This window comes from Erpetoichthys calabaricus, chromosome 13 (genome assembly GCF_900747795.2).
Source record: "Erpetoichthys calabaricus chromosome 13, fErpCal1.3, whole genome shotgun sequence".
NCBI classification, from domain to species: Eukaryota; Metazoa; Chordata; class Cladistia; order Polypteriformes; family Polypteridae; genus Erpetoichthys; species Erpetoichthys calabaricus.
Window position 1 is genome coordinate 4,229,502 of NC_041406.2, and position 576,716 is coordinate 4,806,217.

At 43.3% G+C, this 576,716-nt stretch overlaps 3 protein-coding genes across 5 annotated transcripts; 2 read left to right on the forward strand and 1 right to left on the reverse strand.

The window, feature by feature from the left end:
* Nucleotides 1-1,865: 1,865 nt before the first annotated feature.
* Nucleotides 1,866-60,929, forward strand: LOC114664082 (protein asteroid homolog 1-like). The gene is made up of 5 exons (XM_051936120.1): nt 1,866-1,900; nt 43,534-44,922; nt 49,724-49,904; nt 54,917-55,085; nt 60,339-60,929. Exons 2-5 carry the CDS (start codon nt 43,555-43,557, stop codon nt 60,532-60,534), a joined length of 1,914 nt encoding a protein of 637 aa, XP_051792080.1. The 5' UTR covers nt 1,866-1,900; nt 43,534-43,554; the 3' UTR covers nt 60,535-60,929.
* Nucleotides 60,930-79,471: 18,542 nt separating this feature from the next.
* LOC114663941 (protein asteroid homolog 1-like) lies at nt 79,472-112,717 on the reverse strand. Of its 3 annotated transcripts, none has more exons than XM_028817895.2 (5): nt 112,590-112,717; nt 106,605-107,932; nt 101,203-101,413; nt 90,618-90,810; nt 79,472-82,359 (listed from the first exon to the last, which is right to left on the reverse strand). In XM_028817895.2, exons 2-5 carry the CDS (start codon nt 107,913-107,915, stop codon nt 82,074-82,076), a joined length of 2,001 nt encoding a protein of 666 aa, XP_028673728.2. In that variant the 5' UTR covers nt 107,916-107,932; nt 112,590-112,717; the 3' UTR covers nt 79,472-82,073. The 3 variants fall into 3 exon arrangements, with proteins under 3 accessions (XP_028673728.2, XP_051791608.1, XP_028673729.2); XM_051935648.1 differs by lacking the exon at nt 112,590-112,717 and adding an exon at nt 109,383-109,501 and having other exon boundaries at nt 106,605-107,928; XM_028817896.2 differs by lacking the exon at nt 79,472-82,359 and adding an exon at nt 89,976-90,505.
* A 12,935-nt stretch (nt 112,718-125,652) lies between these two features.
* nek11 (NIMA-related kinase 11) lies at nt 125,653-437,200 on the forward strand. The gene is made up of 16 exons (XM_028817897.2): nt 125,653-125,751; nt 128,056-128,301; nt 217,300-217,465; nt 224,771-224,889; nt 228,074-228,138; nt 241,421-241,547; nt 254,900-255,049; nt 269,244-269,322; nt 272,044-272,114; nt 295,808-295,927; nt 297,937-298,030; nt 303,213-303,351; nt 312,164-312,288; nt 330,205-330,265; nt 366,808-366,904; nt 436,319-437,200. Exons 2-16 carry the CDS (start codon nt 128,123-128,125, stop codon nt 436,524-436,526), a joined length of 1,800 nt encoding a protein of 599 aa, XP_028673730.1. The 5' UTR covers nt 125,653-125,751; nt 128,056-128,122; the 3' UTR covers nt 436,527-437,200.
* Nucleotides 437,201-576,716: the final 139,516 nt, after the last annotated feature.

Sequence of the window (576,716 nt, forward strand, 5' to 3'; positions counted from 1 at the left end):
AATGAGCCCGCATGGATACGTGGGCGCCTACGACGTGCGTCTGAAACCGCGGAAGCAAAACTGTCTTGGCTCCAAAACCAAACAGCTCGACTAACGGAGCTACGAAAGCAAGCCCGCCTGGACAAATACAATGAACATAGACGCCTACAACGCGCATCTGAAACTGCGGAAGCAAAGCAGGCATGGGTTCAAAACAAAAGACCACAACTGACGGAGATACAAAAACGAGCCGGCCTGGAGAAAATCAATGAACGCAGGCGCCTGCAAAGCAGGCATTATGGATTGCATTAGATCCTACAATAGTTCATTTGCTTTTGCATCTACCGGGGTAAATATCAGGCCACCAGCTGGCAATGGCCCATACTGCTTTCGCATATGTGGACAAATATTACATCGGATTGGAACAGTGCACCCTGAACCACATCACGAACGCAAATATGCACAAATCGACGTGTTAGAGCCACATGACGCAATCTATCAACGAATGAACCTTCCTGAAAACAAGCAATGCACAGAGCTGATAATGAGAAACGTCGCTGAAGTCCTAAACAATCGCCCATTAGCTAAGTCTATAAAGATGCTACATGAGGTTGAAAGGGAGGCCAATACAAAAGCAGATGCAGAAGGTGTATCTCCAACTACAATTGCTTTAGTGTTAATATAGGACAAAGAACACGATCCAAGATGATACAATCTTCCCATCGTTAATGAAGTTGCAATTGTCTTTCAAAGTAAAGATGGTGAGCCTCCATTTGACCGCGATATTGTCCTGCATTTACGTCCTTTAATGTGGAAGGTGACATTCCTTCACTTCTTCTACAACTCTGTGATGGCCAGTGTGATGTGTTTGGCCAGTAACATCACATCACAAGAGACCCACCAAATGATGAAGCTGATTTCAAGGGCAGGCTCAGTTATGGGGCGCCTTCTGGACCTGCTGGAGGTCGTAGCAAAGGAGAGAATGAAGACAAAACTGAGTGCCATTATGAACAACACAGCACATCCTCTCTGTGACACACCAACTCTGAGGACTTGCAGCCAACGAATCATTCAGCAGAAGTGTGTCAAGCAACATGTTGGGGGGCCTCCTTTATACCAACAGCAATACTCCTTTACAGCGCCTCACTGGAACTGGGGTTCATTTTTTTATTCTTTAATTTACGCTTATTATGTTAATGTTTCTTTTATTGATTATGTGCATCATTCTTTGCTTCGGATCTTGTTTATACGCTGACTTTGTGACGTGTGTTTACCTGTGTTCAGATGTGCTTCTTGGATTTTTTGACTTCTTGAGACAGCGCATTGTCGTGAAAGTAAATCTTCTTAATTTTAAAGACTCTGTGCTTGCCCTTATTACTAGCCAGGGTTTGATAGTGATTTCCCTCTCTAGTGGCCATTTTTTGGACATTATTTGGACTTGTGTTTGAGGAGTCCCCAAAACACACAACGGTTGTTTCTTATATTTTTATTTATGGATCCCCTGGGGACAAATAATGTTCTTTCCATCTGTTTGAGCCGCTGACTAGCTGTGCATAATGCACCTCTTTTTGTTTGTCATTTATACAAAAATGCAAGCATCACAATCATCACGAGCCACTGCTAACCCTCCTCTATTCTGGGTCTCGTCTTGTCACCCTGCTGTGCCCACTTGGTGTCACCTGCTCTTCTTCCAAGCTGTCATCTGCCTCATGGAAAAAAAAAAACCAAAAAAAAAAAACCCTGAGGCTGAGGTGGGAACGTATCAGGTGTCTCAGGAGAAACAAAAACGAAAGTCACTTCCAAGAGTACAAAAGAGCGGCGGCGGGCTCTGCCCTCATTCTACAGACACACTTGAAGGACGACTTCCTAGTTTGAACTTTTGTTGCTGGTGATAGGAAGGCGAGCCTGCTGCCGAGAAATTGTGAGTATCGTGTGTGAAGTCTGACCTTGGAGGACTGTCATGTCAAAGGAGCAGAGGGGGACCGGTGGCCCTGCCCTCACCCGGGGGACACTTGGGTGTGGCTCGTTTGTGGAGGACAGAGACACAAACACTCCTTCCTTCCATTGGGCAGATGAAGCTTTGGAGTAAATCAAACATAAAAGATCTCATAAATAAATAACTGTGGCGGGCAGTCAAACTGGGGTCCGGCTCTGTCGGTGATCGATTGGGGGTTCAGGAGAGGTGCGTGTCAGAGCCAGTATTGATTACATTTTGAGGGGCTGTGATGAGACACCCAGACTTAGACCACAGAGAACCCCCTGAGCAGATCATTTTTAAAGATTCAAGGAAAGTCCAAGAAAGAAGAAACAGAAATGTGAAATACAACCATTCTGAGTTTTGGCTTGTACTACTTTGACTTAGTTGTTTGTTATTGGTGACAACACTTGATTTCTGTCACTTTTGGCTTTGTTAATGAATAAACTCCGCTGGGTGGCTGGGTTCTCCTTTAGGAATAGGCTGAGAAATGGAGACATCCGGGAGAAACTCGGAGTAGACCTGCTGATTCTCCACAATTTAGGTGGTTTGGGCATCTGATACGGATACCTCCCTGTTTGGGGTTTTATGGGCACAATCAGCTGTTAGGAGACCCCAGGGTTCACTGGGAGGATTACTTCTATCAGATGGCCTGGTAACATCTTAGGATCCCACAGTATGAGTTGGCAAATGTGGCTTGGGAAAGGGACATATGGGCTTCACTGGTGAGACTGTTCCCCCTGTGACCAAGCTTCGGATAAACAGAAAATGGATGGACGTCTGTGAAACCCATGGATGTCTGAGACTCCATGCACGCTAAACTGAATAAATATTAATGGGTTTATCATAGCACCAAGAGACATGGATAAGTTGCTGAGCCCCTTTCACGATGTTCACCTTCATTATGGAATTCCCCATAAGTGTGGGTCATCAGCTCATTAAGTCTCTGAAGTTTGGTCACACTGCCTATCGCTACTACCGATTGGATGGTTTAGTGAGGTCCTCGGATCAGCCTGCTGTGGTCACTTATGGCCAGCTGCCTGAGCACTTAGAAGACATTCAAACTTCACTATAGATGAAGTTGTAACAAGGTGTGCAGAGGCAAACCTGCAGAAGTATCATTGTTGAACTTCAAGGGGTGAATGTTGGGGGCTGGCACATCCACCCAAACCCATCTTCCCCTTTAATCACCTACCAAAAAAGCTGGTGTCCTGCTGGAACCGTAACACTCTTATCACAAAGGAAATGATTTTTTATATCTGCAGAAACGTAATTCCTATGGATAATTTGGCTGCATGTAGATTATATTGGCAAATTTACCTCTGGAAACTCCTATCTATCTACTGCCACGTTTCAGACCTCCCATTGTGTCCTCAAGTCTAACATTTTTACATCTAATACTTAGTTTACTTAACTGTGTCTAACTTGTGATATGGAGACCCAAACTGCACACAGGACTCCAGGTGAGGCCTCACTAGTGCAGCGCAAAGCTTAAGCCTAAGCACTCTGGACTTGTACTCCACACATCAAGGGGGCTAGCTATCTGGTATATAGTGCCGTTCATATCTATCTATCTATCTGTGCCACCATTTTGAGCTCTTTTGTTGTTGACGATGGTTCTCAGATGCTACTCCATTACAACAGTAACTTATGACATGTGATGTCATTGTGTCATCCCTATTCAAGTTGGTGGTGTGCTATCCACCTTCTTTAACTCTAATCTTTTAAGTCAAGTCCTGCTGTGCCTGCCTGGTCCAAAGGACTTCATTGACACCAAGTGTGTTCAGATTCCCTCTGATGGTCTCCTGAGGGTGTTTTTTTTTTTTTTTTTTCTTGTCAGGATAGACCTCTGTTGTGGTCCAGTGGGTTTCTTCTGGTCCTCATGCAGAAGAAAGTCTCTCATTCATTGCATTTTGCCCACCACATTGTCTATTGGACAAGGTTTCTGGTCTGGAGACCATTTCCTGTTTTCGCATCTGCTACTTCATTTTTCAACTGGTATGTGACACACCCAAGCTTGAGGAACCAAAATTCAGTTTCCACAGTGATCACCACTTCTGTTCAGTCCTCTAGGGGTGGATTTGGGTGTGTGTGTTTTGTGGTAGGTCTGGAGTGGTGGCAACTGTTTGGTGGGCGCTGTACCAGTCAATGGTGGTGCTGAAGAGGGAGCTGAGTCGAAAGACATAACTCTCAGTGTACCTCCCCGTCTTCACCTATGGTCATGAGCTGTGAGTAATGGCTGAAAGTACAATATCGGAAATGAGGTTCTCTCACAGTGTGGATGAGCTGACACACCATGATAGGTTGAGAAGCCTAAAGTGGAGTCACAGCTCCTCTGGATTGAGAAGAGCCAGTTGTGGTGGTCCAGGTGTGTCATAAGGATGCTCCAGACCCTGTGGCAGACCCAGGACACGCTGGAGGGTTTATATCTTCTCAGCTGGCTTGGAAATGCCTGGGAATTCCCTAGGATGAGATCTGTAGTCAGAAACAGTGACTATGACCATCACCAGGAGCAGAGATTCACAAGATGAGATGAGATGAGATATTTTGAGCTTCTTCCCAAGCTTGTTTCTCCTCTTGCAACACTGTAATAGTTTTGGAAGACGATTACATGAATAAATCCTTCATCTTCCTTGTTTTTAACAGCTCATTACACATCGTGACAATGGGAGTTCTAGGATTATGGGGTTACGCTGATCAAAGGCCGGAATTTTTCAGAGATGTAAAGCTGACGAACACCAAGATCATCATTGATGGCAACAACTTTTATTTTAAATTTTACCACAACTCGTGTCTCGATGAGCGACATGGAGGAGATTACGACTTGTACGTGGAGGCTTTAAAGAGGTTTTTCCAAACTCTATCCGACTGCAACATTCAACCGTATGTTGTTCTGGATGGCTGTTGCAACCATACTGACCACAAATTAGAAACGACTAAACTGCGGGCCGAAGGGCACATCAAAAGTGCACATGACCTCTCCATGGGGCGTGAAGGTAGGCTACTGCCACTGCTGACGAGGAATGTCTTCATTCAGGTCTTATCGAAACTTGGGGTTCCGTTGGTCCAGTGCTTGTTGGAAGCGGACACGGAGATCGCTGCCTTGGCCAATCAATGGAATTGTCCGGTCTTGTCAACAGACACAGATTTTTTCATCTTTGACCTCAAGAGAGGATTTTGTCCCCTGACCCAGTTTAAGTGGGAGAACGCCTCACAGGGGCGCATCCCGGCTAAGTGTTATTTCATTGATAATTTTTGCGCTAATTTCAATGGAATGAATAAGGATCTCCTTCCTCTGTTTGCTGTGATCAATGGCAACGATTATTCCAATATGAAAGTGATGTATCACTTTGTCCGTTACGTTACCTCCAGTAGCCACACGTCAGCATATGGAGGAGGGAAGAAGCAGGCCATTATCCATAGCCTTCTGACATGGCTGTCACCATTCCAAGACCTAAAAGTCGCCATGGAGAACGTGCTGAATGTTCTGCCCATCTCTGACAGAGAAGAGGTGCGAGAATATCTCTCCTCCCAAATGCAGGTGTATAAAATACCAGAAAGAAATCTGTCAGGTTTTTTCACAAGTGGGGCGTCTACGACCGGTGACATCCAGCTGAGATCACTGCTGCCACGCTGGACTCTCGCCGCATTAGAGAAAGCACAGCTGCCTAAAACGGTCGTCGATCTTTTAGTTCTGCGACGAGTTTTCCTGATTCCTCAAGTCGAGAACTCCGAGCGGCCGAACGCCCACACGTGTGCCCTGCCTATCAGGAGAGCATTTTATGGGATGATTTTAAATGGACGACGACGACACTCGTCGGTGAGCAGCCCCGGTGGTGACAGAGTGGAGGCTGAACCGTGTGTCGTGGAAGAATACGGCAGAGAGAAAGCAAACCTCACGATGAGCCGCGTGGACGCAGCGCCGCCACATTCAGCGAAAGGCATTTCACTGGAGCAAATCGAGAAGGTAAGGACTGTCTTTGGAATTTCTTTTGGCTTCATTTGGTGTTTTCTCTGGTCTTGTTTTCACGTGTTGTGGGTAATTTAAAAGTTGATAAATATTTCCATCCATCCATCCATTGTCTCCCGCTTATCCGAGGTCGGGTCGCGGGGGCAGCAGCTTGAGCAGAGATGCCCAGACTTCCCTCTCCCCGGCCACTTCTTCTAGCTCTTCCGGGAGAATCCCAAGGCGTTCCCAGGCCAGTCGAGAGACATAGTCCCTCCAGCGTGTCCTGGGTCTTCCCCGGGGCCTCCTCCCGGTTGGACGTGCCTGGAACACCTCACCAGGGAGGCGTCCAGGAGGCATCCTGATCAGATGCCCGAGCCACCTCATCTGACTCCTCTCGATGCGGAGGAGCAGCGGCTCTACTCTGAGCCCCTCCCGGATGACTGAGCTTCTCACCCTATCTTTAAGGGAAAGCCCAGACACCCTGCGGAGGAAACTCATTTCAGCCGCTTGTATTCGCGATCTTGTTCTTTCGGTCACTACCCATAGCTCATGACCATAGGTGAGGGTAGGAACATAGATCGACTGGTAAATTGAGAGCTTCGCCTTGCGGCTCAGTTCCTTTTTCACCACGACAGACCGATGCAGAGCCCGCATTACTGCGGATGCCGCACCGATCCGCCTGTCGATCTCACGCTCCATTCTTCCCTCACTCGTGAACAAGACCCCGAGATACTTGAACTCCTCCACTTGGGGCAGGATCTCGCTACCAACCCTGAGAGGGCACTCCACCCTTTTCCGGCTGAGGACCATGGTCTCGGATTTGGAGGTGCTGATTCTCATCCCAGCCGCTTCACACTCGGCTGCGAACCGATCCAGAGAGAGCTGAAGATCACGGCCTGATGAAGCAAACAGGACAACATCATCTGCAAAAAGCAGTGACCCAATCCTGAGCCCACCAAACCGGACCCCCTCAACACCCTGGCTGCGCCTAGAAATTCTGTCCATAAAAGTTATGAACAGAATCGGTGACAAAGGGCAGCCCTGGCGGAGTCCAACTCTCACTGGAAACGGGTTCGACTTACTGCCGGCAATGCGGACCAAGCTCTGGCACTGATCGTACAGGGACTGAACAGCCCTTATCAGGGGGGCCGGTACCCCATACTCTCGGAGTACCCCCCACAGGATTCCCCGAGGGACACGGTCGAATGCCTTTTCTAAGTCCACAAAACACATGTAGACTGGTTGGGCAAACTCCCATGCACCCTCCAGGACCCTGCTAAGGGTATAGAGCTGGTCCACTGTTCCGCGACCAGGACGAAAACCACACTGTTCCTCCTGAATCCGAGGCTCGACTATCCGACGGACCCTCCTCTCCAGGACCCCTGAATAGACTTTTCCAGGGAGGCTGAGGAGTGTGATCCCTCTGTAGTTGGAACACACCCTCCGATCCCCCTTCTTAAAGAGGGGGACCACCACCCCGGTCTGCCAATCCAGAGGCACTGTCCCTGATGTCCATGCGATGTTGCAGAGGCGTGTCAGCCAAGACAGTCCTACAACATCCAGAGCCTTGAGGAACTCCGGGCGTATCTCATCCACCCCCGGGGCCCTGCCACCAAGGAGTTTTTTGACCACCTCGGTGACCTCAGTCCCAGAGATGGGGGAGCCCACCTCTGAGTCCCCAGGCTCTGCTTCCTCATAGGAAGGCATGTTAATGGGATTGAGGAGGTCTTCGAAGTATTCCCCCCACCGACCCACAATGTCCCGAGTCGAGGTCAGCAGCGCACCATCCCCACCATATACAGTGTTGACACTGCACTGCTTCCCCTTCCTGAGACGCCGGATGGTGGACCAGAATCTCCTTGAAGCCGTCCGAAAGTCATTCTCCATGGCCTCCCCAAACTCCTCCCACGCCCGAGTTTTTGCCCCAGCAACCACCAAAGCCGCATTCCGCTTGGCCTGCCGGTACCTATCAGCTGCCTCCGGGGTCCCACAGGACAAAAGGGTCCTGTAGGACTCCTTCTTCAGCTTGACGGCATCCTTCACCGCCGGTGTCCACCAGCAGGTTCGGGGATTGCCGCCACGACAGGCACCGACCACCTTACGGCCACAGCTCCGGTCAGCTGCCTCAACAATAGAGGCACGGAACATGGCCCATTCGGACTCAATGTCCCCCACCTCCCTCGGGATGTGGTCGAAGTTCTGCCGGAGGTGGGAGTTGAAGCTACTTCTGACAGGGGGTTCTGCCAGACGTTCCCAGCAGACACTCACAACACGTTTGGGCCTACCATGCCTGAACGGCATCCTCCCCCACCATCGAAGCCAACTCACCACCAGGTGGTGATCAGTTGACAGCTCCGCCCTTCTCTTCACCCGAGTGTCCAAGACATGTGGCCGCAAGTCCGACGACACGACCATAAAGTCGATCATCGAACTGAGGCCTAGGGTGTCCTGGTGCCAAGTGCACATATGAACACCCCTATGCTTGAACATGGTGTTCGTTATGGACAATCAGTGACGAGCACAGAAGTCCAATAACAAAACACCACTCGGGTTCAGATCGGGGGGGCCATTCCTCCCAATCACGCCCTTCCAGGTCTCACTGTCATTGCCCACGTGAGCATTGAAGTCTCCCAGCAGAACGAGGGAGTCCCCAGAAGGTATACCCTCTAGCACCCCCTCCAGGGACTCCAAAAAGGGTGGGTACTCCGAACTGCTGTTCGGTGCATACGCACAAACAACAGTTAGGACCCGTCCCCCCACCCGAAGGCGAAGGGAGGCTACCCTCTCGTCCACCGGGGTAAACCCCAATGTACAGGCTCCAAGTTGGGGGGCAATAAGTATACCCACACCTGCTCGGCGCCTCTCACCGGGGGCAACTCCAGAGTGGTAGAGAGTCCAGCTCCTCTCAAGGAGATTGGTTCCAGAGTCCAAGCTGTGCGTCGAGGTGAGCCCAACTATATCTAGCCGGAACCTCTCAACTTCGCGCACTAGCTCAGGCTCCTTCCCCTTCAGAGAGGTGACATTCCACGTCCCAAGAGCCAGCTTCTGTAGCCGAGGATCGGACCGCCAAGGTCCCCGCCTTCGGCCACCACCCAACTCACACTGCACCCGACCTCCTTGGCCCCTCCCGTAGGTGGTGAGCCCATGGGAAGGGGGACCCACGTTGCCTCTTCGGGCTGTGCCCGGCCGAGCCCCATGGGTGCAGGCTCGGCCACCAGGCGCTCGCCATCGAGCTCCACCTCCAGGCCTGGCTCCAGAGTGGGGCCCCGGTGACCCGCGTCCGGGCGAGGGAAAACGCCGTCCAAAATGGTTTTTCTTCATAGGAGGTTTGTTTAACCGCTCTTTGTCTCATCCCTCACCTAGGACCAGTTTGCCTTGGGTGGCCCTACCAGGGGCATAAAGCCCCGGACAACAGAGCTCCTAGGATCATTGGGACACGCAAACCCCTCCACCACGATAAGGTGACGGTTAAAGGAGGGGTGATAAATATTTTGTATGTCTTTATTCGTAATTGTAATGTTAGTGTTTCATTAGGCTTGGTGTTCCTTCATGTCTAACTATCCCTAACCCCTGTGTCTTTAGGACTGACTCAGGATGTGAACTTTATTGTCGGTTTTTTGGGGTCTGTGCCTTGAACTGGTGTGCCAAGGGGGGCTCAGTTTAAAATATTCTATAAACCAAACCCCACTGGAAAGCCTTAAGGGCTCATTTATACTTCAGGCTCAGAACACGTACACACACATCACGGCTGCCACGCGTTCCCAGCGTTCATTTGATGCGTCCTATGAGCAGTTCCTCAGAAATGAACGCAATGCGTGCGCGAGTTGCTGTACCAGCAAAATGTCAGGCAGGGGGCGCAGTGTGATAAAAGTCAGAACGTGACATCAGAGTCTCTGTTTGCTGTCTACATGTGACAGAAAGCTGCTTTGAGGATCGATGTGCGCACTCCGATGTTTGATGAATGGTACGATGTGGTGAAGCAAAATGCCGACATACAAATGCCTTTGTGGTGCTTTTATTCTCAAGTGTCACATATTCCCCATCATAATGACGTGATACATTTCAAAGGTCTCATATACCATCTTCTGTGCCGTCATCAGAATGTACAGCGGCGTATTTGAGCCGCAGAGAAAAAATTTAAGGACACAATGAAAAGGTCTATTTTGTGAATAAAGTGTAAATTTTGGCTTTAATCTCAAAATGTCCACTTTAACCTCGTAGTTTACTTTATCATTAAAATCGACCTTCGTAAACGTTACCTTTAAACCGACCCAGTTGTTAATCGCTACCTGCTTCTGGGGCTTCCTCCTGAACTGTCAGCAGCGGCAAGCAGCAATCGCCACACAGAACACATGACATTTATGATATTCCAGCTCTCTGCACATTTAGAATCCTTAGATTTATACTTAATGTTAAAAATAATGAATATGCTGCATGATGACATAGTGAACATCAGAACACTCTAGACGAGAACAGGCCATTCAGCCCAACAAAACTCGCCAGTCCTCTCCACTTATTTCTTCTAAAAACATCAAGTCGAGTTTTGAAAGACCCCAACGTCTTACTGTCCACCACACTACTTGGTCGCTTATTCCAAGTGTCTGTCGTTCTTTGTGTGAAGAAAAACTTCCTGATATTTGTGCAAAATTTACCCTTCACAACTTTCCAATTGTGTCCCCATGTTCTCGATGAATTCGTTTTAAAATAACAGTTTCGATCCACTGGACTCATTCCCTTCATAATTTTAAACACTTCAATCTTAATCTTCTTTTGCTTAACTTGAGATCACTTTCATGATGAAATGCAGTGAAGTGTGTATGTTACATTTTACAGATAAGTCATTAACTTCATTTAAATAATGAATAGATAGATAGATACTTACTGATTGTAGCTGCCGAAGTATAAGGCGAGATCAAGCACTGGTAAAATGTGAGCCGAAAGAAATCTCTCAGTCCAAAAGTTTGTTTGAAAAATATTTAGTGAAGGTGAAAAGCAAATAATCCACACAAGAATAAAGAAAAAAGTCGTTATACATGTAGAATAAAAGGCAAATAAAAGGGAAGTTTAGTTATTTCTGTACTTAAAAGTTCTTTACTTCTTCTTCTATACTTAAAGATTCTTAGGTTCTTCTTCTGTACGCTTTAAACGTACGGCACAGCACGTAAATAAGCTCTGTTTTCTTAGTGTTACTTCACACACTCAAAAGGTCCATAGGCCTTAGGCACGTAGGCACGGGCACAGTTTAAAACCTTGTGCCCTGTACGCCTGACACATGGCAAGGCTGGTCACTAACTGAGAATAATATTTAGTCAGAGCTATTAAAAAATGGCAAGAATATACCAATACAATTCTACTTATGGGGGTTATAGGAGCCTCCCATAGAATATGCTTTGTCATCTAGTAAAATATTTATGAATCTTCTATAACTAGGACAATGGCTCTTACACTGATCGTAATTACACACGTTGTGGCGGTGTGGTCTGTCTCGCAGGGAGTCCCGTTCCTTATGTTTTTCTGCTGGGTTTCCACAGTGGGCTCCGGTTTCCTTCCAAAGATATGAAGGTTTGGGGATTTGGTGACACTAAAATGACGCCAGTGTGTTTGTGTTCACCCTGCGATGACCTGATGCCCCGTCCAGGGATTGTTTCTGCCTTACGCCCGATGCTTGCTAGAATGGGCACATCCCTGGATTAATGAATAAAATTATTAAACATCCTTCTCAGATACATTGTGGCAAGGCGTCCTCAAAATTTAATGGATGTTTCAGGCAATTCACAGCACAGCGAAGCCGAACCTGCTGTCACCGTGATGATATCTCGCACTGCCACCTGCTGGAATCTTCCAGATTTACGTAAAGTATGCGTGCAAGTATAAACAGTACACTGCTTACGTAGCAGTAGCGTCCGCTTGTTACATGAAGAATAAACCCGGCCTTAGACCACCTAGCTGACAAGCTTCAGCCAAACAAATGGGGGGGGGGGGGCATTCTATAAGGACATCCACTACCAGAGGGCAGCTGTGAAAAGGCAGCGTGTGCCCCCATTGGTCTGAGGTATGGCTGCTAGGGATTGGTTTGGAATCGGAGGCCATTCCGTATCATGACGTCCTATTGGTGGAAAGATTTGGATAGGAATGTATAACGTTGGCCGCTTTACCCCTCCCTTCCTCCCCCCACCTCTCTCTCACACCGTGGCCATGAAGAGAACACAATGAGGAGCTGAGCTCGGCAGACATATTGAGACAGGCATGCGGCCTGTACTGAAGAAAGCTGACTTGACCAGAGACATTTAAGTAACTACAAGTCTGTGTGTCGCCTGAAACTACACCTCAGCATTTATCAGGTTGTATAGTTATGGTTTGCCAATATTCACATGTGCTTTGCTTCATTATTATTATTTTTATGAATGTTATCAATAACCCGTTATTAGAATGTGTAACTTAACCCCTGCTTGTCCTTTTACTCTCTCTAATTGCTTCATATTATAGATTTAGAAGGGAAGATGGTGAGGAGTGCTAAAGTACAATACCTTATAAACAGTAGGATGTGAGGCATTCTGATAAAGGCTAAACAATGAAAAGGGGAAAGTAGAATCACATAGGACTCTGCCAAGGAAAAACGGTGGCCATGTGTGCGCCACTCTTACCCTTTGTTTTGTCGTAGTTGGGTCATAGGTGATTCAGAGGCTTAAGCCTACAATCTTTGTGTCTATCATATACATACATGATGTATTCTGCCAATTCCTTGATATTTCTATAATTATTATTTATGCCGCTGGTCATAGTCCTCTCATTATATGATGGTGCCGCTACCTGCTCTTTGACCGATATGTAAGATTGCATTTAGAAATCCAAAAGGGAAACCAAACTCAAAGCTCCCCTTTTTCTGACGATTTTATGCCAAAGTGTCATCATTGACAACTCGCAACCTCAGAGAACACTCGGTCCTAAGTAAGGCCGTTCAAAATGGAACTGCTGATAGCTGAACAAAGCGGAGATGGAAGTGATAAAAATACTTCTACACAAACAAAACCAAACCAACAGGCGTAAAACAGGAGTAGCCACTAGTTAACCCTCAAAAGTCAGAAAACCAAAGCAGAGACCACTAAGATTCCAATAAAAAAATTTCAACGAATGCAGAGCTCTTAACAAAACAAACCTCAAGTTGAGATTTGAAGGTCCCTGAAGTCACCCAGTCCACCACACCACTTTGTGGTTTTGCATGTAAAGAAAAACTTCCTACAGTTTGTGTGAAACTTCCCCTTAACAAGTTTCTAACGGTGTCCCCGTGTTCTTGATGAACTCATTTTAAAGTCACCGTCTCGATCCACTGGACTAATTCCCTTCATAATTTTAAACACTTCACTCAGGTCTCCTGTAAAGACTCAGCTCTTTTATTTTTTCCTCATAACTCATCCCCTGTAGCCCTTAATCAGCCTGGTTGCTCTTCTCTGAACTTTTCCTTGTGCTGTTATGTTTTTTTTGTAGACCACAACTGCACCCAGGACTCCAGATAAGTCTTCACCAGTGTGTTATAAAGCTTGAGCAGAACCTCCTGTGACTTGTACACCACACATCAGGGCGCTATATAACCTGACAGTCTGTTAGCCTCCTTAATGGCTTCTGAACACTGTCTGCCAGTTGATCGTGTCAAGTCCACTACAACTCCTAAATCATTCTCATAAGGTGGACTTTTGATTTTCAGACCACCAATTGTGAATTAAAACCTAACAAGACCTAAACCTAACGCAAGTGTTAGGCTCAGCTCTTTTATCTTTCCTCATAACTCATCCCCTGTTGGCCTGAATTAGCCCAGTCACTCTTCTCTGGACTTTCTCTAGTGTTGCTATGTCTGGTGGGCCCAAAACTGCACCCAGAACTCCAGATGAAGCCTCACAGTGTGTTATAAAGCTTGAGTAGAACCTCCTGTGACTTGTACTGCACACATCAAGGTGCTATATAACATGACAGTCTGTTAGCCTTCTTAATGGCTTCTGAACACTGTCTGGAAGTCGATAGCTTAGAGTCCACTATGACTCCTAAGTCCTTCCCATAAGGTGGACTCTCGATTTTCAGACCTTCCATTGTGTATTCAAACCTAACATTTTTACTTCCTATGTGTAATTCTTTACATTTACTGACATTAAATTTCATCCGCCACAAATCTGCCCAAACCTGTCTGCTATCCAAATCCTCTGTGATGATTCAACGAAATGAAGTTTATTTGCCAGTCCACTCAACTTGGCATCATCTGCAGACTTAACCAGCTTATTTATTTTCCTATCTAAATCATTTATATATATTAAAAATAGCAGCAGCCCCAGTACTGCCCCTGCTGGTCACCACTCTTAACATCGGCCAGTTCTGATGAGGTTCCTCACACCATCACCCTCTGCTTCCTGTGTCTGAGCCCATTCTACACCCCACACCCTGCACTGCCACTTTAAGTTGGATGCCCAACCTCTCATGTGGCACCTCATCAAACACTTTCTGAAAGTCCAGATAGACAGATAGATACTTTATTAATCCCCAAGGGGATATTCACATACACCAGCAGCACTGATGAAAAAAACAATATTAAATTAAAGAGTGATAACAATGCAGGTAAAAACAGACAATAACTTTGTATAATGTTAACGTTTACCCCCTCTGGTGGAATTGAAGAGTCACATAGTGTGGGTGATGAACGATCTCCTCAGTCTGTCAGTGGAGCAGGACGGTGACAGCAGTCTGTCTCTGAAGCTGCTCCTCTGTCTGGAGATGATCCTGTTCAGTGGATTCTCCATGATTGACAGGAGTCTGCTCAGCGCCCGTCACTCTGCCACAGATGTCAAACTGTCCAGCTCTGTGCCTATAATAGAGCCTGCCTTCCTCACCAGTTTGTCCAGGCGTGAGGTGTCTCTCTTCTTTATGCTGCCTCCCCAGCACACCACCGCGTAGAAGATGGTGCTCACCACAACCGTCTGAGAGAACATCTGCAGCATCTTATTGCAGATGTTGAAGGACGCCAGCCTTCTAAGGAAGTATATTCGGCTCTGTCCTCTCTTGCACAGAGCATCAGTATTGGCAGTCCAGTCCAATTTATCATCCAGCTGCACTCCCAGATATTTATAGGTCTGCACCATCTGCACACAGTCACCTCTGATGATCACGGGGGTCCATGAGGGGCCTGAGCCTACTAAAATCCACCACCAGCTCCTTGGTTTTGCTGGTGTTCAGGTGTAGGTGGTTTGAGTCGCACCATTTAACAAAGTCCTTCATTAGGTTCCTATACTTCTCCTCCTGCCCACTCCTGATGCAGCCTACGATAGCAGTGTCGTCAGCAAACTTTTGCACGTGGCAGGACTCCGAGTTGTATTGGAAGTCTGATGTATATAGGCTGAACAGGACCGGAGAAAGTACAGTCCCCTGTGGCACTCCACAATGTCAGACCTGCAGTTCCTGAGACATACATACTGAGGTCTGTTTGTAAGATAGTCTACAATCCATGCCACCAGGTATGAATCTACTCCCATCTCTGTCAGCTTGTCCCTAAGGAGCAGAGGTTGGATGATGTTGAAGACGCTAGAGAAGTCCAGAAACATAATTCTTACTGCACCACTGCCTCTGTCCAAGTGGGAGAGGGATCGGTGTAGCATGTAGATGATGGCATCCTCCGCTCCCACCTTCTCCTGGTATGCGAGTAACATCATCTACATGTCTCTGACTGTCTGCTTTTGTTATCTTCCTCATAAAATTCCAGCTTGTTGGTCAAACACGACCTCCTCGTCTGAAGCCATGATAAATGTTCCCTAACACTTCTGTTCTTGCCGTGTGTTGCTCGATCTTCTTAGTAATTTCTTCCATTCATTTCCCTTTAACGCACACTAAGGCTTACTGACCCGCCTGATCTCCCTTTTCATATCCTGGAATAATATTTTCAATTTGGTAACCGACTCATAACTTCCCACTTTGTGATTTTACTTCCCAGTGTTCACGTTTCGGCTCTGCTGATATTCTCGTAATTTAGGTTAACAGGTCCTGGTGAACTGCGGTTTTCACTTTGGATTTTGTTTTTGATAGTGACATATCGATATTCTATTCCTCTTTTGCTCCAGTTTCCTTGAAAAAACGCGCATGTCTCCCAGTCCATTTTGAAGAATGTCTCTGCGGTTTCTCACAATCCACAGTGCCAGTCAATATTTAAAAAATTAAAAAAAAAAAAAAAGCATTCAGTTTGAGGGTCCACTTTGAATATTTGTGCCTGGCATGGCAAGATGGGCGGGCAGACCATCCTGGGTCGGCTCCTGCTTTGCTGCCAGTGTAGACGTTGCCTGCCCTGAATTTAATTAGCAGGTTCACAAAACGATGAATGGGTATGATGTGACTTGGGGGTCCCAGGAGACGTCACAATTAAAGACGTAACACCAAACAGGGGCTCATTCAAAATAAAATGAGCTCAATTTTAGTCATTTCAAAACCTGCAAAAATGTATTTTGTTAAACTGAGTGACCAGAGAGCTGCCCAAGTTTCAGCTCTTAAAGAGTCTTGTCTTTTCTGTGGCCACACGTCTTTCTGAACGTTAACTGGAACCCCACATGGACGCTCTTTTTGAATGATGGTGTATGTAATAATAATAATAATAAGTTGCATTTATAAAGCGCCTTTTACAAACCCGAGTAAAAAAAAAAAATGACACACGAGACAAAAGTTCATTGAAGAGGAAAGTTTTGAGTTGAGATTTAAAGGTGGAGAAAGAGGAGCAAACTCAGAGAGACTGAGAAAGAGGGGCCATCACACTGAAGGAGCTGCCTGCCAGGGTGGAGAGTCTGGTGTGTGGTGTGTAAGGAGATGACTGTGTGAGGACCTGAGAGAGCAACGAGGAGTGAGTGGAGCTGAGTGAGGTAGAGGGGGGCCAAAGGTCATGTAGGGCTTTAAAGGTGAGAAGCAGAATCTTGAATGTAAACCTTGATGGAACCAGTGAAGTTGGGAGAGAACAGGGGAGACGTGAGCAGAACACTTTGTGTGACTGCCGAGTTCTGAATGTGCTGGAGCCTCTGTGTAGATTTTGCAGGGAGGCCGATGAAGAGGGAATAACAGTAATCAATATGAAACATTAGGAGACAATGAACCAGAGTCTGAGCTTCATTAAAGGACAGAAATGGACAACGTGATGGAAATGACAGGATGAAATTTTGGAAAGAGACCTAATGTGTAACTGAAAGTTAAGTGATGAATCAAACAAAACACCGAGATGTCTGACAACAGGAGCAGGTTTGACATCAATAGAAACAGAGAAGAGAGAGTAGGGAGTTTGGGCCGACCAGTAACATCTCCTTAAGCTTGAGAAAGTGATTTTCCTTCCCTAGCTTAAGATCAGTGATGCAGTCGGTGAGCGTGCTAGGAGGCGAGTCGTCCTAAGATATAACTGAATATCATCTGCATAGCAGTGAAAGTACTGGCCATGTCGTGAATAATCCGAACCAAAGTAAGGATATAAAGTAGAAGGAGTGATGACCCAAGGACCGAACCCTGAGGGACACCACGCGACATACATGTGAGGTGAAGAATTCATATTTCGGCCGAGTGTGACAAACTGTTGCCTATTAGAAAGATATGATGTGAGCCATTGAAGATCTCTACAGAAGAGAGACGTGACAGGAGGACTTCATGACTAACAGAGTCAAATGCTGCACTTAAGTCAAGAAGGAGGAGAATATGAAGTGAACCACAATCAGCAGACCGGAGGAGATCATTGACTACACGGAGAAGAGCTGACTCAGTGCTGTGCTGTGTGTGAATGCCAGACTGCAAAGGCTCACAGAGTGTATTGTCTACAAGAAAGACATGAAGTTGTATAGCAACCACGCGTTAGCCAAAAAAAAAAGGAATATGAACAATTCAAAGGGTCTAAAGGCCTACCTGGGGAAGTACAGTGGAGTGCCCAAAGTACTCAATCACCTTGAAAGTAATCCTGAATTTCTGCACGACAAAAGATTTGTCCACTTATTTATCCATTCAGTATTTTTAATGTGCTGTAACAACACATTTCCAAAGTCCAAATCAACCATTTTCTGTATTTAATCGAAGAAGAAAAACTCCACAGTTTGTGTTTGCAGAAGTGTTCAAGCCCTTCACATTCCTACTTTGTCGAGACCCCATGTTATCATCTGTTTACCCCTTATACTTGTCAAGTTCGTTATTGGATTGGTCTACTCCCGCACCCTAAATAATAACACACACACACACATACAGTGGGTACGGAAAGTATTCAGACCCCCTTCAATTTTTCACTCTTTGTTATATTGCAGCCATTTGCTAAAATCATTTAAATTAATTTTTTTCCTCATTAATGTACACACAACACCCCATATTGACAGACAAAAAAAAGAATTTTTGAAATTGTTGCAGATTTATTAAAAAAGAAAAACTGAAATATCACATGGTCCTAAGTATTCAGACCCTTTGCTGTGACACTCATATATTTAACTCCGGTGCTTTCCATTTCTTCTGATCATCCTTGAGATCACCTTCATTTGAGTCCAGCTGTGTTTGATGATACTGATTGGACTTGATTAGGAAAGCCACACACCTGTCTATATAAGACCTTACAGCTCACAATGCATGTCAGAGCAAATGAGAATCATGAGGTCAAAGGAACTGCCTGAAGAGCTCAGAGACAGAATTGTGGCAAGGCACAGATCTGGCCAAGGTTACAAAAAAATTTCTGCTGCACTTAAGGTTCCCAAGAGCACAGTGGCCTCCATAATCCTTAAATGGAAGACGTTTGGGACGACCAGAACCCTTCCTAGAGCTGGCCGTCCGGCCAAGCTGAGCTACCGGGGGAGAAGAGCCTTGGTGAGAGAGGTAAAGAAGAACCCAAAGATCACTTTGGCTGAGCTCCAGAGATGCAGTCAGGAGATGGGAGAAAGTTGTAGAAGGTCAACCATCACTGCAGCCATCCACCAGTCAGGGCTTTATGGCAGAGTGGCCTGTCGGAAGCCTCTCCTCAGTGCAAGACACATGACAGCCCGCATGGAGTTTGCTAAAAGACACCTGAAGGACTCTTGAGATGGTGAGAAATAAGATTCTCTGGTCTGATGAGACCAAGATAGAACTTTTTGGCCTTAATTCTAAGTGGTATGTGTGGAGACAACCAGGCACTGCTCATCACTTGTCCAATACAGTCCCCACAGTGAAGCATGGCGGTGGCAGCATCATGCTGTGGGGGTGTTTTTCAGCTGCAGGAACAGGACGACTGGTTGCAATCGAGGGAAAGATGAATGCGGCCAAGTACAGGGATATCCTGGACAAAAACCTTCTCCAGAGTGCTAAGGACCTCAGACTGGGCCGAAGGTTTACCTTCCAACAAGACAATGACCCTAAGCACACAGCTAAAATAACGAAGGAGTGGCTTCACAACAACTCTGTGACTGTTCTTAAATGGCCCAGCCAGAGCCCTGACTTAAACCCAATTGAGCATCTCTGGAGAGACCTAAAAATGGCTGTCCACCAACGTTTACCATCCAACCTGACAGAACTGGAGAGGATCTGCAAGGAGGAATGGCAGAGGATCCCCAAATTCAGGTGTGAAAAACTTGTTGCATCTTTCCCAAGAAGACTCCTGGCTGTATTAGCTCAAAAGGGCGCTTCTACTAAATACTGAGCAAAGGGTCTGAATACTTAGGACCATGTGATATTTCAGTTTTTCTTTTTTAATAAATCTGCAACAATTTCAAAAATTCTTTTTTTTGTCTGTCAATATGGGGTGCTGTGTGTACATTAATGAGGGAAAAAATTAATTTAAATGATTTTAGCAAATGGCTGCAATATGACAAAGAGTGAAAAATTGAAGGGGGTCTGAATACTTTCCGTACCCACTGTATATTCACACACACTCAGACCCTAACCACAACAGTGCCCTACAAATGACACACACACAGTTGGCTAACTTCTAGCACTTAAAAACCACACAAGTGCTTTAGGTATAACATAACTTGTCACTCTCTCAGCACATCAAGAGCAACAGAGTGAAGCTGCAGACTGCAATACCTCACGGAATGTCCTTCATATCATGGAACGCCCTTCAGAGCACAACATTCCAAATGACGCGATTTATCATAACGCCCTTTCCTAGTGTCACTCGTATCATGCCCTCTCGAGACAGTGTTGACGCACTCGTTGCGCAGCATGGTGTAGTTGTACAAATTACAACAGTTTTCGATCTGGTCAAACATAAATGACTTCCAGTCTCATACTTACGCTATCCAATCATTCTAAGCTCTTTCACGATTCTAACACTTTGCCAATATAAAGTACAGTTTGTTTTTTTTTTACTATTTTGAATGGTTGTTCATTACATTTTCTCCTGATGTGTTACAGTTTAGTAAAAGTAACAAATCTTATTACTATCCAGTGTTTCAAATGGAATGTACCTCATGAAACTCATACCTATAGATTTTCAATCTATAAATGTATTTCATATTCCCTCTAGCAAATTATACACATGTGAAACAATAATAAGCTTAATTCTTTTTAGAAGGTTTGCAAAAACAGCGCTACATATAAAATTGGTTTTTAAACTGACAAGGAAACATTTTACATTGCTCGTCTCGAACCACCCTTACTTAAAAGAAGAGGACGACATGCATCAAGACTCTTTGCAGTGTTGGCTCCTCAGTGGTGGAACGAACTTCCTCTTGCTGTACGAACAGCGGAGACCCTCACTGTCTTCAAACGCCGTCTGAAGACACTCTTCTTTAAACAGCACTGGGGGGACTAAAGTCCCCATACTTTTTTCTACCCTTTTCTCAAAAAAAAAAAAAAATTGTACTAACAACTTACTATTATTTTCTAGCATGGTTTTGTGTACAACTTGGTCAGCGGTAACTTGTTTAATGACAGTAGATTTAATCCTAGCCTTAAAGACTGAAGAACAGTCGTAGACTACTAAGCACTGTTGTAAGTCGCTCTGGATAAGAGCATCTGCTAAATGTTGTAAATGTAAATGTAAATTTTAGGAACAGTCATTTACTTATTGATTAGATCCATCAACGTTTTCATTACTAAAAGCTGCATGTGTGAAATACTGGATGTCATGTCCATATCAATTGAAAGGCATGTGACAGCCAGTAGATTTTACATAATTTTACACTTTGTAACAACTGTTCAGTTTGAGACAATCGTGATTGTTCTTAAACCTTTTTTGTGCAACATTTAAGTTGATTGCAAAGACCCAACTTATACCAACATACACTCAAACTGTCTTCGAGTTGTCGACTTTTTAAAATTTTCATAAATATCAAAAACTGTTACAACTACTACTACCATCCATCCATCCATTGTCTCCCGCTTATCCGAGGTCGGGTCGCAGGGGCAGCAGCTTGAGCAGAGATGCCCAGACTTCCCTCTCCCTGGCCACTTCTTCTAGCTCTTCCGGGAGAATCCCGAGGCGTTCCCAGGCCAGCCGAGAGACATAGTCCCTCCAGCGTGTCCTGGGTCTTCCCCGGGGCCTCCTCTCGGTTAGACGTGCCTGGAACACCTCACCAGGGAGGCGTCCAGGAGGCATCCTGATCAGATGCCCGAGCCACCTCATCTGACTCCTCTCGATGCGGAGGAGCAGCGGCTCTACTCTGAGCTTCTCACCCTATCTTTAAGGGAGAGCCCAGACACCCTGCGGAGGAAACTCATTTCGGCCGCTTGTATTCGCGATCTCGTTCTTTCGGTCACTACCCATAGCTCATGACCATAGGTGAGGGTAGGAACATAGATCGACTGGTAAATTGAGAGCTTTGCCTTGCGGCTCAGCTCCTTTTTCACCACGACAGACCAATGCAATGCCTGCATTACTGCGGATGCCGCACCGATCTGCCTGTCGATCTCACGCTCCATTCTTCCCTCACTCGTGAACAAGACCCCGAGATACTTGAACTCCTCCACTTGAGGCAGGATCTCGCTCCCAACCCTGAGAGGGCACTCCACCCTTTTCCGGCTGAGGACCATGGTCTCGGATTTGGAGGTGCTGATTCTCATCCCAGCCGCTTCACACTCGGCTGCGAACCGATCCAGAGAGAGCTGAAGATCACGGCCTGATGAAGCAAACAGGACAATATCATCTACAAAGAGCAGTGACCCAATCTTGAGTCCACCAAACCGGACCCCTTCAACGCCCTGGCTGCGCCTAGAAATTCTGTCCATAAAAGTTATGAACAGAATCGGTGACAAAGGGCAGCCCTGGCGGAGTCCAACTCTCACTGGAAACGGGTTCGACTTACTGCCGGCAATGCGGACCAGGCTCTGGCAACGATCGTACAGGGACCGAACAGCCCTTATCAGGGGGTCCGGTACCCCATACTCCCGGAGCACCCCCCACAGGATTCCCCGAGGGACACGGTCGAATGCCTTTTCCAAGTCCACAAAACACATGTAGACTGGTTGGGCGAACTCCCATGCACCTACCAGGACTCTGCTAAGGGTGTAGAGCTGGTCCACTGCTCCGTGACCAGGATGAAAACCACACTGTTCCTCCTGAATCCGAGGTTCGACTATCTGACGGACTCTCCTCTCCAGGACCCCCGAATAGACTTTTCCAGGGAGGCTGAGGAGTGTGATCCCTCTGTAGTTGGAACACACCCTCCGCTGGTCGATGAGGTCGAGACAATCATCCGAAATCCATTGCTGCGAGACATGAGTACCGGACGCTGTACCAGACAATCCGACGGTAAGGCGGCAAAGCTACATCAACGAATGACAATATTAAAAAGTCAGATGGAACTTTCGTGAACTCTCCTCATGAGCGCCTGCAGCGGTGGAGAGAATTCTTTCACCAGCTGTACAACCATGATCCGCCACAAGGTCCAGTGCCTGAACCACCGATTATCGAGCAGCCGATGAATCAGTTTCCCGATACCGAACCAACAATCAACGAGGTGAAGACGGCAATAAAATCCCTGAGAAATGGTAAAGCACCGGGAGGAGATCAAGTAACCGCCGAGATGATCAAAGCCAGAGGAAAACGTCTTATTACAACAGCTCCACGTTCTCGTAACGCATATATGGCATTCGGACCGCGTTCCATCGGCGTGGAAGAAAGTGATCGTTCTGCCTATTTTGAAGAAAGGTGACAGTCGGGAATGCAAGAATTATCGCGGTATTAGCCTCCTCTCGATTGTCAGCAAAGTTTTTATGAAAATCATACAATCAAGGCTACAGAAACATCGAGAGCAAACGAGTCGGGAAGAACAAGCTGGATTTAGACCACATCGAGGATGCATCGACCAGATATTCGCTCTCCATCAGATAACGGAAGAAAGAATTCGATGCGGTAAACGAACTGTCATCGTCTTCATCGATTTCAAATCTGCTTTCGATTGCATCGATCGGACCAGTTTGTGGAGAGCCCTAGAAATCGAACATGTGCCGCTGAAAATCATTCATCTTTTTCAAGCATTGTACGACGGCTCAACCAGTAGTGTCCGTATCCTGAATGACATGTCTGAAGAGTTCCCGATTCGAACTGGAGTCCGGCAAGGAGATGTCGCCTCGCCGTTTCTTTTCAACATTGTGATCGACGCGATTATGCGAGAACCATTCGATGGGCGACACGGAGTTCGATACGATGATACAAACTTCTTAACCGATCTGAATGTTCGCCGATGACAGCTCTGTTTTCGCCAACACGGATATTGAAGCGACGGATACTTTGCATGACATTTCCCGCATTGCACAGTCATACGGATTGAGAATCAACGTGGATAAGACCAAAGTAATCACGACAGACGGATCGGAAGCCAGAGTTTACTTTGAGGGAACTCGAATCGAGCAGGTACCAGAATTCAAGTACTGGGACCATTGATCACGGAGAAGAAAGCAGCATCGGCAGCCAAAGTTCACAGCCGGATTGGCCAGGCAACAGCAGCATTCGCCTCACTCAAGTGGTGCTTATGGAAGCGGGCGAATATTACCATCAAAACCAAAATATGCCTATATAGGACGCTGATCCTTCCAATTTTCCTTTATGGATCGGAAACATGGACATTGCTCAAGTCGGACCTCAACAAGCTCGAGGCCTTCCAAACGAGATGCTTGAGACAGATTCTCCGTGTCTCACTCCGCAACCGCATTCGAAACGAGACAATCAGTGAAAGGTGCGATCAACAGGCATCGGTCGCGGAGGAAATTCAAAAACGTCGATTAAGATGGTTCGGCCACGTCTGTAGGATGGATGGAAATCGACTACCACACAAACTCCTATGGAGAAAACATCCTCCCGATTGGAGGATACAACAAGCACCGAAGATGACATGGTTGAAACACGTAGAGAACAACCTAAAGAACCAGCGACTGACAACAATCGAAGCAAGAGCCGTCACAACCGATCGACTAGCATGGAAGAGTGTGGTGAACAGAGCACGGAATCCAGCGGCACCAACAGCAGCGTATTGGCTAAGAGGTCGACCTCCTTTCCAAACGCCAGCTATGGAATAAAGAAGAAGAAGAAGAACACACCCTCCAGTCCCCCTTCTTAAAGAGGGGGACCACCACCCTGGTCTGCCAATCCAGAGGCACTGTCCCTGATGTCCATGCGATGTTGCAGAGGCGTGTCAACCAAGACAGTCCTACAACATCCAGAGCCTTGAGGAACTCCGGGCATATCTCATCCACCCCCGGGGCCCTGCCACCAAGGAGTTATTTGATCACCTTGGTGACCTCAGTCCCAGAGATGGGGGAGCCCACCTCCGAGTCCCCAGGCTCTGCTTCCTCATTGGAAGGCATGTTACTGGGATTGAGGAGGTCTTCGAAGTACTCCCCCCACCGACCCACAACGTCCCAAGTCGAGGTCAGCAGCGCACCATCCCCACCATATACAGTGTTGACACTGCACTGCTTCCCCCTCCTGAGACGCCGGATGGTGGACCAGAATCTCCTCGAAGCCGTCCGAAAGTCGTTCTCCATGGCCTCCCCAAACTCCTCCCACGCCCGAGTTTTTGCCTCAACAACCACCAAAGCCGCATTCCGCTTGGCCTGCCGGTACCTATCAGCTGCCTCCAGGGTCCCACAGGACAAAAGGGTCCGGTAGGACTCCTTCTTCAGCTTGACAGCATTCCTCACCGCCAGTGTCCACCAACGGGTTTGGGGATTACCACCACGACAGGCACCAACCACCTTACGGCCACAGCTCCGGTCAGCTGCCTCAACAACAGAGGCACGGAACATGGCCCATTCGAACTCAATGTCCCCCACCTCCCTCGGGATGTGGTCGAAGTTCTGCCGGAGGTGGGAGTTGAAGCTACTTCTGACAGGGGGCTCTGCCAGACGTTCCCAGCAGACCCTCACAACACGTTTGGGCCTACCACGCCTGACCGGCATCCTCCCCCACCATCGAAGCCAACTCACCACCAGGTGGTGATCAGTTGATAGCTCCGCCCCCTCTTCACCCGAGTGTCCAAGACATGTGGCCGCAAGTCCGACGACACGACCACAAAGTCGATCATCGAACTGAGGCCTAGGGTGTCCTGGTGCCAAGTGCACATATGAACACCCCTATGCTTGAACATGGTGCTCGTTATGGACAATCCGTGACGAGCACAGAAGTCCAATAACAAAACACCGCTCGGGTTTAGATCGGGGGGGCCATTCCTCCCAATCACGCCCTTCCAGGTCTCACTGTCATTGCCCACGTGAGCATTGAAGTCTCCCAGCAGAACGAGGGAGTCCCCAGAAGGTATGCCCTCTAGCACCCCCTCCTGGGACTCCAAAAACTACTACTAATAATAAATAGTGGGTCAGTTACAGTGTGCTTTCAGCAGGGAATTATCCCGAGGTGATCTCATCATTAAACATACAGTATTTATTGTCTTGTGCATACAGTACAATGATATTGTTACTTACCATACATGCCTCTCTAGAACAGTGATAATATAATAAAACACAACAAATATATAGAACTAGCAAACCCGCGGCGTAGCATACGCCGCATAATTATGTATTGATGGGTGAACACGTCCTGAATGGGGTTGGTTTTGAGGATACGACTGTAGGTGAATGAAAAGATGGAACTCTGGAGAGGGCAACATACAATACAGCGTTTTACACGCTGCATACAGCGATTCACATCCGTGACAAACATGATTCTTCTTAGATGGTCCTGTCGCGTCCAGCCTCGCTGTCGAAGCATACATAGTGCCTGGTCATGTGCCCGCTCACAAGAGCAACTAACAGAGACCCCTCGCAAACTGTTTTACATGCCGCATACAGGGCGGGGCTCAGTCTTGCTTGCCATGGATTGCGTGCAACACAGGCATATCGTTTTGAAAGTTTGTCCCTGCGCCTTATTAATTGTCATTGCAAAGGCCAATCTAACAGGAAATTGTCTGCGTGTAAACGTAAAAGGCAAATTTGAATCTGATGGGGTCAGGGAAATCTGGGGAATAAGGACAGTTTGTGAGGTAGCAGCTGCGATTGTTTTACACTCCAGTACATTGCGGTGAATGCTGGTAACAGTCAGTCTAGTGCCTTTACAGAAACTTCTTCCTGGCATGAGGTTTCTGAGAAGCATGACGACTGAACCAATTTTAAATTTGACTTTATGCGGAGGCATGCCAGTGGGAGTAATGGCTGCCCGGCGGGTCATGGGAATAACGCCACCGGATCGTGGAGTCAGGCACAGAGAAGGTCAGATGCTGAGAGAACGTCTCGCCTGTTGCAGGACCCGCCGCATCGGTGAAGCAGGTGAGACGCTAATGAAAAAGAGGCACTGGGTTTATTGGTTTTTAAAGACTGCTTCCTGCATTGTGTGAAAAGTCAACGTGGCTCAGAGGTGCAGGTGGACCGTACCAGAGACGAACCCGACTGACGCGGTGATTGGTGAGTTGTTGCATCCGAGTTGGTGGGTGTGGCTCTGTGAGTTGTCGTCGTATCCCATGGTCTTAGAGTTGGTGGGCGGGGCTCGGTCTTGCTTGCCATGGACTTTGTGAATTACATATATAGATACAATTTACAGTATAGATATATATTCAGGTATATTTCAAATATATATACTTAGTCTTTTTCTTACGTTTGTTATTACGATTGACTCTTCAGTAACTCCACAACTAAAACACTTTCTTTGAAGCCATACTTGGCGCCACTGATTCTTTACTATTTGCCAGAAGGGAGGATTAAGAAAAACACTTGTGCAGAATGGCCGAGTGTGGAATAATCTTAGCAGAATGTCTTTTAGATACCCTGGATAGAAGGCAGTTGGGTGCCAGTAATATTTTGTGGCTTTCATCACCCTCTGCAGTGACCCAAGCATGTGTGCCCTACCAGGATGTGATGCCGCCAGTGAAGATGGACTCCATACAGCACCTGTGAGACATCTCAGGAAGGCCTTGGTGAACTTGGCAATAAACAAAACGTGTTGTTCCCTCCTCAATTCATCAGTGATTGTTACTGTACGAAATTTCAAAAAGCTCACCATTTCCACAGCACTCCACAAACCACAGCTTAATCCATCCTCTGAAGTCTATGACCTACTCCTTAATTTTTGGCCATGAAAGGTCAGATTGTCCTGGGACCACTGAGTGAGCAGATACACCTCTTGTCTGCAAGCCATTTAATCATTGGTGGTGATCAGGCCTATGACAGTGATGTCGGTAGCATTTTTAATGATGGAGCTTTTGTGATGTCTGGACACACAGTCACAGCAGGGGATTAGCACCCTACCCCATAGTGTGCCTGGGTTGAGGGTGAGCATAGAAGATATGATGCTGGCAATCTGCAAAGCTGAGGTCTGCTCGCTATGAAGTCCAAAATCCAGTTCTGTTCGCACAACAGCGTTGAATGCTATTGAATATAAACATAACTCTGTAAGAGCAGTTTTTACCTTACCCAGATGTGCCAAGATGATATGGAGTATAAGACTTAACGGCTGTACCAGTATGCATCATGGAGATGGTGAAGTGGAGCAAAGTTATCTACTAAGTTAAAATTAAGTAAGAAGTCTGAGTGAGTGTAGTTAGTTCTAAAATGAGTTATCACATACAACACTCAGACTGTTATGGACATGAAAAGGATGAATAAACAGATGAGCACATTTTAAACATTACAAGAGATATCAATCATGAAACACACATATTTTCTCTCTCATACACACAATCCATATTACTAACCAAGAATGGTAAACCGGATATGGACGCAGGGACCTGCCCGTGGACGCAGGAGACATAGTGCGCAGGCGCCACACAAAGCCCCCCGCCCCATAGTAAAACGAGAGAGACTACGAACCGTCTGACATGCCGCACGCAGGATAAAGCGAGGTCAGAAATAAAAGACAGAGTAGAAAACAAAGTAAAACGTCATAAAGAGGTTAAAGAACGGGGACAAACACATGGAGAGCAGGTTACAGATGATGAAAACTGGAATGCAACAGCTTCAAAAAAACCTACGCACGAAACACATGTACAGCGAGGGACAGAATATAAAGGCAGAAACAACGACAGTTAAACGTCCACACCACACAGCGGAGGCAGACCCGGAAGGTGCAGACGCCTACATCGCACGTCGGAAGGCTCGGGAAAGTACGAAAGGCAAAGGCGCCTACACAGCATGGTGAAACCCGACATAATACGGAAGGCGCAGGCGTTGCCGCCATATTGTGAGTGGCACTAATGCGTAGTGAGGGCGCAGGCGTCACTGCCATATTGTGCGTGGCACTACTGCTGAGTGAAGTTAGGAATAATGTGCTGCTTGGTGTGCCACACAAACCCCCCCACAGACTACGGAGTCCATGGAGACTACGAACGACATAACCACACAAACAACAGGAGTCAGCACCCAACCCCAGTGTAAAACGGGACAAACTACGGAGTCGAGAAAGGGTCACAAATCAATTGGAGTACGGAAAGTGCCAGACAGTACGCAAACACACTACACAGCCTGATCCACGCACCTCTAATAACCCGCAAGCAAAAACACGATATAGTACAGAAACCCCACAAATACGGACTCCACAACATATTTGAATCACATTACAGTGATACAATATTAACAGTGCAACCACACAAGACACAGGCACAACACCTGATGGGTAATAAGAATAAACGGACACTCCGTATTAAAGGTTCGTCATCCTCACACGTGAAGACTATACAGCATAAGTGAATCATCACATTACAGTCATACATTATTAACAATTCAACCACAGAAAACGCTACGTATTAACAGTAAGTGCAATCCATTATCCATGTTACTAACGCTAAACAAGGAAGAACTAATGGAGTTACGCTCACGCCTCCAAAACAATAGACCAGATACCACTGTTAACGCGACAGGCTATATTATGTCCAAAGAATATTGATGTTGATCACATAAATAACCAAGTCATTGCATTACTTCCTGGAGAAAGCCGCCTCTTTCTAAGTACTGACAAAGTTGATTCTGAAGACGACATTGAACATCTTAATTTCCCTTTACAATATCTGAACACTATTAACCCAGCTGGATTACCACAACACAATCTTAACCTTAAAATCGGGACAATAGTCATGCTATTAAGAAACCTTAATACTAAACAAGGTTTATGCAACGGTACACGTTTAGTCATCAACACCATGACAGACAATGTTATTGAAGCAAAAATACTTACAGGATCACATCCTAACAATACTGTTGTAATTCCTAGAATTGACCTTGCAAGTTCTGCCCTTGAATTGCCATTTACACTTGGGCGACGCCAATTTCCCAGTAAACCTGCATTTGCCATGACAATCAACAAATCCCAAGGACAGACCATGGACAAAGTTGGCATATACCTCTCTGAGCGCGTATTTGGACATGGACAACTTTATGTAGCCTTCTCATGAGTTCGGCGTTCATCTGACATTAAAGTTAAAGTTATAAATACTCCAATACCAAGGAAAACTCATTCAAGGACAACAAACCATCTTTACTACAAATATTGTATATAAAGAGATATTCCAATAAATCTTTGTGATTTACCATACAATGCGTTCTTTACTTCCTATCCACCGTCTGAAACTGTGGAGGCAAAACAGGCACGGGTTCAAACCGAACGAGCTCAACTGACGGATATACGCCTACAACTTTGAGTACTGAGAAAAGCGCTATATAAATGTAATGAATTATTATTATTATTATTACAACGCGCGTCTCAAACCGCAGAAGCAGGGTAAGCATGGGTTCAAAACAACGCAAACCCCTACAACGCGCATCTGAAACTATGGCTGACCAGCGGACACGGGTTCAAAACGCCGGGGGTAGGCGAGCGAAGTGAGCAGGGGGCGGAGCCCCCTTGTATATATTATATATATTGTGATGGATTGCCAGCTTCATATCTCGGCCCTCACCCCCAGGCCACCAGGAGGAGCTCTCCCGACAGCATGGACGTGCTCCAATTTCCAGCAGGGCCTGATGGACTTTGTAGTTTTTATGCACAGTCCTGCTGGATACCTTGGGGACCACTGGAAGTCGCTGTAGGGAGGCTTGTGGACTCATATGTGCCCTATAACCTGGAAGTACGTCCTGGTCACATGAACAGGAGAAATGACGTACTTCCAGGTTGAAGAAAAGGACTTTAACCCTGACCCAGAAGTAATAAGGAATTGTGGACTGTTGGGCAGGAACACCTCCGGGTCAGGGAGTATAAAAGGACTCTGGGAAAGCCCAGACACTGAGCTGAGCTGGGAGGTAGGGTGGCTAAGTGTCTCGGAGCGGAGGAGAGAGTGTTGTGATTTTTATAGTATTGATTGGTGTTTGTGTAAATAGTGTGGAGTGGAGGGTGCTTTGTGCACGTAATTATTGCAAAATAAAGAAGTCTTGGACTTTTACCTGGTGTTTGGAGTGGTACCTGAGGGTTCAAGAGGTCGATAAATACCTGTACTGCTACAATAAATATATAAAATCCTGATTTATAACATGGCATTGTTCTCATATTCAGTCCCAGGGGCTGTAGATTTTTTCCCCAACTAATTTTTGCTTTTAATTAGACTCTCTTCTTGAACTTGCAAGCCAACAGTCTTGGTCTTGAAAGTTAAAGTGATGTATCAGAACACAAAGATCATTGTTATAACTACCACATAGGGGAGTGTAACTTGTGCGGGGCATTTTAGCATCCAAACCATTGACACAACCACACACACACACAATCCAGGTTCAAATATGAATTTATTTTTAAGAAATAAAGCACACAATCCCAGTTAGGACATCCATCCGTGTCCTCCATCCATCACATTGGTCATTTCAGTAGACAATGAACTATTGAACCAGGTCAGAAAGCCAGTCCATCCCCACTTTTCTTTACAGTGAATCACTGATCAAATCCACTGAACAAAATGACATCACTGTAAGCTTTCTGACACATTTAGTTCCTTGGAAATTTTGAAGGCTGAAAAAATAAATAAATAAAACACAAAAATCGAATTTGTAGAACAGCAGCAACTGATGGGAATATTTTTTTTTACCCCGTATCTCATCAAGAAAAAAGTTCATGTCCTTCATGCATTCAAAAGTAAATAACAAAGTGGACATGACTTCTTCAGTGTCTTCATCGTCTCCCCTTTGTTCTGTTTTTTCAATTGTGTACGTAACTTCATCCTCGTCCATTTCCAGAATTCTTGGAGGACTGTCCCAACAAGTTGGTCTTTGTTGGCATCCAGCCAGTCACAAGCAGTCAAGATGTTTTTGATCATTGAAGACTTTTTTATGAAAAAGTTTGATATTGATATTGATATTCCTAATAAAGTACTTAACTCCACTTTTACTTAAAGTACAGTCAAATTGGCATCTGAAATAAACCCAGCAATATGACCAATGCATGTCGTAGGACTGCTCTGCTCGATTGATTTCTCCTGCTTTTTGCCTCTGCTGTACTCCCTGTTTTCATGAGGTAGAGTGAAAAATAAAATAATAAACTCCAATGTACAACCACAGCAGTTCATCTTCAAGGGAATGTCATGTCTAGTTAGAAACCATTCAGAAAGTGCACAAATAATTCAAAAGGACTAAGTGCTCTGAAGTGAAAAAAGTATACAGTACATTTTTATTCACTAATACATTGCTGTAAGACCCATTTCAATTCAATGTGTATGTCTACAGGAATTGTACTGAAGTGAGTCCCTGAAAGACAAAGAGTCCAATTACCACAGCATTGTCACTTGTGAAGGCCAAACTCATCATTTCAAATAAGAGGTCATTTAATTGTTCCCAGTTTAGTGAGCACGCTTTAAAAACTGCTGAAACATTCACCCAAACATATCGCAATAGAAATGCTACATGTAAAAAGTTATACATAATGGAAAGTGTTTACCTGAAGCAAACTATCGCTCCATTCTAGATTTCAGTATCATTCAGAAATCAACCAAAGGAAGAAGAAAGTCATCACCTTTAAGGCATTTGCCATGTTTGAGCTGTAAGAATCATTTCACTACACGGAGTAGCTGACAGGGCTGTGCCGTTGTGAGAACCACACTTTCCATACTACTAGGAACTGCAATACAGATTATCAAGTATTATGCATTTCTGCAAATCAATTATGCAGCAAATACATTACAATTTGCTACAACTAAACCATAAATATGCTGACCTGCAAATTCAGTTAATGCCACAGATGAAACTGATCTTTGAAGAACAAGGAAAAGAGTCAGAAAGTGACACTCCACAAAAGCAACTCTACGAAGCGATTCATTGCCTAAATTTTAGGAACAGAAAAGTAAATGTTATACTATTAATTGTATTGGCAGAAATAATTCAGTCAACATTTTCATATGCTTCAGTAATGGACAAGAAGGGTGGGGGAGAAAAGTCCTTGCTGTTCACTACCTTGTCTGGAATTACTGGGAGCAGAAATCATTGCCATTTAATAAATCAGTTAAGAGCACACAAAACCCTCATTTTTAAGACCACCATTCTCTGCCCCTATAATGCCACTGACACAACACAGGGCTGAAGAAAGACACAAGTCAGTGAAGGCCTCACTGGAGACCTGCTGGTCAAAGTCTTTTTGTGAAGTTCTAATATATAAAATTAGTGTCAGAAAACTTTTCAACAGATAATTACGAAGCACTACCTGTGGTACACAGAATGTCCTTCTTCTCCTGTGGAAATTGAAGACCGCTGTCTTGGCTGGAAGATAAAAAAAAAAAAAAAATGTAGAAATACTGTAAGTTGACAAATTCTTATCACTGTTCTTCCCTTAAAAAAAGCTTGAAAAGTTACACACCTTTTCATGCTGGCTTTGCGAAGTAAGAGAAGACACCACCATCTTCTAATTTTTGGCATGTCTTCCTATAAATGTGAATTGGGAAATTACAATAAATTCTATGAATAAAAAAAAAAAATCACAAAATTTAAACAAATATTACACTTAAAAACCACTGACCTGACTGAAATCAAATGCTCTTCCAGTGGCAATGTAGAGAGTATACTAAAAAATAAAAGCAAATTATTATTTTAAATCAACATTTAGATCTTGCTATTGGCAAAGTGTCCTCAACTTACCACAAGCATGAAGATCCCACAGTCCGGGCTGTCAGTCTGTGTCGGTAGATTCAATCATTTGAAGAGGTGATTAGTAAAGGAGATGTGTGTGTTTTGTGTCTTATGCTAGTAAAACATATTGATATTCACGTTACCTTCTCCTGTGGTTCCTTCCAGCTATCTGGCATTAGTTTAGAGGGAATTTTCCTACAGATAAAATTTGTTTTGTCAAAATGATTTATATTATATTAATGTATATTAAAAACACAGTTGATATGAGCTTTGCAGATGGACTATCATTGTAGAACTGGATTAATAATATTTAATTCTGAAAATGTGCCAATTAATAATTTTATCACACAGAAGCAAGAATTACTTAACCAAAATTTAGCTGGAGCCTTTCATCAGAATCAGCTTTTATTGGCCAAGTATATGTACACATACAAGGAATTGGACTCCGGTTTTACCTAGTATTGTCCCTGATGCTGTGAGATTGACTTAAGTGTTCATGAGAGTGATGGCCTGAGGAAAGAAACTGTTCACATGTCTGGTAGTTTTGGCATACAGTGCTCTGTAGCGCCTACCAGAGGGAAGAAGTTGAAAAAGGTTGTAACCAGGGTGTGATGGGTCTGCAGTGATGTTTTCTGCCCGTTTCCTGACTCGAGATCTGTATAAGTCTTGAATGGAGGGCAGATCAACACCAATGATTTTTTCTGCAATCCTGACTGTCCGTTGAAGTCTGTTCCTGTCCTGTTTTGTGGCTGAGCCAAACCAGACTGTGATAGATGAACAGAGAACAGACTGGATTACTGCAGAGTAAAATTGGATGAGCAGCTCCTGAGGCAGGTTGAACTTTCTGAGCTGGCGCAGGAAGTACAACCTCTGCTGGGCCTTTTTAACAATTGTGTTTATGTTTAGTTCCCACTTTAGGTCCTGGGAAATTGTGGATCCCAGAAACCTAAAGTTTTCCACAGCAGACACAATGCTGTTGAGTAGTGTGAGAGGGGGCAGCACTGGGGGGCTCCTCCTGAAGTCCACTGTCATCTCCACAGTTTTAAGCTTGTTCAGCTCCAGGTTGTTTTGACCGCACCAGAGGGCCAGCTGTTCGACCTCTCATCTGTATACAGACTCGTCACTGTCCTTGATGAGGCCAATGACTGTCATATCATCTGCGAACTTCAGGATTTTAACAGACGGGTCTCTTGAGGTGCAGTCATTTGTGTAGAGGGAGAAGAGCAGAGGAGAGAGGACACATCCCTGGGGGGCGCCAGTGCTGACTGTTCGTGTGCTGGATGTGATTATTCCCAGTCTCACTTGCTGCTTCCTATCTGTCAGGAAGTTTTTGATCCACCGGGAGATGGGAGCTGGTACAGTGAGCCAAGTGAGTTTGGTGTGGAGGACTTCTGGAATGATAGTATTGAACACCAAGCTGAAGTCCACAAACAGGATCCTAGCATATGTCCCTGGAGAGTCGAGATGTTGCTTTTTATCACAATGATATTCATTTCTGATTACTTGAGTAGAATTATTAGTAATAGAACAGGTAGGGAAATAGTGAACATCAGATAATATAATCTCTAGCAACTCTTAAATGAACAAACAATTTATGAATGGAGTGACTTTGGCTTCACACACGAGACCACAGCACACCATTACAAATATTTTAGAACCTTGAGGATGCTTTACCACTGTGCCTTTATGAATTATTTACACAGCTCTTCCAAAATAACGTAGTGAAAACTATTAGGATCAAATTTTTTAAAGAATAGTTCAAAAGGGCAGCATCCATTACTAGGTGACAGAAATGAGTAAATAAGGAACAGTCCTGCTGAAATGCTGGTTTTGGGAGAGATGGGCTGAGGTTCAAACTGAACATATGAACAAAGATTAAAAAAAAGAACATTAAAACTTTTGAACGCTGGAACTGAACAGTTGAACAAAGATTAAGAACAAAGAACTTGAAATCTTTTGAATGCTTGAACTGCAAGACACCATATTTACTCGTGCACAGTGGCTTTATGCGAGTGTTTTATTGAATTGTGTTACTAAATAATATTTAATTTTCAATAAAATGAATTACATGTTACTTAAATCCCAATGATACCTCGGCATGAGCAAATACGGCAGTCTCTCTCTTGTTTTTTTTTTAAGTTTTAAAACCTGAACAATTCAAGATAGCAGCCGTCTCCAAAGCCATGATGATCAGTGGAGTCAAGAAAGTGAATCATTTTGTTTTTTGGATACATAACCTGAAAAATACAACATGACTAATGTTTTTGAAGAACTCAGAATCCTACATTGTATATGCACATGTTGACCCAACTGGCAATGCATACATTTCAATAAATTATAGATTATTTACAAATGCACAAGTTTCATTAACTCATTCTTCATGACCTTTGTCATATTCTACTAAATATTTATTTATTTTTTTAATATTTTTATTTTATTAATTTTTATTGTAATCATTCCATACAAACAGATCAATTTATAACCCAACAAATTTGAAGACAAATCAAACCCCACCCCTGAGAAGGAGAGCTTAGCTAAAGGAAAATTGCTTAAGGCTTTTTAATAAGGCAACATTAAACAAAAGAAAGGGAGAAGTAAATATCTATGTAAATAAGAGATGGAGAAGGGAGTTAAATGCGGTAATAGTTATTTCTCTTATTCTAAAATAATATTGATTAAATCCTGCCATGTTTTGAAAAAATTCTGTACAGATCCTCTACCTGAGAATTTGATTTTTTCCAATTTCAAATAATATAAAACATCGGTTTCCCACTGACTTATAAGAGGAGAATTAGGATTCTTCCAATTTAACAAAATAAGTCTGCGTGCCAAAAGTGTAGTGAATGCAATCACCGTTTGCTTGTCCTTCTCCAATTCCAGTCCATCTGGAAGGACACCAAACACAGCTGTTAATGGGTTAGGAGGGATTGTGATACTAAGGCTGTCTGAGAGGCACTTAAAAATCTTTGTCCAAAATGATGTTAGTTTGGTGCAGGCCCAGAACATGTGACCCAGTGAGGCAGGAGTTTGGTTGCAGTGCTCGCAGGTTGGATCTTGCCCTGGAAACATTTTGGACAGTTTTAGGCGAGACAGATGAGCTCGATATTTAATTTTTAGTTGAATAATTCTATGCTTTGCGCATATAGAACTCGAGTGAATTCTCTGCTTTGCTACCTTCCACTCCTTTTCTGATATATTGATTAAGAGATCTTCTTCCCAATGTCCTCTTGGATCTTTGAAAGGTAGGGACTCTAATAAGATTTTATATATTGCGGAAATAGTGTTTGTTTCCTCGGAATTGAGCAGTATTTTTTCCAGCATTGTGAGGGTGCAAGGTGGGGGAAATCGGGCAATTTCTGTTTAACAAAATTTCTAATTTGAAGATAGTAAAAGAAATGTGTAGCTGGGAGGTTGAATTTTGAACGTAATTGTTCAAAAGATGCAAATATGTTGTCTATATAAAGATCTCTGAGCATTTTAATCCCAAAATTTTTCCAGGTATTAAAAACTGGATATACTTGCGAAGGTTGAAAGAGGTGGTTCTCTTGCAGAGGTGCCACTGATAATTACTAAATATTTTAAAATAGAAAATTGTTAATACACAGTCATGAATTAATTAATCTAAAATTATTCAAAGCTAGCTTTTCAAAAGGTGAAAAAGTACACAGTATACTATTTTATCAAATAAAATCATGTTGCTAAGGTGAATATCTAGCTGCATTAAATTGTATTAAAAGTGTCAATTAATCAAATTTAACAAGTTACAAGATATATTCTAGAGAGCTGCACATCCCTCCATGAACAGCTACTGTCCTTTTGTGGCTCTGTAAGTGGCAGATGAGGTCGGTAGAAGCTGATCTTTCATAGCAAAACAGACAAGCAAACTCCTGAGCAGCAAACACAACTGGAGGTTCCTCTGTGGACTTAACTATACTTATGTGTCCCTGGTGAATATAAAATAGATATAAAGTTCTTAAAACATGCACAAGAACAATCATTTCACTTTATTTCAATTGAAAAAAACTTGAAGAATGCAGGAGAGGTAAACATGAAACATTTAATATTGTTTTAAGAGTTCAAACAAACTGTACTTTCATTGAAAGAACTTTATAAAATAATAATAATAATTATAACAATAACAACAACATGATTCTGTCCTGGCTGTTCTTTTCCTCATTATTGTCTACAATCTACTTTGAGCTTTCTTGAACTGGAGATAACTGAATATTGCATTCACACTTGCCCTGTGTTTGTAGCTACTTATTAAAATTTTCAGTTATGTACTGGAAATATACATACAGAACTATGAAAAATGATAATCTAAAGTGACCTCCGTATATTCAAACATCTGACTAGGAACATTACTATAATTGAAAAACCAGTATATCCACTATTGACTGTGTTTGTCTTAGAAACTTATGCAAACAAGAAGCTTTCTGTGGAACATTACCTTATACAAATATTGGCTCAATCTCTCTGTATTGTCTTTCTGAAATATATTTTTCTATCTAAAATACCAGGTTACTGATTAACTAGCATATACGTGACACGGTCACTTATACTGTACTTGATTACAATCCATTACACTTAGCTATGGTTAATTATACTCAACAACAGTCAATTACATATCATAACAACTGTTATAAAAAATTGACTGCTGAATCCGTCAATTTACTATGCAGAATCGAGTATTCCGAACAGCCCTGTAACAATTAGCAATACAAACCGACCTGTTTGTTGTTTAACTGTTAATACTTTCGTAGAGCACTTAGTACTACACGGAACCTGAAAGTTGATTCAACATCTTTATTACACTGTGGTATAATTCGTACCCTAGCAGTAAAGTATAATATTATCTAATATTAGTAAAACGTGCAACAAACTCACTGCCATCTTGATTTCCAACTCAAACTCTTTCTTCTTCTTCTTTCCTCGAAAAGCTTTCAGAAAGATTTATTGAAAGTCCACCATTCCTTCAAACTCCAACAAAAACAATGATGATGTTTCGAAACTGACATCAGAGTGCGTTCCGTAACTGGTGTTGGGGGCGTTTGGTGATATGAAGGGCGTTCCGTGTCTAATTTCATAGGTATTGCAGGCTGCAGCCAGACCCTTCTCATCAAGAGACTTCTTTATCATTGGCACGAACAGCATACGATGTTTTAAATAGACCTCAGACCTAAATGTTACTTTTGGTCTCCAAGAAAATATTAAAACATACAAAGACTCTGTATCCTTGACTATAGGCCATTTATCAGCGAAGAATACCTTCTTCTCGTACTGTCTGTAACTATTGAGTGGCGCCCTCACCCTCAGCCTTAAACCCCGCAGCACAGAACGAATGGCAAAACCTCCAGCTACTTCAGGTGCTCTTAGAAATCTACCTTATTACTTCAATCACTCCAGACATTAAGACAAAGCATAGAAAGATGAAAACAAGTTACTATTTGTTAAAGAACAATAATAAGTAAAAGAAAATAATCTGGATAAAATAGTCTTAAAAAAAGCTTACTGAAAGGAATCGGTGATGTCAAGGACGAAAGTCCCAGGGCGCCGTTTGATTTAACAATCGATGTTCATGAGAATGCTATTAACTGACGATGGGATGAAAACGGGTCACACGTGTCTTTGTTTTATGCTCTGGCGTTGCTCTTCCGTCGTCACTGTTTCTCTTCTTCTTCTGCTGACGTTTCTTTCAAAATGAGGCATATTTATTATAAACTGTCATGCCGTGGTTTCACAGCACATGAATGTTCCATGCACCTGATTGGCTGGCTGTCAATATGATGGATGCATTTTGCTCCCCAGGTAATAAAGTTCTTTGATATTGCCTCAGTCTTTCCTTTCCCAGGCCGTAAACCCAACTGTTGTCCCAGATGTCCATCCATAAAGTAATCAATAGCCTGAGGTACAGTATCAGCTCAGGCTTTCTTTCCCAGGCTGTAAACCAAATTAGCACTAAGCTATGAACAACTGTTATAAAAGTGAGGTATAAGGAAGAGGATATGCCTTTTATTATAATGCCTCCTACATCTAAATTCATCTTGTTGGGATTGAGCAAAATATAATACAGAATAAGATGTAGATGTTATACGCCATAACAATAATGTGATAGTGGTTAATATCTGATAAATATGTTGTGACATTGCGGCCTACGCTTTGACAGGCTGGACTGGTCTCAGAACACAGAGGAGCTATAGAGGAAAAGTCAAAGCAGGCTCTTTTGTCTTCGACGACTGCGTTCCTTTAATGTGGAAGGTGACATTCCTTCACTTCTTCTACGACTCTGTGATGGCCAGTGTGGTGTGTTTGGCCAGTAACATCACATCACGAGAGACCCACCAAATGATGAAGCTGACTTCAAGGGCAGGCTCAGTTATGGGAGAGCCTTCTGGACCTGCTGGAGGTTGTAGCAAAGGAGAGAATGAAGACAAAACTGAGTGCCATTATGAACAACGCAGCACATCCTCTCTGTGACACACCAACTCTGAGGACTTGCAGCCAACGAATCATTCAGCAGAAGTGTGTCAAGCAACATGATGGGGGCCTCCTTTATACCAACAGCAATACTCCTTTATAGAGCCTCACTGGAACTGGGGTTCATTTTTTTATTCTTTAATTTATGCCAATTATGTTAAATGTTTCTTTTGTTGATTATGTGCATCATTCTTTGTTTCGGATCTTGTTTATACGCTGACTTTGTGACGTGCGTTTACTTGTGTTCAGATGTGCTTCTTGGATTTTTTTGACTTTTTGAGACAACGCATTGCCGTGAAAGTAAATCTTCTTAATTTTAAAGACTCTGTGCTTGCCCATATTGCTAGCCAGGGTTTGACGGTGATTTCCCTCTCTATTGGCCATTTTTTGGAAGTTATTGGGACTTGCGAATTAGGAGTCTCCAAAGCACACAACGGTTGTTTGTTATATTATTATTATTTATGGATCCCCTGGGGAAAAATAAAGTTCTTTCCGTCTGTTCGAGCCGCTGACTAGCTGTGCACATTGCACCTCTTTTTGTTTGTCATTTGTACAAAAATGCAAGCATCACAATAATCACAAGCCACTGCTAATCCTCCTCAATTCTGGTTCTCGTCTTGTCACCCTGCTGTGCCCACTTGGCATCACCTGCTCTTCTTCCAAGCTGCCATCTGCCTCATGGAAAAAAAAACCAAAAACAAACCCTGAGGCTGAGGTGGGGACTATCAGGTGTCTCAGGAGAAACGAAAACGAAAGTCGCTTCTGAGAGTACAAAAGAGCGGCGGCGGGCTCTGCCCTCATTCTACAGACACACTTGAAGGACAGCGTCCTAGTTTGAACTTTTGTTGCTGGTGATAGGAAGGCGAGCCTGCTGCCGAGAAATTGTGAGTATCGTGTGTGAAGTCTGACCTTGGAGGACTGTCATGTAAAAGGAGCGGAGGGGGACCGGTGGCGCTGCCCTCACCCGGGGGACACTTGGGTGTGGCTCGTTTGTGGAGGACAGAGACACAAACACTCCTTCCTTCCATTGGGCAGATGAAGCTTTGGAGTAAATCAAACATAAAAGATCTCATAAATAAATAACCGTGGCGGGCAGTCAAACTGGGGTCCGGCTCTGTCGGTGATCGATTGGGGGTTCAGGAGAGGTGCATGTCAGAGCCAGTATTGATTACATTTTGAGGGGCTGTGATGAGACACCCAGACAGAGACCACAGAGAACCTCCTGAGCAGATCATTTTTAAAGATTCAAGGAAAGTCCAAGAAAGAAAAAACAGAAATGTGAAATACAACCATTCTGAGTTTTGGCTTGTAGTACTTTGACTTAGATGTTTGTTATTGGTGACAACACTTGATTTCTGTCACTTTTGGCTTTGTTAATGAATAATCCCAGTGAGTGCTGTGTCCGCATACTCGGAAAAACATTCACAGCATTTCCATTGGTTGTGGGGCTCTGCTTTGTCCTGTTTGTGATTTTCATGGACATCAAAGCACAGCCAGGGAGCGGGGGAAGGGGGGGGGGTCCAGTTCAGTGGCCTTAGGTTTGTGACTTAGTGTGAAGGAGCAGGGATGAGGGTCAACACCTCCAAATGGTCCTCGGTAGGTTAAAATAGGTTAAAGGTGGACTGCCCTCTCCGAGTGGGAGGTGAGTTCCTGCCTCAAGTGGAGAAGTTTAAGCACCTCGAGGTCTTGTTCACGAGTGAGAGGAAAAGGGATGGTGAGATAGACAGAAGGAAATAAGTGGGGTTATGCTGCCATTATACTGACCTGGAGTGGTGAAGAAGGAGCCGAGTCAGAAGGTGAAGCTCTCCATTTACCAGTCAGTCTACGTCCCTACCCTCACCTCTGGTCACAAGCTTTCGGTAATGACCAAAAGAATGAGATCACGAGTGCAAGCAGCTGAAATGAGCTTTCTCCGCTGGGTGGCTGGGCTCTCCCTTAGGGATAGGCTGAGAAGTGGAGACATCCGGAAGAAACTCGGAGTAGACCCGCTGACCCTCCACATTGTGAGGGGCCAATTGAAGGGGTTTGGGCATCTGATACGGATACCGTCTGGATGCTTTCCTGTTTGGGGTTTTATGGACACAATCAGCTGTTAGGAGACCCCAGTGAAGACCCAGGATTCACTGGGAGGATTACATCTACCAGGTGGCCTGGTAACATCTTAGGATCCCACAGTATAAGTTGGCAAATGTGGCTTGGGAAAGGGACATATGGGCCTCACTGGTGAGACTGTTTCCCCTGCGACCTCACTTCAGATAAGCTCCATGCATGCTGAACAGAATAAATATTAATGGGTCTATCATAGCTCCAAGAGACATGGATAAGTTGCTGAGCCCCTTTCACGATGTTCACCATGATTAAGGAATTCCCCATAAGTGTGGGTCATCAACTCACACTCGTTAAGTCTCTGAAGTTTGGTCACAAAAAAAGCTGGTGTTCTGCTGGAACCCTAACACTCTTACCACAAAGGAAATGATTTTTTATATCGACAGGGCTCTGCAGAAACATAATTCCCATGGATAATTTGGCAGCATGTAGATTATATTGGCAAATTTACTTCTGGAAACTATCTATCTATCTATCTATCTATCTATCTATCTATCTATCTATCTATCTATCTATCTATCTATCTATCTACAAACAGATGACACCATTTTGAGCTCTTTTGTTGTTGACGATGGTTCTGAGATGCTCTCCGTTACAACAGTAACTTATGACATGTGATGTCATTGTGTCATCCCTATTCAAGTTGGTGGTGTGCTATCCACCTTCTTTAACTCTAATCTTTAAGTCAAGTCCTGCTGTGCCTGCCTGGTCCAAAGGACTTCATTGACACCAAGTGTGTTCAGATTCCCTCCGATGGTCTCTTGAGGATGTTTTTTTTTTTTTGTCAGGATAGACCTCTATTGTGGTCCAGTTGGTTTCTTCTGGTCCTCATGCAGAAGAAAGTCTCTCATTCATTGCATTTTGCCCACCACATTGTCTATTGGACAAGGTTTCTGGTCTGGAGACCATTTCCTGTTTTTGCATCTGCTACTTCATTTCTCAACTGGTACATGACACACCCCAGCTTGAGGAACCAAAATTCAGTTTCCACAGTGATCACCACTTCTGTTCGGTCCTCTAGGGGTGGATTTGGGTGTGTGTGTTTTGTGGTAGTACTAGAGTGGTGGCAGCTGTTTGGCGGGTGCTGTACCAGTCAATGATGGTGTTGAAGAGGGAGCTGAGTCGAAAGACATAACTCTCAGTGTACCTCCCCATCCTCACCTATAGTCATGAGCTGTGCATAATGGCTGAAAGTACAATATCGGAAATGAGGTTCCTTCACAGTGTGTTTGAGCTGACACTCCATGATAGGTTGAGAAGCCTAAAGTGGAGTCACAGCAACTCTGGATTGAGAAGAGCAAGTTGTGGTGGTCCAGGCATGTCATAAAGGTGCTCCCTGTACGGCTCCCCCTAGAGCTGCGCTGGAGGGTTTATATCTTCTCAGTTGGCTTGGAAATGCCTGGGAATTCCCTAGGATGAGATCTGTAGTCAGAAACAGGGACCGTGACCATCATCAGGAGCAGAGATTCATGAGATGAGGTTAGATATTTTGAGCTTCTTCCCAAGCTTGTTCTCCTCTTGCAATACTGTAATAGTTTTGGAAGACGATTACATTAATAAATCCTTCGTGTTCTTTGTGTTTAAGAGCTCATCACACATTGTGACAATGGGAGTTCAAGGATTATGGGGTTACGCTGATCAAAGGCCGGAATTTTTCAGAGATGTAAAGCTGACGAACACCAAGATTATCATTGATGGCAACAACTTTTATTTTCAATTTTACCACAACTCGAGTCTCGACGAGCGACATGGAGGAGATTATGACTTGTACGTGGAGGCTTTAAAGAGGTTTTTCCAAACTCTATCCGACTGCAACATTCAACCGTACGTTGTTCTGGATGGCTGCTGCAACCACACTGACCAGAAATTAGAAACAACTAAACTGCGGGCCAAAGGGCACATCAAAAGTGCACATGACCTCTCCATGGGGCGTGAAGGTAGGCTACTGCCACTGCTGACGAGGAATGTCTTCATTCAGGTCTTATCGAAACTTGGGGTTCCGTTGGTCCAGTGCTTGTTGGAAGCTGACAAGGAGATCGCTGCCTTGGCCAATCAATGGAGTTGTCCTGTCTTGTCAACAGACACGGATTTTTGCATCTTTGACCTCAAGGGAGGATTTTGTCCCCTGACCCAGTTTAAGTGGGAGAACGCCTCACAGGGGCGCATCCCGGCTCGGTGTTATTTCATCGAAAATGTTTGTGCTAATTTCAATGGAATGAATAAGGATCTCCTTCCTCTGTTTGCTGTGATCAATAGCAACGATTATTCCGATATGAAAGTGATGTATCGCTTTTACCGTCACGTGGCCTCCAGTAGCCACATGTCAGCATATAGAGGGAAGAAGCAGGCCATTATCCATAGCCTTCTGACATGGCTGTCACCATTCCAAGACCTAAAAGTTGCTATTGAGAACGTGCTGAATGTTCTGCCCGTCTCTGACAGAGAAGAGGTGCGAGAATATCTCTCCTCCCAAATGCAGGTGTATAAAATACCAGAAAGAAATCTGTCAGGTTTTTTCATAAGTGGGTCGTCTACGACCGATGACATCCAGCTGAGATCACTGGTGCCACGCTGGACTCTCGCCGCATTGGAGAAAGCACAGCTGCCTAAAACGGTCGTCGATCTTTTAGTTCTGCAACGGGTTTTCCTGATTCCTCAAGTTGAGAACTCCATGCGGCTGAACGCCCACACGTGCGCCCTGCCTATCAGGAGAGCATTTTATGGGATGATTTTAAACAGAAGACGACACTCGTCGGTGAGTGGCCCTAGTGGTGATGGAGTGGAGGCTGTGACGTGTGTCGTGGAAGAATACGGCAGAGAGAATGCAAACCTCACGATGAGCCACGTGGAAGCAGCGCCGCCACATTCAGCGAAAGGCATTTCACTGGAGGAAATCGAGAAGGTAAGGACTCTCTTTGGAATTTCTTCTGGCTTCATTTGGTGTTTTCTCTGGTCTTGTTTTCACGCGTTGTGGGTAATTTAAAAGTTGATAAATATTTTGTATGTCTTTATTCGTAAGCCGGACATTCCAATTGTAAGTTTAGTGTTTCATTAGGCTTGGTGTTCCTTCATGTCTAACTATCCCTAACCCCTGTGTCTTTAGGACTGACTCAGGATGTGAACTTTATTGTCGGTTTTTTGGGGTCTGTGCCTTGAACTGGTGTGCCAAGGGGGGATTCAGTTTAAGATATTCTATAAGCCAAACCCCACAGGAAGGCCTTAAGGGCTCATTTAGACTTCACGCTCAGAACACGTACACACACATCACGGCTGCCACGCGTTCCCAGCGTTCATTTGATGCGTCCTTTGAGCAGTTCCTCAGAAATGAAGGCAATGCGTGCGCGAGTTGCAGTACCAGCAAAATGTCGGGCAGGGGCGCAGTGTGATAAAAGTCGGAACGTGACATCAGAGTCTCTGTTTGCTGTCTACATGTGACAGAAAGCTGCTTTGAGGATTGATGTGCGCACTCCGATGTTTGATGAATGGTTCGATGTGGTGAAGCAAAATGCCAACATACAAATGCCTTTGTGGTGCTTTTATATTCAAGTGTCACATATTCCCCATCATAATGACACGCTGCATTTTAAAGGTCTCACATACCATCTTCTGTGCCGTCATCAGAATGTACGGCGGCGTATTTGAGCCCCAGAGAAAAAATTTAAGGACACAGTGAAAAGGTCTATTTTGTGAATAAAGTGGAAATTTCGGTTTTAATCTCAAAATGTCCACTTTAACCTCGTAGTTTACTTTATCATTAAAGTCGACCTTCGTAAACGTTACCTTTAAACCGACCCAGTTGTTAATCGCTACCTTAATGTTAAAAATAATGAATATGCTGCATGATGACATAGTGAACATTAGAATACTCTGGATGAGAACAGGCCATTCAGCCCAACAAAGCTCGCCAGTCCTCTCCACTTATTTCTTCCAAAAAAACATCAAGTCGAGTTTTGAAAGTCCCCAACGTCTTACTGTCCACCACACTACTTGGTCGCTCATTCCAAGTGTCTGTCGTTCTTTGTGTGAAGAAAAACTTCCTGATATTTGTGCAAAATTTACCCTTCACAACTTTCCAATTGTGTCCCCATGTTCTCGATGAATTCGTTTTAAAATAACAGTCTTGATCCACTGGACTCATTCCCTTCATAATTTTAAACACTTCACTCAGGTCACCTCGTAATCGTCTTTTACTTAACTTGATATCACTTTCATGATGAAATGCAGTGAAGTGTGTATGTTACATTTTACAGATAAGTCGTTAACTTCATTTAAATAATGAATACTGATTGTAGCCGCCAAAGTATACGGCGAGATCAAGTACGGGTTTTGAAATCTCTTAGTCTGAAACTTCGTTTGAAAAATATTTAGTGAAGGTTAAAAGCAAATAATCCACACAAGAGTAAAGAAAAAAGTCGTTACACACTTAGAATAAAAGGCAAATAAAAGGAAAAATGTATCTTCTCTATATTAAGCTTTTCTTGAGAAACTTTAGTTATTTCTGTACTTAAAAGTTCTTTACTTCTTCTATACTTAAAGATTCTTAGCTTCTTCTTCTGTACGCTTTAAACGTACGGCACAGCATGTAAATAAGCTCTGTTTTCTTAGTGTTACTTCACACACTCAAAAGGTCCATAGGCTTTAGGCACGTAGGCACGGGCACAGTTTAAAACCTTGTGCCCTGTACGCCTGACACATGGCAAGGCTGGTCACTAACTGAGAATAATATTTAGTCAGAGCTATTAAAAAATGGCAAGAATATACCAATACAATTCTACTTATGGGGGTTATAGGAGCCTCCCATAGAATATGCTTTGTCATCTAGTAAAATATTTATGAATCTTCTATAACTAGGACAATGGCTCTTACACTGATCGTAATTACACATGTTGTGGCGTTGTGGTCTGTCTCGCAGGGAGTCCCGTTCATTATGTTTTTCTGCTGGGTTTCCACAGTGGGCTCCGGTTTCCTTCCAAAGATATGAAGGTTTGGGGATTTGGTGACACTAAAATGACGCCAGTGTGTTTGTGTTCACCCTGCGATGACCTGATGCCCCGTCCAAGGATTGTTTCTGCCTTACGCCCGATGTGTGCTAGAATGGGCACATCCCTGGATTAATGAATAAAATTATTAAACATCCTTCTCAGATACATTGTGGCAAGGTGTCCTCAGAATTTAATGGATGTCTCAGGCAATTCACAGCACAGCGAAGCCGAACCTGCTGTCACCGTGATGATATCTCGCACTGCCACCTGCTGGAATCTTCCAGATTTACGTAAAGTACGCGTGCAAGTATAAACAGTACACTGCTTACGTAGCAGTAGCGTCCGCTTGTTACATGAAGAATAAACCCGGCCTTAGACCACCTAGCTGACAAGCTTCAGCCAAACAAATGGGGGGGTGGGGGGGGGGGGCATCTGTGAAAAGGCAGCGTGTGCCCCCATTGGTCTGAGGTATGGCTGCTAGGGATTGGTTTGGAATCGGAGGCCATTCCGTATCATGACGTCCTATTGGTGGAAAGATTTGGATAGGAATGTATAACGTTGGCCGCTTTACCCCTCCCTTCCTCCCCCCACCTCTCTCTCACACCGTGGCCATGAAGAGAACACAATGAGGAGCTGAGCTCGGCAGACATATTGAGACAGGCATGCGGCCTGTACTGAAGAAAGCTGACTTGACCAGAGACATTTAAGTAACTACAAGTCTGTGTGTCGCCTGAAACTACACCTCAGCATTTATCAAGTTGTATGGTTATGGTTTGCCAATATTCACATGTGCTTTGCTTCATTATTATTATTTTTATGAATATTATCAATAACCCGTTATTAGAATGTGTAACTTAACCCCTGCTTGTCCTTTTACTCTCTCTAATTGCTTCATATTATAGATTTAGAAGGGAAGATGGTGAGGAGTGCTAAAGTACAATACCTTATAAACAGTAGGATGTGAGGCATTCTGATAAAGGCTAAACAATGAAAAGGGGAAAGTAGAATCACATAGGACTCTGCCAAGGAAAAACGGTGGCCATGTGTGCGCCACTCTTACCCTTTGTTTTGTCGTAGTTGGGTCATAGGCGATTCAGAGGCTTAAGCCTACAATCTTTGTGTCTGTCATATACATACATGATGTTTTCTGCCAATTCCTTGATATTTCTATAATTATTATTTATGCCGCTGGTCATAGTCCTCTCATTATATGATGGTGCCGCTACCTGCTCTTTGACCGATATGTAAGATTGCATTTAGAAATCCAAAAGGGAAACAAACTCAAAGCTCCCCTTTTTCTGACGATTTTATGCCAAAGTGTCATCATTGACATTTCGCAACCTCAGAGAACACTCGGCCCTAAGTAAGGCCGTTCAAAATGGAACTGCTGATAGCTGAACAAAGCGGAGATGGAAGTGATAAAAATACTTCTACACAAACAAAACCAAACCAACAGGCGTAAAACAGGAGTAGCCACTAGTTAACCCTCAAAAGTCAGAAAACCAAAGCAGAGACCACTAAGATTCCAATAAAAAAATTTCAATGAATGCAGAGCTCCTAACAAAACAAACCTCAAGTTGAGATTTGAAGGTCCCTGAAGTCACCCAGTCCACCACACCACTTTGTGGTTCTGCAGGTAAAGAAAAACTTCCTACAGTTTGTGTGAAATTTCCCCTTAACAAGTTTCTAACTGTGTCCCCATGTTCTTGATGAACTCATTTTAAAGTCACCGTCTCGATCTAATTCCCTTCATAATTTTAAACACTTCACTCAGGTCTCCTGTAAAGACTCAGCTCTTTTATTTTTTCCTCATAACTCATCCCCTGTAGCCCTTAATCAGCCTGGTTGCTCTTCTCTGAACTTTTCCTTGTGCTGTTATGTTTTTTTTGTAGACCACAACTGCACCCAGGACTCCAGATAAGTCTTCACCAGTGTGTTATAAAGCTTGAGCAGAACCTCCTGTGACTTGTACTCCACACATCAAGGTGCTATATAACCTGACAGTCTGTTAGCCTTCTTAATGGCTTCTGAACACTGTCTACCAGTTGATCATGTCAAGTCCACTACAACTCCTAAATCGTTCTCATAAGGTGGACTTTCAATTTTCAGACCACCAATTGTGAATTAAAACCTAACAAGACCTAAACCTAACGCAAGTGTTAGGCTCAGCTCTTTTATCTTTCCTCATAACTCATCCCCTGTTGGCCTGAATTAGCCCAGTCACTCTTCTCTGGACTTTCTCTAGTGCTGCTATGTCTGGTGGGCCCAAACCTGCACCCAGAACTCCAGATGAAGCATCACCAGTGTGTTATAAAGCTTGAGTAGAACCTCCTGTGACTTGTACTCCACACATCAAGGCGCTATATAACCTGACAGTCTGTTAGCCTTCTTAATGGCTTCTGAACACTGTCTGGGAGTCGATAGCTTAGAGTCCACTATCACTCCTAAGTCCTTCCCATAAGGTCAGACCTTCCATTGTGTATTCAAACCTCACATTTTTACTTTCTTTGTGTAATACTTTACATTTACTGACATTAAATTTCATCCGCCACAAATCTGACCAAGCCTGTCTGCTGTCCAAATCCTCTGTGATGATTCAACGAAATGAAGTTTATTTGCCAGTCCACTCAACTTGGCATCATCTGCAGACTTAACCAGCTTATTTATATATATTAAAAATAGCAGCAGGCCCAGTACTGCCCCCTGCTGGTCACCACTCTTAACGTCGGCCAGTTCTGATGTGGTTGTTTTTCTTTTTTTTTTTTTTTTTTTTTTTTTGTCGCTCATCTCCAGCTTCCATTGGCTAGGTGCCTGCAGATGTTCTTGGAGATTCTGGGGGTCAGCTCTTCGACTGTGGAGGAAGTTCCTCGGCACCTGGTTTTACCCGTGTACGTCACCCACTTCTGGTTGATTCACTCAGATCCTCGTCCGAGCCTTCAGCATCTGCAAGCAATTCTGGTGGGAATCGCACATGGTGAGGCACGTCAAGTGGTCACTCGGGTCTTATCAATCGAGCACTTTAGCCCTTTTGACAAAACACTGGAGGTGACGCTGTTGAGATTTTTAAATTTTGTGTACAGTATAAGTTGATAAATATTCTGTCTATATTTGCAACGTAGACGAAGCAATGTATTATTAGTGTTATATCATTGATAAGACCAGCAAGGGTTTGATGTTGAACTACCCCCCCCCCCCCCCCCCCCCCCATTTTTTAGGACCGACTGTTTGTAATTTTATGACGCCATTGTGTCACACCAGAATTCTGTTGGTCTGAAGTTGCCTGTTTGATTTTAAATCAGTAGCCATTAAGTACCACAACGCCCTATTGGCTGTAGGGTTTGGACTCAGAGTCTATAGATTTGCTTGCCTTACCCCTCCCTCTCTCTCTAACACCATCATGATGAAGGAGCATCTCTCACACTCGGCAGCCATATTGAGGCAGGCATGTGGCCTTATTCTGAAGAAAGCTGACTAGAAATGATGACTTAACTAAAGACGTTTTAAGAAACTAACAAGTCTGTGTGTCTCCTGAAACTACACATCAGCATTTATTAGGACTTCACGTGTACTTTGCTTATTGTTATTATTTATGAATATTATCAATAATCCTTATATTATTTCGCTTGTGTCCGTCCGTGCTCGATATAAACAACAGTTGCCACAACTACGATATCCCTCCACAACAACAGCGTGGAATCCGTGTTCCAGGCAGAGTTTTGGTCTTACACGTATCTTCAAGTCTTCAATGTGACTGATTATCGACTTTGGTGTTTGACTGTTTATTCGGCGCATACTTTGTTACTGACCGAAACTGCATTATGACACCACCATTTTACATCTCCTCTTTCCTTCACTTCAACGTAAAATGAAAAGGCACATACAGTGTAGCTGCGACCAACAGAACCAGTCTCGCTGGCCTACATACTCACACCAACGCACAGAAGCAGAAACATCGACATCACGCCAGACCAACCAGCCTTAGAACAACAAAGACAACGTTTGACAAACCACAGAGCGACATTATCCAAAGATCAGCGGCAGCAAGTCTCACACACAAACAACAAATTACACACACAACCTTTCTGAAGAGCAGCGGCAGACTGCCAGACGACAAGAAACATTACGACGGACAAACTACAGGGATTCTATAACACTGGCAACTCAAAACAAGATATTCCCTTAATATTATGGCGTAGGCAATTCCCCGTTCGTTTAGCATATTGTATGACTATCACCAAGTCACAAGGACAAACGTTTAATCACGTCGGCATTTATTTGCCAGGCCCCATTTTTACTCACGGCCAGTTGTACACTACATTTTCCAGAGTTACATCGAAACCCAAGTTAAATGTTCAGGTACTTACAGGTTACACACAGAGGAATATTTTCACTGGCAATAACGTTTATGCAAACAATTGCATTTTCCGACAATCATTATAGACATCGGTATACTACATTACCTGACGGCCACTGACTTACGTGTGCCCTGCATTTCCCTTCATATCCAATATGTTCCGTTAACCTGTTCATGTTACACTTTGGATTGTAAATATTCCTGCTGTTGTAAGTGACTATAATAATAACATCCCATACTAATCATGTGACTATTCTAATATTGATCCCTCTCAGTAAGTCTCTACTTATTAAAATAATCGCCTTTCTTACGGTAACGTGTGATGTTCTACTCTCCCTCATCATCATTTCATCAACGCTTGTATTCTTGAGAAATTTTCCAAAGCACGATTTGCTAGTACAGTGGAACCTCGGTTCACGAACGTCTCGGAACACGTACAAATCGGGTTATGACCAAAACATTCGCCAAACTTTTGCATCTGTTCACGACCACACACACGGTATACGAACAAGTCAGTTTCCCTTTCGGTTTGTGCGTGCTGATGATTTCCGCACGTGTTCAGTCTCTCCCTGTACTGTACATTGTTCTAGGTGCATCACGCAGAGGAACTCTCCCTCAAAGTTGTAACCTCCTCTCAACCCAGCTTCCTCCTGTGGTATAGCGGGTCCACAGCTCCTGTCAAAAAGGCCAGTTTTAATAAATAACTAAATAAATAAAGCTGATGCAGGATAGTGAGAGCGAAGGCTCCCGTGCAGCTGAGCAGGGAGCCTGGGTGTTTGTGTCGGTGTTATTCAATGTTTTTACATTAGTTTACTATTACACTGTGCCTTCTATGGTATAATTAACTATTTTTGTGCTTAAAAATCTTTAAAGAAAATATATTTACATACAGTTTGTACGGTCTGGAATGGATTAATTGTATTTACATACAATCCTATGGGGGAAATTACTTCGGGTCACAACCAAATCGGGTTACGACCAGAGTTTTGGAACGAATTATGGTTGTGAAGCGAGGTTCCACTGTACATTATTTAAAGTTGTAACTTAACTCCTGCTTGTCTTTTACTCTGTGTAATTGCCTGAGGTTATAGATGTAGAAGGGAAGGTGGGGAGAAGTTATAAAGTACAATGCCTTATAGACAGTAGTACGTCTACGAGATTTGAGGCCTTCTGACAAAGGCTACATGATGAAGAATACAAAAGGGGAAAGTCGAGTCATAGAGAACTCCACCAAGACAAAACAGACACCTTGGCAAGGAAAACCTGCGTCCTGTTAGAGAGCCAGCAGGGGATTGGGTTTATCCCACCTCACACTTTACACTTCCAAAAATCGATTTTAGTGATGTAAGAAGTATCGTTGAAAAGCGTAACACAACAAAAGCATTTAAGAACTGGACAAATTCTGGAATTATTTATTGGAGGAATTTACTTCTAATTCTAATCCAAGGTAAACTTTCTTATGCTTGAGTGTGAGAGTTTAAGCTAACTTAAATCAAAAGTTTTGGTTGCTGGAGAAGCTGGGGTTATAGCTCTGAAAACTCTGAGGAGTGCAGGGTTCAAAGTTTTAATAAAAACCTGCTGCAGGGCACTTTGGACAGGCCAACAGGACAAAGCAAAGACAACACAGGAGTGTCTTATTTAAAAACACACTTTGACTCCCTGGCCTTTAACCCAGTGTGACATGTTGACTGTCTGGGTACTTTTTATTGTGAATCTCTTCAGATTTCATGTGTTTCTGTTTCTTTTACCCTTTGGTTATTGTTTGTCTGATATGTTGGGTTTTTATTGTACAGCACTTTGGTCAGCCTTGATGTTGTTTTTAAAGTGCTTTAGAGATAAACCAGTAAGCCCCGATTCTCTAAAGAATCGCAAATCTAAGAATGGCAATTACTTTCTGTTCCTTCTAATCTATGTAGGGATGTAAGATCATGGAGGGTGAGAGCGTCCTGGGAAAGTTCTCATTTAATGAAAGAAATACATTTGTAGTAAAGCTGTTTCCGTTTGGAACCATGACTCGTTCTAAATATATATCAAAAATTGTGAATTTCCCCCTGGGATTAATAAAGTATCTATCTATCTATCTATCTATCTATCTATCTATCTATCTATCTATCTATCTATCTATCTATCTATCTATCTATCTATCTATCTATCTATCTATCTATCTATCTATCTATCTATCTATCTATCTATCTATCTAAATACATACACATATATAGATAGACATCGCATTCACTGTGTTTCCCAATAGACACGATACGTCAGCCTTATTGCGAGTGGCAAAAGTGCCATTTAAACTAATACAGGTAGACGTGTAAACCGTGTATTCTGATGAAATATCAATAACATATAAAACAGTATCGTTCACATACAACAGATTTCGGCGAATCGTTTAAATTCAATTATTAATATCCATGTATACGCCAATACTGCCAAGTATTAAATAATAATAATTATAATTATTATTATTAACCATTCCTCCCATAAACGTAACATCTCGGGGACTGCCTTCATTCCTCTCTCGCCCACTCAGATCTTGTAATATGAGAGTATTCAGTCTGGCACTATGGTGCAGCCTTAGTTTGTGAAAGACAGACACAACTAAAGACATGAGTATACAATGATGGTTGTCACTTACAAACTGTGTTTCCTCGATGTGCTCCTTGAGAAAAAACATCATCAAGTTTGAGACATGTTAACAGCTAACAACAATCTACATAGCTGGTGACTAAATACGTTTAGCCAAAACGTTGTTTGGAGGCTCACTTGAGCACCTAAATGCATAGCTTTACTAGCTTAGCCTGGCTTAGCTAAAGTAACGATTAAACAACGGGATTTCCTAACGGCCATATATAACCAAAACAATTGTTCAGCCTTACCTATGAAATGTAATCCCCCGGGATTTGGTGTGGCGCGTACAGCGGTTTGTACAATCCCAAGCAGCACATTATTCATTACTTCACTCCACAGCAGTGCCACTCACAATATGGCGGCGACGTTGACGTACGATTCTGCTAGTCGTGAAGTGTCTCTTAATAAAGGACCTGTTAAAGTTTATTACTTATAGCCTGTCTCGTCTGGCAAATTGCACTGGGAACCGACTCTAGTGGCTTAAGGGTTAATAATACCAACTAACCCGCTATGTTCAAAGAGGGGCAACATCTGTCAATCCAACCCAGGCAGGGGACGTAACTCGTGAGGCGTATCACGTCAGACACAAAAAGACTCCAGCCAGGAATCGCTGTCAAAGGGTCTTCAATGAAATAAGGGAGTAAAGGGTCCGAACACCTGCATCAGGTTTTTATTTTAGCCAAAATTTCTAAACTCCTGTTTTTCGCTCGTCATTCTGGACTATTGACTGTTTTTTGATGTGTGGGGGAAAAAAATGAAATGATTTTCACACAAGGCTGTGGCAAAACAACATGCGTAATGGGGTCCCAAAGACTTTGTGAAGGCGCTGCACGCACAAGCCTTATTATGAATCTGGGCTTCATGTGACTCCAACACGATAAAGACGTGCGTACAGCTCACCGCGGCCAGGAAATGATTCAGTGTTCAAACGGCTGACTGTGCGCCACTCATGTGCTGGCGCTCTCGTAACACGAAATCCTAACTTCTGACCCTCTCGTTAGGCTCAGCGGCTTCTCCAGGGTTGGCGCTTCAGGAACTTCGGACGAGCCGCCAGCAGCCCCTCGACCGGGATGCCGCCCACATCTTCAGCCAGTGGCAAGCGACTTTACAGATAAGCCTGCATCTGAATCAGCTGCTGTGCCGTCCATTGGAAGAGCCCGAAGTGTCCAGGTGAGCACCATTATTACTCTGTGTGTGTGTGTGGGGGGCTTCACCTCACTGTCTGTGGGTTTTTTTTTTATGTATTTCTCTTGTGTTCTCCACTTTCCTGCCATGCCACTCCAACTACAAGATTTTAACCCTAAATTTCCAGCCTTAGAGTTTGTCCCCTTTCTGATAAATGAGGAGGGTTACATCAGGAAGGGCATTCGGTGTCAAATTTTGCCAAATCAATATGTGCACCAAAAATTTAGATGATCCGCTGTGGCAACCCCTAACGGGAGTAGCCAAAGAAAGAAGAAGAGTTTGTCCCCTTTCTCCTGGTCTTGCCATCAGCAGGAGTTCACAAGTGCTGCTATTGCTGTTGGGGTCCTGGCTTGACATGAAACAGAAACACACATTTTTTTTAGATGCGTGCAAAAGGCAACACAAAACGACCAAAATCCTGACAAAGAGGCAAGAATCAAAGTCAAAAATCGGGCAAGACATGGAGATCAGTTAGCAAAAAGAGTTTCTTTTTTGTGTTTAAAGGATTTATCTGCAGATCAGAAACGCTGACCTTTTATCCCACTGTGCCGATGAACTTGAGGTCACGACCCTGGAGACTGCGACCCTAATGATGGTTGCACAAAATGGCAGAAAAAAGCAATAGGACCCCAACATTCATGACAACTGGTACCACTGCTACCTTCACTACTCTTAGCCATCCATATTACTAACTGAGAATACACCGGATATGGACGCAGGGACACGGTGATGGGACCATGAGACGTACTGTGCAGGCACGCGTTCCATAAACCGCAAGCGAAGTCGTATCCACTGCGAACAAAGGAGTCACGGCCCAAGAACGAAAGAGCTCAACTAACGTGAATGAGAAATGAAGCAACAACGCGCCCATAGCTACCACTAACGACACAACCACACAGAAAAGAGGATTCTGCGCTGCACCCCAGAGTCAAACGTGAGAGGCTACGGAGGCCCCACAGGTCCACAAAGATATGGAAGGCGCAGGCGTCACCGCCATATTGTGAGTGGCACTACTGCGGAGTGAAGTTAGGAATAATGTGCTGCTTGGGTTTGTACAAACCGCTGAATGCTTTACACCAAATTCAAACACAGTACAGCTCAACGAGACAAACACGAGCCCACCTGGATAAGATCAATGAACGCAGGCGCCTACAACGTGCATCTGAAACTGCGGAAGCAAAGCAGGCACGGGTTCAAAACGAACGACCTCGACTGACGGATATACAAACATGAGCCCGCCGGGATAAAATCAATGAACGCAAGCGCCTACAACGCGCGTCTCAAATGCCGCAGGCAAAGCGGGCACGGCTCCAAAACGAACGAGCTCGACTAATGTATTTCAGGATACCCAACACTGGGGGCAGGTGAGCGAAGCCCCCTTGTGGATCAAGAAATCAAAGAAGTTTAGACCCTTCTGTCATAAACTAGGAGTCCCAAATCACGTAGTTCCAAGAAAAACTTCCAGAAATGCCCAATAGAGGGGGATACCCCCATCAAGCCCCAGCTAGTAACAGGACAAACACAGAGTCTTTATAAATAAAATGATTTATTCTTCACAAAACTGCTTGTAACAGCAAAAAACGGCGTCACCTGTAACACCAAAGAAAATCCATAGCATAGAGATATTCAAAGAATTGTCAAAAAAAACAGAACAGAGGGTCGAAAAATCTAGAAATCCGAGAAATTAAATAAGCACCAATAAACTCACCACTTTCAGGCATTTTGAAATGAAACCCCCTATAAATTCAAAGGGTCTCCCACACTTCCTGGCATTCTTTGGATCGCCGATTTCATAAAAGAGGAATCCCAAAGCACATAAGTCCCTATACATTCCGAAGCACCTAGTGCCAAACATTTCCAATAATGCCCACTAGAGGGAGGATAGACCATCAAACCCCTGCTAGCAACGAATATTCTAAAACAAAAAGGTCCATATCACAAAAGCCCTGTAAACACACAAACCTCCAAAGAGCACAAAAAAAAAATAAAGGAACTGCCAGCAAGGCAATCCAAGGATGAACAATGGCCCAAAAACACGATCCAAAGGCCAAGTCAAAAAGGTAAAAAAAATTCAATACATCACAAAGCGGAGTAGAAAACGTGAGAAATCTCACCGACTCCCCAGCACATTCAAAATAAACCGCCTAAAACTGTGGGAGACCCTCTACGTTTAAAGGGTGGAGGGCCATTCCTGATGGTGATTGGCTGGTTGCCCTCATTTCTTGGGTGGTGGACCACCCACAAAAGACATGGAACATAACATGGGCAGCTTACATACATAACTAAAATCAAAAACAAGGAATGATGCACATAAATAAGCAAAAGTAACAATAACTTGTTCTTCTTCTTACTGTTTTGGCTGCCACAGCTGATCATCCGTCTCCACCTGTCCCTGTCTTTTTACACCATTTTCTGCCTCACCCATCACTAGAGATTATGAAAGTACTACAATTCAAAAGTCTCAAAAATCTGATAGTAAAGATGGCATTAGCGCTTCTTCTTCTTCTTCTTCTTCTTCTGGCTGCTCCCGTTAGGGGTTGCCACAGCAGATCATCTTCTTCCATATCTTTCTGTCCTCGTCATCTTGTTCTGTTATACCCATCACCTGCATGTCCTCCCTCACCACATCCATAAACCTTCTTTTAAGCCTTCCTCTGTTCCCCTTGCCTGGCAGCTCTATCCTTAGCACCCTTCTCCCAATACACCCAGCATCTCTCCTCTGCACATGAGCAAACCAACGCCATCGCGCCTCTCTGACTTTGTCTCCCAACCGTCCAACTTGAGCTGACCCTCTAATGTCCTCGTTTCTAATCCTGTCCATCCTCGTCACACCCAATGCAAATCTTAACATCTTTAACTCTGTCACCTCCAGCTCTGTCTCCTGTGCCACCGTCTCCAGCCCATATAACATAGCTGATCTCACCACCATCCTGTAGACCTTCCCTTTCACTCTCGCTGATACCTGTCTGTCACAAATCACTCCTGACACTCTTCTCCAGCACTCCACCCTGCCTGCCCTCTCTTCTTCACCTCTCCGCCGCACTCCCCGTTGCCTCGGACTGTTGAAATTAGTAACAACAAAGTAACATTAACATAATCAACATAAATCAAAGAATCAAAAATGAACAAAAGGGAATGCAATGATACCAAAGACAAGGAAACAGTTTTGGGGCACCTTCACGGCCAACCCCGTGTATTAATTGCATGTAAAAACAAAACAAAAAACACGTCAAAGAGTTGAGTCTTCCAGGTTTCCCTAATCAGACTGCCGAAGATGGCATCTCTTAGGTTAAGATGCATTCTGGGCATAAGAGACGGGTCCAGGTGGTCTGACCCCGGAAGTCACGTCATATGTGGAATTGTGTCAATCTTTTCTGCAGAGGGGAAAACAGAAGTGAATGTGTTGCTGCACAGCGCCCCCTCATGTCTTGATGGAGATGTACAATCACGTAAGCCCTTAGGCTGTTCCCCATGCGCATGTGTGTGACAGACACAAAACCTGAATTTGAACCCGAGCCCGGGGTCTGGCTGAGACCTGACACTTTCAACACTGACTGATTCCGATGCGTCATCAGATCATCCCACATTTATACCATAGTTATGTATGGTAGCTGCACATAATTATGATGTCACAGAAATAACACAAACCTGGCCGTATATCAGGGATGGAGAGGAGAATAACAAAAAAAAAAAAATGAGACAATCGAGAAGGTGGCAGAGATGCCAATTATCTGTAAAATCTGAATGTCTCTTTCAAATGGGTGAAAGATGTTTGAGTTGAAGTAGAAGGCATCAGAAGAATACTTAGATAGATAGATAATGAAAGGCACTATATAATAGATAGATAGATAGATAGATAGATAGATAGATAGATAGATAGATAGATAGATAGATAGATAGATAGATAGATAGATACTTTATTAATCCCAAGGGGAAATTCATATACTCCAGCAGCAGCATACTGATACAAAAAAAACAATATTAAATTAAAGATTGTTAGAGTTTTTTATGAATATTTATTATTTACAAAACACGAATGACGTGGTTAAGACCCGATGAAGCCCATGTTAAGCATGAACGACTCGAGGATATTTGTGATGTGAATTTCCCCTTGGGAAATTTACTTCTGGAAACTATCTATCTATCTATCTATCTATCTATCTATCTATCTATCTATCTATCTATCTATCTATCTATCTATCTATCTATCTATCTATCTATCTATCTATCTATCTATCTATCTGTCATCATCTGCCGCTGCACATTGGAACGCAGGACGGATGCGTTTCTCCAGATATTACGGTTTTCAGTAAACGACCTGTAAATCCTTCATATTCACAGCATGTCAAAGGATCTCAATGTGCCGCACTGCACGGAGACGAATGAGCTGTTTATTGACGCATTGTAAGTATTGATACGACCAAAAACAATCTTAGTTCATAACAGGATGTGAGTAACGGATACATATTCACAGCACCTAAACTGAAGTACCGTATACACTTGCGGATAAGTTCTCCCGCAGATAAGTCTGGGCTTGATTTTACCATATAATTTCATTATTTTATAATGTCGGTCATATAAGACGAATGCGGAAAACTCACGTTATTGGTCCAAGAGATTACGATATGCTAACGCCCACCTGAGAGAGGAACCACGGAGCGCACGGCCTTCTTCTTTCTATGTATTGTGCCTACATGACCAGACAGTAATACCCAAACTATTCCGAAGTGACGTTTGCACTGATTTGTGTTTTGTGCATCTCACACCCTCATACACCTTTATCATAAGAGCATCCCTTACTGTACCTACGATGGAGCGTTCGAGCAGGAGAAAATATGAAGCTGGTTTTAAACTGAAAGTAATTGAAGTGGCGAAAGAAATCGGTGCATCTGAGAAACTGGTGTGAGACTGGAGGAGGCAAGAAGATGTTAAAAAAAAAACATTTTTGAACGGGCGTATAAGTCAGGGTCTGATTTTATGATCGATTTTTTCGGGTTTCAAGACCCGACTTATAGGTGAGTATATACGGTATTCACCTTTTTCTGGTAGAACGTGGGTTTGCTTGCATTGCTGTCATTCAAAGTACGGATGAGTTCTGGAGGTTCCTGTCCCACTTTGAAGTGAAGTTGCATCGTCATTCATGAAAATATCCTTGAATTCTAACGTTTTCGTGATTTGTGTTTACTGATCTCTGTGTTCTCGTTCTTTTTTTTCCATGTTTTTATATCCCTCTTGCAGGCTTTACAGCGGCTCTCTGGTGCACGCCGTCTTCAGGAGGCTAAATCTGTCGACTCCACCCAAGGTCCTGCTGTCAGGGTCAGCCTTTGAGATTTTTGAGGTTCTTCTCCGGGCGGTGCAAGCTGCCATCCCCAACATTTTTTTTTCCCCCCTAGTACACTCCTACCCCTGCAACAGTCACTTCATAAATAAGTAAAGAAGGAACAGCAGACCACAGCTTCAGTCAACGTAAAGGAGATCTCGGACACATTCCATCGGTGAGGATCAACTGTCACCAGCCTGTTTAGCAGACTTATGACCTGTGCCCTTTGCAGCTGTCCAACTTACGTCTGCTACCACGTCAGGCAGTGTGAGTGTTGCTAAGCTGGGCATACAACAGTTTTCACCATGCCAGCTCTCTTCTTTCTACTATCTCTAGTTGGCGCTGTTGTATGCTGTGACTCAATCATCTCAATTTCTTACCTTCAGCACTTTCAGCTACCTTCAGTTTATTATCAACAGCGATAATAAATTATAACTCTAACAGTCAGTCATCTTCCAACCCGCTATACACAGGGTCATGGGGGTCTGCTGGAGCCAATCCCAGCCAGCACAAGGCAGAAACCAATCCCAGGCAGGACGCCCACACACCAAGCACACATACACACACACCAAGCACACATACACACTAGGCACAATTGAGGATCGCCAATACACCTAACCTGCATGTTTTTGGACCGTGGAAGGAAACCGGAGCACCCGGAGGAAACCCACGCAGACAAGGGGAGAACATGCAAACTCCACACAGGAAGGACCCGGGAAGTGAACCCGGGTAACCTTACTGCAAGGCAGCAGCACTACCACTGCGCCACTGTGCCGCCCATAACTCTAACAATCAACACTAAACAAATAAAACTCCAAAATAGCCCAGTTTAGCAGGAGCAGTTGATGTTGGATTTGTGAATGACAGACCCTGTGAAGATCTTTCTGAAAGCGATGTAAAGTTTTGTCCTACCGGGTTCTTGATGCGGTGTGGGGTTTGAGATGATTGGGAGCGCTCCCACCCTCAGATGAAGATGTATCCAATCAGTTCAAACTCGCACAGATGGGCAGGCGTAGGACATCACATGCATCCAGACAGAAACTGTAACCCAATTGTGGGTACGAGGTGTATCGACAAGCAAAACGGATGATCGCGATCCCCACAGTGACTTTAAGGTTCCTTTTAAAAGGTCCCGCCTACTCAGTTTTCTTTCCAGCAGCTCCTACACCCTCTGAAGCTGTCCAATAGCGTTATAACGCCGGGGCCACTGGGACATTTAGGAATTTTAAGTGGCGCTGCTACAACTTAAGGGACTTACTATACAATACCATACATGCGGTCAGGCTTCCAGGTTTTGGTTCCCTCATTCTGCAGAAACTGCTTTGAGGAGAATAATCGGTGATGTGCGGATCACTGTTGATTCGAATTTGATGTCTGTAAGAGCCATTTTCCTAGTTCTATAAAATTTATGAATATTTATTAGATGACAATGCATAATCTATGGGAGGTTCCTATAACCCCCGTAAATAGAATTGTGTTGGTATATTCTTGCCATTTCTAACAGCTTTGAGTAAACGTTATTCTTCAGTTAGTGACAGCCTTGCCACGTGTAAGGTGTAGAGGCATACGGTTTTTAGCTCTGCTCGTGCTCGTCACCGTGCTTGATGGCCTACAAGCTCTATGAATGTGTGAAGTAACGCACAAAGAAAACTTGTTTATTTAAGTACCGTACCGTACGCTTAAGGTGTACAGAAGAAGAAATTAAGATCCTTTAAGCATAGAAATAACTAAAGTTTTTCAAGAAAAGCTAAGATTATGGAAAATACATTTTGCCTTTTATTCTACGTGTGTAACTATTTTCTCTTTTATTTTTGTGTGGATTATTCGCTTTTAACTTTCACTAAATATTTTTAAAATGAACTTTTGGACTGTGAGAATTTTTTCGACACGCGTTTTACCCGTGCTTGACAACACCTTATATTTCGGCAGCTACGATGTCAATATTGCTGCTTCTTGACTTAAGTGCTGCTTTTGACACCGTAGACCATGGAATACATTTAGGCCACTTGAAGAAACATATTGGCATCCAGGCGATTGTCCTTTCATGATTTCATTCTTATTTATCTAACAAACTTCAACGTGTAAGTTGAATTGAAATGAAATTTCTGAATTTTCTGAAGTAAAGTTTGGTGTACCCCAGGGATCAAGTCTTGGCCCCATCTATTGTGGATAGCGCTTTGAGTACTGAGAAAAGCGCTATATAAATGTAATGAATTATTATTATTATTACAAGGGGGGCTCCGCCCCCTGCTCGCCTACCCCTGGCGTTGGGTATCCTGAAATACATTAGTCGAGCTCGTTCGTCTTGGAGCTGTGCCCGCTTTGCTTGTGGCATTTCAGACACGCATTGTAGGCGCCTGCGTTCATTGATTGTATCCAGCCGGGCTCATGTTTGTATATCTGTCAGTCGAGCTTGTTCATTTTGAACCCGTGCCTGCTTTGCTTCCGCAGTTTCAGACGCGCGTTGTAGGCGCCTGCGTTCATTGATCTTATCCAGGTGGGCTCGTGTTTGTCTCGTTGAGCTGTATTGTGTTTGAATTCAGTGTAAAGCGTTCAGCAGTTTGTACAATCCCAAGCAGCACATTATTCCTAACTTCACTCCACAGTAGTGCCACTCACAATATGGCGGTGACGCCTGCGCCTTCCGTAGTAGTGCCACTCACAATATGGCAGTGACGCCTGCGCCTTCCGTACTAGTGCCACTCACAATATGGCGGTGACGCCTGCGCCTTCCGTACTAGTGCCACTCACAATATGGCGGTGACGCCTGCGCCTTCCGTACTAGTGTCACTCACAATATGGCGGTGACGCCTGCGCCTTCCGTACTAGTGCCACTCACAATATGGCGGTGACGCCTGCGCCTTCCGTAGTAGTGCCACTCACAATATGGCGGTGACGCCTGCGCCTTCCGTAGTAGTGCCACTCACAATATGGCGGTGACGCCTGCGCCTTCCGTACTAGTGCCACTCACAATATGGCGGTGACGCCTGCGCCTTCCGTACTAGTGCCACTCACAATATGGCGGTGACGCCTGCGCCTTCCGTACTAGTGCCACTCACAATATGGCGGTGACGCCTGCGCCTTCCGTAGTAGTGCCACTCACAATATGGCGGTGACGCCTGCGCCTTCCGTACTAGTGCCACTCACAATATGGCGGTGACGCCTGCACCTTTCGTACTATCATTGTGGACCTGTGGGGCCGTCGTAGCTTCTTCCGTTTGAGTCTGGGCTGCAGCGCAGAATCCTCTTTTTTGTATGGCTGTGTCGTTAGTCGTTAGCTATGGGCGCGTTGTTGCTTCATTTCTCATTCACGTCAGTTGAGCTCTTTCGTATTTGGGCCGTGACTCCTTCGTTCGCGGTGGATACGACTTCACGTGCGGTTTATGAGACGCCTGCGCAGTATGTCTCATGGTCCCATCGCCGTGTACCTGCGTCCATGCCATCCGGTTTACCATTCTCGGTTAGTAATATGGATATGCTCCCCTTGGCGACATCATTTGTAAATATGGTGTTCATTTTCATTGTTACGCTGATGATACGTAGCTTGTATATACTGTATACCTGTAAAGCCAAATGGCCTTTCCCAACTGCTGATTTTAGAGGTGTGTCTGTCGAAAATTAAACAATGGATGAATATGACGTTTCTGCTCTTAAATGTTGATAAAACAGAATTATTGGTGGTTAGCCCAGCCAAATGTGGACATCTGTGTGAGACCTTCCTTGAGTGTTAATATTGATGGCTGTTCTATCTGTGAAACTTCACCCAGTAAAAATCGTCTCTCACTCCAGTCTCATATCAAGGCTATTACCAAAACAGCATGTTTTCATCTTAATAATATTGCAAGAATCCGATCTGTTCCATCTGTTCCATCTGTGCATGATGCTGAAACACTGATACATGCGTTTGTATATGAAGTATAGGGAAAGTATTGTGTGGAACATGGCCCAGACACAGACAGGCAGACACCGACGGTTCACCCAACACACATTTATTATACATAATTCTTTATTTACAACCCCAAAACTCCCCCAAAGTTCAGGCCTCACAATGCCTCTTCCTCTCTTCAGGCCGCCTCCTTTCCTCTCCTCCCGAGCTCCATCCTTCTCCGCTCCCGACTCAAGCCATCAAATGGAGGGAGGCGGCCCCTTTTAAATCCACCTGGACGTGCTCCAGGTGACTCCTGATTAGCTTCCGCCGGCACTCCCCAGTGTGGCGGAAGTACCAGCTGTGCGCCCAGAAGCACTCCGGGTGTCCCTGGTCTTCTTCCCCCCAGCACTTCCGGGTGTGGCGGAACTGCTGAGGGCCAGAGATCCTCAGGCATTGGGGCGCCCCCTGGTGGTGACCACGGGCCCCTTGGTGGTCCCCAAAGCCACCAGGGCGGTCGCCCCCTCGTGGTCTGGAGGAGGCATAAGCCCTCCTCTGGTCCTCCTGGGCGTCCCGGCTGGCTACCACCCCCAGCCACTCGCCACAATTGTAATCATTCAAAAATTACATTTCAAGATTTTGATGAATTTCGATGTTTTAGACCTCCCTGAATTTCTCGTATATGAAGCAGAGGGAAAGTATTGGAATTGTCCAAAGATTCAATGTCGAGATTTTGATGAATCTCGATATTTTAGACCTCTCCAAGTCTGAAAATACCATTTTTGGAATTATGTCTTGTCTGTGTGTGTAAACACGATAACTTGAGGACGCTTTCACTTCGGTTAACCAAATGTTGCATACAAGTAGTCGGTACAAAACGTAGATTTCTATCAACTTTTGCACTACTTCTGCTAACTGGAAGTGGTACTCACCTTTTATTCACACAGCTGCAGAGTCCGATTTAGTCAATTTTCCTTCTATAATAATTGTTCAGTATATTATTAATTTGATCTGAACTGTTGTTGATGGTTCTTTAATGAACATAATATAAAAATATAATCACTGTCTTGCAGAGTGGTGGCTCTGAGGCTAAGGATCTGCGCTGGTATCCAGAAGGTTGCCGGTTCGAATCCCCGTCACTGCTAAAAGAGATCCTACTCTGCTGGGCCCTTGAGCAAGACCCTTAACCTGTAATTGCTCCAGGGGCGCTCGCTGTACAATGGCTGACCCTGCACTCTGACCCCAAGGGGTATGCGAAAACTAACAAATTCTTAATACAAGAAATTATATAAGGCAAAAAAATAAAAAAAAAAAAATATATATATATATCCATCCCTGTATCTGAGTATACGAGAAAGTCGCAGGGAGAGCACTCCCGATTTTTCTAGTCCTGATTTTTGTAAGGCCCTTTTCTCCGGTCTTCCTAGTTGGGCCACTAGAAGTCTTCAGCTCCTTCAGAATGTTACAGGTGTAGTCATGAAAAAAGGGGGCGCACGTGACTCCCGTTCTAGCTTCTCTTCACTGGTTACTAGTACAAGCAAAAGCTGATTTTAAAGTTCTGTTATTTAAGTAATGTTATTAAGTTCTGTTATTTAAGTAATGTTATTTTATTCCAGTTTTATTAGTTACTAGTTGATTACCCAGTGGCTTCGCCCACTGAGTGCAAGGAAAAAAAATAAAATGTAGTCTATAAGTTATTAAACAGTAAAACATTAACATTTAAGAAGTAAAGATACATTGAGCACTACTGGAGTGGTTTGGGGTAAACTACATTTTAAATGCGCTCTAACACAACAGGTAAGTATTACTAACAGCAGCTAAAATGTATTTGGATCATCTCTCGGTAGTAGATCCCTTGTGAAAGGCGCTACACGACCGCTGTGGTATAGAAATTACATTTTCTATGTGATCGTCTTAATTTCTGCCTGACAACCTTGCACTACGTGCCTGTGATTTACTTCTTAAAATAATTCATCACAAAAGGAACCTTGAATGTTGCGTGGTTTTAGTGAGCCGAACTCACCTTAAGGGACAGTAAGTAGTAGTGCAGGGTAATTTACAAACAGAGTCCTGCTTCGATGGCGCCGATTACACTCATTCTCAAAGATTTCCACTCTCCCAGGAGCCGACGGGGCACTTGAAGTGTCACAAACAGTGCGAGAAGAGAGGACGCTGCCTGAAACTGCGACATTCCACGCCTCCCAGAGTCCACTTTGTTCTCACATTGTTCACACACATTGTTTACAGCTCACCGCAGTTGAAAAGTAGAAAGATGCAAAGCTGTTTTCCTCATCTCTTCTACTATCAAGTACTGCCAACTAAAAAAAGGCTACAACGTGGCAGTTTCCGCAACAGTCACGTGGACGAATAAATAAAACTTCTCTGTCAGAACGCGCCTGGCGGCAGACGACTCAGCGCTGGAGTCCAGAGAGGAGGGCTGGGAGAGGACGACGCGGGGCGCACTGCTGTGGGATAGATCGGCGTGTTTGTGTTTACTTCTTTTCAATATCAGTAAAATAACTCTCACACAAATAATAACGATTCATAAAGACGATATAAAAATAGCGTCCACAAACGAAGTGATTAGTTATGTTCTGTGGTCATACGTAATTTCCATATCGCGTGGTCATACGTAATTTTCGTTTCAAATGCGAAAAGGATTTTATATGTATAGATTATTCCTTTAACATTGATGTTGTTTTATTTTAACTTGTTTTATTTGTTTCATGAATTCTTCTAATTTGTACAGTGTATTGGGACCGTACTGCATGGCAATTTTGCACTTTAAATAAAGTTGATTGATTGATGTCTTATGTTCAGATCGCCTTATGGCTGGTCAGTCAGAACCAAACATGGTCATTAAGTCGACGACTGGCTCTACTTCAAAAATTCATTTTAGCAAATTTAAGGTCGCCACTCGTGTATAAATGTCATATTACCATTGAGTAAGCGGGTAGACCTTTTCTCTGTAAGCCGTCTCGTCATTGTTGGTGGTCCACCAGCAAATGTAATGATGGGAGTTGGAGTTGCATTAGGATGCACCGTCATAGTAGGGGGCTCAGTTCACTATCCTATGGAGTGCCAGTGTTGAGGATCAGCATGAAGGACGTGATGCTGCCAATCTGTGCATACTAAGGACTTCTGGTTGGGAAGTTCAAAATCCACTTGTACGGGTGGCGCTGAGCCTTTAACTGTGACGTGTGGTGGTCCGGTGTGAAATGCTGAGCCGCTGGCTATAGAGTGGACTCTGGCATAGCGGTTTGTATCATTCAGATGTGCCAGGATGGTACAAAGTGCAAAGAATGTGGCATTACTTGTGGAGCGCCTGTGATGATCTGCATACTGGAAGCCATCTTGACAATCTGAAAGATCCCGTTGAGTCCGGCACCAGTGCGTCAAAGCACATGTAAAATGAGAAAGGTGTAAATTGTTTTAAAAATTAAGATGACCATACTACTACTACTAATAATAATAATACATTTTATTTATATAGCGCCTTTTCCATGCTTCACGCAGCAAGGTTCCACTGCTGGACCAGACATGTTTCATGCAGGGTGCTGGTGGTCCTCCCTGTGTCCACTCAGTTTTTAATCTTTAAGGAATTTGTAAATCTTTCTGAAAACATGTTGTCACTTTGTCATTATAGGTTACTAGACTTATGGGAAAAAATGGAATTGGACAGAGACATATACAGATATGCATTTGTCATTCCAGGAGAAGGCGCATCAGAAACATTTTTAACAATAAAGTGCATTACTACAAATGTGCGTGGTGCACCATCTGTTGGAATGACAAATACAACACAAACCAATCTACAGGCATGGACAAAAAAACTCACCACAGCACTGAGTCCTCTCTGTTAAGGGTTTTTAATATTTGTTTAGCAGTGGACTCTGGTGACCGTCTACTACTGATGCTTCTGGATTTAACAGCTGCCTGTGACACGATAGACCATGAGATCCTGGCTGGAGCAGTGGGTGGGCATCACAGGTTCAGCTCTCCAATGGTTTAGGTCGTATCTCTCAGATAGAAGTTTTTGTGTCAGTGTTGATGATTTTACTTCCTCCCCTGGGGGGTACCACAAGGCTCCATCCTGGGACCTCTTCTGTCCTCCTTGTACCTGCTGCCACTCGGCGCTATTTTTCGTAAACACGGTATTTCCTTTCATCTTTATGCAGACGACTGTCAGGTTTATTTCCCTCTGCAGCGCCCTGCTCCATGTCCTGTCCTGTCCAGCCCCTGCTTGATTGCCTTTTTGACATAAGGATTTGGATGGCATTACGTTTTCTAAATTTGAATGAGAACAAGACAGAAGTCATGCTATTTAGACCCAATGGCACCAGCGGGACCCCTGCATCGACCTTTCCACTGTGGCTCAATTTGAGAAATCCATGATCACAAATTTAGGTGTGAAAATGGATTCCAGTTTAAAACTTGACAGCCATGTGAACGGCATGTGGTAAAATCTGATTTCTTCCAGTTGAGGCGGCTGTCAAAAATCAAGCTTGTTCTGTCTAAACGCAACATTGAAATGGTGACACCTGCTTTTATAACGTCTCTCGTCTTGATGACTGCAATGCGCTTCTTTTTGGAATGAGCCAGGCCGCCATTGCTCACCTATAGCTGGTGCAAAATGCTGCTGCTCCATTTTTAACTGGCACAAGAAAGCGTGAGCACGTTACCCTGATTGTGGCTTCCCTTCACTGGCTTCCAGTTCATTTTCGAATCCATTTTAAGATCCTTGTATTTGTTTTTAAATCTTTTAATGGTTGGGCCTCATTTTATTTGTCAGAACTGCTGCCCCCCTTATGTCCCGTCTCGCCCTCTCAGGTCAGCAGACCAGACGCTTTTACGTGTTCCTGAGACACGATGCCAACTCCGAGGTGATCGGGCTTCTTCAGTTGCAGCTCCAAAACTCGGGAATGATTTGCTGTTGCATGTTAGGCAGAAACTTCACTTGCTGTCTTTAAATCGAATTTAAAAAACTGTGGCTGATATGTTGGGTTTTTATCGTACAACACTTTGGTCAGCCTTGATGTTGTTTTTAAAGTGCTTTAGAAATAAATAAAAAAATAAAGTCTGTTGGTCCGCTTAGAGCTCAATGAAAAAGTGCCATCTGCCTCCTGAAAAGTAAATCATTCCAATGTGTCGAGTAAAGAAAAGCAGGTGTGACAAGAGATCAAGTGTTGCTTCTTCTACAAAGATCTTCTAAAATGTCCCACACACGTTTGTTGGGATGCCTGGAAAAGACCCTCAATAATTGGATGCGAGTGATTTTTATCAAACTTGTATCTCACACTTGTCTCCAATCGTGCAATCAGTCATGCGGCCGATTTAAATGGAGAAAAGTCGTCACTCTGCTCTGTGATGTCATCGTGTGTCCCACACTAAACATGGAGCAGAGGAGAGGAAGCCAAGGAGAGAATTGGCTGAGGAGATCAGAAAGACAATGACAGACAAGCGTGTTAAAGGCAAAGGCTACAAGACCACCATCTATAAGCCATTTGACATTCCTGTGACGACAGGTGCCAAATATTATGAAGATGCTGAAGGTCCGTGGGATTGCAGCTCACCTCCCAACAAGAAAATCAACTTCAGAATGAGCAGATAGACAATGAGAACAGCAGACAAAAAGCCAAGGAGAACCTCCAAAGAGACACAAGCTGAACTCCAAGGTCAGGGTCAGGTCTAACCGCACCATCTGTCGCTTTGTGAGTGGGCAGTGGGCTCAATGGAAGAAGACCCAGGAGGACCCCCACTGTCAATAGAAAAACATCAAAAAAGCCAGATTGGAATTTCCAAAATAAGCTGCAATGCTTCTGACAGAATGTCCTTTGGACAGACGAGAGAACGCTGGAACTTTTTGTCAAGTCACATCAGCTCAATGTCCACAAACAAAAATATGAAGTGCTCAAAGAAATGAACACCAGACCTGCTGTGAAACATGGAGGAGGCTCATAGCACAGTCTGTGCAGAGAAGAATGAAATCTCAAAGACTATCAAGACATTCTGGAGCGAAACATCCCGTGCAGGGTCAGTAAGCTCGTCTCAGTCACAGGTCATGGACCCTCCAACAGGGTAAAGGAACCAAAGCACCTGACAACAGCCAAGAATAAAACATGGGACAATTCAGAAGTGGCCTTCTAGGAGTCCTGATTTGAATCCTGTGGAACATCTATGGAAAGAACGGAACCACGTGGTTTGGAGAAGACCCCCTTCACACCTGATACCGCTGGAGCAGTTTGCTCAGGGCGACCAGTGGACAAGTGCAGACGTCTCATGGAGACCTCCAGGAATGGCTTCTGTGCAGGGACTGCAAACTCTAATGGCTGTGCAACCAAATATGAGGTGAAGGGTCCCATCATTGTTGTCCATGCCATTGTCATTTGTGTTGTTATGTGAAATATTCTGTGCAATCAAAACTCAAAGCAAAGTCAGATTTTTGTGAAATACGGAATGAACAATGATGGGGGCCTATGACCTTTGTTAATTTCAAGTTATTCCTGAGACACTTGTGGGGTCTTCTTTTTTCATGGAGGGTTACCAACAAATTTGTCCACATCTGTATTTAAAATTAAATCTGCCACAAAACAAAGGGTGCAGAAAGAGGAGCGGGTAGGAATACTTTCTGAATCGACTGTACATTTAATATTATAAACTGTACGGGCGCCATGCTTAGACAAAGTGACCAGTGTGTGCTTTTGAACAAGATTATAATGTTTAGATACAAAGATAGATGTGAAAGGCACTATATGATAGATAGATATATGTGAAAGGCACTATATAATAGATGGATATTAAAGGCACTATATAAATAATAGATAAATAGGAAAGGCACTATATAACAGACAGCTATGAAAGGCACTATATAACAGACAGCTATGAAAGGCACTATATAATAGATAGATAGGAAAGGCGCTATAACTTGCCTCGAAAGCTTGAAAACTGTAATCTTTTTTAGTTAGCAAATAAAAAGCACTATATAAATGACAGATAAATAGATATGAAAGGCACTATTTGATAGATAAATGTGAAAGGCAAAATATAATAGATAGAAAGATAGATAGATAGGAAAGGCACTATATAATAGATGGATAATTGTGCACTATATAAATGATAGATAGGAAATGCACTATTTGATAGATAGCTAGATAGATCAAATCAAATCACTTTTTATTGTCAATTCACTGTATGTGCAGAACATACAGGAGAATCGAAATACTGCTTCTCTCACATCTTTGTAGTACAATACAATATAAAAAGTATAAAAGTATAACATATAAGTAAATAACATTAGAACTTGTAAAGTAGACCTGTGTACAATGTGCAAAAGCCAATTACAGTAACAAATGAAAAGGTGCTTTCTAGAGTAGCTTATGAGATGTACAAAAAGACAGCCAGTTAGCAGCAGATGTAACATGGAGTCCTTATATAATACCAGCTGAGGTAGGGTACTTGTAGATGGTGACTCTTGTTACGGGGCAGGGGGCAAGTGGGCAAGGGGGGAAGGTACTGGACAGAGTTCAGCATCCTGACAGCTTGGTGGATGAAGCTGTGTGACAGTCTTGTGCAGCAGGAGTGTAAGGGGTGGGAGGAGTCACCAGCAATGCTGATGGCTCGACGCGAGAGACGGGTGCAGTGGCGTAGCGTAGTGGGGGCGGCAGGGGTGGCCCGCCCCGGGCAGCACTTTTAGGGGGTGGCAAAATTTCACAATAAATAATAATAATATCTTGTAAAAATTTGAACCATACCTAAATAAGGGGGGCGGCGGAATTTTCCTCCGCCCCGGGCGGCTGACACCCACGCTACGCTACTGGACGGGTGTGGAACATGTCCTTGAGGGAGGGCAGTGGGGCACCAATGATCTTACTGGCCGCATCCACTAAGTGTTGCAGGGACTTCCTACAGGATGGCAGTGCAGCTTCCGTACAATACAATACAATTTATTTTTGTGTAGCCCAAAATCACACAGGAAGTGCCGCAATGGGCTTTAACAGGACCTGCCTTATGACAAAACCCCCCCTCCCATAGCCCCCCCCCCCCCAAGCCTCGACTCTCTAAGAAGACAAGAAAAAACTCCCAAAAAAAAACCTTGTAGGGAAAAATGGAAGAAACCTCAGGAAAGGGAGTTCAGAGAGAGACCCCTTTCCAGGTAGGTTGGGCATGCAGTGGGTGTCAAAAAGAAAAGGGGGGTCAATAGAATACAATACAATACAATACACAGAACAGATCCTCAATAAAAAATAAAAAAAAATTTTAGAAGTACGGAGCAGACAGTAGATGATATATCCCATAATAAGCTTTGGATATTTTTAGAGTACTGGAGACCTCCACCATCAAGCTGCCTTCCCCATTTGGCCATTCCACAGCTGAAACAGCGCTGAGCCAGCCAATCCGATGAAAGGCTTGAAAGGATCACACCACACAGAGATGCAGCTGGTGAGGACGCTCTCGACTGTGCCCCGGTAGAAAGAGCACGTGATGGGGGGTGGAACTTGTGCTAAATTCAGTTTGTGTAGAAAGTAGAGGCAGGAATGAGCTTTCTTGGCCAGTGATGTGGTGTTATCTAACCAGGGGTCTTCTGAGATGTACGTGAAAGGCACTATATAAATGACAGATAGATAGTAAAGGCACTATTAGATAGATATATGTGAAAGGCACTATATAATATAGATATTATAGGCACTATATAAATGACAGATGGGAAAGGTGCTATATAAAAGATGGATGTGAAAGGCACTTTATAATAGAGATACAGATAGGTTTTAAAATATCCATCCAACCATCAATCTCAAGGGAGAAATGTAACTTTCTGCAGAAATTAAATAAATAAATATAACAATCCACCTGTCCAATACACACTAGAATTCCTAAAAACAAAGAAAGAGATAAGGCGGTTTAGGTGTTTTATATGTTCTGAATTCTTTGAAACTTAATATAACGTGAGGTCCACTTGTGGTCAGGACTTCAGGCTACACACCACGCCATGCCATGCTGGTTCACGGTGGACGCCACACTCACAAGGCCTCTCGTGTTTCTTTAACAGGGCACTCCAAAGCACACAGTTGGCATTGCCACTCAGCTTGCCACTTACAGCAGCGTCCCTTACATCAAGCCGTCATGGCTGCTGGACACAAATCACACAGAAGACTGTGAATCCTGTAACTGCTCAGGCAGGTGAGCCCAAGATGATGGATGCGGTTTACTGACCGTTGTCTTGTGCCAGGTCGTTTGTTCTTTTTTTGTATTCGCTGTTTGATATTTGTTGTTTCTCCAAAAAAATTTTTGAAGGTGTAAAAATAACAGTTTGCCTCACTGAAACAACCCGATGTTCACCAATGCTAGCAACTGCCAAGGCTTTAGGAGTCGGTTCTCCACCTAATCCAGATCTCACAGGAACACAGGGGGGACGCCTTAGTGCAGCCCTCAGTGTCACAGCCCCCTCTCCCAGACTTGTGCAGCCCATCACTGGTGGCTCCCAGGGGTGAGTGTTTCAGGATGTGCCAGAAACGCACGGCTAACAGGCCGAGGTGTTTTATAGGTCGCTTCTTATCCACCAATCAGAAAAGAGCCCAGAGACCTCCTAGTGCCTTTCACAAAGACGTAATGCGCACAAGAAGTCTGACAAACGAGACCACTCAGGCCACTTCTCTCCCGTTTGTTTAGCTAACAGCTCAGCTGTCCCAACATCTCATCTCGATTCTTCTTAAAGGTTGTCGGGGTTTCTGCTTCACCTCCACGTCTCGGGCGTTTGTTCAGAGTCCCACAACTCTTTACGTAAAGAGCAGCTTCCGGGCTTCAGTCTCAAATTCCAAGAAAGGATTAAGACGGTTTAGCAGATTTATATGTTCTGACCACTTTGAAACGTAACATAACTTGAGGTCAGCTTGTTGTCAGGACTTCAATTTCTCCTTAAAGTCCACCAATGTCCTCGAGTATGTGATTCACCGCTAAGTTGAAAGAAGGTTGCTGGATCTCCTTTATGAATATTCGCTTTTGAGGATTCTAGACACCTGGATGAGGCCTCCATGCAGTCTCCTCTGCTCGAGTCTGTCACAGTAGAACAGGTCCTTAGGTCCCATGATGCAACTCTGCTCAACTTCAAGTGCTGTTGCGGTGACCAGAACTCCACACGAATCTCCTGATGTGTTCTTGCCACTGCATCATATAGTCTGTCGATTTCTAGTCAACAGTTTTTGTGATTTATCCTATCATTTCATTTTTCTTTTTAATCGCTTCTGTGCATTGCTTAGACGATGAAAATGTTGTGTCCACACAAACCCCCAAATCCTTTCCAGTGGTTGCTTCTTGTGGCTCAGCGTCTTCCATCTTGTATTTAGAATTGATGTTCCTTTTGCCCCACGTGTACCGATTTGCACTTTTCTACATTAAACTCCGTTTTCCAGGAGTTCTCCAAGATCTTTTTGAACTTTTTCTGCTGCCTCCTCAGTGTCTGCCATTCCTTCGGTTTTAGTGTCATTGGCAAATCTCACAATGTCATTAACATAAATTAGAAAAAGTCACGGACCCAGGACAGTCCCCATAGCAGGGGTCGCTAACTCCAGTCCTGCAGGACCACTGTGGCTGCAGGTTTTCATTCTACTCCTTTTTTTCTTCAATGAGTGCCCTGTTTGTGCTGCTAATTAACTTTCAATTTTAATTGAATTGCTTTTTTAAGATTTGTTCCCCTGAATGTCTTCATCGTTCCTCTGAGTTGCTTCATTTCTTTCCTTAAACGGCACCCAAACCGAAATGAAATGTGAAGTGAGTGAGCCAACAGAAGACCAACTCAGTCACGGCCTCAAACTCCAACCAGCTGCTTAATGAGGCGCCGAGTCTTGTCGTTCATTAAACTCGTTTTTTAATTTCGTGGCTTGCTGCTGCTCTCGTGGTGCATTAGCAGACTTTTCCGAAATTGTGGATTTTCTCTTTCTAAGAGCAGATCGACATTCCTGAGACCTTCACCTTTCCTTATTTTCAGATATTGTATGATGGACACCAGCAGTGATATTAATTGTAGTTTTAGTTTTTAATTTATTTTATAAAATTAATTTTTATTTCATTCTAGTTTTCAGTGGAGTCAACCATTTTTATTTTTATTTAGTTCTGTGTTTAAAATGTTAGATTTTATTCTATTTAGTTCTGGCCTTTTTACATAATATTAGTGCAATTTAAATTTTTTTTTTTTTTTTCAAATGCTGGCCTACGAATATTTCAATGCAAGTTACGTTTCAGTCAACTAAATACACTCCCAGTTCATAATACCGTTAAACACAACTTGACTATCAATGAACAAACAGATGAGCGTAGTCGGCAAGATCAAATGTTTCAACCCAAGAGACCAGTCTGTGCAGCACATTGCTGTTAAGTTTTAAACAAGCACGTGTAGCGGGGCTACACAGTAGTAACAGTGTTTTCAATGTTTCTGCTGTCCTGCGGTGGGTTGGCGCCTTACCCGGGATTGGTTCCTGCCTTGTGCCCTGTGTTAGCTGGGATTGGCTCCAGCAGACCCCTGTGACCCTGTACTTAGGATTCAGCGGATTGGAAAATGGATGTTTCTGCTGAGTGCGTTTTCTTTCCATCGTCCCGTTTGCTGTTTATCATGTGTACGTCACTGAATGTTGTCCCCGTAAATACAGAGGAGACGGATGATGGAAGGAGACCACAGCCCCAAGATGGAAAGCACCTGTTTACTATCAATCCATTACATCCGGCTTATTACTATATAAACAATCAGGAGGGAACAGACCAGGGGGGTATTTTTCGTACGTCGCTTAAACCATCCGAGATCAAGTGCCTCATCTTGAATGAGTTAATGCCAGTGAAACTCATCCAGATAGGTCGGTTTTTCAAACGCAGCCGTGTATTAGATTAGTCGAGCTGGATCTAATCATCCAAGATGAATGCGTGCGCCCGCGCTGAGTGAAAAGCCCATATATATTGAGTCTAGACAACATGATCAACAAGTCTTTGATAGGCTGTAACAAAATGACAAAAGAACGGGCGCATTTTTTTTCACACACGCGGCGCAAGACCTTTTATTCAAAGGACATAAAGAATTTCAAGATTTAATATGCACAAGGGGTAACACTGCAAAAGCAGCCCAGACCAGAAAAGACGGCTGGCAAAAAGTGGCCGACAAATTAAACGCTAAGTAGTGTGCATTGTACTTACTGAATGCAGCATTTCATTTCCTATGTGTCAGATTAATTATTATTTAATATGTCATAATTCCAGATCAAACGTGAGCACAAGGAGAACATGGGAACAGGTTAAAGTGAAGTACAAGAATATACTTCAAACTGGTAAATATTGGTATATAACTATTTAAAGAATTGTTGACATAAATAATCATATATAAAAAACATTAATTTTAAAGCTAATAAGAAGGCAGACAAGCAAAAAACAGGTGGAGGTCCACGCGGTCCAGACCTAACCCCTGCAGAAGAGTTGGCTCTCCAGCAAAATGTCCATCGCCCTGTTTCTGAGGGCATTCCAGGGGGAAGCTCCTCCTCAGAACCAGTGGTAGTATGCAGTCACTTCATCTCAGGTAAAGGATGGTCATTGCATATTTGTCCTCCATGTGTGCTATAGGTATGTTCCATATAGCCCTCTTTTTTATGTTGGGTCAGTTGCAGGGAATGTCATATCCCTTGAACCTGTGTCTGACCAACGAGATATTGACGAAGGTCAAATATTTCATGAAGACATTGTGTCTGATTATTCATCATCAGGAGGAGAGGTACATTTTCCAAATAATGTTTGATCAAACTCCACTCTGATCAGTCCCATGTGCCCCAATCACATTTGGAAATCCTGGTAATGAGAATGTTAGGCTGATTGTGAGATTCTTTATGGAACTGTGGGTGTTTTTGCCTGTGTGTTGTCTACCTGCAATGGCATGAAACGTCTCTTTTATTATCTGCACACGCAGGTGTCCAGGAAACACTATGAAAACCCGAAGGAAATATTTCAGAGCCAAACAGACTTTACGAATTGCCTGGCAAACTGCACTTTTAGTTAGATTTTCCGCATCGCCTACAGTATATAAAAAAAGTGCCGCTTGTAAAAAACCTCAAAGCAATGCCTACTGTCTGTGTGGTTGTGAGAGCCGACTTCACCGAGTTTGACTTCAAATATAAGGTGATAATAAATCTTTGAGGTACAATATTCCCCCTCGGCTAAAGCGGTATCTTTCGCAAAGAATTTCCTCCAGGAGCAATAAAGGATCTTGCCGATCGCGCAAAACCCTCTCTATATGAAATTCTCTTCTTATAATTTGCGCACCGATATCAATTGGTCGCTCATTCATGAACGGCGAAGCCATGACTGGATGACTTCCACGCACCGTCACTGATCACGTGTGTAAACTAATCCTTGTTTACGTAGAACAAACCTGCTCCGAGCAGGTTTAAGGATTAGGATGTGTTGCTATGACAACACTTCCAGCAAGAGTTTCGAAAAACTGACAGATCAGGATCAGGCCAAATCGTCAACAATTACATCCAGCTAAACAAGTAATCCACGTACGAAAAATACCCCCCTCTAGAGGAGAGGAGAAAGACGGAGATTACATTTTCACGACAACGCACCAACTTTACCTGCTGTTTTCCACATCGCGCTTTTGTAACCAGTTTGTTTTTCATTCCGCCGGACTTACTCCAATTCCCTCATCGCCAGAGACCCCGGGGTTGGACTACATTATCCACCACACGCCGAGGATTCACGGTGAGGTTGCTCCATTTTTTCTGGGAAATTCAAACACATCACTTATCTGCTGACCAGTCATCCGTATTCAGGACAGTTGTATACTCGGACTCAAGTTCACGATCATTGGCATTTTCCGTATTCATTCATTGTTATTTGTGTTGTGTGTTTTACGTTACAAGGGCAAGGGAGGGTTTGTTATTGTGTATATATATGGTGTTGTCACGTTGCTGCTTTGATAGAGGGATATACATACATATTTTCTACGTGTGAAATTTACATTTTTTGTTATTATTTCATTTAAAATATTTATCCACCTATTTTTACATATCTGCTTTTGTGTGCTTATGTTTAAACCGTCGATTGTGGGGAATATTTTATTTGTTAGAGGTACGGCTTGGGATTTATAGATTCATCTCAGTAATTTATCCACGCCACAGGTCTTGGAAGTGTAGCTGCCGGCCGTTACACACGCATTTCGAGAGATGTGTTCAGGTTGCAACGATGTCCATTACACAGATAGCCGCACAGTGAAAATATTTGCTTTACAGGCGCCTGTGATGCAGGCGTACAGACGAGGTCCTTGGCCACTGGCGGCAGCACACTGTATGATGATGATTTCTGCGGCCAGTACTGAAGTGCCAGAGAAGTGCTGGACTTCCACGAAGTTCTGATCAGCTGGCCCTGCACTGAAACTCCGAGACTCTTTTTCTTCTTTTCGCACACTACATTTGCTTTTATTATCATCTGTGCTGTAATTCAAGTATTTCCACACGTTACTTTCTCACTTTTCAAACATCTGTGCAAAACTCGCCATCGTCAAGCACACGTGCTTACTGCTTCAACCCGACGACTCAAATGTGCTCAACAAACAAACAACAGTCCTTTACAGAAGTTACGCCACGTGACTACGGTAAGCCCAAGGTACGAGATCACCGAATGGTAAATGGTGCAACGTAACTGAACGCTCAGGGCGACCTGCAAACAACCCTTCTACACGACTGAACCGGACTGAACGAAAATGCGATTGCTGTTTTTTTCGTTTTTACTCAATTTTCGTTCTCGTTTTAAATCGTTCACATATCACTAATTTTTATTTTTATTTAGTTTTAGTTTCTCTGGCTGTCCTAATTTCAGTTCTCGTTCTTGTAAAACAAAAAGCAACATTTTTAGTTCTAGTTATCGTTTTCGTTATGAAAATATCACTGCTGGACACCAGTTGTTTCGGTTCATTTTGTGTCTCATTGTTGTCTGACTGCTAATTAAGGAAAAAGAAACAATTAAAAGGGTCTGAGTCTTCAAGAGCAGGTCAGTTACAATTAGTTCAAAAGAAGTTAATTAGCAGCAAAAACAGGTCACTCATTAAGAAAAGGGTTAGCATGAAAACCTGCAGCCAATGGTGGTCCTCCAGGAGTTGGTGACCCCTGCCCCAGTGGGAAAGATAAAAATGAACAAATAACAATTGGTAAACACACACGCAAAAATTAATATGCCATTATTATTAAAAACATGAATTCAGATAACAGATAATAGTATTGCATTACAAAGTGTCTGCCCCCCACCCCATGGTGCCCCCTTCAGCAGTGCTAGCTTGACCAGTCCCTCTCATTGTCTGTCCTACTCTTCTTCCTAGAACTGCTACTGTCCTTTGATGTTTCTTGGCTTTCTTGACTCCCTGGCCCTCTTCAGGTCCTACAGGTGTCTGGGGTGGCCATTCCTCATTCCTGTATTTTTCCACGTCTTTAGCTGTCACCTTGTGCAGTGTGTCACATGTTGAGGTCCAAAGCACCACTCCGACATTCGATGCTTGGAAATGAAGTTCTTTAGGTGAAGCTCCTTCATTGTTTTCATTAAATGCCACAGCCTCTCACTGGTTGGCCTTTCCAAACGCCATCCGTGTCACCTGGTCACCCCCAAAGCACTTTATTCCAGAATTTTCTTGCTATGCTGCAGTGGACTCATCCACTAAAGCCATTCTTGTTCAAATCCTTCTTCACTCTGGACTTGTAAATTCTGACATTTTCCTTACAATTAGGTGCCTAGAGACGGGGGGCAACAAGCCGTTTTGAAGTAGGTATGCAAGAATCTTATTGTGGCCCCATAATGATGAACCTCAGTAAGTAGGGAACTTACAGCCATCCCCTTCAAAATAAGAGTGATGCATGTTGGTCTATCGCAATCAAGGAGAAGAGGGTCCCTTTTTAGGACCACAATTTAAGGGACCGAATCACGGAATTTGGGGATCTGTTCTTAAAAATCCATTCAATTGAGGAGTGGGGTATCAACATTTACCCCTTGAAGCAGAGAGTGATTTGCAGAGGGTCCCACCCTAAAGAACCTCACGGTTTCGGAGGAGTGGGGATGCTGGGGGCAGTGGTGTTGCTTTGAAGACAGGTCATTGGCTATTGATGGGTGCCCCCTCTGCATCCCCACTGTTTGCACCCCTGCCTGTAGATCCCCAGATGCAAGTCTGAGTCATTCTGAAAAGGTTCAAACACACAGCCGGCAGTCGAGGGGAAAGAGCACTACAGGAGCTTAGGGTGTTAAATAGATCCTTAATTTGATATGAACTTAATTTTAATAATTTAACTTAAATAATTTAAACTTATTAAGAAGGGTTAAGCAGTTTAGTAATCCAAATTCAAATTTTAAACAGGAGGCCAGTACCATGTAAGGCCTCATTGATATTGAGAGTTTTTGGAGGTTTGTCTGGACAAGTCAGTCCTCCTTGAAGGCCGTGTCCACAGGAGATGCACAGATGATCCAGCAACTCAAACTCAGGGTTGCTGAACTGGAGGAGGAGGTGACTGGCAGGCATTGTAGTAGAAAACTGGCAGACCTGTGCCAGGTGTCCTTGGTGGAGATGGTGTGCACACCTGAAGTGATGCATCCAAAGACTCCAAACCAGACTATAAAGACAGAGATAGAGAGGTGGGTCACATTTGGATGTAGGCCAAGGACACACACTGCCTGGGGGCATCAACCCCAGAGTTAGACGTGTCAAGCCATTTTCAGGACCCTGAGGAGCTGATTGGTGACTCTGTGAACTCTGAGGTGGTAGGCAGGCATGAGGAGCTCCAACGGGCCACCTCAAAACAAGTCCCCACAAAGAGAGAGTTGTAATTAAAGGGTGACATGATTATGAAAGGAATTAGTCCAGTGGATCAAGATGGTGACTTTAAAATGAGTTCAACAAGAACACGGGGACCCAGCTGGAAATTATTTTGGGTAAATTTCACACAAACATTAAGAAGTTTTTCTTCACATGGAGAACCACAGATATCTGGAATAAGTGACCAATAAGTGTGGTAGACGAGAGAACTCTGGGGACATTTAAACTCAACTTGATGCTTTGGAGGAATTAAGTGGTGTCACACACGTGAGAGTAGGAGGCAGCTAAAGGTGCACTGACTGTCTTTCTCAGTTCCCTGCAGAACTTTCCTGAGAAATCCTGCCAGGTTCCAGCACCTCCAAAGACCTCACTTCCGGTTCCAGGCCCTTCAATGATGTCACTTCCGACCCAGACGACCTCACTTCTGGTTCTGGGACCATTGATGATGTCACTTTCGGCCCAGACGATGTCACTTCTAGTTCCGGCCCCTTAGATGACGTCACTTCTTATACGGGCCTTTAAAGCCGCCATCTTCCAACAACGAATCAGTTCTGTTTTTGGACAACTCTGTTATTTTCAGAAGCCTTTTGCAGCCAGGGATATTCTACGGGTGGCTGCCCCAAACCTTCTCACGATGTCTGGTCTGTGTTTCTAGCACAGTGGTTAGGACTGACGAGCTTTGTTGGGCTGAATGGCCTGTTCTCCTCAAACGTTTTTCTGATGTTATAAAAAAAGAAACTGATGACTGTCCATAATATTAGAAAATACAGAACTGATACAATTCATATTATCATTCATTTTAAAAAAGATATAAATGTTTTCCCAACGGAAGGCCATATCATTCTTGTAAATTTATAATACAGAAAACAGCGTCGTGCACGTTGAGTAAAGCTGTGATCCATCAGATTTGTACGCTTCAGATGTCACACAAACGTTAAAAGCAAGTGAGGGGAGGATTTTGGGTGACACTTAATCTTCGTCAAGTGACAAAAGAGCAAATCGATTATCTGTGTTCTGAAGAGATTTCTTGCTCTCATTCTTGCTCATTTTTGATTTGCTGTCTTTCTTTTGAGCCGCAGATTTTTTGCCCCTTTTCTTTGGGTGGAAAAAATCCAAAGGTAACTCTGAAGTGACGGCCGTCAGAAGATTCTCGTAGAGTCCGGAAGCCAACGCAGACCCAGATAGCAGGGACTCTGGAGTGGCTTTAGAATTGAGCTGCCGGAACATCTGATGCATGAAGGTACCGCTGTAGAGCCTGCGAGGACAAAACCAGAGATGTAGGGTTTAACTTTACCTGCAGTGCGTTCAGCCCAAGCTTTTACAAGGGCAGTGAAGATTTTCACTCGTTTTGTGCGCTCACTTCATACATCAGAGAGAGACAATCCCAGCAGTCAGCGGCTATAATCGAGCGCTCTCGGGCTTCACACCCTCACACAAGCGGCCTGCTCTCCTCCTGCTTTGCCTGCTGATCTCTGAGTCTCTGAAAAGCATCTGCTAATGAGAGCGCCTGGGGTCTGAGGGCGACCCGTCTGCAGCAGGGCCGTGGCGATCATCTGTGGCTTAAATGCAGAAGAGAGTTTGTGCACTGCTTGAAGATTCAATGACATGCACTTTATTAAGGCTGAAAATTACACTTTAACCATTAAACTGCCACATACTTGGGGGTTAATGCACCCCCCCGGACGCCAAATACTTTTTTGCTGCACTTTAAGTAAGCATCACAATTCACAAAGAAAAAGTGAAATTTTAATGGAACACTTTTTTTCATGCAAAGAGCATCACAATTACTGCAACGCTGATCATTTTACACACTACCAACGAACTGTAAAAACTACTGCAACAATATGTACAAGGTGCAACTGACGCAATTCAGTAAATCACAGACTGTGCCAACTGTGCTTGAACTGGCTGCACGCGAGCACGCAGAGGTAAATGCTGATACTGGTAGGCTCGTCTAGTGCAGCGACTGAATACCAGGGACAGTGATGCTGATTGGCTACACTAGGGGGCGCCGGTGGTCATGAGCTGGCTGCTCAATGAATGTATGGCACAGACTGATCAGCTCCGGCGGGCTGGCGAATTGCACTGGGAACCGAGTATAGCCGGTTCCGGTGGTTTAAGGGTTAATTTTAGTCATGATAAAAGATGATAAAATTATTGATCACATTGACTTGCAAGAAATATGCCACAACTGGCGAAATGGTGATGATCTTGATGTTGCATCATGCCATGTCTGTTTAGAGAACACTGGCTGCTTTATTAGGAATGGCCGTGATATTTGAGCGAGGGTGTTCTGCAAAGGCCTGTTGCGACCATGGAGATGAAACAAACACTACATGAATAGGTACATCTTAACTGTGTCTTGTGCTGACTCGCGTCTTTTATACCAGGGGTCGCCAACTCCAGTCCTGGTTGCAGGTTTTCATTCTAACCCTTTTTTTTTTTTTTAAATGAGCGCCCTGTTTGTGCTGCTAATTAACTTCTTGTGAATTCATTTTAATTGACTTGTTTTTTTAAGATTTGTTCCCCTGAATTTCTTCATCATTCCTTTCAGTTGCTTCATTTATTTCCTTAAGTGGCACCCAAACAGAAATGAAATGTGAAGTGAGGGAGCCGCCAGAAGACCAACTCAGTCAGGGCCTCAAACTCCAACTAATTTCACTCCAACCAGCTGCTTAATTAGGCGCCGAGTCTTGTTGCTGATTAGACTTGTTCTTTAATTCTATGGCTTGTTGCTGCTCTCGTGGTGCATTAGCAGACATTTCTGAAATTGGTGATTTTCTCTTTCTAAGAGCTCTGTTTGTGGACCTGAGCAGATCAGCATTCCTGAGACCTTCATCTTTCTATATTTTCAGATATTGTATGATGGACACCAGTTATTTTTGGCTCATTTTGTGTCTCACTACAGTGATCCCTCGCTATATCGTGCTTTGCCTTTCGCGGCTTCACTCCATCGCAGATTTTATATGTAAGCATATTTAAATATATATCGCGGATTTTTTGCTGGTTCGCGGATTTCTGCGGACAATGGGTCTTTTAATTTCTGGTACATGCTTCCTCAGTTGGTTTGCCCAGTTGATTTCATACAAGGGACGCTATTGGCAGATGGCTGAGAAGCTACCCAGCTTACTTTTCTCTCTCTCTTGCGCTGACTTTCTCTGATCCTGACGTAGGGGGATTGAGCAGGGGGGCTGTTCGCACACCTAGACAACAGGGACGCTCGTCAAAAAATGCTGAAAGATTATCTTCACTTTGCTCCCTTCTGTGCTGCTGCTTCCTTTAAGCGACATGCTGCACGGTGCTTCGCATACTTAAAAGAACGAAGGGCACGTATTGATTTTTGGTTGTTTGTTTTTATCTCTCTCTCTCTCTCTCTCTCTGACGGAGGGGGTGTGAGCTGCCGCCTTCAACAGCTTTGTACCGGCGGTGCTTCGCATACTTAAGAGCCAAACAGCCCTATTGATTTGTTTGTCAGAAAGTGAGAGAAAACCATTCTCTGCTCCTGACGCGCACTCCTTTGAAGAGGAAGATATGTTTGCATTCTTTTAATTGTGAGACAGAACTGTCATCTCTGTCTTGTCATGGAGCACAGTTTAAACTTTTGAAAAAGAGACAAATGTTTGTTTGCAGTGTTTGAATAACGTTCCTGTCTCTCCACAACCTCCTGTGTTTCTGTGCAAATCTGTGACCCAAGCATGACAATATAAAAATAACCATATAAACATATGGTTTCTACTTCGCGGATTTTCTTATTTCGTGGGTGGCTCTGGAACGCAACCCCCGCAATGGAGGAGGGATTACTGTACTGTTTAGCTGCTAATTAAGGAAAAAGAAACGATTAAGGAGTCTGAGTCTTCAAGAGGAAGTCGATGTAAAGGAATTCAAAAGAAGTTAATCAGGAGCAAAAACAGGTCACTAATTAAGAAAAGGATTAGAATGAAAACCCGAGGCCACGGTGGTCCTCTAGGACTGGAGCCGGCGACTCCCGTGTTATAGCGTTGTCCCGATTATAAATAGTCTGTCTGTGTCTGTTTAAATGTTTTTTTCCCCCTGGAAACAAGTGGGAATGGGAGGATAATGCTGAGGACATTTGGGAAAGGAGCAATCCACCAATTTCATTTGTATAATAATTTCCAACCGGACGATGTTCATATTCATTAATCATCCCATTTAATGTTTTGGACTTTATGTGTGTTTCGTGTTTTCCGTGCGTCATACTTGTTTTGTGTTCAGTGTAGGGACAATGGAAGGTTTGTGCTGTCTGTATGTTTATTGATTCACTCGTAATTATTGTGTAGTGACATTCACGTTTGGGATTGTGGGTTGTTTTGGGGGGAGTGAGATGATATATTACGCTGTTGTTTGTTTTTTATTATTAATACAGTACTAGGGTGTTGTACTGGGGCGGCACGGTGGCACAGTGGGTAGCGCTGCTGCCTCGCAGTTAGGAGACCTGGGGACCTGGGTTCGCTTCCCAGGTCCTCCCTGCGTGGAGTTTGCATGTTCTCCCCGTGTCTGCATGGGTTTCCTCCCACAGTCCAAAGACATGCAGGTTAGGTGGATTGGCGATTCTAAAATTGCCCCTAGTGTGTGCTTGGTGTGTGGGTGTGTTTGTGTGTGTCCAGCGGTGGGTTGGCACCCTGCCTGGGATTGGTTCCCTACCTTGTGCCCTGTGTTGGCTGGGATTGGCTCCAGCAGACCCCCGTGACCCTGTGTTCGGACTCAGCGGGTTGGAAAATGGATGGATGTTGTACTGTGTTAGCCATTATGAATGTAGTGAGAAGCTGAGCAAGATGACCCCTTTATTGGGTAACTAGAAAGATTACAATATGCAAACTTTCGAGCCAACTTGGGCCCCTTCTTCAGGCAGAGATGTAATCATTACATTACAAACATGACATCTCTGCCTGAAGAAGGGGCCCAAGTTGGCACGAAAGTTTGCATATTGTAATCTTTCTAGTTACCCAATAAAGGGGTCATCTTGCTCAACTTCTAACCATTAATATAGACACACATCACTCTTTTCCATACAGTTTACTTATTGTCTGTTTAATTGTCGATTGGGGGAAACTTATTTGGAAGAAGTACGGCTTGTCTTATCTAACGATTCCTCATTTTGCCAGGCCCACGCGTCTTGGTGGTGTGGCTTCCGTTCCGGACGGGTGGGTCGGCCGTTACAAATGGTGGATGGAGATACTTTGTTGTTGTCTCCATCTCCTTCAATCAGTTCCTTTGTTGTCGTCTTTGAGCTCAGCTGAACCTTTTGCAATAAAAGTCATTCATCTATGGCAGGTAATTTGTTCTTTCCTCCTGTGTAATGAGTGTCTGTGCGGTCCCTGGATATTTGTGTTTGTGAACAGAAGCTCAATATGCCTTCAGTTGTCTGGAAAAATCAGTCCTAAGGAAGAACCAGACTTGTAGAGGCCCAAATTTTCTTTCTTCGCGGAGTTCGCAAGGCACTGGCTGTAAAAGTAGGCCATTAAATACAGACACAGGTGTACTCTCAATTAAGACAAACTGCCAAACAGAGGCTTTTAAACGTCATGACATTAATTTCTGGAATCTTCCAGGCTGTTTATACAGATATTCAGCTTTGTGGATGGAAACTGAAATCTGGTCCAGTTAAATAAAAAAAAAAAAAGAATGAAATAAATCCGAATCTTAGCTATTATTTTCACATCATCATCTATGGAAATAGTGTGCTCTTTGTGTGTGTGTGTGTGTGTGTGTGTGTACCCTGCTATGGACTGGTGCCGTGTCCCACCTGTTGCACGGCTGCACTCGGGTCCTAATCTGGAATCTTGAGGTGGTTCATCATGTGGTGGGTGTGGCTTGATGCTGTATCAGCACAGGCTCCTAACCCCCCCACCCCTCCCCCCTCTCTCCAGCAGACCCCCATGACCCTGTTCAGGGCACAGTGTGCTAGGAAATGACTGACTGACCTATGGAAATGAAGAAGATACCCTAACGATACATTTGGTAAATGTGGAAGGCACATTTTCTTAATTCAAAACCTTTGCTACTTCAAAGTAGCCGTACTGTGTAAGTTTTAGGGGTTCCCTAACCCCCCCATTGGGACCCTGGCACTTTTTAGTTTCATTATAGAACACAAGAGCAGGCTAGTTGTCTTTTTTAATTTATTACATACGCTTCACTTTAGAACACAATTTCATGTGTCAAATTAAAATATACCACAATTGTGAAGAAATAACTTCAACTTGAAAAATACAGAACTTATTCTTTTTACACGGGGAATGTATAGTAACGTGGCAGGTGTGAAGCTGTGAAAGGCTGGGTTTAACACTAGAATTACCAAAACCTACGAAAAACATGGTCGGCTCTTGTAATCCATTTTTAGCTCCAATGTTTTACTCGCAATTTCCTTGCTTTCTCTGTATTTTCATATGACCAGAGTTAGGGTCATTACTCAAAGAAAGTAATCTATTCTATATTACTAGTTAAAAGTTTCCATACACCTTGCCTAATACTTTTAACACTAGAATTACCAAAGCCTATGAAAAACTTCGTAATCCCAGCCCACCTTAAATCCGTTTGCACCTCTCCGTCAGCGTCTTTTGTGTTGTAAATGTGTCGATCAGCACAAGCAGCAAGCAGCCTGCTATCCCATTGTCCCACCGCCGCAGAAACGGCAAAAATCACTCTCCCAGCTTAAGCCTTGTTTATCTGTTAGTGAGGTACCTGGAGCTGTAGACGGTAAATAATATCTCGTTATTTGGAACACATGCATTTCCTGTGTGTTCCGTGTCTACAAAGATCTATGTAAGTGTAGCAAGACAGGAAATGCAAGAAATGTTGAACACAACCTAAGAGACAAATGTTTTTCATGTTTTAGTATCAACAGCAAAATTTTTGACATGAAGTGTATAACATGTGAAGTTCAAATATCAAATAAGCACTGTGGTGTAGCGGGTCCACAGCTCATGTCAAAAAGGCCATTTTTTTTAAAATAAATAATCGCTGCACTCGCAGCTTAGCAAGGGGGTGTGGTGTGTGTGGCGGATCAGTTCCTGAGGAATTCGTGATACGGGCAGTTCTCACTTATGTGCAGAGGTGATTAGTCGTCCACATCCGTAATTGTTCCCGGGAGCTGCTGATTGTCACAGCTGATCCACGTCCCCGTGATATACAGAAGTGCAAGGCGGCTAGTAGGGGAGGAAAGAGAAATGAAAGATGAAGGTTGTAGGGAAGAAGGCAGCAGGAATCGGGTAGAGGATAGTCGGTGCGAGCGAGAGAGAGCAGGCTGATGGAGCAAAGGCAGGCAGCTGGGAGGTGAGCCCCTGCCCTGCAGAGGAGTGTTTGGCCAACACTCGGTGGGGCTGAAGAAAGCGAGTGACCGGTATTGAAGACGACTGGCCATCGAAAGGCAGCAACAGTTGTGGAGGCTTTGGGCTGGTTTAGCCCCCAGCATGAGCGCCCTGGCTGCTGGGGAAAGAACCCAAGTCTCAGTCTGGATGGAGCCTGATGTAGCCAGGAATCGGAGGGCTACCGGACCAGTGTGGAAGGCAGCTGCACCTGCAGGTAGGGCGACTCCCCTGTTGTGAAGCCTGATGGAAGAAGCAGGGGAGCCGCCAGGTAGAAAGAAGAAGGCACCGTGCTTTGGATTTTAAGAGACTGCTTCTAGCCATTGTTTTGACCTCGTTGTTTTTAAAAGATTTTTTTTCTATTGGATTTTAACCTCCACCTTTCACCCGTTTAAATGGATTATTTATTTGAAGACTTTTGAATACACTGCACTATTTATTTGGACACTGTTTTGATTTTTGTTTTTAATAAAAGCACTTTGCACTTCTTGCACCATCCCATCTTTTATTCAAGACTATAACCGAAGAAAAAGAAATCAGGTTAGTGTACTTCGTTGTCACAACTTCTTTGGTAGTACAGCAGTAACAGCTGCTGACTCATAATCTGGAGTCCCAGAAAATAAACATTTTGAGTAGTGAGTTGCTCTTACTGTTACTATTATACAATAAAAACATACATTTGATTTGAGTCTGTAACAGCCAGTGTAGATGTATGGTACTTGTAAAGGTTGCCATTTTTTCTGTTTGATTCCCTCAGTCGCATTCACACTCCCCCCCCCCCCCCACCAATCTGACACAGCTCTTTTCAAATAAAGACGTGCTATAACAGAGGTGAAGTCGGACGAGGACGAGGGTTCTACATCGGAGAACGAGAACAGAAGCCACAAGAAACGTCCACTCACATATAAGAACAATGCAGCTGCACCAGGTGTAAAGGCGAAAGATGGCACTGTTTGGATGCAGCACGAGGTCAGGCATCATCCTGCCAGTCAGTTTGCCCCACACCTGTCCTTCAACGAAGCAGCAGGGCTTACAGAGCTTGCCAATGTATCGTGCAAACTCCTGTTTATGATTATTTTTTGTGATGGTCTTTATATGAAAACATTTATATGTTACTTATATAAACGCCAGATTGAATGTTATTTACTTTGATTTATTTACTTATCTTCCTACAGCGTAAAGTCACAAGTAGACTGCGGAGCTTCCTGTGTTTGATCGACACGGGCACGCTCACAAAGGTTTGTTATACTTGTACCTTTTGGGAAAGTGCTTACTTGATATTTGGACTTCAGTCTTCACACATTATACACTTCATGTCAGAATTTTGTCGTTAGTACTAAAACATGAAAAAAAGTTTGTCTTTTAGGTGTGTGTGTTCAATATTTCTTGCATTTCCTGTCATGCTACACTTACATAGATCGTTGTAGACACGGAACACACTTGAAATGCATGTGTTCCAAATAACGACATATTATTTACCGTCTACAGCTCCCAGTGCCTCACTCCCAGATAAACAAAGCTTGAGCTGGGAGAGATTTTTACAGTTTCTGCGGCAGTGGGGTGATGGGATAGCAGACTGCTTGTGCTTGGCGACACATTTACAACACAAAATACACTGATGGAGAGGTGCGAATGGATTTATGGTGGGCCAGGACTACGAAGTTTTTTGTAGGCTTTGGTAATTATAGTGTTAAAAGTATTAGGCAAGGCGTATGGAAACTTTTAACTAGTAATATAGAATAGATTACTTTCTTTGAGTAACGACCCTAACTCTGGTCATATAATAATACAGAGAAAGCAAGGAAATTGTGAGTAAAACATTGGAGCTAAAAATGGATTACAAGAGCTGACCGTGTCTGCTCAGGGAAGGGAGACACCACCCCACTTCTCTCTGCCTTGAAATGGCAGCAGTGCAGATCAAACTCGGAGATTTAGGGTTACATTCTGCTGCTGTGCTAAAGGAGAACTCCACCAGCCAGCGGCCAATTGGTCTGCTAGCTATGAAGAGACTTCCTATGCCACAGTGGCTCATGGCACTTCACCTCTCTGGTCCCCTCTAATCTGAGCTTGTAATTTGCACTAGCGTCCACAATGAAAAAAAGAAAACACAAAGAAATCATTGAAAAATTTTGATTTTATCATGATAACAGTTTTAAAAAACACAGAAATCGAAACATCGTGCTCTGCTTACCACTGTATTTCTGGTTCTTGAAGTGGACATCGAAGAACCTGGTTTAGGTAAAAACTCATCTGAAGAGACGTCTGCCACTGGGAAAATATGTGAGCAACATCAACATCAACATTCAAGCTCCACCGTGGTATTCTGTGCAGCTTCTGCAATGCCCAACATGTTGTCTTAACGTCCTCATGGGATGCTGCAGGATCTGAAAGTAAAAAAAAAAATTAAAAAAAAAAAAAAATCACGTGTCACCTTTGGCAGCAGCAATGATCAACGATATTCAATGCGTCACTTTGGTTTGCGTATTTAATAATCTTTTAATAAACTCTACGAGGACCATGCTTATAAAATATTATCTTTTCAGAATGTGAGATTTTTGCACTCTTTTGAGACCCTCCCTAACGGGGTGACACGCTGAAATGCGATTGACGAGTCTGTCGAGGGCTGCTTGTCTGTCAACATCAAGCTCATTGCCTCCTCTCACAACGCATCTGTCTCCCAATGCGGTGAACCCTATAATGGCTACCGACCTGGCCCCAACCCGACCCGTTTGCTGTGTCTATGTGTAGTAGAGTGGAAGCTCCCGCTGCAATAAATAACCTTGCTGTTCCTGTTTCAAGTGGAATAAAAGCTAAGTTTCCTGAAATCCTTAGACTCCGCCTCGTCTTTTGGGTGTAAGGCAGCGACTCACACGTCACAATGTACAACATGCAGTTTTATTCTGGTTATTATTATCGTCAGTATGTTTCAGTGTTTCTTTGGTGCTGCACGTGTCTTTTTGAAAGCATCCCTCTCTTGAAAGGCCGTTTGTTTCAAGAGTCCAGCTCAAGGTTATTATAGTTTTGCGTTTTTGTATTAGTTTTTATTTCTATATTTTTTTCTGACCTCAGTTTAGTTTTAGTTTTCCTTTGTGTATTTTTAGTTTTTATTTCACAAAGACATTTTTATATCTATTAGTTTCAATTTTACTTTTAGTAATTATGGTGTGGTTAAAGAGCTACTATGGAGTTTAGTTTTGTGTCACAATCAGACAGAACTGTACACTTAACGGATTTGGATACGAGTTTAATGTTTGCGGAAGCTACATGGTTTACTATCTGGTTTTGTTTTTGTCTGATAAAAAAAAGCACAATCAAAACCAGATACTGAATATGAACAGTTTTACACAATTTAATCATTTTTTAAAAATGTTCTGTGTCATTTGTGCTGAACAAATCTGTGCTGACTGTTGGCACTTTTTATCTTTTCCTTTTTTTTGCCCAGAATGGGCCAATTTGTGATGAAATTTAGGTGAATTTCAAGGTGTGAGGGTTTTTAACTCTAAATGTCTACACAACATTTCCTGCTCCAAGACAATGTGCTTATAATGAATGCCTCCAATATTGCATTCAAAATTCTGAAATACTGGGCTTTGTTATTTTCTACCAGCCATATTGCTCTTTGATTCCATCTCAGGCACGTATAATTTATAGACAGAATTTTGCCACCTGCAGGCCTGAAAAAGATATCAAAAATCAGAAATTAGATTCTACTGTGTTCTGACAGGTATGACCACGAAAAGCATGGGGGCTTAAGAAGAACAGGAATCTTAGGCTTGAATCAGTGTGCAGACCCCACCTGGCCGTATTGAGGGAAACAAAGAAAAACAAACGTGTAATGTCAAGGTTAGGGGTAGTGAGACTTGCATAGCCCACCATAAGAACAGTAAACCCATAATGAGCAGAGTAAGAGCAGGTAATAGGTGTATGTAGGAGCACAAAACGACAAGACAGCATCTCAGATTAAGAACAATATATACATTATCTAAATCTGTTTATCCAGAGTAGGGTCACAGGAAACCTGGAGCCTACCCCAGCAGGTCTGGATGCAAGGCAGGAAAAATCCTTGGTATACAATATGTATGATATGGCTGATGTTAAGGACAAAAAGAATATGATATTTCAGCTATATCTACATCTATTTTGAGAGAGAGAGAAAAAAACATTAAAAAAAGTAGGACAAATATATTAAAATATAATTCTGCTACTGAATTATTTTCACAATATCGGGTATTTTGAGCTGTATGTGTCTGTATTCAGCTCACTATACAATACAAAATATTAAGATTTTTTGTTCAATTTGTTTCTAATATTACACCAAAACAACTGCTTCAGATGCAGAACGGAGAGACCTTGATAGTTTAGAAGTTTAATAAATGCCGAATACACATTTGAGTGCAGGAACTAAAGGGAACTAAAATCGTCATGACAAGCGTCGGTCACCAGTGAAACAGGGGAGAGGCTCCAGAAGGGGGCGTCAATTTATCGACCTCATAGTGTCTGAAGTGCTTGTATCTGTCCGAGGCTGCAGATGGACTTCTCATTTGTTTTACAAAGCCATCTAAAAAAAGGGGCAACAAAAGTCCTCACTGATGTGGGTTCCAAGGAATTTGAAGATTTTTACTCTCTCCCCCTCAGCCTCACCGATGTAAATGGGAGTGTGCTGCAGCATCCTCTTTCTTGGGTCGATAATCATCTCCTTGGTTTGATCTGTATTCAGGGAGAGGTTGTTTTCCTGACACCAAGCCACGAGTCCTGCCACCTCTGTCCTATATTCCGCCTCCACCATCCAGTACTCAACCCTATGACTGTAGTGTCATCATCAAATTTAATGATGCTGGTGTTGTTCTGAAAGGTATACAGGGTGTAGAGCAGTGGACTTAGCACACAGCCTCGGGGACAGCCGGTGCTGATTGTTCTTGTGCCTGATGTCTGGTTTCCCACTTTGACTGACTGGGGTCTATCTGTGAGGAAATTCAGCACCCAGCTGCAGAGGGACGATGTCAGTCCAAGGGAGACAAGTTTATTGCACAGTTTCCATTGGACAACTGTATTGAACGCTGAGCTATAGTCAATAAACAACATTCTTACATATAGGTCCATAAACATTTGGACAGAGACAACTTTTTTTAATTTTGGTTCTGTACATTACCACAATGAATTTGAAATGAAACAACTCAGATGCAGTTGAAGTGCAGACTTTCAGCTTTAATTCAGTGAGGTGAACAAAATGATTGCATAAAAATGTGAGGGAACTAAAGTATTTTTTTGAACACAATCCCTTCATTTCAGGGGCTCAAAAGTAATTGGACAAATTAAATAACTGGAAATCAAATGTTCATTTCTAATACTTGGTTGAAAACCTTTTGCTGGCAATGACAGCCTGAAGTCTTGAACTCCTGGACATCACCAGATGCTGGGTTTCCTCTTTTTAATGCTCTGCTGTTTGTTTGTGGGCCTTTCTGTCTGAAGTTTAGTCTTCAACAAGTGAACTGCATGCTAAATTGGGTTAAGATCAGGTGACTGACTTGGCCATTCAAGAATTTTCCACTTCTTTGCCTTAATAAACTCCTGGGTTGCTTTGGCTGTATGTTTTGGGTCATTGTCCATCTGTATCATGAATCAATTTGACTGCTGTATTTAGCAGGATTTGAGCAGACAGTATGTCTCTGAATACCTCAGAATTCATTCAGCTGCTTCTGTCCTGTGTCACATCATCAATAATCACTAGTGTCCCAGTGCCACTAGCAGCCATGCACACCCAAGCCATCACATTGCCTCCACCGTGTTTTACAGATGATGTGCTATGCTTTGGATAATGAGCTGTTCCACGCCTTCTCCATACTTTTTTCTTGCCATCATTCTGGTAGAGGTTGATCTTGGTTTCATCTGTCCAAAGAATGTTTTTCCAGAACTGTGCTGGCTTTTTTAGATGTTCTTTAGCAAAGTCCAATCTCGCCTTTCTATTCTTGAGGCTTATGAGTGGCTTGCACCTTGCAGTGCACCCTCTGGATTTACTTTCATGTAGTCTTCTCTTTATGGTAGACTTGGATATCGATACGCTGACCTCCTGGGGAGTGTTGTTCACTTGGTTGGCTGTTGTGAAGGGGTTTCTCTTCACCATGGAAATGATTCTGCGATCATCCACCACTGTTGTCTTCCGTGGACGTCCAGGTCTTTTTGAGTTCACCAGTGCTTGCTTTCTTTCTCAGGATGGACCAAACTGTAGATTTTGCCACTCGTAATATTGGAGCAATTTCTCGGATGGGTTTTTTCTGTTTTCGCAGCTTAAGGATGGCTTCTTTCACCTGCATGGAGAGCTCCCTTGACTGCATGTTGTCTGTTCACAGCAAAATCTTCCACATGCAAGCACCACACCTCAAATCAACTGCAGGCCTTTTATCTGCTTAATTGATAAGGACATAACGACGGACTTGACCACACCTGCCCATGAAATAGCCTTTGAGTCAATTATCCAATTACTTCTGAGCCCCTGAAATGAAGGGATTGTGTTCAAAAAATGCTTTAGTTGCCTCACATTTTTATGCAATCGTTTTGTTCACCCCACTGAATTAAAGCTGAAAGTCTGCACTTCAACTGCATCGGAGTTGTTTCATTTACAATTCATTGTGGTAATGTACAGAACCAAAATTAGAAAAAAGTTGTCTCTGTCCAAATATTTATGGACCTAACTATATTGTATGTGTTCCTTTTCTCCAGGTGTGTGAGGATTGTGTGGATGGCAGCATTGATGCATCATCAGTGGGCCGATTTTGGCGGCAAGCATACTGTAGGGCAGGGGTGTCGAACTCCAGTCCTGGTGGGCCGCAGTGGCTGCAGGTTTTCATTCTAACCATCTTCTTAATTAGTGACCCGTTTTTGCTGCTAATTACTTCTTTTAATTAGCTTGACTCAGGCCCCTTAGTTGTTTCTTTTTCCTTAATTAGCAGCCAAACAATAATGAGACACGAAACAAGCGCCCACATGACCAGCTCACCTGTGCCCATCACACAGAATCTGAAAATAGTGAAAGGTGGAGGTCTCAGTAAGGCTGATCTCTCAGGTCATCAAAACATCTTGATGGTGTTCTTAGAAAAAAACATAAAATCATCAGTGATGATCAGGGCTCTATGGACGCCATACCATCTGCTGCAGGATTCTCTGCTCCTCTTTTTATGATTTTGTCGTGTGTTTGGAGTCGTTGTTCACTGCAGAATGAAGTTGGGACGGATCAGATACTGATGCTATTGCATGTTGGGTAAAAATCTGTCTGTTCTTTGTGAGTGAGTGAGTTGGCCATTAATCGAGATCAAATCACCAACTCTGTTTGCAAAGAAAAAAGCAGCTGCAAACCTCCAGGAAACATCCATCATCCCTCGCTGCTGTCTGCAGACATTCATCCGTGTACCGTTCTTCAGCACTTCGGGTTGAGACAAAAATTTCAAATTTGGACTCATCAGTCAAGAGCACTTGCTACCATTTTTCTACAACCCTGTTCTTGTATTTTCACGTGTAGGTAAGTTGTTTTATTTTATTACCACAACAGAGGAATGGCTTTTTGGCCACAACTTTTCCACAAAGACCACTTTAGGTAAGACCTTTCTGGACTGTAGATGGGTGTACCAGAGTCCCAGTGGTTTCTCCCAGACTTGAGCTGATAGTGGTACCACACATCTTCTGATTTCGAAAGGGAGTAACCTCGATGTTTTCTCGTTTGTTGCCCTCAGTTTCCATGAACAACTATTGCATTCCAAGTAATCCACCTTGCCCACTTATTTGGGCATCTGCAGAAGAGCTTGGAGAGCACAGCAGGAAACACCTGTCTGCTTGGGAGAGACCTTGATGATGAAGGATGAGCACCTTGTGTCTTATCGGCATGCTTACTTTGGCCATTCGTGTAAACTGTCACATCTACCGCCACCTCACCTTCTCAGTATGGCTTCCCCTGTCCAGGGTTATTCCTCTACTCAGCTGTTTCTGTTTCAGTTCATCACTTTGATTCAAGCTCCACATGATGTTACTGATCATTAGCAACCTGATCAAGCACTAGGCTGCATACTTGCAAAGATCTCATGTTTCTTTAACTGGAAAGTGTTTTATTACTGCGTTCACTTCTTTATTTAAGGACATTCAGACATCTTATTGTATTGTTTCCCGTGTTTGGAAATCTAAAACTGTCTCTTTTCTGACATACAAATTCAGAAAGACATATGATAACTGTCCAAGACAAATATTTTTGTGAACTATCTATAGCGCCTAAGACATCAGCACAGACCTATGTTTAAATTTTACAAGTTCTTCTCCTTTTGCATTCATTTGTAGAAATACCTTATAAAAACCCACGGAATCTGACAAGGTCGACGTATGCGACACCAGTTCCCAGCATGCCTTGCGGGTGTCTGCACAGGTAGCATTGCCCAGGGAGACGGCCACCTAGTGTGTCAGGGAAGTATGTAGCTCTGTAAGGTGGTCTCCCCCTGTCCTTTCATCCCACTGCCCTACTGGCTGGGTCTTCAGTCAATCCCTGCTGGGAAGCCAATGTACCCACCTGCATTTTGGCATCCTTTATCAATGTTCTAGGACAGGCAGGGAACATCTTGCCCTTGTTTATGCCCAACCACTGCCATGGCCTCCTGGTCAGATAAGGGACTGGAACCCATCCTGACAGGGACGCCAGTGCATGTGTGCCATCCATTACAAGACTTAGGGCATAATTCCAGGGCATGAAGAATAAAAAATTAATTTGTGAACACAGCTGTTTAGTAAAATTATTTGCCACTAACAACAATGGCTTAACATTAGTAAACATTTTTCCTATACGATGAACATGTTCTGATATTTTCAGGTAAGGAAGACAGAGGTTGTGAGGTAAGGTACTTCTACTCATTATAAAACCCACGCCGTCCAAGGGTGGTGATGTGCTGCACGCTGAGTTGCACATGAAAGTAAAGATTTCACTACGACAATAATGACCCTTTAACACTAGAATTACCAGAGCCTACAAAAAAAACTTGTAGATCCGTCCCACCTTAAATCACTTCTTAAATCCTTTCCCACCTCTCCGCCATCGTCTTTTGTCATCTAAATGTGCAGATAAAGACAAGCTGCCAGCAGCCGGCTATTCCATCCCCCCACCAACTTAGAACGTGCACGAATTTCTCCCAGCTCATGCCTTGATTGATTATCTGGGAGTGAAGTGGAGTTTTAGAGTGGAAATAATAAATCGTTATTTGGAACACACACATTTCATTTGTGTTCCATTTCTACAGTAATCTGTGTAAACACATTTTTAAAACAGAAACGTTTTTCATATCTTAGTAGTAAATGACAAAATGTAGGCATAAACTATATAATGTATGAAGCCTGAAGTCCAAATATCAAAGAAACACTTTCATGAAAGGTACAGATATAACAGAACAAGTGCGCTTTTATTCAAAAATACAACTACAGAAAAAAAAAAGCCACCTTAGTGTGCGCCATTGACATTTATTTACGACGACTGCCGTCGTGGCACAACTGTATCAGTTGCTGAGTGGGAATCAACAGGTCACGAATTCGATTCTGCACGACTCCCTTTTGAGAAGTGAACTGCTCTTATTTTTAATATTTTAGAATAAAAAGACACATTTGATTTCAGTCTGTAACAGCCGGTGTAATTTATGATATTTGTAAAGTTTAGCTTTGTTTTTGTTTTTTTTTTTATTCACTTTTCATTCTCCCTACCCCATCTGACAATGCTGTTTTCACATAAAGACGCGCTATAGCTCTGCAGTGTATCACGATACATACGACCGCGTGTTTTTTTCCCCCAATCTTGCCAGTCCGCTCATGTTGCTGTATGCTGTTTCTTTTGTACTCCAGGACATGCAGAGGAAAGCATAGTAAAGAGTAGTAACTTCAGCGCTATATGCAATCATCAGACACCCCCCATCTGACACTGCTGTTTTCACATAAAGACGCGCTATAGGAGCGCCCTTCCTACATTTACGACATGTGTACTTGTTGCAGTGTACACACCTCTCTGTGCTATGGTTCCTATTACACTGAACAAGCACCTGTAATTTGCAGCTCTATTCATTATCTCAAAACACCACGCACATTCACAGTAATTCCCAGTTATGTCCACCACTCACACCCACGCCCACAACCATACAGAACTGATTCCACATCAGAGAATTTCCAGTTCTAGCATAAATTCACAAACGATCTGACGCTGTTCGTTTTCAAATAATATTGCATTAGTGCGATGATGTTTTCACATATATTGTCTCTTTCTTTCAGGTGTGTAATAGAAACCACAGCATAGAGAGAAGTGAGTACATTGTAACAGGTACACACGTTGTAAACGTAAGAAAGACGATCCTTGCGTGTGTGTGAACTGTGAACTGTTAACAATTGAATCTGATGATTGCATATACAGTAATCCCTCGCTATATCGCGCTTCGACTTTCGCGGCTTCACTCTATCGCGGATTTTATATGTAAGCATATCTAAATATATAACGCGGATTTTTCGCTGCTTCGCGTGTTTCTGCGGACAATGGGTCTTTTTACTTCTGGTACATGCTTCCTCAGTTGGTTTGCCCAGTTGATTTCATTGGCAGATGGCTGAGAAGCTACCTAATCAGAGCACACAGTTAAGTTCCTGTGTGCTGATTGGTTCCTGAGTGCTGCATTAACCAGGAAGTCTCATCTCACTCATTCAGCATTAACGTGCTCCTGCTACTGCTTCAGGGGCCGTGTCCAAGCGCCAACATAAGATGCAAATGACTGCAGAAAAGGTAAAAGTTTTGGATATGTTGAAGGAAGGGAACAGCTACACCTCTGCAGGACACCATTACGGCATCAATGAGTCCACGATTCTTTTTATTTAAAAAGGAGGAAAAGCATACAAGATCTACGGCCGCAGTATCCTTTAACCAGGGCGCAAAATGAGTTGCAAGTGGACGTGATAAGGCAGCAGTCTGGATGGAATCTGCTTTAGGGATTTGGATTGAAGAGTGATGGAAGAAGAACAACGGCGGTGCTACACAGTCGCCTGAAGAGGCTCCTTTAGAAGAGCTGTAACGCTATCCTTTGTTGTGCAGTAAAATTAAACTCATTGTTATCGGACAAGTCGTCGCGTCATTGTGGGTGAGTAACCATCATTATCTACGTACAGAACTTATTACATGTACATAGTTTAGTGTCACTGTACACACATTTTACTGTATACAATTTTTCTTGCATTATACATATTTATTGCTGGTGGCCTGTCTGTCGTAATGGCTGTAACATATGTGATATCGGAGACGCTCGATATCTTTAAAATAATATTTAGGTTTTACTGTATATAAACTGTGTTTACATACATAATTTCAACGAATCTTACCTAATAACTAAGAGAAAATAAAGGGTTTATGCTGTATAACTGTACAGGGAATATTTATAAACCATGTGGGAGAGTTTATAAGGACTTAAAATATATAAAAATAACTATATAAACATATGGTTTCTACTTCGCGGATTTTCCTCTTTCGCGGGTGGGTCTGGAACGCAACCCCCGCGATGGAGGAGGGATTACTGTAGAACGTCTTATTCAGTGCGCGCAAGAACATGCAGTTCCAGTTGCTGTGTGCTACAACATGCTGGCGGTGATCAACGCACATTTTAAAAAAAGAAAGAGACAAATATGTGACGTTTTGAAGAAATTATTTTATGACGCGAATAGTACCAATCAGAAAACATAATCACACTAATGCAATATTATTTGAAAACGAACAGCGTCAGATTGGGTGTGAATTTATACTGTGGCGCTGTTACAGTCAGATCAGAAGCTGAATAAGCTCCTGTTCTGACTCAAAGTAAAAAAGTATGAATTAATCAACAGAAATAACCACGATCGACATTTTGAACTTAATGATTTACAGTGCATACCAACTTATAAATTTTACATCCGTTTGAGATTACAAAGAAAAAAAAAAAAAACACTTCCTCAACAGCGGGGAATCGAACTCAGGTCTCTAAGGCACGACAAGGCTGCTGTAGCGCTAAGTCAGCAAATCTTACTGCTACACCACGGAAGGTACTGTAACAGCTTTGAACCTTTTGTGAAAGTGTTTATTTGATGTTTGGACGTCAGGCTTCACACATTCTATAGTTTATGCCACATTTTGTAACATTTATTACTAAAATATGAAAAAGTTTCTGTTTTAACAATGTGTTTACACAGACTACTGTAGAAATGGAACACGCATGAAATACGTGTGTTCCAAATAACGATCTATTATTTCCACTCTGAAACTCTAGCAGTTCAGTCACTCCCAGATAATCAAACAAGGCATGAGCTGGGAGAACTTCGTGAACGTTCTGCGACAGTGGGGGATGGAATAGCCGGCTGCTTGCTGGCTCGTCTTAATCGGCTCATTTAGAAGACAAAAGAGAGGTGAGAACGGTTTTAAGGTGGGCCGGATCTACAAGTTTTTTCGTAGACTCTGGTAATTCTAGTGTTAAACCTAAAACAAAATGATTTTGCTGCTGGTTTATATTGCCATCTTGTGGCACTGTTTGAAATTACAACTATAAAGGTGAGTAGGATCTAAAAAATGTGTAAACCTTTCTGTAAACGTTTTCACTTTGCTACCATGGCTTACTGAGTGCAGACCGATGGATAAAGTGACAAATTTATCCATTTAATATTAAATCGCCAACACAATAAAGTTCAGAAACGGAAGGGGTCTGCATACTTTCTGAACCCACTGTATACTCATTACTAAGAGAGGTTTCAACAGTGTGTGTTACCTGCAGTTTTAGTTATTCTGCATAGTTCTCCATACACAATTCCAAGGAGCACAGCTTGAAGATGCAGCAGGCTTGGCTTAGGATTTGAATGGGTGAGCCAGTAAGATGTAACAGAGGCTGCTAAACTCAAGTGGGAAGGAACAGTTTTGGCAACAGAAGACGTCACGCCCAGCGTCTCCAGGAGAACCTGACGGCACACCGATGCTGGGACCTAAGTACAAATTGAACAAAAAAAAAAAAAAAGAGTTTAAATGTGCGCAGTAAAAGGTCTGCTTCAAACATGACAACGACATCGCTTGAAGTGCTGTTCGCAAGTCACGCCTTGCTGTCCCTCACTCTCTCCAAGATGGCTAGAAGAGTGCACTGAGGCTAAAACACCAGTAAGTACGATATTTGAGGTGTAAACTGTCAGACAATGATTATATTTTTATATTATGTACATTAAAGAACCATCCATCCATCCTCTTCTGCTTATCCGAGGTCGGGTCGCGGGGGGCAGCAGCTTGAGCAGAGATGCCCAGACTTCCCTCTCCCTGGCCACTTCTTCTAGTAAGGCCAGCCAAGATGCATAGTTCCTCTAGCGTGTCCTGGGTCTTCTCCGGGGCCTCCTCCCGGTTGGATGTGCCCAGAACACCTCACTAGGGAGGCGTCCAGGAGGCATCCTGATCAGATGCCCGAGCCACCTCATCTGACTCCTCTTGATGCGGAGGAGCATCAGCTCTACTCTGAGCCCCTCCCAGATGACTGAGCTTCTCACCCTATCTTTAAGAGAAAGCCCAGACACCCTGCGGAGGAAACTCATTTCAACAACAAATCAAATCAAATTAATAATATATTGAACAATGATTATAAAAGTAAAGTTGAATAAGTCGAACTCTGCAGCTGCATGAATTAAAGGTAAAGTATCACTACCAGTTAGTGGAAATAGCCCAAAAGTTGATAGAAATCTACGTTTTGTACCGAATACTTGTATACGAAGTGTGGTTGACCAAAGTGAAAGTGTACTCGAGTTAGCGTGCTTACACACACACACACAATTCCAAAAATGGTATTTTCGGTATCGGGGAGGTCTAAAACATCGAGATTCATCAAAATCTTGAAATGGAATTTTTGGAGGATTCCAATACTTTTCCTATACTTCGTATACGAGAAAGTCAGGGAGGTCTAAACTGTCGAGATTCATCTAAATCTCGACATCAAATCTTTGGACGATTACAATACTTTCCCTATACTTCATATACGAGAAAGCAAACCATTTTTGTGAGATTCAACCGTTTAACAAGGAGACTGGTTGTACGTTTCACGTTGTCAACTGCCCTGTTTGTCTTCCTCCACACTGATTGACCTCGGAAAGCCATCGCCAAGCCCCTGCTACTGACATTATTGAATGCTGATGTGTAAATGTGAGTTGACGCCTCACTTCTGTACACCACCAGACAATAATAACTGAAAAAGGCAATCTTATGATCAATTTTACCCTTTCACTATTCGGAAAGTTACTTCTTTATTTCACAAAGACATAAAGCCTATTGCCGCTAGATTTGCGCTTCAGTAAGAGAGAATATCGAGCAGACACACCGCATGTAATCAGGTGACAAGAACTGAACAAACAGGAAGGTGGATGCCAATCCCACTTATCCAGCTAAGGGTTGTGGGAGAGTTGAAGCCTACCCTAGCAAGCATTGGACATAAGGCAGAAACAATACCTGGATGGGGTGCCAGTCCACTGAAGGGCGAACACACAAAACCCACTTTAGCAATGCCAGACCATCAAACCTACATGTGTTTGGACTGTGGGATAAAACCAGAGCGTCTGAGGAAAACATGCAAACACCCCACACACACAAACTCCAGTCTGCTTCACTGCAAGAAAGCCATGCTGCCATTGTGCCACCTTGCCACCCAATATGATTATTATTTCTTATTAATTGCTGTCCTCAGTATCTTCCATCCATGAGTCTATTCCAATAGAACAGTGAGTGTCCAATTATATGGCCACTTGATCAGCAGTGAAAAGGCAGGTGATGGCAAAGACAGCTTTGTTCCTCAGCCCATATGGCTATGCAGGCGCCCAAAGCAATGCCAGCTTGTTAGGGTTGAGGGAAGATACACACAAAGTCAACAGCAGCCAGTGAAGGTTTCTGGATTGGAGCCAAGTGGAAAGCAATGTGCCGAAAAGCTGTGATAACCAGAAGCAAATCCCAAGGGGTGAGCCAGGCTATAACCCCATGTATAAATATCAGCCCCTGCTTGACATTGTGGAACCAACATAGAAACAATTTATCAGCCTGGCCGTGATCTGTCTGTGCGTGAATCTATGATAAAATACAAGGGGCACCTTTGTTTCTGCCAATATATGCCAGACAAGCCCACAAAGTAGTGCTGGGAGGTATACCAGTTTATACTGAAAACTGTTTTTTATTTCTGTTATGATAAGGATTTTTCTTATACCGCAATACCAGTTTAAATGGCCTAAACAATGTTTGGAACGTGGTGCAGCAGAAAACTGTTTAAGGGGGGGGACCATTTTCACTGCTGCACCGCTAAACAGGCATGCACCGGAGTACATGCGTTAGTGGAGGTATTGAGCGGTGAAAATGGACAGAGAACATTCTGAAACTGAAGCTGTAGCAGATGATAAAGTTGAACATGATGACACAGAAGAACTTTTGCCGAAAAAAGAAGCTGTGTCTGTTGTCTGGAGATACTTTGGTTTTAAAAGGTCGGATGTGGACCAAACAACCATTTACTGCAAATGCTTCGAGCTAAAGCTGTCACCAGAGGCGGCATCACGAGCAATTTGCTGCACCACCTTAGCCGCAAACATGCTTTGGTGTACCATGAATGTATGTGACTAAGACTGGCACCCTCCACGTCCTCGGGTAAAACTGAAAAAGCTAGAGGACACTCGAGACAGACGCGTTTGCCAAAGATACTGCCTACAACAAAAAAAGCAAGCGGTGGATCGAGATAACCAACGCCATTACAATCCATATAGCTAACGTGTCATTGGACAGGGATTGTTAACATTAACAGAAAGTGGAGTAGGTTTATAAAAAATATTTACTATTTATTCCTTTTCTAAGACATGTTCGATGCAGTACAACTTTTGACAAGCACCTCTGGACATTTTACTAGTCTAAATGCCTCTTTGGATGGCTGAACATATGTTGTCAAAATTATAGTATAAGTTGTTTGCAAAATTTGTTCAATAAAAAGGTTCTATATTTTGACTGCAACTGTCATGCAATGTGATTCCTTCCCTTCATTAGTGCCACCCCTTGAAAACTATCACTTTATGGGGCCATGCAAACCTGTATTAATACTTGTGTGCACAATAAAATGTTTTTTTGTACAGTGTAATAATAATAATAATAATTTTTTGCATTTATATAGCGCTTTTCTCACTACTCAAAGCGCTCGGCAATTGCAGGTTAAGGGCCTTGCTTAAGGGCCCAACAGAGCAGAGTCCCTATTGGCATTACGGGATTCGAACCGGCAGATCTCTAGCCTCAGAGCCACCACTCCTCCTACAATACTTATGACCATGGAATTGGTTATTCTTAGCCAGTCTACTGCAGTAATTGCACTGGAAAATGTGGTTAACATCCACTCCTGCATGGGAAAAAAATATTGCTGAATACTGTGAAACCGGGATAATTTTGAAGAATACTGTGATATAGAATTTTGGTCATATCGCCCAGCACTACCACAAAGTATGGCATAAAGGATTTTGAACTGGCAGAAGGAAACGCTGGTTTCTGCCTGAAAGTAATTACATATACAAGAAAGTATTTCTTTCCAAGAGAGAACTGTCCCTTGACATGTCAGGTTGTGCTGGAGCTGCTTTAGGGCTATGAACATTTGGGTCATGTTGTGTACATTTGGACAATTTTTATACATCACCAGAATTGTTCGTGGAGCTACAGAGCAGGGGAATTGGAGCTTGTGGCACGGTGAGGGTGACCAGGAGACACAGACCTTCGCAGTTGAAGCCAGACAGGCTGAAGATGAACAGAGGTGACAATACGGTTTTCATGCAGGCGGAAAACTTGGTGTCAGTGGCATGGCATGATGTCAAACGGGTGACTTGTCTCTCTACAGTACACACTAACAATATAGGAGGCACCAGTGCAACACGTATTGTAAGCAGTGCAACGTGGCAATGTATGCAATTGGCTGCTTTGAGTGAGATCAGACTTGGCAGGACTTTGCTGTGTAACATGTATGTGATATCATATATGCTCCAATAAACGCTGAGTCTCGTATTGTCGCCGGTCTCTAATAAGCACCAGGCTTCAGAGGGGATGCGGCCAAATAGTAGCCGGTCTCTAACAGTAGCCGGGTCTTTGATATTTGCCTACTTGCGTACATTGTAAGCGTCTGTATCTTTACAGACGTGTCTAATACACGTGCATGTCAGCACGTTGCATATATAAGAAATACGGATATACCGGTTTCTGAAACTGCTTCATGTTCATGCTGGGTTGACCAAAATACGGTCGTTATACTGTAGTACCATACGGTAGTGATAAACTGAGAGTGGTACAAATGTGTTTTGCTATGAAGAGTCTCCGCGAAGATTCATCACTTTTAACCAGCTGCACATTTCTTATCGTTTTCGCTGTCAACGAGATTAGCCTAGGTCATCGGAGCCGGGACGCATTTACTTATTTTGGACCTGCGAGGCCCTGGATTACTAAATCTACCCTTTGGGCAGAGAGGGGAGTAACAAAGAAAGACCTTCCATCTTCGTATCCACTAAAATGAAATTTTCTTGTCATTGCAGATTCGGACGACGAATAGCAGTGAAAGGTACAGAAAGACATTGCCATTTATCTTTAACAGTCTTATGCAGCATGTGAAATTCAAATAAAGTAGCCGTTTGTAATATTAGCCGACATTTTTGTGTACCTACCTGTACCGATACGCGTGAAAAAATATTGCATTCTGAAGGTTTTTGTTAGTAATGGCCGGTCTCTAATAGCAGCCGGTCTCTATTAAGCGCTGGGAGCCGAGGCTAGTTTTGCAAATAAACGCCGGGGGCCTCTATTGGAGCATATATGGTATGTATGTGAAATCATACAGTATGTAGATTCATACAACATGCAAGATGGTAACATTTGTCAAAAGTAAATATTTTTTGCTGATTTGATATGTTAAACAATTGCTTTGTGTTCTTTTTTTAAAAAAAGTTAGTTTTTAGAAAGATATTCAGCCCTGGGAGAAAAGACAAAAAGCAAATTAGCCCTAAAAGAGTTAAGCAACCGGGTTGGAATAAAAACCTGCAGCCACTGCGGCCCTCCAGGACTGTGACTGAGGATCCCTGGTGTAGACGTTGAGGGCCATGGCACAGTGTAGCAACAAATCTTGATTCCAGAATAAGTGTAAAATGAAATTACCGTTACTATATTCTCCAGAAGAACAGATTCTGTGGAGGCTGGTACTACGGCTTGGATGAGGCTTTTCTTGAGTGCAACATCCTGTCTGGAAAATTCTTCCACCTGGTGAACTTTATCTTTAATCGCAACTCCTTCACCGCTCGCTGTTGACGATTGCCTTTTGGCACGTAATAGAAGCCCATACAAGACTTGCCGAATTGGCAAAGAACACATGTGGCTGCTGGAGAGTCTGCTGTTCTCAACTTGGGGAATCAGGAAAACTCTCTGTAACACCAGAACATCGATAATATAAGGTGCCAGTTCTGCTTTTCCTAGGGCCTTCACAACCCAAGGCGGCAGCACATCCATTACTCTCGGAACACTGGACAAGGACACGCCGCTGGTGAAATAATCGGCCAGCTGGCTTGCTGACAACTTGTACTCTTTCATTGACGAGCACAGGCATTCTCGAACTGCGTCTCTGTCACGCTCGTGGAGGCACTCCACCACTTTCTCTATGGCTTCCTTTGGGTTTCCAAAAGTGGATAACCAATGCAGAAGACCATGAATGCGGGCATGCGTGTCTCGTTTTAAATTGGAGCTCCCTGGGAAAGTTACTCGAGAGAAAAAAGTGTCCATGGCATTGATATTAATGTAATCATTACCAATCATCACGGCAAAAAGAGGAAGGAGATCCTTATTCAGTTTATCAAAATACCTACAAAGTTTATCGAGTAAAAAACACTTTGCTGGAATATACAACTGGGATGTCTGCTTACATTTCTTGATTCGATTCCAATCAAAATTGACAAGAGGACAAAACCCAGCGCTCAAGTTAAAAATACAAAAATCGCTATCCATCGTCAAGACTGGATAGGCCCACTGACTGGCCAAGCAGGCTATTTCCCAGTCAGCTTCGGACAAACACTGGACAAAGGGGATCTGAAGTCTAGATAAGACTTGGATGAAAACTTCTCTAGCCAGCAATGGCAACACACAGCCATGAGATCCCATTGAAGAGCAGTGTGCCGCCCTAATTCTCTCCTGGGCACGCTGCTTCAGAGTTTCAAACTTTTTGTTAGTATAGTCGCAGCCTCCGTCCAACACGACATATGGTTTCACGTTGCAGACAAAGAGGGCGTCGAAAAATCTGTGCACGATATCCGCAAACGCATCGTACTCTCCGCCATGCTGTTGGTTTATGCCAGAGGTAAAATAGAGCCGATGATACAAGCTGTTACCATCGATGATAATCTTCATGCGTGACAGTTTGAGGTCACTGAAGAATTCAGAGTTGCTTGCAACGTAACTCCATAATCCGTGAATTCCCATTTTGACAACTTCTCTTCCTGGTCACAAAGAAAATAGAAAAGAAAGTGAGCATAACTGATGAGGTGATGGATTATTTGCATTTAGCTACACAAATTCTCAGTTCTGAACGTTTGTATTTCTACTTATTCATCCATCCCTACACACTCAGTAGCAAGGGACCTGGATGGTCATGGTGGCTGCAGGTTTTTGTTCCAACCTCAAGCCAATCCCTGACAATTTTTGACATTTTAGTGTTTTCATTCTGGCACGTCAGGCCATTCTTACATTGCTGATTTTTCCTTTCTAGGATATCACCCAAATGATTTGTGACCCCAAACAGATTAGTAATTTCCACTCCTTCACTTTTTCTTTCCAAATATTACGTTAACATGGACACTTGTCTTGACACGTACATAGGACACTTCACGTCTCTGCCACTTGCGTATGTGGATTTCACATTCACCAAACAACAAATGTTTTAATTCTCGCAGATACGCCTCTTCATTGGGAAGAAACACTACTTTTCCCTGATGACAACAAAAATTAGACAATCTACAAATCTCCAACTTAAAGTTTAAAGCCGAACAATATCTGCATACTTCTGTCATATCACCGATGTCCATATATTCGATCTCTTTTTGCCGTTCCGTTATTTCACAGAGCAATAACTTCCATTTGTTATTGCTAATGGGATCTTTACTATCAGATTTTTGAGACTTTCAAATTTCAGTGCTTTCATTATCTCTAACCTGCTCTGCTTGGGTATCGCACCAATGTTTCTGAACCTCTTTACGACGTTCTACTTTGTCTTCTACTCTTTGTCTTTTATTTCCGACCCCGCTTGGAGCTGAAAGCACAGGAACTGTGTCTGACAGTAGCATTCGCACGAATGAAAGACTGTGGGCGTGGTTGTAAATATTTGACAGGTGGGCGGGACTTGTCAAAATCTCTTGGTAAAAAGTCTCATCTCGCGGGACTTGAAATTATCTCCGAAAAAAGTCTCGTCCCCAAGATTTCCTTTTATAATAGATATTTGTTTTACTTAATTCTATCCATCCACATCCGAATAGTAAGAAAAACATCTATTTTCAATTACAGCACCTGCATTTTTTTTCTGAAATTTCAAATTTTAGTCCGATCCCCATCTATTTTTGATGCCATTTTTGAAAGCATTCCATGTGTAGTCCAACATTGCATCTATAGCATTGTTTTCTTGCATTTTTCTTACACACTTTCCTCTCTCTGCCCATTTCTGTGCATCTGATGTAGTGAAACCCGGATGCTCTGATGTCAACAGCAACACGATTGATTGATGATTTAGGGAATGCCTATATTGAGCCCTTTCCTGTAAAACTCAATTACAAAATATTTGCTGAAATTCCAGTCAATATAATCTATGAGCCCCAAATGGGACTCACGTTATTTGGGTCCATTGTACCCATCCAAATTACAGTGACATGAAAAAAGTGCTATTATCACATTACACACTCATCAAGAATCAAGAAAAATTCACCGTCACCAAAATTAACCTCAGCAGGTAAAGTCTTTTCTGCTTTTAAAAAACATGTTTCATTTTACTGATGAAAAGCGGTGACTGGACCAGAAAAATTAGCTTGTGTGCCCAACACACTGCATGCATGAGGTCAAATTCTTCTATTATATCCGATTTTAAAATTATATTCTCTAGTCTTGATGTACATGTCCAATATGATGGTATCGACAATTCTGTTTTAGAGTTTAATTCTTCTTGTAAAACGGTTTTAGACTCAATTGTTCCACTCAAGATACTCTGTAATAAGGGAAGACCTGCTCCCTGGCTATATGAAACTACGAGACCGCTACGTTGCGCCTGTCGAACTGCGGAACGGTGTAGGGAAAATACATGGACTGATTGTTTCTAAACAGATTTTTAGGACTTCTCTATTCAACTTATGAAAGCTAAACATGATTTCTTTGCCGATTTAGTATCCTGTCATTCTAAGAATTTTAGGGTCTTATTTAATTCAATTAATGCGGCCATTCACCCTCCTTCTGTGACGGGATTAAACAGTACTGTTCTTTCAGGTGAGCAGTTTCTTTCATTCTTTGTCAGTAAAATTGATACAATCCACTGTGGTATTGTTCCAACTGGCTATTAACTTCCTACTTGTTAATCATGGCATTGTCTTAGAATTTTTTGATCTTGTCTCACTTTCACAGTTAAAAAGTACTATTGACACCCTTAAACCAGCCCCCAGTCCTCTTGATATTGTACCACCACCAATGTTCCCTCTAAGCTGAGCGATTGCTCACACGAATTCAGAGTGTTGCTCATACTTCCCGCACGATCGCTCATTCCGACGGCGTTGCTCGTACTTATCGCACGATCGCTCACTCCGACCGTCGGAGTTGGTGCTCATAAATTTTTGGCTTAAATAAAATGTCGCTCATAAACAATGTTTTTTACTCACTATATGCTACACCTTAGAGGGAACATTGACCACCACACCTCTTAGTGGAAGCCTTTGATGTTTTGTGTCCACCTTTACTCGCCATTATCAATGGTTCTGTTAGTGAGGGGGTGATGCCCTCATTTTTTAAACATGCTGCGGTGCGTCCCTGTCTAAAAAAGGCAGAATTAGATCCTGGAGTTTTAGCCAATGTTCGCCCGATTTCCCAATTGCCTTTTCTGGCTAAAATATTAGTAAGAATTATTTATAATCAATTGGTTGATCATCTTAAGTCCAATAATTTATTTGAGATCTACCAATCTGGCTTTAGGCGTTATCACGGTGTTGAGACGGCCCTCCTGAAAGTATTCAATGACATCTCTATTATTACTGACTCGGGTGGCGCTGCAGTCCTTGTCCTCTTTGACCTGTCCGCTGCCTTTGACACCATTGACCAGGAGACATAGCTGTTGCGGCTTGAACATCTTCTTGGGCTTAAAGGGGCTGCTCTTAACTGGTTCAGGTCATATCTAATTGGTAGACACTTTTCAGTGACTTTAAATTCCTCTTTTTCGTCTACTGCTCCTCTTAAATGTGGTGTTCCTCAGGGATTCATTTTGGGTCCTATTTTATTTTCTATTTACCTTCACCCTATTGGAGCTATTTTTAGGAAATGTAACATTTCTTTTCACTGCTATGCTGATGATACTCAGCTTTATATTCCCGTCTACCACTCTGCAATGAATCAACTGCGCAACTGTCTTTCTGAACTAAGATCCTGGATGGCTAATAATTTTCTTGATCTGAATCAAAATAAAATGGAGGTGCTTATAGTGAGTCCATCAGCTAAAACCCAAATTGATCTTGGACTTCTCAGCTCTTTCTCTATCTTTTGCAAACCTCAAGTCCGCAATCTTGGTGTTATTTTTGATAGTAACCTCTCTTTTGAGAAACATTAATTCTGTAGTCAAGAGCTGCTTTTTCCAGCTTCATCTATTAGGTAAGATCAAGCCTTTTTTATCTTTTAGGGATTTGAGAAAGCTACTCCTGCTTTTATCGCCTTGATTACTGCAACTCGCTGTATTCTGGGATTAGCAAATCTCTGATACACAGGTTACAGTTGGTCCATAATGCTGCCGCTCGCTTTCTGGTTGGGGCAAGAAAGTCTGACTCTGTTTCTCTAATATTAGCTTCTTTACACTGGCTGACTGTCAGTTTTCAAATTGATTTTAAAATCTTGTTGCTAGTTTTTAAATCTTTACATGGGCTTGCTCCTGCCTATTTATCTGAATTGTGTGCTTTACACCAGCCACCTAGAGTGCTTAGATCTTCTGGTCAGTTGGTACAAGGGACAGCAAGAGACAAGTGTAAAACTAAGGGGGACAGACAGGGCTTGGGCAGCCTCGCCTGTGGAACTCTTTACCTCATCATATAAAGGAGTCATCAACAATTCAAAACGAGATTAAAGACTCATTTCTATTCACTTGCTTTCCGTGACCTTCAGTAATACTGATGGTTTCCTCATAATAATAACAATACATTACATTTACACACAGGGGGGAATCGGGAAGCGAACCCACAATCTTCCACAGTCCCCTTACTGCAAAGCAGCAGCACTACCACTGCGCCACCTGTGAGAATATTGTGATTATGTAATCTTACTTCTATTATTTATTTTATTTCTACTTATGTTAATTGTATGTTTTTCTTCTTTTATTTTAAAGCACTTTGGCCACAGCATTCTTATGTTGTTTTAAATGTGCTATAGAAATAAACTGACATTGACGAGCAGGCGAGACCCTCACTGTACTTTGTGCACGACGTAAGAAAAAAACAAAACTTAAAAAATAACTAACTAAACTAAATGGACGAATTCTTATCATTCCGAAGTTCGCGTCGCCTTCTCACATTTGTATTTGGTTCTGATTTGTCACAAAATGCCGCAGGAAACTTTTTTTTTTTTTTTTGCTTTAATGAGGAAGTTAAAGATTTCTTCCGCTTGCAAAAATGATGCCGTTACTTTATCACTTTACAAGAGTTCCACAGAATGACAGCATTAGGAAAGAATCTGCAATTAAAAGCTAACTGCCCTTTATTCGTCTGTAGCGGTTTTTAAAAACGTTTTCTGCTCTTCAAAATGACTTTTTAAACGCATCTTTAATCACTTGCCTTAGTATTTCAAATAACACACTTAAGAGGTTATTACAACATTGGATTTGTAGCTTAGTTTTCTGATCTGTACTATAAAAAAATAACACGTACTTACATGACTTTGCAAGATGCAATTTCGTAACTAAACCGCCATGCAGTAAAATAAATAAATAAAAAGCTGGAAAGGATTTTGGCTCTAAAAGTGAACACACGGCAACTTCTCAGAGTCGCCGGGATATGACGTCATAAAGGGCGACGTGAAAGGGCGTGTCTGGAGACAATCTCAGCTCTGATGAGGAATTTGGGAATCTTTCAAACTGTACTTATTGGTATTTTGGAGACATTCGGAATCCGTGTAGCTTTTAATATCAAAACAAGAGAAACGAATACGAGTCGTACTTCTTGGGCGCGTTCGTTGACTATTTCAGTTTCTCCACTGTTTATTAAGGTGACCATCCGTCCCCGTTTTCCGGAGACAGTCCCCTTTTTCGGACAACTGTCCCCACTCAGAAACATGTCCCCGGTTTCAGCTGGTTCACTTTTTTGAAAGTATGTCATCACCACAATAATTTGAACTCGGCGCGCGTGTGCGGTGTTTTGACGGAGGTTATGATTTACCGCATCCTGCAACTTTGGCGAGAAATCACGTGATAAGCTTTCGCTTTGTACTCTAGTGTTTAGAGTCCCTACTCGTGATTTTAGCCCCAAAATCAGTACCCCCCCCCCCCCCCCCCCCCCCCCCCCCGGTCCGGCCCAAAAAATTCTGGTCAATTTAGATAGATACTTTAATAATCCCAAGGGGAAATTCACATACTCCAGCAGCAGCATACTGGTAAAGAACAATATTAAATTAAAGAGTGATAACAATGCAGGTATACAGACAGACAGACAATAACTTTGTATGATGTTAACGTTTACCACCCCGGCTGGAACTGAAGAGTCGCGTAGTGTCGGGGAGGAACGATCTTAGCATTCCTGCAGCCGTAATGACCCAGAAGTGTCCGCTTTCTCCGGCGCTGTCTGCCTCATTCTTGTCTCCCACTTAAATCGTAATCGCGCGGCTCGGTTGGGCTCTTGATCGGCTTCTTCCTATAAGGCTGAAGTTACCAGCTCGTTCGCACAGTTTAAAGAAGCCGGTGACACTTATTCGGTGTTAACTGCGAGACCCAATAATCTGCTTAAAAAAGGGAGTCAAACTCGGACCCTGGAGAGCCGCAGCGCTTTCTTCTCTAGTAACCAGATACTGCCGACAGTTTCAATTGTTCTGCCTTAATTGTGACTGACTTGCTTCATTGTTTTTGTGTTTGTGCATTTCCCTTAACCGACGGCCAAACAATAAACCGATGCAAGCCTTCAGATGACCAACCAACTCCATCCATCCATCCGTTATCCAACCCGCTGAATCCGAACACAGGGTCACGGGGGTCTGCTGGAGCCAATCCCAGCCAACACAGGGCACAACGCAGGAATCAACCAACTCGGGGGTCTCAAATCGTCCATGAGGGGCCATCATTTTGACACCAATTAATTTTTTGAAACACTTGGGCTTTTTGTATGGCTTGCTTCTCATTATGCCACACCAGTCATTTCCAAAACGTTTTTTTTTGTCCTAGAGATCGTCCTCTAAATGTTTGGTGCTGTCAGATCGGTATTTCTCGGGTGCAAATTTGATCTAATCAGAGGCGTGACCACTGCACCCCAAACCCCCCCCCCCCCCCCCAGAGAGAAGCCGTGGCCCCCCTGCGAAATGCTCTGTCTGTCCAATGAAAACTCTGGAGAAGAATAACATTTGATTTTCAAAACTGAGTTGCTTTCCAATTGGCCCATTTGAATTTGGGGCGTATCCGTCAGTGTCTCCTCCACTAGACAGGCACCGCGCTGCTCACAGTTCACTTCGCCGCACATTTTGCAGCACGTTTTGAACCAGTTGACCGCATTCTTTTAATTAAAATCGTGTATACGTTCCATTCTTCTTTTATTTTCTGGCTGGTAACACCAAAGGCTATGCATAGGTGGCTTATTAAAAAGCAGACATCTTCAACCTCTGTCCCTCCGCAAGCTGCTGGCTCCACGGTTGAGCCCAGCACCGCTGCTACCAACACGGAGCACAGCGCACCCACGTGGGGAACTGAAACTCCAAAAGATGTCGATAAGCCTACACAATCCTCCAGCTCTGCGCCCGTGTCGGGTACTCCAAACAAAATATACAGTCCGGTCTGCCTGACTTAAATATGGATAGCCCATCCCAGCCCATTTTAATTAATTAACCCAAGCGCGCATTCGGAAAGACACTCGGATGTTTTAGTGCAAGCTGGTATCAGTCTCGACCATGGCTTGAATATTCTGTTGTCCGTGATGGCAGCTTTTGCTTTGCCTGCCACAAATTTAGTGTTTCCAGTTCTGACCGGAGGACATATTCACCAAACACGGCTACACTAATTGGAAAAAAGCTCTAGAAAAAGACGTTGGCAGCTTCCACAAACACGCGTCTGGTATCCCGCACATCAGAGCCATGTCTCCATCACAGCACTCGTCACTGGTGAGTCTTCAGCTGCATGTGAAAGCTCTTTCTCTACTTTGAACCGCATTCTCACTCCACTCCGCCGAACAATTAATGCTGCATTCAAGGAAGAGAAATTTAGTCATTCTGGCACATGAGAAAAACATCACAGAAAATCTAGACGTGAATGAATTTATTTCAGAATTTGCCAAGAGTAACCACAGACTGGTCCTGTAGATAACATCCAGGTTAAACACTGGACACTGATGTCCTATAGCCTCCCATGACTACAATAAGCCAAGTTTCTGTTCTTGCTCTCATATGTTGTATACATTTGACTTTATTGATATTTGCCTTGTAGATGTAGTTCTATATTTGTTCACAAAAAATAATAATACAAGTTCCATTGCCTCTGTTAATTTTATTGAACAACAGGTTATGATTTATGACACAAGTTTTGCTTTTATATGTTATATAAAACTATATTGTTATTATTATTTGACCCCCCTACAAAAATGGGGATGGATGGATGGATATTTTTTGCCCCCCCCCCCCCCCCCCAAACAGGCCAAATGCCCACCCACACATGATGTTCTGGTCACACCTCTGGATCCAAGTTAGCGTAGTCATATGTTGACTTTGACTCACTTTATTGATTGGCCGCATATTAAAAAAAAAAAAAATTCAAGTAACAATGCTACATGTTATCATTAGTAGGAGGTTAATTATGATCCTTCTCAGCCACTTAGGGCTGGTAATGGACTAAGCAACTGTTTTCAGTTTCATTTTGGGCAGATTTATTCGTTGAGTTTTATTTTTCAATCATTTAAAGCTAGACTGATTTCTAGCTTGACTGCTGATTTGGCTGTGTATGGACTATTTTTCGGCCTATCCCTATTCCCGCCTTGAGACTTACCTGGCTTTTTTCTCCGGACATCTGAGTTGTCTGCATCTTCGTTTAACATGTGGACTGGTAGGATATTTATTTGGTTGTGTGTTTGTTTGGCCCCTCCTGTCGCTCGCTATCCTACCTTCGACAGGCCTGCTTCAGTATTCAGCTGCTGAGCTCCTCTGACTGCACTTCCACCTGTCTGAGCCTCCGCTGACTGGGCTGTATCTCCACCCAGACATCGTATTCCTCCCCCGTTGGAGCTGATAGTTCAAAAATAATAAACTCCATCTGGCCCAGTTCTCGACGTTCTCCACGTAACTTAGGCAGAGTCGCTGACCACAGTGTGTTTGCCAGCCTAGCCCGGTCGGCTAACACCATTGCTAAATGCGATAACGCCGTTGTCAACTTTGGTCTGCTGAACATCCGCTCATTACGAGCAAGCGGCCTCTCATCCACAATCTCCTCACTGATCGTAAGTTTGACTTTTTCTGTCTAACTGAGACATGGCAACAACCTCTTGACTTTTCCCAACTTAACGAATCCACTTCCACGGGGTTTGTTTACATCTCTCAACCCCGTGGCTCTGGCCGAGGTGGAGGACTTGCGTTAATGTATCGTGAGAAGTGAAAAGTCCTGCTGTTGTCTGTTCCTGCCTTCAGTTCTTTTGAATCTCTTGTATGTCAATTAAATGGACCTATTCCTACTACCATTGTAACTGTTTACCGGCCCCTAAACCAAATAATGACTTTCTGAATGACTTTGCTGTTTTCCATACACACTTATCTACTGTGGTTCTATTCAATAAGGGCGCGCACAAAAAGGCGACCTTCAAAAGGGCGACCTCAATTGGACGCGGAGAATAAAAGCGCACATAAATAAAAGCGATCTTCAAAGGGGCGACCTCAATTGAGCGCCGAATAAAGGCGCGCGTAAATAAAGGAGCGCTTCAAAAGGATGACCTTCGGAGCGAATTAAATTAATTGTCCTTGATTATGCTAATAGACCGCATCTCGAATATCTACGTGGCATTGCACATAATCTACAGCTTCAAGTGTAACTTGCTTTCACCTTTTTATACATTCAGTCATTGCCTTAATCTAATTTTCTGTAATTCTGAAAACAACGAAATATGTTCAGTCATTGCCTTAATCGAATTTTCTGTAATTTTGAAAACAACGAAATATAGAGAGCTTCAGAAATAGTTTGTTAGAAGTTCACGCATTAATTAATTGGATGTTTTAATATTCTTGCTTTCACCTTTTTATACGTTCAATCATTGCCTTTATCTAATAAATTTTCTGTAATTTTGTTGCATTTGCCTTTATTCGCTGCGCCCAATTGACGTCACCCTTTTGAAGCACTCCTTTATTTATGCGCGCATTTATTCGCCGCTCAATTGAGGTCATCCTTTTGAAGGTCGCTTTTATGTGCGCGCCCTTATTGACGGATACCATCTACTGTTTCATCAAACATAATACTTCTGGGGGATTTCAGTATACATATGGATAATATCAATGTCCCTCTTACTAGAGACTTGACATCCTGCCTTGAGAGTTTTGGATTCCAGCAGCACACTGATGTTCCCACTCATTACAAAGGACATATCCTTGGACTTGATTTGCTGTTCTGGAGTTACCCCGCTTGATTGTACTGCGGATGAACTCCCCATAACTGATCATTTTCTTATTTCATTCAATGTTAAACTTGCACTTTCCAACACTAAGCTTTCCCGTCTCATGTCTTTCCGTAATATTAAGAATATTAACTTCGACTCTCTTTCCTCTAGTATTGATTCCCTTATGGACCTTCATAATTTATCCACTCCTGAAGAACTGGTCTCACACTATAACACTGGAGTTAATGGTATTCTTAACTCTGTCGCTCCATTAAAAACTAGATATCTGTTTCTTTCTCCTTTTCTGCTCCCTGGTTCACATCTGAACTTCAGCTTTTGAAAGCCAAAGGGCGGCAACTTGAACAGTTATATAAAAAAACTGGACTCTGTTCACAAAGAGATGTATAAAAACCATATACTGTGGAACCTCGGTTTGAGAGTAACTTGGTTTACGAGTGTTTTGCAAGACGAGCAAAAATTTGTAATACTTTTTCACTTGATAAACGAGCGAGGTCTTGCAGTACAAGTAGTATGTACTGTATACGCTTTGTCTGCTGAGCGTCATGTGATCACAACTGAACTGATGGTTCTTCTCTCTCTCACTGCAGGATTGTGGGCAATCGTCTCCTATTCTCCATCTGAGTTGGCGTGCCTCACTCATATAGTCAACATCCGTACGAGCGTATAGTGTTTACTACAGCATTAGCATTGTGACTGTGTGCGTGCGTGTGCGCTCGTGTGTGTGTGTGTGTGTGCTGTGACGTGCGAGTCCCCGTCTTGCAGCCTAAAACACAAAGCTGAGTCTCAGTACTTTAGCAACGCCAGCTTTATTCAGCTTGAAACAGCAACAGCGCAGTTATTTATACACAGACACAGCAGTCAGGCAGGGCCCTGCACATTTATAATGCTCCTTGTTCCTTGTATCACCCATTGACAGCAGGCGTTTATTGCATGTCCGCGATCTTTTCGGATTCGCTTGTACGGCGAACTGCTACAGCGCTGGGAGACTGCGATTGCTTTGGGACGCTCTTCCGCATGTCATCCCGTTGGGTGCAATCCCACAAGAGTTTAGAAACTCACTCACACCAGCCATGATTCTTTTCAAAGGTAAAGTGCAAGTTAATTTGTTTTATGTATTTTTACTTTATATTTTGTATTAATCATTTTTATATGAATAGTTTTGGGTTGTGGAACAAATCATCTGAGTTTCCATTATTTCTTATGGGGAAATTCACGTTGATATACGAGTGCTTTGGACGACGAGCACATTTCCGGAATGAATTATGCTCGCAAACCGAGGTTCCACTGTAACTGAACTTTATTACAAGGACTGTGTTGCCCAAACTAAATCTAACTATTTTACTCACATTATTAGAGAATTTGATTTTTTCCAATTTCAAATAATATAAAACATCGGTTTCCCACTGACTTATCAGAGGAGAGTTAGGATTCTTCCAATTTAACAAAATAAGTCTGCGTGCCAAAAGTGTAGTGAATGCAATCACCGTTTGCTTGTCCTTCTCCAATTCAAGTCCATCTGGAAGAACACCAAACACAGCTGTTAGTGGGTTAGGAGGGATTGTGACCCCAAGGCGGTCTGAAAGGCACTTAAAAATTTTGGTTCAAAATGATGTTAGTTTGGTGCAGGCCCAGAACATGTGACCCAGTGAGGCAGGAGCTTGGTTGCAGCGCTCGCAGGTTGGATCCTGGCCTGGAAACATTTTGGACAGTTTTAAGCGAGACAGATGAGCTCGATATATAATTTTTAGTTGAATAATTGTATGCTTTGCGCATATCGAGCTCGAGTGAATTCTCTGCTTTGCTACCTTTCACTCCTTTTCTGATATATTGATTAAGAGATCTTCTTCCCAATGTCCTCTTGGATCTTTGAAAGGTAGGGGCTCTAATAAGATTTTATATATTGTGGAAATAGTGTTTAATTCCTCGAAATTGAGCAGTATTTTTTCCAGCATGGTGGAGGGTACGAGGTGAGGAAAATTGGGCAGTTTCTGTTTAAAAAAATTTCTAATTTGAAGATTGTGAAAGAATTGTGTAGCTGGGAGGTTGAATTTGGAACGTAATTGTTCAAAAGATGTAAATATGTTGTCTATATAAAGATCTCTGAGCATTTTAATCCCAAAACTTTTCCAGGTATTAAAAACTGGATATACTTGCGAAGGTTGAAGGAGGTGGTTCTCTTGCAGAGGTGCCGCGGATGAAAGATTTTCCATCTTAAAATTCTTTCTAATTTGGTTCCATATTCTGAGTGAGTAAAGCACAATTGGGTTATTAGTATATTTGCGATAACTTTCATTTATTGGAGCGCAGAGCAGGGAATATAAAGAAGTACTACAGGATTTTACTTCTATTGCGGACCAAGCCTGTGTATGTTCATTTATTTGTGTCCAGGTTTTTATGGCTAGTATGTTTGCTGCCCAGTAATAAAACTGAAAATTAGGTAAAGCCATGCCACCTTCTGCCTGAGGTCTTTGTAGGGTCGCTCTTCGGACACATGGGTGTTTTGAGTTCCAAATGAATGAAGTTATTGTTGAATCTAACTGTTTAAAAAACGATTATTGATATATATTGGAATGTTTTGAAATAAAAAAAGAAGCTTAGGGAGGATATTCATCTTAACAACGTTAATTCTTCCGGCTAGAGTGAGATGAAGCGTTGACCATCTATGCAAGTCTTGCTTAATTTTTTCCATACAGACGGCAAAATTTTGTTGATAAAGAGCTTTATGTTTACTTGTGATATTATATTTTAATTCATTTATAAAGATGATTGATACATTTAAACCACAGCCTCAAGTCCAAAAATGAATTCTCCTGTTGGGTATGTTGGATGCTTTAAAAGGTGATTAAACACATTTAGACTTTACACAATTATTTAAATTGTTGAAAAGGACTTTCCCAAATGTTGAGCTATTTTTGGCACAAATCCCAGACATACAAGGTCTTGGGAGGTCGGGGGTTCAAACCTATAATCAACATTTGTTAAAGTTAGGCTCTGAGGGCGCAAACATTTAAATAAATGGTACATCACCTGTAGACTAACATATGCAGACCCAAGGGCTGGTTCACTCCTGGCTGATGCAGGCAAATCTAATATAGTAGGGATTGTATAATCAGGGTCCCACCTAAAATGACTGCCTTTAAGATATTGATTATGGCCTGTTTCTAGTCCCTGATGTTAAAGACTATTATAAGAGCCCTGAGGTTAAAATTGTAAACTTGGCCCTGATGTTAAGATTTGAACCCTGGGCCAATAGTAACTAAATATAGGGCTGGAGTCTATTAGACAAACTAACCCTACCCATATTCTAATCTTAAGGCCCATAAAATAAAGTCCCTGATATTAAAAGTTTGATGGGAGGCCCTGATGTTAATAAGTGTTTTTTATGTATTTTATTTATTTATTTATACTGTACCTACCCCCAACCCCATTGCTAAACTTAAAATCAGTAACCCTAGCCCTGATCTTAAATAACCCTAATGTTAATTAACCCTAGAACCCTAAAATAGGGTGGCACGGTGGCACGGTGGTAGCGCTGCTACCTCACAGTAAGGCAGCGTTTCTCAACCTTTAAGTATTTGCGACCCGAGTTTTCATAACAGTTTTAATCGTGCCCCCCCTAACGTTTTTTTTGAAAGGAGCCCACTAATACCAGTTTGTTCTTTTTTAATTAATGATATACAGTATAATAGATGCATATTTATACCTGGGAGTGCAGCTGGACGATAAATTGGACTGGACTGCCAATACTGATTATCTGTGCAAGAAAGGACAGAGCCGCCTGTACTACCTTAGAAGACTGGCATCCTTCAACATCTGCAGTAAGATGCTGCAGATGTTCTATCAGATGGTTGTGGCGAGTGCCCTCTTCTACGCAGTGGTGTGCTGGGGAGGCAGCATTAAGAAGAAGGATGCCTCACGCCTGGACAAACTGGTGAGGAAGGCAGGCTCTATTGTTGGCATAGAGCTGGACGGTTTGACATCCGTAGCAGAGCAACGGGCACTCAGCAGGCTCCTATCAATTATGGAGAATCCACTACATCCATTAAACAGTGTCATCTCCAGACAGAGGAGCAGTTTCAGTGACAGACTGCTGTCACTGTCCTGCTCCACTGACAGACTGAGAAGATCATTCCTCCCCCAAACTATGCGACTCTTCAATTCCACCAGAGGGGGTAAACGTTGAACATTATTCAAGTTATTGTCTGTTTTTTTATCTGCATTTTTTATTACTCTTTAATTTAAAATTTTTGCTGCTGGAATATGTGAATTTCCCCCTGGGATTAATAAAGTATCTATCTATCTATCTATCTATCTATCTATCTATCTATCTATCTATCTATCTATCTATCTATCTATCTATCTATTATATAGTGCCTTTCATATCTATCTATCTATCTATCTATCTATCTATCTATCTATCTATCTATCTATCTATCTATCTATTTTATTATACCTACTTAACTTTTATCGACATTTATCTAACTCTATATTTATTTTTCTAGTATCAGAATGTAGTTTAAGTTCATTTGTTTTGGTTTCAATGGATGTATTTTTCATATTTTTGATTCTTGTTTTCTTTTTTTCACATCTTCGCGCCCCCCCTAGGGGGGCCCGCCCCACAGTTTGAGAACCACTGTGTTAAGATTTGAACCCGGGGCCAGTAGTAACTAAATATAGGGCTGGAGTATAGGCCTATAAGACAAACTGCCCCTACCCGTATTCTAATCTTAAGGCCCATAAAATAAAGTCCCTGATATTAAAAGTTGGATGGGAGGCCCTGATGTTAATTAGTGTTTTTTGTGTATTTTATTTATTTATACCTACCCCCCCCCCCCCCCAACCATCCCCATTCCTAAACTTAAAATCAGTAACCCTAGCCCTGATCTTAAATAACCCTGATGTTAATTAACACTAGAACCCTAAAAGAGGGCGGCACAGTGGTGCAGTGGGTAGCGCTGCTGCCTCGCAGTTAGGAGACCTGAGGTTCGCTTCCCGGGTCCTCCCTGCGTGGAGTTTGCATGTTCTCCCCGTGTCTGCGTGGGTTTCCTCCCACAGTCCAAAGACATGCAGTTTAGGTGCATCAGCGATCCTAACTTGTGCTTGGTGTGTGTGCCCTGTGGTGGGTTGGCACCCTGCCTGGGATTTGTTCCTGCCTTGTTGGCTGGGATTGGCTCCAGCCGGAAAATGACTGACCCTAAAATAACCTAATTTTTAAAAAAAAATCTTGTATATAGCGCCTTACAGTAAATAAAATAAAATGGATGTGTTGATACTGGATTGTCCCAATTTAGGATAGTGGGAGAGCTTTTAATTAATTTATGTAAAGGTTTTTATACATCTGAATAGTTTTAAAGCTTTTTTAAGTGAACAGATCTTTTAAGAACAGTATGGAAGCATTTTATTCTCCAGGTGAGGGATATTTTAGGGTTTTGTTCATCTATTTATTTAGCTCATAGATTTTAGAGTTTAAAGTATATTTTATACAACTGCCTATGACACTGAGGTCTAAGATCATTTTTATAATGAAACTAAGTGTGCCAGAGTGCGCGCCTTTATGGCATCGTCTCCTGCCCTACCCCTAACCTGTGAGCAACGTGCAGGGCCAAAATGTGGAAAATGTTTGTTGTTTTCAAATTAATCCATCCATCCATTATCCAACCCGCTATATCCCAACTACAGGGTCACGGGGGTCTGCTGGAGCCAATCCCAGCCAACACAGGGCACAAGGCAGGAAACAAACCCCGGGCAGGGTGCCAGCCCACCATAGGGCACACACACACACACACACCAAGCACACACTAGGGACAATTTAGAATCGCCAATGCATCTAACCTGTGTGTCTTTGGACTGTGGGAGGAAACCCACGCAGACACGGGGAGAACACGCAAACTCCACGCAGGGCGGACCCGGGAAGTGAACCACAGGTCTCCTAACTGCCAGGCAGCAGCGCTTGTTTTCAAATTAATGATGAAAGTTATTGTCGCAAATCAACATACACTCAAATGAGCAATCTTCGGACCACCCTACTCATTCTTGGTAGGACCTCCTTTTGCTTTCAAAACAACCTCAGTTCTTCAGTGTCCTGCATTCCACAAGCTGCTGCACCAGTTCCTTTGAGGTTCTGCTCCACGTTGACATGATTGTATCGCACCCTTTCTGCTGTTTTGTCAGCTGCACTTTCATGCCATGAATCTCGCGTTCCACCACATCCCAGAGGTGTTCTGTTAGATTCAGATCTGGTGACTGGGCAGGCCGCTGAAGATCACTGAACTCGTCGTAAAGCCAGTTTGCTTTGTGACCTGGTGCATTGTGATTGTTGAAGTTGTCATGAGAAGATGGGTAAATTGTGGGCATGATGGGATGCACAGAGTCAGTAACAATACTCAAATAGGCCATGCATGGCATTAAAGTGATGATTGAGTGGCAGTAATGGGCCCTAGTCCGGTCAGGTTGGGCATGCACTGGTACAGCACATTGCTGCACCCACCACAGGACGAAACAGCTTGGGATCCCGGTTGGCAACCCCCCAGGCAGACACGCAGTCCAGTTCCCCCCCTCTGGAAATGACCCGCTATCTGCCGCAGCCAGGTGTTACGTGGACATCCCCTTGGCCTGGCAGCCACTCAGGTCCGCAACAATGTGAGCTCATCACCCTCAGGGAAATGTGCCACATGGCCGTAGTGCCGTTACTGACACTCGCTCACAATGCAGGTCATGTGCCTCATTCCAGACTCCATGAGCATCACAACGTCAAACCAGCGGGATTCTCTGAAGGGACACACATGAAGGAGTCCAGTCTTCATCTCAAGTCACTGGATGGCGTCCAGGACTCTAAAGATTTGGACCTTTGTCCTTTTACAGATATCAGGAGCGCCACACACCCCTCTACAGCCACCTCATGACCCCCCAATGCTCTCCCAATCTGTCTACTGACTTCATAATAAGAGTCACCAGAGACATGAAAGTCACCGCCGAGGTAAGTAAACCTCTCTTTCTGTGAGATTGCCCAAAGTGTGCCAAGAGAACTTTCCCTATGCCACTATGCCACCAGGCTGGACTGGTGACACAAATCAGGTTGTGAGCATGGATTCACGCTATGGGCACCAGATTCTAAACCTACTCTCTGTGTGCCTCCGCAGAAATTGAGATTCATCAGACCAGGCTATGTTTATCCAGTCTTGAACCGTCCAGCTTTGGTGAGCCTGTGCCCACCGCAGCCTCAGCTTTCTGTTCTTGGTTGGCAGGAATGGAACCTGACATGGTCTTCTGCTGTTGCGGCCCATTTGCCTCAAGGTTTGATGTGTTGTGCATTCTGAGATGCTTTCTGCTCACCACAGTTGTACAAGAGTGGTCATCCGATGGTTACTTTCCATCAGTCTGGCCGTTCTCCTCTGCCCTGTCTCCTTAATTGTCCACAGAACTGTCGCTCACTGCGTGTTTTCTTTTTCAAATCATTCTGAATAAAATCTAAAGACTGTTGTGTCCAAAAATCCCAAGAGAGCAACAGTCAGAGGAATACTCGGAGCAGCCCATCTGGCACCAACACTCATGCCACAGTGGAAATCATCGAGATCACATTCTAGTGTTTGATGTGAACATGAACTGAAGCTCCTGACCTGAATCAGCAGGAATGTACGCGTTGCGCTGCTCCCACGTGACTGGCTGATTAAACCGCATTACTAAGCAGGTGTACAGGCGTTACTCATAATCTGCTCAGTGAGTGTTTAACTTGTAGAAAATTATGTCATGCTGTAAATAAAGAATGCATAACTGGCATACATAAGCTGCGGGAATGAGAATCTGGCAGCAGCAGCGAATAAAATAGCTTCTAAAAAGCAGCTCACTTCATTCTGCTCATCTTCACACACCCTCGAGTCATTTCTATTTTTACTCCAAAACGGTCCCCATAAGGTTGCAGCCTTCGCCTCCTGGGACGTCCCTTCGTCTCACGTGCTCGTCTGTTGTAGCGAGTAGTCCGCAGCAAATGCGCTTTCTCTACTGAAAACCCGCCAGGGCACGCCCACACCCCCTTATATGGAAGTGCATCCGCTCCATATAATTCGTTAATAAGACGACTCGTTAAGCGCGGTGGCCCACCCGCCCCGTTTCCATGGTAACACAAGTGTAAACAGTGAAGCTAGAAATCATGAAATGCGAGCAGCGACGTCACAATGAAACAATGGACTAACGGCTTGTGCGTGTAACTTGCCGAGTTCTGAAACCCCGAATGTTTCAAGAAAGCGAGTCAGGTAATGAAGCGACCGCACGTTTCGCCTTTTCTTACGGAATGCGGACTTCTGCAAGTGCGCTCTGGATCTGCGAAGTTCCCAGCTGCGCACGTGCCGTAGGCTGCAGCCCACGGGTGACGGTATTTTACGGTGACCATGCTTTTTCTGATTTATTGTTTTCGTGAATGTCTTGATGGTAATTTACTAGATCACGTTTGGGATGATTGTTTTTGCATAAACAGAAATAAAGCATTAAAACGCACTTAAGTGAAAGGTGCAGGAGTGACACTTTTTGAACCAGCACGGCGCGACTCACCCTGCTTCTCTGTCTTATTAATAAGTTGGTGTTTCAGTTGATTTTGTATGATGCGGGAGTCGTTTTAGGTGAATCAGAAAGGAGCAGCATCCCCATTCTAATTATCAACCTAATATAAACACACCCTCTAAAAGTTCTGATTTTGCAAAAATAATTCCAAAACTTTATATCTTAAAAAAAGTCAATATTTCCTATCGTTTTGCTATGAGATTTACGGTAACGCCAGCTCTGGTAATTAACAGGCCTCCCGAAGCGTCACGTTTCTAATCTGCCGCTTGTTGTGACACCTGAAACTGCGAAATAACAAATTAGAAACGTGACAAGCGACCAGGAGCCCAGGATGGCGACCGCTCATCGGTCTGAACTGTCCCTGTAAAAAATGGAGCTCCTTCAGGTCTTGCTTTAAATATCAGCAGTAAAACAAAATAAAAACTAAGTAATGGAAACATTTACTTAAAATCTATCACATTTTAAGTTAACTTAAACTGATGACGTTTGCTGCTTTTATGTGGCTGTTTGTAGTTGTATTGACATCAACCTCTTAACACAATTAATAAACGGTGAAACAAACAACTCCTCCGATTATTTTCTTGAAAACAGAAGCGTAATCTCTTCTCATGATTCGCACATTTGGTGTTAATCTTACTCAGAATGAACACATTTTTTTTTTATACTACGAACACGCACATTTTCACCATGACGCTCGCATTAATTGATTTAACTTGAAATAAACAACTTTTAGAGACCCCATTATGTGCGTACAGTATGACCGTTCTGCATCAAGAACTGCCCAGTTTGTTGCATTGTATTATATAAATGTAATGAATTATTACTATTATTGTATTAGTATTCTTTATTACTTATGACGCAACGAGACTTGCAACATTAGTGACGCAGCCTGATTCATTTCTATTGTTTTTATCCAGTCAGAGCAGAAGAAGGTGAAGTCAGGGTCGCACAGGTGTAAGTGGTGGGATTTGAACCCACGACCTCAGGGTTTGAAGCGCTCCACTGAAAAAAAAAATGGCAGTTAATTTTACAATGTAAAACTGTTAAATAGCGGAGGTAAACGACTGTAAAATCTAAAACGGTAAAGCGCTGTTTCGGTAACACCGAAGTTATGATAGTTGCATAAGTAAATGCCCCCTTTTACCATATTGTTCCTGGTGAACTGCATTGCTTTGCACAGTAGGGGAAGAAAACTTCAACAAAGTTAGCCGACTTACTGTGTCTTTCCCCACATGCTGAAGGGTTTTTAAGGTTATGGAGGCTGCTTTATGGTGGGTTGTATTTGATAAGCTGGCACACATGAAGGGCAGACTGCTACACCACAAAAGCGAACTTTACTTCTCTACCAGACAATGTGGCGCAACTTCCTTAAACATTGAATTCTTTTCAATTCATATAATCAAATGATACAACCTGTTCGCTCTTGGTTGTTGTTACTTTACTGATGCAGAGTGTGTACTGCTATTTGATCCTCACAAGATTTTCTAACGGTTTAATGACTGGCAGATTTATTACAGCGCATGGATTTCAGGTTTTTATTAAATGTTCATTGGTGTTGTAAAGACAAAATGGTTATTGGCACCTTTTGTACAGTTGGAAACTAGAAAGCTCAAAACTTTGAGTAAACTGATTCTTCTTTTTTCTGAATGCTGTGGATTTTGTGTGGTTGTGGAAGTTTAGATTTGTAATATTGCTTCCCGGGTCCTCCCTGCGTGGAGTTTGCATGTTCTTCCCGTGTCTTCTTGGGTTTCCTCCCACAGTCCAAACACATGCAGGTTAGGTGCATTGGCGGTCCTAAATCATCCCTAGTGTGTACTTGGTGTGTGTGCTCTGCGGTGGGCTGGCGCCCTGTCTGGGGTTTGTTTCCTGCCTTGCGCCTTGTGCTGGCTGGGATTGGCTCCAGCAGACCCCCGTGACCCTGTAGTTAGGATATAGCGGGTTGGAAAATGGATGGATGGATGTTTGTTTAATTTACCAGTGTGCCGTTTTCTTATTCCCAGAGCACAGTGCCGTTCTCCTGAAGAGCAAAAAGTGAAAATAAAGTCTTTCATCTGATTGTACAACAGGATGCCGAAATTTCGTGAACGCCTGCAAGCCAAGGACGTCTGCAGAGAGCGGCCGTCGCCTACTGTATGGACGGGAAACCTGATAGCAAAGCGGTACAAAATCCAGAAAAAACTCGGCAGTGGGAGCTTTGGGATGGTCTACCTGGTCCGAGATGAGAAAGCAAGAACGGGTGAAGAAGAGTAAGTGTCTCCTCCTTTATGGGCGACCGTCTCTTTAGACTGTGACCTCAATTGGCTGTGTGTTTGTGGGGTGATTGCTGTTGTATTGTCATTTGATTCATTTCTTGTTATGCTTTGAAATGTTTGTTTCAGGTTATTATTATTATTGTTATAATATAGCGCTGCTTGCTCTGTGTTGGCTCAGAACATTTCACAGATTGTTGAAATGAAGGTTATTATTGTTGGGGTTAGGGTTTTAACCCTAAGTCATCATTGTCCCGTTTACAGAGTACAGTGAATTTGCTTGTGTTGATCAACATGTCACACGCTGCCCCTCGGCACTAATATAATACAAAGGAGGGATGATTAAAAGGAGAATACAAAGTAACAACCAAACCAACAGACCACGAGTCTCGCTGACGCCAGGTGTATAATTTTGAGTGAATTTTGCTTAAAAATGGATTAGACCCAAGGTTCCCAATGGGAGCCATACCGCCCACCAGTGGGCGCTGAAGAAATCTAAGGGGGCATTTCTTGTCCAGGGGGCGTTGAGGACCAGCCGCCACCCCCTTGGGCAATACTTGCAAGAACGCGCTGAAAAGTTTGATTTAATGCTAAAAATCATCAAATGCATGTTTCAACCAATTATTCTAAATGTTCATTAAGAAAGACCCAGTCAGTCAGTCATTTTCCAACCCTCTATATCTTAACACAGGGTCACGGGAGTCTGCTGTAGGCATTCCCAGCCAACACGGGGCGCAAGGCAGGAACAAACCCTGGGCAGGGTGCCAGCCCACCGCAGGGCACACACTAGGACAAACCTAACCTGCATGTCTTTGGACTGTGGGAGGAAATCTACACAGACACGGGGAGAACATGCAAACTCTACACAGGGAGGACCTGGGAAGTGAACCCGGGTCTCCTTACTGCAAGGCAGCACCGCTACCCCTGCACCACCGTGCTGCCCTTAAGAAAGACCTATCCGTATTAAATAGTAGGTATTGGTACAAGTTTGCACAAGTCACGCATTCTCAGATCATGCAAGTCCTGATGAGATTAACACACGTGCAGAGGACCGAATCCATGTGGGTTCATTGAACGTTACTATAAATACGTGAAGATTTTTATCAATACAAGATTGTTTCGGAATTCCTTCAGAGCAAGTGTCAACCTAAAATGAAATGGATCACATTCAAAGGAAAACTTACGTGGACCTACTTAATAAAAACTAGGGGGCTTTGCCCCCTGCTCGCTTCACTCGCCAACCCCCCAGCCTGTGCTATGCGCCCACCACTTTGCGTTTCTGCCGCTCACGTGTGTGGATTTCAGTTTCACCAAACAACAAATCTTTTAATTCTCGCGGACAGGCCTCTTCATTGGGAAGAAACACTACTTTTCCCTGATGGCAACACGAATTAGACGATCTGCAAGTCTCCCATCAACATATTTAGCCGAATGAGGATTTAGTATGGTCAACGATCTATTAACAAAGAAAAGAAACAGATTGTCAATAGTGGATTGTGGCAATTTTAAGATTGCTGATGACAAAAACATCGAAATATTAGTCTCATCCCACCCAGCTCAGCCCTCTCACTAATAATATTAAATTCATTTTTTTAATAATAATTTTTTAATCATACTTTGAGCCATACACCAATATTGTTAATATCTTCTAATAAAATAATTTAAAAAATCTGTCCTTGTTTTTCAATATATAGTATAGTACAGTTCACCCAAGGTGGGCACTATCGAATCACTCTTTGAAAAAGTGGGCTCTGACCCAGAAAAGGTTGGGAACCTAAGAATTAGACGTTTCATTGAGTGTCACATGTCTAAACCAATCCAACGCCTTGTGAACTATAGGCGGTGATCACGTTACCCTGGTCTGATGGACGGCAAGCTTCTGATTCCGATGAACTGACTACAGTTGAAAAGTCTCCTAAAAAGAGTCCTGTTAAAATGTGTCGCTTATATGGAGAGGACATTGCTTGCTTTAAAAATGAACATAACCTGATAACGTAACCATTCTGTAGCAACAGATCATACATTGGCATTCAATGGCATCGGTGGATGAGTGGTGAACGTGAATGATACGTTGTCTGTCTGTTACGCGTTATGACAGTGTAGGAGTCTGTACGCTTGAATTGGCAGCTCCATTCATGAATGTATGAACTGAAAACTGCACACTCTGTCAAAAGGACTGCAGTTAAGAGAGTGGATAACGAAAAACCCCAGGAGAGGCAGATCCCGGTGCTGTAAACCCTCGAATCAACAAATCTAACGACACCAGCAAAGCTCGGACGAGACTGCCCAGCATCCACCGTCTGTCTGCACGTCTAAAGGAGTAATTAAAACTGAACATCCCTGTCTAATTAGAAATGCTAACGTGCCGTGACAAAATCGCCATTGCGTTATAACACATTGTATATCCGTAGACCACAATGCTTGTCTACGCTCTATTTATTTGCTGCTGTTGATGGTGAACTAGGCCTGGGATGGGCAAAGCCAGAGGAAACTCTGGTGGAGATCCACATCGGTCATCTGATCTGGGTATAGAGGCGGAAGACTAATCGAACCAACTTGTAACCGGGTTCCCTCTGAAGTTTCCCTTTGCTTGGCAATGTAGTTCTGGTAAAGCAAATGATGAGACGTTGGGGCCGAAACGATCTTCACATATTTTCAAACTTTAAATTTGGTAAGATGCCCAGCTTGTTGACGTGGAATGCCAAGTGCCTAGTTGGCCACTTTTGGTAAGCAGGATGACCCGAATGAATCATTGAGTATGGAATTCAGCCAGTAAAGCGCTGACAATGCTGCACCGAGCCCCCCTCTTTGTGCATTCACCTGACTGCTGGACTGACTAAAGGAAGTTAGCAATGGTGTCTAATTGGAAATGCAAACCGGACGTGCCAGAATACAGCTGTGGCACTTTAACACATCATCTTTTCGTAGCCCACAATGCTTATCTGAACTCTACTTGCTGTTGTTGTGCCATATAGTGATGTACGGTAGCAGTCAGAATGACAGAAAGATGTCGTAGCAGACAGCAGCACTTAATAATGCATTTACTTGTATAGCCACGTATCTGCGGTGGTCTAAGTGTGCGTTTGTCTCCGCTGTCGCTGCGCTCATCACATCGTGCAAAATAATTATGAGGCTTCAGCTCCCATGTGCTACTGAGCTCCAGATCGGGTGACAGCAGTTTTAGCTTTTTACTGTCTCTCAGTGCCAAGTCTGTTATTCAGTGCCTTCTGCTCTTTCCCTGGAACCCCAGCGGTGGTTTAAAATGCATGGACTGGAGGAATTAGGGGCGGGTGTTTTTAAGAAGAAGCCCTGTGATTGGAGGTTTTCCAGCTTGTCACTACAAACCTTTTTAACAGGTTGACTCCAGACGCTGTAAGGGAAGGCACAGCCAATGAAAGATTTGGGGTACCTGTAGGCAAACCCCGCATAATGTAAATGAAACACTGGTTATAAACGTGTTAAAAGAAGAAAAATAAAATGTCATTATTGACACAGATAATAACAACAACATTTTCTTAAATAACACGATTTCATAAAATGATGTAGCTGAAAGTACTTCATGGGGTAAAGAAAGAAAAAAATATAAAAATTAGGCAACACTAATTAACATATAATAAAAGTGAGGTCCGATGGCCGGGGGGGACAGAAAAAAACAAACAAAAAAAAAAAAACTCCAGATGGCTGGAGAAAAAAAAAAATCTCCAGGGGTTCCAAGGCCACGAGACCACCCAGCCCCCCTAACATTAATGATCTCAATCAGTCCTCGTGGTTTTCAGGCTTCACGTGGAAGATTTTGATGATGCTGGTCATGTGGACTTCTGGCCTTCAATCCATCAATGTAGAGACTGCACGGTACCCTGATCAGGTGGTGGGGGGCGCAGATCACCACCACAGAATACTGGAAACAGAACAGCAGAGAAAGTAGGGGTTAGTATGGATTGTGAAGTCATGAAAGAAATGATCATTCAGTGCATATACAGAATATCAGGGTTACACTAAAATGAAGCTACGAGAAAGCCATGTTACATTAATGAGTTTTTAGCAGTTTAAGTGCTCCACCATATTAGCCTGGCAACGTTCTATCAGTAAACTCGTATTCCAGATTTAAGGCGCTTAATAGCAGAAGGCCACCCGCCTCACCACTTCTTTTTAAGTTTAGCTCTTGGAATTCTAAACGGATCCTCATTTGAAGATCTAAGATTACAATTTGGAGTGTAAGGTGACAGGCCTTCTGATATATAAGATGAAGCAGATTATTTAAGGCTTTATAAACCATCAGCAGTATTTTAAAGTCAATTCTAAACGGCACAGGTAACCAGTGTAATGACGCTAAGACTGGGGTGATGTGCTCGGAGTTTCTTTTCCTTGTTAAGATTCTGTCAGCTCCATTCTGCATTCATTGCAGTCGATTGATGTCTTTTTTGGGTGGTCCTGAGAGGAGTGTGTTACAGTAATCTAGTCGATTAACACTAGAATTACCAGAGCCTACGAAAAAACTTGTAAATCCGTCCCACCTTAAATCGCGTCTTAAATCCGTTTGCACATCTCCGCCAGAGTCCTTTGTCATCTAAATGTGCTGATAAACACAAGCTACTAGCAGCCAGCTATTCCATCCCCCCACAGACTTAGAACGAACTTTTCCTAGCTCATGCCTTGCCTTGATTTGATTATCTGAGATTGAAGTGGAGTTTTAGAGCGGAAATAATATAGCGTTATTTGGAATACACGCATTTCATGTGTGTTCCGTTTATATAGTAGTCTGTGCAAACACATTTTTAAAACAGAAATGTTTTTCATATTCTAATAGTAAATGACAAAATGTAGGCATAAACTATATAACGTATGAAGCCTGAAGTCCATATATCAAAGAAACACTTTCACAAAAGGTACAAATAAGAGAACACGTGCGCTTTTATTCAAAAATATAACTGCACAAAAAAAAAAAAAGCCGCGTTAGCATGCCACATTGACACTCTTACTACAACCGCTGTGGTGGCGTAATGGTATCGGCTCCTGACTGGGGATCAGAGGGTGGCGAGTTCGATCCCGCACGGCTGGACTTCGAGAAGTGAACTGCTCTTATTCTTACAATTTTAGAATAACAACATAAATTTGATTTCAGTCTGTAACAGCCGGTGTAACTTATGATACTGGTAAAGGTTAGCTTTTTTTAATTCACTTTTCATTCTCGCAGTCGCATTCAGAATCAATCCATACAACCACATCTGACATAAAGACACGCTATAGGTCTGCAGTGTACCACGATGCATACTATCTCACCGTCACTTGAAATCAGCAGTTCTTAGCATTGCACCACGCAAGCTGTCGTATCAACCACCAACTGTAACTTGCTTTCTTTATTCTTCGATTATAGTCTTGAATAAAAGTGCACTTTTATTTATGTGAAAACCGCTGTGTCAGATGGGGTTGTATGGATTGATTCTGAATGCGACTGCGAGAATGAAAAGTGAATCAATCCATTGATTTAAGACGCGATTTAAGGTGGGACGGATTTACGAGTTTTTTCGTAGGCTCTGGTAATTCTAGTGTTAAAGACAAAAGCCTGAACTCATTTCTCAGCATCTTGCAATGTTATAAGAGGTCTAACTTTTGTTATATTTCTTAAGTGAAAAAATGCTGTCCTAGTAATCCGATTTAATATGTGATTTAAAATTCAGGTCAGAGTCGATAATGATCCCTAAATTCTTTACCTCCGTCTTGATTTTTAAGCCTAATGGATCAAGTTTATTTCTAATATCATCCTGTGACAGTTTTAAGGTCTCCGTAACCCCTTGAACCCTCAGACCAGACGTCAGACACCTGGTAAAAGTCCAAATATGAATTTATTATAAATTTATTATAATAATAAATGTGCACAAAGTACCACCTCTCCACAAATCTCATAAATCAATAAACGATAACCAATCCTCCACTCCCAGACGCGTTGCCACCCTTCCACCCAGCTCAGCTCAGCGTCTGGGCCTTCCCACAGTCCTTTTATATTTCCTGACCCTGAAGTGGTTCCAATCCTACAGTCCATGTGATTCCTTATCACTTCCGGGTCAGATTAAAAGTCCTTTTCTTCAACCCGAAAGCACGTTGTTCCTTCTGGTCATGTGATTATGACGCACTTCCGGGTTATAGGGCTACGTAGCACTCTGTAAGCCTCCCTACAGCGGCTCCTAGTGGCCCCCATGGTATCCAGCGGGGTTGTTTATAAAAACTACATCGTCCATAATGCCCTGCTGGAATTTGGGGACCTTACATGCTGCTGGGAGGACTACATCTAGCGGCCTGGAGGTGTGGACCAGAATATTCAGCCGGCCATCCCTCACAATCCTCATTATATCCATTTTTGCCAATCGCTAACATTTCTGTGACCTCCAAAATGGTGGAGCTTCCAGAAATGAGAACTCCTGGCACAAAGGGGCGTGTCCAAGCAGGTGGTCACCAGAAGTGACATCAAGGATGTTAAAGCGGTCAATCTTCTGGTCTGCAGAGGGAGATCGAGAGAGAGAAAAGGTACAGTGGAGCCTCGGGACCCAAAGAAATTTCCCCCATCGGATTGTATGTAAATGCAATTAATCCGTTCCGGACCGTACGAACTGTATGTAAATATTTTTTTTTTTAAAGATTTTTAAGCACAAAAATAGTTAATTATACCATAGAATGCACAGCGTAATAATAAACTAAATGTAAAAACATTGAATAACACTGAGAAAACCTTGAACAGAGAAAAGTAACATTGCAAGAGTTCAAGCTACAGCCTTACAAACCGCTTGTTGTAAACACTTGTTTTTAATGAGTTTTAAGCACAGGGGAATAAATAAACATTTGAAAAATCCGTAATTTATACAAAAACTAACCTTGCATGAGTCGAATTCTGGCATGAAGGAAGCGAGGAGGAACTGGGTGGAGAGGAGATTACAGTTTTGAGGGAGAGTCCCTCTGCGCAATGCACGTCTGACCGAGAACAATGTACTGAACAGGGAGAGACTGAACACGTGCAGAAATCACCGGCGTGTATGAACCGGAAGGGAAACTGGCTTGTTCGTCACCCAAGTGTGTGGTCGTGAACCGATGCAAAAGTTTGGCAGACTTTTTGGTCGTAACCCGATTTGTACGTGGTCCGAGACGTTCATAACCTGAGGTTCCACTGTATTAGTTAACAGCGCCATCTTGTGTTCTGGTGAGAAATGATCATCATCTGAGCCTTCAAGCTGCCCCCATTGCCCACATGTATGACAACGTATATTCTTGTTTGAGAATCACATCTGGCCCTGCAAGACTAACAGACAGCAAATCCCAGTTACCTCACTGAACCTAACCATCTTCTTAATAAGTGTGGGGAAAACTGAACAATGGTATATTGGTTTACTGAACCAGTACTTTTTATTGGAGATTACCATCTCTATAATTCCTATGATGGAGATGGGGTCCAGCTTGAGATAATTGATTTAAACTCCCATTATTTGAGCTTATGCAATTTAAAAAAAAAAAAATTGCCACCTCAACCACAAATTGATAAGGTTTGTATCTCGGTGGGTTTGAGGGATATAATCGTTAAAATGACCCATTACGTCGCCCACTGTAGAGTTTACAAGATCATTAGATCAATCTTTTCCATCTGCTTTTTATTATCTGCTACAGATTCCTTATGGATATACTTCTAAATTGGATCACTGTATAGAGCAACTAAATGAAAAAGGGGCAGATATGGCTTACATGTCAAGTGGAAAATTGGAACCGCACAGGGATAAAAAATATTAGTACCATTAGACTGTGGAATCAGAATACGTTTAATTAGATATGTGTTTAGATAGGATGAAATTTTAGATATCCTACCCCTCCGTGTATCCTAAATGTAACATTAGTAACCCCAAGCCTATTCTTAAACCTAAATGGCATCTAAGCATTGGACACCTTTAACCTGGATGGTTAGTTTAGGAGATAATCACTCCGAAGAGCATGCACTGGTACTCTCATCTACTAATACTTAGGTGAAATTTGTCTTAAAATCACTCTAGGATGCTATCCATACAAAAATATACAATTATAGATTTCCTCTTCCACAAAATATTCATTATATAGAGTCATACATATTCAAAAATATAATGTATTTAAAAAAGCCTATTCACTTCTGAAATTAAAAAAAAAAAAAAATGAGCAGGGGTTCAAATAGACTGCCCCTCGCCCGACCCTGGTCTTGTATAAAAATTGCAAATAAATTATACCTCAAATGGAATAATTATTGAAACTATAAATCAGCAATAAAACTTAAATATAAAAGCAGCAGGAAGAAAACATTTTTATTGCACTTTTCCTTTAGGATAATCTGGTTTTAATTATATAGAATTAGGGTAATTTACGCTTAGGGCTATTAGTTTTCCTAACTCTAATTTTAAATATTTTGTAGCCCCTAGGTGCCTTTATAAATAAATGTTTATATTCAAGTTTTAGTGCTGATTTATAGTTTCAATAATTAGCTAAGTTATACCTCAAATCAACTACGTATTTGCAACTTTTGTACATGACCAGTAGGGGGCAGTCTATTTGAACCCCTGCGCGTGGAAATTTTTTTTTTATTTCAGAAGTGAATAGGTTTTTAAATATAGTTTTAATAATATTTTTGAATATGTATGGCACTATATAATGGATATTTTGTGGAAGAGGAAATATATAATTGTGTATTTTTGTATGGATAGTATCCTAGAGCAGGGGTGGGCAAAGTCATTCCTGGAGGGCCGCAGTGGCCGCGGGTTTTTCGTTCCAACCCAGTTGCTTAATTAGACAACAATCCTTGCCAATAATTACATTTCATGGCTTGTTGGTGCTTTAACTCTGCTACGTCAAGTCATTCTCATATCCTAGATTTTTTTTTCCATTCTAAGGATATCATCCAAATACTTTGAAGTGTAAAACAGATGAGTAATTCTCAGTCCTTCACTTTTTTCTCTTCTCTTTCCTTCCAAGTATTTAATTAAAATAAATAGTGCACGATAAATACACACAGGCGTAAAGGGTAACAAGCAAAATGGATAACTGCTGGTTTCTTTTGTCATTTGCATCTTATTGCTAATAAGGAGCAATTAAAAATCGAGAATGCAGCTGTTTAAGACTTAAATAAGCAATAAGGGTTCAAAATCTTAATGAGGGAGACAACTAAAATGAAGCAGAAGTGTTTCTAGAGCAATTAGTGCTTCTTATTAAGCAATTGGGTTGGAACAAAAACCTGCAGCCACTGCGGCCCTCCAGGAATGACTTTGCCCACCCCTGTCCTAGAGTGATTTTAAGACAAATTTCACCTAAGTATTGGTAGATGAGAGTACCAGTGCATGCTCTTCGGACTGATTATCTCCTAAACTAACCATCCAGGTTACAGATGTCCAACGCTCGGATGCCATCCAACACTAAATCCTCTCCCAAATTCTCGCCCTTTGTCTCCCTCATTACTGTACCTAGCAGTTGAATCTTTACTCCAACTCGCCTCCCGTTCCTGTAAAGTGTGAGGTGGACTGTGCTTACAGTGAACACGCCATGCAAACACTGGACAGGCAGCACAGATCAGGCAGTGACCTCCCCGTCCAACACTGGCTACTACAGCTCTGTGATGTCACTCTGCCCTCATAAAGTGCTATGGGGCACTGGGGGGGGGGGGATCAATTTAAGTTGACCACACAGCAAATTTTCAGGGAAAAATTTGGCAAACAAGGACAATAGCAAAGTCGGCAAATTTGCTGTGGGAAACATTTTTAGCGGATTTCGACGATCAACATGTTTCTTCAGCAGTAACCTGCAACGACTTTATCGATTTTTTTCGAGATGGTGAAGCATATGAAGGAGATAATTTATGCATAATCGGTAAACTCTGACGCCACGTTGGCGGGGACTGTGTGCATCGTCACAAAGACATCGGGCGACTTTCATAGCTGCCGTTCATTCATGCGCAGGGTGTAAATCAGATTTATCAGATGATTTCTTACCGAGTTTCTGTCTCTTTATATGTGATGGTATGATTGTGTCACGTCTTAAGCTGGGGTTCAAGTGCACGTTTCAGGTCTCTTTGGCTCATTTGTAGATTCTTTGATTTATGTTGATGTGCATCATTGTTTAGATTTGGTTTTGTCCGTCAGTTACTTTTGTTGTGTTCCGTGTGTTTGATGGTATTTCGCCCGCGATGGTGGAGGACCTCCTGCTAATCACTGCCCCCTGCTTTATAAATCTGGAGGGTCTCCCACAGTTCCTGCTGTTTCATGTTGAATTTACTTGGGTGTTTGATGAATGTTGCTTAATTTATTTCTGTTCTTTTGGGATTCATTTGATATTTTTAGGAATTTGCTCTGTTATTTGACTTTGCCATTGGACCGTATATCAGGACTTGTTCACCTCGTACTGTCCTTGCTGGCAGCTCCTTTTTGGCTTGTGTGCTTCATGTACTTACTGTGAATTTTTATAATAATAAACCTTTCTATTTTATCGAGATTCATTGCTTTCAGTTACTAGCCAGGGTTTGATGGTTTATCTCCCTCTAGTGGGCATTATTAGAAATGTTTGGGACAACATGCTTTGGAGGTTTATTGTCACTCCTGAGTTCACAGCAGTTAGCTGTAACTGTGACTGAGGACTACAGACGCACGCTGCAACTCATCGGGTCCAAATCACAGGCTGCACATGGCGTCTGATGCGAATTAAAATGAGCTGCTGGCTTTCTTTGCGCTTCAAATAAATCATTTAATTCAAAAGCTTTGACTTTGAAATTTGCTAATCAACCAAACCTTTTATTTGAAAAGCCTTGGGGACCGACCTTGGATATGCGTCATGAGTGAAAAACGCTTTGGCTTACTTCTCGGGTGTTGGGATTTTGTTTGGCAACAACTTACTTGTTACTTCACACAGTAGTGCGAAATCCTTTTGTAAAATTAAAATCTTTCTTGACACTTTAAATGACTAAGAGGAATGTTGTCGTCAATAAATCACATGGCTGGGAAAGGGAGGTTGACAATGAAATGACTGAGCTGGCAGCGTGTCTGCTGAATGGCACGTCAATTTTATTATAGCTGGACAAAAGTGTCTGGAGTCTTTAAACTGATTAAAAATTAAACATACCTTTTTAAAATTTTTATCTATTTATTTTTTTTAAATTTTTGCTAGTTTTACCTTAAGAACTGAAAATACCCAATGTTGTGAAAACAGCTAGGTGCCAGCGTAATATTATTGAATGTTTTACTTTCACTGTTTCAAAACAGATAGTTGAAGGATCAGATCTCTTTTCCACTTTAATAAAAGGGCAAGAGTCTGGTTTCTATGGGATGGAATGGAATGGGCATGAGATTCATAGGAGCAGTGCTAATGTTTGTAATGTGCCATCTGTTGAAATACAAATTGCAATGTATTACTACATGCATTAAAACAATTTGGTATGAGATTTGTAAAAGCATTGCTAACGTTTGATGCACCATCTGTTGGAATGACAAATGCAATGCATTGTATTACTGTGGATTAGAAAAGTTTTGTATGAGATTTGTAAAAGCAGTGCTAATGATTGTGATGAGCCGACTGTTGGAATGAAAAATGCAATGTATTGCATTACTACATGCATTAAAACAATTTGGCATGAGATTTGTAAAAGCTTTTGTAATGTTTGATGCACCATCTGTTGGAATGACAAATGTGATACATTGTATTACTGTGGATTAGAAAAGTTTTGTATGAGATTTGTAAAAACATTTCTAATGAGTGTGATGAGCCGTCTGTTGGAATGAAAAGGCAATGTATTGTATTACTACATGCATTAAAACAATTTGGCATGAGATTTGTAAAAGCTTTTGTAATGTTTGATGCACCATCTGTTGGAATGACAAATGTGATACATTGTATTACTGTGGATTAGAAAAGTTTTGTATGAGATTTGTAAAAGCAGTGCTAATGAGTGTGATGTGCCGTCTGTTGGAATGAAAAGGCAATGTATTGTATTACTACATGCATTAAAACAATTTGGCATGAAATTTGTAAAAGCATCACTAATGTTTGATGCGCCATCTGTTGGAATGCCAAATGTGATACATTGTATTACTGTGGATTAGAAAAGTTTTGTATGAGATTTGTAAAAGCAGTGCTAATGTTTGTGATGTGCCATCAGCTGGAATGAAAAAAATGAGGCCTTGTATTAATACGTGCATTAGAAAAAATTGGTATGAGATTCATGAAAGCATTGCTAATATTTGAGATGCGACATCTTTTGGAATGAAAGGTGCAATTCATTGTATTACAACATTCAGTACAATAAATTGGTATGAGATTCGTAAAAGCAGTGCTAATGTTTGTGATGAGCCATCTGTTGGAATGACAAATGGGAGGCATTGCATTACTACATGCATTACCAGAATTTGGTATGGGATTCATAAAAGAAGTGCTAATGTTTGTGATGAGCCATCTGCTGGAATGAAACACAATGCACTGTATTAATACATGCATTGCAAATTACATTCCAGTAGATGGTATATTGCAGACCGTAATGCTGAATGCACTGAGGTCTACAGGCTTGATTACTCAAATTTCAGTCTGTCTTCGTTCAGGTGGCACAGTTAGTTTTTAATATTTAACTTGGCAGACTGTGATCTCATGGTCCTCAAGCTCTAAGTAGTGAGAAATGCGCTACTGTATATAAATGAAAAGAATCATTATTACTAATTCCAAGCTTTGACGTTGCACACCCCTTCATTCTCTCTCTATATTAGCGTGTCTCAACTTTTAGGGCCTCAGGTCCCATTTTTACCTTTGGGGTGGGGAGTGTGATAATAGAAGAGACTTTGGTCCCCTTGGTGGAATGAGAATGATTACAATAGGAGGGTGGGGAAGATGTCACAGCAAATCAACAGCTGAGGGATCAGATCAGAGCTCTTTTCCACCATAATAAAAGGATAAATATCTCTTTTTCTGGGTGTCTGTCTTGTTGCTCTGTTTCTGTTAGTCCTTCTTTTACGAATCCTATACCAAATAGTCTAACGTTTGTGATGCTCCATCTGTTGGAATGCAAAATGAAATGCATTTTGTTGCTACATCTATTACAAAATACCTCCTGATAGATGGTGCACTGCAGACATTAGTGCTGAATATGCTGAGGTCTTATTTCAATTTCAACCCGTCTTGGAAGGGGAGCACAGCTGTTTTTTTAATATTTGACATGGCAGACTGTGCTGTGATGGTCATCAAGTAGAATTCAAAGATTTTGGTATTGCATAGGCCTTCCCTCTGTTCCTCTGTATCGGTGTTTCTCAGCTTTTATGGCCTCAGGACCAAGTTTTAACTGGAGCTGAGCAGGTTGTCTTCGATAAATTAGAAGAGCCTTAGGTCCTCTTGGTGCAAAGAGTGCGATTACAATGGCTGAGGGTCGTGTCACGGCAGCTTGCTACCTGAAACTGTACATCCAGACAACAACCTGCCCCAGTGGCTGAGAAACGCTGCTCTGTATCCCTCCTAATCTCAGATGATGTTTCTGCAGTTTTTGCTGCCATCCCTCCATCCACTGCATACCCTCATCTGTTACTGATGGCCTCAAAATGGCATTGTCTATAGGCTAAATCTCGGAACAATACAATGAAGAGTAAATAATAGTAATGTATTTTATTTATATAGCACCATTCCATTGCTTCACAAATACTTGAATGGGTTACAAAAATAATAACCATATACTGAAGAGTGGGCAGAATATCACAGGATTCACTCTTGAACAGACTCGGCCAATTTTACCAAGGACTCCCCCTCCAGCTGAGGCTCAAATGTCTTTAATGTTTTTTTTTTTTTTTTTTTTTTTTTTTTTTAAATTCATTTGTCTTGTGGGTGGGGCCATAAAGGTCTGCCCTCAGCCCTTTAAATGCCGATGAGAACCTGCAGTCCTTTGCGGTTCATTGTGAATGCGGCGGTTACAGGACAGCCACAAGTAATTAGGCACACAAATTATTCTTTCCGTCTCTTTCCTCCTTCACTCATCCCAGCAAGCTTTGTCCACCTTCCACCCGACTCTGGCTCTCCGACTGGGTTTGAGGTGGCTACTTTTATATTGGCCAACCTGGAAGTACTTCTGCTCTTCCGCCCATGTGACCTGCCAGCATTTCCGGGTTAGGCGAAAACCTTCTCTCATATAAGTCTTTCACAGCAACCCCTGGCGGTACCCATGGCACCCAACAGGGCTGAGATTAATAAACTTCACATCCAATATTGCCCTGCGGGAGTCTGGGGCACCGCTGTAATCCCAGGGAGCTACCATCTAGCTTCCTGGAGGAGGCCGTGCCCTAAAGAAGCTGCCTTCCACTATTCTTCCATATCCTGGGCATCCTGGCTGGGTTGGGCTTCCGGCCATATTTTACTCCTATATCTATCTATCCTATCTATCCTATCCATCTATCTATGGCTTTTGTATCTCCTTTATTTTGAGCTTCTAATTAAAGAAAGAAACATTTCAGAGGCCTGAGTCTTAAAAAAAGGCAAAGAAAATGAAGGTAAAACAATTCAATCAACAGCAGAATTGGGTCAAAGATGAAGAAAGTGGCAGGCAAGAACAGCTGCAGCCACAGTAGCCCTCCAGGGTCGGACATCTCTGCTCCAGTTCATCGTATCACAAACACACGACTGACCCCTAGTTTAAGAAGCACCGGCACACTCTACAGTGGACCCCACCAGGTGAGGTGACTCCCCGAGGATCATCGGGACTCAAACCTGCAGTCTTACACCCTGTGTAGTGAAAGGCCATTCTTGTGCTTGAGCTCTTAATAAAAATAATCTGTAAAAAGCAAAATTAGGTCAAGTTAATCAGGAAAAGGATCCTCCTCTTCCAAATTTGATTTTTGAAAAAAAATAATGTAATTAATGAAGCAGAGAGCCAAAGGGTTGGGCTGAGTTATGATTTGGAACAGCAGGTGGTGCCGGCCCTTCACACTTGAGACTTTTGCTCATTTGTTTGAATCTTTTCTCTTTGCAGTTCAGTGATATGCCTCTTGGTGGCAGTCTTGCTCTGTAGTACGGACACATTTTAGGCTTTCTGACTTCAGAATTCTTACTGTGTTCAGGTGGCCTGTTCAAATGAAGCTTTTTACATTTTTCATGTGGTTATGATACAGAGCTGTTTGAACATTAACAGAATTTTTTTTTTGTTTATTTAATTGCAACTACTGATCAGTTATATGTAGTACAGTATCTGTAGCTTTTGCTGTAATCTCTGATTTGGAGAATTTGGCTTCAGATCACAGATACCCAGATATCTAATTATCCGTTAACGATCATGTGGAGCCAGAGCCTGTCCTAGCAGCACTAGCAGGAGGAGCTTGGAGGTCTAATTTGGGAAAGGCACAGAGATAATTTAGAGATGTCAATGAACTTAATCTGCACATGTTACAGAATAAGAAACATAGCACTTTTCCCACTACTCAGAGCTTGAGGACCACCAGAACACAGTCTGCCATGTTAAATATTAAAAACTAGCTGTGCCACCTAAGCCTGAAATTTCAGTTATCAAACCTGTAGACCTCAGTGTGTTCAGTAATTCAATAATTTGCAATGCTTATATTAATACAGTGCATTGCATTTTTCATTCCAACAGATGGCTCATCACAAACATTAGAACACAGACATGGGGGACGCAAACCTCAGGTAGACACTGGCCAAGCTGCCAATGGGACCCAAGTCTGCAGAGGTGTGGGGCAACAGTGTTAACAAGTGGATCACCATGGCACTGCATATAATAAGCATATATAAAGAGAAGACCAGTCTCCTTTAAAAAATGTAAAAACATTAAAGTTAGTGTACTATTGAACTTCATTTAACTTTAACATGTAAATGAAATGTTTCACTACTTGGAAGAAAAAAAAACCCTTAATGGTGAACTCTTCAACCTGGGACATCTTTTAAGAGTGATGTCCACCTATTATATCTATCTATCTTGCTCTGTGGCACAAAATACTGTAAGCTGGAAGGGGAACAAGGCATGTTTTGCATTTTCTGCAGTTCTTCCTTGGTTCCCTTTCCTTTCACGTCAGACCCTTCACGTGTGACTAGAAGAGTCCTTTAAGCAGTTTATTGGCCTCAGCACCTTGCCAAGTCATTAACTACTCCTCACTCTTGTTATTCATGTCCATTTTGTGCCATCTTGGTCCTTGTGCTAAGTTTGTTGGCCTTTGTTTTTGACTCTTTTGCTTTTTGAGTCAAACTTAACAGAACAATTGCATTCAAACCCTTACCCATGAGAAAGAGAGGAAGGCCAACAGCCCAAGGAAAACTTCTGAGAGTAGTAAAAAAGAGAAAAGAGTCTTTCTCCCCAACATAAATGCGTATTCTAAAATGTTATTGATGAGATCCTGCACAGATCCTCTAAGTGAGAATTTGATTTCTTCCAATTTCAAAGGGTAGATAACATTAGTTACCCACTGACTAGAGATGGGAAAATGATACCAAAATGTAGAAGCTTGTGTCAGCCAATCTGAAGCATAGCAAGTCAGATACAACATACAGTGCATCCAGCGCTTCATCACTTTTTCCACATTTTGTTCTGTTACAGCCTTATTCCAAAATGGATTAAATTCATTTTTTCCTGAGAATTCTACACACAACACCCCATAATGACAACATGAAAAAAGTTTACTTGAGGTTTTTGCAAATTTATTAAAAATAAAAAAACTGAGAAAGCACATGTCCATAAGTATTCACAGCCTTTGCCGTGAAGCTCCAAATTGAGCTCAGGTGCCTCCTGTTTCCCCTGATCATCCTTGAGATGTTTCTGCAGCTTCATTGGAGTCCACCTGTGGTCAATTCAGTTGACTGGACATGATTTGGAAAGGCACACACCTGTCTATAGAAGGTCCCACAGTTGACAGTTCATGTCAGAGCACAAACCAAGCATGAAGTCAAAGGAATTGTCTGTAGACCTCCGAGACAGGATTGTCTCGAGGCACAAATCTGGGGAAGGTTACAGAAAAATTTCTGCTGCTTTGAAGGTCCCAATGAGCACAGTGGCCTCCATCATCCATAAGTGGAAGAAGTTCGAAACCACCAGGACTCTTCCTAGAGCTGGCCGGCCATCTAAACTGAGCGATCGGGGGAGAAGGGCCTTAGTCAGGGAGGTGACCAAGAACCCGATGGTCACTCTGTCAGAGCTCCAGAGGTCCTCTGTGGAGAGAGGAGAACCTTCCAGAAGGACAACCATCTCTGCAGCAATCCACCAATCAGGCCTGTATGGTAAAGTGGCCAGACGGAAGCCACTCTTTAGTAAAAGGCACATGGCAGCCCGCCTGGAGTTTGCCAAAAGGCACCTGAAGGACTCTCAGACCATGAGAAAGAAAATTCTCTGGCCTGATGAGACAAAAATTGAACTCTTTGGCGTGAATGCCAGGCGTCACCTTTGGAGGAAACCAGGCACCGCTCATCACCAGGCCAATACTATCCCTACAGCGAAGCATGGTGGTGGCAGCATCATGCTGTGGGGAACTGGGAGACTAGTCAGGATAAAGGGAAAGATGACTGCATCAATGTACAGAGACATCCTGGATGAAAACCTGCTCCAGAGCGCTCCTGACCTCAGACTGGGGCGACGGTTCATCTTTCAGCAGGACAACGACCCTAAGCACACAGCCAAGATATCAAAGGAGTGGCTTCAGGACAACTCTGTGAATGTCCTCGAGTGGCCCAGCCAGAGCCCAGACTTGAATCTGATTGAACATCTCTGGAGAGATCTTAAAATGGCTGTGCAGCGACGCTTCCCATCCAACCTGATGGATCTTGAGAGGTGCTGCAAAGAGGAATGGGCGAAACTGGCCAAGGATAGGTGTGCCAAGCTTGTGGCATCATATTCAAAAAGACTTGAGGCTGGAATTGCTGCCAAAGGTGCATCGACAAAGTATTGAGCAAAGGCTGTGAATATTTATGGACATGGGATTTCTCAGTTTTTTTATTTTTAATAAATTTGCAATAACTTCAAGTAAACTTTTTTCACGTTGTCATTATGGGGTGTTGTGTGTAGAATTCTGTGGAAAAAAATGAATTTAATCCATTTTGGTATAAGGCTGTAACATCACAAAATGTGGAAAAAGTGATGCGCTGTGAATACTTTCTGGATGCACTGCAATTTATTTCTGTCTAGCCCAAAATCACACAAGAAGTACCGCAATGGGCTTTAACTGGTCCTGCCTCTTCACAGCCCCCCAGCCTTGACTCTCTAAGAAGACAAGGAAAAAACCCTTGTAGGGGAAAAAAAATGGAAGAAACCTCGGGAAAGGCAGTTCAAAGAGAGACCCCTTTCCAGGTAGGTTGGGCATGCAGTGGGTGTCAAAAAGAAGGGGGTCAATACAATACAATACACAGAACAGAACACAAGTCATCCTTTATACAATATAATAGCGCAATAAAAATATTACAAGTACAGAGCAGAATTCAACAGCAGATGATATCACATAATAGGATTTGGATTTGTTCAGAGACCTGGAGACATCTGTCGTCAAACTTCCTCCCCCTATTGGCCATTCCACAGCTGAGTCAGCGCTGGGCCAGCCAATCCGATGACAGGACCCCTCTACCTGATGATTCCCATGAACCTCCATCAGAGATGACTTTACCTTAGGCAGGCAAAACAACTTGGCAGGTGGACCGTGGCACCAAGTGCCACATTTGAGTACCAAGAAAAGAAGCAGAATAGGTGAGGGTTAGTAACAAATGTTTTAGTGCTAATGACTAACAACAGAGATGCAGTCTGCACAGTTAATCAGCAGCTCTAGTCGGTGTGCTAAACTGAACTTGTGAGGATTTGAAAGCTGAGACTGAAGGGGCATCTCTTATAGTAGCAGGCAGACCAGTCCACAGTTTAGGGGTCCTGTAACTAAAATCTTGACCTCCCACTGTTATTTTATTAATTCTTGGAATCATAAGCAGACCGGCATCTTGAGATCTTAATGTGCATTCTGGTTTGTAAGTCATAAGTTCAGATAAGTAAGCTGGACCTCGGCCATTTAAGGCTTTATATGATAAAAGGAGGATTTTGAAATCTGCCCTAAACTTAACCGGGAGCCAGTGTAAGGACTTGAGGACTGGGGTTATGTGTTCGTATTTTTTTGTTCTTGTAATAATTCTTGCAGCAGCATTTTGAATTAACTGGAGGTTGTATAAAGAACAGTTTGAACATCCAGTGAACACTGCATTGCAGTAGCCAATCCTACTAGAGATAAATGCATGAATTAATTTCTCAGAATCCTGTTTATTTAGAAAGTGCCTTAATTTCCAAACATTTATAATATGGAATAAACCTGATTTACACAACTTTGAAATGTGCGTTTTAAATGACCTACTAGAGTCAAAGATAACTCCTAGATCGCGGGCTGATTCAGTAAAATCACTGTGTCGGAGCTTGTGTCAAAACGCCTCTGTCACGTGACCCGTGACGTTTGAAGCTTTGAACATCATCAGTGCTTCACAGCACTGTTTATCGGTTTGACGGCGTTTCGTTGGTTTGACAGCTTTGGTGCTGAATTAACAGGGTAGCCTATATAAAAGTCATCATTCTTATTCAACAATTTTGGGTTGTGAGGACAGAGAGATTCGGAGAGCTTTGGTGACAGATGGTGACTAACAGCGGAAAACGGCGTTCAAAAGTTAAATAGTATAAATGGACAAGGACCTCAGCAGAATAAAATGAACACAGACTCTTCTGACCTTTTACTGGTGACATGAGACTGAAACAGTGAGTGCTGCTTCACTTGCACTCTTGAGAGCTCACCTTGACCTCAGTTAACCACCAGATATCGCTGTTCATACTGGGGCTGAGGCTTCAAAGCTTCAAATCGTTTTTGGCACGATTAGAAAGAAAGCCTCAAAGCTTCATGAGGCTTCATTTTCCCATCACTACCACTGACTTAAAAGAGGTGGGTTAGGGTTCTTCTGGTTGAGGTGGATAAGTCTACATGCTAATAGTGAAGTAACGGTGATTACAGTTTGTTTTGTCCTTCTCCACTTTAAGCCCCTCTGTGAGCCCACCAAACACAGCCATTAATGGGTTAGGAGGTTATTGGGACACCAAGACTGTCTGATAGGCAGGTAAAGATTTTTGTCCAGATTGTTGTTAATTTAGTAGACGCCCAAAACGTGGCCCAGTGAGGTGGGAGCTCGATTGCAACGTTCACAGGTTGAGTTTCACCCTGGAAACATCTTGGACAATTTTAAATGAGACACATGTGCTCGATAAAAGATTTTGAGTTGAATAATTGTATGCTTTGTGCAGGTGGAGCTCGAGTGAATTCTGTGCATGGCTGCCTTCCACTCCTTTTTATGAAATGTTGAGTAAGAGATCTTTTTTCCCACTGTACTCTGGGATCTGTAAAAGGAAAGGACTTTAAAATGTTTCTATATATTACCAGTAACGGCACACTGCAAGATAACGTGCAGTGAATACACTTGACTTGAGCATTCCTAGTTTTCATCCTCTTTCTCTGTATGTTTATCATTCGTTTGCTTAGAGGTTGACGTGCTTGCCGCTTCCAGAGCAGCTCTTCTTTTCTCCACTCTAGCGGCCCGCTGCTTCTCTTCTTTCATTGGCATCTTTCCACGTTAAAACTGATTAAGTCAGTTGTTTGCGTTGCAATTTAAGTGTTCAATCTGCCTCAAGAGTGATTTAAGATATGAGGTAGGGGAAGTGACGACGAAGGTGGTAGGGATGAGAATGGCGCCCGTAAGCATGAGCCGCATGGCCGCTGCCGAGAGTTGATTATACAATAAAATGAAATAAAAAGAGGAATAAAAATCATCACCCCGAAAGCGGACAGTAGAGGTCACGTTGTATGTGTGTACCAAATTTCAGGCCAACATTTCTGTATTAAATATCATTTTTTTTATTGGTCTTCTGTAATATTATAATTACCTGACATACTAAATTTTGGGTTTTCATTAGCTATAAGCCATAATCAGCAAAATGAAAAGAAATAAACGCTTGAAATATATCACTCTGTGTGTAATAAATGTATATAATATATGAGTTTCACTTTTTAAATTGAATTAGTGAAATAAATTCTCTTTTGGGCGGCACGGTGGCGCAGTGGTAGTGCTGCTGCCTTGCAGTTAGGAGACCCGTCTGGGTTCGCTTCCCGGGTCCTCCCTGCATGGAGTTTGCATGTTCTCCCCGTGTCTGCGTGGGTTTCCTCCCACAGTCCAAAGACATGCAGGTTAGGTGGATTGGCGATCCTAAATTGGCCCTAGTGTGTGCTTGGTGTGTTTGTGTGTGGGTTGGCACCCTGCCCGGGATTGGTTCCTGCCTTGTGCCCTGTGTTGGCTGGGATTGGCTCCGGCGGACCCCCGTGACCCTGTGTTCGGATACAGCGTGTTGGAAAATGGATTGATGGGTGGAATTCTCTTTTTATTGAGATGCACCTGTATATGCAGCCGTTTCTGTAAAGCACAGGTACGTTTGCAGCCGTTGGCACCGGGCGTGTGCTACTATTAGCGCAGACTGGAGAGACTGGCATACAGTGTGCAAAACACGGAAGTGAAACAAGTAGTATTGAAGTATTTGGCAGCTATTGTATTATAACGATAGTGATCATTTTTTTTGTTTTTTTATTTTTGAGCTTCCTAGACACCCAAAAGTTAGAATATCTCAGAAAATCATTTTCCCCATAAACCAGAAAATCCAGGGCTGAAAGGGTTAATTTTCATTTTTTTATTATTATTATTATTATTTATTATTTTTGATTTCATGGTTTAGTGTATTATTTAGGGCATTTAATTGTTATTTTTACCTTACATTGGGTGTGTACGCTGTTTTAAGTTTATCGAAATGGTTACAGTTTAGGGTCTGGGAATGGCTTCATTCAATTTTCATTATTTCTAATGGGGAAAACTGATCTGGACTTTGAACGATTTCAAGTTCAGCGGCCTCCTGAAATGAACCGAGTACGAGGCATCACTTTATATATAAACTTTTTTTAATCCCTAAAGCCATCAGATTTACTAAATGATACACCAGGTGATTTAGAGCTCCTCAATCCTGACCCAGGAGCCGCTGAGATTGCTTTTCTGTTTGCCGATGGCTGTCAGGGAATCCTACTGGCTGAGTAAACTGAGAAATGAAGATGGAGTCAGTTGGAACTGTCATTGAGCCGACTTGTGGTGACGCTCTCTGTGTGTGTGTGTTCCTCCCGAGGATGTCAATCTTCCTAACAGACTGGGCTGCTTTATTTCATTTAGCCATTTTAACAAGTGCCTGATGGCCTAATTGCTTGGGCAACCGACTGGAAAATTTTCGGATTTTGGGTTCACTGAATTTGCTTCCTTGTGCGTTACTTGAGTAGTGTTTTTATTATGGCATAATAACAAGTAAAGGCCTTCTGTGAAATAAATTTGTCACCTCAGGTGGCTTCAATTCCTGGCAGGTGTAGGATGTGTGAGGGATTTATGGTTCACCTCCCAGCTGGGACTCCAGAACTCTTTAGAAATCTATAAATTTATGATGAAGTTCAGAAATTGCCAAAGTCTACGTTAAATAACTTTGACTTCTCTCTGTCTGCGGTTCAGAAGGGTGGTTTAACCCGATTAAAAATGAAAGCCAAACACTCCTGCTGCAGTAAACCAAGTAGTACAATTTATTCATAACATTGAGGATATTAGAAGATGGACACAGTGACACCTTGCGTGATGAAGCAGAAACAATAATGCAAAAAATGAGGATGATTTGAATGCCATTCTATAGAAAAGAGGACGTGAGGACGCCTAAAGGCACCCTAGAATTGGCTGGCCAGTTGGACCTCCCAGCTCTACAAAGAGGCTTTGGCCTACTTGGGCCAAAAAATGAGGACCTGGCTTTCAAACTTTCAAAATCTCTGAAATGTCCCAAAGCTATTAAATATACAAAAATGCCCATCTAGGGTAAGTAACCTTAAAACCTTTAGCTGGAAAAGACTAATCAAAGAGCAGAATATTTATTAAGAAAATCTCAAAAAGAATGGGGGGGGGGGGAAAGGGGTTACTGAAAGAGGTAGTCCTAGGTGAGCACATCCGGGACACAATCCAAATCTCGACAAGTTCGACCGGGTACACGTGGCATAACATTCGGCTACGTTCAAAGACCGTGTAAGCACCGTACCCTCAATGGACGGAGTTCAGTAAGCTGGTTCTAGAACTTTCTCAGTCCATTCCAGCATTGTGGGGGACACAGGAATGGGCAAAAGGCTGAAAATGGGACTGGACAGGACTAACCCTAACCCTAACCCTAACCCAGCATTCTACCTCAGAAAAATGACCTCAATCAGTCCTCATTGTATTCAGGGTTCAAATGGAAGAACTTGATGATGATGATGGTCATGTGGACCTCTGTCCTTTAATCCATCAATGGATGGACATGACGGAGCTTTGATTGGGTGGTGGTGACGCAGATCAGCACCACAGAAAACCGGATAAAGAACAGCAGAGAAAGTAGGGGTTAGTACAGTTATGTCCATAAGTATTGGGACAGTGTTTCCTTAAGAGGCACTAGCTCTTTGGAGATATGTTCTTTTGAAATTGCAGCATTTTAAGTAACCGAAAAATATAGAGATCAAGACACTATATAAAAGCGGTTGGGATTGTCCTTCCATCCCGTGAGTGCAAAGCGTAGCGGTATTCCGCATATCACAGACTTACTACTTGCGGCTTGTGGTACGAAGCGACGCGATGTGAGCAGAGTTCTGGTGCTCCCATCGTTCCCTTGCTTTTGTGCTTGAAAAATAGGCAAAATTATGTCTCTGGAAATAATTAATGTTGATGGAGTACAAATGCCTCACCGCGTAGTAAATATCAGGGGAGATGGTGCTTGCTTATTCTCATCTATAGCTTATTTAGTGCATGAAGCTCCATCTTTAGCGGTACAGGTTCGAGCTGACATTGTACGACATGTTTGAAGTAATTGGTCAAGGTTTCAGCCATTTACAATGATGCCGTCAGGAATCTCTTATACAAAGGAGCTTCAGTATCTCACTGAAATGTCAAAGTCTCAAACTTATGGTACCATATCTGAGCTAATGGCAGCGGGAGAGTTGTTCCCCTATGAGTTTCAAGCATATTATTATGGAGCCCTACACTCCAACTTTGGACAGGCACTCACTCGAGGGGACAAAAAAAACGTAGGTTTTCGGGAGATGTTATGAATGGGCACTTTGATGTTCTCATTCCCTACACTTACATGCCTGATGTGCACATTGAGTGCACACAAATTGAGGATAAAAGTCGGTCGCCTTAAAAGGTGGGTCAGCCTAGTATGATATTAAAAGGCGATATCCCTCCCATAGTGATACAGCGGTAAATAATCACATAAGAGAAAAAGATATAACTTAGTTTTCTTTACTGACGATTTACGTGGCATTACAGATGAAAGGAAGCCATGACAACATTTTGTGTATAGTTTGTCATTTTCGTCACTGTGCTGAAAGGATTTTCCAGATGGAAGACGGAAGATTATGTCAATCGGCTTCAAAGTGTCTTGGCAGCAGTCCAAGCCTTATATACTGTCTGCTCCACATGCAGGCCCTCTCTGGTCTGCAAACAAGGAAAGGAAAGGACTCATCCCCACCTCCAAAAATACAGGAGTAGCACAAAGCCTACTTGCCGTTGGCTCATTCTCCAAACTGCTAGACTAGTGGTTTCTAAATGCAGCCTAGCCCCTGTGTGCCATACTTGGCCTGCATGTGTGAATGAATCCATAAAACAATGGACATTAAACTTATATTATAATAAACTTATTATAACAGGCAGACAGTGACACAATTTTCATAATTTTGGCTCTTTAGGCCACCATAATGGATTTAAAGTGAAGAAATCATTACATGATTGAAGTGTAGACTTTCAGCATTAATTTATAGGGTTTAACAGAAATAACATATGAGCCGTTTTGGATTGACAGCCATCCGTAAACATGGGACCCCCACTTTATGGGCTTCAAAAGTATTTTGGACATTTGACCAACAAGCTGTCCCATAGCCAGGTGTGATCAGGTTCCTTGTTATTTCATTAACTATTAAGCAGGTACCTGTAGAAGGTCTGCAGTTGATTCCAAGTATGGAATTTGCATTTGGAAGCTGGCGCTGTGAATTCTCAATATGAGCTCCAAAGAACCGTCCATGCAAGTAAAAACAGACCATCATTAGGCGGAGATAACGGAACAAACCAGTCAGAGAGGCAGCAGAAACACCAGGGGCCTCATGTATTGGACTGGATTTACTTTATTATGATTCAAACCATAAAACAAAGGGCGCACCGCTGAACAAAGTTGTTTCTCCAGGCTCAATGTATGAACATAAAGACAGAGACAAGTGCAGGCTGTGCAACAACAGACAGACACAATAGGCAGCATAGCAGACTGAATATACCGTATGTATAATTCAGTAGACAACATTGGGGGATAGATGGATTGGGAGAGCATGGGGGAGTCATGAGGTCACTGGAAAGGGGTGTGTGGCACTCCTGATATCTCTGCAAAAGAACAAAGGTCCAAGTCTTTAGAGTCCTGGTGCTTCCTGTCTTGCTGTATGGTTGTGAGACATGGACGCTATCCAGTGACCTGAGACGAAGGCTGGACTCCTTGAGTACTGTGAGAATCCTTGGGTACCACTGGTTTGCTCACGGAGTCCTGATTGAGGGTCAGTTATGGCACTACGGCCATGTGGTGTGATTCCCAGAGGGTGATCCGTCTCACAGGACCTGAGTGGCTGGACCAGGCCAAGGGGACGCCCACGTAATACCTGCCTGTGGCAGATAGAGGGTTATTTCCAGGGGGGGTGGGATTGGACCGCGTGTCTGCCTGGGAGGTTGCCAACCAGGATCCTGAGCTGTTTTTTCATTTGGTGGGTGCTGTACCAGTGCATGCTCCCCGACCTGACCTGGGGATAGTTGTAAAGTGTTCATGTGATGAAAAACATTTACATAATGCACAGCCATAACAGACGGGTGGCACGGTGGCACAGTAGTAGCGCTGCTGCCTCGCAGTTAGGAGACCCGGGTTCGCTTCCCGGGTCCTCCCTGTGTGGAGTTTGCATGTTCTCCCTGTGTCTGCGTGGGTTTCCTCCCACAGTCCAAAGACATGCAGGTTAGGTGGATTGGCGATTCTAAATTGGCCCTCGTGTGTGCTTGGTGTGTGTGTGTGTGTGTGTGTGTGTGTCCTGCGGTGGGTTGGCACCCTGCCTGGGATTGGTTCCTGCCTTGTGCCCTGCAATGGCTGGGATTGGCTCCAGCAGACCCCTGTGACCCTGTGTTCAGATTCAGCGGGTTGGAAAATAGATGGATGGATGGACAGCCACAACAGCATTTTAGGAGGTATGAGATTCTGAATATATTTGTTCCAACAGTCTGTACGTGTGTGCAAGAAGTCAACAGTCCCAGTAGGTCGGCATGTTGTTTGTTGTTGGTGGGAGTTGAGTAGTCTGATGGCCTGTGGGAAGAAACTCCTACTGAGTCTCTTGGTCTTGCATCACAACCTGCGGTAGCGTTTTCCAGAGAACAAAACTTTGAACAGTCCATGGGCTGATTTGGGTGGGGTCTCTGACTATCTTAGTAGAACTCCCAAGGCAGTATGACAAGTTCAGGTCTTGTGTAGACAGGAGGGTGGTTCTGATTATTTTCTCTGCCGTCTTTGCCACTCTCTGGAGGGACTTCTGATCCGACACAGTGCAGCTGCCATACCAGACTGGGAACGCTGCTGGTCGAGATGCTGTCTGTAGCACCTCTGTAGAAGGTTGGGAGGACAGGAGGGATGGGGGTTTACTCTTCTCATCCATCACAGAAAATGAAGGACAAGGGAGGTGGTGTTTGTAGTACATGTCAGGTCATCCATGGAACTTGAGGTTTCTTTCTGACTCCACAACATTGCCATGGATTATAAGTGGAGTGTGTGCCACGTGTTTCCTTGTGAAGTCAAAAATTATCTCCTTTGTCTTGTTAACATTCAGTGACATTTGGTGGATGTTGTCACACCAGACAACGAGTTGGTTCAGTTCCTCTCTGTAGGCAAAGTCATCATTGTTGCTGATGAGGCCCACCACCATTGTGTCATCTGCGAATTTGATGATATGATTGGAGTTATGATTGGCATGACTGTCATGAGTAATCAAAGTGAACCATAGAGGACTCAGAACACAGCCTTGGGGGACCTCAGTGTTCGTGATGAAACTCTCAGAGACGACACGTACTGTCTGCGGTCTGTCTGTGAGGAAGTCCAATATCCAGCTGTATAATAGGGTGTTGATGCCTAGTGCTGGAGGTTTACTGTATTAAAAGCGGAGCTAAAGTCAGTAATGCTGTGCATAGAATTCACACTAAAAAATGGCATATGGACAAAACTAGAAATGTGCAAACGCATAATAAAATTAGTTGCATAAAACTGTGCGTAAGCCCTAATTTGATCCCAATCAACATGAATTTTAATGCACATGCAAGTGCCTACAGCCCCACCCTGACTCCTCCCTGAATTTTACATATTTGAATATGCAAATCAATATAAATAGCCCCTTACAATACAATACAATTTATTTTTGTATAGCCCAAAATCACACACGAAGTGCTGCAATGGGCTTTAACAGGCCCTGCCTCTTGACAGCCCCCCAGCCTTCACTCTCTAAGAAGACAAAGAAAAACACCCAAAAAACCGTTGTAGGGAAAAAATGGAAGAAACCTCAGGAAAGGCAATTCAAAGAGAGACCCCTTTTTAGGTAGGTTGGGCGTGTAGTGGGTGTCAAAAGAAGGGGGTCAATACAATACAATAAAATACAATACACAGAACAGAACAAATCCTCAATACAGTATATAAATAAAACTTTTACAAGTACGGACCAGAATTTAAGAATTTAACAGTAGATGATATATCCCATAATATGATTTGGATATTTTTAGAGCCCTGGAGACCTCATCCATCAAGCAGCCTCCCCCTATTGGCCATTCCACAGCTGTGCTTGGCCATCAAATTCGATGAAAGGACCCCTCTACCAGACGATTCCTGTGATCCTCCATCAGGGATGACTTCTCCTTAGGCAGGCAAAACAACTTGGCAGGTGGGCTGTGGCACCAAGTGCCACATTTCAGTACTGAGAAGAGAAACAGAATAGGTGAGGGTTAGTAACAAATTCTAACTATCATATTACTTCTGTTTTAGTGCTAATGACTAACAACAGAGATGCAGTCTGTACAGTTAATCAGCAACTCTAGTCAGGGTGTGCTAAACTGAAGTAGTGAGTCTTCAGCCGGGATTTAAAAGCTGAGACCGAAGGGGCATCTCTTATAGTGGCAGGCAGACCATTCCACAGTTTAAGGGTCCTGTGACTAAAAGCTCAACCTCCCACTGTTATTTTATTAATCCTTGAGATCATAAGCAGACCGGCATCTTGAAATCTTAATGTGCGCTCAGGGTTAGGGTTAAATTAACCCTAGCCTGAATGAATCTATTAATTTTTTACATTTAAAATTTCTCATTTAAAGATTTACCAATGTTGTTTCTTGTCCTAGAGTGTGTATATAAACACGGGGAGCTCCAGTTTCTGTATGACATCTTGCCTGAAGAAGGAGCCTGAGTTGCCTCGAAAGCTTGCATATTGTAATCTTTTTAGTTAGCCAATAAAAGGGGTCATTTTGCTCAAATAAATTGTAATGCGTAAGGTGTGACTGAAGCTGATTGGCGACTACTTTTTCTAGTATTTTAGAGAGAGAGAGGGTAACTTTGAAATAGGTCTATAATTATTAGTATGTGTGGGTCTAGGTCTGACTTTTTTTAAGTAATGGTCTAACACAGGGGTCCTCAATCACAGTCCTGGAGGGCCGCAGTGGCTGCAGGTTTTTGTTCAAACCCAGTTGCTTAATTAGAAAGCAATTCTTGCCAATTATTTAATTGCATGGCTTGTTAGTGCTTTAACTCTGCTATGTCAGGTAATTCTTATATCCTGGATTTTCTTTCCCTTTCTAAGGATATCATCCAAATGATTTGAAGGCTAAAATGGATGAGTAATTCTCAGTCCTTCACTTTTTCCTCTTCAATTTCCTTCCAAGTATTTAATTTAACCCAATAGTGCATGATAAATACACACAGAGGTGTAAATGGTAACAAGCTAAATGGAGAAATGCTGGTCTCTTGTGTCATTTGCATGTTATTGCTAATTAGGAGCAATTAAAAGCCAAGAATATGGCTGTTTAAGACTAAAATAAGCAATAAGGGTTCAAAATCTTAATGAGCGAGACAACTAAAGTGAAACAGAAGTGTTACTTGAGCAATAAGTGCTTCTTATTAAGCAATTGGGTTGGAGCAAAAATCTGCAGCCACTGCGGCCCTCCAGGACTGTGATTGAGGACCCCTGGTCTAACAACATAACAACATAATTACAGTGTTTTGTTAAAAGACAATGGGGGGAAAAAGAATTTTGACGAATGTGAAGTGGAGGTCCTGCTCACTAAAGTGGAGGCAAAGAAAAACGTACCATTTGGTGGCTTAAGCAGCAGTATAAATGACGAAAGGAAATTGATAAGAGTGGCACAGCATGGCAGAGATGCTCAAAAGTTCAAGTTCAGAAAGTCACACAGAGCCCAAAAAGAAGTGGTCAGATATCAAAGTCGACGTGAAAAGACACCGTCTGAGTGTCAGCACCTCTGGAGCCCACACTGTTTGCTGCAAATATTGGTAAGACATTTATAACCGGCATTTTACCACCACCTAAACCCAAGAGTGGAGGTCATTATAATGCCACTCTTGTTCAGTTAGTGGGTTGGTGAGAGGTTTGAGAAGCCAAGTCTTTAGCAGGTACCTGCTGTCACCTAGGTAATCGTGTTATATGGTTACATCTTACAGATAACTTACAATTTTCACCAAAGTGGTCATATTAAATGTTTCATCTTACTGAGATGCCAGTCATCACACACAACATCATTTTCAAGTTTGTTCCCAGCACTGCTGTTTCTCAGAATGAATGAATCCTGAGTCGAGCAGGCCATCTCACCACAACATTAATGAGATGCATTTTTCGCATCACAGATAATTTCCACATTAATAGAGTGGAAATGCTTTCTATTTATATAAGCAAATTCATTCTCTGACGGCGCCCTTATAGCAATATGCGTGCAGTTGACGGCTCTGATTACATTTGGAAAACCGGACATTGCTGTGAATTGTGCTGTGATGTTTGTTAGTTTGACCACAGTGTAAGGAAATCTTGTATATCTGGATGACAAGTGGATAATACCATCCCATACAGCTGGCATGGCGTGACCCGGTGATGACTAAGAAATACCCAATCGGTCAGCCACTTCATGTTAAAAAGCTCCTGTGGCTACAAACCTGAGGGTGGACAGAACTGGTAAAGGAGCAGGTAGAGCACAATTCCTCAATAGTCTGCCTTTGTAAAGCCAGTGCCAAGAGAAGAGCTCTTGGAAATCTAAAGTGACTTGGAAGCTCAATTGTCATCATCATGGAACAAGAAATCCGTATGATCTTTAAATAAGAGGTGCTCTCTTCTAATGTTGCCATTTGTGATGTCTTCAACAATGCTAAAGCAGCCATAGTGGTTGGAATAATTTGTCCATTCTGTACACAGTTATATTGTTACAGACTGATTACAATCAAATGCTTTAAATTTGTAAATGATGTGCAATTAATTTCGGTGCATTTTCAAACACAATCTGCTCAAAGGCTCTCATTAGAACATTAGAACAATCTGGGCAAGAACAGGCCGTTCAGACCAACAAAGCTCACCAATCCTGTCCACTTAACTCCTCCAAAATAACATCAAGTCGAGTTCTGAGGGTCCCTAAAGTTCTCCTGTCCACCCCACTATTTGGTCACTTATTCTACATGTCTGTAGTTCTCTGTGTGAAGAAAAAGTGTCCAACTGTGTCCCCGTGTTCCTGATGAACTTATTTAAAGTCACCATCTCTATCCACTGGACTAATTCACTTCATAATGTTAAACACTCCAGTCCGGTTTCCTCTTCATCGCCTGTAAAGGCTCAGCTCTTTTAATCTTTTCTCAGAACTCATCCCCTGTAGCCCTGGAATCAGCAGAGTTTCTCTTCTCTGGACTTTCTCTAGTGCTGTTATGTCCTTTTTGTAGCCTGGAGACCAAACCTGCACCCAGGACTCCAGATGAGGCCTCACCAGTGTGTTTATAAAGCTTGAGAAGAACCTCCTCTGACTTGTACTGCACACATCAAGGCGTTATATAACCTGACAGTCTGTTAGCCTTCTTAATGGCTTCTGAACACTGTCTGCCAGTTGATCGTGTCAAGTCCACTATGACTCCTAAATCATTCTCATAAAGTGGACTTTCGATTTTCTGACCTCCAATTGTGAATTAAAACCTAAGAAGATGTCAGCCTAAGGCAAGTGTTAGGCTCAGCTCTTTTATCTTTCCTCATAACTCATCCACTGTTGGCCTGAATCAGCCTAGTCGCTCTTCTCTGGACTTTCACTAGTGCTGCTATGTCTTTTGTGAAGACCAAAACTGCACCCAGGACTCCAGATGAGGCCTCACCAGTGTGTTATAAAGCTTGAGCAGAACCTCCTGTGACTTGTACTCCACACATCAAGGCGCTATATAACTTGACATTCTGTTAGCCTTCTTAATGGCTTCTGAACACCGTCTGGCAGTTGATTGTTTCAAGTCCACTACGACACCTACAGTCATGGCTGAAATTATCAGCACCCCTGGAATTTTCCCAGAAAATGCACCATTTCTCCCAGAAAATGACTGCAATTACAAAATGTTTTTGTATACACATGTTTATTTCCTTTATGTGCATTGGAACAACATGAAAAAACAGAAAAAAAGCCAAATCTGACATCATGTCACACAGAACTCCAAAAATGGGCCAGACAAACTTATTGGCACCTTTTCAAAATTGTGGGTAAACCTTTTTATTTCAAGCATATGATACTCGTTTGAACTCACCTGTGGCAAGAAACAGGTGCTGGCAATATAGCGATCACACCTGAAGCCAGTTAAAATGGAGAAAAGTTGACTCAACCTTTCTGTTGTGTGTCTGAGTGTGCCACACTAAGCATGGAGAACAGAAAGAAGAGCAGAGAATTGTCTGAGGACTTGAGAACAAAAATTGTGGAAAAATATCAACAATCTCAAGGCTACAAGTCTATCTCCAGAGATCTTCATGTTTTTTTGTCCACTGTGCGCAACATAATCAAGAAGTTCACAGCACATGGCACTGTGGCTAATCTCTCTGGACGTGGATGGGAGAGAAAAATTGATAAAAGACTGCAACAAGGGATAGTCCGAATGGTGGATAAACAACCCAATCAACTTCAAAACATATTCAAGCTGTTCTGCAGACTCAGGGTGCAACAGTGTGAGCTCGAACTATCCATCAACATCTGAACGAAATGAAACGCTATGGCAGGAGAGCCAGGAGGACCCTACTGCTGACACAGAAACATAAAAAAGCCAGACTGGAGTTTGCCAAAATGTACTTGAGGAAGCCAAAATCCTTCTGGGCGAACGTCTTGTGGACAGATGAGACCAAGGTAGAGCTTTTTGGTAAAGCTCGTCATTCTACTGTTTACAGAAAACGGAATGAGGCCTACGAAGAAAAGAACACAGTACCTACAGTCAAACATGGTGGAGGTTCTAAGATGTTTTGGGGATGTTTAGCTGCCTCTGGCACTGGATTCCTTGACTGTGTTCAAGGAATCATGAAATCTGAAGACTACCAAAAGATATTGGGGTGCAACGTAGGGCCCAGTGTCAGAAAGCTGGGTCTGCGTCACAGGTCATGGGTGTTCCAGCAGGACAATGACCCCAAACATACCTCTAAAAGCACTCAGAAATGGTTGAAGACAAAGCGCTGAAGAGTTCTGAAGTGGCCAGCAATCTAAATCCGATTGAACACTTATGGAGAGATCTCAAAATTGCTGTTGAGAGAAGACGCCCTTCAAATCTGAGAGACCTTGAGCAGTTTGCAAAAGAAGAGTGGTCGGGAAATTCCAGTTGAGAGGTGTAACAAGCTTGTTGATGGTTATAGTAAGCGCTTGATTTCAGTTATTTTTTCCAATGGGTGTGCAACCAGATATTAAGTAGAGGGTGCCAATAATTTTATCCAGCCCGGTTTTTGAGTTTTGTGTGAAATGATATCAGATTTGGCTTTTTTCTGTTTTTTTGTGTTGTTCCAATGCACATAAAGGAAATAAACGTGTGTATACCAAAACATTTGTAATTGCAACTATTTTCTGGGAGAAATTCCAGGGGTGCCAATAATTTCGGCCATGACTGTATGTCCTTCTCATAAGGTGGACTCTCGACCTCTAGACCGTCCATTGTGTATTTAAACCTCACATATTTACTTCCTATGTGTAACACTTTACATTTACTGACATTAAATTTCATCCTGCAGAAATCTGCCCAAGCCTGTATAATAACATTATATAATTTCACCATTAGTTTATTTCACTGGTTGCTCTGAATGCCAGGCCAGGCAGCAGTCCATTGGGAAAGCTCCCGCTGATTGTAAACGTCAGTCCGGCTCTGCCTGTCTGCTGTCCCGATCCCTCTGTGATGATGTAATGGATTTTCAATTATCTGCCAATCCACCTATCTTGGTATCACCTGTAAACTTAACCAGCTTGTTATTTATAGTCAGTCCGTCATTATCCAACCCGCTATATCCTAACACAGGGTCACGGGGGGTCTGCTGGAGCCAATCCCAGCCAACACATTGTGTATTCAAACCTCACATTTTGACTTTCTATATGCAAGTCTTTACATTTACTGACATTAAATTTCATCATCCACAAATCTGCCCAAGCTTGTATCCTGCCCAAGTCCCTCTGTGATGACTCCAGGGGATTTGCAGATGATACCACGGTGGGTGGATTGGCAGATAATCTCATACCTAACCAGCTTGTTCTTTTATTCCCATCTTAATCATTTCTATATATTAAAAATATCAGCGGCCCCAGCACTGCCCCCTGCTGGACTGAACTCGACTCTCAATTCTGATGAGGTTCCTCACACCATCAGCCTCTGCTTCCTGTGTCTGAGCCAATTCTGCACCCACCAACACACCACACCCTGAACTCTAATTCTTTTAGTTTGAACGAGTCTCAACAAATTTCCTTGAAGAAGAAGTGTGCCACATCTCAACTAAACTGACAACTCCGCAGTAAGTGTTGTGAAGGAAAATGTTTGTGTGTTTTGTCTTAATTGAAGTGATAGCACACTTTAGTGCAATGGAATTCCCCACTAAGAAACTCTAAAGTTAGAATGTAATGTTTCTATAAATTATAAGGTTAAAATGTAGCGTCTTTGTAAATTGCATTGTGCCAGATGAGGAAGAGTGGAATGCTAAACATGTTCAACTTCACATACTCAGACTTTAAGCCTTGAGAATAATGAAGATGGGTGGCACAGTGGCGCAGTGGGTAGTGCTGCTGCCTCGCAGTTAGGAGACTAGGGTTTGCTTCTCAAGTCCTCCCTGCGTTGAGTTTGCATGTTCTCCCCGTGTCTGCATGGGTTTCCTCCCACAGTCCAAAGACATGCAGATTAGGTGCATTGGCCATCCTAAATTGTGTGTGTGTGTGTCCTGCGGTGGGCTGGCGCCCCGTCTGGAGTTTGTTTCCTGCCTTGTGCCCTGTGTTGGCTGGGATTGGCTCCAGCAGACACCGGTGACCCTGTAATTAGGCTATAGCGGGTTGGATAATGGATGGATGGATGGAATAAAGAAGATAAAGTGGACAGCGCATAATCAGCAAATAAGCAAACCAATGAAGTCTTGTGCAGCGTAATTCGATAATGCTTCTGAAAGAATCAATCATCTCATCAATCATGTTATGTGTAAGCCTATTCTGATAACAAAGAGGTTCTATATAAGATTTTGTGGGCAATTCGGGGACCATCTCACCTGCTACACAGCTGGCCACAGGGCTGCCTCCTTCTCATGAGAAGAAAATAAATGTGCGCTGACAAGCTTCCTCCTGCCCGGGTTTTTGTCTGTCTGGCTTTCTTCCACAGTGTCAAAAAGGAAGACGTCATTCCCCACAATGCTGTGCGTTTGAATTGAAGATCTGCCTCTCCCCCTTCATTTACTGTCTTTAAGTCATATGCACAGCATTGTGGGAAAGACGTCTGCCTTGTCAACACTTAATTTGGAGGTTTCAGGAAGCAACCGTTAATGATATTTTACTAATAAAAAGAAATAATGCAGGCCTTTTGCACGTTTGACCATACAAATGGATTTCAGACACGTGGATTATGCAATATGAGTTACATGAGAATTTTGATTTCTTTTTTCGATGGCCTTTTGTTTGGCATCGTATAGCACTGCTCACCTATCGACCACATTCAGTTGGAATATTTGTTTTATTTTGAGTATTAAACAGGAGTTTAACATTTTTTCTCGGCCACCATTACAAGCTACATGGGGTAATTCTTCTTCTTCTTTCGGCTTTTCCCGTTGGGGGTTGCCACAGCGGATCATCTTCTTCCATCTGTTTCTGTCCTCTGCATCTTGTTCTGTCACCCCCATCACCTGCATGTCCTCTCTCACCACATCCATAAACCTTCTCTTAGGCCTTCCTCTTTTTCTCTTCCCTGGCAGCTTTATCCTTAGCACCCTTCTCTCAATAAACCCCTCATCTCTCCTCTGCACATGTCCAAACCAACGCAATCTCACTTCTCTGACTTTGTCTCCCAACCGTCCAACTTGAGCTGACCCTCTAATGGCCTCATTTCTAATCCTGTCCATCCTCATCACATCCAATGCAAATCCTTAACATCTTTAACTCTGTCACCTCCAGCTCTGTCTCCTGTGCCACCATCTCCAGTCCATATAACATAGCTGGTCTCACTACCGTCCTGTAGACCTTCCCTTTCACTCTTGCTGACACCCGTCTGTCACAAATCACTCCTGACACTCTTCTCCACCCATTCCACCCTGCCTGCACTCTCTTCTTCACTTCTCTTCCACAATCCCCATTACTCTGTACTGTTGATCTCAAGTATTTAAACTCCTCCACCTTCACCAACTCTACTCCCTCATCCTCACCATTCCACTGACCTCCCTCTCATTCACACATGTATTCTGTCTTGTTCCTACTGACCTTCATTCCTCTCCTCTCATATCTCCACCTCTCCAGGGTCTCCTCAATCTGCTCCTTACTCTCACTACAGATCACAATGTCATCAGCAAACCTCACAGTCCACGGGGACTCCTGTCTAATCTCGTCTGTCAGCCTGTCCATCACCATTGTAAATAAGAAAGGATTCCGAGGCGATCCCTGATGTAATCCCACCTCCGTCACTCCTACCGCAGACCTCATCACTGTCACACTTCCCTCGTATATATCCTGTACAACTCTTATGTACACTTCTGCCACTCCCGACTTCCTCCTACAATACCACAACTCCTCTCGAGGCACCCTGTCATATTCTTTCTTCAGGTCCACAAAGACGCAATGCAGCTCCTTCTGTTCTTCTCTAAACTTCTCCATCAACACCCTCAGAGTAAACATCACATCTGTGGTGCTCTTTCTTGGCATGAAACCATCCTGCTGCTCACTAATCATCACCTCCTTTCTTATCTGAGCTTCCGCTACTTTTTCCCATAACTTCATGCTGTGGCTCATCAATTTTATCCCCCTGTAGTTACTACAGTCTTTATTCTTAAATATGGGGTAATTAAATTATCATCTTTGGCTGGAGTACTCGGGAATCAGCAACATTACACTACACAGCTGAGGTGCACACACAGCTGCCTATTGCACGACGACCGTACACCTGCACACACCGCAGACTTTTTATTTTTATTTTTAAGAAACCAAATTTCTGCTTTAACTGTTGTAAGAGAAAAGACAGAGACGGTGAAAGTGTTGGGGCACCGTTTTGTCTTGGTAGAATAATATATTACTCTACTGTCCCCTTTTGTATCTATACTAATAAAAGGCAAAGCCCTCACTGACTCACTCATCACTAATTCTCCAACTTCCCGTGTAGGTAGAAGGCTAAAATTTGTCAGGCTCATTCCTTACAGCTTACTTACAAAAGTTTAGCAGGTTTCATTTCGAAATTCTACACATAACGGTCGACAACGTCCGCCATGTTAAACTTCCTTATTTATGGCCCCATCTTCACAAAATTTGGTAGGTGGCTTCCCTGAGCTAACCGAAACTAATGTACGTACTTATTTCGGTGGTATGACGCCACTCTAGGCCGCCATATTGAACTTTCCAATGGTCTTTGTTACTTATGGTCCCATCTTCAAGAAATTTGGTACGCGGGTTCCCAACGCTAACTGAATCCTACTCACGTACATATATACGTCCATAGCCTGCAGCTCGGTCGCCGTGTGAGGAGGCGTTGGGTCCCCAATCCCCACGCCTCCCACGTCATTGGCTGCCAGCCTATATAAGGCCGTCCGTCGCTCCGGTCTCTTCATTCCCTTCCTTGCTTCGCCACGGTATTCACGTCTCCCTGCTGATAACTGCAGCCTTCTTATTTAATCCACGGCTTCTCCGCTGATTTATTGTTCGTTTATTACGATTATAGTTATTGTGTAGGTATTTTAGACTTAGTTTACATTGTTCAGGTACCCATTTGCTTTATCGTTCCAACCGTACCCCCATTAACATGTCTATCGAGGTGATCACCATCGATCAAAGAACTGTCACTTACCGAGTGGTTTCCATGCCCGGAGATGCCGCCTGCCTTTTCCATTCTCTGTGTTACATATTGCACGGCCATATCAGGCTCACTCTTGATATCCAGAGGAACATTGTGTCTTATGTATTGAATGACTGGGACAGGTTCAAGGTGTGGACTGATGATGGTACAGGAGATAATTATACTACACAGGAGCACTAGAAGAGTGAAATGCTGAAGCCCTTCACCTATGGTTCTGCATGTGAGTTGATGGCTGCCGCTGAATTGTTCGGTTGTCGCTTTCAAGTGTACCGAAATGGCCAAATATTTTACACCTTTGGACAACCGCCAATGCCTCTTACAAAGCCTTCTTCAAAATGTTTACCCCAATCTACGAAAACGACGTGTCATGGTTGAGGGAGAGAGCTATCCTGACACCAAGAAATGACATGACTACGACTATAAACCACATTTTACTTCAAGAACTACATTCACAACCGAAAACTTATCAGTCTGTGGATTCAGTTGTAGAAGTGGAAGACGCAGTGCACTATCCGGTAGAATTTCTGCACACTCTGAATCCTCCAGGCACTCCTGAGCATAATCTAATTTTGAAGGTTGGGGCACCAATAATGTTACTGAGAAACTTACAGCCACTGAAACTTTGTAACGGCACGAGACTTCAGGTCACTTGTCTGCAAAAGAACCTAATTGAGGCAACTATGTTTACTGACAGTGGCTCAGAGGAGAGAGTATTTATTCCACGTATCCCTGTTATACCCTGTGGCACCCCCAGCTGGGACGCCCAGGAAGACAGGAGGAGGGCTCATGCCTCCTCCAGACCACGAGAGGGCGACTGCCCTGGTTCCTTTAGGGGCCACGGGTGCAGGGCTTGGAAGCCCAACCCTGTAGGGGCCCGTGGTCTCCGCCAGGGGGCGCTCCTATGCCTGAAGGACCCGGAACCCCAACACTTCCGCCACACCAGGAAGTGCTGGGGGGAAGAAGATTGGGAGCACCCGGAGGGCTTCCGGGAATACAGCTGGCACTTCCGCCACACAGGGGAGTGTCTAGGGAGTGTCGGGGATAACCTGGAGCCCATCTGGGCACTTATAAAAGGGGCCGCCTCCCTGCAAAGGAGGACTGGAGTCGGGTGAGGAGTGGGCAAGAGAGAGACTGAGAGAGGCCTGGACTTTGGGGGAGTTTGGTGCTTGAGGCACTGGGTTGTGCACTTTATTGGATTGTAATTATGCACAATAAACGTGTGGTGGACTTTAATATGGTGTTCGTCTGTCTGTGTCCGGGCAGCTTATTACAACCCTCTGATTGCGCATTTCAATTCAAACGCCTCTGATTTCCAGTAAGGCTCTGCTTCGTAATGACAATTAATAAGTCTCGGGGACAGACACTACAATAGGTTGGCATTGATTTGAGGCAAGATTGCTTTTCACATGGCCAACTGTACATTGCATGCTCAAGAGTAAGCTCAGTGCACAGCTTGGTCATATTACAAACGGAGGGCCGAACTGACAATGTGGTATACAAACAGATCCTTAACAAATAATTATTGGTATATTTTCTCTCAGTTTAAAAAGGTTTACTTTAATAAAAATTAAGGCAGTACTTCACCGCTGTGAAGCGCGGTTATTTTGCTAGTTATTAATAAGTAGCCTTTGTCACAGCGCCTCAAATCTCACAGACTTGCCACAGTTTGTAAGCTATTGTACTTTATAACTTCTCCCCACCTTCCCTTCTACATTTATAACCTCAGGCAATTATGTGTAGTAAAAGACAGGCAGGAGTTAAGTTACAATTTAAATAATGTATTATTGATAATATTCATAAATAATAACAATATGCAAAGTACATTTGAATATTGGCAACCATATAACCTGATAAATGTTGATGTGTCGTTTCAGGCGGCACACAGACTTGTTAGTTACTTAAAATGTCTCTAGTTAAGTCCTCATTTGTTGTCGGCTTTCTTCAGAACAGGCCTGTCTCAGTATGGCTGCCGAGTTGTGCTCTTCATTGTGTTCTCCTTTTCAGTTCATGGTGTGTGTGATGGTCTTTCATCAGTTTGCTAAGAGAGAGAGAGAGAGGGTGAGGTAAAGCAAGCAAATTTATAGGTTTTCTGTCCAACCCCTACAGCCAATAGGGTGTTGTGGTACTTCTGATACAAGCCAATCCCAAACAGCCATACTTCAGACCAATGGGGGGACAGAACACTTTCACACCTGCCACCCTCCAAACCAGGTGTTAAGGTAAAGCTTGGCAGTTAGGCAACGTGGCTTTCCTGTGGGGGTTGAGTAGGAGTCCTGCAGAGAAATATTAGCTAAACTTGTGAGAGGCGCTTCACCCAACCCTGTCATAAAATTACAAAGAGACTCGGTCCTAAAAGGGGAGAAACCTCAAACCATTGCTGTTATTATCTATAATGTAACACTGATATTACATTACTTTAAGTTACAAATAAAGACAAACAAAATATTTATCAATTTGTATGCAAAATTTCACATCACAACAGGCACCCTTAGGCAAACCCCATATAATTAGATGGCAAAACATTTAAAATAAAAAACGTGCAGTCCGCAAAAGTCTTCTTCAGACGTCTCATTGAAGGTGGCCGTTCTTCTGGTGCTAGGGCAACCGGGCAGGAAGAGGCGGGTCCAGGTGGACGGGCACCAGAAATGACATTGGAGGAGGACAGCTGTCAGTCTTCCATTCTGCAGAGGAAGGAAAATGGAGAGCGTTATCACACAGCGCCATCCCCTGTATTGGCAGGGAATGACGATCACCAAAGCCTATGTGCCCACACACTGCGGTAGTCACCTTATTTGTGTTATATCTGTGCATGTGCATGTTTGCTTCTTGTTTTATTGCCACTAAAGGATGGCTTTTGTTTTTGCACCCCAAAACATGGTCTTCGCTCATTCCTGGTTTCCAATTGGTCGCATCCATGCATGGCTTCAAGAGCATCAGCTATTTTGTGCCTTGTATTTGTAATTCATTTTGGCCACTTTGCAGATCTCTTTTCACTTAGCGCATTGATCAGTGTCAACAAAGCCAAATCAAATCCAACAGGATTCAACGATAATAATAGTAATTCTTTGCATTTATATAGCGCTTTTCTCACTACTCAAAGCGCTCAGCAATTGCAGGTTAAGGGCCTTGCTCAAGGGTCCAACAGAGCAGAGTCCCTACTGGCATTTTACGGGATTCGAACCGGCAACCTTCCGATTGCCAGTGCAGATCCCTAGCCTCAGAGCCACCACCACTCTGTGAAATCTTCCATGGGGGTGAAGATTTTTATGGAGAGTGGAAGCGGTAAGTAAGAATGTGAAGAAGCAAGAAGATTTAGTGGCATTGCCCCCAAAAAGCTCAACAGTAATCAGCATGCAGTGGCATATATTAGGCCTGTTTTTCAGTTGCTCCACTTTAGCTTCAATGGCTTGCCTGAATACTTGGCTCTCTCGAGCGGGTTGGCATCGGGAAGCTCGTGTATTTGGGATGAAGTTCTGTCAATTGAGACTCAGGTTTTATACCACACTGAGCTTAAGGGGTGTGGCTTACTTTTGAGGGGGAGTGGCTGAGTTGCCCTCCATTGGGTTGTAAAATGAGAAGATACGGTTAGCTTTGGCGCCCTCTCCTGTCCCAGTGGGTTATTGCACACCTTGTTCGAGCCTGGAAGGTGATCCACAGGTGCCCACGCGTGACACCCTAATGTAACGTAAAACTTCCTTCAAAACGTCTCAACTTCTTTCTGTTTTTCCTCAATGGCTCCGCCTCCTTCCCCACCACCCAATCACCTTTTTGCTAAGTTCACATGTACTTACCCAACAGATTTTGTTAAGGGTCTCACAAGTTATAAAAACGTGTAGACGCCGGCACCCCCTCCACAGAAATGCCATACTGAATTCAAAGCAACCTTAAGATGAGATTGGAGATAACGGCTGAAGTGATGAATTTACACATGCAGAGGGGAAAGAAGCCCCCGGCTTCCTAAACACATTTTGTATGCAAATTTGCTGAATATTCATATTAATCGCGCCATCTGCTTTCCTGATATGATTTTTCTTTTTTTTTGGCAGAAGCCTCTGATATAAAAGCCATCTGCAAAGAACAACCGTCAAATAAAAACGGAACTTCTCATATATTTTATTTTGCCCACACCTCATGAAAAAAATTTCAAAAGCTTAACAAGTTTGTTTGCTTCCTTAATTACATTTGTGTTTTTGATGCATTAGATTGTGGCACAGTGATTAGCGCATGGACTTGGCAGCTCTACAGACCCAGACCGGGTTCAGGCCATAGCCCAGGCTCGCTGTCGGTGTGAAGTCTGCATGTCCTCTCCACCTCCATGCCAGCTTTTGTTGTTGCATCCCACACTGTGAAGACCTGTAGATATGGACACGGGTTTAAGTGCTAGCTCAGTTACAGTCGGTGTGAATTTTGCACCTTCTCCTTGTCGTGAAGGGAGGTCTGTGTGGGCTCAAATTTTGGGAAATGTAGGTGCATTCAAGCATGGGGACAAGGGTGCAGGTTTGTGGTAGCGTGGCAGAGCGGCTCTGGGGTGTTGAGGCAATCGGACACATCGTGCATTCAGACAATTGCGGTTTGGCTGATTTCCTCGTTAACACTCTGTGGTGTGTAATTAGGCACCTATGTTATATGGGGGGGGGGGGGGGCAGTAATTGGAGAAATGTGTGACAGTAAGGGTCGGCTCCATGCTCCCTCTTTCATTATTTTGGGAGCCTCTTGATCCCGGCAATGCTGATTAGTCCTGAGAGGGATGAGCCTGGCTAGACGAGGACAAGCACACACCAAGCAAGGGGATGGTGAAAAAGTGCTCTAGTGCTTTTGTTCAAAACTGAAAACAATCTGTGTCCATTGAAGTGCAGTGCTTCTAGAAATCACCAATAAATAAATAATCCATAAAACAGTGGAAATCCTTCTTCTTCTTCTTCTTTTGGCTGCTCCCGTTAGGGTCACCACAGTGGATCATCTTCTTCCATATGTTTCTGTCCTCGTCATCTTGTTCTGTCACACCCATCACCTGCATGTCCTCTCTCACCACATCCATAAACCTTCTCTTAGGCCTTCCTCTTCTCCTCTTGCCTGGCAGCTCTATCCTTAGCACCCTTCTTTCAATATACCCAGCATCTCTCCTCTGCACATGTCCAAACCAACGCAATCTCGCCTTTCTGACTTTGTCGTCCAACTTGAGCTGACCCTCTAATGTCCTCATTTCTAATCCTGTCCATCCTTGTCACACCCAATGCAAATCTTAACATCTTTAACTCTGCCACCTCCAGCTCGGTCTCCTGTGCCACCGTCTCCAGCTCATATAACATAGCTGGTCTCACTACCGTCCTGTAGACCTTCCCTTTCACTCTTGCTGATCCCCGTCTGTCACAAATCACTCCTGACACTCTTCTCCACCCACTCCACCCTGCCTGCACTCTCTTCTTCACTTCTCTTCCACAATCCCCATTACTCTGTACTGTTGATTCCAAGTATTTAAACTCATCCACCTTCACCAACTCCACTTCCCACATCCTCACCATTCCACTGACTTCCCTCTCATTCACACACATGTGTTCTGTCTTGGTGGTCCTACTGACCTTCATTCCTCTCCTCTCCAGAGCACATCTCAAAACAGTGGAAATCCACAAGATTAAAATCAAGACTTAAAATGAGACTAAAACCAATGCCACAGCCAGTGGGTCATTGTTCCTTCCAGATTTGGACGAGCCCAACACAACTCCCTCTTCGTCTCCCCAGCTCACCCGTAGTTCACTCAGCTGGCAGAGACCCTAGCAGCTGTGTCCTCCATCTTAGCCACCTCTGGCAGCATCAGCCACACTGCTCGGAGTTGGTTGTCCACCTGTCTTTCTTCACACTCTTGCAGCTGTCCATCAGATCCTTGGTTGAGGACGCCACCTCGATTGAACCCGCTCCTCAAGGATTGTCAAACCTTTATTCCTACGTGGGGCAAACGACTGTGCTGCCCTTTAGCACACTGGCTGGGTGGCTCGACCCACCTCTCCACCTGCTTCTGTTCTCACGCCTCACCTGTTGTTCGTTCTCTGTCTCCTCCTGTTCCTCCCCTGTGCTGAACTGTTGCAGGTGTGATTGCCTGATACTCACTCAATTGAGACAATTGGGCCTTAGGAACATACCGGTGAGGCAACACATGGTGGACTGACCGCCTCGCACCAACCTGGAGACGAGAGCCGCCTTCTCAAACAATTGCACCTGCGCTACTCCACCAGCATGAGCACACCCAATTATTTATTTAAAGAACCACATACCTGCTATGCCACAAAATGACAAGTAAAGATTGGAAGAGCGAGTCGACGCAGTGGAGAGGAGGAGGCACAATGGTCGGACCCTGAGAGGGAGCAAGTTAATGGCGCTGCCAGAGGTTTAGGAGTGGGAACTTGAATTGACCCTCCCATGGCTCCATGAAATGCTGAGGGAGCGTAAGGGAAGACGGTGGGCCGGCTGGATGTTCCTCGGTTGATGCTGATGAGGGCAGGCATGACGGGCGTCGGGAGAAGGTTATGGCAGCTGTTGGCATACCCGCTTAGCTCAACCCTATAGGGGCGGAAGTGCTGGGGGAAGATGACCAGGGACACCTGGAGTGCTTCCGGGTGCACAGCTGGTACTTCTGCAACACTGGGGAGTGCCGGTGGAAGATTATCGGGAGGCACCTGGAGCACATCTGGGTGATTATAAAAGGGGCCCCTCCCTTCATTCAATGGCTGGAGTCGGGTGCGGAGTTGGCGAGGTCTTGGAGGAGAGGAGAGGAGTGGAGGCGGCCTGAAGAGAAGAGAGGGGTATTGTGAGGCCTGGACTTTGGGGGAGTTTTGGGGTTGTGTGCACTGTTGTAAGTAGTAGTTATACAAGGGGGCTCTGCCCCCTGCTCGCTTCGCTCGCCTACCCCTGGTGTTGGGAAACCCGAAATACATTGATAAATATATGAGATATATTGGAGTGTAACAAAGGAAGTATATTCATTAATCCTAATGAATGTCCACTAATAGTGGACTCCTAACAGAATGCATTGTCAGCTAATTGGCGGAATTGTTTATCGGCCGTCTGTCGTTCCTTTCTTTGCCGTTTATCTATTCACTCTGCTGTTTGAGGGGCGTGTTGTAGGCGCCTACGTTCATTAATTGTATTCAGCCGGGCTCGCTTCTGTATGTATCTCCGTCAGTTGAGAAACATAGCAAAAGTTAGACCTCTTATATCATCGAAAGATGCAGAGAAATTAGTTCATGCGTTTGTTTTCAGTCGGCTAGATTACTGTAACTCACTCCTATCAGGACCACCCAAAAAAGACATCAATCGTTTGCAACGAGAGCAGAATGCAGCTGCTAGAATCCTTACCAGGAAAAGAAAATCCGAACACATTTCTCCAGTTTTGATGTCACTACACTGGTTACCTATACCATTCAGAATTGACTTTAAAATTCTGCTTATGGTTTATAAAGCTTTAAATAATCTCGCCCCGGCTTATATATCGGAATGTCTGACACCTTATATTCCAAATCGTAACCTCAGATCCTCAACTGAGTGTCTCCTTAGAATTCCAAGAGCAAAACTTAAAAGAAGTGGTGAGGCGGCCTTCTGCTGTTATGCACCTAAAATCTGGAATAGCCTGCCAGTAGGAATTCGCCAGGCTAATACAGTGGAGCACTTTAAAAAACTACTGAAAACACATTACTGTAACATGGCCTTCTCATAACTTCACTGTAATTTAATCCTGATACTCTGTATATCCAATTCATTATAATAACTATTCATTCAAAAACTGTACTAACCCCTACTCTCTCTTCTGTTTCCTTTTCCGGTGTTTCATTTATGTTAGGTAGAATGCCCAAAGGGGACTGGGTGGTCTCGTGGCCTGGAACCCCTACAGATTTTATTTTTTTCTCCAGCCTTCTGGAGTTTTTTTTTTGTTTTTTCTGTCCACCCTGGCCATCGGACCTTACTCCTTTCTATGTTAACTAATGTTGTCTTATTTTAATTTCTTATTTTGTCTTTTATTTTTCTTCATTATGTAAAGCACTTTGAGCTACTTTTTGTATGAAAATGTGCTATAGAAATAAATGTTGTTGGTCGTTCGTTGTGAACCCGTGCCTGCTTTGCTTCCGCAGTTTCAGACGCGCGTTGTAGGCGTCTATGTACATTGTATTTGTCAATGCGGGCTCGGTTTTGTAGCTCCGTTAGTCGAGCTGTTTGGTTTTGGAGCCGAGACAGTTTTGCTTCCGCAGTTTCTGACGTGCATTGTAGGCGCCCACGTCTATTGTTTTTATCCATGCGGGCTCGCATCTTTGTGGACCTGTGGGGCCTCCGTAGGTGTGTTAGAAGCGTGTGGGCCATGCTGTGTAGTGTGGCCGTTTAGTTCAGAAGCGCGTTGTAGGCGCATGCGCCTTTCGTACTTTCACGTGCCTTCCGTACTATCTTTGTTGACCTGAGGGGCCTCCGTAGCCTTTTCCGTTTGACTCTGGGGTGCAGCGCGGAATCCTCTTTTTTTTGTGTGTGGCTGTGTCATCACCTATGGGCGCGTTGCCTCATTTCTTATTTACGTTAGTTGAGCTCCTTCGTTTTTGAGCTGCGACTCCTTCGTTCTCGGTGGATCGGACTTCGCTTGCTGTCGGTGCCGGGGCACTATGTCTCCTGCGTCCATGGGCATGCCATATACCTGCGTCCATATCCGGTTTATCATTCTCGGTTAGGAATCTCTATATATAATCTTCATTTGGATCTTGATCTTTGTTTGTCCGCAAATGAATTAGAAGAACAAGCACTAGATGGCAGTAGAGAGACAGCTAAAACATAGGCATTGCATTAAGAATCTCCTCCAGGCTTATACTACTGAAGACTGTAGTACTCCAGTCAAACCTCAAAACACAGACTAATCTTTATATATAATCTTCATTTGGATCTTGATCTTTGTTTGTCCGCGAATTCCACGCGTGTGTAGACCACCTTCCAGTTTAGTACGTTGTTGTTACTCACGGATGTCAACAATGTGCCGGAATAACGAAAGGGGTGGTGGACAGTGTTACGCTGGTTAGCTCCTGAGGCCTGGTTAGAGAATGAGATTGCCGAAGATAAAAGGTACGTGCCTATGTAACATATGAATGAAAGACAGACAGTGGGTAAAATGAATGACAACGTAACAGTACGTTCCGGAAATTATTATTGGTTACGTTGTAGCTGGCGAGTGCTGCGCGTCTCACAGTTGTACCCTGGCTTCCTCACATGTCAGTGAAGTGATCCCTATTTATGCTTTAAAGAGCCTGGATACCTATGTGTCCCCCTTTTATAACCATTGCTCCGTGTATATTGCCTTACTCTTTGGATTGCCACAAAGCAACCTGCGAGATTGGAGAAGAGAGTGTGAGAGGAAACGACAGCGTCATGAAAACGAGACGGACTGTGAACGGAGAGACGCAGAAATGCTCCTACACCACCACATAATTACTATTCGGACAGTGATTCCGAGTAGGCCGTTCCTATCGAATCAATGTCCAAGGGTTTTGTTTTGTAATTTTGTTTCCCTTATAAAAAATCATAATGCTGTGGGACGAAGGGCCCAGTTCACGACTGGCAGCCACGTTTAAACAGGGAGCCCTTCACAGACAACTTTAACACGCGCAACGTAGTTGGGCGCACATGGCTAGTATGGATATAATAAACGTGTGTGGGTTGAAGCATCGCTGTCCGCCTGTCTGTGTCTGGGCCAGCTTCCACTATATTATACTGGAGAATCCGCTCAAACGGGACATGCGGACCTCAAAAGCTTGTCACCCCCAAACGCCGCTCTTGCTCATTACAGACTGCTGTTGGAAGGAGCTGCCCACCTCCAATTGAAACTCTGACCCTCGGTGTGTTTAAGAAGACCCTCTTGTTTGATGAATTTCTGGGTGATATTGGCGGTTTGGTTTTGTAATCTGGGAATTGTAACTCGCTTGTAGTTTTCTTCTGAGCTCTTCATTTCTGCTGACCAAATTTTTTGTCCCCGAGTCGGTTAAGATTTGTTCCCAAAGAGTCGCCCAGATTGATGTTTACTTGATTACGTTGACCTTTTTCTAGCAAGGAAATGAACTTCTTGGGGAAGTTTTAAAGCATTGAGAGTGAGTGTTGTGGTGTGTGCTGTGTGGAATAAGCGCTTGGTTGGCGCCGTCCCGACACAGACTGACAATGGAGGCACAGGTGAAAAATGAACAAAAATATTTATTCTTGGTGTTCTTCAGCCGTGGGACACGTCTTCCCCATGTCCCACAGACCTTACATAGTCCCCAAAACACACCCCAAAAGAAAACACCCAAAAACCACACTCTTCTTCTTCTTCTTCCACTCATCCTCCTCCTCCTCCCGACTCTGGCGCCTCGAGTAGTGGCTGCACACTCCTCTTCTAGCCCACCCGGAAGTGCTTCAGGTGATAATGAACCGAATTCAGGTTGCACTTCCGGGTGTGGCTGCATTTCAGCCCACAGAGGCTCATTAAGCCATGCAGCTCCCCCCTGGTGGTGGCCTCGATGTAATCCAGGAGGACTGCCACCATGCGTTCCGGGGGGCGTAGTGTGCATCCCATGGCTGCTCCCCCAGACCCAGTGTCAAAGGGGCGTTATGTTGGAAAGCATGCCAGTTTATTATGTTGAAATTTGAATTTACCGCGACGCCAGCTTTGTTTGACGGATGCTGTCAGGTTGTGGTTTCATTGCTGGTGGCCTCCATTCCAGGTCATGATCTTTGTCATCATCTTCACAACGTTTATAATTAATGACTGTTTTGAGTGTGATTCCGTCCAACCTTGTGAATAAGCAACAGAAGCTCTAGCTTGTTTTAATGATGAAATTCCCAGCTAAGGACTATTGCGTGTTTCTTTCCTACGAGTTGTCTTTTCCATTGAACGTTGTTACCTTGTTTAAAGCTTTCCTTGTTCTGGAGTTGCAGGTATACAGCCGGGCACCTCCTGGTCCTCTTTTCTCCTTTCTGCACCTGCTAACTGGTGCCATAGCGGCAATGAGGCTGCGTGTTTGTAGGACGTGCAAGTAAGAATTTCAGTGTCATCAGTACACGTGACAATTCTATTACTACTACTACTGCTGCTACTCTTCTGCCAGCTTTGATACCCCCTGACCAAGTCACGGAGCACTCCTGACACACCAGTAATGGAGTTTAGAAGTATGTCTGGGTCAGATAGACCCTCGCTAGCCCTGCAGTTCTGGTGGTCCTGAACAAGGTCACCTACTTGAATTACAGCAATTCTATAGGAATCCAAACTCTAGCAGTTGGGTACAGGTGCTGGCACCTTGTCTTATTCTACAGTCCTACCCTCTTCTTGCGTTATTTTGGCTTCAAATCTTGGGAAAGGTTCTTATAACCAACCTGAAGAGGGTGTCACAGACTTTAAGACCCCCACTGCACAGTCCAGTTTCTGAGAAGCTTATTCAAATCGGCCTCGTGGGGTGCTGGTGTATGTTAAGTGGGTACGATGTTAGGTGGGTGGGTTTCCAGGGACATGTGTGTTTTTTTTTTTTTTGCGCACATTTCCTTAATGTAGCTTCTTTCCAGATGGCATCTTTTAAAGGTTAACAGCTCCATGTCCTTTGCTGTTTTGTGAAACTGGCCAGATCCAAAGTCGGACGAGAGCCGACGAAGGGCATACAGACGGTCAGCAGAGAACGGAGGGAGTCCTGCCAACACGTAAAGCTGACTGCACAAACATTGATAAGCTCAGTCGCACAGTAAACAAGGAATTAAAATAACAAACAGAAACGATGTCCGAGCCGAGTGCCAGACCTTTCAAATCCTGCGATGGACGAAGGTCAAATGTAAGAATTAAAAAAAGTTTAGAGGCAAGTGGTGTCCCCTCAACAGCTCCAGAGTCCTGGCTCAAAATTCCATCCTGGTCCACACTGAATTTAAAACAGAGATTGTTGTTGTAACAAGGGGACCAGAAAATAAGGCATAACACCTATCATCGTATCTGTAGCTGCTGGTAGGTAAGGCAGGAAGGATCGAACACACGGCAAACAAAATCTCCCAGTCCAAAGGTTCATTTTAGAAGGTTTAGTGAAAATTCAACAACAACATCCATCCATCCATCCATCCATTATCCAACCCGCTATATCCTAACCACAGGGTCACGGGGGTCTGCTGGAGCCAATCCCAGCCAACACAGGGCACAAGGCAGGAACAAACCCTGGGCAGGGCGCCAGCCCACCGCAGGACGCACACACACAGAACCCCACACCAAGCACACACACCAGGGACAATTTGGAATCGCCAATCCACCTAACCTGCATGTCTTTGGACTGAGGGAGGAAACCCATGCAGACACGGGGAGAACATGCCAACTCCACGCAGGGAGGACCCGGGAAGCGAACCTCAGGTCTCCTTACTGCGAGGCAACAGCGCTACCCACTGTGACACCGTGCCGCCCATAAAAACAACATTTATTTCTGTAGCACATTTTCATACAAACAATGGTTTCTCAAAGTGCTTTACATAATAATAATAATAATAATTCTTTGCATTTATATAGCGCTTTTCTCGCTACTCAAAGCGCTCAGCGATTGCAGGTTAAGGGCCTTGCTGAAGGGCCCAACAGAGCAGAGTCCCTATTGGCATTTACGGGATTCGAACTGGCAACCTTCTGATTGCCAGTGCAGATCCCTAACCTCAGAGAAAGAGAAAAAAGACAAAATAAATAATTAAAATTAGGGAACACTAACATCGAATAAAAGTGAGGTCCGATGGCCAGGGAGGACAGAAAAAACAAACCACAAACAAAAGAAAAAAAATAAAATCTGCAGGGGGTCCAAGGCCACGAGACCACCTGACCAGCCCCCTCTAGGCATTCTACCCAACATAAATGACCTCAATCAGTCATCATGGTATTGATGATGACGGTCATGTGGACTTCTGGTCTTCAATCCTTCAATGTAGGGACATCACGGTGCTTTGATCAGGTGGTGGTATTGCAGATTGTCACCTCAGAAAACCGGAAAAGGAACCGAATACAAAGTAGGGATTAGTATGGATTACGGCGCCACCATGAATGATAATGATAATTAATTGAATATATAGAGCATAAGGATTAAACTAAGATGAAGCCATGTTAAAGTAATGTGTTTTTAGCAGTGTTTTCAAGTGCTCCACTGTATCAGCCTGGCGACTTTCTATCATCCATCCATCCTCTTCCGCTTATCCGAGGTCGGGTCGCGGGGGCAGCAGCTTGAGCAGAGATGCCCAGACTTCCCTCTCCCCGGCCATTTCTTCTAGCTCTTCCGGGAGAATCCCAAGGCGTTCCCAGGCCAGTCGAGAGACATAGTCCCTCCAGTGTGTCCTGGGTCTTCTCCGGGGCCTCCTCCCGGTTAGACGTGCCCAGAACACCTCACCAGGGAGGCATCCAGGAGGCATCCTGATCAGATGCCCGAGCCACCTCATCTGACTCCTCTCGATGCGGAGGAGCAGCGGCTCTACTCTGAGCCCCTCCTGGATGACTGAGCTTCTCACCCTATCTTTAAGAACTTTCTATCAGTAAACACGTATTCCAGATTTTTTTCCAGATCTCCACAAAAAAAAAAAAAAATATATATATATAATATGGTAGCATAAAAATGAAGGTTTTTCGGGTCTAGATGGTTAAAAATAAGAGTGAGCTAGGACCACTGGTAAAGAATCCATCCATCCATCCATTTTCCAACCCACTGAATCCGAACACAGGGTCACGGGGGTCTGCTGGAGCCAATCCCAGCCAACACAGGGCACAAGGCAGGAACTAATCCCGGGCAGGGTGCCAACCCACCGCAGTGGTAAAGAATCAAATATCAAAAATATGATGATAGTCGTGATATGCAACCTCAAAATGACATAAAATGACACTCTACATCAGCGTGTCTCAACCTTTAAGTATTTGCGACCCGAGTTTTCATAACAGTTTTAATTGCGCCCCCCTAACGTTTTTTTGAAAGGAGTCCACTAATACCAATTTGTTCATTTTTAATTAATGATATATCATAGATGCATATTTTATTATACCTACTTAACTTTTATTGACATTTATCTAACTCTATATTTATTTTTCTAGTATCAGAATGTAGTTTAAGTTCTTCGCGCCCCCCCCCCCCTTTTTGTTACTTCACACCCCCCTAGGGGGGCCCGTCCCACTGCTCTACATATTGATATTACTGATATTCCTGAGTTCTTTTTATGAAAAGGAGTAACTCTGACCCCTCATATCCCATTAGGGGGTCGGCTGATGAGGCCCGCACAACTTCAGGTCCTTCTGACTGTTTTTATTGCTGACGCCTATCGGTTTACTCTTCATCATAAGGGTGTAAGTTCCAATGTGAGGTGGCCTAAAAATGAGGGGCTTTCAGGTTTACAGGGTCAAAAATAGGGGGCAACTCCAAAAGCCTTGACGTCTTGTTTAACTAGACATCAAGACGAGTCGAGTGGTCTGTCGTATTTGGGGGTTTTCTCGCACCATGAAGTGATTTCAAAGTGTTCAGACGTCCTTCTTATAAACCCAATAAATGCATAAAACTGAGTCTATGACCCACAAATCCTTTACGTGAATGGAAGGAATTCTAATGAGAGCCGTGAGCAACATGGGGAAAAAATTAAAACGAAACCAAATGCTAACCTTCTGGGAGTGGCTCTTAGGGGGCTAGGACCACCAGAAATATTTTGTGATTGAGAAATGGGGAAAAAATTCACACCTGTGCCCCTCGGCTTCTGCTGTCAGTTGGGATGCTTTTCCTTCATTTGCGAGGAAATCTGTTTATGGTGGAATTTACTGAAAGTCTTGTGAAAAAAGAATTGCCATGTTTTTCTCCGGTTGTAAATCGTGGGGATTTGTTCTGTTTATTACATTCTTAGACATTTTAATTCTCTTTGCTGCCAAATCCTCATGAATCATATAATGGGACATCTTTTTTCGTGCTTTTCTTTCATTGTGTTTATCCAATTAAAATGATGTTATAACACGTTGTCCTGTGCGCTCCTTTCCTCATCAAACCGCTTTAATAGATGATAGATGTGTTTATGGAAGCTCAGAATAATGACATGATGAGAATAATTTCTACTGGGGCTTCCATACCATTAATTTTATTTCAGAACTGACAGAAGCCATCAGCAACGTAAAGGATACTCTCAGTGATATGAATATCGAAATAACTAGTGATGTTGTCAGAGCACACATTCAAGGATTCGATTTAGACTTTATTATCCCAGAGGTAAAATGGCCGAAGGTCTCAAGCAGGGGCTCTCAGCCTTTCATTACTGAAGTCTACAGCTCTCAAGCTAAGTGGCACACACAGCACGAGATGCTAAATGTTAGGCATATATGTAAAATGGAAAGTATACTTTTATCTGATACAGCGCGTGGCCACACCCACCACGCAATGAGCCACCTCAGCATCCCAAATTAGGACCCGAGCACAGCCTCGTAAACCTCAGCACCAAAAAAGGGCTGAAATGTAGATAATCAACGTGTAATGGATGTGGTTGTAAAATGTGTTGCATATGCCACTCCAACAGATGGTGTATCACAAACATTTGTTGTAATTAAATGCACTACCACAAATTTTTGTGATGCACCATCTGTTGGAATGACAAATGCAACACATTTGCTGAAATAAGATGCACTACTACAAATTTTTGTGATGCACCATCTGTTGGAATGGCAAGGGCAATACATTTTATTACAGCAAATGTTTGTGATGCACCATCTGTTGGAATGACAAATGCAACACATTTTTTGAAATAAGATGCACTACTACAAATTTTTGTGATGCACCATCTGTTGGAATGGCAAGGACAATACTTTTTATTACAGCAAATATTTATGATGCACCATCTGTTGGAATAACAAATGCAACACATTTGCTGAAATAAGATGCACTACTACAAATTTTTGTGGTGCATCATCTGTTGGAATGGCAAGAGCAATACATTATATTACAGGAAATGTTTATGATGCACCATCTGTTGGAATGACAAATGCAACACATTTGCTGAAATAAGATGCACTACTACAAATTGTTGCGATGCACCATCTGTTGGAATGGCAAAAGCAATACATTATATTACAGGAAATGTTTGTGATGCACCATCTGTTGGAATAACAAATGCAACACATTTTTTGAAATAAGATGCACTACTACAGATTTTTATGATGCACTATCTGTTGGAATGGCAAGGGCAATATTTTATTACAGCAAATGCTTATGATGCACCATCTGTTGGAATGGCAAGGACAATACTTTTTATTACAGCAAATGTTTATGATGCACCATCTGTTGGAATAACAAATGCAACACATTTGCTGAAATAAGATGCACTACTACAAATTTTTGTGATGCACCATCTGTTGGAATGGCAAGGACAATACTTTTTATTACAGCAAATGTTTATGATGCACCATCTGTTGGAATGAGAAATGCAACACATTTGCTGAAATAAGATGCACTACTACAGATTTTTATGATGCACTATCTGTTGGAATGGCAAGGGCAATATTTTATTACAGCAAATGTTTGTGATGCACCATCTGTTGGAATGACAAACGCAACACATTTGCTGTAATAAGATGCACTACTACAGATTTTCGTGATGCACCATCTGTTGGAATGGCAAGGGCAATATTTTATTACAGCAAATGTTTGTGATGCACCATCTGTTGGAATGACAAACGCAACACATTTGCTGTAATAAAATGCACTAGTACAGATTTTTGTGATGCACCATCTATTGTAATGACATTTGTGAATGAGACACGACAAACTCCATCTGTGGTTCTCCTCTTATTGATTTTTTTTCTGTGTTTTGTGCTTTAGGATTTTTGATTACTGTTTAGCATTTTGGTTACTGTGGATTACTTTTCAAGCAACTCCTTTTTGCCTTATTTGACTCTTGAGTTTTTGTTCTTCTTTTTTGCAATACATCTTTTATTTGCCCATTCTTCCCCAGAGGAGGTTTATAGTCGTACTCCCTCTTTTGGGGTTGGGAATATACCTTATGAATGTTATTTATGTTTTGAACTTTTGAAGCCAAAGCCCATGTGTGGCCCGGTGTAGGCCGAAGCCTGCCAGTGGAGTAGGCCGTCGGGCTGCCTGGGAGTGAGCCTTACCTGGGCAGGGTTTTGGGGAGTGTGGCCTGCTTTTTTGACTCTCTCTTTTGAAGGCCTCACACCTTTTTCTATGCCATTTGTGTGCTTCTGTAACACAACATTTGATTTTAAGCGCAAGACCAGCCGATTATTGGGTGAATGACTAACAGAAGTCCCGGGTTTTAGGAAATCAAGATTTAAGGTAACTGCTGCAAATAGTTTCCTCTAAAGGAAAAAAATGGTCAAGAACAACAGTAGGGAATTTCTGGGCATTAATATTCATTGATGCTAATTTGCCCTGGTGAAGGAAGATGCATGCTGGGAAGAGCTCAATCCATAGGGCTCCTGCTGCATGGGGTACCTGTGGGATGTCGAGTCGGAGACCAGCTATTCTTGTATCTTACCATTAAGCCTTTTCATGATTCCCAGGAACAAAGAGCACTCGGCTAAATTATTAATTTTAGGATATTCAATGATTGATACCCTCCTATTTTAAGTACAAAACATAATCATGTGGAGACACTCAGATTTCCTCAGCACACTGTTCACGGGGGCCAGCGTGTTCGGAGGACGGAGAAACTTAAAATCCTTTGGGGCTCTTTTTTAAAATTGTATTTGATTTCTCCAAAGAAAATTTAAACAAATGCATTTTGTGCTGTTTTCTTCACATTGATGGACACTTTTCAAAGTAAAAATGACCAAAAGCACCGTCCCTCCAGCTAACCGAGCAGCTTTTGGACTGTATTGTGGTTACGAGGAATCGTCCCACACGGCTCCACTTGATATCACTCACCCATGTCGGCGTAATCCGTTGCAAATTACTAAGGTCGTTTTTGCTATGAAAATTACAGTGGAGCCCTAACGGACTTTCCTCATATGTGTGCCGACTTCTCTGAGCCAAGCATGAACACACCTCTGTTGTGACAAACTTGATGAAAAGGAGCTTTGGCCACCAAAGACACCCATGAAGACAGGACAGTGACTTCACAACGTACTGATGGTCTGTGCAAGAGTGGACAGAGCCGACTAAACTTCCTTAGAAGGCTGGCGTCCTTCAACATCTGCAATAAGATGCTGCAGATGTTCTATCAGACGGTTGTGGCGAGTGCCCTCTTCTATGCGGTGGTGTGCTGGGGAGGCAGCATTAAGGACGCCTCACACCTTGACAAACTGGTGAGGAAGGCAGGCTCTATTGTAGGCACAGAGCCGGAGACAGTTTGACACAAGTAACCCCGTGATTCGCTAGCAAATCGGAAATCCTAGAATGGCAATCAGTTTCTGTTCCGTCCGATATGTGGATGGATGACATATCATGGAGGGCGGGTGCGTCTGGGGAAATGTCATTTAATCCAATAAGCATATCTGTAGTAAAGCGGTTTCGTTTTGTGGAGACGTGAGTCTGTTGCCTCCGCTGACACCGACTGCTTGAACAGGTTGTGTTGTTTGGGGGCCACCTACTGACTCTGGAAAGCCGCTGCGTCTGACTGTGGGGCGAGCGCCACAGTGCAATATGCACCTCGGTGGGAAGCTGCTGCGTGAAGACATATCATGGAGGGTATATGCGGTGGTGTGGGCGGTCGCGTCCGGGCGGCTGTACAACCTGGCGTGCACGCTTTACCTTGGGACCCCACTGCGTGTGACTCTGGACTCTGGGGCGGGCACCAAACTGAATGACCGTTATGTGATCTACATTACTGGCACAGTGGATTAGAGCAAGTGTAGTTTACAGATGGCGTGCTCGTTGCAGTGCGGCAGTGCGCGTGACATCCGGTTTACAACCTTCTCGTTTCTGTGTTTTCTGTGCAGTGCAGCAGTGCGCGTGCGCCTCGATGTGTCCAGTGCCCTGCGTCCATATCCGGTTTACAACCTTCGGTTAGTAAGATGGATCTGTGGCAGAGCGACGGGCGCTGAGCAGACTCCTGTCAATCATGGAGAATCCACTGCATCCACTAAACAGGATCATCTCCAGACAGAGGAGCAGCTTCAGCAATTTACATAACATTTCTATTATTATTAAAGTTATTAAGCAGTTCGCATACGTTTGCAACCTGAGATTTTTCATCTTTTTTGCATATAACAAAGACATATGCTTTTAATTTGCCAATCCAACAGATTGCACATCACAAACATTAACACTGCTATCTTTTTTCGTGTCTGCCGTTTCTATAGGAGGGTGACAATGAGTTAAATTCCAATGGATGTTTTTCAAATGTTGACAAGCAATAAGCAAAAGGAATCACTGAAAACCACAGAAAACAAAAACAGCAAAAAAAAAAAAAAAAACAGTACGAGGAAAGTTTGAAGAAAGAGATTTTTTTACAATGTTTCTGTTTGGGGATCGTTGTGCAAACGTGCAGAACTGAGCTGTGACCACAGATCTAACTGCTCTGTGGATGATTCATTCAAGCATTTCAAGGTCACTTCGTTGTAATGAAAACATCTGCTGAATGTACTTCGTAGTAACGCGATTTCTATAGACTCGTGTCATATGGGGAAACTGTCGGGACCGTAACAATACTTTGTTGTAATAGTCTCTCACCTCGGTCTCTCTCATCTCTCTGCACCGCTGCAAAGCCCCGCCCACCAAGCGTTCTGAAAAGTCTGAGTGAGTCGCCATTGCCAGCAGTTCTCTCGCGGCCCGGCTGTCAGACGGCTGTGGACCGGTAGTGGGCCGCGGACCGGGGGTTGGGGACCCCTGCTGTACATTACCACAATGAATTGTAAATGAAACAACTCTGATGCCGTTGAAGTGCAGACTTTCAGCTTTAATTCAGTGGGGTGAACAAAACGATTGCATAAAAATGTGAGGCAACTAAAGCATTTTATTAACACAATCCCTTCATTTCAGGGGCTCAAAAGTAATTGGACAAATTAAATAACTGGAAATCAAATGTTCATTTCTAATACTTGGTTGAAACCCTTTGCTGGCAATGACAGCCTGAAGTCTTGAACTCCTGGACATCACCAGATGTTGGGTTTCCTCCTTTTGAATGCTCTGCCAGGCCTTTACTTTCAGTTGCTGTTTGTTTGTGGGCCTTTCTGTCTGAAGTTTAGTCTTCAACAAGTGAAATGCCTGCTCAGTTGGGTTAAGATCAGGTGACTGACTTGGCCATTCAAGGATTTTCCACTTCTTTGCTTTAATAAACTCCTGGGTTGCTTTGGCTGTATGTTTTGGGTCATTGTCCATCTGTATCATGAATCACTTTGACTGCTGTATTTAGCTGGATTTGAGCAGACAGTATGTCTCTGAACACCTCAGAATTCATTCGGCTGCTTCTGTCCTGTGTCACATCATCAATAAACACGAGTGTCCCAGTGCCACTGGCAGCCATCACACTGCCTCCCTCCACCGTGTTTTACAGATGATGTGCTATGCTTTGGATAATGATCTGTTCCACGCCTTCTCCATACTTTTTTCTTGCCATCATTCTGGTAGAGGTTGATCTTGGTTTCATCTATCCAAAGAATGTTTTTCCAGAACTGTGCTGGCTTTTTTAGATGTTCTTTAGCAAAGTCCAATCTAGCCTTTCTATTCTTGAGGCTTATGAGTGGCTTGCACCTTGCAGTGCACCCTCTGTATTTACTTTCATGCAATCTTCTCTTTATGGTAGACTTGGATATCGATACGCCCGCCTACCCCCTGGAGAGTGTTGTTCACTTGGTTGGCTGTTGTGAAGGGGTTTCTCTTCACCATGGAAATGATTCTGCGATCATCCACCACTGTTGTCTTCCGTGGACGTCCAGGTCTTTTTGCGTTGCTGAGTTCACCAGTGCTGCTTGCTTTCTTTCTCAGGATGGACCAAACTGTAGATTTTGCCACTCGTAATATTGGAGCAATTTCTCCGATGGGTTTTTTCTGTTTTCACAGCTTAAGGATGGCTTCTTTCACCTGCATGGAGAGCTCCTTTGACCGCATGTTGTCTGTTCACAGCAAAATCTTCCACATGCAAGCACCACACCTCAAATCAACTCTAGGCCTTTTATCTGCTTAATTGATAAGGACATCACGACGGACTTGACCAGACCTGCCCATGAAATAGCCTTTGAGTCAATTGTCCAAATACTTTGGAGCCCCTGAAATGAAGGGATTGTGTTCAAAAAATGATTTAGTTGCCTCACATTTTTATGCAATCGTTTTGTTCACCCCACTGAATTAAAGCTGAAAGTCTGCACTTCAACTGTATCTGAGTTGTTTCATTTCAAATTCATTGTGGTAATGTACAGAACCAAAATTAGAAAAAAGTTGTCTCTGTCCAAATATTTATGGACCAAACTGTATCTGTCTATCTTCAGTCGTCGCCAAAAGTTGTGAGAGTGACCCAAGTGTTGGTTTTCACCAAATTTGCTGCTTCAGTGTTTTTAGATCTTTTTCTCAGTTGTTTCTCTGGTGTACTAAAGTAGAATTGCAAGCAGTTCATAAGTTTCAAAGGCTTTTGTGGACAATGACATGAAGTTTATGTGCAGAGTCCATATTTGCAGTGTTTGCCCTTCTTTCTTTTTTAAGACCTCTGCAATTTGCCCTGGCAGGCTGTCTGACAATCAACTTCTGGGCCAAATCCTGACTGATGGCAGCTGCCCATTCTTGCTGAATCAGAATTTGTGGGTTTTTGTTTGCCCACCCGCTGCCTCTTGAGGATTGACCATAAGTTCTCAATGGGATTAAGGTCTGTGGAGTTTCCTGGCCATGGACCCCATAATGTTGATGTTTTGTTCCCCGAGCCACTTAGTTCTCAATTTTGCCTTATGGCCCAGTGCTTCGTCATGTTGGTCACCAAACTGTTCTTGGATGTTTGGCAGATGTTGCTCTTGGTGGAGGTTTTGGTCCCATTCTTTATTCAGGGCTGTGTTCTTAGGCCAAATTGTGATTGGCTGAGAAACAACCCTACATGACATGAAGGGTCTCAGGATGCTTTTCTGTTGGCATGACACAGGACTGATGGTAGCGCCGCTCACCTTTTCTTTTTTTTTTCCGGATGCCCCAAACAATCAGAAAGGGGATTCGTCAGAGAAAATGACTTGACCCCAGCAGTCCAATCCCAGAATCTCAGTCTGTCCCTGATGGCTTCTTTGCTGCCCTTCTTGACACCCACCAGGCCATCCTACAAAAATCTTTGCCTCACTCACACCTGCCTGCTGCCATTCCTGAGCAAGCCCTGGCCTGGTGGTGCCCGCAGCTGAATCAACTTTAGGAAACGGTCCTGGCGCTTGCTGGACTTTCTTGGGTGCCCTGAAGCCTTCTTCACCTCTCTCTTGTAACTCAATCAGCGTGACATTGTGATCTCAGGCCTTGTCCTCGTCGACACTCTCACCCGTGTTAAAGAGAGGATCACTGAGATGACGTCAGCAGGTCCTTTTGTGGCAGGGCTGACTGACATGCAGTGTTTTTTTTTTTTTTTGTCATTAAGTTCATTTTCATGGCAAAGAGAGACTTTGCAATTAATTGCAATTCATCTGATCACTCTTCAGAACATTCTGGAGTCGATGCAAATTGCCATCCTAAAAACCGAGGCTGCAGACTTTGTGGAAATCAATATTTGTGTCATTCTCAAAACTTTTGGCCACGACTGTATTCTACGGGGCAGCCTTTAACTGTCCAGACATTACGCTCCGACCTCGACATTCTGCTGTAAGACTTGAGGTACAGGCACATGGCCTTATTGGGCTGTTAAAGCCTAGAGAATTTAGTATTTGTGTTAAAATTCACATCTTTGTGCAACCCCAAATCTGAAAAAGTTGGGACAGTATGGAAAATGCAAATAAAATTTATTTCATTATAGACAGTATGAACCCAAGATATTTCATGTTTTGTCTGGTCAACTTCATTTGTTAATTTTACCATCCAATCCTTAGGCCTGCAACACGTGCCATTAAAAAAGTTGGGATATTATGGAAAATGCAAATAAACATTTTAATTCATGTCTGTTGATCGTGCATCATAACCGAAAGCAAAGCAGATATGTTGCATTTTGTTTGGTGGCAGCAGCATGTGTATTGTGTTTTGACTTGAGACTCCGCTTTTATCGGGAACAGTTAGGGTGTGAGTCCTTTACAGAGCGTATTAGGGCCACAGTGAAGAAAAAAAAAAAACTAAATGTCGAGATTAAAGTTGACATATTGACTTTATTCTTGCCATTTACGTTGAGATTAAAGTCGACATGTTGACTACGTTGAGATTAAAGTCGACATGTTGAATTTATTCTCGACATTTCCACTTTATCTCCCCATTTATGTCAAGATTAAAATCGACATGTAGACTTTATTCTCGACATTTCCACTTTATTCTTGCCATTTACGTTGAGATTAAAGTCGACATGTTGACTATGTTGAGATTAAAGTCGACATGTTGAATTTATTCTCGACACTTCCAGTTTTATCTCGCCATTTACGTTGAGATTAAAGTCGACATGTTGACTTTATTCTCGACACTTCTTTATTCTTGCCATTTACGTTGAGATTAAAGTCAACATGTCAACTTTATTCTCGACACTTCCACTTTCTTCATGCCGTTTACGTCAAGATTAAAGACGACATGTTGACTTTTTTTTCCATAATTTTTTTTTTTTCACCGTGGCCCTAATACGCTTCTGTAGTCCTTCCTGGTGCTTCCTCATAATTTTTCTGTTCTTTTTCTGAAGTACACACACTAATTATGTCTGTTCCTCTCTTTCTAATGACTACTGAAGTATGCACAATTACAATTCTTTCATGTCGCTAAATAAATAAATAAATATATAAAATGGCACAATGTTGGTGACGGGTCTGACTCAGTTGTCATCGGATTATTGCGAGACTGGCATCATCATCATCATCTGACAAAGTACAGCCATTGGAATTTAAATGTTATATAAATGGAAAGCCACCTGCCGCCCAGGAAAATCAACTGAACTGCCCAAATTGAAACAGCAAAACCTCAAGTTTAGAATTGGATGGCAATGGCCATTTAAGATCATATCCTACATTTATTGTGTTTGGACGGTATTATTATAAGATATCTCGACTTTAACCTTTTCTTCAACGCTGCTGGTTTTGTTCTGGACATGCTGTGTCTCTTGGTATCTCAGAGGATGCAAAATGGCAGTGGGGAGAGTAAGAGAGCAATGCTATTCCTTATTTATTCTCTCTACCACTAGGGGGCTCTGCCCCCTGCTTGCTTTGCTCGCCCACCCCTGGGTTTGGTTTACAGGATATACAATTTAAAGAGATTGGGAATTGTTACATATGCATTATTTTCACTTTTACTTTAAAACAATACTTGTCCTTTATTTCCGTCCCCGGGTGTGGTTACATCTCTTTCTCACAGGACGTATAACGCTGCTTGCGTTGTAAAGAGGGTGCGGCTGAACATTCGCTGAGGAGATGCCGTCGGATCATCTGCTGTTTTTCTGCTGCTGGTGAGCTGCGTGTTCTGCTTGTTGTGCTGCACGTCGATCATTTCAAAGCCTGTACAGCAGCTGTCCTTTGGCCACTTCGTGTCTCTGCCGCTCGCATTGTGAAAGGTGGACAGGGGAGTTTAGGGTGGATGAACGAACGCTAAGGATAATGCGGTCAGATCATCTGCTGGCTTTCTGCTGCTGGCGAGCTGCATGTTCTGCTTGTTGTTTTAAGAGCTGGGAGCACATGAAGCCAAAAGCAATCCAACAACTGCTAGGTTAGATGTCCATGGACTTGTTTTAAATGATGTCTTACTGCCTTGTCTTGCTGGACGTTATAAAAACAATACTTGTCCTTTATTTCTGTCCCCGTGCGTGGTCATATCTCTTTCTCGCAGGACGTATAACGCTGCTTGCGTTGTGAAAGGGGGGGGGGGGCAGCTGAACCCATGCTAAGGAGAAGCAGTCTGATCATCTGCTGGCTTTCTGCTGCTGCTGCTGCTGTTGTGCTGCCCGTCGATCATTTTAAAGCCGCTGTCCTTTTGCCTATTGGCATCTCTGCCGCTTGCGTTGTGGTGGGTGAGGGGTTTTGGGGTTAGGGTGGCTGAACGCACGCAAGGAGAAGCGGTTGGATCATCTGCTGGCTTTCTGCTGCTTCCGAGCTGCGTGTTTTGCTTGTCGCTTGTCGTTGTTTTAAGAGCTGGGAGCAAGTTAAAGTGTTTCTCGCGGGACTTCAGATTGTCTTCCGAGAAGATCACATCTCGTCTCCATCCCAAAGATTTTTTTTTATAATAGAGAGATAATAACTGTAAATGCCAACATAACAATAGGCTCCATAGGCATAACACCTGGAACTAATATAAAATCTAGGTCAAAGCTAACATATGTAACAATGTACTACCTTCATTTAAGACTATAAAATGCCAACAAAAGTTCAGAAGCAATGTCTCTATGACCAAACAGCGAACTTTGTGAGCTGGAATGTCAAAGGTCTCAATCATGAATTAAAGAGGAAAAAAAGTATCCTCTCGCCTAACAAAATGTCAAGATAGTATTTTTACAGGAGTGGATGGATGGAAACGGGTCACTCATTAAGAAAAGGGTTAGAATGAAAACCTGCAGCCACGGTGGTCCTCCAGGACTGGAGTTGGTGACCCCTGTTTTAGGTACTTAAGTCCTCTCTAGTTCATAACCGCTACAGTGAATGAGAAATCAACTGTTAAAGACTGGCATCAGCACCGTACCATTTCAAACACATAAATCAGCAAGTAAAAAGCTTTCCGTGCACACAATGAATTGCTAATGAAAATAAATATTAGTAAGTAATTATCTTGAATACCTGCAAACTTGGTTTTGGTAGACATTGAAGTTATCACCAGAGCAGCAGACAAGAGCACTTCTTGATGGCCTGCAGTGTTTATTGTGTAACACCCTCGCCATGCCCGAGTCCCAATGTGTCTCCCATCTCGGTGCCCTTTACACCAATCAACCCAACCTGCACAACTTCCGACTTTAGAAGGAAACCCACAAGTGCACAGGAAGAACATGCAAACCCCACAGAGACGGAGGGCTTGAGCCCAGAATTCCCCCTATTGTCCCCTATTGCTGTGGTCAGGTCCAGGGGTGTCACAAAGCTTTATGTTTCTGAAGGGCTTACTTGAAAATCCTGTCATCGGCAGGCCGAGCCGTGATTCGACACTGGGAAGAAGCCAAAGCTCTTTTAATTCTTGTTGTATAATCGGCTGGTGTCTTTATCCAGTCTGACTTGTATTTGTGTTACAGCCGGTCACGGTGGCAGTTGGATCCCAAGACAGGTTAGGTGGCTCACTTGAACCAGCAATGGAGGTGCTACACCATATGGCCTGCCTAATGCTCAGCCAAGTCCTGTCACCTGTCGCAACTGGTGACAATAAATCACAACATTATGAGGACACTCAAACCAGGAAGCACACCCGACTCCTCGCCTTCTCTTCCTAATAATCTTCACGGCTGAAAACAATAAAGAGTTCATTGTCAAGACCCATTTACATATGAGCCACGCAGCCGATGAATAGCGGAGGAGCTGGAACTGGGAGAAGAGACGCGTCCTGTTTATTGAGCAAACATTATGATGAAACCGGAGAGCGCGCATTACCATAAGAAAGCAAATGTCAGGACCGATTGCATTTTATTATCCGTGCCCGCGGACGGTAGCGTTCTCGTCATGAGCTGTTCCCTTATTTTTACTCATTTGATTATTCTGCTGCAAACCAGACTTATTAAAGTTGTGCTCATTTCCACCAGCTTTACGCTTGAATTCATTCTCTTTATGAAATGGAGGAAAACAAATTTTGCCAAGAACTGCTCCTGCCTTTTTTTTTCCTCCCAAGATATCTGTCTGTTAATTTTTTCCTTATCTATATATCTATTTTAAATACTGTATTTTGATGAGAGGGGGCCCAAGGAAAATCAAAGCCTGGAATAGATGGAAAGATTTAAGGTAGCAGAAAATATCATTTTAATATTATATGCATTACAAAATACATTCCAACAGATGGTGCACTGCAAACATTAACACTGAGGTCTGCCTTTACTACCTTGATTTAAACCCTTCTAGATTTAACAATATTAAAGATACTTATGTTTGGGACATTGTGAGCACAGAACTGGACATTTGGACCATGTGACGTGAGTAACTTGAATTTTTTTTTTCATGTCCATTTTAATATAATTGACCTTGGCTCCCATTGCTTTAGAAGGACATGAGACAAGAGATTAAACATTTCTCTCAGCCCTCACTACAAACAACACGGGGTAATAAGAGGTTAAAAATAATCATTTCTGGGCGTTGTGTTACTTTAATGACTGCAGGATTTTTTTTTCCACCTTTGCTCTTATCATCTGGCAGCTTCCCGTCACTTGTTAGTTTTCTATTTGACTCCTAATGATTTTGGACTTTCCTCTATTAGCTTTAAACACAAACTCACTGAAATTCATTACCTTGTGATTTAAATCCCATACCTACTTTATATACATGAGAGCAGAATTAAAAATATTACATTTAATTACTGAAGTAATCTGTTTTGTTTTGCATTTCTAAATTAGGCCGATCACTTCTAAATACTGCCCTGAAAGTGAATTTCTGGTTAACAGTAAATGGTCGGGGACCCTGTAGTTGTTGCTACTTGTGTGAGACTCCCAGACCCGCCACTGTCTGTTTGGATCCTGCGTGTTCTCTCCGTGCTCCTGTGAAGACCCCCATGAAAGTAGTGGAATGGCAAGCCCACCTCATTGAAGACATTTGGGACAGAAATCAAAAGACGAATGTGAGATGAGAGCGGACAGCTTCAGCTTTTAGTTCCTGTCAGCGACGTCTCGATGTGTGAAACGACACACAACCGAGTTTACAAAAATCTATCTATCTGTCTATCTTATATAGTGAATTTCATTTCTATCTATCTATCTATCTTATATAGTGCCTTTCATATCTATCTACAGTATCTTATATAGTGCCTTTCATATCTATCTATCTATCATATATAGTGCCTTTCATTTCTATCTATCTATCATATATAGTGCCTTTCATTTCTATCTATCTATCATATATAGTGCCTTTCCTATCTATCTATCTATCTATCTATCTATCTATCTATCTATCTATCTATCTATCTATCTATCTATCTATCTATCTATGATGGCATGGAAGGCGGCACCATCAATGCTGATCAATATATACGCTGCCATCCAGATGACCTCTTTTTCAAGGTTTCAGCAGGACAACAGCAGACCCTCATTCTGCCACAACAGCCTGGCACCACAGTAGAAGAGTCTGCGTGCTGAACTGGCCCTCCTGCAGTTCGGGTCCGTCACCCATTGAAAACATTTTGCCATATTATGAACCGAGGAATACAACAATGGAGACCCTGAACCATTGAACAGCTGATATCCGAGATCAGGCAAGATTTTGCTTTCCATAACTTCAGCCATTGTTGTGACAAGAAGAGGTGATGCCACACTGCTACATCAGGTCCGCAGGTCATCCCTAATGGGTGGTCTGTTCTTTTGTTCTGTTTTTCCAGGCTGTGGTCGCATTCACCTCTTCACCTAGGACTGCGCGGAGTAGTGCAGCTTCAATGCCGTCTTCAATTCTGCTGACAACATCGCCGTCCTCACTGCTCTCTTCTGTTTCGTTTAGCACATCGAGATGGCGATGGAAGCAAACAAAAAGCTGGAATTCTGAACTCTCATCTTATACTCCTCTTTTGATTTCAAACCCAAGTGTCTTCAGTCTATGGCAGAATCGAATGAATTTTCTTTGCTGTTCCATACTTGCGGAGGGCACCGCGGGTTTTTGTCCCGTGTTGTATGTGGGAGCCTCTACTAAGCTGTAATAGTGTAAGACCCCCACCCTGAATGCCTGATGTATCGCGTCTCTCACTGCTTTCTTCACTGTAAGCAGCAGATCAGAGAGCGGCCCCCGAGATCAGAACTGACATCACTTTCATTTTGACTCTGGAGGTCTCGCCTCTTCTGCCCCCCAGAGTTATTTGAAACTCCTATGTTCAATCGGGAACCTGCTTCCAAAAAACATGGAGCTCCACATACAAAAACCCAACATACTCTACAACAGATTTCACACAGACAAGTTGACATATGGTGCCATGGGCTTAGTAGGAGAATGCCACCCTTAGTGCCACCTGCAGGACCTTCTTTTAACTTTAATGCTCTTGGCTGTAGCCTTGGTGATGCACTCCACATCCACATATGGCATACTGTCTCATGGTGGTGCCCATTGCAGTTGCTAGCATGGCATCATCCGTGCCGCCTGTTGTTTCAGAGGGGATGCGTTGTCTGATATCCTTAGTAGAGGTGCACCACTTCTGGCACCCTCTTACTGGACATTCCTGTCTGCAGTCTTTCTGAGCCACTGGTTGGTGGTGCCCAATACAGTTGTTTCCATGGTGTCATCCACATTGCCAGTTCTTTCAATGGGGAAGTGCTGTCCTATGTGCTCAGTTGAGGAACACCATGGCTAGCACCCCCTGCTTTTGGGCTCTTGATTGAACACACACACAAATGGCACGCCACTTCTTGGTGGTCCCCAGCAGAACTGCTTTCCTTAGATCACCCAGTGCATAGTAGATGAATGCCAACTCTGGTGCCCCCAACTGGCTTTCTTTTAAGTTCACTGTTACTGCTTGTACGCATTCAGTATAGATACAGAATATTGCCCCTTGCTTGCATGGCATTATCCATGCCACCTGTTCTTTCAGAGCGACCCATAGTCCCATGTGCCTCACTGCTGGTTCCTCTGCTGTACCTTCCTGTCTGTAGTCCTTCTGAGGTAAACTGCATATATGAATGTAGCATGCCACCTGATAGTTGTGCCCAATGCAATGGCTCCTTGGCATTGCCCATATTGTCAATTCTATCAGTATGGTCTCACATGCGTAATACAGCAATGCCACCTCTGGTGCCCCTGCTTGACTCCTTCTGCATATACATTGTAACAAGGCGCTATATAGGCACCTGACCCAACACAGAAGGACACAGAGGCACATATGAAACCAACAGAGACTTTTATACGTCTTCCCCGTGACCCACAGCCACAACACAGTCCCACAAAGCACAAGTCCAACACAGCAACAACCTTTCTTTTACCACCACTTCTCCGCAAACGTAGTCCTCCTCCTCCCAACCCTGGCTTCTGAGTGGTGGTGGCTGCCCTTTTTATAGCCAACCCAGAAGTGTTCCAGGTGCTTGACCACCTGGTCCTAATTGCACTTCCAGGTGGGGCTGAAGATTCGACCAGCTAGGCTGCAAACTCCATGCAGCTCCCCCTAGCGGCCATCCGAGCCCCCAACCAGGCTGTGGAGGACTCCATCTCCCATGGAGCCATGCGACAGGTTGGGGGATCACCGTCCATCAGGGAGGCTGCCACCAAGCATCCCGGGAGAGGTATTGAGCTGCCCATGGTTGCTTCCCCGGAACAGATGCAGCAGGGGCGTCCCTACCGGGCATGGGACCCGGCTGTCCGCCACAACATATATTGTACTACCCCCCCACCCCAGTGGTGCCCAATGCAATTACCTTTGCCTGTTTCTTCCAGGGTTGGCAGCACCTTGTGCCATCTCAATCTGTCTGCAGTCCTAAGGTAATTAAATGTCAATTATGAGGAGAGCTCGGAGTACTGCGGTTGACTTTACACCATTGGCACAAAGCTAATTGAAATTTCACTTGAGCTCAAAAGAACAAAGTCTCCAAGTCCCAAGCGAGCCCTCGGTCAGTCAGCCATGGTGCCTACAGTTTGAAATCTTTTAATTATGCTGAATATTCGTCATGAAATTTGATCAGAACAAGCTTTTTGGAAGGTGAAAAGGAGCACCTAGCGAAGGGGCCTGCACGCTGACCCATGACTCTCCGCCAGACGCCGTGAAAGCCCCGTGAAATGAATGGCTCCCCAGTGATTTGAAAGCAGAAAAGTAAACGCAGATGAGTCGGACGAGATACGAACAGCAAACACAGATTTCCGATTTTTTGGCTCGGATGGCCTTAAAACTAGAAGATTACAAAGTGGAATAGTATGATAATACTTTACAGTAGAAATCACCTTAAATGATGCCACAGCAGCTCACAAGGCGCTATATAAGGTGCTGTATGGTGTGGTCAGCTAGCCAGTGGTGGACAAGAGCAGGATCACAGTTGGCACTTGTTATTCATGGCATTTATGTGGCATTTATGGCACCTTAGTAACTGTCATTTTTTTCCGTGTTCTCCTTTTTTTGGTTTGCCAATTTCGTGAATGAGGATTCCCAAAGTCCTTACAAGTTCTGCATGACCTGGTCCATAACACTTCCAGTAATGCCCACTAGAGGGGGATATACTGGCAAACCCCGGCTAGTCACAAGGGCTAGCAACAAATATTCTAAAATCAAAAAGGTTTACATCACAAAGGCTCTGTAAGTACAAGAAGCCCCAAAGAGCACAAAAACAGGAGCTGCCAGCGAGGCAATCCAAGGATGAACAATGACCCCAAAAACACAATGCAAAGGTGAAGTCAAGAACAATCCAATAAATCACAAAGCACAGTAGAAAAATGCAAGAAAACCCCTCGCCTACCTAGCGTCTTTGAAATGAACCACCTGGAACTGCGGGAGACCCTCTGGATTTATAGGGCGGAGGGCGGTGACCTGGCAGGTGGCCCCGCCTCTTAAGGCGACCACCCACAAAACACACAGAACATCACAAAGGCAACTTATATAATCTGTCACGATAATTAGATGCAAGAGTCATAAAAAGGTTTGGGGCAGCCGCCTGTATAATATTCCCTGGCTTCAAAAAGGGTAAATTGCTAGCATTGATGTGCTCAGAACCGAGTCCAAAACAGAACTGATGTGGTTAGTAGAATATGGCGGCTTTAAAGGCCAGAAAGGGAAGTGACGCCATCGAGGGCGGAAGCGGAAGGGTCCTCTTCCATAGGCTCGGACCTGAATATAATGTCATCAGAAGGGCTGAAACCGGAAGGCTCTTTGTTCATTGAGTTCTGTAATGGAAGTGACGTCATCAGAAGGGCCGGAACCGGAAGTGACGTCATCAGGGCCAGGTGGAATTTCTCGTGAACGGTCTGCAGGAAAGTGAGAAAAAAGGTCAGCGCACTCCGCCACCCCCTGGTCTGGCATGGAATTACTCTCATTTAGACCCTTTAGATGCCTCCCGTGTGCACGTGTGGGACAGCACATAAACAAAACCAAACAAGGAGTATGATAATCAACATAAAATAAGAATAAAAAATGAACGCAAAACCTGAATCTGAACTCCAGCCGGGGGACGAACCCTCGCTGCGACACAATAGCAGAGTTTTTTTTTCCAAGTCGCTTCATTTTGATTGGTAATAATGTTATGAACCATTGTGTCCACCGTTTTTGCTTTTTATGGTCCCTGCCATTTTTGGAATGCCTGTCGTTACAGCAAATTCAGTTGTTGCTAGGGGGCGTGTCCTCTGAGGTCACGAGACAACACAATACGTTAAAAGGTCCTGCAGGAAGTCACGTCATCATCCAAACCCTTTCCCAGTCGCTCTTTCCATCTCTTTTTGGAGGCCGCCTTGCTCTTGATTTTTGACCTGGTGTTGATGTTGTTACATTTGATCTCCTGTTTTATTTATTTATTTATTTATTTTATTTATTTATATTTTTTTGCCATTCGTCTATTCTGATCTCTCACACTTGTGATAATAATGACCGTCACCCCCTGGGTGACCCATAACCTCTACGAGAAAACAGACAGGAGGAAGTTTAAATCTGATACCGTTTATTCTCATCCTTGAAGAGGGAGCACTCTACTTACCGGACCATTGTGTCCACCGTTTTTGCTTTTTATGGTCCCTGCCATTTTGGAATGCCTTTCGTTGCAGAAAATTCACTTGTTCCTAGGGGGCGTGTCCTCTGAGGTCATGAGACAACACAATGCATTAAAAGGTCCTCCAGGAAGTCACGTCATCATCCAAACCCTTTCACAGTCGCTCTTTTGAACTCTTTTTGGAGGCCTCCTTGCTCTTGTTTTTTGACCTCGTGTTGACGTTACTTTTGATCTCCTTCTTTTTGATTCTATTTTTTTGCCATTCATCTATCCTGATCTCTCAGTCTTGTGATAATAATGGCTGTCACCCTCTGGGTGACCCATAACCTCTACGAGAAAACAGGCAGGAGGAAGTTTAAATCTGATACCGTTTATTCTCGGCCTTGAAGAGGGAGCACTCTACTTACCGGACCATTGTGTCCACCATTGTTGCTTTATAATAAATAATTCATTACATTTACAGTGCATCCGGAAAGTATTCCCAGCGCTTCATCACTTTTTCCACATTTTGTTCTGTTACAGCCTTATTCCAGAATGGATTAAATTCATTTTTTTTCCTCAGAATTCTACACGCAACACCCCATAATGACAACGTGAAAAAAGTTTACTTGAGGTTTTTGCAAATCTGTTAAAAATAAAAAAACCGAGAAAGCACATGTGCATAAGTATTCACAGCCTTTGCCATGAAGTTCCAAATTGAGCTCAGGTACATCCTGTGTCCCCTGATCATCCTTGAGATGTTTCTGCACTTCATTGGAGTCCACCTGTGGTAAATTCAGTTGACTGGACCTGATTTGGAAAGGCACACACCTGTCTATAGAAGGTCCCACAGTTGACAGTTCATGTCAGAGCACAAACCAAGCATAAAGTCAAAGGAATTGTCTGTAGACCTCCGAGACAGGATTGTCTCGAGGCACAAATCTGGGGAAGGTTACAGAAAAATTTCTGGTGCTTTGAAGGTCCCAGTGAGCACAGTGGCCTCCATCATCCGTAAGTGGAAGAAGTTCGAAACCACCAGGACTCTTCCTAGAGCTGGCCGGCCATCTAAACTGAGCAATCGGAGGAGAAGGGCCTTAGTCAGGGAGGTGACCAAGAACCCGATGATCACTCTGTCAGATCACAAGAGGTCCTCTGTGGAGAGAGGAGAACCTTTCAGAAGGACAACCATCTCTGCAGCAATCCACCAATCAGGCCTGTATGGTAGAGTGGCCAGACGGAAGCCACTCCTTAGTAAAAGGCACATGGCAGCCTGCCTGGAGTTTGCCAAAAGGCACCTGAAAGACTCTCAGATCATGAGAAAGAAAATTCTCTGGTCTGATGAGACAAAGATTGAACTCTTTTGGTGTGAATGCCAGGCGTCACGTTTGGAGGAAACCAGGCACCGCTCATCACCAGGCCAATACCATCCTTACAGTGAAGTATGGTGGTGGCGGCATCATGCTGTGGGACTGGGAGACTAGTCAGGATAAAGTGAAAGATGACTGCAGCAATGTACAGAGACATCCTGGATGAAAACCTGCTCCAGAGCGCTCTTGACCTCAGACTGGGGCGACGGTTCATCTTTCAGCAGGACAACCACCCTAAGCACACAGCCAAGATATCAAAGGAGTGGCTTCAGGACAACTCTGTGAATGTCCTTGAGTGGCCCAGCCAGAGCCCAGACTTGAATCCCATTGAACATCTCTGGAGAGATCTTAAAATGGCTGTGCACCGACGCTTCCCATCCAACCTGATGGAGCTTGAGAGGTGCTGCAAAGAGGAATGGGCCAAACTGGCCAAGGATAGGTGTGCCAAGCTTGTGGCATCATATTCAACAAGACTTGAGGCTGGAATTGCTGCCAAAGGGGCATCGACAAAGTATTGAGCAAAGGCTGTGAATACTTATGGACATGGGATTTCTCAGTTTTTTTCTTTTTAATAAATTTGCAAAAACCGCAAGTAAACTTTTTTCACGTTGTCATTATGGGGTGTTGTGTGGAGAATTCTGAGGAAAAAAATGAATTTAATCCATTTTGGAATAAGGCTGTAACATAACAAAATGTGGAAAAAGTGATGCGCTGGGAATACTTTCTGGATGCACTGTATATGTGCGCCTTTCTCAGTACTCAAAGTGCTATCCACACAGGGAGGAACTGGGAAGCGAACCCACAATCTTCCACAGTCTCCCGCTCTCTCAAACTCTTTTGAAAGCTGCCTTGCTCTCGTGTTTTGATGCACACCATTTTTCTGCTACTTGAGGTCTTTTTATACACACGTAGAAGTTACAAAATTAGATGACTTACATCATACAAAGTTTCTTATCATCATTGGCTGCTTACGGTTGCTAGCCGGACACTGGGCAAAGTGAACCATACCATGTTATACGTAAGCATGGTCAGCAAAATCATGTACAATTGTCCTACAGACAGATGATTACTTCCCAGCGTCGCGTGCGAGTTTGGCCATTTTCAGCTCCTACAGAAGCGAAGGCAGCTTCCTTTCTCAGCAGTAAATAAAACCTGCAGTTTCCTGCCGACAGCCTAGCGTAGTCTGCTTGTATCCCCTCTCAGCTGCCCTGAGGTACTTGAAAAAACGCCTTTACATTACATAATAAACTTTGCTAAATGTGCTTAATTACTTCAAACTTCACAACTATTCAAAATATCATAACAGGACAAATTAATTACCACACTCTCACTCCCCTGTCCGATGGCACACATTACGCGGCTTCTTTAACGTAGAGGAATTTGTTTTCCGTTTTCCCGCAACGGCAGTTTTTTTTTTTTTTATCGCTACTGGCATCGCCGTTATTAACAAATCGAGCACAGCTGTTGCTCTGCGGTTACTAAGCAATGTGCTGTGTGACATTGTGAGTCATAGGTTTGAAAGGGCAGCCACTGGTGACTTGTCCGAGTTTGCGGACAACTAAAGAATCCTCAGTCACGTGTTTCCAGAGAGTTCTCCTTGGACCGAGATCGATTTCTGAATTACGACTTTGAGTTAACGTGCGGTTTTGGATTTGACTCTTGCTTTAGTAGTCTTCCTGGCTTTGACCCTCTGCGTTTGTCACATCTCCCGTCTGACTTCTTTCACTCTGGTGACACCTTTTCTAGTGGCATAACTGTGACATGCTATATCTCAGAAATGTGATGGAGAAGAACCAGTGGAAGAACACAAGTGTCAGAGCGGAACTCATGTGGAGTGGGTGTTGAAACGATTTGGCCGCATAATAAGGGTACAAGAAAACAAATGAGAAAAGCAAAACGGGTAATAGAGGCAAAGCCGGGGGTTAGTACTGTTCTTTTTATGTTAGAGAATCTAGTTCTGTTATTTATTTTTAATTTTCAGTTTTGTTTTAAAATAGTCAATGATTTTTTCGCTCTCTCATAAAGCCATAGCAGTGCCGCCATTTTGTGAGTTGTTTTGTTTGCGGTTGCTACCGTGTTGCTATGTGGGGATGAGCAGGGGGTGCTCAAAGCATGATGTCACCATGGCGACAGTATTAGGCTCGGCATTATTCACTTCCTGCTTGTCCAAGATTACGGATACTCTCAAACCTTCTAGTAGTGCTGGGCGGTATACCAGTTCATACCAAAAACCGTTTTTTATTTTTGTTATGATATGGATTGTTCTTCTACTGGAACACCGGTTTAAATAGCCTAAAAAACTTTCAGAATGTGGAGCAGCAGGAAACTGTTTAAGGGGGGACCTTTTTCACTGCTGCACCGCTAAACAGGCATGCAACGGAGTGCATGCGTTAGTGGAAGTATTGAGCGGTGAAAATGGACAGGGAACATTCCTAAACGGAAGCTGTAGTAGATGATAAAGTTGAACATGATGACACAGGAGACCTTTTGATGAAAAAAGGAACCATGTCTGTTGTCTGAAGATACTTTGGGTTTAAAAGTTCGGATGTGGACCATTATGTTCAAATGTGTGAATACTGTTTCTGTACTACTGGATAATACTGCAAGCCAAGTTGTACTGGTTTTATTTTATTTTTTTCCAATACTGTGTAATGTACCCGGTTACCGTGTAATACTGTGACATGCCAGTCCACTACAGACTCCCTCTTCCCACATGGGAGTCTGTTGAACCAACACCGTCGATTAGTTATGACCGAGATGAGCTGAGAAATCTCATTGAAGCCAGGGGATGGTGGAAAGTGCTCAAGTGCTTTTGTTAAAAACAGTCAAAGTAAAACCAACAGTGTCCATTGTGTAGTGTTCAGAAACAGTACCCAAATAAATAGCAAATCCATAAAACCAGTGAAATGTGGAGATAAACTCCATAATAAATAAATCCGTTAAAATCCAGCCACTTCTCCCTACCTACACTCTCTTCTTCACCTCTCCTTCACACTCCTTGTTACTCCTAAATATTTAAACTCCTCCACCTTTGCCAACTCTACTCCTTCCATCCTCGCCATTCCACTGACCTGCCTCACATTCACACACATGTGTTCTGTCGTGGTGGTCCTACTGACCTTCATTCTTCTCCTCTCATATCTCCACCTCTCCAGGGTCTCCTCACCTGCTCCTTACTCTCACTACAGATCAGTGTCATCAGCAAACATCACAGCCCACAGGGACTCCTGTCTAATCTCACCTGTTAACCTGTCCATCACCATTGCAAATAAGAAAGGCGCTGAATAAATAAAACATTATTATTATTATTATTAAGCAATGGATCTCAAAGACACTTTAAAGGGGCAAGATTGGGTTGCAACACGAAAATGTTTAAGAAACCCAGCCTTAGAAGATGACTGTTAACTGATGTGACCACAAGTGGGTGCCACTGAGACCCTAAAGACAGTTTAGGGACAAATACTGTGTGTGTGTGTGTATGTATATATATATATACTGTATACAGTACTGTGCAAAAGTTTTAGGCAGGTGTGGAAAAATGCTGTAAACAAAGAATGCTTTCAGAAATGGAAGTGTTAATCATTTATTTTCATCAATCAACAAAATGAAGTGAATGAACAAAAGAGAAATCTAAATCAAATCAATATTTGGTGTGACCACCCTTTGCCTTCAAAACAGCATCAATTCTTCTAGGTACACTTGCACACAGTTTTTGAAGGAACTCGGCTGGTAGGTTGTTCCAAACATCTTGGAGAACTAACCACAGATCTTCTGTGGATGTAGGCTTCCTCACATCCTTCTGTCTCTTCATGTAATCCCAGACACACTCGATGATGTTGAGATCAGGGCTCTGTGGGGGCCATACCATCACTTCCAGGACTTCTTGTTCTTCTTTACGCTGAAGATAGTTCTTAATGACTTTGGCTGTATGTTTGGGGTCATTGTCCTGCTGCAGAATAAATTTGGGGCCAATCATACGCCTCCCTGATGGTATTGCATGATGGATAAGTATCTGCCTGTATTTCTCAGCATTGAGAACACCATTAATCCTGACCAAATCTCCAACTCCATTTGCAGAAATGCAGCCCCAAACGTTCAAAGAACCTCCACCATGCTTCACTGTTGCCTGCAGACACTCATTATTGTACCGCTCTCCAGCCCTTCGACGAACAAACTGCCTTCTGCTACAACCAAATATTTCAAATTTTGACTCCTCAGTCCAGAGCACCTACTGCCATTTTTCTGCACCCCAGTTCCTATGTTTTCGTGCATACTTGAGTTGCTTGGCCTTGTTTCCACGTCGGAGGTATGGCTTTTTGGCTGCAACTCTTCCATGAAGACCACTTCTGGCCAGACTTCTCCGGACAGTAGATGGGTGTACCTGGGTCCCACTGGTTTCTGCCAATTCTGAGCTGATGGCACTGCTGGACATCTTTCGATTTCGAAGGGTAATAAGCTTGATGTGTCTTTCATCTGCTGCACTGTTTCCTTGGCCGACCACTGCGTCTACGATCCTCAATGTTGCCCGTTTCTTTGTGCTTCTTCAAAAGAGCTTGAACAGCACATCTTGAAACCCCAGTCTACTTTGAAATCTTTGTCTGGGAGAGACCTTGCTGATGCAGTAGAACTACCTTGTGTCTTGTTGCTGTGCTCAATCTTGCCATGACATGAAACTGTCTTCCACAACCTCACCTTGGTAGCAGAGTTTGGCTGTTCCTCACCCAGTTTGAAGCTGTTTCTGTTTCAGTTAATGACTGTTTTTCAACCTACGTGTGACATTGATGATCATTAGCACCTGTTTGGTAGAATTGGTTGATCAGACACCTGACTAGAATCCTACAAAATCCCTGACTTTGTGCAAGTGGACCTGTAAGAATTGATGCTGGTTTGAAGGCAAAAGGTAGGAACACCAAATATTGATTTGATTTAGATTTTTCTTTTGTTCGCTCACTTTGCATTTTGTAAATTGATAACAATAAACAATCATTATTTATATTTCTGAAAGCATTCTTTGTTTACAGCATTTTTTCACACCTGCCTAAAACTTTTGCACAGTACTGTATATGTGTGTGTGTGTGTGTGTGTGTGTATATATATATATATATATATATATAATATATATATATATTTTTTTTTTACCCAGAGACACATTCACAGGCGTTCTTTAACAATCCAACACTGTATTTGTCATTAACGAAGCCCCCTTTTTTCGTCTTCCATCTCCTTTCACTCCTCCACCTCCTCAGTTTTTGCCCTCTGCCTCTTGATTCTCCCCCCTAGGTTATAGCAGAGCAGCTTTTATGTCAGACTCGGGAGCGCTTCTGGTGTCCTTGCATTGCTTGCTAGAAGCCCTTCTCAGTCATACTCTTCAAAATGGTGATGTCCATTCTTCACAATGCCCCTCCTGTGCTGCCCAAGGACCCTGACAGGATTTCCCTTTCAAACTACAATACCCAGGCAGTCCTGCGGTTGTCCATTCTGGGTTCTAGCCAGGGGAACAGCGCCACCTTTCATGCTGAGGGTCAGTAGATCCACATGTCCCAAGTTCTTCAATTATTTGATTATCCCAACTGGGACAGAAACTGAGGACCATCCCACCCGGGGTGTGTCTCCAATCTTGGGCTCCTTTTGATTACACCGTCCCGGTCAGGCAGGTAGTCATTCCCAAAACCATTTGGGATGCCATTCCGTGCAGTCCGGCTCTTACACTGAATAATTTTAAGTAAATGCAGTATTTTACATAGAAAAGGAGAGCTGCTGAAAAAAAAGACACATTCCTGTTCCCCACAGCTGCCCACAGGGCTACCACTGGCATTTGATCTCAGTCATGCTGTAACATTTGAAACATATTGATCTCCTTCTCTACTCCAAAGGTTAAGTGAGCCCTCTTGTTTGATTTACTGCTATAAAATTCAATTTACTCACCTCTTCTTTTCACAGTGCCAGCTCACAATGCCCGTTCGGCCTGCCTCCTCACAAATCCAAGGACCTGCCTTCAGAGTTTGCACTTCTGCTGGTGGGTTTTGCCCAAGTTTCATAGTTTCACCCAAAGCACAAATGTCTGGTTCCAAGGGTCTTTAAAATCTTTCCATAAAAGGCCGATGAAATGGGCTGCTTAGCCACTAAAGTGTCTCGTGATGATGGTGTTATTATATTTGGCATCCTATTCATGACGGGTAATGTTTTATCACACAATAAAAGCAAATGACCCTGCTTGCTCTCTCCGCATTGCCAAATGACCTATGTGGAGGATGGCATGTAGGGACTGACAGCATGGCCGGAGCTGTACTGGGAACCCAGGCCTGCTGGGAAGGACAGGGGGTGACAACTTGTTGAAGACATTGTCTCCCCTGCAACACTAGATAGCAGCTCCCCTGGATTGTGGCATCGCCACGGATTCCCATAAGACATCTGGAGAATTGGAGGATGTTGGGTTCCATGAATGCCGCCCGGGGGCACTGAGGGGATGGGTGATCCCTGCTATGTCAGGCTCCACCTTCACATGGACGTGCTTCCAAGCCACAGTTTTGGGACACCGGGTGTGACATAAAAGCAGCAGCCCCACTTCAGCCTGGAAGTCAGAGTGGGGAGAAGGAGGACACAACTTGTGGAGGAGCAGAGGAGGCTCAGAGGGGAAGACAGCGACAGAAAGTTACAGAGAGTGCTGTTGTGCATTATAATTGTAATTGTGGTGGTGGTGTGGGAAACTCTTCTCTATAAGAGATTGTGACAATAAAATCCTTATTCATTGGCAACTTGTGTCTAAGTCTGTGTTCTATTTGGAGTTTGGGGAGCTGCAGCACCCCCTGGTGACCACATGTATCATGAGAGAGGCTGTCAGGGACACCTCACCTTAAAGCATACGTACCCTTTGATGACATGCACAGATTCTTCTCCTGTAGATCCACTGTAAAGTTCATGGGATTATCGTCCACTAGCTTGAGACTTCTTTCAGGTATGACTATCAGAAAAGAACTCCATTTCCTAGCCCTCTAAAATAAAATGGAGCAAAATGAGCACACAGACAAACAAGCTGAATCTGTTTTAATCAAATAACTAGCGCCATAAACAAAAGCAACTAGAGACGTGGCATTTCAGGCCGTGCAATCTTGATCGACATGGAGCTATGAAAGCAGACAAAGATCTGAAACTCATTCTGTTAGGAAGGCGTTACGTATTGAAATTATTTGTTGGTTTCTTAACATTTTTCTGCAAGTTCATTTTGTGGTTTTTGATAGCTCCTGATTCAAACCAAAACTGCACCCAGACGAGGCCTCACCAGTGTGTTATAAAGCTGCAGCAGAACCACCTTGGACTTCTACTGTAACAAGTTCTGAGATGGAAAGGCCAAAGCACTCACACACACACACTGAATGGGAGTTAAGCCTGATGACAAGCATGTTTATTTAACAATGAAGGATCCGTAGCCGTACTTTCAGAAGATTCACCTTCCCGCTGTTATGGCCATGATGAGAGCCTCACGAAGTAACAGTCGCTGCTATAAGTCGCGTTCACTCTCCCTGTGTTCCCAATTATCTTCCTGAGTCGTGTGATGTGCCCCTTTCTTTCATTTCCCCCTCTTATCTTCTGTAAGGCTCTTATGTATCCAGTTTCTCAAGCGTGTCCACCTGTCTTCTTGAACCTTCGCTGCAAACCAGTTGAAAAATTCTTGTTTAGAGTATAATTATAAAGTCGCTGATGGTGATGAAAAGTTGAGGAGAGTATTTGCGGAGTTTTAACACAAGTTTTAATGTATGCCCATTTAAGAGATGCTTATTTCAATTAAGCCAGTCTTTAGCGGTGCATTCAAAGTCTCCACTTGATTTGATCATTTAGTTTTATTTTGACACGTCTTGCGTCTCGTATGCAATGCCGATTTGAGAATTAATACATTGGCCTCGTTTTCTTATTGCCTATTTTTCAGCTTGGCTTTTAGGAAGTCAGGTTGTACTTGCTCAAATATCATTTTGTTAAAAGGTCAGGTTTCAGGTTATTGTTTAAGTTTAAACCATGGCATTACATTTTTAAAATGTCCTTCATTCTACATTAATTTTGTGATTCAGTGTTTATTTACTTCATGATTTATGTATTTATTTTATGATTGCATGTTTTAATTTTAAATGTGATTTAATTTTTTAATCAGCTCCTAAGCCCTAATATATATATATGTATATATATATATACTAGACATTTAGCCCATTACAATAACGGGCGCTAGAACAGTAGTCCATAAAGATTAGTAGGAACAGTCTATATTAAATGGCAAGGGACCTTTTACCTCATTAAATTTTTTCCGTAAAATGCCTGTAATTTTCTCTGACAGTAACACTGGCTTTGCTGTCCGTAATATGCTTTTAATTTTCTGTCACAACAGTGGGCAATCAGCAGATTCTCCCCAGCAACTGATGTAATGTGTGCGAAAATAAATCTACTTTTAAAAGTCATCGTATTGTAATATCATGAAAATTCGTATATTTAGGAAAATCCCTTCAACGACTAACACTGTACACTTTACTGGGTCAACAATGGGGAAGCTGGTCTCCGCGTCTCAGTACCCAATTGGATTTTTCGTGTTTTATGTTTTAGGTCTTACCTCATTAACCGAAATCGCACGGAAGATCCAATCGGATATTTTATAGGTCCCGCCCTCTCTGTCTTGTGTGACGCGTCAGGCAGCCTTTGAAGCATCGCACCGTGTCGTGCGCATGCGCACTTCACCAGAAGACACACACGGACACTGGACGCACGCAGGGGTTTTATTAAAGAGGATATTGTGATGAAATAAGATTCGCAGACATTTATAAAGTGTTGGGGATTTGCCCCGTATATTGCTTGGATGCAAAAATGGTCAAAAAAGATTTCAGAAAAATCATACATTCGACAATATGCATAGGTCTTCCGTTCGTTTTTATACAGTAGGTAATAAAATGGCCGAAGGAAATGATGTGGCAGGAAGTTTTGGGCGCAGTGGTGGCTCTGAGGCTAAGGATCTGCGCTGGTATCCAGAAGGTTGCCAGTTCGAATCCCTGTCACTGCCAAAAAGAGATCCTACTCTGCTGGGCCCTTGAGCAAGACCCTTAACCTGTAATTGCTCCTGGGGCACTGTACAATGGCTGACCCTGCGCTCTGACCCCAAGGGGTATGCGAAAACTAACATATTACTAATACAAGAAATTGTATAAGGCGAAATAAAGGAAAAAAAAGAAAAGTGACGTCATCCAGAAGTGACGTCATCAGTGGGGGACTGGAAGTGACATCCTAAAAACGGGACCGGAAGTGGATTTTGCTGGGAAGCCTTTTTCCATGGTAGAAGTTGTTGATGATGTGTGTGTGTTATTTCTCTTCTCTGGTCCTAGAAAAGTAGGGAGAGAGGCATTAATACCGCAATACAACCCTTCGTCTGATAATAAATCGCTCACCTCTGGGATTGTTGACTGCCTCCCAAGCGCACGTGTGTGACAATATACAGTATATATAATATAGTCTCTTGGTCAGCCAGTAGCTTGACCAGTTCCACAAGGTTGGCTGGGTCTGCCATAGTTTCGGCCTTGAATCCTGCCGACTACGCCACCTGTGGCCGGGTGAGAGAATGACAACTCAGGTCTGCAGCAAGAAGGTTTGGAGTACCAACCTTTTATTCGTCTGCAGCCAAGAAATGAAATTGCGCTTCTTGGTGTGCATCCCTTCAATGGGAAATCAAAACACCGGAAGAATGGAGTTTTCATCGTTCTTAGTGGAGCTCCGTCTCGTGGGTTGCTCTGGCCGAAAGTGACACCTCCGTCTGGGTCGCCTGGGGTTTTATGGAGGAACTAAGTTCCTTAGATGGGCGTCTTTTCTGCATTGTGGGGAAAGAAGGAGATGATTGTGTTAGTGGCAGCTTCACCTCTCGCCTTGGTGGGTTATTACAAACCTCGATAGAGCCTGCAGCTCTATATAGTTACATGCGCGTGCATGGGAGGCAGCTTTACGACTCTAGTGAATGTAGTTAACCGCCGAGCCAGATGTTGGCACTGTTTTCTGATTCTTCCTCTCCTTCGGTCTCTGCAGACAGGATGATTGACAGCTCTTCCATCATTGATGACATCTCCAGTGCCTGTCCTCCTGGACCCACCCCTTTCCTACCATCTTCTTTCATAACCCGGAAAACCAGTTACCTACTTCAGATCTGTTTGGATTTGTGTCTCTAAAGACATCTCCACAACTAATTGAGTGTTAATTTGCACATAAAACCTGTCATACGGGATACCAAAGTGGTACCCCAACTCTTGCTTTGTGTTCTTTGTGCCATTTCACAAAATTATATAATTTTATAAGTTTAGGCAGAGTAATGGATTTGCATTGGTAGTCCAAGTCCTCGTCCACTCAGCCACTCTGCACACACCAGGTCGGCCCTCAGCGGCTTCCCCAAATTCCAATATGAATTTCAGGTGGTTATGGCCAATAATTTGTATGACATCAGCACCATTGCTTCCCAGTGGCCGCATTCTTGTAGGCCTAAATGGATGAGCATAAAACATTTCCCATCAATATTTGATTTCCATTCCATTTTCACTTCCCATCACCGCTGATGAAAGCAGCCCTCAAAGGCTGGAATTGGCACCGAGAGGTGGAATTGTTTTCTCTGTCTCTGTGCCGGCAGGAAAGCAAACTCCAATAATGGCTTGTGACAGCTGGAATTAACCTGAAATTATAACTTCAAGCCTTACAGATGGGTTCCACAGTTTGTCTGAGCGGATTTTCAAGTGCAGGCTTTTGAGGTTTGTGCAGTGCAAATAATTATTTATCTTTTAGTGGACTGTCATCAGTCTGACTGAACTGAAATGGAATTTATGTAACACCCTGAAATGGAAAAGAACAAGAACCAAAAAGGCCACAGGTTGACTAGATCATCAGGCAAAGTTTACTGATATAGCACCTTTCAAAGCTAACGGCAACACTCTGTGCTCACATTGAAACATGGACGACAAGCACCAATGCAGTCTAACATGACCACAGTGAAACACTGGCATTCTGGGACGAGCCTGCAAAGGACTGGGCATCAAATCAGAATCTGATAAGGCGAGTCGGGACTGTAATGAATTCTGCAATTCTTCTTTTTCATCATTACTTTTGCTGGAGCCTTTTTGATTTTTTTTTTATAAACGGAATGGGATCCTCCATGACACACAGGGGACCATCAAGCTGGACACATAAGAAATTTGACAGACAAGCGAAGACCATTCAAGCAATCAGGCTCGATTGTGTAGCTACCGTATACACTTGCAGATAGGTTCTCCCACGGATAAGTCGGGGTTTGATTTTACCGTATAATTTCCGGTATTTTATAATGTCGGTCGTAAAAGTCAAATGCGGAAAACTCACGCTATTGGTCCAAGAGATTATGATATACTAACGCCCGCCTGAGAGAGTCACCATGGAGCACATGGCCTTTTTCTTTCTATGTATTGTGCCTACATGACCACACGGTGATACCCAAACTATTCCAAAGTGACGTTTACACTATTTTGTGTTTTTTGTATCTCACACCCTCATACACTTTTATCGTAAGAGCATCCCTTATCTACGGTGGAGCGTTCGATCAGAAGAAAATATGAAGCTGGTTTTAAATTAAGTCGTTGAAGTGTCGAAAAAATTTGGTAACTGCATTGCTGCAACAAAATTCAATGTGTCTGAGAAACTGGTGTGAGACTGGAGGAGGCAAGAGGATGTAAAAATAAAACCAAGTGTCGCATTTTTGAACGGACGTCTAAGTCGGGGTCTGATTTTATGACCAATTTTTCGGGTTTCAAGACCCGACTTAATCATGAGTATATATGGCAAAAGCTCAGCTATCTCAACATCTCCTCCTGATCATTCTTATAAAGGTTGACAAGATTTCTACTTCAACTCCATTGCTCGGTAGTCTTGTTCTCGATTTCCCCCAACTGTGTGACTAAAGAAGTGGTTTCTGGTTTTGGTCCTGAATTCACTTCCCTGTAATTTCGTGATTCGCCATTTTTAGTTGAAAGAATTCTGGTGGATCTACTTTGTCTTTGCCTTCGAGCAGTGGTCCTTCAGCATTTATTTTTTGTGACCCACTTTTGTCTTTTTGTGTCTTCGAGATTTAGATTTGCCACCGATAGTCGTTTCGCTGTGATCAATTACCATGCCACTGCCAGTTATCCTTGAGAAATCTCTGCCGACATCCTTCCTGGTGGAAAGGAGGTGGGGGTGGGGTCCCTTTAAATGAATCCGTGATGAGAGTCACAGCAGAGCAGTGGTGTTTGCTTTAATGATCCATCACAAACCATATGCGACCCTTTTCCATTGATTAAAATTCTAAATCGTGATACTAACAACACGTGACTCGAAATGTGTTGTGACCCATAGTTTAAGAAGCTGTGCCTTCGAGGATTTTGAAGGATCCCGATTAGTTCCCCACACAGTCCCCTCTGCTTACAACTAAACAGGCTTACTTCTCTAAGTCTGTCGTAGTAGGACATGTTCTTCAGACCCATGATGCACCTGGTGGCTAAACCTCTGCACAGCTTCATGTGATGCTGTGTATCTTTTTTAGCGTGATGATCAGAACTCCACACAACACTCCAGATGTAGTCTCACTTATCCATTAGGTAGTCATGAATGAAATGAAATCAAACAAATCACCAGGACCAGATAATATTTACCCTCGAGTTCTTAAGGAGGCTAGCGAGTTCTGATATAAACCCTTGACACATATTTTTAGGAAGTCACTGCACACTGGAGAGATTCTGAAAGACTGGAAAATGGCAAATAACATCCCATTATATAAAAAGGGTGACTGGCCAGATCCAAGCAACTAGAGGCCAGTAAGCTTAACATGCATCACAGGAAAATTAATGGAAGGAATTATTAAGGATAAGATTGAACAACACCTGGCAAGGACAGGACAGACAACATGGGGTCAGAAGAGGGAGGTCGTGTTTTACTAACATGCTGGAATTCTATGAGGAGACAACAAAAGGATACGATCAAAGTGGAGCAGATGTTATTTATCTGGACATTCAGAAAGCATTTGATAAGGTGCCACATGAGAGGGTGGGCATCAAATTAAAAGAAGTGGCAGTCCAGGGTGATGATTTTAGATGGTGATGGTGTGAGGAACCTCCTCAGAACTGGCCGATGTTAAGAGTGGTGATCAGCAGGGGTCAGTGCTGGGGCCGCTGCTATTTTTAATATATAGAAATGATTTAGATAGGAATATAAGTAACAAGCTGGTGAAGTTTGCAGATGATACCAAGATAGTTGTATTAGTAGATAATTTGGAATCCATTATATCATTGCAGAAAGACTTGGATAGCAGACAGGCTTGGGCAGATTTGTGGCAGATGAAATTTGATGTCAGTAAATGTAAAGAATTACACATAGGAAGTAAAATTGTGAGGTTTGAATACACAATGGGCGGTCTGAAAATCAGGGTACACTTTATGAGAAGGATTTAGGAGTCACGGTGGACTCTAAACTATTGAATGCCAGACAGTGTTCAGAAGCCATTAAGAAGGCAAACAGAATGTCAGGTTATATAGCGACTTGATGTGTGGAGCACAAGTAACAGGAGGTTCTGTTCAAGTCTTTATAACACACTGATGAGGCCTCATCTGGAGTCCTGGGTGCAGTTTTGATCCCCAGATTACAAAAAGGACAAATCAGCACTAGAAAAGGGTCCAGAGAAGAGCGACTGGGCTGATTCAGGGCTACAGGGGATGAATTATCAGGAAAAGATTAAAAGAGCTGAGCCTTTACAGTTTAAGCAAAAGAAGATTAAGAGGTGACCTGAGTGAAGTGTTTAAAATTATGAAGGGAATTAGTCCAGTGGATCGAGACTGTTATTTTAACATAAGTTCATCAAGAACACGGGGACACAGCTGGAAACTTGTTAAGGGTAAATTTCACATAAACATTAGGAAGGTTTTCTTTACTCAAAAAATGATAGACACTTGGAATAAGCAACCAAGTAGTGTGGTAGTCAGTAAGACGTTGAGGACTTTCAAAACTCGACTTTGGAAGAAATAAGTGGAGAGGACTGGTGAGCTTTGTTGGGCTGAATGGCCTGTTCTCGTCTAGAGTGTTCTAGTCTGGACATAACGGCCCATAGATTTGTTTTTTATGTGACCTAACATTTTATTTGCTTGTTAAATCATTTTCTGTACGTTGATTAGATGATGAAATTGTTATGTCAACAGAAACTCCTAAATCCTTCCCAGAGGTTGCTTTCTGTAGTTCAGTGTCTCCCATCTTATATTTCTAATTGATGTTCTCAGCGTTACCCAACATGTAACACTTTGCACTTTTCGACATTAAACTGCATTTTCCAGGAGTCCACTCAGTTCGGAAGGTCCAGGACTTTTTGAATTGTTTTTGCTGCCCTCTAAGTGTCTTCTGTTCCCCCAATTTTAGTGTAATCTGTGGATTTCACAAGTTTACTAACTACACTGGAAATTGTGTCATTAAACCCTGGAGTTGTCTCCCAGGCATGCGTGTGTGACATCGGGTACCGGGTTTTCACTGTAAACCACTTTAGTCAGCTTGTAGTTGTGTTAAATGTGCTCCATAAATAACACTGACTCGACTTGACTCCATATGGCTCGATCCTGCATGTCCTCTCCAGTCGGACCTTTTTCCTTCAGATCTTCTTTATCTTTATCCATTCACCTCCGCTTTGGCCTCCCTTGCTTTCTCTTCAGGTTAGGTGGATTGGCGATTCTAAATTGGCCCTAGTGTGTGCTTGGTGTGTGGGTGTGTTTGTGTGTGTCCTGCGGTGTGTTGGCACCCTGCCCAGGATTGGTTCCCTGCCTTGTGCCCTGTGTTGGCTGGGATTGGCTCCAGCAGACCCCCCGTGACCCTGTCTTCGGATTCAGTGGGTTGGAAAATGGATGGATGGATGGATAGATGCTTTCTCTTCCCCTGTGCTTCCATTCCCATCACACTTTTGCACTCATCTTCTTTGTCTTTTCTCATCGCAAGTCCACAGCCCCATTGGGTGAGTCCTGGGCACTGAGCTTGGAGATGAAACGACAGAGGAGGAGGAGGGACCTGATTTTGACTACTTGATTTGACCCCTGTTGGATTTATTTATTGATTGACTGAATGATTTTTTACTCCCAAAATGAGTACCTGTTTTTACTGGATTATTTATGGACTAGCTGTACCCCGTGGCTGCACCCACATAGTAATGAACCAGGACAAACTTTAAAAATCAATAGACGTTGGCACTGTACCTGATCATGTTCAGCTGTGATGGGAGAGCGTTTCCTGGGTGGGGAGAAAAGCACATGGCCGTGATATCTCTGGCAATCAGCAGCTACCCTCTACAACACATGGAGTTCTGATCTCTCTCTCAAAAACGTCAAACGTTACTTCTTAACAATCTCTAGATGATGATGTCTGCTGAACAAACAAATATCGCTAGCTAAGTGGAGGCGAGGTGCACTCCAACACGTGGCGAGACTTAGACTAACTCGAACAGAGGCTGGCGCGTGAATGAGGAAGGCCCCCATCCCCTGCTCTTGGTCCACAGCCACTCTGTTGGATTTGCATTAATACATCGGTACTGCAAGCGAACTCTGGTACTTAGCGTGATGAGAGAAGTCACAAAATCAACCGGAAAGCTCAAGCAAAATATAGAAAACGTCCAGATCTAAATCCGTTAAGTAATTCTCTCATAAAAAGCGGACAGACATACAGACGGAGCTCGCTTGGACCACGAAATTTTTAAAACCGTTTCTTAGCGAGCACCTATGGGCCAAGGGAATCCTTCATTCCAAATTTCAAGTCCCAAGTCCTCGTGGTTCAGAGATTTCATGATGAGTGAGTCAGTGGGATTTGGCTTTTATTTATATATATATATATATATATATATATAATGTATATATATGTATATATACAGTATGTGTGTGTATATATATATATATATACTAGTTATTTAGCCCGTTACAATAACGGGCGCTAGAACAGTAGTGCATAAACATTAGTAGGTACAGTCTATATTAAATGGCAAGGGACTTTGACCTCATTCTTTTTGTTGGTCGTATTTTTCTTTCTTTCAGCCTTTCTTTTGTTGATGTTTACTTGCTGAGCTGACCGTTCTTCGTGGGCTGCTGCCATGTATTGTGTGTCTTTAATTTTCTGTGACAGTAATACTGTCTTGTACGGCTGTATTCAATAAGGGCGCGCACAAAAAGGTGAGCTTCAAAAGGGCGACCTCAATTGAGCGCGGCGAATAAAGGCGTTCGTAGATGATTTAGTTCAAATGGCTCTGGAATATGTGAAGAGCAACAAAGGTGCAGATCTTTATTTATGCGCGCCTTTATTCGCTGCGCCCAATTGAGGTCGCCCTTTTGAGGCTCGTCTTTTTGTGCGCGCCCTTATTGAAGGATACTGGCTTGTACGTCCGCTGGCTTGTACGTCGGTAATATGCCTTTATTCTGCCCTGACAGTAATACTGGCTTGTATGTGGCTGTAATATGCGTCACTGTATTGTGTACCTTTAATTTCCTCTCGCAGTAATACTGGTTTGTATTTCCGTAAAACGCCTGCAACTTTCTCTGACAGTAATATCGCACATCGCACCGTGCCCCACGCATGCGCACTTCACCAGAAGACACCCACAAACGGACACTTGGACGCACATAGAGATTATATATATATATATATATATATAGATATATAGATATAGATTTTAGATTAATGCATTTATTGGACACTTATGGTTTGAATAAAATGCACTAAGCACTTTTTGATGTACCTCTCTTGTCTGTGTGTCCTCATTGCACTGGTGCACCCTCTGTATCGTGACTATCGATGTCCTTGGTACAGGAAGATGACATGCTGTGGGCACCCTGGGGCATCACAGTCCTTCTCTTGTCTGAAGTGATACTTACTAGTAGCATCTTTCAGATCACTCCTTTCTCTCAACTCTCATGGTGCAATCCCATCAGGCCTTGGGGTTTCCAGTTTTCATCATATTGAGAGGCTGACACAAATGTGACTCCTCTTTTTTAAATCTGTAATTGTGGAGCTCATTAGGACTTCTTCCTGAGGTGTTGCATTTATTTCTTCCTCTATGAGTACTTGAATGAAATATGTATTTAATTCATTTGCTGTTTTTCTGTTCATTACGGAGGAATTTTCTTAATACTTTTTCTTATCATAGTAATTCTATTTATTTTTTTATTCTCACAGAAAAGTACTGAAGGAAATCTCTGTTGGAAATCTTGGACCCAATGATACAGTTCAGGCTCATCAGGAGGCACAGCTACTGTCCCAGTTACAACATCCAAATATTGTCAAGTTCTACTCCAGTTTCCTCGAACAGGACAAGTTTTGCATCATAACGGAGTACTGTGAGGTACGTTTCAATAGCTTGAAAAGAGCTTTTTTCATATATCAAGGATAACACATTAGGGAGTCATATTTAAAAATAAGAGGGAAGATCTTCTACAGGGTGCATCTTGGTGGTGCAGTAAAGAGAGCAGAGTTCCCATTTTGCATGTTCTCCCTGTGTCTATGTGGGTTTCTACTGTGCTCTGGTTTCCTCTTACTGTCCAAAGACATGCATGTTAAGTGAACTGATGATGCTAAGTTGGCCTGTGTGTGTGTGTGTGTTTGACCTTGAAATGACTGATTCCCCTATCCAATGTTTGTTCCTGTCTTGCACCCTATGCTAGATGGGATGCACTCCTGCCCTTATCATGACTGTCTGGTCTGGAGTAAGTTGGTTACAAAATGACATGTCATGACCTCCTAAATGAGCCAATGGGGAGGAACAATCCTGTCATGGATAAAGTAGACATTTCTGTTGAGGTCCTACAGTCAGAAATGTTCCATACGTGATTAGTCAGTGTCGGGTGTTTTCAACTGGTAAAGCATGGAAGTCCCAAAAGGGCTTCCAAAAATGCACATTAGAGGGGGAAATCCCGCCTAAAACCCTGGAGAGACACAAAAAGGACCACATAGAAACATTATAAAATAAAAGTTTAATATCACAAAAATGCTCTTCAATAATAATAATGAAGCTCCATGGTGCACGCAAGTCCCAAAAGTGCTTCCAAAAATGCATATTAGAAGGGGAAATCCCACCTAAAACCCCAGCGAGACACAAAAATGGCCTCATAGAACCTTTCAAAAGTAAAAGTTTAATATCACAAAGATACTCTTTATTAATACAGTAATAATGAAGCTCCATGGTGTACGTAAGTCCCAAAAGGGCTTCCAAAAATGCATATTAGAGGGGTAAATCCCTCCTAAAACCCACATGAGACACAAAAAGGATCTCGTAGAACCTTTATAAAATAAAAGTTTAATATCAAAAAAATGCACTTCAATAATAATGAAGCTCCATGGCGTACAAAAGCAAAATGATTTGCCTTAAACAATAAGGTTTTTTAATGCAACCGGAGTCCCAATGCAGTTAGTCAAAAACAGAGCGGGAAGTCAAAAAGCCCAGTAGATCACAAAACATAAGAGCTTACCACTCCCTGGTACATTCAGAATGAACCACTAGGAACTGCGGGAGACCCCCAGTATTTATTGAGTGGAGGGCAGTTCCTGGCAGTGATTGGCTGGAGACCAACCACAAAACACAAAGAGCATAACACAGGCAAAGAGAATACAGCAGATGATTCACAAAAGTCACATTAATTATTATTGTGTATTGTGGAAGTGGAGGTGCTTTGTGCACATTATTGTAGTAATAAAAATATTGCTGGGACTTTTTTTACCTGGTGTTTGGACGTGTTGTCTGTGGGTTTTATGGAGCGACAGCGACCCCTAGTGTCACAGCACATAAAAAACAACTTTATTACTTGGGAAAACTGACGTATTAAAATTGATGAAAGAGTTTGAGCAAATTCATTAATCATATTGACAGCCAGCCAATCAGGTGCATGTAGCAATCACATCTTGCAAAACTCCCATAGCATTTTAAAAGAAATATGACGGACTAAACGAAGAGGACAAAGCGATGTCAGAAGGGGGTGCCAGCAACTGGCGGCCGTTTCCATCTGATCGTCAGCAAAGCATCTCATGAACAACTTTGAGTGCCGAATCAATGCCGCCCTGTGACATCTTTAACTTTTTCGTAAACCATTTTTTAAAGACTGCTAGGGGGCTCTGCCCCCTGCTTGCTTCGCTCGCCAACCCCCATGTGGGCGCTATGTGCCAGCCACTTCGTGTCTCTGCCGCTCGCGTATGGGGAAGCGGATGTACAATTTAAACAGATTTTTATTTTCATGGGAACTGTTACATATGCATATTACAACTAACTATTTTACATTACAGTGAGTAATTAATCATAGTTAATAATAGTAAAATGTAATTAATTGAAATAAAATTATGTTTCATGTTGCGTTACAGGTATTCGTTGAGTTATATGTTTTCATTCTGTTTGGCTTTGAAATTCACACTTTTTAAACTTCTCTCTTTGATATCTTCGTCTTTCAAAACTCTTTCAAAACTAATTTGTCACATGTTAGTTTATTATAAATGCAACCGTGATCTTTTCGGATTCGTTTAGAAATCCAAGAAAACGTCTTTGTCTGTGTTTTGCAGACAAATCTCGTGTAAAGTGTGATACTTTTGGACGTATGGATATGTATCCATTATTGGCTGTAGAATTTCTAATACGTCTGGTCGTTTAACTCTTTCGATTCTATGTTGCATCACTTCTCCATGATCATAAATATACACCTGACCGAATTATAGTTTCTTTGAATTTAAACTTGTCGTAGCTTTAATTGTTGTGGGACCACAGATTCTCATAGCGTATGGTCCTGAATCATGTAAATCTACGTTTTGAGCATTGAATGTTGTGATTGTGAACAGATTATTGTAGGTTCTGATATTTTTGCCTGTAGTGTTTGTGGATTTCACTTTCACCAAATAACAAATCTTTTAATTCTCGTGGATACGCTTCTTCATTGGGAAGAAACACTACTTTTCCCTGATGGCAACACGAATTAGACGATTTACAATTCTCCAACTTAAACATTAAAGCCAAACAATATCTACATACTTCTGTCATAGTCCATATATTTGATCTCTTTTTGCTGTTCTGTTATTTCACCGAGTAGTAATTTCCGCTTGTTATCACTAATGCGATCTTTACTATCGGTTTTTTGTGACTTTCAAATCTTAGTACTTTCACAATCTCCAACCTGCTCTGCACGTGTATCGCGGCAATGTTGACTTTAAATGAGGAAAACGTAAAAATTTATAAGAGCTGAGAGCGCAGGAACTGTGTCCGACAAAAGCATTCACACGAATGAGAGACGAGTGGACCGTAGGCATGTTTGAAAATGGTTGAGAGGAGGGAGGGACTTGACAAAATCTCTTGGCAAAAAGTCTTGTCTCAAGATTTCCTTTTATAGTAGAGAGATATATGTCCAGACTTTGCTTTCCACATTTTCTTTTATGCTTTTCTTTACTGGTGTTATTACTCTTTAATAAATACCACAATGCTTTTAACTTTCTCTACTTTGTCTTCATATTTAGAGTGATTGAGGTAATAAGGTTATTTTTATTAAGAGCAACTGAAGCAGTCGGAGGTTTGCATTACGCTCCGTGCTGCGAGGTTTATTAAGGCTGAGTGTGAGAGCTCCACGCAATAGTAGGGAACTGGATGTAAAGTAAGGCCTTCTTGGTGGATAAATGGCCGATAGCCAAGGATGTTGAGTCTTTGTATGTTTAAATATACATTCCAAGAGGCCAAAGTAATATTCACGTCTGAGATATATTTAAAACATCTGTGATAGACGGCCGGCAGCTCAACCCTGCCGGAACGACCACAGAGTGGAAGGATGGGGGAAGGCAGCCTCTTTGGGACACTACTTTCCCCCAGTTGTTAGCTGGCAGCTTCCCTGCAGTATAGCAGTGCTCCGGATTCCCGCAGGGCACCATGGAACATGTAGTTTTATACAACGGCACTTCTGTGTACTGTGGATGCCACCAGGGGACACTGTGAGAGAACCTAGGGAGTCCTGTCCTCCCCATAGCCTGGAAGTACGAAGTCACGAGGACAGAAACCCTGAAGTACTTCCAGGCTGATTAAAGAACTTAAGTTCTCCTTCTGACCCAGAAGTGCTAGCAAGTCACGTGAGAGGAAGAACAGAAGCAATTCCAGGTCAAGAACTATATAAAGGACTGCTGAAGACCCAGCAGGCGAGCCGGAGTCGGGTGGAGGTGGGCAAAGCTTGCTGTGAGGTATGAAGGAGAAGATAAGGAGAGAGAATATTATGCTTGGTGATTGCATTTACCTATTTATGGTGGCTGTGGTGTTTGGAGGGCACTATACAAGAAGAAAAGAATTAATAAACTAGCCATATGCGCCCAACTACGTTGTGCGTGTTAAAGTTGTTTGTGAAGAGCTCCCTGTTTAAACGCGGCTGCCAGTCGTGAACAGGGCCCTTCGTCGCACAGCATTATGATTTTTTATAAGGGAAACAAAATTACAAAAGAAAACCCTTGGACATTGATTCGATAGGAACGGCCTACTCGGAATCACTGTCCGAATAGTAATTATGTGGTGGTGGAGGAACATTTCTGCTTCTCTCCGTTCACAGTCCGTCTCGTTCTCACGACGCTGTTGTTTCCTTTCACAATCTCTTCTCAACCTTTCTCCAATCTCACAGGTTGCTTTGTGGCAATCCAAAGAGTAAGGCAATATACACGGAGCAATGGTTATAAAAGGGGGACACATAGGTATCCAGGCTCTTTAAAGCATAAATAGGGATCACTTCACTGACATGTGAGCAAGCCAGGGTACAACTGTGAGACGCGCAGCACTCACCGGCTACAACGTAACAATAATAATTTCCGGAATGTGCTGTTACGTTGTCATTCATTTTACCCACTGTCTTTCTTTCATTCATATGTTACGTAGGCACGTACCTTTTATCTTCGGCAATCTCATTCTCTAACCAGGCCTCAGGAGCTAACCAGCGTAACACTGTCCACCACCCCTTTCGTTATTCCGGCACATTGTTGACATCCGTGAGTAACAACAACGTACTAAACTGGAAGGCGGTCTACGCATGTGTAGAATTCGCAGACAAACAAAGATCAAGATCCAAATGAAGATTATATACTAGCGACTTGGCGCGCGCGCTACGCTGCGCGTTGGATGAGCACAGTTGAAGGACTCCCTGTTTAAACGTGGCTGCCAGTCGTGAACTGGGTCCTTCATTGCACCACATTTGATTTTTGCATGGGAAACAAAATTTCAAAACAAAACCCATGATTCACGAAGTGTGTGACACAGACTAATCAGAATCGTATACGTTGTGTAAATGGTTGTAAGGAAGAGGAGGATCATACCGTTGAGGACGTCATGTGCTTGTCGAGGGGGCATGTAGTGGTACTTCATTCTGAAGAGCAAAGCGATGTAGGTCATTTGAGTGGTCTTCATTAACTTCGTCAGTGACATGCAGCACTGTGTCATCGCGTCCGTCACCTTCATTGCCCATACTAATGTCTGTGTAGTCACACAGTCCCGTGGCATTCGAGTGGACAGAGTCGAGTACTTCTTGCTAAACAACGTTCTCTGTGAAGTATTTATTAGTATCTTGTAGTAATTTCCCTTGACTTTTGCAAGGCAATGTTTTGACTTTCACTTTTGGAAAACCTTTTCCTCTGGAGAAGGCGACATAGAGCTGGCCATGTGTGAAGACAGGCACAGGAAGGAATATACCTACAAGATGTAGTGTTTGACCCTGCACCTTATTTATTGTAATAGCGTATGCCAATCGGAGTGGGAATTGCCTTCTGTGCATGTCAAAAGGCAGGTCAGAGTCATCCATAGTATCGAGACCTATCCTGGGGATGAAGACATGTTGACCACAGTGTTTACCAGTGATTATGTTTGCTTCAAGTAAGTGGTCATGCGTAATGTGTCCTCTCTCTCTGTAGGAGTTTGTCTATTACGGTTGTTTTGCAATCGTAAGGACCTGTCGTCGGGTGTCTCATTGGCACGCTTTTGCCTCTTTCTTTCGCGATCACGGCGTAATCTGTCTTCTCTCTCTGTAGGGGTTTCAGTTGCCTTTCGTTGTGCGGCAGAGACGCGTCGTTGAGCTAATCTGTGTGAATGCTGAGTGTCCGTTTCTTGCGAGCGACTGGCACGCCTTTGCCTCTTTGCTTCGTGATGATGGTGTAATGTGTCCTCTCTCGCAGCAGCAGGTTCAGTTGCCTTTCGTTTCGGCATTGTTCCGTAAGGTCTCCTCCGTACAAGTGTACATGGGTATCTGAAGACGGAAAGGCATAGTGGGCCGGAAGGGAGAAAATAGAAAATCGCGTCTTGAAATAAAGCACAATTTGTTTAGTTTGAATGTCTGTGTTTTGAGGTGTGACTGGAGTACTACAGTCTTCAGTAGTATAAGCCTGGAGGAGATTCTTAATGCAATGCCTATGTTTTAGCTGTCTCTCTACTGCCATCTAGTGCTTCTTCTTCTAATTCATTCGCGGACAAACAAAGATCAAGATCCAAATGAAGATTATATATAGAGATATCTTCTTGGTGGTTTTAATCTGTGTCCTGTGTGTCTGTCTGTTGGGTTTAAGGGGTAACAGTGACCCCCTAGCGTTCACACATCATATGTTGTTTTTGCTGTCAGTAAGTAAGTCTCTTGAAGTGCTTAGAGGGTGACAAGTTGTGTTATTGATATGGCACTTGTGTGGTTAAAAGTGGCAGAAGTTAACCAACTGTGTGTGTGAGTCATTTATAAGGCACTGTTGAGGTTCTGTGTGTCTGCGTATGTCTGTGTACGTGTGTGTTAATCTTAAGGGGTGACAGTAGACCAAACCAATAACAAACCTGATGAGTACACGTACCCCTGAAGAAAATAGGTAAAGGGTAAGTAAAGGGAACTATCACGATAATACAATAAACAAGGGGCCGCTCTGTCATGAAGTGTTGCAGTGGCATTTCTCCTTCTGGAAGTTTCTTCCATCTCGACACAGGTTCTCTGGTGCTCAGCGAGAGTGGTCATCAGGGTTTTGGTCACCACTCTTACCAAGGCCACTTTTCTTGTTATTGCTCAGTTTGGCTCTAGGAAGAGTCCTGGTTGTTCGAAACTTCTTCCGTTAAAAGATTATAAAGGTAACGGGGCTGTTGGAAGCCTTCAGCACAGCGGAGTTCCCCAGACGTTTGCTTCGACACAACTCTGTCTCTGAGCTCTGTGAGCAATTCCTTGGACCTCACGGCTTGGTTTTTGCTTAGCTGTGGGACCCTCTATAGACCGGTGTGTGCTTTGCTTTTCGTAATCAGTCCAGTCAATTGAATTGAGCACACTTTGTAGAAACATCTTAGTGATGATCAATGGAATGGAATGCATCTGAACCAAAGGGTCTGAACACTTGTGTCAAGGTGAGATGTGTTTTTTATTTTTAATAACATGATCATTTTTAAATGTCTAAAATTCTGCTTTTACCATATCATTCTTGAGTATTAAGTGCTGCTTGATGTGGGGGAGTAAAAAAAAATCTAATTTGTGTAAGGCTGCAACATAAGAAAACGTGAACAAAGTGAAGGGGGTCCGAATTCTTTCTGAGTCCACTGTATGTTGCTTTAGAATGATACTGAAAATTGAGACCAGAAAAAAAGGAAAGAAAATATTCTTCATTGTAAATAACAAATGAGGGCTTAAATGCTTCTTCATTTCAGGGAAGAGACTTGGACTGCAAGGTTGAGGAGTGCAAAGAAGCTGGCAGGACATTCCCAGAAGCTCAGATCATCGAGTGGTTTATTCAGCTCCTGTTGGGTGTGCATTACATGCATGCAAGGTAAACGCAAAAGTGACATTCGGGATTTTATTGTCATAAGCAGACTCCCGTTCTTTGTGTTTTTCTTATTTGTGTGCCATTACAGTATTTAAAATAGGAATGGGGTGCACCAGTCATCATAACCAAAATTAACAATAAGAATGGCTTGATAAGGGCACAACATTCTGCGCCGTATAGCTGGCCGATCCCGGTGTAGTAACAGTCTGCTCAAACTCGGCTTTAAGACACAGAGAGGGGTTTTCACGAGGTCACTGGAAAGGGGTGTGTGGCGCTCCCAATATCTGCAAAAGAATGAAGGTCCAAGGCTTTAGAGTCCTGGTGCTCAGTGTTTGAGAGACATGGATGCTATCCAGTGACCTGAGATAAAGACTGGACTCCTTCATGTGTGTCTCTTTGGAGAATCCTACAGTACCGCTGGCTTGACTTTATGTTGCTCACAGAGTCCTGAATGAGGAACATGACCGTCATTGTGAGGCAGGGTCAGTTACAGCACTTACGGACATGTGGCGCTATTCCCCGAGGGGGATACGGCTCACAGTACCCTCATTGTTGAGGACCCGAATGATTGGACCAGGCCAAGGGGACACACACGTAATACCTGGCAGTGGCAGATAGATGGATGGGACTGGACCGTGTGTCTGCCTTAGGGGTTGCCAACCAGGACCTTGTGCTGTTTCGTCGTGTGGTGGATGCGGCAATGCGCTGTACCAGTGCAGGCTCCTTAGCCTCACCTGACCTGAACAGAAGTTGGGACACCTGTGCACATTTTTTGCTTCAACTTGCAAGGCTTCATTTACTGTAACTGCTGCAGAACATCTGTAGGTTGTAACCCATTAGTTGTTCTCTGAAGAAGGCCCATTTGTAATATTCTGAAATTTCTTTTTTTTTAAATTTTGCTAACCTAAACTTTAATTAGTTTACTGCTTACCTTTTTACCATTTTAGGTCTTTCATTGCATTTCAGCTGATTAACTTTGAAAGAAAAACTGAGGTGTTCAAAAGCTGTTCACTGGTAGTGTAGGTAAGATGGGCACTTTGTGGTAGACCAATGTGAAAGGCTCTATATGATAGATAGATATGAACAGCACTATAAGATAGATTAGCACTATATAATAGATAGATAGGAAAGGCACTATACGATAGATAGATAAGAAAGGCACTATATGATAGATTTTTAATCTTAGTAAAGTAGGCAAGATAGATAGATGGATAAGAATGGCACTATACGATAGATAGATAGATAGATACTTTATTAATCCCAAGGGGAAATTCACATACTCCAGCAGCAGTATACTGATAAAGAACAATATTAAATTAAAGAGTGATAACAATGCAGGTATAACAGACAATAACTTTGAATAATGTTAACGTTTACCCCCCCGGGTGGAATTAAAGAGTCACATAGTGTGATGGAGGAACGATCTCCTCAGTCTGTCAGTGGAGCAGGACGGTGACAGCAGTCTGTCGCTGAAGCTGCTCCTCTGTCTGGAGATGATCCTGTTCAGTGGATGCAGTGGATTCTCCATGATTGACAGGAGTCTGCTCAGCGCCCGTCGCTCTGCCACGGATGTCAAACTGTCCAGCTCCATGCCAACAATTGAGCCTGCCTTCCTCACCAGTTTTTCCAGGGATGAGGCGTCCTTCTTCTTTATGGATAGATATAGATAGATGGATTAAAAAGGGATTTTTAATCTTAGTAAAGTAGGCAAGATAGATAGACAGACAGATAGATGGATAGATAGATGGATAAGAAAGGCGCTATATGATAGACAGATAGATAGATATATAGAAAAGGCACTATTTAACAGATAGATTTTTTAATCTTTAGTAAAGTAGACAGGATAGATAGATCGATAAGAAAGGCAGTATATGATAGATAGACAGTGTGACAGTTTGAGGTCCTCTCGACCCCTTGAACCCTCTGACCACTCTTCAGACACCAGGTAAAAGTCCAATAATTATTTATTTGGACAATAATAAAGTGCACAAAGCACCTACACTCCACAATACTCATATAATAAATCAATAATACAATAATCAATAAACAATCCTCCACTCCCAGACGCGTTGCCACCCTTCCACCCAGCTCAGTTCAACGCTCCGGTGTTTCACTGTCCTTTTTATAGTCCTTGACCCGGAAGCATTTCACCCTCTCTGTCCATGTGACCTGGAACACTTCCGGGTCAGATAAAAATCCTTCTTTTCTTCACCCAGGAAGCACATCGTTCCCTTTGTCCACGTGACTCTGACGTACTTCCTGGGCGTAAGGCAAATAATCTCTGTGCCTCCCTGCAGCGTCCTCTAGCGGGCCCCAAGGTATCCAACAGGGCTGAGAATAAAAACTACATTGTCCAGTATTCCCTGCTGGCATTCGGGGCACCTCCATACTGCAGGAAGGGTTCCACCTGGCGGCCTGGGGGTATTGGCCGGGATGAAAGGCCGGCCACATATCACAACAGATAGATGTTAAAGGCACTATATAAAAGAGGTTAGATAGATATGAAAGACACTATATGACTGATATTTAGATAGAAAGAGTACTATATGATGGATGTGAAAGGCATATGTTCGATTGATAGGTAGAGAGGTGCAAAAGGTTCTCTATAAGATAGATATGAAAGGCGCTATATAATAGATAGATGTGGAAGGTGTCTATTAGATGGAATCAGATGGAAGTTGTTATAGCTGCAAAGGGGCACCAACTCCACATTAAAGTCTATGTATTTGAATGCAATGTCATTAAAGTCCCTGCTGGTTTAATGGTCAGGCGTCCCAATACTTTTGTCCATATAAATATAGATTGGTATTTATGAAAGGCACTATATAATAGATAGTTGTGAAAGGCACTTTAGGAGAGTAGCGAATGTCATTTGCCAGTTCCAGATCCCTTGACTATAAGTATGGTTGTGTGCCAGTGGCCCTCTGCTGGGTTATCAGCCTGTCCAGTCTTGTGTCCTGCTTTGTGCCCAGTGCTACTAGGATGGGCTGTGGCCATGTGTGACCCTGAACTGGATTACGTGGGTTTGACAGTGTTATGTTATGAATTTCTACCACTTTCTTTTTTTGCTTTGTTTTTTTTTTTTTTTTAAATAAAGTTAAACAGTGCAAAATCCAAAGCACATATGACCTCTCAAATAAATGAACATATTACTGAATCATTCATTATTGTGTGTTTAATTTGACAGGAGGATACTGCACAGAGATCTGAAAACAAAGAATGTTTTCCTTAAAAATAATGTGATCAAAATAGGTAAGCTACTTCAAATATTTTCAGAACGTTTTAAAAGTTATATACTTGTAATTAGCTTATGCTGGCCGGGTTTTTTAATGGCAGTTTCACTGGAAAGTCTGCTGCTTAAGGAGTGTGGAGAGCACATTTGATGTTTGCCTCAAAAACTTGGGCTGAACTACTGAAACCTAATCAATCAATAAATCAATTGCCTGTCTGAATGAGTCAATCAATCAATCAATCACTGAGTCCTTGTGCGTTATGTCTGAGGCAGTCACAGGTTCTCTAACTCTATTTGTTCTACCCTTATGGAGGATTCCTCCACATTGCTGCACCAATAAAAATCTAAAAACTCCTTCAGCCTTTCACAGATTTGTGTGCCATCAGGACATTTCTGCATGAAGGGGAAAATCCTCTGTAAAAAAAGAGTAGCCGAGAGTCACCTTAGTAATGAAATTCAAGATGGACACTTTTAGTAGGAGAAGCATGAAGGGACTATCTATCTATCTATCTATCTATCTATCTATCTATCTATCTATCTATCTATCTATCTATCTATCTATCTATCTATCTATCTATCTATCTATCTATCTATCTATCTATCTATCTATCTATCTATCTATCTATCTATCTATCTATCTATCTATCTATCTATCTATCTATCTATCTATCTATCTATCTATCTATCTGTAGGCCCTTGCCCGGCTGGGATGCCTCTACAGTGGAATGACCAGGGGCCTCATGTATAACGCCGTGCGTAGAACTCGCACTATAACATGGCGTAAGCACAAAAGTGGGAATGTGCGTACGCACAGAAAAATCCAGATGCAGGAATCTGTGCACACGCAAACTTTCACGTTCTTCCACTACATAAATCCCGATCAGCGTGAAAAGTAACGCACGTGCACGCGCCTTCTGTCCCGCCCCAACTCCTCCCAGAATTACCCCTCTTTAAATATGCAAATCGATATAAATAGCCTTCTGTGAAAAGACAATGGGAAAAGCACAGGGGAAAATATAAGAATTTCAGTGAATACCAAGTGGAGGCAAAGGAAAAATGTACTATTTGTTGGTTTAAACAGTGGGATAATCAACAAAAGAAAGTTGATCGAGTGACAGAGTGTTGGAGAAACTCGAAAGCTCAAGTTCACAAAGTCGCACAGTGCCCGAAATAAAAAAGAAATCACATATCAAAGTCGCCATGAAAAGGCGAGTCGTAGCCCACCGTCTGAGTGTCATATGAAAACTTATTAGGGTACAGACAAAAAAATAGGCACACAGTGGGAAAAAAAGCACGAAATGTCAACTTTAATCTTGAAATTTCCACTTTAATCATGTAGTTTATTTTTCATTAAAGTAGAACATCATAAACTTCATCTTAAAATCATTTATTTTACTAGTTTCTCAAGTAGCACGTTAAATGCTTTGTTCTGTGTTTGATCTTCTATGTGCTCTATGTGTGTGAGTCACTACCTGCTTCTGTTCTTTCTCTTTCTCCGACAGGACACAGAATCCATTGCATTTGTGATATTACAGCTCTCTGAATAATTAAAATACTGAGATATATACGTGATATCTTTTTCATGATGAGAGGAATGAAAGCATGTTATTAAACATGGGAACACGGTGGCGCAGTGATTGTTCATATCTCACGCAAGATGCTTGCTGCGCCATGTGCGACCTTCGATGAAATAATTTATCACAGAAGTACTGTCTCTTTCAAACGTACTAACCTCCAATTCCTGTCCTTACTTTTCTTTCTCCAAATACCCAATCAGCTCTGTAATAGACGTTAAGCCATCTGTAAGCTTAGAACGCCGATTCTTCAAAACATTTAAGGAACATTGAAATATCTTCGTAGTACATGTTTAATTATTCTATCCGTTTATCCTTCCAGTGTCGCGTCAGCACCAGCAATAATACAGCGCAAGGCAGGACCAATCTGTGAACTAGCCAGCGCTGCGGCACCGTGTCCTCACATGTTTAATTATTAACAATACTGATTATTTAAATAAAGTTAAAGTTTTATCTGTATACTATAAGCAACATATTTTGCTGCATTTCATCTTAAAAATGATATTGTCATCATACGCGCTTTATAAAGTGGTGCAGGTTGTGCAATATTATAACTGTAGTGCAAGTTTACAGTGAGGTGATTGTACTTATAAGTACTAACAGTTCTACAAGGACCACTTGATGGACTGATTGAGTGCGTTTATAGTTCTTGGGATGAAACTGTTTCTGAAACGCGAGGTCCGTACAGGAAAGGCTTTGACGCGTTTTGCCATGGTTGAGGTAGTGTGTACTTGAAACTGTATACCGATAATTCTCTTTCCAATCAGCTGCTGCTGTGATTCACACTCAGATACAGTGATATAAATACTCTGAGTGGTGCAGTGAGAGTAATATGGAAAAAGATGATCTGCTGTGGCAACCCTTAACGGGAGCAGCTGAAAGAAGAAGAAGATGCAGTGAGAGTAACAACGCTAAAGCAGTTCTGGTATTTGGAATACTATGGCTATTCCCTGGACCATTATATTGCTACAGGTTAATTACAATCAGATGCATTACACTAATAAACAATATGCAGTTAATTTCAGTGTATTTATAAAGCCGCGTCAGGAATGTGGATCTAAGAAATAAAGAAAGGGTGACCACACAGGAACAGTAGCACTGCTTTGACGCTGGGTGCCGCCAGTCTGCAAAACCGAGCGGAGAAATTGCGTACGCCAAGGTATGAGGTACCGTGGAAATGTGCGTGGCTTTACGCCAAGTTTAGGTTTATACATCGCGATTTGAGCGTGGAAACATTAGTACGCAACATTTCTGTGCATACGCACCGTTTATACATGAAGCCCCAGGGGAGGGAGCGTATCCACGGCATCACCTCCCCCGGAACACTAGGTGGCAGTGGTAGCCCCCCCTGGGTTGCAGTGGTGCCTCAGACTCTCATAGGGCTCCATGGGAGTTTGGAGTGGCCCTGTTCGGTTTCGTGGGAGCTACCAGGGGGTGCTGCAGATATTGTTGAGCCCTGTGCTGCCGGAAGAAGATCTGGGTGCCCTATGAAAGGAGCCAGCTGCCCCTACTCTGGGAGTCCGAGTCAAGAGGAGGTGTGGAGGCAAAGAGAGTGGAACAGGAAGAAGAAAAGTGTGCTTTTGTGCCGTGTTCTTGTGTTTATTGTGCTGTGCAGGTGGGAAACGAGGGAAAGTGTTTCCCACAAAGAAAAAATAAAAGAATGTGTGTTGAACTTCTGTCCTGTATCTGTCTGTGCCAGGTTTGGGTAGGAGGAGTGCCCTCTCTATCTACTGTATCTATTATGTAATGTCTTTCTTATCTGTCTGTCTGTCTGCCTATTATATATTGCCTTTCACACGTATCTATCTGTTATATAGATGTGAAGGACAGTATATAATAGACTAATGCAGTAGACATGCTTTTTGATACCAATAGATACACAGTATAAATCCTTTTTTAGAGAACAGTATTAAGGTCTAAATTATCCCATAACTGTACACAAAATATTAAACTAATGATATCCTAATATAAGTAAATATTGTCCCTCCCTCTGCTCATGTGGTAGAGTGACAGGGCACAATGGGCCTGGTACTGGAGTCAGCTGGTGACACAGGGCAGCGTGTTATGGAGAGGATGGGCCTTATGAGATATAATGGATTCTTATTTTGCCATTTTTTTCTACATCCATCCATCCTTCCATCCATTCTCCAACTCGCTATATCCTAACTACAGGTTCATGGGGGTCTGCTGGAGCTAATCCCAGCCAACACAGGGCACAAGGCAGGAAACAAACCCCGGGCAGGGCACCAGCCCACTGCAGGGCACACACCAAGCACACACTAGGGACAATTTAGGGTCACCAATGCACCTAACCTGCATGTCTTTGGACTGTGGGAGGAAACCCAAGCAGAGACGGGGAGAACATGCAAACTCCACGCAGGGAGGACCCTGAAAGCGAACCCGGGTCTCCTAACTGCGAGGCAGCAGTGCTACCCACTACGCCACCGTACCACCTTTTCTACATCCAGTAATTGTCATGGAGCAAATATGGAAAACTTTCAATAGCAACATCACAAGCACATTTGAGCCATTAGCATAACCTGACAGAGACGTTCAGTGAAAGATCTATCTATCCATCCATCCATCCTGCCAGCCCCCCTATACTCCATTATGGGGTCACAGGGTGTAAGAGCCTATTGTGGGCACATTAGGCACAACGCAGGATTCAGCCCTGGGTGAGCCACACACCTTCACCCACCTATGCTGCCCATCTTTGAGATTTAGAATAAAATCAGAGTATTTGGAGAAATCAGAGTAGACACAGCAGGGATGTGGAAGTTCTGTACAGACACATTGGATTCCCGGTCCCTAAGCTGTGAGTGCCGAAGCACCAACCGCTGTGCCAATGACTGTTGATCCAGTGCTGCAGGGAGTTGGTTTAGTTTTTATTCCAAACTGGGAATTACAGACAGGTGTGTTTTCTTGTTTTACAAGCCCATTGCCCGATGGCTGCCGCTGCCGCTCTTGTTGCTACAAATGATCGTTCATCAGGCGACGTGTTGCATACGTTGGGGAATAAAAGCTTTAGTGTTCCAGTACAAATAGACATATACAAAAGAAGACATTTTGACTCCAGGGATTCTTTCCCTGGATCCAGAAATGATGGATGGATTCCTTTGTCCAGGGTGCTGTGGCGGGTCAATCTCATTAGTTACTAAAGTGGCGACATTGTTTGTCTGGCCGCTCCAGATAGTGAAAGCAAAGATCACTCAAGTGAAGTGGATTTCATTTATCTCCATTCTTTAATACACAGTCGCTTCAACTGTCCACAGACTTTGAGTGACAGATATAAAAAAAAAAATAAGGAAGCCCCTTGGTAGCGTGGCACCCCCGGCACAAATGAATGTCCTAACTTATGTATGAGAAAAGCCAGCTGCTTTCATTTGGATTTCTCTGAAGTGACATTGTCACCTCATTCCTGTCACCGATTGCTGGCTTTATCCTCACAGTTCAGACTCCCCACGTCCGCTCCTGCAATCTCCGCCATGTATTCCCAGTGCCCGTGTTCTTTCACACATATGGTGATGGTGATAACTTTACGAGGCATTTTGTGAGAGTGATTATATTGAAAGGTGGCATTTAAAATAGAGTGACCGACGGGTGGGCAGCATGGTGGCACAAGGGGTTGGCACTGACTCAGCCTCACGGCTACAGAGATAAAGCCCCAGTGCTGGTCACCGTCTGTGTGTATTCAGCACATTTCTCCTCATGTCTGTCGTCCCGTTGTTACCCACATCCCCAAGACGTAATGAACATTTAGTGGGGAAACCTTTGTGATTATGGGTTATTGAGTTTAGGATAAAAAAAGGCTAATTTCTCCATTTAAAATGAAGTCTCCAGCACAATAAAGTGTACAGAGAATGAAGGGGTCTGAATCCACCGTGTATAAAAGCAAAGTCCCAAATTATAACCAAAATGGGAGAGGATTACCATAAACCCCTGGATTGTTAAAGGGATGGGCGATGATGAATCTTCATAAAAGGAGGATTTATCTACAAAAATATAACCAAATGCTCAAAAAGAAGCAAAAGGGGTCACCACACAATTAATCTGAAGACAAAAAAAGTCTCCACACAATACAGTAAACCGTGACGGACTGGCACCCTGTTACTGCCTTGCACCCTATGCTTACTGGGATAGGTGCCAGCTTCCCCGTGACCCTTCTCAAGATAAAGTAGGTCTGGAAGATGGATGGAAATCCTGAAACAGAAGTTAAGAGTGGGAAAAAAACAGAAAATCTAATGAAAAACACCAAGCTCATAAACGGCGTTACATTTCAGCCAGGGTTCATCTCCGGGCTGGGGTTTAAATCTGTGTTTTTATGTCCTTTTTGTTCATTTGTAAGTCAGTTACTTATGTTGATGTTACTGTTGTTAATTCTCTTATTACATTCCTTGTGTTTTGTGGGCGGTTCCCCCAGAGGCAGGGCTACCTACCAATCACCACCTCAGCCATATAAAGGGGAGGGGCAACCCACAGTATCTTGCATTTCATTCAAATGCGCTTGGGAATTGGTGAGGGTTTCTACTGCATTTTTCTGTGCTCTTTGTTTTTGGTGGTTTAACTGGAATTTCTGAACCTCTGCTCTGTTTTTGTGTCTTTGGTTCTTGGATTTCAAATTCGAAAGCCTCAGCTGGTAACTCCTTTTGGCCTTTAGTGCTCCACAGAGCTTACTTTGTTTAAGAGCAGTTTTGAATAATAAATACTTCTATTGATAATGATGCTGTGTTTGCGCTCATTACTAGCCGGGCTTTGACTGTAATATCCCCCACTATAGTGGGTATTTTTGACATTTTTTTGGGGGGGGGGGGGGGGGGGGGATTTGTGCTTGGGAACTCTCAAGAATTTGTCTTTGCTGAAACAGAAGGATTTTTATTTCACGATCAGAAGTGAGTACACACTTCTTTTGGCAAGCCAGAAACGTGAACCAAGACTCAGAATTGTACTCCAGGATGAAAGTCACAAAGCCGATGATGAGAATTCCGAGAAGCACAAGTTAAATTGTTTTAGATTTAACTAAACCCAGATACCCATGCTTTGTTATTGGCTTGTGTCTTATGACGTTACGTCAGCACGCTCCCATGGACTGTTTCATGTCCTTGTTAGGTTTTAAGTCATTTATTAGGTTACTGTTACTTTTTGTTGATCGTTTGCTTTATTTCCTACTCCTTGTATGTTGTGGGTGGTTCCCCAAAAGGTGGGGCCACCTGCCCATCACCACAAGGGTCTGTCCTCAGCACTATAAAGGTGGGGACAATCCACGGCCCCTTGAGGTCCATTCAGATGCACTTGGAAGTTGGCGAGTGTTTCTAACGTGATTGTTCTGTGCTTCTTTTTTTTGTCGATTTATTGGATTATTTGAACTTTTGACTTTGCCTCTTGGATTTCGTGTTGGGACATCGTTCACCTCGAAAATGCTTTGTTGTCAACTCCTTCTTCTCTTTTGTGCTCCACAGAGCTTACTTTTTTCAATAGCCTTTTTGAATGATACATATTTTTATTTATAAAGATTCTGCATTTGACCTCATCATGAGTTGGGGTTTAATGGTAATATCCCCCTCTAGTTGGTGGGGCTTGCAACTCTGTGCTTGGGAACTCTCAAGAATCTTCACAAACGGATCTCCCCACTCCACCAAAGTGTGTACAATTACACTGAAGGCGACTTCTTTTCCCAGCCTTCATTTATGGGGATGGGGTGGTCCTAAGTAGTGATGTAAGTATAAATGGGTAACATTATCAGAAATATTCAGAATAAATAAAAGTGAAAATAAATGGAAAAGGCAAAGAAGAGGAATGAAAGTATAAACCAAGGTAGGACCCCCTCATTAATAAATTAATAAATTAATTCGGTAAGGCTCCTACTTTATTTACCTTACATTTCTCTTTAGGAGGCGCTCTCCAGCTGTTAGACTTGAATCAAGGTAACTGACACTCGTTTTAAGAAATGGAATAATGCAATTTATTGTTAAACACAGGGAATATGGCAATATGATAACTGCATTTTTTATATATAATATAATATATCTATATATAATCTTCATTTGGATCTTGATCTTTGTATGTCCGCGAATGAATTAGAAGAAGCAGCACTAGATGGCAGTAGAGAGACAGCTAAAACATAGGCATTGCATTAAGAATCTCCTCCAGGCTTATACTACTGAAGACTGTAGTACTCCAGTCACACCTCAAAACACAGACATTCAAACTAAACAAATTGTTGTGCTTTAAATTAACTAATCTTTATATATAATCTTCATTTGGATCTTGATCTTTGTTTGTCCGCGAATTCATGTTCCCCTGACACTGCCTTGGTTGTTACTTTTTTTTTACAAACACTGTTGATACCACTCTTTGTGTTTAGATCTGGAATCAACACCTGCTTCGTTGTCAAGACTGTGGTTTTTTCTGTTTCTATCCACTGTCATTGGCAGCACTTCGTCCAAATCGAATGTTCACCCGCTTCTTGGAGTCGGCAGTCAGAGTATATAAGTCGGACACACTTCTGTGATTTTCCATCAGTCAGCGTTTGGAGTTCAAGAAAGAAACATTGGTTCTTCCTTACTCTTTGAATTGCCACAAAGCAACCTGCGAGATTGGAGAAAGGTTGAGAAGAGATCGTGAGAGGAAACGACAGCATCGTGAAAACGAGACGGACTGTGAACGGAGAGAAGCAGAAATGCTCCTCCACCACCACATAATTACTATTCGGACAGTGATTCCGAGTAGGCCGTTCCTATCGAATCAATGTCCAAGGGTTTTGTTTTGCAATTTTGTTTCCCTTATAAAAAATCATAATGCTGTGCGACGAAGGGCCCAGTTCACGACTGGCAGCCGCGTTTAAACAGGGAGCTCTTCACAGACAACTTTAACACGCGCAATGTAGTTGGGCGCACATGGCTAGTGTGTATATATATATATATATATATATATATATATAGTGACAGTAGGGGACACTATTGCACTTCCAAACCCACAGACAATACGCCAAAACACCAGGTAAAAGTCCCAATATTAAATTTATTATAATAATAATGTGCACAAAGCACCTCCACTTCCACTATTCTCAATAATAAACAATAATAAGCAATAATAATTCATAATACTCAATACTCAAATCCTCCACTCCACCGAGCAGCTCTGTCGCACTTCCTCCCAACTCCGGCTCAGTCTGCTGGGTTTCCCACAGTCCTTTTTATAGTCCTTGACCCAGAAGTGCAATCTGTCCTTCACTTCCGGGTCAGATGAACTCCTCTTTTTCTTCAGCCCGGAAGTACTTCATTTCTTCCGTCCCTGTGACGAGATAGTACTTCCGGGCTATAATAAAAACAGTTGTGCCTCCCTGCGCCATCCCCTGGTGGCCCCCATGGCATCCAGCAGGGCTGTGCAGCCGAACTCCATTGTCCATAATGCTCTGTGGGAATTCGGGGCACGTCTGTGCTGCAGGGAGACTCCCTCTAGCAGCCTGGGGGTGTTGACCGGGATAAACTGCCGGCCATCCCTCACTATATATATTGTAATAGATATTTATATTGTAATAGATAGCCCGGCCACAGACAGACACGACACCACAATGTCCACCACACAGCCGTTTATTTACAACACGCTATTTACAACTTGCTCAGTCCTAGTTCCTTCCTCCGTCCTCTTCCACCTGACTCCGGCTCTCCGAATGGAGTGAGGCGGCCCCTTTTATCCTGCCCCGGAAAAGAATTACCCTAAAGTACAGAGGTAGTCCTGTGCAAACAAGTCCCAGTGCGCAATCCAACAGTCAAAAACAAAACCATTCAAGCATGCAGAAATATCATAAGAAGAGCACAAGGCACAGCAAAACACAAGAACTCTGTGTCCCGAGTGCATTCACAATGAACCACCAGGAACTGTGGGAGATTGATAGGGCAGAGGGCGGGTACTGGCAGTGATTGGCAGTTGGCCATGCCTCTTGGGGAACCCCCCACCTCATATGGGTTATAAAGACCTATTGGATTATTACCTAACCAGGGGTTTTGCTGTCAGGTGTTTATTTGATATCATGTCATATTTACGATCTGTTTTACAGGGGTAAAGTTTTGGCCACAGTATGTAAGCATGTGGAAAATGCCCTCCAAAACTGTAAAGTAGCATATTTTGAGTGTCCAAGTATCTGTGAATTTTGAGACATTTAGTCAAGGAATGTATTTTGTGTGAAAGCAATGTGAAATGATTCACAGTTTAGCCCACATACACTAATGTTATGCTGACTGTGTGCAGAATTTTGAGAAAGTGACTTCAGTATTGCAGGACACGTCTTAGCAAAATGTAATGCCCGTAGTTTTGGACTCCTGTAGATCTGACTGAGGGGTCCACAAATGTTTGTCCATATAGTGTATGAGTTTTAGCCTGGAGTTACTTTACCTGAGCTTAGGTACACATTTCTTTTCTTTTTCTTTCATGATACAAAACAATTTTGTGTGTGGAACAACACGGGTGGCCTCATAAAAAGCGATCAGACAAATGAGAAGCATAATTAAGATTTATTTGTTTTTATCATCTCGGCAATAGAAGATGGTGAAGTTCAGTCTCTCTGTGCCATTTGCTTCTCTACTCCGTTCCTGTAATTAATCTCAATAAGTGGAGCGGCCAGCTTTTAATCACCGTGCACTCTGGTCACTCTTCTGGAGTACATTTCACACACACGCACTTCATTCCGTTTGCTGTGGGGACCTCACTGTGGTCTGCGCTTCAAGTCGAGTCAGCAGACGTCCTCCTAAAATGTATGTGAAGATTTAGAATCGGTAGGAGACGAAACTCACGTACCTTTTGTTTAGATTTCATGCAGGATTGTTGACTGGACTTTATCTTATTTTTTGTTTATTTCATCTTCTCAAATATTCTTTTGTGTATTATGTTGTGAGTGAAATAGCCGAATCGAGAATGATAAGATGAGGAGGACACGTATGGTGCCTGAACAACTCAAGGACTGCAAGAAGAACAGAAAGATGGATTTGGGTAGGAAGGAGAAGAGCAGAAAGGCAAAGAAAGACAGAAATGGGGATAGAGGAAGCAACCTGGAGGAACTGGCCCAGGATAGAGAGAAATGGAGGAAGCTTTATAACAGGCGGGGACGCAGTGCTGAAGATGATGGAAGTGTGGCTAACTAACTACTGTATTATGTTGTTAATTCTGCTCTTGGTTTCTTTATATTCTGCACAGTGCCAATCAAAGCCCATTTGGAGCTCTAGACAGGGTTGACAGAGGTCTCCCCTCGTTGTCCGTAGCAGGTAGTTGGTAATTATTAGACTAACCCTACCCTAATCCTAACCCTATTTGTGCAGAGCTTGCATCCCCTCCATAGCATAAATGACTCCCTGTGGACTTTAAGGAGCATGTGTCCCTTGGTGGATGAAGGGTGACCACATTTACTTTCAGAACAGGTGCCCAACAGGTAACTGTGCCCACTTAGTATCCCACGTCCCCCTCGGGCTTACTTTAATTAATTGCACCCATCATAGTTGGATCACCATGGGGGACCAGAGTGCACGCTTTCAGAAACACAAACTCCTTTGTGTACGTACCACGGACATAATTATTATTTCTATGACCCCTTTTCATTCCCCCCTTTCAGTGTCTGGAGTGCATACCCCTTTCCATTCATAAATAAGGCCCCTTCTATGATGGTTCCCTCGATGGCCGCCTATGTCACCTCATGGATTGACTGGCTCTGATTCTGTGTATTGATTGGTTTACTTGTTTTGTTCTGTTTTGCTCGTTATTTGTGTTCTTTGTTATCTGCCCTGTCTCCTGTATGTGGAGGCTAAGGAGGCAGGGCCACTGTGTTGGGCTGCATCACTGAGTTGGCATTAGTTGAAAGTTTTTCCTTTTTCTTTAATAACTATTTTTAGTTATTTATAGCAGTAGAGTGTTAGCCATAGATTGATACAAGAGAAAGTAGGGTGAAATGACACCTTTTATTGGCTAACTAAATAGATTACACATGCAAGCTTTCGAGGCAGCTAAGGCCCCTTCATCAGGCAAAGGTGCAACAAAGAAACTGAAAAATACTCTCGCTTGTATTGGGACACCATCTTGGATGGGAGACCATCTTAGGAAAAGCTTGGGTTGCTGCTGGATGAGGTGTTGGTCAGGCCAGCAGGGGACACATACCCAGTGGTCTGTGTGTGGATCTCAATGCTTTCCAGTGTAGTGACAAAGACCCCACGCTGTAAAAATGGGGACCATCCTTCTTTTGAGACATAACACCAACATCCTGACTCTCTGTGGTCTTAAAAGATCCTTGGGCTTCCTTCATAAAGAGTAGGGTGTACGTGATGTCCAGGCTAAATTGCCCACCACAGCCTAAGTCATTCTAGCCTCCTAAATCCTAATCATCCCCTGTCTCTAATTGTCTAACTACTGTATGTCACTCCTTCACCAAACAGCTTAAGTGTGGTGACCATACTGGTGCAAAAATGGCTGCCGTCACATCATCCAGGTGGGTGCTGCACATTTGTGGTGGTTGAAGTGGCTCCCCACTCACAATGTAGTTAGGGCAGTGCAATATAAATGTGAAGAATTATTACTAAGTTTGCAGATTAATAACAAAGGATTAGCATGTGCTCCATTAGTTAGTGATCTTCGTAAACGACTTTGCTCTACGTATTGAAAGAAATGAATCGGGATAGAGATTGTGAAGGGTTAGGGACCAGCCGGGTACCCAGTTTAATATAACATTCGCACCCTCTTGTGGACACTGAACGACATTACACCTGGGCAGGGGCACAGATGCCAGATGTCCTTTCACTTTATAAAGAGTGGTGGCTCTGAGGTTAGGGATCTGTGCTGGCAATCGGAAGGTTGCCGGTTCGAATCCCGTAAATGCCAAAAGGGACTCTGCTCTGTTGTCCCATAACCTGCAATTGCTGAGCGCTTTGAGTAGTGAGAAAAGCGCTATATAAATGCAAAGAATTATTATTATTATTATTATAAATGAAGGGATAATAATAATAATAATTCTTTGCATTTATATAGCGCTTTTCTCACTACTCAAAGCGCTCAGCGATTGCAGGTTAAGGGCCTTGCTCAAGGGCCCAACAGAGCAGAGTCCCTATTGGCATTTACGGGATTCGAACTGGCAACCTTCCAATTGCCAGTGCAGATCCCTAACCTCAGAGCCACCACTCCACCTATGGGATATGGCTGCTTTCTAATAATACGATGTCACCAGGCCCCCACCACTGCAGAGACATTCTACGGTCCATGTCTGTATATGTGTATGTATGCTAAGCATAGGTTGTGTCACACATGCGTGTCAGAAGATGTGATAACCCGCCGGGGTGAGAGGGGGCGCTGTTGCCAACGTTCTCTTCTCCTTCTCTCCCCGCAGCACTGTACTTAGCCCCGCCCTTTCCAAGTCACGCACTATAAGGAAGTCCAGAAGGAGGAGGCGTCATTCTCCACTGAGAGCGAAACACCAGGCTGAGCTCCAGGGACCCTTTCCTTAAAAGCTGAAGAACTGAACCCTTTGTTGTTTTGTACCCGAATGGCCTTTTCTTCTTTTCTCTTTTGTTTTGAACAATAGCATTAAATGAGACGACCCACTTGGTGTCCCAGCTTTTCACTGTTGACCCTATCCTGTTATTCCAGCACCCGGCCACAGCATGGCTCATGGGCAACGCCTTGATACGGGACAGCCGGTCCCCTGTCTTGTCTGACCAATCATTTTAATGAAGCTACCTTTGTGTGATTTGTTTAGGAGACTTTGGTGTTTCTTGTTTTCTAATGGGATCTTGTGACTTGGCCACCACCTTCACCGGAACGCCATACTACATGAGTCCTGAAGCCCTCAGCCACCAAGGCTACGACTCCAAATCTGACATATGGTGAGTCTCACAAAGGAAGGTAATGCATTTTGAGATTTTTAATGGTGCAGGTCCGTGTACTTTTTGGTATTTGAAATTTCGTTTCAGAAAATATCATTTATAAAAGAAAAAGAGACACTTATTTAATTTTCAGCATAAAAGGGAAAAATGAAAAACTCAAAACAATTACTTTTTTTCCTTTTATTCTTTCGCACATCAGAAAAGAAAAATACAAGAAACAAGAACGAGAAAAGGTCCGTGTACTTTTTGGTATTTGAAATTTCATTTTAGAAGCAAAAACAAAAATACGAAAAATGAAAGGAATTTTCAGATTTTGATTTTTGATCAAAGAATGAAATGAGGGAAAATAAGGTATTTTTTTAATTCTGTGGTAACAAATAGCAGTGATAAACATAAATTTACACATACTTTTCTTGATTATTTTGTGATTCAAATAATGAAAGTGTTATAGCTCAAAAACAACAAAACAGGCGCATTTTCGTTGTCTGAAAGCGGAGGTACTTCTTCTTCTTCTGCACGATTTTTGATGACAAGTATGGTGATTTGGTGATTTCATTTACTAACACTAAGTCTGGCAATTTTTATAGTGCTAGCATTTTGAATGGTTGCTCATTGACTTTTACCGGCTACTATACAGTAAACGTTTCGAGTATTAACAGTGTGCACAAATGTAACAACATGTTAGGAGAGCAACGTGATTTACAGAAAGTTTTCTTAACATGTGTTACACTTGTCAATGAGCAACCATTCACACACTTACACACATTCAAAATGCTAGCACTATAAAAATTGCCAGACTTAGTGTTGGTGAATGAAATCACCAAATGTTAGCTGTTTCACAGTAAGTAATGACGATAACGTTCATAAAAGAACTGCCACATCAATGAAGCAAAGTGTGCAAAGCTTGTAGTTTTACCTGAAAGATGCGACTCAGTTTTTCTGCAGTTATGTCCTCGTCCCGGAGTGTCACTCTTTTACTGTTCCGAAAAACAACGTAATGGTCCATCCTCTGCTGATGCCATGCAGTGCAACTTCAAGGCCGTAGGCTGATGTGTTGTGAGGAGGAGGAGGACTATTCGCACGTGTTGTCAAAAATCGCGCAGAAGAAGAAGTACCACCTCCGGTTTCAGACAACGAAAATGCGTCTGTTTTGTTGTTTTTGAGCTATAACACTTTCATTGTTTGAATCACAAAATAATCAAGAAAAGTATGTGTAAATTTATGTTTATCACTGCTATTTGTTACCACAGAATTAAAAAATACCTTATTTTCCCTCTTTTTATTATTTAATCAAAAATCAAAATCTGAAAATTCCTTTCATTTTCGTGTTTTCGTTTTTGCTTCTAAAATGATATTTCAACCACCAAAAAGTAAACGGACCTATTTGCTACCATAGAATTAAAAAAATACCTTATTTCCCCTCATTTTATTCTTAATTCAAATTTCAAAACCTGAAAATTCCTTTCATTTTTTTTTTTTCATTTTTGCTTCTAAAATGAAATTTCAAATACCAAAAAGTACACGGACCGGTGCAGCATTGTTCTGATCATGTTCGGTTTTCATTTTCTTTCATTATTTAATTTGCAAATGAATGACAATAATGTTTTTTGGGGTTGGGGAATTAATTTCCATTATATTTTTTTTTTCATTTTGTGTCCTTTTCAAGTTCTTCAAAAGTATTTGCATCTTTTTCTAATGGCATCTCAACAACAGGCGGTGAAAAAGGTCCACCGTCTCAGATTGTCTGACTGTCTCTCTTGTCAGTTTACCGCCTAACAGTTCATGGGTGGTGAGCCTACTGGTGCATAAAATGGCCGCCGTCGCATCATCCAGGTGGATGTGGTGGCTGAAGTGGCTCCCCACTCACTACGTAAAGCGCTTTGAGTAGTGAGAACAGCGATATGTTAATATAAAGAATTAGTATCATTAATTAACGGATCAAGATTTGAAATGGGGTTGAAAAAAATATAACTGGGGCCAATACCAAAAAGACACATCAACCTTTCACCAAGCAAGAAATCAGAAGCCATGGAATGTGAAGAAAGTCAGAATACCGAGATAAGAAAGACAGAAGAGAATCACACGTAAAGTATGTTTGTCCAAATGAGAATTGCATGAGCCGGAAACTTATAGGTCATGCCGATGACAACACGCGTCACACATACCTGTGAAATTCAGGGAGAATTGCCCGCACAATGCTAAAGTGAGGGCAGCACGGTGGCACAGTGGTAGCGCTGCTGCCTCGCAGTTAGGAGACCCGGGTTCGCTTCCCGGGTCCTCCCTGCGTGGAGTTTGCATGTTCTCCCCGTGTCTGCATTGGGTTTCCTCCCACAGTCCAAAGACATGCAGGTTAGGTGGATTGGCGACTCTAAATTGGCCCTAGTGTGTGCTTGGTGTGTTTGTGTGTGTCCTGCGGTGGGTTGGCACCCTGCCCGGGATTGGTTTCTGCCCTGTGCCCTGTGTTGGCTGGGATTGGCTCCAGCAGACCCCCGTGACCCTGTGTTCGGATTCAGCAGGTTGGATAATGGATGGATGGATGCTAAAGTGATGTCAATTTTTGGTTAAAAAAAAAAAACCCCACACCTTTCCACCACTGAGGTTACCAAAAAAATACAAAGAGACAGGCACAAAAACTGAATAAAATAAAATACCAGTTGTAGCCGGCTAGGAAGAGACCCCCCTCTATCCTCCTGAGGGTTCTGCCTGCCCCGAAAAGTGCTTCCTGGAGGCCATATAATGGCATACTGTAACAATTACCCTAAGTTCAAAGAGGCCATGCTACAGTAACAATAAATTTGTCAAGCTCTTATTGACACATTGGACCAGGCTCTTCTGCCACTTCTCCCCTCCAAGCTTAGTATTAAGCAAAGACAAAAACAAAAAGAAACAAGAACACAAGAGAACATTTTACTTAGATATATTTAAACTAAACAACTACACACTTCTACTCACTACCACCACAAAAACAAAATAAAGTCCCCTTTAACAGTCCTTCAAGCAAGTGCCCATCCCATAACATACACACTCCCCTAAAACACACCAAATTCTCACTTTTCATTAGAAAGGATGGCCAGTGCCAACAAACCCCACATACTGTATCTTACAGTGCATCCGGAAAGTATGTTTGTTATGTCACAGCCTTATTCCAAAATGGATTAAATTCATTTTTTTCCTCAGAATTCTGCACACAACACCCCATAATGACAACGTGAAAAAAGTTTACTTGAGGTTTTTGCAAATTTATTAAAAATAAAAAAACTGAGAAATCCCATGTCCATAAGTATTCACAGCCTTTGCCATGAAGCTCCAAATTGAGCTCAGGTTCATCCTGTTTCCCCTGATCATCCTTGAGATGTTTCTGCAGCTTCATTGGAGTCCACCTGTGGTAAATTCAGTTGACTGGACATGATTTGTAAAGGTACACACCTGTCTATATAAGGTCCCACAGTTGACCGTTCATGTCAGAGCACAAACCAAACATGAAGTCAAAGGAATTGTCTGTAGACCTCTGAGACAGGATTGTCTCGAGGCACAAATCTGGGGAAGGTTACAGAAAAATTTCTGTTGCTTTGAAGGTCCCAGTGAGCACAGTGGCCTCCATCATCCGTAAGTGGAAGAAGTTCGAAACCACCAGGACTCTTCCTAGAGCTGGCCGGCCATCTAAACTGAGCGACTGGGGGAGAAGGGCCTTAGTCAGGGAGGTGACCAAGAACCCGATGGTCACTCTGTCAGAGCTCCAGAGGTCCTCTGTGGAGAGAGGAGAACCTTCCAGAAGGACAACCATCTCTGCAGCAATCCACCAATCAGGCCTGTATGGTAGAGTGACCAGACGGAAGCCACTCCTTAGTAAAAGGCACATGGCAGCCCACCTGGAGTTTGCCAAAAGGCACCTGAAGGACTCTCAGACCATGTGAAAGAAAATTCTCTGGTCTGATGAGACAAAGATTGAAATCTTTGGTGTGAATGCCAGGCGTCACGTTTGGAGGAAACCTGGCACCGCTCATCACCAGGCCAATACCATCCCTACAGTGAAGCATGGTGGTGGCAGCATCATGCTGTGGGGAACTGGGAGACTAGTTAGGATAAAGGGAAAGATGACTGCAGCAATGTACAGAGACATCCTGGATGAAAACCTGCTCCAGAGCGCTCTTGACCTCAGACTGGGGCGACAGTTCATCTTTCAGCAGGACAACGACCCTAAGCACACAGCCAAGATATCAAAGGAGTGGCTTCAGGACAACTCTGTGAATGTCCTTGAGTGGCCCAGCCAGAGCCCAGACTTGAATCTGATTGAACATCTCTGGAGAGATCTGAAAATGGCTGTACACCGACGCTTCCCATCCGACCTGATGGAGCTTGAGAGGTGCTGCAAAGAGGAATGGGCCAAACTGGCCAAGGATAGGTGTGCCAAGCTTGTGGCATCATATTCAAAAAGACTTGAGGCTGGAATTGCTGCCAAAGGAGCATCGACAAAGTATTGAGCAAAGGCTGTGAATACTTATGGACATGGGATTTCTCAGTTTTTTTATTTTTAATAAATTTGCAAAAACCTCAAGTAAACTTTTTTCACGTTGTCATTATGGGGTGTTGTGTGTAGAATTCTGAGGAAAAAAATGAATTTAATCCATTTTGGAATAAGGCTGTAACATAACAAAAGGTGGAAAAAGTGATGAAGCGTTGTGAATACTTTCCGGATGCACTGTATATATATATATATATATATATATATATATATATATATATATATATATATATAATATAATATACAGTGGTACCTCAGTATAAGTCCACTTTGGAATAAGTCCAACTTGGTGTACGTCCTGTTTGGACGCGAAAAATTTTGCTTCTTATACGACCTTTGTTTGGAATACGACACGCATGCTAGAACGCTGTGTGCTACCCTTGTTTACCTCTCTCTCGAGACAAAGCCAACACTGCTTGGACATACTTGGAGTTAGTGCATACCCTGGACACCAAATACTTTTTTGCTGCACTTTATGTAAACATCACAATTCACAAAGAAGAAGTGAAATTTTAATGGAGCACATTTTTTTTTCATGCAAAGAGCATCACAATTACTGCACCACTGATCATTTTACTCACTGCTAATGAACTGTAAAAACTATTTAAAAAAAACTACTGGAACAATATGTACAAGGTGCAACTGACGCCATGGATGAAATTCAGTAAATCACTGAGCCAACTGCGCTTGAACTGGCACACAGAGGTAAGCGCTGACGCTGGCAGGCTAGTCTAGTGCAGGCTGCAGTGCTGCAGGGGCCAGCACAGGTCATGAGCTCAGCGAATGTACGGCACTGACTGATCAGCTCTGGCGTGCTGGTAAATTGCACTGGGAACCGACAATAGCCGGTTACTGCGTTCAATGAATGTACGTCACCAAATATACTCGGCTCCTACGTGCTGGCAAATGGCACTGGGAAACAACTATAGCTGGTTGCAGCAGTTTAAGGATTAAGAAGAACAAAACGGAAAACACGAGAACACTCGGCTGGAGAAGCGTCACAGGGCAGCAGTCAATCAGCAGCAAGGAGAAATGAATAACGCTGTAGCGGTTTGGTGCCACTAAGATTCACACTTTATATTCGGCTATTGCAGTGTTCTTGAATAAAATACAATAATTATGAAGAGTTCTTTATATAAATACACTTTATTGAGTTATACCCAGCAACAAACACATAGAACCATATATGTGGAACCAGCGTGTAGGTTAACTAACTTATTACACTGCCGGTCAAAATTCACATCCCGTATTGCATGTTCAATGGGGGAAAATATAAAGTGGCCTCGTGAAGTCCAACATTTTCCTAAAAGCGAAAGCGGAGCTTCATTGCATGCTTGTGTCAGTGGGGGTCCAGCTTAAGCACAAGCAGGCAGACACAGACAGAGCCGATTTTAATTTAATGTTATTTTTTCTGATTCAAATAAATGACAAAACATTCGTACAAAATAAATATTTGTCAAAATCCACCATTTGTGCTTATCCAAATTCAGCTCCACCCCTACATTACAGGGTATGGCAGAACGTTTAATCTGCAGCTAAACCCGATCCGGAATGTCACCTAGAACTGAACGAGCTCACATTCAAGTTCTTCACTTGCAAATACGCAACGTTAAGTTCACCATTCTGAGAAAAATGAGCTTGTTCAATGAACGCACTCTTTTGAGCTAGTTTATGCCCAACACTGTCGGGCCTCACCCAGACAAGTCAGATTTGGGAATGAAGAAGGACGAAGCCCCCCCTGGATTGGAGGTGGAGGGAGCAAGAAAGAGAGGGAAGGATTGAAAGCGGATTGTGTTGTGGAAGAGAAGCCCACTTGAAGGTATTTTCTATTGAGTACTCAGTCTTTTGTGTCTGATGAAGTTGTGTCAGGGGTTTTAGGGGTGGGGTTGGGGGGGGGGGGTCTAAGATGCCCCCCTCCCCCAAAAGTGCTCATACCCAACAACACTAAACACCTTGATTTTCCACCACCAGTCCTAAACCGTGAAGACCCTTTGCAGTAATGAAAGGCTCGCGATGGCATCAGGCAGCGTGCGCTCCCTGAGAGAACAGGCAGGTCTTCACCAGCTGTCCGCAAATCAAGTGCGTGGTGTTAATGAGCATTTGATTACATTCGTAAAGTGAGTAAACAAAGCGTTTATTAAGTTTAAGGCCTTGTCGGCATCTTATTACTTTGTGGATTTTCATTTGTTACGTCGTCGCCAATTAGAACAAAAGCAACAGCAATGGTGATGGTCACCCCGCAGTGGATGACCCCGCGTAACATTCCTTTAATTCTTTATTATTGACAGCCTTAGAAATGAAATGAGGACAATATTTTTTATTATTATTATTTCTTTTTTTTTTATGAATTTTTGTCTGTATGGCTTATTCACCAAGAATAAACCTCGCTGGCAGATGCTTTTTACAAGTGAGGTTAGGCTTTAATTAGGTTTTCCAGGTTATTTGATTGTACTGACATGTCTTTATTTCTGCCTATCGGTCTTTTCTTTGTAAGCTATGGCTCTTATCCTTCATATTATAAAATGTCAAGTGTTACTTCAAAAATAAATAAATAAATAAGGAAAGGTTTCTTGGAGTGTTCCTTTTTATTTAATAAAACTCCTTTATGAACAAAATACCCGTTTGACTTTCAAGGTGTATGGAGGTCCAACCCACACACACCACAGCATCCCCTGGCAATCAATTTGACCCGCTCACACCTCTCTTCTGAGAATAAAGTATATTAAGTCATCTTCTATTCTTGTGCCAGAAACGGAATCCTTACCTGGAGACTTTTTAGTACACGACTTAAAATGAAGGCTAGCTCTCTGTTTCTGAGGAAGTTTGTGTGTTGTGAGTAAGGTGTGTAAGGTGGCACGGTTGTTAATGTGGGCACCTCACAGAATACCCAGCTGTTGTCCGTGTGGAGTTTGCAGATACCCTCCATGTGTCTGTTTGGGCTTCCCTTTGAGTGCTGTGTGCTTTTATACTCCCAATACGGGTTAAACTCTGGGCATCTTGTAGCTCACGACCGACTAGAAACTAGCAGTGAGTGAAAGGCAGGGAGAGATTGGGCATCAAACTAAAAGCAGTGGGTGTTCAGGGTATGGATTAGACAAGGGAAGCAGAGGATGAGAAAGCCCAACAGAATCTTTACTTCCTGCAAAGGCTGAGGAAAACCCATCTCCCGCCACCCATGCTCACCACCTTCTACAGAGGGGCTATCGAGAGCTTCCTAAGCAGCTGCATCACTGTCTGGTTTGGGTCATAGATCACAAGAGCCTGCAGAGGATAGTGAGGATAGCTGAGAAGATCATCAGAATCTGTCTTCCCTTGTAATGGACGTGTACATCACAGGCTGCATCTGCAAAGCTACCAGCATTGTGGAGGACCCGACGCACCCTACACATAAACTACTCCCCCTCCTGCTGTCTGGAAGAAGGTACCAACGCATTTGGGCCTTCACCACCTGAATGTATGATAGTTTCAGGTCAGGTCAGGTTGAGGAGCATGAACCGGTACAGCGCATTGCCGCACCCACCGCACGACGACACAGCTTGGGGTCCTGGTTGGCAACCCCCGAGGCAGACACACAGCCCAGTCCCACCATCCGGAAATTACCCTCTATCTGCTGCAGCCAGGTGTTATGTGGGTGTCCCCTTGGCCTGGTCCAGCCATTTGGGTCCTCAACAATGAGCCGGATCACCTCAGGGAATCGCACCACATGGCCGTAGTGCCGTAACTGACGCTACCTCACAATGCAGGGAATCCATGAGCAACACAAAGTCGAACCAGTGGTGTGCAAGGCTTCTCCAAAGAGACACACATGAAGGAGTCCAGTCTTTGTCTCAGGTCACTGGATAGCGTCCATGACTCACAAATAGGAAGCACCAGGACTCTAAAGACTTGGACCTTCGTCCTTTTGCTGATATCAAGAGCGCCACACACCCCTTTCAGTGACCTCATGACCCTCACGATGCTCTCCCAGTCCATCTACTGACTTCACAGGAAGAGTCACCAGAGACATGAATGTCTTACCTAAAGACTCCTAAACACTCAGGGACGAGACTGATAACACACACACACACACACACACACACACACACCTTCCCACTCAACTAGAATATGTCTTTATATTTATTAGTATACTGTTACCTTCTTCCTACTTCCAGTGTCATGTTTACATCTGTTTCTTCTATTAAGATATTGTCACATTTTGGCACATCCTGATACTTTATTTATTTATTGTACATTTAGTTATCATAAATGTGTACTGGTTGGTGCCGCACTGTCCTTGTTTGTACCACTGTCTGTCTTTGTACTGTCCCGCAGTGTCTGCCCATGCCTGCACACACGCACTTTATGTTGTAATGTGTAGTTTTCTGTATTCTGAGTAGCTCTGTGGTCCTGGAGATACAGTATGTTGTTTCGTCTCACTATGTACTGTGCTAACTGGATAGGGTTGAAATGACAATAAAAGCTACTTGATTTGACTTGGTGCAAGGAACCTCATCAGAATTGGCCGGTGTTAAGAGTGGTGTCCAGCAGGGGTCAATACTGGGGCCAATATTAATATCTATAAATGATTCGGATAGAAATATAAATAACAAAGGCGGCACGGTGGCGCAGTGGTAGCGCAGCTGCCTCGCAGTTAGGAGACCCGTCTGCGCTTCCTGGGTCCTCCCTGCGTGGAGTTTGCATGCTCTCCCCGTGTCTGCATGAGTTTCATCCCAAAGTCCAAAGACATGCAGGTTAGGTGCATTGGCGGTCCTAAATTGTCTCTGGTATGTGTGTGTGTGTGTGTGACCCTGTGTTAGGAAATAGCAGGTTGGATAATGACTGACAGACTATAAATTACAAAATGGTTAAGTTTACAGGTGATGCCAAGATAGGTGGATTGGCAGATAATTGAAAATCCATTAAATCATCACAGGGGGATCTGGACAGCAGACAGGCAGAGCCGGACTGACGTTTACAATCAGCGGGAGCTTTCCCAATGGACCACTGCCTGGCCTGGCCTGGCATTCAGAGTGACCAGTGAAATAAACTAATGGTGAAATTATACAATGTTATTATACAGGCTTGGGCAGATTTCTGCAGGATGAAATTTAATGTCAGTAAATGTAAAGTGTTACACATAGGAAGTAAATATGTGAGGTTTAAATACACGATGGGCGGTCTGGAGATCAAGAGTCCACCTTACGAGGAGGACTTAAGTGTCATAGTGGACTCATCACTGTCAACTGGCAGACAGTGTACAGGTGCCATTAAGAAGGCTAACAGAATGTCAGGTTATATAGCGCCTTGATGTGTGGAGTACAAGTCACAGGAGGTTCTGCTCTGGCTTTATAACACACTGGTGAGGCCTCATCTGGAATCCTGGGTGCAGTTTTGGGCCCACCAGACACAGCAGCACTAGAAAAAGTCCAGAGAAGAGCAACTAGGCTGATTCAGGGCTGCAGGGGATGAGTTCTGAGGGAAGATTACAAGAGCTGAGCCTAATGCTTTCATTAGGTGTAGGTCTTGTTAGGTTTTAATTCACAATTGGAGGTCTGAAAATTGAGAGTACATCTCATGAGAAGGATTTAGGAGTTGTAGTGGACTTGATACTATTGTGTTCAGAAGCCATTAAGAAGGCTAACAAAATGTCAGGTTATATAGCGTCTTCATGTGTGGCGTACAAGTCACAGGAGGTTCTGCTCAAACTTTGTAAGACACTGGTGAGGCCTAGTATGGAGAACTGGGGGCAGTTTTGGGCCCACCAGACATAGCAACATGAGAAAACGTCCAGAGAAGAACAGCTAGGCTGATTCAGGGCTACAGGGTATAAATTATGAGGGAAGAATAAAAGAGCTGAGCCTATACAGGAGATGAAGAGGAGACCTGACTGAAGTGTGCAAAATGATGAAGGGAATTAATCCAGTAGATCAAGAGTTCATCAAGAACATGTGGACACTGTTGGAAACTTGTTAAGGGGAAATTTTACACAAAAATTAGGAAGAGAACCACAGACACTTAGAATAAGTGACCAAATAGTGTGGTGGACAACAAAACTTTAGGGACCTTCAGAACTCGACTTGATGTTATTTTGGAGGAATTAAGTGCAGAAGACTGGTGAGCTTTGTTGACCTGAATGGCCTGTTCTCATCCAGATTGTTCTGCTCTTTTAAAGATTTGCTGTTTATTGCATCAAGTGCCAATAAAAACAATAATCAAAACTCAGTGTTGTGCTTTTATGTCAAATGCCATCAATTTAGCAATGACATGCAAAAAAATCAGGAGTGGTCTCCCCTCAACCTTCTCATATACTCAGATATGGGGATGGATATTTAAGGAGTAAACCACAAGACAAGGGTTATATTTTTATATTATGTACATTAAAGGACCATCAACAACAAATCAAATCAAATTAATAATATAATGAACAATTATTATAAAAGTAAAGGTGAATAAATCGGACTCTGTAGCTGCATGAATAAAAGGTAAAGTACCACTTCTGGTTAGCAAAAATAGCCCAAAAGTTGATAGAAATCTACGTTTTACCTAATACTTGTATGCAAAACTTGGTTGACTGAAGTGAAAGCATCCTTAAGTTATCGTGTTAACACACACACACAGACATAATTCCAATAATGGTATTTTCGGACTCGGGGAGGTCTAAAACATCGAGATTCATCAAAATCTCGAGGTCGAATATTTGGACGATTACAATACAAAAACTTTGTATACGAGAGTGAAAAAGGGAAAATAAAACATATGCAATATTTACAACTGCACCTCAAGTGCTACAGCAACAACATCTTCAATAACCTTCAACATCTGCAATAGGATGCTGCAGATGTTCTATCAGACGGTTGTGGCGAGCGCCCTCTTCTATGCGGTGGTGTGCTGGGGATGCAGCATTAAGAAGAAAGATGCCTCACGCCTGGAAAAACTGGCGAGGAAGGCAGGCTCTATTGTTGGCATGGAGCTGGACAGTTTAACATCTGTGGCAGAGCGACGGGCGCTGAGCAGACTCCTGTCAATTATGGAAAATCCACTGCATCCACTAAACAGGATCATCTCTAGACAGAAGAGCAGCTTCAGCGACAGACTGCTGTCACCGTCCTGCTCCACTGACAGACTGAGGAGATCGTTTCTCCCCCAAAGTATGCGACTCTTCAATTCCACCCTGGGGGGGCGGGGGTAAACGTTAACATTATATAAAGTTGGAGTATGTGAATTTCCCCTTGGGATTAATAAATTTATCTATCTATCTATCTATCTATCTATCTATCTATCTATCTATCTATCTATCTATCTATCTATCTATCTATCTATCTATCTATCTATCTATCTATCTATCTATCTATCTATCTATCTATCTATCTATCTATCTATCTATCTATTTCTAGAGCACGTTTTCATACAAGTGATGGAGCTCAAAGTGCTTTATAGGATGAAGAAAGAAAAAAGAAAAATTAAGTTCAAGCAATGATAAGTAACAAAGAATAAAGTAAAGTCTGATGGCCATGGAGGACAGGAAAAAGAAACCAAAACAAAATCTGCAGGGGTTCTGAGGCCAGGAGACCACCCAGCCCCCATAACACTAATGATCTCAATCAGTCCTTGTGGTTTTCTGGCTTCACATGGAAGAATTTGATGATGCTGGTCATGTGGACTTCTGCCCTTCAATCTAATCTAAGGTCGGCATGGTGCCCTAATCAGGTGATGGTGGCGCAGATCACCACCACAGAGAACTGGAAATAGAACAGCAGAGCAAGTAGGGGTTAGTTTGGATTGTGGAGCCATGAAGAAAAAAAATAATTCAGTGCATATAGAGAATATTAGGGATACACTAAATGAAGCTCTGAGAAAGCCATGTTAACATAATGAGTTTTCAGCAGTTTTTTTAAAGTGCTCCACTGTATTAGCCTGGTGAATTTCTATCAGTAAACTCGTATTCCAGATGTGAGGTGCCTAACATCAGAAGGCCGCCTCACCACTTCTTTTAAGTTTAGCTCATGGAATTCTAAGCAGACCCTCATTTGAAGATCTAAGGTAACGATTTGGAGTGTAAGGTGACAGGCCTTCTGAGATATAGGATGGAGCAGATTATTGAAGGCTTTGTATTTTAAAGTCCATTCTAAATGACACAGGTAATCAGTGTAGTGACGCTAAGACTGGTGTGATGTGCTCAGATTTTCTTTTCCTAGTTAAGATTCTGGCAGCTCCATTCTGCACTTGTTGCAGTCGATTGATGACTTTCTTGGGTGGTCCTGAGAGGAGTGCGTTACAGTAATCTAGTCTACTAAAAACAAAGGCATGAACTAATTTTTCAGCATGTTGAAAAGTTATAAGAGAGCTAACTTTTGTTATATTTCTTAGGTGAAAAAATGCTGTCCTGGTAATCTGATTAATATGTGATTTGAAATTTAGGTCAGAGTCAATAATGACCCCTAAATTCTTTACCTCTGTCTTGACTTTTAAGCCTAATGGATCAAGTTTATTTCTAACACCCTCATTATATCCATTATTGCCACTCACTATGATTTCCCATTTCTCCTTATTTAGTTTGAGGAAATGACTACTCAGCCACTCAGAAACGCAAGCAAAACATTGGGGTCAGTGAACCAAGAGAGTCGGGGTCATCAGGTGCTATTGATAAATACAGTTGTGTATTGTCAGCAGAGCTGTGGTGGCTCACATTAGGCCTTGAGATAATCTGACCTCATGGAAGCATGGAGACTAAAAAGAGCAGCGGACCCAGGAGAGACCCTTGTGGGCCACCATATAGAATATCATGTGTCGTCAAAGTATAATTACCACAACTAACAAAGAATTTATTTTCCTATTGCTTGCTTTCTTGCAGGTCTTTAGCATGTATCCTCTATGAGATGTGCTGTTTGGACCACGCATTCTCTGGACACAATCTGTTGTCAGTCATGATGAAAATTGTGAATGGAAAAACTCCGTCACTGCCAGAACGATACTCGGAGGAGCTAAACACAATCATGCAAAGGTAATTTTAAATTTTTAAAAAATTAAACGTCTTCCCTATCGACCTGAAAACAGTAGTCCTTTAGAAATGATTCTCACAGCACAATATACATAGAAACATTGAATCCTTCCTCTTTCTCTTCTTCTTCCCCTCTTCACAAGAGTTAGAGTCGGGAGGCAGAGGGCTCCTTTAGAAATGTTTCCTGGAAGTACTTCCAACTCTCAGTCCAAGTTTAAAGGAAGCACTTCAGGGGCAGGGGGAAGTTTTACAAAGTACGACGATTCACTCCTGCAGCACCTTCTGTTTGGAACCCATGGCATGCAGCAGGGTTGTTCCATGGGACTGTGATTCCCAGCATGCCTTGTGGTCTGGAAAATGGGAGCAGTGACACAAAAACGCTGCCTGGTAATAATTCATTGAGGGGTTATATACTCTGAAATACCCAAACCTTCCATTATCCTGGCCTCCCTTCCTAGCAAAGGATCCAGTTCTCAACCTGATCAGGATGCCAGTCCATCGCTGTCCTTCAACTCTGGTCTCCCTTCCTAGTGAGGGGCCACCTTTCCTCCTGGATGGGTTGCCCTCCCTATAGCTTTCCATGCTGCTCTAAAAAGGTGCACTCTCACAATCATAATATACTCATAAACGATATTTCCTCAAATTTTACATTCTCTGATACACTTAAAACATGACCCCATCCCACACCGTCCTGATGACACGCTCCTGAAACAAAAAGTTGGATTCGACATTCACGGTGTAGTGATTATGTTTAGTTTTTAATTCCTATTCTGTTTTAATTTTCTTTATTTCAAATCAAAGTTTTCATGTTTGTTGAGGTTGCTGAATTAATTCCCAATGTTATTTTTTTTTTTTTTTTATTTGGGTTTGTTTTTGTTATAACTTCAGGGACCGGTCAGAAAAATTTTGTGTGAATAGACCCGGGGGGAGAAAAGACAAAGTCAGGAAACAAAGCAAATCATTAACTCTTTTAGGGCGGATGTCGACTTTTGTCGACAGGAGGGGTTGAGGGCGAATGTCGACAAAAGTCGACATCCAGGGATAGGGGGCGACAATCAGCTGTTAATGGTGACAAAACTCACTGTCACGTCACAGGCATTCCCTCTGTGCTTGGAGGAATGCTAGACTCGTTGACTCGGCAACTAATCCTTGCGTGTGCGTGAGTTGCGAAATGTAAACAATGGCAAGATGGCATCGACATGTCACAAGGGAGCGAAGCAAGTGCAGAAAAGAAAACACTCAGCAGACAATGTTTTGCGCATTATCGCGGAGTTGGACTCTGATTTTTCAGAATCGGATTTTATTGACAGCGATCAGGAGATCGAACAAGACAGTGAGAAGCCGGCATCAGCTGATCGGACAACAGCCGATGCCGCGCCAGCTCATCCGCTGCCAGCTCAGCGCATTCGCACAGCCGATGCATCTACGGCAAGGTTCGCGTGGGAGGAATACACAGACATTGATCCGTGGGAGCAGAACTGGCTACCGGACTTCACAAGACGGCATGGCTTGCTGTTGGACACGACAGATCACCAGCTTCTGAACTACTTCAGGCTGCTGTCTCCTGATGCTGCTTTTCAGCTACTGTCAGACGAGACAAACAGGTAGGCAGAGAAATTTTTTGAATCGCGGGCTGCGCTTGCATCGCATTCTCGTTTTTCAAAGTGGAAACCCACAACAAAAGACGAGATGAAGCGCGCTGTGGCATTACAAATAGAGATGGGACAGAACTGGTGATATAACTTCAGGGAGCATTGGTCCAAACGTGCTTTGTCCCCTGGTGGCTTTGGACAGGTTATGCAGTGTGATGATAGGTACGTGATGCCGCAAAGTTTTATTCACTTCTGTAATAAACAGAAGCAAATCCCATGGAGTGAGCCAGGCTATAACACCATGCATAAAGTTCAGCCCCTGCTTGACATTGTGGAACCAACATAGAAACAATTTTATCAGCCTGGCTGTGATTTGTCTGTGCATGAATCTATGATAAAATAAAAGGGACACCTTTTTTTCTGCAAATATATGCCAGACAAGCTCACAAAGTATGGCATAAAGGATTTTGTACTGGCAGAAGCAAACACTGGTTTCTGCCTGAAAGTAATTACATATACAGGAAAGTATTTCTTTCAAAGAGAGAACTGTCCCTTGACAAGTCAGGTTGTGCTGGAGCTGCTTCAGGGCTATGAACATTTGGGTCATGTTGTGTACATTTGGACAATTTTTATACATGCCCAGAATTGTTCATGGAGCTACAGAGCAGAGGAATTGGAGCTTGTGGCACAGTGAGGGTGACCAGGAGACACATGGCTTCACAGTTGAAGCCAGACAGGCTGAAGATGAAAAGAGGTGACAATACGGTTTTCATGCGGGCAGAGGCATGGCACGATGGCAAACGGGTGACTTGTCTCTCTACAGTACACACTAACAATATATGTGAGAAAGTGCAGCAACAGACAATTGAAAAGTAGGCACCAAAGCAACACATATGGTAAGCAGTGCAATGTGGCAATGACTGAAATTGGCTGCTTTGAGCGAGATCAGACTTTGCAGGACTTTGCTCTGTAAAATGTATGTGAAATCATAGAGTATGCAGGCTCATACAACATGCAAGACAGTAACATTTGTCAAAAGGAAATATTTTTTTGTTGATTTCAATTGCTTTGTGTTCTTTTTTTTTTTAAAAAAATTGGTTTTTGGAAAAATATTCAGCCCCGGGAGAAAAGAAACAAAAAAAAAAATTAGCCCTAAAAGAGTTAAAACCAGAGATCATAGCAAACAAACGACAAAAAGTAAATTCCGAAAAATTCTCAAACCAAACCACGTAGTTTGCAAAGAATGAATCTAATCGACCTTTAAGTGGACACCCCGATTATGTCACTATCATAGTGCATTGTGGGAAGGATTCCCATGACAACAGGTGATACGCATAATGTTGACATAATGGTACATCTTAATACATAATTCGCCAGTCTCCTCACTCACTCACTCACTCACGTCCGTCCGAAGCCGAATGCGCAGTCGCCTTCTGCGCAGCTGCCCGAAAAACCTTACGAGACCGACATCGCGACAGGCAGTGGATTTACGGCCGCGAAAATTCAAAAAGAAAGGCGACTTCGACCGACATCCAACCCCAACATCACGGGAGGCGGCGGATTTACAGCCACAACAATTCAAAGAGAAAGGCGACTTCGATTAAAGCTCTAGAGACCTGAAAGGCGATTTCGACTACAGCTCAAGGCCTAATTACGCATTCATTCAATACACCTTTATCAGGTTTGTGGTGCTTATACTTATTATATATTATACTATTCCACTCGTGCCCGTTTCATCTTGCGTTGTCGAAACGGGCTCTTTGTCTAGTAGAAAATAAATCAAAAGGAAGTTAAAAAAGATGGGAAAAACCATAGATGTCAAGATGAAACTGACGCCAGGAAACAAATGCCTGGGTTAGAAAATTCCAGAATATACGTGTGTATTACTTTTATTGCTTCAGGAAAACCAGAGGAAAAATGAAATGCAAATTACAATTATAACAGTTTTCAGCAGTTTAAAGTAAATTGTCGCCTTTTCTTGATGCAATCGTGGTTTTCATGGGTGCTGCCATTTTGTGGTATTTTTGCTGAGGGTAGGGATCTGAGCCAGCAATTGGAAGGTTGGTGGTTTGAATCCCGAAAATGCCAGAAGTGATTCCACTCCATTAGGCCCTTGAGCAAGGCCCTTAACCTACAATTGCTCTGTCCTGGGTATGACGTTAACCTGCAACCAGCCCTGCAAGCAGGTCCTCCATCTTACAGGGAAGAACTTGGAGGTTAGTGGCAGGACTGGCACTCCAGCCACAAAAACCTCACGCTATTCCAGTGTGGTGCTGAGGTGTCACTCGGGTTGCAATCCACGCACCATAATCAGCACATGCTCCCCACCCATATTACTATGGAATTAGAATGTTAACGTCTGACGGGTGATGTTATCATCATGGAAGGTCAACCCTGGGCGTACCAAGTCATCCAAAATTTGGATAACGACAATAAACCTTGCAAGTGTATTTTATTTTTCTTGATTTCCCAGTATAAAGACTATTTTGCATGAAGTTCACCTATGGTTTTATTGTGAGCTAGGAGTCTCAAAGCACAGAATCAAAAAATCAAAAAGTGTTTGCAAAAACACTTTCAATAGTACACAAAATTATTCATACTAGCCATCAATTTTGACTTGATTCTCTAGTATAACAAAAAACACCTCAAGGTCTCAGATTAGGACCTGAGTGACACCTCAGCACCACACTAGTTCAGATGGAGTGGAACAGTGTGAGGTTTTTTATGGTGGCTGTTGTGCCAATTTTGCCACCAACCCCCAGGTTTTTCCCTGCAGTTTGGAGGGCCTATATGCAGGGCTGGATACAGATTAACATCATACCCAGGATGGAGCAATTGCAGGTTAAGGGCCTTGCTCAAGGGCCCAATGAAGCAGAGTCACTTTTGGCATTTACAGGATTTGAACTGGCGACCTTCTGATTGCCAGTGCAGATCCTTAGCCTCAGAGCCACCACTCCGGCCATTTGTCATGTGGTGGGTGCGGCAATACGCTGTATCGGTGCGTGCTCCTAACCTCTCTACTACCTCCAGCAGGTCCCGAGGATATCCCATAACTGAGTCTGCCTTCTTTATCACCTTGCTGATTCAGTGGGCCTCTCTTGAAGTGATGTTACCAGCTGAGCGCACCACACTGGCTTTCACAGAGTTAGGAAAGAGTAATGGATGTCAATACCCACTTTAAAGGAATGCAGCATTATTCACAATAGCTATCAGGTTTGACTTGATTCTCTACTACCTCCAGCAGGTCCCGAGGATATCCCATAACCAAGTCTGACTTCTTAATCACCATGTTGATTTGGTGGGCCTCTCTTGAAGTGATGTTACCAGCTGAGCACACCACACTGGCCATCACAGAGTTATAGAAGATATGAAGGATGTTATTACCCACTTTAAAGGAATGCAGTCTCCTAAGGAAGAAAGAGTCTGCTCTGGCCTTTGTTATATAGTTCCTCTGCATTACAAGACCATTCATCAGAGCAGGCCAACCATCTTCTGTTACTCTGTTGTCCAATTCTGACACTCACATTCCCATTGTGACTATTTTCGGTTTTGGACAGGGGTCAGCTTGGGCACACTGACCCCTGTCTGTGGCTATGTAGCCAGCTGTGATGCTGTTTATGTTCTGTCACCTTTCTCTCATGGCCATCTTTAAGTGTTTCTTTAATTTTTGCTCTATTAGCTCTTCTGGTGGGCTAGCCTTCGTTCCCCACGCCCCTCTGTGAGCCTCAGATGCCCGTGACCCTGTCGACAGTGGACGACTTTTTGTAGGTACTGGCCACTGCACTCCTATCATCTAGTCATCAAAATCTGAACTTTGTCGAAGTCGCTCAGATCCTTATGATTGCCAAACACATCACCTTCAAGAACTGACTGGTCACTGGTTGCCTAATACATCCCACCCTTTGACAGGCACCATTGGAACGAGACCATCAATGGTATTCACTTCACCTCTCAGTCATTTAAATGTTGGGGCTGATTGATGTATATAATGTCTGTAATTTTTGCTTTTCGTGGTATTTTAACTCTAAAATCATCAGGTAGACAAACCTTTTGTTGGAATCCCATCTCGAAAGGAATGGACAAACGGAGCTAGGGAGTCAAGATTTTTGTAAGATTACCTACGTTTGCCTCCCTGTCTAACTGGAAGTCTTTTAGTGTTTATCATCTCACTGTCTTTAACTTCGGCTCGTTCCTGACTTTGTTCTCCCCTCATATCTCGCGGTTCTCATCAATCTGTTTGCCTTTTCTTTTTTTTTGGAGTGTTAAGCTTCAGTTTTGCAGAACGATTGTATTCTGCCATTAGAGTTATGCGTTGTTGATAGCAGAGTAACATAAAGCTACACCTTCATCTACAAAAATAATGCAATATTCACCCTTAAGAACACCATCAATAGCGCTTTTCAAACACAAAGACAAATCTCAGTCCCACAAAGTAAATTGTTTCTAAATAATAGGATTCTAAAAATACACTACTTATGTAACCGTTGCATACAAAAATAAAGATGAAAATCGGCTGATTTTTAGAACCCCGCTGCTTCATCTGTAACCAATTATATTTCAGCTTCAGTTGGCTTCTGGAAGTTTTCATTTTTAACCATCTGCATTGCAATGAAGGCGCATTCAGACGGTAGCGGAGAAAGACAAATGTAATGGCGGTCATAAGTGAGCATCAAACAGATTGCAGATTAATACACTGTACAGATGAAGATTTTGGTATCTTTTCAGACAAAACGGTGTTATTAATGTTAACTGTGACTATTCAAAGTAACAATTCATTGTTAATCAGCTCCTTTGCATGTCACAGCAGCAGCCATCATTTTATGAAGATTGAGGGAGACGAGTTTTATGATGTGCTGACCACAGTTAGTTGTTCCTTGCTGCTTTGGAGCCTAATTTCTAGAGGTATTTAAACAGGAAATATTCATTTCAATAGATAGATAAAATGAAAGGCACTAAAGAATATATATATAAACATAATGAAAGACACTATATGATAGATAGATAGATAGATACAGTACATCCGGAAAGTATTCCCAGCGCATCACTTTTTCCACATTTTGTTATGTCACAGCCTTATTCCAAAATGGATTAAATTCTTTTTTTTCCTCAGAATTCTACACACAACACCCCATACTGACAACGTGAAAAAAGTTTACTTGAGATTTTTGCAAATTTATTAAAAATAAAAAAATTGAGAAAGCACATGTACATAAGTATTCACAGCCTTTTCCGTGAAGCTCCAAATTGAGCTCAGGTGCATCCTGTTTCCCCTGATCATCCTTGAGATGTTTCTGCAGCTTCATTGGAGTCCACCTGTGGTAAATTCAGTTGACTGGACATGATTTGGAAAGGCACACACCTGTCTATAGAAGGTCCCACAGTTGACAGTTCATGTCAGAGCACAAACCAAGCATGAAGTCAAAGGAATTGTCTATAGACCTCCGAGACAGGATTGTCTCGAGGCACAAATCTGGGGAAGGTTACAGAAAAATTTCTGCTGCTTTGAAGGTCCCAATGAGCACAGTGGCCTCCATCATCCGTAAGTGGAAGAAGTTCGAAACCACCAGGACACTTCCTAGAGCTGGCCGGCCATCTAAACTGAGCGATCGGGGGAGAAGGGCCTTAGTCAGGGAGGTGACCAAGAACCCGATGGTCACTCTGTCAGAGCTCCAGAGGTCCTCTTTGGAGAGAGGAGAACCTTCCAGAAGTACAACCATCTCTGTAGCAATCCACCAATCAGGCCTGTATGGTAGAGTGGCCAGACGGAAGCCACTCCTTAGTAAAAGGCACATGGCAGCCCGCCTGGAGTTTGCCAAAAGGCACCTGAAGGACTCTCAGACCATGAGAAAGAAAATTCTCTGGTCTGATGAGACAAAGATTGAACTCTTTTGGTGTGAATGCCAGGCGTCACATTTGGGGAAAACCTGGCACAATCCCTACAGTGAAGCATGGTGGTGGCAGCATCATGCTGTGGGGATGTTTTTCAGCGGCAGGGACTGGGAGACTAGTCAGGATAAAGGGAAAGATGACTGCAGCAATGTACAGAGACATCCCGGATGAAAACCTGCTCCAGAGCGCTCTTGACCTCAGACTGGGGCGACGGTTCATCTTTCAGCAGGACAACGACCCTAAGCACACAGCCAAGATATCAAAGGAGTGGCTTCAGGACAACTCTGTGAATGTCCTTGAGTGGCCCAGCCAGAGCCCAGACTTGAATCCGATTGAACATCTCTGGAGAGATCTTAAAATGGCTGTGCACCGACGCTTCCCATCCAACCTGATGGAGCTTGAGAGGTGCTGCAAAGAGGAATGGGCGAAACTGGCCAAGGATAGGTGTGCCAAGCTTGTGACATCATATTCAACAAGACTTGAGGCTGAAATTGCTGCCAAAAGTGCATCGACAAAGTATTGAGCAAAGGCTGTGAATACTTATGGACATGGGATTTCTCAGTTTTTTTATTTTTAATAAATTTGCAAAAATCTCAAGTAAACTTTTTTCACGTTGTCATTATGGGGTGTTGTGTGTAGAATTCTGAGGAAAAAAATGAATTTAATCCATTTTGGACTAAGGCTGTAAGATAACAAAATGTGGAAAAAGAGATGCGCTGTGAATACTTACTGGATGCACTGTAGATAGCAAAGGCACTACATTATAGATAGATTAATGTGAAAGTCACTACATAAGAGATAGTGTGGTCAACGGAGGACATGGGGAAGTTGAAAAAGTGGATTGTCAGCCAGGTCGTCCCATTTAATAAAATGATGTAAACACAAAAGAAAACAAGCGCAAAACAATTGACACAATAGACAATGGTCGTCTCAGATTAAGTAATGCTGCTCATGTGGGGCAGGTCTAGTGTTTGGCAGAGCTCCTTCCTCCAGTCAGCTTTGGTCTCCCGGAGACAGTAAACGTTTATAGGGCTCCGTCTGGAACGGGTGGAGTCAGTTGCTCTCATGGGCCATCTTCTCTGCACTATGAAAAAAAATTGCACCCTCCAGTCCTGTACTGAAAAAAAAATGGCACCTCCTGTCCAGGAGTGGAGGTACACACCTCCAACAAGCCTGAAGGTAATCCTCTGACATGCTTGCATAACGATAGATAGATAGAGAGATAGCACAAGTCCAAAGCAAGATGCTTATTTCTCAGGGGAGTGATTTTCCTTCTCTCCCCATCTCAAGACAGTACATCAAGCAAAAAGCACACAAGACTCAGCCCTCTTCTTTCTTCTCTCTTTCTCTGCCGCCTCCACTCCTCTCCCAGCAAACTTCGTCCACCTGCTCCTGACTCTGGCTCCTTGAATGGAGTGAGGTGGCTCCTTTTATTCAGCACCTGGGAGTGGTCCAGGTTGCTCATCAGTATTACCTGGAATCACTCTCAGGTGTGGTGGAAGTCCAGTATAGGGCTCTGAAGCTCCCCCTGGCAGCCTCCATGCAACCCAACAGGGCTGTACCAAACTCCAAGTCCTAGCATGCCCTGTGGGAATCTGTGGTGCCCAACCGCACAGGAGGGCTGCCTTCTAGCGTCCCAGGGGAGGTAGTGCCTCACAGATGCTCTCTCTTCCCTGGTCCTTCCATCCAGTTGGCACCCTGGCTGGGTAATGGCTGAGGCAACCCTTCACAAGAAATAGATGGACAACCTCCATTAAACACAAACAGAACAACTGCAAAAAATAAGAACAAGCTCCTTAATTCTCAAAAAAGTGAGCGGTCCCACTGCGGCACTATAGATGCATTTTGCTGTAAGTATAAAGGAGCCCCAGAAGTACAATACAATACAATTTATTTTTGTATAGCCCCAAATCCCACAAGATGTGCCGCAATGAGCTTTAACAGGCCCTGCCTTTTGACAGCCCCCCAGCCTTGATTCTCTAAGAAGACAAGGAGAACTCCCAAAAAAAAAGGAACTTCATTTAATGGAGTAATATTTAAACTTTGAATTTCAACTTTGTAAGTTATAATTAAATCTAATGTGTGTGGTTATGATTATGAGTTGGACCTTTGACAATCTGACAAAATCCTACTGAGTTTAATAAATAAGTGAAACATTTGCTAAAAGTGTCACTTTCCACATCAATTTGTACATTAAAATCCCCCATCAGTACTACGTGACCATAATTTATAACCAAATCAGATAAAAGGTTGCTAAATTCAGTCATGAACAATGATATGGCCCTGGTGGTCTGTAGACTAGCACTATAATTGTATTGAAATCTGTTTTAATATTTAAAATAAATGCCTCAAAGGATGTAAAGTCACCTAAATTTTTAGAAGTGATTTGCATTTTGTTACAATGATTTATTCCATGGCCTCCTCCTCAACCAGAATCCCTAGACTTATGAAGGAATGAGTATCCATCTGGTGACGCCTCAGCTAGGGGTACAGTGTCACATTTACTAAGCCAGGTTTCGGTGAGAAGACACAGATCAGATTTTGTACTTAATAAAATATCATTTACCAAAACAGCTTTACTTCTAAGAGAGGTAATGTTCAATAAACAGCATTTTAAACTGCATGCTTCTTTCTGAACTGGTGATATATTTTTTGTTTTAATTTGAAGTAAATTTCTATTACAGATGCCCCTGGTGGAGGGTCTGGTTTTATCTCTTGGCCTAATTATACACCTTATTTTTTGTTTATCAAGTAATTTAAGGTTTGCATCAAGACTAAATTGGGATTATGGGTAACAGCTTCAGGATAGTAACAGGGATAAACAATAGCCTGTGATTTAAGATCACATGACTGCGGCCTGGATGGTGCTCTAATCAGTCAATCATGCAGTTTTGCTGCCATATTTTGGGATAATACATAAGATCCCCTCCAGTTAGGATGAAGACCATCTCTTTTGAAAAATCCAGGCCTTTCCCAAAAATCATCCCAATTGTTCACAAACGCTATGCTTTTATTTGCACACCAGGTTTCTAGCCAGCAGTGAAGGGAACGCAATCTGCTATAAATCAGATCTTGAGGTGATGTTACCAGCTGAGCACACCACACTGGGCATTGCACAATTATAGAAGAGTAAAGGATGCCACTAACCACCGGAATGCAGCATTACTCATTACAGTCATCAGTTCTGGCTTGATTGTCACTTACCTCCAGCAGGTCCAGAGAGTGTCCCAAAACTGAGCCAGCCTTCTTAAATGGATTGTTGATTCGGTGGGCCTCTCTTGAATTGATGGTACCAGCCGAACACACCACATTGTCTATCACAGAGTTAGAGAAGTATAAATGATGTCAATACCCACTTTAAAGGAATGCAGCATTATTCACAATAGCTATTAGGTTTGACTTGATTCTGTACTACCTCCAGCAGGTCCTGAGGATGTCCCATAACTGAGCTGGCCTTTTTAATCACCTTATTGATTTGGTAGGCTTCTCTTGAAGTGATGTCACCAACCCAGTACACCACTTTGGCAATCACAAAGTTGTAGAAGATGTAAAGGTGGTCACTACCACCATTAAAGGAGCACAATCTCCTAAGACAGAAAGAGTTTGTTTCGCTCTTTCTTATATAGTTACTGTGTTACGAGACCAGTCCAGCCTATAACTGATGAGGACCCCCAATTACTTGTGGCAGTTCAACATTTCCTCCTCATCCACTCCCTGAGTAGTGACCAGACGTAGATCCTCTTTGGTGTGGTTAAAATCAATAACCTCTTCCTTGGATTTGTTGATGTTGAGTTGCAGACAATTCTCAAAATTCTCCACCTGACCCCTCTCCTCTGTCTCATCCCCCCTTATCAATACACCCCATTACCACAGGACCATCAGAGAATTTCTACACGTGACCTGATGTCATATTTACAGTCTGAGGTGTACAGGGTAGACAGAGAAGGTGACAGTTCCTTGTGGTGCTCCAGTTTTGCTCACACAGTCCAGATTCTCACACACTGTGTGACCGACTGACAGTACATTTTTCAGATGATTATAATTTTGTTTGCTGTGATGATTAACTTACCTCGTGCAGCAGAAGAAGTTGGTGTATTGGTGTATAAGCAGGTTGGCATTTGACTAACTTGGGTTGTGGATCCGATTTGCCGTCAGGTGCGGGGCCATCAGACAATTACAAAAAGGACACTCTGCATAACATGCTTGTTAAAGTGACTTGTCACCGGTAAATTTGAAACTGTGCACTAATCCATAATTTCAAGTCATACAGAATGTTTCTCTGTTTTAAATTGGATGAGTCTGTAAATTCTCCAAAGCTTCTTACTAGAAGATTTTGAGTTTTTCAAAACATTGATTTCAGTGCTCTGCTTAGGAGATCTCTATGAAAATTAAGTTTTACCGGACGCAAATTTTGAAGAATAAGCATGCCAAGCTTCAACAAAATTGGTCCACTGGGAGGCTGCTTGTCTCATTTGGACAGCCAAATGGCCATAGGGAGTGTTCTATGGGTGCTGGACATGAGGGAAATCTGGGGAAAGACATGGATGAGACACCGTCACTAACAGATTTACCATTTGTCACTCTGAAATGGAGGAAGAGAAATACCTAGAATGATGATGAGGTCACTGCCACCTTCTCACCACAAACCCTACACCTTCTGGCTCTGTCACTATAAAAATGAACCTACCTCAAGATGTTGCTCTTCATTCCTGAACCAGCATCACAACAGGACCAAGCATCATCTTGAAGCCTTTTTTGCTATTGGCATGAAGACAAACTCTTGTCCCGCACATTTGTGCAACTCTCTTGTCCTCCAGCCAATCTCAATTTAAATGAGCCATCCCACGGGACCCTGACACTCATGGTGCTTTCTTTGTTGTCTCAAAATAGACATGGCAACCAAGGTTATTATAGTTTTGCCTTTTTATATTAGTTTTTATTTCTATATTTTTTCTGACCTTACTTGGAAATTCAGTTTAGTTTTAGTTTTCCTTCATCGTTATTTTTAGTTTTAATTTAGTTTTTATTTCACAAAGACATTTCTATTTTATTTTATATATTTTAGTTTCAGTTTAGTTTTAGTAATTATGGAACGGTTAAAGAGCTACTAAGGAGTTTAGTTTTGTGTCACAGTCAGACAGAACTGTACACTTAACGGATTTGGATATGAGTTTAATGTTTGTGGAAGCTGACTACACTACATGGTTTGCTATCTGGTTTTGTTTTTGTCTGATAGAAACAAGCATAATCAAAACCAGATACTGCATATGAACAATTTGCACAATTTAATAAATTTTTAAAAATATTTTCTATGTCATTTGTGCCGAACAAATCTGTGATGACTGTTGGCACTATTTATCTTTTCCTTTTTTTTGCACAGAATAGGCCAATTTGTGATGAAATTTAGGTGAATTTTAAGGTTTGAGGGTTTTTTTTACTCTAAATGGCTACAGCACACAACATATCCTGTTCCAAGACAGGAAAGCTGATTGACGAGACCCACTCTGTGTCATAATATGAAGTCTTACACATGGCAAAGGACTTCAATAGCCAAGCGTTAATCTTAACACAGGTGTCCTCCCTCGGGCTTCATAGGCCCAAAAGGTATTTCCATCCATCCATTTTCCAACCCGCTGAATCCGAATACAGGGTCACGGGGGTCTGCTGGAGCCAATCCCAGCCAACACAGGGCACAAGGCAGGAAACAAACCTGGGCAGGGTGCCAACCCACCGCAGGACACACACAAACACACCCACACACCAAGCACACACTAGGGCCAATTTAGAATCGCCAATCCACCTAACCAGCATGTCTTTGGAATGTGGGAGGAAACCGGAGCGCCCGGAGGAAACCCACGCAGACACGGGGAGAACATGCAAACTCCACGCAGGGAGGACCCGGGAATCGAACCCAGGTCCCCAGATCTCCCAACTGCGAGGCAGCAGCGCTACCCACTGCGCCACCGTGCCGCCCCCAAAAGGTATTTGAACCTTCAAAAAAAAAAAACCTTAAATATCCCAAAATTAACACAAAAATCCACAAGAGAAGGGATGGCCTTAAACCGTCAGCTTGTATTAAACCGGGAGTCTTTATAAATGAAAGATTTATGTACAAGAATCATGAAAAAACAAAAAAAGGGCTAAGAAGGACAAAAAAGGGCAGAAGGACTTGTCTTAAAGGCAATCCTAAGCAAACAACTCCAAGTACGCAACACAAAAAAATCTGACTCCATAATCACAAGCACAAAAATCCCCAAAAACAGAAATTCCACACAGAAAGCAATGCTTACAGAACTCTACATTCAAATGAATGATCTCCAACTCCTGAGCCTTCTCAGCTCACTTACATAGCCGAAGGGTGGGCTCAGGACAGTGGACGTCAGGGTGGTCCCACTTTTTGGGGCTCCACCCTCAAAGAACAGGGAGTAAATGTAAATTGAAAGAGTTGTTACAATAATAAACATCATTGAAAATATGTGAAAACATGAGACATAATTGGATGGAAAACAATAAAAACACTTCGGTTCACTTGGTGGGCAGAAGATGAGACTTCAGCATGTTGAGTATGGGAAAGGCACCATAAAAATAAATTGTATTACTATTATGATTCATTGTTGCTTTGCCACACTCCCATGCTATTTGCCCGTTTCTGTAAATGGCAGATCTTCACTTTTAATGAGGGTTTCTTGCCATTAATGACATTCTTCTGTTTTCAGTATGCTGAACAAGAATCCCTCATTAAGGCTGTCGGCCACAGAAATTCTACGAGTCAAATTCATCGAAGATCATTTGCAGGTAATTCTTTGGCTGTTATTTATCTCTGCATTTTTTGCTTAAGTTTAGCAGCTTGTGCTCAGTAATTTTTTGTATACAATATATTATATATTAATTATGTACATTATATATTTTATATATACATATATAATACACATACTGTATGTATACATTATATATACAGTGCATCCGGAAAGTATTCACAGCGCATCACTTTTTCCACATTTTGTTATGTTACAGCCTTATTCCAAAATGGATTAATTTTTTTCCTCAGAATTCTACACACAACATGAGGTTTTTACAAATTTATTAAAAATAAAAAAAACTGAGAAATCCCATGTCCATAAGTATTCACAGCCTTTGCTCAATACTTTGTTGATGCCCCTTTGGCAGCAATTACAGCCTCAAGTCTTGTTGAATATGATGCCACAAGCTTGGCATACCTATCCTTGGCCAGTTTGGCCCATTCCTCTTTGCAGCACCTCTCAAGCTCCATCAGGTTGGATGGGAAGCGTCGGTGCACAGCCATTTTAAGATCTCTCCAGAGATGTTCAATCAGATTCAAGTCTGGGCTCTGGCTGGGCCACTCAAGGACATCCACAGAGTTGTCCTGAAGCCACTCCTTTGATATCTTGGCTGTGTGCTTAGGGTCGTTGTCCTGCTGAAAGATGAACCGTCGCCGCAGTCTGAGGTCAGGAGCGCTCTGGAGCAGGTTTTCATCCAGGATGTCTCTGTACATTGCTGCAGTCATCTTTCCCTTTATCCTGACTAGTCTCCCAGTTCCTGCCGCTGAAAAACATCCCCACAGCATGATGCTGCCACCACCATGCTTCACTGTAGGGATGGTATTGGCCTGGTGATGAGCGGTGCCTGGTTTCCTCCAAACGTGACGCCTGACATTCACACCAAAGAGTTCAATCTTTGTCTCATTAGACCAGAGAATTTTCTTTCTCATGGTCTGAGAGTCCTTCAGGTGCTTTTTGGCAAACTCCAGGCGGGCTGCCATGTGCCTTTTACTAAGGAGTGGCTTCCGTCTGGCCACTCTACCATACAGGCCTGATTGGTGGATTGTTGCAGAGATGGTTGTCCTTCTGGAAGGTTCTCCTCTCTTCACAGAGGACCTCTGGAGCTCTGACAGAGTGACCATCGGGTTCTTGGTCACCTCCCTGACTAAGGCCCTTCTCCCCCGATCGCTCAGTTTAGATGGTCGGCCAGCTCTAGGAAGAGTCCTGGTAGTTTCGAACTTCTTCCACTTATGGATGACGGAGGCCACTGTGCTCATTGGGACCTTCAAAGCAGCAGAAATTTTTCTGTAACCTTCCCCAGATTTGTGCCTCGACACAATCCTGTCTCGGAGGTCTACAGACAATTCCTTTGACTTCATGCTTGGTTTGTGCTCTGACATGAACTGTCAACTGTGGGACCTTATATAGACAGGTGTGTGCCTTTCCAAATCATGTCCAACCAACTGAATTTACCACAGGTGGACTCCAATGAAGCTGCAGAAACATCTCAAGGATGATCAGGGGAAACAGGATGCACCTGAGCTCAATTTGGAGCTTCACAGCAAAGGCTGTGAATACTTATGTGCATGTGCTTTCTCAATCTTTTTATTTTTAATAAATTTGCAAAAATCTCAAGTAAACTTTTTTCACATTGTCATTATGGGGTGTTGTGTGTAGAATTCTGAGGAAAAAAATTAATTGAATCCATTTTGGAATAAGGCTGTAACATAACAAAATGTGGAAAAAGTGATGTGCTGTGAATACTTTCCGGATGCACTGTATATAGATATATAGATGTGAAAGGCACCATATAATAGATAGATAGATTGATGAAAGGCACTATATGATAGATAGATGGATGTGAAAGGCACTATATAAAAAAGAGGTCTCTGCCTCATCTTAGATAAACTATCAACGTAATTTTCCAAAGTTAGAATGAGGTAAATGAGTAACGAACAACCCTGCAGAAATGAAGCAGTCTTTAGAGTAATGAGAGAATCTACATGAGTCCGAAATTACCGGTGCCGTTAATTGACAAAAGGAGGTAATTAAGTTCTGCATTTTAAGAGTGAGATGACAAATATCATGTATTCGATAAAGTCACACATGCTACACTGCCAATCCCTTGGGCGACTTACCATGACCCAGTGGTTTAGAAACAGTGCCATTCAAGGACCTGGTGCACGGACACTGAGACTCGAAGAGACCCTCTATTGCAATGACCTCTATACATTGTAACTGATGTGCGGCCAATTGGCCGGTCCCCAAAGGAGCTGTAAGTTGTCCCATAACTGTACCAAGTAAAGAGATTGAATACTTGTGACAGTGTAGTAGATTTGCGAAAATTCTTGTAAACCCATTTTTGCTTGTAGTTCCTGGGTACTGAGTGTTACTTGATGAAGAGAAAAATTAATTGTAATGATTTTAGTACAAGGCTGCAACGTAACAAGATGTGCCCAAAGTCTGAGGTCTTTCTGAAGGCCATGAGTGTCTCTGCCATGTGTTGAATCCCAGACTTTGGCTACCTGTGAGCTTGAAAAAGCAAAGCACCAACAAATGGATGTAATGTTGCCTCTTTGCACTTTCTACATGTACAGTTTGTCAGATTCCTGTTGTGTCTGTGGCTTAGTTTGATTTGCTATACTTGAAAATGAGTTTAAAGCGGTGCATCCATCAAGTAATGGCCTCCTGTAATGATGCCTCTTCCCATGACATGTTGTTTGATTTTGTGTTACAGAGTATAAAATTAAAGTTTTCCGGCATGACTCTGAACTGCCAGAATGATTCCCGACACATCATTAACGCCCTGTAAGTACGCCTTGTCTTTTTGCTCTCCTACGCTGTTTTTCAACATCCTGGTGGGTCTTTCTCACAACTGGGCCTGTTAAGTGAAGTAACTCAAATGCAAGTGTCATTTCGTATCTTTAGCTGGTATGTCACGGCGGGCATGAAGATGCACCTCAAATGATCTGAGATAATAATAATGCAGTGTAAGCCCTGGGTGCTTTGGGATACAGGATGGCACTAAGCAGTGATGTGAGGTGGCAGTTGGAAAGGACAGGGACACTTAAGCAGACAATGAGGGAATTTATTACAAATGAAATCTGCGTAAAATGGTAATAAAGGGGAGTGGCAAAAGGAACAAAATATGAAAGAAAAAAGCAATGTCTTGATAGAGATGAACGCTACCAAGACAAAGGACCTGGTCATGGACTTCTGCTGTGCCAGGGAGCCCCATAAGACCTTAGGACATCTGAACTGGAGAATCGATTAAGTAACAGTATAGAGCTGCTGTGCTAAGACCAATGCTATTTTTAATATACAGTCAATTCCTGAAAAACCACGGGGATACAGAAACCACCGATACGGAAGTGTTGATCCTATGGGAAAAATGGGTTTAGGTTTAGTCTGGACGCCGACTTTAGGTGGGGTCTGCAGTGGGGGAGACGCATTTGTGCAGATGCGCTGGCCCCCTACTCTTTCTACTTGAGGCTCGGTAATGATCCTTCCACTGCTTCACCTACAGAAATCTAATTACAGCATTTAATTCTTCTATAGTCAGGTTTCATCATCTTCTAAGTGCTGAGCCCGAGGTCACAAGCAATTGCAGCAGGCCTGATCTGAAGACCTCACTAAACCATCCTATCCATAGTAGTGGAAGGTGGTGTGTAAAAAGTGCAGGGACTTAATTATTGTGAGCTTATGACCCGCTCTTACTGGGAATTCCTCATTTGTTCGGGAACAATTGCAAGCCCAGTTCTCATCATGAACAGGGTTCAATGGCTTACCCATTCCTCTCTGCATGGGGGAGACAAACGTTTATCCATTTGGTGTAGTGCCAGTGTCGCCCCAGACATCTAAGGGCATCACAGAAATGTTATCACTCAGTCTCACGTGTCACTCACACATGATGGGGGTCTCTGAATTTTTTTACTTCTGCTGTGCATGGCTGGGAATGCAATCCCATGATGTCTTTTCCTGGCTCATCCCGTGGTACACAGTTGAGGGCTTTATCCGTGAATTGGTGAAATCAGTCTGTGGGTGTTGAGAATGTGTTACTGTTTTATAATAGTGAAAAAGTGAATCCATGAGAACGGCATCTAGATATCAAGGATTTATTGTGTGCATATATATATACAGTACAGTGGAACCTCAGGTCACGACCGTAATTTGTTCCAAAACTCTGGTTGCAACCCGATTTGGTCGTGACCCGAAGTAATTTCCCCCATAGGATTGTATATAAATACAATCAATCTGTTCCAGACCATAGGAGCTGTATGTAAATATATACAGTGCATCCAGAAAGTATTCACAGTGCTTCATCACTTTTTCCACATTTTGTTATGTTACAGCCTTATTCCAAAATGGATTAAATTCATTTTTTTCCCTCAGAATTCTACACACAACACCCCATAATGACAACGTGAAAAAGTTTTACTTGAGATTTTTGCAAATGTATTAAAAATAAAAAAAACTGAGAAATCCCATGTACATTAGTATTCACAGCCTTTGCCATGAAGCTCGAAATTGAGCTCAGGTGCCTCCTGTTTCCCCTGATCATCCTTGAGATGTTTCTGCAGCTTCATTGGAGTCCATCTGTGGTAAATTCAGTTGACTGGACATGATTTGGAAAGGCACACACCTGTCTATAGAAGGTCCCACAGTTGACAGTTCATGTCAGAGCACAAACCAAGCATGAAGTCAAAGGAATTGTCTGTAGACCTCTGAGACAGGATTGTCTCGAGGCACAAATCTGGGGAAGGCTACAGAAAAATTTCTGCTGCTTTGAAGGTCCCAATGAGCACAGTGACCTCCATCATCCGTAAGTGGAAGAAGTTCAAAACCATCAGGACTCTTCCTAGAGCTGGCCGGCCATCTAAACTGAGCAATCGGGGGAGAAGGGCCTTAGTCAGGGAGGTGACCAAGAACCCGATGTTCACTCTGTCAGAGCTCCAGAGGTCCTCTGTGGAGAGAGGAGAACCTTCCAGAAGGACAACCATCTCTGCAGCAATCCACCAATCAGGCCTGTATGGTAGAGTGGCCAGACAGAAGCCACTCCTTAGTAAAAGGCACATGGCAGCCCACCTGGAGTTTGCCAAAAGGCACCTAAAGGACTCTCAGACCATGAGAAAGAAAATTCTCTGGTCTAATGAGACAAAGATTGAGCTCTTTGGTGTGAATGCCAGGCGTCACGTTTGGAGGAAACCAGGCACCGCTCATCACCAGGCCAATACCATCCTTACAGTGAAGCATGGTGGTGGCAGCATCATGCTGTGGGGATGTTTTTCAGCAGCAGGAACTGGGAGACTAGTCAGGATAAAGGGAAAGATGACTGCATCAATGTACAGAGACATCCTGGATGAAAACCTGCTCCAGAGCGCTCCTGACCTCAGACTGGGGCGACGGTTCATCTTTCAGCAGGACAATGACCCTAAGCACACAGCCAAGATATCAAAGGAGTGGCTTCAGGACAACTCTGTGAATGTCCTTGAGTGGCCCAGCCAGAGCCCAGCCTTGAATCCGATTGAACATCTCTGGAGAGATCTTAAAATGGCTGTGCACCGATGCTTCCCATCCAACCTGATGGAGCTTGAGAGGTGCTGCAAAGAGGAATGGGCAAAACTGGTCAAGGATAGGTGTGCCAAGCTTGTGACATCATATTCAACAAGACTTGAGGCTGGAATTGCTGCCAAAGGTGCATCGACAAAGTATTGAGCAAAGGCTGTGAATACTTATGGACATGGGATTTCTCAGTTTTTTTATTTTTAATAAATGTGCAAAAATCTCAAGTAAACTTTTTTCACGTTGTCATTGCTGGGTCCTGTGGGGAACGCCAGGAGGAGCTGTTGGATTTGGGAGTCCCTACTCAGTACGGCTCCTGCCTCACTTGGAGGTGCTTTGGAGCAGCAGCATCATATCAGGGGAAGCACTAGCGGGGATTAGATAAAAGGTGTCTATTTATCTCGGTGCCGGGTAAGGTCGTCGCTAGGGTTGTCCTCAATAGGATCTGTGATCACTTGCACACCTACCAGCGACCGGAACAGTCTGGTTTTATTCCCTAAGAAGTCTACCATCGACCACATGCTGGCACTGAGGGTTCTCATGGAGCATATCGGCAGAGTTTTTTTGCAGTCTTTGCCGATTTTTGTAAGGCATTCAACTCAGTTGATCGAGCTGCCCTGTGGGACATCCTGAGACCTCGCAGGTTCCCCTCATGGTTGCTGGGTATCATGGCCGGCCTGTACACTGGTACTCTGAATGCTGTGCAGAGTGGAGGCAGAACCTCTGCGTTTTTCCCAGTTGATTCTGGGGTTCGTCAGTGGTGTGTTCTGCTCCTACTCTGTTCAATGCTTGTATGGACTGGGTGTTGGGCAAGGTCGTGGGGTCAAGCAGCTGGGGGGCATCTGTTGGTGAAGAAAGACTCGTGGATCTTGACTTTGCTGATGATGCTGTGATCTTCGCGGAGTCAATGGAGGCTTTGATCGGGGTCTCGAGAGACTGAGTGAGGAGTCTGAGTGTCTGGGCTTGCAAGGGTCCTGATAGAAACCAAGAGCCAGGCCTTTAATGACCTCTTGGGCACGGCCATCAGCAGTGCGTCTGACTGTGGAGAGAGTTTACTTACCTCGGCATTGACTTTCATGACTCTGCTGACTCTTCCTATGAAGTCAGTAGATGGATTGGGAGAGCCTGAGGGATCATGAGGGCACTGGAAAGAGTATATATTATGAAAACCCAAACAGAACTATAAACAAATCCCCTTTAGAACATTCTACACAAAAAAATGAACAAGTAAACAGTAATTAATATGACAATCAAAGGCTTATCTTTTTCTTTGCTGTGGGGCATCTGTTGGTGAAGAGAGATTCACGGATCTTGACTTTGCTGACGATGCTGTGATCTTCGCGTAGTAATGGAGTCTCTGATCGGTGGTCTCGAGAGACTGAGTGAGGGGTCTGAGTGTCTGGGCTTGCGAGTGTCCTGATAAAAATCAAGATTCAGGCCTTTAATGACCTCTTAGTCACGGCCATCAGCAGTGTGTCTGTCTGCGGAGAGAGTGTCGACCTCGTCGAGAGGTTTATTTACCTCAGCAGTGACATTCATGTCTCTGGTGACTCTTTCTATGAAGTCAGTAGACGGATTGGGAGAGCATGGGGAGTCATGAGGTCACTGGAAAGGGGTGAGTGGCACAAAAGGACGAAGGTCCAAGTCTATAGAGTCCTGGTGCTCCCTGTTTGTGATGCATGGACTCCATCCAATGACCTGAGATGAAGACTGGACTCCTGTGTCTCTTCAGAGAACCCTTAGGTGCTGCTGATTTGACTTTGTGTTGCTCACGGAGTCCAGAATGAGGCACATGACCTGCATTGTGAGGGAGCGTCAGTTACGGCACTCTGGCCATGTTGCGCGTTTCCCCGAGGGTGATCCGGCTCATAAGATCCTCATTGTTGGGGACACAAGTGGCTGGACCAGGCCAAGGAGGTCGCCCACATAACACCTGGCTGCGTCAGATTGAGGGGCATTTTCGGAGGGTGGGACTGGACCGTGTGTCTGCCTGGGGGATTGCCAACCGGGATCCCAAGTTGTTTCATTGTGTAGTGGGTGCCGCAATGTGCTGTACCAGTTCATGCTCCTCGACCTGACCTGAAACTATCATACATTCAGATGGTGAAGGCCCAGATGCATTGGTACCTTACCTTCTTCCAGACAGCAGGAGGGTGAGTAGTTTACGTGAAGGGTGTGTCGGGTCCTCCACAATGCTGGTAGCTTTGCAGATGCAGACTGTGATGTACACATCCATTACAAGGGAAGAGAAATTCTGATGATCCCCAACTTGACTTGACTTGACTGCCTCACATCAAGGAGCCAGAGTTGGGAGAAGGAGGTCAACGCTTGCGTGGAGGAGGCAGGGACAGAGGGAGAAGGAAGAAAAGAGTTATAATAGTGCTTGTGTATTACTGGTACTTGAGGCTGTGGTGGGAAACACTTATGAAAGAATTTCCCACAAATAAAAAGTCTTTAGTCTTTTAACTTGTGCCCGAGCCTGCTTGTTTTGGGTGTTTGAGGAGCTGGAGTGCCCCCTGATGTCCACTATATCTATAGAGAGAGAGAGATACAGTACATATTTAGGGAGACTTTCTAGGCACAACCAAGGAGTAGAGGGGGTCCGGCTCAGGATCCCATTTTTCTGTTTTTGCAGATGATGTGGTCCTGCTGGCTTCATTGGTCTGTGACCTCAGACATACACTGGGTGGTTTGTAAATGAGTTTTAAATTACAGGGATGAGGATCAGCACCTCTTAGTCCACTTTCAGGGTTCTTAGGCAGAAAAGGCCGTGTTTTTTAGGAAAGGCACTATATGAAATAAAAAATGTTTGATGGATTGGCTGACTGATCTTGACCTCTATTAGAAACCTAGCATGGGAGAGCAGACAGTTGCTTACTCAGTATTACTCAGTATTATCTTATGTGCGCCTGTTTTGATTTTGTGAGGGTGTATTGTGTGCTAAGCACAATAAAATATAAAGATTTCTTGTTTGCTTGTTTGATTGGAGTCTCTAAAGGTGTGAAATTATTAAAATGTGACATACCACTTGTGACGATTAAGTCTGCTGGTGGCTTTAATTATGAGCCAGTTATTTCATAAGGAGATGGGTGTAGGAGTTTATAATTAACTATTGCTGGCTATATAGCGCCCTGCTCATTCAGTCATGAGCTTCATGTAATTGACAAAAGAATTGCTGCGTTTGGCTTCACTTGTAAAAGGTTGTGCCATTCTTTATCCAGACATCCCTGAGTGACGTTTAACATTGCCCAAGACTTTTTAATTTGTGTTGCTAACAATAAAGCTCTGGATTGCTTGCAGTGTCCTCGATGGACTCAATTTGTTGCCCTAAAGGCCAGACATACATCAGCACTTATGAGTTTATGGCCCGTTGTTTTATAGGCAAATTAAAATAAATACCACAGGATGCAAACGCCAGATTATATTAGCATGCGTCACCCTGGTCTCACTATCCGCATAGTGGGCATTAATGCCAAAGCCATCTCAGTGGTCATGCCGAACTGACCGCAGATGACCAGACTCATCCATAACACTTACAATAACTGTTTTCAAGAAAGGATTTGCGGCTGACCAGCTCCATGAAAACACAAATTAATTTCCGCTCGTGTGGTTCAACTAATAAAAAGAGAAGAGTCAGCGGGTGAGCCAACAGTTTGACCTCCCCAGGTCTATTAAAGACTGTGGTTTATCCCCCTGGGCATTTAAAGTAGTGGGTTGCAAGTTCCTATGGTTTATAATGGTAGTGGGTCACGGTGGGTGATGAACTGCTCCAATGATTGTGCTCGGTCCCCCTTGCTCTGATGATAGCCCACCCATCCTCACTCTCTCACGACCGTGCTTAGCTCACCAAGGGGGAAAACCTCATACAGTCCCTTGGTGGGTCACAAAGACACATACATTGGAAAGAATGGATCATGATACTGGAAAGGTTGAGAAACACTGATTTAAAGCCCACCATGAAAAGCTTGTCATAGCGAAATTGAGGCAATCTGATTAACACTCTTCAAGACTTCACAGTTTTTTAGCGAACAATGGCGGCGCGCTTAGACGCTGCGGCTGTGTGCTCTCCGACTCAGATTGTGTTTTTTCCACCCTGCCTGGATAAATACACGTATAGCCGGCAGGATATTTTATCTATCGGTTTACGGAGCGAGAGTTGCTCGACCTCCGAGTTTCTCCGCGTCCACAACATTCCGGATGACATTGCACAAACACCGGGCTCTCCGTGGATTACAATCCCAGCTTCGAGGAGCCGGCGGCGGCGCAAAGAACGTAAACAAAAGAGGGGGTGCCGAGGCAGCGTGCTAGTGAGGCTAAGGAAGCGGCCACACAAACCACCGCTTCCAAGCATTTTCTCCTCAAATGTGAGGTCGCTGGCAAACAAACTGGACGAGTGGCAGCTGTGGATTGCAACGGAAAAGATCATCAGGGACTGCTGCATATTGCTGATCACGGAGATGTGGCTTAATCCACTCATACCGGACACGGCGATCGAGATAGCAGGCCACACAGCACACCGGCAAGACAGGACAGAGCAATCCGGTAAGAAGAGAGGAGGGGGGCTGTGCATTTATGTGAACAATAGCTGGTGCACAAATTCCACCATAGTCACCAGACACTGCTCTCCAGACGTGGAGTTTATGACAATTAAATGCAGACCCATATACCTCCCCCGTGAATTCAATGCTATACTGCTAACTGCTGTGTATATAGCACCTGATGCTAATGCTAACTCGGCTCTGGGGCTTTTGCATGACACCATCAGCAGTAAACAGAGCAAGTATCCTGAGGCTGTTCACATCATTTCTGGGGACTTTAATCATGTAGATCTGAAAGCAGTTCTCCCTCAATTCCATCAACACATAAAGTGTGCAACCAGGGGAGTAAAAACACTGGACAAGTTGTACACAAACATCAGACAGGCCTATAGGGCTAAACCCCTAGCACACCTTGGCCAGTCTGATCATACATCTCTGCTTCTAATCCCTGCATATACTCCCCTCAGGAAACAAGCTCCCATTATGACCAGGACTGTTACCATATGGCCCGAGGAGGCCTCCCAACAGTTGCAGGACTGCTTCCAGAGAACCGATTGGGAGGTTTTCTATCACCAAGACTTGGAGTACCACACTACTGCAGTCCTGGATTACATCAGGTTCTGCACGGACAACGTCACCAGGGACAGACGCATAAGGATTTATCCTAACAGGAAGCCCTGGATGACGAGGGATGTCCAGAGTCTGCTGAAAGCTAGGAATACTGCTTTCAGGTCTGGGGATGGGGCTCTTTACAGTGTAGCCAGAGCGAACCTGAAGAGAGGCATCCGAGAGGCCAAGGCAGCATACAGAAGGAGGATAGAAGATCATCTGAGGAGTAACAACACCAGGCAGGTGTGGCAGGGTGTCCAGCACATCACCGGCTACAAATCCAGCAACTCCTTGGCTGCTGAGGGAGACGCTCCTCTGGCAGAGGAGCTGAACATCTTCTTTGCCCGCTTTGAGGCGACACCAACAGCAGCTCCATCACAACAGCCTGTTCACAACAGCAATTTACTCACAGTGGAAGTGTGTGAGGTGAGGCGGGTGATGAGGAAAGTGAACCCGAGGAAGGCTGCAGGACCCGACGGTGTGGCTGGACGGGTGCTGAAAGACTGTGCAGATCAACTGGCAGGAATCTTCACCAGGATTTTCAACCAGTCCCTGTCCCAGGCCACTGTCCCATCCTGCCTCAAGTCCTCAATCATTGTTCCACTGCCAAAAAAATCCAACATGAACAGTCTGAATGATTTCCGCCCAGTGGCACTCATCTGTCATCATGAAGTGCTTTGAGAAACTGGTGCGGAGTCATATCATCGCCTGCCTGCCAGCAGACCTGGACCCATTTCAGTTTGCTTACAAAGCAAAGAGATCCACGGAGGATGCTGTGGCCACAGCCCTTCATGCTGCCCTGACCCACCTGGAGCAGCAGGGGAGTTACGCCAGACTGCTCTTTGTAGACTTCAGCTCGGCGTTTAACACCATCCTCCCACAACGACTGGTGTCCAAACTGGCAGATCTGGGACTTCCATCACTCACCTGCAGTTGGATACTGGACTTCCTGTCGGGTCGCTCCCAGAGGGTCAGGCTGGGTCTCCACACATCCACTGCTCTCAGCCTCAACACCGGGACGCCGCAGGGTTGTGTGCTCAGCCCGCTCCTCTACACCCTCTACACATATGACTGTGTCCCCACTCACCATAGCAACAAGATTATAAAGTTTGCGGATAACACGACGGTGGTCAGACTCATCTCGGGCAAGGAGGGTGAGCTAGCATACAGGGACGAGGTGGAGCGACTGTCAGAGTGGTGCACAGTCAATAACCTGCTCCTCAACAACAAAAAAACAAAGGAGCTTGTTATTGACTTTAGGAAAAACAAAACTGACATCCAGCCACTCACCATTGGCGGGGCCTGTGTGGAGAGGGTCCCGGTGTTCAGGTTTCTGGGTATGGAGCTGGAGGATGACCTGACCTGGAGTGCCAACACCAAGGAGCTGCTAAAGAAGGCACAGCAGAGACTGTATTTTCTGAGAATTCTCAGAAAGAACCACCTCCCAAAAAATCTGCTCCTTGCTTTTTATCATTGTTCCATTGAGAGTGTGCTCACGTACGGACTGTGTGTGTGGTACGGCAGTTGCACTTCCTCAGAAAAGAAAGCGCTACACAGGGTCGTCAGGATAGCGGAGAGAACAATTGGTTGTACCCTTCCCACTCTGGAACAAATCTACACCTCCCGAAGCCGCAAAAAAGCAATAGACATTTCGCAGGACTCATCACATCCCGGTCATTGCCTCTTCCAGCTTTTGCCATCGGGCAAGAGATACAGAGCTATGAAAACTAGGACAAACCGCCTTAAAAACAGCTTTTATCCGAAAGCAATCATGGCCCTGAAATCAAAATAAAACTGCTCTATATTATTCTTCCAATGTGCAATATATACCTTAGGTCAACAAGTGCAATTTGTATATTTATTACTATTCGGTTTGTTATTATATTCTGTCTTTTTGTCATTTTAACCCTTATTCCTCACACTGAGTTGATTGCACCTTCAATTTCGTTGTTCCTTTGTAAAAGTGACAATGACAATAAAGATCGATCGATCTATCTATCTATCTATCTATCTATCTATCTATCTATCTATCTATCTATCTATCTATCTATCTATCTATCTATCTATCTATCTATCTATCTATCTATCTATCTATCTATCTATCTATCTAATGCATATGGCGACCTTACGGTATTCACTTTGATAGTAATACTAATAGTAATGATAATTCTTTTCATTCTTATAGAGCTTTTCTCACTACACAAAGTGCTTTTTACATATTACCGTAGATACTCGCGTATAAGTCGAAAAATGTATGCCTTAAAATTCATTCAAAAAAACAGAACCGACTTATCCGCGGGGCAACACAATTGTCCATAGAATTTGGGTAATGACATTGTACACTCAACGCTTCACGGTGTTAAGTCACCGGTCATCTGCTGTTTCCCATGGTCTTTGAAATAATTATAAGCCAGCAATACTATTTCTAATTAGCTAGTTTTTTTCTAATTTCATTAAATAATTCTTTAAACTGTGAAATACTTGAATTTGAGCATTAGCTTTTGCAGGTTTTGGATAACAAACATACCATTAGCTGCCACGTGCAACCAGATTTGGAATCAAAAGAACCAAGGCAACGCACGCTATCAATGCGATGCAAGCGCAGCCCGCGATTCAAAAAATTTCTCTGCCTACCTGTTTGTCTCGTCTGACAGTAGCTGAAAAGCAGCATCAGGAGAGAGCAGCCTGAAGTAGTCCAGCAGCGGGTGATCTGTTGTGTTCAACAGCAAGCCATGCTGTCTTGTGAAGTCTGGTAGATGCATCGGCTGCGCGAATGCGATCAGCTGGGGCAGCATTGGCTGGTGTCTGATCAGCTGATGCCGGCTTCTCACTCTCTTGCTCGATTCCTGATCACTGTCAATAAAATCCGATTTTGAAAAATCAAAGTCCGACTCAGCGATAATGTGCAAAACATCGTCTGCCGAGTGTTTTCTTTTCTGTGTTCGCTTCACTCCCTTGTGACATATCGACGCCATCTTGCCTTTGTTTAAATTTGTTTACATTTGGCAACTCACGCACATGCAAGGATTAGTTGCCGAGTCAACGAGTCTAGCATTTCTCCAAGCACAGAGGGAATGCCTGTGACGTGACAGTGAGTTTTGTCGCCATTAACAGCTGATTGTCGCCCTCTATCTCTGCCTACCTGTTTGTCTCATCTGACAGTCGCTGAAAAGCAGCATCTGGACAGAGCAGCCTGAAGTAGTCCAGCAGCAGGTGATCTGTCGTGTCCTACAGCAAGTCATGCTGTCTTGTGAACTCCGGTAGCCAGTTCGGATCAATGTCTGGGTATTCCTCCCACGCGAACCTTGCCATAGCTGCATCGGCTGCGCGAATGCGTTCAGCTGGCGCGGCACCGGCTGGTGTCCGATCAGCTGATGCTGGCTTCTCACTCTCTTTCTCGTTTCCTGATCATTGTCAATAAAATCCGATTTTGAAAAATCAGAGTCTGACTCAGCGATAATGTGCAAAACATTGTCTGCCGAGTGTTTTCTTTTCTGTGTTCGCTTCGCTCCCTTGTGACATATCGACGCCATCTTGCCTTTGTTTACATTTCGCAACTCACGCACACGCAAGGATTAGTTGCCGAGTCAACGAGTCTAGCATTCCTCCAAGCACAGAGGGAATGCCTGCGACGTGACAGTGAGTTTTGTCGCCATTAACAGTTGATTGCCGCCCTCTATCTCTGATAGCTATCAAGTTTTACCCTCGACTTATATGCGGGTCATAACAAATTTCATAATTTTTACCTTAAACAATACACTCGACTTATCTGCGAGATCGACTAATACGCTAGTATCTACAGTAAGTTTGGATCCACCTCAATCACCACTACTGGATGATGTGATGGCAGCCACTTTGCGCCAGTGCGCTCACCACACATTAGGTGTTAGGTGCTTAAGGGGTGAGAGACAGTTAGCCAATTAGAGACAGGGGATAATTAGGGGTCCAGAACTACTAGGCCAAGGTCGACAATTTAGCCAGGACATTTCTATTAGTTCTGCAAAGTGTTGTGATGCTGCAACTTAATGTTCAAAATGAAGGAGAATCGCCATAGTTGGGTGTCTTAATCACACTTAGCGACTCAGAAAACCCTCTAAAACAAGTGTAAGATGACCAGAATCGAGTCAGAAAAACATATAAAAAAATCAGGAAAAGGAACCCAATTGTAACACCTTGGAGACGGTGTCTCGATCGTGAGAGAGTGAGGATGGGTGGGCTATCCTCACAGCAAGGGGGGACCGGGCACAATCATTGGAGCAGTTCATCACCCACCGTGACCCATTACCATTATGCAGGAGACCTAGCCCCAGACTCAAAGAGGCAGGCCTCAAGTCCTACACAGGCCTCCAAATGACAACACTCAGTCTGCTCAGTGTGATCTCTGTAAGCAGACTGGAGGTTGAGAGTGAGCCGGGAGAAAAGGGACAATAGTAGCAGATCAAAAAGAGCGAGTGTCAGGGCAAAAAGTTGTGTTTGAGAAAAAAAAAAGTAACCAAGGCATTATCAAAAAACATTTAGAGTTTGAAAGAGCGATTTGAAAGGGGGTTTGAATCTACAAGTAAGGTGAGGAAGTGATTTGAGTCCTGTTTTGAACTTGAGAGTTCCTAAAGTCCCAAAAAACTTCCAAAAAGGCCCACTAGTGGGGGAAGCTGTCAAAGCTGGCTAGGGACCAGAGGGCAAACCCAGACTCTTTATAAATAAAAAGGTTTATTCTTCACAAAAATATTCTGTAACTACTAGAAGCTCAGTGGAGCACTAAAGGCAAAAAGGAGTTTCCTAAAAAGGTGTAGTGGGCATTAATGCCAAAACCATCTCCGGGGTCATGCTGAGCTGACCGCAGATGACGAGACTCATCCATAACAGTTACAATAACTGATTTCAAGGAAGGATTTTTGGCTGACCAGCTCCGTGAAAACACAAATTAATTTCCGCTCGCGTGGTTCAACTGATGAAAAGAGAAAAGTCGTTGGGCGAGCCAGCAGTTTGACCTCCCTAGCTCTATAAAATGCCAATCGAACTGAGGTTTATATCCCCGGGCAGTTAAAGTAGTCACAGGGTGCAGCCAGTGGGTCGCAAGTTTCTATTGTTTATAATGGTAGTGGGTCACGGTGGGTCATGAATGGGTCACTGCTCCAATGATTGTGCTCGGTGCCCCTTGCTCTAATGAATAGCCCACCCACCCTCACTCTCTCACAATCGTGCTTAGTTCACCAAGGGGGAAAATAATGATAACTGAAAAGGCAAAGGCAATCCAAGGCAACCAAGTCCAAATCACAAATCCAAAGAGTAGTTGAAATACAAAACACAGAGGTCAAAAATCCAACAAATCACAAAGGACAAGAACTCGCCAATCCCAAGAGCATTCAAATGAACCGTAAAGGAGTGTAGGTTGCCCCTGCCTTCATGAGGCTGAGGGAAATCCCTTGTGGTGATAGACAGGCGGACCGGCCTGTTGTGGAGCCACTGAGAAAAGAGAAGGAACATAACACAAGCATCAGGAACAAAGCCAATAATAAATATTCTTTGTCTTCTTTCGGGCTGCTCCCATTAGGGGTTGCCAAATCCGATCATCTTAAATAAAAGTTAAAAATACATAAATCAAAGACTTAATGAACAAAAAAGACATAAGCAAGAATTTGAATCCCGGTGAGTGGCGGGACCCTGCCTGAAATACAACAAATCCATTGCGTCTTGTTGTGCCATCACAAGACGCGTCTCTAACAACAAGCAAACTTGTCCCTAACGACGCGAGCTCCAAAATGTCTGTGAGTTTGAAAACCAAATATTAACCAATATTAATCTTCAAAATGAAGCTGTGTTCACCACAACTGGATGTCAGAATCAAGTTTAGTGACTTAACACAAAACGAGTGCAAGATTAATGAATTCAATACAGAAAAACCATATAAAAAAATCATAAAATGGAGCCCAGTTTTAACACTTTGAAACAGGCCTCACCACAAGAAGCCTGGCCCCAAACTCAAACAGGCAGGCTTCAAGTCCTGCACATGCCCACAGTGTGGCTCATACTTTAACACTTTGAAAAACACTGCAAACAAAGGGTCTGAATGCACATATACAGGGGATTCTTTATTGTGTTGTAGATTTCCTTTTAAATTAATAAATTTGCAATTTTTACTCATCAGTCTGCACTCAATAACCCAACATGGCAACGTGAAAACGTGTGTTCATAACGGTCTACAAATGTATTAAAAATCAAAAACTGAATTCTCTCCTTCCTAGAAGCATTCAGACTCTTTGCTGTGGCACTCCATATTGTGCTCAGGTCCATCCTGTTTGCTTTAATTATCTTTGAGATATTTCTAGAAATTGATTGGACTGCACCTGTGGCAACCAAATTGATTGGACTTCATTTAGAAGGCACACGTGGACCTGTGTAGAGAAGGTTCCACAATTCACACCAACATAAAACCCAAACCATTGAGTCCAAGGAACTCTGCATAGACCTCTGTGATCAAACTGTGGGGAGACACAGATCAGGGCAAGGGGATCAAACCCATTTGTAAAGCTCTGAGTGCTCCTAAAAGTGTGAAATGGAAGAAGTTTGGAACTACCAGAACTCTTCCTAGAGTTGGCTTTCTAGCCAAACTTAGTAATCAAAGCAAGAAGAACCTTGGTCAAGGAGGTGACCAAAAACCCCATGGTCACTCTGACAGAGTTTATGAACTCCTCTGCTGGAATGGGAGAACCGGTTGGAAAGACGACCGTCTCAGCAGCACTCCATCAATTAGACATTCAGAAGGAATCCACTCTTAAGTTGAAAGGCATATGACAGTTTAAAGGACTCCTCGAGTCTGATGAGACGCAAATTGAACTCTTTGGCAGGAATTTCAAGCACCATGTCTGACGAAGACCAGGCACTGCTCATCAGCTGCCTAATACCATCCCTACAGTGAGATGTGATGGTGGCAGCATCATGCTATGGAGGTGCCGGGACAAGGAGACTGGCCAGAACTGAGTGAAGGGAGAATGCAAGAGTGGTCCTTGAAGAAAACCTACTGCAGAGTGCACACCACCCCAGACTGAGGGGACGGTTCACGTTTCAACATCACAATGACCTAAAGCATACAGCCAGGACAACGCTGGAGTGTCTTTAGGACAGGATTCGGAGTGTCTGACTGGCTCAGCCAAAGTCCACACAAAGCCCTTAGAGCAAGACCTGAAGATGGCCGTTTACAGACACTTCCCATCCAACCTAATGGATATTGAGAGGATCTGCTAGAAAGAATGAGATAGACTGCCCAAATCCAGGTGTGCAATCTTGTAGAGACCTTCCAAAAAGACTCAAAGCTAATGTGGCTGCCAATGGGGGCTTCTACAAAGCACTGAATGAAGGGTCTGACTTCTCCTTGGAAGAGAAATTGCAAACCATTCTGAAAACAAGATGTCACTTTGTCATTATGGGCTAATTGAGTACAGACTGATGGGAAAATGGAGCATTTCTTCATTTCAGATGACATCTACAATGCAGCAAAGTTCTGAATAGTTTCTGAATCTGCTTATAATTCAAAATATCCATCAAAAAATGAACAAGAGCAGGAAACAATTTTATTCTGTTCATAAAGAAATGAAGAAGGAGCCTCCGTTCATGACACTCCTGTGGTATTAAGAAGCCCGCATGTGTGCCCCTCGCCATTAAACTAGACAGAGATATCGATGTGCCTCCATACCGCCCTCTACAGGTTTAAATACACGCTAGCTGCAGTTTCATGTTGAATCGCCCTGCCCGATGTGTGGGCCGCTGTTCATTTCCCAAGTATGAAGTTTAATTCATGGATGCCATCTTTACACGGCTTTGTAGTTTCCTTTTTTAAGCAGGAAATGTCTTGAATGAGCTCTCTTTCTGGCAGGGATACGACTTTTATTTTAACCACACGCTTGCAGCACATTTTATATTTTTCAAGAAGCTTTGGCAGTAAACATTTCATCGCATTGTTTTATTAAGCAGGATACACATTTCAAAACCTGTAATTTGTCAGCGTGGTTTAGGTTTTTAATTACAACTGACACCGTACAAGCTTTTAAGAGTCTGTTTTGTTAAAGTTTTATTTTAGTGCGACTTGTAATTGTAACCTCACGATAGGCCTACAGTCTAAAAAAATAAAAAAAACAAAACAAAAGGAAATTGTGCCTTTCACTGGGCTCCTTATGAAAACAGTGGGAATGAAATGAATTAGGAATCATTGGTTTTTCTGTCCATTCTTATTTAGTGTACAGTTACAGCAGCAGATATGTTTCCTTAAGAGGCATTAGCTCTCCGGAAATGTGTTCTTTTGAAATTGCGGCATGTTAAGTGACCGAAAAATATAGAAATATGACATAAAAGGCGACATCCCTCCCATAGTGATTACGGCGGTACAAAAAAAAAAATCACATTAGCGACAAAGATATACTTTAGCTTACTTTACTGACAGTTTTACACGGTATTACAGACGGGAAGCTTATGACATACTCTATCAAAGTGGGAATCTTGATCTACGCAGTCTGCCATCTTTCGTCGCCACGCTGAAAGGATTTTCCGGACGGAGGACATAATCTTCCGTCCGATAGCTTCAAAGTGTATTGGCAGTAAGTCCATCCTTATATACTGGTTGCTCCACTTGCAGGCTCTTTCTGGTCTCCAAACAAGGACAGGAAAGGACTCAAACCCCACCTTCAGAAATACAGGAATAGCACAGTGCCTACATGCAGTTCTCATTCTCCCAACACGGAAAGAGGATTTTGTGCTGACAGAGGGCAAATGTATATTATTCTGTCTTTAGGCTGACTATTCAATCCTCCAGTTGTCTTTGGCTTATCTAGTCCTGTGCTTGGCTCAGCAATTCTAAATGCTGAGCTCCTGCGTACCATACTTGGTCTGGCTGTATGAATGAATCCATAACAGTGTGCACAGAGACAGTGACATTAAACTTAATATTATAACAAACATGTTATAACAAGATACAAGGCAGGAATCGAGCCTGGGTGGGATACCAGTTTCAAGGGGATGTGACGCTTTCATACGGGTCAGTTTAGACTCAACCAGTTAGAACATTGAAACAACTGTGATGAGAACGGGCCATTCAGCCTGACACCCAATTTATCAAAATAACATCAAGTCGAGATTTGAAGGTCCCTGAAGGTCCCTAAAGGTCCCTAAAGTCCAACACTGCACCGCACCACTTGGAAACTCATAAAACGCTTCATAACCTAACATCCCGTCCTTGAGCGCTTCTGTCCACCATCTGGGTGTAGATAGTGAGGAGTGCACTGACTCCTGGGTCCTTGTCACGAGGGAGGAGTACTGCCACATTTCAGACCTCACATTGTGTCCTCAAGTCTAACATTTTTACATCTAATACTTAGTTTACTTAACTGTGTCTAACTTGTGATATGGAGACCCAAACTGCACACAGGACTCCAGGTGAGGTGTCACTAGTGCAGCGCAAAGCTTAAGAAAAGCGCCCTGGACTTGTACTCCACTCATCAAGGGGGCTAGCTATTTGGTATATAGTGCCGTTCATATCTATCTATCTATCTATCTATCTATCTATCTATCTATCTATCTATCTATCTATCTATCTATCTATCTATCTATCTATCTATTGTGAAAGACCAGCCTCAGCACAGACAGACATGGACTCCAAATCTTCAAAACACACACCCTTTACAAAATCAATGACAGTGCACAAATCACCACACTAAACTAGTCCTTTTCCTTTCTTCAGCCATCTCCACTCCTCTCTCTCAAGCTCTGTCCTCTTCCACCTGACTCCAGCTCCCCGAAAGGAGTGAGGCGGTCCTTTTTATCTCGCCCAGGATGTGCTCCAGGTGCTCCGTGATGGTCTTCCAGCAGCACTTCCTAGTGTGGCGAAAGTGGTGTCCTCCAGGGCTCCAGGACTGTCCAGGCGCCCCCTGCTGTTGGCCATGGATCCCCACAGGGTTAAGCTTCCCAGCTCCATCTCCATGCCCCTGATGAAATCCAGGGGGCTGCCCTCTTGCACCCAGGGAAAGATATTGCCCCTCTCCCGGTCCGTCCTTCTTCCAGGCGTCCCGGTGGGGCAGGATCCCTGATCGTCTGCCACACTATCTATCTATCTATCTATTGTGGGGAACAGCCCGGACACAGACAGGTAGACATGATCGTTTCACCACACACACGTTTATTTACAATATTTACAATTTTCACAGTGCAGAAACCCAGTGCCGCAGCACCAATCACCCCTTAAGTCCTGGCCACACAACACAATGCCTTCTCAGTCTCTGGTCCGCTTCAACTCCTCTCCACTGAGCTTCGTCCTCTTCCACCCGACTCTTGCCATTGAATGGAGGGAGGCGGCCCCTTTTATACACCCCGGATGGACTCCAGGTTCTTCCCGAGGAGCCTCCGTTGACACACCCCTATGTGGCGGAAGCTCTGGCTTTGTACCCGGAAGTCCTCCGGGTCTCCCCAATCCTCTTCCCCCCCAACACTTCCGGGTGTGGCGGAAGTGCTGAGGTCCAGGGCTCCCAAGGCATCGGGGCACCCCCTGGTGGTGACCACGGGCCCCTATAGGGTTGAGCTTCCAAGCTCTGTACCCGTGGCCCCCAAAGCAACCAGGGTGGTTGCCCCCTCATGTTCTGGAGGAGGTACAAGCCCTCCTCCGGTCCTCCTGGGCGTCCTGGCTGGGCATGAACCCCAGCTGGGTGCTACAGTATCTATCTATCTATCTATCTATCTATCTATCTATCTATCTATCTATCTATCTATCTATCTATCTATCTATCTATCTATCTATCTATCTATCTATCTATCTATCTATCTATCTATCTATCTATCTATCTATCTATCTATCTATCTATCTATCTATCTATCTATCTATCGATCGTGATCACCAGGTGGCGTCAACTAGCCCCCAACTGCATCACACAACTACACAAAAAGTGTCCTGGGTGCAAAAAAGTTTTTCATTTACTAATAATACCTTTAACAGGTTTCTCCCTCTTTGTCCAGCCCAATGCAGCACAACAAAACAAACGTTTTCTTCTCTTTTACTGTTCGACTCCTCCCAGGCAGGTGTTGTTCAGCTTCTCTCCCAACTCTGACTCGCCTGGCTGAGATCATGTAGCTATCTATAACCCGAGTGTACTTCTGGTGCTAGGGCATTGCCCTATGGAAGCTCTTCCAGGTCAACCAGGAGTCTCTAAAAAGTAGGGACTACAAATTCCAACAGCCCCCTCTGGTGGCCCCCACATAATCCAGAAGTGATGCCCCATGGTAGTGGAGATCCCACCATGTCTGTCTATCTAATGTTTCCGCCAGAGGGCACTCCAGCTCCCCAAACATGCAACACACACAGTCTCAGATACAAGTCTCGATAAACAAGAGCTTTTATTTTGGGAAACTCTTCCTTGTCAAGTGTTTCTCATGCCACAACCACAGGTACAAGACACATTCAGCACACATCAATTCTCTTTGCCTTCTTTTTCTCTTCCTCCTCCACTCCTAGCTATCATTGTCCTCCTCCTCCTCCCAACTCTGGCTCCCAGACTGAAGCCAAGCTGTCTGTAAACCCAAACTCCTCCACAACTATTGGTGCCAACAGGCACATCTTGGGTCTCACCTGATGTGAGCAGATGCCTCGTACTTACATACTTGCCTGTAGTGAGGTCACAATCATCCAGCATTAGTTATGGTGGCTCGGCCATGTGTTTCAGATGCCCCAGAACTAACGATCCTAAGTTCTGCACAGTCGATTACATCATGGCCAGTGCTCAGCAGGTGGGCAGAAGATGCGATTCAAAGACCAGATGAAGGTTTCCTTGGAAACGCATGGATATGACCTGCAAGACGCTGCTGCTGACCACAGTATCTGGTGACAGCTCACTGTGGTTGGAATGCGTACACTGGAGGAGAGCAGAGGAGGTGAACACACCCATGTAGGCTGCCAGCAACACTTCAACAACATGCCTCATCTGTAATAACATCTGTGCTTCCAGGATTGGACTGTTTAGCCATTGGGAACATACCTTTGAAAGACAGATGTGGACAACATCATCGGATATGATGGACAGCAAGGAGGAAAGGAAAAGGAAGGAAAGGTCAGCACTGTGTAGTGTAGCTAAAAGCCTCTGGTGCAGGTGGGCCGAGCTCACCTTCTGGAAGGCCATAGTGGCCCCTTCATTGGAGGGCTTCATTTCTTCTATGGAGGTCAATTGTTAGTGCTAAAGGATCAGACTTTCTACTTAATTGTGTTGACTCGCTTTTTAAGATTCATCACCCTGTTAAGCAGCGCCATTCTGTGTCTTTTCTCGCTTCTTTATTCTTAACCAGCTGACACTTTGCAATGAGATTTGAATGACAAGGGGGACGGAAGCCATAAGCTCATCATAAGAAAAAACTTAAGAAAAACATTTGGAAATAAATGAGAAGGACAGATCTGCTTCAGTCTTCAAAACATTTGGATGACGTTATCAGGAAAGGAGAAATCAACACTTTTAAGAAAAGTCTGATGTGTGAGGAATAAATTCACAGCAAGATATGACACCTAATTCAGAAACTGGTTGGAGCCACTGTGTCCTCCCATGAACTTCACTCGGCAGCCCTGCTCTGGGGTGTTCTGTCTCTAACCAAGTATCTTCCTTAGATTTAATCTTGCACGATCTTAATCAGTGAGGCTTCATGAAGGTCCATTCCAACCGAGATAGCTCGATCTCTTCTGTTGCCTTTGATACGGTCAAACAGCAGATCCTCCTTGGCACCCTCTCTGACCTTGGCATCACTGGTGTTACAGTTAGGTGATTTGAGTCCTTCCTCTTGGGCAGATCCTACCACGTGTCCTGGTAAGAAGAAATGTTGAGGGTACACCAACCAAGCTCAGGTGTGCCCTAAGGATTGGTGCTGGGTCCTCGCCTCCTGTGTGCCACCTCACTAGGCGCTATCATCCAGTCCCATGGTTTTTCCTATCTGTGCTCTGCTAATTACACATAACTGTACCTGTTGTCCTCTCCAGAGGACCACACAATATCAGCTATAATCTCTACATGTCTTACTAGCAGCCTGGATGAAGAAGAGTGCCATCTAAAGCTCAACCTGACAAAGATGGACCTTGTTATTTTCCCAGCTTATCTGTCTATTCAACATCCCATCTCTGTTCAATTCAGCTCCCTGTCGCTAATGTATATGCCAGCTTGGGGTGGTGATCGATGACCAGCTGTCCTTCACTGACCATGTCACAATGGTCATGTTGGTCATGCAGAATTACTCTACACAAGATCCACAAGATCAGACCCTACTGACAGAGCATGCAGTACAACTCCTGGACCAGACTTTGGTCGTGTCACATGGCGTATGTACCGACATGAGTTACCAAGCTACTGCAGTTGATTCAAAATGTAGCGGCACGCTTGGTGCTCATCCAGCTGTGGCGGGCACATCTCACTCCTCTCTTCAGATCACTGCTTTGACTCCTTATTAAGTTCAAATCCTTGACTGTCGCCTACAGAGTAGTCAGTGGGTCAGCACCCCTCGTATATGGAGACACTTGTGAGGTCCTGTGCACCTTCTCAAGCACTCAGGTCTGTTGATGGCTTCTGGTGATATAACCTCTGTGTGGCATCAAATCTTAGTCCAGACTCTTCATGTGTAGTGTAGTGTAGCTGGTGGAACGAGATGCCCACCGAAATTCTCAAGTTTCGATTCCCTAAATGTGTCTAACAACAACATTTATTTCTGTAGAAGTTTGGGTTACTCTTTATCATATGGATGTTATTTTTTTACACAAAATATGGTCCAAAAATAGCTTAATAAATGAGGGATTTTTTTGGATCTAGAGAGCCACAAATAGACGGGAACCCCAAAAAGCTTGTCATCTTCCGTAATTAGACATTGAGACACGAACGGTTTGTTATAAGTGTTTTTTCTTTTCCCTGACTCACCGGTATGAGTTTGTTTTGGGGGACAATTACTTTTTCACATGGGAGATACAGGTGTTGGTGAACATTTTTCTGTCCATAAATCAGATGATCATTTAAAAACTGTATATTGTGTTTAGTCAGGTTGTCTTTTTTATTAAATTAAATTTGTTTGAAAGACAGAAATTATTGAATGTTATAAATCCACAAAAATAGTGGAAATCAGGCAAGGGGCAAATACTTTTTCACAACAGAGTTTTTCTTATGAGCACAATACACTCACCGGCCACTTTATTAGGTACACCTTACTAGTACCATGTTGGACCCCCTTATGCCTCCAGAACTGCCCTAATTCTTCGTGACGTTGATTCAACAAGGTACTGATATCATTCCTCAGGGATTCTGGTCCATATTAGCATGATAGCAACACCCAGTTGCTGCAGATTTGTTAGCTGTACATCCCCAATCCCATCTCCTGTTCCTCCACATCCCAAATGTGCTCTACTGGATTGAGATCTAGTGACTGTGGAGGCCATTTGAGTCCTGTGAGCTCATTGTCATGTTCAAGAAACCAGTTTGAGATGATCTGAGCTTTGTGACATGGCCTGTTATACTGCTGGAAGGAACCATCAGAAGATGGCTGTCATAAAGGGATGGACATGGTCAGCAATAATATGCAGGTAGGCATTTAAATGATGCTCAGTTGGTAGTAAGGGGCCCAAAGTGTGCCAAGAAAATATCCCCCTCACCATTACACCATCATCACCAGCATGAACTGTTGATACAAGGCAGGATGGATCCACGCTTTCATGTTGTTGACCCCAAATTCTGACCCCACCATCTAAATGTTGCAGCAGAAATCGAGACTCAGCAGACCAGGCAATGTTTTTCCAATCTTCTGTTGTCCTGTTTTGTTGAGTCCGTGTGAATTGGAGCCACAGTTTCCTGTTCTTAGCTGACAGGAGTGTCATCCGGTGTGGTCTCCTGCTGCTGTAGCCCATCAGCTTCAAGGTTTGATGTGTTGTGTGTTCAGAGATGCTCTTCTGCATGCCTCGGTTGTAACAAGTGCTTATCTGAGTTACTGTTGCCTTTCTATTAGCTGAGGCCAGTCTAGCCATTCTCCTCTGACCTCTGACATCAACAGAGAACTGCCGCTCACTGATATGTTCCCTTTTTCAGACCATTCTATGTAAACCCTAGAGATGGCTGTGCGTGTAAATCCCAATAGATCAGCAGGTTGTGAAATACTCAGAGCAGCCTATCTGGCACCAACAGCCATGCCATGTTCAAAGTCACTTCAGTCCCCTTTCTTCCTCATTCTGATGCTCAGTTTGAACTTCAGCAGGTGGTCTTGACAACATCTACAGGCGAAATGCATTGATTTTCTGCCATGTGATTGGCAGATTAGATATTTGTAATAACAAATAGGCGTACCTAATAAAGTGGCCAGTGAGTGTATGTAATTCTTATGAACGCAGTGATGACAAACAAAAAGCGTAGTCCAAGCGTAGTCTCAGCAGTGAGCTTTCTTGACTTTCTGGCCTCTTTCGATTTCTTCATCCTGTGTTTCCTCAGGCACTCCTGGTATTTGAAGGCATTCTTGCGATTTTTGTGGTGTAGCCTTTCTGCTGTGGGTTCAAGTCGGATTCGGGGAATGTGAAGCGGGTGCCGCTTAGCTCTGCTCCTGAATTTGGATTAAGCAGAACCAAGAAGTAATTGGAGGTTCGGACACAAAGACTACACACTTGATGGCTCAGATATGTCACTTCCACTCCAGTTCAAGTTTTTTGCTGAGTGTACTTGAATACGATGGACTCTCATCACTGTGCTACGTGTACACTGAAATGGTGTCGAAGATTTGAACAAACCCAAATTTAGTGTCTTTTTTTTCTCTTTACAGACAAAAGAAAGTCCACCTGCAAACCCTCCGTGACAGGTCTGAAGTCCAAAAAATGACTCCACGGGAGCGCATGAGGCTACGCAAATTACAGGACGCGGATGAAAAGGCCAGGAAGCTGAAGTAATACCGGCCATTCGTTCATGTTTGCTTTTACTACTGCTGTTACTACTTACTACAGTAAAACCTCGATTATCCGTCAGGGGTCGGGACCGAGGCCATGACGAAAAAGAGTAAAGACGGATAGCAGAACAGCTACTTCAAAAATGATATACAGTAGATTAGTCTAGCAAATAGTCATATTTCCAACCTGCTGAATCCGAACACAGGGTCACGGGGGGTCTGCTGGAGCCAATCCCAGCCAACACAGGGCACAAGGCAGGAACCAATCCCGGGCAGGGTGCCAACCCACCGCAGGATAGTTGTATTTATTTACAAAAAAATTAACAAAATACAGTTTTAACAAGATTAAATAATGAATATAATATTGTAATGACCAAAGTAATAATGAAATACAAGTCAGACGTACTGAAGTTTTCTGTGTTTTACATGGAGTCTTCATTCTGTAACAAACGGTGCCCCGTCTTATACTCCATTATCTGGTCACAGAGCTCACCTTCAAAACAATAAAAGAAAGCTTTCTCTACCAATAATTATCTCCTGTCACTCACATTCTGTCTGTCTGTATATCGCAAACACTCCTGCTTATTGTCTCCTGACCTTCTACTCAAAACTTCCTTCGGCCGCACCTTCTTTTAGCTCCTCCTGTCACTCATCTCCTAAGAGGCGTGTCCGCCCGTCACAGAGCAGAAGCCACGCCCCCAGTCCCATCACTTACGGCAGTGAAAGGCAACCTTTCTCGAGTTGCGGCGCACTAAGTCCAAAATTTTCTTTCGCGCCGCACCTGAGGGACTGCCCATAAATAAAGTTGTGACGACACAATCTATGGACAATCGCCAATAAAAACAGTTAATTTTACAAGTTTAAAAGACATTTTATTAATAAAGGAATCAAAGGATAAATCTTAAATTTAATTAATGTGAACGTTGAGATTGTTTTTCAGCACATATGAGATTGATGCGAGGATCACTTTTCGAAAGACAGACGCGCATTTCCTTGTCGATCATTTAAAGTCTCTCGTGTTTCTTGGACTTCATTTCCGTATCTGTACAGTGAGCGAGATCTTCTAACAACGAGACTTTTTAAGTCTCACGAGATGTGTTTTTGACACCGCTGGTGTTGATATTATGATGAATGGTGAACAGCGAAAATTTTAACTTGCATATAAAAAAAAACATTTGTTTATTCAACAATCTGATTAACCGTTATCTGTTTTTCCAACATAAAATATATTTTTTTTAAACATTATCTTTTTAATCAACCAAAAGTTCAAAAACACTAGCAATTTTAAATATTTTACAAAAGTTTTTGCAGCGCACCGGTTGCCCGACAGTGACTTACAGCATTCATTCCACCCTTTCTGCTCCCGCACATCACAAGATATGAATTTAAAAAGAAAATTACAATGCAGAAGAACAATAATATTAATACAGAAATAATATCGTTTCCATTTTCGAATTGTTTTTCAATTTTTTGTCGGCATCTCGCTTTATATCGTTCACTGTTGTTGTTCCTACTCCGTAAAATGAAGCGATACTTGAAACGCTTTTGCCGTTTTCAAACACATTTAATAATTTCAATTATTTGTGACAACTGAAACACCATACACATATCTTTATCGGCCATAACAATGTATAGTAGTTTAATTATAGCAAAAGAGAAAACTACGAAATGCTATTAAAGATGAAGGTATGTAACTGACACTGCGATTCCAAAATGCGGCCCGACACGTGGTGCTGTTGAAGAATACTACGTGCTGGCAGAAGGGAGAGTTGTTCTGACGTGCAGACTCGCAGCGTATCGTGCGACAGGAGTAATCTGCCCTGACAGTTAATGGAGACTGACAGTTTAATCGAGTGACGGATAATCGAGGTTTTACTGTACTGTGTTCTGGGGTGGAGAAAATCTAACTTAACATTTTATCTCCTGGTTGCAGGTCCTGATAGTCCCAATTTTTCTCAACTCGCAGTGTTTATTGACCCAAACCTTTTACTTTGTCATCCACCTTGCAGGCAATTAGCAGAAGAAAAATACCAAGAAAACCACAAGCGGATGCAGGAGTTCAGATCTCGCAATTTTCAGCAAGTGAACATCGATGTTCTAAACGTGAGTCTTTTTTTGTGACCTCATGCTTGGGGGCTTGTGAAGCGTGGAATTAATTTTGCTATGTCGCTGTCTTATAGATCTACCTTTGTGTGACTGTTGATCTGGCCTCTCCTTGTTTGGTTGTGATTGAAATCACGTATTCCTGAATGAGCTGAAGGCCGTTTTAATGTATCATTGTAAAAATATGAGCAGCTCCAGCTGTGGCTGGGTGTTTGACTTCCTAACAAAGAGACTCCAGTCAGTAAGGATTGTCAAAACGAAGTCCTCCACAACATTTGCCGACATCGGGGTTCCACAAAGCTGGTGTCTCAGCCCACTGCTGAGCAATGTGTTCGCATGTGACTGTGTAGCAAAGCATGAGGCATAGCGCGAGTTTGTGGCACTTGGGGTGGGTTGGTTCTTCAACTTGCAACCCTCTAACATTAATAAATTAGTTAACCTATTTAAATAGAAAATTAAAATGACGTATAGAGAAAAATTACAATACATTTTGCATAGTGTGGCGGACAGCCAAGTCCCATGCCCGGCAAAGACGCCCCTGCTGCATCTGTTCCGGGGGAGCAACCATGGGTAGCTCAATACCTCCCCCGGAACGCTTGGTGGCAACCTCCCTGGCGGATGGTGATCCCCCAACCTGTCGCATGGCTCCATGGGAGATGGAGTCCTCCACAGCCTAGTTGAGTGCTCGGATGGCCGCTAGGGGGAGCTGCATGGATTTAGCAGCCCGGACACAGACGGGTAGACAAGTTGTTTCACCACACACACGTTTATTTACACTAATTATATTTACAATAGTGAGCGCACCCCAGTGCCTCAGCATCAATCACCCCTTCAAGTCCTGCCTTTACTCTTCAGACCGCCTCCACTCCTCTCCTCCGAGCTCCGTCCACTTCCACCCGACTCCAGCCTTGAATGGAGGGAGGTGGCCCCTTTTATTCACCCCCGCATGGGCTCCAGGTGCTTCCTGATAAGCCTCCGTCGACACGCCCCCGTGTGGCGGAAGCACCGGCTGTGTACCTGGAAGCCCTCCAGGTGTCCCTGATCCTCTTTCCCCCCAGCACATCCGGGTGTGGCGAAAGTGCTGAGGTCCAGGGCTCCCCTGGCGGTGACCACGGGCCCCTACAGGGTTGAGCTTCCCAGCTCTGTATCCGTGGCCCCCAACACAACCAGGGCGGTCGCCCTCTTGTGGTCTGGAGGAGGCACAAACCCTCCTCCAGTCCTCCTGGCCGTCCCAGCTGGGTACCACCCCCAGCCGCGTGCCACAATAGATTTATTCATATATAGAGAAACAGCAATAATTTTTCACATATAATTATTTATAAGCATCAACTAGACAAGAATACAGTAAAGATGAACTGATAAGTCGTGTTCTAATTATTAGTTTAATATAATTACGCTGCGAAAACCAGAACCAGTGTAGTGTACAAGTGACAGGTGGGGATGAGCAAGAACGCAATCGGATTGATAACGAAATGAAATTATAAATTGTAAATTAGTTCTTTATCTTCCTAGAAATTCTTATCGGTGTAGTGTTTGTTTATTTTTGTTATTGCCTCATAAATTTCAACTGCTGTGTCTGATGCCGTCACAGAAGAACATTCAGAAAATTATTTTTGAAGCATTTGTGGATACAAATCTTTTTTAATTCATGGGTGATATTTTTCCAAACCCTGCTGCTTACACACAAATTGTGCTGAGCCTTTTGGCACAATATATCAACCTTCCTTCTGTTCCCTGTAGGGGGCAGTAGCTCCCTACTTGGAATAAGTTCTTTTGTAATTGCGGCGTTTTAAGTAACCGAAAACTATATAATAATGATATTAAAAGGCGATATCCCTCACATAGTGATACGGCGGTAAACATCACATAAGAGAAAATAACTTATCTGTCTTTACTGACAATTTACGTGGCATTACAGATGAAGGAAGCCATAGCAAGACAATCACCAAGGTGGGAACTGAGTGTATACAGTCTGCCATTTTTCGTCGCTGCGCTGGAAAGCTTTTCAGGATGGATGGCGATATCACCCATCCGTCCATCGGCTTCTAAGTATTTGGCTGCTGTCCAAGCCTTTTATACTGGTTCCTCCACGTGCAGACCCCCACGTCGGCAAATAGTCCATTTTCAAACAAGGAAAGAAGATTTTGTGCTGACTTTTAACAGAGGACAAAATAGTATACACCTGTCTTTAGGCTGACTATACATTCCTCCGGCTCTCTTTGTCTATCTTGTCCTATACTTGGCCCAGCAATTCTAAATGCTGAGAGCCCCTGTGTGCTAACTTTTGGCCTGGCCTGTACATGTGAGTGGATTTATAAAATAATTTTTGTACAGAGCACAGTGACATTAAACTTATATTCTGATTAAACCTTCTCTCCATCATATCTGCTCTCTCCACTTACCATCAACAACAACAACATTTATTTATATAGCACATTTTCATACAAAAAGTAGCTCAAAGTGCTTTACATAATGAAGAAAAGAAAAATAAAAGACAAAATAAGAAGTTAAAATAAGACAACATTAGTTAATATAGAAAAGGAGTAAGGTCCGATGGCCAGGGGGGACAGAAAAAACAAACAAAAACTCCAGAAAGCTGGAGAAAAAAATAAAATCTGCAGGGGTTCCAGGCCACGAGACCACCCCGTCCCCTCTGGGCATTCTACCTAACATAAATGAAATAGTCCTCTTTGTAGTTAGGGTTCTCACGGAGTCACTTGATGCTGATGGTCATACAGACTTCTGGCTTTTAATCATTGCATCATTGTTGGAACATCATGGTACTTTGAGTAGATGCCACCACCAAAAGAACACCAGAAAATGAAACAGAAGAGAGTGTAGGGGTTAGTACAGATTTTAGAGCCACCATGAATAGTTATTATAATGAATTGGATATACAGAGTATCAGGATTTAAATTACAGTGAAGTTATGAGAAGGCCATGTTACAGTAATGTGTTTTCAGTAGTTTTTTAAAGTGCTCCACTGAATCAGCCTGGCGAATTCCTACTGGCAGACTATTCCAGATTTGAGGTGCATAACAGCAGAAGGCCACCCGCCTCACCATTTCTTTTAAGTTTTGCTTTTGGAATTCTAAGGAGACACTCATTTGAGGATCTGAGGTTACGATTTGGAATATAAGGTGTCAGACATTCCGATATATAAGATGGAGCGAGATTATTTAAGGCTTTATAAACTATAAGCAGAATTTTAAAGTCAATCCTGAATGACACAGGTAACCAGTGTAGTGACATCAAAACTGGAGAAATGTGCTCGCATTTTCTTTTCCTGGTTAGGATTCTAGCAGCTGCATTCTGCACTAGTTGCAAACAATTTGTCTTTTTTGGATAGTCCTGAGAGGAGTGCGTTACAGTAATCTAGTCGACTGAAAACAAACGTGTGAACTAATTTCTCAGCATCTTTCAATGATATAAGAGGTCTAACTTTTGCTATGTTTCTTAAGTGAAAAAATGCTGGCCTAGTGATATGATTAATATGCGATTTAAAATTTAGATTACAGTCAACAGTTACCCCTAAGCTTTTTACCTCCGTTTTGACTTTTAATCCTAATGTATTCAGTTTATTTCTAATAACCTCATTGTATCCATTATTGCCAATCACTAAGATTTCAGTTTTCTCTTTATTTAACTTGAGAAAGTTACTATTCACAAATTCTGAGATACAAGTCAGTCATTGTGTTAGTGAATCAAGAGAATGGGGGTCATCAGGTGCTATTGATAAGTACAGCATAGCTGTGGCAGCTCACGTTGTGCCCTGAGATAATCTGACCTAACGGAAGCATGTAGATTGAGAAGAGCAGCGGACCCAGGATAGAGCCTTGTGGAACACCATATAGGATATCATGTGTCTTTGAGTTGTAATTACCACAACTAACAAAGAATTTTCTCCCTGCCAGGTAGGATTCAAACCAATTTAAGACACTGCCAGAGAGGCCCATCCATTGAACTAAGGCGATTTCTAAGAATATTATGATCGATGGTGTCAAATGCAGTACCAGTCACACTGCCAACATTCACAGTTCCTACCCTCAGTTCCACTCTCTTTACCTTCCTCCTCTCCTCCTGCCTCCGGACACGTCTCCAACCCTTCTCCTTCTTCAGAAAACAGTAGCCCCATTTCTGACAGCACCCTGTTGGCTAACAGTACTGGTGGTGGGGTTCGAAGACAATTACACGAGAAAAAGTGAGTGGCAGCGGGTTGCAAAGTGAGTCACAGTGGGTTGCTGCTCCGACAGTCACGCTCGATAAGACAATGGGGGAAAAAGTGGGTCACGACACCAGAGAGGTTGACACATAAAGTTCCTAATTCCACAGAGCTGAGGAAAGGGACCGAGGCAAAGTTATTAATACTACAGAAAAATGTGAACAAACAAGGGAGCAGAATACAACTGCAAAATTTGCACAAAAAAAAAAAATGGAAAATTTAATGCAACAAAAATATAAAAACTTGAAGAGGACCAACTCCTCTGGGCATGCTTGCTCTTATTATATACCAGCCATCCCCCGTGGCTCCGCCCACATCGTAGTGAAACATGACAGTGAGGTGGGCCCCACCCAGCTCCCCACTCCTGAGGTCCCGCCTTCCTCGGCCCGCAGCCTCTGTCTCGGATTAACACGAACATATCGCTCCAGCAAGCGAACTATGATTCTTAAGAGAAAAGATGAGAAAAGTCGCAAAATTAACCGCAATGTTCAAGCAAATTATATAAAAAAAAAAGTTCTCTCGTGAAAAGTGGACAAACATACAGGCAGACAGAGAATGGATTTATATTTATATAGAGAGAGACTGACCAAATTGACCAGAATGGAAGAGCATATGAATGTGACACGTGCAAAAGTGCTGGCACCCTATCAGTCTGCTCTTCGTAAGGATCTCATCTGCCGCCAAACACCCCCTTGTGACGCGTTAATCCCCCAACACACACACGCTCTTCCTTGCAGATGTCTTTCATGCAGGGTCTCCCCATAGATTTGTCACAATATTCAAGTCTGGGGTCTGTGACGGCCATTCCAAAACCGCCACCCTTTTATCCTGTAAGTCCTTTATCGGCTCCTTTCCAGGTTCTGTGGTGGAGGCAGTTGAGGCCACAAACCTGCTGCAGTATGTATTAACAATACAAGCTTCTATTGTCCTAAACAAATTGTATGCTGTGTGTCTTCACAGGATAGCATGAATCCGGCTGGCAAGGAATTCAATCAAAATCAGCTGTTGGCTGTCCAAGGCTGCAAGACCCTCGGTGTTCACAGGCCATCGGAGAGAGAAGAACGTGACAGGCTGTGCATGTCTGAGCCATCACCTCGTGGTATGCTATACAAATGAATCCTTTTGCTACATGTCGAGGGCCGTCTTTATTGTTTTTCCTGTTTTACATATCTGTTCACTTTTGTATTGGGCTTTATATATTTGGAAAGTAATTATGTGTGAATGAGGTTATAAATGGGGAAGCACAGCAGGGTTAAATATCCAATGTATTCATCTCCATCTTAACCAGTTCAGGGTGTATGTGGGGTGCCTCTTCCAGCAGCTATGAGGGCACAAGGCAAGAACCAACTCTGAACAGGGTGCCAGTCTAACGCAGGGCACATTCACATAATGTTGGACTTGATGGACTGAGTCTTCAGACCCCTTCACTTTCTGTACACGTTACTGTGTTGTAAAAATACTTTCAAATGGAAAAAAAATCCAATCAGTCTACACTCAGTAATCCCATAATAACAAAGCCAACACACATTCTCAGAAAGGTCTTCAAATTTATTAGAAATCCAAAACGGCAAAATTCAGTTTTAGCTGTGTGTTTTGTCTTGGTAGAGTAATATATCGCTCTACTTTCCGCTATTGTATCTATACTAATAAAAGGCAAAGCCCTCACTGACTCACTCATCACTAATTCTCCAACTTCCCATGTAGGTAGAAGGCTGAAATTTGTCAGGCTCATTCCTTACAGCTTACTTACAAAAGTTTAGTAGGTTTCATTTCGAAATTCTATGCATAACGGTTGACAACGTCCGCCATGTTAAACTTTCTTATTTATGGCCCCATCTTCATGAAATTTGGTAGGTGGCTTCCCTGCGCTAACCGAAACCGATGTACGTACTTATTTCTGTGGTATGACGCCACTGTTGGCCACCATATTGAACTTTTCAACGGTCTTTGTTACTTCTGGGCCCATCTTCAAGAAATTTGGTACGCAGGTTCCCAACGCTAACTGAAACCTACTTACGTACATATATATACATCCATAGCCTGCAGCTCGGTCGCCGTGTGAGGAGGCGTTGGGTCCCCCATCCCCACGACTCCCACATAGTTGGCTGCCTGCCTATATAAGGCCGTCAGTCGCTCCGGTCTCTTCATTCTCTTCCTTGCTTCACCACGGTATTCACGTCTCCCTCCTGATAACTGCAGCCAGTTTATTTAATCCACGACTTCTCTGTTGTTTTATTGTTCGTTTATTACAATTATAGTTATTGTGTAGGTATTTTAGACTTAGTTTACATTGTTCAGGTACCCATTTCCTTTATCATTCCAACCGTACCCCCATTAACATGTCTATGGAGGTGATCACCATCGATCAGAAAACTGTCACTTACCGAGTGGTTTCCATGCCCGGAGATGCCGCCTGCCTTTTCCATTCTCTGTGTTACATATTGTACGGCCATATCAGGCTCACTCTTGATATCCGGAGGAACATTGTGTCTTATATATTGAATGACTGGGACAGGTTCAAGGTGTGGACTGATGACGGTACAGGAGATAATTATACTACACAGGAGCACTAGAAGAGTGAAATGCTTAAGCCCTTCACCTATGGTTCTGCATGTGAGTTGATGGCTGCCGCTGAATTGTTCGATTGTCGCTTTCAAGTGTACCGAAATGGCCAAATATTTTACACCTTTGGACAACCGCCAATGCCTCTTAAACATCTTAGATTCACAGGTGACGATTTGAGTAATGGACACTTTGTTTATGAATGTTTAAACTCTCAAAAGCTGGATGCGAAGTTATCGATGAAACCCATTTCAATTCAAACGCCTCCAATTTCCAGTAAGGTTCTGCTTCGCAATGACAACAAGTCTCAGGGACAAACCCTAAAAAAGGTTGGCATTGAATTGAGGCGAGATTGCTTTTCACATGGCCAACTATACGTTGCATGCCCAAGAGTAAGCTCAGTTCGTCTTATTACAACCGGAGGGCCAAACTGACAATGTGGTATACAAAGAGATCCTTAACAAATAATTATTGGTATATTTTCCCTCAGTTTAAAAAGGTTTACTTTTCTTCTTAATAAAAATTTTAAAGCAGTACTTCGCCGCTGTGAAGCGCGGGTATTTTGCTAGTTATTAATAAGTAGCCTTTGTCAGAATGCCTAATCCCGCAGATTTACCACTGTGTATAAGGTATTACAGTATATAACTTATCCCCACCTTCCCTTCTATATCTATAACCTCAGGAAATTAGATGTAGTAAAAAGACAAGTAGGAGTTAAGTTACACATAAAATAATGTATTATTGATAATATTCATAAATAATAACAATATGCAAAGTACATTTGAATATTGGCAACCATACAACCTGGGATTTATGGAGCAGAAGAACGTGGAAGTTGGTGTACACACAGATTTATGCATCTGGATTTTTTTTTTGCATACGCACATTTCCGCTGTTGTCCGTATGCCATGTTTTAGTGTGAATTCTACACACGCCATTATGCATGAGGCCCCTGGATATTGCAGACATTCTTATAATATTACCCTTGCCCCTGTGGACATCGCCATAATAATCTTCTTCCTAGCAGACCTTCTCATAACAAATTTCCTTTTTGAAACGCATGAAACCATGCACATTCAATTAAAAATAATCAATTGAAAATCAATACATATAAACCTAAAAATGTGGCCTAGAAGATCACCATAAACGAAACCTAGACATGAACAATGTCAGCCACTAACAGAACGAATCAGTCCACAATAGTAGATACTTTATCATAAAGTTTACAACCATATAATGTCAAGAATATATTGAATCCCAGAGATTCAAAGAAATGTGGCCGATGCATTTCAAGGATTCACCTCTTCTTCAGGGCACAGCAACTAAGTGAGAAACTTGAAAAGTATATACAAGGTGGCGCACGAAAAAACTTAACCGCCTCTGACCAGCTGGCTCGAGCTATTATACAGGTGGGTGCCGTTGCGATCGCAGAGCCTCGTTGTCGTGATGGGGTCAGCAGCCCCAACTGTGCATTAGTAAGGAAGCTGTGAGTGCGTGAAAGACATCCGAAATATGTATTCTCTGCAACAGAGAATTGGAATAGTGCATGCGTATGTGTCTACCGGTTCTTTTAAGGAAATGCAGAAAATTTTTGCACAGAAGTTTCCTGGCGTAAACCTACCAGCAAAGAGCAGTATTCATGAGTTGGTGAAGAAGTGGCGTAAGACTGGGTGAGTTGCAAACTGCAAGTAGAATCGGGCCCCATCCGTTTGTACACCTGCGGTCGTAGCAGATATTCAAGAACGGATGGCCAGAAGCCCTAGGAAATCGACACGTAAATTGGCACAACAAATAAATGTTTCACGCAGGTCTTGTCAACGTGTGTTGCACTCACTACAAATGAAGCCGTACAGAATGACTTGTGTCCAAGAACTGAAGGACGACGACAAGGAGAAACGTGTATTTTATTGCACATGGCTCTGTCAAACAATTACAATTGGATTTTTGTACTGCATATCTTTCGTTTCATGTATGGGCTAAGAAATGTATTTTGACATTGGAGTCGGAGATGCTTCAGTTACCTGGTTATACATATTGTGGCGGATGGCCCGGCCGGGACACCCCTTTGATACTGGATCTGGGGGAGCAGCCAATGGATGCACACTACATCCCCCGGAACATTTGGTGGCAGCCCCCCTGGGTTGCATCGGGGCCAATACCTTGGAACATCAGAGCTCATCCCTGTTGGGCTCTGTGGCCACCGCTAGGGGGAGCTGCAAGGCTTCCTGAGCCTGTGTGGGCAGCAACGCAGCCACACCCGGAAGTGCAGCCGAATCTATGTTAGGAGCACTTCCGGGTGAAATATAAAGAGAATCTGCGGCCACTACACAGAGCGCCAGTCGGGAGGAGGAGGATGAAGCTGTCTGGGAGGAGTAGTGGAGGAAGAAAAGTGTGGTTTGGGGTGATTTACTTTGTGTGTTGTTTTGGGATTGTGTTAGGGCTGAGGGACACAGGAAGACGTGGACCTCAGCTGAAGGAAAATAAACCTATTCATTTATTTCTATATGTGCCTCCGTTGTCAGTCTGTGTCGGGTCGATGCCTATATAGCGCCTTTGCCACAATATATATATATATATATATATATATATATATATATATATATATATATATATATATATATATATAAAATATACACAGGTCCATAAATATTTGGACAGAGACCACTTTTTTTCTAATTTTGGTTCTGTACATTACCACAATGAATTGTAAATGAAACAACTCCGATGCAGTTGAAGTGCAGACTTTCAGCTTTAATTCAGTGGGGTGAACAAAACGATTGCATAAAAATGTGAGGTAACTAAAGCATTTTTATAACACAATCCCTTCATTTCAGGGGCTCAAAAGTAATTGGACAAATTAAATAACTGGAAATCAAATGTTCATTTCTAATACTTGGTTGAGAACCCTTTGCTGGTAATGACAGCCTGAAGTCTTGAACTCCTGGACATCACCAGATGTTGGGTTTCCTCCTTTTGAATGCTCTGCCAGGCCTTTACTGCAGCGGCTTTCAGTTGCTGTTTGTTTGTGGGCCTTTCTGTACGAAGTTTAGTCTTCGACAAGTGAAATGCCTGCTCAGTTGGGTTAAGATCAGGGGCCTCATGTATAAACGGTGCGTATGCACAGAAATGTTGCGTAAGAACGTTTCCACGTTCAAATTGTGATGTATAAAACCTACACTTGGCGTAAAGCCACGCACTTTTCCACGGTACCTCATACCCTGTTGTACACAAGTTCTCCACTCGGTTTTGCAGACTGGCGGCACCCAGCGTCAAAGCAGTGCTACTGTTCCTGTGTGGTTACCCTTTCTTAGATCCACATACACTAGCAAGCTTGAGCTTCGTTCACGGTTTGTTCCTGCCTCGCGCTGTATTCATGCTGGGGCTGGCGCGACACTGGAAGGATAGATGGACAGATGGATAGGATAATTAAACATTACGAAGATATTTCGATGTTCCTTAAAAGTTTTGAAGAATCGGCGTTCTAAGCTTACAGATGGCTTAACGTCTGTTACAGAGCTGATTGTGTGGCGATTGGGTATTTGGAGAAAGAAAAGGAAGGACAGGAATTGGAGGTTAGTACGTTTGAAAAAGACAGTACTTCTGTAATAAAGCATTTCATTGAAGGTCGCGTATGGCACAGCAAGCATCTTGTGTAAGACATGAACAAACACTGCGCCACCGTGTTCCCATGTTTAATAACATGCTTTAACTCATATCATGAAAATGATATCACGTATACTTCTCAGTGTTTTAATTATTCAGAGAGCTGTAATATTACGAACGTAATGGATTCTGTGTCCTGTCGGAGGAAGAGCACGTAGTGATTCAGGCACATAGAGCACACAGAAGATCAAATACACAACGAAGCATTTAATGTACTACTTTAGTTACGATGGGATTTGAGAAACTAGTAAATTAAACGATTTTAAGATGAAGTTTATGATGTTCTACTTTAATGACAAAATAAACTATGTAATTAAAGTGGAAATTTCGAGATTAAAGTTGACATTTCGTGCTTTTTTTTCCACTGTACCCTAATAAGCTTTCATATGACGCTCAGACGGTGGGCTACGAGTCGCCTTCTCACGCGAACTTTGATATGTGACAACTTTTGTATTTCGGCACTGTGCGACTTTGTGAACTTGAGCTTTCGAGTTTCTCCGACACGCTATGTCACTCGATCAACTTCCTTTTGTTGCTTATATAACTGTTTAAACCAACAAATAGTACATTTTTCTTTACCTCCATTTGGTATTCGCTGAAATTCTTCTATTTTTGCTCGTACATTTGCCATTGCCTTTTCACAGAACACTGGGCTTAAGGGATATTTATATTGATTTGCATATTCAAAGAGGCGCAATTCTGGGAGGAGTTGGAGTGGGACAGCAAGCGCGTGCACGTGCGTTTATTTCCACGTTGAGTGGGATTTATGTAGCGGAAGAACGCGGAAGTTGGCGAAAGCACAGATTCCTGCATCTGGATTTTTCTGTGCGTAAGCACATTTCGGCTTTTGTGCTTACGTCATGTTATAGTGCGAATTCTACGCACGGCGTTATGCATGAGGACCCAGGTGACTGACTTGGCTATTGAAGAATTTTCCACTTCTTTACTTTAATAAACTCCTGGGTTGCTTCGGCTGTATGTTTTGGGTCATTGTCCATCTGTATCATGAATCAATTTGATTGCTGTATTTAGCTGGATTTGAGCAGACAGTATGTCTCTGAACACCTCAGAATTCATTCAGCTGCTTCTGTCCTGTGTCACATCATCAATAAACACTAGTGTCCCAGTGCCACTGACAGCCATGCACGCCCAAGCCATCACACTGCCTCCCTCCACCGTGTTTTACAGATGATGTGCTATGCTTTGGATAATGAGCTGTTCCATGCCTTCTCCATCCTTTTTTCTTGCTATCATTCTGGTAGAGGTTGATCTTGGTTTCATCTGTCCAAAGAATGTTTTTCCAGAGCTGTGCTGGCTTTTTTTAGATGTTCTTTAGCAAAGTCCAATCTAGCCTTTCTATTCTTGAGGCTTATGAGTGGCTTGCACCTTGCAGTGCACCCTCTGTATTTACTTTCATGAAGTCTTCTCTTTATGGTAGACTTGGATATCGATACGCCCGTCTACCCCCTGGAGAGTGTTGTTCACTTGCTTGGCAGTTGTGAAGGGGTTTCTCTTCACCATGGAAATGATTCTGCGATCATCCACCACTGTTGTCTTCCGTGGACGTCCAGGTCTTTTTGCGTTGCTGAGTTCACCAGTGCTTGCTTTCTTTCTCAGGATGGACCAAACTGTAGATTTTGCCACTCGTAATATTGTAGCAATTTCTCAGATGGGTTTTTTCTGTTTTCACAGCTTAAGGATGGCTTCTTTCACCTGCATGGAGAGCTCCTTTGACCGCATGTTGTCTGTTCACAGCAAAATCTTCCACATGCAAGCACCACACCTCAAATCAACTCCAGGCCTTTTATCTGCTTAATTGATAAGGACATAACGACGGACTTGACCACACCTGCCCATGAAATAGCCTTTGAATCAATTGTCCAATTACTTTTGAGTGCCTGAAATGAAGGGATTGTGTTCACAAAATGCTTTAGTTGCCTCACATTTTTATGCAATCGTTTTGTTCACCCCACTGAATTAAAGCTGAAAGTCTGCACTTCAACTGCATCGGAGTTGTTTTATTTCAAATTCATTGTGGTAATGTACAGAACCAAAATTAGACAAAGTTGTCTCTGTCCAAATATTTATGGACCTAACTGTGTGTGTGTGTATATATATATATATATATATAGTATATAGTATATATAATCAAAAACTAAACAATTAAAAGAATTCCAATGTGTACATACAACCATACAATTTAAAAATATTACACTACCTATCATACAAGGCCAGGTACTCACAGTGGTAGATCCACCAAAACCTAATTCCCCATAAACGAAAACTGTATTAAAATAAAAAAGTAAATACTAAAGACAATACATAATTGGAGGTGAAGCTTACCTCAACCATATATTAAAAATACGCACTGAGAAACTCTTGAGTAAAGACCTAGTAAAAGGGCTGAAATGAAACCAAAGAGGGGAATACAGACGGCGTCATGTATAACTAACAGTAGCAAGTGCAAAAAATTAAAAAAAACAATTTACGTCATCCACTACACGTGCATCACAGAGCCCAGTGACTATCAGAACGGAAATGGCAACAGGACGCCAACCCAGACTTGGTGTTAAATCACAAGAAGCAAGCCAAATCATGCGACTCATTTAATCCAATGGGGTGTAAAGTATTTAATTGAAAAATCCAGTGTGCCACCCTACATAGCAACAGCTTATTGAAGTTACCCCAACAGGGTGGTGGGGGGCGGGTTAGGGGGGTCTTTACAGTTTCAAGGACAACAGATCTGAGGTCTGAAACTTTATGGTTGAAGGTAATAAAGTGCTTAGACGCAGAATGCTTAGTGGAGTTTGTTCTGATTATTACTTTTGTGTTCTGCGAAATAATGACGAGTAGAGCAAATAGTTTTGCCAATGTATAACACGGGGCAAGGGAATAACAGCAGATAAATGACACCTTGGTGTTTGTCCTGACATGTGGTATGAATTGTGGGACCTTCAATACACAAGTGTGTGCCTTTCTAAATGATGTCCAACCAGTTCAGTTGGCCACAGGTGGACTCCAGTCAGGTTCTTGAAATACCTCAAGGACCATTAAAGCCTACAGGAGGAGCCTGATCACAATTTGGAAGGTCACTGAAAAGGGTCCGAATGCTTCTAGGAAGGATAGATTTCAGTTTGTGATTTTTAAAATAAATTTCCAAACCTTTCTGAAAACATGTTGTCACTTTGTCATGATGGGTTATTGAGTTTAGACTGATAGGTAAAAATGACATATTTATCTATTTTATCTTAAGCACAGTAAAGTGTGCAGAAAGCGAGAATGAATAACCAGTCAAGTATTTATGGCTTCAGGGGGCGCTAGAGAGCATCAACAGGGTCAATTTAAAAATGAGCATGGCCCAGGAAAACAGAAAACGCCAAATGTGATATCCGAGGTCCTGCCTGGGCACAGTGTGCTGTGCAGGCTGCCATGAGGTACCACAGGGGTACCAGATATCTGTGGAAGGAGCAGCCCAGTAGTAAAGAGATAGTGTTTGTCCAGGACGCTAGGGGTGCATTATGGGGGTATATTTCATCATACTATTTATTGCCAGTAGATGGGGCTCTTTCAGCCTTTTTTTAACAGTTTTGGTGACCAAAGAATGCAAAATGACTTTGAAGCCAAACAGACAGCGCTGCTCATTTTTAAACTCTCTTCACATGGCCGATCCTTCATGTGCTTCACAGAGATACCAGAAGATCCAGAGATTGCTGAGCAATATTACTATGAAGATGGCTTTGAGTCGTGTTCTGATGAATCCGATGAATTTGAAACCGTGGATGAAGAGACCGTTTACAATACGTGTGAGCAGGTGAGACATTTTTATGCTCTCTAAGAATTTATAACATTGTCATTTTTAGGTTTTCCCAAAAACGAAGGCCAAAACCATAAAACTCTCCCTAAAACCAAAACTCACCAATGCCGGTTTAATTTAAATATTGTAGCACTGCTTGGTGCTAAGGGTGGCATGTTCGCAGAGTGGCAGTAAAAAGACCTGGAGCTCTACCACATACTGTATCTTGGGATCTCCAGCTGCTCCAATTTCCACCCACAGCCCAAAGACGTACAAGTTTAGAAATGAGGACATTAGAGGATCAGCTTAAGTTGGACGGTTGGAAGACAAAGTCAGAGAGGCAAGATGGCGTTGGGGTATATTGGGAGAAGGGTACTAAGGATAGAGCTGTCAGGTAAGAGGAGAAGAGAAAGGCCTAAGAGAAGGTTTATGGATGTGCTGTGAGAGGACATGTAGGTGATGGGGTGACAGAGCAAGAGGGTAATGCGGGCTCTGCATCGGTCTGTCGTGGTGAAAAAGGAGCTGAGCCGCAAGGCAAAGCTCTCAATTTACCAGTCGATCTATGTTCCTAATAATAATAATAATAATAATTCATTACATTTATATAGCGCTTTTCTCAGTACTCAAAGCGCTATCCACACAGGGAGGAACCGGGAAGCGAACTCACAATCTTCCACAGTCTCCTTACTGCAAAGCAGCAGCACTACCACTGCCTCACCTATGGTCATGAACTATGGGTAGTGACCGAAAGAACGAGATTGCGAATACAAGCGGCTGAAATTACTTTCCTCCGCAGGGCGTCTGGGCTTTCCTTTAAAGATAGGGTGAGAAGCTCAGTCATCCGGGAGGGGCTTAGAGTAGAGCCGCTGCTCATCTGCATCGAGAGGAGTCAGATGAGGTGGCTCGGGCATCTGATCAGGATGCCTCCTGGGCGCCTCCCTGGTGAGGTGTTCTGGGCACGTCTAACTGGGAGGAGGCCCAGGGGAAGACCCAGGACACACTGGAGGGACTATGTCTCTCGACTGGCCTGGGAACGCCTTGGGATTCTCCCGGAAGAGCTAGAAGAAGTGGCCGGGGAGAGGGAAGTCTGGGCATCTCTGCTCAAGCTGCTGTCCCCGCGACCCGACCTCGGATAAGCGGGAGACGATGGATGGATGGATGGAAATATAGAGCCATAATCATCTGAATATCTCTCAGAGATTATCATCTTACCTCTACGAAGTGGAAACGTCGACATTTGATTGCAGCAACCTGTGCAAAGTCTGACTTGTTAGACCCAGCCAGATTATCACATGACTGGCGTGTACAATGAATTTTTCGTTCCATGTGCCAGCTGCAAAGTAACTTATATTGAATTTTTTTAAGAGAAAATATATTATTATTGTTTGTTATATATATGTACAGTACTGTGCAAAAGTTTTAGGCAGATGTGAAAAAATGCTGTAAACAAAGAATGCTTTCAGAAATGGAAGAGTTAATCATTTATTTTCATAAATCAACAAAATGCAGTGAATGAACAAAAGAGAAATCTAAATCAAATCAATATTTGGTGTGACCACCGTTTGCCTTCAAAACAGCATCAGTTCTTCTAGGTACACTTGCACACAGTTTTTGAAGGAACTCGGCTGGTAGGTTGTTCCAAACATCTTGGAGAACTAACCCCAGATCTTCTGTGGATGTAGGCTTCCTCACATCCTTCTGTCTCTTCATGTAATCCCAGACACACTCGATGATGTTGAGATCAGGGCTCTGTGGGGGCCATACCATCACTTCATACCAGGACTTCTTGTTCTTCTTTATGCTGAAAATAGTTCTTAATGACTTTGGCTGTATGTTTGGGGTTGTTGTCCTGCTGCAGAATAAATTTGGGGCTAATCATACGCCTCCCTGATGGTAGTGCATGATGGATAAGTATCTGCCTGTATTTCTCAGCATTGAGAACAAATCTCCAACTCTATTTGCAGAAATGCAGCCCCAAACATTCAAAGAACCTCCACCATGCTTCACTGTTGCCTGCAGACACTCATTACTGTACCGCTCTTCAGCCCTTCGACAAACAAACTGCCTGCTGCTACAGCCAAATATTTCAAATTTTGACTCATCAGTCCAGAGCACCTGCTGCCATTTTTCTGCACCCCAGTTCCTATGTTTTCGTGCATACTTGAGTCGCTTGGCCTTGTTTCCACGTCGGAGGTATGGCTTTTTGGCTGCAACTCTTCCATGAAGACCACTTCTGGCCAGACTTCTCTGGACAGTAGATGGGTGTACCTGGGTCCCACTGGTTTCTGCCAGTTCTGAGCTGATGGCACTGCTGGACATCTTCTGATTTCGAAGGGTAATAAGCTTGATGTGTCTTTCATCTGCTGCACTAAGTTTCCTTGGCCGACCACTGCGTCTATGATCCTCAACGTTGCCCGTTTCTTTGTGCTTCTTCAAAAGAGCTTGAACAGCACATCTTGAAACCCCAGTCTGCTTTGAAATCTTTGTCTGGGAGAGACCTTGCTGATGCAGTAGAACTACCTTGTGTCTTGTTGCTGTGCTCAGTCTTGCCATGACATGAAACTGTCTTCACAACCTCACCTTGGTAGCGGAGTTTGGCTGTTCCTCACCCAGTTTGAAGCTGTTTCTGTTTCAGTTAATGACTGCGTTTCAACCTACGTGTGACATTGATGATCATTAGCACCTATTTGGTAGAATTGGCTGATCAGACACCTGACTAGAATCCGACAAAATCTCTGACTTTGTGCAAGTGGACCTATAAGAATTGATGCTGGTTTGAAGGCAAAAGGTAGGAACACCAAATATTGATTTGATTTAGATTTCTCTTTTGTTCGCTCACTTTGCATTTTGTAAATTGATAACAATAAACAATCATTATTTATATTTCTGAAAGCATTCTCTGTTTACAGCATTTTTTCACACCTGCCTAAAACTTTTGCACAATACTGTATGTATTTATTCATTGCATTCGCGGTCTGAATCACAATCTGATTGTATCGGTGGTTACCTACCAGGTAACGCTTGTGGTTGGTCAGCAAGTCGGCTAACATCCGCCACGGTGCCCTCTTTCAGTTGCGAGAAGCAGATCATTGAATGGTTGAATAGTTTACTGTCAAATAATGCAAAGAGTACGCGACACGTTTTTCGCCCTAATTGTGGGCTCATCAGGCGTACACACTCACTGCACCCCCCTCTCGGGGAATCGAACCTCGGACGTCAGGTTTGTTCATTTGACAGCATGTAGATCGAGGTAATTACATTTTTGGCATTCGTAGTATGAATCACAATCTGATTGTATGGGTGGCAGTGAGTGTGTACGCCTGATGAGCCCAGAATTAGGGCGAAACACGTGTCGTGTACTCTTTGCATTATTTGACAGTAAACTATTCAACCATATATATATATATATATATAGTTGAGTTTTGCATAATAAAAAATGCTTTTAGTTAGTAAATTAAGTAACACCCTCATTTATATTGGCATTAGGAACAAATGTACTTGTTTTCTCTGTGGCAGTCAATGTGTTAAGCTAAATCATTTTTTTGTAGGTCCTGTTCGGTGCAGTTGGTGCCCCCTCTTACCTTTCAGAGAAAATGATTTTGTGTTAAAACAAACTATGCGTTTTTATTTTATTGGTGCTCTCTTATTTGTGAGCTTCGTTATTATTTCTTTGAGAGAAAACTGAATGTGAAAGATCAGAAACAACATCCAGGTTTTGCAATAAGGCCAGACGGTCGACAGCATTTGGGAATTCGCTTAGCTTGATTTCAAACCTGAGGGTCGGCAGTAAGATGAATTCTTCTCTTGCAAGTTTGGGGATTCGTTGTTTTGTTGAATATATGCATAAACCTTGCAATTTTGGTTGGAGCTGAAGCATTAAATGAGACAAAGGTAATACTTCTTAAGACAGGATAAATCCAGCTGTTCACACGCTGTGTCCTCCGCTCCCAGGATAAATCTGAAGCTGTTAATACTCGGAGGCATTTAGCAAAGAGGGCTTTGTTTTACGTTGAAAATAATTGGGCTCACAGGGAAGATAAAGTGGCATGGCCTCCTTTTCCGCTCAAGGAAGTGATAACGTAAGATGGGGGGGGGGGGCCCTCTTTCTTCGTGCATGTAGGTGCGTGTTGAAGAACTGTTAACGTTTCTGTTTCAGTTTCAGCTGTAACTACACTTTAACAATCTGTTAATACATGTGCTGTTTAAGATCAGGCTCAGGGTCAACTTCAAGTTTTTTACCATGTGAATGAAATATGACGATAGCTCTAGTGACCATAGTGCAGCACAAACCGCAGATAATGAATACAAACACTGCGAGCCAATGCATCATCAGATGACAGATAAGAAAACATGTCAGAGCCACTCATGAAGTTGTCAGTACGAGCCGTGGCCTTGTGACCAGAGGGTGAAACTGTCCTAGATCAAAAGGTGCAGAAGCTTAATGGACCATGCAGGATGGCTGAGGTCTTCAGTAATACTACATTTCGGCCCTTGGGCTCGGTTTGATCCCTCAGCAGAGATCAGAGATGTGGTCTCACTAGTGCAAGCTGTAATATAACGTCCCTCAATTTCTGTTCTGCAGTTTTAACAATAAAAATTTAACAATAAATCCTAACATTTTTTTGCCTATTGCTTCTGTTGCTCAGATGATGAGAACATTGTGTCAGAATAAAATCCTAAGTCCTTTTCAGAGGTGGCTCCCTATAGGTCAATGTCTCCCATCCCTGTGTGGCATTTTGCACATTCCTAAGTTATGCTGCATTTTCTATGTGTTTGCCCATTTTGAGGTTTGTTCTCACTGTCTCATCAATATCTGATATATCTCCAGCTTTAGTATCATCAGCACATTTCACGGGTTTACTAACTCTACCGGGCAGCACGGTGGCACAGTGGGTAGCGCTGCTGCCTTGCAGTTGGATTCATTTCCCGGGTCCTCCCTGCGTGGAGTTTGCATGTTCTCCCCATGTCTGCATGGGTTTCCCCCCACAGTCCAAAGACATGCAGGTTAGGTGCATTGGTGATTCTAAATTGTCCCTAGTGTGTGTGTGTGTGTGTGTATGTGTGTGTGTGTGTGTGTGTGTGTGTGTGTGTGCCCTGCGGTGGGCTGGCGCCCTGCCCGGGGTTTGTTTCCTGCCTTGTGTCCTGTGTTGGTTGGGATTGGCTCCAGCAGACCCTAGTGACCCTGTCATTGGGATATAGCGGGTTGGATAATGGATGGATGGACTAACTCTACCTGAATCTATAATATTAATAAATATATCCAGAAAAGTAGCAGGTCAAGGACAGGCCCCCTCAGAGACCCCACTGATACCCCTAGTGCCTTATCTTATCTTGTCTTGTCGTATCTTACCTTTTCATTTCTTATCTTGTCTTATATTAGCTTATATTACCTTGGATTTCTTTCCCTTGTCTTATTTTATCTTGTCTTGTCTCAGCATCCCTTTTGCCTTGGCTTATCTTATCTTGTCGCATTTTGCCTTGGCATGGAGCTAGACAGTTTAACATCTGTGGCAGAGCGAAGGGCGCTCAGCAGACTCCTATCAATCATGGAGAATCCACTGAACAGGATCATCTCCAGACAGAAGAGCAGCTTCAGAGACAGACTGCTATCAATGTCCTGCTCCACTGACAGACTGAGGAGATCGTTCCTCCCCCAAACTATGCGACTCTTTAATTCCATCCGGGGGGGTAAACGTTAACATTTAACATTATACAAAGTTATTGTCTGTTTTTCACCTGCATTATTATCATTCTTTAATTTAATATTATTTATTGTATCAGTATGCTGCTGCTGAAGAATGTGAATTTCCCATTGGGATTAATAAAGTATCTATCTATCTATCTATCTATCTATCTATCTATCTATCTATCTATCTATCTATCTATCTATCTATCTATCTATCTATCTATCTATCTATCTATCTATCTGTCTGTCTGTCTGTCTGTCTGTCTGTCTGTCTGTCTGTCTGTCTGTCTGTCTGTCTGTCTAATCTTGTGCCATAATCGTGGCTTGTCTGATATGATCTTATCACACCATATCATGTCTTATCATCCCTTATCTAATCTTATATTATCTTATCTTATTGCTCCACTTCATTACTTATCTTACCTTGTCTTATCTTATTGCTCCTGCATCATCCCTTATCTTATCTGATATATCTCCAGCTTTAGTATCATCAGCAAATTTCACGGATTTACTAATTCTACCTGAATCTATAATATTAATAAATATATCCAGAAAAGTAGTAGGTCAATGATAGGCCCCGTCAGAGACCCCACTGTTGACCCTGTTGTCTTATCTTGTCTTGTTGTGTCTTACCTTTTCATTTCTTATCTTGTCTTATCTTAACTTGTATTACCTTGTATTTCCTTCCCTTATCTTATTTTATCTTGTCTTGTCTCATCATCACTTTTGCCTTGGCTTATGTTATCTTATCTTGTCGCATTTTACCTTATCTTGTGCCATAACCCCCAATCGTAGCTTGTCTGATCTGATCTTATCACACCATATCATCTTACTTATCTCGTCTACCTTATCTTATTTTATTGCTCCGCTTCGTGACTTGCTGTCCCTTTTCTTATCTTATTGACCCTGCATGGTCCCTTATCTCATCTTATCTTTAATCATCTACCTTATCTTATTGCTCCTCTTTGTGACTTACCGTCCCTTGTCTTATCTTATCATCCCCCTTGTCTTGTCTGATCTTTAATCTCCTATGTTATTTTATGTTTAATTGCCTGGCGGTTAACCAACTCAAGATCAAGTTTTTTAGGTTACTTCTGATGCCCACAGCTTCTAGTTTCAAAACTAATCTCTGTTATGGGCTTTTCTGAAGGTCTAAGTAAATTATTAGAGCATAAGAAATTTGACGAATCAGAGGAGACCATTCAGTCCATTCTAGCTAACCAGTATGTCATCTCCGGATCCTTCTTAAAGTTTATCAAAGTGTCTACCTCAACTCCATGTCTTGGTAGATTGTTCCAGAATCTCACAACTTTTTGCATTAAAGAAGTGCATCCAGACTTCAGTCCTTAATGCACTTCCCCTTAATTTCCACTGACTTCCTTGAGTGTGTGATCCATCATTTACTTGAAAGAATTTAGCTGGTATCTACTTCTGTTGATGCCTTTGAGCATTTTGGAGATCCTCAGTGAGGTAACCCATGCAGTCTCCTCTGCTCGAGACTGAACAGGTTTAATTTTCCGAGTTTGTCACAGTGGAACATGTCCTTAAGTCCTGGGATGCACTTGGTTGCTTTCCTCTGCACAGCTTCAGATGCTGCTATGTCTTTCTTGTAGCGTGGTGGCCAGAGCTGCAGACAATGCTCCAGATGTGTTTATATCGTATGCTTTGTTTTTGTCACCTAATCCAGTAGACATTAATATGATCCTGATTCTACAGCCATCACAGTCTCACACTGAAGAATCTTGATCATCAACTAGAATAAATAGTCTGAGGGTGGTGCTTCAGCAGTGACATCAGGGGGGCCTGCCTCCTTAGGCCCCACCCACAAAGTATGAGGCACATAACAAAAGATTTTTACTTAATACCTACATATTGATTAATGCACACTAAATTTGCAATATTAACAAAAATCATAGCATTTCATACATTTAATAAGGTCAGGTCAGGTTGGGCAGCGTGCACTGGTAAAGCGTATTGCCGCACACACCACACGACAAAACAGCTTTGGATCACTGTTGACAACCCCCCAGGCAGACATCCTCCAGAAATAACCATTTATCTGCTGCATCCAGATGTTATGTGGGTGTCCCCTTGGCCTGGCCAAGTCACTTGGGTCCTCAACAATGAGCATCCTGTGAGCCGATCACCCTCGGGTAATCGTGCCACATGGCTGTAGTGCCATAACTGATGCTCCCTCGTAATGCAAGTAATGTGCCTCATTCGGGACTCCGTGAGCAACACAAAGCCTAACCAGTGGGACCCAAGGATTCCCTGAAGAGACACAGTACCAAAGGAGTCCAGTCTCAGGTCACTGGATAGCGTCCATGTCCCACAACCATATACAAGACAGGAAGCACCAGGACTCTAAAGACTTGGACCTTCATCCTTCATCCTTCATCCTTAGGAGTGCCACACACACCTTTAAAGTGACCTCATGACCCCCCCCCCCATACTCTCCAAAACCATTTACTGACTTCATAGTGTGGACGCTAGAGGCGCTGTTGCCTCGCTAAACCCACCAGACAGACGTCCAGGACACACGTGTAAAAGCACCAAGAAGATTTCTTTTTAATAAATTCTTCAATACAGTGCACAAAGCACCACGCACTCCACAATTCTCCAATACTTAAAATAATAAATAATCAATACAATAATCAATCCTCCACTTCTCCCAACAGTTCCGTCACTCTAACACCCAACTCCGGCTCACCCTGCTGGGTTTTGACCAGTCCTTTAAATAGTCCATGACCTGGAAGTATTCCTTCTCCGGGTCAAACGCCACACCATCCTTCAAGTAGCCCGGAAGTACTGCGGGCTTCCGTCCTCGTGACTCCAAAGTACTTCCGGGTTGTCATAATAGTAGGAGTCCTCAGGTTTTTTATGAGCTCCCCTTGGCGACACCCACAGCACCCAATAGGGCTGAGGAAACGGACTCCACATCCCAGGATGCTTTGAGGGAATCCGGGGAACCGTTCCCATCCAGGGGAGCTGCCACCTAGCATCCCGGGGGATGCAGTGCCCTGAAAACCCTGCTTTTCCTCCTTCTTTCTGTTTAGGGGCATCCCGGCCAGACTGAAACGCCGGCCGTCCATCACAATAGGAAGAGTCACCAGAGTCACATGAATGTCACTGCTGAGGTAAGTAAACCTCTCGACGAGGTCGACACTCTCTCTGCAGACACACACTGCTGACGGCTGTGCCCAAGAGGTCATTAAAGGCCTTTAATAAGGTTAAAACAAATCCATAAACATAATAAAAAAAAAACTGAAAACAACAAAACAAAAAAATGAATAAAATTGACCATAATTCATGACGCCTAATACATACATTTTCGTGTGGGTTCTGTAATGCATAAAAATGATCACTTATGAATTGCTGAGTAAATACTGTACATCTTGTGATGCTTCTGGTCACATCCTCAGTGATGTTCTTGCATTCCTCACGTGTTTCGAGTCTTTCATCATCCTACACTCTACTCCAGGTGACCAAGCTTAGGTTGATCAGGCTTCAAGTTGTGACCAGTTAGCAAATAGGCCACTTCACCCCAATGGCTCTTCTCTATTGGTCATCAAAGCCATCTAGAGGCTAACGCTGCCACTTTGGTGGTGTTGCTGATAGCTCTTCTATTGCTCTGTCCTTTGATGTCCAATGACCTGAGGGCTCTGGCTGAGGATTGGCCTGCAAAACCCCTTCATCCTAGCTTAACTGACATAACTGCCTTGTCTACAATTGCTGACCAGTTCCTCAAAAGCCTCAACCCTATGATCTTCACTTGGAACCATCAACTCCAGATGAACAACTTGTTTGGTGGCTTCTGAGGTGGGGACAAAATCTGGTTTCAAGGTAGTGATTGTAATATGTTAGGGGAACTTCATCTCTTACTTCAGTTCCTAGCAGAAGCCAACATTCACATTCCTGCACGTCTTTTCATGGGGATTTTAGCTTCTCACTAGCTTTAATGAAGGTGGCAACTGATTTAGAAGGACAAACCTGCTTGTTTTACTTAATCCCCTCGCTGAAAGCTTCTGTCACAACCTCCAAGACTTGAGCGTGTGACCACTAGTATCTTCTCTCTCCTAGAGCCTTGGAGCTACTATTTAAAATATGCTCCATTGCTAGCCATTTGGAACATAGTGGACAAGATGGTATTTGAACTTTTTCCCATATTTGGGGGTGAGATGGACCAGGGAGCACATCATACTCTACCTGTATGATGGATTTAACCTTTTGAGCCCTCGGCCCTCTCCATCTTTGCCCAGGTCAACCTCCTCTCCAAAGTGCTCTCCTATGTTTTCTATGTATCCTGTTATTTCTTTGCCACTGTTCTGCAGGACCACTCTTCCTCCAATGCTGCTCTCACTTCTACCTGGACTAGATACCACTGTCAATATGTGAGGCTGGAAAGGATCCAAGACCAGCTCCACCACGACTCACCACATCCACCAGCCTTCTGTACTACAGTCTTACTTTGGCTTGCCGGACTGCTTCTTCTCTTTGCCTCGATTCTGGATGTGTCTACCTTTGGGTTACATGTCTGCTGGTACTGCGGCACTTCCCTGGTTTTTCATCATCTCATCTCTTCTTCTCAGCTGTTCTTCCTGGTGAAGGTCGTGGCAGAAGCAGGCCATGCATGTCAGCCCAAACTTCCCTTTCCCCAGTTACATATTTCTAGCTGTTCCTGAGGAATTCCTAGGTGTTTCTAAGCCAGTCAAGAGAGATATAATCCTTCCAGCATGTCCTGGGTCTGCTGCATGGTCTCTGCTGAATGGGATGTGCCTGAAACTGCTCTAGGGGGAGCCACCCTGGGGATATCCTTACTGTATAACCCAAACCACTTCTGCTGTCCCAACTCAATGCGCTGGAGCAGTGACACTAGTCGGACGCTCTTCCAAATCGCTGAACTTCTCAACCTATCAATGGAGTGTCAGCCCAGCAACCCTACGAAGAAACTATTTCTGCTGCTTGTAATCGCAATCTCATTCTTTTGGTCGTCACCCTCAACTTATGACCATAAGTGAGAACAAGGATGTAGACCGAGAGTTTTGTCTTTAGACTCGGCTCCCACTTCACCCCCTGCCAGACAGCTGCCACCGCTCCAATCTGTTTGTCGATCTTGTGTTCCCTTTTTCTGTCACTGGTGAACAAGATCCTGAGATAATTAAGCTTCTCCCTGCGTTTTTTTACTTCAAATTTCTCTTCCAAAGGTTCAAGCATCAGCTGCTTGTTGCTGCGCCTGTAGAGTACAATGGTACTCGGGCTCCTCAGTAGACCCATTCTTCATCAAAGGTGGTTACTAACCATCCTCTCAAGTCTCATCCATTGAGGTGGGCACTTTGTACACCAGGAGCGGTTATGCGACGTAATATTAAAGAGTGCCCACAGGGTAATGCAACAAGAACTTCGTGATCACGCTGACCCAGGTGTTAGAGATAGTATTGCTGCTGATCCCCAGATCTAGCACCCTGGACTCTGGCTCTATCCTTGTGTGGAGTTGACATGTTCTCCCTGTGTCTCTATGGATTTAACCCCCTTAGACTTGTATGTTGAGTTTATTAGCATTGACTCAGCAGCGGACTACTGTCAAATCCAGGGATGGTTCCTGCCTTGCATGGGGTACTGCTGGGGTAGACTGTTGGCTCCCTGAGACCCTCAGATGGATTGAGCAAACCTAAGAATTTCATGTTATACCCTTCAAAGTCCAAACCACTGAAACAAAAATATGAACAAAATAGGAAATGAAACAACAGGGGAAAGGTAATTTGCACATTATTTTCTATCATGCTTAATCAGCGCACTAAATTTTCATTTAAATTGTTTACTAGGAGGCGGTGGTTGACGCTGGCTAATCAAGTTCTGCCATTCCTGCATGCCCTCCGTCTGCTTTTTGTGGTCTATTAAATCACACCTGCTGTTTGCTACTTTCTCAGACATTTCTTCTTAACCCTTCCGTTTCTTTATCTGTTGTGCCTTGGGAGCTCGACAGGGGTGGGGTGGTCTGCCATTTTCATTAAGTCAGTGAGCTGAGGCCTTGATTTGTGTCATGTTATGTGTAACAGAAAGATAGGACAATGATAAAGAGTTGGGGTGCCAAGGGGACCACCCTGTACAGTCATATGAAAAAGTTTAGGAGCCCCTCTCAGTCTGCATAATAATGGACTCTCCTTTCAACAATACAGATAACAGTGGTATGTCTTTCATTTCCTAGGAACATCTGAGTACTGCGGTGTGATTTTTAGTGACGCAGTATTTAGTTGTTTGAAATTAAAACAAATGTGAAAAACTGGCTGTGCACAAATGTGGGTCCCCTTGTCATTGTGCTGATCTGAATGCCTGTCACTGCTCAATGCTGATTGGTTGATGAGTTCGTTAAGCCTTGAACTTCATAGACAGGTGTGTCCAATCATGAGATATAAAGGGATTTAAGGTGGTCAATTGCAAGTTGTGCTTCCCTTTGACTCTCCTCTGAAGAGTGACAGCATAAAATCCTCAAAGCAACTCTCAAAAGATGTGAAAACAAAAATTGTTGAGTCTCCTGGTTTAGGGGAAGGCTACACAAAGCTATCTCAAAGGTTTAAACTGTCAGTTTATGTAACTGTAAGGAATGGAATCAGAAAATGGAAAGCCACAGGCACAGTTGCTGTTAAACCCAGCAGGTCTGGCAGGCCAGGAAAAATACAGGAGCGGCACATGAGCAGGATTGTGAGAATGGTGACAGACAACCCACAGATCACCTCCAAAGACCTGCAAGAACATCTCACTGCAGATGGTGTATCTGTACATCGTTCTACAATTCAGCGCAATTCGCACAAAGAACATCTGTACGGCAGGGTGATGAGAAAGAAGCCCTTTCTGCACTCACGCCACAAACAGAGTCGCTTGTTGTATCCAATGTTCATTTAGACAAGCCAGATTCATTTTGGGACAAAGTGCTTTCGACTGATGAGACACAAATGGAGTTATTTGGTCAGAACAAAAAGCACTTTGCATGACAGAAGAACAACACCGCATTCCAAGAAAAACACCTGCTACCTACTGTCAAATTTGGTGGAGGTTCCATAATGCTGTGGGGCTGTGTGGCTAGTTCAGGGACTGGGGCCCTTGTTAAAGTCGAGGGTCAACCCAATATCAACAAATTCTTCAGGATAATGTTCAAGCATCAGTCACAAAATTGAAGTTACACAGGGGTTGGATATTCCAACAAGACAATGACCCAAAACACAGCTAGAACTCTACAAAGGCATTCATGCAGAGGGAGAAGTAGAATGTTCTGGAATGGCCGTCACAGTCCCCTGACTTGAATATCATCGAAAATCTATGGGATGATTTGAAGCAGGCTGTCCATCAAATTGAACTGAACTGGAGAGATTTTGTATGAAGAATGGTGAACAAGACCTCCATCCAGAATCAGACACTCATCAGAGGCTATAGGAGGACAGTGTCTAGAGGACAAAAGGAGGCTCAACTAAGTATTGATGTCATATCTCTGTTGGGGTGCCCATATTTATGCACCCGTCTAATTTTGTTATGATGCATATTGCATATTTTCTGTTAATCCAATAAACTTAATGTCACTGCTGAAATCCTACTGTGTCCATAAGGCATGTCAGACATTAAAAGGAAGTTACTGCTTTGAAAGCTCAGCCAATGAGAAACAAAAATCCAAAGAATTAAGAGGGGTTCCCAAACTTTTTCATATGACTATATTTGGAGGGTGGCATGGTGGTGCAGTGGGTAGCGCTGCTGCCTCCCAGTTAGGAGACTCGGGTTCACTTCCAAGGTCCTCCCTGCGTGGAGTTTGCATGTTCTCTCCGTGTCTGCGTGGGTTTCCTCTGGGTACTCCAGTTTCCTCCCACAGTCCAAAGACATTCAGGTTAGGTGGACTGGAGATTCCAAATTGTCCCAAGTGTGTGCTTGGTGTGTGTGTGTGCGTGTCCTACGGTGGGCTGGCGCCCTGCCTGGGGTTTGTTTCCTGCCTTGTGCCCTGTGTTGGCTGGGATTGGCTCCAGCAGACCCCCGTGACCCTGTAGTTAGGATATAGCAGGTTGGATGATGGATGGATGTATATTTGGAGGCAGTGGAACTTAAAAAAAAAACACACACACACACAAATATTGTGGAGTTGTTTCTACAGACGCGAGTTCAAGACAGAACTGTCCCAAGATGGTGGAGCATCCGGTTTTGGGCCCTTCTGACAGGAAGAGGTGAGTACAGGTGGACGAACACAGGAAGTGATGTCAGAGGTGTCCTAGCCTTCAATCACCCTGGTCTGCAGAGGGAAGAAGAGAGAGAGAGAGGGGGGCATTAGGACACAGCGCCAACCCCCATGGGTTTCATCATTCCCTGCATAGACTCAAGCACCACGTGACAGGCACAGCAGAGGAGCCCCGAAACGTAGTGGGGCCTCCTCCATGTTTCAAAGTAGGCATTAGGTTTAGTTCTTTAAAAGTTTCATTTTATTGTCTGTGGATATCGAGCTGATGTGATTTGCTAAAAAGCTCCAGTTTTGTCTCATCTGGCCAAAGGACATTCCATCAGATGCATTGTAGCTTATTTAGCAAATTCCAGTCTGGAATTTTTATGTTTTCGTTTCAACAGTGGGGTCCTCCCAGGTCTTCTTCCATTAAGCCCACTGTCACCCAAAAAGCGATGGATGGTGCAATCAGACCCCGATGGACCTTGTCCTTGGAGTTCAGCTTGTGTCTCTTTGAAAGTTCTCCTTGGCTTTTTGTCTGCCATTCTCATTGTCCATCTGCCTATTCTTGGGGTTGATTTTCCTCTTGCAGTCGCATCCAGGGAGGTGGGCTACAGTCCCATGGACCTTTAACTTCATAATATTTGCAACTGTTTGTCACAGGAACATCAAGGTGCTTGGAGATGGTGGTCTTCTAGCCTTTTCCTTTAAAATGCTTGTCTATCATTTTCTTTCTGATCTCCTCAGACAATTTTCTCCTTTACTTCCTCTGGTCCTTGTTCAGTGTGGGACACATGATGACACCAAACAACATGTGACGACTTTTCTCCATTTAAATGGTCTGAATGACCAATTGTACGATTGAAGACATGTGTGATACGAATTCAAGAAATCAGTTTGAAAAAAAACACTCAAATCCAATTATTGAGGATCTTTTCTTGGGGTCCCAACAGATGAGCCCAGACCCTTTCAGAAGGTCTTTGTTGAAGAAGCGACACCTGCTTTGCTTCACTTGGCGACCTATAGATGTGCATCCTAAAAACGTGTTGAAAAATCACATTTTCCAGGATTTGTAAGGGGGCCCACAAATCTAAAACGAAAGGTTATTGTCACTGTGAACATGAAAAATGAAAGCTTAAAATCAACAAATAGAAAACAAAACATAAAACACACATAAATTCTTTACCAGAATGGCATAGGGTTGGTTCCCACAGTTGACCTCTGATACAAAATGAAAACACTTCATCAAATTTGGAGACGTGGAGACAAGATGAGGAAATCAACCCTGGATTGGATGCCAGTCCATCACAGGGTCCATACATACACATGGGACCACCTAACCGACCTGTAGTTGGATTATCTGGGGGGGGGGCAGAAAACCCCCATGGATATGACAGGCAGACAGACAGATGAAGAACATGAACACATGGACTGCGAGCAGGCCAAGATCTGAACCCTGGAGTCCACAGCGTTGTCCACGTTTACAGACCTCATTGGTCCGTTTCCGTCCTCATTTGTTCCCTGAAAATTGCCCTTCATAGAGAAGCCGGTGGTACACACGTGAAAATGTTATGCGCGTCAGGATTTCATACGGAGGCTCCTTTTCTTATTAGATTTACAGACATTGGATGCGCATTACATTTTGTCCCAGGGATGTTTAATGAAACCTCTGTGGAGTTTTAGTTCAGACAGTTCTTCAAATGACTTCTTTATGTTTCAGGGATGTTATAAATAATGTGTCTTTAATAAAACTGCATCTTTCTCATCTAATCCTAGATTCCCTTACGCGGAGTTCATTTTCTTTCTCCTACAAATGACTTTTTGTAGGCATTAACAGTGAATCTGATTACCATCAACTTAGATTTATATTTATACACGTATGTATATTTATCACACCGCCTGAATACTTCTGTATTTTTAGAACTGAATGTTTGTGTCTCAGCAGAAAGCTGTGTGGTAAATGGCTAATTTAGCAAGAGTGTCAAAATGAGTGGCCCTATTAGAACTCCCGTGGGGACCCGTGGTGTTTCGGTGCCGTGCAAAAGAATTCATCGCCCTCAGAGTTTGTCCTGTTTTGTCACATTACAATCCGGAATTAAAATGGATTTTCATTTCAATTTAACAATGTGGTCCAAGTTGTTGAGGCGGAATGAAAATAAAATACCTTGTATATATAAATTGTGACCACAAGGGGGTGCCACTGAAACCCCTGAAACTCAGACACGATAGTACTCCACACGGTCCCAGGTTCAAATAAAGCATTTTAGTATAAATAAGTCACCAAATGTGCAGTAATGACCAAACACAATTATAATCACAGCAAGTGACTCTTTTCCTTCTTTGAGTGTCACCCACTGCCTCCTAGCTCTGACTCGTCGAGTGAGGTGTGATGGCTCCTTTTTTTATTGGACCCAGGAGTACTTCTAATGTCATGACATAGCCTGACAGAACCACTTCTGGGTCACGTGAAAGCTTCCCAAGGTTGGGTGATCTTCTCCCAGTAGCACCCTCTGATGGCACCCAGGGATCCTGACAGGGTTGCTCTTCTTAGCTGCATGTCCCATTAAACCCTGTGGGAGTCTGAACCAGGGCTGTGCCAGATTAACTCTGCCACCTTTCATCCTGGGGGATAAACTGTCCCTGATAGCCAGTCTCCCCACTTTGATCCCCCACCCTCCCTTTCTATCCATTATGTGATTGTCCCAACTGGGATAGGTTGCACCTCCGCTTATGTACTCCATCCCCTATGGCCTTGTGGCTGGGTAAGATTTCACTCTCGTCTGATGTTGTATCATTTAATGTTACATTTGATGTTGTATCCTCTGATTTTACATTTGATGTTGTATTGTCTAATGTTGTATTGTCTGATTTAACATTTCATGTCTAATGTTCTTTCATCTTATTTTATATTTTATATCTGATGTGGTGTCCTCCGATATTACATTTTACATCTGACAGTGCATCGTCTGATGTGGTATTATCTGATTTCACGTCTGACGTTGTATCACCTAACGTTGTATTATCTAATGTTACACTTTACGTCTGATGTTGTGTCCTCCGATATTACATTTTACATCTGATGTTGTATCACTTGATGTTACATTTTACGTCTAATGTGGTATCATCTGATTTTACATCTGATGTTGTATTGTCTGATTTAATGTTTTATGTCTAATGTTGTTTCATCTTATTTTATATTTTATATCTGATGTGGTGTCCTCCGATATTACATTTTACATCTGACGGTGCATCGTCTGATGTGGTATCATCTGATTTCACGTCTGACGTTGTATCGCCTAACGTTGTATTATCTAATGTTACGCTTTACGTCTGATATTGTATCCTCCGATATTACATTTTACATCTGATGGTGCATCGTCTGATGTTGTATGATCTAATTTTATGTCTGATGTTGTATTGTCTGATGTTATATAATTTGATGTTCTGTTTTATGTCTGATATTGTGTTTCACATCTGATGTAGCATCATCTGATGTTGTATCACTTAATGTTACATTTTATGTCTAATGTGGTATCATCTGATTTTACATCTGATGTTATATTGTCTGATTTAACGTTTTATGTCTAATGTTGTTTCATCTTATTTTATATTTTACATCTGATGTTGTGTCCTCTGATATTACGTTTTACATCTGATAGTGCATCGTCTGATGTGGTATCATCTGATTTCACGTCTGACGTTGTATCGCCTAACGTTGTATTATCTAATGTTATGTTTTACATCTGATGTTGTGTTTCACATCTGTTGTTGCATCATCTGATGTTGTATCACTTGATGTTACATTTTACGTCTAGTGTGGTATCATCTGATGTTGTGTTGTTTGCTGTTACGTTTTACGTCTAATGTTGTATCATCTGATGTTGTGTCGTTTGCTGTTACATTTTATATCTGATGTTGTACTCACTCTCTGTATCTGTGTTTGCTGCACTCCACTCACTAGTCACCATTATGTGTACTTTGAATGTCAACTTGAACTTCAATCTGAAATCACAGCATCAACGCTTTCTCTGACGGCTCTCTTTTCTTGTTTCTCCAGGACAGTGATATTCAGGCTATGGTGCAGTGCATGGAAGACATCCTTGACTGTGGAACTCAAGGTAGGGTTGCTGATCAAATGGGCGCCGTATGTACAGCTTTAAAGGTTGGAAGCTTGTGACCAAAATTTCGAAATTCTGACTTCTCTTCATATGTTTACAGTAATGTTTGGTTTACTTGTTTGTCGGCCACTGTCTGTTTTTGCAGTCACTACACTAAAGAGCCAAAGAGAGTTAACAGGGGATAAGGCATCAAATTCTACATGACGTTGCTGATGTGTCTATGGGATCTGAGATGATGGCGAGGGCTTTCTTTAAGCAGCCATTGCTTGTCCTAAATGTTCTTTATGGATGAAATCGATGAACCTGCCTACAGGCACACCAGGCCTTGAGATCGGTTACTTTACTGAACAGTAGTGCATTGAGTCAGTATGCTGTCCATTGAACTCCTGGACCATGACAATGTGAACTTGGTTAATTTGTTGGTTATTGGGAGCATGTGCTGATTTTACAGATTGAGATCCGAATGCAGCCGTGCAATGGGTGGCACCTCAGAACCACACTGGAACATGCTTGGCCTAAATATTAAACCCTAGAAAAAAATATTAACAGCATTCAATTCCAGGACTAACTTGAGAGATCAGGACTAACCTCTGAAAGCCTTCAAGTCATCTTCCCAGCACTCACTCTTAGGGGCTCCAGGTTTCCCTAAAAGTCCAGACCTCAGCTCTCCTATAGAAGGTCTGATACACTTCACACCATCTGCCTGTTATAATGGGTGTAGGGTTAGGCTTAGGGTTACATCACTGGACCTCTGTCCTGAATTTCACCTACGCTAGGATTTCCTTTCAGTAGAACTTTCATAGTAAAAAGGGTCTCACACAAAAGGAGAAAGTGGTACAATGAGGAGGCAGATGATTGGATGATGCCATCAGAAGTCCTTTCAAGTGTGTGAACATCAAAAGTTCGTAATTTTTAACACCTTCATTATTCAGCCTCAGTTTTGTTTGCGTTAAGCACATCCGTCTCTTGCCATTTTCCAACCCGCTGATCTTCAGGTGTTAAAGTCTCTCTGGTGGATCCCATCTTTTCCACATAAAATATAGTATGTCATCTCATTAATACTCATTTGTATTCCCCTGACTCTGCCGTCTGGGCCGCTTGGCTGTTTAAATGGTGAAGCCATTGATTGTGGGCACAAAGGCTAACTGGAGGCAACACCCTTCACCCGCCTTTGTTCGAGTGATGGGATATTCAGAGTCTTTCATTATAATCCATCATCCTTGTTTTAACACATCCTGAGTCCTTGATGGGCCTTACAATTTATTTTAGTGATTTGTGAAAACTCAGTTGATCGAGCTGCCCTGTGGGACATCCCGAGACCTCGCAGGATCCCCTCAAGGTTGCTGGATACCATGGCCGGTGTGTACACTGGTACTTGTGAACACTGTGCAAAGTGGAGGCAGAACCCTATGTTTTTTTCCCAGTTGATTCTGGGGTCCATCAGTGGTGTGTTCTGCTCCTACTCTGTTCAATGCTTTCATGGACTGGGTGTTGGGCAGGTTGTGGAGTCCAGTGGCTGTGGGGCATCTGTTGATGAGGTGAGATTCACTGATGTTGACTTTGCTGACGATGCTGTGATCTTCGCGGAGTCAATGGAGGCTCTGATTGGGGCTCTGTAGAGACTGAGTGATTGGTCTGAGTGTCTGGGCTTGCGAGGGTCCTGATAAAAACCAAGAGCCAGGCCTTTAATGACCTCTTGGGCATGGCCATCAGCAGTGTGTTTGTCTGCAGAGAGAGTGTCGACCTCATCGAGAGGTTTACTTACCTCGGCAGTGACATTCATGACTCTGGTGACTCTTCTTATGAAGTCAGTAGACAGACTGGGAGAGCATGGGGGTTATGAGGTCACTGGAAAGGGGTGTGTGGCACTCCTGAGATCAGCAAAAGGAAGAAGAGTCCTGGTGCTTCCTGTTTGTGAGTCATGGACACTATCCAGTGACCTGAGATGAAGACTGGACTCCTTCATGTGTGTCTCTTCGGATACCGCTGGTTTGACTTTGTGTTGCTCATGGAGTCCCGAATGAGGCACATTACCTGCATTGTGATGGGGTGTCAGTTACGGCACTATGGCCATGTGGCACGATTACCCGAGGGTGATCCTCATTGTTGAGGACCGGAGTGGCTGGACCAGGTCACATAACACATTGGTTGCGGCAGATAGCGGGTCATTTCCGGAGTGTAGGACTGAACCGCGTGTTTGCCTGGGAGGTTGCCAACCGGGATCCCAATCTGTTTCGTCATGTGTACCAGTGCATTTTCCCCAACCTGACCTAACCTGTTTCTTTACAGCTACCTGTAATAAGTGAATCGATTCATGTGATTCATATTTTTCATCACTAGGATCAAGGGCCAGTGTGTCAGGAAAAAAAAAAAATCTTGGCCCGAGGGGAGGGGGTCCCCTTTGGAAAATCTGCTGAAAACTGAATATTTATAGAGTGTGGCGGTTGATGCATTTCAAAAATATCAACAGAGGTGGGTGACACACTTCAGTTAAGTTGTGAGAACAACCAAAATCAAATAAAGATGAACTCCCAGGTAACGATTTGGTTTGACTGTGACAGAATCAGTGAAAGAGAGAATTGTTTATGGGTGATTGTTTATTTCTTGAATCAAGTAAGAAAGAACTGGAGGACTCCTTTTACAGATAATGATTCCGTTTGAGAATCAAGCAAACAAGAATCTTGTAAGTCATTCACGGGTAATGATTCAGTTCGAGAATTAAGGGAATGAGAATCAGGCAACTCGCTCATAGGTTAAGATCAGTTGAAGGAACAAGTGAACGAGAATCAATTCATGGGTGATGATTCATTTCAAGAATCAAGGAGGGTGAATCGTGCATTTGCTTTTGTTGGTAATGATGATGAGAATTGTGAGAGTCCATGTTTTAAATTCTGAAGTTTGTTCATTTTATTCTGGCTTTACAAATTTCTTTTATGTATAGTCAGGGGAAAATTCAATTTTTGAACTTAAGGATAATGATTCACTTTGAACTTGAAGGAATCGGAGAATGAGAGAATCGTTCACGGGTGACCACTTAGTTCAAGAATCAAGTGAATAAGAATTGAGGAACTCCTTCAACAGGTAATGAAATCAGTTTGAGAATCAAGAAAACTGAGAATCCAGCAACTTGCTTGTGGGTAATGATTCATTTCAAGAATTAAGGGAACGAGAACTGCGTAACTCCTTTCATCGGTAATGAGCCTCATTCACATGTGAGTTAAGTGAATGAGAACAATGCAAATCCTTTTTGTGGGTTTGATTCCGATCAAGAATCAAGAGAATGAGAGTTGTGCAACTCTGCTCAGGAGTAATAAAAGAATCGGTGAGTGATAGTAAGTTTTCATGGGTGATTACTCAGTTTGAAAATCAAATGAATGAGAATTGTGGGACTGCTTTACAAATAATGATTCAGTTTGAGAATCAAGTGAACTATAATCAGGCAACTCATTCATGGGTAACGATCAGTTCAAGAATCAATAGAAGAAGAATCACGCAACTCATTTGTGGGTAATGATTCAGTTCAAGAATCAAGAAAAAGTGAATTGTGTATCTCCTTTTGTCAGCAGTGATCCAGTTTGAGAATTAAGTAAATGAGAATCACACAACTTGTTCATGGGTAACGTTTCAATCCAAGAATGAAGTGAATAAGAATTGTGAAACTCCTTTCACAGATGATTCCACTTGACAATCAAGCAAACGAGACTCATGTAACTCATTCATGGGAAATGATTCAGTTAAAGAATCAAACAAATAAGAATTGGGCAACTGCTTTTGTCCGTGATGATTCATCTCAAGAATCGAGAAAATGAGAATCACGTGATTCATTTGTGGATGAAGGCCCAGTTCAAGAAACAAACGAATGTGAATTGTTGGACTCCTTTTGTGGATAATGATTCACTTTGAGAAACTTAAGACTCCATGTTTTAAATACCAGAGGTAAGAACTGCTGCCTTATAACCAAAAGGTTAGGGTTCAAGTCCAGGCACTCCACGTTTGGAGTAGTGAGCTGCTATTATTATTACTGCAATATAATAAAAATGTACATTTGATTTGAATCTGTAACACCCGGTGTAAATTTTGGCTACTTGTAAAAGTTAGCACTTGTTTTTTTTTTTTTTTATTATTCAGTTTTATTATCTCAGTCACGTTCACGTGGTACAACAAACTTGCCTCTCCCTGTCTGAGTTGATGGCGTTTATCTCCATTCTTTTCTCAAGAACAGCAATGACCACAGTTGGTACTGTGATTGATGCCTGCTCAGAACTATTTGTTGTACTGGCAATCAAAGATACAATGTCCCATGACCGTCATCAGACTATCATGCGGCATTTGTGGTTTGAAAACAAAGAGGCCCATGCAGGACATGTGAAAAATGACAGGTTTTCTGCAATCTCGGACATCTACCAACGTTTTGTTGAGAACTGTGTTTTGAGTTACAATCCAAGGCAAAGACTTTCCAAGTCTGTGGTCATAAAGCTTATGGAGCCGTTTCTGGACAAAAGCAGAACCGTAACAACAGACAGCTTCTTCACAGTACTTTTGCTGGCTAATTGACTATTGCATCACAACGCAACTTTGCTTGGCACCATAAGTGAAATGGGACTTCCACCTGCAGCTAAAGTCACTTCAGTATGTGAGCAATTCACCACGCTAGTGTTTAGATCTGGCAGTGCCACGCTGACAGCAGATGGGCAGCGGGAGAATGGCGACTTCTTGAGGAGATGTATGGAAAGACCACAGATGGCAGATACTGAGAAGCAGAACTTAATCAGAGAACTAGAGGTCAAGGTTAATGTTTGGAGTTGAATTTTTGCAGCAACAGGATGCCAGGGGAGACACCCAAAGCAGAGGAGGAATAGGAGGTGATATGAGGAACCGAGAACACCAGTGGAGCAGCTGCATTCTGGATGAGTAACTGTAGGAAGTCCCACCAGGAGAGAGTAGCAATAGTCCATCCCAGATAGCACCAGTGCCTGAACAAGGAGTTGCACTGCCTAATTAGTGAGGAAAGTTCAAATCCTCAGAATATTATGAAGAATGAGAGAACGGGACTGGGTCATTGAAGATATCTGTTCAACGAATGAGAGCGAAGAGTCCAGAGTCGCACCAGGATTGCTGTACGTGACTGATGGTAAAAGGGTGACATCTTCAAGGGTGCTGCATAGGGACAAATCTGAGGGAAGAGGAATCGGAGGGCGAGGACAGGATATCTGATTCTGAAAGATTAAGCTTAAAGTGGCAATCATTCATCCAAGATGAGATGGCAGATCTGGGCCAATAATCTGGAAAATACGTAGAAGATCAGTCTGTTATCAGCATAGAGGTGGTAGGAGAAGAAGTGACATTACCTAAAGAATGAATGACAAGGCGGGTCCAACACAAATCTCTGTAGGGAAGACGAGTTCGACCAGGAAACACCAAAGGATCAGCCCGAGAGGTATGACAGTCTAAGGTAGAACCGCGAATTCCAAGTTTCCCAAAGGACGAGATAAGCAGGGTCTCGTTTCTGAAGGCTTACTGAGTCTCTGCTGAGAGATCCGCATGCATCTTCAGCACAGAAAAACAGAAACCTGCATCGGCCTGCAGAGCTTGTCAGTAGGATTGTCACTACACAATTCCTTTATGTATCGCCGAAATTCAAAGGGCTGAACCAAAGTCAAAACGAAACTGAAGCCTATCCCAGAATGCTTTTCTGTAATTATCTGTGCATCTCTCACCCAGTCATTCCTTCACTTACTTAAAGCTGGAAGGCACTGCTTCATCGCGGGCAGCCGCCTTTTATCGCAGGGCCATGGGTGCGGGAGAACTTTGCTCATTCGTGAAGTGACATAATTTAATAAATGGTGTTCTTTGCTCAAGCAGGTGTCTATTATCTAATAAGAGTTTGGTTGAAGACCAGCAAATATTCAGTTAAAAGAAAATGTGCAATAATAGAGAAAATCAGGGAGGTGCAAATACCTGTTCACAACACCGTTTTTTTTTTTTACATACTTTAAAAACAAATTATTGCAGTAAATCCTTCATAAATATCCGTTCCTATGAAGTAGGCCTCAGTGTCCCGTACGCCAGTCTGTTATGTCGCATTGGTGGCTACCGCAGCTGCTGCTGGTTCCTCAGATCTCTCCTGAATTAGCCGATACGTGATGTATGGCATCAAACCGTCCTGCCAGTTAACAATGCAGTAAATCATTCCTGACGTGACGTGAAGAATGGCTTGTGTCACATGCGGCTGTCATTGCATTGACACTGATGCATCTGCCTGGCGATTATAGAAATGTTACTGGTAATGTCCTTCTGATCTCATATGTTGAAGTGTTTTTTCCTATCGTTTTCAGCTCATGTTGACTCCAAATGGCTATAACATCGATTATGTTGCTTTCTAAAACCCGATGTTCATTTTCAGTTCAGAATGGGTGGGAGCCCAAGCCAGTCCTAATAGCTTTGGGAATGGGGTTGGAACCAATCCTGGATGGGACAACAGTTCACCACAGATCACACTCCAGTAGACCCCCAAACTCATTTACACCGAACCACGCATGTCTTCAACATTTAAAACATCAGAGCAATCTGGACGAGAACGGGCCATTCAGCCCAACAAACCTCGCCAGTCCTGTCCACTTAATTTTTCTAAAGTCAAGTTCTGAAGGTCACTAAAGTCCTCCTGTCCACCACACTACTTGGTCATGAATTCCAAGTGTCTTTGGTTCTCCGTGTAAAGAAAAACTTCCTAATGTTTGTGTGAAATTTCCCCTTCACAAGTTTCCAACTGTGTCCCTGTATTCTCGATGAACTCACAGTCTCGATCCACTGGACTAATTCACTTCATAATGTTAAACACTTCAGTCAGGTCTCCTCTTCATCTCCTGTAAAGGCTCAGCTCTTTAAATCTTTTCTCATAACTCATCCCCTGTAGCCCCCCATAATCAGCCCTGTTGCTCTTCTCTGGACCTTTTCTTGTGCTGCTATATTCTTTTATTAGCCTGGAGACCAAACCTGCACCCAGGACTCCAGATGAGGCCCCACCAGTGTGTTATAAAGCTTGAGCAGAACCTCCTGTGACTTGTACTCCACACATCAAGGCGCTATATAACCTGACATTCTGTTAGCCTTCTTAATGGCTTCTGAACACTGTCTGAAAGTCGATAGCTTAGCGTTCACTATAACTCCTAAATCCTTCTCATAAGGTGGACTCTCGATTTTCTGACCGCCCATTGTGTATTCAGACCTCACATTTTTACTTCCTGTGTGTAATTCTTTACATTTACTGACATTAAATTTGATCTGCCACATATCTGCCCAAACCTGTCTGCTATCCAAGTCCTTCTGTGATGATATAACAGATTCCAAATTATCTGCTAACCCACCTATCTTGGTATCATCTGCAAACTTAAAACCAGCTTATTACTTATATTCCTATCCAAATTATTTTTTATACTATATATCTACCTTGTGCTTGGTGTTACTGGAATAAAAAACAAAAAAAACAAAAATGGACAGATGGGTTTGCCTTTATATAATACTTGACAAAATAAAAAGCGATTGAAAATGTGGAGTCATGGAATGGTGAATGAAGCTGACAGATGGCTGGCAAACAGGAAATTCTGAAGTCCTCACACCACAATGCAGGTTAATCAGATCTGACAAGCATCACGGTGGGCTTCACTGTAATGATTCTGCAAAACGGTTCAGCTTTTAACTATTTATTGGTATTCTCTTATATCATAGCATGGTTTCCATTCACTGCTTTTTTGTTTAAGATAGATAGATAGATATGAGCAGCACTATATAATAGGTAGATAGATAGATAGATATGAGCAGCACTATATAATAGGTAGATAGATAGATATGAACAGCACTATATAATAGATAGATAGATAGATAGATATGAGCAGCACTATATAATAGGTAGATAGATAGATATGAATAGCACTCTGTAATAGATAGATATATATGAACAGTACTATATAATAGGTAGATAGATATGAACAGCACTATATAATAGATAGATAGATAGATAGATAGATAGATAGATATGAGCAGCACTATATAATAGATAGATAGATATGAGCAGCACTATATAATAGATAGATAGATAGATATGAACAGCACTATATAATAGATAGATAGATATGAACAGCACTATATAATAGGTAGATAGATAGATATGAACAGCACTATATAATAGATAGATAGATAGATAGATATGAGCAGCACTATATAATAGGTAGATAGATAGATATGAATAGCACTCTGTAATAGATAGATATATATGAACAGTACTATATAATAGGTAGATAGATATGAGCAGCACTATATAATAGATAGATATATAGATATGAATAGCACTCTGTAATAGATAGATATGAACAGCACTATATAATAGATAGATAGATATGAGCAGCACTATATAATAGATAGATAGATAGATATGAACAGCACTAAATAATAGATAGATAGATAGATAGATAGATATGAACAGCACTATATAATAGGTAGATAGATAGATAGATATGAGCAGCACAATATAATAGATAGATAGATAGATATGAACAGCACTATATAATAGATAGATAGATAGATATGAGCAGCACTATATAATAGATAGATAGATAGATAGATATGAGCAGCACTATATAATCGATAGATAGATAGATATGAGCAGCACTATATAATAGATAGATAGATAGATATGAACAGCACTATATAATAGGTAGATAGATAGATAGATAGATATGAACAGCACTATATAATAGGTAGATAGATAGATAGATAGATATGAGCAGCACTATATAATAGGTAGATAGATAGATAGATAGATATGAACAGCACTATATAATAGATAGATAGATAGATAGATATGAACAGCACTATATAATAGGTAGATAGATAGATATGAATAGCACTCTGTAATAGATAGATATACATGAACAGTACTATATAATAGATAGATAGATAGATATGAGTAGCACTATATAATAGATAGATATGAGCCGCACTATATAATAGATAGATAGATATAGATATGAACAGCACTGTATAATAAATAGATATGAACAGCACTATATAATAGATAGATAGATAGATAGATATGAGCAGCACTATATAATAGATATAAAGATGTGAAAGGCACTATAAAATTGATAGATAGATAGATGTGAAAGGCACTGTGTAATTAAGTGATAGAAAGACACACACACACACACTATAGTTTGAACAGACACCAGAATGACAATTTTTTAAAGAAAGAAAACTTCTGACTTGGCAGTCACAGACCCAGCGAGGTGCTCTACAGGCGTCTTGCTGTTGTTGTTATTTGTTACATTTTTGTTTTCTTAAATATGGAAAAGGCACTATATAAATGAAATGTATTATTATTATTGTTATTATTCATGTCTGTATATTTATGACCATGACATTACAGCTGTAGGCCCCGTCTCCAGTTCCATTTTAGATTTTTAGATGGCTGCTGTGCCACTATTAACTGTCCAGACTTGGCAGGAAAACAGATATCTAATTTCTTGAGTTTAACTGGGAGATGGGTGGAAAAGGAAAAACAAACAAATATGCAATAAAACGAAGCAACTGAAACTCAAACAAGAGGCAAAAATCACAGTCAAACTTCAGTCAAGAAGTTCCAAACCAGGCAAGACCCAAAAATGAATCACAAAGAGAATACAATTAAAGGTTTTGCAGGATTTATCCGCAGATCAGGTAATGCTCAATGCAAACACTGACCTTTTATCCTGTCTGCTGATGAACTCGAGGTCACGATCCCAGAGACCACGCCCCTAGAATCGCAGGATGTGAACCCTAACAACGGTACGCAAAAAGGCTACCACTATAACAAAGGCTATGAGACCCCAAAATTCAGCCCCATTCCTGAGAGTCACATCTTCTGTCTTTTGGTTCTCTTTTTGAATTCAGGACTTCTTGCTTTGTGGACTTTAGATTGGTTTAATGAATTTGATTTTTGGGATTGTGGACTTATTTTGCTTGCTTTGGTTTGCCTTTTTGGATATTTCTTTTTGAAATTGTTTTTTTTTTTTGCTTTGTTTTGCCTTATTCAGTTTAATTTTTGTCAATAACTCTTTCGTATAATTAGAAGTTATATGTTATGACTGCTGCGGTGGGTTGGCACCCTGCCCAGGATTGTTTCCTGCCTTGTGCCCTGTGTTGGCTGGGATTGGCTCCAGCAGACCCCCGTGACCCTGTGTTCGGATTCAGCGGGTTGGAAAATGGATGGATGAATGTTATGACTGGGAGTCCCAAAGCATGCAAGTCCCAAAAGTACTTCCAAAAATGAGCACTAGAGGGGGGAAATCCTGTCAAAAAACCCTGGCCAGATACACAAGGGTCTACATAGAATCTTTATAAAATGAAAGATTTATTATCACAGAAATTCTCAGTATGTACACAAAGTGCCGTAGAGCACACAAGGCAAAAAGGAGCTGCCAGCATGGCTAATCCAAAGAAGTCCCAATACACAATCGAAGATGAAATCAAAAAGATGGAAAATGGTCAGAAATCTAGAAAGAAATAAATCACAAAGCACAGCGGAACACAAGAAAACTCATCGACTCCATAGTGCATTCGAAAAGAACTGCAAGCATTTGTGGGAGACCCTCCAGCTTTATAGCATGAAGGACATTTCCTGGTAGAGATTGGCAGGACCTTAATAAGCGCTTAATAACTGAAGCACTTAAGGCTATGTGACTTGCTCAGGGTCAACTTGTGATTCACTGGTGGGCTTTGAGCTGGCGGTCCTGTGCTTTGGTGTCCAGTGCCTTTAACACTTCAACAACGCCTTCTGTCTCTGATTTATATTTATTTATTTCTAATATTACATATTGAAAAAATATGCAATTTTCCATGTTGCAAAGCAGTAATAAATCATTTTAATTTCATAATACAAAAAAGTGGAAGAACAGAATCACAATGGCCCTAGCAGACCCTAATCCTGCGCTTCTGCGTATTTTTAGCAGCCTACCGTGTTATTAAGCCTGCCTGTGTGTGGAGCTCACACTGTTTATTTTCTTTGATATTTTGTTTTCATATTATTTTTATAGTCCTAGAAATGTCAGATGGTAAAGCGCATGGCATTCTGTTTTTATTAAAATGTGGGTTCACTAAAGTCTATACAATTATATATAATTACGGCCGTGTCACACGAATGAGAGCCTTGGTGAGCTGAGGTGTTGGGCTCATCAGGAAACAAACAGTCAGCCCCCTGAAGGCTCGGCTCACGTCAGGAAGAGCCGCATAGCTTGACGCTCTTCTCATCCCCCCAATTTAAGCTGCTTTTGTTTGCTTCTCCTTTTGTGTGCATACAACTTAGGAAAAGTACAGCAGTCAAGACGTGGAGCAAATAACACGGTCCGGCGGGCGGTCTGGCGCCTCTTTATTGAATGCTTAAAAAGAAAGGGCGCCAGCTGGTGGTGAAATGGTGAATGTGCTGGACACCAAAGTGCAAGGCCGCCAGTTTAAAAGCCACCGCTGAATCACGGGGTGACCCTCAGCCAGACACGGAACCTTAAGTGCTATTATTAAAAATGATAAAAACAAAACACACATACATAGATGTAAAACAATGATACTGTATCATAAAGGGACAATAAATAAAGAGTGCCTGGGGCAGGGGCACCAGGGGATGGCACAGTGCAAATTAAAGTGTCACATAAGACACACCAGGAGAGACAGAGAGGGACTGTCACACAATCCATCCATTATATAGTGCCTTACACATCTATTTATCTATTGTGGAGACTGGCTCGGACACAGACAGGCAGACACGCTCATGTCACCCAACACATGTTTATTTACACTATTATTTACAATTATTGTGCCACAAACACCAATCTTCCCCAAAGTCCAGGCCAACCACTCTGCCTCTTCGGACCGCCTCCTTCCCTCGTTCTTGCACCTTATCCTACTTCCACCCGACTCCAGCCTTGAAAGAAGCGAGGCAACCCCTTTTATCCGTACCCGGATGTGTTCCAGGTGTGCACCGGCAATCCCGCGGACACGCCCCAGTGTGGCAGAACCGGCTGTCCTCCAGGAAGCACTCCAGGTGTTCCCTCTCTTCTTCCCCCCAGCACTTCCTGGTGTGGTGGAAGTACTGGGGTCCAGGGTCCTTCAGGCAGGGGGACGCCCCCTGGCGGTGACCACAGGCCCCTACAGGGTTGGGCTTCCAAGCCCTATACCCGTGGCCCCCAATACAACCAGGGCGGACGCCCCCTCATGGTCTGGAGGAGGAATGAGCCCTCCTCCTGTCTCCCCGGGCATCACAGCCGGGCATGAGCCCAGTCTGGGTGCCACACTATCAATCTATTATATAGTGCCTTTCATATCTATCTATCTATCTATCTATCTATCTATCTATCTATCTATCTATCTATCTATCTATCTGTCTGTCTGTCTGTCTGTCTGTCTGTCTGTCTGTCTGTCTGTCTGTCTGTCTGTCTGTCATGTAGTGCCTCTCCTGTCTATCTATCTATCTATCTATCTATCTATCTATCTATCTATCTATCTATCTATCTATCTATCTATCTATCTATCTATCTATTATATAGTGCCTTTCATCTATCTATTATATAGTGCCTTTCATCTATCTATCTATTATATAGTGCTATTTCCATCTGTCTATCTTTCTATTGTATAGTGTCTTTCATATTTCCTTCAACTTCTGTGCATTTTATACATACAGTGCCCTTAATGTTTTTTTCATTCATTATGCAGCACTTCTACCGTCAATGTTTTGGCATATTTACACTTTATACAGTGTCTTTCTGGGTGGCACAGTGGTACTGCTGATGCTTCACAGTAAAGAGACCAGGGTTCACATCCCAGGTCTTCTGTGAATGGAGTTTGCATGTTGTCCCCATGTCCCTTGGATGCTCCAGTTTTTTCTCACTGGCCAAATACATGTAGTTTAGGTAAATTGGCCTTAGTGTATATATGTGCATGTGTGTGTGTGTGTGTGTGTGTGTGTGTGTGTGTGGTTGCCTTGCGATAGATTGACGTCCCGTCCAGGGTTTGTTCCTGACCTGTGCCCCATGCTAGATAGTATAAGGTCCGTCCCCGTCCCACATGTGACGCGTGACCCTGATGTGGATTAAGCGGGTTATGAAATGGCATAAAAGTGTCTTTCCTATCTATTACTTAGTGCCTTTCCATGCGTATCTATCTAACAGCAGTGATTTTATATAGTGCCTTGCTATTGCTAACCTCCAGGGTGTGAGTACCTTTTTAATAAGCACTGCTGTCCGAGCCTGACGGGTTCCAGCTTTGTAAACTTGAGTTTGTGACAATGAAAACCAAACCCCAGAGGGAGGCCTGCAGGATTTGATAAAACCAACTGAATGAAGAAAGCCCCCCACATGCCTGATGATGCCGACTATTAGCCGATGGCATCAGCTGATGTTTTCGCTGACTGTAATAAGGTTTTCCACACTTCAATTGGAGGTTCGATTGCATCCCATTGGGCTGATGTGTTGCCCCCTCTGCTTTCCAGCGCTTGTGCGTCTTCAATTTCAGTGCTGATATCCATTAGCGGGAGCTGTGGTGTGACATAACAAGGATCAGATTGGGGTGGCCCGTTTAATAAAAGCCGTGCCACCTCTCATTCCGTGTTCCTTGGGAACTAATAAGATTTTTGGGGATGACTGCCCTCCAGATGGATTGCACATTAAATGACTGTATGTATTTGAAAATTGACCAATTATCCCACCGGGAATGTTACACGGCATCGGAATTGCCATTCACTTAACTACAAAGAAGGCCCTCCTGAGCAGCTGGTGTCTGCTAATGGCCGGGCAGGTCAGACCCCCGGCGTGCAGCACTTTCATCCAAAACTGATTTCTATTAAGTATCCCTCAGAGATTTGGAGGTAACATGTGGTGTGGATGGCAGCAAATGAACAAAACAGCCAATGACAAATGGAATACCAAGGGCCCCGGCAGCTCTGATTTAAGCCTAACGCATCTGGATTAAGTGAGATAGCCGCATCAGTCGGAGTTGATTTCATCCCCGCCGCTCTCTCATTTATGGCACCTTGCAGTTTATTGAATCTGCTCGTGGGCAGCAAGGTGGATCCACATCCAGTGTACCCATCACCACAGGTGGAGACCCCCCGGCACTTCATCATTAAAGGGAGTGTATGAGTCCGCCGGCCTGTGACACAGCAATGCGCCCACAAGCCATTCATGAGGCTCAGGAGACATCAGCGTCCAAGTGGAAATGTCTGGACACATCATTAGCAAGTGAGCGTCAGTGCCAGTCACAGATGAACAGCGTCCAGCCTGGCGTCATTAAGCTCCTGACTCTTTAAGTTTTCCCTCCTTCCTTCACTCACACTACCTGATGAGATGGCGTCAACTTTGAGTCAACACCCTCATGGCACTGCAACCTCCACGCTCAGTGCACACCGTGGACTGCTGGAAGGTGTGCAGGTGGACAAGGGGTTTGTGAAACATTCCTCTCGACTCACCCCCTGAATTCAGGTCCGCAGTGTGGGGTGTTGGAGTTGGAACATTCGAACAATCTGGAGGAGAACAAGCCATTCAGCCCAACAAAGATTGCCAGTCCTGTCCACTTAATTCTTAAAAAATAACATCAAGTCGAGTTTTGAGAGTCTCTAAAGTCTTACCGTCCACCACACTACTTGGTCATTTATTCCAAGTGTCTATCGCTCTTTGTGTAAAGAAAAACTTCTTAATGTTTGTGCGAAATTGACACTTCACAAGTTCTCATTTTAAAGTCACCATCTCGATCCACTGGACTAATTCACTTCATAATTTTAAACACTTCAATCAGGTCTCCTCTTCATCTCCTGTAATGGCTCAGCCCTTTTATCTTTCTTCATAACTCATCCCCTGTAGCTCTGCAATCAGCCCAGTCGCTCTTCTCTGGACTTTCTCTAGTGCTGCTATGTCTGGTGGGCCCAAAACTGCACTCAGGACTCCAGATGAGGCCTCACAAGTGTGTTATAAAGCTTGAGCAGAACCTCCTGTGACTTGTACTCCACACATCAAGGCGCTATATAACCTGACATTCTGTTAGCCTTCTTAATGGCTTCTCAACACTGTCGGGAAGTCGATAGCTTAGACTCCACTACGACTCCTAAATCCTTCTCATAAGGTGGACTCTCGATTTTCTGACCTCCCATTGTGTATTCAAACCTCACATTTTTACTTCCTATGTGTAATTCTTTACATTTACTGACATTAAATTTCATCGTCCATAAATCTGCCCAAACCTGTCTGCTATCCAAGTCCTGGAATCAGCCTAGTTGCTCTTCTCTGGACCTTGTCCTTTTATGTCCTTTTTGTAGCCTGGAGACGAAAACTGCACCCAGACCCCAGATGAGGCCTCACCGGTGTGTTATAAACCCTGAGAAGAATGTCCTGTGACTTGTACTCCTCACGTCAAGGCGTTATATAACCTGACATTCTGTTAGCCTTCTTAACAGCTTCTCAATACTTTCTGGCATTCAATAACTTAGAGTCCACTATGACTCCTAAATCCTTCTCATAAGATGGACTCTCGATTTTCAGACAGCCCATTGTGTGTTCAAACCTCACATTTTTACTTCCTATGTGTAATTCTTTACTTTTACTGACATTAAATTTCATCATCCATAAATCTGCCCAAGCCTGTCTGCTGTTCTAGTCTTTCTGTGATGATATAACGGATTCCAAATTATCTGCTAATCCACCTATCTTGGTATCATCTGCAAACTTAACCAGCTGGTCACTTAGATTCCCATCTAAACCATTTATATGATAACACGTCAGCGAAGTCCTTCATTGAAACCGAGCAGAATCTATCTATCTATCTATCTATCTATCTATCTATCTATCTATCTATCTATCTATCTATCTATCTATCTATCTATCTATCTATCTATCTATCTATCTATCTATCTATCTATCTATCTATCTATCTATCTATCTATCTATCTATCTATCTATCATATAGTGCCTTCCCCATCTACTAGATATCTATGCATCTAAAAAAAACTCCATGGTGGATTAATAAAAATGTAAAAAAGAAGTTGCTATGTACAAAACTACTTTATAAGGCATATAAGACTAATGACTGCAAAGTGAATCGTAGAGCGTTATGAGAACATGAGGGCAACCATTAAGAAGGATAACAGGGAGGGTAAAAAACAGTTGGAGAGGAATACAGCAGATAAGGAGAAAGACGACCCTAAGAGATTCTTTCAGTATTTTAGTAGTAAAAGAACAGTCAAGGAGGAGGTGAAGTGCATCAGAAATAGTAAAGGGGAATTAAAAGATACAGACAGTGAAATAGTGGATGCCCTAAACTTACATTTTTCTGAGGTCTTCACAAGTGAGCAAATGGATAACCTCAGAGCAGTAACAGGGACTACTAAGGAGGTACTGAGGGATTTGGAAATCGTAGAGGGATACGTGCTGCTCAGATTAAATAAGCTGAAATCAAACAAATCACCAGGACCAGATAATATTTATCCTCGAGTTCTTAAGGAGGCTAGCGAGTTCAGATATAAACCCTTGACACATATTTTTAGGAAGTCACTGCACACTGGAGAGATTCTGAAGGACTGGAAAATGGCAAATATAAAAAAAGGGTGACAGGGCAGATCCAAGAAAACTATAGGCCAGTAAGCTTAACATGCATCACAGGAAAATTAATGGAAGGAATTATTAAGGATAAGATTGAGCCACACCTGACAAGGACAGGAGTTATTAGGAACAGTCAGCATGGGCTCAGAAGAGGGAGGTCGTGTTTTACTAACAGGCTGGAATTCTATGAGGAGGCAACAAAAGGATACGACCAGAGTGGAGCAGATGAGATTATTAATCTGGATTTTCAGAAAGCATTTGATAAGGTGCCACATGAGAGGGTGGGCATCAAACTAAAAGAAGTGGCAGTTCAGGGTGATGTTTTTAGATGGGTACAGAATTGGCTCAGACACAGAAAGCAGAGGATGATGGTGTGAGGAACCTCATCAGAACTGGCTGATGTTAAGAGTGGTGACCAGCAGGGGGCAGTGGTGGGGCTTCTGCTGTTTTTAATAAATATAAATGATTTCGATAGGAATATAAGTAACAAGCTGGTTAAGTTTGCAGATGATATCAAGATAGATGGATTAGCAGATAATTTGGAATCCGTTATATCATCACAGAAGGACTTGGATAGCACACAGGCTTGGGCAGATTTGTGGACGATGAAATGTAATGTCAGTAAATGTAAAGAATTACACATAGGAAGTAAAAATGTTAGGTTTGAATACACAATGGGAGGTCAGAAAATCGAGAGTACACCTTATGAGAAGGATTTAGGAGTCATAGTGGACTCTAAGCTATCGACTTCCCGACAGTGTTCAGAAGCCATGAAGAAGGCTCACAGACTGTGAGGTTATATAGCGCCTTGATGTGTGGAGTACAAATGACAGGAGGTTCTGCTCAACCTTTATAACGCACTGGTGAGGCCTCATCTGGAGTCCTGGGTTCAGTTTTGGTCTCCAGGCTATAAAAAGGACATAGCAGCACTAGAACAGGTCCAGAGAAGAGTGACTAGGCTACAGGGGTTGAATTATGAGGAAGATATTTAAAGAGCTGAGCCTTTACAGTTTAAGCAAAAGAAGATTAAGAGGTGACGTGATTGAAGTGTTTAAAATTATGAAGGGAATCAGTCCAGTCTTTCTCCTCCACTCTCCCTCTGGCAAGCCTTGTCATCCTCCTTCTCCTGACTCCTTGAATGGAGTGAGGTGGCCTCTTTTATACCCCACTCGGAAGTGCTCCAGCAGCTCTCTGATCACCTTCTGGCAGTATTTCTGGGTGTGGCGGAAGTGCTGCAGGCCAATGCTCCGGAGCTGTCCAGGCGCCCCCTTGTCGGTGGTCACGGTCCCAGCAGGGTTCATCTTCTAAGCTCCAAGCCCGTGGCTCCGATGCAACCCAGGGGGGCTGCCCTCTCGTGTCCCGGAGTAGGAATTGCCCCTCTCCCGGTCCCTGCTTCTCCAGGCCTCCGAGTAGGACACGGTCCCTGGCCGTCTATCACACTATCTATAATATAACGTCTTTCATGCCAAACCGTCCATGTGTTATACAATGCCTTTCACATTTTATTATTAATCATATAGACATTTCATATCTATTGTTTATATAGTGCCTTTCACACCTTTATACCTAAAAATTATGTTATCTCTATATTTTGTTTGAACATTACGATTGATTTTGCGACTTCTGTCATTTCCCTAAGTATCATAGTTCACTTGCAGGAGTGATATATTTGCGCAAATTTGAAAAGGCTGTGGCTGAGGAATGGGGAGTGTGATGTCAGGACTATGGAGCCACGTGGTGCCCTCCTCACTCACGCGCCAGCCTCCGTTTGAGTCGCTCTACCTCTCGCCACATGTTGGAGTGCACATTGCTTCCTTTTAGCTAGCGATACCTGTTTGTTTAATGATTTTTAAAGTGTCCTGTTTCACTACTACACGGGTGGAGCCACGGGGGACGGCTAGTATAACATAAATATATAAATTATGTTTATATTAAATAAATAGAATTATGTTTATAATGCATTTTACATCTATTTATCTTTCCCTCTATTTATGTCCTTTGAAATCTGTTATATTGTGCATTACACCCCATCTATCTATCTATTGCTACAGTATTTAATGTCTTTCATATCTATCTATTTAATATAAACATGGCACCTTCCAGCATCTGTCTATAAATGCAGAGCCTTTCGCACCTCGCTGCCTGTCTATCTGCCTATATTTCTGTTATAAACACAGTGCCTTTTCATTATATAGTGCCTTTCACCCCCTCTAGCTCTTTCACCGTCAGCATCGAGTTTTCCTGTACTGTCCTTCAGTTGTCTATTCACTGTCCTCACCTGTCTGATTCTTCCTGGACTGAGTCAGTGGCAGACCACCCCCCCTCACCCCCACCCCATCTGACTCGCTCGCCCACTCACTCCTGCAGGTCACTATGAGAGTCACAGGTGGCCCGTCGTGCTGTCTCTGTCTGCCTTCTTGAATGTGGGTCACCATTTAAATAGATGGAGTCACTTGAAGCTGAGGCGCTGCGTTTCTCTTTTAAAAAAGGAAGTTTAAAGAACTTGCGTTGTCACAGTAACCGGGTCACCACTGCAAAATACCTGCAGACTTAAAATGTGCTAAGAGAGGACACCTCAGCATGGGACGCTTGAGAAGGAATTTCATTTACAACAGAAGCAAATTGAGGCCGATTAGAAGAAGAAAAAAAACGTGTGCAGTCAGAACATTCTGGGGGCTTCAAACCGAGCCAAAGTGGAAAAAGGTTATCAAGCAGGAAGTGGGACGTCTCAGCTACCTTTAGCCAGGAGTAAGAGATCACCCAATAGATAAGTGGGAAAGAGAAATGTGCAAGGCACTATATAATAGAAAGAGTAAATAAAGAAGATGCTACTGTATATACAGCATAATAGAGACAACTGTAAAAGACACTTTAGAATAGATAGATTTGAACAGCACTATGTGATAGATAGATAGCTAAATGTGAAAGGCACTATAAGATAGATAGATATGAACAGCACTATATAATAGATAGATAGATAGATGTGAAAGGCACTATAAGATAGATATAGATAGATAGGAAAGGCACTATATAATAGATAGATAGGAAAGGCACTATATGATAGATAGATAGATAGATAGATAGATAGATAGATAGATAGATAGATAGATAGATAGATATGAACAGCACTATAGATAGATAGATAGATAGATAGATAGATACTTTATTAATCCCAATGGGAAATTCACAATCTTCATCAGCAGCATACTGATACAATAAATAATATTAAATTAAAGAATGATAATAATACAGGTGAAAAAAAAACAGACAATAACTATGTATAATGTTAAATATTAACGTTTAACCCCCCTGGTGGAATTAAAGAGTCGCATAGTTTGGGGGAGATAATAGATAGATAGATGTGAAAGGCACTATAAGATAGATAGATAAATAGAAAGGAAAGGCACTATATGATAGATAGATATGAACAGCACTATATAATAGATAGATAGATAGGAAAGGCACTAAACAATAGTTAGATAGATAAGAAAGTCACTATATAATAGATAGACAGATAGATAGGAAAGGCACTATATAATAGAGAGATAGATGTGAAAGGCACTATAAGATAGATAGATAGATAGATAGGAAAGGCACTATATAATAGATAGATAGGAAAGGCACTATATGATAGATAAATAGATAGACAGATATGAACAGCACTATATAATAGATAGATAGGAAAGGCACTATATAATAGATAGATACTTTATTAATCCCAAGGGGAAATTCACATACAGTAGATAATTAGCAGTATTTAATAGATAAATAGATAGATATGAACAGCACTATATAATAGGTAGGTAGATAGGAAAGGCGCTATATAATAATATAATTATTAATTAATCACAATAACCATTTGTGTTCACCAGTTATGTCTTCCACCTTTTTTTCTATACCTGCTTCCTGTGGCAAAGGGTGATGAGGAGTTCAGAGCACTGGATACCATACCATAACCAATCCTAGAGGAGATGCCAGTCCATTAAAGGGCACACTCACACTCACACACCCCCACTGAGTGGAAACACAGGAGAGCAGGCCAGCCCAACAGATTCGGGCAGTGAATTGTTTGGTGGTGATGTAGTCCTCTGTGCCCGCATGCCAACCAGCTTACAGGATGTGCCCGGCTCTCTGTAAGGCCCACTTTGATCCTCTGATATTTTTCTTGTGTTTTTATTCTGCTGCTCTCTGTCTTCTTATTGCTGTCTGACTTTATATGAGCCGCCTACAGATGTGTGTCCCTGTGAGCTCAGACGGTTGTCCTCAAAACCTTTGAGTTGCTGTTTGCTTCACGCTGCAGTCCTGAATTCCAATTGCTTTGTTTTTCCAGTGCACCTTGGTGTGACACTTTAACACACACACACACACACACACACACACACACTCTCTGGTGGATTCTTCACTCCTTCTTTCACTTTCTATTGCTTTTGAAATTTCTTTCTGTCAGCTCATTGAGTTCTCCCATTCACTAAGCTCCGTCTGGCTTCAGAAGGCTGAACTCCTTTGGAGAAGTCGTTAGCACGAGGCTCAGCCATTTTGGAATTATTATTATTAATTTTTTTGGTATCTACAGACTTTTGTTTTTTTTTTTTCACTTAAAGCTTGAATAACTTTGAGGCGTATGTGCCATTATTCATAGATTACAACAACAGCAGCATTACTTTCTATAATACTCCATGTGGACAGTGACCCACCTAGACAGACTCAACAAGGACATGCAAACTTCACAAATGTAGTGATCGGCTACAGAGACTTGGGGAGAACCTTTTCACCAATTACCTCCTAACCTTCTCAATGATACAATCGAGTGTCTGCATGTCATAATCACCAAGGGGGATCCAAATGATCGTGAGACCATCCAACAAAATCACCAAGAGGGATCACCCCCTCACCTCGCTCAGTTAAAACGATCAATTGTCCAAACAAGTGGGAAAAAAAAGACCGAGTGTCCATGTGCTGCATTGTTAAGAGTGTGACCAGCTCTCTGTTCATTAAGTCACCCAAGGGGCCTTTTGGGGGTCTTATTCTAGGGCTGTGGGCGAATACCTGGTTAAGAGAAATAAGACTTCTTACCTGTAAACTGTTATGAGAGAACAAAATATAATGTTAAATGTCATCCGTGATCTCATTTTCTAATTTAAATGCAACGGTGAAATGTCAGGATGTCCTGATTAAACAGTCAGGCAGCTCTGTTCCACCAGCCCAGACAAGCTCCATATGCTTAGTGACCAACCTTTTAGGGATTTGTGTAGATGGACACAAAGGCACAAATGTAGTGACCAACTCAGACAGACATGGGGACATCCTGCCAGCTGTTCTTGTGTACTGATCAACTCAGAGAAACACATAAAGAACATTCACACTTCATTTAGTTAGTACTGGACCAGCCTAGTGAGACACGAGGAGAACATGCAGACTCCATAAATGTAGTCACCAGCTCAGACAGACATGTGTACAACCTGCCAAATGGACTTGGGTAACTGATCAGCTCTGGGAAGCACATGAACAACAGACAAACAGACTTGCAGACAACCTGCCAACTTGAACTTGGTGACTGACCAGATGAGAAACACATGAAGATGGTCAAACTTCATTTGGTTAGTATTAGACCAGCCTAGTTAGACACAAGGAAAACATTCAAACTCCACAAATGTAGTGACCAACTCAGAGAGACGTGGGGACAACATGCCAGCTGTTCTTGTGTACTGATCAACTCAGAGATACACATAAAGAACATTCACACTTCATTTGGTTAGTACTGGACCAGACAATACAGACACGAGGAGAACATGCAGACTCCACAACTGTAGTGACCAACACAGACAGACATGGGGACGACCTGTCAAATGGACTTGGGTGACTGACCAGCTCAGGGAAGCACATGAAGAACATACAAACAGACATGGAGACAACCTACCAACTGGACTTGGTTACTGACCAGATGAGAAGCACTTGGAGAATGGTGAAACTTCATTTGTTTAGTATTAGACCAGCCTAGTGAGACACAAGGAGAACATGCAAACTCCACAACTGTAGTGACTGATCCAGATGGACATGGGGACAACCTGCCAACCGGACTTGGGTGACTGACCAGCTCAGAGAAACACATGAAGAACGGTCAAACTTCATATGGCCAGTTCTTGTGAGACACAAGGAGAACTCCACAAATGTAGTGACTAACCCAGATGGACATGGATAAAGCATGCAAACCTCATGAGGGATGTGGCCAAACTGGGCTCAAAGGCTGGGATTTAACTGAAGTCTCCATACCCTGCTGCCTGCCCGTGACTGTTAGTTATTTATCATTCTGTCACTGTATAAATAAAATGTACTATTATTATTATTATTATTATTATTATTTCTGATCTCTGTAACGAGTGACTTGTTAATTGGGTTTTCATTTTTGGCGAGTTGTGCTCATACATTTCATATTTCCGCCATTTGATCTGCATGTTCTCTTTATTTTTTTCTCCCCTGATCCGTCCGCCTCTACAGCTCGTCCGTTTCCTGCCATCATACCCCCCCCAACCCCGGTGTAATTCTGGTTGTTGTCTCCTTTGTCGTCGTCTGCTGCACTCATTTCACTTCATTTCTTGTGTCATGTCAGCTGTGATATCCGCCGCCTCTCTTGTCTCCTCCATCTCTCCCTCAGATTCTCATTCCATCCTCTCCTCATCAGTCCTCGTGTCACAATCCTGCGCTCCTTGATTCTGATTACCCATCACTCTTTATAGTCCAGCTTCATTATTTCAATCCTTCCTTCATTTCTCGGCTGATCATTTGCAAGATGGATCCTTCGGTTTCTCTTTGACGCCTTCCTGGAATGCTTCAGCCATCATTATTTCTGTAGATGGATAATGAACGTTCACTTCCCGGCCTCTGTTTACTCCTTCTTTCCTGTAACTTTAGGATGACGCCTGACATCCCGCTGGTGTTTCTTTATTCAGCTCAGCTTCTGCTTCAGTCAGTCGCCCATATGGCTGGTAAAGTAGAGCTGTGGCTCATGCTGCTGCTCCAAAGGATTTGGGTTCAACTCCCAACTTGATGGCTCTCTTTGTCTCTGGGTTACTCCTGTCTGCTTCTGTTTGGGAAATGCAGGAATTTTACATATCTCTGTATACTGCGGTGGGCTGGCACCCTGCCCGGGGTTTTTTTCCTGCCTTGTGCCCCGTGTTGGCTGGGATTGGCTCCAGCAGACCCCTGTGACAATGTAGTTATTATATAGCGGGTTGGATAATGGATGGATGAATATCTCTCTATATATAAAATCCAACGTCTATCTGTCTGTCTGTCCACTTTTCACCAGAGAACTACTTAACGGATTTAGATCGGGTTTTTTTCTATAATTTGCTTGAATATTCCGGTTGATTTTGCGACTTCTGTCATTGCCCTAAGTATCATAATTCACTTGCAGGAGTGATATATTTGCACAAATCTGAAAAGGCTGCGGCTGAGGGATGGGGAGCGTGATGTCAGGACTATGGAGCCACGCGGTGCCCTCCTCACTCACGTGCCAGCCTCCATTTGAGTCGCTCCACCTCTTGCCACATGTTGGACTTCTCTCATCCCACTAAGTATCATGGTTCGCTTGTGGTACCAATTTATTCGCGTTAATCCGAGAGACATGCAGTGGGCTTTTTTGCTGTCATTATTATTATTGTTGTGTATTTGTATGTTCAGTAACAAGTTAAATTTATATTGACATTCCTGTTGTTGGTAATTTCCTGTAGAATGTTAGTGGGTGGGATTTTAGAAGGAAAAAGGAAGTTCTTAAAAAAACGGTTTTTGTTTTTTTTTAAGGAGAGAACCTAATGAGAAACTGACACGATTTTACAGTTATTAAAAACTACAAGGGGGCTTCGCTCGCCTACCCCCGACGTTGGGTATCCTGAAATACATTAGTCAAGCTCGTTCGTTTTGGCAGGCCCGGTCTTAGGTATTATGGGGCCCTAGGCGAAAGGGGGGGTCCAGGGGCACCCTGAGGGGGGTGGAGCCCCCCTGGAAGCTCTGCGAAATGTGTGAAAATTAGACCAAGGAGACGTTTCGGGGCCCCCCGGACGCCGGGGCCCTAGGCGGTCGCCTACTTCGCCTATGCCTAAGGCCGGGCCTGGTTTTGGAGCCGTGCCCGCTTTGCCCACGGCATTTCAGACACGCGTTGTAGGCGCTTGCGTTCATTGATTTTATCCAGGCGGGCTCGTGTTTGTATATCCGTCAGTCGAGCTTGTTCGTTTTGAATCCGTGCCTGCTTTGCTTCCGCAGTTTCAGACGCGCGTTGTAGGCGCCTGTGTTCATTGATCTTATCCAGGTGGGCTCGTGTTTGTATCGTTGAGCTGTATTGTGTTTGAATTTGGTGAAAAGCGTTCAGCAGTTTGTATAATCCCAAGCAGCACATTATTCCTAACTTCACTCCGCAGTAGTGCCACTCACAATATGGCGGTGACACCTGCGCCTTCACTCCGCAGTAGTGCCACACACAATATGGCGGTGACGTCTGCGGCTTCCGTACTATCTTTGTGGACCTGTGGGGCCTCCGTAGCCTGTGACGTGTGACTCTGGGTGTGTGCAGCGCAGTATCTTCTTTTTTGTGTGGTTGTGTCGTTAGTGGTAGCTATGGGCGCGTTGTTGCTTCATTTCTCATTGACGTTAGTTGAGCTCTTTCGTTCTTGGTCCGTGACTCCTTCGTTCGCGGTGGGTACGACATCGCTTGCGGGTCTATGAGATGCGTGCCTGCGCAGTACGTCTCATGGTCCCATCGCCGTGTCCCTGCGTCAATATCCAGTTTACAGTAATCCCTCCTCCATCGCGGGGGTTGCGTTCCAGAGCCACCCGCGAAATAAGAAAATCCGCGAAGTAGAAACCATATGTTTATATGGTTATTTTTATATTGTCATGCTTGGGTCACAGATTTGCGCAGAAACACAGGAGGTTGTAGAGAGACAGGAACGTTATTCAAACACTGCAAACAAACATTTGTCTCTTTTTCAAAAGTTTAAACTGTGCTCCATGACAAGACAGAGATGACAGTTCAGTCTCACAATTAAAAGAATGCAAACATATCTTCCTCTTCAAAGGAGCAAATAAATCAATAGGGCTGTTTGCTTTTAAGTATGCGAAGCACCGCGGCACAAAGCTGTTGAAGGCGGCAGCTCACACCCCCTCCGTCAGGAGCAGGAAGAGACAGAGAGAGAGGAGACAGATAAAAAAATCAATACGTGCCCTTTGAGCTTTTAAGTATGCGAAGCACCGTGCAGCATACTTAAAAGCTGCACACAGAAGGTAGCAAAGTGAAGATAATCTTTCAGCATTTTTAGACGAGCGTCCGTATCGTCTAGGTGTGCGAACAGCCCCCCTGCTTACATCCCCTACGTCAGGATCACAGATAGTCAGCGCAAGAGAGAGAGAAAGAAAAGTAAGTTGTGGCTTCTCAGCCATCTGCCAATAGCGTCCCTTGTATGAAATCAACTGGGCAAACCAACTGAGGAAGCATGTACCAGAAATTAAAAGACCCATTGTCCTCAAAAACCCGCGAAGCAGCGAAAAATCCGCGATATATATTTAAATATGCTTACATATAAAATCCGCGATGGAGTGAAGCCGCGAAGGGCGAAGCGCGATATAGCGAGGGATTACTGTATTCTCAGTTAGTAATATGGATATTTAAGAATCCTTATCAACGTCTGTGTGTCGTAATCCGATATTATACTGGATTTATTTACATCTGCTGAATTCAAAGAGTTCACAGAAAGAAATGGGATCTGGCATGTGACAATGCCCCCTTATCATCCAAATATAATATCGGATTACGACACACAGACGTTGATAATGATTCTTAAATATCGTTTTTAATAACTGTAAAATTGTGTCAGTTTCTCATTAGGTTCTCTCCGTAAAGAAATAGAAACAAAAACCTTTTTTTTTTTTAAGAACTTCCTTTTTCCTTCTAAAATCCCACCCACTAACATTCTACAGGAAATTACTAACAACAGGAATGTCAATAGAAATGTAACTTGTTACTGAACATACAAATACACAACACTCCTTTCCCCCAGTTTTAAATATCTTTGTAACGTTTTGGCCTAAGAAGAGCTCTACGGGGCCTTAGTGACACCATAGGCTGCGGGGTCTTAACATCCACAGGTTTACCAGTTTCAGGGGTTGGTGTCACTACTGTATCATCTGTAGTAGATTCAGAAGAAGTTGGTGTTTCTGGGCTACTAGGAGGCCGCTGAACAGTGGTGGCTGGCTGCTGCATTGACTCTGCTTTGGTCACTGGCTCTTCATCCATCATCTGCTCTCGAAGCTGATCAACATGGCAACGGCAAATGTGTCCATCTTCTGTTTGCACACGGTAAGACACCGGGCCAGTTGCCTCTTGCACTACTGCTGGCACCCATCATGGTTCTCCTACAAAATTGCATGCATATACTGTCTGTAAGGGTCAAAATTGCCTAAACACCCCCCCCCCCTGCTTTTGTGCTAGTTCCTCTTGCTTCATATTCATGTCAGCTTGAAAGTCTGGGAGAAGGCGATCAAGTGCAGTGGTCAGTCGTCTTTTCATTAGCAACTCTGCCGGACTCTTCCCTGTGGAAGAGTTGGACATGGTGTGCTGAGATAGCAAAAATCTTGCAAGGCGTGTTTGCCAATTACCAGCTATGATTCTCCGTAGAGCATCCTTTGTTGTTTGTACCATTCGCTCTGCTTGCCCATTTGAGGATGGATGATAGGGGCCATTGTCACATGCCAGATCCCATTATTATTATTATTATTATTATTATTATTATTATTATTATCATCAACAGATCCTCTCAAGCTCAGATAGATTGGATGGGAAGCATCTGCAAATTGTCATCTTATGGTCTGCACTCATGATCTAAGAGGTTTAAGTCTGAGCCATTCAAGGACAGTTATCGTTTTTCCTTGTTTAACCCGTTTGATTGTCGGTTAAGAGCCAGACAGGGCTAAGTGAGTCTCCGCAGAAGATGTCAAGTCTTCTTTGAATCAAGTCTGTGTGTAGTGTTGCGTTGTTGAGATGTCCATTCTGTGTTGTCTCCTAGGGTCCCATTAGTGTCCGAGTATGAGGTGTATCTTGTATAAGTGTAGTATTTGTGCTTGCCATGTATGTGGGACACTGTCAAATGATTTTTTGCTGTTATTATTATTATTGACAGATCCTTTCAAGCACAAACAGATTGGATGGGAAACATCTGCAAACTGCCATCTTCAGGTCTCTGCCCTCGTGGTCAATGAGGTTTAAGTCTGACACTCAAAGTTTTAGATGTTTCAGGTTATTTTCGTGCTGGAAGATGAACTGTCCCCTCATTCTGAGGTGGTATGCACTCTGGAGCAGGTTTTCTTCAAGGACCCCTCTGGATTTGGCTGCATTCATCCTTTCCTCAATTCTGATCAAATTTTCTCTCTGATGCACCCCTGTAGCATGATGCTGCCCCCACCATACTTCACCGTAGGGATGATGATATACCGGTGTTGAGCAGTGCCTGGTCTTCACCAGACTAAGTGCTTGGAGTTCCGCCCAAAGAGTTCAGTTTTTGTCTCATCACACCAGAGAGTCTTTTTCCTCAGGCTCTCAGAATCCATGAAACTGTCATTTGTGTTATCATTCAAGAGGGGCTTCCTTCTGCCTGCTCGATCATAAACACAGGATTGATGGAGTGCTGCTGAGTTGGTCATCCCTCTGAAGCTCTCTTAGATTGATCTTTGGGTTCTTGGTCACCTCTCTGATCAAGGTTCTTCTTGGCTGGTTACTCATTTTGGCCTGATGGCCAACTCTAGGTGGTTCCAAACTTCTTCCATTTCACAATTCTTAAGGCCACTGTGCTTCTGGAACACTCAGAGCTTTACAAACAGTTTCCTTGATCTCTGTGTCATCACAATTTGATCATGGGGGTCTGCAGAGGGTTCCTTGAACTTCATGGCTTGGTTTTCCTCTTGACATGCATTGTGTATTGTAGGACCTTCAGTACAAAGGTACACGTGTGCCTTTCTAAATGACGTCCAGTGAATTCAGTTTACCACAGGAGGACTCAAATCAAGTTCTAGATGCCATCTCAAGGAGAAGGAAAGCAAACAGGATGGACCTGAACACAACAGGAATACTTCTCAGAAGGAGAGAGAGAGTTCACTTTTTGATTTTTAATGAATTGGCAAACCTTTCTGAACACATTTTCACTTTGGCATTATGGGTTACGGAGTGTGGACTAATGGGTAAAAATGGCACATTTATTCATTTAACATGAAATTTAAAGCCCAGTAAAGTGTACAGAAAGTGAACCTGTCTGAGTATTCTCTGCACAATTTTATGAACATCCACTCAGCTGTTTTGGAGTCTACCATCGACCACATCCTGGCACAGAGGGTTCTCATTGAGTGCTAACACGAATATCGGCAGAGTTTCTTTGCAGCCTTTGTTGATTTTCATGAAGTGTTCGACTCAGTTGATTGAGCTGCCCCGTGGGACATCCTGAGTGTTCGTGGGATCCCCTCAAGGTTTCTGGATATCATGGCTGGCCTGTACACTGGTACTGTGAGTGCTGTCTAGAGAAGAGGAGGCAGAACCTCTGCATTTTTCCCAGTTAATTCTGGGGTCCATCAGGGGTGTGTTCTTCCTCCTACTCTGTTCAATGCTTACATGGACTAGGTGCTGGGCAAAGTCGTGGGGTCCAGCGGCTGTGGGGCATCTGTTGGTGAAGAAAGATTCACGGATCTTGACTTTGCTGATGATGTTGTGATCTTTGGGGAGTCAATGGAGGCTCTCATCGGGGCTCTCGAGAGACTGAGTGAGGGTCTGGGCTTGCGAGGGTCCTTATAAAAACCAAAGAGCCAGGCCTTTAATGACCTCTTGGGCATGGCCATCAGCAGTGTGTCTGTCTGTGGAGAGAGTGTCGACCTCGTCGAGAGGTTTACTGACCTTGGCAGTGACATTCATGTTTCTGGTGACTCTTCCTATGAAGTCAGTAGACGGATTGGGAGAGCATGGGGGATCATGAGGTCGCTGGAAAGGGGTGAGTGGCACAAAAGGAAAAAGGTCCAAGTCTTTAGATAGATAGATAGATAGATAGATAGATAGATAGATACTTTATTAATCCGAGTCCTGGTGCTCCCTGTTTGTGAGACATGGACGCTATCCAGTGACCTGAGATGAAGCCTGGACTCCTTCAGTACTGTATCTCTTTGGAGAATCCTTGGGCACCGCTGGTTTGACTTTGTGTTGGTCACAGAGTCCTGAATGAGGCACATGACCTGCATTGTGAGGGAGCGTCAGTTATGGCATTACAGCCATGTTGTGCAATTCTCCTAGGGTGATCCAGCTCACATGACCCTCATTGTTGGGGACCCGAGAGGCTGGACCATGTGTTTTCCTGGGGGGTTGCCAACCGGGATCGCAAGCTGTTTCGTTGTGTGGTGGGTGCGGCAACACGCTGTACCAGTGCATGCTCCTCAACTTGACTTGATTCGTGATGAGGACTGGGGCTTGCAAGCGCTCCCCATGAATGAGGAATTCCCAGTAAGTGCAGCTAAGCATGGTCTTATAAAGGTGTGTAGGTGGCCTCAGCAATGGCAGATGTGTCCTTAATCCCTTTCTTTTCAGTGCCAACAGAGTCCTCCTCTTTTCTCCTTTAGTCTTTCCCTCTCAAAAGAATGTGATTCCAGTGCTTGAATCAGACATATAACTTACGGGGTTTTCTCATTGAACAAGCTCATTTTTCTAAGAACGGTGAACTTAACGTAACGTATTTGCAAGTGAAGAACTTGAACGTGAGCTAGTTCAGTTTTAGGTGACATTCTGGAACTGGTTTAGGTCCAGATTAAACATTTTGCCCTACCCTATAATGAGGGTAGGGGTGGAGCCAAATTCAAATACGGTATTCGGTGTGAGAATGCTAGGGGTCGCTGTCGCCCCATTAAACCCAACAGACAGACGCAGACACAGGTTAAAAGCACTCAGAAGTATTTATAATTCTTCCTCTTTCTAAGCAGTGCGTCCAAAGCACCCCGGCCACAATAAACAGGCAATACAATAAATAAACACAATAATTCTCTCCTCCATACCTCCCAGCAAGCTCTGTCACACTCATCCCGACTCCGGCTTGCTTGCTGGGTCTCCAACAGTCCTTTATATAGTCCTTGAACTTGAAGTGCTTCCATCCTTCCATCCACATGACTCTTTATTACCTCCGAGTCAGAAGGAAAACTTGCAATTTTTTCAACCCGGAATTACTTCTCTCCCCGTAACTTTGAAGTACTTCCGGGCTATGTAATGTAGCAGTTGAGGTATCGATCCACCTCTTGAACCCTCAGGTACCACTCCAAACACCAGGTAAAAGCACAAGACTTCTTTATTTTACAATGATCACGTGCACAAAGCACCCCCCACTCCACACTACTCATATAACTATTACAATTCTCTCAGTACTCACTCCTCCTCTCCCAGACACTTAGCCACCCTACCTCCCAGCTCAGCTCAGTGTCTGGGCTTTCCCAGAGTCCTTTTATACACCCTGACCCGGAGGTGTTCCTGCCCAACAGCCCACAATTCCTTATTCCTTCCGGGTCAGGGTAAACAGTCCATATCTTCACCCTGGAAGCACGTCGTTTCTTCCTGTCCCGGGATTATGATGCACTTCCGGGTTATAGGGCATATATGAGACCCCGGGCCTCCCGACAGCGACTCCCAGTGGTCCCCAAGGTATCCAGCAGGGCTGTGCATAAAAACTACATAGTCCATGAGGCCCTGCTGGAATTCGGGGCTTATCCATGCTGTCGGGAGAGCTCCTCCTGGCGGCCTGGGAGTGAGGGCCGGAATAGGAAGCCGGCCGTCCATCACAGTAACCAGTAGGGAATCCCCAGTCTCCCTGTAGCGTCTCCTAATGGCCATACCCAGCAGGGCTATGTTGCTGAACTCCAAGTCCCATAGTGCACTGTGGGCATCTGGGGCACCGCTACAGTCCAGGGAAGCTACCAACTATCATCTTGGGGGAGGCAGTGTCCTTGATCAGTTGCCTTCCCCCACCTTTCCATTCCATGGGCATCCCAGCCAGGTTGAACTGCCAGCTGTCTCCCACATCGGATAAGCACAAATAGTGGATTTTTACAAATATTTATTTCGTACAAATATTTTGCCATTTATTTGTATTCGGAAAAAAGTAACTTCAAATCAGCGCTGTCTGTGTCTGCCTGCTTGTGCTTAAGCTTCATACCCGCTGACACGAGCACGCGGTGAAGCTCCACTTTCACTTTTAGGAAAATGTTGTGCTTCGCGAGGCCACTTTATATTTTTCCCCATTGGACATGCAATACGTGATGCGAATTTTGAGGTTAGTTCACCTACACGCTGGCTCCAGAGTCACCATCTGTATGACACGGTTGGAAATAGAGCGGTAATTTATATGTATACTTACATCGATTTAATTTCTTTTTTGACTGGGAGGATATTAGCATATATGGTTATATGTGTTTGTTGCTGGGTATAACTCAATAAGGTGTATTTAAATTAAAAAGTCTTCATAATTATTATATTTTATTCAAGAACACTGCATTAGCCTAATATAAGGCATGCAAACTTGAAAAAAGTAAACTCATGGGTCATTTATTCTCACTCCTTAAAAAATACAAAATGAAGTGAACATGAACTACTGTATATACAGGTGCTGGTCATAAAATTAGAATATCATGACAAAGTTGATTTATTTCAGTAATTCCATTCAAAAAGTGAAACTTGTATATTAGATTCATTCATTACACACAGACTGATGTATTTCAAATGTTTATTTCTTTTAATGTTGATGATTATAACTGACAACTAATGAAAGTCCCAAATTCAGTATCTCGGACAATTAGAATATCAATTAAGACCAATGCAAAAAAGGATTTTTAGAAATGTTGGCCAAATGAAAGGTATGAACATGAAAAGTATGAGCAGGTACAGCACTCAATATTTAGTTGGGGCTCCTTTGGCCTCGATTACTGCAGCAATGCGGCGTGGCATGGAGTCGATCAGTCTGTGGCACTGCTCAGGTGTTATGAGAGCCCATGTTGCTCTGATAGTGACCTTCAGCTCTTCTGAATTGTTGGGTCTGGCGTATTGCATCTTCCTCTTCACAATACCCCATAGATTTTCTATGGGGTTAAGGTCAGGCGAGTTTGCTGGCCAATCAAGAACAGGGATATCATGGTCCTTAAACCAGGTACTGGTAGCTTTGGCACTGTGTGCAGGTGCCAGGTCCTGTTGGAAAATGAAATCTGCATCTCCATAAAGTTCGTCAGCAGCAGGAAGCATGAAGTGCTCTAAAACTTCCTGGTAGATGGCTGCGTTGACCTTGGACCTCAGAAAACACAATGGACCAACACCAGCAGATGACATGGCACCCCAAACCATCACTGACTGTGGAAACTTTACACTGGACCTCACGCAACGTGGATTCTGTGCCTCTCCTCTCTTCCTCCAGACTCTGGGACCTTGATTTTCAAAGGAAATGCAAAATTTACTTTCATCAGAGAACATAACTTTGGACCACTCAGCAGCAGTCCAAAGGCGAGATGCTTCTGACGCTGTCTCTTGTTCAAGAGTGGCTTGACACAAGGAATGCGACAGCTGAAACCCATGTCTTGCATACGTCTGTGTGTGGTGGTTCTTGAAGCACTGACTCCAGATGCAGTCCACTCTTTGGGAATCTCCCCCACATTTTTGAATGGGTTTTGTTTCACAATCCTCTCCAGGGTGCGGTTATCCCTATTGCTTGTCCACTTTTTTCTACCACATCTTGTCCTTCCCTTCACCTCTCTATTAATGTGCTTGGACACAGAGCTCTGTGAACAGCCAGCTTCTTTAGCAATGACCTTTTGTGTCTTGCCCTCCTTGTGCAAGGTGTCAATGGTCGTCTTTTAGACAACTGTCAAGTCAGCAGTCTTCCCCATGATTGTGTAGCCTACAGAACTCGACTGAGAGACCATTTAAAGGCTTTTGCAGGTGTTTTGAGTTCATTAGCTGATTAGAGTGTGGCACCAGGTGTCTTCAATATTGAACCTTTTCACAATATTCTAATTTTACGAGATACTGAATTTGGGACTTTCATTAGTTGTCAGTTATAATCATCAAAATTAAAAGAAATAAACATTTGAAATACATCAGTCTGTGTGTAATGAATGAATCTAATATACAAGTTTCACTTTTTGAATGGAATTACTGAAATAAATCAACTTTGTCATGATATTCTAATTTTATGACCAGCACCTGTACTCTCAGTTAAGTTCTCCCACACATAAGTCAGGACTTGATTTTATTGTATAACTAGCAAAATACCCGCGCTTCGCAGCGGCGAAGTACTGCCTTAAAATTGTTATTAAGAAGAAAAGTAAACATTTTTAAACTGAGGGAAAATATACAAATAATTATTTGTTAAGGATCTCTTTGTATACCACGTTGTCAGTTCGGCCCTCCGGTTGTAATATGACCAAGCTGTGCGCTGAGCTTACTCTTGAGCATGCAACATACAACTTGCGGATTTGCCTGCGAGTATTTAGCGAGAGCGTGTCTAGTAACTTGTGGATTTTTCTGCGCCATCCTTTTTCATTGCTTTGCCAAGGAAGCAGCCTTTTTATTTAATCCACGGGTTCTCCGTTGTTTCAGTGTTCGTTTATTACGATTGTTAGAGTTCTGTTTGTATACCACGTTGTCAGTTCAGCACTCCTGTTGGAATATGACCAAGCTGTGCAAGCTTACTGTTGAGAATGCAATGTATAGTTATACAGGAGAAAAGCAATCTTGCCTCAAATCAATGGCAATCTTTTGTAGGTCTATGAACTTAATTTATGCCTGTATGCGTCAGTCGCTTCATATTCTTTTCCTACCTTATCGATTGTGTAATGTGTTTTTTGAACATGTTTAATTCATCGAAGTGATCACTCGTGCTGCGTTCAGTCAGTTCACATGAGCCGCTCTCTTGTGTGATGTTGCGATGTCCACGGCTTTATTTAATGTTAGCTAAGACCCGGCACTTAAAAGTTTCTCGCTACAGCAATTTTAACTCCGTTACAAAGTGATTCAAAGTCTCGTTTATACCTCGTGTCTTTCTCATTAAACTTGTATCTCACGAATATGGTATTGCAAACGGCAGGGGGAGCATTTCTATAAACTTAATTTAAACTTACGGTTTACACCGTGCTTTGTTTCCGCAGTAGCTGCACTTATAAATATGCTTCTATGCGTCACTCGCTCGCTTCTTATTGTTTTGTTGCCTTCTCAATTGTGTAATGAATGTTTTCGTCAGTGCTTTTTGGGGCTGTTCCTTGTTTTCATTTCACTTGATTACGTAGAAGGCGTGATGACGTGATACGCGACTCTGCCTCCCACAGCCATCGAGCTGCACACCATTACACTATATGGACAAAAAAGAGGTTCCAGTTATGACCATTACGCGTAGAATTTCGAAATGAAATCTGCCTAACTTTTGTAAGTAAGCTGTAAGGAATGAGCCTGCCAAATTTCAGCCTTCCACCTACACAGGAAGTTGAAGAATTAGTGAGTGAGTGAGTGAGTGAGTGAGTCAGTGAGGGCTTTGCCTTTTATTAGTATAGATTTCCGGTATTTTATATGTCGGTTGTATAAGTCGAATTTAGAAAACTCACCCTATTGGTCCAAGAGATTACGATATGCTAACGTCCACCTGAGAGAGTCACCACGGAGCACACAGCCTTTTTTTTCCTACGTGAGTGCAGCAATGTGCTGTATTGTGAATTTCCCATTGGGATTAATAAAGTATCTATCTATCTATCTATCTATCTATCTATCTATCTATCTATCTATCTATCTATCTATCTATCTATCTATCTATCTATCTATCTATCTATCTATCTATCTATCTATCTATCTATCTATCTATCTATCTATCTATCTATCGGCGTGTGCTGCTAACCTATCTCTCTCTCTATTGTGCCTACGTGACCATACGGTAACACCCAAACTATTCCGAAGCGACATTTGCTCCGAGTTATGTTTTTTGGTATCTCACACCCTCGTACACCTTTATCGTAAGAGCATCCCTTATCTACGATGGAGCGTTCAGTCAGAAGAAAATATGAAGCTGGTTTTAAATTAAAAGTCGTTGAAGCAGCGAAAGAAATTGGTAACTGCGTTGCTGCAACAAAATTCGATGCGTCTGAGAAACTGGTGTGAGATTGGAGGAGGCAAGAAGATGTAAAAAAAAAAATTTAAGTGTCACATTTTTGAACAGGCGTATAAGTCGGGTCTGATTTTTATGATCAATTTTTCGGGTTTCAAGACCCGACTTATACGTGAGTATATACGGTAGTTCAAAATTGAAATGGTGCTCTATGAACGTGAATTTATTCATTTTAATCTGTGTGAACTGAACTCTGAGTGAGTTCTTGTGAGGTGTGAACTTGCACAACACTGTTAGCTACTGACTGGGAGCAGTTCCTGAAGGCCGTGAGGAAATCCCGCCCTCCAAGGGCGATGCTGTCAATCACCGCCTTTTCACTCTCAGTCCTGGGGTGAAGGAAGCTGCCACGCATGTGGTTAAATGTGTGAAAGGCCAGGCGGTGACATACAATACACACGTGACACACATTTGTACAAAATACAATACAATATCATACCAGCCTCCATGAAGCCATTGACTGCAACGATGAGAAGCCTTCTCCTTCTTCCTCTTCATGTCTTCCCACTTCTTGTGGGGTCCATGTTTTACCATTCAAGTCTTGTTGAGTTCCAATCAAATCCCTGCAGCCATATTCAGATCTGCCTTGTGGGCTCAACTATTCATCACATCTCTGATCTAATGGCCCACATTTTCTTGAAGAACACCTTAGACAGACTTGGATTTGGTGTCCTAGTCCCTGCCATTATGCTGGTGACAACGAGGGAGGTTCAACCTAAAATGTGTGTTCATTGATTTTCAGGTGCAGCGACAGTCACTAGGAGGGTTCCAGCTGTTCCCCAGGGGTCTCGGGTTATCAACTGCACTATGGCAGAGACCAAGATGAAGCGCATGAGGGAGTGAGTAGATGTTCACTTTTAAGAACAATTCAACTGAATTTAATTTTTTTTTGTATACAGAAACCTGATTTGTGTTATTTTAGTGATATGTGCCTGTAATATTGACTTATGTTTCACTCTTTTAAGGCTAATTGTTGTTTTCCCTTTGGTCCCAGGGCTGAATATTTAAAAAAAAAAAAAAAAAATCTGAGTTTTCTAAAAATCAAACAAAGCAATGGCTTCACACACAGATCAACATAAAATACTTATGGCAAATGTCACTCTGTTTTATATTTCACGAGCCTCTACAGTATGTAAATTCACATAGTTATTACATATTACATACCTTTTTGACAACAATGAGGGTCTCTCTTTGAACTGCCTTTCCCAAGGGTTTTTTTGGGAGTTTTTCCTTGTCTTCTTAGAGAGTCAAGGCTGGGGGGCTGTCAAGAGGCAGGGTCTGTTAAAGCCCATTGTGGCACTTCTTCACTGATTTTGGACTATACAAAAAAAATAAATTGTATTGTATACCTGTTTGTTCACGCTTTCTGGAGCAAAAAAACAGCTTGAAGCAGTCAAGTGGCTGGTGGTCCGTCCTGTCCAGACAGAATGTTTCAGTTCTGTCCATAGACGTTCGATGGGATTCACATCAGGGCTCCAAGAAGGTCACTTTAGAATAGACCTATGTTTTGTTCGTAGCCATTCTTGGCTGCTTTCAGCTGAGTGTTTTGGCTCCTAATCCTGTTGGAGGGTCCATGACCCGTGACTGAGACGAGCTTTCTGTCCCTCGGTCGGGAATGTCTTCATAGTCTTGAGACACAAGCGAGCCTCCTCCATGTTTCACAAGCAGGTCACCTTGACTTTTCAGGCCACTCTTTTGTGCTCTCCGGAGCTTTGTGGCTTCCAAAGCAAAGTAAACCTTTCTATTTTTATAAAGATTTTTTCGGCCCTTTGGGTATTTAACAGGCAACTTTTGAAAGTGATTTGGCACCTGTGCTTTCGGGACTCCCGTACCTCACAACACAACTAAACTGCGTAAACACAAAAGTTATTCAAAAAACCAAATGTTGAGAGTTAGAATTATAAACAGTGCTGAGAAAGGTTTGCACAAAGTCTGTTACAAATTAATTGTGGATGACACATCGCGCCAGCGTATAAATCATCACATCGATGATGTCATATGGTGTGACCTCCAGGACACAGCCCTTCACAACCACTGTCACGTCATAACGGTGAAGCTACAAAGTGGTATCGACTTTTCCAAATCTCTTTGCATAAAGTCATGTCTCGCGGGGCTTGAAATTTTCTCTCTCAGGATTTCACTTTCATCAAACAACAAATCTTTTAATTCTCGCAGATACACCTCTTCATTGGGAAGAAACACTACTTTTCCCTGATGGCATCTCGAATTAGATGATCTACAAGTCTCTGACTTAAAGTTTAAATCCAAACAATATCTACACACTTCTGTCCTATCACCTTTGTCCATATATTCAATCTCTTTTTGCTGTTCCATTATTTCACCAAGTAATAATTTCCATATGTTTGCACTAATGCGATCTTTACTATCAGTTTTTTGAGACTTTCGAATTTTAGTACTTTCATTATCTCTAACCTGCTCTGCATGTGTATCTCGCCAACATTTTTTAATTCTTTACGACGTTCTAGTTTGTCCTACTCTTTTTCTTTTATTTCCGGCCTCAGGCATGGTTAAATCTCTTGGCACAAAGTTTCGTCTCGCAGGACATGAAATTATCTCTCTGAAAAAGTCTTGTCTCGTCCCAGGCTAAAAAGTCTAATTTCGTACCAGGATTTTTTTTATATAATAGAGAGATATATTTTAACAGAGAAATAACATTCCATAGAATTGAGACAAATTTAGCATATCAAAACAAAATTCGATCCTCATCCAAGAGAAAGAGAGAAGAGCCAGCGAGCAATAAGCTACTTTATAAAAGGAACAAGAAAAGAAGGGTATCGTTTTCCCTGAAATGGAAGCTTATTCTAAAATGTCCTTGATTAAGTCTGGCAATATTTAAAAAAAAAAGTTTTTTAGAAATCCTCTAAGTGAGAATTTTATTTTTTCCAATTTCAAATATTATAGAACATCAGTTACCCGCTGACTTAAGAGTGGTGTGCTGGGATTCTTCGTGGGAGTCTATGTGCTAATATTGAAGTAAAGGCAATTCCAGTTTGTTTGTCCTTTTCCACTTGAAGCTCCTCTGTGAGCCCACCACACACTGTCCAGGAGCCAAAAATGTTGTGTACTCCCATTTCTACACTCAAATCGCAATGTATAAAACCTAAACTTGAAGTAAAGCCACGCACATTTTCAAAGGTAGCTCAAACCCTGGCATATGCAAGTTCTCCTCGGTTTTGCAAACTGGTGGCACCCAGCGTCAAAGCAGTGCTACTTTTTAGATCCACGTCCCTGACGCAATTTTATCAAATACACTGAAATTGACCGCATATTGTTTATTAGTTTAAGGCATCTGATTGTAATTAACCTGTAACAATATGATGGTTCACGGAATGGCCAAACTATTCCAAATACTATCGCTGCTTTAGTGTTGTTACTCCCACTTCACCTTCTTCTTCTTCTTTCAGCTGCTCGGGGTTGCCACAGCGGATCATCTTTTTCCATATTACTCTTACTGCACCACTCAGAGTATTTATATCACTGTATCTGAGTGTGGAATCACAGATCTACAGCAGCTGATCGGAAAGAGAATTATCGGTATACAGCATCAAGCACATGCTGCCTCAGCCATGCTGTCTATTTGAACTGCTCTCATATGGCAAACACTTCAGAGCCTTTCCTGTATGGACCTCGCGGTTCAGAAACAGCTTCATCCCAAGGACCATAAATGTACTCAATCAGTCCATCAAGTGCTCCTTGTAGAACGGTTTGTACTTATAAGTACAATCACCTCACTGTAAACTTGCAATACAGCTATAATATTACACAACCTGAGCCACTTTATAAAGCGTGTATTTACATATGATGACAATATCATTTTTAAGATTAATTGCAGCAAAATATGTTTATTACATTATACAAATAATATGTTAACATCATTTAAATAATCTATATTGTTAATAATTAAACATGTGAGGACACGGTGTCGCAGCGCTAGCAAGGAGCTGGCGTCCCGTTGTTCCTGCCTCGCGCTGTACTCTTGCTGGGGCTGGCATGACACTGGAAGGACAGATGGATAGAATAATTAAACATGTACTATGAAGATATTTTAATGTTCCTTAAAAGTTTTGAATAATCGACGTTCTAAGACTACAGATGGCTTGGCTTCTATTACAGAGCTGATTGTGTGGCAATTGGTTACTTGGGGAAAGAAAAGGAAGGACAGGAATTGGGGGTTAGTACGTTTGAGAGAGACAGTACTGCTGCAATAAATTATTTCATCGAGGGTCGCGCACGGTACAGCAAGGAACAATCTCTGGACAGAGTGCCAGCTCGTCACTATCACTGTGCCACCGTGTCCCCATGATTAATAACATGCTTTAACTCCTATTATCATGAAAATGATATCAAGTATACATCTCAGTAGTTAAATTATTCAGAGAGCTGTAATATCATGAATGTAAAAGATTCTGTGTCCTGTCGGAGGAAGAGAAAGCCCGTTTAAGAAGCACGTAGTGATTCACACACACAGAGCACATAGCAGAACACATAGAAAACAAAGCATTTAACGTGCTACTTTAGTTACGATGAGATTTGAGAAACTAGTAAGTTAAGCAATTTTAAGATGAAGTTTATGATGTTATACTTTAATGACAAAATAAACTATATGATTAAAGTGGAAATTTCAAGATTAAAGTTCCGTGCTTTTTTCCCCACCGTGTCCCTATTTTTTTTTTTCTGTACCCTAATAAGCTTTCATATGACACTCAGATGGTGGGCTATGACTCACCTTTTCTTGGCAACTTTGATATGTGACAACTTCTTTTTTATTTTGGGTACTGTGTGACTTGAACTTGAACTTTCGAGTTTCTCCGACACTCTATGTCACTCAGTCAACTTCATTTTGTTAACCAGTTTATACCCCTGGTTAAACCAATAAATAGTATGTTTTTCTTTGCCTCCACTTGGTATTCGCTGAAATTCTTCTATTTTCCCCCGTGCTTTTGCCATTGTCTTTTCGCAGATGGCTGCACTTAAGGGCTATTTATATTGATTTGCATATTCAAAGAGGCATAATTCTGGGAGGAATTTGGGAGTTGCAGCAGGCACGTGCGTTACTTTTCGTGATGACCAGGATTTATGGAGCAGAAGAACTTGGAAGCTGGTGTTCGCACAGATTTATGCTTCTGGATTTTTTTGTGCGTACGCACATTTCCGCTTTTGTCCGTAGGCCATGTTTTAGTGTGAATTCTACACACGGTGTTATGCATGAGGCCCCAGGTGTTCATAGCTTATATATTTGCTGCCCAGTAATAAAACTGAAAGTTGGGTAGTGCCATGCCACCTTCTGCTTTAGGTCATTGTACAGTTCATCCAGAACACGGGGACACAGTTGGAAACTTGTTAAGGAAGTTTTTCTTTACACAAAGAATGATAGACACTTGGAATAGGCAACCAAGTAGTGTGGTAGACAGTAACACGTTGGGGACTTTCAAAACTCGACTTGATGTTTTTTTGGAAGAAATAAGTGGATAGGACTGGCGAGCTTTGTTGGGCTGAATGGCCTGTTCTCGTCTAGAGTGTTCTAATGTTCTACAGTAGAGTCGCCCTTTTGAAAGTGTGGATGTTTCAAATTCCAAATAAATGAATTATGATTGAGTCTAATTTCTTAAAAAATGATTTGTTAGTGTATATGGGGAAGCTTTGAAATAGCAAAAAGAAGATTGGGAAGGATATTCATCTTAACAATGCTAACATAAAGTGGAAGGTTGACCATCTAGTCACGTCCTGTTTAAATTTTTTCCATGCAGACAGTAAAATTTTGTTGAAAAAGAGCTTTGTATTTGCTTGTAATATTTACCCCTAGATAATTAAACTGACCTGCTAACATAAATGGGGAGGTGTCCAGTCTGATTTTACGTGCTAGAGAATTCACTGGAAAGAGCATGCTTTTATTCAGATTGATTTAAAAATCTGCTAATGCTTTAAGGACTGCTGACACAGAATGTTGTGGGTCTGATATATGCAGTGCCATATCATCTGCATATTTTCTGTTCAAGTCCTTCTCTGAAAATCCCTTTTATCTCTGATGCGTTTTGAAACTGAACAGCCAATGGCTCAATGGCTATTGCAAAAAGAAATGGTGATAGGGGGCATCCTTTTTGAGTACCATGTTCTAGTTTGAATTATCTGAAGTAATGTTGCTAATAAAAACTGAGGCTTCTGGACTGGTATAAAAGTAATTTGATTCATGCACATATGTTTGGGCCGAATCTATCTATCTATCTATCTATCTATCTATCTATCTATCTATCTATCTATCTATCTATCTATCTATCTATCTATCTATCTATCTATCTATCTATCTATCTATCGATTGATCAGGTGGTCCAGATCTAACTATGCAATTATTGTATTGTATTACATTAAAAGTTGCATAGTTAGATTTGGACCACCCTGTATTTTATATAGTGCCTTTCCTATCTATCTCTCTATTTAAGGCTGACTGTATTTTGCTTTTCATTTCCCGTTGACCCTCCTTTGCTTTCTCACTTTTAAGTTCTGTTTTTCAGATGTTCTTTCTGTTTCCCCATCCTGTCCAGTTCTCTCTTTTCTTCTTCGCTTCTATTTTCACAATTCTGATCCTTAAAACTTTTATTTATTAATATTTTCTGTCTTTGGGGTGCCGTGTTGCTTCCGTGCCCACTTGAGTTATGGCATCCCCTCCTTTTCACATGTTGTAGTCCAAATGTCTCCAGTATTTTTATTTTTTTTTGCGATCCCAAAATGTCAGGTGTGTGCGGTGGGTGCACTGAGTTGTGGATTTTTCCTCTAAAGTAGGTCAGAGTCAAAAAAACCGCAGAAGCAGTCAAAGTCCTGACATTCATTTGCAATCCCCACAGGATGCTTGGCTGAGGGAAACGACAGCACCAGTGAAGTCGACTCTGGCCTCCTCACGACGTCCTTTACATTTACATTGTAAGTCTGGCTTAGTGATGAAGGCAATGGACTGAAAAGCACGAGATCTCAGTTTGATGTTTACCTGTGTGACCCTCGGTGAGTCGCCTAACTTGCTTGGGTCAAGATTGCAAAATATTCAATGTGGAAAAAGACAGCAGCTAAATAAAGAAGTAAATCAGTGTGACACAAAGCCGGTCAAACAACGAGCTCGTTGGACCCCAAGTCTTTTCTTGGTAGTAATGCTAAAGGAACTTTCTGGAGCTCTTTGACCAGTAAAGTAGACTGCTGGCCATGTTGAACCTCAGAGAGTGCCATTCATTGCTTTGTCTCCTTGGCACTTTTGTGGCACACTCAGGAAGAACTCAGTGTGGTGGGAGTCACAAGACGTCTACTAAAGCAGAAGTTTGGGACCAACCAGGACTGAGGGGGTAATAAGAGAGGCAGATGTAAAAAAAAAAAACAGTTGTTAATGTAAATGTCTGCACTAAACAATACAATGTAGTCCTGAGCTAAAACAATTCTTATTGTGAAGAAGCAAAGAAGAAAAAAAATACATAGATAAAATTATGGTGCGTAAAACAACACAAAGGCTGTTACCCTGATGTCTCGCTCAGTTCAGGAAAGGGGATCAGCAGCCATAAAAAACTGAACTCTGTTACAGCCCATGTCAGAAATGCGACTCCGCAGAAAAATATAAATCAAATCAAATGTCAGGAGCCATTTTTGGTTCTCTGGAGCATTGGATACATAGAGCTTTGCAGAAGGAAAGAGGAGGAAATGAAAGGAAGGGACACAGCACACAACTCAGGAGGATGACTGGGAAAACTGGAAGAGTGGACGTGACTTATAGCAACGGCTACTTCAGTACGACTGTAACTTTACGTGGCTCGTCCTGTGGCCACAACAGCAGGAAGGCGAACCTTCTGAAAGTACAGCCGTGTATCATTCATTGTTACAGAAACGTGCTTAACTCCCATTCAGTGTATGTGCGTGTGTGTGTGTGTGCACTTAGGTCTATCCATCTCAGAGCTCACTACAGTAGAAGTCACAGGAGGATCTGCTGAACCTTTTAGTGCACTGGTGAGGCCTCATCTGCTGTCTTGGGTGCAAGCTTGGCCTCCAGACTACAAAAAGGATATAGATAGATAGATAGATAGATAGATAATGAAAGGCACTATATAATAGATAGATAGATAGATCATGAAAGGCACTATATAATAGATAGATAGATAGATAGATAGATAGATAGATAGATAGATAGATAGATAGATAGATAGATAGATAGATAGATAGATAGATAGATACTTTATTAATCCCAATGGGAAATTCATAGTAGCACTAGAAAAGGATTTAGGAGTCGTAGTGGACTCATCACTATCAACTGGCAGACAGTGTTCAGAAGCCATTAATAAAGATAACAGAATGTCACTTTATATAGCACCATGATGTGTGGAGTACAAGTCACAGGAGGTTCTGCTCAAGCTTTATAACACACTGGTGAGGCCTCATCTGGAGTCCTGGGTGCAGTTTTGGGCCCACCAGACATAGCAGTGCTAGAAAAAGTCCAGAGAAGAGCAACCAGGCTGATTGAGGGCTACAGGGGATGAGTTATGAGGAAAGATTAAAAGAGCTGAGCCTAACGCTTGCATTAGGTTTAGGTCTTGTTAGGTTTGAATTCACAATTGGAGGTCTGAAAATCGAAAGTCCACCTTATGAGAAGGATTTAGGAGTTGTAGTGGACTTAATACTATTGTGTTCTAAAGCCATTATAAAGACTAACAGAGTGCTAGGTTATATAGCGCCTTGATGTGTGGAGCAGAAGTCCCAGGAGGTTCTGCTCAAGCTTTATAACACACTGGTGAGGCCTCATCTGGAGTCCTGGGTGCAGTTTAGAGTCCACCAGATATAGCAGCACAAGAAAAATTCCTGAGAAGAGCAACTAGGCTGATTCAGGGCTACAGGGGATGAGCTATGAGGAAAAATTACAAGAGCTGAGCCTAATAGTTGCATTAGGTTGAAGTCTTGTTAGGTTTTAATTCACAATTGGAGGCCTGAAAATCAAAAGTCCACCTTATGAGAAGGATTTAGGCATCATAGTGGACTCAACACTACTGTGTTCAGAACCCAATAAGAAGGCTAACAGAATGTCAGGTTATATAGCACCTTGATGTGTGGAGTACAAGTCTCTCTGAAAATCAAAAGTTCACCTTATGAGAAGGATTTAGGAGTCGTAGTGGACTTGACACGATCAACTTCCCGACAGTGTTCAGAAGGCAAACAGAATGTCGGGTTATATAGCGCCTTGATGTGTGAAGTACAAGTCCCAGGAGGTTCTGCTCAAGCTTTATAACACACTGGTGAGGCCTCATCTGGAGTCCTGGGTGCAGTTTTGGGTCCACCAGACATAGCAGCACAGGAAAAAGTCCAGAGAAGAGCAACTAGGTTGATTCAAGCCTACAGGAGGTGAGTTATGAGGACAGATTAAAAGAGCTGAGCCTAACATTTGCATTAGGTTTAGGTCTTGTTAGGCTTTATTTCACAATTGGAGGTCTGAAAATTGAAAGTCCACCTTATGAGAAGGACTTAAGCAGTCATAGTAGACTTAACACTATTGTGTTCAGAAGCCATTAAGAAGGCTAACAGAATGTCAGGTTATATAGCGCCTTGATGTGTGCAGTACAAGTCACAGGAGGTTCTGCTCAAGCTTTATAACACACTGGTGAGGCCTCATCTGGAGTCCTGGGTGCAGTTTTGGGCCCACCAGACATAACAGCACTAGTGAAAGTCCAGAGATGAACAACTACGCTGATTCCAGGACTACAGGGGATGAATTATGAGGACATGTGTGTGTGTCATGTCACAAACAATTTTATTTTCTAGGATTTCTTTTAGTATTGAATTTCGTATTTTACTCTGGTTTATTGTCTATTATTCTATTGAATGCCTTTGCATGTCCTGTAAGTATCGTGTTTTAATGTTCTATTCAGGGAACGTCTGTATCCAATGTTACATATACCTGCTGTTTCTTTATGAGACTCTGTGATGCTCCTTAAGCATGGGAAAGGCGCTATATGAATACAATGTATTATTATTATTATTATTATTAATAAAGATTAAAAGAGCTGAGCCTTTACAGTTTAAGCAAAAGAAGACTAAGAGGAGACCTGACTGAAGTGTTTAAATTATGAAGGGAATTAGTCCAGTGGATCGAGACGGTGACTTTAAAATGAGTTCATCAAGAACACGGGGACACAATTGGAAACTTGTGAAGGGGAAATTTCATATAAAGTTTAGGAATTTTTTCTACACACAGAGAACTACAGACATTTGGGATACGTGTCTAAGTAGTGTGGTAGACAGTAAGACTTTAGGGACCTGAAGTTATTTTAGAAGAATTAAGTGCTCAGGACTGGTGAGCTTTGTTGGGCTGAATGGCCTTTTCTTCTCTAAATCTTTCTAATGTTCTCAAATTCATAGCTTAAAACCCCAGATATGGGATTCCCAATAATAACAAAAAAAAAAAACTATCATGGAGCACATAACAGATAATGAATAATGCTGATTTATGACTGTTACCCATAAGTATGATTCTGTTGCTTAACCAATGTCGGGTATCGCATTTCTCTGATGTCACAGGCTCAGCACACAAGTAAGAGTGAGCTGTCATTAAGACACGTGGGCATTTGTAACGCCAACTGGCAGATCATCCCAAAGCTTAGGGTCTTACTAGCTGAAGGCCTACCCCATGTGATGTTTTACTCTGATCTTTAGGATAAAAGCTTCAAAATTCTCTTACATTCTGTGATCCCAGAATACAGTGTGGTGTCCGCTCAGCACAGTAACTGAACCGTAAGAGGGCCTTAAGAGACCGCATTGACCGTCAGAAGTCACCGGCAAATTTATGTGAGCGCCCTTGCCAGCTTTTTTTTTTTTTTTTTTTTTTTTTTTTTTTTTTTTACATTAGACTAATGAAATTTAAAAATTATGAAGAAATGGGATGATTTATGGCTTTTAAAACAAAAACAATTCTCTGTTGGGCGAGCTTTGTGCTCATTAGACAAGAAGGCAGAACTCCTGGGAAAAACCTGCATAGTTAGTCCTTCTCTGTGCCTCACTGCCTCAGCTGAGTATTTTTCATGTATCCTTAGGATGGAAACTGCATTCTCATAATACAATTATATCAATTTAAATATTATTCTAATATGAAAATATATTATCATTACCCAATTATTTTTATTTAATTCTACAGCTGACCCTTCTATGCCAAAGTATCTGCCACAGCACCTTCTTTTTTGGGCTTCAGCAATCTGACCAGCGGCAGACAAAGAAAATTCAATTCTTATTTTTATTTAACTCACTTAAACTTATGACCTCAACAGGCAATATAATAATTAAAATATAAAGCTGTAGCGGTGCCCATTGGGGGGGGGGTTAATTGTTTATAGGTATACTGTATATCCTGTTTGCTATTTGTTAAATGTTATTAATAACACTACTTGCATAGATTCCTGTTTGTAATATGGGGTCTGCATCTTTAAACAGGTTTGCACAGATGTGGAGGGGCTTGTGGGATTTGTAGTTTGGGGTTTGTAGGCACCGTACACATAAAACTGGAAGAGAAGGCGGCGGGGCCTTTTGATTGGTTCATTTTCCAATTGACTTCATCCTCAGCAGCACCTGAGCCTCTTTATCAACTGATGGAGATTTAGGGACGGTAGTGTGTTCCTTTTTCCCCAATCCAGTTGTAAAAGATATAGCGCCCGACCCGACACAGACTGGACACGGAGGCACACATAAAATAGATACAGTGCATCCGGAAAGTATTCACAGCGCATCACTTCTTCCACATTTTGTTATGTTACAGCCTTATTCCAAAATGGATTAAATTCATTTTTTCCCTCAGAATTCTACACATAACACCCCATAATGACAACGTGAAAAAAGTTTACTTGAGGTTTTTGCAAATTTATTAAAAATAAAAAAATTGAGAAAGTACATAAGTATTCACAGCCTTTGCCATGAAGCTCGAAATTGAGCTCAGGTGCCTCCTGTTTCCCCTGATCATCCTTGAGATGTTTCTGCAGCTTCATTGGAGTCCACCTGTGGTAAATTCAGTTGACTGGACAGGATTTGGAAAGGCACACACCTGTCTATAGAAGGTCCCACAGTTGACAGTTCATGTCAGAGCACAAACCAAGCATGAAGTCAAAGGAATTGTCTGTAGACCTCCGAGACAGGATTGTCTCAAGGCACAAATCTGGGGAAGGCTACAGAAAAATTTCTGCTACTTTGAAGGTCCCAATGAGCACAGTGGGCTCCATCATCCGTAAGTGGAAGAAGTTCGAAACCAGCAGGACTCTTCCTAGAGCTGGCCGGCCATCTAAACTGAGCGATCAGGGGAGAAGGGCCTTAGTCAGTGAGGTGACCAAGAACCCGATGGTCGCTCTGTCAGAGCTCCAGAGGTCCTCTGTGGAGAGAGTAGAACCTTCCAGAAGGACAACCATCTCTACAGCAATCCACCAATCAGGCCTGTATGGTAGAGTGGCCAGACACAAGCCACTCCTTAGTAAAAGGCACATGGCAGCCCGCCTGGAGTTTGCCAAAAGGCACCTGAAGGACTCTGAGACCATGAGAGAGAAAATTCTCTGGTCTGATGAGACAAAGATTGAACTCTTTGGTGTGAATGCCAGGCGTCACGTTTGGAGGAAACCAGGCACCGCTCATCACCAGGCCAATACCATCCCTACAGTGAAGCATGGTGGTGGCAGCATCATGCTGTGGGGAACTGGGAGACTAGTCAGGATAAAGGGAAAGATGACTGCAGCAATGTACAGAGACATCCTGGATGAAAACCTGCTCCAGAGCGCTCTTGACCTCAGACTGGGGCGACGGTTCATCTTTCAGCAGGACAACAACCCTAAGCACACAGCCAAGATATCAAAGGAGTGGCGTCAGGACAACTCTGTGAATGTCCTTGAGTGGCCCAGCCAGAGGCCAGACTTGAATCCGATTGAACATCTCTGGAGAGATCTTAAAATGGCTGTGCACCGATGCTTCCCATCCAACCTGATGGATCTTGAGAGGTGCTGCAAAGAGGAATGGGAGAAACTGGCCAAGGATAGGTGTGCCAAGCTTGTGGCATCATATTCAACAAGACTTGAGGCTGGAATTGCTGCCAAAGGTGCATCAACAAAGTATTGAGCAAAGGCTGTGAATACTTATGGACATGTGCTTTCTCAATTTTTTTATTTTTAATAAATTTGCAAGAAACCTCAAGTAAACGTTTTTCACGTTGTCATTATGGGGTGTTGTGTGTAGAATTCTGAGGAAAAAAATGAATTTAATCCATTTTGGAATAAGGCTGTAACATAACAAAATGTGGAAAAAGTGATGAAGCACTGGGAATACTTTCTGGATGCACTGTATATGTGCGCTTTAATAAAATCCCTTTGTGTCCGTGTGTGTGTGTCTTCTGGTGAAGTGTGCATGCGCGGGGCACGGTGCGATGTTCCAAAGGCCGCCTGACGCATCACACAAGACAGAGAGGGCGGGACCTATAAAATATCACGCAGTCGATCCAATCGGATTTCGGTAAATGAGGTAAGACCTAAAACATAACACACGAAAAATCCAATCAGGTACTGAGACAGGGAGACCAGCTTCCACAAAGAGGTGGGATTAGTGTTTGTTGCTGTGCAAGTGTTCACTCTGAGGTTGTCAGATTTGCGATTAACAAACTTGGCCCGGTAAAGTGTAAAGTGTTTTCCTAAATATACAAATTTTCATGATATTACAATAGGATGACTTTTAAAAGTAGATTTATTTTCGTGCACATAAAATCCATTGCTGGGGAGACGCCATACATACGGTAATCAGCTGTATGCCAGCACAGATTAAAATACTTGCTGGTGAGACGTATTACTGTGAGAGAAAATTAAAGGCACACAATACAGTGACGCATATTACAGCCACATACAAGCCAGTATTACTGTAACAGAAAATAGACGGTCCTTTGCCATTTAATATAGACTGTTCCTACTAATGTTTATGCACTACTATTCTAGCGCCCGTTATTGTAACGGGCTTAATGTCTAGTATATATATAATATATGAAAGCCAAATACCACTGACTCACTCATCACGAAATCTCCTGAACCGTGATGACTTGGGACGTGAAATTTGGAATGTAGGTTATCCTCCCTAAGAAACGGTTTTAAAAATTTTGTGGTCCAAGCACGCTCTGTCCATATGTCTGTCCTCTTTTCACGAGAGAATTACTTAACAGATTAAGATCTGGTTGTTTTTTATAATTTGCTTGAACTTTCCGGTTGATTTTGTGACTTCACTTACCGTGCTGAGTACCACAGTTCGCTTACGGCACTGATGTATTTATGCAAATCCAACAGAGTGTCTGTGGGCCGAGAGCAGGGGGGCGGGGCTTTCCTCATTCACTCGCCAGCCTCTGTTCGAGTTGGTCTACGTCTCGCCACATGTTGGAGCGCACCTTGCCTCCACTTAGCTAGCAACACCTGTTTGTTCAGCAGACATTATCATGTACAGCTTGTTAAGGAGTAACATTTGACGTTTTTGAGAGAGAGATCAGAGCTCCATGTGTTGAGATATCATGGCCATGTGCTTTTCTCCCCACATGGGGAATGCTTTCCCGTCAGAGCTGAACACGATCAGATACAGTGCCAACGTCTATTGATTTTTAAAGTTTGTCCTGTTTCATTACTATATCGGCGAGGCCACGGGGTACAGCTAGTATTATATAATACTAACACAATACTCCACACCAACCAGGGAGAATCCCAAGTCACCTCCTAGACAGGTCAGTGGCATTCCTAATATGCCCCTTGCTGCCACTACTGCCTTACTGTGGTATTTGCTCTTTTCAGCAAAATCCTTTGGCTCCTCTTATTGTCATGTCAATTTCTAACCCACTTAATCCAGACCAAGGCTACTGGGGGTGCTGGAACAAACCCTGGATATGGCACCAGGCCATCATAGGGTGCACTCACACTCACACACCCCAATCTTATACTACGGCCAATTCAGAATTGCCAGTCCACCCAACCTGCATATCTTTGGACTGTGAGAGGAAATTGGAGCACCCAGAGGAAACCCACACAGACACGGGGAAAACAGCCAAACGCCACATAAACAAACCCTGGGCAGGGCACCAGTCCATCACAGGGTGAACACACAGACACACCAGGGCTAATTTAATGTCATCAGTCCACCTAACCTGCATGTCCTTGGAATGTGGGAGGAAACCAACGTATACACGGGGAGAACATGCAGACTCCACTCAAAGCAGACCCAGGATGCAAACCTTACTGTGAGGCAGTAACCGTACCACTGAGCCACCATACCATCCCAATTTGGTTTATTTATTTATTTTCTTTTTGGCTGAACTCTTTTGCTTTCTTTTTTGGAATTACTGTTTAATTTTAGCCTTATAGAATTTTGGATTTTGGACATTGGATTGTTTTTCAGTTAAGTCATTTTGTAACTTTTTCTCAAGGAAAGCAATGTGTGTGGCAGACATGAGTGCAAGGAAAAGTTAGCCAGAATAACTGAATAACCATTTTAACTTATCATCGGGAGTTGGCGTCTGTTCTTGAGGATAGTTGGGATAACCTCCTCCTTGTGTTGATGTCAATACCTCAACAACGCTGTTAGGATACTCCTGATTTGCTCCTGTAAGATGCCATATTTATTTATTTTTATGCCTCCATGTATTTTTTTATTTGTTAATAATTTTATTGTTATGATGGTATTATTACCACTATGAAATTCTGGCTTTTTTTTTTAATGTGCTTGCCACCATCTTGTGTTATTTTTTCATATTGTTGTTCTGTTTGTTGCTGATCAAATAATGGTGCTTGTCATCTTGCTATGCCTATAGAAGATGGAGGCACATGTACCTAAGTGGTGGATCCATTCTGAAAAATCAAAATTCGTGTTAGAATTGACTAGGGGAAACTTCTCAAGATGGTGTTTGGCTTTTGGCCTTCTTTGTTTTTGACTTTCTGGCTCACTTGTAATTGTGACCACATACTTGTTTGCCCCTTTTGCCTCATGGTTAATATTAAAAACACGTCTAAAAGCACCAAGGCATTCCTAACACCCATTGAATTGTTTAATAATTTTATCGTTATGATGGTGCTTGCCACCATCTTGTGTTATTTTTGCATATTGCTCATTGTTGCTCTGTTTGTTGCTGATCAAAGAATGGTCCTTGTCATCTTGCTGTGCCTATAGAAGATGGAGGCTCATATATCCAAGTGGTGGATCCATTCTGAAAAATCAAAATTCGTTTTAGAATTGACTAGGGGAAACTTCTCAAGATGGTGTTTGGCTTTTGGCTTTCTTTGTTTTTAACTTTCTGGGTCACTCATATTTGTGACCACATACTTGTTTGCTCCTTCTGCCTCATGGTTAATATTAAAAACACGTCTAAAAACACCAAGGCGTTCCTAACACCCATTGAATTGTTTTTCCCTGTTCAGCCACCATAGGATTGTCACGTGTTAAACTTTACAAATATGTCAGGGCAGTAATAAACGTGATGGACAGACCAGGACTTCAGTTCGTTAAAAGGTGAAAATTTAAAGAATTCCTGAAAGTGAACATGGCTCCTTTTTCAGTAAAATTGCAATTATCAGTAAAATTGTAAATATCACAGTGTGGACATCCTTTTCCATTTCCTCCAGTATGCTAGTCATTTTAGATGAAAAGTGCAAGATCTGCATATCTATAAATTATACATGCGCTCAGATACAAAGCTAAATCACAGTGTTTTGCATAAAAGTGCGCTTGATTATACTGGTGCTGCAGGAAACATTTACTATGACATTTAAAAGATGGCATCACTCAGTTTTATTACAATATTCTCCCAGGTTTTGCCATTCTCTCCTCCATAAACATTCATCTGAAAAAATTTCATAAGGGTCTTACACAACTGAAGGGTCTTTAAAGGTCATCAGACTCTCCGACTGAATTCACTAAAGTGAAGACAATACTTCTTTGCTCGGACGGCACTATAACCGTTTTTCAACAGACTAATAAGATGTACTGCTTTGTAGGAAGGAAGTCAAAAATGTAGTTTTTAATACATGGACCAAGGGGTGGAGTGTTGGGAATGCTCTTTGATTCATTTCCGAGGGCTTTTCTTTATCAATTTTATTGATTTTCCTTTCAGTTGGCAGGTTTTCCTGGACCTACAAGTCAAATCTGTTATTAACTTGGTTTTGATTCTTCTTAATTATTTATACCATTACTTTGGTCATATTGACTGCCACCATTTTGTCTCCCCAGTAAATTAAAGCAAATTTCCTCCATTTATCCATTATGCAGATCTTCATTTGTGCTGGACCTTCGTTGTTGTAGTTTGCGTTTCACAATTCGCCACACAGGTCAGGACTGCCAGTCTCGTAACCATACTCTCTGCTTACTCAGCCATGCACTTGTAATCCAGAATCGGCATTATCCAGCTAGAAAATTAAAGGACATCCCAGACAAAGATGATGTATGGATGGCAGCATATGTTACTTTAGATTCTGTACATATCTTTGTGCAGTAATGGTGCCCTCACAGATGCACTGACACCCCCCCCTCCCCCATACTACGTTGGCTTTTGGACCTGACGCAGAGAACATCTCGTATGGTCCTTTTCCTCTGTGTTTCGGAGAACACGATGGATGTTTTTTCCAAAAACTATCTGAAATGTTGACCCAATGGACCACAAAACACAACTTCACTGTGCCACTTCTATCTCAAAGTTGGTGTCACTTCTGAGAAGTGTTGACGTATGACTTCTGCTTTGTATGATAAAGCCTTAACTTGCATCTGTGGATGTAATGGTGAATGGAGTTGACTGAGAAGGCTTTGCCAGTATGTTCCTGAGCCCATCTCATTATATCCATTACAGATGCAGGGTGGTTTTAAAGACATTGACATCTGAGAGATCGGAAATCACAAAAATTCTGAAGTGTTTTTTTATCTTTACCCCTGAAATTTGACCCGATTTCTTGAACCTTTTAATTATATTGTACACCTTAGAGGACTAAATGCCCAGAAACCTACTGATTTGTCACTGGGGAACGTTGTTCTCAGAGCGCTGGATTATTCACTGATGCATCTGTTGGCAAATTGCCGAGCCTCGACTCATCCTTACTCATGAAGGACTCTACCTTTTTTTATATCATACGATGATTGGGACACAAGGGTAGATTCGCCTGGAATATTTTGGAGCACCAGCCTGGTGACCCTGTTTAATAACTGAATGAAACAATAACTCTGCACAAAGAAAAAGACGGCAACACAGCCTGATAAATTTGTATCTCCTTGGGTAGGGAAGCGCAAGAACTTCTTACAAGTCCTCCTCAAGTCAGGTTCCCCGTCAGACACCATCCTCTGGGATTGTCTGGCATTATAGACCCCCATCTGGAAGGGGCGGAGCCTGCTTTGGGCATTGTTGCCAGGGTTAGTTACCCTGACTGGTTGGGTTCTCGGAGCTGCAATGGGTAAAGGAGAGACTGTTAACATGAGCGCCCCCTCATGTCTAGCCGTGTGAATGAATGCACTTGTCCCAACGGTTTTCCCACAGGTGGAAATATTTTTGGAATCACTGAAAAGGAACATTGTCCGAGGCCTGCAGCGATTTTTCTTTGACTTCCTCCACGGTACAGAAACGTTTTCCTTTGAGTTTTTTTTTCATATGCGGGAACGAGAAAAAGTCGCACGGAGAAAAGGTCAGGCGAGTAGGGAAGGTGGCAAGAACTCCAAGACACACAAGTCAATTCAGAAATCTCTTCAATAGTCCAACGATGATCTTTGTAAATTACATTGTGAACATTTTCAAGATTTTCGTCATTCCTAATTGTGGAAGGTCGGCCAGATCTTGGTTGGTCTTCAAGTGACATTTCCTCTCATTCGAAACGTGAAAACCACTAGTAGACTTGCGTTTTACTTAAAGCTTCCTCTTTTTAAAAGCAGTTTGAAGCCTCACTACAGTTTCAGCAGCTGTTTTCCCTAAGAGAAAACAAAATTGAATGCAGATTCGCTGTTCTTTATGATCACCCATCACAAAAATCGCAGAACACGTTTAATAAGCACCAAGAAAAACTGACATGGAATGGCGTATGAACAATGCAGAGCAACACCACTTGGTGGACTGGCACAGAATATTCTAAGTATGCTACGCCTAGCAGTGAAATTTGCAGCTAAGTCGAGATTACAGATTCCGGTTATTTTTGGGTACCCCCTCGTATATTTACAGCAACTCTGACCCACCCGTACGCAACATTTTAGACAAACTGGAAAATGACAACACCCTCTGTCAAGTACACACGTACATTTGGTTTGCGTCTGTAACAGCTGGTGTACATTTATAGTACTTGTGAAAGTTACGTTTTATTTTCACTTTTATTCTCTCATTATTGTGCGCATTGCAACAAGTACACATGTTGTAAATGTAAGGAGGACGGTCCTTGCGTGTGTGTGAACTGTTAACATTTACATTGTTATACATCATGATCGTGACTGAGAGAATAAAAGTGAAAATAAAACAATAACTTTCACAAGTCCTATTAATGTTACAGACGCAAACCAAATGTATGTGTGTACTGTATAATATTAACAACTAGACAAAAAGCCCGTTTCGACAACGTAAGATGAAACGGGCACGAGTTTGTGTCAGCAGTGTATGAAGAATAAATGATAAGTAACGAAGAAGTTGTTTTGTAATGATTGTAGTCCGCTTTACTCATTAGTGTACAGGCTTGTACTGTTAGTTGATGAATTTTCCAGGCCTATAGTATAATATTGAATGATGAATGTTCCAGTACAATATGGAATAGTAATAAGTATAAGCACCACAAACCTGATATAGGTGTATTGAATGAATGCGTAATTGAATCTGAATGCGTAATTAGGCCTCAAGATGTAGTCGAAATCGCCTTTCAGGCCTCTAGAGCTTTAAGCGAAGTTGCTTTTGTCTTTGAATTTTATATATGCGCCGCCTGTTGGGGTTGGATGTCGGTTGAAGTCGCCTTTGTCTTTGAATTTTTGCGGCCGTAAATCCGCCGCCTGCCGCGATGTTGGGGCTGGATGTCGGTCTCGTAAGGGTTTTCGGGCAGCTGCGCAGAAGGCGACTGCGCATTCGGCTTCGGACGGACGTGAGTGAGTGAGTGAGTGAGTGAGGAGGCAGGCAAATTATGTATTAAGATAAGAGCAGCTCACTAATGAAAATGACAAATACAGGAGTCAGTCAGGATCGAACCGGGGACTCTTGATTACAAGTCAGCAAATCTTACCGGTACACCACAGAAGCTGTTACCTTATCCTTGAACCTTTTGTGAAAGTGTTTATTTGATGTTTGGACTTCAGACTTCACACATTATATAGTTTATGCCTACATTTTGTCATTTACTACTAAAATATGAAAAACGTTTCTGTTTTAACAATGTGTTTACACAGATTATTGTAGAAATGGAACACACATGTGCATGTGTTCCAAATAACGATCTATTATTTCCACTCTAAAACTCCAGCACTTCACTCCCATATAATCCAATCAAGGCTTGAGCAGGGAGAAGTTTGTGCACGTTCTGTGACGGTGGGGGGATGGAATAACGGACTGCTTGCTGCTTGTCTTCATCAGCACATTTACAGGACAAAAGACGCTGACGGAGAGGTGCGAACGGATTTAAGGTGGGCCGGATCTGCGAGTTTTTTCATAGGCTCTGGTAATTCTAGTGTTAAGCCGAAATTTCCACTTTAATCACAAAATAGACCTTTTCACTGTGTCCCCAAGTTATTTTTCTTCTTGGCTCAAATACGGCGCCATACGTTCTGATGCTGTTGTGAAGGTGCAAAAAGACGGCACAGAACATGGTATGTGAGACTTTTAAAATCTATCGTGTCATTACAATGGGGAATATGCGACGCTTGAATATAAAAGCACTACAAATGCATTTGTATGTCGACATTTTGCTTCACCACATCGAACCATTCATCAAACATCGAAACGCGCACATCGATCCTGTAGGGTCTGCAAAGCGGCTTTCTATCACATGTCACTCTGATGTCACATCCCGACTTGATCACATGGTACTGCAACTTGCGCACATGTCGCATTAATTTCTGAGGACGAGCTCAGAGGACGCGTCAAATGAATGCTGGGAATGTGTGGCAGCCACGATGTTCCGAGTGTGAAGTATAAACCGGTCCTTAGCTAACTTCACATGTCACTTCACTTTGGCTGCCATTTAAGTAAAAAAAGAAGCAATTTAGAGGACTGCTAAATAACAAAGGCAATTAAAGTGAAGAGAAAAGAAGTGAACTAACATTAGAAATTGGTACCAGATTAAGAAAGTGACAGGAAAGAAGTCCACGGCCAGCCACCCTACTATATGTGACGGCTGGCTTGTTGGTTAAGCGACTGACCAAACCCGTAGTGTTTCTTACGGCCGGACCTGCTCATTATAACAGCAGTCACGTCATTGCATGTGCCAGGTGATGGTGGCTACCCGCTCAGACAATGACGTCTTTCCCTAACCCTCAGAACGCAGAGGAAGGAGGTGCCATAGTGCCATGCATGATCTCGGTGCACTCAGTGGTGAAGCCCACCACAGGACTCTACAACTGAGTCTCGATGTGTTCGGTAGGAAGCTGAGCTGTCAGCCAATGAAATTCTACGGCATCGCGATTGCATGTGTATGAGGTTGATTAGCATAGTCCACACATTGTTGTGCCAGGGTGCCAACCGTGTGGGGATACAAGGTGATTGAGAAGGATACACTTGGTAGAAATGTGCTAACATCAGGTTTTATACCTCAGATTATTTTTCGGGCATATGCTTTTTCCTGTTTTTTCGACGTACACGTACTTTCATTCTTGAATCCACGCAAAAGTTTTACAAAAAAGACCCCCGCTGTTCCAGTACGAAATATTGAAAGCCTCTGCTTTTAATACACTAAAGCTCCAAAAGATCCTCACCTTACCACATTGGTGTCGTGCGTACTTTCACGCTTGAATCCACACAAGGAAACCCCAGCTGTTCCAGTACTAAAAATTCAAAGACCCTGCTTTTAATACCCAAAAACTTGCAAAAAAGAATCCTCACACCCTGCTCCATTGTTTTCTGCCTCCATCCAAGTGCTGTGCCACAAATTCCCAGGCCATGCTTTGACATTTTGGCATTCTCTGTTGCTAGGCAACAAAGCTCTGCTGCTTGTGCCTGGGGTCCTCCGACTGTTGCCGCTATTTAACTCTTTGAGGGCTGAATTTTTTTTTTCTGAAAAGCACCCAAAGCAAGGGTCTCGCACATAAATCAACCTAAAATATCACTTGCTGGGTGCTGTGGCTGCCAGTTCACAGTCTCTTGTGGCTGAGACGCTCATGGGTGGCATGATGGCTGGCAGGCTGTCTTTGCATGATGGGGGTGGGGACAGCAGCAGCAGTCACGGTCATATAGCGCAATGCACTCTGGTTTGTACCTCATGTCATTATGAGTGGTGGTCTTCATCTACACCAGGGGTTCTTAACCGGGGGTATCCATACCCCTTGGGGGTATGGGAACCAAATGCTGGGGGTATGAGACTCGATCTCTGGGTACTGGTATTTATTTTGTTTAATGTATTAATTTATACTTGGGTAGTATGTGAATGGAACGTGATAGAATCTTTGATATTTCGACATTTCCTGCAAACGCTTGTACTTAATTTTACATGTGTGTATTTACTACAACTTTAATTTTAAATTTAAATTTAATACGTTTTAATTTTAATATTTAAATTTAATAAATGTATGTTTACTGAACAAGCGTGTATTGGTTTATAATCTGAAACAGGTGAATCAAAGTTATATTGTAAAATAGTCGTAGCTGTTTGTATATTTGTCATTTGTCATTTTTTAATTTTGCTTTTCGTAAATAAATATGATAAAGTTATAAATGCTTATGATTTTATTTCATGTTTTCTTCCTAGCTATCCATAACTAAAGCACAGTAAATTCAAGCTGTTGACATATTTGGAAATCATACTGGCAACTAATATAAGCAATGGTGATGATTATTTCGACAGTCAAGTAAAGGGGGTATGGGACCATATTGGACAATCCATTGGGGGTCTGGAGTCATCAAAAGGTTAAGAACCCCTGATCTACACAAACATGTTCGGCACCACGATTAGCTGGAGATCAATCAGCAGATGCTGGTACCTCACTTTTGTTTCTCGAATCTCGATCTCCAGATCACTTGCAACAGGTCAGAGTCCACTTCAGCGATAATATACAAAATGTCGTCCTCGGAGTAGTTTGCTTTGTGTGTTCGCTTTGATCTCTCGCCAGATGTCGATACCATTTGTGTCGTTGTTTGCTCTTCACTGCTCCTGCAAGCGCAGGGAATCTCAGTCAAACCAATGAAGCTGACTTTCCTTCTAGCAAAGAGAGTTGAACTACAGCATAATGGCGGGTTGGTTTTGTCACCATTTCCATTTGCTTACTACTCTCAAAGTCGACATCCGCCCTGAAAGAGTTAAAGAAACATGTGGGCAGGTTTGCAAACGCCGGTTTGCTTCACGTTTGGTCTTCGGTAGATTGTAGTTGTTCATTACGAGTCACCTGTTTCCTCTTGACAGTTTCTTGCAACTTTCTAATTAATCTCCAGTTTCAAATCATCTGTCAGATATCTTGTGCTTGGTGGAGGGGCCGATTTATTTTTTTGTTGAATTGGAGGCCTGATGGGTCCTTCTGCTCTTTTCTATTTTTTTCCTCTCTTTGATGACATCTCGCTCGGACTGCTCTGCCAGCCTTGTTAGTTTTAAGGGTATGAATCATCCTGTCTGGCCTTCTGAGACCCTCATACACACTACGGGCTCTTGATGCTAATACTGCATGTCTGCTGGCAGCCACTCTGCACACGTTTGACAGCTTTGGTTGGAGCAGCTCTTCTACTCCAGGTTCCATATCACTGTGAGATGAAGGAAACTGTCAGGCCTGTCCCTTGGGTTCGGCAGCTGGGCTGGTCACGCTTGGCCCTACATTTGAAGAGGGGCCCATGGGGCACGATACCTTACTATTTCTGAAGTCCATGAAAATTCAATGTAGAAATTTCAGGTCGGTAACGATATCCCAAGGCATGCACTGTAGCCTTTTCTTCCCACAATTCTGTGTCAAAGAAAATCTCAATGTTTAACACTTCATCAGGTGAGGTGGCTTTTAATGGGACTGTCCCAATGCACGTCCGGTTCAGGTCATCTACAGTCCTATCAGAATTTAATTTACCCCCTGTCCTCCCCATCTCTCTCATTCTGCTAATTTTTGGAACTCTCTCCTATATTGGTAATACTGTACTGACATTTTATCAGGTAAGGAAAACAGGAGTTTCAAGGTCAGGTAGTTCTACTCGCTCATCATGGTGGCACAGTTGTAGTGCTGCTGCTTTGCAGTAAGGAGACTGTGGAAGATTGTGGGTTCACTTCCCTGTTCCTCCCTGTGTGGATAGCGCTTTGAGTACTGAGAAAAGCGCTATATAAATGTAATGAATTATTATTATTATGATGAGAGTGGCAATCTGGTGCTTGTTGATTAGCACATGCAAATAAAAACTTCACTGGACTCTGTAAATGGGACACTAAAGGAGCCTATAAACCTCTAAGGGAGTTCAGACACTAGAGGGCGATGTCCCTGCTGGATATTCAGCCTCAGAAAGAAAATGTGAATTTATATTGAAAGGAATCAGGAGACAAAGTGCAGTCAGAAAATCAGGCTGGGGTTGATACCAAAAATCAACCAGTTTGCCATCAAGATACGGATGCTAATTAGAAATTGAAAGACTTTTTAGCTAAAAATTCAGAGGATTCGTATATTCAGACCCATTCACATTATTGTTTCGCAGATCTAATTATAAATTGATTAATTTGCCATTTTTGCCCTTCAGTTTACATTCATTATGGGAATCCCAAAACACGTAATCCCAAAAACACTGCCTGTTAGAGGGGGATATCACCGTCAAACCCCAGCTAGCAATAAGGGCACACACAGAGTCTTTATAGACAAAAATGTTTATTCTTCACAAAAATGCTTATAACAAGAATGAAGCTCTGTAGGAGTACAAAAGGCAAAAAGGAGTTGCCTGTAACACCAAAGACAATCCAAACCAAATCGTCGAAACACAGAGCAGACAGTTGGAAATGTAGAAATGCAATAAATCAAATAAACACAAGGAAACTCATCAACTCCCCTGCACATTCGAAATGAACCACCAGGAGTTGTGGGAGACCCCCAGATTTATAGGGTGGAGGGAAGTTCCTGGTAGTAATGGACAGGTGGTCCTGCCTCTTGGGGGACCACCCACAAAACACACAGAACATAACATAGGCGGCTTACATAAATAAAAACGTCAAACACAAATAATCGAGAATCAAACATGAATCTGAACATATGCCGGGGGGAGGACCCTGGCTGAGACATGACACGGTGACCCCTAATGACAAAGTGAAAGCAATGAAAGGTCTGCAAAGAGCACTGTGGCCCCCATAATTCTTAAATGGAAGAATTTTGGAACATCGTGACTCTTTCTAGAGCTGAATGCCTAGCCATACTGACCAATCAAGGAAGACCATAGACCAAGAACTGGATGATGACTCTAGTTGAGCTCCAGGTAACCTGTATGGAGATTGGAGAAACTACCAGGAGGACAACCACCACTGCAACACTCCACTAATCTGGGATTTACAACAGAGTTGGCAGACGGAAAAGTCTCTTCAGTTAAAGACACATGGAAGCCCACCTGCAGTTTGCCAAAAGGCTCCTAAAGGACTCTCAGATGGTAAGAAAGAAGATTGTCTGGTCTTATGGAACCAAGATTAGGGCCACATCTGGAGGAAACAAGTCACCACTCCTCACCTGTGCAGTACCATTTCAACAATGAAGCATGATGGTGGCAGCATCAGCAACTGGGGGATTAGTTAGGGTGGAGGGAAAGTGGAAAAGAGCAAAGTACATAGATACCCTTAATGGATGCCTAAATCCGAGCACTCTGGTCCACAGACTGGACTGAAGGTTTTATTTCTAAAAGGGCAATAACCCCAGGCACAAAGCAAAGACAGCGCAGAAGTGGCTTATGGACAACTCTGAGAATATCCTTGAGTGGCCTGGACAGAGTGTGGGCTTGAACCCAATAAGACAAAAAAAAAATCATCAAATCAATCATTTTTCCCCTCATCACCTGAATGACTGAAAGCACATTGACATTTGGAGTCAAAGCTTTTCCTATGACACTTGAAATCTGGCCCCAGTGCATCCTGTTTGATTGATCAGCTTGCAATCCACTTGTAGTCAATTCAGTTCATTGGACTGATTAGGAAAGATCAACACCTGTCTACAGAAGGTCCCACAGATGAGCAAAAACCAAGCCATGAGGTCCATGGAGGTGCCTGCAGAGCTTAGTGACAGGACTGTGTTGAGACACAGATTTGGAGAAGTTTACTAAAAAATGACTTCAGCATTGAAAGCTCCAAAAGAGTATAGTGGCTTCCATACATCTTACATGAGGGAGGTCTGGAACAACCATGATTCTTCCTAGAGTTGGCCAGCTGGCCAAATGGAGCCATCTGGGAAGAAGGGCCTTGGTGTGAGAGGTGACCAAGAACCTAATGGTCACTCTGGCTGAGCTCCAGAAAACCTGTGTCCAGATGAGAGAAATTTCAAAAAGTACAACCTTCACTACCTAGCGGCCAGACAGAAGGAGCTTCTCAGTAAAAGACACATGGAAGTCCACTTCTCAGGTCAGGTCAGGTTGGGGAGCATGCCCTGGTACAGCGCATAACAGCTCGGGATCCTGGTTGGCCACCCCCCAAAGGCAGACAACCTCTGGAAATGACCCTCTATCTGCCGCAGCCAGGTATTACGTGGGCGTCCCCTTGGCCTGGTCCAGACGTTCAGGTCTTCAATAATAAGGGTCCTATGAGCTGATCATCCTCGGAGAATCACACCACATGGCCGTAGTGCCATAACTGACGCTCCCTCACAATGCAGGTCATGTGCCTCATTTGGGACTCCATGAGCAACACAAAGTCAGACCAGCTGTGGCCACGGACCCTCTGAAGAGACACACATGAAGAAGTCAAGTCTTTGTCTTGGAGTTTACAAAACTTGGAGTTTACAAAAGGCACCTAAAGGACTCTTAGACTTTGAGAAACTAGAATCTCTAGTGCAACGAAACCAAGATTGGTGTCATGTCCGGGGGAAACCAGGAACAGCCCATCACCCTTGCAGTACCATTGTAATGGTGAAACACGTGGCGGTGGTGGTAGCATCAGGGACTGGGAGACTAGACAGGGTTGAGGGAAAGCTGAACAGAGCAAAGCCCAGAGATCTCCTTAACAGAAACCTGTTCAGTGGCAGCCAGAGGTTTACCTTACAACAGGATACAGCAAAGACAACACAGGAGTGGCTTTGGGTCAACTCTGGGAATGTTCTTCAGTGGCCCAACCAGAGCCGGGACTGGAACCCAATTGAAAATCTCTGGAGAGACCCAAAAATAAGCCATCCAACAACACTCTCCATCCAACCAGGCAGAGTTTGATGGATTCTTCGGATTTCAATGGCAGAAAACCCCCAAATCCAAGTATGTGTCAGGTCCAAGAAGACTCCAGGCTGGAATGGCTGTCAAAGGGGCTTCAACGAAGTATGGAATAAAGGGTGTGCATACTTGTAAATTTGCAAAAATTACAAAAAAATTCTATTTCCGCTTTCACATTCTTGGCTGTTGGATGATCGAAAGAATGAATTGAAATGAATGGCAGCAATATAACAATGTGTGAAAACACGAAGGGGTCTGAAAACTTTCTTTTCTGTCTAGAACGTTTACAGGTATTAGGCGGTTCATCAGTTTTTACGATCTGCAAATTATTTTTTTCATCAAGTTAATAATAATAATTTAATAAACTACATTTATATAGCACTCTTCTTGCTACACATAGGCAGTGAGGCGCCACTTCAACCACCACCAATGTGTAGCACCCAACTGGATGATGTGATGGCGGCCATTTTTCACCAGTATGCTCACTACTCAATAACTATTAGGTGGTGAAGGGGTGGGGGGAGAGAAATAGCCAATTAGAGACAGGGGATGATCAGGGGGCCTTGGTGGGCAATTTAGCCAGGACATCTGGATACCCCCTACTCTTAATGAAGGAATGCCCAGGGATCTTTAATGACCACAGATAGTCAGGACCTCAGTTTTACGTCTCATCTGAATTGAGGACGCCATATATACAGCACAGTGTCCCCGTCATCACTGCACTGGGGCATTGGGATCCACTGCCAGAGCTCAGGGTAAGCAGACCCTGCTGCCCTCACCAACCTCTCTTGTGGACGAAGACTCAGACAAGACAGCAGGTGTGGTTATATAGCAGCTTTATTCTTCAGCGTCACAATGAGCAGAGTTTCAGAAAGCAGGCAATCAATATTACTTGACAGCGTCAGGGCTCTTCTGAACCCCGTTTGTCGGTTGGGGCAAAGTTTTATACCCCTAGAACGCGTGATTTAATATCATTATGGAATGCAACAGTCGACACTTTTATCTTACACAATCCTTGAGCCAAGTATTATCTCAGACTCCAGAGTTCCTTCTTCTATCTTCACCACAAGTTCAACGCCCCTTATGTGACGTGACTTCTTGGCCCTTTTGTTATGGCGTTCAGATGTAAATAGAGGAAACGGGATAAGGCAGACTCATGTCTGGAATGCTTAGACCTTGAGTCCCTTGGACAAATATTTTTCTGTTTGCTCATCAAAGCATGCTTTTACATAATGTATGGTTTCGTAAAGCTTACTTCTGCTTAACTTCTCAGACATGGATTAGTACAAGGGAACGAAGAGAACATTCATCTTCCACACTCTTCCGGCAGCAGCCCAAGCTTTTTCTTAGATGGCCTCTCATCCAAGTACTGGGTGGGCCTGAACAGGCTTAGCTTCAGCTGGATGTTCTGTTCTGAAGCTCAGGTTTCAAGGCTGTAATTGTAAGAGGTGACTTCACGTTTTATTTTGTAGACACTATCTGAAATGTTTTCTGCTCAACAGGCTTATTATAAGAGTGGACTTTGATTCAATTCTGTTCAGTTCAGCTCTATTTAATTTTATACTTACACGCCCAGCTTTTACTACATCATTTATTCCCAGCCATCCGACTCCATCTGATGTTTTTCTGTCCGCTCTTACAATTCCAGCGCTATCTCACGATGCCCCTGGTATTTCCCAGTGGACCTGCTTGCAGCAGACACCTGCACTTCAACACGTCTCTTTGAAATTCCATTTTCTTGCAATTTATTGCCACCCACTTATTTTGAACATGAATGCTGCCCTGGGAACCTCCTGCCATTCTGTCCGGATAATACCTGGCAGTGCCCACTTGAATAGGACATGTGAGCACTGGCTTTCTGAGCTAACAGATCCTGTTCTAAAGCTCAGTCGCAGATATAATAATAATGATAATGATAATACGTTTTATTTATATTGTGCTTTTCCCATTCTCAAGGCACTTATGAAGATATGAAGAGTCTCCTACCTCAGACATTAAAAGAAATGGCCTCTCCAGACAAATTTGGCCTTGTATCATGTATTAAAAGTGAAGAGTTAAAGTGGCAGTCATGTAAATGTTCCCTTGACAATGATGAGAAGATCAGTAAAATAGGAGGATATATCAAAAAATAAGTAAGATAAAGTGGCTTTGTAACGTCTTGACAGTTTTTCCATATACTGTAGTCTGTGTTTATGATTTTTGGCTCCACAAGGTCTCAAAACAGACTTAATTAATTAATTCTTTGCATTTATATAGCGCTTTTCTCACTACTCAAAGCGCTCAGCAATTGCAGGTTAAGGACCTTGCTGAAGGGCCCAACAGAGCAGAGTCCCTATTGGCATTTACGGGATTTGAACCGGCAACCTTCCGATTGCCAGTACAGATCCTTAGCCTCAGAGCCACCACTCCGCCTTCACTTCACTTCAGAGTTCAGCTTCCTAGGTCAACTGTCACTGAGGGCCTTACCCCAAAATATAGAAGCAGGCTTTAATCCTGCACAGTCCTAACACAAAGGGGCAAAAGGCTTTAAATTCAAGTAATCCAGAAAGAAAGAGGAGAGCCGTCCATAATATCTAGTCCACCTTAACAAAAACTGCGTTCTTTAAAATTTTGAGATTTATTGTCTAGCAATTTTTATGGTCATCCCAGCTTATGTTTAAATGGCTTTCTTTTGTCTTTATTCCCTTTTCTGTGCTGTCTCTAATATTCTTTTCATCGTTGTTTCTAATATTCACCGTTTCTTCTAATATTGTTCTGTTCTTTTATTACTTGTTGTGGCCGGGTGCAGCAATGACAGGCTGAAGAATGGAGAAATTTTGCGACACCAACCGGGTCGTCCTTTTTATTCGTCCACAGATGAAAAATAAGAAATAAACTGACTTAATTTGCACACAATGGCGTTTGTCCCTACAAAAGGGTTTTAAAAAGGTTTTAAGGGGTTTCGGCATTAGTAGAGCTCCATCCTGTGGCTTACTCGGGCCAAAAGTCACACCTCTTTCTGGGATGCCCAGGTTTCATGTTGGCGGGAACAGAAGGGGCGGAGCTAATTGCCTTCACCAGGCGGCACTGTAGGGGAAGAAAGAGAAGGCAGTGTTAGCGGCGGTGCCCCCTCTCGCCCCGGTTGGGTTATTACATACCTCGACAGAGCCTGTGACGGAGCCCTCCGATGCACATGCGTGATATGGTCTAATTATGCTTTACAGTCGAATCCTCCATCCATCCATCCATTTTCCAACCTGCAGAATCCAAACACAGGGTCACAGGAGTCTGCTGGAGCCAATCCCAGCCAACACAGGGCACAAGGCAGGAAACAATCCTGGGCAGGGTGCCAACCCATCGCAGGACACACACAAACACACCCACACACCAAGCACACACTAGGGACAATTTAGAAACGCCAATCCACCTAACCAGCATGTGTTTGGACTGTGGGAGGAAACCCACGCAGACACGGGGAGAACATGCAAACTCCATGCAAGGAGGACCCGGGAAGCGAACCCAGGACCCCAGGTCTCCCAACTGCGAGGCAGCAGCGCTACCCACTGCGCCACCGTGCCGCCCCAGTCGAATCCTGTTTATCGTAATTTACCAAAGTTCTGCATTAACCCTTTCGGCCCTGGATTTTCTGTTTTTATGGGGGAAATTATTTTGTGAGATATTAATAATAATAATAATTCATTACATTTATATAGCGCTTTTCTCAGTACTCAAAGCGCTATCCACACAGGGAGGAACCGGGAAGCGAACCCACAATCTTCCACAGTCGCCTTACTGCAAAGCAGCAGCACTACCACTGCGCCACCTGTGAGGACCGTAGCGCTGCTGCCTCACAGTAAGGAGACCCGGGTTCGCTTCCCAGGTCCTCCCTGCGTGGAGTTTGCATGTTCTCCCCGTGTCTGCATGGGTTTCCTCCGGGTGCTCCGGTTTCCTCCCACAGTCCAAAGACATGCAGGTTAGGTGGATTGGCGATTCTAAATTGGCCTTAGTGTGTGCTTGTTGTGTGTGTGTGTGTCCTGCAGTGGGTTGGCACCCTGCCTGGGATTGGTTCCTGCCTTGCACCCTGTGTTGGCTGGGATTGGCTCCTGCAGACCCCCGTGACCCTGTGTTTCAGATTCAGCGGGTTGGAAAATGGATGGATGGCTGGATATTCTACCTTTGGGGTGTCTAGGAAGCTCAAAAATGAAAAATCTAAAAAATGATCACTATTATTATACATTAGCTGCCAAATACTTCAGTCTTCTTGTGGAAATAAAATTGAAAGTGGAGCTGCTTACTATGTGGTGCACACAGGCCCCGTGTTTCGCGGACTGTATGCCAGTCTCTCCAGTCTGCGGTAACAGTAGCGCGCCAACGGCTGCAAACGTTACCTGTGCTTTACAAAAACGGCTGCATATTTATATACTAGTAATAGGATGTCAGGGCTGAAAGGGTTAATAAGTAATATGCTACTCTTCTTATAATTCATAAAAGCTTTGCCATGAGTACTGTAGAAACTGTATAAATGGTATACTTTTAACCACGATGGTACCAAGTGAGTGGCTGAGGAGCCAGTGACTGTGGCAATGCGGGCGGACTCACTGACCCCTCGGCCATTGCCAGTGTGTCACCAATGTTCACCGTGTACACGCGCTCTATATGAGGAGTGCACAGAAAATCCACACCCAATTTCTCGTAGAGATGGTCTAAATGCTGTCAAAACTTCAGTTTTGTATTCTGTTACGGCAGGAAGGCCCTTCACCTGTCAACATTTTGATGCTGAGGTGTCTGCAGAACATTACAAAGAAGTGAAAGACATTAAATTCACTAAAGTCTGGAAAGAGGCTTAAAAGTGATATTGTCCCATATAAACTGGCAAAATCTTTTGTGTCATTTTTAATTTGAAATGGCCATCCATCGTATCTGAGTTTTCATTTATCTGAGATAGCATCGATCCACATTATCTTGTATAATTGAGGTTCTACTGTTTTTTGCAGTTTTATTCTAATTGGCAATTATGGAATATCTATATGTGTTCTCTTATGCAGAGGCAGGCTTAGGGGTGTGCGGAGCCTAGGACTGACAAACCCGACACGCAGCCAGTTACATCAAACGCTGTTACTGGTATGTGTGGACTGTATAAACTTGTGCTCGAATTTAATAAAAATAATGTTAACATACACTTCATTTTCTCATTACGGTATTGAGCTAAATTTTTGCAAGATAACATGCAGACTTTATCAAAATATAACTGGAGAATATAACTTGACAAATCTGCTAGAACGAGACACAAGGACCTCAAAAGCGGGGCCCTCTTAGGCGTGGGGCCTGGGTCAGTCACCCCACTTGCCACCCCCAAACTCCGCTCTTGCTCTTATGTTGCTTGTATTTTGTGGTTGGATGCCCAAGGGGTGATCTTCGAAAGTCGCCGTCCCCCTGACCTCGTCCATCTCCTTACAAAAGTGCATAAACTCTTCAGAAGAGTTGGATGGTGTTCATTTTAGCCAGGGACAAAAATACATCTGCAGGGGTCTTGAACATATTGTTGTTGTCATGATTAAATGTCTAGTGAATTTATTTGGCAATTTTTATGTCTTGAACTTTTATTTTTAAAGCCCTTCTATTGCCACCATTTTGAAAGCGGTTGTTGGTTCTGCTTCCCATGTTGCTAGCAATGTAGTAGCATTACTTAAAATTGCCTACAACTCCCAGAAGGCCCAGCACTATTACACTATTGGGCAGTTTCAGAGGGTGTAAGGGTTGCTGCGGAGAAAGTTAATTAAGTGAACTCCTTAAAAAGGAGAGAAAAAAAAGACACCGAAGGAAATCGCGATCATCCATCTGTTTTTGTTTTTACTTATTACACACGCCATTGGATTTCAGTTTTGTTTGCATGTACAGTTAGGTCCATAAATATTTGGACAGAGACAACTTTTTTCTCATTTTGGTTCTGTACATCACCACAATGAATTGTAAATGAAACAACTCCGATGCAGTTGAAGTGCAGACTTTCAGCTTTAATTCAGTGGGGTGAACAAAACGATTGCATAAAAATGTGAGGCCACTAAAGCATTTTTTGAACACAATCCCTTCATTTCAGGGGCTCAAAAGTAATTGGACAAATGAAATAACTGGAAATCAAATGTTCATTTCTAATATTTGGTTGAAAACCCTTTGCTGGCAATGACAGCCTGAAGTCTTGAACTCCTGGACATCACCAGATGTTGGGTTTCCTCCTTTGGAATGCTCTGCCAGGCCTTTACTGCAGCGACTTTCAGTTGCTGTTTGTTTGTGGGCCTTTCTGTCTGAAGTTTAGTCTTCAACAAGTGAAATGCCTGCTCAGTTGGATTAAGATCAGGTGACTGACTTGGCCATTCAAGAATTGTCCACTTCTTTGCTTTAATAAACTCCTGGGTTGCTTCGGCTGTATGTTTTAGGTCATTGTCCATCTGTATCATGAATCAATTTGACTGCTGTATTTAGCTGGATTTGAGCAGACAGTATGTCTCTGAACACCTCAGAATTCATTTGGCTGCTTCTGTCCTGTGTCACATCATCAATAAACACGAGTGTCCCAGTGCCACTGGCAGCCATGCACGCCCAAGCCATCACACTGCCTCCCTCCACCGTGTTTTACAGATGATGTGCTATGCTTTGGATAATGATCTGTTCCACGCTTTCTCCATACTTTTTTCTTGCCATCATTCTGGTAGAGGTTGATCTTGGTTTCATCTGACCAAAGAATGTTTTTCCAGAACTGTGCTGGCTTTTTTAGATGTTCTTTAGCAAAGTCCAATCTAGCCTTTCTATTCTTGAGGCTTATGAGTGGCTTATACCTTGCAGTGCACCCTCTGTATTTACTTTCATGCAGTCTTCTCTTTATGGTAGACTTGGATATCGATACGCCCGCCTACCCCCTGGAGAGTGTTGTTCGCTTGGTTGGCGGTTGTGAAGGGGTTTCTCTTCATCATGGAAATGATTCTGCGATCATCCACCACTGTTGTCTTCCGTGGACGTCCAGGTCTTTTTGCGTTGCTGACTTCACCAGTGCTTGCTTTCTTTCTCAGGACGTACCAAACTGTAGATTTTGCCACTCGTAATATTGGAGCAATTTCTCCGATGGGTTTTTTTTGCTTTCGCAGCTTAAGGATGGCTTCTTTCACCTGCATGGAGAGCTCCTTTGACCGCATGTTGTCTGTTCACAGCAAAATCTTCCACATGCAAGCACCACACCTCAAATCAACTCCAGGCCTTTTATCTGCTTAATTGATAAGGACATAACGACGGACTTGTCCATACCTGCCCATGAAATAGCCTTTGAGTCAATTGTCCAATTACATTTGAGCCCCTGAAATGAAGGGATTGTGTTCAAAAAATGCTTTAGTTGCCTCACATTTTTATGCAATCATTTTGTTCACCCCACTGAATTAAAGCTGAAAGTCTGCACTTCAACGGCATCGGAGTTGTTTCATTTCAAATTCATTGTGGTAATGTACAGAACCAAAATGAGAAAAAAGTTGTCTCTGTCCAAATATTTATGGACCTAACTTTATGTGCTGTCCTGTGCCTGCTTTGTTGGTCTTGATTCATCTTGATTGGCTTCACCTTCATGTATTTGCACTCCCAATTACATCAAATCTTCAGGCTGCATCAGGAACCTGGCAAGACAAAACTTTACATTTCCTTCAGCAGGTTGTGCCTGGGGGGGATTTCATTCCGTTTCACTTTCCATAATCATCTACTTCAGCTGCTCTACTGCACTGTGTTGGACTTTGTTGTGTTAAGTGTTTGCTGTGTAGTAAATATAAATAATTATCACTGTTGGGGAACTGGGAAGGGCATTTGCTTACGCGGCTTTGTGCGCAATTGTTATTTCTTTTATCCATTGATTAATATATCCTTTAGTATTCATCAATTCATTGAGCCGCTGATCAGTGTCACTGTGTTTGTGTGTGTGTGTGCCGGGTCGAGGCTGGGTGTCTTCCTGGGGTCCCCACAGTAAAATAAACAAATCACCATCTTTGGATGGTGCGAATTTTAGCGTCCATGTGACCGCCACAGGAGTGTGGCCTCTAGGGTCATAACCCACGGGTAATTGACCCAACAGAAGGTTTCTTTCATTATCTAAACTGTGGACTCAAACCTCCTAAATCAATTTATATATAAAATCCAATGTCTGTCTGTCCGTCCGTCCATCTGTCTGTCTGTTTGTCCGCTTTTCACAAGAGAACAACTTAACGGATTTAGATTGTTTTTTTTTTTTCTATAATTTGCTTGAACATTCCAGCTGATGTTGCGACTTCTCTCATTGCGCGAAGTATTATAGTTCACTTGCAGTACCAATTTATTTGCATGAATCCGAGAAAGACGCAGCGCACCAAGGTGAAGGGAGTGGGGCCCTCCTCACTCATGCACCAGGCTCGGGGCATATCTTACATCCGCTTAGCTAGCGAACGTTGCTTTTGCAACTTCTTTCATTGCGCTAAGTATCATAGTTTGGTTGCAGTACCGATTTATTCACACAAATCATGGGGTGGTGGGATTGGGGAGGCGGGATCTCAGGAGTAGGGAGCTGGGCAGGGCCCCTCACTCACGTGTCAGCCTCCGTTCGAGTTCCTCTACCTCTTGCCACGTGTTGGAGTGCACCTTGCCATCGCTTACCTAGCAATACCTGTTTGTTCAGCAGACGTTATCATCTAGAGATTGTTAAAGAGTAATGTTTGAAGTTTTTGAGAGAGAGGTCAGAGCTACGTGTGTTTTAGAGGGTAGCTGCTCATTGGCAGAGATATCACCGCCATGTGCTTTTCTCTCCCATCAGAGCTCAGCATGATCAGATACAGTGGCAACGTTTGACGATGGGGCATAGCTACTTTCCGCTTGGACATAGATACCTTGCCAACGTTTTACACTTTTGGCAAAGAGATCACAGCTCCATTCTTGCCCCCGATAGCAAAACCAAAAATATTATATATCAAGAGGCCCTCGGATACGAAAGCTAGCAATATCAATTCTTCTCAATACAAATTATTACATTTTTTTAAAATTATTTTACTGAATTTTAAAGTTTGTCCTGTTTCACTACTACGTCGCCGTAGCCGCAGGGGACAGCTAGTAAATAATGAAAAATACTCGTTATTGTACTTCTCGTGACTTTCGTTTGGTTTTGTCGACTTTGATAGACTTTGTCAACTTTGTTTCTCATCTCTGGATATAATTTGGTAGCAAGTGTTATTTATTTTTTAATTGTTTTGGCTTCATTGTCTTCTGGTTTAGCTCAGTAGAGAAGTCACTTGTCCGTTTCTCGGCACGACTGTTGTCAGGTGAATAGATCAGGGCAGTTGAGTGCTGTGCTGTCAAGAAGAGTAGCGAGCGGTGATTCACTTTTTATGGACCAACATATGGGCTTATTCAGAGTTGTCGTCAGTAGTCTGACCATTTTTGAAGTTCTTAATCCATTTGTCAAAAATCCACCAATGGTAACGCACTGTGTCCATACTGTGTGGAAAGCCTTCTACTATTTTAGCCTCTGGCACACCTTCAGCCCCAAACCTGAATTAAGACCCCCTACAGACCCCTGGGTAGCTTAGTAAAGCTCCTTAACATCATGAGTTTATCATGCTCTTAACAATGTAGCATACATACACCCAGTCGTTTTACCACAGCATGGTGTTTCCCACGGTTTCCTTCAGAGCAGGGACATTCGATCATTTCATCCTGGTTTGTAATGTGGGGAGGAGGGGTCCCCCCTCAGTGATTTTGTCCTTTTTGTTTCTTCAAGTGAAGGAAAGAGGATTTTATGAAAAGGCTCCTTGCTGTCACGAGCCCCCTGGATGTAAACCCAGAATGCCCTGGTGGTAGATCTTCACCCCATAAAAATTGGATTTCTGCTCGCTGCCATTCTTAAAATAACCGGAATTTTGTTGTTGTTAGGTTGGTACTTGTAGTACGTGGTGAAAACAATGTCGATTTCTTTTTTTGATGTCAATGGTCTCGTGCATTATGAATTTGTTCCAGCAGGTCAGACTGTAAACCAAGCATTCTACCTAGAAGTGTTAAGAAGGCTACGCAACAGTGTGAGAAGGAAACACCCTGATTTGTGGGAGTTGGGCGATTGGTTCTTTCATCATGACAATGCTCCATCTCACACTGCTCTCAGCATCCACCAATTTTTGGCAAGAAACGGTATGACAACCCTGAACCACCCACCCTGCTCACCGGATTTAGCTCCGTGTGATTTCTTTTTGTTCCCTCGGGGTGGAGTGGTGGCTCTGAGGCTAAGGAGCTTCGCTGGTATCCCGAAGGCTGCCGGTTCGAATCCCTGTCACTGCCAAAAGGCCACTGCTCTGCTGGGCCCTTGAGCAAGGCCCTTAACCTGTAATTGCTCCAGGGGCGCTGTACAATGGCTGACCCTGTGCTCTGACCCCAAGGGGTATGCGAAAACTAACAAATTCCTAATACAAGAAATTGTATAAGGCGAAATAAATAAAGAACAAAAAAAAAATGAAAAAAGATTTTAAAGGAAGGCGTTTTGCTGACGTCGAAGAGGTAAAACAAGAAATGACCAGAGCATTAATGGGCATTACTTCAGACGAATTTAAAAAATGTTTCGATCAATGGAACAAATGGTTAGATAAGTGCATTTCCGCCAGTGGAGAGTACTTTGAAGGAGACTAATTGTAGTTTGTACAGAAAATTAAATTAAACACATTTTAAAAATATTTCTGGTTATTTTTGGGTCCCCCATTGTAGATAGACACTTTATTAATCCCAAGGGGAAATTCCCATACTCCAGCAGCAGCATACCGATACAAAAAAAAATATTAAATTAAAGAGTAATAAAAATGCAGGTAAAAACAGACAATAGCTTTGTATAATGTTAATGTTTACCCCCCGGGTGGAATTGAAGAGTCGCATAGTGTGGCGGAGGAACGATCTCCTCAGTGTGTCAGTGGAGCAGGACGGTGACAGCAGTCTGTCACTGAAGCTGCTCCTCTGTCTGGAGATGATCCTGTTCAGTGGATGCAGTGGATTCTCCATGATTGACAGGAGTCTGCTCAGCGCCCGTCGCTCTGCCACGGAATGTCAAACTGTCCAGCTCCGTGCCTACAATAGAGCCTGCCTTCCTCACCAGTTTGTCCAGGCATGAGGCGTCTTTCTTCTTAATGCTGCCTCCCCAGCACACCACTGCGTAGAAGAGGGCGCTCGCCACAACCGTCTGATAGAACATCTGCAGCATCTTATTGCAGATGTTGAAGGACGGCAGTCTTCTAAGGAAGTATAGCCGGCTCTGTCCGCTCTTGCACAGAACATCAGTATTGGCAGTCCAGTTTATCATCCAGCTGCACTCCCAGGTATTTATAGGTCTGTACCCTCTGCACACAGTCACCTCTGATGATCACGGGGTCCAGGAGGGGTCTGGGCCTCCTAAAATCCACCACCAGCTCCTTGGTTTTGCTGGTGTTCAGGTGTAGGTGGTTTGAGTCGCACCATTTAATAAAGTCCGTGATGAGGTTCCTATACTCCTCCTCCGGAGAGCGGAGTGGCCACATTTACTCCTAGAAAACAGCAAGAGAAACCAACTGATCAAGGTGGAAAATCGTCTAGTGTGACCACCGACACTCCGTGTTAACATATGGGTGCGAAAAAAGCTGGACAGCCAACCTGAACAGAACGATCAGAAAAACGCTGATAGTTATGGACTTATCCTTGTATCTGGTCCAGTATGGAAGAGGTGGTGGGAGCTCCAGTGACGTCAGAGGAAAGTGAAGCTACTGCTCTTCCGGCTGGTTGCTTCTGTTCTGAGTGCAAAAGGGATGAAGGAATTAGCAACAGCACGTGTTGTGGTTAGGAGGCAAATTACATTCTATGTAAGATCCCTGAAGATGCCCCCTACTCGTGTGTGTCCGACAACTCATTAAAAGAGGAAATGACAAAATTATTTCATGTAAAAAGGGCAGAAACAATCAAAATTAACTAACAAAGGTAAATAAACTCAACAAAAGATGGAACCCCGGTTGAACAATACCACGCATTAAACTGAATCTTTGTAAGCTGAATTCTCTCAAGCTGAGCTTCTTCTGTAAAGCCAAAAGATCACAAATTTCATAGACAAGACCTCACACCCCCGTGAGGCGACGATGCTGCGTTCTGAAGTGCCGCGCCACACGCCAGGGGAAATTCTTAAATGAAAACTTCACGTTGCAGGGAACATTTCACAAAAGAAACGGCACTTTGCCTAACGGATTATCCCGGCTTCCGAGTTTCTATACCGTAGATCCATTCTTGGATGTTAATGAAACCTTTAACGAGGCGTACGCAGTAGCTTAAAAATTCACATAAGCCTCAGCACAATGCATCGCCTCTAATGATGGAAGAGGAGAAGATTTAAGGCTTTAAAGTTTGGGCCTGCTGAAAATCCCTGTAAATATAAAAGCTACTTGGGCGCACACATTCAAAAGAATAATATTAGGCAAATACCATTCACTGACGCAGCGGACAGCTGACATTTACCCAGTGTGATGTAAAACCGATTCATCCGGGAGTCATCAGTTATAAATGGGTTTCATTGATCTACTTTAAGTGGAATAATAGGAAATAAAGAAACGAAACGGATGTGGCGATATAATAGCCTGGTGAGTATTCAATCCATGCTCGAAAATTAAAACATGAACCGCGGCTCAGGCCGGATATTTGACAGGCTTTAGAGGGCTTGAATAAGCTTAAGGCTAACAGATAATTAAATCATACCGCTTACTTATTAACTTAAGACAGAAAACTGAAGAAACCGCGAGGAGGAGAAGATTATCTTGAAGGGGATGCCACAGGCGTCATCGCCGGGTTCACAGCCCTTCTTCGGCACTGGACTCAGTTCCAGGCTTCTCAGACCGTTTATTCCTTTGAGGTGTTAGGGAGTCCAGAGGACAAACACACACACACATCTAAATGGCTAAATGATGAACCGTGAGCACGACTCTCTGGGTGACCTTCAGTGAAGCTCTCTGTGTTTTTCTCATGATGAGAGCAGGCCATTCAGCCCAACAAAGCTTGACCATCCTACCCCAATCCTAATTTCTCCAAAATAACATCAATGGCATATAACTGAGACAAAACAATCGGATGGACACACAGATACGTTATCTCATCTCTGACGGAGGATCACAGGAATCGTCGGGTAGAGGGGTCCTTTCATTGGATTGGCTGGCCCAGTGCTGACTCAATGGCCAATAGGGGGAGGCAGCTTGATGGCCGAAGTCTCCAGGATTCTGAACAAATCTGAATCCTATGATGGGATATCTGTTGAATTCTGCTCTGTACTTGTGGTACTTGTTTTTGGCTTACCCTGTATTACATTTCAAGCGTTTATTCTACAAAAACGCTACAAAATAAAATAAATGTCATTACAACACAAGAAAGGGTTTACAGAATGGATGTTTTTCACTGTGTTTTAAAAGTGATGTCTTCAAGGTGGCGGCCATCATTAGCGATGCACTCTTCGAGACGATATCTGAACGTTCGCATGATTCAATCGGCCATTTCAAGGGGAGTAGCGGCGATTTTGTGGCGAATAGCGTCCTTGAGGGCTTCAAGGTTTTGAGGTCAGTGTGTGTAGACTTTCAACTTGAGAAGAAATCACACAGAGCAAGATCAGGCAAACGTGAAGGCCACCCGACATCGCCGCGCAGAGAGATCAGCTTCCTCGGAAACATCTCCCCTCAAAACCTGCACAGATCTCCACACAGGCCGTATGAGCTGTTGCTCCATCCTGTTGACACCAGGCATCCACCACATCCATTTCTGCCAGTTGGGGACACAAAAAGTTCTCTAGCATTTCAATGTAATGTTCTGAAGTGACGGTGACCGTTGCTCCCCACTCTTCAAAAAAGTAAGGGCCTACAAGGCCAAATTCTGCAACACATGTGCTCACTGTGCAGGGGTCTCAGATGAAGTTCATGAGGGTTGGTTTCAGCCCAATAGTGAAAGTTTTGCTTATTTGTGCAACCATTCAAATGGAAATGTGCCTCGTGGCTGCACATGTCGATGACAACTCGAGGAATGGTTTGCAGAATGTTGGCACACAACTCTCGCCATCTCTCCCAGTGTCTCTCAGTGAGTTCCTGCACTGCCATCATTTTGTATGCATGGAAATTAAGGTCCTCATGCAAAATCAAAGATGTGTTGGAAACATCTAAGACAGAAGCGTGCTGAACATCTAGAAGACTACAAAATGGACACCCTTACAGCCCAGATGTTTTCAGGTATTTGTGCAGTCAGAGGACGGCCTGGAGATTTTCTGTTGAATGTTGTACCTGTCTGTCTAAATTCAGAATTGTTTTCTGATTTTGGATGTCACCGTTGGGAGGAATGCTGAAGTGTGTTTGGAAAGCACGTTGCGTAATGATGATGGATTCGTTGTGTGGCAGAAGCGCTTGGTTGGCGCCGACCTGACACAGACTGACACCAGAGGCACAGGTCAAAAGAAACAAAAATATTTCTTTTTGTAGTCTTCTGCCGTGGGACACGTCTTCCCCGTGTCACACGGTCCCCAAAGCAGACTGAAATTAAAAACACCCCAAATATCACTCCTCTTCCTCCACTCCTCCCAGGCAGCTATGTCCTCCTCCTCCTGACTTTGGCGCCCTGAGTAGTGGCCGCAGGCTCCTTTAATCGCCCACCCAGAAGTGCTTCAGATGATAATTGACCTAATTAGGCTGCACTTCTGGGTGTGGCTGCATCACAGCCCAGACGGGCTCAGGAAGCCATGCAGCTCCCCCTGGCGGTGGCCACGGTGCTCGAAGGGCAGATCATCCCTGCTGATGTTTTTAGTGGAGCGGGTCCGATTCCTCATGGATCTGAGGGACCCTAACCAACACCGATGGAGACAACCAAGATGGGTGCCAGGTGCAAGACCTGAGCTATGGGTGAGCAGTGGAGACATCGAGGGAGCTGTGCTGGGCTCGTCACATTATAGAGAAGAACAACAACAATGTTTATTTCTAGAGTACGTTTCTATATACGTAAATGGTGTAACTCAAAGTGCTGTACAAGATGAAGAAAGAAAAGTTTATAAAAAAAGAAAATATAAAAATAAAATTAGACTATACTATGTAACAAATAATAAAGTAAGGTCTGATGGCCAGCAGGACAGAAAAAACAAGAAAAAAACTCCAGGGGATGGAGACAAAAAGCAAAATCTGCAGGGGTTCCAAGGCCACAAGACCACCCAGCCCCCTAATATTAATGATCTCAAACAGTACTCGTGGTTTTCAGGCTTCATGTGGAAGAATTCGATGATGACGGTCATGTGGACTTCTGGCCTTCAATCCATCAATGTACAGACTGCACGGTGTCCTGATCAGGTGGTGGTGGCACAGATCAGCAACAGAAAACCGGTAAAAGAACAGAAGAGAAAGTAGGGGTTAGTATGGATTGTGGAGCCATGATAGAAATGATCATTCAATGCATATACAGAATATCAGGGTTACACTAAAATTAAGCTACGAGAAAGCCATGTTAACATAATGAGTTTTCAGCAGTTTTTTAAACTGCTCCACCATATTAGCCTGGCGAATTTCTATCAGTAAACTCGTATCCCAGATGTGAGGTGCATAACAGCAGAAGGCCGCCTCACCACTTCTTTTATGTTTAGCTTTTGGAATGATAAGCAGACCCTCATTTGAAAATCTAAGGTTACAATTTGGAGTGTAAGGTGAGAGGCATTCTAAAATATAGGATGGAGCAGAAGGCTTTATAAACCATCAGCAGTATTTTAAAGTCAATTCTAAATGGCACAGGTAACCAGTGTAGTGACGCTAAGACTGGGGTGATGTCATCAGATTTTCTTTTCCTTGTTAAGATTCTGGCAGCTCCATTCTGCACTCTTTGTAATCGATTGATGTCTTTTTTGGGCGGTCCTGAGAAGAGTGCGTTACACTAATCTAGTCGACTGAAAACAAAAGCGTGAACTCATTTTTCAGCATCTTGCAATGTTATAAGAGGTCTAACTTTTGTTATATTTCTTAAGTGAAAAAAGGCTGTCCTAGTAATCTGATTTAATATGTGATTTCAAATTCAGGTCAGAGTCAATAGTTACCCCTAAATTTTTTTTACCTCCGTCTTGACTTTTAATCCTAATAGATCAAGTTTATTTCTAGCACCCTCATTATATCCAATATTGTCAATCACTAAGATTTCTGATTTCTCCTTATTTTGTTTGAGAAAATAACTACTCATCCACTCAGAAACACAAGTAAGACATTGGGGGTCAGTGAACCAAGAGAGTCGGGGTCATCAGGCGCTATTGATAAATACAGTTGTGTGTTGTCAGCAGAACTCTGGTAGCTCATGTTATGTCTTGAGATAATCTGACCTCATGGAAGCATGGAGATGGAAAAGAGCAGAGGACACCGGATAGACCTTTGTGGACCACCATATAGAATATCATGTGTCGTTGAACTATAATTAGCACAACTAACAAAGAATTTTCCACCTGTTAATTAAGACTCAGACCAATTTAAGACCCTGCCAGAGAGGCCCACCCATTGACTAAGGTGATTTCTAAGAATATTGTGGTCAATGGGATCAAACGTGGCACTCAGATCTCGGAGGATGACAACAGATAGATGGCTTCTGTCTGCATTTACCCGCAAGTTGTTTTTCATGGATTTTATCTCTGGATTTTGAACTAACAGACCTCATTGATTTTATACAATACAATACAATACAGTTTATTTTTGTATAGCCCAAAATCACACAGGAAGTGCTGCAATGGGCTTTAACAGGCCCTGCCTCTTGACAGCCCCCCAGCCTTGAATCTCTAAGAAGACAAGGAAAAACTCCCAAAAAAACCTTGTAGGGAAAAAATGGAAGAAACCTTGGGAAAGGCAGTTCAAAGAGAGACCCCTTTCCAGGTAGGTTGGGCGTGCAGTGGGTGTCAAAAGAAGGGGGTCAATACAATACAATGCAGTACACAGAACAGAACAATTTCTCAATATAGTAAGAAGTAAAAAATATAAATTATAGAAGTACAGAGCAGAATTTAACAGTAGATGATATATCCCATAATAAGATTTGGATTTGTGTAGAGTCCTGGAGACCTCATCCTTCAAGCTGCCTCCCCCATTTGGCCATTCCACGGCTGAAACAGCGCTGGGCCAGCCAATCCGATGAAAGGACCCCTCTTTCCCACGATTCCTGCAATCCTCCATCTGAGATGACTTTTCCTTAGGCAGGCAAAACAACTTGGCAGGTGGGCCATGGCACCAAGTGCCACATTTGAGTACCGAGAAGAAAAACAGAATAAGTGAGGGTTAGTATACAATTATAACTGTCATTTTACTTATGTTTTAGTGCTAATGACTAACAACAGAGATGCAGTCTGTAGAGTTAATCAGCAGCTCTAGTCAGGGTGTGCTAAACTGAAGTAGTGAGTCTTCAGCCGGGATTTAAAAGCTGAGACCGAAGGGGCATCTCTTATAGTAGCAGACAGACCATTCCACAGCTTAGGGGCCCTGTAACTAAAAGCTCGACCTCCCACTGTTATTTTATTAATACTTGGAATTATAAGCAGACCGGCATCTTGAGATCTTAATGTGCGCTCTGGTTTGTAAGTCATGATAAATTCAGACAAGTAAGCCGGACCTCGACCATTTAATGCTTTATATGTTAAAAGAAGGATTTTGAAATCTGCCCTAAACTTAACCGGGAGCCAGTGTAAGGATTTAAGAACTGGAGTTATGTGTTCGTATTTTCTTGTTCTTGTAATAATTCTTGCCCCAGAATTTTGGATTAACTGGAGGCTGTATAAAGAACAGTTTGAACATCCAGTGAACACCGCATTGCAGTAGTCAATCCTACTAGAGATAAATGCATGAATTAGTTTCTCAGAATCCTGTTTATTTAAAAAAGTGCCTTAATTTCCTAACATTTTTAAGATGGAAGAAACATGTTTTGGACAACTTTGTAATATGCACTTTAAATGACATATGGATTATGTATGGATTATTTATTTACGGATTATGGATTAGATTTTTACAGTACACTGTTTGCACATTTCTTTGTTTTTTTAATGAAAGCACTGAACACCTTTGCACCCACCCCATGGGTGTCCTCATTTGCCCGGCTCATGACTATTGATGTTTCCGGGTTCAAGAGGCTCCTGTAAGTAATCAGGAAGCATGGCGCCAACCTGGACCATCATCACAGTAAAGAAATACCTTTGTCTTGAAAAATCCCAAATGTCTCCTTTTATCGTGTCTTCTGTGAGGAAATCCATGATTACAGAGAATTTTTATTTTCCCAAACCGTAAATTGATTGCCACAAATGCCACGTCACATGCTGGCATCCCGTCAAGTGCTGCTCTGGCTTTTCTCCTGATGCTGTCATGTGTCACAAAGTGGATGGACAGATTTTGTGCCACATGAAAGGGACAAACAGAAGGCAAAGTGTTTTCTGGAAAAATTCTGACGAACTCCAAAGATTACGATCCTAACTAGAAATTGGAATAATTCAGTAATGTGCCACCCACTTCACCCTTCTCAGGTTACCACTGGGTTTTCTTAGGTCTATTAATAATACACGAGGGATGCTGTGATTGGCCCCATGGCCACTGTAAATAAAGGACAGGAAGAAGAAAGGTTTGATGTGAAGCCCCTGGCATTACACACTGAGTTGTGCGGAGAAACCGTGAAGTATTGACATTCAAGTCAGGTGACGTTTGCCATTCTCATTTAATCCTGTCGTTATTCCTCGGTTCGGCCTGCCATTCCTCATCTGCGTCTTACTGACAAGCCATCGATTTCAAGCACAATAACGTCTTAATAGCTTGTGATCCCTGGGCTTTGCTCCTTTACACGGATCTTTATTTAATGCCACATTAATATTTCGCTTGTTCAGCTCGGTGCCAAGATGCCGTAGCTTCAAGCCATTATTTAGTTCAGCCAAATGGGAAGCTCGAAAAAAAAAAAACAAAAACAAAAAAACAAAATTAACCAATCGATTCCTGAGCAGATTCTAATTCTAATTGTTCATAAGTTGTTCCTGGATTCTTGAAGACGCGCGTCACTATGGATGTTGAAGAAGGAGGAAATGCCAAGTGTTCCCTAAATATCCCTGAGGAGAGAATTACTGATCAACTTGGGAGTTAATATTGGGAGTCAATATTTCGGAATCTTTTGTTTTTTGGTTTTTTTTTTTTTGGCTCCCTGATTATCCATTGTCAGAAGTACAACAAAGAGTCCTGGCTGTTGTTCCTGGCTGCAAATGGATAGATTCAAGGTACGAATTTGTACAGCTTGGAGTCCACAACTGAACTGATTTGCTGACACAAAGACAGCAGCTTTAAGGGAGACCATATGGTGTGACGTCAATAGTGGGGCCAGAACTAGAAATGATGTCATCAGTAACCCCGGAAACCAGAAGTGACGTCATCAGTGGGACCGGAAAACCAGAAGTGATGTCATTGGACCCGGGACCGGACGTGACGTCATCAGTGGGACCAGACAAAAAATGGAAGTGATGTCATTGGACCCGGGACCGGACGTGACGTCATCAGTGGGACTAGACAAAAACCGGAAGTAATGTCATTGGACCCGGGACCGGATGTGGCGTCATCAGTGGGACCAGACAAAAACCGGAAGTGATGTCATTGGACCCGGGACCGGACGTGACGTCATCAGTGGGACCGGAAAAAAAACGGAAGTGGCATCATTGAGACCAGAGCCGGACGTGATGTCATCAGTGGGGCTGAAAAACCGGAAGTGATGACATTGGGCCTGGGACCAGATATGACGTCATCAGTAGGGGCGGAAACCAGAAGTAATGTTATTGGCCCCGGGACCGGAAGTGATATAATCAGTAGGGGTGGGAGTGGAAATGACATCATCAGTAGGGCCAGAGCCGGAATTGATGTCATTGGACCTGGGACTGGACGTGACATCATCAGTAGGGACCAGAAAAAAAACGGAAGTGGCATCATTGAGACCAGAACCGGAAGTGATGTCATCAGTGGGATCGGAAAAAAAACGGAAGTGGCATCATTGAGACCAGAGCCAGAAGTGATGTCATTGGCCTCGGAACCGGACGTGACGTCATCAGTGAGGCCGAAAAACCGGAAGTGATGACATTGGGCCTGAGACCAGATATGATGTTATCAGTAGGGGTGGAAACTAGAAGTAATGTTATTGGCCCCGAGACCGGAAGTGATATTATCAGTAGGGGTGGGAGTGGAAATGACATCATCAGTAGGGCCAGAGCCGGAATTGATGTCATTGGACCTGGGACTGGACGTGACGTCATCAGTGGGGACCAGAAAAAACGGAAGTGGCATCATTGAGACCAGAGCCAGAAGTGATGTCATTGGACTCGGAACTGGACGTGACGTCATCAGTGAGGCCGAAAAACCGGAAGTGATGACATTGGGCCTGAGACCATATATGACGTTATCAGTAGGGGTGGAAACTAGAAGTAATGTTATTGGCCCCGGGACCGGAAGTGATATCATCAGTAGGGGTGGGAGTGGAAATGACATCATCAGTAGGGCCAGAGCCGGAATTGATGTCATTGGACCTGGGGCCGGATGTGACGTCATCAGTGGGGACCAGAAAAAAAACGGAAGTGGCATCATTGAGACCAGAACCGGAAGTGATGTCATCAGGGCCAGGCGGAATTTCCTGTAACTCGTCTGCAGAGAAGTGAGAGAAACAGACCGCCGCCCCTTGGTCTGGCATGGAATTCATTTCATTCAGGCACTTTATCTGCCTCCCAAGCACACGTGTGTGACACCACTCAATTTCCTTTTCCTACTCGTGGACTTTTAATCAAGTAAGCGCTGTCAGAAAGTCTTCACTTTTAACGCATTTTGTTATGTTGCAGCCTTGAAATCATTTCAATTGTTATCTTCCCTGATCTAACAACACTCCATACCCCCCAGGATGACAAGGTGAAAACAGGAATATAGGAACGCTTGCAAATTTATTAAAGCTAAAATTGTAAAATTTCCCACTGACTCAAGCATTAGGCTGTAGCTATGGCCTATCTATCTATCTATCTATCTATCTATCTATCTATCTATCTATCTATCTATCTATCTATCTATCTATCTGTCTGTCTGTCTGTCTGTCTGTCTGTCTGTCTGTCTGTCTGTCTGTGAGTCATATAGTGCCTTTCATATCTATCTGTCTGTCTGTCATATACTGCCTTATCTATCTATCTATCTATCTATCTATCTATCTATCTATCTATCTATCTATCTATCTATCTATCTATCTATCTATCTATCTATCTATTATATAGTGCCTTTCACTCTATCTATCTATCTATCTATCTATCTGTCTGTCTGTCTGTCTGTCTGTCTGTCTGTCTGTCTGTCTGTCTGTCTGTCTGTCTGTCATATAGTGCCTTTCATATCTATCTGTCTGTCTGTCTGTCATATAGTGCCTTTCATATCTATCTGTCTGTCTGTCATATAGTGCCTTTCATATCTGTCTGTCTGTCTGTCAGTCATATAGTGCCTTATCTATCTATCTATCTATCTATCTATCTATCTATCTATCTATCTATCTATCTATCTATCTATCTATCTATCTATCTATCTATCTATCTATCTATCTATCTATCAGTCATATAGTGCCTTATCTATCTATCTATCTATCTATCTATCTATCTATCTATCTATCTATCTATCTATCTATCTATCTATCTATCTATCTATCTATCTATCTATCTATCTATCTATCATCTGACCCTTTCTGTAGGTGTCAAGTGCTGGTGTTGTGCTGGACGTCTCTCATGTAGACGGTGAACAGGAAGTGTAAACAGCACAGTCCCCTGAGGTGCTCCACCATTTCTGACAAAGAGTCCCTCAGCCAGTCCATAATGCAGGAGACTGTGGGGGCATCGAACTTCAAAGCCTTGAGCTTTTTCTCCAGATGGTGACACAGAATGGTGTTAAAGCCTCTGGAAGAGTCAGAGAACACGAGTCTGACTGTTGTGCCAGCTTTGTCCAGGTGGGAGTAGACACAGTGAAGCATGGAGATGAGAGCCCCCTGCACACCTTCTGTATGTGTGTGTCTGAGGATCCAGATATTCTGAAACCAGTGGGGGTAGCAGTTTTAGGATCAGCGTCTCAAAGGTCTGTGTGAGGCATGAAGTAAGAGCGACTGGTCATAATGGAGCAAGGCAGACATGAGGCTGTCACCTGGAATATCAGGGAGGTCCTTGAGAGCCAACTTTTCACATTTTTTTGACTTGTAAGTGTCTTTTTGTGACTCACCGTTTGGGGGTCAACCTCGTTGAATCCAAGAGTCCACGTCACAGCTGGGAGGGGGGTTCTGCTCGTTTAGGCAGCCTGCTGTGACCCACTACCATCATAAAGAATAGGAACTCGCAACCCACCCTGTGGTGACCCCCCATTCCCCAGTGGTTGAGAAACGCTGCCTTAGAGTCTGCCTGTGTTACGAAAGCGAAATGGGAAAATAAAATAAACCGTTAAGCCAAATTCAATTACACTTTTCAATTAAGGCAAAGGCCAGCTTTACCGTATTATCCGCTCGGAAGACGCCAACTATAATTGAAACGCTTTGCATATTTTAATCTTTGTATGTTTATAATTGTTTTAGTTTTTAGATGAAGTTGTCCACTTTACATTTGTCATGTACGCACACCACCGATGCCGATGCCAATGTATCGCATGCCAGCACGGCCAAGGGGCCCAGGTCACCTGTCATGTCGATGGTCTCTTATTTGTAACTTCAATCACTTCAGCCAAGCAGCCCAAGATGGATCTTAAAGCCACGAGGTCTGCACTTGTCTGTTACTTTAATGCTTTCAGACATTCTTTTTGCTTGCGCTTAATTCAAAAGCATTCATCCAAAGCTGAGCATTAAATAACCAATCACGGGCAGGAAAACACATGCCATCCCTAATCTTCACGGGCAGTGATGGCCACCTGGGATCTCGTCCTGAAGCTGCCAAGGCGACCCCTTTGATTTCCTCGCCGCTCTCTCCCACCTCTTTATCTTCTTCTCCGCTTCTCCTCAAATGCAGTGTGGCTTTACACTGTCAGTCATTTATAACGAGGCCGCTCCCCACAGCATCAGACCCAAAAAGAAGAACGCGTCTTAATCGTACACCATTCACATCCTTTAATGTTATTGAGAATGTTGCAGTCCTCATTGTGAACGATAGGGGGCGCTCTTGAGCCATCCACAAATTCTGAAATATCAAAAATAAACCAAACGGAAAAGAACGTTGACATAAAGTTCTGAAATCTGGTTAACTCTTTCAGGGCATGTGTCGACTTTTGTCAAAATTCAGGAGGTAGAGGACGGTAATCAGCTGTAAACTGCGACAAAACGCGCCCTTACGTTTTAGTTTGACTGTCTTTGCTAGAAGGAAAGTTACATAGTGTCACACACGTGCGCTTAGGAGGAAGCCAACGAGCACAGAGGTGAGTGAAAGATCGCGAGACAAAGGGGTAGTGTCGGCTATTAACGCCTCTCTCCTTTTTTCACCAGAATTAACGATGAAAAACAATAAACAAAGTCGTTCACCGACACTCCAGGATTCCCAAAATGGCTCCTCTTCCGATTCATCATTTCCATCTCTGATTCACAAGAACAATGTCACTTTCTGGGCACTCTTTAATGACATCACTTCTGGTCCTATCAGACGACGTCACTTCCAGCCGCACTCTGATGACATCACTTCCGGCCACCCCATGATGACGTCACTTCCTGTCACACTGTCATGATGTCATTTCCACCACTACTTCCTTCCGGTCGCTATTTTCTATAAATACTCACCTTCAACTGTCATGTTTTATCAACTGTTATGGTTTCGATCACTAGTTGTTAGAAGATCGCCGGACATTATACGGTGTGGCGGACAGCCAGGTCCCTGACGCCCCTTCTGCATCTGTTCTGGGGGAGCAACCAGGGGCAGCTCAGTACCTCCCCCGGAACGCTTGGTGGCAGCCTCCCTGGCGGACGGTGATCCCCGAACCTGTCGCATGGCTCCATGGGAGATGGAGTCCTCCACAGCCTTTTTGGGGGCTCGGATGGCCGCTAGGGGGAGCTGCATGGAGTCAGCAGCCCGGCTGGATGAATCTTCAGCCCCACCTGGAAGTGCAATTAGGACCAGGTGGTCAAGCACCTGGAATGCTTCCGGGTGGGCTATAAAAAGGGCCAGCCACCACCACTCAGAAGCCAGGGTTGGGAGGAGAAGGACTACGCTTGCGGAGGAGTGGTGGTAAAGAAAGGTTGTTGCTGTGTTGGACTTTGTGGGATTGTGTATAGCATGTGGGTCACGGGGAAGACGTGTGCCCATGGGTGAAGAAAAATAAAGGCTTTGTGCATTATATACGTGCCTCCGTGTCCATCTGTGCCAGGTCGGGCGCCTTTGTTACAACTGGGACAATTCCCCAACTCTTATTTTTGTGTCGTGTGAGATTACTTTCCTGCATTAGCTTTGTTGATTTGACCTCAATTCCCTATGCGTGCATGAGCAGCGAAGAGCAAACTACCTCTAAAATGGCATTGACATCTGGCAAGAGACCAAAGCAAATGTGCGAAGCGAAATACGTCATGGACATTTTACGTAATTTTGTTGAATTAGGACTCTGACTTGTCAGACTCCGAGACTGACACAAGCGATCTAGAGATGGAGATCGAAAAGAAAAGTGAGGTACTGGCGTTATCTGATCGGTCCCCAGCTGGTCGTGGGGCTGAACACTTTCATGTAGCAGCATTCGCCTGGGTGGACCACCACTTAGAACATTAGAACAATCTGGACGAGAACAGGCCATTCAGCCCAACAAAGCTCGCCAGTCCTGTCCACTTATTTCTTCCAGAAAAAAACATCAAGTCGAGTTTTGAAAGTCCCTAAAGTCTTACCGTCTACCACACTACTTGGTCGCTTATTCCAAGTGTCTGTCGTTCTTTGTGTAAAGAAAACGTCCTAATGTTTTGCAAAATTTACCCTTCACAAGTTTCCAACTGTGTCCTCATGTTCTTAATGAACTCATTTTAAAGTCACCGTCTTGATCCACTGCACTAATTCCCTTCATAATTTTAAACACTTCAGTCAGGTCTTCTCTTCATCTCCTGTAATGGCTCAGCTCTTTTAATTTTTCCTCGTAACTCATCCCCTGTAGCCCTGAATCAGCCCAGTTGCTCTTCTCCGGACTTTTACCTGTGCTGCTATGTCTGGGCTGTGGTGGGTTGGCACCCTGCCCGAGAATGATTCCTGCCTTGTGCCCTGTGTTGGCTGGGATTGGCTCCAGCAGACCCCCGTGACCTTGTGTTCGGATTCAGAGGGTTGGAAAATGGATGGATGGATGGATGCTATGTCTGGGTGGGCCCAAAACTGCACACAGGACTCTAGATGAGGCCTCACCAGTGTATTATAAAGTTTGAGCAGAACCTCCTGGAACTTGTACTCCAAACATTAAGGCGCTATATAACCTGACAGTCTGTTAGACTTTTTAATGGATTCTGAACACAGTCGGGAAGTCGATAGCTTAGATTCCACTATGACTCCAAAATCTTTCTCTCAATTTTCAGACTTCCCATTGGGTATGTAGACCTAAAAGGACCTAAACTTAATGCAAGTGATAATCTCAGCTCTTTTAATCTTTTCTCATAACTCATCCCCTGTAGCCCTGAATCAGCTGAGTCGCTCTTCACTGGACTTTTTCTAGTGCTGTTATGTCCTTTTTGTAGCCTGGAGACCAAAACTGGACTCCAGATGAGGCCTCACCAGTGTGTTATAAAGCTTGAGCAGAACCTCCTGAGACTTGTACTCCACACATCAAGGTGCTATATAACCTGACATTCTGTTAGCCTTCTTAATGGCTTCTGAACACAATAGTGTCAAGTCCACTATGACGCCTAAATCCTTCTCCTAAGGTGGACTTTCAATTTTCAAACCTCCAATTGTGAAATAAAACCTAACAAGACCTAAACCTAATGCAAGCGTTAGGCTCAGCTCTTGTAAGCTTTCCTCATAACTCATCCCCTGTATCCCTGAATCAGCCTAGTCGCTCATCTCTGGACTTTTTCTCGTGCTGCTGTGTCTTTATGGAGACCAAAACTGTACACAGGACTTCAGATGAGGCCTCACCACTACGACTCACTCATAAGGTGGACTCTCGATTTTCAGACCTCCAATTGTGTATTCAAACCTCATATTTTTACTTCCTACATGTAATTCTTTACATTTACTGATATTAAATTTCATCTGCCACAAATCTGCTCAAGCCTGTTTGCTATCCAAGTCCTTCTGTGATGATATAACGGATTCCAAATTATCTGCTAATCCACCCATCTTGGTATCATCTGCAAACTTAACCAACTTGTTATTTTACACTTATGATGCCGGCCCACCATGCATTCCTGCTGACCATCAAGGTGCCACTGCCACCAGAGATGCCTAACATGCGCCGGCAGCAGCCACGGCACGCAGCAACAGATGTTTTATGTTGATTTACGTGTGAAACCATTGCTTTGTGTGCTTTTTCAGAAAACTGAGTTTTTTGGAAAACTAGGGGGCTCTGCCCCCTGCTCGCTTCGCTCGCCAACCCCCAGGCGGGCGCTACAAGGTAGCCACTTTGCAGCTCTGCCGCTTGCGTATGGGGAAGCAGATGTACAATTTAAATAGATTGTTACATATGCATAATAGACCTAAATATTTTACATTACAGCGAGTAATTAACCATAGTTAAAAATAGTAAAACGAAATAAATTGAAAGAAAATTGTTTTATTTTGCATTAGAGGTATTCGTTGTGTTATACATTTTTGTTCTTTTTGGCTTTGAAATTAACACACAAATACTTTTTAAACTTTTACTGTAAAACTTCATTAACTGAATGGACTTTTCGTCAATATCGCTTTGAATTTTGATTCTGTGTTTGGACTTACATCGAGACAACGCAACATATAACTGCCTGTGAGTGAATTTCGTTTCTTTCTCTCTAATAAATAAAACGACTTTTTGATTGTTTGTCCCTGTGATTTGTTAATTGTCATAGCAAAAGCTATTCTAACGGGAAACTGTAAATATTTTAATAAGAATGGCATATCAAGATCTCATTTGGTGTGTAATGTTAGATGTACTACATTACCTTTCTTGTCGCCTGTTAAAATTTTATATGTCAGAATTGTTTAACTAATCTGTCCTATTGCATAGCTCATCACTCAGACATGAATTACACAATAACATTACGATATAGTCTCGTCTCGCGGGACTTGAAAAAATCTCTTGGCAATAGTCTTGTCTCGTCTTAAGATGTTCTTTTATAATAGAGAGAAATATTCCAGTTAAACAAATTCCAGGTTGTGGGTGGGGGTCACAGTGTGCTCCAGGGTTAATGCTTCAGCCAGGGCCCGATCCCATGCTCAAGTCTATTTTCTTTAATTTTAGAGTTTTTTAAGTATTATTTTTCATGTTATGTTAGTTCTCCTTTTGGATTTGGACAGAACCTAAGTGATTTTATGATGTTTGTTAATATTGTGCTGTTGACGTGTTCTGTGATTATGTGTGACCCCTGTAGTGTGGCCAATGATGAGGTTGGGTGAATTTTGAAATGATTGTGATGCCAGCTGGGCAAACCCTGTGGTCTCTCTTACGTATATTTAAAAAAAAAAAGTTATGTTTAAGAAAATGAACAGAAGTTAGACGAAAACCCTCCACCGCTAATGCACATCAGTCAACGCCATTTTATTGACATCCCTTAAATTGGAGTCTGCCATGTATGAAAGCCATTGAGCCACCACAAGTCTATTTGGGTTACATGTTTAACTGCCTGACATTGTAAAGTGCTGTTAAAAAGCGTCCATTAATACACTGTGAACCGTAGCGGGCACTCCAGCTCCCCAAAAGGCACAGACACAGGTTAAAAGGCAAGGAGTCTTTTATTGTGGGGAAACTCTTCTTTTGTAAGGGTTTCCCACCACCACAGCCACATGTTTACTAAGCACCTTGCAGCACACTCTCTGTTTTTTTTCTTTCTCTGTGTCTCTCTCTGTCTCCTCCACTCCTTTCCCAAGCTTTGTCCCACTCCCTCCCGACTCCGGCTCCCTGATGCGAGGTAGGCAGTCCCTTTAATTGGGAAGTGCTCCAGATCTTCGGCACACGTTGTCTGTCAGCACTTCCAGGTGAGGTGTAAACCCCATGGATGTAAGGACTCCCCAATTTCTGCACCTCCCTCTGGCAGCACCTATGGAACCCAGCTGGGCTGAGTCGAAGAACTCCATGTCCCATGGTGCCCTGTGGGAATCTGAAGCACCGCTATATTCCAGGAGGGCTGCCATCTAGCGCTCCGGAGGGGGATAATGCTCTGTGCATGTTCTCTCCAAGAGGCCTTCCATCTTATAGGCATCCCAGCCGAGTAAGGCTGCCGGGCCATCCTTTACAGAGCCCACTTGAAGTTTCCAAAAAGGCACATAAAGGACTCTCCGATGCTGAGAAATAACGCATATCTAAGGATGAAACCAAAGACTGAACCATTTGGCCTCAGTTCTAGGTGTCATGTCTGGAGGAAACCAATGTGATGCCCCAGGCGCTCCAGCCGCCCCAACCCCAACAGTCAGGCAGAGACACAAGTCCAGGACACAATACACGTTGATTTTCCCCTGTTTTCCACTTGTACAGCACAAACACAGAACCAAGTCAGAGCACAGTCCTTTAGGCCTCCAGTTCTCTTCACAGGTTTCATCCTCCTTCCTCCCGACTCTGGCCCTTGAGTAGCGGTGACTGGGCCCTTTTATAGGACAACCCTGAGGACTCCAGGTGTCCAGTGACCTTCGTTCTTCCGGGCCCAGTAAACATCCAGGCACCCCCTGGTGATGACCACAGGCCCCAGCAGGGTGGAGCTTCCATGCTTCAAACCCATAGCCAAGGGAGCTGCCCTCTATCGGCCCTAAGTATCTGGAATAAGACCTTATCCCTGGTCCTTCTGTGCCAAAGGCGTCCCAACCGGGTAAGGGCCCCAGCCATCCACCACACCAGGCCACTGCTGAGATGGGAGAACCAGTTGGAAGAACAGCAGCACTCCATCAAGCAGGCATTTCTTGTAAAGTGGCCTCTCTTGAGTACAAGGCATATAACAGTTTAAAAGACTCCGACAGTATGAGGAAGAAGATTCGCTGGTCTGAGGAGTCGAAAATTGATCAACTCTTTGATTGGAACTGCAAACGCCACGTCTGATGAAGTCTAGGCACTGCTCGTCATCTGTGCAATGTCATTCCAGTGGTGAAGCATCAGGGACTCGGAGACTAGACAAGACTGAGGGAAAGCTGGACAGAGCAAAGTACAGAGATGTCCTCGATGGAAACCTACTCAAGGAGCACTCAGGACCCCCGACTGGGCTCAAGGTTCTCCTTCCAACAGGACAAAACAAAGACAGCTCAGTAGGGGCTTAGGGTCAACCCTGGGAATGTCCTTCAGTGGCCTGGACTTGAACCCAGTCAAACATCTTTGGAGAAAAATATCCGTCCACGTCTGGCCACCATTCACCATGACAGAGTTTGAGAGGGTCTGCAGGGAATCCAAGGGGCCTGAACCCTAACTTCGTCAACCCCTGACTCCGCGTCTTACCTTTAGTTGAGCCCTTAGACTGCCTCCCAAGCGCACGTGTGTGACAATATATATATTGTGGCAGATGGCTGGGGATTCTGCCCAGCTGGAATGCGTGGAAGGTGGAAAAGAACTGGAGAGGGACAATACCTTCCCAGGGCCGTGAGAGGGCAGCCGCCCTGGTTTGCATCGGGGCTACGGGATCAACCCTGTTGGGGCCCACGGCCACCGCCAAGAGGTGCCCAGAGGATTACAGAGCCTTGGACTGAGTCACTTCCGCCACACCAGGAAGTGCTGCTGGAACAGGAACTGAGAACACCTGGAGTGCTTCCAGGTGCCCATACAGCATTTCCGCCACACCAGGAAGTGTTGCCGGAAGATTGTGACAGAGCACCTGGAGCACCTTATAAAAGGGGACACTTCACTCCATTAGATGAGCCAGAGAAGAGGAGGAAGAAGATGGAGCTTGAGAGGCAGCAGAACTACTGAGAGAGAGTAAAGGAATGATGGGACTGTGAGCAGTTTAGCTGATTTGTAAACTGTGTGGTGCTGTAAATCCAAAGGAAGATTAAATATGTGTGTGTGTTTTGTGGACATCTGTAGTCATGTCTGTCTGTGTTCAAGGGCTGAAACTCCACAATATGTAAGACATACAGCATCACTAAGCTGGCATGTATTATTCATGAAGAGTCTTTTTGAGAAGGTAGTGACCATGAAAGGCGCTATATAATGCCAAGCATTATGCCTACTACGATAGGTGCCATATATTCTCAAAATCACTAAACAATTGTATTGGTCACAAAAAGTGCTTTGAGAAGAGGGTGAGTATATATATGCTTACTGTAAAAGGTGCTATATACTGTAGCTGTCCCGCTGGAGAGCCCCAGAGCCTTGCGTTCACACCTTGTCATGTGTGTGTTGTCTGCGTTTTCTGCCCGTGTCACCGTCACTCGTCCTTCTTCTCCTCCAAGCTCTTGATTCTAACCCTGACCGTGGGTGCACATTAGGCAGTCCATTTACTGAGCGTCTAAATCTCATTGGTTGCATTTTGTCGTCAGATGATGATGATGATGTCAGAGGGTATTATGAGACATGCCAGGCACCAGCACCGCATTGTCTGACTGAATGACGTTTTGTGAAAATTCTAGGATTGCCCCATCATAATTTTCATGCCAAAAGTACCCTGCTTGTTTTTAAAGCCGTTGTGATTTTTTAAGCTTTCTGGGGGGGGGTCCCTTGCACAAAATGCTGATTAGATGGACACTGTGTCTCTATGAACTAAATGTGGACAAAACAAAAAATAAAAATGATCTCTGCTGCTTCAGCTCATCTTTCATGACGGTGCACACAAACTGCGTGTGGGAATCTGGGTGGCACCAACCTGCCATTTATTTATTTATTTAAATTTTATTAATTTTATTGTAATCATTCATACAAATTGATCAATTTTTACAAAAAATAGGATTGACAAAACAAGTCAACCCCCACCCCTGAGAGAGAGAGCATGGCCAACGGGGTAAAACTTAAGGTTTGTAGACGTACCTAAATTGATGAGTTTAATAGGCCAGTAGAGATGAATGGAGAAGAAAAAGAAATGCGGAGATAATTACTTCCTCGGTGCTTTAAGAGCTTATTCTAAAATTTTATTGATTATATCCTGCCAGGTTTTAGAAAAATTCTGTACAGATCCTCTAACTGAATATTTGATTTTTTCCAATTTCAAATAGTATAAAACATCGGTTACCCATTGACTTAAAAGCAACCTGTCATTTATAATGGACCGTGGCACCACTGCCCTGGCTTCAGATCCTGTACCCACTCACTACCTCTGTGGAGTCTGGATGTTCTCCCCGGTTTTCTCCTTGTTTTCATATTCCCCACCATTCCAAATATGTGTGCTTGTCATGTTAAATGGCAACTCTAATTTTGCGCCATGGCAGTGGGCACCAGTGCTCCATTAAAGGTTGCTTTCTAATGCACACTGAAGATGAGTGGACGGGTAAAACACCACAGATCACTAAGCGAGCTTTGGTTCATAGCCATCATCCTGGTGGTGGTGTGGTGGGGTGCAAATTTTCCTACTTCATGTGTGCTTTAAAGTCTTAGAGTTTCGACACGTGCAAAGCACATTGTTAGATTTTTATATTTGCAGACAGCACTTCTCCTGATGAATTATTCAGCGAGACGTTACCATTTTTAAACGTGCATTGGTGTTAGAGACACGAAGAACACAGGAAGAGCAGAAAGTCAAATTCTGTTTTTCGCAGAAGATGTTTGAGAGTCAAAGGTACAAACAGAGCCGAGTAAGCAGAAATGCCATCGTCACACTTGGAGACGAGCCGCTCCTGTCACAGGTCTGGTGTGGCATTTCCACTGGCTCCTTGTGGGGGCCAACCTCAAGTTCATGTCCTATCAGAGATGCAGGCCATTGGCTGTAAGGTAGAGTAGGGTCTATTCTAGGTCTACTTTAGGTCAAGGGTGATAATGACGTGTAGTGATGCACTCCTTTGAATAGGTGGGCTCCCGGTGGTGGTGGTAGCAGTCACAGATTTTAAGTTTGTCTTTTAATTTGATGTTCTGAACCTTTCCTTGGCAGCATCACTATGAATCGACTCCCCTCACTTTCTGCACACTTTATTGCTTTGTAGGATAAATTTGCCATTTTTTCCCATCAAGCACCTTGAGCATCAGAAAGACGCTATATAAATCAACTGTATTATTTGTCACAAACGCGTGCTTGGGAGGCAGTCTAAGGGCTTATCTGAGGGTAAGACGCAGAGTCGGGGAGTCAATGAGCTGCACGAATGCCTTTTCTCCCTCTTTCACTGACCACCAGAAGGAAAGCCCAACTAAAGCTCCACCCACTTCCACTGCCAGACCACACCCCCCCTAGTGACCCCACTTCCACCAAGGACCCGCCTCTTCCTGCCCGCCATCTATAAAGATCCAGTCACTTTGCCTTCCAACTCAGTCTTAGTTTGACTCAGTCTCATATGATTACTCGGCAAAATTGCTCATCCTATTGTTGTACTTCAGTAGACCTTTATCTTCTCTGTTTGTCTCTTTTACATATTTTTATATGTAGATAGATAGATAGATAGATAGGATACTTTATTAATCCCAAGGGGAAATTCCCATACTCCAGCAACAGCATACTGATACAAAAAACAATATTAAATTAAAGAGTGATAACAATGCAGGTATAACAGACAATAACTTTGTATAATGTTAATGTTTACCCCCCCAGGTGGAATTGAAGAGTCTCATAGTGTAGTGGAGGGACGATCTCCTCAGTCTGTCAGTGGAGCAGGACGGTGACAGCAGTCTGTCACTGAAGCTGCTCCTCTGTCTGGAGATGATCCTGTTCAGTGGATGCAGTGGATTCTCCATGATTGACAGGAGTCTGCTCAGTGCCCGTCGCTCTGCCACAGATGTCAAACTGTCCAGCTCCATGCCTACAATAGAGCCTTCCTTCCTCACCAGTTTGTCCAGGCGTGAGGCGTCTTTCTTCTTAATGCTGCCTCCTCAGCACACCACCGTGTAGAAGAGGGCGCTCGCCACAACCGTCTGATAGAACATGTGCAGCATCTTATTACAGATGTTGAAGGACGCCAGTCTTCTAAGGAAGTATAGTCGGCTCTGTCCTTTCTTGCACAGAGCATCAGTATTGGCAGTCCAGTCTAATTTATCATCCAGCTGCACTCCCAGGTATTTATAGGTCTGCACCCTCTGCACACAGTCACCTCTGATGATCACGGGGTCCATGAGGGGCCTGGTCCTCCTAAAATCCACCACCAGCTCCTTGGTTTTGCTGGTGTTCAGGTGTAGGTGGTTTGAGTCGCACCATTTAACAAAGTCATTGATTAGGTCCCCTATACTCCTCCTCCTGCCCACTCCTGATGCAGTCCACGATAGCAGTGTCGTCAGCGAACTTTTGCACGTGGCAGGACTCCGAGTTGTATTGGAAGTCCGATGTATATAGGCTGAACAGGACCGGAGAAAGTACAGTCCCCTGCGGTGCTCCACAATGTCAGACGTGCAGTTCCCAAGATGCACATACTGAGGTCTGTCTGTAAGATAGTCCACGATCCATGCCACCAGGTATGAATCTACTCCCATCTCTGTCAGCTTGTCCCTAAGGTGCAGAGGTTGGATGGTGTTGAAGGCGCTAGAGAAGTCTAGAAACATAATTCTTACAGCACCACTGCCTCTGTCCAAGTGGGAGAGGGATCGGTTGTAGCATGTAGATGATGGCATCCTCCGCTCCCACCTTCTCCTGGTATGCGAACTGCAGAGGGTCGAGGGCGTGGCGGACCTGTGGCCTCAGGTGGTGAAGCAGCAGCCTCTCCATGGTCTTCATCACATGTGACGTCAGAGCGACAGGCCGGAAGTCATGTATATGTATTATATTCTGCAGCTGCATGAATAAAAGATAAAGTACCACTTCCAGTTAGCGGAAATATCTCAAAAGCTGATAGAAATCGACGTTTTATACCTAATACTTGTATGCAAAATTTGGTTGACCGAAGTGAAAGTGAACTCAAGTTATCGTGTTTACACACACACACACACACACACAGACACATTGATACACACACACCGACACTCACACCCCAACACACGCATACAGACGTAATTCCAAAAATGGTATTTTCTGACTCAGGAAGGCCTAAAATGTCAAGATAGAAAAGGTATTTTTTGGATGACTACAATACTTTCCCTACACTTCATATACGAGAAAGTAAAAAGAATCAATTCAGAGGACTGTTAAATAACGAAGGCCATTAAAATGAAGGGAAAAGAAGTCACTTAACAGCAGAAATTGGTATCAGATTAAGAAAGTGCAGCCCCCCAGGGCCGGAGTAGGACACCCCTACTCTATGTGATGACTGGCTTGTTGGTGAGGCGACTGGCCAAACTGTTAGTGTTTCTTATGGCCGGACCTGCTCATTGTAATACCAGTCACGTCATTACATGTGCCAGGTGATGGTGGCTACCTGCTCAGACAATGGCAGTCTAAAAACGTCGAGATTCATTAAAATCTCAAAATGGAAATTTTGGAGGATTCCAGTGCTTCCCTACACGAGAAAGTCAGGGAGGTCTAAAACATCATCAAAATCTCGACACTGAATCTTTGGAAGATTCCAATGCTTTCCCTACACTTCATATACGAGAAAGTAAAAATTGGGATGGGGTGGGGCGCCCTGGTCACCACTGTGTGGCCTCACCTCCTCTTATCACATCACGTTGGAGAACTGAGGAGAGCGATGGCTGTCGTTTTTGAAAGTGAAGTGTTGTCCCATTCTTCGCCTGATCTCGGCTTGGGGGCTCCTTTGTCGTATTTTTTTGTTTCACGATGTGCCAGTGAGTGACAAGTCAGGACTGCAGGTGGGCCAGTTTAGTGCTCCGGATTATGTTCCTGCAGTGCCATGCTAGAGGGTGGTGGGGTGGGGACAATGACATAGACATATTGCCTTCCCCTGTCGTTCCGTGATACTGGCGTCCCGACTGGGTAACAAACCCGAATCAGCTCTGGCAGGGGTGCCAGCCCCCCAGCATGTCGTCCCTCACAGTGGGTTTATGTGATTAGCAAATCATCCCATTCTGTTTTTATTTATGGCTGTTTTGGAAATGGGTGTTGAAAATAAAATTATCAAAAATGAACAAAACAGACGTGAAACATGAATATGAACCCAAACCTTAGAGGCCGGTTGGGGGGTGTCCAGGGGGGGTTTGGTCCTGGCTGAAACACGACAGCTTTTCATTTTCATTCACAAGTAGCACCACCCTAAACACTATGATGTCATCCACCTGTGACATCTGACACGCCCCCTAGCAACGTGACATCACACTATAGCAACTGACAACACAAAATGAAAACAATTCTGTCAATGATTCAATTCAGCTCAATTCTGTCTGGCACCCCTCACTTAGTGCCAACGAGTAAAGCCTAAAAACTGCAGACGTCACAAATGACGTAATAAGACGAGTACATAAAGAAGCAAAGTAGTTGAAAACGGATTCAAATAAACGGAGCCCACCGCTGTCTGTCTGTTAATTCATTGTTGAGTTATGGAGGAAAGGAAAACAAAAACCCCGAGAAAACAGACCTCTCCGGGGGTCCATAGTCAAATCTATCTGGGTGGGAAAGGAAGGCATGTTAGTGACCAGGCATCTCCCATCAGCATCTTCCATCCATGTTCACCTAAACGTGACCCGGCAGTGCCACCTGGCTGACAATGGGGACGAGGTGCTGCTGAAGCCCTGTGTCCATGTCACAACAAACCTGAGCCTGACACTCAATGTCACCTTACGGCCCCAGATCACCTTCCTATTTCGATATTTTGGAAACTGTTACTGTTGGACCAGAACTGCCATGACGCCTACTGAGCCCACAGAGGTGACAGGTGGGGTCTCTGCAGCATCGCTGAGGGTGACATCCTGGAGCACCTGACACCTGAGTTGGCACCAGGGGGCGCTGTGGGCTCCAAGTGCCTCACGGTGTTCTTCTATAAATGATTCAGATTGCCCCCCATAAATCGCACCCTGAGTCTTGTTTTATGGAACTGACTATACAGAACAAAGGAGGTTCATTTCAACATTTATTACTTATTTTTAATGCTGCTATTAGTCATAAAGAAACAGTTTTAGCACTTTGATAGATCTGCGGTGGGGAAAGCTAATTTCTAATCAAATAATTACACGGGGCTCCTTGTGAGGACCATTTGTAAAGTACAAATGAAATTTAGTAATAAAGGAAAACCTACCATGCAGCAGCCTGACTTCCATGATGGATTTGGCTCATTTAAGAAAGGGAGGGGGGGGGGTTCAGTAAGCAGGAGATTGTCACGGGGCCGACATCTCCATTAGGGACCATCAAGATCAAACGGACACTCAGGATGGGGACTCGACAGTCAGATAGGGCATCGCTGTTGGCAGAGGGGATACAATTCTGTGTAAAAAAAAAAAAAAAATGGGCCCACGCTTCATGAGGTTGGGGGGGGGGGGGGGGATATTCACAATTAGCCATGCAGGTGATTGTAATGAATGTTAACATTTATAGGAGTATCAGGCCCTTATTGTCAGGGAACTTCTTATTGGCAGTGAGTTAGGACCACCCGAGCGCAAAATGTCTCCCTTACCGGAACAATCTCAGAGCAAATTATAAGGAAACGTGAGCATCAGTGGGCTTTGTGCCGTAGGAACCAAGTTACCCAAACTGTTCTCTAACACTTCAGTCATTATGTACCGCTCTGAAACTGATGTGTCTGATTACAAAATAGGAAATTATGACAGCAGTGGACGAGAAGAATTCAGAACTCACTACAGAATTCTGGTATTTAAGGGTTCCTCTCGAGTGCCTCTTCTCTTGGCTCAAAAACTAATTAGCACATCGTCATCTCATAACAGGCTAAAATTTCAAGTTGGAATTTTTCTGTCCAGCCATTTTAGCTTGAGACCGTCCTCAAGTAACTGGGACACACAGAAACTCCCATCATCAAGATATTGATGCTTTCAGTATCAGGGGGCCCTAAAATGTCGAGATCCGTGAAAAACCGGAGATTGAAATTTTGGACGAATCTTAAGCTCCTCCCGCATAGACGATAGGTTAGGGCGGGGGAGGGCATAAAGCAAAAATGGGGAGAGAGAGAGAGACAGAGATCTGAAAGGAGCTATAAAATAGAAACAGATGGTAAGGAAAGGCACTATAAAATACACCGGCTGAAAGATATGAAGGGCAATATTTAATACATAGAAGAAGAGCTGATAGATAGATGTGAAAGGCACTATATAATAGATAGATACAGTAGATAGATAGATGTGAAAGGCACTATATAATAGATAGATAGATGGATACAGTAGATAGATGTGAAAGGCACTATATAATAGATAGATACAGTAGATAGATAGATGTGAAAGGCACTATATAATAGATAGATAGATAGCTGTGAAAGGCACTATATAATAGATAGATAGCTGTGAAAGGCACTACATAATAGATAGATGTGAAAGGCACTACATAATAGATAGATAGATAGATAGATAGATGTGAAAGGCACTATATAATAGATAGATAGATGTGAAAGGCACTATATAATAGATAGAGATAGCTGTGAAAGGCACTATATAATAGATAGATAGATGTGAAAGGCACTACATAATAGATAGATGTGAAAGGCACTATATAATAGATAGATAGATGTGAAAGGCACTATATAATGGATAGATAGACGTGAAAGGCACTATATAATAGATAGATGTGAAAGGCACTACATAATAGATAGATAGATGTGAAAGGCACTATATAATAGATAGATAGATAGATACAGTAGATAGATAGATAGATAGATGTGAAAGGCACTATATAATGGATAGATTGATACAGTAGATAGATGTGAAAGGCACTATATAATTGATAGATAGATGTGAAAGACACTATATAACTAGTAGGTAGGTAAATATATAAATTAAAGGCACTATATGATAGACAGATGTATTGTGCCTTTTGTCTATTTTAGAGAGGCTCTCTTGTCTATCAATATATCTTTTATATATTTATAAATGTCACATTTATCCGTTTATGTGAATTTAATTCCTTTCACAGCTACCTGACAGTTATTAAGTATTTTCAAGTCTATCTTTCTCTGTTTCTATTACACACTGCTTTCTCTTATATAGTGCCTCACGTCTCTGTATTGTATGCCGCCTTTTACCCGTGATATCCTGTCTTTTATTTCTCTCTAGCTCTCTGCATTGAAGTCCCTTTTAGTTGTTCACCAGCAGGGGTCTCCACCACTGCCCACGTGTGCCTTTTCTTATTTTTATTTTTCCCCTCAGTCACGTCTGCTCTTTCCATATTCAGAGTTGCAGGCCTAACCACTCATTTGAAGTTCTGTTCTTGAGCTTTGGCAGACTCCCAGCTCAAATCAGAGCTCCACAGTCATTGAGGTTCAGTCAGTTGGTGACTCCACATTGACCCCCCTGTTTTTAAGGTGGGCCCTGTGAAGGGTTGGCGCCCCACTCCTTGTTTCTTTTCCTCACTGTACTCCAGGCTGCTGAATTGGACTCAGCGGGTTGTTTAATGTCTTCTGTGAAGTTGGTCTGTTTCAGTTTACGGTGATCGGTATATTAGGCTACCGACTAATAAACAGCAAACTGTAAGTCTGACTAAGTCATTTAATCTCACATCCCATGAAACAGTCACCAAATTAATTAAAAAGCAGATTAAAGATGTAAAATGTGTTAATTTACCCTTATGTGCATATAAGCGGTTCAGACATTTATGAAGATTAAGCTGAGCCTTCTTTCGTTGTGTTTGTCACGCCAGAGTCGCACCCCCCTTTGTGTCAAGTCACCTCCTGACGTTTTCTCACATTCAGGCAGATGCTCAGATTTTGGCCACCTGCAGATCGGTCTGCATCACCCGGGCCTGCTGTTTACTCTTTAAAGCTACAAATGGCAAGCGCCTCTGTCTACAGCAATTCAATTAACGTATTCCCAGCACTCGCCTTCCCGGGTGATTACAGAGCTGGGCAGCGACCTGAGGCCTCCAGAGGTACAAAAAGAAACCATGGGGTCTTCAGCATGATGGACCGTAAACAACAATTTAAATTGCAGGTTATCATTCCCAAGAGTTAGATCAAGGTGAGACCACCTCTGTAATGTCCTGGTACAGGAGGAGATCATTAGGCGAATAGCTAAAGCTTAATGGTGAACTTGTCAGACGAGGAATCACAAATACTGCGGACAACATCAGCAATTGTTAGAGAAATGCATGTGCTGGACACAGGCCCAAAAATCCTCCATTGAAACAAAACCAGAAGGAAGAACATCAGTGCACAACTGAAGGAAATTGGTTTGTCACGTCACCGTTAAGACTGGCAAACCTCTCCGCTCAGGCCGTCCAGAGACGCACAGCCATACAAAGTTAAGATGAGATATGATAGGAAGAGAAAGAGAATGGTGTGAAAGGCACTATATAACTGATTGATAGCAAAGACACAATAGATAGATAGATCTATCTATGTACTTAACACGTACAGTAGATATGAAAATGATCATATAATAGATAAATGGATAAACAGAAAGGCACTGTATAATAGATAGATAGTTATATAGTGCCTTTCATAACTATCTAATAGATAGATAGATAAATACTACATAATAAATTGATATATATGACAGGCACTATATAATAGGTATCTAGACAGAGCTCAAAAGCACCATATAGATAGATAGATGTGAAAGGCACTATATAATAGATAGATATGACATAATAAACTGAAGGAGCTGAAAGGCACTATATAATTAATTGATATATCTGAAAGGCACTATATAATGTATACAGTGGGTATAGAAAAGAATCCCCCCCCTTCGAAATATTCCCTTTTTTTTTTGCTTTACAGCCTTAAATAAAAACATACACAAAAAATATTTCTTCCCAGCTTTACTTACTCAATGCAATCTACAACTTTCAAGTGAAAGACATCACAGCTACAGTTCAGAAGAATTTTAAAAAATAATAAACAAGAAATCCTGAGATGAATAAAGGATCACCGCCCTCCTGAACTCAGTCAGCTGTAAGTGCCCACCATTTCCATTGTGGTTACTGGCTTCCTCCCACCTGTGACCAGTTGTAATGAGTGTGATTAGTGAAGCTGTTCCTCGCTCATTCATTCCCTTGCTTGGTAGTGCAACTGACAGCAAACAACTGACTATGGATGGTAAGCCACTTTGAAAAGATCTCAGGGATAGAGTTGTGGACGGACATAAAGCAGGAAATGGAGACAAAAAAATCTCAAAGGCTTTATCACTCCTAAGGAGCCCAGTAAAGTCCATCATAAAGAAGTGTTTGGTACGACTAGGACTCTCCCTGGATCTGGCCGGCCATCCCTCCAAACTGGATGGAAGAGCAAGGAGGAAACTGATAAGAGAGGCTACCAATTACAGAATTTTATGGCAAAGAGTGGTCATTGTGTGCAGGTGACAACAATTTCACAAGCGCTCCACCATTGTGGCTTGTTCGGGAGGGTCGCACTTCTTAAGAAAGGCCACATGAAGGCTTGTTTGAGCTTTGCCAGAATGCACCTTGAAGATTCTGATGCCAAGTGGAAAAAGGTCTTATGGTCAGATGAGCCCAAAATCAAACTATTTGGCCTCAATACCAAACAGTACACCAATGCGGCTCACCATCCACAACACACCATACTGACAGTAAAGCATGGGGGGGGGGGGTGTGCGCTCATTAGGGTAGAAGGCAAAATAGCGTCAAATTTTTGAGGAAAACCTGCTACCAGCAAGTTGAAGATGGGCAGAATGTTCACCTTTCAAAACGACAACGACCCGAAGCACACAGCAAAACTGACCACACAGTGGCTGAAGGGGCAAAAAGTGAATGTCCTGGTGTGGCCAGTCAGAGTCCAGACCTAAATCACATTGAAAATCTGTGGAAAGATCTGAAGATAGCAGACCACCAACACTCAGCATCCAATCTGACCGAACTGGAACAGTTAAACTGTAAAGAAGAGTGGGGGGCAAATATTACACAATCTACGTAGGTGTGCAAAGCTGATAGAGAAGCATTCCAACAGACTCAAGGCTGTCATTAAAGCAAAAGGGGGGTCAACAAAATGACACTGACATTGTGTGTGTGTGTGGGGGGGGGTCCTTTATTAATCTCAGTTTTTGATTTTTTATCATTTTTCTGAACTGTAGCTGTGATATCTTTCTCTTGGATGTTATAGATTGCATTGAGTAAGTAAAGCTGGGAAGAAATATTAGTTTGTGTGTTTACATTTAAGGCTGGAAAGCAAAAAAAAAATGGGAATATTTCAAAGGGGGGGGGATATTTTTTCTATACCAACTGTATATAGATAGAGCTGAAAGGCACTATATAGATAGATAGATAGATAGATAGATAGATAGATAGATAGATAGATAGATAGATAGATAGATACTGCCTTTCACATCTATCTATCTATCTATCTATCTATCTATCTATCTATCTATCTATCTATCTATCTATCTATCTATCTATCTATCTATCTATCATATAGTTCCTTTCATATCCTATCTATCTATCATATAGTGCCTTTCTTATCTATTTATCTATCATATAGTGCCTTTCATACCCTATCTATCTATCTATCTATCTATCTTTCTATCTATCTATCTATCTATCTATCTATCTATCTATCTATCTATCTATCTATCTATCTATCTATCTATCTATCTATCTATTAGGTAAATACAGTATATAGATTAAAGGCACTATATGATAGACAGATGTATTGTGCCTTTTGTCTATTTTAGAGAGGCTCTCTTGTCTATCAATATATCTTTTATATATTTATAAATGTCACATTGATCCATTTATGTGAATTTAATTCCTTTCACAGATAGATAGATATGAAAGGCACTATATAGAAAGAGAGATTGATAGATAGATACTACATAATAAATTGGTAGAGCCGAAAGGCGCTATATAATAAATACACAGTGTGAGCTGAACTAGATAGAGCTGCATGGCTTTCTATAACGGATATACAGACAGAGCTGAAAGGCACTATAACAGATATTCATATTGCATCCTAAAACAGTCGTCAGGTTTTTGGATAGCCAGACTTGTCCCCCATACTCCCACTTTACGCTGAGTCTGACTATGATTGTGTCTTTAATATCTAAATTCATATTTTCAGTATCAGATGCAGTGGTTGCTCGTGCGGCCTCTCCAGTCCAGTGCCCAAGGTTCAAATTCTGTGCCCTGTCCTCTAAGTGGTCTCGGCCCCTTCTCCGTCTTCCTGTTTTATCTCAGAGAGTTGCAGTTTCAGTTAATTTGTGTCTTTAAGAAGCTCCTGTACATACAGCATGAGGGTCACTGTTTGTACCCCTGGGTCCCCTGTTGGATTGCAGTAGTTCCTTGTCCGGGGCCGGCTGATTCCTGACTTTTTCCAGATGTTCTCAGGACATACTCCACCAGTATGGCCCTGAGTTACAAAAAGTATTAACCGAAACCAGACTGGTATCTGCAGCGACCGAGTAGTTAATTCAGCAGGTTTCAGAAACTTCTGAGGTGAGAGGGGCTACAAGAGCGCCCCCTCCTGTCTCTACTGCATATATATATAAATATTAAACTGTTTTTCTTCTAACCCTGAATTTTTCCTTACTGTATTTATTTCTGTTTTTTTTTTCTTTAGATCAATAACGCAGAAGATGGGACCAGCTGTGTTTCACAAGGTTTATGACTATTTAAAAGACGCACGACAGAAACACATGAAAGAAACAGAGATTAAGGAATTCCTGAGTCGGATTGTGGAGCGACTAAGCGACTGCTTTGAGGTCGACCAGCTTCTGTATTTTGAGGAACAGCTCGAGCTGTCTAAAGAAAAAGAAACAACGTCCTAAAGAGACACAGGGTGACACTTCAGAGTAGGGGCTTTCGTGGCTTGTTCGGGTGCATCTTTCAGTCATTGAGTGCTGCCTTATACAAACGCGGCTTTTTGTGACGATTTTTATAGACGGTCAGATTTTTCCTGAGACGCGAGCGCACAGTCTGTAAAAAGCTACTGACATGTGCAACTTGGACGGTTTTCAGATCTCAGTGGTCCTCTGGTGATCAACACTGTACCCCACCCTTTGGTGTAAAACTAATCCCATCTGAGCAGATCTTCATTAAGACCACAGGAAATGTTAGTTGAGCTCTCTTTATGCCAGGTGTAGTCGATAAATGATACTCACGTCGCCACTGAAAAAATGTTGGGGTGCCAACCAGGTCGTCTCCGTTTAATTCCAACAAAAGTATAAGTAAAGACAACAAAAATTATGGCCGCAATATCAAGGAAGATTAAAATGAGATTACCTTCAGGAAGTACTGTGAAGAAATCTTGTGTTAGGGTCTGTAGAAGACTGAGTGCCTCCTTCTGGCAGGGGTGGGACTTACAGGTCGGGGACCAGAAGGGGCGGAGTAAGTTGCCCTTATTGGCCATCTTCTCCAAAGAGGAACACGTTAGGGTCGACGCCCCCTCTCAGCTTGAAGGGGGCATCACACACCTGCCAAAGAACTTGGAAGGCGAGCCTCTAATGTGAATTTCCCCTTGGGATTAATTAAGTATCTATCTATCTATCTATCTATCTATCTATCTATCTATCTATCTATCTATCTATCTATCTATCTATCTATCTATCTATCTATCTATCTATCTATCTATCTATCATCTAATGTGCAATCTAATTGTCACCAGTTGCTACTTTGTCACACAAATGAGGGCTCTTGTTACACAGCAGTAGCCAAACACCAAACTCACTATAGGCAGCCCCCCATTCTAAAGTCAATGTTGTTTTGTAAGCTGTAGTCCTGGGCACCAACCCCTGTGGGGACATCATGACTGAGATGGGCCACGGCAAGTGAAGGCTCAGAAACAACTTTGTTGGGCTCAAATTGTGGAGTGTTTATTAAGAAGAAGAACTAAAGTGCATAAATAAATAAATTGAATCATTCAATTCATAAACTCGTTAAAAGGCATGACAGTGAAATTCCCATACTTTCATATCCAAATTCTCCAAATGAGACCGACTGGCAATGCCCCCCCCCCCTTCCAAACAACCCCCCCTGTGAAAACCTCAGCTTCACGTTCTGCCACCTCTCTTGATACCCACAGAACCCTAATTCTGCAAAAAGACCTCGGCAACTTCCCCCAGTAAAGAACTCTGTAACTTCTCTTCCTTTTTCTGCCCCCCAAAAGGTCTGTTACTGAAACACCCCCACCATGGATTTGCCCCATCATGAGGTCTTCTTTCTGTCCTGGGACTCTCCAGCATTCTCCTCCGGCTACTAAAAGTCATTCGGCGGATCTGAAAATTGCGCCACTTTAGTGAACTCGCCACCAGCCATTGGTCCTGCTCCCTGTTACAAATAATCCATGGAGTCGATGCTGCCCACCGTGCTCTTTCTTCAAAGGTCCACATCGCCTGGACCCTTCCTCCTTCTCAGTTCGTCTTTCTTGGTGTTTCTTTTTTTCTTCCTGTGGCACCTACCCTGCCAGGTCTTAAATTGTGGCAACTGTAGCTGACGCTGGTTAAATATGCGCCACTCTTCACCTGATTGTGTGCGTTCGTGCGTTTGTTAAGACACCGGGAAGTCCACCAAAAATCACTAAAACCAACTAACAAAATGAACCCGTTGATGACGCAACTTGTTGCCAGACCGAATACAACCGAAGTGTTTGTACGTAACGATAACTGACCTGTTGATGCACCTTTGCAGCTCCTGTTCTAAAGTGTAAATTTATGTGTAAATCAGAATTTGACATTCTTAACGTGAATCACATTTATTAACTCTTCATGTGTCCACAGACATGGCAGGTTACCATTCAAACGTTCAGCAATGTTCTGCTCTTATGGAACCTTACATTGTAAATGTATGTGGTTTGTAAATTTTTTACTCATTTTTTGAGCTAATTACTCAGGAATCCTCATTCCATTCCTGATGTTAGTTTTTAGTCGATTTTCTGCCTGTCTTCGCGATGACGTTTCACTTAGTTTGATCACCACCATTTTGTGGCAAGCCTGTTTTCCCATAAATTTGCATACGTGAGGTCGCCGGTTCGATGATATAAAATTCACGCCGACAACTTCGTTATTATCCGAGTTGAATAGATTGTTGATGTAAGAATTTTCATTCGCTTCAGCTTTTGTTTTCCCGTTTTTATGACTTTTCTCACTGTTAAGATTTGTTCCGTAGAATTACCTGAATTTTCCCTAATGAAATTCCCATTTTTGTCTTCAATTATTTTAATTTCTGCAGCCATCCATTGAATCGAGAGGTTTACTTAACTCGATGGCGACATTAATGTCTTTGGTGACTCCTCCTATGAAGTCAGTAAACAGATTGGGAGAGCATGGGGGGTCAGGAGGTCGCTGGAAAGGGGTGTGTGGTGGTCCCGATATCTCAGCAAAAGGACGAAGGTCCAAGTCTTTAGAGTCCTGGTGGTCCCTGTTTCTGAGATCCATCCATCCATCCATCCATCCATCCATCCATCCATCCATCCATCCATCCATCCTCTTCCGCTTATCCGAGATCGGGTCATGGGGTCAGCAGCTTGAGCAGAGATGCCCAGACTTCCCTCTCCCTGGTCACTTCTTCTAGCTCTTCCGAGAGAATCTCAAGGCATTCCCAGGCCAGCCGGGAGACATAGTCCCTCCAGCATGTCCTGGGTCTTCCCTGGGGCCTCCTCCCGGTTGGATGTGCCCGGAACACCTCACCAGGGAGGCATCCTGATCAGATGCCCGAGCCACCTCATCTGACTCCTCTCAATGCTGAGGAGCAGCGGCTCTACTCTGAGCCCCTCCCGGATAGGCTTCTCACCCTATCTTTAAGAGAAAGCCCAGACACCCTGTTCCTGATATATGGACACCATCCAGTGACCTGAGATGAAGACCGGACTCCTTCACTACTGTCTCTCTTCAGAGAGTCCTTGGGTCCCGTTGGTTTGACATTGTGTTGCCAGTGGAGTCCCAAATGATGCACATGACCTGCGTTGTGAGGGAGTGTCAGTTACGGCACTATGGCCATGTGGTGGGATGCCCCGAGGGTGGTCCGACTCGCAGGATCCTTGTTGTTGAGGACCCGAGTGGCTGGACCAGGCCAAGGGGATGCCACATAACATCTGGCAGCGACAGATAGATGGTCATTTCCAGGGGAGTGGGACTGGATTGTGTGTCTGCCCTGAGGGGTTGCCAACCGGGATCCCAAGCTGTTTCTTTGAGCAGTGGGTGCAGCAACGCGCTATACCATTACCTTCTCCCTGACCTGACCCGACCATCTATTGAATTGAAGATACTGTGATAAAGTGTTGCAGTGACCTCCTTCCTTTGTACCTTCTGTTCAGAATTTGTTACATAATTTATAAATTGCAGCTGTTCCCACATTTTGTGATCTGAGAATTTTGTTCTGCTAAAGCAGGGTTTCTTAAACTGTGAGTCAGTGATGGGTTGCCACCTTCGGGTCAAAAGGTACTGTTGTATTTAATGGCGATGGACCATGGGTGGTTTACGAAGTGGGCTGCAGTGGGTCACCATGGTTTGACTAAACAATCGACATTGCTCCAACGATCACCTTCCAATTGCTCTTCCCTGATGATCATCCATGACTCCACTCTGAAGACTGTTCACACTTCTCCAAGAGAGGGCCCCGCACCCCCACTCTGATGATTGTCCGCAATTCTCCAAGGAGATGCTCCTCCCACCCCCAATCCCCTCTTTGATGATCGCCATGGCATTCTAGGAATGGGTCTCGAAGACACTTAAAAGAGCAAGATTGGGTCGCAACAAAAATAAGTTTATGAAATCCTGTGCTAAAGTATAGAAGGAAAGATATGAAATGAGGATCCAACGTAAGTCACAAAACACGCAAGATCAAAACCAAAAAATCAGACAAGATCTTTCGTCAAGCTACAAGAAAATCCTGAGAAGTTCTGTGGCTGGGAAAATAGGAACTAAAGAAAACATAAGAATTCTTACAGGGATAATCTGTCAAACTCCGATAATGAGGAAGTGTCCGGCTTGAATGTTATACCGTTGACCCTGTGATGTCACACACGTGTACTGTCCTCCAGGGAAACGGGAACATTTTTTTTATTTAAGGTCTATGAGAAATGCAGAGTCAAGAAGCAAACTGAAGTTGGAAATGAAAGTCGATCCTGTGAGGGTATGTCAATACTTATCTGCTATAAATGATGGACGGGCATCCCAACTGGAATGAAGAGCAGTGGCTCACCCGGTCACAATTCCATAATAGAAGAACAACCTGGATGGAGGTGCAACCTGGCCAAGATGGTTCTTGTTTCTGGGAACAAAGAATAATGGATAGAGTGGGGAGGTAGACTGTATACCTAGAACAGTTCACTCCCCACTACTCCTCTGTCATAGTCCCAGTCTGGACACCCGCAGGGTTCCATGGGATTCGTATTTTAGAAGGGCAACCCCATCAGCATCCTTGGGGGCCACCAGCAGGCACTGCCAGGAGAAGACCTCCCTGTTTTGCGGAGTTGCAGGACCTGGGAGTGCTTTCACTGTGCAGTGCTGTGGCATCAGAAATACGCCCGGGTCCAACGTAAAAGAAGTGACCTCACCTCGAAAGGAGAGTCGGAGTCGGGAGGAGGAAGAGAGATGTGGAAAGGAGTGGGAAAAAGAATTCTATCATTTTGTATTGTGTGCTGGGAGTACAAACCTGTGAAGGTGATATTTTGTAAATTGAATTCACTTACTGTTGCACCTTGGACTGTCTTGGTGTCATTGTGTCTAGAGTTTGGGGTTCAGTAGCGACCCCTTGTGGTCACTCATGCTCTTTTCTGGTCATTTTGTTTGGGTTGGCTGGCCAGCTTTCCTTATGCATATGTGGAAACATGGTGCGTCACAGGGGTCATCTTTCGACCTTCATCAGTCAGTTCCTCTTGATATTCTCTAGTAGTTATCATGGCCACCCCACTCTTCATTTGCACCAAAGAAGAGCAGCGATCCACTTTTCATGGGTGAAGGTTTACTTGGGGTCAGACTGTGGGCTTATGACACCTAGTGGTATCTTTGAGAATTACACCCTTCTCCCATGCTATTGATTGATTTCAGGAATTTTTGGCTCCCCCCTCATATAATTATCCAGAAACTCTACTAGAATTTGTACAATCATTTTTTTTTTAAATCAATGAACATAATAGCGTACACACTTCCGAGGCATTACTATGGCAGTGTTAAGGGAACAGCACCACAAAATGGCTGCAAACAAAATGGCATCGAGAGAAAATGTAAGAGAATGATCATCTATTTCAAACTGTAGACAAAACAAAACAACTAATGTCAGGAATGGATTCAGGACTCTCGCAAACTGTTAAAACGAAGTAATTAACTCAAAAAAGTTTTCGAGTTAAAAATTTTAAACAAAACACACTGACAACAAAAAATTGTTTCAAATTCCAGTCAAAGCAAATGTAGCCTAACTATGAAAATAACTGAATGTGAAAAGTATAATAATTGACTAACGAGAATAATGATCATGTGACGCATAACACTCTTTGTATTTTGTATATTTCCTCATCTTTAATGTGCTGCTTATTTTATTCCCAATAATGTGATGCTAGGGATTCAACAAGCAGTGCACTTTTCTGCAGAGAACAAGGACTTATGTTACAGTGGAAGCTGTATGGAATTCTACAAAACAAAATGTGGTAATTAGTTGTAGTTATGTTCAAAATTGTATAATTTGCCAAATTCTAAAAAAAAAAAAAGGGTCAGTGTTGACCGAAAATTACTCTGAACTGTGTTGTAGATGAATTTGATTTTGTACTGAAAGATTTGTGAGGTGGTCCTCTGTCAGAAGTGCTCTCTGTGTCCCATATTAGATCCCTATTATATGTATAAAATGAAACTTATTCTCAGGTGAAATAAAATAAAATAAAAAAATAACAATGTGAGGCTCTTATGTGTTATGTTATGGGTTATGTTATTGATTTTTTTGTTCAATATTGTTCATCGTCTGGCACTTTTTTTTTTTTTTACTCGTTTTGGAGGTTTTTTGAATTAATGTCCAGTATTAATTTTTTGATTCTCCAAATAGTTAAGGAGTTATGTCATTTATTTGGTCTGTTTCGGCTGCCATTTTAAGTTCCTTCAGTCGCTCCTGTTGTTTCTAATCTATCGCATGGTCCACATCCTGCGTTATCAGGGGGAGTGGCCTCCGTGGTCATGAGGTAATTGGCGTGATGGGTTAAAACGTTGGTCGTCAGTTAAAGCTGCTGCATAAGAGAGCAAAAGTAATCATGCTAGAAACTCACCACACCACAAGTGCAATCAATGAACCACAGGGGACTGCCTTTAACTTTACAAAGGCAGATTCAAAACCTAACCAATCTTTTTACCAAATTCTTTCTTTCTGTTGTTTTTCAATACTGACCTTTAACTTAATCTTTTGACCTTGATTTTTGCCTTACACTCTGGTTTATTATAGTCCTATTGATCTCCCGGCTTTGGCCCTTTCCTCTTTGAACTACTGCATCCCCTGTTTTCTTGCTAAAAATGCTGCAGAAGAGAGCAAAAGTAATCACACTAGAAAGTCACCACACCTCAAGTGCATTCAATGAATCGCAGAGGACTGCCTTTAACTTTACAAAGGTGGATTCAAAACATAACCAATTTTTTCACCAAATTCTTTCTTTCTGTTGTGTTTTTGATACAGACCTTTTACTTTTTATCCTCGATAAAAAATCGACACCTCGATTTTTTTTTGCTCTGGGATCGTTATAGTACAGTCCTAATGATCTCCCGGCTTTAGCCCTCACTAAAAATACTGCAGAAGAGAGCAAAAATAATCACACTGGAAACCCACCACACCATGAGTGCATTCAATGAACCACAGAGGACTGCCCTTAGCTCTATAAAGGCTGGGACATCCCACAGTCCCTTGCGGTTCATTGAATGCACTTATGCACTTATGGTGATGAGCAGGTGGCCACACCTCTTGGGGGGGGCAACCCCCCATAACACAGATGGAACACATCAGAATACACGTGAGAGAGAGAGACACATGACAAATGACAAATCAACTCAGGATCCAAAATTAGGACCCGAGTGCAGCCATGCAATGGGTGGCATCTCAATACCACACTAGTTCAGATGGAATGGAACCAGTGGGACGTTTTTTAGGGTGGCTGGAGTGCCAATTCTGCCACCAACCCCCAGGTTTTTCCCTGCAGGTTGGAGGATCACAAGTGTGGAATTTTTTTCTCTTGTGGCATCCTATGTTGTTGTTGTTGTTGTTTTTTTTTTTAAATATATGTCACGTATTTGTTATCGTTTCACTCACCTCCCTGATAGCTGATTGAGTGATGGTGCTTTGTGGCGCTCGCTTCTTGACCGGAAACCGAAGCCGCTGTTGCCAGTCGTGTGTCCTTGCTGCCTGGTGTTTCATGGGGGACACTTGCACCCAGCATCTCCCAGTCATTGATTGTGTTTTGTAACTTCATGGATCTCAGTGCCTCACGGGGGACCAGACACCCCCTGTCTGTTCACAATGAAAGAAATCCAGGTGGAATCTTCACAGACTTGTTACAGAAAAGTAAAAAGAAACTTAGAGAGAGCACAGTTGGCACCATGTCTGTGCTTTTGAATTTTGGAGATTTTTGGGATTTGGGATACTCAACCTGTATTATTATTATTGTTATTATTATTATTATTGCGGAGAAGCTTATAGAAGACTGCAAACCGCCATTGTGAGTTTTCAGTTTAGGGTGCAGTAAAATTGTGACGTCATTCATTCACAAGCATGATCTTCTATTCCTGGCTGGTGCGGGTGTAGGATGCTTCATAAAAACTTCATACTCTGAGGGAGGACACATTCTTATCCTAATCTGACTTTTAGTTCAGTTCCTAGGAGGATTTCCAAGACTTTGCCAGCACAGGCCTGCTTTATGTTTCCTGGTCTCCTTAGAGTTTTAGACTGCTGTGTCTTTGTTTGACAAGTCACAAAATGCACATAAATTCAGACCGCTATAATATATATCCATCCATCCATTTTTCAACCCGCTGAATCCGAACACAGGGTCACGGGGGTCTGCTGGAGCCAATCCCAGCCAACACAGGGCGCAAGGCAGGAAACAATCCCAGGCAGGGTGCCAACCCACCGCAGGACTATAATATATATATAATATATATATATATATATATATTTAGGCCACACCATAATAGATTTTACTGCTTCCTAGTCTTCGTTCCTCTAAGGTAGGACTGGTCAGACTTTAAATGTGCGTTTTCTCAGACATTTGTCAGACGGCCACCAAGCAGTTATATCACATTGATCAGGCGCCGGCCCAGACAGACACTTTCTCCTTTGAAGCCACGTCACTTTAACTTCACTTATTCAATTAATTGAACCGCCTGCTGTGTAAAGACACAAGCAGAAGGGAAGATTAATTCAAAAGAAGCTGGCAAGAGTTTGATTTTTTTAAGAGAATATTTGACATCCCAGGCGCGTGTGCCACCGAGAGGTAAAGCATCGACAGACTGGGATCAGAAAATGATTTAATCATGGAAACAGCTGCCATTTCTTGGTATTCATTTATTGGATGCTGCAAAACAGTCAATTGACCTCCTAATAATTGTAAGCCAAATAAAAACAAACAAAGAAGGAACACAATTAATGTGGTGTAATATCCCCGAGCTACCTGTGTGGAAATTTGATCCCTAAATGAAAAATGTCTTTCCTGTAATTTTAAAAAGGCACTATAGTGTGAAGGTGCACCCAGCTGGTAGAGGTAGCCAGGGATAAGAGCACTACCGGGATGGCACTGCCTAGGAACAACTGTAGCAATAAGCCTCTGGAAAAGAGATTAGATAGATAGATAGATAGATAGAGATGAGTTCAGTGTGTGCATTTGAATTGGAATGCTGTGGCAACTAGGAAGCGGACCACTTCATCTGTGTGCTGCATTCCATTGGAGGGGCAATAGGACATTATAGTGAGCGCTGTGACCTGGGTGGAATAATGCAATGTTACCCTCAGCACACTAGGGGGCAGGCAAACCAACTATTGGCATGTATCGTTGAGCCTCAAACACCAGTGGTAGCAACTCCTGTGGCCTGTGGAGGCGCACATTCCCAGATTAGAGCACAATGATACCTCACGTAACAAAGCAGGTGCATTTTCGGCGTTTCAGTTCTTTATAAGAAACTTATGTTTTGTACTCCCTGTTTAGGTTCCTTCTTTTACATCTCTTTTCGTTAATGTCAAGTATTTTCTACATGTTTATTACACTTATTTATGCAATGCATATAATTCTACATTATTGTATGGTTAGGTTATAGATAGGAAAGGTGCTATATGATAGATAGATGTGAATGGCACTATATGATAAATAGATAGGAAAGGCGCTATAAGATAGATATGAATGGCATTTTATGATAGATAGATAGATAGATAGATAGATAGATAGATAGATAGATAGATAGATAGATAGATAGATAGATACAGTGGTGTGAAAAACTATTTGCCCCCTTCCTGATTTCTTATTCTTTTGCATGTTTGTCACACAAAATGTTTCTGATCATCAAACACATTTAACCATTAGTCAAATATAACACAAGTAAACACAAAATGCAGTTTTTAAATGATGGTTTTTATTATTTAGGGAGAAAAAAAATCCAAACCTACATGGCCCTGTGTGAAAAAGTAATTGCCCCCTTGTTAAAAAATAACCTAACTGTGGTGTATCACACCTGAGTTCAATTTCCGTAGCCACCCCCAGGCCTGATTACTGCCACGCCTGTTTCAATCAAGAAATCACTTAAATAGGAGCTGCCTGACGCAGAGAAGTAGACCAAAAGCACCTCAAAAGCTAGACATCATGCCAAGATCCAAAGAAATTCAGGAACAAATGAGAACAGAAGTAATTGAGATCTATCAGTCTGGTAAAGGTTATAAAGCCATTTCTAAAGCTTTGGGACTCCAGCGAACCACAGTGAGAGCCATTATCCACAAATGGCAAAAAACATGGAACAGTGGTGAACCTTCCCAGGAGTGGCCGGCCGACCAAAATTACCCCAAGAGCGCAGAGACGACTCATCCGAGAGGTCACAAAAGACCCCAGGACAACGTCTAAAGAACTGCAGGCCTCACTTGCCTCAATTAAGGTCAGTGTTCACGACTCCACCATAAGAAAGAGACTGGGCAAAAACGGCCTGCATGGCAGATGTCCAAGACGCAAACCACTGTTAAGCAAAAAGAACATTAGGGCTCGTCTCAATTTTGCTAAGAAACATCTCAATGATTGCCAAGACTTTTGGGAAAATACCTTGTGGACTGATGAGACAAAAGTTGAACTTTTTGGAAGGCAAATGTCCCGTTACATCTGGCGTAAAAGGAACACAGCATTTCAGAAAAAGAACATCATACCAACAGTAAAATATGGTGGTGGTAGTGTGATGGTCTGGGGTTGTTTTGCTGCTTCAGGACCTGGAAGGCTTGCTGTGATAGATGGAACCATGAATTCTACTGTCTACCAAAAAATCCTGAAGGAGAATGTCCGGCCATCTGTTCGTCAACTCAAGCTGAAGCGATCTTGGGTGCTGCAACAGGACAATGACCCAAAACACACCAGCAAATCCACCTCTGAATGGCTGAAGAAAAACAAAATGAAGACTTTGGAGTGGCCTAGTCAAAGTCCTGACCTGAATCCAACTGAGATGCTATGGCATGACCTTAAAAAGGCGGTTCATGCTAGAAAACCCTCAAATAAAGCTGAATTACAACAATTTTGCAAAGATGAGTGGGCCAAAATTCCTCCAGAGCGCTGTAAAAGACTCATTGCAAGTTATCGCAAACGCTTGATTGCAGTTATTGCTGCTAAGGGTGGCCCAACCAGTTATTAGGTTCAGGGGGCAATTACTTTTTCACACAGGGCCATGTAGGTTTGGATTTTTTTTTCTCCCTAAATAATAAAAACCACCATTTACAAACTGCATTTTGTGTTTACTTGTGTTATATTTGACTAATGGTTAAATGTGTTTGATGATCAGAAACATTTTGTGTGACAAACATGCAAAAGAATAAGAAATCAGGAAGGGGGCAAATAGTTTTTCACACCACTGTAGTGTGGCAGGTGGCCGGAGACACCCAGAGTGTGGAAAGACCAGGGGAAGAGAGTATTTTTGGGACAGCTTCTAGCCCGGGCCAACAGAGGGCAGTCCCCCTGTTTTCCAGCATGGGAGCTCAACCCTGTTGGAACCTGTGGCCCCTGGCACGGGGCGCATGGACCTTTCCATTGCCTTATTTGGCCATACTTCCGCCATACCCAGAAGTGTGGCCGGAAGAAGACTGTTAATCACCTGGAGTCCTTCCAGGTGCCCTTTAAAAAGAGGCCAGTCCCATCATTTAGAGGCCAGAGTCAGGAGGAAGGAGTGGACAAAGCCTGAGGAGGAGTGGAGGTGGATGGACTGGAGGCAAGGAAAGGAGTGGACTGAGTATTGGTGTGGTGCGATGTTGTGGACTTGAATTGTATATAAATAAGGGTGTTGAGTTGAACCTGTGCCCTGTCTGTGTGTGTCTGGGTTAGGGTGGCTGTATGCATCCTGGTGCCATTACAATAGATAGATATGTAAGGCACTATATAATAGATAGATAGATATGTAAGGCACTATATAAGATAAACAGATACATAGATATGTAAGGCACTATATAATAGATAGATAGATATGTAAGGCACTATATAAGATAGATAGATATGTAAGGTACTATATAATAGATAGATAGATAGACAGACAGATATGAAAGGCACTATATAAGATAGATAGATATGGCAGACGCTTTATAACACATACAGTAGATATGAAAGTTTCCATACTGGGAAGAAGGATAATTAAGTGTTCTCTTTTAAAAGGAGCCAATAACACATCGTGAAGATCACGATCCACAGCCTGTGTTTGTCTCTACGCATCACATACACTATTGGATTATAACTCCATCTACCATGGATTACAACGGTTCTTTATGGATGTACAGTATGTGCTGTCCTACGCCTGCTTGTCCATGTGATTTTATCTTTGTTGGGTGCGTCTTTGTCTCAGGAGCACTCCCAATCACGCCAAATCTTCATGCAACAACTGGAACCTGGTAGGACAAAAGTTTCCATTTCATTCAGAGGGCTGTTCACAGGAGGGTTTCATTCTTCACCCACTATACTGGACTGTGGTTTGGGCTTTATCAAAAGTATTAAGTGTTTAAAGTGTAGCCCTGGTGTTTTGTTCATGTATGTAATGTTTGTTAACAATTATCCCTGGCAGGGAATTGTGGAAGGCTTTCATGTACATGTTGTTTGTTTAATAATTTTTTTTTTTTTTTTTGCCTTTTCTCTTTGTTGAATATGTAGTGTGGACACCAGGGGGAGCTCCAGCTCCCCAAACACCCAACACAAGTCACTCGGACACAAATGTAATTAACAAGCACAGTCACAGTACAAAGAATCAGCAATAACTTTTTGCCTTCCTCCTCCTCTCTCTCTGCCACTGGTCACTGCCTCCTCCTCCTCCTCCTCCACTCCTCTTCACAAGCTTCCTCCACCCTCCACCCACCCTTGAGCCGCTTATTAGTGTCTGTGTGTGTGGGGTGAGTGCATAGCGGGCCAAGGCTGGCTGTGTCACTAGGGGGTCTCCATAGTAAAATTAACAAATCACCATCTTTGGACGGTGTGAACCTTAGTGTCCTCATGACCGCTACAACCTGATGTGCTGACTCATAAGAGACAATATAAGTTAGAAAACGTCTGCACGGCGTAACATTCAGGTGTGTTTGGTGACAAAGTCAACTGATATGAAAGTTGGAGTACTTTTACTTGTTTTGTTACTTCATCCAATCCCAGAGTCCGTTATCACATTTTTCTGTATATTTTCGTAAACTGGACTGGACACCATTAAAGGTCGTATCCTCCACTGTTACGTTTTTAACTGACTTTTAGAGTGTACAGTAGACTATGTGTTTCTTTTTTAAAAAAGGTTTTCACTTCGGATCTTTTCAAATTCTTGTCTACTTTTATTTCTTGGTGTATTTTTATATTGTCTCGTGTAATTATGGGTTACTGTTGCCTTTCCTGAAATTGTTGTGGTTGGCGTAGTCAGTTATTTTAACTGTGCCTTGGTTAGATTATGTATTACATCTCAGTATCGTAGCAGATTTGACAAGAAAAATGACCGCAACCCGGAGAATTCCTTGAAATAACTTGACGTAGCGGCACCTAAACAGGAAAAAATGGCGTCCACAACAAACAAACCTGAAAACAGCGTCGAGACAAAACCAAACTCCACATTTGAATTCCTTGAGTCTCAAAGCCATATAATCTGAATAAAGTGTGCAATAGACGGCCGGCAGCTCAATCCGGCCGGGACGTCCCTGAAAGAGAAGAATGGAGGAAGGCAGCCTTTTCAGGGCACTGCCTCCCCCGGGGCACTAGGTGGCAGCTCCCCTGAATGGCAACGGTACACCCGGATTCCCTCAGGGCATCCTGGGACTTTGAGATCCATTTCCTCAGCCCTGTTGGGTGTTGTGGGTGCTGCCAGGGGGAGCTCACAAAGAACCTGGGGTCTCCTACTATTACTACAACCTGGAAGTACTTCGGAGTCACGAGGATGGAAGCCCGCAGTACTTCTGGGCGACTTGAGGACGGATGATGTGGCATTTGACCCGGAAAAACAGAAGGAGCACTTCTGGGTCATGGACATGAAGTTGGGAGGGTATGTAATGGAGCTGCTGGGAGTGGAGGATTGTGTTATTGTTATTGATTATTGTTATTAATTATTGAGTATTGGAGAATTGTGGAGTGTGCCGCGCTTTGTGCACTATATTTGAAGAAGAATTCTTCTTAGTGCTTTTACAAGTGTGTCCTGGATGTCTGTCTGGTGGGTTTCACGGGGCAACAGCGACTCCTAACGTCCACAAGTATAAGAAACAACGAGAGAGATCAGAAAGGTTTGGGGCACCGTATGATGAACCACCATATACAGTGGTACCTCTGGTCACCATCGTAATTCATTCCAAAACTCTGAACGCGATCTGATTTGGTCGTGACCTGAACATAATTTCCCCATAAGATTGTATGTAAATACGATTAATCTGTTCCAGATCGTATGAACTGTATACAAATATTTTTTTTTATTTTAGATTTTTAAGCACAAAAATAGCTAATTATACCATAGAATGCACAGCGTAATAATAAACTAAATGTAAAAACATTGAATAACAAAGAAAACTAACATTGCAACATTTCGCGCTACACCAAGTTCATAAAAGACCCTTACGAATCGATCGCTGTAAATATTTGTAAATATTTTCCCTGTGTTTTAAGCACAGGGAAAAAATTAAAGTATGAAAAATCCTTAATTTATACAAAAACGAACCCTAAACAACCAAGAAAACTAACCTTGCATGAGTCGAGTTCTGGCGTGAAGGAACTGAGGAGGAAGCTGGGTGGAGAGGAGGTTACAGTTTTGAGGGAGAGTCCGGCTCTGTGATGGAGGGACGTTCTTCTTCGGGTGTTTTCTCTCTTGTGATTTCTTCTATTTCAGGAATTTCTGGTGTTTTTAGCCATTTAGCTGGTGGACCAGACTTCCTGAAACAGCGGTCTAATGAGACTTGCCTTTTCCTGCGCATTAAAACTTTTCGTAAATGCGAGACGACATGGTCGTCCACCATGTTTTTCACTCTGTTTGTGACCGCTTTGTCAGGGTGGTTCTTCTCAAAAAAATCCTGGCACTCGTTTCATTTTTCCATGATGGCTTTTATTGCATCACTTCTTATGCTGCTCCTGCTGGAGTTCAGCAAGTTCCTCCGTCATCAGCTCCTCCTTGTGATCCAGGACCATGGAGAATGGGAAATCATTGGCGCGTACGAACCGGAAGGGAAACTGGCCGCCAGTGTTTTTGTTCGCCACCAGAGCATGTGGTCATGAACAGATGCAAAATTTTGGCAAACTTTTTGATCGTAACCCGATTTGTACGTGTTTGGAAACGTTCATGACCAGAAGTTCTACTGTAATCGAGGGTTTGTTGTAAAGTGAAAAGTTGACAACAGTCGAGATGTTGTTCCAAATGCAAGTCCTTTCTATGTTCGAGGAAAGATGGAAGTGAAGATCGGGGGGCACGGGGGGTTTCAGGTGACTGGACCCCCGGGAAGTGACATCTGTGATCTTTGTGTCATCTGCCTTCTGGTCTTCAGGAAGAAGAAGAGGAAAGGCGTCAGGCCACAGCGCCAACTTTCGACTCCGGTCCGAATTACCGTTGGACAAGCCCCTTCACCATCTTACAGATAATGAGTGGTCCGCGTACTGGCGCAAAAATGGCTGCTGTTGCATCTTTCCAGTAGATGCTACATATTGCTGGTGGTTCAAGTGGCTCCCTACTCTTTCAAGTGCATGTGTGTGACAACAGATTAGTAGGAACGGCATAAGAAGTTATACAAAAGTCATTAAAGTCGGACATCCTTTATGCATTGAATAATAAGAAAGCATAACTCAAGAAAAACAATAAATATACCAATTAACGAAACAGTAAATATGCCAACAAGAAAGTTAAGTCACAGCAGTAACCCCGGCTGGACCCTACTAAGTCCATTATGGTTCAATGTTGTACAATGATAACTTCCGAGGGGGCAAATGCTCCTTATAGGCCCTGTACATTCTGCTAGATACGCCCACAGTGGCAGTTTTATATAGCGCCTCGCTATAATTAACTTCCTCCATGGGGGTGAACACTTTTTACAGGCAGGGTATCACTCTGTTCATGAAAGTTTTAAAGAAAAAGTAAAAAGACGTAGTAAGAAAATGAACTTGGAGGGCAAAAGACACCACTCTGGAAAGTAATTAGAATGAAGTAACGACCGTCATTTTGTTATTTTTCAGCAAGTCCACAAGAAAAGCCTGTCTTTGGAAATCAGGAGGAAAGACGGGAAGCAAACCACATCGGCCGTCAGGTTTCCACCACATTCAAGGGGTAGCATTGCGATTAAAAAAGAATTCCCTGTTGCCCTCTGCCTTGATGCGATTAGGAATTTTCCTCGTTTGACTGATGTGCTTTCAAAGGCCACTGATGTGCTTCTTATTTAATTAGAGTGTTAATGAAGTTCACGGCCCAGACTTATGATTTTTTAATGACTGCCAAAGCATCTTTGTCTGCTCTGCGGCAAAAGAAAAACAAAGTTCTGCCAAAACGCTCAGGATCTCCTTGGCCTTCATTTGAAAATTATTAGAGGAGCGGCGGATGATGCATTTGTTAAAGACCGAGAAGGGAAAAATTAACTGGTGCCATTTGAAAATGGCAAGGAAGGAAAACCAGAAAATCCTAAAGTCTGAAGGTCACATTTAATCTCAACGTGAGAAGAGGTTTAATATTTCAGAAGTCATGGTGCGGTACGGAGCGTAGGTTAGAGTATATCTCAATGTGTAATTCCATGGCCTATAGATGGAATATGAAGACGCACTGAAATCTTTTTGTCAACCCAATCCACGACTCGATGTCAGGGGTGACCCTCTTGAATGCACACATCGAATCTGCTCCTTCAGTACTCAGTTAACACAAAAACAAAGACCCCCAAACCATGACGCAGAGCTGACCAGTGCTGGAAAATTGGGCTCTGCACTCAAATGGTTTACTTCTTCTTTGGAATAGAGAACGTCATCTGACTCCAAACCCCCCACTCCTGCTTGGGCTACCGTAAGGATCAGTGCTTAGCTATATTTTATTTTCATTGTACCCCTAAGTTCTTCTTTTTCTTTTGGTTGCTCCCATGTGGGGTTGCCACAGTGGATCATCTTTTTCCATATCTTCCTTTCTTCATCATCTTGTTCTGTTACACCCACCACATGACGAAACAGCTCAGGATCCCAATTGGTAACCCCCCAGGCAGACACAGTGGTGCAGTCCCACCCATCTATCTGCCGCAGCCAGGTGTTACGTGGGCGACCCCTTGGCCTGGTCCAGCCACTTGGGTCCCCAGCAATGAGGATCTTAGGAGCCGGATCACCCTCAGGGAATCGCGCCAAATGGCCGTAGTGCTGTAACTGATTCTCCCTCACAATGCAGGTCATGTGCCTCATTTAGGACTCCATGAGCAACACAAAGTCAAACCAGCAGGACCCTAGGATTTTCCGAAGAGACACAGTACCAAAGAAGTCCAGATTTCGTCTCAGGTCACTGGATAGCATCCATGTCTCGTAGCCATATAGCAAAAGAGGAAGCACCAGGACTCTAAAGACTTGGACCTTCGTCCTTTTGTGCCACACACTCCTTTCCAGTGACGTCACGATCTTCCATGCTCTCCCAATCTGTCTACTGACTTCATAGGAAGAGTCACTAGAGACATGAATGTCACTGCTGGGGTAAGTAAACCTCTCAATGACGATGTCGACACTCTCTCCGCAGACAGACACACTGCTGTGCCCAAGAGGTCATTAAAGGCCGGGCTCTTGGTTTTTATCAGGATCCTTGCAAGTCCAGACCCTCAGACTCCTCACTCGGTCTCTCAAGAGCCCCGATCAGAGCCTCCATTGACTCCGTGAAGATCACAGCATCGTCAGTAAAGTCAAGATCCATGAATCTTTCTTCACCAACAGATGCCGCACAGCCACTGGACCCCGCGATCCTGCACAACACCCTGTCCATACAAGAATTGAACAGAGTAGGAGAAGAACACACCGCTGACAAACCCCAGAATCAACTGGGGAAAAATGCAAAGGTTCTGCCTCAACTCTGCACAGCACTCACAATACCAGTGTACAGGCCGTTCATGATATCCAGCAACCTCGAGGGGATCCCGTGAACCCTCAGGATGTCCCACAGGGCAGCTCAATCAACTTGTAAAATGCTAAATCTACAAATAGCAACATATCACTAGACCACAACTCATTATGCTGACAGCTTAGCCCACCAGACAACTAGCAAATGCTTTGCTGCGCATGCGCTTACCCGCTTTTCCATAGCCTCCATTTTGGAGCCGGTCCCAAGCTTGGATAAATGGCGATGGCTGTTCTCAGGAAATGCATTGGGCCATAAAAATCACGGTGAAGACTCTAAAACATCAACCTTGTATTGAAGTGGGAAAAGATGAAGAGGAAGACGAAGAAGCAGAAGTATCCAGGTGGTACAAGTATCTTGTGCATATTTTGTACATTGAAAAAGACAATGTAAGACGATGTAAAATTTGTACGATTGTAAAAACTATGTAAGACCATCGTTCAAGACTTGCTGTATCTTGCGGATCCACGTCCCTCACAGTTCCCCTTTCTGTCATCAGGTTGCCGCCATTCAATTGTATACGCGGTATACTCTGAGTGTGGTGACTATGGACTGACGTACACACGATCATTCGGGATCATGGAATGTCGAGGGCGATAGGGGGCTGCATTATTAGTGTCCTTTTTCCATTATGGACAGTTATATTTCGGCCGGGCTTGGAGTTCAGATCCTCTTAAGAGCGAGTTCCTCTTAAATTGGATGAGGAACCCGGCACACACAAAAATCTCCTACTCTTAGGAAAAATAATTCTATTAGGAATTGAACCAGACAGAACCTTAGCCCCAATTTGATGTCCTCAGCTGGAGTTGTCTTTTATGAATTTATAAAAGGAAATAACCATCCCAACAATGATTTAAACAAACAAAAATAAGATATATTATAAATCAATCAAACAAGCAATAAACACCCTTTAACCAATCCTTATCAAATCTGTAACACCTAAACAAACACTAATTAATATGCCACCCCTTTAAACACTTCTATAATATACTCCCCAGAAAACGGTGAAACAGAAAAGAAAGAAAGAAAGAAAGAAAGGAAATGAAACGGAAATATACCTTATTTACACACAGCGCAAATATATTCACCGTACATACCCCTATATACAGGTGCTGGTCATAAAATTAGAATATCATGACAAAGTTGATTTATTTCAGTAATTCCATTCAAAAAGTGAAACTTGTATATTAGATTCATTCATTACACACAGACTGATGTATTTCAAATGTTTATTTCTTTTAATGTTGATGATTATAACTGACAACTAATGAAAGTCCCAAATTCAGTATCTCAGAAAATTAGAATATCAATTAAGACCAATGCAAAAAAAGGATTTTTAGAAATGTTGGCCAACTGAAAGGTATGAACATGAAAAGTATGAGCATGTACAGCACTCAATATTTAGTTGGAGCTCCTTTGGCCTGGATTACTGCAGCAATGCGGCGTGGCATGGAGTCGATCAGTCTGTGGCACTGCTCAGGTGTTATGAGAGCCCATGTTGCTCTGATAGTGGCCTTCAGCTCTTCTGAATTGTTGGGTCTGGCGTATTGCATCTTCCTCTTCACAATACCCCATAGATTTTCTATGGGGTTAAGGTCAGGCGAGTTTGCTGGCCAATCAAGAACAGGGATACCATGGTCCTTAAACCAGGTACTGGTAGCTTTGGCACTGTGTGCAGGTGCCAGGTCCTGTTGGAAAGTGAAATCTGCATCTCCATAAAATTCGTCAGCAGCAGGAAGCATGAAGTGCTCTAAAACTTCCTGGTAGACGGCTGCGTTGACCTTGGACCTCAGAAAACACAATGGACCAACACCAGCAGATGACATGGCACCCCAAACCATCACTGACTGTGGAAACTTTACACTGGACCTCACGCAACGTGGATTCTGTGCCTCTCCTCTCTTCCTCCAGACTCTGGGACCTTGATTTCCAAAGGAAATGCAAAATTTACTTCCATCAGAAAGCAGCAGTCCAGTCCTTTTTGTCTTTAGCTCAGGCGAGACGCTTCTGACGCTGTCTCTTGTTCAAGAGTGGCTTGACACAAGGAATGCGACAGCTGAAACCCATGTCCTGCATACGTCTGTGTGTGGTGGTTCTTGAAGCACTGACTCCAGCTGCAGTCCACTCTTTGTGAATCTCCCCCACATTTTTGTTTCACAATCCTCTCCAGGGTGCGGTTATCCCTATTGCTTGTCCACTTTTTTCTACCACATCTTGTCCTTCCCTTCGCCTCTCTATTAATGTGCTTGGACACAGAGCTCTGTGAACAGCCAGCCTCTTTAGCAATGACCTTTTGTGTCTCGCCCTCCTTGTGCAAGGTGTCAATGGTCGTCTTTTGGACAACTGTCAAGTCAGCAGTCTTCCCCATGATTGTGTAGCCTACAGAACTCGACTGAGAGACCATTTAAAGGCTTTTGAGTTCATTAGCTGATTAGAGTGTGGCACCAGGTGTCTTCAATATTGAACCTTTTCACAATATTCTAATTTTCCGAGATACTGAATTTGGGACTTTCATTAGTTGTCAGTTATAATCATCAACATTAAAAGAAATAAACATTTGAAATACATCAGTCTGTGTGTAATGAATGAATCTAATATACAAGTTTCACTTTTTGAATGGAATTACTGAAATAATCAACTTTGTCATGATATTCTAATTTTATGACCAGCACCTGTTTACTGTACATCTATATACAAATATAAATTAGACACACACCCATTCCCCACACGTTCCTCAGTCCCTTTTATATTAAGTTTGTTTTAAGTCTATAGTCCACATGGCCTGGGAAGTCTGCGATAAATCCAGTGATATGTCCCGCTGACTCGTATACTCTATCTATATGTAAAAGAACTGATCTCACTGGCCTGGCAACGATTCTTTTGTTGAAAGTTGAAGTCCGTCTCACCCGGGTGTCCCGACATTAGCGTCCGTCCACGGCTGACGCCCGCATCACAAATGCAAAGTAAAGCCGTGCGCTCCGAAGATCCTCTCAGATTAGCCAGCACTCCTTTTCTGTGCGCCCAACCATTATTATTACAGAGCCTTATGTGCTTTACCAATAGCTTTTTTTCTAATCACCTTCCCAGCTCCTTCTTTAAACAATCTTTCTTCTCTCTCTTTTAAAATACGCGCCTCTTGTCTTTTAAAGTCGGTTCTCCTTACGTCACACCAAAGCGCGTTTTGCCAAAGACCCACGGGCAAGCAGCAGAAACAGTTAAAAGCACACAAAATATGTGACAACCATTACAAAGCGTTGTGTCCTATTTGTTCATCGTTGAGTGATTTATTTATGCCAATGTCACTTTTGTTGACTGTATGCTGTATTTTCTTATCTCGTGTTATGTCCCGTGTGTTTTGTGGGTGGTCCCCCAAGAGACATGGTCACCTGCCAATCATCTTAAGGAACTGCCATCTGCTCTGTATAACCGGAGGGTCTCCCACAGTTCCTGGTGGTTCATTTCAAGTGCCTTTAGGAGTGGTGAGTTTTTGTGTTTTGCTGTGCTTGTACTTAGTGGTTTATTAGATTTTGTGACCTGTTGCTCTGAATTTTGACTCTTCTCAGGATTTGGTGTTGGGACTTTGCTTTTGGATTTGCCTTTAACCGGCACTGTGTGCCTTTTGTGTTCTTCGGAGCTCTTTCTCTTGTGAAGAATAAATCTTATATATCAGTGGTAGTCAACCTGGTCCCTACCACCCACTAGTGGGCATTCCAGCTTTCATGGTGGGCGGTAGCGGAGCAACCAAACGGCGCTGCGATTACATACTAATCGACTAATTTAACTATAGTAAGTTGTTTTATAAAGATTTATTCTGCCAAATTTAGCGATAATCCGACATAAAGTACTTGGTAAGTAATTATTATTATATGCTTTAAATTACTGTAACTCTGCTTTATAAATTTTATAAAGTAAAGTTACTTCCCTACTTTATAAATCACCATTACTGTGGAACCGGTGGGCGGTTAGAAAATTTTACTACTAACAGAGATACAAAAGTGGGCAGTAGGTATAAAACGGTTGACTACCCCTGTTATATAATAATGTCTACGCTTGGAAGTGTGTGTGTGTCTATCTGTCTGTCTGGCCCGGAAGTGAGAGGTGGAGTCGGGGTAAGGGTACACAAGCGAGGCCAGCACGTTAGCAAAACGAAACCTCCGAAGAAAGAGTCACTTGCTTAGCTGCTATTACAGAAGTGAGGTGAGCACATCAGCAAAATGAAACCTCATAGTCACTTAGCCACTAATACAAAAGTGATGTGAGCAAGTCAGCAAAATGAAACCTCCTAGGAGTGAGACGCCCAGAGTAGTTCCATTCAATTACCTGACATCTCCACGTTTCAATTTTTTTTCTGACGATTTTAATAGTTCTAGGACCCCAGGCTTTTTACAGCATGGACTTACACAACTAGTATTATTACATATAAGGATCCTTTGTTAGCCCTTGTTACTAGGCAGGTAGGATGGTCTTCCTCTGTAAGGATTTGGTTCATTCCACGTTATCTGCTCGTCCACCTTTTCCAGTATCATCTTCAAACTTCAATCCTCTTAGATAACCCCCCCCCCCCCCCACAAAACTGGCTCAGGTCAGTTAATAAGAGGCCAGCACACGCATTCCTGCCATTACAAGTTTGTCATCCACCTTTCCATGAGAGCCTGTCATAAAAAGAAGTAAATAAATGTCCCCAAGCATCCGAACACGTCCCTCATGTACCGTAAGGATTAACATGTGCACCACTTTTAAAGGGTACGCCATATCTGCGTATTCCAGCACAGCCGCTTATCTCACCTCTTTTCAGATTTGCTTTCAGACTTTTATTTTAAGACTTTATTTATTTATTTATTTATTTTACTCCTTCCTCACTACTGGAACCTTGAAAAAGGTTTGTCACTTCTCTCAGCACATTAAGTATCAGAAGCAGCAATTAACATTATGACATTATTCCAGCTGACTCACTCAGAATAATTTGTAATTATAAGTTAGCAAACATCGTCTGCCAGAGAGAATATAAATAAATATGCATAACAAAAAACACAACACCACTCACTCCCAAGAGAGCCTGTTTAAAAAAAATAAAAGAGGGCAAATCAACACATAACGGCAATTTTCTACTTACTGAATCAAGGAAAACAAAGTTGCGAACATTTCAGGAGTATTTTTAATGTTGCCATTTCTGCATCTCCAAAACAGCATTCAGTAAATTGTATCAGATTTGCTGTATTATTTTGTGCTGATTAAGACCACCAGACTTAACGAAAGGATGTGAGGCCTCCAAAATAAGCCATTAAGGTGGGTCAGTAATGTCACTGGCCAGCCCAGAAACAGCTCACCCCAGGTCAGCCAGTCCTCCAACTGCTACATGCAGGCTTCGGCCTACTCAGGCCCTAAATGGGTAACTGATTTTAAAAGTTCAACTATATACTCTACTTAACTTAACTGCTAAAACACATTAACATGGCTTTCTCATAACTTCATTTTAATTTAATCTAGATAGATAGATAGATAGATAGATACTTTATTAATCCCAAGGGGAAATTCACATGAAATTCAGATGCTCTGCATATTCAATTAATTATCATTACTATTCATGGTGGCTCCACAATCTGTACTAACCCTCTACTCTCTCTTCTGTTCTTTTTCCGGTTTTCTGTGGTGGCGATCTGCGCCACCACCTCCTGATCAAAGCACCGTGATGTCCCTACGTTGTTGGATTAAAGGCCAGAAGTCCACGTGACCGTCATCATCAAGTCCTTCCATGAGAACCCTGAATACCATGAGGACTGATTGAGGTTGTTTATGTTAGGTAGAATGCCTAGAGGGGGCTGGTCAGGTGGTCTCGTGGCCTCGGACCCCCTGCAGATTTTATTTTTACTCCAGCCGTCTGGAGTTTTTTTTTGTTTTTTCTGTCCTCCCTGGCCATCGGACCTTACTTTTATTCTATATTAATTAGTGTTCCCTTATTTTAATTCTTACTTTGTCTTTTTTCTCTTTCTTCATCATGTAAAGCACTTTGAGCTACATTATTTGTATGAAAATGTGCTATAGAAATAAATTATGTTGTTGTTGTTGTTAACCCTTGGAACCTGGCAGGTCAATTTTCTGCCCAGGATATAGTTTTGATTTTTTTGATTTGATATACTTTTATTATTCCCTGAAGGGAATTTGTCCTTTTGTATGACCTTTTGGGGTCAGCACTCAGGGTCACCCAGAGTCCAACACCCCTGGAGCCATTTTTCAAGGACCCAGCAGAGTAGTATCCCTTCTGGCAGTAATGGGATTTGACCTGGCAACCTTCACTTTTGAGGTGCCAAATAGGTCATTGAGGACTATAGGAGGTCCAGAAGAAGAGAACATGCTCCTATATTCATACGTGAGGAGGCTGTAATGTATGTGGACAATATCAAGTTCTTGGGTAACCACATCACATCAGATCTGACTGAGTCTTTGAAGACATCTCACCTGGTAAAGAAGGCCCAACAAAGACTCTTCTTCCTCAGGAAGATGAGACATGCTGGATTCTCCTCTCAGCTGCTCACAAACTTCTACAGATCCTCTATAGAAAGCATTCTCTGTCACAGCATGACAGTGTGGTACGGCAGCTGCACAGAACGGGACAGGAAGGACTTGGCACGGGTGGTGAGAACAGTACAGGGGATCATGGGAAGTCCTCTCCTAGACCTGGACTCTGTATATGCCTGAAGGGTGCAGAAGAGGTCCAAATGTATAGCTTTGGATCTCACCCATCTGGGCAATGGACTGTTTGTACCACTGCCTTCGGGAAAGCGGTACAGAAACATAAAAACACGTACTAGACAGCTTTATCCCCAGAGCTGTGAAGTCCATCTGCCCCTGCTGATACACACACACGCACACACACACACACACACACACACACACATCTACCCCAACCTGCCCCCCTGTAGACACACACATGCACTTTCCCTAGTAATCAAACACACACACACACTCGTATTCCTCCCCTGCAGACCCACACACACAGATCACTGGTCTCTGCAGGCGTACTACCTCAGGAAAAGTCTGGATGTGATGAGGTTTTATTGCTGCTGTTTTTTATACTTATTATGTTAATTTTATTATTTATAGTTTTCATATCTATCTATCTATCTATCTATCTATCTATCTATCTATCTATCTATCTATCTATCTATCTATCTATCTATCTATCTATCTATCTATCATTTGTATAGTGCCTTTCATATCTATCTAACTATCTGTCTGTCCGTCTGTCTGTCTGTCCAATAGGGTTGGTCCATGTGACTTGTTTATTGAATGTTTGTCAGATAAACGTAAATTATGATAATGGCTTAGTAATGTGAATTAATATGCATGTGAGTCCTAAGTTTAATATTTAACCCTTTGGACCCTGCCCTCCCCAGAGTTTTGGCATTATAACCCAAGTCTCCCCAGCAATCTTCAACAATTTTGAAAACCAACATGTTTGATTTACACACAGCTCAAAAACTGAAGGGGATGCTGAATCATCCCAGTAAAACACCAAATCCATGGAGCTTCACTCTGTCTAGGTAGGAAGCACATGCGACTGTGAATCAGAGTCACCTGTTTTGGTACAAATGAAAGTGACAGCAGGTGACCTGGAGAGGACACAGCATTCCCCTGAATGGGAAATGGTGGCCCCAGACAATTGCTCTCCCCTGACTTGGTGTTAGACTCAGATGAGTAAGAGTTGCCTCCATTTTTTTTTGTTCATTATATATAACGGCCCACCTATCTACCGCCATAACCCCGATGAGCTGCGTAACGGCCTGCGCCTATCTGTAACTCTGTGTTGCTATTGCACACCTCTGCTTTTTAAACCTTGCAGTCCACTGCTGTAGAGACTTCTTCCCGAAAGGGTGCTACACCCCTCTGCCGTCACCACCTGGCCGGCCGGAGTACACAGAATATGTCAGTTATGCTGCTGCTGTCTGGTTACACTGTTATGCTACTTACGCTACTCGTACTTTAGCATGGGAACAACTCAAGACGATAGACGTGTGGTGTGCGCAGAGAAGTACAAGCAAGCAAAGAGGGCTGTTGCTCTCCACTTCGCTGGAACCTTCTTTCCTACATAAATTCTCTGTGTTACGGTGTGACAGGTCTAATAATAATAATATTATTATTTTTATTATTTATTAATATTAATAAATGTAATTTTTTTTAGTGCCTTTCCCATACTCAAGGCACTTAGTATTTCAGCATAATAGAAAGCCATCACTTATCTGGCAGAAGCAGAGCACACTTTGAGAAGGCGAGACAGGCATTGGCACAAGAATCCAGTAGAGGCACACATTGGTGCCACTGGAAGATCAATCCATTAAAAAGAAGGAGAATTATAAGACATTATTACCAGAAATCGGAGGTTCCAACATATACAGTAACTCTGCACCATTTTGTCTAACTCACTCCAGAAATCTTCTTTCTCCTCCATCTCACGCCACCACCGTTGCAGAGCACACGCGCTGATGTCATTTACTATACAATTTATTTTTGTATAGCCCAAAATCACACAAGGAGTGCCACAATGGGCTTTAACATGTCCTGCCTTTTGACAGCCCCCCAGCCTCGACTCTTTCAGAAGACAAGGAAAAACTTCTAAAAAGAAAATGGAAGAAACCTTGGGAAAGGCAGTTCAAGGAGAGACCCCTTTCCAGGTAGGTTGGGCGTGCAATGGGTGCCAAAAAGAAGGGGGTCAATGTGACACCCCGTGTAGTGGGAATTGGAATCACCAGCCTACACGCTAGGTGTCTAGTATGTGGGACCGAGCGTGATCAGGATGATGGTGTAAGACAGGGAGACACGGACACAAAAAGGTTTGGGTTTTTTGAAAAATAAAGTGGTATTATTTACAGGGGCACTTAAAGAAAACAAAAATAATGTCCGGCAGATTTTATATATCGATACACAGTCCAGTAAGGACACACAAAAACAATAATTAAATGGAGCCCAAAAATGATGACTATATACAGTATGTAAGAGCCATTTCCCTTGTTCTATAAGATTCATGAATATTTCTTAGATGACAATGCATAAATAGGAGGTTCCTATAACCCCCGTAAATAGAATCGTATTGGTATATTCTTACCATTTCTAACAGCTTGGAGTAAACATTATTCTTCAGTTAGTTAGTGACAGGTGGTCAAAAAACTCCTTGGTGGCAGGGCCCCGGGGGTGGATGAGATACGCCCGGAGTTCTTCAAGGCTCTGGATGTTGTAGGACTGTCTTGGTTGACACGTCTCTACAACATCGCATGGACATCAGGGACAGTGCCTCTGGATTGGCAGACCGGGGTGGTGGTCCCCCTCTTTAAGAAGGGGGACCGGAGGGTGTGTTACAACTACAGAGGGATCACACTCCTCAGCCTCCCTGGAAAAGTCTATTCGGGGGTTCTGGAGAGGAGGGTCCGTCGGATAGTCGAACCTCGGATTCAGGAGGAACAGTGTGGTTTTCGTCCTGGTCGCGGAACAGTGGACCTGCTCTACACCCTTAGCAGAGTCCTGGAGGGTGCATGGGAGTTCGCCCAATCAGTCTACATGTGTTTTGTGGACTTGGAAAAGGCGTTCGACCGTGTTCCTCGGGGAATCCTGTGGGGGGTGCTCCGGGAGTATGGAGTACCGGACCCCCTGACAAGGTCGGTTCGGTCCCTGTACAACCGGTGTCAGAGCGTGGTGAAAAAGGAGCTGAGCCGTAAGGCAAAGCTCTCAATTTACTGGTCGATCTATGTTCCTACCCTCACCTATGGTCATGAGCTATGGGTGGTGACCGAAAGAACGAGATCGCGAATACAAGCGGCTGAAATGAATTTCCTCCGCAGGGTGTCTGGGCTTTCCCTTAAAGATAGGGTGAGAAGCTCAGTCATCGTGGAGGGACTCAGAGTAGAGCCGCTGTTCCTCCGCATCGAGAGGAGTCAGATGAGGTGGCTCGGGCATCTGATTAGGATGCCTCCTGGACGCCTCCCTGGTGAGGTGTTCCGGGCACGTCTAACTGGGAGGAGGCCCCGGGGAAGACCCAGGAGACGCTGGAGGGACTATGTCTCCCGGCTGGCCTGGGAACGCCTCGGGATTCTCCCGGAAGAGCTAGAAGAAGTGGCCGGGGAGAGGGAAGTCTGGGCATCTCTGCTCAAGCTGCTGCCCCCGTGACCCGACCTCGGATAAGCGGAAGAGAATGGATGAATGGATGGATGGATGGATAGTTAGTGACAGCCTTGCCTTGTATAAGGTGTAAAGGCATACGGTTTTTAACCGTGATCGCACATCACCGTGCCTGTGCACTTGCCTATGTGCCAACCGGCTTACGAGCCTTTTGAGAGTGTGAAGTAAATATGTAAGAAAACAGCACTTAATTTATGTGTTGTGCCGTACGTAAAGCATACAGAAGAAGAAGCTAAGAACCTTTAAGTAGAGAAAAAGAAATTAAGAACCTTTAAATAGAGAAGAAGAAACGTGACCGCACGTAACAGTGCTCGATGGCCTACGGGCTCTTTGAATGTGAGAAATAACAAGTAAAGAAAACTTGTATACTTAAGTACCGCACCGTACGCTAAGGCGTACAGAAGAAGAAATTAAGAACCTTTAAGTATAGAAATAACTAAAGTCTTTCAAGTAAAGCTAAGTTTAAAGAAGATACATTTTTCCCCTTTTTGCCTTTTATTCTACGTGTGTAACTATTTTTTCTTTTATTCTTGTGTGGATTATTTGCTTTTAACTTTCACTAAATACCTTTAAAACAAACTCTTGAACTCTGAGAATTCTTTTGACACGCGTCTTACCCGTGCCTGATGACACCTTATATTTTAGCAGCTACACAGTATTTACAGTGCTGCCTGAAAGTCCCAAATGAAAAAGTAAAATACACACAAACTAGTGAAACCCATATATATACACAAACCAATGTGAAGCTGTCTTCCTCCACAGTGATCCTACAGGATTCACCCAAAAATGAAACCGCACCTAAGGAAAGTCCCAGGGATACCAAGGAATATCTGGTGGTTGAACACAGAGGAAAGATCTAGAAGGTGTCTCACTCGAGTGCATGGGAGGCAGCTAAAGGGTCTAAATGATGGTAATTCCACACCAGACCAGGGGGTGGCAGAGTGTGCTGACTCTTTTTCTTACTTTCCTGCAGGCCATTCACTGGAAATTCCTCCTGGCCCTGATGCCATCACTTCCGGTTCTGGGCCCTTGGATGACGTCACTTCCAGTATAGAACCCATGGAAGAAGAGCCAGCCCTTTTGATGACGTCATGTGCAGATCTGAGCCTATGGAAGAGTACTCTTCCACTTCCGCCCTTGATGACATCATTTCCCTTTCTGGCCTTTAAAGCCGCCATGTTCAACTAACTCCTCAAATTTCCCCATTTGCAGCCAGGGAATATTATATGGGTGGCTGCCCCAATCCTTTTTATGACTCTTATCTCTGTTTTTTTGTGACAAAGGATAAGGACAGATGACATGTTGGTAGCCCTTGTCCACCGAAGCGTGTTGACAATGATCTCAGTGGAATGGCCTTCTAGAAGGCTGACTGATTAGGATCATGGAGTCAGTCAGGGGAAAAAAGGAGACTCGATCAGAGACAACACACTCAAGTGTTTTAGATAGAAAGGAGAGGAGAGATGCTGCGCCCACACAAACGGCTGAATGACAGTGGAACATCAGAAATGCGAGTATCAAAAGGAGCTATACAAATGTAGGACAGTCGACATAAAGAGTAATAAAGATAGACCAATTACGAAAGGATCAGGAACAGCTGGAATATGAGTCTACAAAGCAGGGCACACTGTGCCACCATGTGGCCCGGTCACAGGACATGTTACTTCATTTGAAATGACAAAAACTCCAAAAAGGCCGCGGATGTGTTGAGCTGGGTCGAGTTGTTCCAGGTTAGGATGACTTGAAATGCTTGGCAGCGTGAAACTGAAAACACCTAAAAGACTCATTAAAATGTGACAGGCCTCTGATGAAACAGTTTATCTTGTAGAACATTTCAACCTTTTTAAACTTCTGAGCACGCCAAGCCATTTGGCCCGTCTTTTATTTCTTTATGGGCTGAATGCTCGATCCCTGGTGAACAGCAAAAAGGGAAAAAGTCAGCAGTCGGAGCCCACCTCTTTTAAAACAGGACCTTGGACTTCTACATGCAGGATTTTTTTTTTGTTATTTGTGCATTATTTGTCATATGTATTTTCTCTTCTTTTATTATTTAGTTTCTATACCCACGTCCACATTACTGGGTTTTCGTTTTTGCTGTTCATCCACAGTACCCTTGGGGTTTCAACCCCTAAAAATGGAGACTTTTGGAAATGCTCTCCTAAGCCACATATTTCTGTTACAACATAAAAGTGTGGATGGAGAGTTTTGAAAATGCAGAATCTAATCAGGCTCCGATTGGCTTGTAGGCCCTATTGTGGAAGATGAATGTTCTCTTCGTTCCCTTGTACTAATCCTTGTCTAAGGAGTTAAGCAGAAGTAAGCTTTAAAAACATGCTTTGCTGAGCAAACAGAAAAAAATATTTGTCAGAAGGACTCAAGGTCTAAGCTTCCACACTGAGACTGCCTTATCACGTTCTTCCTTTGTTTACATCTGAATGCCATAACAAGGAGCCAAGGAATCAAGTTGCACAAGGAGCATTGAAGGGGCTCAAGGATTGTGTATAATAAAGTGTTGACTGTTGCATTTTCATAATGAATATTAAATCACACATTCTAGGGGTATAAAAACCTGCCCCACCCAATAAACAGGGTTCAGAGAGCCCTGACGCTGTCATGTAATATTGATTGCCTGCTTTTCTGAAACCTGCTCACTGTGACGATAAAAATAGTAAAGCTGCTATATGACCACACCTGCTGTCTTATCTAAGTGATCGTCCACACTATCTAGTTATGTGAACCACTAGCGGGCGTTGCAGTACCCCAGACACAACAGCACAGACACTGTTTCAGATCCTAATAAAGAGATTTCTTGCCACAAATGCCTTAATATATTCTATACGTAGTTCCAGAAATACAACTCTTCCTTCCTCCACTCCACCCAGATTTGCTTTGTCTGACGCCTCTCCCGACTCTGACCCCCAGGTGAAATGGAGCAGCTTCCTTTACAACGGAGCCAGGAGTACTTCTGACACTATCTCCTTGCATCCTGGAAGTACTTCCCGGTCAGGTGGAAACGTCGTGTGACAGGAGAGTCTGTGTCTATGTTTGTGGTAATGAAACAGTTTACTACAATTACAAAACTGTAGTCCCAGTTTATGAAGAATACTATTAGTGGCTCTAATTTACATTGCTGTGCTCCAGTTAGGTCATCCTCATTCTAGAAGAATGGAAGTGCTCCAGGTGCTTGACGCCTCATTTCCGGCAGCACTTCTGGGTGTGGTGGATGAACTGCCCATAAGGGCTCAGCAGCTCCTCCTGCAGCACCCCCTGGCAGCCCCAGCGGATCCCAACAGCTCTTTATTGGAGATTTATTTAAGTAATTTAGTGTATCCACTGAGGGGCCATGACCCCTATCCCCCCCATAAATTCTGCCTGTAGTTGGTAGGCACACTCACACACAGAGACAAGTAAAACAGTAATTAAATAAATCAATGATAAACAATGCATTACATAAATAATTAATGTAGAAACATTTTAACAAATAAATCACACACACAGAAACTCATCTGAATAACCAAAGCAACAAAAATTAATTAGCTAAACACAGATTAAAAAAGAAAACCAATAAAACACTGGGCCCGCACAGGACAGTCCAGTTTTCACGGCTGCAAAGATGACGATGATGAATGAAAATGAAATTTCCAGTGAACAGCCTCCTCCATGAAATGTAAAGTTTGTCTTACTGTGATACAGTTGTTCAGGGACGACTTGAAGAAGTTTGGAGCGCATTCTGTGATGAAAACGAATACAACTCGGACGAAACCACAAAAACAAACAGGCACAGAACAAGAACAGAATTCCAGTGAAAACTAATCCATAATATTTTGTTGCCGCAGCTCTTTACGGCTCCCTCTTGCACTCAATGCCTCATCTTACTTTTTCCCAGCAGCCCCAGCATGAAAGCTGTAGCAGTGCAGCAGCAATACGTGTGTGTGACGTGTGAATGTCATACGCATAACGTAATCTTACATGCATGTTGGCATTGTCTCTTTAAATGGTTTTGCCCCTCAAAATGGAGGAGTGAAAAGGGGTTCCTGTATAGACAGGAAGTCGTTTCTTATTGGCCACATTGAAAGGGAGTATGGGAACAAACCAGGAAGAGGGAAAATCAAACATTTAGGACAAATGATGAAAGGGGATGAAAGAAAGCCAGAAGGTAAAGAATTTCAGTTACTGTTTCAAATGGAGGATTATACACTAAAGTGGTTCTTGAGGATGGGAGTGGATGTGTCACTTCAGAAGACAGTGTAGTCCAGTCTGGAATTGGCATCCTTGGGAAAGGAACTGGTAGGAACTGTCTGATCTAATGTTGTTCATCTTGAGCCTGCGAGGACTGGACTTTATATACGTTATACATGTTACAGAGAACTGGTGTTAATAATAATAATTCTTTGCATTAATATAGCACTTTTCTCACTACTCAAAGCACTCAGTAACTGCAGGTTAAGGGCCTTGCTCAAGGGCCCAACAGAGCAGAGTCCCTATTGGCATATACGGGATTTGAACTGGCAACCTTCTGATTGCCAGTGCAGATCCCTAGCCTCAGAGCCAGCACTCCGCCTTAAATGTCTGTGTTATACGTCTTAATACAAATAAAGTTCTATATCTATCTATCTATCTATCTATCTATCTATCTATCTATCTATCTATCTATCTATCTATCTATCTATCTATCTATCTATCTATCTATGTAGTGTGAGGAGTGGCATCTACAGCGATTACTAGAATAAATAAAATGTCATCGTAGAGGGTGTCATAGCTTCGGTCCAATCCAAGCTACAGAAATAAAATGTAATCCCTCGCTACTTCGCGCTTCGACTTTCGCGGCTTCACTCTGTTGCGGATTTTATATGTAAGCATATCTAAATATATAACGCGGATTTTTCGCTGCTTCACGGGTTTCTGCGGACAATGGGTCTTTTTACTTCTGGTACATGCTTCCTCAGTTGGTTTGCCCAGTTGATTTCATACAAGAGATGCTATTGGCGGATGACTGAGAAGCTACCCAATCAGAGCACACAGTTAAGTTCCTGTGTGCTGATTGGCTCAGCGACGGAGTGCTGCATTAACCAGGAAGTCTCATCTCACTCATTCAGCATTAACGTGCTCCTGCTACTGCTTCAGGGGCCGTGTCCAAGCGCCAACAGAAGATGCAAATGATTGCAGAAAAGGTAAAAGTTTTGGATATGTTGAAGGAAGGGAACAGCTACACCACTGCAGGACAGCATTACAGCATCAATGAGTCCACGATTCTTTTTATTTAAAAAGGAGGAAAAGCATATAAGATCTACGGTCCTTTAACCAGGGCGCAAAACGAGTTGCAAGAGGACGTGATAAGGCAGTAGTCTGGATGGAATCTGCTTTAGGGATTTGGATTGAAGAGTGCTGGAAGAAGAAGAACGGCGATGCTACACAGTCGCCTTAAGAGGCTCCTTTAGAAGAGCTGTAACGCTCTCCTTTGTTGTGCAGTAAAATTAAACTCATCGTTATCGGACAAGTCGTTGTGTCATTGTTGGTGAGTAACCATAATTAATTATCTACGTACAGTACTTATTACATGTACATAGTTTAGTGTCACTGTACACACATTTTACTGTATACAATTTTTCTTGCATTGTACGTATTTATTGCTGGTGGCCTGTCTGTCGTAATGGCTGTAACATATGTGATATCAAAGACGCTTGATATCTTTAAAATAATATTTAGGTTTTACTGTATATAAACTGTGTTTACATACATAATTTCAACGAATCTTACCTAATATCTAAGAGAATACAAAGGGTTTATGCTGTATAATTGTGCGGGAAATGTTTATAATAGTGTGGGAGAATTTATAAGGGCTTAAAATATATAAAAAGAACCATATGAACATATGGTTTCTACTTCATGGATTTTCACCTTTCGCAGGGGGTTCTGGAACGCAACCCCTGCGATGGAGGAGGGATTACTGTATTATTATTACTATTACTATTGATATTATTATTGAAATTATTATTATTGCTATTATTATTGCTATTATTATTATTATTATTGCTATTATTAAGCTACAGATCATTCAGTGGTGTAGAGAAGGTGTTGGAGAGAACCTCTAATTTATATCAATGTGGTGGCTTACTGGGAAGGATGGGTGGAGTGCCATTAGGTGACTTTATTTTGTGAATATTGTTTTTCCATATTTTTTTTTGGTATGTAGTGAGAAAGAAATATTATTACTTGTAATGATTATAAGTTTTTAACTCACAATACCAAGGACTGTATTTTGTATTAATCATGCTGCAAAGAGCTATATGATTTATTACTGCTATATGATTTGTTCCTCATTTATGCAGAAAAAGAATTAAGCTTGTGCACAGAATTAAGGGACTAACTTGCAGGCTTTTATAAGAAACTGCTGACATCTTGATAATAACAGAACACCCTGTGATATTACGAAATCAGCTGTGACCGGGTTTTGAACTCTTGCTTAAACTATTTTGACCATATTGCTTAAGACTGTGAGTGTCCTGATAACTCCTTAATCTGTAAGAAGCACTGTGCACGTTCCAATCCAGGGTGTGACCGCAAGCTATAGCAAACTGAACTGCCATATTTCCCCTTTTTGTTTAATAAGCAAGCTAGGTATAAAAAGAGGGAAACTCCCTGCTGACGGGAGGCTGCCTGTATTAGACTGAGTTGGTAGCTGCTGTTAGCCTTCTGCTCACCAAGAATTAACTTTAAATTAATGAGACTCCTGTCACTCCTGACTTTCAGTGACCACAGTAGTTATTTATTTTTAGCCATTGCAGCACTTGCAATAATAATTTTTGCATGACACTTATTTTTGTTGACCATTTTTTTGTAATTGCATTATACACTATCTATCTATCTATCTATCTATCTATCTATCTATCTATCTATCTATCTATCTATCTATCTATCTATCTATCTATCTATCTATCTATCTATCTATTGTATAGTGCCTTTCATATCTATCTATCTATCTATCTATCTATCTATCTATCTATCTATCTATCTATCTATCTATCTATCTATCTATCTATCTATCTATCTATCTATCTATCTATCTATCTATCTATCTATCTATCTATCATTTACATAGTGCCTTTCACATCTATCTAGCTATCTGTCTGTGTGTCTGTCTGTCCAATACAGTTGTTCTGTATGACTTGTTTATTGAATATTTGTAGCATTTTGGAGGTTGACAATAATATAATGAAGTGTCTCCTTTATCTCTGAACTGTATTGTCCTTTATTGTCTCTGTCATGTATCTGTATATCAATACTGAGTTAATGTGCACTTCAGAAATGGAGGGATTTGTATTTGGCCTTTGCCCTGAAACAAATATTTGAAATGCAACTATTAGACATTACAGACACATATCGCAACATGTCCTGAGGTGTTTCAGGGTGTCCCAAAGGAAAACTGTAACTACTCAAAGGTTGATGTTTGACGGCTCATGAAACTTCACAGAGATTCTCATTGATGTTTCCTTTACGAATCAGCTTTGGACAAAAAGGAGACATGAGATACAACTGAGGTAAAAAAAAGAGTCAAAAGTGAGACTTTGGTTTGTAAAAGTGTGTTATATTTTGCAAGATGTTTTTCTAGTCATGTTTTAATGTCTTTCTGTGGTAATGAGCCTCACTGGCATTACCAGCAATTGAACAAAATTAGTTTAGTGTCCTCTGCAGTGTTAAGAGAGAGGCATTTGTTCGGGATAAAAAGGACACAAAGGTATAAAGAAAGGAAACTTGCTTTTTTCTTTTATATAGTGCAGAGAGACGTCTTCGCTGACCATATTAGCACCTTTTGGGGAGTGTCGCGGTGGGTCTCGTGTAGACTGGAGAGATGACCCTGTCATTGACCGGCCGGGATGGCATTGTTGGTCTTCCACTTCTGCGCGTACCTCCCGCGACCTCATAACTCTATAAGAGCAAAAGGGGCCGCCTCCCTTCATTCAAGGCTGGAGTCGGGTGGAAGCAGGACAAGGTCGGAGAAAGAGAGAAGGAGGCGGTCCGAAGAGGCAGAGTGGTTGGCCTGGACTTTGGGGTAGATTGGGGTTTGTCGTACACTTAAGGACTGTGTAAATAATAGTTAGTGTAAATAAACGTGTGGTGGTGCAAAAATAACATGTCTGCCTGTCTGTGTCCGGGGTTCGTTCCACACTGGCGTAGCCGGCAGGATGCTCCGCCTAATACAAGGCGGGGACCTGTTTTCAAAAATGTTGTGGACGCCCCAGTGCAGCAGGGGAGCCCACCCACGGGCCGCAGACACTGGTGGAAGTGCCAGCTGTCCTGCACTCCGGGTGTTCCCTCTCTTCTTCCCCCCAGCACTTCCTGGTGTGGCGGAAGTACTGAGGTCCAGGGTCCTTCAGGCAGGGGGACACCCCCTGGCGGTGACCGCGGGCCCCTACAGGGTTGGGCTTCCAAGCCCTGTACCCGTGGCCCCCAATACAACCAGGGTGGACACCCCCTCGTGTTCTGGAGGAGGTATGAACCCTCCTCCTGTCTTCCTGGGTGTCCCGGCCGGGCATGAACCCCAGCCGGGCGCCACAAGGTTAAGGGACTTGATCAAGGGCCCAGCAGAGTAGGATCTCTTTTGGCAATGACGGGGATTTGAACCGACAACCTTTGTGATACCAGCGCAGATCCTTAGCCTCAGAGCTACCAATCATAGTAGTGTTTTATTACCACAAAAAACTGTACATACATTTCATCGTATATGTCAGGAAAATAACCACGCCGAGCTGCGCTGATGACAGGAAAATGACAGCTCTGTGGGGACGGGGCCTTAAGAATGTCTGCACAGGCAGGCAAAAAAAGGAGCTGTGACATTGAGGGACATCAAGACCACCTCAGTGGGGTGACCTGGTCTGCTGTGTTTCATGAGAGATGCTTCTTCGAAGACCGGAGATCCAAGTGTTTCTAGTAACATTACAAAATGACATTGCGTGTCCCTGATGGTGGAAAGAAGAAAGCCACACAGACACAGGGAGGCACAGCACTGACCCCTGCGCCCCCAGCTTCCTGCCTGCAGCTTGCTTTTAGTCATTTAACATTTGTATTTCCATGTCACTGGTTCAAATTTTATTTCTCTTTTATAACAGAGCCAGCCTGGCTCACTCTTTTCGTTCTTTTCAGTATCTCTTCAAAACAAATTTGCTACAGATGCACGCTCAAAGCTGGATGTGGCAAATTCTTAGCGCGCCGGTTATGCAATCAGCATGCAAGTGTGTCTGATTGCCGATCTACTCGGGGGGTGGAAGGCAGACGTTAAATGGCCCTTTTGTAATAAAAAGCAACACAATAGGCACAGATTGCCTCGGTGGAAAATAAAAATCCCACAGTGAATTACATCACACTGCAGAAGGGTGGAGCATTTCAACACATCCGTCTGCTGAACGGCCCCCCACACACATATAACCCCCACCCCATGCCGGCCACATCTAAGGGTGGGCATCAAATTAAAAGAAGTGGGAGTTCAGGGTGTGGTGTGCAGATGGGTGCAGAATTGGCTCAGACATAGGAAGCAGAGGGTGATGGTGAGAGGAACCTCATCAGAACTGGCTATAGTTAAGAGTGGTGACCAGCAGGGGGCAGTGTTAGGGGCCGCTGCTATTTTTAATTTATAGAAATGATTTAGATAGGAATATAAATAACAAGCTGGTTAAGTTTGCAGATGATACCAAGGAAGGTGGATTAGCAGATAATTTGGAATCCGTTATATCATTACAGAAGGACTTGGATAGCATACAGACTTGGGCAGATTTGTGGCAGATGAAATTTAATGTCAGTAAATGTAAAGTATTACACAAAGAAAGTAAAAATGTGAGGTTTGAATACACAATGGGCTGTCGGAAAATCGAGAGTCCACCTTATGAGAAGGATTTAGGAGTCATAGTGGACTCTAAGCTATCGACTTCCAGACAGTGTTCAGAAGCCATTAAGAAGGCTAACAGAATGTCAGGTTATTGATGTGTGGAGTACGAGTCACAGGAGGTTCTGCTCAAGCTAGGGAATCCATTCCCGGATGGGTTTATCCATTCCCGGGAATTCGGGAATCCCGCATTTCAATCCCGGGAATCCCAGTTTCCTGGGGCTGACACAGTGCACCGGCATCTCACATGTGAACGGTTTTAGAATGACCGACACTTATTTTTTAATAAAACTACTGCAATATGTTGACACAAATAAAGGACTAACCTTATCTCCAAGCAGTTTATGCTGTCATATAAGTACATGTATCTTTAGTTGCGGTAATAAGAGCGTAGAAAGCACAACGTCCTCACAGGTGGCGCAGTGGTAGTGCTGCTGCTTTGCAGTAAGGAGACTGTGGAAGATTGCGGGTTCGCTTCCCGGTTCCTCCCTGTGTGGATAGTGCTTTGAGTACTGAGAAAAGTGCTATATAGATGTAATTTATTATTATTATTAATGTGTCCAGCGTGTGGTTGTCCAGGCTAAGAGTGCACCTTCGTGCAGAAGTACGCCAGCTGCTGAGAAAGCACGCTCTGCCTCCACTGAAGTAGGCGGCACAATCATCAGATTCTGATACACTTGTTCTAAACAACGCCCGCGCTTGCCATTGCTCTGAAACACCGCCATTTCAGCTTTTACTGATGCATCCAGTTTCTTGTCATCATTCTGTGATGGCAAGTTTCTTGTGGATGGAACAGACTGACGCATTGCAATTTCAAGTTGCTGTTCAAAGCTGTTGTCTGATGAAGTGCAAGCCGCAGCAATGGCGCCACCTTAATTATTTTCAAATATAACTCTGTTATTTCTTGATCGATTTTTACACTTTTACACGCTATATATGCAAGCTTGGCCATTCCCGTTTTCCCAAAAAAACTAACAATAGTTTCCCTAGCTCAAGCTTTATAACACACTGGTGAGGCCTCATCTAGAGTCCTGGGTGCAGTTTTGAGCCCACCAGACATAGTAGCACTAGAAAACGTCCAGAGAACAGCGAATGGACTGATTCAGGGCTACAGGGGATGAGTTATGAGGAAAGATTAAAAGAGCGGAGCCTTTACAGGAGATGAAGTGGAGACCTGGGTGAAGTGTTTAAAATTATGAAGGGAATTAGTGCAGTGGATTAAGATGGTGACTTTAAAATGAGAACACAGTGGACACAGTTAGAAACTTGTGAAGGGTAAAGCCGCACACACATTAGGAAGTTTTTCTTTACACAGAGAACCACAGACACTTGGAATAAGCGACCAAGTAGTGTGGTAGACAGTAAGGCTCAATTTTCTTCAGCTAAACAAATCCAAAACAGAAGCCATCTTAGTTGGCATATCACACCATCTCCGCTCTTCTACCATCACCAGTATCACTTTCGTTGGCCAGAGCATCCCCCTTTCCACATCTGTCATCAATTTGGGTTTTAAAATGGACCCTCAACTCACCTTTGACACCCACATCAAACACCTCTGTAAGTCTTCTTTCTACCACCTCAAGAACATCGCTAAACTCCGTCCATTACTTGTCCTGGCAGATGCAGAGAAGCTCGTCCATGCCCTTGTCTCCTCCAGGCTGGATTACTGTAATGCTCTCCTCATCGGGATTCCTGGCAAGAGTATTCAGAGACTCCAGTATATTCAGAACAGCGCTGCCAGGATCCTGATGAGGGTGCTAAAGCATGATCACCTCACCCCAATCCTGAAAACCCTTCACTGGCTCCTGTCCCACTCAGAATAGAGTACAAGGTCGTTCTCCTCACCCATCAGTGCATTTATGGACATGCCCCCCTTTACTTACAGGAACTCCTTACCCCTCATACCTCCTCACGCACCCTCTGCTCTGTACACACTAACACTCTCCAAGTCCCTAGAACCAAGCTTCGCAGTACGGGTGATAGGGCCTTTTCATCTGTGGCGCCGAGACTGTGGAACGCCCTCCCTGACTACCTGAGAGCCCCACAGTTGACTGATGTTTTTAAAAGGAATCTAAAAACTCATCTTTTTAGAAAGATATAAATAGATTTTCTTGTTTTATTATTTTATTTTTACTCTGTAGCACTTTGAGATTGCTAAAATATAAAGTGCAATATAAATAAAATGTATTATTATTAAGACTTTAGGGACTTTCAAAACTCAACTTGATGTTTTTTTGGAAGAATTAAGTGGACAGGACTGGCGAGCTTTGTTGGGCTGAATGGCCTGTTCTCGTCCAGATTGTTCTGATGTTCTAATGTTCATTCCTGCTGCCTGTTGAGCCTCCCTCACGCAGCCACTACCGCCAGAGACGCCAACAGCAGCCACGGTACGCAGCAACAGACATTTTATGTAGATTTACTGTATGTGTGAAACCATTGCTTTGTGTGCTTTTCAAAAAACTAAAGTTTTTTGGAAAAAATATTCAGCCCCTCAAAGAGTTTAAAAAAAAAAAATGGTTCAGGGCATTAGCTTTGTCCACATCCCCTTCGGGCACCTGGACTGCTTGAGCCCAGTAATGATACCCAGGAAGAACATTTCACAGGGTGAAGTCTCTTTTTGACATGACTGTATGTATGTACTAATTTTCATGTTTTAGACCATCTGTGCCCAGTATGCCTATATAGCTGCCCACCATCACTGTGCATGTATGATATCTGATATTGCTCTTGAAGCAGCGGACAAACTGCTTACTGCTAACATGCTGATTATTCCATTTCGAGTAATATACTGTAGTTTTATTTCAGAAAAATGATGTGCTCTTACAATTAATGCTAGATAATATGTAACACCGAGCTCAGCCCGGGTTATTATGCCACTGAGGCTTCAGAGATGTGCTGCAGTCATTGATGTGCCAGGGAAAATCAAACTCACTTACGTGTCAGAGAAAGCCAAAAATAATTGAGTCATTAAAATCAAGCTTTATTGAAAATCTAAATCATAGTTCTTCTGCTGGCAGCCAATGATTCTATTGCATGCATTTTTCAGCCATTCTCTTATTCGATTTGGACGCAAAATTGACAGATGAGATGGAATTTTTATCTGCTGTCAGTGCGAGTCACAAGGTTCTGGAGGGGCACATTTACCGATTAGCTCCCGTACAGGAAGGAAATGGCGACACCATTTAGACGATGAAATTGTTATTTCTGGACCTGAGCGGCGTGAGCCTTCAGACAACGGAGATCACCCAGTGTCCTCGAAACGAAACGCATTTATCATCGCTAATGCACTATGAAGATTTGTAAATTATTTTAATAACCCCATTTTCAGCTCTGAAGAGATCCGCCAGGCCTGTCACCAGCCCTGTCATTTATTTTATTTTATTTTTTCTTCAGTGAAATTTTGTGAGCAAGGCCATGTGGTGGCACAGATGTGGGGTTCAAATGCCCTTCCCAAGGTCTCAGTATTAGGGCTTTCTCAGCTATGCCAAAGGTGCGGTGGATTCAGAAAGTCTTAAGTCCCCTTTCACTTTCTGCACACTTTCTTGGGTTGTTGATTTTATTTTAAATTGATAAATTCTCCATTTTTGCCCTACACTCAATAACTCATAATGACAAAACAAGAACCTGTTTTCAGAAAAGTCTGGAAATGTATTAAAGGTATAAAAACTGAAATCTCTCCTTCCTAGAAGTCTTCAGTTGTGGGTGGATCTCCACATTGTGCTCAGGTGGCACCTTATTTGCTTTAAGTCTCATTGAGATGTTTCTGGAACTCAATTGGAGTCCACCTTTGGGCAAACTGAACTGGTTGGGCACCGTTTAGAAAGGTGCACATCCCACAATTCACTCTGCATATCAGGATACAAACCAACCCATGAAACTCAAGGAACTCCCTGTAGACCTTCATGATCAAATAGTGGGGAGGCATTGATTAGAGCCAGGGGTTCAAACCATTTCTAAAGGTCAGAGTGTTCAGAGCACAGTGGTTAGCTCTGCTGTCTCCCAGATGTGGAGTTCAAACCCTGTGTGTCCTGGTGAAGTTCTTCCCATAGTCACATGGACAGTCCACTAGGTATTTGGAATAACTCCACTATACCAAAGTTATGGTGGACTAAAAAAAGAGTCCACCATAAGAAGTCCTCTGCTGAGGAAGAAGAACCTGTAGAATGGAGGACCATCTCAGTAGCACTCCATCAACCAGGTGCTTATGGTAATGTGGCTAAACAGAAGTCACTCCAGTACAATGAATTTAACAGACCTTAAGAGCCTGAGGAAAACGATCAGCTGGTATGATGAGACAAACTCTTTGGTCAGAACATCAAGCACTTTGTCTGGCGAATACCAGGAGCTGCCCTTCCCCTACCTAATACCATCCCTACAGTGAGGCCTGGTGCTGGCAGCATCATGCTATTGGGGGCTTATGGACAGGGAGGCTGCTTCTCCTTCCCAGATTGCCTTCGGTTCCTTGGTGTTCACTATGTGACATCTCTCAAGTTCGCAGATCATAAAGCAAGGCAATTACTATGGGCTGAAGAAATTTAACCAACGAGAGGAGACTATTCAGTCCATCTGTCATTCATTGGTTTAGATTTGTTTAGTGGGTACTACTTATTTCCTTTGTATCTTTCAAACTCTTTCCATGGGCTCACCACCTATGTGAGGGGCCAAGGAGGTTGGGTGCAGTGTGAGTTGGGTGGTAGCCGAAGGCGGGGACCTTGGCGGTCCGATCCTCGGCTACAGAAGCTGGCTCTTGGGATGTGGAATGTCACCTCTCTGAAGGGGAAGGAGCCTGAGCTAGTGCACGAGGTCGAGAGGTTCCGGCTAGATATAGTCGGGCTCACCTCGACGCACAGCTTGGACTCTGGAACCAATCTCCTTGAGATGGGCTGGACTCTCTACCACTCTGGAGTTGCCCCCGGTGTGAGGCGCCAAGCAGGTGTGGGTATACTTATTGCCCCCCGACTTGGGGCCTGTTCATTGGGGTTTACCCCGGTGGACGAGAGGGTAGCCTCCCTCCGCCTTCGGGTCCTAACTGTTGTTTGTGCGTATGCACCAAACAGCAGTTCGGAGTACCCACCCTTTTTGGAGTCCCTGGAGGGGGTGCTAGAGGGCATACCTTCTGGGGACTCCCTCATTCTGCTGGGAGACTTCAATGCTCACGTGGGCAATGACAGTGAGACCTGGAAGGGTGTGATTGGGAGGAATGGCCCCCCCGATCTGAACCCGAGTGGTGTTTTGTTATTGGACTTCTGTGCTCGTCACGGATTGTCCATAACGAACACCATGTTCAAGCATAGGGGTGTTCATATGTGCACTTGGCACCAGGACACCCTAGGCCTCAGTTCGGTGATCGACTTTGTGGTCGTGTCGTCGGGCTTGCGGCCACGTGTCTTGGACACTCGGGTGAAGAGAGGGGCGGAGCTATCAACTGATCACCACCTGGTGGTGAGTGGGCTTCGATGGTGGGGGAGGATGCCGGTCAGGTATGGTAGGCCCAAACGTGTTGTGAGGGTCTGCTGGGAACGTCTGGCAGAGTCCCCTGTCAGAAGTAGCTTCAACTCCCACCTCCGGCAGAACTTCGACCACATCCCGAGGGAGGTAGGGGACATTGAGTCCGAACGGGCCATGTTCTGTGCCTCTATTGTTGAGGCAGCTGACCAGATCTGTGGCCGTAAGGTGGTCGGTGCCTGTTGTGGCAGCAATCCCCGAACCCGTTGGTGGACACCGGCGGTGAGGGATGCCGTCAAGCTGAAGAAGGAGTCCTACAGGAACTTTTTGTCCTGTGGGACTCTGGAGGCAGCTGACAGGTACCGGCAGGCCAAGCGGAATGCGGCTTTGGTGGTTGCTGAGGCAAAAACTCGGACGTGGGAGGATTTTGGGGGAGGCCATGGAGAAGACTTCAGGACGGCTTAGAGGAGATTCTGGTCCACCGTCCGGTGTCTCAGGAGGGGGAAGCAGTGCAGTGTCAACACTGTATATGGTGGGGATGGTGCACTGCTGACCTCGACTCGGGACATTGTGGGTCGGTGGGGGGAGTACTTCGAAGACCTCCTAAATCCCACTAACATGCCTTCCAATGAGGAAGCAGAGCCTGGGGACTTGGAGGTGGGCTCCCCCATCTCTGGGACTGAGGTCACCGAGGTGGTCAAACAACTCTTTGGTGGCAGGGCCCCGGGGGTGGATGAGATACGCCTGGAGTTCCTCAAGGCTCTGGATGTTGTAGGACTGTCTTGGTTGACACGCCTCTGCAACATCGCATGGACATCAGGGACAGTGCCTCTGGATTGGCAGACTGGGGTGGTGGTCCCCCTCTTTAAGAAGGGGGACTGGAGGGTGTGTTCCAACTACAGAGGGATCACACTCCTCAGCCTCCCTGGAAAAGTCTATTCGGGGGTCCTGGAGAGGAGGGTCCATCGAATAGTCGAACCTTGGATTCAGGAGGAACAGTGTGGTTTTCGTCTTGGTCGCGGAACAGTGGACCAGCTCTATACCCTTAGCAGGGTCTTGGAGGGTGCATGGGAGTTTGCCCAACCAGTCTACATGTGTTTTGTGGACTTGGAAAAGGCATTCGACCGTGTCCCTCGGGGAATCCTGTTGGGGGTACTCCGCGAGTATGGGGTACCAGACCCCCTGATAAGGGCTGTTCTGTCCCTGTACGATCTGTGTCAGATCTTGGTCCGCATTGCCGGCAGTAAGTCGAACCCGTTTCCAGTGACAGTTGGACTCTGCCAGGGCTGCCCTTTGTCAATAATTCTGTTCATAAATTTTATGGACAGAATTTCTAGGCGCAGCCAGGGCATTGAGGGGGTCGGGTTTGGTGGACTCAGGATTGGGTCACTGCTTTTTGCAGATGATGTTGTCCTGTTTGCTTCATCAGGCCGTGATCTTCAGCTCTCTCTGGATCGGTTCGCAGCTGAGTGTGAAGCGGCTGGAATGGGAATCAGCATCTCCAAATCCGAGACCATGGTCCTCAGCTGGAAAAGGGTGGACTGCCCTCTCAGGGTTGGGAGCAAGATCCTGCCCCAAGTGGAGGAGTTCAAGTATCTCGGGATCTTGTTCATGAGTGAGGGAAGAATAGAGCGGGAGATCGACAGGCGGATCGATGCGGCGTCCACAGTAATGCGGGCTCTGCATCGGTCTGTCGTGGTGAAAAAGGAGCTGAGCTGTAAGGCAAAACTCTCAATTTACCAGTCGATCTATGTTCCTACCCTCACCTATGGTCATGAGAAATGGGTAGTGACCGAAAGAATGAGATCGTGAATACAAGCAGCTGAAATGAGTTTCCTCCGCAGGGTGTCTGGGCTCTCCCTTAAAGATAGGATGAGAAGCTTAGAGTAGAGCCGCTGCTCCTCCGCATCGAGAGCAGTCAGATGAGGTGGCTCGGGCATCTGATCAGGATGCCTCCTGGACGCCTCCCTGGTGAGGTGTTCTGGGCACGTCCAAAAGGGAGGAGGCCCCGGGGAAGACCCAGGACACGCTGGAGGGACTATGTCTCTTTGCTGGCCTGGGAACGCCTCGGGATTACCCCGGAAGAGCAAGAAGAAGTGGCCGGGGAGAGGGAAGTCTGGGTATCTCTGCTCAAGCTGCTGCCCCCGCGACCCAACCTCGGATAAGCGGAAGAGGATGGATGGATGGATGGATGGATCTTTCAAACTGAGAACGTTATCAAAAGATCAGAAGTCAGAATGAAGAGCAACGAAAATGTGACCCAAAATTCACAAACTTGAGTTACAGCCTTGCGCCAACTTCTGACTCCTTTTGGGCACCGGACCTTAGTCATGCGTTGGTCACAAAGTGTGTAGGTCATTGGAGCTGAGTCTCTGTGGGTCTGGTGTGTTTATCGGTATGTATACCTGAACTGCTGGTATGGAGGAACACGAACCGATCTTCACGCCTCGGCGGTCTCGCTCAGGGTCCGTGTAAAGCAGTGTTTCTCAACCTGCTGGATCACATTGCCGGTGGGTAATGGAGTGCCATCTTTGGTTGATGAACGGGTTACCTAAGCCAATATTTCTCCGTCTCTGGGTTGTAACCCGGGTTGCAGCAGGTGGGTGACAGGTTGCTGTCATTTCCTCAAATGATTAGCAACGCTGTGTGATACGTTTCTCTGGTTCTAAGTGAGCTCCTTTTGCCAAGGCGGACCCAATGATCGCACTCATTACACTAAGGGGGCAGTTTGCAATTACTGCTAAGGGGTCGTCAATGAATTTAAAAAGGCAAAACTCGGGTGGGGGACCATAAAGGTTCAATAACACTGCCGTTAGGAAGGCAGTGTGGGCGGAAAGGATAAGAATTAGCCGCATGGAGGAGTGTTGATCAAAACCAACCTTAAGGGCCCACCAAGAGTCAGAAAACATGAGAATCTGTGAAATAATAATAAGAATAGATTTATTACCGTGGCTGTTGTCGGAAATTTCTAGAACATTGATGTAGCAGTGCTACAGCTTAAAGGATTTTTAGTGTCAATCTTTGTTCGTCTTTGTCAACTAGTATAAGTAAAAAAGTAGATTTAAGTGATAGTAGTACGCAGACATACATTTACGAGCGGCAAATCCTGCTTGATTTCCGAAGAAACTGCTCCGAAATATCCAGTGAGGTGACAGAGACGCTCCACAGCCTTTGCTTACTTCGGCAGCCTGAGAAACTGAGCTGGCAAAAACGTAAGCGCAGCGATCGGAAGCAGAAATGAAGTAAACGTGGAGGTGTTAGCACATGGCTAAAAACTAACCCAACCAGACCTGAGATACCGTCTATTCTGCTTGCGAACGTCTGATCGCTGGACAACAAGTTGGATTATATAAAGCTGCAGTGGGCCAAGCAGTGGGAAATGAGAGACTGTTGCATCTTTATTTTCACTGAGACATGGCTCCAGGAAAACAAAACGGCCATCCAGCTAGACGGACTGACCATCTTCTGAGCGGACAGAGACGCCTCTTTGTCCGATAAGTCCTGCGGCTGGGGACTGTGTGTTTATGTGAACAGAGAGTGGTGTACGAACGCTGCCTCAGTTGTGCGACACTGCTTTCCGCTGATAGAGGTTTTATCAGTAAGGTGTCGGCCTTTCTACCTGCCAATGGAATACAGTTGTGTGCTGGTGGTTGCCGTCTACCTCCACGCCTAGCGCAAATGCTAACCAGGCGCTAGCGGAACTCTACGAGATCATCGGCAAACTGCAAACGACGCACCCTGAGGCATTTTACATTATTGCTGGAGACTTCAATCATGCCAACTTGAAGTCATTTCTCCCAAAATTCTTCCAGAATGTGAATTTTGCTACTAGAGGGGGAAGCTGTCTGGACAATGTTTACACAAGCGCTCCTGATGCCTACAAGGCCTTACCCCACCCCCGCCTCGGCTGTTCAGATCATATCAGCGTTTTTATGATCCCTGCATACAAGTCCCTGGTGAAGCGCACTAAACCAGCCCACAAGAGCATCAGAGTGTGGCAGGATGGTGCTGTTTCAGCTCTCCAAGACTGCTTTGAATTGACAGACTGGGACATTTTCAGAGAGGCTGCTATGAATGGTGACTCCATCAATCTGGACGAGTACACAGACTCTGTGACTGGCTACATCTCCAAATGCATAGAGGATGTTACTGTTACCAAGGTTGTTACCACAAGAGCCAACCAAAAGCCCTAGATGACAAGAGAAGTGCACAAGCTGCTCAAGATCAGAAATGCAGCCTTCAGATCTGGAGACAAGGCCATCCTCAGGATGACCAGAGCCAACCTGTCTCACGCTATAAGGAGAGCTAAGTGGGCATACGCACAGAGGATTAACAAACACTTCAGCAGCACCAGAGACACACGTCGTATGTGGCAGGGCATTCAGACAATTACAAACTACAAGCCCAACCCACACAGCAGCGATGGTGATGCCTCCCTTCCGGATGAGCTGAACATCTTCTTCGCATGGTTTGAGACACAGAACAAAGAGCCTGCGAGAAAGGAACACCTCCCTCCACTGACCAGGCACTCTGTCTCTCCATAAATGACGTGAATAGGACTCTATCCAGAGTCAATCCACACAAGGCTGCAGGACCTGACAACATACCTGGTCGTGTGCTCAAAGAGTGTGCCAGTCAAATGGCTGGTGTCCTCACAAACCTCTTAAACACATCTCTGAGCCAGTCATCAGTCCCAGCATGCTTCAAGTCGACCATCATCATACCAGTGCCGAAGAAGTCATCAGTGACATGCCTGAATGACTACCGACCAGTTGTACTCACGCCAATCATCATGAAGTGCTTCGAAAGGTTAGTCATGTCACACATAAAGACTAATCTCCCTGCCTCCCTTGACCCTCTTCAGTTTGCAGACCGCTCAAACAGGTCAACTGAGGATGCCATATGCTCTGCCCTTCACCTCTCCCTGACACATCTGGATTAAAAAGACACACATGTCAGGATGCTATTCATAGACTTTAGCTCTGCCTTCGACACAATCGTCCCTCCAAAGCTGGTTGTAAAACTGAGCAGGTTGGGCCTGAACACCACCCTCTGCAATTGGGTCCTGGACTTCTTGACAGAGAGCACCAGTCAGTTTGGATGGTCTGCAACACTTCCAGTAACATCACACTGATCACTGGAGCGCCGCAGGGCTGTGTGCTTAGTCCACTGCTGTTCACCCTGCTGACTCACGACTGCACAGCCACGCACAACACCAACCACATCATCAAGTTTGAGAACGATACGACGGTGCTGGGACTGATAAGCAGGGATGATGACACAGCGTACAGAGATGAGGTGGAACGGCTGTCTGCATGGTGTGAAGGCAACAATCTATCTCTCAATGTCGACAAGACAAAAGAGATAATCGTGGACTTCAGAAAATCACATCCTACCCACATCCTGCTCAGCATCAACAGTTTAGATGTGGAGACTGTTAGGAGTACCAAGTTCCTCTGTGTGCATATAACTGAGGAACTTATGTGGACACATAACACCTCATCACTAATCAAGAAAACCCAACAGAGACTACACTTCCTGAGGCGGCTGAAGTGAACAAGTCTTCCCCCTTCCATCCTCACCATGTTCTACAGAGGCACCATTGAGAGTGTTCTGACCAGCTGTATCACAGCCTGGTATGGCAACTGCAACATATCTGACCACAAAGGATAGTGAAGACAGCAGAGAACATTATTGGGGTGCCTCTCCCTTCACTACAGGACATATTTTACAAACGCAGTGTCTGCAAGGCCTGCAGCATTGTGCAGGACCCCTTACACCCCTCACATGGACTTCTCACACTTCTGCCATCCAAGAGAAGATACTGCAGCATCAAAGTCAGATCTGCCAGGCTGCAGGAGAGTTTTTACCCCCAAGCTGTTAGACTCCTTAACACCAAGCTGCCCCGTGGGATCTTCCACACGGCCTCAACCACCTCTAAAAACAGAACTTTTATACATGTGAGCCACTGTCCTGTGAAGACGAGTGTGCAGGGAGAGAAGAACTGAAAATCTCATACTGACCTTTAAGGATTTGGACATCCTTGATATCCTTCTGCTGTGAAACATTCTGACCTGTCATTGTCTACACGTGTCTTAAACAACTATTATCATACACTGATGATTTCTGTATTATCTATATTAATTATTAATAATTATTAATATATTAATTATTAATTAATTTGAATTTCCCCTTGGGATTAATAAAGTATCTATCTATCTATCTATCTATCTATCTATCTATCTATCTATCTATCTATCTATCTATCTATCTATCTATCTATCTATCTATCTATCTATTATATTACATATCTTACACATCAATATTGCTGCTACTTCTTTGTCTTGTCTTTGCATAAGGTCTTGTCTTGTTTGTGTTTTAATTTTAAATTTAAATTTTAATTCTATTTTTAATTTATTATTTGCATGTCATGTTGTTACACTGTGGACCCTGAGCTTCGCAATTTCGTCTATCTGTATACTTGTATATGGCTGAGATGACAATAAAGTTCACTTTGACTTTGACTTTTGACTCCATTTCCCAGCTGTCCCAAGGGCATTGCTCTGATTGGGTATTTGAGGAGAGAATGCAGGGGCTGCTGGGGACAAGAGGGTCCAGGGAGAAACTTAAAAGTGAGTCGGCTAAGCAGTAAAGAACCCGTTGTTTTGTGTTCGTGTTCACCCGTCAGTCTCGTCTGCAGTACCTCCTGTGGAATATCGTTGGTAGCGGTCTGGTGCCACTGAGATTCACAACGGCAATGAGACGGTGGTTTATTTATTTTTTTTGGTGGAGATTCCAGGAATGCACCCAGCCTTGGCCCGACCTGCACACACTCACAAGCAGAGACGTGAAACCAATGAATGAGTATATAAATGAAAACCCAATACAAAACAACAACAATCAGGCAAACCTCCCCTTTCCCCTACGGCAATACAGTTGTAACATAACAATAAACACTCATGTCAATGTCCTTATACAGTCCAACACAGCAAAAGCGGATGAAATGGTTTGGTGTGAAGATGACAATCCTGAGAGCAGCTTCAGTAGAAAATGAATGAAACTGTCCTATCGGTTGTCCTGAGCGATGAGGGGTGAGATTTGCAGGAGCGCTCCTTTTGAAGACTCACGATGATGAATCCACCGCTACACACACACTTGGCAGGCACGAGACAGTCCATTCATCCTAAAGGGAAAAGATCCAGGGCACAGATAACTTTTCAGACGACACGTTGGACAGGATACTGTCACACACATGCTCATGGGAGGCAGCTGAAAGGGTCAAAAGATGGTAATTCTTCACCAAACCAGGGGACGGCAGAGCGCACTAATCCTTGTTCTTTTCCGTTGACAGACCAATCACAGGAAATTCCGGTTCCGGCCCCGAGGACGTCACGTCCGGTTCCTGATTCTTCATGTAGTCGTTCAAATCCTGCTGACTACGCCTCTGCAAATGATCCACACAACACGGGAAAAGAGGTTTGGGGGCAGCCGCCCATATACTTGCAATTGGCTGCCAAAGTTGAGGAAAATTGGTGGTTCAAATGATACAGATCAGTCCATCACCAAGAACAAAACAAATAGGGAAACATGGTGGTAATATAGTGGGAAACGGGAAATGACATCCTCGGGGACTGGAACCAGAAGTGACATCTTCGTGGACCAGAACCAGAAGTGACGTCTTTGGGGCTGGAACCGGAATTTCCCGTGACTGGTCTGTCAATAGAAAAGAACAAGGATTAGTGCACTCTGCCGTCCCCTGGTTTGGTGAGGAATTACCGTCTTTTGAGCCTTTTTGCTGCCTGTCATGCACACATGTGTGGCAATACACAAAGACACCGATCTCCTGTTGCTCTGCCAGGCCCTCCCTTTTAACTTTCCCACAGGCCTCTTTCATCCCCAGCAGCCCCTGTTTCCGTTTCCGTCATCCTATGCGGGTAATCCCCCTTGGGCTGCTGGGAAATGAAGTTTTTCCCACAGTAGCACTGCTACACGTTTTTGTCAAGGATCATCAAACCGGTAAGGATGTGTGGATTATCTCGTGCCTGCCGGTCATGTGAGTAGTGCTGGATTGGTCATTGTGCTTCATCAGAGGGAGCACCCCCCAAATCTCATCACCCCTCACTGCATCAGGACCACTGATAGGACTCTCTGATACATTACTTACAGAAAGCTTGTCTTCCTTTCCTCCATTCTACTTCATCTGCCACCGCTGCATTTGAACTGTTTGTAGACGGATTCGTTCGTGTTTATTGTTAAGTGTTTATCATGTTATTGCCGTAGTGGAGTAGGGAGGGTTATCCGCTTACTTGTTGTTTGTGTTTTTCTTTCATTTAATATACCGCATAGATATTTGTTTTATTTAATGTTAATTTATGTCTCTGTGTGTGAGTGGTGCAAGTCTGGCCAAGGCTGGGTGCGTTTCTGGGGTCCCCACCAAACAAATAAACAAGTCACCATCTTTTCGACGGTGTGAATCTCAGCAGCACTGGACCGTTACATTATGACCCTATTGCCTTCCTGTCGGCCATTAAGTTTTGTGCTTTCTCATCTTGAGGCCTGTATAGGCCGCAGCCTGCTGGTTAAGTTGAAGAGTGACTCAATTGGAGTGAGTCTTTTCTGGACAGGCTTGCTTTGTGGGTCCTTTGGGGGGGGGGGTCCTTTTTTCCCCTTTCCTTCTCTCCATTTTTATGACTCTCTATCACAAAACAAACAGACGTTTCTGCTTATAACTGGCCAAGTCGAGACCGAAAAGAACTAGCAAGGAGGAGCCGTGAGCGGAGCTGTGAAACAATAAAAACAGTCATAACTGTCCTGAAACACCTGCAGACAAAGGGCTTTTAGGAGAATTATGGAATTTACACAATAGAAAGACTGTACTGGAAATAGCACTGTACCAACTTGTCATGCTTTTTTGTTTTTTTGTAATTCCATCACTTAATGGACAATCAATCTGTGTGACAAAGAATAGAGAAGTAAGTCAATGTTAATGAAGAGCAGTTAATTGTTGCCTTGTCTGATGATTAATGGATGTCTGCAAGCAGTCCTAGCCGTTATGGACTCGCAGTGCATTTGATTGATGTGCCTCGTCTCTCCTTTAGACAAGTGACAAATAACAAACGAAGTCGATGATTTACAACGTGCGGCGCTGATGCTGAATCTAATATTATGACACAATGAATAGCAGGACCCCAGTGTTCAAGAAGGCATTTTCAGATGGTTTTAGGTGACGTGGACTGACCACGTGCCACGGACTGAGAAGAGAAATCTGTAGCTTGTCCGTTCAGTTTTTGCCCGCTTGTACTGGTGACATTCCAAGCAATGGTGGGCAAGGTTTCCATATCCGGCTCATTCTGAAGTAAGTCCATGGCCCTGTCTGCAGTTGTGCCCAGTGCAGTTCATACAAGATGGCTGCCCAGGTGTCTATGCTCACCAAATGGCCAAATCACCTCACCTCGCTTGTTTCAGTCACAGGTTCTGAGCACCTCAGCAAAATCAGACGATCAACAAGGTGGAGGTGAGATTTGCACTCGCTAAGTAAATTGTTAAGAATACCTGCACGCTTTCTTATCCATGCAATTATCTAATCAACCAATCATATGGCAGCAACTCTTGAAGAGCCAGGCCAGGAGATTCAGTTAATGTTCACATTCAGCACCAGAATGGGAGAACAAATGTGATCTCAGCGATTTGGGGACAGCAGCGTGATGGTTGGTGCGAGACGGGTTGGGTTGAGCGCTTCTGAAACTTCTGATCTCCTGGGATTTTCACGCACAGCAGTCACAGAATGGAATGAAAAACCAAAAGCATCCATTGAGCAGCAGTTCTCTTGATGAGAGGGGTCACAGAGGAGACTGGCCAGATTGGTTCCAGCAGGGAGAAAGGCCTAGGAGTTTGCTCAGTGAGTGTTTTCTTTGTTCACTTTCCAAAAGTTCACTTTATCTCTCGCCTGTCTTAAAACATTGACCAGAGTTGTAAAAGACATAAAAAGAGAAAGAAATCGCCTGATATTGACTGGGACACAAATCCTTTTATTCCCATAAGTGCACTTTAATTACCATCCTCTCCCAATTGCAAACAGTGGAAATCACTTCCACTGGATAAAATTATTTCCGGATGCCTGAGGTTATCGCGGGCCTTGCAGGTTCCTTTGAAAAGTCAATGGCTTTACCGAAATCATCTGAAGGGAAGGCTCTGTGGAGCTCTAACCTCAATTTCTCTTCCTTAACGCTGCACTCTGTTAGCTGTAATCAAAGATTTTTTTTTTCGCTGGGATCAATAAGGTGCTAACACTGAAACAGATTCGGTGACATTTCTCACTCCAATATTCCTCAAAATTGGATTGTCTTAAAAACTTCATATTTTTTTTGTTCTTCTGAAATACGAAAGACAAAATGTAATTAGAAGAGAAGACTAAGCGTGGCCATGGAGGGCACGTATATCCAGTTTCTTAATCTGATTTATTTTTTCTCAGTTCAGTTTCATCTTAGCACATTATTACCACTCAATCCATTTTTAGTGTGTGAGCGTTCAGCCGGGGCCCTGGCAATCGGTGTGCCTTATATTTACATTTTTTTTTTTTTGTCTTTTTCTTTCGTTTTTCAGTACTGTCTATTTCTGGTGATTTTGTTCTCTCCGGTTATCATTTAATTGATTTATTTAATGTATTATTATTATCCTTGTTCTGTGCGGTCTTTTTTATTTTATTCCTTGTGTTTTGAGGGAGGGTGGAACCTCAAGAGGCGGGACCACCCTGTCCATCACTGCCAGGCCACGCCCCCATTTGACAGAGGGCGTCACCGAGTTAGAACTGGGCTGTCATGTTTCAGGGCTCCGCTCTTTTGCTGGGGGTCCTTATTTCACGTCTTTTTTTTTTTTTCTTGTTCATTTTGGTGTCATTTATTTAAACTGTTGTTGCTTTCCTTGATTATGTGTGTTATTCTTTGTTCTTAATGGTGTCTGTAAGCTGCCACTTTTAAGCTCCCTGTGTTTTGGGGATGGAGCCCCAAGAGAGCAGGACCACACTGTCCAATATTGATAGGGACCACCCCCATGGGATGGAGAGTGTCCCCGAGTTAGATGTTTCAGCCAGAATTACTTTATTTGCTAGGCTTCAACATCTTGTTTCGTGTCTTTTTTGTTCATTTTTGTGATATTTATTTATATTGATGTCACTTTGTTGATCATGTGTGTTATTCTTTGGCTCTAATAGTGTCTATAAACTGCCAGTGTTATGTTCCATGGGTTTTGTGGGGTCTCTCCATGCCAGTCACCACCAGGGACTGCCAGTCATGAACTTGGAGCCCCAAAACACATAAACTAGAGAAGCACCTTGAGAAAGGAAAAGGTGCCATAGAAATAAAAAGTATTATTATTATTATTAGAAGGGCATGTATCCTCTAGATATGCAGTACATATATGTACAGGTGCTGGTCATAAAATTAGAATATCATGACAAAGTTGATTTATTTCAGTAATTCCATTCAAAAAGTGAAACTTGTATATTAGATTCATTCATTACACACAGACTGATGTATTTCAAATGTTTATTTCTTTTAATGTTGATGATTATAACTGACAACTAATGAAAGTCCCAAATTCAGTATCTCGGAAAATTAGAATATTGTGAAAAGGTTCAATATTGAAGACACCTGGTGCCACACTCTGATCAGCTAATTAACTCAAAAACCTTTAAATGGTCTCTCAGTCGAGTTCTGTAGGCTACACAATCATGGGGAAGACTGCTGACTTGACAGTTGTCCAAAAGACGACCATTGACACCTTGCACAAGGAGGGCGAGACACAAAAGGTCATTGCTAAAGAGGCTGGCTGTTCACAGAGCTCTGTGTCCAAGCACATTAATAGAGAGGCGAAGGGAAGGACAAGATGTGGTAGAAAAAAGTGGACAAGCAATAGAGATAACCGCACCCTGGAGAGGATTGGGAAACAAAACCATTCAAAAATGTGGGGGAGATTCCCAAAGAGTGGACTGCAGCTGGAGTCAGTGCTTCAAGAACCACCACACACAGACGTATGCAAGACATGGGTTTCAGCTGTCGCATTCCTTGTGTCAAGCCACTCTTGAACAAGAGACAGCGTCAGAAGCGTCTCGCCTTTGGACTGCTGCCGAGTGGTCCAAAGTTATGTTCTCTGATGAAAGTAAATTTTGCATTTCCTTTGGAAATCAAGGTCCCAGAGTCTGGAGGAAGAGAGGAGAGGCACAGAATCCACGTTGCGTGAGGTCCAGTGTAAAGTTTCCACAGTCAGTGATGGTTTGAGGTGCCATGTCATCTGCTGGTGTTGGTCCATTGTGTTTTCTGAGGTCCAAGGTCAACGCAGCCGTCTACCAGGAAGTTTTAGAGCACTTCATGCTTCCTGCTGCTGACGAACTTTATGGAGATGCAGATTTCATTTTCCAACAGGACCTGGCACCTGCACACAATGCCAAAGCTACCAGTACCTGGTTTAAGGACCATGGTATCCCTGTTCTTGATTGGCCAGCAAACTCATCTGACCTTAAACCCCATTGGAAATCTATGGGGAATTGTGAAGAGGAAGATGCAATACGCCAGACCCAACAATTCAGAAGAGCTGAAGGCCACTATCAGAGCAACATGGGCTCTCATAACACCTGAGCAGTGCCACAGACTGATCGACTCCATGCCACGCCGCATTGCTGCAGTAATCGAGGCCAAAGGAGCCCCAACTAAATATTGAGTGCTGTACATGCTCATACTTTTCATATTCATACCTTTCAGTTGGCCAACATTTCTAAAAATCCTTATTTTGCATTGGTCTTAATTGATATTCTAATTTTCCGAGATACTGAATTTGGGACTTTCATTAGTTGTCAGTTATAATCATCAACATTAAAAGAAATAAACATTTGAAATACATCAGTCTGTGTGTAATGAATGAATCTAATATACAAGTTTCACTTTTCGAATGGAATTACTGAAATAAATCAACTTTGTCATGATATTCTAATTTTATGACCAGCACCTGTACATATACTGCTCAAAAAAATGAAAGGAGCCCTTTGTAATCCGAGAATAGCATCAAGTCAATGACACTTGTGGGCTGTTGATCTGCTCAGTGAAGTAGCAGAGGGGCTTGTTCATCAGTTTCATTTGCTGTGGTGCACTAGAGGGGCAACAATGAGATGACCCCCAAAACAGGAATAAATGGTTTAACAGGTGGAGGGAGGCCACTGACATTTTTCCCTCCTCATCTGTTTTGTCACTTGTTTTGGATCTGTCTACAGTCAGTGTCACTACTGGTAACCATGAGGCCATACCTGGACCCTACAGAGCTGGCACAGGTAGTCCAACTTCTCCAGGATGGCACATCAATATGTGCCTCCCATTGCCAGGTTTGTTGTGTCTCCCAGCACAGTTTTAAGGGCATGGAGGAGATTCTAGAAGACAGACAGCCAGGGACAGGGCCCCTCGTAGAAGATCCTTAACCCATCAGCAGGACCCACTGGTATCTGCTCCTTTGGGCAAAGAGGAACAGCATGAGCACTGGCAGAGCCTACAAAATGATCTCCAGCAGGCCACTGGTGTAAATATCTCTGACCAAACAATCAGAAACCAACTTCAGGAGTGGGGCCTGAGGGCCCGACAATGTCCTCTAGTGGGCACCGTGGAGCTCGCTTGGCATTTGCCATAGAATACCAGAACTGGCAGGTCCACCACTGGCGTTTTTCACAGATGAGAGCAGGTTCACCCTGAGCACATGTGACAGACGTGAAAGGGTCTGGAGAAGCCATGGAGAACGTTATGCTACCTGTAACATTGTTCATCATGACCGGTTTGGTGGGGGGGGTCAGTGATGGTCAGTCTGGGGAGGCATATCCATGGAGGGACGCACAGACCTCTACAGGCTAGACAACGACACCTCAGGACTTCCATTAGTTATTGGGATGAAATCCTTGGACCCATTGTCAGAATCTATGCTGGTTCCTCCTGGTTCAGGACAATGCCCATCCAGCCTCATGTGGCGAGAGGATGAAGGAATTGATACCATTGACTGGCAACTCCAACCACGCTCATTTGCCTGACCTCAATTCAATAGGAAACCTCTGGGTGGGACATTATGTTTGGGTCCATTGGACGCCTCCTTCTGTCTAGGAGCTCAGTGATGCCCTTGTCCAGATCTGGGAGGAGATCCCCCAGGACACCATCCGTCATCTCATTGGGACATTTTCAGGCATGGGGGGCATACAAACTACTGAGTACCATTTGGAGTTGCTGCAATGAAATTTCGGCCTACCTGGTGTATCATTTTGCTCCCTTTGATTTTCTGGGTGTCCCTCTGTCGGTTGATCGTTTTCATTTCCATCCTTTCGTTCCTCACACATCACCATATCAGTCCATAGCAGTAGAGAGAGCCAGTGGGAGTTTTATTCCCATTGAAATCTGATGGTTTTTCAAAGTGGTCCTTTCATTTTTTGAGCAGTTTATACAGTGCATCCGGAAAGTATTGACAGCGCATCATCACTTTTTCCACATTTTGTTATGTTACAGCCTTATTCCAAAATGGATTAAATTCATTTTTTCCCTCAGAATTCTACACACAACACCCTATAATGACAACGTGAAAAAAGTTTACTTGAGGTTTTTGCAAATTTATTAAAAATAAAAAAATCAAGAAAGCACATGTCCATAAGTATTCACAGCCTTTGCCGTGAAGCTCGAAGTTGAGCTCAGGTGCATCCTGTTTCCCATGATCATCCTTGAGATGTTTCTGCAGCTTCATTGGAGTCCACCTGTGGTAAATTCAGTTGACTGGACCTGATTTGGAAAGGCACACACCTGTCTATATAAGGTCCCACAGTTGACAGTTCATGTCAGAGCACAAACCAAGAATGAAGTCAAAGGAATTGTCTGTAGACCTCCGAGACAGGATTGTTTCGAGGCACAAATCTGGGAAGGTTATAGAAAAATTTCTGCTGCTTTGAAGGTCCCAATGAGCACAGTGGCCTCCATCATCCGTAAGTGGAAGAAGTTCGAAACCACCAGGACTCTTCCTAGAGCTGGCCGGCCATCTAAACTTAATGATCGGAGGAGAAGGGCGTTAGTCAGGGAGGTGACCAAGAACCTGATGGTCACTCTGTCAGAGCTCCAGAGGTCCTTTGTGGAGAGAGGAGAACCTTCCAGAAGGACAACCATCTCTGCAGCAATCCACCAATCAGGTCTGTATGGTAGAGTGGCCAGACGGAAGCCACTCCTTAGTAAAAGGCACATGGCAGCCCACCTGGAGTTTGCCAAAAGGCACCTGAAGGACTCTCAGACCATGAGAAAGAAAATTCTCTGGTCTGATGAGACAAAGATTGAACTCTTTGGTGTGAATGCCAGGCATCACATTTGGAGGAAACCAGGCACCGCTCATCACCAGGCCAATACCATCCCTACAGTGAAGCATGGTGGTGGCAGCATCATGCTGTGGGGAACTGGGAGACTAGTCAGGATAAAGGGAAAGATGACTGCAGCAATGTACAGAGACATCCTGGATGAAAACCTGCTCCAGAGCGCTCTTGACCTCAGACTGGGGTGACGGTTCATCTTTCAGCAGGACAACGACCCTAAGCACACAGCCAAGATATCAAAGGAGTGGCTTCAGGACAACTCTGTGAATGTCCTTGAGTGGCCCAGCCAGAGCCCAGACTTGAATCCGATTGAACATCTCTGGAGAGATCTTAAAATGGCTGTGCACCGACGCTTCCCATCCAACCTGATGGAGCTTGAGAGGTGCTGCAAAGAGGAATGGGCCAAACTGGCCAAGGATAGGTGTGCCAAGCTTGTGGCATCATATTCAACAAGACTTGAGGCTGGAATTGCTGCCAAAGGGGCATCGACAAAGTATTGAGCAAAGGCTGTGAATACTTATGTACATGGGATTTCTCAGTTTTTTATTTTTAATAAATTTGCAAAAACCTCAAGTAAACTTTTTTCACGTTGTCATTATGGGGTGTTGTGTGTAGAATTCTGAGGAAAAAAATGAATTTAATCCATTTTGGAATAAGGCTGTAACATAACAAAATGTGGAACAAGTGATGCGCTGTGAATACTTTCTGGATGCACTGTATATGTGCGTGTGTGTGCATGTCTGTGTGTTTGTATGTATGTATATGTATATAATTTAATATTAATTGCAATTAATTTATGAGGTTGAGCGCTCATATTGGGTATTTCTTTAGCCCAAGATTCCGAATCTTCCATGACGTTTTTGCCATAACCATCCATAACCACCATAACCTATCATCTGTGGGGGTGGGGAGGAGCAAAAGCTTTACATTCATCAAAAATTCCGATCTCCGGTTTTCAACAGATCTCAATGTTTTAGGGTCCCCTGATACCGTAAACACTGATATCTCAATGATGGGTGTGTGTCTGTCTGTATGTGTGTCTGTCACAGTTTCCTGAGGATGGTCAAGCGCTAAAATGGCTGGACAGAAAAATACCAAACTCGAAAGTGACGCCTGTTATGAGATGTCGATGTGCTGATTAGTTTTTGAGCCAAATCATGCAAAAGAAAGAGTCACTCTAGAGGAACCCTGAAATACCATAATTCTGTAATGAATTATGAATTCTCCTCATCAATTGCTATCGTAATGACCTATTTTATGACCAGAAAGGTCAGCATCAGAGCTGAAATGTTAGAGAAGAATTTGGGTAACTTGGCTCTTCAGCACAAAGCCTATTGACGCTCACGTCCAAATTTTTTTGATATAAGATTTCTTTAGTTGTGAATTATTTTGTACAATTTTCTCCGCCATCGTTTTATTTACGATCGCAGCTATTTTGTCTTCCCCATCGTTAGGACGGCTCCTACATTGTTAGAGTGTGTGTCCTCAGAGGTGAAATATTTTTCTCCAGTTTGGTCCAGTTCTTATCATCATGTCCAATGGTAACTGTCATAGATATTGTTTGATTTACATGGGGTCCGTATACTCATGAGACGACTAGAACTATTGATATACAAAATGGTTGCAAGACTGGTTTTTGAGATTCATACTTTATTTAAATATACAAGGTGAATGTCAGTGCGGATGGACTGGCATCCCAAATGGATTGGAGAGAGGGAGCCCTTATCCAGCCTGAGCCTGCTATGGAAGGACAGACTGGATCGAGGAGATTTTCCAGTCATGGTGAGGAAATAATGAATGGATTACGGGACATAGAATATAATGAACAGTCATTCCTCCAGTACATTAGGTGGCAGTGTTCTCCTGGGCTGCCTTTCGTTTGGACACCCTCAGGGCTACGTGGGACTTGTAATTTGGAAACCCAGCCCTGTTTTCATGGGGTGCAACCAGAAGAGGACTTAACTGCTCCATGACATTTCAGCCTGGCTGTGAAGTGTTTACTGGTTGTAATGATGTGGTACTGGAAAGTTTTAAAGAAGCCAACTTTTTCAGGATTTTGGAGTTGAGTTGAAGAGAACTAAGCCTGCTGGTGTAGTAAATGGAAAAGGGAAGGATGAATGGTATTGTGCTAATTCATTATAAGAAACCCTTTGTAATAAATGCTGAGTAGGGGACATCACGTTTGAGGTTCAGCGTCGCCCCCTACTGCCCACAGTATGCAGGCATGCACAGAGAGACATGCAAGTGCCTGTACACACATATACTTTCAAAGATATTTATTAGTGAGGACACTAGACAGCTTGTTTGACCTACCACAGCATATAGTGGATAATGAAGAGAATGCAATGAACCGACACAAACGCACATGCAGCACGATCGATCTGTAAAGGTCGGCGTCCATAGCGGCATCAAGCCACTCATGTGCCAGCCTGTCTTGACCCAATGTGCTTATTTTCAAATAAAAGATGTTCACTTGATTCAATTTCCAGTTCCCTCTACTCAACATTTATTTATGTAAATAGTAAATCTGGATATATCCATCCATCCATCCTCTTCCGCTTATCCGAGGTCGGGTCGCGGGGGCAGCAGCTTGAGCAGAGATACCCAGACTTCCCTCTCCCCGGCCACTTCTTCTTGCTCTTCCGGGGTAATCCCGAGGCGTTCCCAGGCCAGCAAAGAGACATAGTCCCTCCAGCGTGTCCTGGGTCTTCCCCGGGGCCTCCTCCCTTTTGGACGTGCCCAGAACACCTCACCAGGGAGGCGTCCAGGAGGCATCCTGATCAGATGCCCGAGCCACCTCATCTGACTCCTCTCGATGCGGAGGAGCAGCGGCTCTACTCTGAGCTTCTCATCCTATCTTTAAGGGAGAGCCCAGACACCCTGCGGAGGAAACTCATTTCAGCCGCTTGTATTCGCGATCTCGTTCTTTCGGTCACTACCCATAGCTCATGAGCATAGGTGAGGGTAGGAACGTAGATCGACTGGTAAATTGAGAGTTTTGCCTTACAGCTCAGCTCCTTTTTCACCACGACAGACCGATGCAGAGCCCTCATCACTGCAGATGCCGCACCGATCCGCCTGTCGATCTCACGCTCCATTCTTCCCTCACTCGTGAACAAGACCCCGAGATACTTGAACTCCTCCACTTGGGACAGGATCTCGCTACCAACCCTGTGAGGGCACTCCACCCTTTTCCGGCTGAGGACCATGGTCTCGGATTTGGAGGTGCTGATTCACACTCAGCTGTGAACCGATCCAGAACTAACTAATCTGGATATATATTAAAGCCAAATACCACTGACTCACTCATGACGAAATCTCCCAAACCACAAGGACTTGGGACTTGGCCCAACCCTTGGCACATAGGTGCTCGCTAAGAAACGGTTTTAAACATTTCGTGGTCCAAGCACATTCTGTCTGTCTGTTCACGTTTCACGAGAGAATTACTTAACGGATTTAGATCTGCCTGTTTTCTTTAATTTGCTTGAACTTTCCGGTTGATTTTGCTTCTTCTCTCATCACGCTAAGTACCAGAGTTCGCTTGCGGTACCGATGTATTTATGCAAATCCAAGAGAGAGGCTGTGGGCTGAGAGCAAGGGGGCGGGGCCTTCCTCCATTCGAGTCGCTCTACCTGTCGCCACTTGTTGGAGCGCACCTTGCCTCCACTTAGCTAGCGATACCTGTTTGTTCAACAGACATTATCATCTACAGATTGTTAAGGAGTAACGTTTGACATTTTTGAGAGAGAGAGATCAGAGCTCTGTGTGTTTTAGAGGGTAGCCGCTGATTACCAGAGACACGTACTTTTCTCCCCACGTTGGGAACACTTTCCCGTCAGAGCTGAACACGAACAGATACAGGGCTAGCGTCTATTGATTTTTAAAGTTTGTCCTGTTTCGTTACTATGTGGGTGAAGCCATGGGGAACAGCTAGTCTTATATAAGTTAATGCACTTGACTGTAGAATTATTGTGAAGTACAGTCAGTGGCGCTTTGTTGTAAAATCTTCTTTTGAGTGATCTGAAGTACTGTAAGGACCATTAAAACCTGATTCTTTATTCTTGGCCTTGTCACACACATGCGCATAGGTGGCAGCTAAAGGGCTTGAATAGTGACAATTCCATGTCTGACCAGGGGGTTGGTGAGGTGCACTGACTTTTTCTCTTAATCCTCTACAGACCATTCACGGGAAGTTCCTGTGCACGTGATGACGTCCCTTCCTGCCCAGACGACTCACTTCTGTTTTCCGGCACATGTAATCACGTCACTTCCGGGGTCAACGCCTTCCGTTTCGGACGGCTGTGATGAAGTCACTTCCTGTCCAGACCTTTAAAGCTGCCATCTTTGCCACATGTCTTCAGTTCTGTTTTGGACTTTGAACCAGACGCAACTCTACAATATCCAACCATTTTTGCAGCCAGGGCATAATATACGGGTGGCTGCCCCAAACCTTTTTATGGTCTCCTCTTCATTCTTGTGACAGCCTACAGTTTTGGACTCCGATGCTGTGGGTTGCCTTTTTAAAAGCAAAGCCTGTTGCTTGATTGTTTTTCCTTTTTCTATTTCTGCTCTTCTTTTGCTAAAATCAAAAACATTTCTTATTTTTAAAGTCGCTGTACTCTCCCAAGCCACAGGTTTGACGGTTCCTCTCCCTTGAAGGAGATTTTTTTTCTTTTATGTTGTCCCTCTTATGTTGTTAGCTCTTACCCTGACTTCACCTCTCACTTCCGAGCCGGACAGACAGACACACACATTTCCACACGTATACGTTGTGATAAGCTGCCCAGACACAGACAGACGGACACCATATTCAAGTCCACCACACGTTTATTGTTCATAATAATAAGTCCAATAAAGTGCACAACCCAGTGCTTCTCACACCAAACTCCCCCAAAGTCCAGGCCACCTCCTCTCTCCTGCCTCGAAACCTTGTCCACTCCTCACCCGACTCCAGTCCTTCTTTGCAGGGAGGCGGCCCCTTTTATAATTACCCGGATGGGCTCCAGGGGCCTCATGTATAACGCCGTGCGTAGAACTCACACTATAAAATGGCGTAAGCACAAAAGCGGGATTGTGCGTACGCACAGAAAAATCCAGATGCAGGAATCTGTGCGCACGCATACTTTCACGTTCTTCCACTACATAAATCCCGATTTGCGTGAAAAGTAACGCACGTGCACACGCCTTCTGTCCCGCCCCAACTCCTCCCAGAATTACGCCTCTTTGAATATGCAAATCAATATAAATAGCCTTCTGAGAAAAGACAATGGGAAAAGCACAGGGGAAAATATAAGAATTTCAGCGAATACCAAGTGGAGGCAAAGGAAAAACGTACTATTTGTTGGTTTAAACAGTGGTATAATCAACAAAAGGAAGCTGATCGAGTGACAAAGTGTCGGAGAAATTCTAAAGCTGAAGTTCACAAAGTCGCACAGTGCCCGAAATAAAAAAGAAATCACATATCAAAGTCGCCGTGAAAAGGCAAGTCGTAGCCCACCGTCTGAGTGTCATATGAAAGCTTATTATGGTACAGACAAAAAAAATAGGCACACAGTGGGAAAAAAGCACGAAATGTCAACTTTAATCTCGAAATTTCTTAAAATCGTTTATTTTACTACCGTAGTTTCTCAAGTAGCATGTTAAATGCTTTTTTCTGTGTTTGATCTTCTATGTGCTCTGTGTGTGTGAATCACTACGTGCTTCCGTTCTTTCTCTTTCTCCGACAGGACACAGAATGCATTCCATTCGAGATATTACAGCTCTCTGAATAATTAAAATACTGAGATGTATACGTGATATCATTTTCATGATGATAGGAATGAAAGCATGTCATTAAACATGGGAACACGGTGGCGCAGTGATTGTTCATATCTCACGCAAGAGGCTTGTTGCACCATGTGTGACCTTCGATGAAATAATTTATTACAGAAGTACTGTCTCTTTCAAACGTACTAACCTCCAATTCCTGTCCATACTTTTCTTTCTCCAATCGCCACACAATCAGCTCTGTAATAGACGTGAAGCCATTTGTAAGCTTAGAACGCCGATTCTTCAAAACTTTTAAGGAACACTGAAATATCTTAGTAGTACATGTTTAATTATTCTATTCGTCTATCCTTCCAGTGTCGCGTCAGCACCAGCAAGAATACAGCGCAAGGCAGGAGCTATCCGTGAACTAGCTAGCGCTGCGGCACCGTGTCCTCACATGTTGAATTATTAGCAATACAGATTATTTAAATGAAGTTAAAGTTTTATCTGTATACTATAAGCAACATATTTTGCTGCATTTCATCTTAAAAATGATATTGTCATCATACGCGCTTTATAAAGTAGCGCAGGTTGTGCAATATTGTAACTGTAGTGTAAGTTTACAGTGAGGTGATTGAGTGTGTTTATAGTTCTTGGGATGAAACTGTTTCTGAAACGCGAGGTCCGTACAGGAAAGGCTTTGACGCTTTTTGCCGTGGTTGAGGTAGTGTGTACTTGAAACTGTATACCGATAATTCTCTTTCCGATCATCTGCTGCTGTGATTCACACTCAGATACAGTGATATAAATACTCCGAGTGGTGCAGTGACAGTAATATGGAAAAAAATGATCCGCAGTGGCAACCCTTAACGGGAACAGCAAAAAGAAGAACAAGATGCAGTGAGCGTAACAACGCTAAAGCAGTTCTGGTATTTGGAATACTATGGCTATTCCCTGGCCCTTTATATTGCAGCAGGTTAATTACAATCAGATGTATTACACTAATAAACAATATGCAGTTAATTTCAGTATATTTATAAAGCCGCGTCAGGAATGTGGAGCTAAGAAAGAAAGGATGAGCACACAGGAACAGTAGTTTGACCATTCTGTGGACCATTATATTGTTACAGGTTAATTACAATCAGATGCATTAAATTTATGAACGATATGCGGTTAATTTCAGTGTATTTGATAAAGCCGCCGCCGTGGATGTGGATCTAAGAAAGGGTAACCACACAGGAACAGTAGCACTGCTTTGACACTGGGTGCCGCCAGTCTGCAAAACCGGGCGGATAAATTGCGTACGCCAAGGAATGAGTTACCGTGGAAATGTGCGTGGCTTTACGCCAAGTTTAGGTTTTATACATCGCGATTTGAGCGTGGAAAGGTTCGTACGCAACATTTCTGTGCATACGCACCGTTTATACATGAGGCCCCAGGTGATTCCCGACACTCCTAAGACACTCCCCTGTGTGGCGGAAGTGCCGGCTATACTCCCGGAAGCCCTCCGGGTGTTCCCTGTCTTCTTTCCCCCAGCACTTCCTGGTGTGGCAGAAGTGTTGGGGTTCCGGGTCCTTCAGGCATGGGGGCGCCCCCTGGCGGAGACCACGGGCCCCTACAGGGTTGGGCTTCCAAGCCCTGCACCCATGGCCCTCAAAGGAACCAGGGCGGCCGCCCCATCGTGGTCCGGAGGAGGAATGAGCCCTCCTCCTGTCCTCCTGGGCGTCCCAGCTGGGCACCACCCCCAGCCGCATGCCACAACGTTTATATTTAAGATTCCAGTGCTTGTCCCCTTCAATATACTCCCCTTTCTCAATTTCGCCCCGATGCAGTCTTGGCTTCCACTGGTCAAAGGCCAGTTTCTGTCAGCTGTTTCAAGACATCTGACGTTTTCTTCTTTACTTCTTGACTGCATCCATTGACTCAGAACGTGTTCCTTTAAGCACCGATTTCAATTTTGGAAAAAACTCACGCACATGAGACATGCAGTCTCCCCCGTAAGCCTTAGCAACCATTTGAAAAGATTCTCCTGGTGTTTCATTTAGTTTTATTAAAAATTTCAAATTGATTTTGCTCAACTTTTAAACTTAGCAGGATTCTGGCACACAAGGAGAAACACAACTGCATTAAACGGTGACTGACAATCAACTAAACGGCAGAGAGTGTTGTCGTGCAGGTCTGGACCGGTTTAAACCGGCATGCCAAGTGCTGATAATCAGTTCTCACTGCTTTGTTTAAGAGATAGAAACACAAACTCATCATTTAATAGACAGACCTCGTATATCCAAGGACAGAGTTCCAAAGGACAGCCGTTGTCCAAAAGCTAAATATACAGGGTGAGCCAAAAAGAAGCACCACATTTCAAATGTTTATTCTACAAAAACACTACAAGATAAAACATTTCATTACGACACAAGAAGGGGTTTACAAAATAGATGTTTTTCACTGTGATGTCCTCAAGGTGGTGGTCATCATTAACGATACACTCTTCGAGACAATTTCTCAACGTTCACATGACTCGTTTGGCTATTTCTAGGGGAGTAGCCGCGATTTCATGGCAAATAGCGTCCATGAGGGCTGCGAGGTTTTGAGGTTGGTGTGTGTAGCCCTTGGACTTGAGAAGAAATCACATGGAGCGAAATTAGGCGAACATAAAGGCCTCCCGACATTGCCGTGCAGGGAGATCAGCTTCCCTGGAAACATCTCCCGCAAAACTTGCATGGATCTCCGTGCAGGCCGTATGAGCTGTTGCTCCATCCTATTGACACCAGACATCCATCACATCCATTTCCTCCAGCTGGGACTGCAGAAAGTCCTCTAGCATTTCAATGTAATGTTCTGAATTGACGGTGACTGTTGCTCCCCCATCTCCTCAAAAAAGTAAAGGCTTACAATGTCAAATTCTGCAATGGCACACTAAGCCATAACATGTGTGCTTACTGTGCAGGGGTGTCTGATGAAGTTCACGAGGGTTGCTTTCAGCCCAATAGCAAAAGTTTTGCTTATTTACACAACCATTCAAATGGAAATGTGCTTGGTGGCTGCACATGACGATGGCATCTCGATGAACGGTTCGGAGTTTGTTGGCGCACAACTCTCTACGGCTCTCCCGGTCTCTCTCAGTGAGTTCCTCCACTGCCATCATTTTGTATGGATGGAAATTAAGGATCTCATTCAAAATCAAAGATGTGTTGGAAATGCCGAAGGCAGAAGCGCACTGAGCGTCTAGGAGACTGCAAAATGGATGTCCTGACAGCTTGGATGTTTTCAGGCGTTCGTAGAGTCTGAGGATGGCCTGTAGATTTTCTGTTCAATGTTGTACCCATCTGTCTAAATTTAGCCACCCACTGAAGAATTGTTTTCCGATTTGGGACGTCACCATTAGGAGGAATGCTGACGTGCGTTCAGAAGGGATGTTGCGTAGTGATGATAGATTACTTGATTTTGAAGAACGCTTTGACAGCGACAGAACAGTACACACCAGACCAAGGCATGTGGCCGACTGAAAACTACAAGGGATTGCCTATCAAAAGACCCCCTCACCCCAACCCACCTCCCCAATGACTTTAAGAAATGTGGTACTTCATTTTGGCTTACCCTGTACCTAACCTGCTCCAGAGTGCTCTGAACCTCAGACTGGGCTGAAGATTCTCCTTCCAATGGGACTCAAAGCAAAGTCAACACAGGAGTAATTTAGGGACGACTCTGGGAAAGTTCTTGAATAGCCCAGCCAGATCCCATACTTGAACCCAACCGAACTTCTCAGTGGAGACCTGAAAATAGCTGATGTCCACCACTGATGGTCTTCATCCAACCCAAGGGAGCTAGAGAGGATCTGCAGAGAAAAATGTCAGACATCCCCAAATCCAGACGGGTGAAGCTTGTCGAGTCAACCTCAAGAAGACGCCTGGTTGGAATGGCTACCAAAGGGGCTTCAACGAAGTACAGAGTAAAGAGTCGGGAGACTTGTGTCAATGGGATATTTCAGTTTATTATTTTTAATACTGTATATCTGCAAAAAATTCCTAAACTCCCGTTTTTCGCTTTGCCATTCTGAGGTGTTTTGCTCGATGAGGGAAAAAATGAATGGAGATGATCTTGGCACTTGGCTGCCACATAACAAAAAGTGAAAAACTAAAGACTTTCTGAATCCGCTGTGCATGAAGTCTTCTTATTATGCCTGGTAGTTTCCTTTACGTTTATTAATATTACGTCGGCACCTAAAGCAAAAGTGCAAAAACCAGAGAAGACTTTTAGGATATAGAAAGAGGCAAGATTTTATTTTAGCCTTCGAGAAATATTTCTAATTAAAATCCATTGTGAGACGTCCCACTCTACCTGAGCACCATTGTGTCAGCGTGTTGTAAATGGAGCAGATCTGCAGGGTCGGAAGGACTAATTGATGTTTAGGCTGAGAGTCGATGGAGCCGCTGATTTTTGAGGAAATTCCCAGAAACTCTTGGGGTTAATTGAGGGCACCCGCCTGCATGCCTATGGTTGGTAATAAGAGAAGACAAATTACAGCAAAAAAAAAAAAAAGAATAAAGATACCCTTTGTAGAGAAGGATATGGCAAGGACAAGCCCAAAAAGTTAGTCCTGGGAAAAGTCTTCATTATTAGAGGGATGGAAAGAGGGGGCCGGGATGACTGATGCAGAGAGAGATGAGTGGGCAGGCGGCCATTGTGACGCACGTTCTTTTGCTAGACTTTGCTAGATGTATTTTCTTTTTCTTTGCCGACTCAGCTACAGCACATTAGAGCACTCAATTTTACATCCTGGTGTGTCTGCTTTTGTGTCGTGGTGACATAAAACGATCTGAAGGCACACTTAGGTACTTCACTTGGACAATGGAAGCACAGAACGGCCTTGTGGGTTATTTCTCTTATTCTGACTTGGTTGATTTGTTACAAAGTGATGCGGCGCCTCCTTCTGGCATCTCTAACAATCCATTCATGCCAATAAATTGTGAACAACTGCCATACCAGGCTACCAGACTACTACATTTAGACGATATCGAGCAAACTTTGAGAAGGTAAGAGATGCATCCATGAGCAAATTAATTGAAACAAACTGCAATTTTTTTTCACGTATTCATCGAAAACTGCCATTTTGCATTTATTTATTTTGCTGTACGTGTAGATGGGAATGGATATTTCACCATTGTTTGTCAATCAGATGATGCAATAATTGCTCCGGCACAGTCGTTACATCAGCCGAGGTTGCATCAGACTTATTTCGGTTAATGAGGTTACTGTTTCAACTACTCGTTAGTTGCGATGGACGTGACTCCCAGAAGGTGAACGAAGATCGTGACCTTACACGAACACACAGCCAAGACCTACAGGGACATAGGAAGGATGGAAGGTGTCAGTCTGGAAACCGTCAGGTGTCTGATCAAAAAAGACAAAATAAACGGGATTGACTTCGCCAAAACACAAAGGTTCACAAGAGGAAAACCGATGCCAGAGATGACGCTTACATACTTCCAGGAAAAGACCGGAAAGACAAGTGATGCATTAAGAGTCGAATGACGTGACATATCATAAGAGGTGATGGGAATTAGTGCATGATTCTGTGCATAAGGAAATGTTCTGTATTCTCATCCAGGCTCCCTGATGGCCTTCTTTGAAGATGGAGGAAAGTTTCTTCCGTGACATCCTCAGTTCAGTTTAGTTTATTTTTCTGTAGTGCTCTCCACCAACTGCAGGCTCAGGGCGCTGAAACAAGCTTACAGGCAAAATGCAATGGCAAGTTTTAGCAGCCGTGAGGTTAGTAACTCAACGACACTTTTCTGTCGACTGTACAGCTTTCCCTGTGCACATCTGGAAACCTGGTGGGTCTTTGGTCAGGGTGGGAATGTTTCGACCTTCATCAGTCAGTTTGTCTTGGTGTTTTCTTGAGGTAAACATGGCCGCTCCACTGTCTATTTGCCCCAAAGAAGAGCAGCGAGAAGTGGTCAGCTTATTTTAGGCTGAAGGTGTTATTAGGAGCTGAAATCCACAGAAGGCTTTCTGCACAATATGGAGATAGCGCTTTACCACTGCGGAGTGTTTAGAGGGTATAATAAGCCTGTAGGGTTGTGGAGGACCCCTCTTACAGTCTCTTTGTCCCGCTTTCATCAGGCAGAAGGTACTGTAGCACCTGAACCAGTTGTGCCAAGTTCTGCAGCAGCTTCAACCCTTTGGTGGTCCGCACTGTGACGTCTTTGCTACCCCCGTCCGCAGATCTGCTCCTAGTAGCTGTAAAAGAAGCACAAAGATAATTTGTAAGAGTTGGGGAATCTGTCACCGTATACTGTAGAAACGGTTTTGCTTTCAAGAGTTTGGTCAGTCATGAAACACAATACAGACAGTTTACATGTTGATAGGCGGACATTTTATGCCGTGGGGACGGAAATAGAACGGGAATACTGGGAAAGGAACTGCTGAGGTAGATGGGATGTGGTGACGTCATCATTGGAGGACCAGAGGGAAGGAAGGAAGGAACCTGGAAGTGGCTTGTTCTGCTGACTAAGGTATTCGGGTGGATTCAAGGCTGCGTTTTTTTTTGTCTTTCCTGTCGGAACAAAGAGACGGAGGTCAGCACACTGCCGTTGTCCCCTGATGTGCGATTTCATGCTGCTCTTTAGATCTTTAAGCTACTCCCTAAACGTTTGTGTGTGACATAGCTTATTTACAGTATATGCAATGCATTGGTTACATTTGTACTACTGCTGTTTATTATTATTAGTTGTTGTTATCATTTATAGTGCATCCAGAAAGTATTCACAGCGCATCACTTTTTCCACATTTTGTTATGTTACAGCCTTATTCCAAAATGGATTAAATTCATTTTTTTCCTCAGAATTCTACACACAACACCCCATAATGACAACGCGAAAAAGGTTTACTTGAGATTTTTGCAAATTTATTAAAAATAAAAAAACTGAGAAATCCCATGTCCATAAGTATTCACAGCCTTTGCTCAATACTTTGTTGATGCACCTTTGGCAGCAATTCCAGCCTCAAGTCTTTTTGAATATGATGCCACAAGCTTGGCACACCTATCCTTGGCCAGTTTGGCCCATTCCTCTTTGCAGCACCTCTCAAGCTCCATCAGGTTGGATGGGAAGCGTCGGTGCACAGCCATTTTAAAATCTCTCCAGAGATGTTCAATCGGATTCAAGTCTGGGCTCTGGCTGGGCCACTCAAGGACATTCACAGAGTTGTCCTGAAGCCACTCCTTTGATATCTTGGCTGTGTGCTTAGGGTCGTTGTCCTGCTGAAAGATGAACCGTCGCCCCAGTCTGAGGTCAAGAGCGCTCTGGAGCAGGTTTTCATCCAGGATGTCTCTGTACATTGCTGCAGTCATCTTTCCCTTTATCCTGACTAGTCTCCCAGTTCCCCACAGCATGATGCTGCCACCACCATACTTCACTGTAGGGATGGTATTGGCCTGGTGATGGGTGGTGCCTGGTTTCCTCCAAACGTGATGCCTGGCATTCACACCAAAGAGTTCAATCTTTGTCTCATCAGACCAGAGAATTTTCTTTCTCATGGTCTGAGAGTCCTTCAGGTGCCTTTTGGCAAACTCCAGGCGGGCTGCCATGTGCCTTTTACTAAGGAGTGGCCTCCGTCTGGCCACTCTACCATACAGGCCTGATTGGTGGATTGCTGCAGAGATGGTTGTCCTTCTGGAAGGTTCTCCTCTGTCCACAGAGGACCTCTGGAGCTCTGACAGAGTGACCATCGGGTTCTTGGTCACCTCCCTGACTAAGGTCCTTCTCCCCCGATCGTTCAGTTTAGATGGCCGGCCAGCTCTAGGAAGAGTCCTGGTGGTTTCGAACTTCTTCCACTTACGGATGATGGAGGCCACTGTGCTCATTGGGACCTTCAAAGCAGCACAAATTTTTCTGTAACCTTCCCCAGATTTGTGCCTCGAGACAATCCTGTCTCGGAGGTCTACAGACAATTCCTTTGACTTCATGCTTGGTTTGTGCTCTGACATGAACTGTCAACTGTGGGACCTTCTATAGACAGGTGTGTGCCTTTCCAAATCAGGTCCAGTCAACTGAATTTACCACAGGTGGACTCCAATGAAGCTGCAGAAACATCTCAAGGATACTCAGGGGAAACAGGATGCACCTGAGCTCAATTTTGAGCTTCATGGCAAAGGCTGTGAATACTTATGTACATGTGCTTTCTCAATTTTTTTATTTTTAATAAATTTGCAAAAACCTCAAGTAAACTTTTTTCACGTTTTCATTATAGGGTGTTGTGTGTAGAATTCTGAGGAAAAAAATTAATTTAATCCATTTTGGAATAAGGCTGTGACATAACAAAATGTGGAAAAAGTGATGAAGCGCTGTGAATACTTTCCGATGCACTGTATGTATTTATAACTGTCTATTCACTCTTCTACTATTTATTTATTTATTGTATAGTATAGTATAGTATAGTATAGTTCTTTACATGCCTTGCACTTGTCCTGTGTTTATGTACCTGTATATGTTGCACTGCAGTCATAGAGAACGTTACTTTGTGCCACTGTATGCTGTAGCACTGCACAAGGATGGAAGGCAATAAAGCCACTTGACTTGATTTGACTTTATAAAAATTGCTGGACAAGTGGTACATGCAAAGAATGGAGTAGGACCCCCTGTCCACTATCCACAACTATTGATAATATTGAGAAATTGCTTACCATGATTCTGACGATCTGACGAGGATTCAGACGGTTACTGAATGTATACAATTACTACAGCCATCCACACAAGTCCATTATTTGGCTACCCCCTTAGAAAGCACTCACGAATTAAAGACGTTTGCTGGTAAACGCTGTTACAGCTTGCCATGACGTATTCCAGTGGTCTCAAACTGTGGGGCGCACCCTCCTCGGAAGTAACACTAAAGGGGGCCATATGTGGCATAATTTCGCTATTCGTAGGGAAAATTTAAACTTGTAGCGGTGTATCGGCAGCAAAAAATATAGGAATAAATTTTATTAGGGTTTCAAAAAAACATTAGGGGGGCGCGATTAAAACTTATGAAAACTCAGGTCGCAAATACTTAAAGGTTGAGAAACGCTGACGTATTCAATGAACTCCCGGCAGGAATGCGCACAGAGTGAGATGGACATAGAGACCCTGACCCTTTGCTATGCTGCAATACGGAGTATGGATGTAATGATGGTAAAGCCACTTGACCTTACAAAAATGGTCAGACAAGTGTTAAGTATGAAGAAGGAGCAGGATCACTGCCTACCATCCATCTCCTCTACTGATGATAGTAATAATAATAATAATACATTTTTTTTTATATAGCACCTTTCCCATGCACAAGGTAACACTGAGCAAGTTTGTATCGTGATTCTGATGAACCAAAAGGGGTCTCTGTTCGAATTGCCGTCTTCTTAGAGAGTCAAAGATTTGGGGGCTGTCAAAAGAAAAGGGACCCTTAAAGCCCATTGCGGCACTCCTTGTGTGATTTAAATTGTAATAATTTATATTGTATTGTAACTTCCCAATGGGATTAATAATGTTTAGCTAATCAAATGTAATCTAATCTAATCTATGGAGCTTCATTCTTCAGTTTCTTTATTTGTATTTGCCCAATTACAAGCCAGGGTTTCATGGTGATATTCCCCCTCTAGTGGGCATTTTTGGAATTGCTTTTAAGACTACATGCTTTGGGACTCCTAGTTCGTGACAAGGACATAAAGAAATAACTTTTTATAGCTGTTGTTGTTTGTGTAAATAGTTATTCACATTGCATTTACCTTTTTGGCAGAGGTAGAGGTGCAGAGGAAGAACTCCGAGATGAGAAACAGATAACAGGAGGGTTAATAATGGTTTAAAAATATTGTGATACTTACATTTCTGTACAAATGACAAGCAAAGAGAAATGCAGCATGTACAGCTAATCAGCAGCTCTAGTCTGGGTATCCCACACTAGAGTCCGGCCTGAGACTGTTAACTAATGTTGTCTTATTTTAATTTCTTATTTTGTCTTTTATTTTTCTTTTCTTCATTATGTAAAGCACTTTGAGCTACTTTTTGTATGAAAATGTGCTATATAAATAAATGTTGTTGTTGTTGCTGTTGTTGAAGGGGCATCTCTTATATGAGCAGTGTGGACGAAGACACCAGACAAGACAGCAGGTGTGGTCATATAGCAGCTTTATTTTCTCATCGTCACAGTGAGCAGGTTTCAGAAAAACAGGCAATCAGTATTACTTGACAGCGTCAGGGCTCTTCTGAACCCTGTTTGTTGGGTGGGGCAAAGTTTTTATACCCCTAGAATGCGTGATTTAATATTCATTATGAAAATGCAACAGTCAACACTTTATTATACACAATCCTTGAGCCCCTTCAATGATCCTTGTGCAACTTGATTCCTTGGCTCCTTGTTATGGCGTTCAGATGTAAACTAAGGGAAACCGTGATAAGGCAGTCTCAGTGTGGAATGCTCAGACCTTGAGTTCTTTTGACAAATATTTTTCTGTTTGCTCAGCAAAGCATGTTTTTAAAGCTTACTTCTGCTTAACTTCTTAGACAAGGATTAGTACAAGGGAACGAAGAGAACATTCATCTTCCACAGCAGGCAAATTGGTCCACAGCTTTGGGGACCTGTGAATAAAAAAAAACAGAGCAATAAGTAGCAGAAATCCAATAAATCAAAGAAACACAAGAAATCTCTCCCTAGCATGTTTAAAATTAACTGCCAGGAACTGTGGGAGACCCTCTACGTTTAAAGGGCGGAGGGCAGTGTCTGGTAGTGATTGGCAGGTGGCCCCGCCTCTTTGGGGGATCACCCACAAAACACAGGGGACTTAACACAGGCACTTTATAGACAAGATGAAAAACAAAGAACAATACACATAATCAAGAATAGCAACATGAACATAAACACATGGCACAAAGACTGAAGGGGCATCTCTCATAGTCGCAGGCAGATCGGTCCACAGCTTCGGGGGTCCTGCAACTACAAGTTCGACCTCCCACTGTTATTTTAGTAATCCCTGGAATTTTAAGCAGGCAGACAGGCTGAGATCTCAATGTGTGTTCTCACATTTTGCAGTTTGCAGGTAATAAAACGTTCAGATAAATAAGCAGGGCCTTATCTCTCCATCTACCTGGGAAGCCATTGAAAGGACTTCTCCACCTATTTAGCCGATGGGGGTCTCTGCACATGACTGGGTCAGAATACACTCGTATGAAATTAGGAAATGGAAATTAAAGTGGCACTAAAAGCAAACACTCTTAAGTTCCTAATTATTCTTAAACATTTCTACTCGTAACAACACTAAATTTTGGTGTATTTAATGTGGCACAGGGGTCTCTTCTGTGTTTCCGTGGAACTGCAGTCTAACTCTGGTGCCCTCATCTTGCCGATTTCAAATTATTTTTCAATTTTGCTTGGAACTTTGCAGCACAGAAGAAAATGGGACTAAATGTGTAATATTTCTACATTGCCTTGTGCCCGCAGGGCATGCACACCCAGATCTAAATGGGCACAGTGTGATAGGACTCGCTTCTTCCTGCCGCCTCCTGAGGTACATGGCGCTCATTCACTGAGCTTACAAACTTGTTTTTTGAGTCATTACCTTCCAAGCAGAAATGGCTGGAAGCCCACAGATATCACAAGAATTAATTTCAAACTCATTTCTAAGAGATGAGTTTGTGCCCGTGTTAGTACGCCATTCCTTGTCTCTTTTCTTCCATTCAGAATTCTTTTGTGCTCGGATTAATGTCAAAATGGATGACTTTGTGGGAGAGAGGAGTGACGTGTGATGGAAAAGTAACCAGCTTATTCCTGAAGAGGGTCGCAGGGGGTCTGTTGGAGCCCATCCAGGCTAGCATGGGACGCCAGGCAGGAACAAACCCTGGATGGGGCACCAGTCCATCACAGGATAAACACACACTAGGACCAATTTAGGATCACCAGTTCACCTAACCTGCATGTCTTTGGACTGTGGGAGGAAACCACCATGCAGACATAGCAGATGGAGAGGATGGCAGATGTGTGAATTAAAAACCCGGTGAATGGCTTTCTGAAAGCAATGCCAAGTTTTGTCCTACCAGGTTCCTGATGAGGCGTGAGGATTTGAGGTGATGAAGACGTACCCAACCAGTATGAACTCATGCGATCAAGCAGGGACAGGGCAGCGCATACATCCAGAAAGAATGGTAATCCACAGTAGTTGAAGTTATAATCCAATAGTGGATGTGATCCACAGAGACAAATACAGGCTGTTGATTTTGATCTTTTCAGCGTCTTTTAGCTCCTTTTTAAAACATCCTGCTTAATTAACCTTCTTTCTAAAAACCCTTGCACCCTCTGAATCTGCCCAATAGTGTAATACCACCGGGGCTGCTGGGAGTTGTAGGCAATTTTAGTAGCACTACTACACACTTATCCAGGGTAGGGTAGGTTCCTGGCCACCTGAGGCAGGGTCAACTCCTGGACAGGACACCAGCCTATCACAGGGTGAACACACTCACACACACACAGAGCAGAGGTCCTTTTTTAGCAACACCAGTCCACCTAACCTGCATGACTTTGAACCATGTGAGAACACTGGAGCACCCGGAGGAAACCAACATGAACATAGGGAAAACATGCAACCACCACACAGGGAGGACCTGCGGCGCAAACCTGGGTCTCCTTACTGCGAGGCAGCAACGCTACCACTGCGCAACCGTGTCACTCATGTTGGAAAAGTGTGACTTTTAAATGAGTGGCTGGTTAGAATTAGAATTAGACGTTCATCTTGATGAAGTCACCACAGAAGTGAATTTCTCTCTTATTCCGTCTTTCAGTCTCTACTCACGTAAGGGGGAATGTGAAGATTCTTCACTGATTGCATAACAGTGCCTATAAAATGGGTTCACCCTCTTGGAAGTTTTCACATTTTATTGTTACATAACCTTCAATCCCAGTGGATTCCATTTGGCTTCTTTTGATGCTGATCAACAGCTAAAGATCTCATTAATGTCAAAGTTGGACCACCATACTGATTCACTCAGCTTCAGATACAATCGGTTAAACCCTAGAGTGGCGACCTCCATTGAACTTATGATAGGAGGTCGAACACCAATGGCCTGCACCACTGGGGCTTTAGGCGTGTCCTATGAAAAGGGGAATGTGATCAATCATATTGTGTTGTATACAGTGCCCTCCATGATGTTTGGGACTAAGACTCATTTTTCTGTAATTCTCCCCCTCTGCGCTGCAGTTTTAAAATAACAAATCAAACGATTCAGATGTTGTGATTAAAGTGCACACTGCAGACTTTCATTTCAGGGGATTTGCAGACATTTGCAGTCACATGACACTTTTTTTTACCTGTTTCAGGGCACTGTGGATGAAAAAGGCACACTGACAGCAGGCAGATAATATTTTTTTAGTTCTCTTTATTTCATCCTCGGAGTCACAGTAAGTAGAGATTCAAAGAGCATAACTTATTGCCGCAAAGCTCATTTGAACCCTGATCAAAAGTCAGGAGGGGTTTTTTATACTTCAGCATCTCGTGATTAATAAGACAGAAAAACATCTTTATCATTTAAGTAGAGTTAAACAATATGTCTGTTGAGCTAAGCATTATCTGTGTTCTCAAAACTGAGCACAGGAGAGACGCCTTGCATGAACTACATGTACTCCCTGCAGCCTTGTGACCTTGTCCCTGAGACACTCACTTTGAGAAAGGAAAAAACAAGAAACAGCTTAGATTGTATTCATGTGGACACTATTTCTCCTGAACCCTGGAATAACATATTTTTGTTAGTTCATAAGCCAAGCTTCTCTCACTGGCAAGTTACAAAATAGTTGTCATAAAATTCTAATTTACTAAACACACAAGATACATGGTGCTGGGGAGAACATTCTTCTTCTATAGCACCATCATGTTTGGGACAATTGGCATCACAGGTGTTTGTGATTCCTCAGGTGGGTTTCACGGCTTCATAAGACACCTTGGCCTGCTTCTACCCTTCACAGTCTGTAGTCGCCATTGTTCAACATGAGGACGAGAGCTGTGACAGTGAAAGTCAAAGAAGCAATTGGGAGGCTGAAACATAAGAATCAAACCATTGGAGACATCGGTGAAACATTAGGATGACCTAAATCAACTATCTGGAATATCATGAAGGAACAAGAACACACTGGCGGGCTCAGTAACAGAGGTGGGTAGTAACGAATTACATTTACTCCGTTACATTTACTTGAGTAACGTTTTTAAAAAATTGTACTTCTAAGGGTTGTTTTACTGCAACATACTTTTTACTTTTACTTAAGTACATTTGTGAAGAAGAAACGCTACTCTTACTCCGCTACATTGGGCAACACTCGGATCGTTACTTTTTTTCCATTGGATATGCTATATTTTTGCCAGAGAGAAGCCGCCAGTGGATCTACTGCATGACTGTTTCACCAATCAGACGTAGCAACAATAATCACATGGCTCCATTTCACAAATCAGACGTAGCCATGCAGTCACATGACCACACACAAACTCCTCACAGACACAGATGCTACTCCACAGACAGCGAACAGGGAAAGAAAGAATACAAGTGGAACCTCGGTTTGCGAGCATAATTCATTCCAGAAACGTGCTCGCAATCCAAAGCACTCGTATATCAAAGCGAATTTCCCCATAAGAAATAAGATAGAGATAGATACTTTATTAATCCCAAGGGGAAATTCACATACTCCAGCAGCAGCATACTGATAAAGAACAATATTATATTAAAGAGTGATAACAATGCAGGTATAACAGACAATAACTTTGAATAATGTTAACGTTTAGCCCCCCGGGTGGAATTGAAGAGTCGCATAGTGTGGGTGATGAACGATCTCCTCAGTCTGTCAGTGGAGTAGGAAAGTGGCAGCAGTCTGTCGCTGAAGCTACTCTTCTGTCTGGAGATGATCCTGTTCAGTGGCTCCAGTGGATTCTCCATGATTGACAGGAGTCTGCTCAGCGCCCGTCGCTCTGCCACAGATGTCAGACTGTCCAGCTCTATACCTACAATACAACCTGCCTTCCTCACCAGATTGTTCAGGCGTGAGGCGTCGCTCTTCTTTATGCTGCCTACCGTCTGATAGAACATCTGCAGCATCTTATTGCAGATGTTGAAGGACACCAGTCTTCTGAGGAAGTATAGTCAGCTCTGTCCTCTCTTAAACAGAGCATCAGTATTGGCAGTCCAGTCTAATTTATCATCCAGCTGCACTCCCAGGTATTTATAGGTCTGCACCCTCTGCACACAGTCACCTCTGATGATCACGGGGTCCAGGAGGGTCTGGTCCTCCTAAAACCCACCACCAGCTCCTTGGTTTTGCTGGTGTTCAGGTGTAGGTGGTTTGAGTCGCACCATTTAACAAAGTCCTTGATTAGGTTCCTGTACTCCTCCCCCTGCCCATAATGGAAACTCAGATGATTCATTCCACAACTAAAAAACTGTTCATATAAAAATGATTAATACAAAATATAAAGTAAAAATACATAAAACAAATTAACCTGCACTTTACCTTTGAAAAGAGTCATGGCTGGTGTGAATGAGTTTATAAAATCTTGTGGGATTTCACCCAACGGAACAACACGTGGAAGAGCGTCCGCAGGCAGCCAGCGCTGTAGCAGTTCGCAGTAAAAGCGAATCCGAAAAGATCGCGGTCATGCTATAAGCACCTGCCGTTGATGGGTAATACAAGGAACAAGGAACATTATAAATGCACAGGGCACAGTATTACTTGGCCACTAACCTGGGCATGACCCTGCCTGACTGCTGTGTCTGTGTATAGGAGAGTGGCAGATCCCGCTACAATAAATAACCACGTGGTCCCTGTTTCAAGCTGAATAAAGATGTCGCTAAAGTATTGAGACTCAGCTTCGTGTTTTGGGGTGCAAGACGGGGACTCACACGTCACACCACACACGTGGTTACAACGCTGTAGTAAACAGTATATGCTCGTATGGATGTTGACTATATGAGTGAGGCACGCCGACTCAGACGGAGAATAGGAGACGATTGCCCACAATCCCGCAGCGAGAGAGAGAGAGAGAGAAGAACCATCAGCTTAGTGGTGATCACGTGACGCTCGGCAGACAAAGCGTATACGGACTATTCGTATTGCAAGACCTCGCTCGTTTATCAAGTCAAAATTTACTAAAAATTTTAGCTCGTCTTGCAAAACACTCGCAATCCAAGGTTCCAGTTGTACATGAAAAATGAGAGCCAACTCCTGCTGAAGCTTAACCAGAACTGCACTGAGTGAAGAACAAGCACGTTATAACCAAACATGCACAGACACAGACAGTCAAGGTAAATTTGAAATGTGAATTTCCCCTTGGGATTAATAAAGTATCTACCTGTCTATCGTGAGACTTGTTGTACGTGCAGAAGCTGCCTTGTTCTAATGTTATTTTCTATCAGCTGTGCTATATGGAGGGCAAGTGAATATGCAGTATGATACTGTCAGTGTCTCCTTGTGTCTGCGTGGGTTTCCTCCTACAGTCCAAAGACATGCAGGTTAGGTGCAATGGCGATTCTAAATTGTCCCTAGTGTGTGTGTGTGTGTGTGCCCTGCAGTGGACTGGCGCCCTGCCCGGGGTTTGTTTCCTGCCTTGCGCCCTGTGTTGGCTGAGATTGGCTCCAGCAGACCCCCGTGACCCTTTAGTTAGGATATAGTGGGCTGGATAATGGATGGATGGATGGATACTGTGAGTGTACAGGTTATCTCGTCACTGTTCAAACATACATGTTACCTACTGTAGGTATCGGCTTCAAAAGCTTTGTTGCAAAAAACTGAGATTTGGAACTTTGTGTTATTTGTGCATCTTTATTTTGTAAAGATGTTATTTATTTTTACTCATTTTTTATTTTATTATTTGAAAATAGCAGAATTTGCACATTATATTTTCATCTGTCTTATTACAACATTTCTAAAATATAAATTATTTGTTATGATCAAACAGTTACTCAGTACTTTTCACCAAATACTTTTTTACTCTTACTTGAGTCATTTTTTGGATGACTACTTTTTACTTCTACTTGAGTAATATTATTTTGAAGTAACGCTTCTCTTACTTGAGTACAATTTTTGGCTACTCTACCCACCTCTGCTCAGTAATCACAAAGGGACTTGTAGGCCAAGAAAGACCACTATTGCTGATGACAGAAGAATCCTCACTATGATATAGAAAAAAGGCCCAAAAGCCTGTGCAACAGATCAGAGATCGTCTTCAGGGGGCCGATGTGAGTGTGTCAGAGATGACTATCAGCAGAAGACTTCATGGCAGAAACACAGAGGCCACACTGCAAGACAGGACGGCCAGATTCCAGTTTGTGAAAAAGGACGTCAAAAAGCCTGCAGAAAACGTCTTGTGGACAGATGAGACAAAGATGAACCTCATGGGAGTGATGGCGAGAACAAAGTGTGGAGATGACAAGGTAACTGCAAAGCAGACCACCTCATCTGTTAAACATGGTGGTGCTGGGGGTGTTATGGCTTGGGCATGAATGGCTGCCACAGGTCCTGGCACACTTCTCTTCATTGATGATGGAGCTGATGACAGCACAATGAATTCTGAGGTGTGTAGAAACATCTGATCTGCTCGACTTCCAGTAGAAGCCTCCAAACTCACTGGCCGGCACTTCATCCTATGACAAGATAATGAGCCAAACAGACTGCTGAGGACACACAGACGTTTATCAAAGCTAAAAAATGGAAAATTCTTGAATGGCCATGCCAGTCACTTGAGTTAAATCCAATTGAGCAGGCCTTACTTTAGGTAAATTGAAAACGTAAGGGGCACGAGCCCCCCGAAACATACAGGAACTGAAGATGGCTGCTTGAGAGGAGACCCTCAGCACCTGGTGATGTTTATGGATGGCAGACTTCAAGCAGTCTCTGCATGTTGGGATACGCAACAAAGTCCTAAATATGGCGGCTTTAACTCTTTCAGGGCTGATGTCGTCTTTTGTCGAAATTCAGGGGTAGAGATTACGGTACTCAGCTGTGAACTACGACAAAACTCTAATGGCCGACCCCGTACCCAGCCAGCAACTACACCTCCAAGACCTGTGGCCTGGATAATTTACTGAGATGAATCTCACTATCAAGCCATACCTCTAACAAATTACACTTTTCCCCCACAATCGACGGTGTAAATATAAGTGCGCAAAAAGCAGATGATGTAAAAAATAAACTGATTAAATGTATTAAATGAAACCACAAGACAAATGCAAAAATAGAAACATAAATATAAATATCCCTTCACCACATCAACAATGAGACACCACCATATATAAATACAACAAAACCCTCCCTTGCCCCTGTGACATATAACACACAACACGAATAATACAAATGAATGATATACTGAATGATTGTGAACTTGAGTCCGTAATAAAAACTGTCCTGAATACAGAGGACTGAACTAGCGGTAAATGAGTCGTTTGATTTTCCCGGCAAATGGAACAACCTCACCGTGATTCCTCGGCGTATGTTGGATGGCGAATCGACCCCGGGGTCTCAGGAGATGAAGGATGAAAGCAGTCCAGCAAAATGAAAAACAAACTGATGCAAAGGCGCGATGTGGGAAAACAGCAAATAAGTTGATACGTGGTTGAAAAACGAATGGTCTCCTTTCTCCTCCTCTCTCCTTTCTAATTACTTAAATAGTCCTTGTGACGGCTGTAATTGATTAATTAAGAACAGGTGTTTTCCAGGTTAGAGGCTGTGGTCTTCTTCCATCATCGGGGACGGCATTTCCTGATACACACACATAAACAGCAAACGGGACAATGGAAACGAGACGCACTCAGAACTGACATTTAACAACACTAACTATGTAGCCCCGCTACAACTCGCCCTTACTTTTTAGTTCGACTCTCTTTGCTAGAAGGAAAGTTACATAGTTTTGTTAATTTAACTTTGATCCCCTACACATGCAGGAGGAACTGGCGTCATCTGATTGGTCCCCAGCTGGTTGTGGGGCTATTCATACTTTTGTGCCTACAGCAGCCTTCACCAGGTAGGACCACCAGTTATGATGACAAAGAGGTACAAACCATATTGCGTCACAATGTTACTGCCACCACCACCCGCCTGCTGTGCAAAGACAGAAAGGCAGCCAAGCATTCCTGCTGACCATCGAGGTGCCACTGCCGCCAGAGATGCCAAACTCTGGCAGCATCGAGAACGGTGTTAACTGCTTCCTCAGGAAATGTATCTCTGGCATCTTCGGCTGTTCTACACAAAGCATAAGAAGCACAACTGGGTGAAGAAGTAGCACCAAGAAGATGTACTGTCATTTTGAATTCTTCAAGGTCTTTATTTAGATTACCTTCAGGCCACCATAAAAAACGTAAAAGACCAGTGTCTTTATCTGGTACTTTAACTTGGTAGAACATTGACTTAATGTCTGCCATTAAGGCCACTGGCTCCTTTCTGAATCTTGTAAGGACGCCAATGAGTGTGTTAGTTAGGTCGGGACCTTTTAATAATTGCTCATTAAGTGAAATGCCACGGATGCTTTATGTTGATTTAAGTGTGAAACCATCGCTTTGTGTGCTTTTCAGAAAAAATAAATGGAAAAAATATTCAGCCATCTCAAAGAGGTAATCAGAGCCAGCCCTAGACAATTTTGGGCCCGAAGCAAACTGATACCGCAGCTAGGGGGTCCGGGGCAGAGCTCCGGCCGCCAAGTGATTTCCCTGCATTCTGAGCTGCAGAAATGCGTTTTCCCGGCATCTACAACCATCACTTTTTGACGATTTCCGTTTGACACTGACAACCGTAACGTTGGTTGGCAGATATTTCGTGACTGCACACGTCTCGGGACAAATTTCTCCAATCACCGCAACCATCAGTAGTCAATTTGATCTGGATATTCGAGAAAAACTTGCAGCAGAAACAAAAAACTGCATTTTTGTTCTTTGAGTAAACAAGCCAGGGCCTGTCAACAAATTCCCCATTTGGTAATTTTCGGGAATAAAAGGAATCAGAAAAATGGCGCCCATCATCATTCGTCGGATATCGAATCCCGGTTTCGCGAAAGGGCCCCTTTTGGACTAGGAAGACACGTTCCTTGTCGGTGATTGCTGCACCCCACAAACCTGGATCTCCCCAACTAAAGGAATCAAAATCATTATCAGCCTCGTCGTGATCTTCATCTTTCTGGTTGGAAACCGAAACGGCTGGCAACGTTGCTGAACCTGACAAAAAACCCATGTCCATGTCATTCTTAACGTCATCGGCTTCTGACTCCTCAAAGTCGGATACAGGTTTGTGGGGCTTGGACGGCGTTGCGTTATCTTCGACTAATGGAAGTTCAGTCCTGGTGCTAGTGCTGCTGCTGCTGCTAGAGCTAACCGTTTTTGTTAGGAAGCGTTGCAAAGCGCCTTTTTGGGTAGCGAAGAATTCATCTTTCGCTGCTTTTTCTTTACGTTTTTGAGCACCTGATTTATATTTCTTTGGCGGTGGAACTGAAGACATTTGGAGTACAATGATTTCAAACTGTGGAAATACGGCAAGGCCTAACTATTATCTACAAGACGTTCTTTCTAACAAAATGGAAATATATTGATATGAAGGAAAGTGATGGCTTTAGGAAGAGAAGGGCCCCTTTTATGCTCTGTCGAGAATGCAGTGCGGCGGAGCGGCCCTGACTGAAGCGTAAGTGGCCGCCTACTGAGGACAGAGGCACAGATGAGCCGTGGAGGCGGCAACAGGCGTGCAGGCCTGAGTGAAGCGTAATGAAGATTGGAGTGCCGAGTGGAGATGTCCACGTGGAGTAATTAGGTGATGGAATATGTCGCCCGTGAATTATATATATAAAAAAATTAGTAATAGAGGTTGGAGTGAAGGAGTCTGTTGCTCCATTGGGACCTCCGCAGCAGCGTCGCATCACAGGCGCAGTGCGCCCGAAGTGGTCGCTTCGTTCACTTCGCCCTAAGGCCGGCTCTGTGGTAATAGACCTGCCAGTGCTGTGCTGTGTGTCAGACATGATGGTGCCCTGAAATGAGGGGGGACCGTGTAGAGAAAAGCGTTGTGTGACCACAACGTGTGCAGATCCCCTTAAATGAAAGTCTGCAGTGTGCACTTTAATCTCGACGTCTGAATCGTCTGATTTATTATTTTTAACCTGTGGAGCAGAGGGGGAAATCAAAGAGGAATGGGTCTTGTCCCAAACACTATGGAGGGCTCTGTATTTGTCATTAATTGTGACCACTTTGCGGAGACCCGTCTTCTCTTTGCCATCAAGGAGTCGTTTTTCTGTTGATCGGTGTCAAGAAAGCCAAATGTAAAAATTCAATGTTATAAAATGTGAAGACGTCCAAAGTGGGGGTGAAGATTTTTTTTTTACTGGCACTGCAAGTGTCCTCCGTCTAGCAGATTCCAGTGGAGTTCTTGGAAGCCATCGTCACAGTCCACATGTGATGTGTTTTCACTTTTTTCCTTACAGACTTTTCTGTTTCAAACAAATGAACGGCAGACATGGCCTGTGCAGCCCCTGCGTGTTCGCCTGTGTTTAAAACAAGCAACATCACGCAGAAGCAGACAGTTGATTCATTGTATTGGATGGCATACAGAGGATGGAATCTCAGCCTGGGAGTGAACAGGGATCTTTGCCTAATCAGGAATGCCACTATAATGGAAGAACAACCTGGCGAGGCTACTTACTCCCCTGACACACTAGGTGGCAGCCTCCCTGGGCAACACTACCAGTATGGACACTGGCAAGGCATGATGGGAACTGGAGTCTGATAGGGCAGTCTTGTCAGGTTCTGTGGGGGTGCTGCAGGGAAATGTGAGCCCTACTTTGTGGGATTTCTGATTGACCTGGAAGTTCTTGCTTTGGAGTATGCCCTAGCACCGGAAGGAATCCAAGATCTAAGATGAAAGAGGCCAATGGACCTCATGCAGGTGATTTGGAGTCGGGTGGAAGGAGAACAAAGCTCACCTGGGAGGTTTGGAGGAGAGAAAGAAAGACAAAATGGTATTGTCTTTGGTTTATGCCACTTTGTAAGCCTTTGCATCAGGTCATTTATGAGAATAAACTTCTTATTCAAACTGCGACTGTGAGGTTGTGTCTGTGGTTTGAGGGGGGCTGCAGCTCCCCCTGGTGGTCACATCATGCATATATTAGGCTGCGAATCAAGCCTTTGATTTTTGAGATGCTTGCCACTAAAACATCCATCCATCCATTTTCCAACCCGCTGAATCCGAACACAGGGTCACGGGGGTCTGCTGGAGCCAATCCCAGCCAACACACGGCACAAGGCAAGAACCAATCCCGAGCATGGTGCCAACCCACCGCAGCCACTAAAACAGAGAAGATCAATGCTTTCTGTGCTTTCCTGTTACTCTATAAAGTTTGGTTTCTTACCCAGAAAAGCCTCTGGCATTGTGACTTGGCTTCTTGGCTTTCCCCGTTTCATTTCCTTTCCCAGTCCTGATTTGATTACTTCCACTTAGCTCCTGACATGTTTGACAAAGTGTTCTCGACTCTTGATGAGTGATTGTGTAGCCGGCGTTCTCACCTTTGAGTTGTGCTCATTTTGAACTTCTTTCAGCTTTTTGCCTCGGTGCCTTGACACTGTAATTTCAGCCTGAATATCCCATTGATTAAACTGAATGTGTTTATGTCGTATACACGCCAACATGTCCACAAAGTTTACATCAGCCTTTCAGTTTTACCGCTTTCCATTATCGCATAGGGGTAGTGCTGCAGCATCGCCGTGAAGAGACCAGAGTTTCCCATTATGGAGTTTGCATGTTCTCCCTGTGCCTTTGTGGGTTATTATTAATGTGGAATTTCAGAAAGAATTTGATAAGGTGCCACATGAGAGGGTGGGCATCAAACTAAAAGAAGTGGCAGTTCAGGGTGTGGTGTGCAGATGGGGCAAAATTAGCACAGACACAGGAAGCAGAGGGTGATGGTGTGAGGAACCTCATCAGAAATGGCCGATGTTAAGAGTGGTGACCAGCAGGAGTCAGTGCTGGGGCCGCTGCTATTTTTAATATAAAGATTTGGATAGAAATATAAGTAACAACCTAGTTAAGTTTGCAGATGATACCAAGATAGGTATGATAATAGAATAATAAGATACTGATGCTCTGTGCAAGAGAGGACAGAGACGACTATACTTCCTTAGAAGGCTGGCGTCCTTCAACATCTGCAATAAGATGCTGCAGATGTTCTACCAGACGGTTGTGGTGAGCGCCCTCTTCTACGTGGTGGTGTGCTGGGGAGGCAGCATAAAGAAGAGGGACACCTCACGCCTGGACAAACTGGTGAGGAAGGCAGGCTCTATTGTAGGCACAGAGCCGGACAGTTTGACAGAAGTAACCCCGTGATTCGCTAGCAAATCGGAAATCCTAGAATGGCAATCAGTTTCTGTTCCGTCCGATATGTGGATGGATGACATATCATGGAGGGCGGGTGCGTCTGGGGAAATGTCATTTAATCCAATAAGCATATCTGTAGTAAAGCGGTTTCGTTTTGTGGAGACGTGAGTCTGTTGCCTCCGCTGACACCGACTGCTTGAACAGGTTGTGTTGTTTGGGGGCCACCTACTGACTCTGGGAAGCCGCTGCGTCTGACTGTGGGGCGAGCGCCCCAGCGCAATATGCGCCTCGGTGGGAAGCTGCTGCGTGAAGACATATCATGGAGGGTATATGCGGTGGTGTGGGCAGTCGCGTCCGGGCGGCTGTACAACCTGGCGTGCACGCTTTACCTTGGGACGCCGCTGCGTGTGACTCTGGACTCTGGGGCGGGCGCCAAACTGAATGACCGTTATGTGATCTACATTACTGGCACAGTGGATTAGAGCAAGTGTAGTTTACAGATGGCGGTGCGCGTGACATCCGGTTTACAACCTTCTCGTTTCTGTGTTTTCTGTGCAGTGCAGCAGTGCGCGTGCGCCTCGATGTGTCCAGTGCCCTGTGTCCATATCCGGTTTACAACCTTCGGTTAGTAAGATGGATCTGTGGCAGAGCGACGGGGGCTGAGCAGACTCCTGTCAATCATGGAGAATCCACTGCATCCACTAAACAGGATCATCTCCAGACAGAGGAGCAGCTTCAGCGACAAACTGCTGTCACCGTCCTGCTCCACTGACAGACTGAGGAGATCGTTCCTTCAACACACTATGCGACTCTTCAATTCCATCTGGGGGGGTAAACGTTAACATTACACAAAGTTATTGTCTGTCTGTATAGCTACATTGTTATCAATCTTTAATTTAATATTGTTATTATCAGTATGCTGCTGCTGGAGTATATAAATTTCCCCTTGGGATTAATAAAGTATCTATCTATCTATCTATCTATCTATCTATCTATCTATCTATCTATCTATCTATCTATCTATCTATCTATCTATCTATCTATCTATCTATCTATCTATCTATCTATCTATCTATCTATCTATCTATCTATCTATCTATCTATCTATCTATCTATCGTGAGACTTGTCGTACGTGCAGAAGCTGCCTTGTTCTAATGTTATTTTCTATCAGCTGTGCTATTTGGAGAGCAAGTGAATATGCAGTATGATACTGTCAGTGTCTCCCCGTGTCTGCGTGGCTTTCCTCCCACAGTCCAAAGACATGTAGGTTAGGTGCTTTGGCGATTCTAAATTGTTTCTAGTGTGTGCTTGGTGTGTGTGTGTGCGCGCCCTGCAGTGGGCTGGCGCCCTGCCCGGGGTTTGTTTCCTGCCTTGCGCCCTGTGTTGGCTGAGATTGGCTCCAGCAGACCCCCGTGACCCTTTACTTAGGATATAGTGGGTTGGATAATGGATGGTTGGATGGATACTGTGAGTGTACAGGTTATCTCGTCACTGTTCAAACATACATGTTACCTACTGTAGGTAGGCTACTCTACCCACCTCTGCTCAGTAATCACAAAGGGACTTGTAGGCCAAGAAAGACCACCATTGCTGATGACAGAAGAATCCTCACTATGATATAGAAAAAAGGCCCAAAAGCCCGTGCAACAGATCAGAGACCGTCTTCAGGGGGCCGATGTGAGTGTGTCAGAGATGACTATCAGCAGAAGACTTCATGGCAGAAACACAGAGGCCACACTGCAAGACAGGACGGCCAGATTCCAGTTTGTGAAAATGGACGTCAAAAAGCCTGCAGAATTCTGGGAAAAAAACGTCTTGTGGACAGATGAGACAAAGATGAACCTCATGGGAGTGACGGCGAGAACAAAGTGTGGAGACGACAAGGAACTGCAAAGCAGACCACCTCATCTGTTAAACATGGTGGTGCTGGGGGTGTTATGGCTTGGGCATGAATGGTTGCTACAGGTCCTGGCACACTTCTCTTCATTGATGATGGAGCTGTTGACAGCACAATGAATTCTGAGGTGGATCAGCAGATGATTTGGAATCAGTTATATCATTACAGAAGGACTTGGATAGCAGACAGGCTTGGGCAGATTTGTGCATATGGGATTTAATGTCAGTAAATGTAAAGAATTACAGTACACATAGGAATTAAAAATGTGAGGACTGAATACACAATGGGGGGTCTGAAAATCGAGAGTCCACTTTATAAGAAGGATTTAGGAGTCACATTGGACTGTTAGCTATCAACTCCTGACAGTGTTCAGGAGCCATTAAGAAAGCTAACAGAATGTCAGCTTTAATGTGTGGAGTACATATCACAGGAGGTTCTGCTCAGGCTTTATAACACACTGGTGAGGACTCATCTGGAGTCCTGGGTTTAGTTTTAGTCTCCAGGCTACAAAAAGACATAGCAGCACTAGAAAAGGTCCAGATAAGAGCGACTAGGTTGATTCAGGGCTACAGGGGTTGAGTTATGAAGAAAGATTAAAAGAGCTGAGCCTAATGCTTGCATTAGGTTTAAGTCTTGTTAGGGTTTTAATTCATAATGGGAGGTCTGAAATTGAATGTCCACCTTATAATAATTTATGAGTCTGTAGCGATAGTAGGGAGCAGGTTGAATAGACCCTGGAGAGGTGGAGATATGCTCTAGAGAGGAGAGGAATGAAGGTCAGTAGGACCACCATGACAGAATACATGTGTTTGAATGAGAGGGAGGTCAGTGAAATCATGAGAATGCAAGGAGTAGAGTTGGCGAAAGTAGATGAGTTTAACTACTTGGGATCAACAGTACAGAGTAACGGAGATTATGGAAGAGAAGTGAAGAAGAGAGTGCAGGCAGGGTGGAGTGGCTGGAGAAGAGTGTCAGGAGTGATTTGTGACAGACGGGTATCAGCAAGAGTGAAAGGGAAGGTCTACAGGACTGTAGTGAGACCAGTTATGCTATATGGGCTGGAGACGGTGGCACAGGAGACAGAGCTGGAGGTGGCAGAGTTAAAGATGATAAGATGTGCATTGGGTGTGACGAGGATGGACAGGATTAGAAATGAGGACATTAGAGGGTCAGCTCAGGATTGATGGTTTGGATGTGTGCAGAGGAGAGATGCTGAGTATATTGGGAGAAGGATGTTAAGGATAGAGCTGCCAGGGAAGAGGAAAAGAGGAAGGCCTAAGAGAAGGTTTATGGATGTGGTGAGAGAGGACATGCAGGTGATGGGGATGACAGAGCAAGATGATGTGGATAAGAAAAAATGGAATAAGATGAACCGCTGTGGCAACCCCTAACAGGAGCAGCAGAAAGAAGAAGAAGAAGAAGTGGACTTGTCTCTATCAACTGCCAGACGGTGTTCAGAAGCCATTAAGAAGGCTCACAGAATGTCAGGTTATATATATAGATAGATAGATAGATAGATACTTTATTAATCCCAAGGGGAAATTCACAAAGTGCCTTGATGTGTGCAGTACAAGTCACAGGAGGTTCTACTCAAGCTTTATAACACACTGGTGAGGCCTCATCTGGAGTCCTGTGTGCAGTTTTGGTCTCCAGGCTATAAAAAGGACATAGCAGCACTAGAAAAGGTCCAGAGAAGAGCGACTAGGCACCAGGGCTACAGGGGATGAGTTATGAGGAAAGATTAAAAGAGCTGAACCTTTACAGGCGATGAAGAGGAGACCTGACTGAAGTGTTTAAAATTATGAAGTGAATTAGTTCATCAAGAACACTAGTGAAGGGGAAATTTCACACAAACATTAGAAAGTGTTTCTTTACATATGAAGAGCCACAGACACTTGGGATAAGTGACTAAGTAGTGTGGTAGACAGTAAGAATTTAGGGACCTTCAGAACTCGACTTGATGTTATTTTAGAAGAATTAAGTGCTCAGGACTGGCGAGCTTTTGTTGGGCTGAATGGCCTGTTCTCGTCCAGATTGTTCTAATGTTCTAATCTGCTCTTTGTAATATACAGGGTGGATCCCCAAACCTGTATCTTTGTGTTCTCTTTTCATTACACAGTGCACCAAGTGACTGTTTGGTAACAACTACCCCCCCCCCCCCCCCCCCCCCCCCCCCCCCCCCCGACCCTCATGTCCTAAGCCAATGTCTTATTTGCCTTATTGGTGGCACAGGCTCTGTTCACAGGTCTATGTCTGCCTTTCTAAATGATGTCCAGCCAATTCAGTTTTCCACAGGTGGACTCCACTCAAGTTCTAGAAACATCTCAAGGAGAACTAAAGCAGACAGGAGGCACCAGAGCACAATTTGGAGAGCCACACCAAAGGGCCTGATGACTTCTAGGAAGTAGAGATCTCAGTTTTGGACTTTTCATAAATTTGCAGACCTTTTCCGAAAACACATCTCCCCTTTGTCATTATGGGTTACTGAGTGTAGAATGATGGGAAAAAATTATCATTTAAAATGAAATCTCCACCACAATCAAGTGGGCAGAAAGTGAAAGGGTGTGGAGACTTTCTGAATCCACTGCAGCTCCTGACATACCTCCAGCACGTCACACAGATTCGTCTTTTAAGTGTTCTCTTCATTTTATTTTTTTATCAAAATCTAAGCAGTGGTCATCTCTAAGACTGGCCATCTTTTCCCATTTCATAAATGTCGTACTGTGCTTATCAGTTCCAGTGGAGCCACACGAGGAGTTAAACAGTTCAGATGTGCACTGCCGTGGGATCCCTTGGAATATCAGAGAAATGAGATCTCCTTTCAAATTGCATCGTGCGCGCCGGTCTCAGCTGAGCCCACTGACATGTGAGGGCCGACTGCAGATGTAGGACGCCACTGAGAATTGGCTGGAACTGAAGGATGTGACGAGATGACACTCTGTCTGCTGAGGCAGTCACACTTGCTCAGTTCCTGGCTGCTTCAGGTTTGCCACACAGAATAACAACAATTCCGCTTCAGGGACCGCAGAGCCGAGGTGGGCGGCAGGGAAATGTCTACGTTTACAGGTTCACTTTGGCTCTTAAACATTACGGCCTTATTAGATCACATGGATTAATTAAAAAAGTAAATGTGAATGGAGGTGGCTGTGTAAATACTTGACTACATTCACAGAATTCATTACATTTTTTCTAGATACATACTGGAGACACAGACATATACACACATAAAAGACACCATACTATAGATATATGTGGCCAGGAGACGCTCCAGCCATGAGACTCAATTAAATTTATCAGGTATGAGAATCTTACGTCGTCTTTATTCATAATATAACATAGGAAAGCATGGGGGCACAGTTATTAGCCAGCTCTCTTACAACTCCTGGACCCCAAACTCAAGTCCCAGGGTTACGATTCAAGTGCACAGCCATAGCCAAGAGGGTGTGAGGCCTACCAAATGCTGTAAAAACAGCCAGGCCAGCATAGGACAGGCCTCACCCCAAGCAGTCTGACCAGACAACTCCACAGAGAGGCTTTGGCCTACTCAGGCCCAAAATGAAGAACAGACGTTTAGAGTTCGAAACATTCTGTTTAATGTTTTCATATCTATGAAATTCACAAAAACACTGTTCATTGGAAAGGATGCACATACAAAGCACTAGAAAATAGATATAATAAATAGATATAGATAGAATATAATATAATAATAAATAGATAGAAAATATTATAGATAGATAGATAGATAGATATAGATAGATAGATAGATAGATAGATAGATAGATAGATAGATAGATAGATAGATAGATAGATAGATAGATAGATAGATAGATAGATGCGAAAGGGACTATATAATAGATTGATTAATAGAACAGGTACTGTATAATAGGTACAAATGAAAGACATTATATAATAAAAAGAGAGATAAGAAAGTCACTCTCTTATAGATAACAAAGGCATCATAAATTAGGTAGAGATGAAAGGCACTATATTATAGATTGAAAAGGCATTATTAATAGAAACACAGGAAAGCCACAGTATAATAGGTCGAAATGAAAGGCATAGATAGATATGAACGGCACTAGATAGAAAAACAGACAGATAGAGTGCATCCAGAAAGTGTTCACAGCACATCACTTTTTCCACATTTTGCTATGTTACAGCCTTATTCCAAAATGGATTAAATTCATTTTTTTCCTCAGAATTCTACACACAACACCCCATAATGACAACGTGAAAAAAGTTTACTTGAGGTTTTTGCAAATTTATTAAAAAATAAAAAAACTGAGAAATCCCATGTCCATAAGTATTCACAGCCTTTGCTCAATACTTTGTCGATGCTCCTTTGGCAGCAATTCCAGCCTCAAGTCTTGTTGAATATGATGCCACAAGCTTGGCACACCTATCCTTGGCCAGTTTCACCCATTCCTCTTTGCAGCACCTCTCAAGCTCCATCAGGTTGGGTGGGAAGTGTCGGTGCACAGCCATTTTAAGATCTCTCCAGAGATGTTCAATCGGATTCAAGTCTGGGCTCTGGCTGGGCCACTCAAGGACATTCACAGAGTTGTCCTGAAGCCACTCCTTTGATATCTTGGCTGTGTGCTTAGGGTCGTTGTCCTGCTGAAAGATGAACCGTCGCCCCAGTCTGAGGTCAAGAGCGCTCTGGAGCAGGTTTTCATCCAGGATGTCTCTGTACATTGCTGCAGTCATCTTTCCCTTTATCCTGACTAGTCTCCCAGTTCCCCACAGCATGATGCTGCCACCACCATGCTTCACTGTAGGGATGGTATTGGCCTGGTGATGAGTGGTGCCTGGTTTCCTCCAAACGTGACGCCTGGCATTCACACCAAAGAGTTCAATCTTTGTCTCATCAGATCAGAGAATTTTCTTTCTCATGGTCTGAGAGTCCTTCAGGTACCTTTTGGCAAACTCCAGGCGGGCTGCCATGTGCCTTTTCCTAAGGAGTGACTTCCGTCTGGCCACTCTACCATACAGGCCTGATTGGTGGATTGCTGCAGAGATGGTTGTCCTTCTGGAAGGTTCTCCTCTCTCCACAGAGGACCTCTGGAGCTCTGACAGAGTGACCATTGGGTTCTTGGTCACCTCCCTGACTAAGGCCCTTCTCCCCCGATCGCTCAGTTTAGATGGCCAGCCAGCTCTAGGAAGAGTCCTGGCAGTTTTGAACTTCTTCCACTTACGGATGATGGAGGTCACTGTGCTCATTGGGACCTTTAAAGCAGCAGAAATTTTTCTGTAACCTTCCCCAGATTTGTGCCTCGAGACAATCCTGTCTCGAAGGTCTACAGACAATTCCTTTGACTTCATGCTTGGTTTGTGCTCTGACATGAACTGTCAACTGTGGGACCTTCTATAGACAGGTGTGTGCCTTTCCAAATCATGTCCAGTCAACTGAATTTACCACAGGTGGACTCCAATGAAGCTACAGAAACATCTCAAGGATGATCAGGGGAAACAGGATGCACCTGAGCTCAATTTGGAGCTTCATGGCAAAGGCTGTGAATACTTATGTACATGTGCTTTCTCAATTTTTTTATTTTTAATAAATTTGCAAAAACCTCAAGTAAACTTTTTTCATGTTGTCATTATGGGGTGTTGTGTGTAGAATTCTGAGGAAAAAAATGAATTTAATCCATTTTGGAATAAGGCTGTAACATAACAAAATGTGGAAAAAGTGATGCACTGTGAAGACTTTAGATAGATAGATAGATAGATAGATAGATAGATAGATAGATAGATAGATAGATAGATAGATAGATAGATAGATAGATAGATAGATAGATAGATTCACTGTTGGTTAAAGAAGAACTGAATCAAGAAACATTGCTTGACATTTTACTTTGGTGGGACGCCCCTGTAATTAGTGAACAGCCCCTCTCGATGTTTCCAAAGGGCTGCTACTGGACATATTGTGACATGATGGATGAGGATTGCAGGAAAAGCAAACATTTGCACACACTGTGTTTTATGCATTTTTCCTTGGCTGTTTAATTTGTGAAATAAACAACAATTTGGCATCAACATTTGGAGAAATATGTCATGCTTAAGTCTGTTCCCTGCAGATGTTGTTTTAACTTCTTCTCATTTACAAAATAAAAGTAAATAAAAGCAGTTTTATTAGGGATGGCAAACTATTTGCACACATCTACTATATAATATAATATAATATAATATATACTAGCTGAAATACCCAGCGTTGCCCAGGAGGAAACTAAAGTGTTTTTTTTTATTTTTTGAGAAAAATATAATTAAAAAGTAAAGCACAACTTTAAAAATAAAAATAAATTAACAAACCATGAAGTCTCCCTAATGGGCTTGTCTTGCGGTCTTGTATGTATGTATGTTATTATCTAGTTGACACTCGTTACCGGCCAACTCGATTTAATTTCAAAAGGACTAGGCGGGTGCGGGGGCGGCACGGTGGGTAGCGCTGCTGCCTCGCAGTTAGGAGACCTGGGTTTGCTTCCCGGGTCCTCCCTGTGTGGAGTTTGCATGTTCTCCCCGTGTCTGCGTGGATTTCCTCCGGGCGCTCCGGTTTCCTCCCACAGTCCAAAGACATGCAGGTTAGGTGGATTGGTGATTCTAAATTGGCTCTAGTGTGTGCTTGGTGTGTGTGTGGGTGTGTTTGTGTGTGTCCTGCAGTGGGTTGGCACCCTGCCCGGGATTGGTTCCTGCCTTGTGCCCTGTGTTGGCTGGGATTGGCTCCAGCAGACCCCCGTGACCCTGTGTTCGGATTCAGCGGGTTGGTGATGGATGGATGGATGGATAGGCGGGTGCGGTGGCGCTCAAACATAAAGAATGCTGGCAGTCACCTCCACTTCTCCCTCTGGTGGTCGTTCTGAGTGTCAACTGGATGATAACAGGCATACAAGACCACAAGATCACCCCCCACCGTACCCAGAAGGGGGTGGGTTAGGGTTGATTTCACCGTACAGCATTTTAAGTTGACCAATGAGAAACATGTGTACCAAGTGTCATGAAAATTGCTCCAGTCGTTTGGAGGAGATGCTGGAACATACATACATATACACACAGACATACATTGACTTAATGAAACAGGACCAACTTTAAAAATCAATAGACGTTGGCACTGTATCTGATCGTGTTCAGCTCTGACAGGATAGCGTTCTCCACGTGAGGAGAAAAGCACATGGCCGTGATATCTCTGGCAATCAGCAGCTACCCTCTAAAACACATGGAGCTCTGATCTCTCTCAAAATCATCAAACATTACTCCTTAGCAATCTGTAGATAATCTGTAGATGTCTGCTGAACAAACAGGTGTCGCTAGCTAAGCGGAGGCGAGGTGCACTCCAACATGTGGCGAGACGTAGACCAACTCCAACAGAGGCTGGGGAGTGAGTGAGGAAGGCCCCGCTCTCAGCCCACAGACACTCTGTTGGATTTTCATAAATACATCGATACCGCAAGCAATCTCTGGTACTTAGCTTGATGAGAGAAGTCGCAAAATCAACCGGAAAGTTCAAGCAAATTATAGAAAACAACCAGATCTAAATCCGTTAAGTAATTCTCTCGTGAAAAGCGGACAGACATACAGACAGAACGTGCTTGGACCATGAAATTTTTAAACCTGTTTCTTAGCGAGCACCTATGGGCCAAAGGTAACCTATATTTATTTCTCTCCTAGGAGGATTTGTGTTGCCGACGTGCTCGCATCATTTGTGCATTAGCAGCTAAACAGATGTCTTTCTTCTGAGCTTTCCTTTTCCCAGTGTGCTGGCCTCACTTGCGTATCCTCAGAGGTGGAGCCCTTACCCCGACTCTACCTCTCACTTCCGGGCCGGACAGAGATACACAATTCCACATGTAGACATATATATATATGGCTGTTTGAGTCACAAAGACAAAATGAGTTCCAAAGATAGTTGGGATGCCAACCCGGCCAACTCTATTTAATTTCAAAAGCAACAGGGGTGTGAGGTGGTGATCAAACATAAAGAATACTGGTAGTCACCTCCAGTTCGCCTTCTGGTGGTCATTCCAAGTGTCAACTGGATGATAACAGGCATACAAGACCGCAAGACCACACCCCCACCCTACCCAGAAGGGGATGGTTAGGGTATTTTTAGTTGACCGATGAGGAACATGTATGCCAGGTTTTATGAAAATTAGGGTTAGGGTTAGGGTTAGGGTTAGAACATACTGGAACATGCTGGAACATACATACAGTACAAACACATTCATTTTTAAATTTATAGATATAATGTGGGCAGCATGTGTTCAGTGTTCAAATCCTACGCCCGCTCACTGCTATGTGGCATTTCTTTGTTCTTTAAACTTTACAGATGTGTCAGGGAAGGAACTCTGGCCTGAGAACACCGTGGATTACTAAAGGATCCGCTCTCAGCTTCCAAAGTGCTACCACTGAGGGCGGCGGTCCTTCAACAGTGATGTCCAGTTGGCCACGCCTCCTGGGGCTCCACCCACAACATTCAAGGGTTATAAGAGAATCATTCCTTACCCACTGATAGCAGAAAAGAAACAAACTTGAAGGAGACAGTACACAACTAATAATAAAACCAACAGAAGTAACACAGAAACATGAAAAACCACAGAAAATAAATACAAGCCGGGGAATATAACACCCAGCTTGTTTCTCTCTTTATGAAATTTCCATTGCCCGAATTGCCCCCACCACAACCCCATTCCATGTCCCCATTGTTCATTTGGGTTTTCGCCTTGCTGTTTTGGTTTTGTCTGACAACTTGCCCTGTAGAGTAATGACTGTCTCATAATTGGTGAATTTATGAGTATATGGGAGCATATTGTGTGTTGGGTCACATCCTTCCTTATGCCATATTCTGCTGGGACAAGCACTGCCTTTCTTCTTCTTCTTCTTCTTCTTCTTCTTCTTCTTCTTCTTCTTCTTCTTCTTCTTCTTCTTCTTCCCCACTTCTGTGTGTGGTTAATGACCTGTTCAACCTTCTACGTACACTTCGGGCCTGCACCCCCTCTTCAGTCACACTCTTTTCCTTCAGATTCTTCTTTTACTTTATCCATCTACCTCCACTTTGGCCTCCTTCATGTTCTCTTCCACCGGACCTCCATTCCATTGTGCCTCCTCATTGCATGCCCATACTGCTTCAACCTACACCAGACACCTCCTAACAGCAGTCAACTAAAAGAATATTAATAATCGGCTTTTCAATATATGCGCTCCTCAATGGTCTGGATAGGCCAACTTACACCTGTAGTTGTTACTGTGAGCAGAGATGGACGGATTAATGGATGGATGGATGGAAAATAGTTATATATGGATGGAAAATAATTGTGGACAATACTTAAATCATTTGAATAACTTGTTGTAACCGATTTCCAGTTGCCACTTGCTGGTGCACATTTGCCAGGCTGTCCCTTATCTTATCCAGGAGATGTGATGGGGTCACCTTCCTTTTCTAACTGAGAGTGACATCCTAGTTAACTTAGTGACATCTCCGTCTAGCTTGCATGTCTTATATTACAATTCCCTTTTTTAAAACGCCCTTCTTACTCTTTTCTTTTTCTTTTTTTATTTCTGTTCCTTCTCCAATTTCCAGTGACTCATTTTGAACCCAAGTATCCGTGCAGTTGTCACACTTAGTGCCCGTCTCATTTCTTTTTTTTATCTTACTAGAAATTCATTGCATATCAAGAGATAAAAGGCTGAAGCTTTGCCAGTGGGGGTCGCCAGGTCTCCATTGTCTGATTGCGTCTCCATGAACTGTCAGGTCTGATGCCTTTCAGTGAAATGTGCCACCAGCCTCCGTCAGCAGGTTGTAATGTGTGTATTTTTATTTTTTTTCTAAATGTCATACTGTGTATGCCGGATTAATGTAATCCATTCTAATTTATTTGTCAAGGTGCCCTGGGTCCCTATTAACCAGACTCATAAAGTCAAAGGACGGAGGCGACTAAAGTAACAACTCCCACTCCATCTCAGTTTAATTAGAACAGTCCCATCATAAGAGGATGGATGTTTAAGAATAAAAGGTTAGAGGGTCTACAGTTACTTTGCCGCCGCCTTCTTCCCTTTCTTAATTAATTAATTTTTTTAGCAGACACCTTTATCCAAGGTGATTTACAAAGCAAGCTGGAATACATACAAGAATGATAAGAAGGTACCAACATCAAAAGCAAAAGAGAACAACATCTAAACCCGAGTAAGATGGAGTCGCCATCCTGCTATGACTACTTAATTCTACCTACATGTACGTAGACTAAGACATACATCTATCAGGACGCTAAGCTCTCTGTCAGTACAACAACAGCCATCCTGTAGAAGAGACACTAAGCAGCTCCAAAATGTTAATTGACAAAGGTGCGTCTTGAAAAGACACCTAAACAGGAGAACATTAGAACACTCTGGACGAGAACAGGCCATTCAGCCCAACAAAGCTCGCCAGTCCTCTCCACTTATTTCTTCCAAAAAAACATCAAGTCGAGTTTTGAAAGTCCCCAACGTCTTACTGTCTACCACACTACTTGGTCACTTATTCCAAGTGTCTATCATTCTTTGAGTAATGAAAAACTTCCTAATGTTTGTGCAAAATTTCCCCTTCACAAGTTTCCAACTGTGTCCCCGTGTTCTTGATGAACTCATTTTAAAGTCACCGTCTCGATCCACTGGACTAATTCACTTCATAATTTTAAACACTTCAATCACGTCACCTCTTAACCTTAGTTTGCTTAAACTGTAAAGGCTCAGCTCTTTTATTCTTTCCTCATAACTCATCCCCTGTAGCCCTGGAATCAGCCTAGTCGCTCTTCTCTGGATCTTTTTCTTGTGCTGTTATGTCCTTTTTATAGCCTGGAGACCAAAACTGCACACAGTACTCAAGATGAGGCCTCACCAGTGTGTTATAAAGCTTGAGCAGAACCTCCTGTGACTTGTACTCCACACATCAAGGCGCTATATAACCTGACATTCTGTTTGCCTTCTTAATGGTCTTCTGAACACTGTCTGGAAGTCGATAGTTTAGAGTCCACTGTGACTCCTAAATCCTTTTCATAAGGTGGACTCTCGATTTTCCGACCGCCCATTGTGTATTCAAACCTCACATTTTTATTTCCTATGTGTAATTCTTTACATTTACTGACATTAAATTAAATCTGCCACAAATCTGCCCAAGCCTGTCTGTTATCCAAGTCCTTCTGTGATGATATAACAGATTCCAAATAATCTGCTAATCCACCTATCTTGGTATCATCTGCAAACTTAACCAGCTTGTTACTTATATTCCTATCTAAATCATTTATATATATTAAAAATAGCAGCAGCCCCAGCACTGCCCCTGCTGGTCACCACTCTTAACATCAGCCAGTTCTGATGAGGTTCCTCACACCGTCACCCTCTGCTTCCTGTGTCTGAGCCAATTCTGCACCCATCTAAAAACATCACCCTGAACTGCCACTTCTTTTAATTTGATGCCCACCCTCTCATGTGGCACCTTATCAAATGCTTTCTGAAAGTCCAGATCGATAATCTCATCTGCTCCACTCTGGTCGTATCCTTTTGTTGCCTCCTCATAGAATTCCAGCATGTTAGTAAAACACGACCTCCCCTCTTCTGACCCCACGCTGACTGTTCCTAATAACTCCAGTCCTTTCCAGGTGTTGCTCAATCTTATCCTTAATAATTCCTTCCATTAAATTTTCCTGTGATGCATGTTAAGCTTACTGCCTATAGTTGCTTGGATCTGCCCTATCACCATTTTTATACAGTGGTGTGAAAAACTATTTGCCCCCTTCCTGATTCTTATTCTTTTGCATGTTGTCACACAAAATGTTTCTGTCATCAAACACATTTAACCATTAGTCAAATATAACACAAGTAAACACAAAATGCAGTTTGTAAAATGGTGGTTTTTATTATTTTAGGGAGAAAAAAAAATCCAAAACCTACATGGCCCTGTGTGAAAAAAGTAATTGCCCCCTGAACCTAATAACTGGTTGGGCCACCCTTAGCAGCAATAACTGCAATCAAGCGTTTGCGATAACTTGCAATGAGTCTTTTACAGCGCTCTGGAGGAATTTTGGCCCACTCATCTTTGCAAAATTGTTGTAATTCAGCTTTATTTGGGGGTTTTCTAGCATGAACCGCCTTTTTAATGTCATGCCATAGCATCTCAATTGGATTCAGGTCAGGACTTTGACTAGGCCACTCCAAAGTCTTCATTTTGTTTTTCTTCAGCCATTCAGAGGTGGATTTGCTGGTGTGTTTTGGGTCATTGTCCTGTTGCAGCACCCAAGATCGCTTCAGCTTGAGTTGACGAACAGATGGCCGGACATTCTCCTTCAGGATTTTTTGGTAGACAGTACAATTCATGGTTCCATCTATCACAGCAGCCTTCCAGGTCCTGAAGCAGCAAAACAACCCCAGACCATCACACTACCACCACCATATTTTACTGTTGGTATGATGTTCTTTTTCTGAAATGCTGTGTTCCTTTTACGCCAGATGTAACGGGACCTTTGCCTTCCAAAAAGTTCAACTTTTGACTCATCTGTCCACAAGGTATTTTCCCAAAAGTCTTAGCAAAATTGAGACGAGCCCTAATGTTCTTTTTGCTTAACAGTGGTTTGCGTCTTGGAAATCTGCCATGCAGGCCATTTTTGCCCAGTCTCTTTCTTATGGTGGAGTCGTGAACACTGACCTTAATTGAGGCAAGTGAGGCCTGCAGTTCTTTTAGACGTTGTCCTGGGGTCTTTTGTGACCTCTCGGATAAGTCGTCTCTGCGCTCTTGGGGTAATTTTGGTCGGCCGGCCACTCCTGGGAAGGTTCACCACTGTTCCATGTTTTTGCCATTTGTGGATAATGGCTCTCACTGTGGTTCGCTGGAGTCCCAAAGCTTTAGAAATGGCTTTATAACCTTTACCAGACTGATAGATCTCAATTACTTCTGTTCTCATTTTGTTCCTGAATTTCTTTGGATCTTGGCATGATGTCTAGCTTTTGAGGTGCTTTTGTCTACTTCTCTGTGTCAGGCAGCTCCTATTTAAGTGATTTCTTGATTGAAACAGGTGTGGCAGTAATCAGGCCTGGGGGTGGCTACGGAAATTGAACTCAGGTGTGATACACCACAGTTAGGTTATTTTTTAACAAGGGGGCAATTACTTTTTCACACACAGGTTTGGATTTTTTTTTCTCCCTAAATAATAAAAACCACCATTTACAAACTGCATTTTGTGTTTACTTGTGTTATATTTGACTAATGGTTAAATGTGTTTGATGATCAGAAACATTTTGTGTGACAAACATGCAAAAGAATAAGAAATCAGGAAGGGGGCAAATAGTTTTTCACACCACTGTATAATGGGATGATATTTGCCATTTTCCAGTCCTTCAGAATCTCTCCAGTGTACAGTGACTTCCTAAAAATATGTGTCAAGGGTTTATATCTGTACTCACTAGCCTCCTTAAGAACTCGAGGGTAAATATTATCTGGTCCTGGTAATTTGTTTGATTTCATCTTATTTAATCTGAGCAGCACTTCTCCCTCTACAATTTCCAAATCCCTTAGTACCTCCTTAGTAGTCCCTGTTACCTCTGGGAGGTTATCTACTTGCTCACTTGTAAACACCTCAGAAAAATATAAGTTTAGGGCATCTGTTTTTTCACTGTCTATATCTTTTAATTCCCCTTTATTATTTCTGATGCACTTGACCTCCTCCTTGACTGTTCTTTTACTACTAAAATACTGAAAGAATCTCTTAGGGTCATCTTTTGATGATGAGGAGGATGATGCGTAGAACAGGAGATCATTCCACACCTTAGAGCAAGAATGGAGAAGCATTGTCCAGTCTTGGCACGTCTGGCAGGATGGTCAACAGACCTCTTGGATAGACCAAAGACTGAAGATACTGAGGTACAGAACCACTCGGAGAACTGTAGGTCAAGACCCAAGTTTGGAAGTGGATCTTACTAGCAAAGGGAAGGCAGTGGAGATGCTGAGTAGGGATGATCCGAGGAACAAGAGGACACCGGTCAAGCAGAAGCATCCTGGAGGAGCTGGAGGGGTCTGAGAAGTCCCACCAGAAGAGAGTAGCAATAGTCCAACTGAGAGAGACACCCAGCACTTGAAGAAGGAGTTGTGTGGCACAGTTAGTGAGGAAGGATCAGATCATTTGAATATAATGAAGACAGAAACAACCTGTTTGGGTCATGGAAGAAATGCATTTAATGAATGTTAACACTAGAATCCTTCAAGCCTACGAAAAAAACTCATAATCCCAGGCCACCTTAAATTTCCTCGCACCTCTTCATCAGCGTCTTTTGTTTTGTAAATGTGTCGATCAGCACAGGCAGAAGGCAGCCTGCTATCCCATTCACCCACCGACACAGTTTTAGTCTTACTCAACATGTCTCCCAGCTCAAGTCTCTTTATTGTGGTCTGAGGTGCCTTGAATTGTACAGGGTAAATAATAGATCGTCATTTGGAATACGAACATTTCATATGTGTGTTCTGCATCTACAATGATCTGCCTAAATGTAGGATGACAGGAAATGTGAGGCAAGAAATGTTGAACACATAACTAGAACAGAAACTTTTTCCATGTTATACTAATAATTTGCAAAATGCTGATGTGAAGTCCAAGTATTAAATAAACATTTTCACAAAAATCACAGATATAACAAAACAAGTGCGCTTCATGTCAGCATTTTGCCAATTATTAGTAGAACATAGAAAACGTTTCTGCGTTAGCTATGTGTTCAACATTTCTTGCCTCGCATTCCCCTACATTTTCCCAGATCATTGTAAACACGAATCATACATGAAATATATGTTGTTGTAAATAAAGACTCTCCACAAAATAAAAAGAGTTGGGGAACGACTGACCCCTTATAATGTCCAGCAGATGTAGCAAAGAAATATTTGCAAAAAGTGATCAAAAACCCAAAACAACTGACAAACTGTAACAGTGACATGGCGTTTATATACAAAAATATGGCTGACGGAAGTGATGTGGCAGGAGATGACATCAGAACGGGTGGATGGAAGCGACGTCATCATCGGGAGACCGGAAAGGGACGTCATCGTGGTTGTTACGAAAGTGATGTCATCATCGGGAGACCGGAAAGGGATGTCATCATTAGGAGACCGGAAGTAACATCATCATCTGGAGTCAGAAGTGGAAGTGAATCCATAATCCATTGTTAATCCGGAAGTTTGAGTGGTGAGTAAATGGAATTATTTTTCTTCCTTTGGTCTGATGAAAAAGAGAAAGAGGTGTTAGGACGATAAATCAACCCTTCATTTTGTGATATTTCATTCACCTCAGGGCTTGTTGACTGCCTCCTAAGCAAATGTGTGTGACTGTGTTCCAAATGACGATATATTATTTACCCTCTACAATTCAAGGCACCTCACACCCAAATAAACAGACTTGAGCTGGGAGAACTTGGTGTACGACTAAAACTGTGTCTGTGTCAGGGATGGGATAGCAGGCTGCCTGCTGCTTGTGCTGATTGACACATTTGCAAAACAAAAGACGCTGATGGACAGGTGCGAGGGAATTTAAGGTAGCCCAGGATTATGAGTTTTTTTCATAGGCTTCAGGGATTCTAGTGTTAAGTGAGACATTTAGAGTCACACCGAGATTCCTGCCTATGACTGATGGTGAAAGGGAGACATCATCATCATCAAGATCAATGCTTAGAGACAAATCTGAGGAAGGAGAATCAGAAGGCAAGAGCAGGATATTGGACTTTGAAAGGCTGAGTTTAAGGTAATGGTTATTCACCCATGACAAGATAGTTGAAAATCTGGACTGAAACCAATGGGTTGTAAGAATGGAAATGAGAGAAAGATCTGCGCATCTCCAGCATAGAGGTGGGAGGAGAAGCCATGAGAAGAAATTACATTGTCTATGAAGTGAATGTGGAGAGAAGAGAGAAGTGGACACCGCAATGATCCTGGGTGTACACCTGGGAGGAGTGTCTATACAGAAGACAATAAGAGTTAGACCAGGAGACACAAAAGACTCGGTCAGACTGGTAGGACCTGAACTGATCCAAAGAAAATCTGCTTATTCCACACTTGTTGAGAGAAACGGATAAGCAAGGAGCGGTTAACAACATCAAAACTCTAGTGAAAGGTACAGAAGAGAAGAGAGAAGATCTAAGAGCATTTGTGACTGAGAGCAGTGCAGTGTGGGTAGAATGACCCTTGTGGAGCCCACTCTGAAGGGTGTCCAGTAGACTCATTTCAGACAGATAAGAGGATGCTTGTCTGTGGACCTGGTGTTGTGGAGTCTAGGATAGGAATGGCAGGAGGGGGACAGGATGATAACTGTTAAAGTCAGATGGGTTTAGGGTGGGCTTCTTGAAATCACATGAGACTTCTGGAAATCAGTAGGGAAGATAATAGAGGTCAGAGGGCGATGGACTGAAAAAGATGTGAAAGAATTGGGTCACATGTGCAGGTGGTGGGCATGTGGCTACTGAGCAGGTCGGAAGTGTCAGTCATTTACAGGAGAGAAGGGGGACACAGAGGTGAGTTAGAAGGTGTTTTTAGGAGTCTTGAACTGGTTCTGCATGGTAGTGACTTTGGCAGTAATGAAGGAAGCAAAATGGATGAAGGTTTTGGAGCAGCACGAGAACTTAAGATGGACTTCAAGACAGAGAAATGGCATCACGTTATGAAAGAAGGATTTCTTTGCAGGGAGCAGAGATGCAGACAAGGAAGACAGGAGGGACCTGAACTTTCTCTGCGAGTAGAGCAGAAAGTGGACGACAGCCAGGGCTGAAGAGTAAAAGAAGTGCGGGCAGGGCAACAGACAAGTGGACTGTGGGCATCGAGAGAAGAAGAGACAGAGGTGTTTGTCACAGAGTCCACTGTTTGGCTTCGTATATTTTAACTACAAATGTATTGTTGCTGATTCCAGTTCTGACAGCTTAGTTTTTTGGTTTCACTCCCTGAGTTCATTTCTTTCTTTAGTTTTTTTCCTTCCAGTTTTTAATCTTCAGGTCTTTTCAAAATACCAAAGGTCACCTCCCACACTCAGGTTGCTCATAACAAAGACTGTGGTAATGGGAGGAGGACAAGGAGAATACAAGAGAAAATATCAACCAAGGGCAAGCTTGGGAATAACACTGCAGGTATCATGGGATCAGCAGACGCCATCACTTTCTGCTATGCGCTGTCAGACTCTCCAGCATCATGGAGACATAGATGAGCACTAACAGCTGAAGGGACTCTTCTTTATTCGTCTTCTATCAAAATCACCAACTTCTTAATTCTTCCAAATGATATGCTGCTCTCCTTCCTTTCTGGACAGCCTGTGGCCACTCAAGCCTGTGGGCCCTGACCAGCCCGCTGTCACTCAAATGTCTGAGCCCCACCCAACCTGCTGCCACTCAAGCATCTAAGCCCCGCCCATTCTGCTGCCACTCAAGTGTCTGGGCTCCACCCAACCTGCTGTCACTCAAGCAACTGGGCCCCACCCAGCCTGCTGTCACTCAAGCATCTAAGCCCCGCCCAGCCTGCTGCCACTCAAGTGTCTGGGCTCCACCCAACCTGCTGTCACTCAAGCAACTGGGCCCCACCCAGCCTGCTGTCACTCAAGCATCCAAGCCCCGCCCAGCCTGCTGCCACTCAAGTGTCTGGGCTCCACCCAACCTGCTGTCACTCAAGCAACTGGGCCACACCCAGCCTGCTGTCACTCAAGCATCTGTCATTGGCCAGCCTGCCATCACTCAAGCATCTGAGCCCCGCCCATCATGCTGCCACTCATGTGTCTTGGCCCCAATCAGTCTGCAGTTATTCTTATTTGTCAAGTTTTTACTTAATTTCTGTAATGCTTCTCTATACTTTAGTAATTGTGCCCCGTAACCTTAAATGTTCTGATCTTCCTTATTCTTTGTAGGTGGATCCACAAGAGGGGCGGTCACCCTGACATCATCACTCCTAAGCCCTCCCTCTGGCTTTTTAAGTTAGCTCAGAAGGCTCAGGAGCAGGAGATCATTGTGTTTCTGCGGCAGGTAAGTCAGTGCTGCTATTTTTATTAGATTCTCTGTTCCTGCATTTTGCTTTCAGATTCTGTTTTTTGGGACATGTTCACTTAGGATTACCTTTTAGGAAACTCCTTTTTTTATTCTTTTGAGCATTTTGCTGTATTTTTCAATTTTGTTAAATGCATACTTTATTCATAAAAATCCTTTGTTTGCCCTTTTGTTCTCAAGCCGGAAGTTTACAGTCATCCTTCTCCTTGTCGGGGCTTTTTTATGTTTTGCAACATATCTTTAAATGCCAGTTTTCACCACTTTGCTGAAGCCTGCAGGTTGATTTCTGTGGCAAGTTGGACTGGTGTGAGTCTCTCCTGGGCTGACCAGAGAGGATGTTGGCCTGCTTTATAGTTGTTTTTTGGAGGATTCACACCATATTAGCTATGTTTATAACTCCAAATCACAACACTGCCCGGCTCACTGCCACCCAAACTTCTGTGCCCCACCCAGCCTACTGCCAATCAAGCATATGGGCCCCACTCAGCCATGCTGTCAATGAAGCTTCTGGGAACCCTGAGCCTGCTGCCACTCAGGCCCCACCCAACATGATGCCAATCAAGTATACAGGCCTCACTCGGCCTTCTGCCACTGATGCATTTTGGCCCCACTTAGTCTGTTGCCATTCAAGTGTCTGAACCCCAGCCTGTGATGAAGTGTCTGCCTGATGCTGTGATTTGTCTTCATAAATCCAGTAATAAGCACTGAGTGATTTATAACATTATAAAGTGATTTTAAAATGTATGTTCATAGCCCCCCAATTTTTGAATTTCATGCTTTTAGGGATTCAGGGGGTTCATTAGGTGAGTCCACGACCCTGTCCGTATTTCGCAGCTCAGTTGTGTGCACAGGTCAGAGGGGAGATGTATTGTTGTATTCAGTTCTTATAATATTGTAATAAAAGTGAAGACCACTACAATGAAACCAGCAATAGAGAAATGTACACAATGTGCGTCATGAATATTTAAATACAGAAATGTTTAAATACACTTAAATATTTCTGTCTGCTTTTTAAAATGTCAGTTCATGTTTATGCACTCATTTAAAATTCCCGAATTTAATCGGCTCCACAAGACCACATCGACGTATCTGTAACTCCTGTGCCGCCTGTCCTAATAAAACCCGGTCCGTATGAATGTCAGTAATGAAAATCCCCCCCCACCCCCACCTACTCACCGTCAGGCTATAAGGGCCCGGTCCCATGAGACCCCCTTTAGGTGCTTCTTTATTACTTGGCCTAAATTTAGCTCCGTGCAGCAAGCTGCTTAATGCTGAGTCGCAGCTTTGCATGTGCACATCCATCTTACTTGCATTAAAATTTATTACTAAGAAATAAGAACGGATTATGCTTGCCTTTCTGCAGACTTGGCTCTCCTGTGTCTGGGAAGTTGGCCTCATGACAAACAAGATGCAATTTCTAGTGAAGGTGGTTTTATGAAAATGTCAAGGTGAAGGGACCACATGGGCTTGTCAACAAACCGAGAACTTCAGCTTCTCGTTGTATAGAGTAGTCATTCAAGGGGTGCACTTACTTTTGAACATGTTGGCTTATTTCAATCAATAATGTCAAATCTGCATCTGGGAACCTGCCCGGCCCTCTGCCACTCAAGCATCAAATCTGATGATAATTTCGGATTTGGTGATGATGAGGTGACAGTTACTCCTGATATGGAAAACCTGGGTAATGAAAGAGGGGGCACTTACTTTTTCACATAATATTGGGCTATCTCTGCAAGTCAGTTGTTAGTGACCTGGCTGTTTTCGGATTGTGGCTATAAAGAGGCAGATCACAGCCTGACCTCCCATATCTTAACGGTGCTCGTCAGGCTCTTCATCTTCTCCTTGAGCCCCAATGTGGAGTGCGCCCACCCAGCCATCACTTTATAGTGGGCAGCATAACTGCAGGGCTTTAAATGGATAGCGAGGCGGATTACTGGCTGATTGTTCTCTGCTCACATGAGTTCCTTTTTCAGTTGCTGCATATGCCTTTGTTGATCCTCACTTATTGCTTTTCTCAGTCGAGCTCCTCCAGTCCGTTTCTTCTCGACATTTTGCAGTAATTATCCTCTTTTTTTTTTCTCCTTTACCTCGGTCGATATCAATCACATCAAACACATTTACAAGAATTCACATCGCCATTACACGGCCGGCCTCTTGAGCAATATTGAAAGGCAAAAAAAAAAAAAAAAACAGATTGAATTTAATTTTAAATTTAATACCCTCAGGGGCACATGAGAAGCACTGAAACACCTTCTGAGAACCACAAAGTCGTCCTGATTGTGAACGAGAACAAAGACGGCCGCACCGGTGTGCTTGTGCGAGACAAGAGGGAAACCACAGTCCAGTTTGGAGGAAAGAAACAAAATGACAGGCAGAGCTGTGGAGCTGATCAATCAGGACTGAGATACGGAAACACCATCTCGCTAACTCTGTGACCCCCGTCATCTATCCTGTGCCTTGCCAGTTTGTACTTCATTATCTTTATATAAATGCATTCTTTATTTATGAAGATACTTTGTTTTACTCTGTTCAGTCAAGCCAGGGGATTCTGGTTATCCTCCCCCTTTAAAAGGCATTTTTGTGCCTTAGTATTTTGAACTTGAAAAAGCCTGAAACCAACTTTGGGCCTGTGGGTAGGGTTACCACTTTTAATACAAAAAAATAAGGGACGCATACTGCAGGGGAGGGGCCACATCCCGTATTACCCAATCAAAAGTAGGAAAGGAGGCATCTTCATAAAATGCGTGTGGGATGATTTGCATGAGACGCTGCTTTAAAAAAAATGATAAACAAAATACGGGACAAAACCCGTCCCGTATTGATTCAAAACGGGACGCGCAATTTCATTCTCAAATATGGGACGACTCCGTATTTTAAAGGATGGGTGGCAACCCTACCTGTGGGGGTCTTGAAACCTGCTGTTTGAGTTTGGGGCCAGGCTGTCTGAGGTGAGGGCTGAAAGAGATGGTGCTATCTATCTATCTATCTATCTATCTATCTATCTATCTATCTATCTATCTATCTATCTATCTATCTATCTATCTATCTATCTATCTATTGTAAAGAAATAACTAACACAGCGTAAAGGTTTGGGGTTTTTGGCCCATATACTGCAAGGAAAAAAGGATTTTGTCAGTGTTTTCAAGCTTTGTACAACAGACAGTCAAATAATGGAGGAGCAGACAATTTATAAAGAAATGACGAGATGATGGGGAAGCCATGGTGGTTGTTGGGTAAATGACATCATCAGGAGGGGACAAGAGGTAAAAAAGGAACCCGGAAGTGGGTGGGATCAGCAGTCTTCTAGGGGGAATAGTTATGGCAGTGGTGCTTTGCTTCTATTATATAGTGCCTTTCATATCTATCTATCTATCTATCTATCTATCTATCTATCTATCTATTATATAGTGCCTTTCATATCTATCTATCTATCTATCTATCTATCTATCTATCTATCTATCTATTATATAGTGCCTTTCATATCTATCTATCTATCTATCTATCTATCTATCTATCTATCTATCTATCTATCTATCTATCTATCTATCTATTATTTTAGTGCCTTTCATATCTATCTATCTATCTATCTATCTATCTATCTATCTATCTTTCATCTATCTATCTATCTATCTATCTATCTATCTATCTATCTATCTATCTATCTATCTATTATATAGTGCCTTTCATATCTATCTATCTATCTATCTATCTATATATCTTTCTATCTATCTATCTATCTATCTATCTATCTATCTATCTATCTATCTATCTATCTATATATCTTTCTATCTATCTATCTATATATCTTTCTATCTATCTATCTATCTATCTATCTATCTATCTATCTATCTATCTATCTATCTATCTATCTATCTATCTATTAATTATATAGTGCCTTTCATATCTATCTATCTATCTATCTATCTATCTATCTATCTATCTATCTATCTATCTATCTATCTATCTATCTATCTATCTATCTATCTATCTATTATTTTTTTTCCTTTCATATCTATCTATCTATCTATCTATCTATCTATCTATCTATCTATCTATCTATCTATCTATCTATCTATCTATCTATTATATATATAGTGCCTTTCATATCTATCTATCTATCTATCTATCTATCTATCTATCTATCTATCTATCTATCTATCTATCTATCTATCTATCTATCTATTATATAGTGCCTTTCATATCTATCTATCTATCTATCTATCTATCTATCTATCTATCTATCTATCTATCTATCTATCTATCTATCTATCTATCTATCTATCTATTATACAGTGCCTTTCATATCTATCTATCTATCTATCTATCTATCTATCTATCTATCTATCTATCTATCTATCTATCTATCTATCTATCTATCTATCTATTAATTATATAGTGCCTTTCATATCTATCTATCTATCTATCTATCTATCTATCTATCTATCTATCTATCTATCTATCTATCTATCTATCTATCTATCTATCTATCTATCTATCTATCTATCTATTATATAGTGCCTTTCATATCTATCTATCTATCTATCTATCTATCTATCTATCTATCTATCTATCTATCTATCTATCTATCTATCTATCTATCTATCTATCTATCTATTATATAGTGCCTTTCATATCTATCTATCTATCTATCTATTATATAGTGCTTTTCATATCTATCTATCTATCTATCTATCTATCTATCTATCTATCTATCTATCTATCTATCTATCTATCTATCTATCTATCTATCTATCTATCTATCTATCTATCTATCTATCTATCTATTATATAGTGCCTTTCATATCTATCTATCTATCTATCTATCTATCTATCTATCTATCTATCTATCTATCTATCTATCTATCTATCTATCTATTAATTATATAGTGCCTTTCATATCTATCTATCTATCTATCTATCTATCTATCTATCTATCTATCTATCTATCTATCTATCTATCTATTATATAGTGCCTTTCATATCTATCTATCTATCTATCTATCTATCTATCTATCTATCTATCTATCTATCTATCTATCTATCTATCTATCTATCTATCTATCTATCTATTATATAGTGCCTTTCATATCTATCTATCTATCTATCTATCTATCTATCTATCTATCTATCTATCTATCTATCTATCTATCTATCTATCTATCTATCTATCTATCTATCTATTATATAGTGCCTTTCATATCTATCTATCTATCTATCTATCTATCTATCTATCTATCTATCTATCTATCTATCTATCTATCTATCTATCTATCTATCTATCTATCTATCTATCTATCTATTATACAGTGCCTTTCATATCTATCTATCTATCTATCTATCTATCTATCTATCTATCTATCTATCTATCTATCTATCTATCTATCTATCTATCTATCTATTAATTATATAGTGCCTTTCATATCTATCTATCTATCTATCTATCTATCTATCTATCTATCTATCTATCTATCTATCTATCTATCTATCTATCTATCTATCTATCTATTATATAGTGCCTTTCATATCTATCTATCTATCTATCTATCTATCTATCTATCTATCTATCTATCTATCTATCTATCTATCTATCTATCTATCTATCTATCTATCTATCTATCTATCCCGACTGGATGACCGCAGTTCCATCCCCCAAGTGACAGGTGGCAGTGGCCCCCTCGAGACATCCTGGACTGGCCACCCTCAGAGGTGTATGGGAGTTGGAGTCCAGAAGTGCAGCCCTGTTAGGGTCTCTGGGTGCTGGTAGAGGGCACTTTTGAGGAATGGCGTCCCTGGGTCCTACGTGACCTGGAAGCACTTCCAATAGTGCACAGCACGATACTAGGAGCATTCCCAGGTCCTACTGAAAAGGGTCCCGCAACATCACCTCGGGGAGTCAGAGTTGGTAGGCAATGGGTGACTCTCACCAGGATGGCAGAAGGAGAGCAAAGAGTCTACTTATCTTGTAATTGTGTGCATGTGGCTGTGTTCATTTTGAAAAAGCATTGGTGATCAAGTAAAGATCCCTTATTTGAACCCGGGACTGTCTCGGGCATTAGTATGCCTGGGGTTTTGTGGGCTCAGTGATGCCCCCTACTGGTTACAATAGATTCAAAAAGGCACAATGTAATGGATAGCCCCCCTGCTGGATACAAGTGACGGGGACTGGCAGCAGAGGCTGAATCTTTTCATGTTAAGCAAACAGAGATTAAGAGATGACACGACAGAAGCAGTTCAGTCTATGAGGGACGTCAGTATGGTGGATGCCAGCTGTTATTTTAAAATGAGGTCTTCAACAAAATGCAGGGGCACAGCTCGACGTGGCTTTAGGGGATATTTTGTACAAATGTAATTCTTCACACAGAGAGCCATTGATAAACGCCACAAAGTGCCAAGTGATGATACACAGAGCTGTTTTTAGGGACCTTTGAGTCTCAGGTGGAAGGCATTTTCTAAAAATAGGGAGAGTCGGGGCTGACAGCACATTTTTGTTTGTTCACCTTCTACTTTTTTATTCTGTTCAATCAGAAATGTCATTCTTTCTTTACCAAACCCACCGACGCAGTTCAGAATTATGGTGGTGCTGGAGCCTAGTCAGATATCATTGAACGTGAGACACCAGAGCGGGGGCCAATTCTGGACGGGACATCTAACCTTCCCAGGGAGGGCACACCTACATCACTCTTTTAGTAAAAATTAAACTGCTCAAAAAAATGAAAGAAACACTGAAAACACAGCAGATCTCAAAGGGAAAAAATCCTGCTGGCTCTCTCTACTGCTATGGACTGATATGGTGATGTGTGAGGAACAAAAGGATGAGAATGAAAATGAACAACCAACAGAGGGACACCCGGAAATCACAGGGAAAACATGAGGCGGCAGGCAGGTGAGTCCATTTGGACGAAATATCATTGTAGCAACTCCAGATGGTACTCAGTAGTTTGTATAAATGCTCGACAAAAGTCAACATCCGCCCTAAAAGAGTTAATGTGCGCTCAGGTTTGTAAGTCATGATAAGTTCAGACAAGTAAGCCGGACCTCGGCCATTTAATGCTTTATATGTTAAAAGGAGGATTTTGAAATCTGCCCTAAACTTAACCGGGAGTCAGTGTAAGGATTTAAGAACTGGAGTTATGTGTTCGTATTTTCTAGTTCTTGTAATAATTCTTGCAGCCGCATTTTGGATTAACTGGAGGCTGTATAAAGAACAGTTTGAACATCCAGTGAACACCACATTGCAGTAGTCAATCCTACTAGAACTAGGATTAAATGTCCACCAGATGTCAGTAACAACCCAAGTAATCCACACATACAAAGAAATCAAAACGAATAAGTCCATAAATAATCCTAATATATAAAGCACAGTCGATGTATGTATGTTTGTTTGTCTGCCATAAAAATCTGCACCGGGTGTCCGATTGCCATCAAACTGAGCATGGGGCTGCTTTGTGACCAGGAGGAGGTCATGGGGTATGTTTGGTTGGGAAAAATGTTCGTGGTGAAGCGCAGGGCACCTTTTCACCGACACAACATTCAGCATACGTCCCCATACTTATCATCGACAAGATGGCTGCACGTTGCAACAGACGTTAACGGCGGCGCCATCTAGCGGCACGTTTGGTCCTTGTGCGTCGCTCTTTACCAATGTTTCTTTAAATTGCCAACAGATGGTGGAAGTGTTCAAGTATGAGAAGGCCGACTGCTTTCATCAGGTGAAGGGGAACTGCTGTATGGATGTAAAACATGAATGACCCAGTGCGCGTGACTGGCTTTCCGTATTTGTGGCGCTATTTGCAAGCTTTCCGACTCACAGTACAATTTCAGTCTTGGTCTTTCTGACTGACTGGTGCTATTTGTTCGCTTTCCGACGCATTGTAAATAGCGCACATTCATCTCACTGTGGTGCTTTTTCTGTACGTTATACCATGTAACATATTATAATTGTCCTGCTTTTTGCTAATATACCCATGCCATTGAAACAAAGACGTAAAATTAGAAAGTCCACTTCCGATGCCAGAAAAAGTCTATTTCAAGGGTGTCTGAAACGTTGCGCAAGACATGAAGATGTTTTCATACCAAGAATTCCGCTGATTCCGAAAGATTTAACCTTTGATTTCAAACGGCTACAATTTCCTGTTCATTTGGCTTTTGCTATGTGAATTACTAAGGCTGAAGGGCAATCACTGCAAGTTAAACGCATCAATTTGGAAAAATCAAGCTTTTCTTTCTTTTTTGTTTATTGATTTTATTGAAATCATACAACATTCCATACAAATAGATCAATTTTACAAAAATAGGATTGAAAACAAATCAACTCCCACCCCTGAGAAAGAGAGCATGGCCAGCAGAATAAAATTTAAACCTAGTAAAAATAAGCAAATAGATAGAGTAATAAGTGAATATAGATAAATGGAGAAGACAAAAAAGGGAGAGAATCTGATTCCTCAGTGCTTTAAAAGCTTATTCTAAAATGTTATTGATTAGATCCTGCCAGGTTTGGAAAAATTTCTGCGCTGATCCTTTAAGTGAGAATTTTATTTTTTCTAATTTCAAATAATATATAACATCAGTTACCCACTGACTTAAAAAGGGAGAGTTAGGATTCTTCCAGTTGAGCAAGATAAGTCTATTTAATCGTAGGCAAGAAATTATTATCTATAAAGAAATAATCAATTCTTGAGTAGCAATGATGTACTGATGAATAGAAAGAATATGTTCTTGAGTTTGAGTTTAGAAACCTCCAGGGGTCTGAATAGTTGTGGTCAGTTACAAACTGTGTAATTGTCATTGCAGTGTTAGATGTCAGCCCCCCCTGTCACAGGAGTCCTATCTAAGAGTGGATTTAAAACACAATTAAAGTCCCTGGCCATTATAATTTTCTGAGTGTTCACATTGGGGATGGATGCAAATAGATTTTGTATGAATTCCTTATCATCGACATTAGGTGCATTAACATTGATCAAAATCATTTTACAGTTAAGTAAGTTGCCCATGACCATCACATACAGTTGTGCTTGAAAGTGTGTGAACCCTTTAGAATTTTCTATATTTCTGCATAACTATGACCTAAAACATCATCAGATTTTCACTCAAGTCCTAAAAGTAGATAAAGAGAAACCAGTTAAACAAATGAGACAAAAATATTATACTTGGTCATTTATTTATTGAGGAAAATGATCGAATATTCCATATTTGTGAATGGCAAAAGTATGTGAAGCTCTAGGATTAGCAGTTAGTTTGAAGGTGAAATTCAAGTCAATGGGATGACAATCAGGTGTGAGTGGGAACCCTGTGTTATTTCAAGAACAGGGATCTATCAAAGTCTGCTCTTCACAACACATGTTTGTGGAAGTGTATCATGGCACGAACAAAGGAGATATCTGAGGACCTCACAAACAGAGTTGTTGATGTTCATCAGGATGGAAAAGGTTACAAAACCATCTGTAAAGAGTTTGGACTCCACCAATCCACAGTCAGACAGATTGTGTACAAATGGAGAAAATTCAAGACCATTGTTACCCTCCCCTGGAGTGATCGACCAACAAAGATCACTCCAAGAGCCAGGCGTGTAATAGTCGGCAAGGTCAGAAAGGACCCCAGGGTAACTTCTAAGCAACTGAAGGCTTCTCTCACATTGGCTAATGTTCATGTTCATGAGTCCACCATCAGGAGAACACAGAACAACAATGGTGTGCATGGCAGGGTTGCAAGGAGAAAGCCACTGCTCTCCAAAAAAAACATTGCTGCTCGTCTGCAGTTTGCTAAAGATCACGTGGACAAACCAGAAGGCTATTGGAAAAATGTTTTGTGGACGGATGAGAGCAAAATAGAACTTTTTGGTTTAAATGAAAAGCGTTATGTTTGGAGAAAGGAAAACACTGCATTCCAGCATAAGAACCTTATCCCATCTGTGAAACATGGTGGTGGTAGTATCATGGTTTGGGGCCTGTTGTGCTGCATCTGGGCCAGGACGGCTTGCCTTCATTGATGGAACAATGAATTCTGAATTATATCAGAGAATTCTAAAGGAAAATGTCAGGACATCTGTTCATGAACTGAATCTCAAGAGAAGGTGGGTCATGCAGCAAGACAACGACCCTAAGCACACAAATCGTTCTACCAAAGAATGGTTAAAGAAGAATACAGTGAATGTTTTGGAATGGCCAAGTCAAAGTCCTGACCTTAATCCAATCGGAATGTTGTGGAAGGAACTGAAGTGAGCAGTTCATGTGAGGAAACCCACCAACATCCCAGAGTTGAAGCTGTTCTGTACAGAGGAATAGGCCGGTGTGCAGGACTGATCAACAGTTAGTGGAAATGTTTAGGGGAGTCACACCAGATACTGAAAGCAAAGGTTCACATACTTTTGCCACTCACAAATATGTAATATTCGATAATTTTCCTCAATAAATAAATGACCAAGTATAATATTTTTGTCTCATTTGTTTAACTGGTTTCTCTTTATCTACTTTTAGGACTTGAGTGAAAATCTGATGATGTTTTAGGTCATATTTATGCAGAAATATAGAAAATTCTAAAGGGTTCACACACTTTCAAGCACAACTGTATCTCCCTTCCGGATCCAATGCTACATCTGATGCTATAAATGAGACTGTTCTATGTATGAGAATTCCTACCCCTCTAGTTTTCTTTCTATAGCTAGAATGGAACATTTGGACAGCCCAGTCCTTTTGCAGATGGAACTGATCCTTGCTTACTAAATGGGTCTCCTGTAAAAATACTGTTTTAGCGTTTAAACCTGTTAGGTGAGGGAGTACTTTCTTTCTCTTTAATTCGTGATTCAGGCCTTTAACATTCCAGCTCACAAAGTTAACTGTCCCATCATGGAGATATTGATTCTGAGTTTTTGATGTCATTTTATAGTAAGACAGCTTTACCCTTAATTTCCTATTTCCCCATGAGTTATTGCCATGCAGCCTCTTGTTACGTTGGTAGTTATAATTATAAGGATTAAAAGGATAGATTAGATATAGCCTGCTCTCTTTGTCTACCCCCCTTATACAATTCTACGTGCCATGTTCTACAGTGGGCAATCCTCAGAATTTGTTCATTTTGGCACCACAAGGCAGAACAAAAAACATAGTGTACCCATAGGCTCTGGAATGACCACTTATATTACCTATTACAATAAAATGTCAATCAGAAAACTGTTTGTTCTATTTCTATGTTCTGTTTCTTTCATTTCGGAAATTCACCGGTTATAGATTCCCAGGCAACGCCGGGTACTCTTGCTAGTGTGTAACAAAGTGGAACAACACATGGAATAAGTATGGAGCACGCTTACTAAATTGTATTTCATACTAAGTAGAAAAGCCTTTGTTGGTGATGACAGCTTTAAGACGCCTCGGAAAGCAAGCTCTATTGTAGGCACAGAGCTGGACAGTCTGACATCTGTGGCAGAGTGACGGGCGCTGAGCAGACTCCTATCAATCATGGAGAATCCACTGCATCCACTAAACAGGATCATCTCCAGACAGAGGAGCAGCTTCAGCGACAGACTGCTGTCACCGTCCTGCTCCACTGACAGACTGAGGAGATCGTTCCTCCACCACACTATGTGACTCTTCAATTCCACCTGGGGGGGTAAACGTTAACATTATACAAAGTTATTGTCTATTTTTACCTGCATTATTATCACTCTTTAATTTAATATTGTTTTTTGTATCAGTAAGGTGCTGCTGGAGTAAGTGAATTTCCCCTTGGGATTAATAAAGTATCTATCTATCTATCTATCTATCTATCTATCTATCTATCTATCTATCTATCTATCTATCTATCTATCTATCTATCTATCTATCTATCTATCTATCTATCTATCTATCTATCTATCTATCTATCTATCTATCTATCTATCTATCTATCTATCTATCTATCTATCTATCTGTATGGAGAAGCGAGTCGCATGCCTTGCTCAGGTGGGATTTTGGCCCAAACTGTCTTGAAATCTTGAAGGTTCCGGGGGCCTCTTCTACGAACTCTGACCTTCAGTTCTTTCCATCGATTTTCAATGTGATTTAAGTCGGGTGATTGACTCGGCCATTCTAGCAGCTTTATCATCTTTATTCTCTGGAACCAATTGAGAGTTTCCTTGGCTGTGTGTTTGGGATCCTTGTGTCTTTCTGAAATGTCCAGCATCCTGGTAGATGGCTGCAGATTCTGATCAAGAATTTCATTTTTCCTTCAATCAGATGAAGTCGGCCAGTACCCACCTCCAAACTTCACTGTTGGTATGGTATGTGTTTGCAGTGATGTGCAGCACCAGTTCTCCTCCAATGACATCCAAAGAGTTCCATTTGGCTCTCCTGTGACCAGACTCTGTTCTTCCAGTATTTCATTGGCTTCTCCAAATGTTGTGCAGCAAACCCTTACCGAGCTTCAACGTGCTTTTTCTTTAGCAGTGAAGTCTTGTGCGGTGAGCGGTGTGAACAGAGGAGGCCACTGGCGGTGCAGTGCATTACTTACTGGAGCTGTTAATTCCAGGTCTTTGTGAAGCTGTCCACCAGTGGTCCTTGGTTCTCGGACAACTCTTCTGATTATTCTTTTGACAGAAATCTTGCGAGGATCACCTGGTTGTGGCCAGTTTATGATGACATGATGTTCTTTCCACGTGTGGATTAACGTGCTCACTGGAACATTCATAAGTGTAGAAATACGTCTGTGACCAATGCCATCAGGATGTGTGGCAACAATAAGGTTGCGAAGGTCTTGAGAGAGCTCTTTGATTTTTACCCATCTTATGTGACACCTTTGTCATGAGAAGGCCATCAGATAGCACCAAAACAGCTGGTATTCATTTGCACTGATAGGGGGGCTATCAGGAGTGACAGACGTCAGCTGCTTTCTTGGCTTTCCATGCCCTTTTTGCGCTTCCTTTTCTTCATGTGTTCCATACTTATCCCTTGTGTCATTCCACTTTATTACACATCACTTCATTTCTGGACTTATTTGGTTTTGATTTCTTTGTATGTGTCGATTACTTGGGTTGTTACCGACATCTGCTGTAAGTTTCACGTCAATAGCCCCATGTCAGGAAAAATAAGACAACTTGTAAGGAGTACAGCTTGTTATTAGAGCAACAAACCTCAAGTAATCCAAGGAATAAGTCTTGGTAGTGTAGTGGCCGGTCTGGATAAGGAGTCGGCCGTTACAACCGTGTGTGACATCGTGTATAAGTCGGGTCTTGAAACCCGAAAAATCGATCATAAAATCAGACCCCAACTTATACGCCCGTTCAAAAATACGACACTTCTTGCCTCCTCCAATCTGACACCAGTTTCTCAGACACATTGAATTTTGTTGCAGTAGCACAGTTACCAATTTCTTTCGCCACTTCAACGACTTTAAATTTAAAACCAGTTTCATATTTTCTTCTGATTGAATGCTCCATCATAGACAAGGGATGCTCTTATGATAAAGGTGTATGAGGGTGTGAGATACAAAAAACACAAATCAGTGCAAACGTCACTTCGGAATATCTCGGGTATCACTGTGTGGTCACGTAGACGCAATACATATAAAGAAAAAGGCCGTGTGCTCCGTGGTTACTCTCTCAGGTGGGCGTTAGCATATCGTAATCTCTTGGACCAATAGTGTGAGTTTTCAGCATTCGACTTATACGACCGACATTATAAAATACTGGAAATTATACGGTAAAATCAGGCCCCGACTTATCTGAGGTAGAACTTAAATGCGAGTATATACGGTAATTCAAATGAACCGCAATGGACTTCAGTTCCAATCTTGCTTTTATAGTGTTGGGGGCGGTCCATTCACTGTGATGGACAGGTGGCCCCACCCCTTGGGGAATCCACCCACAACCCATCAGAACATCAGAAGTCAGCCTAAATCTACATAGAAACTGAATAATTACTAAACAGAATATAATTAACATATAATACATAATTAGACACAATCAGAAATGATAGATAACAATGAATAATAATGAAAAAAGAACAAAGGAAAAAAAAATGTAAACATGAGCTGGAGAGGTTGGGGGGGGGGGGGGGGGGGCAACCCTGGCTGAACCATAACAGTCGTCCACAGTTGATATCAAGTACATTTTAGATAACTGGCCGGACTGGAGCTTTGGCCAAACATGAACATTGGCACCTTGGCATTGGTGCCCAGGAAGGTAAGCATCTTCGGTGTTCGACTGGCCCATCTTTTTTGAGTCAGGAGCACAATGGGCATCCAAACTGTGAACGATTTGCTTTTCTATTCAACTCCAAGCATTTCTTTTCCTTTTCTGGAGCAGCGTCTGCAGGTCTAAGCCAGCAATTATGTTGGTTTTCACAACGGATTGCTGACCTTTCTTTGATGCTTTGTCTGCTTTGCCGTGTTGCCATCTGCCTCTCCTTCTCCTGACAGATGGTGCTCATCTTCTCAAGGAGGACTTCATTCATAATCAAATTCAAATGTAAAAAATAAAACTGGGCTTTCTGAGTTGTGCCATGGAGGAGGCAACTGGGCCCTTAAACAGACGTTTGCTTTGCGAGACGATGGACTGGCCTACTTAGGACACGGCTCTCAGTCCTGATTCCCATCTTGTTATTTATAGGTGGTCCTATAGGTTCCCAGTCCTGGATTTAAATCCCAGCTCACTCCACTGTCTGTACTGAGTGTGTTTATTCTCCTGTGTCCATGTTGGTTTCTTCCAAGAATTCCAGGTTTACTCCCCCCAGGCTGTGACACCCTCTGTTGTGTGAGTGTACCCTGTGATAGACGGGCACCGTTTTCAGTGTTGGTTTCTGCCTCTGTCATTATTGGTTATTTATTACTGTTTATTTGTAGGATAACTGTTAGAGCACTTAGGGTGGTATTTCTCAACCACTATTTTGAGTGGGGGGTCACATCGCAGGCTACCGCTGGTGGGTTTGTCAGTTCCTATTCTTTATAATAGTAGTGGGTCACAATGGGTCTCGACGTGGGTAATGCCAGAGATGGTCAATCCATTAGATGATGTAGGCTCTTGTGTAGGGCACAGTCATCTGAGGGGCGCCCATTTGTAAAAGTTAAGTGGTGCACGCTCCGGACCCCAAGAGGGACCACCCAGGGTCATCAAACTCTGATGATACTGAATGTTACCTGAAGGGTGCTGTTGATGAAGATAAAAGTGTGTATACTCCAAATAGCAGGGGGTGCTCACTCCTTAAAGTCCACAGTATATACACAAAGGGGTGCCATCTGTGCCAGACACCAAGTGAAACAACAGGTCGTGAAAGTCTAATAATGCCAACTTTCTGCTATTCAGGCAGTTCCTTTGACTTTTTCATGGCTGGGATTTTGCTCTCCTATTGGACCTTCTGTGGGCAGGTGTGCGTGTCTTTCCTAATGAGTCCAGTCCATTGAACTGACCACTTGTGGTCTCCTGACACATCAATGATGACCAATAGAATGGGATGCACCTGAGCCAAGCGTCATAGCAAAGAGTGGATTAACCAGACAACCCCTTTCATAAGCTCCTCCCCTCAACCTTAGATTCACCAATAGCTATCATCCAAGTTAAGCACGTTGTAATGATTACCGCATCTCCCAGCAGTCCCTTCAGGGGCTGGTGGGGTCAAAGGTGGTCAGAGTGGCTTAAAAGGAGGGCAGGTGTTTTTTTTTATTATTTTGTTGTATTCTGTGTACCCGTCTGGCTGCCTTCTATTGTTTAACCGTATTTAATCGTCGTGTCCTGGACTGTTTTGTTGTTGGGGTCTAGATTGTCTTCTGTCTACCTGTGTGCTGAGGACTGATAGTGGGGTCATGGCCTTCCAGCAAGAGAAGGAGCGCTCCTGAACCATCCACCCGTCTTCACCATTTTCAGGGATTACCAGTAGGACTGTTTGTTTCACTCCCTTACAACGTACAGATCTCTGGATTTACTATCGTCATCATTTCTTTACATCCGGTGGTGTTTTCCATGGACTTTGCTGTGGGTTGTTGTTTGTCTTTATGTGTTTAATGTAATTTCACGGTAGGGGTATGGGGGGGGGGGGGCAGTATTGTTTCCATTTACAATGGAATCTCGGTTTGCGAGTAACTTGGTTTACGAGTGTTTTGCAAGACGAGCAAAACTTTTTAATAAATTTTCACTTGATAAGTGAGTGAGGTCTTGCAGTACGAGTAGTATGTACTGTATACGCTTTGTCTGCTGAGCGTCATGTGATCACAACTTGTAGCAGTGCTACTTAAGAACTGCATCTCCCAGCTGTCCCTGCTGGGGCTGCTGGGGTCAAAGGTAGCCACAGGCAGTTAAAAGGAGGGCAGAGGGCAAAGAGGAAAAAAACGTTTGTTTTGTTTTGTTGCGGTTATCTGTCGTCTCTGCCTGCTGTTATTGGAACTCTAATCATTTTGTCCTGGACTGTATTCGTTTGTTGGGGTCTGGATTGTCTGTCTACCTGTGCACTGAGAACTGTGTTGGATTATTTGGTTTTCCTGAAGAGTGGAGCGCTCCTGAATCAACCATCTGATTTCATCCACATCATCAGTAACTACCAGTAGGACTGTATTTTTCCTTCTCCATTTCAACATACAGATCGCTGGACTTAACTTGGTCACTTTTCGTCTTCATCCTGTTTGGTAAATATGGACTTTGCTGTGTGGTGTTTGTGTTTATATGTAATATCGCCGAAGGGGTCAGGGGTGGTATTACTGTTTTCATTCATTATTTCAGGTCATTATATTTGTAATTGTTTGCCTTTCCCAGTGTGCTTTATTGTCTCTGTTGTGTGTGTGGGTCGATCCAAGGCTGGGGACGTTCCTGGGATCTCTTCAATTGAAATAAATAAATCACCGTCATCTTTGACGGTGTGAATCTTAGCGGCCCCTGACCGCTACAAACTGAGCTGATGGTTCTTCTCTCTCTCTCGCTGCGGGATTGTGGGCAATCGTCTCCTATTCTCCGTCTGAGTCGGCGTGCCTCACTCATAGAGTCAACATCCGTACGAGCGTATACTGTTTACTAGCATTAGCATTGTGACTGTGTGTGTGTATGTGTGCTTGCACGCACGTGTGTGCTGTGACGTACGAGTCCCCGTCTTGCACCCTAAAACACAAAGCTGAGTCTCAGTACTTTAACAACACAAGCTTTATTCAGCTTGAAACAGCAACAGCGCGGTTATTTATACACAGACACAGCAGTCAGGCAGGGCCCTGCACATTTATAATGTTCCTTGTTCCTTGTATCACCCATCGACGGCAGGCGCTTATAGCATGTCCGCGATCTTTTTGGATTCGCTTTTATGGCGAACTGCTACAGCGCTGGGAGACTGCGATTGCTTTGGGACGCTCTTCAGCGTGTTGTCCCGTTGGGTGCAATCCCACAAGAGTTAAGAAACTCACTCACACCATCCATCCATCGTCTCCCGCTTATCCGAGGTCGGGTCGCGGGGGCAGCAGCTTGAGCAGAGATGCCCAGACTTCCCTCTCCCCGGCCACTTCTTCTAGCTCTTCCGGGAGAATCCCAAGGCGTTCCCAGGCCAGTCGAGAGACATAGTCCCTCCAATGTGTCCTGGGTCTTCCCCGGGGCCTCTTCCCGGTTGGACGTGCCCAGAACACCTCACCAGGGAGGCGTCCAGGAGGCATCCTGATCAGATGCCCGAGCCACCTCATCTGACTCCTCTCGATGCGGAGGAGCAGCGGCTCTACTCTGAGCGCCTCCCGGATGACTGAGCTTCTCACCCTATCTTTAAGGGAGAGCCCAGACACCCTGCGGAGGAAACTCATTTCAGCCGCTTGTATTCGCGATCTCGTTCTTTCGGTCACTACCCATAGCTCATGACCATAGGTGAGGGTAGGAATATAGATGGACTGGTAAATTGAGAGCTTTGCCTTGCGGCTCAGCTCCTTTTTCACCACGACTGACCGATGCAACGCCCGCGTTACTGCGGATGCCGCACCGATCTGCCTGTCGATCTCACGCTCCATTCTTCCCTCACTCGTGAACAAGACCCCGAGATACTTGAACTCCTCCACTTGGGGCAGGATCTCGCTCCCAACCCTGAGAGGGCACTCCACCCTTTTCCGGCTGAGGACCATGGTCTCGGATTTGGAGGTGCTGATTCTCATCCCAGCCGCTTCACACTCGGCTGCGAACCGATCCAGAGAGAGCTGAAGATCACGGCCTGATGAAGCAAACAGGACAACATCATCTGCAAAAAGCAGTGACCCAATCCTGAGCCCACCAAACCGGACCCCCTCAACGCCCTGGCTGCGCCTAGAAATTCTGTCCATAAAAGTTATGAACAGAATCGGTGACAAAGGGCAGCCCTGGCGGAGTCCAACTCTCACTGGAAACGGGTTCGACTTACTGCCAGCAATGCGGACCAAGCTCTGGCACCGATCGTACAGGGACTGAACAGCCCTTATCAGGGGGGCCGGTACCCCATACTCTCGGAGTACCCCCCCACAGGATTCCCCGAGGGACACAGTCGAATGCCTTTTCCAAGTCCACAAAACACATGTAGACTGGTTGGGCGAACTCCCATGCACCCTCTAGGACTCTGCTAAGGGTATAGAGCTGGTCCACTGTTCCGCGACCAGGACGAAAACCACACTGTTCCTCCTGAATCCGAGGCTCGACTATCCGACGGACCCTCCTCTCCAGGACCCCTGAATAGACTTTTCCAGGGAGGCTGAGGAGTGTGATCCCTCTGTAGTTGGAACACACCCTCCGATCCCCCTTCTTAAAGAGGGGGACCACCACCCCGGTCTGCCAATCCAGAGGCACTGTCCCTGATGTCCATGCGATGTTGCAGAGACGTGTCAACCAAGACAGTCCTACAACATCCAGAGCCTTGAGGAACTCCGGGCGTATCTCATCCACCCCCGGGGCCCTGCCACCAAGGAGTTTTTTGACCACCTCGGTGACCTCAGTCCCAGAGATGGGGGAGCCCACCTCTGAGTCCGCAGGCTCTGCTTCCTCATTGGAAGGCATGTTAATGGGATTGAGGAGGTCTTCGAAGTATTCCCCCCACTGACCCATAACGTCCCGAGTCGAGGTCAGCAGCGCACCATCCCCACCATATACAGTGTTGACACTGCACTGCTTCCCCTTCCTGAGACGCCGGATGGTGGACCAGAATCTCCTCGAAGCCGTCCGAAAGTCGTTCTCCATGGCCTCCCCAAACTCCTCCCACGCCCGAGTTTTTGCCTCAGCAACCACCAAAGCTGCATTCCGATTGGCCTGCCGGTACCTATCAGCTGCCTCCTGGGTCCCACAGGACAAAAGGGACCGGTAGGACTCCTTCTTCAGCTTAACGGCATCCTTCACCGCCGGTGTCCACCAACGGGTTCGGGGATTGCCGCCACGACAGGCACCGACCACCTTACGGCCACAGCTCCGGTCAGCTGCCTCAACAATAGAGGCACGGAACATGGCCCATTCGGACTCAATGTCACTCACACCAGCCATGATTCTTTTCAAAGGTAAAGTGCAAGTTAATTTTGTTTTATGTATTTTTACTTTATATTTTGTATTAATCATTTTTATATGAATAGTTTCGGGTTGTGGAACAAATCATCTGAGTTTCCATTATTTCTTATGGAGAAATTCACTTTGATATACGAGTGCTTTGGACTACGAGCACGTTACCGGAATGAATTATGCTCGCAAAAAGATGTTCCACTGTATTTCATTATATCCTTTAATTGTTGTTTGATTCCCGTGTGCTTTGTTTTGTCTCTGTTTGTGAGTGTGGGCCAAGGCTGGGAGCATCCCTGGGATCTCCTCCATAAAAATGAATAAATCACCATCATCTTGACAGTGTGAATCTTAGCGGCACTGGACCACTACAAGTGTAGTCCTATGGGGTTTAAGGGGTGTCATAAACTTGACTTGCACCCTCCTTTACATTTTTTTTTTTTGAGGCCAGGTCTCCTGTTGTTGCATTTCACACCACCAAATTTCCATTATCTGGGAGAAAACTTTTCAATACGTCTCCTTAAAAAATGAGAAGCTGTGGGCCCCTTGGTCCAGAACTTGTTTGACCCTTACGTGCCCTTCTTGGAGAGTCCAAGTCTTACCTTTGCATTTATCATGGCATTGGATAATGGCAACAGAATATATTGTAAAGGACAGCACACTTGGGTAGGCACCCCAGTCAGGACAGGTAAGATTCCATGCCAAAATGGGAAGAGGCACAAGAAGAAAGGCAGGGTGATCTGGAAGTGGGTACACTGGTGTCCTGGCAGGGCTGGACTGAGGAACAATACCCGACCGGGAGGCCAGTGTGATGGAAGGACAGGGAGAGACAACTGGTCAGGGCTACAAGCTCCTCTGACACATACAGGTGGCAGCATCCCTGGGCAGTGCTACCAGTATGGACATACACAAGGCATGCTGGAAAAAGTAGTCCCATGGGGCAGCCTCATTCGGTGCCAACAGAGGGTACTGTGGGGATTTGTGATCCCTGGGACTTTTGCTCGACCCAGAAGTGCTTCCAGCGGACTATGCCCAAGCACAAGAAACACTGCCAGGTCTAAGATTAAAGAAGCCGCTCGACCCCATCCCATTGTTGGAGTCCGAAGAGGAGCAGCACCACCCTGACCCGGGAGGAGTGAGAGGAATACACAAGGGAGAGAAGAGAATTGTGCTTGCGGATAACCTGTGGGGGCGCTCTGTTCAAATCAGCCCCATTTATTGAATCCATGACTTGTGACGTTGGGGTTGTGGTTTGGGTGCTGCAACTCCCCCTACTGGTCACAATATCAACCAACAACTACCGCCACATTTTTTTACAAAAAGTGGATAAAATCTTTTTAGTAGAGCTGCTGTTCGGTTAAAAAAAATGTAATTGCAATTCATTGCACAACAAAGTGCACAGTAATTAAAATTGATATATTTGCTTCACATGTTTTAATATCCACCTTAAAAAAGGATACGTGTCTGTGTGTCTGTCCGGCTGTTATGTTTCCATCAGTACAATACAACTTATTTTTAATATAATGCCCTTCACTGAGTGAACAATTCTCAGTCAGATTATAAAAATAAATGATCCTAATTACTAAATCCAGAACTGGTACATATATAAAAGCAGATTTGTTAAAAGACACAAAGATCAAAGTGGAAACTGATTAAACATAAAGAGAAACCAACAATAATAAAATATTAGTGGTTAATATTAATATTAAATAGTAATAAAATGCATTGCACTTTCCAGTCCAAGAAATAACACATCACAAACTTTAACACTGCTTTTATGAATCCCATACTAAATGACATTTAACAGAGATATATGTATTTTATTTGTCATTCCAACAGATGATGCATCACAAACTTTAACACTGCTTTTACGAATCCCATACTAAATTGAATTTAACAGAGATATATGTATTTTATTTGTAATTCCAACAGATGACGCATCACAAACTTTAACACTGCTTTTACGAATCCCATACTAAATGGCATTTAACAGAGATATATGTATTTTATTTGTAATTCCAACAGATGACGCATCACAAAATTTAACACTGCTTTTATAAATCCCATACTAAATGGCATTTAACAGAGATATATGCATTTAATTTGTCATTTCAACAGATGGCGCATCACAAACATTAACACTGTTTTTACAGACTCCATGCCAAATGGCATATAACAGAGTCTGGTCCTTCAGTGCATCACAAACATTTCTAGTAATGCATTTTATAACTACCAATGTTTGTAATGTACCATCTGTTGGAATGACAAATGCAGTACCTTTCACTACTGCATTCTTTACAAAATACATTCCACTACAAAAATAAATTCTGATTATTTAGAATTCAATCCATCTTTAATGGGTAGCTCAGCTAATTCTATAAAGCAGAAATAACTCAGCATTTACTATCTATTACAAAACAGTTTTAATAACCACTTGCCAAGGAATATGACATTATTATAACCTCAATTATTATAACCTCAATATTAACCTTATTATAAATTCTTCTACGCTATAAATCCCACAAACTAGCATTCAGGCAAAGTTGAGACCAAAAAAAATAGTCGTTTAGAAAGAGGGTTGTTTCTTTTAAACAAAAGACCAAATCGACCAAAAAGCTTTTGAAATCCACAACCTCGGGTGATGACGTGCCTGAAATAATGACCTTAAGTCCAGTCACAAGCTCCGCCCCCCCTTAGCTCTGGAAGGTGTTCTAATAAAAGGCCTTAGATGACCAGTAAGCCTACATGTACGCTTGTGTGTATGCAGAGTGGTAAAATATTGATTTTGTTCTGGATCTGGTAAAGGCCGGTAATATTGGGATATTTTATGATTTTATGGGGATCTCTCTGAATGAATCCGAAATGAACCTCTAAAATTAACGTTGGCTATAGTGCATTTGGCAAAGTTACGACGGCATGACAATATTATTAAGGATTTAGGTGAAGATTGCAATTTGGATAATAAATTACCATTGTTAATTAAACTAAGAGATGCACTGAACTGAATTTCCTGGGACTGGCACAGACGGCTGCAGTGCCAGGGGCATGACAGGGGCCCCAGGCCCACAGCCCGACAACAGAAAAATAAATACATTTGTAAGTCTGGGTCAGGCCAGGGGCCCCCCTCATGGTCGGGCCCTACGCAGATGCGTAGTTCATGTATGCCTAAGAACACCCCTGCTGAGACAAGAGGTCTGGTGTGTGAAGTGTGTCAATCCGGTCCCGGGAATGATCCTTGGAGTCATTGGAATCAATCCAAGCAATCAATTACATTTTATTTCTAACACAAGAAACCAGAAATAAGTTTTTGCATTGGCTTTGATAACCTGACGTAGAGCAGGTGTCGTGGTTTCCTCTAAAGCTTAGTGCAGGTAGATAACACGTGCCGACTCTCCACAATAAAAACATGGATGTTCCATCACTCCTCACTCTCATTCTTTTAACTCCGCTGTAATGGAACTGGGCCATCAGTGAGCCCCTAACCCCAAACACTAACACACAAAGTGTCCTGGGTTCAAATAATGGAGTGTTTATTACACACAATTCCTAAAAAGTAACATAAGCACAAGTACAAATAATCTCTCTCTCTCTCTCTCTCTCTCCACAATTCCTCTCCCCACCACACTGCCCTCCTCCAGTCCAGTGTTGCTTCACGTCCTCCCGGCTCCAACTCACCTGGATAAGGGAGTGTGGTCCCTTTTATTAAAGAGCTGAGAGTACTTCCGGTGCCAGGGCCACTGCCTGATGGAAGTACTTCCGGGTGATACGGAAGTCCCATAAATTAAGGAGCACATCTTCCTACAGCACCCCCTTGCGGCAATCATGGTCCCCAGCAGGGCTGTGTTGCCGGACTACATCTCCCAGAATTCACTGCTGTTTCCCAAATGGCCGTCGACATGGAGGGCTGCTGCCATCTCGTGTTCTGGAGTAACGGACTAAAAAACCCAGCTAAGGTTTCTTTTTTTGGTGTGGATCCCTTGAACACACTCAGCCTTGGCCCAACTCACACACACTCTCTCACAGAGACAAAAAAAGCAACCGGTAATAAAATAGAAATTAAAGAATGTATTAAACAATAATATACGAAATATAACTACACAAACTAAAATGATCCCACTCCAGTTCCCTTCCAGCGATTATACGATAAACACACATTCAACAATAACAAACAACTAACAAAAAAAACACATGATAAAGTCTGTAAAAATGGCAACTGATGTAATGAAATGATGGAGATCGATAGTCGAGAAATCAGCTCGCTGTACGTGAAGGTAAAGATCAGTCCTACCGGTATTTCCTGATGATGGCGTGTGATAGGATCAGGAGCACTTCTTTCTTTGCAGGTCGGCAACGAATCCTAATGCAGTCCTCATGCAGCAGGAAGACTCCAGACAGTCCAAACCCCGAACAGGAGATGATCCTGGACAAAACAAAAATCTACAGGCATTGAACGGGAAGGCAAACAGACAGGCAACTCCAGACACGAAACAACAAAAAACTCCTCCTCTATATAACTGGCCTCCTTTTAAATCTCATTCTGGCCTCCTTGTCCCCAGCAGCCCCTGCTCCCTCAGCAGATAACTAATCAGAGCCACTGCAGGGACTTCTGAGAGTTGAAGTTTTTCCTCCTCAGTAGCACCGCTACACTGGGAGGAATTGCATATCCCCTGTGGCATCTTTTAGAACCGATTGGCTGTCCATCCATCCCTTCTGGCCATCTCTTCTGGGTCTGGCCCCTTCCTCTTTCCTGGCCGGGATGCCCATCTGCCTACTCAGAGCCTCCCGTCTGGGTAAAGAACCATCCTCTCCTTTGGTCGGGATGCCTTGTGGCAGGTGGCCGGGTGCGGCCCTCAATAAGCCGCCTATATAAGGAGCCGCCGCCCTACAATCAGAGCCAGAGTCGGGAGGAGGAGGACTAAGCCTGAGGAGGAGTGGTGGAAAAGAAAGGAAGAGAAGAGTGTTGTGGTTTGTGAGTGTTCTGGGACTGTGTTGGGCCTGTGGGACACGAGGAAGGCGTGCCCCACGGCTGAAGAGAAATAAAAGTGTGCTTTGTTTAAGTACGTGCCTCTGCATCGGTCTGTGCCGGGTCAGGCGCTATATAGCGCCATATTACATTGGCGTAGTCGGCAGGATCGAGAGCCGCAGAGGCAGGAGGATCGACGCGCTGCAGGAGCTTCTGAGCGGAGAGGCACAGTGGGGAAGGTAAGTGGAACCAACCCCGTGAAGCTCCGGACGCCAGCGGGGCTGGGCCTGCCCTTTTACCATGGGCAGATTCGAACCGTCACGGCGTCCCAAAATAAGAGGAGTAAGCGGCTTGGGGAAGCCAGTTCCTCTGATATGCAAGAACGCGCAGCTCGAAGGGCCGAGGCAGAGGGAAACCCCGCCGGCTGGGGGGCAAGATAAGAGTGCCCCAGTTGACGGTCCAGTGGCGGGGGTCACGGAAATCTCAGCCCGGGAGCCTGAGAGTAAAAGTTTCAGGGCACCAGATGCGGCGGAGAGCGTTGGCCCAAGCAGGGAAAAGACACACAGAGGCACCACGTCAGGGCAACGTCTCCGCCCCTTGTTTTTCTTTTTGTTGCAGGGGAACGGGCCCTGGGCTGAAACTGATTGACCTGCCGCAGGGGAATATCCGCCCTCATGGGACTGTCCGCTGGCCCCGTTGGGTTTCAGCGTGGAGGGGAGTTATGTGGCAGGTGGCCGGGTGTGGTCCGCAGCCGCCTGCCTATTTAAGGAGCTGCCTCCCTGCAATCAAGGCTGGAGTCGGGTGAGGAGATGGACGAGGTCAGAGGAGGCGGCAGGAGGAGCCCTGAGTGTGTTGTATGAAGGAAGAAGAAAGTGGCTGTTGAAAGCCTGGACTTTGGGGGACTGCGGGGATTTGTTGAGGTGCACAGTAAGGACTTTTGTACATAGTGAGTATTTGTAAATTAAACGTGGTGATGGAGGAAACCGTGTCTGCCTGTCTGTGTCCAGGAAGCACCCTTTCACAGTGGCGTAGCCGGCAGGATGCTCCACCTGGGTTAAGGTGGGGACCTGCAACCCCAAAAAATGTTTGTGAAAGGCCTGGCACAGCAGGCAACCTCTCCCACGGGCCGCAGGGGCAGCATGCACCCAACCCCGCATCTATTGAGTATGCCACAGACCACTGGTGGTCCGCCGTTGGACTTGTTATTGTTGCAGGGACAGCTCGAGAGTGCGGCGGCAGCAAGGATGGCTGCCGATACGGAGACGCTGCATATACAATGGCCGCAGCAGCCGCGGAGTTGCCCTGTACCTCGCTCTCGAGTGTGGAATGAGAGCAAGGAGGCCACAGACCAGGAATCCCTCCTCGTAATGGGCATGGGATTGGACAGCGTGTCCTGTCCTCTCGCCAAGGTTTGGTCGGAGGTGAGAGCAGGGAATGTCCGTCCCGTGCTCCGTAGCAACCCGAGTGGGCCGCAGGGAAGAGCCCACAGAGAGCAGTCGGTAAGTGGAACTACTGGCAAGGTAAGCCCACCGCAGGCTGCTTCTCTCTCCTTGGCGGCGATTTTGCTGGGCCTGCAAGAGCAACTGCGCCTTGTGCTGTCGCCGCCGGCCGAGCGATGTGCCCTCCGGGCGGAGACGCTGGAGTCAGGAGGGATGGCAGTGGCATCGGATTGAGAGCCGCAGGCAGAAGAGGATCGGCGCACTGCAGGAGCTCCTGGACAAAGAGGCACAGTGGGGAAGGTAAGAGAGACCGACCCCGTGAAGCTCCGGTTGCCAGTGGGGCTGGGTCTGCCCTCTTACAATGGGCAGATCCGAACCGCCGTGGCGTCGCAAAGTAAACGGAGGAAGCGGCTTGGGGAAGCCAATTCCTCCGATAAGGGAAGACGTGCTGCTGGGTGCGCACGTCTTTCGAAGGGCCATCCTCTGCGGAGGCAGAGGAGTTATCCGTTGACTGAGAGGTGGAAACAGAGCATGATCCCACTGGTGATTCCGTGGCGGGGAGCACGGACTGCTCGGGCTGGGGAGCTGAGAAAGGGAGCATCGGGGTGCCGATCGGGGCAGAGAGCGTTGGCCCAGCTGAGGACGAGCCGAGGGGCTGCGTCAGGGCAACGCCTCCGCCCTTGTTTTTCTTTTTTTTTGGCAGGATCGGGCCCTATTCTACAGTGTGTCGGCTTGCCGCCGAGGGGTTCCTGTCCTCGCGAAATGGTTTCGCTGGTCCCAGGAGGTCTCAGCTAGCGGGGGTGTATTGTGGCAGGTGGCCGGGTGCGGCCCTCAATCAGCAGCCTATATAAGGAGCCGCCGCCCTACAATCAGAGCCAGAGTCTGGAGGAGGAGGACTAAGCCTGAGGAGGAGTGGTGGTAAAGAAAGTAAGAGAAGAGTGTTGTGGTTTGTGAGTGTTCTGGGACTGTGTTGGGCCTGTGGGATACAGGGAAGGCGTGCCCCACGGCTGAAGAGAAATAAAAGTGTACTTTGTTTAAGTACGTGCCTCTGCGTCAGTCTGTGCCGGGTCAGGCGCTATATAGCGCCATATTACAGCCTGTCCAACCCATGTGGCACCGACACCACCAATGTCTTACCCAGTTCCATAGGTTCTGGGAGTTCCTTCAGTTTCCGCATTTCTCCCACCTATGTTTTCATTTTCTTTCTGTCCACCTTGTCCACACTTTCTGAGGGTTCTTCTAACATCACAACTTGCCCACTCATCTTTTATTTGTCTGTTCATTTCATCGATAAAGGGGAGTTCCCCCTTTGGTAATTTCAACTAGCAGATACTCAAATGTTTCATCAAGCCTTTTGGGGGGGGTGGTTGTTTCCCCATTGTTCATTTCAACTCATGGATTCTCAATCATTTCTTTGGGAGGGGGCCGAGTCCCCCTTGGTCATTTCAACTTGCACATATGCATTCATTTCATCGAGCAAGGAGGGTAGACTCTTGGTTATTTCAAGTTATGAATACTCGATCATTTCATCAAGGAGAGGGGTTTGAGAAGGTTCCACCTAACACAGGCCCCAAAGTGCACTGAAGCAGAACCCACAATGCTCTTGGTATGGCCACGTGATAAATATGGTGGCCAAAACAGCCCTGAAGTTTGAACCCAAAGGTAAAGACTGCGTGGTACACCAAAGAAACGCTGGATGGACCGACTAGCAGAAGACGTGACATGTCAATGCCACCCTAGAAGACACCCTTTGACCAGACAAAGTGGAGAACAATGTGCCAAAGAATTGACTTTGAGACAAAGTGGACAAACACTAGGAAGAAGGAGACTTGTGTAAAAAGGCTTCTCGACCTCTCCTTGAAGAGAAGAATCGTTTATCATTATGTTAAGGTCATCGTATCTACAGACCTTTGAAAACACAACCCTGAGAACCCAATTAAAAGTCCGACTTTATTGAATGTTTGTTCTTGGGCAACATCATTGGTCACTGCAAAAACTGGACAAGTCGGAAATCAAAGGCCATATTTAGTCCTCAGTTGACAGATCCATGTCAGATCAAAAAATCTTTTTGCTGATGAAAGATCCTGTGATGGCCTCAACTTCAAAGTTGTTTAGAAGGAGATATGTTATTACACATCTGGTGCCATTGACTATCGGAGTCAGCTTGTGAGGGGGGCAGTTCCAAAAGTGTCAAAAGTGTTAATGAATTCCACGGAGAAGTTAGCTTGAACATTTTCATCTTCAAAGGTAGTACTAACTGTACTGAAGTCCATCCTTTCTTTATCTTCCATCAGTTTGTTTATGATGCACGCAATAATATCAAAGCTGGGGAGAAGCCACAATGCCAACCAAGGGCATCAGGTGGCCTGCTGACAACAGCATGAGACTGGCAGCTCCAGGTTGACCTTGGTAAACAGTTGAAATTCCCCAAAACCATCTGGCCAACCACACTTAATCCAGAGTTGGTCCTTACCTCACAATCAACTGAGCTGGTGGTTTTGATTGAGCTTATGGTCCTCTGGGAAGATCAGATTGAAGAAGCACATGAAAGAAAGTGTGCCAGATATGAAAGGCTGGTGGCAGAGATGGAAGGACAAGTGCTATCGGAATGATTAATTGGAAAAGATGGATGCATTCCACTGTTCAATGATTTCGATCACAGGTTGAGAAGTGCAGTCCAAGAAGCAGATTTGATTCCTCTGCAAAGCAGCAGGGGTGTTGATAGCCTTTTTGGACCCCTTGAGAGGTTTTGAGAACTTGAGTCCACCTGTGGTAAACTGAATTGATGGGACATCGTTTCGGAAGGCACACGTGGTCCCACAATTCACACCCCAGGAAGCACTTCTTTATGCAAAGAGCGGTGGGACTCTGGAACAAATGACTGAGACATGGAGTTGAAGCAGAAACCTGCATGTCAGGACAAAATCCTAAGATATGAAGTCCAAAGAACTCTCTGTAGACCCCTGTGATCAAATTGTGGGGAAGCGAAGATCAAGGCAAAGGGACAAAACCATTAATAAAACTTCAAGTGTTCACAGTGGCCACAAGAACTGTGAAATGGAAGACATTTAGAACCACCAGGACTCTTCCCAGAGATGGTTGTCTAAAGGGAAGAAGGGTCTCAAATACTACGTGAAGCTGAGCAGAGGAGAGCAACCCAGTGCATCCCAGGATTTAAGGACATGTCCGACTGCGACAGACTGGAGAATTAAACCTGTTTAGTCTGAGCAGAGGAGACTACATGGGGTCCTTATCCAGGTATCCTCAAAGGCGTCTATATAGGAGATCCAGCAATCTTCTTCAGCTGAAGGGTGAATCACGTACTCAATCTTAGATCCATCCTATGTGCTTTAATGCTGACAACAGCATGACACTGGCAGTTCCAGGTCGATCTTGGTAGGCAGTTGAAATTCCCCAAAACCATCTGGCCAACCACACTTGATCCAGAGGTGGTCCATACATCGTAATCAACTAAGCAGCTTATGGTCCCCTGGGAAGATCGGATTGAAAAAGCACATGAAAGAAAGTGTGCCAAATATGAAAGGCTGGTGGAAGAGATGGAAGGACAAGGTGTATCGGAATGATTAATTGGAAAAGATGAATTCATTCCCGTGTTGGATGATTTCGATAACAGGCTGAGAAGTGCAGTCCAGGAAGCAGATTCGATTCCTGTGCAAAGCAACGGAGGTGTTGACAGCCTTTTTGGACCCCAAACCCTCTTGTTTTCATGGCTTGGGCCCTCACACCCACCACTGGGTCCCAAGTGGTTACTCCAAAAACCGTCCAGTGAATCGCTTTGTGAAGGTTCACGCTGTTAGCTTTATCAAGATTGTCAGATTCGTCGATTGACCGTCATTTCTCTGTTTGATGTTTGCAGATTAAGTGATCAAAATTTATAGAGCAGTACAACAGAATGTGTGAACTACAACTCAAATGTTTCGAAACAACTTCATTCCCATGTTTTTTGGTTGTGGTCAGATTTAAAATGATTAGGGTCACCAAGACTGATGTACGAAGGAAGTGTGACCGTGGTGAGGTCTGCGGTAGGAGTGACGGAGGTGGGATTACATCAGGGATCGGCTCTGAGCCCTTTCTTATTTGCAATGGTGATGGACAGGTTGACAGACGAGATTAGACAGGAGTCCCTGTGGACTGTGATGTTTGCTGATGACAATGAGATCTGTAGTGAGAATAGGGAGCAGGTTGAGGAGACCCTGGAGAGGTGGAGATATGAAAGTAGAGGAGAGGAATGAAGGTCAGTAAGACCACCAAGACAGAATACATGTGTGTGAAGGAGAGGGAGGTCAGTGGAATGGTGAGGATGAGGGAGTAGAGCTGGTGAAGGTGGATGAGTTTAAATACTTGAGATCAACAGTACAGAGTAATGGGGAGTGTGGAAGAGAAGGGAGAAGAGGGTGCAGGCAGGGTGGAGTGGGTGGAGAAGAGTGTCAGGAGTGATTTGTGACAGATGGATATCGGCAAGAGTGAAAGAGAAGGTCTACAGGATGATAGTGAGACCAGCTATGTTATATGGGCTGGAGACGGTGGCACAGGAGACAGAGCTGGAGGTGGCAGAGTTAAAGATGCTAAGATTTGCATTGAGTGTGACGAGGGTGGACAGGATGAGAAATGAGGACATTAGAGGGTCAGCTCAAGTTGGACAGTTGGGAGAAAAAGTCAGAGTGGCGAGATGATGTTGGTGTGGACATGTGCAGAGGAGAGATGAGGGGTGTATTGGGAGAAGGGTGCTAAGGATAGAGCTGCCAGGCAAGAGGAGAAGAGGAAGGCCTGAGAGAAGGTTTATGGATGTGGTGAGAGAGGACATGCAGGTGTGACCGAGCAAGATGACGAGGACAGGAAGATGTAGAGAAAGATGATCCGCTGTGGCAAACCCTAACGGGAGCAGCCGAAACACGAACAAGAAGAGGGTCACCAAGACAGAAGCCATAAAAAAATTATCTTATATAAGTAAGTCTGCCAGGGGGGTTGCCAACCAGGATGCTGAGCTGTTTCATCATGTGGTGGGTGCAGCAACACGCTGTACCAGTTCCTGCTCCCCTACCTGACTTGACCTAATCTTTTATATTATTACTAAGATCTAATTGAAATAAGACATCAAAGTTGATGTTTTGTCAGTTTTTTTTCTTTGTTTTATCATTGAGCCAAAAGAATTATTTTTTGATCTCAGACAACTGGGGATCTTCATTCTGGCCTACTTTATTCAGAATATAATCACTTTCATCTTAATTATCCAATAAACATCAGCATCTAAATTTATAATAGTTGGAGTCCATTAGACTTAAACTATAACTCGTGTTATAATCATTCTGCGGTCGAGGATGATTACCTACCCAGCTGGGAGGCCACAATGCATGAAGCACAAGAATGGAGGTGCATCGCAGCTGGGATGGTCCTCGGTTTTCTGTCCTAGTCGGGATGACCAGATAATGAATGGACGAGAGCCGAATGGATGTTTGAACAATTTGTGCCCCAGCACGAGAGGTGGCAGTGCTCCCCTGGCTGCAGCCCAAACAAAACGCCCATAGAGTAGATTCAAAGTTGTACCTTGGAAGGGCAAAAATGATGGGGTTCTTGGGTGTTGCTATGAGTAATGGACATCCTCATTTCAGGGAGCTTCCATATGACCCAGAAGTGCTTCTAGCAGGCAATGATGTGACACCAGAGGTGCTCCTGGGTCGGCCATAAAAGGAAGCATCTCACCTCACTCAGAGAGTCAGAGTCGGGAGAAAGAGGACAACCTTCACTGAGGAGGTGTGGAAGGAGATGAGAGGAGCATTCTGGAGATGTCAAACTGTGTTGATCTGACTTTCAAAGCCTATCAAGGGTACTGTTGTCAAATAAAACAAGTTTATATTATCTTGGAACTGTGTCTATGCTGGGTTCGCTTCCTGTGTCCTCCCTGCGTGGAGTTTGCATGTTCTCTCCATGTCTGCGTGGGTTTCCTCCCACAGTCCAAAGATATGCTGGTTAGGTGCATTGGCAATCCTAAATTGTTCCTAGTGTGTGCTTGGTGTGTGGGTTGGCGCCCTGCCCGGGGATTTGTTCCTGCCTTGTGCCCTGTGTTGACTGGGATTGGCTCCAGCAGACCCCAGTGACCCTGTGTTAGGATATAGCAGGTTGGGAAATGACTGACTGTGTCGGTGGCAGCTGTGCCTGGCCTGGTGGTGGCCCCTTCAGGTCACACTTGATTTCTTATGTATGTAAAAGAGGGCATCTTCGCCTGAAACAGAATGCCAGTTAGAGCATGGCAACCATACAAAATGAAGTCCAGGTAGTAAAAAGCAACCAAATAATGGCTATAAAACCAAAACCCTGCTGCCGGACTAAGTCCCATGGTATGGGCATTTAGCAACCCTCTACTCAGTGCCGTCCTGGGTATGATGTTAATCTGCATCCAACCCTGCATGTAGGCCCTCCAACCTGCAGGGAAAAACCTGGGAGTTGGTGGCAGAATTGGCACTCCAGCCACCATAAAAAAAAAAACTCCCATTGGTTCTATTCCATCTGAACTCGAGTGGTGCAGAGGTGTCACCCATCACAGGGCTGCACTCGGGTCCTAATCTGAGATCCTGAGGTGGTTTGTCAT

Bases quoted from the DNA above. Each gene is read 5' to 3' on its own strand.
- LOC114664082 (XM_051936120.1), top strand. From the start codon at position 43,555: ATGGGAGTTCAAGGATTATGGGGTTACGCTGATCAAAGGCCGGAATTT. The intron at 49,905-54,916 runs GTGAGGCACGTC...CCCTCTCGTTAG, and splicing joins TCTGGTGGGAATCGCACATG to GCTCAGCGGCTTCTCCAGGG. The intron at 55,086-60,338 runs GTGAGCACCATT...TCCCTCTTGCAG, and splicing joins GAAGAGCCCGAAGTGTCCAG to GCTTTACAGCGGCTCTCTGG.
- LOC114663941 (XM_028817895.2), bottom strand. From the start codon at position 107,915: ATGGGAATTCACGGATTATGGAGTTACGTTGCAAGCAACTCTGAATTC. The intron at 90,811-101,202 runs GTAACACACACT...TTTTACTTTCAG, and splicing joins CAGAATAACTAAAACTGCAG to ATCCTGCAGCATCCCATGAG. The intron at 82,360-90,617 runs GTAAGCAGAGCA...TTGTCCTCGCAG, and splicing joins CAAGAACCAGAAATACAGTG to GCTCTACAGCGGTACCTTCA.
- nek11 (XM_028817897.2), top strand. From the start codon at position 128,123: ATGCCGAAATTTCGTGAACGCCTGCAAGCCAAGGACGTCTGCAGAGAG. The intron at 217,466-224,770 runs GTACGTTTCAAT...TCTTCATTTCAG, and splicing joins TCATAACGGAGTACTGTGAG to GGAAGAGACTTGGACTGCAA. The intron at 224,890-228,073 runs GTAAACGCAAAA...TTAATTTGACAG, and splicing joins GTGCATTACATGCATGCAAG to GAGGATACTGCACAGAGATC.